General features: G+C 40.7%; 5 protein-coding genes across 22 annotated transcripts; 1 reads left to right on the top strand and 4 right to left on the bottom strand.

Annotated features, from left to right (window-relative positions):
* Positions 1-28,564: 28,564 nt before the first annotated feature.
* GPR50 (G protein-coupled receptor 50) lies at positions 28,565-33,186 on the bottom strand (the record flags this gene model as incomplete). The annotated part of the gene is made up of 2 exons (XM_081278123.1): positions 28,565-30,213; positions 33,000-33,186. The coding sequence occupies 2 exons, from the start codon at positions 33,184-33,186 to the stop codon at positions 28,565-28,567; spliced, it is 1,836 nt and encodes a 611-aa protein (XP_081134249.1).
* A 91,510-nt stretch (positions 33,187-124,696) lies between these two features.
* HMGB3 (high mobility group box 3) lies at positions 124,697-130,016 on the bottom strand. Of its 4 annotated transcripts, none has more exons than XM_081277925.1 (5): positions 129,872-130,016; positions 127,543-127,697; positions 127,118-127,257; positions 126,460-126,634; positions 124,697-125,898 (listed from the first exon to the last, which is right to left on the bottom strand). In XM_081277925.1, the coding sequence occupies exons 2-5, from the start codon at positions 127,690-127,692 to the stop codon at positions 125,764-125,766; spliced, it is 600 nt and encodes a 199-aa protein (XP_081134051.1). In that variant the 5' UTR covers positions 127,693-127,697; positions 129,872-130,016; the 3' UTR covers positions 124,697-125,763. The 4 variants fall into 4 exon arrangements, with proteins under 4 accessions (XP_081134051.1, XP_081134054.1, XP_081134053.1 ...); XM_081277928.1 differs by lacking the exon at positions 129,872-130,016 and adding an exon at positions 129,669-129,847; XM_081277927.1 differs by lacking the exon at positions 129,872-130,016 and adding an exon at positions 129,431-129,536.
* A 74,553-nt stretch (positions 130,017-204,569) lies between these two features.
* Positions 204,570-323,262, top strand: CD99L2 (CD99 molecule like 2). Of its 5 annotated transcripts, XM_081277613.1 has the most exons (11): positions 204,573-204,834; positions 255,811-255,873; positions 271,985-272,056; positions 285,806-285,877; positions 286,004-286,087; positions 287,963-288,028; positions 300,279-300,317; positions 300,816-300,935; positions 304,077-304,094; positions 305,270-305,335; positions 306,507-309,468. In XM_081277613.1, exons 1-11 carry the CDS (start codon positions 204,768-204,770, stop codon positions 306,569-306,571), a joined length of 732 nt encoding a protein of 243 aa, XP_081133739.1. In that variant the 5' UTR covers positions 204,573-204,767; the 3' UTR covers positions 306,572-309,468. The 5 variants fall into 5 exon arrangements, with proteins under 5 accessions (XP_081133738.1, XP_081133740.1, XP_081133739.1 ...); XM_081277612.1 differs by lacking the exons at positions 305,270-305,335; positions 306,507-309,468 and adding an exon at positions 304,604-304,752 and having other exon boundaries at positions 204,570-204,834; XM_081277615.1 differs by lacking the exon at positions 304,077-304,094 and having other exon boundaries at positions 204,578-204,834.
* Positions 310,761-384,291, bottom strand: MTMR1 (myotubularin related protein 1). Of its 7 annotated transcripts, none has more exons than XM_081277601.1 (18): positions 383,963-384,291; positions 377,876-377,981; positions 366,092-366,115; positions 365,502-365,528; positions 363,980-364,033; positions 359,816-359,891; positions 341,855-341,949; positions 341,217-341,324; positions 338,036-338,137; positions 337,643-337,726; positions 336,330-336,479; positions 334,828-335,016; positions 329,349-329,534; positions 328,598-328,804; positions 322,326-322,418; positions 320,940-321,053; positions 317,451-317,627; positions 310,761-313,139 (listed from the first exon to the last, which is right to left on the bottom strand). In XM_081277601.1, the coding sequence occupies exons 1-18, from the start codon at positions 384,124-384,126 to the stop codon at positions 312,975-312,977; spliced, it is 2,121 nt and encodes a 706-aa protein (XP_081133727.1). In that variant the 5' UTR covers positions 384,127-384,291; the 3' UTR covers positions 310,761-312,974. The 7 variants fall into 7 exon arrangements, 6 of the variants coding, with proteins under 6 accessions (XP_081133727.1, XP_081133728.1, XP_081133729.1 ...); XM_081277602.1 differs by having other exon boundaries at positions 363,983-364,033; XR_014020069.1 differs by lacking the exon at positions 317,451-317,627 and adding an exon at positions 317,264-317,421 and having other exon boundaries at positions 313,022-313,139.
* Positions 384,292-402,657: 18,366 nt separating this feature from the next.
* MTM1 (myotubularin 1) lies at positions 402,658-517,421 on the bottom strand. 5 transcript variants are annotated; one of them, XM_081277608.1, is made up of 17 exons: positions 517,340-517,386; positions 513,311-513,371; positions 494,227-494,299; positions 491,323-491,395; positions 489,157-489,251; positions 486,486-486,530; positions 474,996-475,106; positions 470,246-470,347; positions 437,916-437,999; positions 435,675-435,824; positions 431,112-431,300; positions 426,973-427,158; positions 420,309-420,515; positions 418,726-418,818; positions 418,041-418,154; positions 411,483-411,659; positions 402,658-404,420 (listed from the first exon to the last, which is right to left on the bottom strand). In XM_081277608.1, exons 3-17 carry the CDS (start codon positions 494,287-494,289, stop codon positions 404,253-404,255), a joined length of 1,857 nt encoding a protein of 618 aa, XP_081133734.1. In that variant the 5' UTR covers positions 494,290-494,299; positions 513,311-513,371; positions 517,340-517,386; the 3' UTR covers positions 402,658-404,252. The 5 variants fall into 5 exon arrangements, with proteins under 5 accessions (XP_081133734.1, XP_081133733.1, XP_081133735.1 ...); XM_081277607.1 differs by lacking the exon at positions 513,311-513,371 and having other exon boundaries at positions 517,340-517,421; XM_081277609.1 differs by lacking the exon at positions 513,311-513,371 and having other exon boundaries at positions 402,658-404,417; positions 517,340-517,421.
* Positions 517,422-576,716: the final 59,295 nt, after the last annotated feature.

Here is a 576,716-nt window from a genome sequence, read left to right as displayed (position 1 = left end):
CAGGGCCCCAAGGGCTACCTCTCTGGCCTTCTGCATTCTTAGCCCACTTGTACATGTTCCTAGCTAAGTTCTGATTTTCGTTTGTGTCATTTTAATGAGTCCTTAGAGGCTAGCTTTGAACTCCCTATGCTCCCCTTCCCCCCTCCCTCCAGCTCTTTCCATGGGGGCGACCTCTGCTATTCTGATTCCATCGAGGCTGGGTCCTATGAGCTCATTCTCTTCTGTGTCTCTCTTCACTGGACCTGGGACACCCTCCTTCCTACATCTGTCGCCCACTCCCTGCAGTCCTTTTCTACTCAATGGACTCCTGCCTGCGAACTCTTCTCTAGGAGGGAAGGTCTAGCTTTCACGGTCAGGCACCTCTCTGTCTTCCCATGCTCCTTTTCTGCTTGAATTCTTTCTCTCCCACTGAAACTTCAGGTCCAGCCCCCCCCCCCCCGCTTGTTTGCCTTCCTCACTCCCTCCTTTTCTCCTCTACAGGCTGAGGTACGTGGGCCACTTAGTTCTTACTTTGCTCCTTTCCCTGGCTCTTGGGGCTGTCCTGGTCATCCTACCTGTCTCTGAAGACAAAGATTATGCTCCAAGTCCTTTTGCCAGTGGCTCTGCTGAGCCTCCAAAGCCCCATATCACCTGGGCAACTTCTTATACAACATCTGTGTCCTCTCTTTGACCATCCTCAACATCTGTGCTGAAAAGAACTTCCAAACCAATATTGGAATACTCTCAGTTTTTTTTTTTTTTCTGACTTGGGTTTTGTCATCCTGACATGTCTCCCAAAGCAACAGAGGCAAAATCCCACTGGCTTCTTATAACACATACCATGTGTATGTTCTGGGAAATAAACTTCAAGGAAGCAGGGCCCCTGCCTCAGAATCAATTCACACCTGACCCAAGCTCAAGAGCCCTCACTTTACCCCTATAGCTCTCTGGGTTGTGCTTGCATGCTCAGTCCAGCTTCCCGAACTGTCTGCTTCTTGTCCTATGACTGAGAATTAGTCTACAGTAGCTCCCTAATCAGGTCAGTGTTTCATTCCTGCAGAGAATGAACAGATTCCCTGACTGTGGCCTGCCAAGAGGAATCATCCTGCCACCCCTCTGGCCCCTTGCTCCTGATATGGTTTCCACCACAAATCAAATTTCTCAGCTCATCTGAAGCTCCCATCAAACCTCTTACTCACCAGGTTGTGAATTACTGCTAATTAGTCTCATGGGTCAGATATAACCAAATTAATACACAGGGTCCCCACCAGATTGGCTCTTATGCAGCAGCTGCACTTGTCCTCTGCACAAATGCCCGGTAGGGGGCTCCAGCTTCTCTCACTCACCCTCAGGAAACTGGAGAGTTTCTTCTGGCTTCCCTTGCCTTCCTTCCTCTCTCCACCTTAGTGGGAACACTACCAACACAGCAATATTATCCTCTTCTTTCCCACTTCATTCTCACAATTCTTCACATTTATTTCCCTCACTCCAATCTGGCCAAGTTCATGGGGTTTCTTTGTGTTCCCCTCTGGAAGCATCCTCACTTGCAGCCAGCTCCAAAGCAGGTAGGTGCTGTAATGGAGCCTCCTGTGCTCCTGTGATTTATACCTACCCTGGGCCCCCTCTGTCCTCCTTGTATTCTACCTCTGGCCTAGAAGCCTAAACTGCTACTTCTTCAGAGCTATGTATATACTCCTTGTCATAGTGGCCATTTCAATTTCTTCTCAGTATTCACAGTTTACTCACATGTAACTTTCCTTTTCTGTAATCTTCCAGGGCCCCTACAGATAAACAGGGCAGGGATCAGATAGCATCTCAGTTTCACATTTGGATAAGGCAAAGCAAGCATATGGGGAGATTTCAGGATTGACTCAAGGTCCCTTGTCGAATTGGTGTTACGAGCAAGACTATGACTCAGGCTCCCTGGTTCCTACTTAGCTGGGTATTCTCTCTAGTAGATGCTGCCATGATGCATTATCCAAATAACCTCTGACTTAGACCAACCATCTATGAATAACCCTCATTTCCCGGACTTTGCCTGCCACTGGGAAATTGAGGGTCTGGTAACATTTAAGAGTCACTAAATTACTTGAGCTCCCACCCAGAGCTTCTGAGCTTTTAATAACAGATCTACTGAGGGTAATTGTGTGTTAACTAAGCATCCTAGCCAGGTTCTCTACTCCCTGAAAGCTCACTTTTGTGAGCAGGAGAGGGACCCCAGGGCACAACAGTCTCCCTGCTCTTTGCCCTCATCACTCCTTCCGCCACTTTGTGGTTTCTCACAGTTCCTCCCTTTTCAAAGATTACTTCTCTTCACCTTGAAATATCCCTGTCTTTCTCCTTCTTCCCTCTTTCCGTCCCTCTCCCCCCTTCCATACCCTAGCCCTGTAATTAATTTGCCTTATGGCCCTGAGATCATAATTCCTTTCCCATATCCTTGATCTGCACATCAGATGCATCCTTAGCAAAATAATGTCATCCATTTTATCTTGAGGAGAGCAAACACTAAAGCATGATGCGTATATTTTGCAAATCAACATGAAAATGTGATTACAATCAAAGTATCAATGGCAATTTTCTTTTCACTTTGCAAATTGATTCTGAATTTCTTCTGGGAGATTTAATGTAGTTATAAATAAGAAATCTTTGAAATAATAGGGGGTGGGATATGTACTTGATATCAAAATCTATCATAAAGTTTCAGTAATTAAAACAATGTGTTACCACCACAGAAAAAGTTAAGTAGATCAATTGAACAGAATAAGCATTTTAGAAACTGAAATATATGACTTTCTATGAAAATAATATATGCTAAGGTCAGTATTTTAATTCAGTAGGGAAAGTAAGGATTATTCAGTATACAGAGCATAGAGACAATTAAACATCTATTTGGGAGGAAACCTATCTGGAACTCTAATTCATGCATTATACCAAAAAAAATCACAATAAATTTTTAAAAATTAGGTGAATTAAAGATGTAAAAAATATAAATGTAAAAACTATGGAGTTTGTTGTTGTTGTTGTTGTTTCAGTACTGGGGATTGAACCCAGGACCTCACAGATGCTAGGTAAGTACTCTACCACTGAGCTACATTCCCAGGAGCACTGCACTATGGAATTTTAAGACAAAATATGAAAGAATATTTTTTCTTACCCTGAGATAAAATGTTTGAACACAGAACCCAGAAAAAAAATATTGACAATATGACTACATGGAAAATTTAAAGCTATATAGTAAAATACATATAAACAATCTTAAAGAGCAAGCAATACACTGGGACAAATATTGGCAACCCATCTAACAAAAGGTTAATAATTCTTTCATGCAAAAATGTCTACAGCCAATCAAAAATTAGATAAATACCAAGAAGTCATTCACAGATTTTAAAAAGCTACAAATAGCCAATACATATTTGAAAATATGTTCAACTTCACTAGAAAAGAACATAAAAATAAAATACATAATTTTCCCAATGAAATTAGTATTAAACATAGATAATATTAAGTATTGGTAGATGTGTTTAAACACAGCATGTATGAATGTATGCTCACATATATGTAGGAAAGTAGTTAGCATGTATTAAAATTGCATATCTATACTTCCCATAACACTGAAATTTTATTTCCAGAAATCCATAATGCATTCTACAAAAATAACACTACAAACGCATATAAAGACATATATATATATATATATATATATATATATATATATATATATATATATATATGAGAGAATGTTTGTTTCAAACTTTGTTATTTAAAAAGTAGTACATTTGAGGCTGGAGTTATGGCTCAGTGGTGGAGCACTTGCCTGGCATGTGAGAGGCACTGGGTTTGATTCTTAGCAACACATATAAATAAATGAATAAAATAAAGTCCATCAACATCTAAAACAATAAAAAGTAATATATTAATCATAAAAAATTTGCAAACATAGGCAAACAAAAGAGGAAAAATAATTACTTGTTAAACTACTTCTAAAAAAGGAATGACATTAACACTTCAGTGTTCAGTCTTGTTTTTAATAGTAGAAAAGGAGAGGTGGACAACCCCAGTGCCCATCAATAAGGAATGCTTCAATTTATGATAATATATCTACACAATAGAATAGTAGGCAGTCATAGAAAGCAAAAGCAGATTTCTACATTCCATAAAGAGATCCATTGTATCTTGTTAAACTAAAGAAAAAACTGCAGTCTCTTATGTCAAACATGATAGCAATTTTATTTTTTAAAATGAACCTATTTATATCTAGTTATCCCTAACCACATATTTATAAACATAGGACAAAGTCTAGAAGTCTATGTTTTAGGCATTACTTCTGTCCCTCTGGAAGTGATTGGAGGGGCCAAAGGGCAATACTCTCATTTTTTCTTTATATTAGTCCCCTGGAAAATGACAGAATGAAGGCAGTATATATTTCTCTGTGTTTTAAAGATACAAGCAAAATCACAAAAGAGTCAGAAGAATTCTTATGAATATAAAGCCAATAATTTCATTCATTCATTGAATCAGCAATTGAGGACCTACTTGTCACTATGCAGGGTACTGGGGGCTCTTAATGATGAAGCCACACCATCTGCCATTGAGGAGGATAAACCAACTTGAAAAGGCCGGCAGGGCTTAAGGGCAGAATTCAAATTGCAGTAGGAGTGAAAGAGAGATGAGGGTGTGGGGACTATTTTTGGACCAATATTGAAAAAAGCTGGGAAGGAAGGAAAAGAAAGGATTCTCAGAGGAAGTTAATTCATTGAAGAAAGTACTATTTTTGTTGCTGCTGTTGTTGTTTTAAGATGCAATAACCCAGAGGAGAGAGACAACTTGATTCATACTTTGTATCTTGTTTTCACTTTAATGTGAACTTTTTCCCATGACATTAATTGTCTTTTAAAATAACATTTTCCAGCATGAAGAGTGAACCCCAGGGGTGCTCTCACACGGAGCTACATCCCCAACCTTTTTTTTTATTTATTTTTTATTTTGAGACAAAGTCTCACTAAATTTTTGAGGGGTTCGATAAGTGGCTGAGGCTGGCCAAGAATTTGCAATCCCCCTGCGACAACCAAGTCACTGGGATTACAGGCATGACCACAGTGCCTGGTCAAAAATAATATTTTTAGAATTATGTAACATTCTTACAGCAAGAGTATAATTACTTAATATATTTAACTAAATGGCTTTTGGTAGACATATAGATTACTCTAAATTTGAGACATTTATGAGTAATATCTTTATTCATAAATCTTTGAACATCTCTCTGAAGCAGCTTAGGATATAGGCAAATTAAGTAAATTCCTGGACCAAAGTCTATGGAACATTTTAAGACTTAATACATATTACCAACTGCCTTCCACCATGATAAGTGAGTGCCCTTCTCCTCACGCCTCTGCTACAACAGGCTATTAATACTAAAAAGAAAAGCTGTCCATTTGATAGACAATAATATGAGCATTTTTCAACTTGTGAATTTTATTGTTATAAGGATTTCATGTTTATTGACCATTCGTTTTTCTTTACTGTGATTTGTCTGTTCATATTGTTTCCCCATGTTTATCTTGAGTCAGTTCATCTCTGTCCTATTGATTTACAAGAACCCTTGGGACACATAGATACTCTTGAGATTGATGCAGTGGGAGCTCCTGGTGAGACTTAAAGGCAAAGACATATGCTCACCCAGTTCCTGGTGTCAGCTCTGCCAACATATGAGATATGTAGGCTGGCTCCCCACTGCCCCATGCAGGGAAAGACCAGGTCTATCTACTCAGTTGACTTGCGATGGCTGGAGCCCTAAGATTGACTACAGAAAAGAGGCCAACTTTTCCTGCAGGAGCAAGAATTAGCCAGGACAATGTTGAGCTTTACAGTACTAAGAACAGGGGGAGGGGCAGGTAATCCCTAGACACAGATTCACACACTTGCCCTTGTCCTACACTATCCACATGACATGTTCAAGAAGGCACTGGTAGGGCTTTCAAGGATTCCAGATCAAAGGAGCCTAAACTGGGTTTTGTAAAACACAGAGAAAATTTCACTTCCCACAAATTCAAATCAGGGCTCTCCTCTTGTCAATACACCAAACCTACATCACGCTTCCCAGGCTCCCCATCATTATTAGTTTATAAAGATTCATTGATATTCAATTAAGTAGTTCTAATGTTCTCAATGCAGCCCTAGACAGCACTTTATAAAGAATACATCCGCCCTCTGGAGACAGCTGGGGAAGCCAATTAGTCGGGATGAATTTGCATATCAATCCAGCTGTGGAATGAAGTCAGCCTTGTTTGGCAGTCACAATGTGAAGAGCAAAGGGAAGAATCCAAGTGCTCCCTCATCCTTTCTTCCCTCACCTCAAGTGAGCCCCAGCTTTCATTAAAAGGCTGTGAATCCTGGGAGAGAAGACCCATAAATGCTCCCATTCCCTGCTAAGTGTGTGCTACCACCAAGAAGCAGTTATTAATGGGGAATGTTTAACACCCTCTCAAAGGTTAGTACTAATTCACATAGATATTGGGTCACTTAACAAAGGATTTTTGTTTCAGGGGTTGAAAAATTGCTTAGGATTTCTATTATAAAGTTAAACCTCAATATAATGAGGTTTCAATTTTCTAATGATTACACTACATAGCAAGGATTCAATTCAATTAAAAACAACAGTTAATGAGTCACTACCATTCTAAGATCCCTTGAAAAATATTGAAATGTGAGAAAGTACTTTGATAAGACACAAACAACTTTCACTAATCATTGGATTCAAGGGCTGGGGTTGTGGCTCAGTGGCAGAGCGCTTGCCTAGCTAGTGTATTTGAGGCACTAAGTTGGATCCCCAGCACCACATCAAAATAAATAAATAAAGGTATCGTGTCCTTCTACAACTAAAACTATGTATAAAAAATCATGGATTCATAGTCTATGAAGTTGGAAAGACCCCTAATCTCACAGAGTCAAACCCTAAGACAGCATCTGTCATCTCTGAGTCTTTTTTAGTATTTCTCCCATGATATCTCCCTTTCCAGATTAAACAAACTCTTCTACATTTGACAGAGCACTTCCAGCCTTCTGTACCAGTTCTTGGTCTCTGCTGAATATGCTGAGTTTCCTTAGCTGCCTTAAGAGTGTGAATCCCAGAACTGGACACAATACATGAGAACTCTTCCTCCCTCTTCCAAGCTACATACCCCTGAATGCAGATCACCTTTAGGCAGTCACAGCACACAGTGTATCAGTCGGATCCATGTATGAGCAGCACCTGCAATGCTAACCATGACTTTGCCAAGTTAATTAACCTCTCCATATCGCACTTCCCCTACCTGTCCTCATTAATCTTCACTGAGCATTGTTTGGGAAGCACCAGTCTACCATTAGTAAGAGTGCTTCTCAGGGCAGGGTACATTTTCCTTACTCATTTGTCACTGTCCACCAATGCTCTCTACTCCCAATAAGTCCCTCAGTGTTCCTCACAGTTTATGTTATTTCTGCAGGATATTAGAAATTATGTGCATACTTATCTCCCTCACCAGATTTCAAACTCCTTGGAATACACATTGTTTACTGTCTACATAAATTTGAATATACTACCTAATTCTAATTACCTGGTTTGTATGAGAAGAAGATCTTTACCTCCATCAGAGTTATTAAATTTAAATGAGATAATACATGTTAAAAATCAATAAATCCACTGATCCAAGAAGCTCAAGAAACACAAGTATGATACACACACACACACACACACACACACACACACGCACGCACATCACAGATTCCTAAAAGCAATTTAACCTTGGGGCTCGAGTTGTAGCACAGCATGTGTAGCACTGCATTCGATCCTCAGCACCATATAAAAATAAACAAATAAAAGAAAAGTACTGGGCTGGGGATGTGGCTCAAGCGGTAGCGCGCTCGCCTGGCATGCGTGCGGCCCGGGTTCGATCCTCAGCACCACAAACCAACAAAGATGTTGTGTCCGCCGAGAACTAAAAAATAAATATTAAAAAAAAATTCTCTCTCTCTCTCTCTCTCTCTCACTCTCTCTAAAAAAAAAAAGAAAAGTATTGTGTCCATCTACAACTAAAAAATATTTTTTAAAAAATCTTAATCTTTTTCATTTCTGAGAATATTTTTATTGGTGCATATTAATTATAAAAATGGTAAGTTTCATTATGGCATTTTTTTTGTGCATACAAAAAGATGTAATTTGGTCAATTTCATTCACCAATACCTTCCCTTCCCTTCACTCCTCTCTTCCCCTCCTTTATCCTAATGGTCTTACTTTCCCTTTCATGGAATGCATTTTTCCCCTCTAGCTTCTTCATATGAAATAAAATATACAACACTTTTCTCAAGAGTCTGACTTATTTCACTCTAAATTATGGCTTTAAGTTTCATCCATGCAAATGGCATGTTTTTTCTTCTTTATGGCTGAGTAAAACTCCACTGTGTGTATATATACCACATTTTTTATCCATTGATGGACACCTCAGCTGATTCCATAACTTGGCTATTGTGAATTGCACTGAGATAAATATGTATATTTCTATATAGTGCTAGGGATTGAACTCAGAACCTCACACATGCTGTACAAATACTTTACCATTGAAGCACACCCCTAGTCCTAATTTTTAAGAATCTTAAATCATGGGGCTGGGGTTGTGGCTCAGTGGTAGAGCACTCGTCTAACACGTGCGAGGCCCTTGGTTTGATCCTCAGCACCACATAAAAATAAATAAATAAAATAAAGATATTATGTCCAGTTATAACTAGAAAATAAATATTAAAAAAAATTTTTAAAGAATCTTAAATCATAAAAAGCAGCAAGAGAAAACAAATGGCGCATAAATTCTAAGATAAGAATTACTACTCACTTCTCCTCAGAAACATTTCAAGATAGAAGATTTTCAAGTCCTTGTTGTGGTAGAAGAAAAATTCTGACAATCTAGAAGTCTGTGGCCTACAAAAATATCTTTCATAAATTAAGATAAAATACATACATTTTCAGACTAAAGAAACTTAAAAATTGTCATCAGGAAACCTGTATATATGCAAGAGAAAATTCAGGTTTGGGGGTGTTAATGGCATATTGTTTAGTCTCTAGATCCTAGCAGGGGTTTCACAGATGTGTACATATGTCAGAACTCCTAGGAATAATGCAGTTGGAATGTGTGTGATTTATTGTACTTACATACCGCTAAATAAAATTTTTATAAAAATACCCAGTAGAATAGAGGAAAGGAACCTGGGAGGAAGGGGAGGAGGAAAGGGGAGACACTAGGGAATGATATTGACCAAATTATTCTGTTATATTGTGTACATGTATGAATATGTTTTTTTGTGTGTGTGTGCCTCATTGGTAGAGCACTTGCCTAGCATGTGTGAGGCACTGGGTTGTATCCTCAGCACCACATATGAATAAAAAAATAAATAAACATATGATGACAGAACAAAGGATAAGAAGTGTGGAGTTATGCCATTGTAATGTTGTAACCACTAAGTGAGGTAGAATAAAACCGTGTGTAACATATTGTGATGTTAAAGACTCATCATTGGGGCTGGGGATGTGGCTCAAGCGGTAGCGCGCTCGCCTGGCATGCGTGCGGCCCGGGTTCGATCCTCAGCACCACATACCAACAAAGATGTTGTGTCCGCCGAGAACTAAAAAATAAATATTAAAAATTCTCTAAGAAAAGACTCCTTATTTAAAACCCATTGCAAATATAAACCAATAGTGAAAATAAAATCAAACAATAAAATTAACACAACTTAATACAAAATAAGTCAGGAAGAGAGGAGGAAAGGAACAAAGAACGAATGGGACTACTGGAAAAAAAAACAGATACTAAAAGGATAGTCTCAAATACAGCCATGTTGAATATATATTAAACATAATAATATAACCACTGCAATAAAAATTCAGAGATAATAGTAAATACTAATTAACCTGCAATCCCAGCCAGCCTCAGCAACCTAGTGAGACCCTAAACAACTCAGCAAGACCCTATCTCTAAATACTCTAAATAAAATATTTAAAAAAGGGCTACTATGTGGCTCAGTGATTGACTGTATCAATCCCTGGTATCAAATAATAATAATAATAATTAGTTAAAAGGGCAAGATTATAATATGTGTTGCCTCCAACAAATGAATAAGATGACACATTAAGCTGAGGTAATAACATTCAAAAATACATAATATGCAAATATTAATCATAATAAAGATGAATAGATATTAGCATCAGGTAGACACTGCACTGATGAAAAAAAGAAAGTAGTAAATATCCCCATTTTACATATAAGATAGGTAAAGTCCAGAATGAAATGAATTTTTTGAGATCTTAGTACTAAAAATTTAGAATCTGTAATCTGATGGCTGTTGTCAGGACATTTCAGGTTAAATGCGTCATGGAAGTGGGAGAAGGCTGGAAAACTGGGGCTGTGACCTAGAGAATATTACAAGGATAATAAACATTACCTTTCAAAAGCCCTAGGACTATTGTCAGACCAAATCCAACCTTTTGAGTTCACTGATAGCAAAGCTGTTCTCTTCATCTCACATATGATTTTTCTGGCCTAAATTGTCCACATATAATACTTCATCACATTTTTCTTACCTATTAGTTTAGTAATTTGGCCTGTGTGACTTGAGATTCAGGGGGAAATTTTGTTTAATGAAGCACTAAAAGACTATGGGGATGTTAATTGTGACATTTTTTAGAGAAGCTTCGTTCTAGGCAAAGGAGAAGCAAAGGTTGTGCTGGGTGCTATGGTGTGGCTATAGTTTGAGCATATCATGTATTGACATTTAATCCCAACTGTGACATGACATCTTAAGAGGGAGAAAACTTAATCTAACTACGACATTTAGAGTTGTGGCATTTAGGGGCTGATTATCACTAGATAAGCTCATCAAGTTGGAGAACCCATAATTGCATCCTGCTGACTTTATAACAAGAGGAAGAGACAACCGAGGAGACATACAAACACAAGCAGATATATGCTTGTGTGTGTATGCATGTTCCTTGTCTCTCATCATACATGCAGCAAGGAGGACATCACCAGATGTAGCTTCTCACCCTAGGACCAGAACTCACAGTCTAGTAATCAGAGAAATGCAAATCAAAATTACTCTAAGATTTCAGCTCACTCCAGTCAGAATGGCAGCTATTATGAAGTCAAACAACAATAAGTGTTGGCAAGGATATGGGGGAAAAGGTACTCATACACTGCTGGTGGGACTGCAAATTGGTGCAGGTAATATGGAAAGGAGTACAGAGATTCCTTGGAAAACTGGGAATGGAACCACCATTTGACCCAGCTATCCCTCTCCTCAGACTATACCCAAAGGACTTAAAAACAGCATACTAGGGGCTGGGGTTGTGGGTCAGAAGTAGAGCACTTGCCTAGCATGTGTGAGGTACTGGGTTTGATCCTCAGCACCACATAAAAAATAAATAAAATAAAGGCATTGTGTCCATCTATAACTAATATAAATATTTTTTTAAGAACAGCCTACTACAGGGACACAGCCACATCAATGTTTATAGGAGCACAATTCACAATAGCTAAACTGTGGAACTAAACTAGATGCCCTTCAATAGATGAGTGGATAGGGAAACTGGGTATATATACACAATGTAATATTACTCAGCGTTAAAAGCATCTGCAGGTAAATAGATGGAGTTGGAGAATATCATGCTAAGCAAAATAAACCAATCCCCAAAAACCAGGGGTTGAATATTTTCTCTGATAAGTGAATGCCAATCCGTAATGGGGGGAGGCATAGGATGAGCGGAGGAACTTTGGATGGGATAAGTCCTGTGGTCTGGACACCTCCAAACTACTCCATGGCCAAGTCAAACTGACATATAAAACTAACAACTATAATCTATGAAATGGAAATTATGTGTGTATCACTATGGGTAACTTATAGTTTAAAAAGCAGGTCTAGTGTAATAAGTACCTTGCCAAATACATATAGTTGCAAACTCACCACATAAAACTAATTATGTCTTATTTTAGACTCAATATGGAGTCACACATGCTCTTTCTAGTCATTCTCTCTACTCTCAAACCATTAGGATGTTACTCTGAGCAAACACCTTTCCTTCTCCAGGCCTCAGTTCTCACTTGTAGAAAATAATAGTTTGGGAATAGATTATTCCAAAGCTACCTTCTATAGCTGACCTTCTCTGACTTTACTTAAATTGAATCTTTTGGAAAAAAAATATCTTTGGCATTTGTTTTCTGTCAGCAAGTGGTCCAGAATTCCTTCTGACAGAAGCTTCTTTCTAATTTGTCAAGATGGTTAATTAGCAAGTGAAAACAGTGCTTTCTCCAAGTTGAAATGGGAAACTGGGAAATTTGTCAATTAGCTACTGGCAGTGGGAATAAGCATGTGAACCTCGAAGCACATGTGTGAAGGCTTGTATGGTGGATAAAACCGCAAAACTAGACACATCGATTATGTCCTCTAACCTTTACTAAAAATAAAACACTCAGGAGGTTTTGCCTCCAGCTTAAGTCAATAGGAGAATGTCCCGTCTGTGTCTGATTTCACTTTAATGGAGAGAATTCTTAAGACAAATGACTCTCAATATCTTGTTAATAAATACACTCAACAGAGGTATAGTAAGCACAAACAATATGCCAGACAGCAGTCTAGGTGCTCAGAGGACTAAACATACATATGAGAGACTCTCCTGCTCTCAGGGAGCTCATGGTGCACTGAGCTACTCTGTGATGGGAACTGAGCAAGTGAAGCACTTTTTTGCTGTGGATCCCCAGTTAACCCTCCTGGCATCCAGTACATTCTTATTTTCAAAGCATTTCCACAGCCACCATCTCACTTCAGCGTTCTCAGTGGCCCTGTGAGGTGTAGGGGAAATGTCATGAGTGTCAATTTATAAATGAGGAAACTTTTCATGGTTCACAGTTGTCTTCATTTCTCCAGGCTATGGCTGTCATCAAGTGTCTGGTGGCTCAATAGGGGCTTTCCCTGAAATATAAAATAATATCCCCAAACATTCCATTTAGATCTTCCCTTGAAAAGCAGCACGGGTATACAGTGCAGCCTCTAATTTTAATAAAGGAGGATATTCCCTTTTATTTCAGTAGAATCTCAAAGAACACCTAACGAAGGTGTCAGCCCAAGGGTGTATGTAAGGGAGACATTCTCATACTGACTTTCTGTGCCCAAAACTCACATGATGTTTTGTTTTCTTGCCAATGTAGAGATTGAGGGCAAAAAAACTGGCAAGAGTGGACCACAAGTGATGCAGCAATGCAATTTCGTGACATCATATTCTGCTGTCATATTCCCTTTATCTCTGTAGTCCTTGAATCCTGCCCATGTGCCTGCTGAACTGGGCATGAACTCTGCTTTCTTGTTGCCTCATGCTAGCTTCAGAGCTGTTACCTCAGTCTCTGAGACTCCATTTCCTCATCTGAAAAATGGGAAACTAGGATTAGCATACAGGACATATGATCTCTTAAGGTGAATAGGATTAGAAGCATGGGATGGGAAATACCGGTGCATTCAAGAATGAGAAAACTGCCTCAAAATTTGAGTCTTATTTGTTAAAATAAGGGATTAAGCTTTTAATCTAAGCAAGTCACTTCACTCTCTCAGCCTCAGTTTCTTTGATTGTAAAATGCTACTGTGAGTTTATTAAAAATGTAATTATAAAAAGCAAAGATAATTAAATACCATAAATCATGGATAGGAAAAGAAAAAAGAAGAGGAAAAAAATGCTACTGTGATACCAAAGACCCACCTGACAGGGGTCCGTGTCTCACAATGGAAATTAACACATGTCTGGTGGCTGCCAGTTTGTAAAGCAGAAGACACTGGGAAAAGAGGGCAAGAAGAAAAGGGTGAGGAATTATAGGGCAGGGTGGCACAGGAGGAGCATGTTTTAATTTATTTTTTTTTTTTTTTTACTTTCATGGGTAGAAACACCATGAGAGACCAGGTTGTTTTTATGGGGTCCTGAGGAAGTGCTTATATCATCATATATGTCCATCTTCCCCTCAGAAACCAGGGAGTAAACTGACCTAAACTCTATGCAATGAGCTGAGCTGTGGAAGACAAGAAGGTCCATTTCAGATTTTCTAAAACTTAGTTACATCATTGTAATAGTGAAAAATTAAAATCCATCTGTATGTCCATCGGTAATGAAGTCTCTATATAAATTATGGATCCCATTAGCAAAAGCCCTCCTTCTGGCTGGGGAGAGACTGCTCCTCCAGGAGCTAGCCAGTTCTTATAAAATAGCAAAAGGCTCATCTAGGAACAGGTCCTTAGTATAAAAACTCACCAATCCAGAACAGCCAAATTTTTCAGCTTATATACCCCAGGAGGCAATATTTGTCCAAACCATCCCAGAGCCAGGAATCAGGAAACTAGAGACCACCTCTAGAGGCTAGAGCCTTTCAAGAACTATTCAAAATAGCCAAGCCTGAACTGCTCACCATGCTCTGCCCTCTGCCTTTCCTGAGAAAACCCCAATTAAGGCCATGTCTAAGGAGTCATGTCATTGTGCTTCTGCCTCCTATTGACTTTTCTATGTGGCCCTGCATGCCAGGTTGTACTACCTATTATTAGAACCTGTGAGTATAATAGACAGCTTTTCCTTCTTAAGTCTCTCACTGCTACACCTGAGTATCACATTAAAAATATTAAATGGTAGGTAAGAATAGATATGGCCCAATAGTGGTTAGTGTACCCAATAGGACTATTATTAACTGACTCAAAATTGGCCCATCCACTATACATGCGCACACCCCAAAATTAAGTCCTTTCCTGGTTTCCCTGTTTTTCTTAGTGATATCTCAAGTCCTCCAAGCTCCAAAGTCAAAAACTTAGTCATTTCATTTCCTTTTCTCTCTTGCTCCCATGTCCAGTTATTCACCAGAGTCTTCCTTCAAAAATCTCTTTTCAATTTCTTTCTTCTATCTATTCTCTAGCTCTTCATATTATTAATTGATCATTGTAATCACTCCCAGCTACTCATCCTGCTTGTAGTTCCCCTTTGTTTCCAATTCAGCTTGTTTGTCCACTAAAACACTATATTTCTAAAGTGACTTTTCTGATCCAAAATGTCTAATGCTTGTGATGATCTTCCATGTCTATTCCTGACCCCTTAGTGTGGCTTCCAAGGCCTGTCATGAGCTAGACTTTGTGTAACCTCAACTCTCAGGGTGCACCCATGTTTTAAAGAACAGGGGAGGCACGAGTTATGAGAAGGGAGGCCCTGACTGAAGATGATGTGTAGTTTGTAGCATTATAACCTGAAGTACTCAGTGTTCTTACACACGGCTTTGCCACACTTGCTTTCAAAAATAAAGGAAAGCTGAACAACAACCCACACTGCTGCTGTGCTACACTGCATATGATGTAATCTGTCCATGCATATGTGAAGACATTGTAACAACCAGTAGGCATTATTATCTCCAAGGTCACACAACTAAGAAATGGTGGAGCCAGTTTTATCTCTTTAATAATTTCTTGCCAACTGTCCATGCTCTACTTCATCCCATCCAAAAGCACCCACACCTGGACTCATTGTACTGCTGCCTTTCTCATACCCTGGGAGTGCACCTAGAAAAAAAATCCACCTGGCCCAGAAGATCTTTAAAACTTTGGGTCATATTTGCTCCCAGGCACCTCCTCAGGACCTCTATTTTCTGAATCTGTTCTAGCTGCTGCCATATATTCTTCCATCCTCAACAAAATTGCTTGCATAAAATAGTTCTTGGGCACTGGCTCCTTCCCCTCACTCCCCATTCATGCTTCAGTCCATTGCAATTCTAGGTACAACCCCCACCATTCTTCCTGAAACTGTTCTTAAAGTGAAATTCAATAGGCACATGTCAATTCTCAATTTATTGGCCCTGACAGCAATGTTTAGTCAAGTTAACAAGCCCTTCATTCTTGAAACTCTCTTGCCTTTGCTATTTTTCTCCTACTTATCTGGTGGCTCCTTCTTAGTCTCCTGTTCAGTCTTTATCTCTGCCTTCACCAAAAAATTATCTAGCTGCCCAACTGTGGAAAGGCCTTGAGCAATAGAGTTCTCCATCACTAGCAGTGTTTGGTCAGAGGCTAGATACTGATCTGCAAGAGAGATTACAGAAGAAATCCCTACACTGAGTATTAAGTTCAATTAGATGACTCTTAAAGTTCTTTCCAACTCTAAAATGTTATGACCCTATATGCAAAGTGCCAAGTAAAAGGTCTGGTCCAAGAAATGCCATAGGAATTCAGAGGCAAGAGAAAGACTCAATAGTTTTAAGCTGATTGATTCTGAGAGAAGATTGGTCAATCCTAAAAGACATAATAATTAAATGAAGTAGATCAATTCCAGTCTATTCCAAAACAAAAGCTTTCCAAATTTTTTGGCTAGGACTTTTACAATTGCTTTATATTATGAGCCAAAGAATGAATTGGATTTTACAATCAAATTATCTAAGTGATAAAATACCTGCCTAGGCCACCTCTTTGTCAGTAGTTCCAGAGAGCCAGTGGGTTGAGTGGAGTGAACTGAAAGAGTTCCAGGACATAGTCCTCTTTTTCTACTGTTCTCCTATGCTTATGCCTCATCCAAACTTCATATCTCAGGATTTTACAAGTTGCCATGCATCTTCCAACTCTGAATCATCTAATCTAGGTGATTTGATCATGAGAATGGAGGCCAGATAGTGGAAGTAGTGCCTTTGTAAAAGCTACCCCAGACAGCACCCTCACCCCTTCCACCATATCTGTGAGGAAGCAGAACCTCACAGGACACTGAATCTATTTGCACTTTCTTCTTTAACTTTCCAGCTCCATAACATGAGAAATAAATTTATGAAGTTTATAAGCCACTCAATCTACAATATTTTGTTATAGCAGCCCAAATGGACTAAGATAAGGCTCTGTGGAAACAAATTTGAAAACCTAGAGGAAATGGGTAATTTTATAAGGAAATTCAGGTTATAAATTTTGACCTCATAAGAGTTAGAAATTTTATACAGACCAATTTCTATAAAAGGAATAGAGGAAGCTATTAAGAGAGTACAAAAAAGTACCAGGCCTCAAATCTAAGATAAAATTAGATTCACATCTCACAGCATACACAAAAACATAGACTCCAAATGGATTAGGGAACTAAATGTAAAAAATAAAATCAGGCCAAATACTAGGAGGAGTCATTAATGAATTCCTCTTTAACCTTTGTATAAGTAAAGACTTTCTGAGTATGACCCACATTCCACAGTTAAAGGAAGTCTAATAAATTTGACTATAATTTAAAAACTTGCATGTCAAGTACATAATAATGGACAAATGACTGATAAAAGTGGTAAAAATATTCACAACATATAACACAAACAAACGGCTATAAGAACTCTTAAAAATTGATGGACATGAAGGCAGGACCAGGGGAGGGTAGGCCGTTCCACAGAGCTGACATGCAGAATGGATCTGGGTAGGGAGTCTCAATCTAGAGGTATAGAGTATGTTTCCTAAGCTTAGGAGAAGGACTAGAGGAGAGAGGTGTTTAGATCTGTGGCTTACAAAGATCACTCTGTCAGCTTGGTCAGTGTGGATTTCAAAGACAGGGAGAAGTGATCAGAAGCCCTTAAAATCATCTATCTGAAGCATAATGGTACTGACTATAACAATCAAGAAGAAGAGATGAGAAGCAATTGAAGAGGCAAAAGTTTCTGTATTTATAAACCAAATGGTTGTGGGTGAAGTGGGAGTCCTGGATAATCCCCAGGATTTTAACCTAGGCAATGAGATAGATGGTACTGTCTGGAAACATGCAGATAATGTAAATGAATTCTATCTAAGAACTAAATATCATGATCCATGTGAATTTTTGAATACGGTCCCTGGAATGTAGAAAGTAACCGATACGATTAGTTATTGTTGCTGTTATCTAAAGCTAATATGTTTTGGTTACTCTTAATAGAATGGACTATGAAGTACTATTCATAATTAATAGTTGATATTCTCTAGCACCTCTGGGTTCAAATTGCGTAACTTTCCAGCTTTGTGACTATACAAGTTTCTTAACCTTTGAAACATCAATCTTCTTTTTGGAAATACAAGTAATAGTATTAAACCAGCAATGTTTCTGTAAGAATTAGAGATAAGAGAAAAAAAGTACCCTGTGTGGTGCCTGTCACTTTGGTGTTTCTAGGTCTCTTCTTTTGTTTACCTTTCCCATAGACCATACCTGCCAAAAACAGGATCTTATATCTGACAGATACTCAATTTCTTTCAAATCCATGATAACTGTTTTTTGCTTACCCTTTCTTATTTTCTGCTAATCTGCCAAAAGCTGTTAACACTCATTTTAAAACTATTTATTTTTATGGTTATAGCCCTTTCTTCTTGCTTAAAATTTCTTTTGCTAAATCCCTCTTTTTTTTCTTTACTTGCAAACAAATGCTAACCCATGCTTCATAATTTCTGGCACTGTCATAAAACTTCTTGATGATTCCACCAAAACCTACACCCAATTTCACACAGCAATTTCATTCAATAGTTGAATCACAATTTCTCTCTGGCTTGACTAGGAGGGGAATTACCCAGGTGACTGAGCCTTTTTCAAAATTGTTGTTGTGTCCAAAAATTGTGCCAGAATTATGAAGTCAATTAAGAACTGACTTGGTCAAAGAGTTTGAACTTAATCAAAGTTAACCATAGCCATTGAGAAGACATTCAATTTAATCAAAAATATGTTCACAAAAACAAATATCAAATCTCAGACATGAATTTGTGATTAGCAAGTCCATGAAAATAAAGAGTAATTTGAAATTTTAAAAAATTGACAGTGAAAAGACCAAACATCCAGTAGAAAAATGGTGAAAATATATAAACAGGCAATTCAACCGAAACCAATAAAATAAAAAAAAAAAATAAGAGGGTCTTTAAATTAATAAACAGCATGAAGAGACAACCTAGAGACTGGAAGAAAATATTTGCAAAACATTCATCCAGATTAATATCCAAAACATATAAGGAATCAGAAAATCAAAAGCAAAAAAACTCCAACTAAAAACCAGTTAAATAATCTGAACACATATTTCTCAAAAGAAGATATATAAATAGGCAACAGATATAGGAACAAAATGATCAGTATCACTGACCATCAGGGAAATGCAAATCAAAGCCATGATGAGATGCCAACTTACCCCAGTTAGAGTGGCTATAATCAAAAAGATGGGGAAAAGTGCTGTCAAGGATGCAGAGAAAGGGGAACACTTAGTCACTGTTATGGAGAAAGCAAATTCATATAGCCACTATGGAAATCAGTATGGAGGTTCCTCAAGAAATTAAAAATAAAACTACATGATCCACCAATCCAACTCCTGGGTATATATCCTTGAACTTGCTCTTCCTGTCTAACTGAAATTTGGAGTCCTTTGACAAATATTACCCTAATACCACCTCCTCAATTGCAGATGACTACCATTGTACTGTTTCTATGAGTTCAATTCTTCTAGAATCCACTAATTAAGCCTTAATTTATTCATATGTAAAATTCTGAAAAAAATGAGAGATATTTAGCAAACAATGATTAAAAATAAAGTAAGAAAAATGGCTTTTAAATATATGAAAAATTTTCAACCTCAGTACATAGTTAGCAAAATGCTAATTGAAACAGAGATACCACTTCCTACCTTTCAGACAGGAGAAAATATTAAAAATCACAACAACCAAATCCGTTGATGAGTCTTTTCAAAATAGATACACTTATTGTTACTGAGACTAGTAGCCAATACAACCTTTCCAGGGGGAATATGGCAATATATTACATGACCTTTCAACTCAGAAATTTCAGTCATAAGAATAAACATCCTTGAAGATGAGCTTCCAACAATCAAAAATACACACGTACACAAGAATGTTCACTGCAGCATTGTTGTAATTGCAAAATACCAGAAAAAAATAAATTCCCATATAAGGAGGCTGATCAAACCCTTTAAAGTAGTGCTAGGGACACGGCTCAATTGACTGTGCACCTGCCTTGCGGGCACATAGCCACAAATTCAATCCCTAGCACACAATTTTATAAGAAAACTAGAGATGAATATGACCTTAGAGGGCTCTAAAAATTTCTAACATGTTCTGGGGAATCTAGAACACCACACACATGTTGTGTATATATTTAGGAAAGGTCCAAGAAGACACATTCAGAGAACTAACATAATCTCACTTCAAAGCTTACTAGAAAACTATAGTTGTGAAGAATCTATATGCAGAACTTACTTACACCTTTCCCCAAAATTCCACAGGTATAATCAAATATATTATAGAATTAAATGTAAAATACAAGACTATAAAACTCCTAGATAGTATAGAAGAAAACCTAGGTAACTTTGAATTTGGCAATGATTTATTAGAGACAACAACAAAAGGACAATCTCTGAAAGAGAAAAATTATAACTTACACTTCATTAAAACTGCCTATTCTGTTAAAAGAATGAAAAGAGAAACCACATGAGGAGAGAATGTTTACAAACATATATACAATAAAATACTTTATTTTAGTCAGCTTTTTCGCTGCTGTGACTAAAGGACCCCAGACCAGAACAACTGTAGAGAAGGAAAGGTTGATTTAGGGGCTCACAGTTTCAGAGGTCTTAGTCCATAGAAAGCTGGCTCCATTCTTTGGGACTCAAGGTGAGGCAGGACATCATCTTGGAAAAGTGTGGAGTCAGAGAGGGAGGGAAAGGGAGGGAGACAAGAGGGAGAAGGGAGAGAAGGGAGGGGGAGAGGGGGAGAGAGGAGAAGAGGAGAAAGGGAAAGTCTTCATTCCCCTTATACAAATATATACCCCATAGCCACACCACCAGTGAGCATCCAGCCAAACCCCACCTGTCTTCAATTACCACTCAATTAATCCTACCAGGGATTAATCCTACCAGGGATTAATCCCACCAGGGATTAATTCACTGATTAGGTTAAGGCTCTAACCATTTCTCCTCCAGACCTCCTTGCATTTTCTCACATGTGAGTTTTTGAGGGACACCTCACATCCAAACCATAACAGACTTGTATCCAAAATATATGAAGAACTCTTAAAACTCAACAATAAGGAAACAAGTCAGTTTAAAATGGGTAGTAGAGTGTCTGGGCTTGTGGCTCAGTGGTAGAGTGCTCACCTTGCTAGGTGAGGTGCTGGGCTCGATCCTGAACACCACATAAAAATAAATAAACTAAAGGTATCGTGTCCAACTATAACTAAAAAAAAAAATCTTTTAAAAGATGGGCAGTAGATTTGAACAGACACATCAGCAAAGATGTATAGATGACATATAAGCATATAAAAAGATGCTCCCTAGCACCTATTCAGTAGGAATTCACCTTTATTTCTAACAGCTAGTTTTGCTGATGTAAGTTTCTTGTTTGAACAGTCTTTTTATTTCAGCACTTGGATTATTTATCCTACTTCCGTCTTCTCTTTATGGTTTTGGATTAAAAAAATCACTTAATTATATAGAGAGGGCTGGAGTTGTGGCTCAGTGGTAGAGCACTTGCCTAGAATGCCTGAGGCACTGGGTTCGATCCCCAGCACTACATAACAAAACTAAACAAAATAAAGGTATTGTGTCCATCTACAAATAAAAATGTTTTTAATTTTTTTAAGAGAGAGTGAGAGAGGAGAGAGAGTGAGAGAGAGAGAATTTTTAATATTTATTTTTTAGTTCTCGGCGGACACAACATCTTTGTTGGTATGTGGTGCTGAGGATCGAACCTGGGCCGCACGCATGCCAGGCGAGCACGCTACCGCTTGAGCCACATCCCCAGCCCAATGTTTTTAATTTTTTTAAAAAAAAAATCATATAGAGAATCACTCATATGTGATGAGTTGTATCTCTTGCTGCTTACAACAATTTGACTATTTTGTGTCTAGGCATGAATTTTTTTGAGTTTCTCCTACCTAGAGGTCACTGAGCTCCTTAGAGTTGCAGATCAATATTTCTAATCTAATTTTGGAGGATCTGGCCTTCACCTCTTTGAATATTCTCACTTTTCTGCTGTAGTTTAGATGTGTCCTCTCCAAAACTCAAGTGTTGCCAATGCTTTTTTTGTTTGTTTGTTTGGTTGGTTGGTTGTTTTTGTTTGTTTGTTTGTTTTGCTTTGCTTTTTAAATATTTATTTTTTTAGTTGTAGTTGGACACAATACCTTTATTTTGTTTATTTATTTTTATGTGGTGCTGAGGATCAAACCCAGGGCCTCGCACATGCTAGGTGAGCGCTCTACCTCGTAGCCACAACCCCAGCCCAAGGCCCTTATTATTAAAAAAAGTTTTACCCAGCATTTGGTCCTTTTGCCCTACACCATTCTAACATATGAGACAGAAGTTTTCTCCCCTCTGGAGGATGCAGTACTAAGTTCACCGTCTTGGAAGTAGAGATCAGCCCTTACCAGAGAGCTGAACCTGCCTGCACTTTGCTCTTGGACTTTTCAGCCTCCAGAACTGTGAAGAAAAAAGAAAATTCTGTTCTTCATAAATTACCCAGTGTGTCACAGTCTGTAATAGCTGCACAGATGAACTGAGGCATCAATCTCTTTCTCTAATTCCATTATGTTGATATTTTTTATTGTGTCCCACAGGACTTTAGAGAGGCTTTGTTAATTTTTTCAATTGTTTTTCTCTGTTCCTCATAATGGATAATCTGAATTGTTCTATTTTCAAGTTTACTGATTTTTTTCTTCTGATTTTTCAAATCTGTTGTGGGATCACCTTTAGTGAATTTTTAATTTTCTGTTATTATTTTTTCTTTTTCCATTTTTTTTTTCTTTTTCTTTGGCAGTGCCAAGGATCAAAACCCAGGACCTCATGCATGCTAGGCAAGCACTCTACTACTGGGCTATAAACACAACCCTTCAGTCACTACATTTTTCAACTCTAGAATTTTTATTCCTTTTTTTATAATTCCTATTTCTATTGATATTCTCATTTTGGTGAGACATCATTTTATACTTTTCTTTAGTTCTGTAAATATTGTTTACCTTTAGTAATCGCAATGTATTTAAAATAGCTGATTTAAAGTCTCTGTCAAGTAAGATCAGTGTATATGCTTTTTTCTGCTTTATACTTTATACTTTTCCTTTAATTGTTTTAGTTTTATATTAATTTTCTTTCTCTAGTTTCCAAAAGTGAAAGATTAGATTATTGATTTTAAATATTAGTTTCTAATATTTGCATTCACTGCTCTAAATTTCCTCCTAAATGCTACTTTCATTGCATCTCACAATTTTTTTTAATTTATTTATTTATTTATCTTGGTTTTTGGCGGACACAACATCTTTGTTGGTATGTGGTGCTGAGGATCGAACCCAGGCCGCACGCATGCCAGGCGAGCGCGCTACCGCTTGAGCCACATCCCCAGCCCAACATCTCACAAATTTTTATAGTTGCATTTACATTTTCATTTAATTCAAAATATGTTCTAATTTCTCTTTAAACTTGGCTCATAGGTTTTCTTGAAGTCTGTAGTTTAATTTCTTTTTAAAAAAATATTGGGTTTTAGTTGTAGGTGGACACAATACCTTTATTTTTTATTTGTTTATTTTTATGTGGTGCTGAGGATTGAACACAATGCCTCACATGTGCTAGGCAAGCGCTCTACCACTGAGCCACAACCCCAGGCCCATGGTTTAATTTGTAATTATTTTAGGATTTTGCAGCTTTCCTTTATTGATTTCTACTTTAATTTCACCATAATCTTAAAAGATTTTTATATGATTTCTATTCCTTTAAACTTGTTAAGGTATATTTTTTCTTGACCAGATTATGACCTACCTTACTGAATACTACAGATGAGCTTCTAAAGAATGTATATCTTGCCTTTGTTGGACAAAGTATTACACAAGTGTCAATAAGACACAGTTGACTGATGGTACTATTTAATTCAGCCACATCCATACTACTTTTCCACCTGCTGGGTCTGTCAATTCCAAAGAGAGGGGAGTTGAAGTATACATCTGTATTTGTGGATTTGTCTGTTTCCCCTTGTTACTCATATGTTTTAACATTCCCATTTATTATATAATGTCCCTATTTATTCCTCACACTTTTCCTTCTTTGCTTTGTCTGAATTGAATATATCTACTGCAGCTTTCTTTCAATTAACATTACCAAGCTATATCTTTTACAGTACATCCCTGTACTGTAATATAACTGTGTCTCTATGTTTAATATAGATTTCTGGTAAAAAAAAAAAAGGGTCTATGCCATCTAATTGGCATTTTAAACCATTTGTACTTCAGCAGTTATTTGTACAGATGAATTAATATCTCACATATTTCTAATTATTGTCTATGAATTACCCTATTCTTTCTCTATTTTTCCTCCACTCTTTTTCTGCCTTCTCTGGGTTTAACTGAGTGTTCTGTGATTCTGTTTTCTTTCTTCTCTTACATATCAATTATACTTCTTAGTTTGCTTTTTTGGTGGTTTCTCTGAAGTTTGCTATATGTATTACAATCTAACCCACTTTCAAATAACTCTATACCATTTCTCAGATATAATACTCATGACAGATTGTTTTCAATTTTTCTTTACTTTCCATAATAATATTACTGTCAGTCATTCACTTATCTATAAAATATAATCATTCAATAGATTGTTGCTAGTAACAGACTGATATCTATTAGATCAAATAAGAAAAAGAAAAATAAGGAATTTTATGTTATCTTCATTATTCTTTCTCTGATGTTTGTCCTTTATGTAACTGAAGAAATTAGCTGTTGAACCAGGCACAGTGGTGCACGTCTATAATCCCAGCAGCTCCCAAGGCTGAGGCAGGAGGATCACAAGTTCAAAGCCAGCCACAGCAAAAGCAAAGCACTAAGCAACTCAGTGAGACCCCCATCTCTAAATAAAATACAAACAAGGGCTGGGGATGTGGCTCAGGGGTTGAGTTCAATCTCCAGTGCCCCCCCACCAAAAATAAGCTGCCAAAGTATATCAGTTTTTTCTTCTCTGAAGAACATCTTTTAATATTTCGTGTAAGGTAGTTATACTAGTGACAAATTCCCTCAATTTTTGTTTGTCAAAGTCTTTATTTCTCCTTCACTTTTTTTTTTTTTTTTGACACAAGCATGCTCTATGTCTGAGCTATATCCCCAGCCCATTTTATTTTATTTGGAGACTGGGTCTCACTAAGTCGATGAGGCTAACCTTGAATTTGCCATCCTCCTGCCTCAGTTTCCCCAGTCACTGGGATTACAGGCATGCACCTCCTACTCCTATACTTAAACCAGGATGGCAGTCACATAGATGTGTGAGATGTGTGTGTGTGTGTGTGTGTGTGTGTGTGTGTGTTAAAGATGGTCAAGCTGTCCATTTACAGTATAAATTCTATTTCTATTTAGCAGAAAAACAAGAGTAGAAACTGGGGGAAAAACTATCATTATTGCTTGCATTTTTAAATCCCTTCATTGTGGAGACAAGCTCACAGGGAAGCAGACTGCCTCTTGGAGGCCATCAGCAAAACTGGCCCTTCAATTGTTACCAGAAGCCTTGCATTGTCCCAGGGAGAACTATGAAGCACCTTAAACCTTGATGCAGAGAAATATCTTCTTGCCTTCATTAATCCAAGTGGGTATGGTAAACCAGAGATATGCTTTGGAGGCTTCTTGACTTTGAGGTGTGGAGATAAATGGGGTAAGGGAGGGGCAGAGATAAGCATTTCTGGGTGGTACATGCCCTGCTGCTTGTTCCTGTGGGTGTAACTTGGGAGGCAGGTAGGTTTGGTGAATGCAGTTTTGGGGAGATGAGCAGAAGTAGGTGATGCAGCTATTTTTTTATTTGTTTATTTTTATGTGGTGCTGAGGATTGAATCCAGAGCCTCACACATGCTAGGCAAGCACTCTACCACTGAGCTATAGCCCCAGCCCGAAGTAGCTATTTTGGTGGGACTGTGACTCTGGGTATGAGCAGTATTGCCAAAGTTGTAATCAAGGCCAGATAGTTTTGCTCAACTCTCTCACCTCCTTTCTAAACCCTGGATATTGGTAGTTTAGAGCATTAGGACATAGCACCCTTGGTTTGGACACTGACAATCTCTCCCAGAGCAGCTCCTTGGGTGGGGATGAAGAGGAAGAACACGGAAAAAGAGGGGTGCCAATTTGTAAATATGTGAGTAAGCATTCTTTTTAGCTCTCCAGATATAAATAGCAGAAATTTTGCTCGGGGTAAGGGGCAGTCAGCCTGAGATACAGCAGTCATGCTGTGGAACTTGGACTGTTGGAACTTGGGCATTGAAAGTTAAGATGGCTGGGCAAGGTGGTACATGTCTGTAATCCCAGCTTGACGGTCTGAAGCAAGAGGATGGCAAGGTCAGTGCCAGCCTGGAAAACTTAGTAAGACCCTGTCTCAAAATAAAAATAAAAAGGGCTGGGCCTGTAGCTCAGTGGTGGAACACCCCTGTATTCAATCTACATTATCACACACAAAAAAAAAGATTAAAATTACCTCAGTCTGTATTGACAGTAGGACAAAGCACAGCTAGGACAACTACACATGTAGACTCTGGGTATCTATGTGTATGTGCGTGTGTTAAATGGGCATCTTTTTTAAAAAATGAAGTCCTGCTATATATTATCTTGAATCCACTTTAATTTGTACCAAGGACTTTGAGAATTTTCTTATCATTAGAGCTTCTCTTGAGACCATTTCTGTGCTCAAGGCCTTGGGCAGTGGCTGGAGTTTTGCTACCCACATTCCACTAGGCCTCTCTCATCCTGTGTCTTCTCCCATTGCTTTGTGGGCTCTGTTCCTCAGCACCCACAGTCTCTGGAGTCATGACATTATTGGTGCCTGAGTTTACTCCTTCCACAGGGGTAAAAGAGGAACCTTAGGAAGCAGGAAGGAAGGTCCACAAGCCCAAGAGCAGGCCACTCAGGGCATCCAATGTCATAGCACTAGTGAGAACAAACCAACCCTGATGACCCCTCCTTCCCCAGACCCTCTCCAGTTTGAGAGACCTCGAGGTGAGAGTGTTGGACACTGACTGTGGGATACAGCAAGTTCGTGCAGGGTTGGAACTTGCACCCAAATCTTCTGATTCCCCAAGATCAGTGCTTTTCCACCCCCCAGCCTTGAACCCTCCCCACAAATAACTGTGGTAGAATAAGTTAATTTATCAAGAAATCACACATTAAAGCCACAAAACCACTTTTATTTAATTGCTACCACAAATACAGAATAGAATTAAGGCAGTAATATATTCCCACTTATCCTTACAAGCTTTTGTATGGTAAACTTTGCTTAAAGTATCAATTTGAATCAACAATTGAAGTTTTTATTAAACAGCAGTTTGTTTGTTTGAATTTTAGAGGAAAAGCAATCCCTGGGTTGTCAAATGTACTGTACTGACTTGAGATGACTATAACTTCACACTTTGTGTCAGCTGAACCTCAGCCAGGTGTGATGGAACTGACTGGTTTTGGCATCTCTTCCTCCTCACCCCCATCCCCTGCTAGGAGGGTCAGAGGAACAAGGTTTTGGAGAAACACTCATTTTATCTGCCACAGCATACTCCAGTCACTTCTGACTAGATTTTGACTTCAAATTCCTTTGAATGAAAAAAAAAATGTAAAAACTAATTGTAAAAAAACATCAGGCTGTTTAAAAAAATCTCCAAGATAAAAGGCAGTTATGAATTATAATAATAAAAACATGAGTATAATTGATCCTAGCAACCACAAGTTTGGATTTTAGGAGAAAAGATTAGGTATAAATGTACTTATTTCTGAGAAAATAAATGAAAGAAAATCCTGGCAAACACTAAAAAAAAAAAAAAAGGAAATAACTAAAAATGGTAAAAACATCTCATCATTTCCCTCCATGTTTAACAATGAAAATCAGCACCAGCATTTGAATTTTCACAAAATATAAATGATTTGGTGTGACTATATATTTCCTTTTACCATTTGATCTCATAGGCATAAACACTTATTTTAATAAGACCTTATCAAATTATAATCTTCAGATATGGATCATATTATGTTACTGGAATTCAGAAAAGAAACTTTCAAGTGCTTTCACTTTATTGTGACTGTTCTTCTGACTGCCATTAAAAGTACAACAAAGAGTTAAAAACATAAAGCTGTGTAGTCACAATCACTTGACAGAAGTCATCACCAAGATGCACCTTTACCATTGCGCATGCACTCCTCCCCCACCCCTGGGGAATGGGAGAAGAAAGCAGGAACAAGGCAGAGGAAATGAGGAATGGGGAGAAAGGGGAAGGGAGTGGGGAAAAATCAAAGTCTAATGTTTCAGGGATCACTGAGGGCCAAAGGTCAACTGCAGGAGGAAAAGAACACTTGGAACAACGGATGTTAAACTGGAGGGAAATTTGATCTCTAGGATAGCAAGCACACACAAACATGCACACTCACACACACTTTTTTAGAGTACATGATATCAAGGAAGAGTATGCCTGAAAGGTGGATGTAGCTTACACCAAGTCTGTGGGTCAGTGTCTGTGTGTGTTTCTGTGTACAGATGTATCTCACTTTGGATTACATACTCAAAACAGACTGGAAAGTGGACCACTGCTTGGCCACCCACAAGAGCACTTTTTACACAGCCATTTCATCAGAATCATCCTCAACATCAATAACTACAACCTCCTGGTAATCATTGGTGGCAGGAGTGACTACGGCAGGGTCAGGAAGGTCAGCAGCAGGGGTAGGCTCCAGCTGGCTGGCAGCAGGCTCAGGGGACACAGTGGTAGGGCTGGAAGCAAACTCTGGGAGGTCAGTGACGTCAGACTCAAGGCGGCTAGTGTCAATGGTCTCAGGGCAGTGGGAGACAGACAGCTCAGGGTGTCCTGCAGCAGTGGGCTCAGGATGGCTGGTGGTGGCAGGCTCAAGGTAGTCAGCAGTGGTGGACTCAGGGTGGCTGGGAGCAGGCTTGACATGGTCAGTGGTGGCTTCAGGGCGGCTAGTAGCTGGGCTGAAGGCAGACTTGGAATGGCTGCCAGCAGAGACGTGGTGACCAATGGCAGACTTGGAAGCAGGCTTGAAATGAACAGATTCACCCTTGAAATGGACAGAGGCAGGCTTGAAATAGACAGAGTCAGCCTTGAAGTGGACAGAGGCAGGCTTAGGGTAGACAGTGGCAGACTTGGGGTAACCGGAAGCAGACTTGGAGTGGCCAGAGGCAGCCTTGGAATGGCCAGAAACAGATTTGTGGTGGATAGAGGCAGATTTGCGGTAGGCAGAGGCAGACCTGGAACGGGGCTTGGGGTGGCTAGAGACACGATCAGGGTGGCCAGCTGCAGCATCACCAGGCAGTGGAACATTCCGGACATTCATCAGGGTTCCCTCCACAGCAGGACAGGCACGGGCACGGTCTTGTTCTCGAGCTTGTTCACGGGCTTGGTCACGAGCACGGGCACGGGCACGGGCCAGGGCACGGGCCTCCCTCGTCTCACGAATATCAGTGATGATGCCAGAGAGGAACAGGATGGGATGCCGCATAGCATGGAAGATGGTCCAGTATTCTCGTCGGAAATTCTCATTGAGGAACCCGTAGATGACAGCGTTGAGGCAGCTGTTGAAGTAGGCTATGAAGTAGGCTGCAAGATAAAGCCAGTTGGGGATCTTGCCTGCCATCTCCTTTGGACTGACAGCCACCAACACAGTGAGCACGTTGATAGGGCACCAGCACACTGCAAAAAGGAGGAAGATCACAAACATGGTTAGAAAATTGCGAACCTCAGCAAGTTGGTTGTCAGGATTCTGTCCAGCTGGGTCACGGGCCGCCAGCACTTTGGTCCAGATTCTGATGTAGCAGAAACCAACTATGAGGAGAGGGAGGACGAAGTGGATGCAGACGATGGTCACAGCGAAGACAGGGTTGCTCAGATAGTTGAAGATGCAGGTGTAAGTGCGAGGATCATACTCGATGGTGCCAATGTACATGTTGGGCAGGACAGCCAGGACGGTCATGATCCAAGTGACAACCAGGTAGATGCAGGTATTGCGCACACTGAAGATTCGTTCATACTGGAGGCTATGGCAGATGTAGCAGTAACGGTTGATAGCGATGGCCATGATGTTGAAGATGGAACCAACCACACTCAGCCCTGTGATGAACCCAACCATCTGGCACTGGAGCTGGCTTAGATCCCAGCCCCCAATGGACATGGCATGTAGCATCAGAGGGTAGGGGTAGATGGCCACCAGCATGTCAGCCACAGAGAGGCTGACCACAAAGATGTTGCCTGGAAAACATAGGGGAGGGGGGAGAAAAGGGGGAAGACAGAGAATAAATGGTTAAAGTGTGGAAATCTATATATTTAAGGTGGAGGGAAAAGTCAACTGTATTGGTGACAATTTAGAATTGTAGAATTTTTGTTTAAAGAAATACAGTCATGTTTTTATTTTACAAGCAGGTCTCAGGTGATTCAGATGCACATCCAGGTTTCAGAGACCTGCCCTTTGCCCACCTTTTCTCCTTTGAAAGAGTTTCACCTCTGCTCTGGGAAAGAAGTGAACATAAGACAGAAAAAGTGAGCACAAAGCATTGTGAGGAGGCAGTCATGGTGAGGCCATTTTAGAGAAAAACAAACTGTAAACTTTTTCCACACCGGAGGGAGGGGAGAAAGCCGCTGGAGGGAAGGAGGACAAAGAGTTTTCCTCATGAAACAAAGAGGGTGGGGCAAGGAGAATGCAGGAGTGTCATGAAGCCCCCACCTGAATAATAATAATAATAATAATAATAATAATAATAATAATACCTCTTCTTTTTCTAGCCCCGCATTGAATTTATAGTGAAAACATATCTAACGGGAATAGTCTGAAAAGGGTGTCACAGACCATTTTCTTATGCGTTGCTGTTGAAAAAAATCAGACAGTAATCAAAGACTAAGCCCAAACACTTACCATTTTCCAGGTAACCTAAGAGTAAAAGAGAGGGAAGGGGTAATGCCCTGTAAAATTAAGTCTGAGACCAAAGAAATTTGAGAGCGGTCGCGGGTGAAGGAAAACCCAGTCCCCTCAAAGAGGGAGGCACTAGCGGGTCCAGCGCCCTGCCCGGGCTCCTGGCCCCGGGCTTTACTGAAGCCTGAGGGCTAAACGGGAAAGTGAAAGGGATCCCCCCATTCCCGTTTTGCAGGGCAGAGGTGGAAAGGAAAAAAAAAAATCTTTAGCAAAAAGGAGCAGAGGCCAAGTGAAGGCGCAGAGCCCTCTTTCTTTGGAAACACCTCATTGCTAATTAGCATTGGTTTGACAAAATTATTACACTTCGTGGTGGACTGGGAGAAAACAGGGCTTTTTAAAACGGCAAAGGTATGGCTCCTTCAGCCTCCTTCCGCTGTTGCAGCCAAGACTTGGCCTCAGCTCTTTCTACCGAAAAGGTTATTCCTAGGGTTTCCCTCAAAGTTACTAATTTGGGAAAGAAAGGTGGGAAAGACAAGCAAAGCTTTAATAACAAAACCACAACAATCATAAAAAAGTTTATTTGAATTACAGAAAGAAAGGAGAGAGAAGGAGAAAAGGAAAGGAAAGAAGAAAAGCAAAGAAAACGGGTTTTGTAAGTGGTTCCCGGGGCTCCGTGAGTTTGCACCTCGAGACTGCACCACCTCCATGAAGGTAAGGTCCAAGTCGCTGCCCCCACGTCTCTGGGATACCAAGGAGAAGTCCGACACACCCACCAGAATTTGAAAGAAAACTTTTAATGACTGTGAACATCATTGAATTTTGAAACTTGTGTGTTTTGATCTCCTTGTCCCAGCAAAGTATTTTTCCAGAGTCCAGACCCTCTTCTCCCCGCCGCGCCCCGCCCGCGTGAGTGTGGTGGGTCTGCGACACCCCCCTTAGACTCCCTCGCTCCCCTCCACCCAAGCCGACAGAGACCTTGGCGGCAGAGACCCTCCCTGGGCACCACCCTCTCCCTCCCCACCACCAGAGCACGGAGTTTGGGCCCCTCGCCACTCCCCCTTCCCTCCAGAGCCTTCTCCCGCCCAACCTGAGAACCGGGCTCCCTGCTTCGCAGTGTCTGTCACCCCCACCCACCGCACAAGTTGCCGCATCCAGCATTCACCCACGCTGCCCCCCCCCCCCAGCATCACTCGCCGCTGCCCCATCCCTTTGTACCCTGCTAGAAGCAAGGGAACTCCCACTCGTCGCTCCCAGACCCTGGCGCTTTGTAGTCTGAGACCCTCACCCTCCCGCAGAACTCTCCGAACACTCTGCCGCCGATCCCTCCCTGGTTCTGCTGCCTTCTATTCCACCACCCCCGTCCCTGGTGCTGAGACCCAGAACCTTTCCACCGCCACACTCTGCGACCTCCTGTACCCTGCTTACAAACCTCAAGGATCTCCGTGGTGGTCGCCGCAGTCGCTGCCACCACCTGCAGTGCCAGCCAGCCGAACGCCTCTCCACGCCGCGCGCCCTGGGACGGGCGGACGGAGCTCGGCTCCAGCGGGCTCAGACCTCCCGGCTCGATACTCCGGCTCGGGGGTCTGCGCTCCGCCGCCCAGGAGCCGCGCTGGAGCTCCTAGGCTGCGGTGAGCGAGGTCTTGACCGTCCTTGGGCACGGCTGCAGCGTTGCGCTCTGGTCAGCGCCACGGCGGCCGCCTCGAACTTAACTTTCTCAGGTGCAAAGCCGCTGCTCCCTCCGCATCACTCAGCCAGAGGTGCCTTGGCGCAGCCACCCCTGTAGTGTCAGGCTCGGCTGGCTGTCCCTGGGCGGCCGCCAGACTTTCCACTCAGGTGCCAACTCTCTCCGTGTCAGATCCTGACCCCACAGAGTTCAGCCAGCTTCCCGCGCACCTCAGGAACCCAGGCTTTGTTTGTAGATGTCCTAAGCTAATTTTATTAACTCCCCCACCCATGAGAAGAGCTAATTTCGCGGACCCAGGCACATCACCCACCCCACTCCCAGGTCTGGGGAAAATTGGGAGTAGGGACTTTCAAAGTGAGGGAGTCTTTATTCGGGGCACCCAAATCAACACCCTAGGGGTTGTAAGTTGCAGCACACTGAGTAAGGGGAGGAATAATAGCTTACCAGAATTCCGGAGCTTCTTGTTCTTGGTCACCGCCAAAATGACCATGGAGTTGCCGATCAGGTCAACGACGATGGTGATAACCATCGCACAGAACATGAAGGTGATCAGAGCCGGTGGGTAGTCAGGTTGAGGCAGATTACAGCCGATACAGCCATAAGGGGTAGGAACCGCCAGGGTAGGCCCCATGTTGCTCATGGAGACCGCTAAGAGAACCCGGCACGCCGGGGAAGCAGCAGCGGGTCCGGACTGTAAACACCTGCGCTGTCACCGGGAGCTCCGGGAAAGCGTGGCTACCTCTCTGAGGCTCAGAGAGCAAATGACAGCTTTCTGCCCCTCTCCGATGAGCTTTTAAAGCCTCAAGAGGCAGCTAGCCCCACCCCTAACTCCTCCCCCTGACCAATCAGAACTCCTTGACTACCCCCGCCTTAGTCACCACCTCTTTTGGACGAATCCACAAAGAGGTGTCATCTTGCTTCCGACTGCCTTGTATGTGCTTCCCCTCTAGCCAGCTTCCCCCTCCCAAATCCCTCAGGTACCTTGCATCGTGACTAGCTCAGAATCCACCTCCCCCTCCCTAACAGTGACTGCTTAGCTGTTTCTAGCCAGTTCTTCTCCCCCCTCCAACACCAACACCTGGCAAAGAGATGTAGATTGCAGAGCGGGGGCACAGGGTCCTGCTTAGGGTCTACTGATAACCCAAGCCAGTCCACAGCCTTCTTCGGGTCCTGAGGGAACAGTAGATGGCTCCTTGAATCCTATAGCCTCACCACTACAGTTTTCTTAACAGGTTAACCCCACTACCAGCACTCTTGCCAGTCCAGAGCCTTCTGCACCCTATGGGGAACAGAGGACGGCCCATGGGGACACCTACTTCAAATAGGGATCCCTACTTTCTAGGGAACTTATCCCTGTTCCAGTCCCTGTCGGGAGTCACTTGGCTCCCTTTGCTGAAGCAGCGATTAAACCGCACCGTTGGGTATCGGTCCTGCGCTCTCCATTAAGAAAGGTACCGTGTTCCTTGCTCTGGAAGTGGGCCATGGGTCTGCAACCTGAGAGTGAGAGGAGGCAGTCAGTGGACATTCGGTCCCTAAGCTTTCCAGCAAGCGAGAGCCGGGACCTCATCCCTCCCAGCTGCCGGCACCCGAAGGAGGGAGTTCAGGGGATGCTTTGGGATAAAGTAAAACGGACAAGAAATCCCTTTTCTTGGGCTGCCGCTCTTCCAGAAACGTAAGGCGAGTGGCTCCTGCTTCCTTCCCCTCTCCGGGTGTTCAGCACTTTCTACCGGGTGGTGCAGGCGGTCAGGCTGTGCGAGCTGCGCTGCGGCTGCGGAAAAGGGAACTGAAGTGCCCCGCGGAGCAGCCAAGTACACGCGGGCAGACCAGCGCCATCCCCCTCCAGTCAAGACCTGCTCAGATTTTCTCCCTTGTCATCACCTGCCTGGGGGTCTCTCATTTCGACCCCTTCCATATCGAGCTAACCCTCACACCGTGGATTTCCCTTCCCAGACATCAGAGTTCTCTGCCTTGCGCCGGATATCTTGAAGTTCACTGGACACCTGAAATCCTAATGTTCTGGCTAAACTAAAGGGGCGCAATTAGGACACTGGCTCCCTCAACAACCTTGGTCTTTGGAGTGGATTCCTGCCAACTACTAAAAGTTACAGCTCTTGTCCGTAACTTCCCCGAGCCCCTGAATCCTCCCAGGAAATTTCTGCGAACACCTTGAAACTTGGTCCATACCACACCTCTTGCTGCAGTTGGGGAGAGGGGTTGCACTTGGCGGGAGCGCCACCATCTGGACACAGCAGCCCCAGTGCCCCGGGTAAGATTGGGACCCACGTAGGTAGGGGGGTGGTCAGAGGACGGATTCCGCAATGGATTTCATCATTGAGGCTTTTAACCGGGGGAGGGGGAGAACACTGCTGAAACCTAAAATTTCAATTTCTCGAGCTAAAAAGCCCTAAGTGAAAATGTGTGCCCTTGCTTAAAGTGAAGCTCCCTCACCCATCCTGTGCTCACTACCAAGGATTAAACAATCTCCCGCCGGGAGCCTTTTCACATTCATTATCTCATTGCTCCTCTAGGCTGCAACCCTGGCCGCTTGCTCTTGCACAGCTGGACTCAGCCAGGATTTTCCCATAAAGGCGGCCCAAGAACAGCTCTGCTGTCCTCCCTACCCTACTGTGTGCCTGAAGAAGAGGCCAGCAGCCAAAAGCCAGTCCATATCATGGAGTATTTAGTAGGACCCACGTTAAATTGTTCATACTGATTTCCCGTGGATTTCAATACCTTTCACTTGTGACAGGGAGCAGTTTTGAATTCAAATAATCAAAATTAAATTGAAGAGAATAAAAGGAAACAAGCATTCCACTAACTTAAGACACTTGATCACTAACTTAAGACACTTGCTCATCAGGGATATATTTTCTCCTAAGCATACTTGTAAGGAGCGATTGCAAACTATTACAAGCATTTTAATGCTCCCACATGATGTACTTCTGAGCTGAAGTAGCCCTAGAGCTGGCAGAGTCCCCTGGTACCGAGAACTACATGTAGATGTACTTTGGATTTCCTGGCATTTAGGAGTAGAGGGGAGAAAGAGAGTGAAATGACCCTCTACCCTGTACCCCTGTTTGGACACTACTTGACTATGACCTCTTGGGACTTCAATTTTGCAGTACTGAGATGCCAATGTTTTAATAACCTAAAGGGAAAGAATTATATATCTGTTTAAATTAATTTTCTTATTTTGAGGGGGAGATTGTTACCAGGAATTGAACTCAGAGACATTCAACCAATGAGCCACATCCCCAACCCTTGTTTGTATTTTATTTAGAAACAAGATCTCTCTGAATTACTTAGTGCCTCACCATTGCTGAGGCTGGGTGATCCTCTGTCTGAGCCACTGGGATTACAGGCACCCGCCACTGAGCCTGGCGATTTTCTTATTTTTATGAACTCTAAACATTATCTGAGCACTAAATAAAACAGATAAATATTGAATCAGTCATATGGAAATATAAGGGAGAAAATCAGGCCCTGTTTGAGAGGGTGGGTCAAATCTTATGTGCAATAAATTCAATTGCTTTGCAACAGTTAAAGGGGAGCCCTTTACGGGGTATACAGCAGAGTGTATAGTTTAAGATTTTAAAGGTTTTAAAATTCTCTTTCTAAAAGGCCTTCTAGGAAGCCAAACTGGAGGTAGACAGCTATTATGATATAGAATCAAAATACAGAACACCGAAGATATTCCCAGAGGAATGAGAAAACAAATGGCACTTTCAGCTCAGGAATGGGTGACCTATCTGTGCACTTGAGGCTGGTGCCTGCATCTTCTGAGGCCTGAAGGGCAGCAATGGTGGAAGGTTGTCTTTCATCAGGTCTTCTAGGTTCTCAATTAACCCTTAAGCACTATAATAACACCTTGCCTATAATTAGTGAGTGTAGTTTTACTTTTTGTTTGTTTGTTTGCTTGTTTATTGTTAGTACAAGGGATTGAATCTAGGGGTTGCTTTAGCCACTCAGCCACATCCCAAGCCCTTTTTATTTTTTTATATATATTTTTTATTTTTTATAATTCAAATTTGTTATATATGACAACGGGATGCATTGCAATTCATATTACACATATAGAGCACAATTTTTCATATCTCTGGTTGTAATTATATTTTATTCTGAGGCAGGAATTCACTGAGTTGCTTAGGGTCTCAATAAGTTGCTGAGGCTGGCTTTAAACATGCAATCCTCCTGCCACAGCCTCCCAAGACACTGGGATTACAGGCATGTGCCACCATGCCCAGCTGATTAGTGAGTATTGTTTTAAATAAGCATTTTATTGTTTTCTAAAGCTCATCAGGGATATATTTTCTCCCAACAATATCATTAAACAGACAGGGAACCTGAGGCCTAAAGAGGTAAAAGAACTTGCCCAAGGTCATGCCAAGTCTATTGGAGGAGCCCAGGTTTAGATACAGGTTCAATTTCTGCTCAGCCTTGAGCCTTTCTCCTGCAGCCCAGCTTCATAAGACAGTGTTTTTCTCTGGGACTTGATCAGGTAAGTATTGCATTCTTATTTTTGCTTTTCAGTTACTGTTTGCTGTTACTGAGATGTAACTCCCATACCATAATAATCACCTTTTAAATTGTACATTTCAGTCATTTTTTTGTTTATTCACAGAGTTATGCACCTCACTACTAATTTTAGAACTTTTCCATCCCCCCAAAAGAAACCCCAGAACAATCAGTATCCCCTCCTCACTCCCCTCCACCCATCTCCCACCTCCTAAAAATCACAAATCTGCTTTTTGTCTCTGTGGATTTGCTTATATTTACATTTCATATAAATGAAACCATACAATATGAGGTGTTTTATGTCTGACTTCCTTCCCTTATCATGTTTAAGGGTCCACTGATGTAGTAGCATGGATCTCACTCCTACTAAATAATACTCCATTATAGAGATAGACCACCTATTATTTATCTATTCATCCATTGATGGACACTTGAATTCTTTGCACCTTTTCATTATTATGAGGAATATTGCTAGAAACATTTTCTCTTTTAGCCTCAAGCGGCCCTGGCTTGTGAGAGAAAGTGGATTGCCTCCTAAACCTGCTACTACTCTCCCCGTTTCAGACACTCCAACCTCCTCTGGCCAATGTTTCTCTGAAAGTACTGAATCACTTGCTAAAGTTACATTACACTATCGGATGATGTTCTAATGTATAAAACTGACAAGATGAGGACAGGAGTTCCTTGGGATATCAGAGACTGTATTCAATGGGCTCAGGCCCCAAGATCTATTGCCTCTAGACTCTAATTCTGGGCACTCTACAGCATCAGAGACCATCATGAGTGTGGGACATACAAACTGACATTCTTTTTCACTGCCCATCTCACCCAGATGAGTCCCTGAAGTGACACATGCCATGTCTTTTCCACAAGAAAGATGAAGCTGAACTTCTCAGCATCAGAAGGAAAGTGTGGAGGCTGGCTGGTCCACAGACCAATCAGACCCCACATCTATAAGCAGGGAAGCTGGGTATTATCAGAGCAAGGGTTCAGTCTAAGCTAAGGAAGGTCTGGTTCCAGGTAGACTCAAGGAGTAAGGTTGAAGCCTCAAAGGAGCTGAGCAGGGATTTAGGCAGGAATCAAATCACTGGAAATAAAAGCCAGTCAGGTCATAATATCAACCAACTCAAAAACAGCTTGGGACAGGTGCTGGATTTTTTCATAATCAGAGGATGTCTTATCATATTACCTAACCAACTTTGAGACATTATTCACATTTGTTAAATGAACAGAGAGGATGATTGTCCTCTCCAAATCCTCTGGGCTTAATTCATCATGGTTAGAACCACTTTATCTTCTCCCTGTGCTTGAGTCATTAGAGAGAACGGGACACATTCATTTCCTTTAGTGCAATCAGGGACTCACCAAAATAATTAGCAGCCGATATTTCCAGGATCTTAGCTTCTGAAATACTACAGGTTAGATGGTTCAAATCAAAGGGTGACCAGGGAGAGAAGTAGCACATTAATTACTTATAGTAACACTTGGACTCTCTTCCCCCTGTACAATTTACCTGCTAATTGGAGCTTAATGAATAATATCCATTTTCTTAGCTTCTCATTGTAGCCAAGCATAATCACCCATGCATTTAAAGACTGCTCCTTTTATTATCATCCTCATAACTTTGGATGTAACAAGCCCTGTACCTTTTGTTGTGGGAGTTCTGCTCCAGTCCATCCTACTGCAGCATATAGGACATACCTACCAACCTGGACCAAATGGGTCCTCTATCTCACCAGCAGGTCCACCCAGCTCTAATAACTGCTAGCATGGATCTATGGGTGCTTCTAAATGCCAGACTATTCTCAGGGCTTAGCTTGCATATCATCCTTTATTTCTGATAAAAGCCTTATAAGATCAGCACAATTGTTATCCTTTCTTAACAGATGAGGAAACTGAGGCCCAGAGAAGTTAAGTCACTTGCTCTATGTAACACAGATATCAGTGGTAGGACCTTAAGTCTAACTTGGGCAGTCTAGATCCCAAGTTCATACCTTAACCACTACACCTCTGATTGTTTGCAGGCCACACCTGCTTGTTGGCTCTAGCACACTGTTTTTCAAATTTAGTGCACTTCAAAGCTGCCATGAGTGCTTAGGGGAAATGCAGATTTCTAGGCCTTCTCCAGTGATTCACTTTCAGTAGGCCTGTGGCAGGGCCCCAGAACTTGCATGCTTCCCAAAGGGCTCAGGTGATTGAGTCTAATAAAAGTGACCCAGAGACCCCTCTTGGAGCAACACTGCTCTCATTCTACCTTCTCTTAGCTCCTAGCCAAGTAAAGAGTCTAGGCCTTTCAGTCAATGACCTGGCCCTGGGGGGTGCAACCCTGATAGAACTTTTATATATTAGTTCCAGTTCATGGTATTTGGCTTTGATCCTCACACTGAACCCTACTCTGTGTCTTACCACAAGGTAACAAGGTTCCCAGCCCAATTCTTCACAATAACCTGCTGAGTTCAGTGAAATAGGGCTACCTTGCTGTCCTAGAGAGCACAGGCCTGACATCAGCTACCTTACTGTGGCCAGACTCACCCTGATGGCCTGCCTATGTAGGGCTGCCTGCTTTAGCAAACAAAAACACAGGACCCAACACAACTAAATTTCAGTTTTAAGTAAAATCTTAACATAAGTACATCTCATGCAATATTCAGACATGCTTATGCTAAAAAAAATCATTAGAAATTTTAAATTTCACCAGGCACCCTGTATTCAATGTCAGTCTTATAACTGAGGGCTGCCTATTGTTGATCCTGAATGAGTCAGATAGAACTTGGCATTGGCTGATAAAAGGGTCTCCTTCCTGTCTTTTCCCCTAAAAGTGGGTCAGTCCATTCTGGGGAGCAGGGGCTATTGATCCAGGATTGGAGGAGCCCAGCTCTTTCTCTCTGGCTGTCACCTTGCCATCCTGCCTCTGGCAGATATTGATTCAGCATGTTTCTTACTTTCACCAGCCTCCTTTATTTGCTCAGGAGATCCATGACCCAGCCTTGAATACACACCTGCCTCCCATTTGCCTGATATATCCAGCACTGTCAAATTGTACCTGTATTCAGCTATTTGACTGCAAATTGGCCTCTGGCATTCCGAGTCATTTGCATTTCTGTGTTTTGATTTCAGGCTCAAATCTGAAACCACTGTGTGCTTTCTACCCATAGCATCTTATAAATATGGCGAGTCTCTCAGAATCTCAATTTAAGCCACCCTGGAGACTTAACTTTTGTAGGTTCTTTCCCTGGACTCCCTAAAATGAATTTTATATACCCGATGTAACATATCTTCTAAGTCACAGTATCTCAGAGCTACTTCCTGATAGATAAGCATCCACCTGGCTACTTTTACACATGAGCATTCAGAAAAAAATTACTTCTATTGAAATAAATTTGCACCTAGCCAAAGAAATGGGACTGTGTTGCATTACTTCTGTGTCTACGTGAGGCTGAAGGAGGCCCTGGAGTGCGAGGTGGGGATTGTATGTATGGGCACCACTTCCTCAAGCTGGGTGTGAGGAAGGGAGAGGAGAGTTGTGCTGGGTCAAGGGGAAGATGTGGTTGTCAGGAATTACTAAGGCAGCAAAGGACGGTTGCAAGTTAGTCTCCTAGTAGGGTCATTCATTTGGTCGGAGAGTCACTAAAGGAAAGCATGGGTGCTTTCCACAAGAAGAAATGAATAAGGCAACACACCCATCCTAGCCTGAGTCTAAAAGACTTCAAGACTTCACTGTGTTTCTTTGCTGAGGCCAGACTGATTAGCAAGACTTAAAATCCCATAGAATTAGACTGAGCAGACACTGTATTCCTAGAATACAGGAATACTGACCACCCCACCTCCACACCACGGCTTTGAAACAGAAATCAAAAGCACTTTCTGGGACTTTCCTTCTGGCCTGGCCTGCAAAGCTTTGATTCAAGAAGAACCTGACACGATCGATAGGTGTCAAAAGAAAGCCCTTTGCATCTGTTTCCAGTGCTTCTGTCCGAGTTCATAGTTAAACTTTACTTTCTAATCAAGATTGCCTTGCTTGGCCAATGTGCATTCTAAAGTCTGCTTCCTCTTCTCCCTGTGACACACTGATTCCCTCCACACTCATTTTTGTTTGTTTGTTTGTTTTTTGCAGTTCTGCGAGAGAAAAATTGAGAAATGGAACAGACTGGAGTCCCAGAGACACACCCACATATATGTGGGCATTTGGTATTTGAAAGACCTGACATTGCAAATCAGTGGGGCAAGGATGGATTCAACTAATGGTTTTGTGCCAATGGGATTTTTTTTAAAGAGAGAATGAGAGAGGAGAGAGGAGAGAGAGAGAGTGAGAGAATTTTTAATATTTATTTTTTAGTTCTCGGCGGACACAACATCTTTGTTGGTATGTGGTGCTGAGGATCGAACCCGGGCCGCACACATGCCAGGCGAGCGCGCTACCACTTGAGCCACATCCCCAGCCCCCGCAATGGGATTTTTGAACACATATAAAAATGAAATTAGATTTCTACTTCACACAGACATAAAATCAAACAGCTAAATTTAGACCTAATGTGATAGGAAAAATTATAAAATTTTCATTTTTTGTCCATTCTTACCCCACTGATCTGCAATGTCCTCTCTGTCAAATACCAAATGCCCACTTATGTGAGGTTGTGTCTCTGGGACTCTAGTCTGTTCTATTGGTCAACTTTTTCTCTCCCTATATCAAAACCACAGGCTCTTAATGGGTTTCAATTCTTTTTGAGAATATAGATAGAAGTGGAATTGCTGGGTCATAGGGTCATTCTATTTTCATAGAAAATCCAAATGAAGCAACAGATAAATTAGAATTAATAGAAGTTTAGCAAGTATATTGGAATTTACAATTCATCAAAATATTAAAGTATCTCAATATGAAACTATCTGAGTTTCTGCAAAACCTCTTTTTGAAAAATAACAAAATAAATGCAAAAATATACTGTGTTAATGGGTTTAGCAAACATATCATCTGTGGATAAGGCCAGATTTGATTCCTCTGTTTCTTTCCTTGCCTTACTGTGGTAGTTGGTAGAAATTATGATGGCAGACATCTTTGTGTTTTTCTGATCTGAAGGAGTGTGTGATACTACCAGCAAGTTTGTTTATATAGCCATTATCAAGTTAAGGAAGTCTTCTTTAACTCCTAGTTTGCCATAAGTTTTTTTTAATATTTATTTATTTATTTTTAGTTGTAGTTGGACATACTACCTTTATTTTATTTATATGTGGTGCTAAGGATCGAACCCAGGGTCTCACACTTGCTAGGCAAGCGTTCTACCGCTAAGCCACAACTCCAGCCCCAGCCATAAGTTTTAACATGAATGTATATTGGATTTTATTAAATACATAATCTTTGTTGAAATATAAGATTTTCCCTGTTAATGTGATAAGGTACATTATTTTATTTTATAGTGATCAACCAACTTTATATTTTTAGATTAACTCAAGGTGGTCACCACTCTGATTTATTGCTGGATTGTATTTGCTATTCTTTTGTTTAGGTTTTTGCATTTCTGTTCATAAACAAAATTGCTCTCTATTTTTGCTTTCTTGTAGAGTGCTTTGGGGTTTATTATGAATATCTGTGTTTGTTTGGTTAGTTGGTTGATTTTACCCCATAAGTTGGGAAGTATCCCCTAGTTTTCCATTCTCTGGAAGAATTGTGTAAGAATGTGTTTCTTGAAATATTTGGTACAATTTATTAATGAATTTTATCTCATCTATAGCTTTCATTATTGAAGGGTTTAATTACTGATTAAATTGCTTTAATAATTACAGTATTGGCCAAGTTTCTATTGTAAATTTTGGTCATACCTAAATTTTTATTGTTGTAAAAATGCATAAATTTACCATTTTTACCATTTGAAGTATACAGTCCAGTGGCATTATGCACATTCACACTGTTGAGCAACCATCACCACCAGCCACCTCCAGAATGGTTTTCATCTTGCCAAAATGAAACTTGTACCCATTTAAAAAAAAAATAAGCCTCCAGGGGCTGGGATTGTGGCTCAGTGGTAGAGTGCTCACCTCACATATGCAAAGCCCTGGGTTCGATCCTCAGCATCACATAAAAATAAATAAGTAAAATAAAAAGTTACCAAAAAAAGCCTCCATTTTTCTCTCACCATTCCCTGGAAACAACCATTCTACCTTCTTTCTCTATGAATTTGCCTATTCTGGATATTTCAGAGAGGTAGAATCATACAATACACAGCCTTTTGGTCTGGCCTCTTTGAATTAGCAACATGTCTTCAAGGTCCATCAATATAGTAGCATGTGTCAATAGACACTTGGGTTGTTTCCCTATTTGGGCTGTTCTGATGTGAATAATACTGCCACAAACACAGCTGTACCTGCTTTCAACTCTTGTGGTATCTACCTAGAAATGGAATTGCTGAGTGACATAATCTTTCTACTTTTGCTATGCTATTGATATTGTCCTCTGATGTTCAAAAGTTTTTAATTTTTATGTAGTTTAGTTCATCTACTTTTTTTTGTTGCCCATGCTTTTGATGTTCTATCCAAGAAATTATCGCCAAATTCAATGTCATGCTTTTTCCTATGTTTTCTTCTATGAGTTTTATAGTATTAGTTCTTGCTTTTATGTTTTCATCATTTTGAATTAAATTTCTATATTATACAAATGGTTCAGCTTCATTCCATTCCATTTTCCCAGCCTCATTTGTTGAAAAGACTGTCCTTTCCCCATTGAATGGTCTTGGCATCCTGGTAAACTGTGTTCTCTACTGTATCCCATTGGTCTTTATGCCAGAACCACATTCTTTTTTTTTTTTTTTCATTTTTTATTTGTAGATGGACACAATGCCTTTATTTATTTATTTTTAGGTAATGCTGAGAATTGAACCCAGTGCCTCATACATGCAAGTACTCTACAGCTGAGCCACAACCCCAGCCCCAGAACCACATTCTTTTGATTACTATAGCTTTATGGTGCTTTAAGTCACAGGAGGTGTAAGCCCACCAACTTGTTCTTGTTTTTATCAAGTACTTTTGCCCATTATTTAGGTGCTTTTGAGATTCTATAGGAATTGTGGTATGGATTTTCCTTCTTCAATTAGAAAAAAAAGCATTGGTATTTTGATGGAGATTGAATTGAATCTGTACATCACTTTATGTGGAATTAAAATCTTAAAAACAATATTTCTTCCAATTCATGAACACGGGATGTATTCCTATTTATTTGTATCATTTTAATTTCTTTCAGCAATATTTTGTAATTTTCAGTATTACAAATCTTTTACCTCTTTGGTTAATTTTATTTGTATGTTTTAATCTTTTGCTGCTATTGTAAATTGAACTGTTTTCTTAATTTCCTTTTAGAATTGTTCATTGTTAATGTACCAAATCTCAACTCAAAAGGATTTTGTGTGTTGACCTTGTGTCTTGCAACCTTGCTAAGCAAGAGCTTTGCCACTGACCCACAATCCTAGCCCCCTTGTCTTATTCTTTTTTAAAATACTTTTTTAGTTGTTGATGGACCTTTATTTTATTCACTTATTTATATGTGGTGCTGAGAATCGAACCCAGTACTTCATACATGCTAAGCGAGTGCTCTATCACTGAGCCACCATGCCAGCCTACCCTTTGCCTTATTCTTGACCTTAGAGGAAAGGTTTTCAGTCTTTCACCATGGAGGATTAGCTGTGGAATTTTCATATATGGCCATTATTACAGTGCATAGTTTCCTCTGTTCTTAATTTGTGGAATGTTTCATGTATCATGTATCATGGCAGGACCTTGAATTTTGTAAAATGCTTTTTATGCATAAATTGAGATGACCATGTTGTTTTTTTTTCTTCACTCTATTAAAATTGTTTATTCCAATGATTTATTCTGTATGTTGACACATCCCTGCATTCCAGAAATAAATCCCACTTGATCATGATGCATAATCATTTTAATTTGCTTTGCTAATAAGTATTTTATTTATCATTTTGCAACAATGTTCATATAGATATTGGTCAGAAGTTTTAGTGTCTTTATCTGTCTTTGGTATCAGGGTAATATTGGTGTTATAGAATGAGTAGGAATATTCTATTGTTATGATTTGGATATGAGGTATCTCCCAAAAGTTCCTGTGTTAATGCAGGAATATTCTGAGGTAGAATGATTAAATTATGAGAGCTCTAACCTCATTAATTCATCCTAGTTTGAATGGACTAATTGGGTAGTAACTATAGGCAGGTGGGACATGCCTGGAGGAGGTGTGTCACTGGGGCTGGGGGTATGCCCTGGAAGGTGTACATCTTCCCTGTAGCCACTTCCTGTTGTTCTCTCTCCTTCCTGGCCAGCCATGAATGGAACAATGTCATGCCCTTCCATCATGTTGTTTTGCCTCACCATTGATCCCAGAGCAATGGACTCAGACAACCATGTACTAAATCTTTAAAACCATGAGCCAAAATAAACTTCTCTTCCTCTAAGTTATTCTTTTTTTTTTCAATTTTTTTGTAGTTGTAGATGAACAGTATGCCTTTATTCTACTTGTTTATTTTATGTAATGCTAGGGATTGAACCCAGTGCCTCATGCATGCTAGGCAAGCACTCTACCACTGAGCCCCAGCCCCAGCCCCCTCTAAGTTATTCTTGTTGGGTATCTTGGTCACTGTGATGAAAAGCTGATTAACACATTTATCCTCTTTAATCGTTTGAACAATTTTAGCAGTGTTGGTACTAATTCTTCCTTAAATGTTTGGTCTAATCCTTCATTGAAGTCACCTGGTCCTGGACTTGTCCTTTTTGGGAGGTTTTTGACTATTTATTGAACCAATTTCCCTTGCATCCATCTGGAAAAGGAGCACATTTACTTCTAGTTTACTTATCTTGAGGTTATAGCCTTTTTGGGGGGTCTCAGTTTTTTATAAGGGAAGATCACCTAATAGACTCCACTGTGATCCATCCTAATTTCAAGTTTGCCAGAATCACCAAATATCTTCAAAAAAAAAAAAAAGGATTCACCCTATTAACCTTTATGAGTTATCGTGTTTCTTTGATTTCAGACTTATAATTTCTTTCTCTGATGTTAGATATTTTGTGATTTTTAAAGAGTTTTTTAGAAACACATATTTTATTTAACTTTTCTGGCTGCTTCCAGCAAATGAGTTCCATTACATTTTTGTGAATTTGGAAGTCCTTGATCCTTTTCATTTTCAGTGAAAAGACTCTTCCTCCCAGCAATGGTCCCGGTGTTCTGAAATGAGTGGTCCAACTGCTCTGTGTACAGCTCTCCCTCAGTTTTTCAGGCTCACATGTCTCTTGTCCTCTGCATCATGCCTCAAATATAGTCATTAGAACTTTGTTATGAGTGACACCCTGCCTCTAAATAAAATACAAAACAGTGGTTAAGTGCCCCTGAGTTCAATCCCTGGTACCAAAAAAAAAATGAATCTCTGCTATGAAACTATTTTATATTGTTATTATGGATTTTATATTTTTATCCTTTTATTGTTTAGTGGAGTCTCAATGGGGCTTAAAGATAAACAGGAGTGCTCAATCTACCATCTTTTAGTGGTAGCCCCCTTTGCTTTTCAGCCCATTGTAATCCAGCTTTTGCTTTCACCTCTCTCCTGAAAGAGTGGTGAAAAGTCACCCAAACATAACCTCCATGCTCCTCAATACAATGGGTATTTTCTTTTTCTCTTCTTTTTTTTTTTTTCTTGGTACCAGGGATTGGACCCAGGGGCACTTAACCACTGAGCCACATCCCCAGCCCTTTTTAATTTTTATTTCAAGACAGTGTCTCACTAAATTGCTGAGGCTGGCCTTGAACTTGCAATCCTCCTGTCTTGGCCTCCTGGGATTACAGGTGTGCTTTCTGCACCTTGCTACATGGGTATTTTGTATTTTTCATCCACATTGCATTTGATACAACTGATGACTCCTCCTTCTTCAAACACTCCCTTCTCTTTAATTGCATGACAACATACTCTGTTGACTCTGTACTTACCTCTGTGGTGATTTCTTTGCCTTTTCTCCTCTATCCAACATGTAAATGGGTACTAAACACAGACTGCGAAGGACCTGATCTGTCTTTCGGGTTCCATTCAGTATGAGCAAATTGCTTCCATTCTCTGTATTTGCATTTATGATATCTAGAAACATTTCCAGCTCTAAGATTTTATAATTCTACATTTTGAAGACTTTCCCAGGAAAGGAGATGATAGTAAATAATGTCTAATGTCTATGAAAGCTTACTAGAATCAAGCCAGTTCCAGCCAACAATATGCAATGCTTCTTATGGAGTAGGAACTTCCTTAAAGGAACAAATACTCTTTGGGGCTCAGTAGCTTTCATGTAGCTGTGTGCATGTGTCACTAAATGCTTTTTCCTAAAGCCCTATCTGGTGCTAGACTGGGAGTTTAGGCAGTAGTGTTTAGTAATCTTACCTGGGCTGGTGTCAGAAAAAGGATTAGCAAAAGAAGCACAGTCTCAGTCCCCTCCTTGAATCATAGTGACACAGATATATTAAGGCCAGCTTGAAAAAAAAATCAATCCTCAGTGAATGAATCATGTATATTCAGTACTCTGTAAGAAATATGTGATCTTTCCCCTTATAATTTAGTCTCTTATATGGGTTCCAAAAATCAAATCATTATGAAACTTTGACGGTGAGGGGAAAGAAATTAGCTCCCCACCTCAACCCCCCCACACACACCACCACCACCCTGGTCTTTCATTTTTTTTTGGTAAAGTCTAAATTTCCCAGATGTCTTAGGACTTTTCACTAGTTAAATTTTCTTATGGGATATGATTTTTTTTGGAAAAGTAAGCATTCAGCATATGCTCAGAATGGGGGAAAGGCATGGTAACTCATCTATGGCAACATGTGTTCAGAAAGAATGAGAGAGAACACATACGTAGTATACTCAGGATGGTTTGAGACTGATTTCCAACCTGGAATTGTCTAACAGAATTTCCCATGATGATGGAAGGATTCTCTAGTTCCAATGTGGCAGATGCTAGCCACATGTGGCTACTGAACATTGAAATGTGACAGTGTAACTAAGGAGGTAGTATTTTATCATATCTAATTAATTAATTAATTAATTAATGTAGATTTACAAGTCTGGTCTGAGTGGACTGGCTTTCCTCCTCTGGGATCCCTATACTCATTCCTTCTCCCCTGACTCAGTCTCCCCTCTCCCCTCCTGACCCCTTTATGATCAGCTACATATGTTTGCTGGTTACACTAGTAGCCATACAATTCTAGAAAATAGGCTTTATCATAGTACCACAAAAAAAGTAGAAGAAGAAAATAGGGTTTAGTTTTCCCATTTATACAATCTTGCAGTCGGTGTGCATATAGGAGCGAAATAGATAATTTCCAAGAGCCCTTTTGATTGCAAAGACTATCCCTTCTTTCTGCCCCTACTTCCACCACCTCAGAGAAGGGTCCTTAAAAAGGCCTCCAAATGACAAGGGCTGGAGTGTACATCATGAAAATAAGAACTGCTGAGAAGCCCTGAGGACCCAGCTGAGCAGTAGTCATTACATCTGGTGATCTAGATGAAAAAGTAGATTTCTTTCTGGTAGTGCTAGGGATTGAACCCAGGACCTTGAGCATGCAAGGCAAGTACTCTACCAACTGAGATATACCCCCAGCCCTGAAAAGGGGGGTTTCTGAGGCCAGAGCTAAACAACAGAGCAATGAGAGGAAGCTTCTATGAGTTAGGTAGGCAAAGGACACAGCCAGAGCCCCTACAAGTGGTTCCCTGTGTGAGTTGAAAAGTCTGTGCTGGAGTGGGGACCTCGGTTGGCTTAGACAATAATACCCTGATGGGGGAGTGGAGGTCACATGAGGAACATAAGCTGGGCTAGGATCCCCCAATCTGGAGAGCCTGAGAACCCAGAGGGGCTATGGAAATGGGGAGGAAAATGTTGTGCTTCTGGTCTGCAGCTCTTGAGAGCAAAGTCTTAGGGTATTGAGGTCCAGGGGATAGGAGGAGTCCAGGAGACAGATGGATTTATGGGAGACCGAGGAGAGCAAAAAAAGGGGCTGGTGCATCTGAGAAGATGGGAAACTGGGAAGCAAGGTGAGGACAATGAAAGGACCCAAAAGGGGAGATGAGAAGAAGGGATGAATGTAAGAATCCCAGTGGAGGAAGGCAGGACAAGTCCTCTTAGACCAACCTTCTAGAAAGTTCCTGGGCAGGGCCAACCCCTGAGACATTTTCAAGGATGGGTTCTGAAGTCTGAATGTCTAGCCCACATTCTGGTTCTACCGCATAGGTTCATGTTGGTTTAGATGTCGCATTGCCAATTCATGCTTCAGTTTTCCCCACTTGAAAAAAAAAAAGGATAATGAGCCCACCCTCTGGGATCCTTCTAGATGCTGCTCATGTGTAAGTATACTACAGTTCCTTTCATTTACCTAGCTGAAATTCTATTATGCACTGTATTCAGTAATTTTCTACTTTTCACCTAACAATATGTCTTTGCCATCATTCCTTGACATCCAGGAGGTGGGCAGTGTTCATTACATAACAGTATCTGGAGCTACAGGGTACAGTTTCAAATCCTGGCTCCAAACTTACTAGCTGAGTGAGTCCACACAAGTTATGAACACTCTCTCTCTAGCAAGCTCATCTGAAAAATGGGTGTCAACCATGTAAGCTTCTCACCATTATAGTCTGCACTTCAGTGTCTAGATGAGAAATTCATGGAAGTTGAGTTGGTTTTGCCAGTTTTCCCCTGATCAACAGTATATGGTTAGTACTGCCTCCCCATGCCCACACCAACACCATATTGCTAGCAGATATCTTAAATTAGAATCGTAATCAACAACACTTTTATGCTGTTATACATATTGCAATCTAGAGGTTTGTGTTCTTCCTATATTTTGCTGAATATCTGCCGTTATTAGCTCATAAATATATTTTATGGTTGTTTACAAATGGCAAGGTAACAACTATCTTAGAGTTCCCTCTTTCATGATCAGTTCTCACAAGCCATGTAGTGGTGCTTCTAAGGCCATCAGAAGAGCATCTGGCACTGGGCACACTCAAACTCAGAGGTCCCTGCTAGCAGACTTCCTTGGGTCCATACATATTGCAGTGGAATTTACCAGTACTCCCTTAAGATAAGAAAAACTGATTCAGAACCTGTCATATTTGGTATTAAGCTAATGGAGCCCATTCTATTTTCAGACACATCCCACTGTCTGAACCTTTGGTTAATTTGCAGCAGGGTCATGTGGACTCAGGGTGGTTTGCTGGAGGTCAGTCAATATGTCAGGAAAAGAATGAGGTTGGAGTTGTGGAGAGAATCGTTATCATTTAAGGGCTCAGTTCCAGCAGCAGGAGCTAAGTAAGCCGTTTGTCATCTTCAAAATACATGAACAGATGACCCTTGATAAGCAAAAGCAACTGTTAAAAAATGGTGATGTCATTGTTAGGGCAGTAGGAGGGAAGGTAGTGGCTGAGTTCTTCTGTTTGTGTGGGAGTTTGTCTACTGTTCCCCTTACTCTGTACTAGAAATAAGGAAAAGAAGAAAGTAATAAATGAATAATAGATCAATTTAGGAAATATTAACTATTAACGTTTCGTTCATTAAAAAGGTTTTAGGAGCCAGAGGTCATCTAGTCCAGTCCCTTCTGGTACACTTGAAACTATTAAGTCCCCAAGAGAGGAAATTATCTGATCACAGTCACCAGGCATGGAATCCAAGCAAGTCAGTTGCAGTATTTTTAGTTCAGTATGAGTGCCCCAAGTCTCTGGCATGCCCCAGCCCTGTTCTGGGTTCCAGAGGTACAGAGATGAAACAAGCAAGCCCCTAACCCAACTGGGATCCAGTTCAGGCTGGACAGAAGTGTGGTGCAAGGCAAGGGTTGGGAAAAGAGCCGAAAACAGAACAAGCAAGTCATGGGGGTTTAAGTGAAAGCTGAGAGGAAGGCTTTAACTACAGGGTCTGAGTCCAGGACTTCCTGGAGCAAGATACACAGAAGAGCTTGGCTCCATTTTCTAGATCAGGGAAAGTGGGAACCTTCTGGAGGACATGTCCCCCCCAAATGTTCAGAATGAAATTATCACTTAGAAGACTTGTAGCTTATCTCCCTTCCCCAGCATTGTAGAAATCAAAAAGTGATGATGTTTATACAAAGGTAACAATGCCTCTGCATTTCTAAAAATCACAGGGCAGCAAAAGTCTCAAGAATCCAAATGATTAGGTAGAGTCCATGGAGCTGTGCTAAGGGCAGGAGCGCGCACACACAGATCATACAGTGGGGCTGGGGATGTGGCTCAAGTGGCAGCATGCTCGCCTAGCATCCATAAGGCACTGGATTCAATTCTCAGCACCACATAAAAATAAAATAAAGATATTGTGTCCACCTAAAACAAACAGATCATACAGTATTTCTTTAATTTTATACACACAAAAAAATTTTGAAGGAATTAAAGAAAGAAACAGGTGAGTTTTGTTTTTTATGTACCGATCAGATGAAGTCTTGCAGCAAAGTTGTGGTGATGAGATGTTCTAAGAGAAAACATTTCCTTCATTTGCGGAGAGAATATTACATCTGAGGGTCCCCAGTGCAGTCTGAATTACAGACGCTCACTGAATAAGAATGAGTGCCCCATGCTCACGCTGTATCCCCAGCCTGCCCCCAGCACTTTAATTAGAGTAGCGGGAAGATTGTCCCACTAGCTGTCTGCAAAAGACTTGCAAACAAGCCAAACTGTCTTAACAGGTGAAGCCCCTAGAACTGGTTCTACCCTGTGGGGCTGGTGATCGTACTTGCTGACTTGAAAATGAACTGATTTGAAATTCTTATGAAATGCAATTGTGCTTGCTTATACGGTCACTGAATCATCTGTGCTGATGAGAATATAATGACACAGTCACGACTTGCTGAGCTGTATGCCACTTGAAGCTTGTGATCTATACAAAAGAAGATGGAAGGTTCCTCTGGGAAAAGACTTCCTGTGGGGCATTCAAAATCCTTGATGCCCCCATCCCCAATGTCTCCCTGCTCTTCAGAGGAAATGTCATTGCTCCCCCAAAATACACATTCATGTGCCGAGTGTTCCAAACATCGTTATATGTCCACATTTTCTCAGGAGAAAATGTCTAAGCAAAGGTTTTTAATTCATGACCCACAAACTGTTTAGCAGCATTGCACCCCCGAATGGTATGCCACTTTTGTGTACGTGTGCAATTTTTTAATTCTCAGTACAGTCTGTGACTGTCAAATGATTAAGTCAGTGTTTCACATGATCTAAGAAGGTTCCAGAGGGATGGGCAGCCTGTTACTATGGGCAGAAACGCAGGAACTGTTAGCAGCCAATCACAATCACACCTGAACATGTTTCCAACGGCCCTGAATCTATCTCTAAGCACCTCAATGACATAGTGGAAAATAACTGAGCAAATAAGCCCACTGCTTAAACAACAGCACCCCCAGCGTGCGCAGTGGCAGCACATGTACCAAAGAGCAATTCTTCAGCAAGCAATTAGAACTGATGGCCAGAGATGCTGGCGCCCTGGAAAAGTACTGGTTTCCAGCCAGCAAAGGCAGCAATTCATCATGAGCAAACCAATTATGCCTGCCTACCACCAACCTCCTGAGGATGCGAATATCCAAGGGCTTTGTGCTGCATATTGGAGTCAGGTGGACTCTAAATCAGAAATCAGAACTCTGGGATTCAAGTACTCGTTTTGCCACAAAATTCCCAGTGTTCCTGGGAAATCATTTCACTCTTTGAGGCCTTTATTTGTTCTGATCTACAGCGTTGCTTTTAAGCACTAATGAAGGCCCCTTAGGCCCAATTAGGGCTAACTCCCTGCATAGAAAATAATGCCAGTCCCATAGCTACCACTGCTCTCCTTCCTCACCAGCTGAGAGTGTAGGCATCAGCATACCTATCCACCTGCTTCAATATACTAATGCAGAGGCTGAGATCAGGGGTGGGGCCTCATCCTATGGTGAGCCAGTAGGTCACTTTTCATAGCCCCCACCCCCAGCTACAGCAAAGCAGCTTTGCAGCACTGGAATTGCTAGGGAATCCATTTCTTTATTTTGAAACATGTATGATGGACCTCAGAGAATGTTTCAGAATGAAGAGAATCACCTAGCGATCCCAGCCTCCTTCCCCTACTGACCCTGGGCCAAAAGCAGAAAAGAAGGTGGCTCTAGTGCTAGGAGGCATTTGGGGAGGCCAGGGAAACAGGGGATGGTAGTACAGAGAGATCTGCCCTTGAAAGTGATATGTGTGGTACTGCAGAGATAGGAAATCAGTCCACTCAGGACCCCATGGCAATGCAAACCTGGCTGCACCCAAGGAATTTTACTTAGCAAGTCTCAGTCTTACAATGGTTAAGGAAGAATATGTCATTCTTGTTGCACGAGCGCCCTCTAGTGTCCAGAATGGATCTTGGCACCACTGAAGAATCTGGAAAGAAAACAAAGGGCAGTCTGCTTAGCAGCTTTTCTTAATTCCACCCCAAACATACCTCCAAAACACGGATAAATGCAACTAAGGGAATGAAGTCATATCGGGGTGGATTTGTGTATTTTCAGGAATTCTAGGCAGGAGTCTACATGTGGATCCTGAATAAGTGGGACCAACAGTGCAGACAACGCCCAACAGCCAAACCTAGGCCCTGGAAATATTGCTATTTTTCATGATGTCAAAGTTCTCATGTGCATATGCACACCTGTGCTTGTCATGTTTACTTTATATCATCTGTTGGTCCATATCCACAAATTCAGCCAAGGATTGAAACTATTTGGGGAAAAATTGCATTTGTACTTGAACAATAAACCTTTTTTCTTGTAATTTTTCCCTAAACAATACAATGTGCTAGGCACAGTTGCACACACCTGTAATCCCAGCTACTCAGGAGGCTAGGGCAGGAGAATTGCAATTTCAAGGCCAGTCAGCAACTTGGTGAGGTCCTGTGTGAAAATAAAATAGAAAGGACTAGATGTAGCCTATCGGTGAAATTCCCAGGGTTCAATCCCCAGTACCAAAAAAAAAAAAAAAAAATTACCAACTATATACATACTATTTAAATTGAATTGTGTATTCTAAGTAATCTAGAGATTACTTCAAATGAACTGGAGAATGTATGAGGACTATCTGCAAGTACTACATTATGGTATATAAGGGACCTAGGCATCTACAAATTCAGGCATCCACAGGGGATCCTAGAACCAATCAATCACCTTCCAATACTGAGAGACAACTTTATTTTTACAGAAAATTGTTTCTTTCAGAAAGCTTGTAAAACATATCAAAGTAAAGCTTCTGGTCATAAAGAAGCAACAGAATCTGGAAATATCCATCTACCATAAACAAGTGAAAGTTGGGCATTAGACAAGGGGGCAGCACATGAATGTAGTATCCAAGATAAGAAAAGACAAGAGCCCAAACCTTGGAACAGGGAGGAGGGACTCAAGCAGAGCACAGAATGCTTCCTGAGTTGAACATTTGGTCATCAGAATTCAAGGAGGTTGAGGCAGCTGGAATGTGGGGGACAGAGTACTAGATATGAAGCAACTACATGGAGAAAGGCCCTCAGTATGTGAAAAGGGTCATCCATGAATCTTTACTGAGTACCAGACTGAACCAGGAGTATATGTGGGAATTTATTTCTTTGTTTTGGGTACTGGAGATTGTACCTAGAGGCTCTTTACCCCTGACCCACATCCCTAGACCCCCCCCCCTTTTTCTAATTTTGAGAGAGGGTCTTGCTAAATAGCTTAGGGCCTCACTAAATTGCTGAGGTTGGTCTTGAACTTGCAATCCTCCTGCCTCAGCCTCCCAAGCCATTGGGATTACAGGTATATGCCACCATACCCAGCTCTGGGGAGTTTTAAATACAACTATTCCCAGAACTCAAACAAAACTAGCTGATATTTAGGTGCTGGCCAGAAAGAGTAGAGAGTTATTAAGATTCATCCAGGACATTCAGTGGAGACCCAAGAGATAAGCACATGTTAGTAACACATCTGAGGGATCCCAGGACTAAAGGCTATCTTAGACATACCCTAGGGTTGAAACTGATCAACTAGCAACTTGCTCCTCTGCTAAAACAAAATCCAACCTTTATTTTGTAAAAGTAATTGTTCTCTAACACTGAGCTTCACGAACCCTAGCTCTTTTCATTCTTTGAGACAGGGCCTCACTAAGTTGCCAAGGCTGGCCTTGAACTTGTGATCCTCCTGCCTCGGCTTCCTCAATTGCTTGGATTACACACATGAAAGAAAATTAAAAATAGACACCCAAAAATGTTATGTTCACAGTGTCCAGAATCCAATAAAAATCATTAGATACACCAAGAAGCAGGAACATGTGGCCTAAAATCAGCAGAAATATCAGACCATTAAAAATAAATGAACAAGATGGTGAAACTAATAAGACTACTTCATTAAAGCAGCTCCTATAACTAAGGTCACATAATTAAACATATGCAAAATGAGTTTAAAATACACACACACACACACACACACACATATATCCAAATGGAACTTCAGTGTAGAAAAACATCATACCTGAAATAAAAGTTTCACTGGATAAGCCTAATACCATACAGACACCACAGAAGAAAAGATACATGAACTTGAGTACAGCAACGAAATTTATAGGAAATTAATGAGGAAAGGTGGTACATGCTTGTAATCCCAGTAGCTCAGGAGGCTGGGGCAGGAAGATCACAAGTTCAAAGCCAGCCTCAGTAGCTTAGCAAGGCCCTAAGCAACTTAGAGAGACCCTGTCTCTAAATAAAATATAAAATGGGCTGGGAATGTGGCTCTTTGCTTAAATGCCCTGGGTTCAATCCTCAGTACAAAAAAAAATCTATACAAAATAAAACATGGGTGGATGTGTAACCGACGTGATTCTGCAATCTGCATTTGGGGTAAAATTGGGGGTTCATAACCCACTTCAATCTAATGTATGAAATATGATATGTTAAGAGCTTTGTAATGTTGTGAACAACCAATAAAAAATAAAATAAAATAAAATAAAAATAAAAAAATAAAAAATTAAAAAAAAACATGGAGAGAAGAAAGATCAAAAATGATAAGGATCCCCAGTGACCTAGGGAACAATATCAAGCAGTTGAACATACTTGTAGTGGGAGATTCAGAAGGGGCACAGAAAAAAAAATTGAAGAAATAATGGCCAATTTTTTTTTCAAAACTTATGAGAATTATAAATCTACTAGTATAAAAGCTAAACAAACTCCAAGTAGATTAAACACAAAAAGAATCACAACAAAGCACATCAAAATCAAAATGCTACTGGGAATAGTCGTGCACACCTGTAATCATAGTAACTTGGGAGGCTGAGGGAGGAGGATCACAAGCTCAAGTCAGCCTGGGCAACTTAGTAAAACTCTTTCTCAAAAAAAAAAAAAAATCAGCAGCAAAATACAACAGACACTAGTAAGGCAGTATATATAAACGTGGATGTGTGAATCTGCAATCTGTATATGTGGTAAAAATGGGAGTTCATAACCCACTTGAATCAAATGTATGAAATATGATATGTCAAGAGCTTTGTAATGTTTTGAACAACCAATTTAAAAAATCAGAAGGGCTAGGGATGTAGATCAGTAGTAGAGCACTCCTAGGTTCCATCACCAATACTGGAAAATAAAATCAAATTGTTGAAAACTGATAAAGAGAAAAATGTTTTCAAATCCAGAAGGGAGAAAATCACTTTATTTACACAGAAAAGTTAACTCCATTCAGATCCTTGACCTAAATATGATGGCTAAAATTATGAAACTTCTAGGACAAAAATGATTTTGAAAATTAGGTTGACAGATATTATTTCTATATAGAAAACCAAAAGCACAAGTCATCCAAATGAAAGTAAACTAAGCTTTGTCAGTATTTTTAAATTTCTGTTTTTTGAAAGAATCCATGGGGACAAGGGGTGAAAGCAAGTCACATTTGTTATATCTAATAAAGGAGCAGGATATAGAAAGAATTCTTATTACCAAATAAAAGTTATAAACAACAAAAAAATTTTAAATGGGGAAAAGATTTGAGCAAACACAGAAGATAAGCAAATATTCAATTAGCACACAAAAAGATGTTCAATATAATTAGTCATCAAATAAATTAAGATTAAAGCCCCAAGATGGGGTTGTGGCTCAGTGGCAGAGCACTTGCCTTGTACATGTGAGGCACTGGGTTCAATCCTCAGCACCACATAAAAATAAATAAATAAAATAAAGATATTGTGTCCATGTGTAACTAAAAAAAAATTTTTTAAAAGATTAAAGCTCCAAGGAGATACTGTTACACAGCCATTAGGAGAGCTAAACTCTTACTAAATTGTCAATTCTAAGTATTGACAAGAATGCAGAGAAATTGTATATATATATATATGTGTGTGTGTGTGTGTGTGTGTGTGTGTGTGTGTGTGTGTTTTAATTTTATCTAGAATACAATTGTTTTAAATATAAAAGTTAGGAAAAATTCCATCCCTTCAGTTTATCATATGGTCTATGATTTTGTTTTTTAAATTATTCTCTTGAATGTTTTTAAATAAGTAACACATGAAAATCTTCTGTTAAGGTACAAAATCAAATACATTTTCAACAAATGTTCTTACAAATGTTGGAAATTCATACAGGGAAAAATGAAACCAGACCAATATTACACATGTTAAATAAAAATATACTTGAAAATAGTCATTAATTTAAATGTAAGAACTAAACAATAAAACTTCTGGAATGTAAGGGAAAATCTGTGGGACTTGGTACTGGCAAATTTTATCCAAATGCACAAAACAACCTCACAGCATTGCAGGAAGCTCTATTGGACAGGAGAGTCTTATAGAGGCATGGACAAAAATATCCCATAGCATAGCTTGTGAGCTAAGAATGTTTAAATAGAAAAAAAAAAAATATATATATATATATATATATATATATATATAAACGGGGGGTTTTTTGGTACTAAGGATTGAACCTGGGGGTGCTTAACCACTGAGCAACATCCCCAGCCCTTCTTATTTTTTATTTTGAGACAGGGTCTCACTAAGTTGCTTAAGTAAACTAGGCTTTGTCAGTATTTTTAAATTTCTGTTAGGCCTTAGGCCTTGCTAAATTGATGAGGCTGGTCTTGAACTTCTGATTCTCCTGCCTAAGCCTCCTGAGTTGCTGAGATTACAAGTGTGTACCACCCTACCTGACATTGAAAATTTAAACAAAATTTACATAACCTTGAACATAGCCATCCTCATGAGTTTATGTCTATGACTGCTTCCACACTACAATGGCAGAGTTCAGAAGTGGTAACAGAACCCTCTGGCATGCAGCCTGAACTATTTACTATCGGGCCAATTACACAAAAAGTCTTTTGACTCCTGTCATAGACCATTATCTCCACTGAGACCAGTGCCTCCAGCCTGTGGTAGCAGGAATTTACCTGATTTCTATAGCAGGCAGTTCCATACAGAAGGGCATGAATGAGCATTCCCTTGGAGCTCTAGTTCTCTAGACTCTAATTGGAATTTTTGTACATTGCTGGTAGGATATCAAAATCATGCGAGCACATTGAAAAGTATGTTGATAGTTTCCTCCAAGAGTTAAACACATCTCCCATACTATTCAACACTTCTACTTCTAGCTGTTTACCCAAGAGATATAAAAACATATCTACATAAAGAGTGTCACAGGAATGTTCACAACAACTTCATCATTAGGGCCACAAATTAGAAACAACCCAATAGACAGCTGTTGAGTTGAAAAACTGAATTGAGTTCTACTCAGTACTAATTAGGAATAAAATAGACATATATACAATAATATGATGAATCTCAAAAATCTTACGTTTGGTGGGGAAAAGAACCTTATACACACAAAAAATAATTATTGTGTGATTACAATTATTCCAAATTGTAGAAAAGGAACAAAAATATATGTTGTGGCAAAATCAGAGTAGTGATTTCCTCTGGATGATAAGAAAGGGGGCTTACTGGGAAGGATAATGAGAGAACTTTTGGGGTAATGGAAATGCTCTATAATTTGATGGAAATTACACAGTTTTATGCATTTGTCAAAGCTCATAGAAATGTGCACTTACAGTGAGGAATTTTACATTATGTAAATTATGCCTCAAATGAGTTTTTTTTAATCCCAAATAGATTAAGATCTACATTTGGAAAGCAACACTTTAAGACTAGGAGAAGAAATTGTAGAGAATTTTCTTTAGTATGTTAGGGCAGGGCAGGATTTCCAGTGAAGATGCCAAAAAAAATGCAAGCCATGAAAGAAAAAAATGATAAAAATGCAAAATTTTTCTGTAAAAGAAGAACATCATATATTAAGTTAAAAGACAATATATATGCCAGGATCGGAATATTTTCCACACACACACACACACACACACACACACACACCTAAAATTTAGTGTCCAAAACACATTTCTTGTGCAAATATGAGAGAAATAATAGAAAAAATACTCAACAGAAAAATAGGCCATGGCTATGAAAAGTAAGTTTACAAAAGAAGAAACCCAAATGAATGATAAATATTATGAGATAGTCAACCTCACTAGTAGTCAGAGAAATACAAATTAAAGCAATAAAATACATTTTACACACATCAGTCTAGCAAATTTGAAGTCATATCCTCTATCCCAAGAATTCCACTTCTATGTAAATGACCAAGAAAAACTTTCTACAGTGATTAAGTAGGTATCTATAAGTATTTTTACTGAGGGATTATTTATAATCACAAAATGCTGGAAACAGAATGTCTATCAATAGGGTAGTAATGGTTAGAGAGCCAGAAAGTGATAAAGATTTGAGGGAGAGTTGTTTATTTTATATTACAGCAATAGTTTCTGTGTATTATTCTTGTAGCTTTTCTATAAGTTTGAAACTATCTCAGAAAAAAAAATGTAAGTGGAAAGGCTGCCAATTTCAAGTATGGTAATAATAGGGAATGCTGGGGATTCATACCCTGCATGTGGAAATATAAAATTTTTAAATTACCTGTTCTATGTCTCTAAAATAAAACTTATACATAATCTAGGACTGAGATATTCAACTTCTAGGAATACATTTCCAATAGAAATCTGGAACTTACATATTCAAGAATATTCACAGTATTATTTGTAATAATAATAACTGGAAAGAATGTGAATGTTCCAACTTTAGAATAAATACATAAGTTGTGGTAAATTAATGTCAAAACAGAATACTAAGCATCAATGAATATGAACAGACTACAAATATGCATAAAACCAAGGGTCAACTTCACAAGAAAAATGTTGAGTAAAGAGACCAGATTCCAAAAATACACACCATAGGATTCTGTTAATATAAACAGGCAAATAAATATGTAGTATCAGAAGTCTAGATAGTATTTAAAGTTGAAAAGGAGGGAGAGGTACCACTTAAGAAGTGAATTCTGGAGCATTGATCATGTTCTAGTTCATGACCTGAATTATTATTCAGGTATGTCCATTCTGTGATAATTTGTAGAGTCTTCTACATGTGCATTATTTTTAATTGACACATATATTTATAGGGTACTGTGTGATAATTTAAGACATGTATACAATGTGTAATGATCAAATCAGATATATTAGTCAGCTCTTTGTTATGACCAAATATCTGAGAAAAATAACCTTAAAGAGGAAAGACTTATTTGGGCTCATGGTTTCAGAGGTCTCAGCTCATGATTGGCTGGCCCTGTTATTTCTGGGCATGAGGGAGATAAGGAAGAAGAATCCAAGGACAAGAAATACCCTTGTAGGACATACCCCAGTGTCCTGTTTCTTCTATATAGGCCCGACCTCCTGCAGTATCCACCACCTCTCAATAAAACCATCAAATTATGAATCTATGGGTAAATTACTCTACTGATGAGGTCAGAGCCCTCATGATCTAATCACTTCCCAAAAGCCCCACCTATGACCATTTTTAGTGGGGAACAAGTCTTCAACCTTTGAAACTTTAGGGGACATTCCAGACCCAAACCATCACATCAGAGAATTTAGCACTTCCATCTCCTTAGCCATTTATCCTTTTGTTGTTGGAAATCTCCAAATTTGCTCTTGTAATTCTCCCCCCACCTTCCAAAAAAAGAACTCTGTGAATTTATTACATGTCGAATGCTTGGCAGTATTAAAATCCTCTCTTCTAGATGTTATAAAATATATAATAATTTGTTGTAAACTGTGCTTCTGTGCTGTAGTGCATGAAAACTTATTCCTCCTCACCTAAGCGTATTTGGTAGTTCTGTCTATCCATCTTTGCCCTATACTTCCTAACCTGTAATGACCACTATGCCAACTTTCCACTTTTTTGTAAATCAACATTTATAGCTTCCTCTGTGAGTTTTGTTTTGGTAGAAAAGTTTAAAATACAAATCATTAGTAAATAATTTATGAGTCTGATCTATTTGTTTCTGGTCAGTTCTAGGAGTTAATACTACAGCCAAAGAGCTTGTGTACATATAGTCCTTGAAGATTGAGAATCTAGTCTCCTTGTTATGAGTCTTACAGCATGACTGTACTCCTTGCCCATCATTTATCAGTCTTAACCTTTTGGCAACTCATGAGGAGTCATTGCTCATAACTGTATCCATTCTTCCAGAGATATTTTAGATTTATTATTCGGAGCACCCAACTTCTGGTGCTATATTTTTCATTAGTCAAGATCCATATGTGAAATCAATGGAAACAGACTCTTATTTAATAAAACAGAAAACTAATTTCACAAAAAGATATTTGGTAAATTGTTAAGTCACTGGGGTCATTGGAAAAACTAGATTCAAGGGCCCAGGATCCCAGGTTACTCTGCTGTGCCGGTGCTGAAGCCCACCAGGGAGCAGGTCTGGCTGCTGAGCACCAGGAAATGGAACCAGTGACATTCAGGGATGTGGCCATTGATTTCTCTGAAGAGGAATGGAAATGCCTTGATTCTGTTCAGCAGACTTTATATGGAGATGTGATGTTAGAGATCTATAGAAACCTTTTATTTGTGGGTTGACTGACATCTAGGAAGGCTACTCCCACCTCATGTGTTGAGTGGGGATCAAAAGCAGAGCAACAAAATGGGACACATAAAGGAAATTTCCATGGAACATTCTATCCCAGAAGGCAGAAAAGGGGTAGGATTACAAAGGAATAAGTGAGTGTAACTTAACCCAAGTGTGTATACCTACTTCTGAAGCCATGTCTTGATATCTGAGCTGGACAATGCTGAAGACAGTAGATAATAGAGGTTGGTCAAACCCTTGTTCATCAAGACTTAAACATGTGTTCATTCAGGGTGACTCTCAACATGTAACTTCATATCACATACAACCACAAGAATGGGTAGTTATGGGCTGGGGATGTGGCTCAAGCGGTAGTGTGCTCGCCTGGCATGCGTGCGGCCCAGGTTTGATCCTCAGCACCACATACCAACAAAGATGTTGTGTCCGCCGAAAACTAAAAAATAAGTAAATAAATATTAAAAAAATTCCCTCTCTCTCTCTCTCTCTCCCTCTCTCTCTCTCTCTCTCTCTTTAAAAAAAGAATGGGGGGCTGGGGATGTGGCTCAAGCGGTCTCACGCTTGCCTGGCATGCGTGCGGCCCGGGTTCGATCCTCAGCACCACATACAAACAAAGATGTTGTGTCCGCCGAGAACTAAAATAAATAAATAAATATTAAAAAAATTCTCTCTCTCTCTCTCCTCTCTCACTCTCTCTTTAAAAAAAAAAGAATGGGTAGTTATACTTTATGTATGAATGCTATGTCAAGATACATTCTACTGTCATGTATAACTAATAATAACAAGAAAAAATTAAAGTACTTCATTTACACTGTATTGTAAACTGAACTAAGTTTGATTTTCTAAAATAATCAGTATCTTTACATGTTTTGTCATGATTTGTTACTGATGTCAAGCTGCTTTTATATGTTTTACCTATTAGTATAGATTTATAATAGTTTTATGCTTTATTCTTTCAAATTCCATAGCAAAACTAAATGTTTTATGTACCATAATGACAATAAAATGGAATTTATATTTGTAAAAAAAAAAAAACTAGATTCAAACTATATGACTAGAACAGTGAACCAAGTCATACAACAGTGTTGCACTGGAGAAAATCCTGCAGTTGTCAACACTAAGCACAAGATGTTGTAGCTTGTAATTCTCAAAATGTGGGCAGTAGACACTGGACACTGCCACTATCATTTCTAACAGTGCTGCCCCCGGAAGTTGGTCATACTATAAATACCACTGCCAGAGGGAGAATTCTCTGCTCCTTCAATTCTTTAGGTCACTAATGTTGGGTTCAAATATTCAGAAGGGTACCTATGAATTGGCCAAGTGTAGGCTATGTTCCACATCACAGTGGCAGTGAACACTGAGATGCATGGTATTTTTATCTTCTCTACTGAGAAGTGGGCTAGGAATTCTCCAAATATGGCAACAGTCCAGATATTGATCAGTACTCCAAGGTGAAAAGTGTCTACTTCACCATTGTAACTTTAACCACAACCTAGAACATAGTATGAAGTTAGAAAATATTTCTTGGTAGAATGATTGAAACACACAAAGTGTGAAAGTGACTAACATTAGTCTAAGGAAATACTCAGGTAGATGAGAGGGGTCTTAAATAGTACAAACCAAATGGGAGTTGAGTCAGGGACCTGGGTATGATGGAATGTGGAGGTGGGCCTTCCAGTCACTGTATCCTCTTCCCACCATAATCTCCCAGTATGAGACAGCTTTCCTGTCAGGATGCCACAACTGGCCACCGGGGCTTTCTACCTCCAGGCTTTCAAATATGCATTTATCTGGCTGGCCAGCAGGTGGAGCCATTGTAGGCAATTCAGAAATGAATACCATGAGCCTAAAAGTTAAAGAATAAATCAGATGACATCCAAATATAAAAATAGATCAAGAGAACTCTTGTGCCATCCTTCTCCATAGCCATCTTATTTAGCCTCTCAGATTTATACTCACTTTCATCATCTGCTAGGAGGCAGTAGAATGAGGTGGCTGATGGTGGAGGATCTGGAGCTTGACTGCTTGAGCTAAAATTTCAACTCTTTCACTATGTGATTGACATTCCTATGCATCAGTTCCATGAGTCTATGAAGCAGGGATGAATGCAGTATCCGCCCAATGGGGCTGTTGTGAGGATAAAATGAGAGCAACATGGGTACTAATTCATTTTGTATTGTGTATTAGTCAACTTTCTATCACTATAACAAAATACTTGAGATAATTATAAAGAGAAAGGGGTTATTTTGGCTCACAGTTTTGCAGGTATCAGCTCAAGATCAAGTGGCCTCAGTGTTTTGGGCTTCTGTAGAGGGCCTCACATCATCACAGGAGCAAGCATCAGAGCAAACTGCTAACCTTATCAGTCAAGGAGCAAAAAGGAAGAGGAAGAGACCAGGGTCCACAATTACCTTCAAGGGCACACCTCTAATGACCTAATATTTTCCCACTGGGCCATAACTCCTAACAATTCCACTATCGCAACAGCACCCTTGGTTACCACTCTGGGTACCAAGCCTTTATTTAATGCATGGACCTTTGGGGGATACTCAACATTTAACACCTTATAGCATATTGCTATAACCAAATACTCTAGGCAAGCTAACTAACTTCATAAAGAAAAAAGGTTTATTTATCTGACTTCTGCCAGTTTAAAGTTCAAGATCTAGCACAAAGGGCATCCCATTGATTCAGCCCCCAATAGGGCCTAACAGTGAATGGCATAACATCATGGCAGAGCACATGCATGGGGGAACATCATCTCAGAAACAGGAAGTCGGATAGCAACTCAGGAATCAGGCTTAAGCTTTTATATAACAACTTGTTCTCATGAGAATTACCAAGAGGTCCCACAAAAACCTTAGGGCTAGGGATATAGCTCAGTTAGTAGAGTGCTTGCCTCATATGTACAAAGCCCTGGGTTCAATCCCCAGCACAACAACAACAACAAAAATATCTTAATCTCCTGTGAGGACAGTGCTCTCAGTGACCTAACAACCTCCCACTAGGTCCCATCTCTCCTTCCCTCCCTCCCTTCCTCTCCTCCCCTTTCTTCCTCCCATTTATTTATTTTGCAACAGTGTCTCACTATGTTGCCTATGTTGCCACCCTGGGCACAAAGACCCCAAAACAAACCTTTTGAAGGAACAAATAATAATCAAAAACATAGCAACATGTTAATGTTTCCATCTATATCATAATGTTCGTGCAAAGAGCTTGGCACATAGTAAGTGCTCTGTGTGAGGCAGTCATTATAATTTATTCTACTGGCTGAGATGCACACAGAAGCTTTGATGACTGTTCAGAGATGATGAAAGACTGCCAGCCTGCAGAACTTTTCCAAGAGATCCAGAATCAACAGGAGCAAGAAGGCTCTAGAGTTATGACTATATTCAGGCCCTACCCTAGGAGTCTTGGCCAATGGAGCCCCACATGTTTTTCTCAAAAAGATCAGGATGGTGGAGGGTTTAATAATACCCTGCCACAATTTGGATTATATGTAGCAAAACAAAACCGTCCAGTGGTTATTTAGTATATCTCCCCTCTAAGAAGATTGGCTCTGGTATGTAGCTATAGTACAACCCCTGTGTACAGAGGCTGGGAGAGAAGAACTTGGACTTCAAAAATCAGAGTGCTCAGGGACGTGTGATATAGAGCCATCTTTCATCTCCCTAGGAAACTTTTAGTGAGACTAGCTGTTCCTGAACAATACAGTATCAGTGTATTAGAATAGGCCCCAAGGTGCTTTGTGTTAGTCAGCTTTTCATCCTTAACACAAAATACCTGAAAAAATTAAAGGAGGAAAAGCTCATTTTGGCTCATGGTTTCAAAGGGTTTACTCCATGTTTGGCTGGCTTCATTGGTTTGAGCCTGAGGTGAGGTAGAACATCGTGGGGTACAATTCAGATCCAAACCTTAACACTGAGAGAATGAAGAAACAGGAAAACAAATCCAGGATTGCACAGACACAAATCACTGGGGGACTTACTGACAGAGGCATGATCCTGAATATCAGCATGATTTTGGTGAGATGTAGAGGCATAAATATTGAATAAGACAGAAGTGACTTCATCCAAGCTGGAATGTATCTAGTTTTTTTTTTTTTAAGTTAATATCAAAAAGTCAGTCACATTCCTCATGCCATGGTCTGGTCATAAAGTTTCACATACCATGCTAATGGTTTTATATATTTAGTTTCTTGGGAAACTCAGTGGAGAAAATTGACTAGGTTTACTCTGGGGCAGTCACAGTGGTTATGACTTAAGATGGCGGCAGTAGGCTAAGCTGACTGCACCAACGTTGTTTGGCAACACTTTCAATCTGTGTAAAGTCCTTCAGGAAAATGTGGAAAGGGACTTGGTCTTGTATAGGGTAAATCGTTGGATGCCAGGGCCTGGCTCCATGTCTCTGAAGGTAATAAACATACTGGGAAAGGACATTTGGCCCTAGCAGACTAGGTCACTTGTATAATCTTGTCCACTGGGGCATGGTATCATGCCTGTCCTTCTAATGCACAATTACTAAAAATACTTCCTGGTGATATAACAAATTATCACAAACCTAGCAACATAAAACAACAAAAAATGCATTCTATTAAATTCTAGAGGTCAAAAATCTAAGCTGGGTTTACAGGGTTGCCTTCCTTCTAGAGGCTCCAGGGAAGAACCAATTTCTAGTTTCTAGAGGACACCTCATTTCTTGGCCCCTTCCTCCTTCTTCAAAGCCATCACTATAGCATCTTCAAATCTCTTACTCTCATCCTCTAACTCTGTTTTCATTGTCATACCACCTTCCCTGACCCTCCTGCCTTCCTCTTATAAGAACACCTTGTGGTGACATTGGCCCCACTTAGAAAATCCAAAATAACCTCTTCATCTCAAGATCCTTAACTTAATCACATCTGCAAAGTCTGTTTTGGCTTTTTTAAGGTACCAAATAATTCTGCTTAGTTAATAGTAGCAGGAATCAGTAGAAGTCTCTATTTTCTAGATGAAGCACAGGGCACTCAAATAGCCTGCTTTAGTTAATGAGAGGCACAGCAAGAATTTAAGTACATATGGCTGCTGAGTCAGGTGGGTTGCAGTGGCACAGTCAGGGCCTTGTGGGCTTAGTGGCCTTGGATGAAATGCCTGAACATAGAAATACAAACCAAATCTGGTGATATGTCCACTTTGCTGACATCAGGTTCTCAGGTTCCTCTGGTATCAGCAGGAGCCAGAGAGTTGCACTGTGCACGTGTGAACAGTCACTAACTATGCCTCTCTCTATGCACTGATCTCCTTTGGGTCCTGGAGAGTGGGAGGGATTCTACCTATAGAAGTATGTTTCTGTGGCTCCTATACCATGGATATTATTAAAGTAGAGTGAATGGTGGCTCACAAAGATACATCTGTTCTGAGCTAGTGAATGTGAACTTATGTAGAAAAGGGATACTTTTAGATGTCATTAAGGATCTCTAGATGAGATCATCCTATTTTAAGGTGGGCTCCAGATCCAATAACAAGTGTCCTCAGAAGAGAATATCTATAATGTTAAGACACATATAGATAGGAGGGAAGCATCCACAAGCCAAGAAACCCCAGGGTTTCCAGCAACCACCAGAAGCTAGAAGAGAGACAAGGAACAGGGCCTCCCAGATGGAAAAAAATCTGCAATCCCCTGCACTTTGGACTTCCAGGATCTAAAGCAGTGAGAGAATAAATTTTTGTTGTTTAAACCACCTGGTTTGTGGTGCTTTCTTTGGAGGTTCCTCAAAAAATCAAAAATGCCACTGCGTTATGACCTCACAATCCCAGACTGGGACTATATTCAAAGACATTGAAATCACTATGATGAATAGACATCAGAACTCCCATGTTCACTGAATGCTGTTCATAGGAGCTAAGAAGTAGAAACAACCTTGATATCCATCATGAAATGAATGGATAAAGAAATGCAGATACACACACACACACACACAAACACATACATAATGGAATGCTATTTGGTCATTAAAAAAAAAAAAGATTAAATCCTCTCATTTTCAGTGACCTGGAATGCACTGTAGGACATTATGCTAAGTGAAATAAGACAAGCACAGAAAGACAAGCACCATATGATGTCACTCATATATGGAATCCAAAAATATTGATCCCACAGAAGGTGAAAGTGGAATGGTGGGTACCAGAGGCTGGGGAGAGAAGGGAGAGAGAGGGAAGGGGAAAGGTTGTACTGAGTAACAGCAGTAAGAAGTTCTGATGTGCTATTGCACAGTAGGGTGACTATAGATAATGATAATGTATTTAGAAAAGCTAGAAGAAAGGGTTTTTAATGATTTCACTCTAAAGAAATGATAAATGTGTCAATCCCTAGCACCACTAAAAAAAGAAAACAAAAGAAAAGATAAGTAGTAGAGGAGATAGATATATTTAACCTGATTTAAATGCTACACAATGTAGGCATGGCATGTACCAAAATATCACATGGTACCCCATTAATATGTATGACTTTTGTGTTTTGTGTATTGGTTTAAAATTAATTTAATTTAAATTAAAACATATAAGAAGCTTTATATGATGGTTATCTTCAGTTTCTGGAATTGCTTTGAATTTTCTAGTCCCTTCTAGAAGCACTACATGGATTAAAGATATGGCATAGTGCAAAATTAGAAATTCTAAAATATGATCAAAAAGTCAAAAGTAATTTCCTACCAATAATAGTGATAATTTTACAGTTTTCAATAATCATCATCCTTCTATACAATGTTCAAATAATAACAACAACAGTAATAATGATAAAAGGGACAGGAAGAAACTTTTGGAGGTGACAGATATAGGTCATGGTGGTGATGGCTTCAACATGTGTATACTTATCCCTGAATTCATTAAGATGCATATATTAAGTGCATCCAACTGTTAATATGTCAATCAGACCCCAATAAAGTGGTTAAAAAGGAAATGTTCCAAAATTGATTGTAGTGATGATCGCACCACCGTGAATACATTTTTTTAAAAAAGAGCAGACTGTATACTTCAAGAGTGCATTTCATAGTGTATAAATATTATCTCAATAAAACTGTTATATTTTTAATGCAGTCAGAGTGGAAGCCAGGTAATATTTCATATTGCTGAGCAACGGGAATTACTTTTTCAAATGGGTTCTCATAGAATATTGTCATCATAGCAGGCAACCTCACTGAGCCCTGCTTCCTTTTTAGCTATCACTAACCAGGCCCATGAGCCAGACACCTTCCTCTGAGGCTTTTGCCACCATTATATATTAAGTGTCCATGAGCCCTGCTCTAACCTGCTAAAACGATTCCACTGTGCCCTGCCTCTTAGATTTGGGCATCATTTCTGCTTTCTGCTTGTCTGCTCTACTCTTTAGTCACAATGTGTTTGTAGTTAACCATTTTACCTTTACACCCAACCAGTGGCAAAGAAAAGACAATAGTTATTGGTTGTATGGATATCACCAGATATTTGCTCTTAAAGTCTATTGGTTTGGGAATTTTTATTCTTCAATTTATTACCTTCTTATCAGCAGCTCTAGCTACAAGGGCCTTCATTATATCTTAATTGCCAGTGCCAATTGCCCTTATTTTTATATTAAAAATCCATTTATAAATGCATTTCAGCAGGTCTACCAGCTCAGCATCATTGCTAATTTAATCTCCCTCCTCCTCTATTAGCGCCGCAGGGGGCTGACCAGAGCAGGAGGCGCCTGAGCTAATCAGATCACTAGTTTGTCTGAACATTATGCTCAGCAGGAACTCAGTGGGATGCACTGGGTCAGACGGAGGGCAGATTGAATCTTCTGCCAGCTCTCTGGACTAAGTAGGGGAGGGACTTGGAATCAGGGACAATTGAAGCCTGGACCCCAGCTTGAGGAGGCTGATGGTGAGCAGCCTAGGTGGATTGTTCAGCAGGGTTGCTATAACCAAGGGCTGTGTGAAGGAATCATTTGAGGAGAAGTGAATTTCCAAGCAGATGAAACTGCTCATCCTCTGACCTGACCACTCACCACTTCTCGGCCCCTTCTTTTGGAAGCAGTGGTAGAAAATGCACTGAGCTGCAGTCAGGAGGCTAAGGAGTTGTCCCAAGTCTGCTCCTTACTGTGTGCCTCGGTAAACTCTTGAAACCCCCTGGGTAACATATTTTTCAACTGAGGGTAATAATCCCTACCTTGCTGACTACTCACATCAGGGTTTTGATGAGGGACAAATTAAAAGGAAAAATAAAACTTTAGTGAGAACATATAATTTGCTGACCACTGCTCTAAGAAGGTATTGTTCTCTGCACTCTGCATGCATTAACTCTTTTAATTTCTTCAACAATCCTATGAGGTAGGCACTAACATAATCTTATTGTACTAGTACAAAAAGGCAGGCACAGAGAAGACAATTTCCCCAAGGTCAAACAACTTGTTTGTAAGCTAAGCATTTCACCTTTGCATTATTTGCTTACCTCCAAACTATAAAATCCAAGTCTTTCACCTAGCTCTCTCAACTGAAAGCTCTTTCTACCTCTTCATTCTGAGCCCTGGTTCTTACCTGCAGTTCTCTGGAGCCCCTTGCCTAAGGGTAGAGGAAGCTAAGCATTCTCATTCAGTTGTGCTCTTCTCAGATCATTATTCTGCCATCTTTAGCTACTCACTCCACCCACTTGCTTTCACCACTTTTGTTTCCCTCCTGGTTTCAGTCACTGGAGTCTCTGCCTGCTAAATCATAGTCTTTCTCTTCCCCATATGCCAGACTATCATCTTGGTAGGACAACCCATCCACAATTATGACCCAAATCACCTCATCCTCTGTAATTCCTCATGTAGTCATCACACAATCTGACCACAGCCCTTAGCCCTTAAGTTGCCCTCACTGAGGTCACCAACCACCTCCTTGCCTTCATTCATTCAGAAAAACATTTGTTGAACTCCCATCATGCAGGACACTACATGAGATGCTAGGAGGCAGTATAAACAAAGATCAGAACCTGCTCTCGTGAACTTTTAGTCTGATGGGGGAGATAGATAGTAACTGTATCATCACATGAGTAAATTTTAAATGGAAACTGAGGACAGTGCTCTGGAGAGGTACATGTGCTACAAAGGAGTACAATAAGAAAGGTCAGGGAAGACTTCCCTTCAGACATGATGATTGTACTGAGACATCAAGAATGAGTAGAAATGAATCCAGCCAAGATTGAAGGGAAAGCATTTCAAACATAGGAAATCATATCTGTGAAGGCCCTGTAGCCAGAGCAAGCAGGATTCATTGATGGATCTACAAGAGGGTCAGTGTGGAGGAGAAAGGTGAGGAATATGGATGGTGGTGTAGTTAGAAACCATGCCAGAGCTAAGTGCCACACAAAGGATCTTTGCTTTATTCCCAGGAATCATGGGAAGTCAGAGAGAATTTTAAGCAAGAAATTGACATAGTCTCACTCACATTTTCAAAGATCACTTCAACTGTACCATGAGGAGTGGTTTGGAGGAGGCTACATGGAAAATGGAGGGACCAATTAGGAAGAGATTGTAGTTGTTGAAGCAAAAGATAATGGTGTCTAAACTTGGGATGATTATAATGGATATGGAGAGGCAGATGGATTTGCACAATATTTTATAAGTAAAACTGTCAGAGCTTGGTGATGGCTTATATATGGATAAAGGGAGACATCAAGGATGAAGCTTGGATTTCTAACTGTGCAGTTGTATGGATGTGGTTAAAAACATGCAAAGGAGCAGCTGGAGCAGTATGAGGAAAACCCAGAGAGTACTGTGTGGAAAGTAAAGGAGTTTCAAAAAGAAGGGTGTGAAAGTCTAGTTAAGCATCAGAAGAGTTTTTGAATGTACTTACCATATAAAAATGATAGAAGTTGGTGAGCACACAATTAGCATGTGTGAGACTATAGGGTCTTGATTTAACATCTGAGCAGCCATCTTAAATGTTTTATAAGTCTTGCTTTCCTGTACTTCCTCTTATCTGAACTCCCCCCACCCCCATTAGTAACCTACCCCATGGTACCATAACCCTAAGCCAATCCCAGAAGGACATGACCCCTTGACTCTGGAAAGTCATGGTGCCATCAACCTAAGTAAATCTCATGCTATTCCTACCCGCCTAGCTCTGACGCAAGCACCCCCAGCCTATCTTATAGCACCACAACTACAACTCCAAACCCCTACCCCACAAAAGCTGAACACCTCAACATCTCGGGTCTTCTCTCCATCTATGGAGAGATGGCCTTTATTTGTCAGCTCTGACAAATAAACTCTCGTGTGGATCTCTGCCTGGTCTCCATCTTTCATTTCTCGCTCATCCATCTCCCAGTTCCTAGTTTTCCTTTCGGAGACCTATGTCCAGTTCCCAGCACTAGAAAAAAAATGAGAAATGAATGGCGTGTTAATTACCCTGAGTTAAACATTAACCAAAATATACACAAATCAAAACATCACATTGTGTATCATGAGTAAGTGCAATATAATGTTTGAATCAAAACAACTAAAATAACTAAAGATAAGCATCTGTTTTATTCAGCTTTTATATTTCTGTGTCCAAATGACCTGACAAGAAAAACTTAAAGGAGAAAAAGTTTATTTAAGCTTGTAGTTTCAGAGGTCTGGTCAATGGTCAGCCAACTCCACAGCTCTGGGCGTGAGGTGAGGCAGAACATCATGGCATAAGACTGAGGTGGAGGAAAACAGCTCAGAAAATGGCAACCAGGAAGCAGAGAGAGACAGCTCCACTAACCAGGGACAAAATATAAATCCCAATGGCATGCCCCTCCTCCAGCCACTCCTTGACTGCCTATAGTTACCACTCAGTTAATCCATACCAGTGGATTTAGTTTATAACTCCCATAATCTAACCATTCTATTTCTGAGCATTCCTGTATTGTCTCACAAATGAGGTTTTGGGGAACCTCTCATATCCAAACCATAACATTTTGCCCCTGGCTCCCAAAAGCTCATGCCCATTTTGCAATGCAAAATACATTTAGTCCATTTCCAAGAGTCCTCATAGTTTTAACAGTTCCAGCATCACCAGAAGTCCAAGTCCAAACTCTCATCTGAGACTCAAGGGAAACTCTTAAGTTGTGAAAGTAAAAATCAAAACCAAGTTATATATATCCAACATATGATGACATAACTTTTCCATCCCATAAGGGAGAACTAAAGGCATAGGAAGAAGGGAGGGAACCAAAGTAAGACTTAAATTCAGCTGGTAAGCAAGTTCTGTAGCTCCACATCCAGCAACTGGAGCACATGGCATTGTGATGTTCTCTTCAAAGGGCTTATGTAACTTCACCCCTATGGCCTTGCTGGTTGCAACTCAAATGGCCTCTCTCTTGGCTTGTTTCTACACAATTCCAGCAGCTTTCCTTTTTAGTACAGTTCCACAATACTGGAAACTCTTAATCTTGAGGGTCTCTACTGAAGCTTCAGCTTCCTTCTTACTTCTTCATGCATGTCCCTTTCAGGGCTGCCTGTGGGAATTCCAACCCACTACACTTTGCCTGGTCTCCTAGGCCTTCCTTTGAAATCATGGTGGAAGTCTCCGCAGCCCTCTAACTCCAGCATCTTGTATTCCTGCAGAACCAGCACCACATGGTTGACACCAAGGTCTGCTACCATCTTGAGTAGTAGTCAAGCCTCCAGGGACCCAGACTGCAGCAACCTCTAAGTACCTGGGTGGCTGAGTATGGTGAAACAACATGCTAGGCCAACCTGTGCAAGCAGGGTACCACACTAGTCTCTTCTCAAGAGAATTTTTACTTTTACACCTTTGAGCCTGAGATGGGTGAGTTCTTGCCAAATCCTAAGATGTATTCAAGCCAACTTTTCTATTGTTTCTGGATAAAATACTTAGTGTTTCTTTAGTGACTGTAATCCCTTTAACAACCATATTTTCTTTAGCCCCAGTTTTTCTAGCAGATTTAAAATCTTTCTGCTCTGCTTTCTGCTCTTGATTATCACAGTAAACTTAGCTAAAATGCACCATCAATATCCATGTCACTGCCTAAATGCTGTGCTGACAAAATTGCTAAGGGATTTGCTAAAAGAGCCTTTATACCCTTAGCATGAACTATTTTGATGATGGATAGAAAAGGAAATCAGATTTGAATGAACTGAGAAGTGAGATAGGAGGTAAGGGAAAGCAGACGACAATGTAGATAAGATTTTTGGCAATTTTGACTGTGAAAGAATGGGGTTAGGAAAGATGGTGGAATGAGATGGACATCATTACCCTACATACATGTAGGATTGCATGAATGGTGTGGCTCTACTTCATGTACAACCAGAAGCAAAATTGTGCTCCATCTGTGTACTATGAATCAAAGTGCATTCTGCTGTCAGGTATAACTAATTATAACAAATAAGTAATTTTTTGTTTAAAAAAAAAGGAATGAGCTGCATACATTCACATTGATAAAGTTTATATGGAGGAATGCACAGGGTAAGGTATGGGCCAAGACATGGAGGCTGGGATGAGGGATTGTAAGGTGAAGCACTGGATTTCAGAAAAGTAGGCTAGAAGTGCACTATGCAAAAAAAAAATGTGTTTGAAATAAGATGTGGTACCCAGTTAATGTGTTTGGAATTACAAGGTTTTAAATTCATGTGTTCACCCAACAAATAATTATTGATTTCCTAGTTCATGCTAGGTTGTTATAAGCACTAAAGGTACATCAGAGAATACAACATGCAAAATCTTCTGTCCTTATGGAGTTGAAGGAGACAGGAGTAAATAAGTAAAAGATATAGTATGACAGATGATGATAAATGCTATGGAGAAACTGGAATGAGGAAGAGGAACACAGTTGAGAAGGGGTTTCAATTTTAAATTGGGTATGTCAGAGTAGCACTCTATAAGAAGGTAACATTTGAACAAAGACTGGCAGATAAGGAGATGAACAGTGTTCCAGGCAGAGGGATCAGCTAGTGAGACTGCACTGAGGCGTAGTGTGCTGCCTTGTTAGAGGACCAGTAAGGAACCCAGTATAACTAGACAGCAGTGAGTAAAGAGAGAAGTAGATAGAAATAATGTGATAGAGGAAATAATGCACCATATCAAGTAGGCTATTATAAAGACTTTGATGACATTACTGGAAGGTTTTGCATGATCTGCCTTATGTTCTGGAAAAATCCATCTGGATGCTGGAATAACAAGAGACTGTGTATAGTGAATGCAAGAGTACAAACAATAAAATCACTTAGGAAGCTGTAAGAATAGACAAGGCAAGGATTGATGGTTACTAGAAACAAGATGATGGCTATGAGGTTTAACATTCTGGAGATCTTCTTCAAGGAAAGTCAACAGAATTTGTTGGATTAGTCAATGGATTGACAAGTCAATGAATTGGTTGTGGAGAGTGAACAAGGAATCATGGAAGACTCCAAGGTGGGCTTGATCAAATGGAAGGATGGAAATGTCACTGATCAAACATACCTGTAGTAATGCATTTGAAATAAATACCTCAAGAGTTCAGAAGGGATGCATTTCTGCCAGGCAGTCTCCTGGTAAAGTGGAAGACATAGCTGCAGACACAAGTCTGGACTTCAGGGAGAGTTTTGAACTGGAGGTAGATATTTGGCACATAGCAGTATTAGGTTATATTTCAAGTCATGAGATTGGGTGGAATCACATAGAATGTAGTAATGAAAGAGTAAGAAGACTGATCACTGGAGCCTCCCAAAATTAAGAAACCAAGGCATATATCACAAATAATTAAAAATAGGAACTCAAACAGGTATTTATATGCCAATGTTCATTGCAGCATTATTCACAACAGCCAAAAAGAGGCAACAACTCAAGTGTCCATCAACAGATGAATGAATAAACAAAATGTAGGTAAACATACAGAATAATATTCATCCATAAAAAAGGAACAGAATATTGAACTATGATACAACATGGATGAACTTTGAAAAATACTAAGTAAAAGAAGCCAGACACAAGAGGCTATATATACTGTATAATTGCATTTATATGAAGTGCCCAGATTTGGCAAATTCGTAGAGACAGACAGTAGAATCATGTTTAACAAACTATTTTTCAGGAGTGAGGGGCCAGTGGATGGGGAGCTACTATTTCACAACCATAGAGTTTCTATTGCAGATAAGGAAAAAGTCCTGGAGATGGATGCCACTGAACTAATACCACTGAACTATACACTTAAAATGATTAAAATGGAAAAGCTTTTCTTATATATATTTGAGCACAATAAAAAATTTTTTTAAATGATCAAGATAACAGACTCATAAGGAGGAACCAGCAAAGGATACTGAAAAGAAACAGACAGTGAAGTACCAGGAAAACCAGGAGAGAGCAGTGTTCTGGAGGCCAAGGAAAGGCATTTGTAGAAATAAAGTGTGAGCAATTGTGTCAAATGCTGCTCAGAACAAATAAGATGAGGACTGAAATTTCACCATTTGATTCAAATGATGCACTGACAATCCTGGTAAGATCAATTAACTCAAAAATGCTGCTCTTCTCCTTGTTCTTCCAACAGAAACATAAGCCAAGAGTTAGTAATCTGAGTTAAGTCACCATTTCAAAAACATTTTTCACCTTTCATAATTCCACATTTTACAAGGAGCTTAGAATTGTCCATATTTCAGTTGAAATCTCAACTCCCCTATTGATGAGTCATGTGATTGTAGGACCTTGGGTAAGCCACTTCTCTGAACTTGCATGTTCTCCTCCATAAGTGGGCCATGGCCCCAGTTTTGAACATTTAACTCTGTGGGCAGCCATTGTCTCAATGACATGACCACTAGAATATGACTGCCTTTGTTTGAGATTTTGCTCTGTCATTTCCCATCTCTGTGATTCCAGACAAGTTACTTGATCTCTGTAAGTCTCAATTCTCTCATCTTATAAAATGAGGATATTAATAAATACCTAGTTCACAATATTTTCAGGGTGATTAATAATATTGCTGAAAACTTCATGGTACTTACTCCACACTAAGCCCTGTTCTAAGCACTTTGTGGAATTAGAATATGTGATCCTCACGACAACTCTATGATGTTGGTACATTCTACCAAGTTGAACACTAAAGTGTGGAAAGTGTACACAGTTCACACAAGGATACTCAACTAGTAGGAAGCAGAGATGAAATTCAAACCCAGGTAGTTTGGCTGTAGAGCTTCCACAGGTAACCCAACTCATCAATACCTGCACATGAGATCATATATATAGCATGATCAACACAATGCCTGACACAGATAGAGGGCAACAGATGCTAGCTATTTTCACAGTGAGGAGCAAATGGCACATTTACTGAATCTGACCCTCTAAGGGTGAAGCCAGACATTTAACACCCATTTTGGGTGATTCTGGGGCTCCCTAATATGACTGAGATGATTGAGGGTGATGAATGGCAATATGAGGTATCTGAGATGATTAAATTATAGCCCCCCGAGGCCCCATATTTGTGACATAACCCTGGAAAGGATCCCGAGTGTATGTTTTCTGACACTCTGGAAGAATGGAACCATGGCATCAGCAACTAGATTCAGTTTTAGAAATCAAAAAATACATTTCTTGTGTTAGTGTTTGTGGAATGAAATATATACCTATACATAAGCGTAGAGAACCTCTGGCCTAACACATATAAAGCTACCAATAGGTGACAACCACTAACATTATGAAGAGCAAGAAAGGACAGAGAGGTAGAAGAACCAGGAAAGCAAGTATGTATTGGAAATCAAGGGCTAGAAGGAAGAAGCTCAGTGTCACAAATAAGTCAAGTAAGATATAGACTGAAAAGTGATCACTGAGTTCAGCATGGGAGTTCACTGAAGACCATGGAGAGCAGTTTGGGTAGCACCACCAAAGACTGCATGCAGTAATCTCTCTGAAATGATCTGAGTGAAAAGGCAGGAATCTAGGTTAAGCAGCTGATCTGAACAGGACTCTAGACTGAAAGAGAGCCAGAATGCCACCTTTGACCTGGGGGGGGGGTGACTTTCCTCAGGGAACTAGCTCCCATCCTGGGTGCTCTGCTGCCAGGGACCTATTGATGCCCTTTCCCTGGCATGAATTCCTGTGTTACAAGCACCCTGGGTTTTCTTGTTTTCCCCATCTAAATGACAGTCATTTCTGTCATTACCTGACCCCCAGTTTGAATCAGATGGTGCAAATTTAATAAGTGGCAGACAGAAAGTGGAGCTACTCAGTTCTCATCTTGATTCCATGTTTTCCCAAAAGAGTAAGGGTCTTCCAAAAACTAGACTGGTTCTCAATCAGCAGAGGTACCATGTCCCCAGGGAGCATTTGGAAAAGAACATGGAGATTTTGAAGTTGACACGATTACTAGAGTTGAGGAATATTCTGCTGGCATTTAGAAGGTAGAGGGAAGACATGGTACAAGTCCCCCAAAGATATTTTGTTGAGAAACAGTCTCACAAGCTTAGTAGGAAATGATTGTGGGGTCAGATCTGGTTGCAATAAATGTGTATTGGCTATGGGACATCCACATGGAGATGCCCACCTAACAGTGAAGCATATGATTCAGGAACTCAGAGGAACAATCAGAGCTAGAGGCAGAGGCAGTTGTTCAGTCTGCAGAAGATGAGAATCTCTGAGTCCAGAGCCAGGCCCAGCAATCAGCAATGTGCCTGGCACAGAACAGGCATTTAGGATTTGTGGAATGAGAGGGTTAATGCCTTGATGTTTCCTGTAATAAACAACACAGACAGTAGTTCCTTGAATAACTGTTTATCAAAGAGCACTCCTATGGTGTACTGGGTCCCTCTCTATGTAAACTATTTGAGTCAACAACACTGGGGTGTCAGAAGGAGTCTGGCCACCCAATCTCTCCCACTCCTGATAAATAAATACCTCGCTGTCCAGAGTAAGCAATCTGTTTTGCAGAAGCTCTCCCCTACCCAACCAAGGCTTGGCTATGGGTCCTGAGAAAATTCTCACAGCTGGGAGTCCCGTTTTATCAACCCCAAGGGAAAGCCAGGAGGGGTCCGGGACAGCCCAGAGGAAAAAGAACATCACCAGGGCCTGCCCAGGTCATGATCTGGCCTTGGGGCTCCCCCCTGGCTGGCCCAGAGGTCCCAGGAACAGGTGGGGAGTTTCCCTGGAGGAAGGCATGGCAAAGCATGGGTCCCTGAAACTTGGAGCCCACTTGCTCTGGTTCAAGTGCAATATTAATCACCTCAACAACCTGTAAAGTGGCTGTTATTGCCTCCACCTAGCTAAGATTCAGAAAGGATAAGCCGATTTGGGACTCTGTGGAGAAGATCCTCAGTAGGTGGTCAGAATAGGACGATTGACCTGGCACCAGGAGGGTTGATCGGTGGCGCTCTGAGCGCCTGCGTTCCAGCGCTCCGTCAGCCCTGCCCACACCTACACCGCAGCAGAAGCGCAACGCAGTGCTCCAGCTGGCCGCAGGGGGGCGCGCGCGCCCAGGGACCTCCCTGGCGGCTGCTGGCCCCAGCGCTCCATTCCGCCCGTGCGGCAGCCGCTGCATTTGTATTCCAAGGCAGCCCGCGGTGAATTATTAAAGCTCCGACTCACAGCCAGCTCTCCTGCATCGGCGCATTTCACCCTCTGCGGAGCTGGCTCAACGCATCGGGAGAAGCAAGCCTGTGCTTAAGCCGCAGTCCCTGGTGTCCCAGCTGGAAAGCCTTACAGATCCCCTGGGACCATCCTGTAGTTCAGGGATACCAGGAGGGGACAGGGCCTCCCCTAAGGTCCATGGTAGCACAGCCAGAACTAGAAGCCCGGGCTCCTGAAGAGAGACCCTCTGGGCAATTCTGGATGTCCTAGGACTGTATGATGGGCTCAAGGTTCCCACTGCAAAGGTCTTGAAAGTCTGTTTCCCTGGAGTGTGCTGCAACTCTCATCCACAAGCTCCAAACTACACTGCTTCCTCCTCTGAAAAAGCCTCCAGTCCAGTTGTACCTGCAGAGACCTTTCCTAAGTTCCTCCATGACACAGCTAAGGGGTAGGGGGAAAAAAGAGGCTGCAGACTCTGCGGATTTCTTTCAGGGCACACCAGGAAAGGCTAGTGGAGTCATTTGATGAAGGCCATGTGTGTCCTGAAATCTTTCAAAGACTGCCATCAGTAGCAGACAGGGGCTGAAGGGGAAACTAAGACAGTCAATCAGGGGAAGAGCAGTCAAACCTCCCTCTCGGCTACCTGCCAGGCCAAGGATCTGACCCCCCACCAGGCACCCAGGTCCTTGGATCTAGACCACTGAAGAGTTTCATATGTTGAGTTTCAGTCTATCTCCCTAAGGAGAACCTGAAAAACTGTATCCAGCTCTTGCCTTGGCTCTTTCTCCTAGAGTATGGTACACATAGCCAGTTCCAGGGGAGTTGGAAGCAAAACTCAGCTCCCATACAGGCAAAAAAAAAAAAAAAGTCTGTATCTAGACTTAAAATCCACCCTTGGGGCTGGGGCTGTGGCTCAAGCCATAGCGCGCTCGCCTGGCATGCGTTCGGCCTGGGTTCGATCCTCAGCACCACATACAAACAAAGATGTTGTGTCCACCGAAAACTAAAAAATAAACATTAAAAAAAATTCTCTCTCTCTCTCTCTCTCTCTCTCTCTCTCTCTTAAAAAAAAAAAAATCCACCCTGCTAAATTTTTGCCATTATCCTAGAGGAGATTTCTCAATTCAGCAGTTCAGCCGAGCAAACAGGACAAGTTGCCATCGTTTCTTACCCAAATTACTACATTAGCTAGCTTCCACCCTTGCTGCTTTATAGTCTATGCCCAACACAGCCGCTGGAGAGATTGCCTTCAACACAAGCCAGGGCCTGCCACTCCTAAATGCAAAATCCTGCACTGGCTCCCATCTGATGCAGAGTAAAAGTCTAAGTCCTCACCATGGCCTGCAAGGCCCTAGATATCATGACTTCATCACCTCTTCCTCTGAATCTGAACCATCCACACAGACCTCTTTGCTGTTCTGCAAACCTGCCAGGCACCTGTCCTCCTTGGGGCCTAGGTTCCAGCTGTCCCCCATGCTCAAATGTCACTTCTCACAAAGGCCTTCCCTGGACACTTCATTTAATACTTGCGACCACCCCATACAGTTTTTCCTTTTTTGTTGTTCATATCACCTGATAACACATATATTATTTCCTTATTTATAATGTCTTCTCTCTCTCTCTCTCTCTCTCTCTCTCTCTCTCCTTTCCCATAAACCTCAGGAGGATAGTGATGTTTGTTTGCTTCACTGGCATAGCCCAAGTGTCTAAGCCAGTGTCAAGTGAATGTGCATGAGCAGTTCTTAGGAACCCTGAGGGGGTTATACATACTTATAATTCCCTTCCCTGCAGCTCTGGATGGGACATGGGAGAATCAGAGCTGGATGAGAGAGCATACTCCCAAGGGGCTCACAGCCAGGCCCATAAATGCTTTGATTCACAAATAGCCTCTAATCCTTGCCTGAAATAAATAAAAATTTATGGGAGGGGGTTAATGTTGATGGGAGACTCCAAAAAAACAATTCAGGGATCAAAAGCATGTCTTTTACTCACAAGTTGTTCCTGAAAATTCACCCCCTTTAACACTGTTTTTGGTGAAAATGGACTCTAAGGTTTTAAAAAAGAAAAGAAAAGCACTTGGGAAGGACAATACCAAATTCCTTAGGATGGCCTGAACTGAAAATATGATGATTGTTACACTAAAAGAAACTGTAGACAGTCTGACACTTTATCTGATTTTTGCCCACATTAGCTACTCCAGTCCCACATGAACTACAGAGTTTCAATGCATTCACAATCCATTATTACTCAAAAATTTCTCTCGGGTTAAGGGAGAGAGATCTGATAAATATGCATATGGAGGCTCCAGAATCCAATAGCTCCAAACTCATCCCATAAACATCTGTGTGTCTGCCCCACAGCCTCCCCACTTCCTCTCACACCAGGGCAGCCTTTGCCATCTCAGTCCAAGACTTGACTCTTTTTCTGCCCCTCCTTCTCTGACCAGGAGATGCCAAACTGTGACAGCTCAAGAAGCCTGTATCATCCGATTATATATGGGAAACTGTACAGTAGCAGGACAACTTCATCCTGAATAATGTCCAAAGGACAATTTCTAGAGCAATTGATCAGCCTGTGTGTAATGCATCATCCGGAGCAGATGTGCTCCTTGTTTTTCTCATTACCATGATTTACTGTCTTCTAAGCTTATTAAAGACAGAGGCTTGAGCCCACTTTGGTGCATGTCTGAGGAGGAAATAGGATGGATGCAGGCAGGGAAGGAGGGAAGAAAGGAGGGAGAAGTGAAGGGAGGGCCTGCCAAGAGGCTGAGATTTCCATACTACACTGGGGTGTGGGTAAAGCTGCTACCACTCACAAGTGCCCTGACTCCCAAGGGCACTAGGTTGGCAATGTCTGGGCTCGCAGCTTGAGCTACTTTGTGGAGTGCACTTCACCAGCCCTCCTTCCACAAGTGTCACACACACACACACACACACACACACACATACACATACACACACAGCACACCTATGCACTTGCATGTAGGTATCTGCTTCTACCAAGTCCAACATAGCATCATTCTGCTATGTGACTAACCACCAAATGAGCACAGAAAGATGACTTTGCTCTTTTCAGCTTCACTCAGGGCCTAGGGATCTATTTCACTGAGTTTAATAGGTTTGTGTGTTCTAGAATTTTCTTTCACAGTCATATGAATGTAGATTCCCTTCCTTGGGGTTTGGGCTATTTCTTACACACATACACATGCTCACAAACAGGCATAGTCACACACAGGCTCACTCAAAATACAGACAGATACACACACACACACACAGAGGCTTATTTACACATGCACACAATCCCAGGGGCTCATTCGCTCCCACTCCCACAGACACATCTGTGCATTTAGTCCCAAACCACCACTCACACGTGCATGCACTCATATCCACATATGCACAATCAATCACAAACATGCTTACATGCCAACACTGTCATGTTTGAACACTCACATTCACACATGGCACACCCCAGGATGGGGGCTTCCTAAGGCAGCACTATTTTCTGGCCATGGTTTCCTGTGCACTGCTTTATGGGATGGGGAACTAAGGATGGAGAGGGTGGAAGAAAGTCAGAGAGACATCCAGGCTGACACATCTCAATCTTTTGGGGGTTATAACTCCTTTCATGCTAATAATAACATAATAATATACACTCAATCTCTGTTATAAATTTTAAGTTTTTGTTATTTTACATGATATATGTTAAAGAATTTAAGTCCAAAATACCTTATTTGGTTTTATATATGGTTATAAAATTCATAAAATTTTCATGTTAATCATATCTTTAATAACATTCATAATAGACAAATTTAGATTCTTCCCCTTCAAAAAGTGACAAATATTCTTTTTTATATATTATTTATTAAACAAAGCGTTATTTGTTAACTTTTAAAGTAACATGGAACATGTTCAACTTCAGAAGGAAATGTGTGTTAAGATGTAGATTAGATTCAACCATATGTTGCAGTAGCAGAAACAAATTTGGTGACTGTTAGTCAGCTTTTCTGTTATTGTCACAAAATACCTGAGAGAATCAACTTACAAAGTGGTTTATTCGGGCTCACAGTTTCAGAGGTTTCCATTCATGATTAACTGGCCCTGTTGCTTTTGAGCCTGTGGGGAGGCAGCACATCATAGTGGGGAGTGAATGGCAGAACAAAGTCATTTGTCTCATGGCTGTAAAGCAAAACAAAGATGATGAGACTAGGGTTCCACCATCCTCATCAAGGGTACACCAATGACCTGAAGAGTTCCCACCAGGTCCCACATCTTAAACTTTCTACCACCTTCCAGTAGTGCCACTCTCGGAACCAATCTTTTAACACGTGGACCTTTGAGAGACATTGCAGATCCAAACCATAGAAGTGACCTAATATCTGGGATTCTTGTATTTGAACCTTAAAAAATCACAATAAAGAAATGAAAGCTGAATGCAGTTGCACATAACTGTAGTCCTAACTACTCAGGAAGCTTAGACAGGAGGATCACTTGAGCCCAGGAGTTCAAGACCATAGTGAGAATCTGTCCCTGCCACACCCCCTGCCAAAAAGAAGTTTAAAGAAATGAAATAATGCTAAGATGACAGATATGCTAATTATCCTAAGTTGATTACTATCCAATGTATACATGAGTCAAAACATCACATTGTATTACCTCATAAATACATATAAATATTATGTGCCAATCCAAAACTTTTAATTTTTTATTGTTCTTTTTAGATATACATGACAATAGAGTGTATTTTGACAAAAAATTAAATTAAAAATCATGTTGTTATTTGTAATTTATACATCTTGTGTCTAAGTGATTAGCTAAGTGACAGCATTTCAGGCTGATAGTTGTCAGCACTTTTCTCCCAAAATAATTTACTAATCTCTATTTCAAATAAATGAAAGACCAAATTTGGTCTTTGCCACTATATTTTCTGTTCTTCACATTGTTTTAAGAAGTGATAGCCCACATCATGTACAGCCATAAGAATGGGAAGTTATATTTCATGTATATAAAATATGTCAAGGGGCTGGGGATGTGGCTCAAGCGGTAGTGCACCCTTCTGGCATGCATGCGGCTCGGGTTGGACCCTCAGCACCACATACAAACAACGTTGTTGTGTCCGCCGATAACTAAAAAATAAATATTAAAAAAATTCTCTCTCTCTCTCTCTCTCCATCACTCTCTCTTTAAAAAGAAAAAGATTTTCCAGTAAACCTAATATTTAAAAATAGCAGTACTCAAACTTTAAAAAATAAAATAAAATATGTCAAAACACACTCTATTGTCATGTATAACTAAAATGAACAAACAAATAAAAGAAGTAATTGAAATTTTCTTAGTGTGTTTTATAGGAATTTTGGTGAGGTCAACAAAATTTACATCTTGTAAAAATCATCTTGAGGTGAAATAACAATTACTATTTTTATCTACCTCATTAACTTATATTTGAATATCAGGTAGTCCTTCTGCTCATGTATTTAATTAATTGCCTTTTACAAATATATAATAAGCAATATTTTTATAAGGATAAAATCAATTTACAATGGCATGATAACTCAAAATGACTGTGGGGGATAGTACCATGCAGCTGAATTTTAAACTGATGTTAATTATATCTAAGTAAAGCCACATGTGCTCATTCAATACTCATTGAGATACTTTCAAACTAGTCTGTTTTATTTGGGTTTTTTTTTAATTTTTTTATTTTTTTAAATATTTATTTTTTAGTTGTAGTTGGACACAATACCTTTATTTTATTTATTTATTTATTTTTATGTGGTGCTGAGGATCAAACCCAGGACCTCACACATGCTAGGGAAGTGCTCTGTCACTGAGCCACAACCCCAGTCCCAACTAGTCTGGTTTTAAAGGGGAAATTACATAATTTTAATGACATTAATATTGAGCAGAAATTGAACTAGGAGTTATCATCATCTTCAATTTTATGAAATCCATGGAACATCATCTCATAACCCTCAGCTGGGAAATGTTGATTGAGGCCACAACACTCCTTTCATAGGTGAGGATGTGGAAGTCCAGGGTTACAGGCAAGGCATGACAGGGCCATGGCTGAAAGGCAGGATGGCAGAGCAGTAGGATTTGAAAAACTGCATTTGAGTCCTGGCTCTCCTACTAATATCTTACATGACACTGGATACATTGCTTCTCTAGGCCTCTGTATACTGAGAAACAGAATAGGAATATAACAAACACTCTCCTACTTATCTTAAAATATTTTAATAATTTTAACCCCAATATGTCAGATCTGGAGGCATGAGAAGCCCTACAGTCTTTGCTGAGGAGTTTTAATGAAGTCCATAGCTGACAAGGGGGAAAGCAAACACTGGGGTGGAGGCATCGCTAGCTCAACACACAGAGCTCTGACTGCACCCGCTCGAGTAGGAAGCTCAACAAATGCCACACCAAATGTGATCTATATCAAGGCACATAGTTAAAGGCCAAAAATCAGTGATAAAGTATAAATCTTAAAAGCATCAGAAAAATTGACACTTACCTGAATAGGAACAAAGATAAAATTACTACTTAATTCTCATCAGAAATGATGCAAATCAAAAGAAAATGAGGGGAAATATTTTAAATTGTTGAAAAAAATGGTCAATGTAGAGTTCTATATCTAGTGACAAAACTCTTTAAAACATAGGTAAAATAATAGAGATATTTTCAGACAAATGAAAAAGCTGAGAATTAGTACCAACAGAACTTCAATATAGGAAAGGTTGAAAGTAACTCTTCAGGCAGAAGAAAAATGATACCACGTGGAAAATTAGATCTACACAAATAATAATGAACATCAGTAACAATTATACATGGGTAAATATTTTTTTAAAGAGAGAGTGAGAGAGAGAGGATTTTAATATATATATATATATTTTTTTTTTAGTTCTCGGCGGACACAACATCTTTGTTGGTATGTGGTGCTGAGGATCGAACCCAGGCCGAACGCATGCCAGGCGAGCGTGCTATGGCTTGAGCCACATCCCCAGCCCAACATGGGTAAATATTAAAGGCATTCTGAGAGCGGAGGCTTAGGGTCTGTCATTAATTGTTGTATGCCATCCCTGCTATAGGACCTTCATGTTGAATGAAATGCAGGTGATCCTACCTCAAACGCCATGCATGAGACAAAGAAGCACCCACCTTATTTCCAAAAACAAAATAATTTTATTGCGTTCTTTAAAATGTATGATCAGGGCTGGGACTGTGGCTCAGCAGTAGTGCACTTGCCTGGCATGTGTGAGGCACTGGGTTTGATTCTCAGCACCACGTATAAGTAAATCAAATAAAGATCTATCAATAACTAAGAAGAACTTTAAAAAAATTAAATAAAATGTATGATCATGATGAACCTTCAGAAAATAGGGCAAAGTATTCAGAAGAAACCCCAAAATCATGTTACATGATTATCCAGAGAAAATCACTGTGAATATTTTAGTATATTTCTCTCTAGTCAGTCTCACCAGATAGGTAGAAGATAGGAAGATAAATACATATATACATACATATAAGTAAATAAACAAATATCACATATAATATGTATAATGGAATTCATACTGAATAAGCTGTTGTTTTTTTTTTAAGATCGGACTGTAATGAATATCCTTGTAAGTAAATCTTTGCCAACATCCTGAATATATTCCCTGAGGATAAATTACTAGAAGCAGAATTGCTGGGTCAAGGCAAGAACAGTCACAGGGCTTAAGCTATGGGTTGACAATTGCCTTCCAGAAAGACTAAATAGAACTGTTATTACTCCCCTGTGTTGAAATACAATACCCTCCATGTGTACCCTCATTAACAGGGGTTGTTCTACCTTTTTACAAATATTTGCCATTTGATAGGCATTATTACTTTTGTTTGCATTTCTCTGTTTATTAATGAGAATGAACTATGCTTCTTCAAGTCTGTGGGCCATTTGGAATTTACCATTGTGATGCTCCTTCTTATTGAGGGTGGATTTGTGCCCAACTCTGGACTCTCGTCCTGTGTCACCCCAGGCTTTGTATCCTAGCTGTCTCCCTGCCTCCCACACTAGCCTAATAACTTTGGGGAAAGGGTTAATGGTGCCCAGCCACCATTTCATTGGTATAAACAGAGAATACTGCTGTCGTCATAGGATCAGCATGAAGATTAATTAAACAGTATGTTTGAGGAACTTAGCACAGCGTCTGGAGCTTAGTAAATCCCAGTTAAAGTACAAAAAGAAAAAAAAAGTCATTGTTACATACGATAAAGGACTTCATGTTCTGTTTTGGGTTTAATAAGAACATCTCTATGGTTTCACAACCAGCTATGATTTGGGTTATTTATTTGAAACGGATTTTTTAAATCAGGAAGTTTACCAAAATCTTTTGCTAAGAACGTTCATTCCGTTTCACAAATATCTCATTGGCATCTACTGTAATTACCATGTTCTCAGTCACCTTTGAACTACTGGTTGATATGACTGATAACACTGAATTCCCTAATGTTGTATCATCCCTATGAGTGTGTATTCCCTCATTCGTAAAATATTTATAAGGCATGTACTATGTGCTTCTGGTGATACAACATGAACAAGACAGACCAAGTCCCTGCTTTTGTGGAACTCACATTCTAGTGGGAGAGAGAAGCAATAACAAGAACTGAATCTAGAACAGCCAGGCATACTTGGCATGTTTAGGGAATGGCAAGATGGCTGTGTGCCTGGAATGCCTTTAGAGGGTTTTAAGGGGGAGAGTGACAATTTGATTCATGCATGAAAAACATCACTACAGCTGCTGAGTGGAAACTGGGTTGGAGAAGGGCCAGAGTGGAAGCAGAAAGACCGATTAGAAGGCTGTCACACACTTCCCAGTGAGAAATGAAAGAGGGCCTTGGCATGGACCACAAAACTAGCAGTGGAGGTGGGTGGTAGACGTATTTTCTTATATTTCGAAGGTAAAAGCTCACATTACTCACTGACAGATGCGTTAGAAGGCATAAGGGAAACAGAAGTCATGGGCAGTACATTGTAGTAGCCACAGTCATTAATGAGGAGGGTTTCAGGAATAGCAGGTTTGGGAGGGAAGATCAGGAGTTTGGTTTGGGATGGGTTTAAGCCCAAGATGCCTGTTAGACACCCAAGAGGAGATGTTAAATGACCATTTCAATACATACAACTGAAAGAATTCTTGTTGGGTGTGTTTTCTCATCATTGTATTATTTTTTTTTTTTTAAAGAGAGAGAGAGAGAGAGAGAGAGAGAGAGAGAGAGAATTAGAATTTTTTTTTTTTAATATTTATTTTTTAGTTCTCGGCGGACACAACATCTTTGTTGGTATGTGGTGCTGAGGATCGAACCCGGGCCGCACGCATGCCAGGCGAGCGCGCTACCGCTTGAGCCACATCCCCAGCCCATCATTGTATTATTTTGATGAATTCTATTTGGTACCATTTTATTTAGGAATTTTTATTTGATAGGTCTGCACTTTTTTCCTTTTCTCTTGAGTTATCATTTTCAGGCTTTTAATCCCAAATTATTTTAAAGATTCCCACCTAAATGGCCCAAATTAGAGCCCAGAATGTTCATTTTAAAAGTGTTCCATGGAGGGGCTGGGGCTGTGGCTCAGTGGTAGAGTGCTTGCCTAGCATGTGTGAGGTACTGGGTTTGATTCTCAGTACTACATAAAAATAAATTTTAAAAAATGAAGGTCCATAAATAACTAATAAAATTTGTTTAAAAAGTGTTCCCTGGAGCCAGGTGTAGTGGTGCATGCCTGTCATCTCAGCTACTCCAGAGGCTGAGTCAGGGGGATTACAAATTTCAGTCCAGCCTGCACAACTTAGCAAAACCTTACCTCAAAATAAAATTTAAAAAGAGCTGGGGATGGAGCTCAGTGTTAGAATGCTTGCCTAGAATATGTGAGGCCTGGGTGCAATACCCAGTACCTAAAAGAAAACAATTTAAAAACACTCCAGGGTATTCTTGCAGGTCTAGAGGGACCAATATTTGGAAAACAGTATGGTTTAGTGTTTTCAGTTTCTCTCAACATTATTCATCCATTGAACTCTGCATTTATACATGAGCAATTTTAACCATTTAAATTTTCCTATAAAACCATCCATGATATCCCATATTTTCAAAACTTACCACAAAATTCACCTCCATATGTCAGCTAAAGCTATCCTTTGGTATTTTGAGTCAAATGTATCTGTATGAATTTCCTCTATTCCTAATATTGTTTGTCAGAGTTTAGCTAATTTTATTTTATCTTTCCAAAGAAGCAGCTTTCAATTTATTTTTCAACTATCTTTCACTTCAGTAATTTCTTATTTTGCCTTTATTAATTACTCCTCTTTATTTTCTTTAGATTTTTCACTGTTGTTCATGTTATTGCTGTTTCACTCTTGTTTCTTGAATTCAGTGAACAATCTTTTCTTTTTATTCTTTCTCCTTTATTTATAAACCCAACTGGCCTCTGGGAAAGATGCCAGCACAAGTGAAATCTCCTACCAGTGAAATGAACAAAAAGGCCCAAAGATAAAAGAAAACTTCTACTCTGGTGAATATGTTGGCATAGTACAATTTGTAGTAAAGTAAAAGAAGATTCTAGGAGCCAACAGAAGACCCTCCAGCCCCTGAACATGGGGCAATGACAGCAATTTCAATTGGTCTCAATATTTTCTCTGGCTTAGAGAGACAGGATTAAAAAAGTACTTTAGAAAGAATAAGAAACTATCCTGTTTTCCCCCACTGATGCTCAACAGAGAGTAGAGTCAAAATTATGGTATCTATTCAACATTCTATTAAAGTTCCTAGCAAGGAAAATAATGCAAAAAAAAACTATACTGAAAAGGATTAGAAATAGATAAGTAAAACTTTCATTATTTAGAGATGACATGATAACCTACATAAAAACCCAGAGTCCTCTACAGAGAAATTATAAGGGAAGATAAGAACTTAGCTAAGTAACTGAATATGAAATTATTATATAGAAAGCAATTACATTTCTATCCATCAGCAATAAAAAATTTGGATTTTTTTCTTAAATTAAAAATGCCATTTATATTAGAAATAGATCCAAAAAATACTGAGGAAGAAGTCTAACAAATGATGTGTAAGTCATATATCAAAATTCTAAAACTTTATTGAAGAGTATTATGAAAATTTAAATGAAGACATAGCACATGTTCATGGACAGAAATGCACAATACAAAATGTCAGTTCTTCCAAAGTTGCTCTAACGATCCAATGACATGGTAACCCAAGTCTACAATCTCAAGGAATCTGACAAGTTGGCTCTAAAATGTATAGGGAAGAGCAAAATGCCAAAAAGAAAAAAATACCCACAACACTCCTAAAAAAAGCAATAAGGAAGGAAGACATACTCTAAAAGATATCAAGTCTTACTATAATCAAAACATTGGAAGCAAGTGCAGTAGTGCACGGCTGTAATCCCACTGACTCAGGAGGCTGAGGCAGGAGGATTGGAAATTTAAAGCCACCCTCAGCAGCTTATTTGTGTGTGTGTGTGTGTGTGTGTGTGTGTAAATCTTTTATCAACTATAATGCAAAAATCTGTAATAGAACCAACCCAAAATAAAAAAGACTCAAAACACACTAATAGAGTAATTCACTTAAGCACAAAGGACTAGCTTAAGAGACAGGGAAAGAAAGGAACTACACCAAAACTGGAAAACAAGTGACATAATGGCTGTAGTGTAGTCAAACCTTATCTATCAATAATTACCTTGAATATAAATGTATCAAATTATCCAATTAAAAGACATAGAGTAACTGGACAAATAAAAAAGTATTCTCTAAATCTATGTTACTTACAAGATACTCACTTCATGTCTAAGGATACAAACAGATTGAAAGTGAAAAGAAGGGAAAAGATATTGCAGTGCAAATGTAATCTCAAAGAAAACAAAGTAGCTATACTTATACAAATAAAATAGATTTGAAATCAAAAGCAGAAAAAAAGAGTCAAAAATTCCATTCTATAATCATAAAAGAGTCAATGCAGTAAGAGGAAATAGTTCTTAGTATGCATACATCTAATATTAAAACAACTGAATATATAAAGCAAACATTAGTAGACCTAACCTCAGCAGCTTATTGAGGCCCTAGCCAACTTAGTGAGACCCTATTTCTAAATAAAATATATAAAAAATGGCTGAGCGTGTGGCTCAGTAGTTAAGTGCCCCTGGGTTCAATCCCCACTACCCAAAATAAATAAATAAACTAAATTAAATGGAATTCATGCAGGGACAAATCGATGTAAACAGACCAATGGAATGCAATAGAGAGATTGGTAAGTAATCGCACATACATGAGAGTGTTAAGGAAAAAAGATTATAATTATTGGGGCTGGAAAGATAGCTATTTGCATGTGAAGATGAAAATCAAGTGCTACATTACACCATACACAACAATTATCTCCATATGGATTAAGAATTTCAAAATCAGGGCTGAGGTTGTGGCTCAGTGGTTCAGCACTTGCCTTGCATGTATGAGACCCTGGGTTCAATTTTCAGCACTGCATATAAATAAATAAAAATAAAGAAAGGTTCATCAACAACTAAAATAAAATTTGAAGAAAAAAAGAATTTCAGTATCAAAAGAAAAAGTTTAAACTTTTAGATCAAACTGGATGAATAGCTTTTTTACCTTGGATTGGGGAAGAACCTGCATCCATCAAGCTACTATTCAATGGGAACAGAGATCAAGTTACTTAGCAGGAGCTGAAACTACTGAGCAGATGTGGCCACTGCCAGTGATACTCCCAAAAGCAAGGAGGAAAGGGAAGAAAGTATCCCATCTTCCTCCTCCTCTTCCTTTTCAATATCATGCCATTTCATCCCATCAACCAAACCTAATTGGCAACCAGTGAGCATCTAAGAGAAGCCAATGCCTACCTAGTGTTTCAAAGCAGGGAAGAGCAAGGACAGTGAATAAATTTGAAAGCAATCATGCAAATGACCTGCATAGATTTCTTAGTTACAAAAGCACTGACCACAAAAGACAAATACAGGGCTGGGGCTGAAGCTCCGTGATAGAGCGCTTGCTTAGCACATGTGAGGCACTGGGTTCGATTCTCAGCACCACATAAATATAAATAAATAAAATAAAGGCAGGCTTTCCATCTGCAACTACAAAAAAATTTAAAAAGACAAAATTACAACATTAAAATGCAGATCTTTTGTTCATCAAAAGTCACCTTAAAGCTGGGCATGGTGGCACAGGCCTGGAATCCTAGTGACTCAGAAGACTGAGGCAGGAGAATCACAAGTACAAGGCCAGCTCAGCACTTTAGTGAGGCCGTATCTCAAAATAAAAGTGGATAGGGATGTAGCTCAATGGTAGAGCATTCAATCTCCATGCATAAGAAGGAAGGAAAGAAATAAAAGAAGGGAGGGAGGGAGGGAGAAAGGAAGGAATGAATGAACAAACAAACAAAGGAAGGAAGGAAGTCACCTTAAAGAAAACAAAAAGACAAGGCACAAACTGGGAAAAGATAATTGGATTGACAAAGAATCAGTATATAAATAACTACAAATCAATAATAGAAGAAACAAACAACTCCAAATGAAAATAGGCGGAAGACCCAAACAGACATTTCAAAGACGAGGAAACACATATGGTTAAAACCCATATGAGCAGATGCTCAACCTCATTAGCAACCAGAGAAATGAAAATCAAAGTCAAAACTACAGTGAGATGCCATTTTACACCCATTCAATTGGCAAAAATTAAGAAATCTGACAAGTGATGGAGAGAATGAGGGACAACAGAATCTCTTATACTTTGCTGATGGGAATGAAAATCGGTACTACCTCTTAGCCAAAATAATTGGCATGATATTGTGAAGTTGAATGTTTGTAAACCCTATAATGCAGCAAATGCACTTCTAAGTACAACAGGAGATGTGTAGTGGCAATGGAAGAAACAAGAACAATCTAAATGACAAGCCCCAGGAGGATGTATAAACAAATTATGGTATATTATTCAGCACTGAATGTGAATGAACTGTAATCGCAGACAATGACATGAAAAAATCTTAGCAATTATGTGGAGGAAAAAAGCATGATTAGGAAGAAGACTACATCCACAGTATGTTCCATTTTACACAGTTCAAAATGAAAATATATTGAATAGCTGTTTATATGTGTGAATATGATAAAGTTATATACACATATATTTCTTTTTAATTTTTTAGTTGTCAATAGGCCTTTATTTTATTCATTCATATGCAGTGCTGAGTATTTGTAAAGGTAAAATTTCTAAGCTGATTCTAAGCTGCAAAAGTCTGAGTTAAAGTGTAAAAGACCGGGCACTGTAAAGTCTCTAAATGGCGAGGCCTGGGCTAAAAAGTAAAAGACAAGGCATTGTTACAACTCCTCTGCTACCCCCAGAACCTGTAATCTCTGTAGCTGTTAGGACAATGCGGGAACTGCCCAGTAAATATCTCCATTGATTCCCTGGTTGTTCAATAGCTAAGGGCTCCGAGTAGCATGGCACGTAAGCATCTAGGCTCCAAAACCAATCAGTTTAAATGTGTACCCCACTTAGAAGTGACCAATCACCCCTGCCCAGACTGTTCCCGCCAATGAATGTGCTAATCACGTCTCAGAGTTGTTGTTCAATTTTCCCGCGCCTCATGATGATTTGTTCTGATGCATGCAAAGCCCCCCGCCCTCTCCAAAAAGTGTACTTAAGCTCTGCTTGACCTCTGCTCTGGGCTCTGGGCTGCTCTCCCTTCTTGAGTGAGCACAGAGCCCCAGTGTGCTGGAACGGATCCCTAATAAATCCCCCTTGCCATTGCATGAAGCTAGTCTCGTGTGGTCTCTTTTTCCGACGCTTCGCCGGACCCTTACATATTGAACCCAGTACGTCACACATGCTAGGCAAGCATTCTAGCACTGAGCCACAACCTCAGCCCCATACATATATATTTTTAAAATATTTAAAATATAAATGCACAGTGGACTATTATACATCCATAAAGAAGAATAGAACCCTGTTATTTGTAGCAAAATGGATGGAAATGGAGGACATTATGTTAAGTGAAATAAGCCAAATACAGAAAAAAATACTGAATACTCTCTCTCATATGTGGAAACTAAAAAAGTCAACCTGAAGTAGAATACTAATTACTAGGAATCTGAAAAACTGTATTGGTGGGGAGGGTGGAATAAGGGTGGCTGACTTTGATCAGTGCATGCTATGAATGTATGTGTGTGTTGAAAGAGCACGCTGAACCCTATACCTCTGTTAAATTAATATTCCAGCTCTCACCAGGTATTATCCTTCGGGTATTTTAGGTCCTGGGACAGAGGGTGTCGTACCTGTAAGAAGCTGAAATATCATATTCCAAAAGCTCTCACAATTGCCTAAGTTCTAATTCCTATAATAAGTCCTATGCCACAAGTTGGTTTTTATTCATTGATATGCATGGGAGACAACCAGGTGAGGAAAAAGGAGCTGTCAGGGGACACAGAAGAAACAAGAGGATGGGCAGCCTCTTAAAGAGGGGCTCAGCCCCTGAGCCAAAGTGCCACAGTCTTGGCTGGGCACAGAATCATGAGCCACCACACACCTTGTAGATTCAAACAGCAATCTTTATTCCCGAACTCACACCGGCCTCTACACACGTTCTGGGGAAATCCCAGTTCTGGCGCACAATTCACGTCCCAAATAGTTTCTCAATTCCACGAGAACTCAACGGGAACTCAAGGATCGGCGTGCCTGAGGCAGCAGGATACGCCCTATTCCCCCGCAGGGTACACCTTAAACCTGGAACTTTCCTAAACCCAAGGACGGGATACTCCCTAAAACCTGATCAGCTCTAAACCCGGATCCACCCTGGTCCTTGAGCAAGGTCACCTTACTAAAGCATACATGCAATGTCACAGCGAATGTCCTCTAAGCAACATGGGGTACGCTGGCAAGGAAATTTCGATGCGTTATTCCTACTTGGCAATGGCCCTCAGCACCAAAGGGCTGATGGTAGAGGCTGGTGGAAGTGTTTTCTTTTTTTATTTTTGATTAACATGTATTAATTGTACATATTAATGAGGTTCAATACAATATTTCCATACATTCATATAGCAGGCACTGATTAAATCCAATCTCCCTTTTTCCACCCTTCACCTTCCCAACATCTATTAATCATTACATTGAGGTTAACACTTGTTCATTTTCACATGAGGCAGAATATGCAGTATTTGTCTTTCTGTGTCTGGATTATTTTACTTAATATTATTACCTCCAGTTTCATTCATATTTTTCTGCAAATGACAGGATTTCATTCTTTAGGGTAGACTAATACTCCATTGTGTGTATATACTACATTTTACTTATGTATTCATCTGTCAATGGACACCTAGTTTTATTTTGCATCTTAGCTACTGTGAAAGTGCCACAATAAGCATGGGCATGTTAAATGTCTCTTTGCTATACTAATTTCATTTCCTTGCATATATATCCAGTAGTGGGATTGCTGGATCATAGGGTGATTCTAGTTTTAATTTTTTTGAGGAACCTTCATATTGTTTTTCGTAATGACTGTACTAATTTACATTCCCACCAACAGTGTGGAAGGGTCTTTTTCTCCACATCCTCACCAACATGTTATTTTGTGTTTTGTTTTGTTTTGTTTACACTAACCATTCTAACTGGGGTGAGATGGTATCTGACTGTAGTTTTGATTTGAATTTCCCGATCACTAACAATATCATGCATCTTTTGACATATTTTTAGTATTTGCATTTCTTATGTTGAAGTTTGTCTATTCAGATCATATGCCCACTTTTTAAATAAGAGAGCTTATTATTTGATGTTGTTTTTGAGTTTCTTATATATTCTGGATTTTTTTTGCATCTTTCTACAACACCAGAATTTATTGAGTTCACAGGCTACACCATTTTCATCAGTGACAGTTCATTGAACATTTGCCTGATGTAATAAGCTGGCAAATACAAGTTCTTTTATTATAATCTTAATTTCTAATATCTACAACACTTAAGTCACACATACTTTACACAACGGTGTTATAAATAGGTTGCAGAAAGACTAATAAAGGGTTAAAGCAGCCACAGGGTTACAGGATGCTGTGCCAAGAGCAGAGAGAGACAGAGAGAGAGAGAGAGACAGAGAGAGAGAGAGAGAGAGAGAGAGAGAGAGAGAGAGAGAGAGAGAGAAGCACTCAGAGTGTATTCTGGATATTTTTATTTGTTCTTTTTAGCTATACATGACAGTAGAGTATATTCTGGATATTAATCCTCTGTCAGATGAAGAATGGCAGATATTTCCTCCCATTCTGTAAATTGTCTCTTCACTCTGTTGATTGTTTATTTTGCTGTAGAGAAACTTCTTAGTTTAATGTCATTCAATTTGTGAAGCTCTTTTTCTTTTTCTTCTCTTTTTTTCTTGTTTTGTCTGCACTGCTGGGGATTGAACCCAGGATTCTTGAACAAGCTAGGCAAACCCTCTGCCACTGAGCTGCATTTCTGGCCCATTTGTCAATTCTTACTTTTGTGGAGGACTGGGAAAGATCCAGAGCTGCATTGTACACAAATTAAGTTTGAAATTTTCTTAAACATCCAGTTGGAGACATGTAGGCATTTGGATATGGTATCTGGAGTTCAAGAGATAGGTCTGAGCTGGAATCCTTCTTATATGTCACCTTCTGCATGAGATTTGCCTTGACGACCCTATTTAGAATTTTAGCACCATATATTGCCTACTTTATATAAAACTTACACAATTTAATATATTTTCTACTGTACATGTTTGTTTTCTTTATTGCCTGTTTCCCTAGTCACTACAATGTCAGATCCAGGAAGGCAGGGGTTTTGTCTGGCTTAATGCCTGGTGCTTGTTAGGCCCTTAATAAGTATTTGTTGACTGAGTGGATGAATGACGTTAATAAAACAAGTTTAAAAAGAACACAGCAAATACAACAGAAAAAAAGTATTCAGAGTTCTATCATGAACAAATGTTCTCAAAATAAAGGAAGAACTGAATCAGCACATTGTAAAAGCATACCATATACCATGGGAAAAATGGATATAGAATCATTAACCTGGAGAATGTCCTGGTTAAATTATTTAACTTGAAGTATTAAGGCGAGAGTTCTTCAGAGAGTCAAGAAGAAAAAGCAAGTTGCTAAGGGGAATGAACACTAGACTCCCTTTATATTCTCTACAAAAATTATCAGTGCCAGAAAAAAAGCGGAGCAATGACTACAAAGTTCTAAGGAAAAGAAAGAAAGGCCCAAGAATATTACACCAAGATAAGTTTTTATTCAGGTACAAATGCTAATCAGAGCCACATGTGGTGGAGTACACCTGCTGAGGCAGGAGGATGGCAAGTTTGTGGCCAGCCTCAGCTACTTAGTGAGGCCCTAAGCAACTTAGAAAGACCCTATCTTGAAATAAAAAAAAAATCAAAATGGTTGGAGATGTGACTTAGTGGTTAAGCAACCCTGGTTCAATCCTCAGTACTAAATAAATGAATACTATTCACAAACAGGAAAGACTCAGAGAATTAAGCACTAGTTAGTTCTTCATCATTTATCAATTTAAAAATAAATTTTAAAAATTGACCGAATGAGAAATATTCTGCAAACCAAGGGATAGCTTTGCTATCTCTGAAATAGATAGCTGTGAGCATTGAATCCATTAAAATATAAACTAACTATACAACCTTCTATAAATGACTGAGGGGGTCACACCATTAAAATTTAAATTGCATTAGAACTATTGAAAAAGTAAAGCAAATATAACCGATAAAATTGAGAGGTGAGGGAACAAGACAATGTAAAGATGTAAAAGTTTTCTTCCAGGGTGAGAAATCCATCAATAGTGTCTTCATAGATTTTTCCAAAAAGAAAAGAAAGAAAAAAAAAGGAAATGAAATGGGAGGGAAGAAGAATAAAATACTAAAAGAAGAGGAAAAAAGAAAAGACTATTTCCAATTGCTTAATGCTCTTTATAATCACTTTAACCCCAGAGGGGGCGCTAGCAGAACTAATAGCTTACCAGGAAGAAACATTTACAGCAAGTTCAGCAATTTCTGTTTTCACATCAGTTCCCTTTTTATATTTTAAATTCAATTAAAACCAAACACGACAGTTTCTATTAAATATAACATGACTGGTCCAATTCTTTTGTTATAAACTTATTTCTTGATAGCCATTGACTTCTACCTGTACATGTATGTGAAGTCTTTTTGTGCTGCTAGGCAGAATATCCAAGACTGAGTGGTTTGTAAGGAACAGAGATATTTCTCAAATGGGAAGTCCAAGATGAAGGTACCAGCATTTGGCATTTGGTTAAGGCCTTACTGCCTTTTCCTTATATAATGGAAGGCAGAGGGGGAAAAAGGGATAAACTTCCTCTGTCCCCCCTTCATAGTGGCACTTCATCTGATTGATTATGGGGGACTCTCATGACTCAATCACCTCCCACAGGCCATAGCACCCATTACTATTGTACTGTGGATTAAGTTTCAATAGGAGTTTTTAGACAAAAATATTCCAACCATAGCAATCGGAATGTTGTTTACCAGATGTTAACTATATTTGTTTCTTTTCTGGAAGATAAAAATTGTTACTGATTTATTTGTTTCTTCATTCTAATTCTTAAATTGCTTCAATTTTTATAATATGCATTATGTGCTTTATAAAAACAATAAAGTCATTATTCTTTTTAAAAATCAAGAAACAAAAAACACTACCATTGGTGTGTAAACCAACATGTTGCCACATTGTTTATAACAGGGAGAAAATAAAATGAAATAAGTGTTTATGTCAGGGCTGGGGTTGTGGCTTAGCGGTGGAGCACTTACCTAGCACATGCAAGGCCCTGGATTTGATCCTCAGCACCACATAAAAAAATGAATAAAGGATTGAACCCAGTTGTCCAATTACAACTAAAGAAACAAATATTTTTTTAAAAAATGGTTAAAGAAACTTTGGTATTTCCAAAATGAGCTATGAGAGCAAGATTTAAAAAAAAAAAAAAAGTAGAAAATGGTATGATGGCATATGCCTCTAATGCAAGCTACTCCAGAGGCTGAGGCAGGAGGGTCACAATTTCAAGGCCAACCTCAGTAATCTAGCAAGACCCTGTCTCAAAATAAAAGGGCAAAGGTGTAGCTCAGTGGTAGAGCATCTGCCTAGCATGTGTGAGGCCCTCAGTTCCCAACCCCAGTATGCAAAGAAATAAAAATAAAAAGAATGAAGTAGAATTGTTCATATTAAAATGAAAAGAACAGCAAGACAAATAGGTGAAGGAGGCAAGTTACAGAATGTTTATAGTAAGATCGTGTGTGTGTGTGTGTGTGTGTGTGTGTGTGTGTTTGTGTTTTAACTACACATGCTATACTTCTATGTTATTGCAGAGGAAAAGGTGAGGAGAGAAATTCACCAGCTGCATAATCAGGGTTTCTCCAAGAACAGCTGGCATTAGACTAAATTCTGGGTACTGGTTTTATGTTTTGTTTTGTTTTGTTTGTAAATGATGAAATGTTTAGAAGAAGGATTGTTTGTGTATTATGTGCATGATTTAAAACCCATTTTCTTTTAAGGGAAAGTGATTGGCCTGATAATATGAGGCTCAGAAGGGTCATCTTTGACAATAGAACAAGCATGGTCTATTCTAGACCCAGCAGCGCAGAGCCAAGAGAATCCACTCCCCAAGATTATATGCAGTGGAGGAGGTTTCACTCTAGTGGAGGAGCAAGCATGTTCCCACTCAAGGCTGAAAGAGAATGAAGAAAGACCTTTGTGAAGAGATCAAGAAGGTAGAGGTGTTTGTTAGCATTGGACTGGGAATTCTAGAAATTCTTCAGAAAGACCTTGGTGAGGATGGGCAATAGTTGGCGAAAAATAGGGGAAAAAAGGCATCTTAGACTCCTTTGTGCTGGTGTAACAGAATGTCTGAGATTAGTTTACAAGGAACAGAGATTTATTTCTTTCAGTTTTAGAGTCTGAGAAGTCCAAGGTCAAGGGGCCCACATCTGATGAGGGTCTGCTTATTGTATCATCCCATAGTGGAAAGCAGAATGGCAAGAAAGCATGTGTGAAAGACAGAAAAGGAGTTGGGCACATCCTTTTATAGGAATCCACTCCAAAGATAACTAAGCACTCCCGCGATAATGACGTGAATGCATTCATGAGGTCAGAGCCTAATTACCTCTTCAATGTCTTGCCTCCCAACACTGTTGCATTGAAGATTAAGTTTCCAACACAAGCACTTGGGAGGGTAAATTCAAACCACAGCATTCCACCACTGACCCCAGAAATTTATATCCTTCTCACCTGCAGAATACATTCACACCTTTCAATAGTCTCAAGTCTTAACACATCCCAGAACTATTTCAAAAGGCCAGAGTCTTATCAAAATCAGATACAGGTGAGACTAAAGGCATGATCCATCCTAAGACAAATTCTCTTCCACCTGTGACCCTGTGAAGTCAAACAAGATAGCTATTTCCAAGATAATATAGTAGGACAGGTATAAGACAGATATTTTTAAAAAGTAAAGTAATATGCAGGAAGAAAGCAGTGACTGGCCCCAAGTAATCCAAATCCAAATAGAATAAACATAATTAAACATTAAGTCTCAAGAATAACTTTCCTTGACTGTATCGTCTGCCTTCTGAGCACACTGGGGTAAGGTTTTGGCCCTCAATGGCACTTCCACATCATAGTAACAGATAAGGCTGCAGATTCACATACAGGTAAAGACAGAACAGATGTGGTTGGAATAAAGATACACCAGAGACACAGAGACAGATGGAGCAAAAGAGAAAAGTACAGGTGCAGACAGACATACAGATAGAGATGCAGATGTAAATTTAGGTACAGATACAGACACAGAGACACAGATGAAATAAGGATGGAGACACAGAGATACAATAGAGACTCAGACACAAATACAGGTAATGTTACAGAAACGGATATAGATGCAGGTAGAGACAAAGAAATACAGATAGAGGTAGAGGCACAAATACAGATAGAGATACACAAAGACACAAAAACACCGAATGAGACAGAGGAAGATACAACTACATAATAGCAACACAGATGTAGATTCAGACAGGTACACAATATAGACAGGGTAGAGGCACTGATACAGATGCACTGATACTATTAGAAACACAGAGCCAGAGCCAGCTATTCCTAAAGATATGGATACAAGAAGAGAGAGAAAAAGACACAGGCAGAGACACAGATACAGTTGGAGACACATTAATCCAGTTGAAGATACAGCTATGGATACAGAGGCATGGATATAGACCCAGATACAGGTAGAGACACTGAAACAGATAGAGACACATACACAGGTACATAATTTTTCCTCAGTATTGACATCTGACCCCAAAGTTGGTTTTAATGGTAGGTGGGAGGCTCCAAGTGCTAAGAATTGATAGGATCATCACAACATTTAAAAATGCCTTTTAAAATCCATTGCTGGCCATGCTTCTGCTGAATAACTTGCTTCTGGTAATGAGAATATAAAGATAATTGGCTTTGCTTTTTCACTTTTGTAACCTGGAAATTTAGAGTTCTGGTCTTCATTTTCTACTGTCATTTCTGGTTTTTTTTTTTTTTTTAAGAGAGAGTGAGAGAGGAGAGAGAGAGAGAGAGAATTTTTAATATTTATTTTTTAGTTCTCGGCGGACACAACATCTTTGTTGGTATGTGGTGCTGAGGATCGAACCCGGGCCGCACGCATGCCAGGCGAGCGCGCTACGGCTTGAGCCACATCCCCAGCCCCGTCTGTTTTCTTTAGGTCTGATTATTAAATTGTGTTCTATTCTAAGCTGTCTCAAATCCATTGTGGAATGAGGCCAGGTATCAATGAATGACAGACAGATCATGGTTCAAACCCCAGCTATGTCCCTTCCTAGTGTGTTCCTTTGGACATTCGTGGACAGGGTTGTTAGGATAATAAAACACCAAGCCCTCTTCCTGGGATACACCATGCAGTCGATAAAGATTTATATTTTTAATTGAGACATACTATTTATACATCTTGATGGGGTACAGTATGATATTTCAACATATGTATTTTTGAAGGGGGCATTTTATTCAAAGAAAACTCAGTGGCTGCAACAGGCTACATGCACAGAGGAAGCAAATGGGGCCAAAGGGAAAGGAAAGATTCTGGGGGAAAGGAGGAAGATTGAGGCTGTTTTGGGATTCCAAGTATATCAGTTAGATTTACCACAGGAACAGAACCAATAGGAAATTCTTGGAAATAATATCTATGAAGTGAGATTTATCATAGGGAATTGACTTACATGACTATGGAGGCAGCCAAGTACCAACATCTACCACCTGCATGCTGGAGACTTCAGAAGCTACTGGTGTAAATCCCAGTCTGAGAGCCAGGGGCAGCAATGGTGTCAGTTCCAGTCTGAGGGCAGCTGGGGCAGGCACAAAGGGAATTCCTCCATCCTCTGCCTTTTTCTTCTCCACTAGGCCCTCCATGGATTAGAGACTGCCTGCCCACCCATATTGGGAAGGGCCATCTGCTTCACTTAGTCCATCAATTCAAATGTTAATCTCTTCCAGAAACACCCTAATAGATACACTCAGAAATGTTTTACCAGCTACCTAGCATCCCTTATCTCAGCCAAGTTGACACACACAATTAACCATCCCAACAAGTAAGGATGGACTTTCTTTTGCCGCTGCTTGGGGTGGGTGCCAATGAGAATAATGAGCTCGCCATCATTGCAGGATTGTTGGGAGATGGGCAGAGGATGGTAGCCTTTGGTGGGGGCAGGTGGAGGGAGCACCTTCTGGGGGAGTTTTGCACCCTGCAGGGATGTCACCAGATGATTTCTAAGGCTACCTCCAGAGTTACAACGTCCCCTCCTTGCCTCAGATATGCTCCTCTGTTCCAGTTCAAAGAAAGAGGCAACCACCTGAGCAAGCTGGCCATTTGAGCAACAGTTTCCATTGTATTTGAGGCCAGGCCTACACTGTGTCTCCCACACTTGCCAAGGCCGCCTTCAGGACAGGCTGGCCTTTCTGGCTTGCTCCCTTCCTGAGGCATCTGGAGAAAAGGCAATGATTACCAGTGCTCTGAACAAGCAGACCCAAATAGAAGCTAGCTGTGCACTCCAACATCCCATCTAGAAGCTTCCACCCTGGGCCTCAGCCTCCAGTTGCTTTGCCCAGCTCATGGGAACTTGCTCTGGACCACAAGTGGTGAGTCTGAATCCCAGGCTAATGGGAAGTCAGGCTTCATGTCCAACTAGCCCTTCTCCCTATCCACTCTTCTCATAGTTCATCACTGCTTCCAAAGATTATTTAGCACCTTATATAAATTATAGCTATTATTTCCTTGTATTTTTTCCTTAGTAGTTCAATAAGGAATACATATCAGATGGATAAGATTTAGAGAATATGGATGATGACGAGGGATATAGCTCAGTGGTACAGTATTGGCGAACTATGTGCAAGGCCCTGGGTTCCATTTCTAGCACCAAAAAAATATATAAATGAACAACAACCCCAAAAATGCTTTTTCCTCACCAGCCAAACACTTAACATTTTGTTGTGGAGACTTCCAGCCTAGATGATATCAATTAGTAGTATTCGAGTCACAGGAAATATTTGTTTTGGTAGGTCAAAAATGGTTGACTATTACTCATCCTAATTAGACATTTAAATATGCATAATATATTAAATATTTTTCAAGATAGGAGAATTTATTCATATTTATAACTATTATTTGAAATACATACCAAACAGTGTTCTATGTTAATATATAGATTCTACATCAGAATTTTAATGACATCTTAGTATTCCAGTTATAGATAAATAAAAACTATTTGCCTACTTTTGATTATTATTATTATTTCAGCCACCTATAGGTGCTAACAACCACCTCAAACCTTAGTGCCTTCAAATTACAATGATGTAGTATATGTTATGGTTTTGCACTTTGGCTGGTAAGCTTTCTGCTGGGTTTTTCTTCATACAACTGTAAACATCCAATAGCTCAACAAGGGCTCAAGGGATCCAGATATTCTCACTCAGGTGGCTGTCAGTTCGTGCTGGCTCTTGCCTAGGACTCATCCGTTCTTCTGTACGTGCCTCAGTGTCAGGTATTTACCTGAGGTGAGTACCTCAGGCTTGATGATTCACTAGAAAGACTCACAGGACTCAGAAAAGCTGTTATCCTCATGGTTAGAGTTTACAATAGTGAATGGATTCTCATCCAAGTGAGCAAAGGGAAAAGTCCAAAAGAAATGATCCCAAGCTTCCAGGTATCTCTTTAGTGGAATCTCATGGGGACACACTTATTCTCTCAGTAATGATGTGAGACAATGCATGTAAAGTGTTGCCAACCAAGGAATCTCACCTCAACAATGGTGTCCATGATTTTTATTAGGGCTTCATGTGGAAAGCACACGATACCCAGGTGACTGACCTCAGCTACACAAACCCCAGTCCCCCCTTGCCTCCACCCCCCATCAAACCCATACAACAGGCCTGGGCCTCGGGCATGCATAAATACTCTCAAGCAGACTATTTCCACAATTCATAAGTTGTCTCCTGAGAACCAGGCAAAGGCCAGCCCCTTCTCTCTGGAGTGTGAAGCTTTTATGCAACCCAAGCTGCTAAATTAACCCTTTACTAAGCATCTCTTATCATCTAGCATTAGGTTTCGTCACAGCACAGCAGTCTGGGGAATCCAAGAGGCTGAAAATGGAAACTGCAAGGATTCTTAAGGCCTAATCTTGGAAGTCACACATTATCCCCTTAAAAAAGTGATTGAACCCAGGCCCTCACACATATCAGGCAAGTGCTCAACCATAGAACTGCATTCACAGTGCTTTGTAAATTATATTTTAAGACAGGGTCTCACTAAGTTGCTCTGGTTGGCCTCAAACTTGCAATCCTCTTGGCTTAGCCTCCAGAGTTGCTGGATCACAGGATTCTACCTCTGTGCCTGGCTGCACAGTATCATTCCTAAAGCAGTCCAGTAGCCAAAGCAAGTCACAAGCCTAGTCCAGAGTCAAAGAGGGAGAAAAATCCATTCTGTCTCTTCATAGAACGAACTGTAACAATGTTACGTTGCAAAGGAGGGTGGCCCTAGGGTGGTATAATTCACTGGGAATATTATCATAATGATTTGCTCCACCTGAATTCTTTTAAATTTTATACTGCTATAGGCAGAGCCATGGTAATCATCCTTGTTCAATAATTTCTCCAATTTTAATGCAACTTGTTTTTTAAAATTATATTGTGAAATATTCCATATACACAAAAAGAACAAAATCAAGTAGATGTACCAGGTTTAAAGTTGTGTCACGTTACATTTCATTTTCAATTGTAGGCTACATCTGTAGGATATAGGACAAATGTAGTTATTCCCTAATAAAGGTGTCAGTTTCTGCAACTTAAACATATTTAATATAAAATTCTAATATTTCTAGATTGGGTAGTAAACTAATATAAAATGAAAAACATGTCAATTTCCTGAAATTTTTGACTTAGATAAGTAGAAGAAAAATTATAAAGAAAAAATTACCTTAATATAAACATGTTTATTAATTGGTTTCATATAGAACACATGCTAAGCAAGTAGTCTACCACTCGCTCCACTCCCAGTCCTTTTCAATTTTTGTTTTTATTTTTGTTGTTGTTGATGATACAAGGGGCTGAACCTAGGGGTGCTTAACCACTCACTGAGCGACATCCACAGCCCATTTTATTTTTTTTCTTTTGAGACAGGGTTTCGCTAAATTGCTTAGGGCTTTGCTAAATTGCCCAAGCTGGCCTTGAATTTGTGATCCTCCTGTGCTACCACACCCAGCTCTAATTTATTTTGAGATAGGGTCTCCATAAGTTGTTCAGGCTGGCCTCCAACTTGAGATCCTTTTGCCTTAGCTCCCCGCCCCTCCACATAACTGGGATTACAGGAGTGTGCCACCATGCCTGACCCAAATTGGCTATATTTTAAAAGCACTATGGAAGTTTACATTTTTTAATAAAAATCACCGCTTGAATTATTTTTAATTTTTTTCAGTTGTCAATGATCTTTGTTTTATTTATTTATATGTGGTGCTGAGAATAGAACCCAGTGCCTCACACATGCTAGGCAAGCATTCTACCGCTGAGCCACAACCCTAGCTATGCCACTTGAATTACTTTTTAGAACTTTTAAAGAATTCATAAAATGGCATACACTTATATTTTTACATGTATCTCAACTGCTTTTTTTATTTTTTATTTTTTAGCTTGTAGATGGACACAATACCTTCATTTATTTATTTTTTTTTATATGGTGCTGAGAATCAAACCCAGGGCCCCACAAATACAAGGCAAGTGCTCCGCCAGTGAACCACAGCCCCAGCCCCTCAACCGCTTTTTAAAGACACAAACTGAGTAAAGTGTATGCAGCTTTTTAAGAATTTTGTAAAAATAGCTAAATTGTCCTCCAGACACATTATCTTAATTTAATCTCTCACGTCATTGTCAACAATATTCATTCTTAATTTGTGCTACCCCCATAAGCAAAAATATTTTTTAAGAGACAGAGAGAGAGGAGAGAGAGAGAGGAGAGAGAGAGAGAGAGAGAGAGAGAGAGAGAGAGAGAATTTTTTTAATATTTATTTTTTAGTTCTCGGCGGACACAACATCTTTGTTGGTATGTGGTGCTGAGGATCGAACCCGGGCCGCACGCATGCCAGGCGAGCGCGCTACCGCTTGAGCCACATCCCCAGCCCAGCAAAAATATTTTTTGTTTTATTTCAGTTTGATTTTCTTTGAATAGTAGGTTGAAATCTTTCATACATTTAGGGCCGTTTGCCTTCCTTATTTTTGTGAACTTTCTTGTTTCTTATCTTTTTTACTTTCGTACTGTATTGGGGATGCAACCTAGGACCTGCCATGTGATCGGCAAGGGCTCTACCACTCTGTTACATCTCCAGGCCTTCAGAACTTTCTTTTAGTAACTTTCCTCACTTGCAATTGTAGGGCTTATCTTTTTCATATTGTTCTTAGTGGCTTTTTAAATTAAGGATATTTCCTAGCTATCTGTCTATTCAGGACTTTAAAAGTACAGCAAGATGTGACTCATAGTGGGGTAGGGAGAGGGAGCATGGGAGGAATAGATGAACTCTAGATAGGGCAGAGGGGTGTAAGGGGAAGGGAGGGGGGCATGGGATTAGCAAGGATAGTGGAATATGATGGACATTATTATCCAAAGTACAGGTATGAAGACACGAATTGGTGTGAACATACCTTATATACAACCAGAGATATGAAAAATTGTGCTGTATATGTGTAATATGAATTGTGATGCATTCCACTGTCATGTATTTAAAAAATAAAAGCAATTTAAAAAGATAATACAAAAAAAAGTACAGCAAGATGTATAATCTAATTTTACCTTCACAAGGCTCTCCTGAGGAAGGTGTGATAGGGTTATTCTCCACTCCATTTTACAGATGAGAAAACTGAGGCTCAAAAAAGTGTGTACCCATACTGATGTACTAAGCTAGTGGAAACAAAAAGGGCAGCAATCACAGGGCTAAAGGAGAAGTACTGACATTCTATGAAGAGAGATGATTTTCACAGAACTCTGACCCCAAGCTTGGAGCTTAGTCCCAACTGGTCAATCCTGTAAGTAGAAAAACAACATCACAGGGGGCCCCATGGAAACTGGCTTTCCTTCTAACTTGATATACTGAGAGGCAACAAGTGGACTGGCTGAAGGTCAAAGCTTGTAAACATGAAAAAAAAAAAAAAAGACCTCCCTTCTTCCCCAGCAACTCCTCTAGGGCTCAAGCTGGCTTTGCAGCTGGTTCCCAGAGGTCAAAAGGTCTGGAGAAGAAATCATTTGTCTTTACCTCTATCAAGTGACTGTGGTTAACCTGTCACCAGGGCAGAAGACCTTGCTCTGCTTGATTAGGGTCACCTGCAATAGGCGGTAGAATCCAGTTTTGGGTGGTGAGAGCCTGTTTGCCCACTGACACCCCACTCACACCTGGAACCCTGCTCAGGCCTTCTTTCCTGAGTAGCGACAAGTAGGTATTTACCCTTTCCCCTCAAGATAGCTCTTACCATGTGTTCCCTTTTATAAGAGTGTAGAGGGAAGAATATTCTATGTTTTCCAGCATGGGCACAACAGAAGGAGCTTTGCCCCACTCTCAGCTCCATCACTAACATTCTGTGAGACTACGAAAGCTCCTGGCCTTCTCTGAACCTGTTTCCCTCTCTGAATGATAAAGGTTTGGACTTCATGCTCTCATAGGACCCTGCCCATCCTGACATTCTAGGATTCTCTGTTTGCTGAGCTGGAATGTGAGTATCAGGTTCAGGTAAAGCCAAGATTCTCTCTATGTGAATGTCATGGACATCAAGAAGACTTCAGCTGCAAGAGGCAGAGACAGGTGCTGTGAGGTGATGCCAGAGGATGCAGTGAGACTTTAGGGGCTTGTTGACAGTAAAACAGAAACTGACCTAAGTCAAAGCAAAAGCCCCAGGGAGGGACCAGGGCAGATACCCAAGGAGCCCAGACATTGGCACCAAAAACTAATGCACAGACCTTTGGGCTTAATCTGCTCAGACAATTCTTCCTTCTGTGGAGGTAGAGATTCATTCAAAGTAAAAAGGAGCCTTGGCCTGTGTGGTGTGGAACAAGCCAGTTAACCTCACTGAGACTTGGTTCTCTCTTCTGTAAAATGGAGTTGTCAATCCTTGCCAATAAAATGTTCTTCATCATTAGCCATTAGGGATATACAAAATCAAAGTCACAATCTCATACCTAATAAGGATGGCTAGAATTTTAAAAGCAGGCAACAGCAAAGATTGGCAAGACTGTGGAGCAATTGGAACAATCATATATTGTTAATGGGAAGTAAAATGGCACAGCTACTGTGAAAAAGATTTTGGTGGATCCCTAATAAATTAATTACAGAGTTACCATTAGACTCAGCAATTCTACTCCTAGGTATATGTTCAAGACAATTGAAAATGCATGTCCACATAAAACACCTGTACACAAATGCTCATAGTAGCATTATTCATAATAGCCAAAACATGGCACTAGGTCAAATGTGCCTCTACTGATGAATGGATAAATATGATGTGGTCTAGCCATACAGTCTTAAAAAGGAATGAGGTACAACATGGATGAACCTTGAAAATATTCTAAGTGAAAGAATCCAGATCTTAAAAAACACATACTAGATGATTTGATTTATTTGAAATGACCAGAATAGGTCTTAAGAGACAGTCAGTGTGTGGTTACCAGGGTCATGGTGAATGGGGGTAATGTGAGGGCCATAGCTAAGGAAGGTCCTGGACTTCCTTCTTGAAGTGATGAAAACATCCTAGATTAACTATGGCAAATTATGCTACACAACTGTGCATATACTAAAAACCATTGACTTGTACATTTTAAATGGATAAAATGCACAATATGTGAATTATCTCAATAAGCTGTTCAGAAAAAGAAAATAGCTTTTTTTTTCTGGTCTTTCTCGAAGGTTCAGTGAGAGCAAACTCTTTTCTCCCTCCCCAGGCCAAGCCATGCCATCCCTTTCTAGTTTGCTTTTTCATGAAATTTAACACTTATACAAAAAAGTGGATGAAGCAAAAATGTACAATTTAACAATTTATGTCAAAGCACATTCCTGTGCAATACTATCCTAATCAAGAAATACAAAATTGGAAGCAACAGGAGCCCTCCAAATGCCCCCGTGTATTAGCTTGCTTTGGCTGCCATAAACTACCACAGACGAGGTGGCTTGAACAACAAAAATGTATTTTCTCACAGTTCTGGAGGCTGAAATGCAGGATCAAGCTGTGAGCAGAATTGGTTCCTTCTGAGGCCTCTCTCTTTGCTTGCAAATGGCCGTCTTGTACCTAAGCCTTCACATGGTCTTCCCTTGTGTGTATGACTGTGCCTTAATCTCCTCTTCTTATAAAGACACCAGTCAGATTGGATCAGTGACCACAATGATAACCTTATTTCAACTTTAATCATTGCTTTAAACACTCTGTCTCCAAGTATGGTCCCATTCTAAGGTACTAGGACTTAGGATTCCAACATATGAATTTGGGGAACATGACTCAGCTCATAATGCTCCTCATGGTGACCATCTTCTTCATACCCCGCTGAGATTAAACTTTTTTCACTTTTAGAGTAACACCACTTGTTTTATTAATAGATGAACCATCTCTGTGTACATCTCTGAACAACAGAGCTTAGTTTTGCCTGTTTATGAATAGGCAAATATAGAATATATGGAAAATCATCTGGCTTCTCTCACTTGCCAACACACCTATAATCCTAGCAGCTTGGAAGGCTGAAACAGGAGAATTGCAAGGTCAAGGCCAGCCCCAGCAATTTAGTGAGGCTCTAAGCAACATAGTGAGACCCTGTCTCAAAAGAAATAAATAAAAAGCACTGAGTGGTTAAGCACTGCTGGTTTTAATCCCTGGGACAAAAAAAGAAAACAAGAATTCTCAAGCTTGTTCATTTATTCTGGTCAATATGATAAGTATCTGAAGGCATTTTATTATGATTTTATTTTTATCATTATTGAAATTTTTTGGTTCTAGGGATTGAACCCAGGGATACTTTACCACTAAGCTACATCCCCAGCACTTTTTATTTTCTATTTTGAGGCAGGGTCTCTCTAAGTTGCTTAGGATTTTGCTAAATTGCTGAGGCTGGCCTCAAACTTGTGATCATCCTGCCTCAACCTCCCAAGTCACTGGGATTAACAAGCATGTGACACAACACCCAGTTTCATTTACATATTGGCCATTAAATATCCTCCCTGATCTTTGGCCCATTTTTCCATAGGGTTGTTTGACTTTTCCTTATTGATTTGTAGAAGTTCTTTATATACTCTATATGCAAGCCCTTTGCTACTGTTTTGCAAATATCTTCTCCACTTCAGCTCACCTATTCACTCTCTAATGAACAGAAGTTGTTGATTTGAATGTTGTCCACAGCTTTTTGTGTCTGTTTTAATCACAAAGTCCTTCCTATCCTATTCTATGAAGCCATCCTCCAACATTATCTTCTAGAAGTGTTATTTGTTTGTCTTTTGCCTTAGGTCTGTAATCCACCCACAATTGTTTTTTTGTGTGTAGTTCCAGCCAGGGTTTTAATTTTATCTTTTCATATGGCTAATTGTCCTAGCTTTGTTACACATTTGTCCTAGCATAGTAACACAGTTGTCATATCAAGTATCTGTGCATACTTTTGGTGGACTCTGGACTGTGACTCTTTGTACTAACCTCTGGACACAGCCACAAACAAGTAAGGCTCAGCCTCTCAGCTACTTCTTCCAAGTTAGAAAATCCTACACCTCAGGACCAGGCTCATGTCTCAGAATTACCCTGTCTCTTGGATCTTAGCTCAGTATTTTATTATCACTATGGGGTTAGCTCAACAGTGCTTTTTTGTGGGTTTATTTATCTATTTATTTATTTATTTTGGTTCCAGGGATTGAACCCAGGGATGCTTTACCATTGAGCTATATCCCCAGCCCTTTTTATTTTCTATTTTGAGACAGGGTCTCACAAAGTTGCTTAGGGCCTCACTAAGTTGCTGAGGCTGGCTTTGAACTTGTGATCCTCCTGCCTCAGCCTCCCAAGTTGCTGGGCTTACAGGTGTGTGCCACTGCGCCCAGCTTACTAGTGCTTTTAAGATGACTTTTTTCCCTACAGTTTTTTCAATGGAAGTTTGCTCCAAGTCATCCAGTTTGCCATTATTGGAAATGAAAGTCCAGAACATGCACATCCTTTCATCTAAAAAAATCACTTTTAAAAACTTAAGGGATGACGTACAATTAAATGTATAAAATCTACTGATCCAAACTGTATACCCAAATGCATTTTTATAAGTACACACCCATATAGACATCATTCAGATCAAGACAAAGAATACTTCTAGCACCCCAAAGAGTTCCTCATTCCCCTTCCCAGGAAGTATCCCAATGTTAGGAATAACCAATTTCTATCCATGACTTTTGTCTGTTTTGAGCTTCATACAAATGGAACCACAGAATATAGACTCTTTTGTGTCTGGCTTTTTTTTAGATCAACAATATGCCTGTAAGATTCACCCAAGTTGTTGCATATACCTATATTTCACAATCTTCCATTGTTGCACAGTATTCTAATGTATGAAGACAGCACAATTTTTATCTACCCTTTCTATATTTGATGAGCATTTGTATCATTTGTAGTTTAGGCCTATTGTAAATGGTGCTGTTATGAATATCTTGGTCATGTCATGTGGGTATACCCATTTCTTTTTTTTTTCATAAAGGTTTCTTTTTTTAAATTTTCTTTCTTTTTTTAAGAGAGAGAGAGAGAGAATATTAATATTTATTTTTTAGTTTTCGGCGGACACAACATCTTTGTTGGTATGTGGTGCTGAGGATTGAACCCGGGCTGCACGCATGCCAGGCGAGCGTGCTACCGCTTGAGCCACATCCCCAGCCCTACCCATTTCTTTTATATGTGTTAATGAAATCACTGCATTGTAGGATATGCAAATGTTTTGTTTTAATAAATACTACCAGAGCCAGCATGGTGCGCCACACCTATAATCCCAGTGACTCAGGATGCTGAGGCAGAAGGATTGCACGTTCAAGGCCAGCCTTAGCAACTCAGTAAGAGATCCTCAGCAACTTAGCAAGACAGTGTCTCAAAAATTAAAAATAAATAAATTAAAAGGCTGGGGATATAATTCATTGGCAAAGCACCCCTAGGTTCAATCCCCAGTACCAAAAATAAATAAATACAACTGAATAGTCTTTCAAAATGAATCCATCAATTTATAATGTCACCAGCAGTGTGTTGTCTTTTTTTTAATTATTTTAGCCATTTTGGTGAGTCTGTAGTGATATTCATTATAGTTTTTTAAAATTATTAATTTATTCTTGGTACTGAGGATTGATCTCAGGGGCATTAATCACTGAGCTACATCCCCACCCCTTTTTATTTTTTATTTAGAGACATGGTCTCACTAAGTTGTTTAGGGCCTTGCTAAGTTGCTGAGGCTGGCCTTGAACTTGAGATCCTCCTGCCTGAGCCTCTGAGTGGCTGGGATTACATGTGTGCCACCATGCTTGGCTTCACTGTGGGATAGGACCATAGACAGTCTTGTTCAGAAAGGGAGAAAATGGAGGCACCAAGAATTCACTGATTCACAGCAATTAAAAAGCCCAGTCCAGGGGCTGGGGCTGTAGCTCAGTGGTAGAGCACTTGCCTGGCACGTGTGAGGCACTGGATTCGATCCTCAGCACCACATATAAGTAAATAAATAAAATAAAGGTCCATCAACAACTTAAAAATAAAATATATCTATATGTTTACATATATAGAAAAAAAAGCCCAGTCCAGTAAATATTGAAAGTTCCTTGGTTTTCAAGACCTGGGAATAATCCTCTACACATTCACTGTGTCCACGTTTTTTTTTTTTTCCTGACTACTGGGGATTGATCCCAGAGTCTCACACATGATAGTCAAGAATTCTGCCACTGAGCCACATCCCAGCCCAGATGGAGAAGAATTGTACTCATGTTGCTGTACCTAGAAGCTACAGTCAAAGTGCTTCATCCACATCTGGGCCTGGTTTAGATAATGAAATCGTGGACTTCTAATGTTATAATGGGATGAAATTGTTGGAGACCTGAGTTTGTGGAAGAGACATGAATCACTGAGAGGCAGATGGCAGGCTGTTGTAGGAAGCTTCTAACATGGTTCCTGATGATCCCCATCTATGGCCTTATGGAATCTATTCCCATGCTGTGATGATTAGACCCTAGTAACTTGCTTCTAATGAATACAATATGGCAAATGTGATGGGATTCCCCTTCTGAGATTAAGTTCCCCAAAACACCATGACTCCCATCTTGCTCATGCTCTAGATCATCTCACTAGATCGTTCTGGAGGAATCCTACTGCCATGTTGCAAGCTGGACTGTGAAAGGGCCCATGTGACAAGGGACGGAGGGCAGCATCCAATCAATACACAGCAAGGAACTAAACACTGCCTAGAGTCATGTGAATGAGCTAGGAAGCTATCCTCCAGCTGAGCCTGGAGATGACTATAGCCATGTCTAATCCCTTGGGTGCAGCCTTTTGAAGCCCTTGAACTAGAGGATCCAGCTAAGTGGTCTGGATTCCTGGCATATGGAGTTGTGAGATAGTTAGTTTAAGGAACTAAAGTTTAGGGTAATTTTTCATGCAACAATAAATACCTAATACACTTCCCATGAAAGGAAACTGCTCTCCATTTCCCAAGCCACACCATGCTGCTTCCCCTCTCTCTGGCTACCTTTAAGAGTTCAAGCACCTCCTCCTCCAGGAAGACTTCCCTAACTGGATAAGGCATAAGTTACTCCCCCTCCTTTTCCTTACAAACCCTCTGCTACTACAGATAATCTACTAAGATAATTAGTAAATAATACAGATATCATGCTGTATTTTCACTGTCTGTTTACCTAAGCCTCTGAACTCCTTGAGGGCCAGGATCATGACAAAAGGCAACAATTTGCACAAGCTTAGCTTCTGTGGCAGACTTGGCACCCAGTATGTGCTCTATATAGTCATAGTGGGTAACAGCACAGGCTTTGGGCTCAGCAGCTATCAACTTGAATCCTAGCTCCACCCCTTAGCTATTTGTGTAGCTTTAGACAGATCACTTACCCTCCCTGAAACCCAGACCTATTCCTTCCTGGCCCTTGGGTAGGAGAGCAGCACCATGTGGACTTAGTCTTAATAATTAGTCTTCAATATCTAGATCTAGGTAGAAACTTTGGGGATTATGCTTCTCAATCAGCAGCTTTTGTCTGATAAATTAAATATATGCAGAAGAGAGTTCTTGGTGGAAGTTAAAAGCTGCTCAAGCACAAGGTTTTTTTTTTTTTTTTAAAGCATGGCTAGCCCAATATTTTTAAGTGACATATTTCAGCCTTCTGCTAATGTTTCCTCACTGAAATATCAGCCCTTTTCCATGTAAACTAGTAAGGGTTTGGACAGAGGACAAAAGCATCATATGTTCTACACATCTTGCAATGAGAACTGTCAAATTTTGCAATCAACATTGCCACAGTATCACCGCTGACAAGCTTCCAAAAGACTTTTAAAACAAAAACCCACCACAGGCCTGGAACAAAATACACAGTCTAGGAAAATGTGCGTCTCAGATTTCCTATGTGGATTGAAAAATCCAACTGTGGCCAGAGGCCAGCAACAGGAAGGTTCTTTGAGCTTTTCCTCAAATGCTCCCAGTTTAGCAACAGATTTAGAAGTGTGAGTGTGGAAAGGGGGAAGCACCCTTCTAGCCCAAGGGATTTAGTTTCCCTCTAGGGAAATTCCTAGCTCTGACACCCTCCTAAGATTAAACCATAGCAGACAAATTCTACTAGGGTGTCAGAACAGGAGATTTCCCTGGAGGAAAATTGATGGGGAAAAGGCTGAGAAATGCAAATTTAAGTCTGGTCCCAGGAGAGAAGGGGGAGCTCTGCTTAGGCTGACAGCACACATGGTATGTGATTCCCTGTTACCAACTTTTCCCTGTGGGGAAGTGTGAACTTGGACCTGATACTCTTTCTGAAGACTGCTCAGCCTGAAGATGATTCCCTCTCAAACCTTCTTCTCCTTGAGCTTCTGTGTTTTTGACTCTACCATTTCTCTTGTGTCTCAAGTGAGAAAATTAAAACCTTTTTCAATTCATCCCACTTCCTCATCCAGCATATCCAATCCTCCACCAAGTTCCAGTAATCCTACTTCCTAAATTCTCTCCTTTTTTGGCCACATGAAGAACTTGAATTTTTATTTTATTTTATTGAATATATATTTAAGGTGTGAAACGTTTTGATATATTCATAGTGAAGTGATCTCTACAGCGAGCCCAATGAATATATCCATATAGTTACCTTTTATGTGGTAAGGGGCCCTAAAATCTACCTTTGGCAAATTTCCATTAGGCAATTTTATATTAATAACTCTAGTCCTTTGCTATACATTAGATCTCTATCCAGCCTACATTACTGCAACTCTGTACCCTTTTAATTATCACCTTACCTGTTAGGATGGCTATTATCAAAAAGACTAAAGATACCAAGTTCTGGCGAGGACACAGAAGAATGGAAGCCTTTGTACAACCCTTTGTAGTGGGAATATAAATTAGTACAGCCATTACAGAAAACAATATGGTAGTTAGTCCCTCACAAAAACATTAACAGAGCCACCATGTGATCCATCTATTCCACTACTGGGTGCATAGCCAAAGGAAATGAAATCAGGATGTCAAAGAGACATCCACACTCCCATGTTCATTGCAGTACTATTCATAATAAAGAGAAATGGAAACTACGAAAGTGTCCATCCACTTATGTTTTAGTCAGCCTTTTCACTGCTGTGACTAAATGACCTGAACACAACTATAGAGAAGAAAAAGTTTATTTAAGGGCTCACAGTTTCAGAGGTCTTAGTCAATAGAAGGTTGAATCTATTCCTCAGGGGCTGGAGGTGAGGTTGAACATCATGGCAGAAGAGTGTGGCAGAGAGAAGCAGCTTACAGGGTTATCAGAAAGCGGAGAGACTCTACTCTCCAGATACAAAATATATACCCCATAGCCATGTCCGCAATGCCCATCTCCTCCAGCCACACCCCACCTGCCTCCAGTTACAACCAAGTTAATTCCATCAGGGATTAATTCACTGATTGGGTTAAGGCTATAACCCAATAATTTCTCTTCCAAACCTTGTATTGTCTCACATGTGAGCTTTTGAGGGATATCACATCTAAACAATAACAACTGATGAAATAAACAAAATGTGATGGTTCAATCCCCAGCACAACATACATAAAAGTACCACATTGTGTGTATGTGTGTATACACACACACACACACACACACACACACAGGAATACTATTCTGTCTTACAAAAGAAGAAAATGCTGTCATTCATTACAACATGTATGAAATTAGAGTACATTACACCAAGTGAACCAAACCAGATACAGAAAGACAAATACCACATCATCTCACTCATACATGGAGCATAAAAAATTCAATACACAGAAAGGAAATAAATAATGGTTACTAAAGGCTGGGGGAGCAGAAGAATGCAGAGATATAGGTGTAAGTGTACCAAGTGAGTTATGTAGGAAAGATTATCCTAAATATTTTTAATCCACTTGTTTTTCTGTACCTCTACTTCTGCCATTCTTATAAAAAGTCTCCAGCATCTCTCATCTAGACAGATTCCCAGAACCACCCCATTCCATGTCCTTGAATATCAGACTCAATTCCCTGTATTCACAAACCCATTTCATTTTCTCCCGAAGCAAATAGATTGACTATATGTCAACTCCCAGTTCAGTTGGGAACCACGGAATATGGCCAAGAGCAATATAATGCCACTTCCAGGGATGACCCTAAAACCCTTTCTACAATGGCAGGAAGGTCATGGTCTAAATATGGTAGTGCCACAAAATGGAAGGAGCCTAGATCCCTGAATCACAATGTGGAAAACTGCCTACCAAACATCTGATTGGACTACATAATGCCAGTGAGAAGTAACCCTTTGTGTTAAGTCACTAAAAATGAGGCTTGCTATTTGTACTAGCTGGTTTATCCTGACATCCTGCATCCATTTTTGTCCCTAATGGCTTCTGATATATTCTTGCAGTTGTAGAGTAATTAAATTACAATATGTATCTGATTATATCAACATTGATCATCCCCAAATTCCCTACAGATGAAAATTGTCAAATGTTCTCCATTGAATCCAAATTTGAAGATGGTCTATAAGGCCCTGCATGGTACACCCCTGATGAATTTTCCCCTGATCTGACCCTATTCATTCATTCACTTGACCATTACTTATTCAATGGATATTTATTGAGCACCAACTATCTATCAGTAGCTATACTAGATGTTGGGAGAGAATAGTGGTAAGAGGGTAAACTGAGAAATCACTTGGGAATCTATTACATTTAGACAAAAGATAATAAGGACTTACCAGAGTTGGAGCTACAGTGTCTCTAACTCTGATATCCTCATAAGATAGTACCATAATAGAACCAACCAGAGCATTTGAGTTGGAGATTTCCTTGAAGGGAAACTGACAAGCACAAGTCTGAAAATGCCTAAGAAGACAGGGGAGAATATGGAGATGAGAGACTCACCTACACTGCCAACATGTATGAGAGGGATAGAGCTTAGATATTTTAGAATTATTAGCATGATTTGGGAAATGATTGGCTGCAAAGGGTGAGCAAAGAAGTACCTGGGTGGAGTTCCAATTTGCAGGTGAGGGTAAAAACCATATTTAAAGGAAGATGTTGTATCAAAGAGGCAATTGGAGCTACAAGTCTCAAGCCCTGGGAAGAGGCCTGACCTGAAAATGTATGTGTAGCATCTTCATTAATCACAAATCGTGAAGTTGCTCCCATCTTAAAAACAAAAAGAACCCTGAATTCTACTCCTCACCCTGTGTTCATTCTCCCCTTTAAGGTTGTATATCCTATAAGAGGTGTCCCCACTCTAGGCATACTCTACCAACCTTCTCACACTTAGAATTGGGTCTCCATCCCTATCATTCTCCTGAACTAGGCTTCCTGTGCTGCTTTCCTTCACCATATTGTTTTATCTTTCAAATGGCACCCTTTCTCTCTGCTCCCCTCCCCATCAACTGCACAAGGAAAAAAACTGCTAGATGGGAACACCATCACTGCCCACCAACCACTCTACTATTTTTTTCTTGTTGTTGATGTTTTATTTTTATTTTATTTTTAGTTGTAGAGGGACACAATACCTTTATTTTGTTTATTTATTTTTATGTGGTACTGAGGATCGAATCCAGGGCCTCTTGCGTTTGAAGCAAGCACTCTACCACAGAGCCACAACGCTGGCCCCACTCTACTGTTTTGCCAACTATAAAAAGCCAATTCCTAGAAATCTACTCTGGATCCATCTCCTGTCTCCACCCAGGGGTCCTTCACATATCAGTTGAATTTGCTCCCTTGTGTGCTATAATGTTTCCCCTTTATACTGAAAATTTTCCATCAATTATTTTTGAATGCCAATAAAACTATTTACAAAAACAAGGGAGTACATTATTTACCCTGTGGGCAAAGTTTGGTGATCAATCCCTGCTTTACAAAATTTGTCAGATTTTTAAAATTAACAAATGAAACACTCTAGTAACCAAAACAACATGATGTTGCCATGTGTGTCCAAGGCCCTGGATTTGAACCCCAGCATCAAAAAAAAAATATGACTTTTTAGTGTATAATACATTCCATCAGTTATTTTCAACAGTTTACTGAGATATAATTCACATTCCACTTAAAATATACAATTTTTTGAAAATTCAGAGTTGTGCAATAATAACCACTAATTTTCATTATGCCCCCCCAAATTCTGTATTTATTAGCAATCACTTCTTCATTTTCTCCTAATAACTCACAGCCCTAGGTAACCATTAATTTACTTTCTGTAGATTTGCCTATTCTGAATAACTAATATGAATTGAATAATACAATATGTGATCTTCTGTGACTGGCTCCTTTCCCTTAGCATATTGATTTAAAGTTCGCCTCATAGAATATATTAAAACTTCATTCCTTTTCACACCTTAATAGTATTCCATCATGTACATATACTATATTCATCACTTGATAGGCATTTGGGTTGTTTCCACTTTGGAGCTATTAAGAATAATGGCATGAATATTCATATACAAGAATTTGTTTTAATACCTTTTTCAATTTTTTTTCAGATACTGGGGATTAAACCCAGGGGCACTTTACCACTGAGCATCCCCAGCTCTTTTTATCTCCTAAATTAGGGTCTCACTAAGGTGCTTAGGCTGGCCTTGAATTTGTGATCCTCCTGCCTCAGCCTCTCAAGATGCTAGGATTACAGGCATGTGCCAGCACATCTTGCCCTCTTTCTTTGGGTGTACACCTAGGAGTGGAATTGATGGTCATATGGCAATTGTATGCTTATTCAGGAATCTCTAAACTGTTTTCCATAACAACTGCTCCGTTTTACATTCCTACCATGTTTCCAGTTTCTCCTCATCCTAATTTGTTATTCTCCTTAATTATTACTATTATTATTAATGCCATCCTAATGGGTGTAAGGTGGTATCTTATTATGGCTTTGATTTATATATGCTAATAGATAATGATGCCAAATATCTTTTCATGTTTATTCACTATTTATGCATCTTCTATGAAGAACTGTCTATCCAGATATTTTAACCATTTTTTTAAGAGAGAGTGAGAGAGGGAGAGAAAGAGAGAGAATTTTTTTTTAAAGAGAGAGTGAGAGAGGAGAGTGAGAGAGAGAGAGAGAGAATTTTTAATATTTATTTTTCAGTTTTCGGTGGACACAACATCTTTGTTGGTATGTGGTGCTGAGGATCGAACCCGGGCCGCACGCATGCCAGGCGAGCGCGCTACCGCTTGAGCCACATCCCCAGCCCCTTTAACCATTTTTAATTGGGGTAGTTGTCTTTATTGTTGACCTGTAATAATTCTCCATATTTTGGAGACTAGATCATTATCAAATAAGTGATTTGAAAGCATTTCCTCCTCTTCTATAGATTATCTTTTCACTTCTGTGCTGGTGTTGTTGAAGCACAAAAGTTGTTTGGCTTTTTAAAATTTTTGATGAAGCTCAATTTATCTGTTGTTTCCTTTAGTTGCTTATGCTTTTGGTAAAACCATTGCCAACTTCAAGGCCATGAAGACTTATACATATGTTTCCTACTGCAAATTTTATAGTTTGAGCTCCTACTTTGGATCTTTTTTTTTTTTTTTAATGTGGCACAAGGTAAGGGAGAAAATTCCTTTGCATGTGGATATCCAGTTATTCCAACATTTGTTGAAAAGATTATTTCCCCCACTGAATGGTATTTGTACCCTTGTTGAAAATCAATTGGCCACGGATGTCTGGGTTTATTTCTGGACGGTTTTATTTCATACACCTACATTTGTCCTTGTACCAGTAGCAGACTATCTTGATTACTGTAGCTTTGTAGACATCAAGACATGTGGACCCTCCAACAATCTTTTTCAAGATTGGTCTGCTATCCTGGTCATCTTTTCAATTTCTACAAATAATCCAGCTGTCATTTCCCCCACATAAGTTTTTCACTTTTTACTAAGTTTATTCCTAAACAGTTTTTTATGTTAAACATAAATGAAATGTTATTTGTTTAATTTTCAGATTGTTCACTGCTGGTGTTTGGAAATAACATTATTTTTTAAAAAATTTGCAATGCTAGGGATCAAACCCAAGGCCTCATGTGTGCCATGAGCTAATTTTTGTATATTCATCTTCATACTACAACCTTGCTGAACTCATTTGTCCTAACACTTTTATTTTCTAATTCCTTAGTTTTTTTTGGGGGGTGGGGGGGTTGTGATAGAACTTGGGGGTACTTAACCACTGAACCACGTCCAAGGGTTTTTGTGTGTGCGTGTGTTGTTTTTTGAGACAGGGTCTTGCTAAGTTGTTGAGGCTCTTTGAACTCTCCATCCTCCTGTCTCAGCCTCCTGAGCTGCTGGGATTACACTTGTGCACCACAGCACCTTGCAGGATTTTCTATATAAAAACATCATGTCATCTGGAATATACTTCTTTCATTTCCTGTTTTCCTACCTTAATACCCTAACTCAATTTCTAACACAGTAGTGAATGAAAGTGGCAAAAATTGGTGTTTTCTCTTATTCCTTGACAGGGGAAAGCCTGTAGCCCTTCATCTAGATTGTTAGCTGTGAAGTTTCCCAAGTGCCCTTTATTTGGTTGAGCAATTCCCTTCTCCTCCTAGTTTTTTTTTTAATAACTAAAGATCATTGGGTTTTATCAAATTACTTTATGTGCCTATTAGGATAATCATGCTTGGGGGCTGGGGCTAAAGCTCAGTGGTAGAGCACTTGCACATGGGGTTTGATCCTCAGCACCAAATAAAAAAAAGTTATTAAAAAAAGATAACCATGCTTGTTTTTCCATCAATATGGTGTCCCAGTTTTATTTTAAGCTGAAACCCTAGAAGGATGCCCAACATATAAAAGAGGGTGGGGGGGCTGCTATGGTGCAGGCAGGGAGGACTGGGGCTGCCAAGCTGGCTCACTGTCCTTTCCCTCCCAGGTAGCCTTGAGCTCCACAGAAAACTAAGCAGGGAGCCAAGAACAGCAAAGCAGCCCCCATGGCTCTTATCCAGAACTCCTTGTTGGGTCTGGCTCTGTCAGCCAACTAAGCCCCGACCCTCAGCCTCAGGGAGCCCTGGTTGGCAGGGCTGGCTGATTACAAGTACCCAGCCACTTTATCAAACAGCAGCCTGTTAGCATCCTGCAAATTGCATATTTATCCAGGCATGGAGCTCCAGAGCCAACTCCCCTTTACTCCCCTGGCTAAAAGGTTAATCTAGGGGTCTTGGAGTCCTTCACACTTGGCATTTGGGATATCATTCCACTAAATGTTAATAATAGTTCAGATCAACGGTTACAAACAATAGTGTTGGTACCTTCTAAAATACCCATTCTCACCAACCAAATCCACAGAGGCCCAATAGCTCAAACAGATTACAGACAGCCCACTGATTACTTTTTGGGAAGACTGATTAAGAAACTTTATTACAGAAAATGAATGCATCCAACGTCCCCAAGTACATTTGTGACAAAAACAGACACAAGGGAGACACAGACAATAGTTGCTACATTACAGAGAGTGTTTAAGAGAAAAAAGTACTGTCCTTTTGACTTAATAACAGGTTGGCATTGCAAGAGGATTGGTCCAGAAATCAAGCTAAGCCTAACCTTTTGTGGTAACATCATGTCACTTAAAGCATCTCAGAGAAGCTAGAGAACAACATTCCACTGGGTCATCTAGTGGCAGTGTGTAAACCTTAAGAGTAGTGGTCTTGTAACAAGCAACTGGAGTCTCTCTATAACCAAAAGTCTGCTTAATCAAACATCATTTAGCTAAATACCTACCCCCCCACTTCTATCTGGCTACTGAGGGAGCATAAAATCCACCCCCACCCATAGTTAGAAAACTACTTCCTTGGGATTACTGGTTGAGCCATCTCTTCCATATCTGATGAGGTTGGCCTGTACATTGTGCATTGTGCAGTAGTAGCAGTTTCAGTTTAGAATGCCAAGTGACAAGGGCATGGCTAAAGCAGGATGAACAATACTGGAACAAGTGCCTCTGGGCAAACCTAATGACCAAGGGTTTTTAAATTAGTGGAAGAATTAAAAAAACATATTTAGGACAAACAGTTCTGATGGAGAGGGAATGGTTATGAATGAAGATCAGGCTGTGACCATGACTTACACTCATCTAGGACCTGACACAGTAAAGACAGCTCCTAGACAAGCAAGGTTCCGAAGAGTGAACTTTCAAGAAAAAGCTGCTTTCTTGTAAAATACCATACACACACAAAAAAAAAAGAAAAGAAAAAAATTTCTATATCCAAGTGTTAATGCTAGGCAATGCTGACACTCACCCACAACAGTATTATCATTTGTTACTTCAGTGAAGTATAGATAAGCCATCCACTGATATTTAGTATCACCATTTGCCACTGTAGCAACCACCCCCATCCTAACCTGGGCAAAATGTTAACACCATTTACTAATACAACCACTGAAACACCAACCAAGCTTCTTTAGTTTAAGAACATTGAACAACAATCTACATTTCTGATGAATAAGCTCAAATCACAGGTAGGCCACTCTCTATTTCATGATACATTTACTGCTTAGAAATGTTGATCCTATCGGCCTGCTGAAGTGACCCAAGATGGAACTTAAATAACTTTCTTGGAATGTCTGATTTTTTGAATGAGGAAAACAGAGCCAAAATATGGATAATGTCCCCTACCCCACCCCATCCCCCCTCACTGGGGTCTAGGAGACAAGCAGCAATTTAAGGCCTCCTCAAATGTTGAGCACAAGAAATAACTATGCATCCCATTACATGTGCAGGAGTCAGAGAGGAGTGAGAATAAATAAGGTATGAAGTTTTACACCCTATACACCCTGGAAGACATTCTGACTGTTTAGCAATGCATTTGACACCAAAAGGATGTAGAGCCGAAGGTAAAAAGTAAAATCTGGAGTTAGCTGGGCCCCATCCCGCCTGCCTGCCTTCCTGAACAGTACTGAAGGCTGCTGGCCCTTGCCTATGTCACTACATTCACTGGTCTACACTTCATCTTAATGCCATTCAGATACAACAAATCATGCAGTAACTTCAAGTAGCCCCCTCCTTCATCTCAGTCCTAAGCTGACCATGTGAGTAAAATAGAAGTTACCAGATTTATAGGGAGGAACAGTTTTAAAAATGTAATACTGTTTATTTAACTTCAAAAACATTTCAGCATTCTAAACATACAAAAAATAACATAACGTTGCAAATTGCATTTAAGTACAGAAGGTTCTTGAACTTTCATTGATGCAGTAGCTCTTTGCTTTGCTGACAATGAAGAGTTCTACAGTTTGTTTGAAAACAAAGTTTAAAATCTACCGTACTTAACTAAAAAAAACTTCAAACACTTTTCATGCCAGCTGACCCCCCTTTTTCCACAACTAAGAAAGGCAGCAGAATGCTATATCACTATATACAAAAACAAGACAACCTGAAGCTAAATGGATGCCCACCGCAGTGTCAACAGGTCCAGCCTCACAGTGCACGCCCTGAGCTACGGCCCCTCCAAAAGGCATCTTCCCCCCACAGCCTTAACGCCAAGCAAGGAGCATCAAGAGTTTGTCTCGGTTGTTTTGTTCTTTTTACAGACTATAGATATGTACAGTTGATAACTGAGGATTTCTAGCCAATAACCATATAGTTAACACCACCTTACAAATTTAAAAAAAATGCCAGAAACATCTTCAAATGCCTTGTCACACCAACAGCAAAGTGCACAGAGTGAGGAGAACATGAGAGTGCCTTTTCATTTTAAAAATGTTTGGAAATATGTACAACTTTGATACAGTTTTAGGGTGCTCTGGACACCCAGGGCCACTTCATGTAAACCACTGACAATTTCTAGAGCATTTTGAGAGACTACAATATGATCGTGATCAAATTCTGAAATTAAACCTAATGACAGTAACAGACACATCTCAAATAAGATGTGTCAATCATGGCGCTCCCCTACTCTAAGGTATTCACAAGAAGAAGGATAAACAGTTTTTTATTCATCATCCTCCTCCTCCTCCTCCTCTTCTTCCTCCTCTTCTTCGTCTTCCTCTTCCACTTTTTTCCGGGCAACTTTAGCAGGACCCTTTGTGCCATCAAACTTTCCTTTAGACTTATAGTCAGCAACATCCTGGAAGGAACAGGGACACATTCTGAATGAGTGTCCGAGATCTCCTGCAGCTATTAAGCAAAATGTAGAAGCATGCAGCCCTCACCTCAGGTAAGAAATCAGGAGTTGCAAACAAGTGAATAAGACAGGAGATAGGGCTACTATTATATTCAAATTATTTGTTTCCATATACACAATAAAGTTAAAGTACACAAAGTGTCTTTTAAGTCATATTAACAGCCCTATCAATTTTCCTTATCAATTTTTTTGTAGCGCTGGGGATGAAGTCAAGGATCTTGCACTGATAGGCAAGCAATGTACTGCCGAGCTACATGCATCCCCAGCACTGCACTTAAAAACTGGGGCTGAAGATACAGCTCAGTGGTATACAGCATGATATGAAGCCCTAGCACTGCAAAACATTATGCCCAAGACAAAAATCTGCCGTTAAGTATCAACACCAACACACAGGGCTGATCTTGGGAGATGGGCTGCTGCATGCTGTGCCAAGTACTTGGCCCAGCAAAGCAGCCACATACCCCACAACCCACCAATACTATGGCAGATTCCAATCCACCTTACCTTCTCGTATTTCTCCTTCAGCTTTGCAGCCTTCGTGATGTATGGCTGCTTTTCACTGTCACTTAAGTTATTCCACATCTCACCCAGCTTTTTTGCCACGTCTCCAATGGAGATACCAGGATTTGTGGACTTGATCTTGGGGCGGAATTCTGAACAGAACAAGAAGAATCCAGACCTTGGAGGAGAGAAATATATAACTTAAGAGAAAGCACAGAAACATGAGCTTAGATTTAATTCCCATGTTCCTGAGCTCACATACCTCTCAGCACAAGTTCTCCCTGTCATACTACATTCAATGCTACAGAGCTATAGACTCTAGAATGGTTAAGATGCTTCCAAAATGTACGGTTCTTTATTACCGTTACTGGCTAAAGGGTAAAGAACATATTTAAGACACTGGCTCCCAGAACTAGGGTGCATCCTTCTCAGTGGAAGGGTCAACAGGCAACTAGTGCACATGCACTATATACATGATACACACACAGAGAGAGCCAATAAACACATCAGTCCTAACTATGAACAATACTGGTATTGCATTTTAAAGCTGAAAAGTATAGAATGTTTTGCAGAGGCGTCTCATTTCTTAACTAAAATATTTTTTAAAAAATATTCAAAGCAGAAAGAAAGCTCTTGTTATTTCAAGTGTATAGCCACTTACGGTGGTCTTTTGGGGGCATTAGGGTCCTTTTTCTTCTTGCCTCCCTTAGCTGGTCCATAGTCCTTCATTTCCCGATCATAGCGTACTTTATCTGCCTTTGCCATTTCATCAAATTTAGATTTCTCTTTCCCAGACATTGTCTGCAAAGAACAGGACCTGTTAAATTCCTTAATGCAGTGAGCACATACTTGCCCAATTGTTCTGTAATTAAATAAAGTGACATCTAAAGAACCACTTGCAAAAGAGGAATGAAGAATTTAAACCATTACAGAGCCTTAACAAAGGTAAACACGCAAAATTAAAAAGACACGCAAGATAATGTCTAAGTTAGAAATAAAAGAGCCATACGGGGTGACTTTCTAAGAAAGTAACCCCAAAATATGAAGTACAACTAAGCCTACTATGAGGATGCAAAAGAAAAATACCTTCCACCTCTCAGAGCACTTCTTGGAAAATTCTGCAAAATTGACAGGGACTTCTGGATTTTTCTTCTTATGTTCTTCTCTACAAGTCTGCACAAAGAAGGCATAAGCAGACATCTTGCCCTTTGGTTTCTTGGGATCACCTTTAGCCATCCTGACTGTGATAGATGGAAAGAAGAAGAACAAAAACAAGGAATGACAATGAGGAACAAAACTACAAGAAATACCAAAGGAAGAGCAAAATTAAGTTAGTTGTTAGAAAGCCCCCTTCACCCAACACTTGACATCACTGGCAAGAAGGCAGAGTAGGAAGGAAAGCAGCTTCACTGTCACTTGTCATTTAACTTTTGACCAGCATGAAGCGCGCTGGTTTGCGAGTTACTTCTCCAGAGCGATCAAGTTCTCCAAATGGAGCTGACCTAAGTGGGGTGCTCAGTGCCATATTACTGAAGCACTACGTTTTATAAACTACAACACAAAGTGGGAAGAGCACAGAGAGGAAACATTTGTAGGGAGTATATAACATAAGCTTGAAGAAAATGATTTAAAGCTGGCTGGCTATACATTTACAAAATATTGTCATCTCACTAGTGAACAACATCAAAGGGGAAAAAAACGTAAATAGGGAACATTTGAAATGTCACTACCGGACAAGGCATTTTGGTTTATGAAAATGGCTTTTAAAACACTGGTAATCTGGAAAGTGAGCAGGTATCCCTTGTACTAGTAGTTCAAATCCGTCACTATCTAAAGGGGGAGGAGATATCGAAAAAGCTAGTCTTGTCCATGTGTAATGCAGAATGCAGGTCCAGCCAGGAATACTTTCTCTAAAGTTTCTAAATAAAAATGCAGCTGTGGCGTGTCATCGTCCCTGTCCCACCCCCCCAGCTTCCCGCCATCTTTTCCTTTTCCCACACCCAAGGTCATCATGTAAAAATAAAGCACTCCCGTTGGCAGCGACCGCCCCCCGGGGCTGCATTAGAGCCCCGCAGTGGCAACGCTGGTGGGGCGGGACCCAGAGCGGGGGAGCCCCATCCTGCAGCCCGACTCGCCCCGGTGCCCGGTCCCCCGGACACCCATAATTCACCTTCCATTTTGTCAAAAGCCTCCTGATGAAAGAAAGTGCCCCTCAAATCCGATGCTGCCACCCTCGGGGGGCGCGTGGAATCCGGGGCCGCGGCGGCAGGCGTCCGCGGGGGGTGTGGGGCCGGGCCGGCAGCAGCCACGGTAGTGGCTGTGGCGCCCGCCGCGCCTCCTTAGCCCAGCTCGCTAAAATGGCTGATCCGCGCGCGGCCGGCGCAGGCGGCGACCGCGGCGGCGGCGAACAAAGCGGCCCGGGCCCCGCCACCGCCGCCGCCACCCGCTGGCAGGCCCCCACCCCGCCCCGCCCCGCCGGGGTCGCCCGGGGCGCAGGGGCCCCTGGCCGGACCTCCCCGCCCCCCGGCGAGGGGCGCACTCCTAGGGATAACAAAGGCGCCCGTGCAGCCATGACGCTCGGCCGCGCTGGGGCCCGCGGCGGCGCCCCCAGCCCTTCACGCCTCCCGCCCGGGGCCGTGGGCACCCGGGCGGAGGCCAGAACCCGCCAGGAGCTCCCGCCGCTGTTCCGCCCGCCTCTCCGCCTCTCACTGGAGTCCCGCACCGCGCCAGCCATGTTAACCCCAGTGGCGGCGCCCGGTGAGCAGGAGTCGAGCGGGGGGCAGCCGGCTCGAGCCCCCCTTCCCCCGGGCCGCCCGGCGCTCCGCGACGGCCATGTTAATGCAGAGCCCGCAGCGCAGCCCGCGGGCCCGCAGGGCACCCGGCCAAGCCCTGGAGCGAAGTTTGCCGGCGCTGCAGCCCTCGGTGGGCACCGGCTGCCCGCTCCCCGCTGAGTCCCTCTCGGGTCGGGGCGTACCGGGTCCCCTTCACGCTGCTGCCGCCCGCCTGGCGCTGGGACGCGCGCCGCCAGTGCCCGCAACCCGCAGCCGCCCCTCAGCTCGCCCCGCCGCGCCACCGCAGCTGCAGGAACATCTGGCCTGGGAGCCCTGGCCCGTCGGCCGCCCCTGGGGGCGACTGCTGAGCTTGGTTCCGCGGAGGGTGCCAAGCCCCGAAAGCGGGGAGCTGGGGCAAAAGCATTTGAAAAGTTGAAACACCTGAATCGCGTCTTCCTTCCCGGCCACCTAGCAAGAGGGAAGGCGAAGGGGCGGGAAGGGCGCAGAAGGAGAGGCAGGGGGAAGCGGTAGCAGGCGCGCTCGCGGTGGCGCGGGCCGGAAAGTTGTGCGGGAGCTGCTGCTCCTGCGGCGGCGGCGGCGGCGGCGGTGGTGGCGGTGGCGGGCGCGGGCAGTGCGAAACGTACCTGTATTGTTCGCTAGTCTGGGCAGCGCAGGGCACGACGCGCGGCTCAGCGCTCCCCAGCCTCGCGCTAGCTGCCTCCACGAGAGCCGCCTGATTGGCCAGCGGGCTCCGCCGTTTAAAACAGCCTCCTCGCCTGGCCATTGGCTGCTGGCCTCATGCATATTAAGTAGGCGCCCGCGCCCATTGGGCGCGGCCGCTGGGATCATTCATTCAAACAGAACAACCCGCCGGCGCCGGCTGCGGAGGTAGAACAGAATAATAATAATATCTTCTCTTGCCCATCCCTCCCGCACCGTCTTCTCTGAACTGAGCTGCGATCTCGAAGGACTTTGCAGAGATGGCCCCTCGATTCCCAGAGGCCTCGGCCTCTGGCGTGGGAAGGCGAGGTCGAGCCCAGATGCCTTGCCCTCTGCTCCCGCCGTGCCGCGGCCTGGAGCCCCCGGTCCTGGCCCCTGCCCCTTAGTCCGCTCCCCTGCCTGGGGGAACCTCCCTGGGCCAACCTACGAGGACCGACGGTCCTCCACCTCTACCCAGTTCCGCGGCAACACAGCGGCAGGGGCCTGGGTATAGTTCCCTCCTCCATGCCCCGCTGAGAGCCGCTGCATCCTCTTAGAGATTAGGATGTTTTGGCCCTTGGATCCCGCTGCCCACTCTAAAGGAATCTGACTCCGCCCTTGCAGATCCTGTTCCACTTGGCTCTTTGCACTAATTGCCACAAAGTCTGTATTTGCGCCTGCGATTTTGGAAATGACAGACTGGAACACCAAAACGGAGTTTGATAAGAGCAGAAATTTTTTGAGAAATTGTAGTTTCCTGAGCAGGGAGTTAAGAGTGAAACTGGCCCCTCTTCATGGCCTCTTTTCAGACAGGCTTTATCTCCTCTTTGGACACACCCCCTAGTGAAGAATCAAAGTGCTAGGAATGAAAGAATGAATGAGATTTGACTTGGTCTTCACTTTGTCACTACCCGATGTATATAGCCTTTAGCAAGGCACTCTTGGGGGAATCAGTCAATGGTTTTCAAAGTGTGAGATGACTAATGTCACTTCTCTAACGGATGTTTGGAAATTTGTGTAGATTTTTGGTTACCAAGAAGACTGTCTCACAGCAGCTCAGGAGGCTGAAACAGGAGGATCACAACTTCAAAGCCAGCCTCAGCAACTAGGAGGCCCTAAGCAAGTCAGTGAGATCCTGACTCTAAATAAAATACAAAATAGGGCTGGCTATGTGACTCAGTGACTGAGTGATCCTGAGTTCAATCCCCAGTAAAACCCCCCAAAAAATAAGACTGGCAAGTGTTGCTGGAATTCAATAAGAAAAAGGGATTTTCAGGATGTTAAATGTCCTACACTGAGCAGGGCCATCACTAAGTGTTTCACTCCAAATACCAATATCAACCCTGTTTGAAAAACACCTAAGAGCTCTTGTCTCTTTGAGATAGCACAAACTTCCTAGAAAGGATGAAAAAGGAAGGGTGAGAAAAATTAAAACATTGTAAGGATTGAAATTTGGAGAAAACAATACAAAGGAGGAAACATGAGTTCATCTCCCCCATGTGACGTTCCCTTTCCAAAGGCCAAGAGATCCAGCTATTTTTGATTCACATAATTGGAAAGGAGACTCACTATAAGATTCGTTTTTCAGATGTTTTCCAAAGAATGTGACTGAGTTTGAAGTGTGCAAAGGAGCTAGCCTCACACAGTACCTGTCTCCCCAGCCCTTGCCAAGACATCCTCTGAGCCCTTAAAGCTGGAACACCTAAGCATCCAATCCAGACCAAAAGACAATAATAGTGCAGCTTTTGACAAGAGCTGACAGGTATCAAGCCACTATCCCAAATCTCCAATCTACAGACTATCCGGAGTTCAGATCTTAGGGCACCTCATCTGACTCTCAGCCCCATTAGAACTCGCTGAATGGTTGCTTACCTTCTTGACTACCTCCAATTATAGAGAGCTTACCACCTCCCTTCTTGGATGTCCCTTCTATCTCTAACCATCTCTGAACTTTGGAGATCGCCATCCCACACATAATCCAATCCCTCACCCTTCAGAGAGTCATGGCAGGCTAGGACTTTTCTCCAAGCAGACAGTTCCAGCTTCTATAACCAAGTTCTCAGGACTCAACCTGCCCAGGCTACAGCTGTCTTCTTTTCCTAAGTCCCCCATCTCTGCCTAGCCCAGAGAACAGTCTCCCCATTGATCTGACCTCCCTTCTGCCAGAGCACATTGACCTCTCAAGGTTGTTGAGCCTTCCTAGACCAGATATTTGGGCTGAAGTCTTAGTACAGGGTCTCTCAGTGGGCCAGCTGTTGCCCTGCATCCTAGCCATACTAGCTAGCTAGCAACACTTAGCATTAGCAGAGACAGCAGCTTGAAGGCAAACCAGAAAGATAAGAGCATCTCCAAATTACCCAGACCCCTGCTTCCCCACCCCCACCCCCCACCCTCCACCCCCTCCACAGCCCCACCCACTCTCCTCTTTCTGTACACATACTTCTAAAGTGAAAAGGGTTGCTCCTATTCTTCGAGGGAGGTATTTCCATCTCTGCTCTAGAGAAAGCTCCTCCTTATAGGAGGAGCTGAAGCACTTGGTCTGAAGCTTCCAACTGTGGTTGCAATGATCAGAACCTTAGGTGACTATGACATAGCTTAGAGTGTTAGAGATCTGAAGGTGCCTGCTTCTACCCCCTCCCCAACAAACACATGTCTTCTTCATTTCCAACCTTGCTGTTTTCTCCAACTCTTCCCTGAGTCCCCATTTAGAGTCCTTTTTTTTTTTTTTAAAGAGAGAGTGGGGAGAGAGAGAGAGAGAGAGAATTTTTAATATTTATTTTTTAGTTCTCGGCGGACACAACATCTTTGTTTGTATGTGGTGCTGAGGATCGAACCCGGGCCGCACGCATGCCAGGCAAGTGCGCTACCGCTTGAGCCACATCCCCAGCCCCCATTTAGAGTCCTTAACAGCTCGGTTTACTTCTATGTGGCCTAGGTGATTCCTACCTCACCAAATCTCTCATAATTTAATTCCATGTACATGTATTGAATGTCTTTTAATGAATAACAGAAAGGAGATGGTATGGAAGGGTAGGGCTGGAAGGGACAAGGCTGTGACCACTTGGGCTGTGTTGATGACTTCCTGGTATACACTTTGACATGTTACCTCACCCCTTCCAGCCTCAGCATCCTTTGTCAAACCAATTCAACCTATCTTCTCCACTTAGAGCATTTCTCAAGTCTTATGGTAAGGGAGGCTGTGAGTGAGGGTGGTCTGGTTGTCACTAGTCTAAAGCTGCCCAGGGCAGGGCTAACAATCAGTCTGGAAGACAAGAAAGTATAAGTGAGAGGTGTCTGGGCCCAGCCTGGGCTTAGGGACCCCAAGGCAGGTCGCCACCTCTGTGCAGCAGAGAAGTCAATTGGTATGTACTGTCTTGGGGGTAACTTACACAGGAGCCCAGACCAGTTAAGCAACTGATGGCGTGAAGGAGGGTGCTTTAGGCCTCTGCCCTGGCCTCTGGAGAAAGCACTTTAACCCTGTCACTCAACTCTGAGGCCCAGTACCAAGCAAAGCCTATCCACAAAGGAGAACCTCAAACCAGAATCCCTTAAGTTGCTCAGCTGCCTAGAGAAGTTATTAAAACATTGAAAGTAAATAAGAAATAGGACGAAGTGTGGCAAATGTTATTTAAAGAGGTTTTCAGTTCCTGTCAGTTGAAGGCCCCCAAAAGATTAAGAGAAATTCTTATCATTCAACAAAGATGAATCCCTGATCCCCTGGTGCAACCTTCTCCCGCCTCTATGCACACGCTTCTAAGTCCTCACTTGGGTACCCAGCACTTAAAGGAGACTTTCCAGAAACCAAGCCAGGCCAACTCCTGTTTAATAATCAATGTAGGGCTGAGTATGTGGCTCAGCCTGGCATGCTCAATGCCCTAGATTCAATCCCAGCAACATATACATTCACACACACTCGCGCGCGCGCACACACACACACACACACACACACACACACACACACACCAACAATCAGTGGAAGTGTAGGGGGTGGGGCAGGGGTGTATTGGTATGGGATTGTTGAATCATTTAAAATAGCACCCTTGAGGGGCTGGGGCTGTAGCTCAGCAGTAGAGTGCTTGCCTAGCATGTGTGAGGCACTGGTTCGATCCTGAGCATCACATAAAAATAAACAAAATAAAGGCATTCTGTCCATCTACAACTACAATAAATAAATAAATAAATAAATAGCACCCTTGAGAAGAGGTTTCCAGTTTCCAACAGTGGCCCTAGATAGGTCCACAGGAAACCTGGTGGATGGGGCAGGCCTGCACCTCCTTTCCCGCCACACCCCACTGTACAGATTCCTCAGGCATCCTGAGACTCCATGGCCTAGAGCCTTGATTGAGCCTTGATTCCTGATCAAGACTTGAGCACTGGGGTCTGAATATGATGCTGGTCTGCACAGAGGTGGCTGGGCCCTCACATTTGGAGGCAGCTGGGGGCAGCTCCTTCCCACAGCATTGATCTTGCCCTGAGATAGGATGAGCTACCTCTCTCAGTACCTATTCAAAAAAGAGTTTGGAAGCCAGGGTCATTTAGCCTGACACAGGCCTATAAGTACCACACAAGGGCTCTTCTTAGATTGCTTTCAGGCAGACTGAAAAGCAGGAAGTGGGTGAGCCCAGGAAGGATTGCCTGCATTTTACCATTCACACCCAGGTAGGTAGGAATAAAATCCTAATCTACAAAAGCTCCAGGGCCAATGAAACTGGACAGACCAGACCTTCAGGGAAGTTGGGGGGGGGGTGGAAGAGAAGTGCCCTTGTCCCCGACAGACACCGTGTCCTGGGAGAGTTCAAGGACCCTCCCTTGGGGAAAGAGAAGGAAGAGCCCTGCTCTGAAAAACCTTGCCATCTTCACCATGTTGCTGGGTAACCAACCCAGTGGAGGCTACCTAACCCTCAACCCCCATCCCATCCAGAGAATGCATACTTACAGTAGGTCTGCCACCTTGCGCTGAGTTTTGGAGTGGTGGCCCTTCTGTGTCCAGGGCTCTGACTCACTGAGCAGCTAATGAGTCAGCATCTCCCTCTTAGGGAACAGGTACAAGCTGTCTATCTTTACCTGAACCAAAGGGATTCCTGCAGTGTGGGTGGGGGGCTGAGGACAGGCCAGTCTCTATGTGGGTTTGGAGCAGCTCTTTAAAAAGTGCTCCTGGGCCCTGGTGCATTGGTGTATACCTGTAATTCCAGCAACTATGGAGGCTGAGACAGGAGATCTTGAGTTCAAACCCAGCCTCAGCAACTTAGCAAGGCCCTAAGCAACTAGGTGAGAGCCTGTATCTAAATAAAATACAAAATAGGGCTGGGGATGCAGCTCAGAAAAAAAAAGTGCTCCTGGGGATGGGGGTATAGCCCAGTAACAGAGCTAGCCTAACAAGCCTGAAAACAAACAAAAACAAATAAATTCCCCTCCTCCCTCTTCCTGGGCCTGTTTCTCCTCTTTGAAAGGAGAAGTCACAGTGGTTTTCTTAGAGCATCAGCATACTTAGGATTGCCAGGAGGGCTCCACAAAGAGACTTCAAACACTGTCTTCCTATCTCCATAAACCCTCCCTTCCCCAAACCCTGCAAATCAATACAAACAAAACTGAGAGGTGGCCTTGCAAAGGCCCTCTGCCTGTACCAGCACACTGTAAGAGGACTTTAGACACGGGCGGGCGGTGGATGATGAAAGTGTGACTGTGGAAAGGACAGCATTCTACGAACTATATGCACCCCTTCTTGCCTTCAGTCTGTTCTGAGCAAAGTGGTCAGAGGGTCCCTGCTCAGTCAGAACATGTTTATCCTCTGCTCTGGACCCTCTCAGAGCTTCCCTGCTCCTCATAGCAAAGCCCCAGACCTCACAGCGGCTCTGAAAGGGTGATGTAAGTAATTTGTGCCACATACACCTCTAATTGCAGCTCTCAATTCTCTCCTTATTCTGCCCCACCTCCCTCATTAAGAGCCACCTCAGGATCATGGCACTTGTTCTTCCCACTGCCTGGAATACTTTTCTCCCATGAATCTGCTCTCACCCTGACCTCTGGTAGGTCTCTTCTCTGAGCACCCATCCTTGCCTGTGCCCTTCCCCCTGCTTTCTTTTCCTACATGCACTTAACACCTTTACAACATTTATCTTACTGATTGACTGACCCCTCCTGTCCCCCTACCACCACACAGTTAGCCTTGTAAAGACAGGGACCTCAGTGTGTTCTCTTCTCCACTATCTCCCTAGTACGTGGCACAGAGCAAGCAATCCATTAAAATTCATTCAATGGTGCTGGGCTTGATGGCACATGCCTGTAATCCCAGCAGCTTGGGAGACTGAGACTGGAGGATTGTGAGTTCAAGCTATCCTCAGCAACTTAGCTAGATCCTGTATCAAAATAAAAAATAAAAAGCTGGAGATATATCTCAGTGGTTAAACACCCCTGGTTTGATGCCTAGTACCAAAAAAAAAAAAAAGGTTGAATAAACAAATCAGTTTCCCTTTGATCTTGACCATTCCCCAGCCATGATCTAGGTAGGTCCAAGGGCAAGAGAGCTTCCAAACGTTCTCAAAGCAAAATCCCCAGGCTCAAGAAATTTACAATCCAGACAGACCTGATATACCACCAGCGCTAAATGAAGTGTAGATTAAATAAATGTGAAATAGAATAAGAAAAACTGAGAAGAAGCAAATAGAATAGAAAATAGAATAAGAAAAATTGAGAAGAAGACTTTATGGACAAGGAAGCCAATTTGAGATGGATACAGAGGGTTAGTGAGGTTTCCATGGGCAGAGAAGGAACAAATGACCTTAGGCTGAAGAGAAAGCAGACCCTTACACAGTGTGAAACAGCTGCTTCAGGGACACAGAGGTAAGGCACAGGTTTGACATACCAAAGGCTGTTCATGGCAGAGATTGTTATTTGCAAGTTCTCTCTAGCAGGCAATAGGGAGACACTGCAGGATTTTTTTTTTTAATATTTATTTATTTATTTTTTAGTTCTCAGCAGACACAACATCTTTGTTGGTATGTGGTGCTGAGGATCGAACCCGGGCCGCACGCATGCCAGGCGAGCGCGCTACCGCTTGAGCCACATCCCCAGCACCAACACTGCAGGATTTTGAACAGGGGAATTACCCAATCATAGCTCTATTTGAAAAAGTTGTCCCTGCTGCTGTGGGGGGATGGGCAAGAGTGGGTGAGGGGGCAGAGACAGAGAGATCCCTTAGGAGAGATTGCAGGCCAAAGCTGGCTTGGACTTGGATTTGGGAGACGTAGCTGAATTTGTGCCCCACTTGTCCCCAGCCAATCTCCCCTTAATAGTGGTCAGTCCTCCAAGGGTTTCTCCTCTCATGTCAGTGAGGTGTCCCCCTTCTCCAGACTCCAGACATTGCCATGCCTATCTGCAATCTCTTCTAGTGGCCTCCCTGCAGTCTCAATGCTAACTCTGCCTTCTCTCCTTTCCCTCACTAGGCGTGTGCACTTGCTGTACCCTAAGCAAGTACTACCCAGCCTGGAGACCTTGGCCCACTTGCCACCACCTCCCCGAAAAGGTTCCCTGATTTCCCAGGCCCACATTTTCCTTGTTCCCTCTGGTTTCCTTTATGGTACTTCTCAGAACTGTCATCCAGCCTCTGTTTGGGTGATTGATTATTGAATGTCAGTGTCACCTGGCCTCTCCTGCAAGTGGCACAGGGCCTGGGGCCCAAAGCCAATGAAAAGTATTTGAGAAATGAACAAAGGCCACAGCAAGTAAAGGAAAGCTGTGTTATTGGATGCTAGGTATGGAGAGCATGCCCTCAGAAGGAGGCAGGTAGCCCTATCCCTGAACTTTGTGGTCTCCTTGTGGTTTTGTTTGTTTGTTTGTTTTGGTTTTGTTTAGATATACATGACACTTTTGGTCTCTTTTACCCAAACAAAAGAAGACCTCACTTGGGAGAGGACAAATGCCAACTCCATAAAGGACTTGTTTCAATCAGTCAGGGGATTCACTGTATCCACCTGGTTCCTAGAGGCTCCATAGGACAGAGCCATGGAACTGGAGAAAGAGCCAGCGAGTACCAGAAACATTCTTGCTCTTTGTTCTGAGCCCTAGAACCTGCGGTTTATTTACAGTGCTAAGTAAGGTTTTGGCTTGCAAAGTGGGCCTAGTGATAGGACCTACCTCATAAATTGTTGTGGGGATTAAATGAATCAGTGCAATCTGAAACACTTAGAGCAATGCCTGGCACAAAATGCATGCTCAAGAAAGGTTTGCTGAGGCAAAGGAGTCATCTTTGATTTCACTCTTAATTCTTCAGATGATGCAGAAGATCAGCAGCTGGAAGGTAATCCAATCCGTGCTGGCACAAAGTTGACCCGTGTTCTCCTACAACTGAGAAAGGATTGCCCCTGCTGGGAGTCCTGTCTTCCCTAGCTAATCACCTATCTCTGGGCTACCTGTGACCTGAACTATAATAGCAAGACAATGTGACCTGAGGCATCTGAATGCACACATACATATACACGCAGACATGCCACCAGCACTAGCACTACCTCTAACACCTGGTGAGGGCCTGGTTCTGTGTACCTTGTCCTGCTGAGGGGTGGAATGGGCACATAGGCCATGATACCATAATTACCAGGGCACACTGGCATCTTCTACAAGGCAGGGACAGAATCCTATCCTTTCGATGGCTCTCCCTTCAGAGTGCCCTGCTCAAGACCTGGAACCAAGCAGAAGTTCAGGAAGTGTTTTCTATAAGGGGGAGTTTCACCTCCAGTAGAACTGATGTGCATTTGGGAAATGGACACTTAGTAATTGGTGAAGACCAACCACATATTTGTGTCCTTGTGTTCTGGCCGAACAGGCAAAATCACTCCATGAAATACTGGGCAAATAGCTCAGTTCTGCCAAAACCAAAGCTAGTAACCTAGAAACCACAGGATGAGGCTCTGCTATCTGCTCTTTTTTTTTTTTTTTAAATTATTTTATTGTTGGTTGTTCAAAACATTACATAGTTCTTATTATACCATATTTCACAGATTGATTCAAGTGGGTTATGAACTCCCATTTTTACCCCGTATACAGATTGCTGTGTCACATCAGTTACATTTCCATTGATTTACAAATTGCCTTTCTAGTGACTGATGTATTCTGCTGTCTATCCCATTCTCCACTGTCCCCTCACCCCTCCCCTCCCCTCCCCTCCCCTACTCTCTCTCCATCCCCTCTACTATAAATCGTTTCTTCCACTTATATAATTTTTCTCCTACTCCTCCTTTCCTCTTATATGTAATTGTGTATAACCCTGAGGCTCACCTTCCAGTTCCATGCAATTTCCCTTAACTCTCACTTTCCCTCCCGCCTATCATCCCTGTTTAATGTTATTCTTCTTCTCCAGCTCTTCGTCTCTACCCTGTCCTTGGTTACTCCCCTTATATCAAAGAAGACATTTGACATTTGTTTTTTAAGGATTGGCTAGCTTCACTTAGCATAATCTGCTCTAATGCCATCCATTTCCCTCCAAATTCTATGATTTTGTCATTTCTTATTGCAGAGTAATACTCCATTGTGTATAAATGCCACATTTTTTAATCCATTCATCTATTGAAGGGCTTCTAGGTTGGTTCCACAATCTTGCTATCGTGAATTGTGCTGCTATGAACATCGATATAGCAGTGTCCCTGTAGCATGCTCTTGTTAGGTCTTTAGGGAATAGACCGAGGAGGGGAATAGCTGGGTCAAATGGTGGTTCCATTCCCAACTTTCCAAGAAATCTCCATACTGCTTTCCAAATTGGCTGCACCATTTTGCAGTCCCACCAACAATGAACAAGTGTACCCATTTCCCCGCATCCTCGCCAGCACTTGTTGTTGTTGGATTTCTTAATGGCTGCCAATCTTACTGGAGTGAGATGGTATCTTAGGGTGGTTTTGATTTGCATTTCTCTGACTGCTAGAGATGGTGAGCATTTTTTCATGTACTTGTTGATTGATTGTATGTCCTCCTCTGAGAAGTGTCTGTTCAGGTCCTTGGCCCATTTGTTGATTGGGTTATTTGTTATCTTATTATCTAATTTTTTGAGTTCTTTGTATACTCTGGATATTAGGGCTCTATCTGAAGTGTGTGGGGTAAAGATTTGTTCCCAGGATGTAGGCTCCCTGTTTATCTCTCTTATTGTTTCTTTTGTTGAGAGAAAACTTCTTAGTTTGAGTAAGTCCCATTTGTTGATTCTGGTTGTTAACTCTTGTGCTATGGGTGTCCTATTGAGGAATTTGGGGCCTGACCCCACAGTATGTAGATCATAGCCGACTTTTTCTTCTATCAGACGCCGTGTCTCTGATTTAATATCGAGCTCCTTGATCCATTTTGAGTTAACTTTTGTGCATGGCGAGAGAAAGGGATTCAGTTTCATTTTGATGCAAATGGATTTCCAGTTTTCCCAGCACCATTTGTTGAAGATGCTATCCTTCCTCCATTGCATGCTTTTAGCCCCTTTATCAAATATAAGATAGTTGTAGTTTTGCGGATTGGTTACTGTGTCTTCTATTCTGTTCCATTGGTCCACTCGCCTGTTTTGGTACCAGTACCATGCTATTTTTGTTACTATTGCTCTGTAGTATAGTTTGAAGTCTGGTATCGCTATACCGCCTGATTCACACTTCCTGCTTAGCATTGTTTTTGCTATTCTGGGTCTTTTATTATTCCATATGAATTTCCTGATTGTTTTATCTATTTCTACAAGAAATGCTGTTGGGATTTTTATTGGCATTGCATTGAACTTATAGAGAACTTTTGGTAATATCGCCATTTTGATGATGTTAGTTCTGCCTATCCATGAGCAGGGTATATTTTTCCATCTTCTGAGGTCTTCTTCTATGTCTCTTTTTAAGGTTCTGTAGTTTTCATTGTATAGGTCTTTCACCTCTTTTGTTAGATTGATTCCCAGGTATTTTATTTTTTGGGGGGATATTGTGAATGGAGTAGTTGTCCTCATTTCTGTTTCAGAGGATTTGTCGCTGATATACAGGAATGCATTTGATTTATGCGTGTTGATTTTATATCCCGCCACTTTGCTGAATTCATTTATTAACTCTAATAGTTTCTTTGTAGACCCTTTTGGGTCTGTTAGGTATAGAATCATATCGTCTGCAAATAGTGATAATTTAAGTTCTTCTTTTCCTATTTTTATGCCTTTAATTTCTTTCGTCTGTCTAATTGCTCTGGCCAGTGTTTCGAGGACTATGTTGAACAGAAGTGGTGAGAGAGGGCATCCCTGTCTTGTACCAGATCTTAGAGGGAATGCCTTCAATTTTTCTCCATTCAGGATGATGCTGGCCTGTGGCTTATCATAGATTGCTTTAACAATGTTGAGGTATGATCCTGTTATCCCTAATTTTTCTAGAGTTTTGAACATAAAGGGATGCTGTACTTTGTCGAATGCCTTTTCTGCATCTATCGAGATGATCATATGGTTCTTATTTTTAAGTCTATTGATGTGGTGAATAACATTTATTGATTTCCGTATATTGAACCAGCCTTGCATCCCAGGGATGAATCCTACTTGATCATGGTGTATAATTTTTTTGATATGTTTTTGAATCCGATTCGCCAGAATTTTATTGAGGATTTTTGCATCTAGGTTCATTAGAGATATTGGTCTGTAGTTTTCTTTCTTTGAAGTGTCTTTGTCTGGTTTAGGAATCAGGGTGATGTTGGCCTCGTAGAATGTATTTGGAAGTTCTCCCTCTTTTTCTATTTCCTGAAATAACTTGAAAAGTATTGGTGTTAGTTCCTCTTTAAAGGTTTTGTAAAATTCTGCTGTATACCCATCCGGTCCTGGGCTTTTCTTAGTTGGTAGTCTTTTGATGGTTTCTTCTATTTCCTCTATTGTTATTGGTCTGTTTAGGTTGTCTATATCTTCCTGACTCAATCTGGGCAGATCATATGACTTAAGAAATTTATCGATGCCTTCACTATCTTCTATTTTATTGGAGTATAAGGATTCAAAGTAATTTCTGATTATCTTCTGTATTTCTGAAGTGTCTGTTGTGATATTGCCTTTTTCATCCCGTATGCTAGTAATTTGGGTTCTCTCTCTTCTTCTCTTCGTTAGCATGGCTAAGGGTCTGTCAATTTTATTTATTTTTTCAAAGAACCAACTTTTGGTTTTGTCAATTTTTTCAATTGTTTCTTTTGTTTCAATTTCATTAATTTCAGCTCTGATTTTAATTATTTCTTGCCTTCTACTTCTTTTGCTGTTATTTTGCTCTTCTTTTTCTAGGATTTTGAGATGAAGTATGAGATCATTTATTTGTTGGTTTTTTCTTTTTTTAAGGAATGAACTCCAAGCAATGAATTTTCCTCTTAAAACTGCTTTCAATGTGTCCCATAGATTCCGCTATGTTGTGTCAGTGTTTTCATTTATCTCTAAGAATTTTTTAATTTCCTCCTTGATGTCTTCTATGACCCATTGGTCATTCAGTAACCTATTGTTCATTCTCCACGTGGTGCATGATTTTTCCTTCCTTCTTTTATCGTTGATTTTCAGTTTCATTCCATTATGATCAGATAGGATGCATGGTATTATTTCTACTCCTTTATATTGTCTAAGAGTTGCCCTGTGACATAATATATGATCTATTTTTGAGAAGGATCCATGTGCTGCTGAGAAAAAAGTGTAACTGCTTGATGTTGGGTGGTATATTCTATATATGTCAATTAAGTCTAGGTTGTTAATTGTGTTGTTGAGTTCTATAGTTTCCTTATTTAACTTTTGTTTGGAAGATCTGTCCAGTGGTGAGAGAGGTGTGTTGAAGTCTCCCATGATTATTGTATGGTGGTCTATTAGACTCTTGTACTTGAGAAGAGTTTGCTTGATGAACGTAGGTGCACCATTGTTTGGGGCATATATATTTATGATTGTTATGTCTTGTTGGTGTATGGTTCCCTTGAGCAGTATGCAGTGTCCCTCTTTATCCTTTTTGATTAATTTTGGCTTGAAATCTATTTTGTTTGATATGAGTATGGACACTCCTGCTTGTTTCCGCAGTCCATATGAGTGGAATGATTTTTCCCAGCCTTTCACCTTCAGTCTATGTATATCTTTTCCTATCAAATGCGTCTCCTGTAGGCAACATATTGTTGGATCTTGTTTTGTGATCCATTCGACTAGCCTGTGTCTCTTAATTGGTGAGTTTAAGCCATTAACATTTAGGGTTATTATTGAGATTAGGTTTGTTCCTCCAGTCATATTTGTTTATTTATGTTACTAAACCTGATTAGTTTTCCTCTTTGGTTACTTTCCCCCCTTTACTGTCCTATCTCCCACTGATGGTTTTCAATGTTATTTTCAGTTTCCTCTTCCTATAATGTTTTGCCAAGGATTTTTTGAAGAGATGGTTTTCTAGCTGCGAATTCTTTTAACTTTTGTTTATCATGAAAGGTTTTAATTTCATCTTCCATCCTGAAGCTTAATTTCGCCGGATACACGATTCTTGGTTGGAGCCCATTTTCTTTCAGTGTTTGAAATATGTTATTCCAGGATCTTCTAGCTTTCAGAGTCTGTGTTGAGAGATCAGCTGTTATCCTGATTGGTTTGCCCCTAAATGTAATCTGCTTTCTTTCTCTTGTAGCTTTTAAAATTCTCTCCTTATTCTGTATGTTGGGCATCTTCATTATAATGTGTCTAGGTGTGGATCTCTTATGATTTTGCACTTTTGGCGTCCTGTAGGCTTCTAGGATATGGGATTCTGCTTCATTCTTCAAGTCTGGGAAGTTTTCTCGTATTATTTCATTGAATAGATTGTTCATTCCTCTGGTTTGGAGCTCTGTGCCCTCCTGTATCCCAATGACTCTTAAGTTTGGCCTTTTAATGTTATCCCATATCTCTTGGATGTTCTGCTCATGGTTTCTTAGCAGTCTTGCTGAACTGTCTATGTTCTTCTCAAGTTGAAATACTTTGTCTTCATTGTCTGATGTTCTATCTTCTAAGTGATCTATTCTGCTGGTAGTATTGTCAATTGAGGTTTTAAGTTGGTTTATTGCTTCCTGCATTTCTAGGATTTCTATTTGTTTGTTCTTTATTACTTCTAGCTCCCTGTGAAATTGATCTTTTACTTCCTGGATTTGTTTCTGTAGTTCCTTGTCAATGTGATCTTTCATTGTCTGATTTTGCTGTCTCATGTCTTCCTTGAGAGTCCAGATCATCTGAAGCATGTATATCCTGAACTCTTTATCTGACATTCCATCTGTTGCAGCTATTACCTCTTCTAGGGTTGAGTTGACCTGCATTGCTTGTGGTCCTTTCTTTCCTTGTCTTTTCATGTTGCTTGCGTTTCTTTCTGCTTCGTGAAACTGTTGTGTTTTTGAAATTTTTCCCCCTGTTTATTTTTGTTGCTCTTGTATATTTGGGATATCTCTCTTGTAGGGCGGGTAGTGGCTGTGATCCTCCTCTAATCAGGGTGATCTATATACTACGCTGGTTGGTCGTAGGTCTGCCCGCCCTGCGGGCACGGGTGGCTGTTCTACTCTGCCCCCACTCCAATTGCGGTGACGTTCCTACCACGTCCTCGGATCGTTGGTCCTGATCCGGACGTGGGCAGCAGCTCTTCTCCACCCCTACTCCAATTGATGTGACGTGTCTACCACGCTGGTCGGCCTCCAAGCCTGTTCCGCCGGTGGGTCTCAGATCTGCCCACCCTGCGGGCCTGGGCTGCAGTTCTGCTCAAGCCCCACTCCCAGTGGGGGTACCTAACTGCCTCTCCAACGGGTCTCTGGGCTCCTTCCGGATGCTGGCGGCGGCTCTGTTCAACCCCCACTCCAAACAGTGTGACGTGACTGCCTTGATGCTACTCGTCCACTACACTGGCCGGCTGCCGAGCCTGTCCTGCCAGTGGGACGCAGGACTGCCTACCTTGCAGGGTCAGACGGCAGCTCTTCACGGCCTCTACTCCAAGTGGGTTGACTTGGCTACCCTGCCGTCGGGTCGCTGGTCCTGTTCCAGGCGTGGGCGGCTACTCTCCTCGGCCCCAGCTGCAGTTGGGGTGTCGCGATACCACACCGGCGGGACCCTTAGCCTGCTCTGGGCACAGGAGGCAGCTCCACTCTGCCCTCCAGGCCCCCGCAGTACCCAGCAGGACCCGGACCAAGAAGCAGTCCCTGTAGGATCCCCAACCCTGAGCCAGAGCCGCTTCGGGAGCCAGGAGCCGGTCTCTCCGATCCCCGCCACTTTCTGCTAGGAGCAGGCTCCTCAGGGCAACCGCCGCGGGTTCCCCAAACCCAGGCCAGAGCCGCCCCGGGAGCCCAAGCCTGGCCGCACCAGACTCTCCCTACTCGGTGTACGCTCCCCTTGGAGCAGAGTCTAAGACGCACTTCCCGTGGGCTCTCCAGCTCCGGGTCAAAACTGTTCCAGGAGACAGAGACCCGCTGCCCCTCGTCGCAAGTTTCACTTGTGGGTGGCCTCAGCTCGTGGTCCCCACAGGCTCCGTGGCCCTGGGCTCAAGCAGCCACGAGGGCCAGAACCCAGCCTCTCCGATCCTTGCCACACTCTGCTCGGAGCAGGGTCCACAGAGGTACCCCAACCTCAGGCCCAGGCAGCCCCGGGAGCCCGAGCCTGGCAGCTCCAACCTCTCCCAGCTCAGTGTACGCTCAGACAGGGGCAGGGTCAAAGACACAGTCGCCGCGGGTTCCGTAGCCCCGGGCCAAGAAGGATCTCCCGCCCTGGGCCAAAGCAACCCGGGGAACTAGAATCTGGCCGCTCAAAGCCCGGCGCCCGCCTTGCCAGGGGTGAGGCCTGAAGAGTATTCTCCTCAGAGTTTCCAATCCCGAGCCTGAGCGATCTGTCTGCGCGACGCAGGCAAATACCAGCCTGGAATCACCTGTTCTGTAGTTGAATGAGCTGAGATCAGTAGAAAGCAGGGATGATTGCGTCAGCTCTCCATGATGGCGGCTGCAGTTCTCCTGCGTGTTCCGACCGGTGTCGGGAAACGAACTGGACCGATTCTCTCCTCTATTTCAAAGCTGGAATTCAGCACTCAGCGCGGCTAGTGTGCCACTGGCAGGAGCCTGCAGAATCCGCTTCGCTGTAATCCCTCTCTGGTACCTCGCGGCTAATTAACTCGGGCGCGTCCCAGACTCCATCCACGGGGCGGTCCGCCGACCAAGTACTGCTTCCCTCCGTGCGGAGAAATCGCCCGCGACCAAGCCCCTGCAGCCGAATCCCGCGCGCTGGAATTTTGACCTCTAGATTCTGGAGCACTTCAATTTCACTGGGGATTCCCACCAAGGTAGCCTTCAGCCATTTCACCTCGTGTTTCTCCCACCTGCTATCTGCTCTTTCACAGCTTCCAGGGGCCTTGGAAAATCCACAAGCCTTGCTGATCCTCAGATTCCCCTTCAATACCATCAGTGACTTGCACTAAATACTAACATCCACTGGAGGATAAACTCCTCTGAGGGCAGGGTTTTGTTGTTGTTGTTGTTTTCTTTTCACAATGATGTTTCCCAGATGCCTAAAAGACAGCATATTATATACATCCAATGAATATTTGCTGAATGAATGGATGAAGATGCTTAAATTGCATGGTCCTATGATGGTCTTCTGGTGAAATAGGGAAGTGTATTTGTATTCACAAGTATATCTCCTCTATTTGATAATGTTTTCTAATGAAAAGAATGGTTTTTTTGTTTTAGTGGTGCTGGAGATTGAACTCAGGGCCTTGCACATCCACCACTAAATTGCAACCTCAGCCCCATTAAAAATATGGTGTGACTGGGTCTCATGTTTGTGTTCCGTACCTGTCATCCCAGCTATTTGGGAGCCTGAGGCAGGAGGATTGCTTGAGCCTAAGAGTTTGAGAGCAGCCTAAGCAACATAGTAAGACTATTCCAAAAACAGAGAAATACATTCTTCTGTCATACTTAACAAATTAGAATTTTTAAAAAAGAATAGTAAGAGAAAAAAAATTATGCCCAAGAGTATGAAGGACTTCAGTTATGTGCTGGAGTTATGTAGAGGGCTCTAGAAAGCACAGGTGGGAGAGTCCAGGATGAATGAATGAACGAAGAGTTTCATCTGGGAAAGTTCTCAGGGCAGTATTGGGGTTAGGTGCTGCATTAGACAGATGAAGAGAGAAGTCAGATTGTGGGACATGATGAATGACTGGAGGATGGCAGGCTAGTAAGACATGTATTACCAACTGGTCTCCATAGCAGGTGGGGAATTCTGATGTGAGGGTTTTATCACACCAACACAGGCAAAGATGTGTTACAGGGGAGTAAGTGTATGGTTGTTCAGAGCATAGGACCATGCAAGACACACCACAGCTGTGTGCCACTAGCTGCACATCTTTGGGAAAGTTATTTACGTTTTCTTATCTACAATTATAAACCTTTGAAATGAAGAAAATGATAAAAATGCTTTCCTTAGATGTATGTGAGAGAGGCCAAGATGTACAGGATGGAAGCAACAGGAAGCTAAGAATCAAAACTAACAGATAAATTTGTAATAACACTTTTACTTTGTGATGTTTATAAGAATGGAAAGGTATTAAGAATTATAATAAAAGTATCTTGAATATAAAACAAGAAAGAGAGAGATGGAAAAACAGAGAGAGAGAGAGAGAGAGAGAGAGAGAGAGAGAGAGAGAGAGAGAGAGAGAGAGAAAGAGAGAGAAGGACAGAACAGAAGGAGGGAAGGAACAAAGTGAGATAGATTGTAGGCCCCACTTAAGGAGTTAGGTACATGCTTAGAAGAGGGAGACAAAAGGATCTGAATTTCCAAGCCATCTTGGACAGCACAGGAAGACCCTATCTCAAAGAATCCATGATACACCTATTGAGTCAGCCTGCCTTGAGATGTTTCAAGTAAAATCCTTTCTTTTAAACATGATTTATCTAGTTTGTCATCTCAACTTGGGCTGGGGATATAGCTCAGTTGGTAGAGTGCTTGCCTTGCATGCACAAGGCCCTGGGTTCAATCTCCAGCACCAAAATCAAAAAAATCATCTAAACTTTTCTACTTTTGCTTATATTTGCACCTGTCCTGCGTGATCCACTGGGTATCAGAGAAAAGGGTGATCAGATCAAGTGATAAGGGTGAAGAACTGTAATGCAAAACTGCAAATGGCCCCAGTCCAAGCATAGAACTTGATAGGAATGCTAATGAAGAGAACAATGCTCCTTGCATTTTGTTCCTAAGCGAGGTGTTTGCCTAGCTGTCATCTCAGCTGTGTCCAGCAATGGTCAAGTGAGATGCTTTGATATATTTTGGAAAAAAAAAAAACTAAAGTGCAGGAGAAGGCAAGTGTTTTCCCCAAAGGTACTAGAACAGACCATCACTACTAAACTACTGGGAATAGGGACTAGAACTAATGTCTTTTCTGCCCCATGGTCTTTATTTTTATTTATTTATTTATTTTTGGTACTGGTGATTAAACTCAGAGGCACTTAACCCCTGAGCCATATCCCCAGCCCTATTTCTGTATTTTAATTAGAGACAACTCAGGGTCTCACTGAGTTGCTTAAGGCCTCGCTGTTGCTGAGGCTGGCTTTTAACTATCAATCCTCCTGTCTCAGCCTCCCAAGCTACTGGGATTAGAGGTGTGTGCCACTGCACCCGGCTCCCTCAGTCTTTTTAACAGGCCTTCCTGCCTGGTTATGTTCAGAGAGCAAATAAACAAGGACTTGAATGCACAGAGGGCATTTCCAGTGTCAATGACCATCCTGGACTCTCTGACCTGCAGAGAGAAGAGCAACAAAGGTCAAAAGGCCTGAGGTAATTGCTGAAGTCATCAGACAAGTGATCTGCCAATATCTAATCCTAGTATGTCCCAAACCACGCTCCCCAACTTCAGCCCCTGTCCCCATATCCATGTTCAGAAAATGGCACCTTCATCCATCTAGCATCTTGCCTGGCTCCCCTCCCTCCTGCATCTCCCAAATCCATGTGATTGCTAAATACAGTTGATTCAATCTGCTAAACATGCCCTGAATCCAGCTTCTTCTCCCTTCCTTCCACTACCCAGAGTGATCATCTCCCTGGGAATGGCTACAATATCCCTCCACTGTCTCCCTGCTCAGCCCTCTCATTTCACCTGTTCTCCACTCAGCAACTGGAGGGATCTTGTATAAATCTACACTTTTCTATACAGTTTAAAACCTTTTGTGACTTCCCATAAGCTTGAGATAAAGGCCCAGAAAGATCCTTCGTGATTTTGTTCCAGTCAGGTTCCTGCCACCTGCGCCCCCCCCCCACACACATCAATATACAGATTCATCTTAGCACTTCTCTGCCTTCAAGTATTTTGCTCACGTTATTACTGACAGGTGAACTTCCTTTTCCCCTTCAGCTCTATGAAGATCCTGCTTACTTTTCAATCTCAAATAACACCTTCCTTCTGAGGCTCCCTGGATGCCAGTTCTCAACTTAGATTAAAATAAACCATCACAGTGGACACAGCACTTGATTGGCAGCTCTGTAGTATCCCAGAGCCAGGAAAGTTGGGTGTTTCAAGAGATGCTTCAAGTGGTTCTGTACCTATCTTCCTTCTGTAGAGTCCCTGGAGTTCCCAGAAGATAGAAACCACCTCCCAGAACTCTCTAGAATGCCCAGTATTCTACAATCATGCTATGGTTTGAATGTATCTCCAAGAAGCACATGGTGGAAACTTTCCCATGCAAAAGTGTTAGAAGGTGCTTAGGTCATGAGGACCCTGCCCTATGAATGGATTCATGCTGATTATAAAATGACTTGAATGTCTCCTTCTCACCCATGTGCTGCCTTCTGTCATGTTATAAGGTAGCAAGAAGGCCTTCACCAGATATAGCCCCTCAACCTTGAACTCCGCAGCCTCCAAAACCATGAGTCAAATAAATTTCTATTCATTATAAATGCTCAAGTCTGAGGTAGGCTGTTATAGCAGCACAAAATGGACTACTTGGTCCTCACTAGAAACTCAGAGTAAAATTGGAACACACTTGAATTAGCTTGCTGGTGTTCAGCAATGAGGGACAGCATTGTTTAGTAATAAATGCAGCAACCTAAAAGCTCTGGGGGACAAAAGGATGATGAGAAAAATCCGCAGTGACTTTGCTGCTATTGCTGCTGCTGCTACTACTGCTGTGGCCTCTGGGAAGTGCCTCCCACTAGCTTCCTGCCTTTCATCTTAAAACCTGGGTGACGATAATGATGATGAGGGATCATACTGAAGCCCAGCTTCTGGAACACTTGATTGGGGATTCAGAGGGAAGACTTAACAAAATAGACATCACCCTTCCTGTTCAAGATCTTGTTCCACTAATATAGTTCCTGATTATGTGATGAGCCAGCATATGTTGCTAGCTAATTTAAATATTTATGGTGGGTTTTCAAATCACCTCTTAGAATGCTAGATTATTGACACCTTATAAATCCTACAACATTACAGATGGGAGAACCTTTAACATCCAGTGTGAACTGATTCTCTTCCATATCAGGAACTCAGTCCCAGAGAGAGCCAGGAGCTGAATCAAGGTCATAATATGGGTTATAGTGGCAGAGCTGGGTTTTAAACCCAGGGCTCCTGGCTCACTTCCCAGGGCTCTTCTCATTGTACCACACTGCCTTTCCTTCCCCAACAAACTGTGGACTATAGAGCTTCTGAAACTTTGAAAATGGATGTGGGCCATGTTTATCCTGCATCAGAGGAAAGGGAGGCACATAATTCTCTGGGGATGGAAGTGTAAGAACTGGACAGAAATGGTGAGATAATTCACTGAAGGGTACGAGAAATACATGTGACCTCTTACCATCCTACCTGCCCTTCCCTAGCAAAACTACTCCGCAGTGGTAGCATTCCCATTGTCCTGGGTGTGAGGAATAACCCTTGAGATATACCACTCTACCCTTCCGTCCCAAATGGGTGGAAGTGGGGAGAGATTCCTCAGCCCTACTCAGTCTTCCTTTTCACAAGGCCTTTGATCATCTTGCAGCCATATGGGTACCCCACAAACTGCAACCTCCAGAAACTCAGAAGAATGCCATAGCCTTGCACAATGAGGCCTGGAACAAACCAATGTAAATCACTCCTGGTGAGGACACATCCTTTTGACCATACAGGCTTGCCGTCAGGCTGTCTTGAAAAACCTTAAATTCAAAATTGTACCAGGGGCATATGGTGGGTACAGAGGTCAAAAGTCCAGGCTTTATAGTGGGTTTTTAAATCAGCTCTTAGCATGCCAGAGTGTTGACATTGGAAACAGCCCAAGCTGGGGGACAGGTAGTGGGACTTGTGGTCCTAAGCTGTGCTCTAAGGGCAGCACTTGCTCTTCCTCTTTACATTTCCCTGTGCTCATGAAGGCACACCCCATCTTCTGGCACCAAGGTCAATCAAAGCAAAACCAACTCATAACTCCCATTTGATATGTGTGTGTGTGTGTGTGTGTGTGTGTGTGTGTATTTTAGTTGTAGATGGACACAATACCTTTATTTTACTTATTTATTTTTATGTTGTGCTGGGGATTTAACCAAGTGCCTCATGCGTGCTAGGCAAACGCTCCACCACTGAACCATAACCCCAGCCCTCCCATGTGACTTTTATAGAAATAAAAACAGCAGAGCTCCTCAGGTGAGCTCTCAAATTGACAATCTTTCATGCTGTAGGAATGAAATGTAGGTTCCTTATTCCTGAGTTGGATGAAAAACAATGCTGTTATTTTACACATGCCTTGAGACGGGAATGTAGAGAAAATTTTATGATGGGAATTTTTTGGGGAGAGGGGATCTTAGAACCTTATTGTTGAAAAGGCCTATGGTAGGCTGAAACATACTTCCTGAACAAATATCCACATCCCAATCACCAGAATCTGTGAACGTTAACTTTGGTAGAAAAAAACATAAAATGTTTATGCGGAAACAATAAAGTTTAGGATGTTGAGGTGGGGACTGCTAAGGTTTGTCTCTCAAAGGATCATGTGTGAAGGCCTGGTCCCCAGAGTAACAGTATCAAAAGGTAGTAGGATCTTTAAGAGACAGGGTCTGGTGAGAGATGATTAGGTCATGATCACCCTCAGAAGGTATTAATGTAGTTCTCAAAGTACTAGGTCAGTTCTATGGAGAGTGAGTTGTTATAAAGTGAAGTCACCCATGTGACAAAGCCAGATTCTGGTACCATGTTGTCAGGACTTTCCAAGTACCAGAATCATGAGCCAAACAAAATGATCTTCCTTCCTTTTTCCCTTCCTTCCTCCCTCCTTTGCTTGCTCCCTTCCTTCCTTCCTTCCTTCCTTCCTGGTACCAGGGATTGAACCCATGGAAGCTTTACTATTGAGCTATACCCCCAGCCCTTTTTATTTTGGGGAGACAGGTATTTTTAAGTTACTGACTTCAAACTTGCCATCCTCCTGCCTCAGCCTCCCAAGCTGTCCAGCTAAGATTCTTTTCTTTATAAAGAATAAAAGCCTCAGGTATTTTGTCACAACAACAATAACACAAAATAGAATGTGAAGTTGGAGTACACAGATACTAAAGATGCTAGTCTTACTGACTGGAATGACACAGCCACAAGCCAGGGAATATAGGCAGCCACCAGAAGAAATAAGGAATAGATTCTCTGAGGAGGATTAGGGCCCTGCCAACACCTTGGTTTGAGCCCAGCAATATTTATTTCAGACTTTTAGCTTCCAGAACTTTGAGACACTAAATTCTTATTGGTCAGAGCCCCCAGTTTGTGGTTCTTTGTTATGGCAACCCCAGGAAATTAACACCAGATCCTTGGAGTTACCTTAGTCTAATCATTTCCATACATCTATAGCAGCAAAATCAATAACTTTTTCAAACAGAATCATTGCCTATAGGTAAAACAGATCAAAGTGGAAGGGACATAGTCAAAGAAATTTGAGGGTCAGCATCATGTACATCCACAAGACTGGGATCCTAATTAAAATAAAATATACTCCATGTTTGTAAAAATATGTCAAAATAGACTCTACTGTCATGTATAACTAAAAAGAACAAATTTTAAATTAATTTAATTTTTTAAAAAAGAGGGTCAGGGGCTGGGGATGTAGCTCAGTGGGAGAGTGCTCACCTTGCATGTGGAAGGTACTGGGTTCGATCCTCAGCACCATATAAAAAATGGAGTAAAGATATTGTGTCCAGGGGCTGGGGATGTGGCTCAAGCGGTAGCGCGCTCGCCTGGCATGCGTGCGGCCCGGGTTCGATCCTCAGCACCACATACCAACAAAGATGTTGTGTCCGCCGAGAACTAAAAAATAAATATTGAAAATTCCCTCTCTCTCTCTCTCTCTCTCTCTCTCTCTCTCTCTCTCTCTCTCTCTCTCCCTCTCTCTTTAAAAAAATAAATATTAAAAATTCTCTCTCTCTCTCTCTCTCTCTCTCTCTCTCTCTCTCTCTCTCCTCTCTCTTTAAAAAAATAAATATTAAAAATTCTCTCTCTCTCTCCTCTCTCACTTTATTTTTTTTAAAGAGAGAGTGAGAGAGGGGAGAGAGAGAATTTTTAATATTTATTTTTCAGTTCTCGGCGGACACAACATCTTTGTTGGTATGTGGTGCTGAGGATCGAACCCGGGCCGCACGCATGCCAGGCGAACGCGCTACCGCTTGAGCCACATCCCCAGCCCTCTCACTCTCTCTTTAAAAAAAATATATTGTGTCCATCTACAACTAAAAAATATATTTTAAAAAAGAGGGTAAGTGTCCTCTGTCAGGTCTCCATCTCCATAGTGGCTCCTGAAGCACATTGTAGAACCTTCCACCAACAGAAGGTGAAAACATCCATCTAGTTCAACCACCTCATTATACAGATGAGTGAGTTGAGGCTGTGAGGGTTGAGCAATTGCCTAAAGGCTTCTCTTGGTGAGCAATAAGGCACATTTTCCAGAAAGAAACAAGGCATGTTACTTCTGCCTACTCTCTAATCTTCCCTTGCCTGGCTTGACTAAATCCCACTCTCCCAAGCAAACGACCAAGAAGATATTGGCATCTCTAGATTAATGTCATTTTTAGCACCTTCAAAACAAGACTGCCAACTGTGCCAAATAGGTAAGGCTCAAATGAAATATTTGCTCACAAAGAGCTCAGACCTTGAGCAGACTGTTAAAGCATCTTTTGAGATGAAAAGGCACTGCTTGATTCCTCACCTGTATTTGGATGTTTTGATTCCTGAGTCGGACTGTAACTATGGGAGTAAGGAGGTGGGCAAAAATGAAGAGCAGCATTAAGCAGCTGCTTGTGTACCCCAAAATACCAATCCTTAAGTGGATCAAGGAGAGCCCAGACAAGAACACAGCTGAATGCCACACTCAGATTTTTCTTGTTGCTGTTAAATTTAAAAGTATTGAAGGTCAGATCTGCCAAGAGGCCTTTGTGGAGGATAAAGAAAAGGTTACAATAAAATGTTACTCCCCTTTTCCCTCTGGCCTTGCTACTAACAGACAAAACATTAAAAAGTCGGGTTCTCTTTCCTCCCCAAGCACAGTCAACATGGGATGGTATTTTCAAAGGGAATTTTACAAGGAACAGAGAGGAACCCAATGGGAAATTAAACGAACAAGTGCAAAGCCCTCTCCCCAGGGATTAAAATGGCTGACCATTTGCCAAATTGATTCTGAATTCATGATGATTTATATGCCTATCCGGGCCACTGGCTCCATTCTACTTTGCATCCCTGTCACTTGTGAAAGTGGCATTGGGAGAAATGTTGCATCTGGCAAAAGGGAGGCAAGGGTGTGTTTCGAGAATGAACAAAACAATGGGAAGCCTGCACCAAGGCCAGTGGGTGAGCCAATATCAGCTGCCCACTCAAGGCTGCTGGGAGGGAACACTCAGCACAGCAGATGGAAAACAACTGTCAGGCCACAGCAAATGGCATCAGTGTAGCTTTCTTTGTTCCTTGGTATTGCTAAGGAGGGTGTCCTCCCTCTACTCTGGAGGACACATGGTTCCTTGCTTTACAAAGGGGAAGAATGTAGCTAGCTCACTGGCTGCCATCCCCTGCAGCAACTAATGGGACAATGTATTTTTACACAAAACATACCAGGAACTTCCAGGTGGGCCAGACTTCCCCAGGGAGGCCCTCTCACAGACTTTTTCTCTTCCTTTTTTTTTTTTGTGGTCTTCAGGCAATGAACCTCACTTTATAGCATCCCCACCATCACTGGTCTGTGAGGATCCTCTCCAGCTGGGTTAATCTATCCATCCATCGAGTCCTGAACATCACTGCTCTCTTCTCCAATCCTCTCCTCTCAGTAGCAACCGCTTGACTATGTGCTCTGGCAAAGTGGATAGAGTAGTGTCTGTGTACTTTGTGCGTGTGTGTGTGCACATGTACATTTTCCATAAACAGAAGAAATATTGCCCTGGAGAACATGGTGGGTTTCTTGCTGGTTGCCTTCCCACTCGCCTGCAGGTGTGTTAACTCTCCATTTCAGTCTGTGTCCCTAAATTGGATACTTGTAACAACTCAATTATTTCTGCTTTTCCCTAGGGGTGAATACCTGGGTTGCCTCCAATCCTTTGTTAGCACAACCAATGTGCAATGATTCTGGTGCAGGTCCCTGGAACAAGCTGAATAATGGCCTTCAAAGCTAGCAGGTAATAGGCCCTACCACTGTCAATGTTATCTTATATGGAAAAAGGAGCTTTGCAAATGTGATTATGTTAAGGATTTTGAGATTGGAAGATTATCCTGGATTATCAGGTTGGGCTCAAAACGAGCTCACATGCGTTATTAGTTGTCTGTGGCTGCCATAACTAAGTCCCACAAATTTGGTGGCTTAAAACCTCAGAAAAAAAAAAAAAAACTCAGAAATCTATCCCGACAGTTCTGGAAGCCAGAAATCTGAAGTCAAGGTGTCAGCAGGGCCTCACTCTTTCCAGAGCCTCTAGAGTAGATCCTTCCTTGTCACTTCCAGATTCTAATGGCCCCATGAATTCCTTGACTTGAGGCAGAATCACTCCAAACTCTGCTTCCATCTTCACATCTGAAGGCTTTCTCTGTATCTCTGTGTGTCCTTTCTCCCCTCTTATAAGAGCACTGGTTATTGAATTAAGGGCTCCTGCTTATCCAGTGTGACCTCATCTTAACTAATTATACCTACAAAGACCCTATTTCCAAAAAGATTACTTTCTAAGGTTCTATGCAAACATGAATTTTAGGGGACACTATTCAACACAGTATGTTTGCATTCTTATAAAAGGGAAGTAGAGGTACATTTCAGAGAGAGGAAGGGGAGGAGAGAGAGAGAGAGAAGGCAAAGTGAAAATGGAGTAGTGATGGGTTTGAACAATAGTAACACAACCGCAACCCAAGGAAGGCTGGCAGCCAGCAGGAGCTGGAAGAAACAAGCAATGGATTCTCCCCTGGAGCATCCTGAGAGAGCATGGCCTTGCTGGTATCTTGGTTTCAGTCAGTGATATTGATTTTGGACTTCTGGTCTCCAGAACTGTGAGAGGTTATGTCTCTGTTATTTGAAGCTACCCAATTGGTGATGATTTGTTACAGCAGCCACAGGAAACTCATAGTCCCTTTAAGGGCTTGCAGGAGACAGGGGGTATATTCAGGAGTGGGCTTGCTTGGGAAGAGTGGGCACAGACCTTTGATCTAGCTAAATGCTGCCAAGTGGCTTTCCAAAGCAGCTGCATCCAGCTAGCTGGACTGCCATCAGTCCCACACAATGGGTCCTCTTTCTCCTTATCCTAGGCAGCTTGGCATCACACAGCCGAGTTTTGCCAATCTGACACGTGTGCATCGTATCTCATTGTTTTCATTCATTTCTCTGCTTCCTAGAGAATCTGGAGCCTGAGTCCCTCCTCACACACTTACTTGCTAGCCTTTTGGGTTCTCCTTCTGGTAACTGCCTATTCATATGCTTTGCTCATCTTCCCCTTGGGTCTTTTTCTTGTTGGTTTGCAGAATTTTCTTGTATATTTTCCCCATTAATCTCTTGTCAGTTTTAAGCAGCAAATATCTCCTCCCCATCTGTCATCTATCTCTTAACTCTATCTATGCTGTTCTTCCTGAAAGGAAATCCTTAATTGTGCTATAATCAAATCTAGCCAATTTGAGGCTGTCAACAGAGGAGTAGACTAGTGGGGTGTGTGTGTGTGTGTGTGTGTGTGTGTGTGTGTGTGTGTATGAGAGACAGAGAGAGAGAGAGAGAGAGAGAGAGAGAGAGAGAGAGAGAGACTGTATTGTGCAAGAGTATAATGTGGGCTACACATGAGCATGTACCTCTAAGTGAAGGTCACCCCCAGGGATGGGTCCCTTAGCCACACTGTGGGATTAACTGCTTCCCTGCTCCCCATGCTAATATAAACAGTTCAGCACAGTGGTTCTCAGACTTTAGTATGCACTAGAATCACCCAGAGAGCTTATTTAAACTCAGATTCCTGGGTGCCACCTTGAGTTTCTGATGCAGCAAATCTGGGACAGGCAAAGATATGCATTTCTGATAAATTCCAGATGATGCTAATGCTGCATGCCCAGGGACCACACCTAGAGGGCCACCCTGGGGTTGGCAGGGAATGCCAGCATGATAATGCTCAACAGAAATAGAAACCACTGATGCCTATCATTAACCAAGCACATCAGGAAGTATGGAGAGGGCAGGAGAAAGGATTATAATCACTGAATGCCTGTGATGAAAGGTACACAAGGGAACATGAATGACATAATCTTTGATAGAAGAGGAAAATGAGGCCCAAAGAGAGTTCATCCAATTAAATGGTGGCCGAGTTTAGACTGCTTGGCCAGTGTACTTTTCACACCCCCACTCCCATTTCCCTAAGGGGCATGTACTTTGGAACAGCCAATGGACCTCCATGACAATCTCCTTATAGCATTTCCCACCAGCACAACCATTATCATGGCTTGTCCAGCAGAATGAAGCCAAGCAGTACCTAGAAAGCACCCAAGTGGATCAGGAGCCTAGCCACCACTTATTCCTTCCTTCTTGGGCACTCTGGAGCAACCCTGGAGACCATTATGTGTGTGCCAGAAGGAAGCAAGGGGTGGTAGACTGGGAGGTATGGACGGGGATGGGATACCATTGGAAGAGTCCATCCCAGCTGACTCTAGGCTTCCTGAGACCAGGACAGGAGGTCCCTTCTCATGCAGGCAGGCCCCACCTCAGGATCTCATGGCCTCCTCCTCCATTTGGCAGGGGAGAGGGCATATTCTCTAAACAGGCAGCAGAGAATTGGGGAGCAAGCCTTGTGCAGCTGCCCAGTTCACCTAGGGGGTGGGTTGGGTGGGGAGCAAAGAGGAAAGCAGGAGGAAAGTTTGCCCTAGAAGGAAGGATAGAGGGAGCCTGGGACTAGTAAAGGGAGCACATAGAGGGGGAGGGGGAACAGAAGTGGGAAGGATGCTGGCAGGAGAGGCAAGGAGAGGAAAAATGAGGAGGAAGGGTCCAGGGAAGAAAGGGGAGACAATCAGAGGGGAGGGAAATTGAGTAGCCTCAGAGAGGGAATGGCCTAACTTTCCCAGAGTGTTTGAAAGGAGACAGCAACGCTGGGTGCAGTGGGAGAGCCCCTGGTGACACAGACACATTACATACTCAGCTTAGGCACCTCTGTGAGAGGGATAGTAGATGGAAAAGGGTTTACAAAGAGTGATATGCTTTCTGGAAAAAATAAATGAAATAGTCCTGATATCCTGACACCCATCTCCCTTCTCTCTCTAACCACCCCTACCTTCCATTCTTACTCTCAGTTCTGATGTCCAGACTTCCTGGTTAACAGCAAAGCATCTGCCAAGCTGGGGTGGTTGACAGGATATTCGTAGACTCCAGCATCCTGGGATGCCTGTATCATGCCAAGGTAACCTTGCACCACTTGCTGAGCACACTGGACACCCAGCTGTACCCAGCCCACTGGCTGTGGGGCCACAGAATGGAGTCAAGCAAGTGCATTGCCAGCTGGGCTAGGTCTTGGCATCTGGCCATGGCTGGAGGGCTTCTTTGGGACTTTACTCTTGCTTTGGATCCTTCTGAGTCTCTTGCATCAAATAGTGGGAAGCAGGCCAAGGAGAAGGGGCTGGATGATGTGGCCCAGCATGACCTTAAGCCACTTGGCCTGGCAGTACCCCAGCAGCTGCCACACCACCTGCCCCTGAGTTCATAAGGACTTATGCAAATAGAGTCCTGGGAGCCTGTACAATACCTCCTGTCATTCATTCATTCATTCATTCATTCATCCAGATGCTTTGATTGAGTCCCTGCTATCAGCCAGGCTCTAAGCTGGGCATGGGGGCTTTCAGGATGCCTGCCCACAGGGAACCCATAGTTTCCCATGAAGCCAGACACAAAGTCCTCATTTCAACAGTTGGCATGATTCCAGCAGTTTCCCAGCTTTCCTGACTTTCCCCAAATCCTATCTTCCCTGGTTTCCCCAGTACTACTTCCACAGATTTCCCTCAACTGACTCTGGACAGTATCTCATGCAACAAGTTGTCAGACCAGAGGACCTTGGCTCTTCAGCTTGTGCTCCACCCGCCATGAGACCCCTAGCAATCATGGAAGGCACTGTTGTTCCCCTGCCAGCGTGAGGAGTGACTCAAATTACATCATGAAAGGCTCCCAGCTCTGACAAGAGCACTCCTTTATATCTCATGTGCCCCCCACCTGCACCACACTGACCACTTCTTCATCTCCCAACATGGCTCAAGTGCCTGGACTGATCCTTGCCTTGGCCCCTGCCCCAGAAACAGTCCTCTGACAGCTCTCCCCAGCAGAGGGCACTGTCAGTCATCCTGTTAGGTTCTGCTGCCACTTGACCACTTGCCACCTCCTGGTGCCAGGTTTTCCTCCACACTCCCTGACTATGACTCCTTGTCACCTTCAGATTCATCCTCCTTACCCTATCCCTTACAAATGACAGACAAGGAGATACTGGAGCCTCCTATGCTGTCACAGGAATATCAAATGGTCCAGCTGCTGTGGAAAAGTTTGGATCCTCCAAAAGTTAAACAGAATTACTTAGGACCCAGCAATCCATGCCTGGTGTATACCAAAAGAACTGGACATAGACTCAGAAATTGTACATCCCAAATGAGTCAAGTCCTCTCCTTCATGTGTCAGATGAGGCAAGCGAGGCTCCATTGGGGGAAGTGACTTGCCCAAAGTCCCAGAGCTGGCCAGTAATTGAGTGGAGACTAGAACCCTTAGCTCCAACCCTCCAGCAGAGGACTTTTTTTCCTTCTGAGTCTCTTGCATCAAATAGTGGAAGGGTCCCCTCTCTTCCCTGGACCCTTCCTCCTCATTTTTCCTCTCCTTGTCCCTCTCCTGCCAGTATCCTTCCAACTTCTGTTCCCCCTTCCCCTTTCCCACTCCTCCGCACCTTTCCAGCCTGCTTGCCCTCATTATTTCCCATTTCTCATTCTTGGCTACTCCAGATGATCTCCAGGGTCCTAGCAGTCCCCAACTCCTGGAGTTGGTGCTTTCCCCCAGTACACACCACTTACTACTAGCAATTGCATACAAAAAAACCCTACAAGACCCAAAGGAAATTGATGAATCACCCTGGGAACCTGGAAAACTAAGCCATTCCAGACACCATGCTCACTTCATAGGAAAAACCACAGGGAACTGGTGTAATGGGAGCCTGAGACAGTATGCTACCTGTGTACTCCTTAATGACTTAAATGCCTCTCTGCTCAAGGCTTCTGGCATTGCATATACTGCCCACACGAGCACATTGTTCTGTCCCCAATGGGAATAGGAAAGCGAGTGAAACCTGACTGGTCTTTTCAAAGTTCATACAGCTCAACTGGGCACTAACATTCCTGCATATTTCTTCTACCTTGGTTTGCAAGAAAGGAGCAGGTATTGGAGAAAAGCCTGAGAAACAGGCTGGTGGGTAAGGATCTCTGAGAGCAAACAGCCATAGGGGGGTGGGCAGAGGCCAGAATTTAACCCGGGAGCAGACAGGAGGCTGGTTTAGACTGCTCAGTGCATTCTGGTCCTCTGCTGGAGGGCAGGGTGAGTAAGAACAATGAAAAAAGGAATTCAATGAGATGCCAAGAGCCCATCTCCATATCATTTTACAAAACTATCTGACAACTTCTGTCTGTGGTATTTCTTCTCCAGAACCCACTCTTTTCCTGGTATGCTCAGCACCTGAGAAAGGAGTCTTGGTCTAGGAGTTAGATGCCTGGGTCCTTAGCCAAACCTTCCCCATCTCTAAACCATGAGGGATTGGCATGGCTTTCTAGGATTCTGCAGACACATTTGGGCAAAGTAGAGGGAAGGTGAGATCAGGGCTCCAGAAGGTACTCCGGCAACTCCAACTCCAGCTTCAGTAACCAGGGTAGCAGGAGAGTTTTGAAGTACTCCTACCTCCTAGAGGAGCCCACAGGCTTTGAGACACTTCCACAGGCCTTCCACATACCTAAACTCCACAACTAGAGTTGTGGTCCTCTGCATCGAGTGTTGCCCTTTTCTCCCTCTCTTCTTCTCATGTCTGTAATGATAACTGCAACAGTGCTTACTCTTGGTCTTGAACTCTTCTATCTGTACCCTTGCCATCCACAACTGATTATAACTTCTTTCTTAAGGGAAAAGTAAACAATTAACTCCAAAACATACCTTTGCTCGAGGGCCCAGAATTCACATGGAAGCTACAGAGTTTTTAAAGCTTTGAGTTCAAATTATAATTATTTCAGGCAGCCTACAAACATCTTTTTGAATACCTCTTTGAGCCAGTCCCCAGACTAGCTACTAAATGAATGAATAATAGTTCCTGAAGATACCTAGGTCCTAAAGCCTGGAATTTATAAATGCTACTTTATGTAGCAAAAGGGATTTTGCAGTTGTGGTTAACGACCTTGAGATGGGGAGATTGCCCTGGATTATCCAGGTAGGCAGCAAATGAATCCCATGTATCCCTAGAAGAGGGAGATTTTTGTGACACACACAGAAGAGGAGGCCACGTGAAGACAGAGGGAGAGACTGGAGTGATGCAGTCACAAACCAGGGAATACCAGAAGCCACCAGAAGCTCAAGAGTTGATGAAGGAGTCCAGCCTGCAGCCTCCAGAAGAGACTGTGGTCATCTAACACCTTGATTTTGGACTTTCTCCCAGAACTGGGAAGAAATCAATATTTGTCTTTTTGTATTAGTTTGCTACAGCAGCTATAAGAACAAGGCCCAGACTCTGTCCCTGAGGAGTACCCAGTATGTTAAGCTGATCAATTCCACACCAGAGGGATAAGTCACCTCTCCCACCATACCAAAGTGTTATTCTGGGACCAGAGAGATTCTGAGGACACCATCTGCTTTGTTTTTATTTGTTTGTGCAGTAGAGGGGATGGTGTAAGGGTCTGGCGAACGTCGGAGGAAGAGACCACCAAGAGACCGGCTCATGCAACAGCAAAAGGGGATTTATTGAGGATCCAATCCAGCGCGCTGGGGCTCCAGGCTCACTCAAGAAGGGAGAGCGGCCAAGAGCCCCGAGCAGGGGTTGAGCAGTGCTTAAGTACACTTTTTTAGGGAGGGCAGGGACTTTACATACATCACAGTCTCCTTTAACAAATCACCATACACCGCGGGAAAATCAAACAACAATTCTCAAACATGATTAGTACATTCATTGGTGGGAACAGGTCGGGTGGGAGTGATAGGTCAGTCCTAAGAAGGGGGGTACATTCAAACTGATTGGTTTGGGCCCTGAATGCCTACGTGCCAAACTCCACAGGGTCCTGGTTATTTAACAACTAAGTGGTCAGTACCGGGCATTGTCTTAACTGCCTCAGGAATTTCAGGTTTAGAGTGTAGCATAGGAGCTTAACAATACCTGATCCTTTACATTTTAACTCAGGCTTTGCAGCTTAGACACTTTACAATACCCAGTCTTTTACACTTTAACTTCAATTTCTTTTACTCTTTCAATGGGACCCAGAGTTTCACGCATGATAGGCTAAGCAAGGGCTCTACCATTGATCTATACCCTCAACCTTCCACATGCTTTTAACACTTAAGAAACCTGCAGCAGACTCTTCCCCACGTTGGGTTCGGGATTTCCTGTAACACAGCTCCTGGTTCTGCCTACTACCTCCACCTGGGGTTCAAATCATGCTTGAGCATAAAAGATGCAGAGGTTTCATGGATAGATTACCCTTCCCAGGGACACTTGCCTGTGAATGGGTGATTAAGTCTGAAGTCAAAGAACCAATCCTAACAGTGGGAGTTCAGGTCCCTGAAGTCATCTCTCATCAGCAACCCAGTTCAGCATTGCTCACTGTAAGGGTCTGGCGAAGCGTCGGAGAAAGAGACCACAAGAGACCAGCTTCATGCAATTGGCAGGAGGGAGTTTATTGAACCAGCATGCTGGGGCTCAAGGCTCACTCAGGAAGGGAGAGCAGCCCAGAGCCCAGAGCAGAGGTCAAGCAGAGCTTAAGTACACTTTTTGGAGAGGGCGGGGGGCTTTGCATACATCAGAACAAATCATCATGAGGCGCGGGAAAATTGAACAACAACTCTGAGACGTGATTAGCACATTCATTGGCGGGAACAGTCTGGGCAGGAGTGATTGGTCACTCCTAAGCGGGGTACACATTTAAACTGATTGGTTTTGGGGCCTGGATGCCTACGTGCCGAGCTACTTAGAACCCTTAGCTATTAAACAACCAGGGAATCAATGGAAATATTTACTGGGCAGTTCCAGTATTGTCCTAACAGCTACAGAGATTACAGTTTCCGGGGGTAGCAGAGGAATTTTAACAATACCTGGTCTTTTACTTTTTAGCCCAGGCCTTGCAATTTAGAAACTTTACAATGCCCGGTCTTTTACACTTTAACTCAGGCTTTTGCAGCTTAGAATCAGCTTAGAAATTTTACCTTTACACTCACCAGGAAGCTCAGAGTGGAATCTGATCTCTGCTCAAATTCATATATTAAAGCCCCAAGGTAACTGTATTTGAAGATAGTGCCAGTGAGGAGGAGATAAAAGAGATTTGAGGTCAAAAGTGTAGATCTGTTCATAACTGGATAGGTCAGTGCCCTTGTAAGAGGAAGACACATACAGATATCTTTCTCCACCACATGAGGACACAGCGAGAAGGTGGCCATCTGCAAGTGAGAAAGAGAACCCTCAGCAGGAACTGAATTGGCCAGCAGCTTGGTTTTATACATCCCTGCCTCTGGAACTGAGGTGGTTTAAGCCCCTGCATCTGAGGTGTGCTGTTATGACAGCCTAACAGTGTGCACATTTACACAGCAGCATTTGCTTTCCCCCTCATCAGTGTACATCACTTTATTAGAAACTGTTTTGAGATCTTTTTGGAGGCAATGTGACATAAATTATAGGTCCTAATCAAAAACTTGGTGGTCTCCTGAAGATTGGAAACCAGGGTTTCTTGTTTATTTGTGGCTCCCTTCCCCTCCATAGAGCAGGCAGGAACTACTACTACCCAGGGTCACCCTTGGCCACTGAGTACCTTCTTTCTTCATGTGGGCACCAAGTGCATCTGTACCACATTGTTGTTCTGGACAGCATGTCTTGCCCACACCCACAGCCAGTGCAGAGATTATGTCTTTTTGTTCAAGGTGGTATGCCTTCTTTTTTTTTTTTTTTTTTTGGTACGGGGGGGGGGGCGTTGATCTCAGGGGTCCTTAACCACTGAGCCACATCCCCAGTCCTTTTTATTTTATTATTATTATCATTATTATTATTATTATTTTGAGACAGGGTCTCACTAACTTGCGTAGGGCATCACTCAATTGCTGAGGCTGGCCTCCAACTTGTAATCCTCCTGCTTTAGCCTCTGGAGCTGTTGGGCTTACAGGAATATGCCAAAGCACCCAGTGGTTGTATGGTGCTTGGTGCGTACTTAGTCAATATTTGAGTGCCTGATTGCCTGACTGAATGAATGAATGAAAGCATTCTCCTGCTGCTTGAGATATTAAAAAAAAAATAACTTCCTCCTATTCCCCTTTCAACCTTAGACCAAACTTCCTTCTTCATGATTTTGGGAAAACTGTATTTCTCACCCAGACCTCTGGACCTGCTGGATTCGCAAATGCCCCAAGTGACTGTGGAGAGAATGATAACTGGGATGAGAGAGCGGGAGGGTATCTGGGTGTATGTGACCTGATAGTACCTGTGTGAGAGCACACCTTGTGTACGGGTGTATGTGGGTTTGTGCACGTGTGAATGACAGTATGTGTGACCATCGAGTGTGAGGTTGTGTGAGGGCTTGTGTGTGTGCAGTGTGTAAATATGTGTGAGGGTTTATAAGAGTATGTGTGCAAGTATGTGTGTGATTGTGGGTGTGCATGCCTGGGGGAGCATGTGTGCAGGAGGGAAGGCATGGGAAAGTGTGCAGTTGGCGGGTGCGTGAGGTGGGGAACAGGAGGAAATGCCTGTGAGCGTGAGATCTACCAGTGTTGGGGGAGAAGGAAGCACAGTGGTGGCTGCCTAGCCTCTGCTGCATGGGAATCTGCCCCCAGCCATATGCAAAGTGTGCCTCTGCAAAACCTGTTGGCCCATGGGCTTTATGCCTCTGGGTTGCGTGCCCGCTTGGCCCCTCACCTGGCCCCGAGAAGACCAGAGCCAAAGAGGTCGGGGGCCATGGCTGCCGCTTCACCTTGTATCCCCTCGGCACCTGCCCAGGGCTTCTCACTGGGGGCCTGCCAGGCAATGCGGGCTGAATTGAATTGATGATAATTACTCCTGGCTGCAGGGCCCGCTGCACAGTGAGTGTTGGCCCTGTCTGCTGGGCCAGCTCCTGATATTCTCCTCTGAGCCTTGGAGCCCCCTAAGCTCCACGCTGGCAGATCAATGAATTGACTGTCCAAAGTCAGCTCAGAGGGTTATGATACAGCTTTCAAAGTTAGCAACAAATAATCCCTGGCTGCTAACACTGTATAAAGCACACACTCATGGAGAAGCTGGATTAATTCAACAGAACCCAAGGTGCTTGTTGCTTAAGACACTGGCCTATGCAGATGTCCAAGCACTTTGTGCTTGTGATGAGCAGTTGGAGGATAAGGCCACACTGCAGGCAGCTCTTGTGGCCAGCCACTGATATCATGAGGTGGGCAAGGTGACCTCTAAGAGAGTTCTGGGCCTTTCCAAGAAGATGGGGTCAGAGGAATTAGGGGCTGGGCCCTGGGCTCTGGGCTCTAGACAGGAAAGAATGGGGTAAGAAGTGTAACCCAAGGTGTTACTGATAGCTTGGCCTTTGTCCCTGATAGCTTGGTCTTTGTCTCTGATGTCCTTAATAAGGAGGGCAAAGGACAGGATTTGATAAAAAGGGAAAAAAAGTTTTATTGCTTTGTTAACAAACCCAGAGGACTCCTGTCCCAGAGGCTTCCATTTTGCCCATCCAGGAGAACAAAGGGTTTTTAAAGAAGTGATCCCTTCCAGACATTCCCTGTGGGGGGTTGTGATTCACATGGTAATTTGGGAGATAGAGATTCTTTAGATATTCTGCGCATTCCTTGAAGTCTGGATTGCGAGGTTCCTGTGGTGGGTGTGTGCTTAAAGACAGAATTCTATAGCCTAGGACAAGAAAAAGGTAGTCCTGTTTCCCCTGAGGTTAGGGAGGGGGAGTGGGGAAGGGGGAAAGAAAACAAGTCCATTCTAAAATAAACCTCAGTGGCAGAACTGCAAGGGCTATATTCAAAGCATGAGGTGGACCACTATTACAGTGGCACCAAAGACAGGCTGAAGTTGTGGCTCAGTGGTATAGCGCCCACCTGCCACACGTGAGGTGCTAGGTTTGATCCTCAGCACCACATAAAAAGAAAGAAAGTGGGTGATATGACCACTCTCAGTTGTTGATGTACACTATTGCATTGTTTCTGGGATAACCATATCTTGCTTTTTTTTTTTTTTTTTTTTTTTTTTTGGTACTGGCTGGGAGTTGAACCCAGGGCCTTGTGCAAGGAAAGCAAACACTCAACCAACAGAGCTATATCCTCCGGCCACGACAGCTGTATCTTATCCTGCCTAGGCAGGAGTTAAGACAGAACCCTTTCTGCCTAGCATGCATGAGGTCCTGGGTTCAATCCCACGCATTAGGAAAAAAAAAGAAAAGAGCTCCATCATCAATAATTGCTTCCAAAGCACTTTAGGGTGCCCCCCTTTAGGAAAACTGGGATGCTTACCATTGAACTAAGTAATGCCCAAGGGATGTAATCTTATTGAAAGTGTTAATGGGGGAAAGGAAGGTTTCAGACTGTACTTAAAAATTACCCTTCGGAAATGTCTGAATCCTTGAAGCCACATGAGAACCAAAGTCACCTGCCTGGATAAGACTGTTTTCAGAATCCACGGGGCTGAATGGGGACCACGTGGATGAACTGGCTCAGGCTTCCTTCAAGTGGGAGAAGCTGGGAGTCTTAGTGCTGGAGGGTCTGCCAGGTGACTTGAATATTCATTGCAGTTTAAAGACGAGTGTTGCTCTAGAGATTCAAGACGACATGGATGGACTTCTTCATAAAGGGTCTCAGGCCAGGACTTCAAAGGGGAGGTGACACAGTCAGGGCCAGAAACCACTGCCTAGGTAGTCTTGCCTTTCTCTCCTCCCCTCTCTCTGGTCTCCTGCCCTGGCTCTTCTTGTCTTACCCCACACTACCACTGAAGCCAGATTTAAAGTTAGGTAGTCAGTGTAGTTAGGTAAATCGGGTCTAATATCAAGTGAAATCTAAAATGGAGGCCATGCTGAGAATGACTCAGGGAAAACACAGGACAACTCATAGAATGTTAATGAAGTCCAAAAAGGCCCTAGGCCAAAGTCCACCTCAAAGAAACAGCCCCCAACAGATTTGGAGATAGCCCATCCCAGAGAAGTGATAAGCCCATCCCAAAAGTCCTTCCTGCCCGTTTGGCCCACCTGTGTCCTAACCCTTCCCACCTACATTTCATCCCCAAAACTATAAGAAGGGGAGACAACCGCACTTCCACGGATTCCACCTCTTGGGTCCCCTTCTTCCTCCGGGAGAAGTCTTTTCTGCTGTCCTTTAATAAGCTTCTAATTTCTACTCTGACCTTGCCTCGGCGTGCTTCTTTGGTGTTATTCTTCAACATCGGGGAAGCAAGGACTCTCACCGGTCAACAGCGGTATCACCACCACTCTGACTGCCAAATCTTTGGGTTTGGGCCTTGGGACTTCCATTCTCTGCACCTGGGTGAGCTGCCTCTGTTATGCTCAAATTCGGAACCCCCAAAAGCCCACCAGAGACCAAGATGGATGTAAGCAGCAAAGAGGTGTTTATTGCGAGCTAGCTGGGTCCTCCGCGCGCACACAGCAACTGGTGACCCTGAGAGGCCCTGAGGCCAGGGTTTGCAGCAGTTTTATATACTCTTTGGGGAAGGCAGGGACTTCACATACATCATAGCATCTCTTAGCAAATCATCACACACCGCGGGAAAATCATAAAACATGATTAGCACATTCACTGGCAGGAACCAGTTGGGTAGGGGTGATTGATTATTACAAGAGGGGGATTCGTTTGAACTGATTGGTTTAGGCCACAAGGGGAGTACATGCTAAACTACATGGTTTCCCTACATGTTATCAACCACCATAAACTACTGGGAGGGTCATCTGGCATCCCAGGTATTTCCCTGTCTCATGCTGATTGGTGGCTGCTAGGGGGTTGCTATGGGTCCCCACCTAGCCTGACTGAGTCAGGGACACCTGGGGCAGCAGATCTCTCCTGTTATTTGTAGATAAACAACTCAGCAGGGTGGGAATGTGCCTAGGAGTGCTCTGTGGGTTTTTCCAAGGACAAGGGTCATGTCCCTTCCTTGGACAGGCTTTGCTCTGATGTAGAGGCTGGTTTCTCACCTCCTTCTTGTGGCCTGATGACTTCCCCTGTAGAGTGCTTCTTCTGAAGTTTGTACCTTCATTTTCTTGGTTCAGAGACTTCTTTTTGAGGTCCCACTATCACCTCCAGATGAAAAGAAGCCCTTCCCTCTCTTCTCCCCCTTCCTACCCTAGAAGTTGTCCTTCCCAGTCACTCAGTCTCTGATTGTGGCCTTTTCATCCTGACTTCCACTTGGTATCTAAGCGCCATAACATGTAGAGGGTTTCCTGACCTTGACCACCAGTGTAGCTCATCCCCTCTTTCAACCCTGGTACTACCTCAGTTCCTACTCACATTCTGCCTCCATGACCTCCTGCATCAACCTGCTATCTGGTGTCTACCTCCACTCTGTCCCTCGCCCCCTACTCCCCACCAATCAACTGTCACAGCCTTTAAAGAAAATTATCTTCAGCCAAGTGAGGTGGCACATGCCTGTAATCCCAGTGGCTCAGGAGGCTGAGGCAAGAGGAATCATGAGTTCAAAGCCAGCCTCAGCAATGGTGAGGCACTAAGCAACTCAGTGAGACCCTTCTCTAAATAAAACACAAAATAGGGCTGGGGATGTGGCTCAGTGGTTGAGTGTCCCGGAGTTCAATCCCCAGTACCTTAAACACTAGCCACATGCAGAAGAGACACAAATTTTTCCCTGCCATCCCTTCCTGGATCAGACAAGGAGCAGAGCAGAGTCTCCACATGTTGATGTCATGTTCAGGCAAACTGGGTGGCACAGCCATTATTAAGCAGTGTCAGAGGAGGGTGCTCCAGCAGGTACAGCTGACAGGTTCTGTGGGGCCAGAGCTGAGACTGTCTTTGTGGCCAGGAGAGTAGTAGCCTACGGAGAAAGTGAGCAAAAAAGTGTAAAGTACGTGGAGCATTAGAAGAAGCAGGTTTCTTACCCTGGGGAAAGGGAGCAAAAAAGTGTAAAGTACGTGGAGCATTAGAAGAAGCAGGTTTCTTACCCTGGGAAAAGGAACACATCTGGAAACGTGGAGGGCAAGATGAACTCTGGCTACTGGACTTCAATGGCAGCAATTGGTGTGAATTCCTGGCTTTAGATGGACCACTGTTTCTTTGCCATGCAGAAGAGGTAAGGGAGTTCTTTGGAACCAAGGACACTAATCCCATTCATGAGGCTCCACCAGAAGGCCCTGCCTCCTAGCATCATCACTGTAGGGGTGAGGATTGAAACATAGGAATTTGGGGGGAAACAAACATTCTCTATCAGTGTGTGCATACATGTGTATCTCTGTGTGTGTGTGCATGATTATATGTAGAACTCTTTCGAAGTTCTTCCCATGAAGAGGGCCTAGAAACTGTGAAATTCTGGTAGCAATGAACACATCCTGCACACAGATTATAGTTTTCAAATAATATTGTCCACTAAAAGGATCCAGGGTTCCTGTAATAAATGGTTGATTTTGGGGGACAGTGAATTGCAAGATAAGCCTGGGACATGTCATTCCACCAAGAAAGTAAGGATGTGCTCAAACAATGGTGAGGTCATTCAGAAAGGATACAGAAGCCATGCTGAAGGGCTCCCACTGTTCGAGTCTGGAACAATATGAACATCAAAATAAATACAGAAGGGATCATGCTGTGGTTCACTGGTTGAGCATATCTTTAGGATGTGTAAGATCCTGCACTCCATCCCCAGCACCAAAATAAGTAGATAATATTAGTAGTGAATTATATGTATATATCCATGGAACAAAATAGGAATTCATCACCTATGTCTATATAAACCAAGAAACTGGAGAAAAGAACAAACTCTCCCCATAACAGAACACAAATAAACAAATGTGGAAGGCAGAACAAGATTAGAAAATCATTTGGGAACTATCATAGTAATACTTTATTCAAGAAAGGAATATCAGTAGATGCTAAAACTGGCATATAAAAGTTGAATGAGGAATATCATTCAAAGTCTCTCCCCCAAATATGTACTAATTACTTATAAATTCATAAGTACAAAAGCCTTCCTGGTGGTAGGACTGCACATTGGTGCAGCCAATCTGGAAAGCAGCATGCAGATTCGTTGGAAAACTGGGAATGGAATTGCTATTTAACCCAGATATCCCACTCCTCAATCTATACCCAAAGGACTTAAAAACAACATACTACAGGGCTGGGTTGTAGCTCAGTGGTAGAGCATTCATCTCACACATGTGAGACCCTGAGTTGGATCCTCAGTACCACATAAAAATAAATAAGTGAAATAAAGGTATTGTGTCCAACTACAACTAAAAAAATAAATATTAAAAAAAACCCCAGCATACTACAGGGACACAGCCACATCAATGTTTATAGCACCACAATTCACAATAGCTAATCTGTGGAACCAACCCAGATACCTTTCAATAGATGAACGAATGGATAAAGAAAATTTGGCATATATACACAATGGAATACTGCTCAGCAATAAAAGAGAATAAAATCATGGCATTTGCAGGTAAATGGATGGAGTTGGAGAATATAATGCTAAGTGAAATTAGCCAGTCCCCCAAAACCAAATGCCAAATGTTTTCTCTGATATGAGGATGCTGATTCATAATGAGGATGGGGGAAAAACATTGGAAGAATGGAGGAACTTTGGATAGGGCAAAGGGGAGGGAGGGGAAGGGAGGGAGCAGGGACATAGGAAAGATGGTGGAATGAGATGGACATCATTACGCTAAGTACATGTATGAAGACACGAATGGTGTGACTCTGTGTACGACCAGAGTCATAAAAAATTATGCTCTATATGTGTAATATGAATTAAAATGTATTCTGCTGTCATATATAACAAATTAGAATAAATCTTTTTTTAAAGCCTTCCTGGTAGATAAACATGGCAAGCAACACTTTTATCAAGTGATCAAAGTTAATGTTATAATCAGTAATGGGACAAATCAATACCCTATACTTCCTAATATTGTAGTCGAAAACAGTAGCTTTCCTGTTTCTGTAAAGCAGTTTTTCAGGAGGTCAGTACAGACCTTCAGAGCCTGGCAGAACCAACAGTCACCGGTGTACAGAACCTGAAGAATGAGAACAGGTCTTCAGAGACCTAGATTAGAAGTGCAGCATGCTGGCAACAGCTGCAGAACAAGCAGGTCAGAGTAGTACAGAGACCACAAGTTCCCCTTGGTCAGGCTCCCCAGGTGCAGACTATTCCACCAAGACCCCTGGATGCAAACAATCATCCCTCTAATTCTCTGCGTTTTGTGCCATTTACATTCCTTTTTGATCAATCAGGAGACAGACTCTTTATCCAGGCTCTGCAGTTGGAACCCAGGGCCTCATACATGTGAGGCAAGTATTCTACCCCTGAGCTATACCCCTTGCTCTCAGGGAGCCAGCTTTGAGCAGGCCACCTGTGGATAAAGCTCTTTCTTTCTGCATAGGCTTGTCTTTTGCCATTGTATTGCCCTGAATGTGCATAGCACAGTCGGCCCATGCTCAGTAGCAATATGGTATACTGAGGACATATTGGAGCCAGATTTACATATACGTAGTTAGTGTAGTTAGGTAAATCTGAGTCTAATATTGAGTATGAAGAAAATGGAGACCATGATTGAGAATGGAGTCCAGGAAACCAGAGCTGCATTTGGGGAAATTGAAATGTTAATGTCCCCAAGGCCCAGAACACATCCTAAGGAACTGTTAAGGAAGTAGCTCCCAGTAAACATGGAGGTGCTAATCAAAAAACACCCCAGGCCCTTCCTGGTCAGATTACTCCTTCAGCCCACCCAGGCCCCTCCTTTTGGCCTTTCCATCTGCATTCTAGCACTGAAAGATAAAGGGAAACAAAGGAAATGAGTGTGGGAAAGCTGAAAGAAGACCTTAGCTGTAAAAAAGGGAAGACCTCACCCTTCCATGGATTCCAACTTTGCCTTTTAGGGTCCCCTTCTTCCTCCGGGGAGAAGTCTTTTCTGCTGTCCTTTAATAAAGCTTCTACATTCCACTCTACACTTGCCTTGGTGTGTTACACGTGCATTCGGGAAAGCAAGGATTTGTCACCTGTCACCTGTAAACAGCAGTAACAATATCACTCCCAAAGTGCTCCTGCAGAAACATTGACCAAATCCAACTTGAGGGACATTCTACAAAATAACCGGACTGTGCTTTTTAAAAATATTGAGGTCAGGGCTGGGAATATAGCTCAGTTGGTAGAGTGCTTGCCTCGCATGCACAAAGCCCTGGGTTTGATACCCAGAACCACACACACAAAAAAATGAGGTCATAAAAAACAAGGCAAGACTGAGAAACCATTCCAGATTGAATGACAAGTATAGGCAACATATGGTCTAGGATTGGATCCAGGACCAGAAAGGAAACAAGGAAAAAGAAAGTTGTTATTGTTGTTGGCTGGGTATGTAGCTGAGTGGCAGAGTGCTTGCCTGGCATGTGTAGAGACCTGGGTTCCATTGCCAGCAACACACACACACACACACACACATACACACACACACACACACACAAAGTTGATAATGATGATGATGCCAAACATTGTTTCTGTTTGGATTTTGTTTTTCTTGTTTTTCTTACAAAGACAGTAATTTTTATTTTACTTTTTGTTGCCAGAGATTGAACTAGGGTAGTTTAACCATTGAGCCACATCCCTAGCTCTATTTTGTTATTATTTTGAAACAAGGTCTCAGTAAGTCCTTAGGGCCTCACTAAATTGCTGAGGCTGGCCTTGAACTTGTGATCTTCCTTCCTCAGCCTCCTTAGTCACTGGGATTACAGGTATGTGCCACTACGCCCAGCTCAGTAATTGTTTTTTGCCATTCAGAATTTTGTCCAAAGTCCTCCTGCCTCTGTCTCCCCAAAGATTTCCATGTCCTAGTCCCCAAAATATTTGAATTTGTTAGCTTACAAGGCAAAAGAGACTTAGCAGATGCAATTAAGTTAAGGATCTTGAATGGGAAACTTATCCCAGATAATCACAAAAGGTCTCTCTTTGTAAGAAGGAGGCAGGAAAATCAGAGTCAGAGAAGGAAATGTGATGACAGAAACAGAGGTGGACTGATATGGCCACAAGCCTATGGATGTAGGCAATTTCTAGAAGGTGGAAAAGCAGGGGAACAGATTCTTCTGAGACCCATTTGGGACTTTTGAGCTCCAGAACTGTAAGAGAAGCAATGTGTTTTGAGTTAAAGCCAGTACATTTGGGGTGATTTGTGACAACATTTATCAGAAACTAACACACCTTGCTTCCTCCACTGTGGAGAATGTGGGGTTCTCCAAGGCCTTCACTGTCTTGTTCATGTCCTCATGAACAGAAGGGTATTTTCCCCTGACTCCTGACCCCTTAGTAGCCTCTCAGGAAATGTTCATTTGAATTCACTCAGCCAGAGTGGGTATTGAGGGCAGGAGGGCTTGGCAAATATGAGATCTCCCAAGTGGGCCTTCTAGGAGTCAGAGTTGGGGGCATTTTAATGCCCATGAAAGGAGTCCCAGATGTAAGCTTTCTGCCCACCCAGGAAATATCTGGAACCTTCTGAATTTCTCCCCCCCCCCCCCCAGTGGTGCAAGTGCCAGCTGGGCCCAGGTTTTGGTTTTAGAACTGCAAGGTCCCAGAGCTCCTTGCCAGTGGCTTTTGCCCTATGCTCCTGCCAGGGTAGGGATGCTGATACAATGTCTGAGCTGGAGAGCTGAGTTTTCTCCCACTAGTCCAGCCCCAACTTCCTCATTTTTCATCAGGGTAAACAAGGCCCTGAAAGGGGAAAAGACTTGCCTGAGGTCTCATGACCACCCAAAGAACTGGATTGATATTCCAGACAGCTGGGCTCCAGGTCACAAAAATTTTCCAGGAAGGGAAGAAAGGAGACATGTTGTATCCTTGGGTATATAAAAATGTGTGGCAATGTACCATTTAAATAGTACTTTTTGTGATTGAAATGTTCTAAAAAGAGATTGTGCTGATGTTGCAGTACTCTATAAATTTCCTAAAAATGTGAGTTGTATGTATGCCTACAATTTATGTTCTCTACATTATAACCTAATAAATCTCTTTTTAAAAAGGCATTGTAACATCTGTCTGGAAAACCCATTAAAAAACCTATATTCATCCAGCAGAAATGGGGTTCAGTGTTAGAGTATTTGCCTAGTATGTACAAGGCCCTGGGTTGGTTTCATCCCCAGCACAGCATACACATACAAAAAAAATATTTTTTCTGATGAGGTGGGAACTTAAAAACGTGAGTCTCTTGGGTAGCCCACTAGTGACTCCCCTTTCAACATGCAGCTATTGTAAAGGTCCGGAGAAACGTCGGAGGAAGAGACCACCAAGAGACTGACTCATGCAATTGCACAAGGGGATTTATTGAGGATCCATTCCAGCGCGCTGGGGCTCCGTGCTCACTCAAGAAGGGAGAGTAGCCCGGAGCCCCGGGCAGGGGTTGAGCAGTGCTTAAGTACACTTTTTGGGGAGGGTGGGGACTTTGCATACATCAGAACAAATCATCATGAGGCGCGGGGAAAATTGAACAACAATTCTTAAACTTGATTAGTACATTCATTGGCGGGAACAGGTCGGGCGGGGGTGATTGGTCACTCCTAAGCGGGGTACACATTTAAACTGATTGGTTTGGGCCTTGAATGCCTGCAGCAGTCTTGGCTGGGCACAGAATCACGAGCCACTCAAGCAGGAACAAAACTTTATTTTTGAAAAAGCCGCCAATACTCCTTAGGCGCCGGCAAGCCAAACCCGGTCCACTCACTCGGGCGTCTACCGGAACCTCGCGTCTCCTGGAAGGGGGGGGGGGAGGGGGGGCGGACCTCCCCCGGAATTTCCTCCTACTATCCTTCCCCAACCAATGGGAACTCTCCATGAGTCCCGTAACATGAGTCTGGTAGCAGGCCAAGGTGAACAGCAGGAGTCCAATTTCCATATGAATGTAAATCTTAACATAATCATATCATCTCAGTGGCTAGCTGGCGTCACTTTACAAGCAAAGGTGCCATGCATCATATTATTTGCTTGTGGCTCCTAGCAAATGCCTAAATGCCAAACTGCACTGGGTCCTAGGTTATTAAACAACCAGAGGGTCAGGGGGAATATTTACTGGGCAGTTCCGGGTATTGTCCTTACAGCTACAGGAATTCCAGGTTTTGGGTGTAGTAGAGGAACTTAACAATACCTGGTCCTTCACTTTTTAACTCAGGCCTTGCAGCTTAGAAACTTTACAATGCCTGGTCTTTTACACTTTAACTTCAATTTCTTTTACTCTTACATTATCATTTGTCCACAGCTGCCCCCCCCCCTTTCAGGAGCTCACAGTAGGGAGGGAGATATGGTGCCAGCAGAAATATCTGGAATGTCAGGGATTCTGGGGAGTGACGGGGATCAGTGCTGCCAGGAGGAACAGACTAGATACCACAGACTCCCCGGAATGGGGAGAGGAACCACCCCTGAACAAGAATGGAGAGTGCCAGTGACCATGAGAGTCCCTTCCTCTCAGCTGCCTGGGAGCTATGTGGCTGAGCCTCCCCCTGCTGCCTTTCCTCTAGCCCTCCTTCAACTCAATCCATTACCTTCTGTTTACAGCCTCTTCAGACAGTTTTCCTTGGCTTGATGCCAAGCCAATTTGAATTAATTTTCCAAGCATGACCCTGTGAGTCACTATATTAAATGCCTTCCAGATAGTTCTCATTGCTGAATACACAAGGTGCATTTGGCCAGCCATCTGTAATCACAATAAGGTACCCAGCCCAACAGAGCAGTGCCCAGCACCAGTAACAACAGCCCCAAGATGCAGAAGGCTTCATGCCACACACACCTTCTTCTGGGGTTTCTTGGAAATTGAAAGAGATACAGATCAACTAAGGAAGGATTGCCCATTGATTAGCTTTCTTTTGTTTTTTTTTTTTAAGCTGCTTTGTTAATGTGTAATTATCATACTATACAGTTCATCCATTTAAGGTGTACATTTTAAGAGTCTTTGGTACATTCACAACCATCACCAATTTTAGAATATTTTTGTCACCTCTAAAAGAAACCTCCTACCCTTTAAGCTATTATCCTCTTGCTGCCTCCTCCCCCCAGCCCTAATAACCACTAATCTCTTTTCAGTCTGTATCGATTTCCCTAGTGTGGACTTTTATTTGAATGGAATCATATGATATGTGGGTTTCACTGGTCAGCTTGTAAAAGGAAAATTGCCAAAGGACTGAAGAGCCAGCTTCTGAGAGGAAAAGTGAGCGGTTCCAACCCCATCTTTTGAGGAGTATTCAAAGGTGGGATATGAAATGGATTGCCTCCTGCTAGGTTTGGACCACCCCAGACACTCCCAGTCTCTCCCCTGGGAGGAGGGCCCAAGGGGACTACCTTTCATGTGCCCTTCCATCTTTCCTGGGGCTGTAGTCCAAAAACGCAGGGAAGAGGAAGAGTTTTCCCTCTGGTTCTCAGGAGGCTAAAGGGAGCCCTGCCTTCATTTGGACACTGAGAGAGGTATACAGATGCCCTTGGGCACACACTTGCAAGCAGCCAGCCTGACAAAGAGTCCCTCCTTCACCTCCTTACACAACTCACATTCATTTTCCTTCTTGTGGAAGCAAACTTGGCTTTTCTCCAGTTCACAGGAGCATCACAGAGAACGTTGGCAGCCTCCCCACAGAGTCATCACCCAACTCATTGTGTAATCCATAAAACCCAAACTTCTCAAGGTTGGAGGCTGAGAGATTGTCTGGCCTAGATCAGGGTGGGCATCAGATCCACCACAAGAGCCTACTGGTGTCAGACTGAAGCCAGATTTAAAGTTAGGTAGTCAGTGTAGTTAGGTAAATCGGTCTAATACCGAGTAAAATCTAAAATGGAGGCCATGCTGGGAATGACTCAGGGAAAACACAGGACAACTCATGGAATGTTAATGAAGTCCCGAAAAGGCCCTAGGCCAAAGTCCACCTCAAAGAAGTGTTAATGAACAGCCCCCAGCAAACTTAAAGATAGCCCATCACAAAGAAGTGTCCCACCCCTCGGGCCTTCCAACCTACATTCCATCTCCAAAACTATAAGAAGGGGAGACAACCGCACTTCCACGGATTCCACCTCTTGGGTCCCCTTCTTCCTCCGGGAGAAGTCTTTTCTGCTGTCCTTTAATAAACTTCTAATTTCTACTCTGACCTTGCCTCGGCGTGCTTCTTTGGTGTTATTCTTCAACATTGGGGAAGCAAGGACTCGACACCGGCCAACAGCGGTAACAAGACTGCTCACTAAATCTCCTTCTCAGAACTGGGGATTGAACTTGGGGTTACTCTACCACTGAGCTATGTCCCCAACCCTTTTAATTTTTTATTTTGAGACAGGTTCTCACTAAGTTGCCCAGGTTGGCCTTGAACTTTCCATCCACCTGCCTCAGCCTCCCAAAAAGCTGCTCTTTACTACCTCTTAAGGTAGCCCACTGCCCCTGGTAAATCTCTGTAGAAAATTCTCCCCTACTTGAGCCAAACCTTCTGCCTATAACATGCTTTTATTCCTCTTATTTTTACTGCTCAGATCTTGGGGGCATGGGGGGTGGTTCTAACTTCAATTCTCCTTGATACCACTAAAGAGGCTTGAAGACACAATATAACCCACTTGAGTCTTTTCTAATCTTCTTGAGAATAACAATCACACTACAACCAGAATTATACCAGCACTGCCTATTTAGTTGTGCTCTACCTACCTACTTACATATCTATCTGATAAGAATTGACTCACATGATTACAGAGGCTGAGAAGTTCCTTGATCTGTGTGGGGCCAGAGAACCAGGAAAGTGTAAGGATGGCCTTAGGCCTTAACCTAAGCAACTCCATTTTTAAAACTCGAGTTTGAAACCTGCAGTCTCACCAGCACACCTTCAGAGTCTTCCAGTATGGCCCTCAGGCACAAACATGTCACTTATCCCCACCCTAACAAACTCAGAATGAACTCTCTGACCTGTGGTCCTTGCCCTGATAAAAGCAAGAAAATTAGGGTGGGTACCACCTGACCAGATGCTTTAACCTTAGGACAAATGATATCACTGAGAAATCTGATAGCAGCTGATAGGGATTGAAAGGGGAGGGTGTCAAAAGCCCCCAAATTTGGTATAAATGATGGAGCAAATGAACAGACTTTCAGCCAGCTGACACTGATGCCCACATGCTGGAGAGCCTGATGAGGACCTGGACTGACACCCCAACTCTTCTCATCATTTGCGTGATCCTCTGCGTTGTTGTCCTCACTGCTGTCAAACTCTACAGCTACATCTTGACCCTGGTGAGAGGCACAACTTCTCCCTACGACCCTCTCCCCAGTGGGCCATCAGCTCCACCCCAGGAGAAGCCTGCCTTGGTTCCTGATCTGATCACTATGGTCTGAGTGAGTGGACACCTACCTGACTTAAAACCTAAGGCTTGAGACTTAAGATCTGGCACTTGAGCTTAGCATACAGAGGGAGTTGTCATGAGCCTGTCATGATTAAGTGTGTTTGCAGTGCTTAGAATTAATCTAGAATTGTTTGCTGTGAATTGATTATGTCTATTGCAGTGCCCAGCATTAAGGATTGTCGTTATTTGATTTTCCCATGGTGTACAGTGATTTGCTAAGGGGTGCTATGATGTATGTAGAGTCCCTGCCCTCTCCAAAGAATGTATATAAACTCTGCTTAAGTTGTTCTCAGGGCTCTTTGTTCTCTGCTCTTCTGAAGTGAGCTCTGAGCCCCAGCATGCTGGACCCCCAATAAACCCTTTGCTGTTGCATGGGACGGTCTCTTGGTGGTCTTTTCCTCTGACGTTCGCCCAACCTTTTCAGTGGTTGCACACTATGGTGAGATTCACTGTGGTGTATTCATATATCAGCATAGGAAAGTCGTGTCTGATTCATTCCACTGTCTTTCCTTTTCCCATCCCTCCTCCCTTCCCTTTATTCCCTATTGTCTAATCCACTGAATTTCTATTCTCCCCTCCCTTGTTGTATGTTGTATGTTGCCCTCACCAATTTTAAAGTCAGCCAATTATGTAAATTATATTCCCAAACTCCTCCTATCAGAGCAATTGACAGTGCTGTGTTTGGGATTAAAAAATGCTGACTGTCTGTCCACCCAGTGTGTTTGTGTTACCAAAAGCTCAGTCCTTGTCCCCAGTGCCAATCCAATAATGAGGACACAGTTTGCAGAAAAAGGAAAAAGAAGTTTCATTGATTTGCTAGCAAAGGAGAAACATAGGGGACTCCTGTCCCAGAGGCTGTGATTCTGCCCATCACCTGGAACAGAAGGCTTTTAAAGAGGAGATTCAGGGCTGGGGATGTGGCTCAAGCGGTAGCGCGCCCGCCTGGAATGCGTGCGGCCCAGGTTCGATCCTCCAGCACCACATACCAACAAAGATGTTGTGTCCGCCAATAACTAATAAATAAATAAATATTTAAAAAAAAAGAGGAGATTCAAAGGCTAAATTCCATGTTTTCTCTGTTGGCATTGTAATGCACTTGTTAATTTGGGAACTAGTCTTTTCTGGTCCCATCCCCAAAGTCTGGATGACTTCCTTCCTATGGTGGTGTGTACTCAAGAATAGATAACTCTGCCTAAGATGGGGAAGAAAGGTATTTCTGCTTCCTTTGAGATTGGAGAGGGGGAGAGATTAGGGAAGAGCTGAGAGAGAAAGAGAAACATGTCCATTTAAAAAATCAGTTGCTATGGTAGAGCAGCAAGGGCTATATTCAAAACATAAAATGGACCACTGTTACACTTGCTTGGCAGACTTAGTTCAGTAGCACACCCTTCTGTAGAAGTAAAGTTTGCCTTGCTGAATAACTTTTGAGCATATGCCTGATTTCTTGAGGCACCCCAATATTTCTAACAGTGTATATGCCAATACTTATGCCAGAACCATGCCAGACAATTTATTTGCAGTACTGTGGATTGAATAGTGGGCCTCACATATATGAGGCAAGCACCCTACCACAGAGCTACATTCCCAGTCCTTTTCATTTTTTTTAAATTTAAGACAAGACCTTGCTAAATTCACCAGGCTGGCCTTGAACTTGTGATCCGTCTGTCTCAGCCTTCTAAGCAGCTCAGATTACAAGAGTGTGCCACTAAATCCAGGTACCATGCAAATTTTTAATCCAGGGCTCTCAATATGGTATAATAGATAAGAAGTATACTTTCAGAACATTTCCTTTTTTTTTAAGAGAGAGTGAGAGAGGGGAGAGAGAGAGAGAGAATTTTTTTAATATTTATTTTTTAGTTCTCGGCGGACACAACATCTTTGTTGGTATGTGGTGCTGAGGATCGAACCCGGGCCGCACACATGCGAGGCGAGCGCACTACCACTTGAGCCACATCCCCAGCCCTCAGAACATTTCCTTTGAAGAAAAGGAAAAAAGCACACTTTTTGAGACAATCTTTTTTTTTTATTGGTTGTTCACAACATTACAAAGCTCTTGACATATCATATTTCATACATTAGATTGAAGTGGGTTATGAACCCCCAATTTTACCCCAAATGCAGATTGCAGAATCACGTCGGTTACACATCCACAATTTTACATAATGCCCTATTAGTAATTGTTGTATTCTGCTACCTTTCCTATCCCCTACTATCCCCCCTCCCCTCCCCTCCCATCTTCTCTCTCTACCCCATCTACTGTAATTCATTTCTCTCCTTGTTTATTTTCCCATTCCCCTCACAACCTCTTATATGTAATTTTGTATAGCAATGAGGGTCTCCCTTCATTTCCATGCAATTTCCCTTTTCTCTCCCTTTCCCTCCCATCTCATGTCTCTGTTTAATGTTAATCTTTTCTTCCTGCTCTTCCTCCCTGCTCTGTTCATAGTTGCTCTCATTATATCAAAGAAGACATTTGGTATTTGTTTTTTAGGGATTGGCTAGCTTCACTAAGCATAATCTGCTCTAGTGCCATCCATTTCCCTGCAAATTCTATGATTTTGTCGTTTTTTATTGCTGCATAGTACTCCATTGTGTATAGATGCCACATTTTTTTTATCCATTCATCTATTGAAGGGCATCTGGGTTGGTTCCACAGTCTAGCTATTGTGAATTGTGCTGCTATGAACATCGATGTGGCAGTATCCCTGTAGCATGCTCTTTTAAGGTCTTCAGGCAATAGTCGGAGAAGGGCAATAGCAGGGTCAAATGGTGGTTCCATTCCCAGCTTTCCCAGGAATCTCCAAACTGCTTTCCAAATTGGCCGCACCAATTTGCAGTCCCACCAGCAATGTACAAGTGTACCCTTTTCCCCACATCCTCGCCAGCACTTGTTGTTTGACTTCATAGTGGCTGCCAATCTTACTGGAGTGAGATGGTATCTTAGGGTGGTTTTGATTTGCATTTCTCTGACTGCTAGAGATGGTGAGCATTTTTTCATGTACTTGTTGATTGATTGTATATCCTCCTCTGAGAAGTGTCTGTTGAGGTCCTTGGCCCATTTGTTGATTGGGTTATTTGTTATCTTATTGTCTAATTTTTTGAGTTCTTTGTATACTCTGGATATTAGGGCTCTATCTGAAGTGTGAGGAGTAAAAATTTGTTCCCAGGATGTAGGCTCCCTATTTACCTCTCTTATTGTTTCTCTTGCTGAGAAAAAACTTTTAAGTTTAATTAAGTCCCATTTGTTGATTCTTGTTATTAACTCTTGTGCTATGGGTGTCCTATTAAGGAATTTGGAGCCCGACCCCACAATCTGTAGATCGGAGCCAACTTTTTCTTCTATCAGACGCAGAGTCTCTGATTTGATATCAAGCTCCTTGATCCATTTTGAGTTAACTCTTGTGCTATGGGTGTCCTATTAAGGAATTTGGAGCCCGACCCCACAATCTGTAGATCGGAGCCAACTTTTTCTTCTATCAGACGCAGAGTCTCTGATTTGATATCAAGCTCCTTGATCCATTTTGAGTTAACTTTTGTGGATGGCGAGAGAAAGGGATTCAGTTTCATTTTGTTGCATATGGATTTTTGAGACAATCTTGACGTGTTGCCCAGGTTGCTGTCAAATTCATGGGCTCAAGTGATCCTCCTGTCTCAGTCTCCTAAGTAGCTGGGAATGCAGACATGCACAAGTACACATGGCATATATGTTTTTAATTTTGATGAAATCTAGTTGATTTTTTCTTTGTGTTTTTGTTGTCATATGGAGTAAAATTTTGCTGCAGTTATGAAGATTTACCCTTGTTTTCTTGCAAGACTTTTGTATTTTAGCTTTCATATGTAAGTCTTTGATCCATTTTTTTTTCTTGGTACCAGGGATTGAGCTCAGCGCACTCAACCACTGAGCCACATCCCCAGCTGTATTTTTGTATTTTATTTAGAGACAGGGTCTCACTGCATTGCTTAATGCCTTGTCTTTGCTGAGGCTGGCTTTGAACTAGTGATCCTCCTGCCTCAGCCTCCTGAGCTGCTGGGATTACAGGTGTACACCACCACACCTGTCAGCCTTTGATCCATTTTCAGTTAATGACAAGGATGCTGGTTTGATTTATATTTTGTTGGGCTCAAAGTCTCATTTCCTAAGGCTGTTTTTTCAATTTGAGCATGTGCAGGTGAAGGTCAATCAGTGTTCCTACCACTGAGCTACACCCTCAGCTCCAATTTCAGAACATTCAAATCATACAATTGTGAACTTGTATATCTGGCTTCTGTCACTTAGTATAGTGTCTTCAAGGTCCCTCCATGTTGCAGGGTGTTCTGGTGCACCTTTCCTTTCTGAGGCTGAATAATATTGCATTGTATAGAGACACCACATTGTGTTTATCCATCCCTCCCTTGATGGACTTTGGGTTGTTTCCACCTAGGCTACTCATAATGATGCTGCTATAAACATTCATGTGCAAATAACTTTTGTTACTGACGGATCCTCAACCTAATCCATTCAAGTAAATCTCTTTGAAGACATGCCACTCACAGATCAAGATATGTCAACATCATTTCAACTCTTTCCAAGTACAATCCAAAATGATGTCTTCATTTTCACCATATTTACCCCTTGAAACCCTCCTCAAGTTTGTGCTTAAAGAGGTAGTGAGATATAGAGAATATCCAGAAAGCTAAATGGTATGGGTTCGTTCATTCTGTTCTGTGTTCACAACCAGCATTGATTCCCAAACCACAGGAGTATATTGACCAAGGTAGGCTTGTCATTGGGCACAGCAGAATTAGACTCAGTTCACTTGCCACACTTCTTTCCCTCTAACCAGATGGGTAAGTGAAAACCCCAGATCAGCACAAATCCTTTGATAATCATTTACATTTCCAAATAACCCATATAAAATAGGACCCTTGACAAGAAAAGAACATCACTTGTAAATTATAAATGTTAACTTACTAACATTCAAACAGGAAGTTATCATACCTTCAAATGCTGGACTTGATTGGAAAGTCAAGTTGTTTGTTTGCTGGGTCAGTGGCTGGTCCCTCCTGTGGAGCACATGACACTGAATGAGAGTTGAGCTTTACTGTGCAGTGCTTGGCAAAGCTCCCATGCACCTTTCATCACAGATCTGAATAAGGAACTATGCAAGGGCATGAATGACATTGAAATAGCAGTATTTCATTTTCAAAATATAACAGGTGCATTGAGAAAGGCACTTTATAACTGTGTCACCTAGAAAGGATAGACTGGGCTGTGGTTCAGCAGCTAGACCCTGGCTTGGATCTATAGAGAATCCTAGGAATTGCTTCCTCATTCACCCACTCATCCTGTGTCTAAAGATACCATGTACCTTCTCTTGACAATTATAATCTCCCAACAGAATCTCTCCCATAGCCTCTCAGCTCCAGAGCACAGGGTGAGTTTGGACACATGGGCAGAAATTTATTTATTTATTTATTTATTTATTTATTTATTTATTTTTGGTACTGGGGATTGAACTCAGGGGCACATCCCCAGCCCTATTTTGTATTTTATTTAGAGACAGGGTCTTACTGAGTTGCTTAGTGCCTTGCTTTTGCTGAGGCTGGCTTTGAACTCATGATCCTCCTGCCTTAGCCTCCCAAGTGGCTGGGATTACAGGTGTGTGCCACTGCACCCAGCCAGGGCAGATTCATTCAAGATGTGTAAGAGCCTCAAAGATGTGTCTGAAATTTAGGCTTGTAATAAAGGAAGGAAACCTTCCTTTGGCTTTTCTGCAGCAGTTTTAGAAACCAAGCTTTCCATAGCATCCTGGCTCTAAGCTGGGGGGCGGGGGGGGGGCATGAGTGAGTCAGAGGACCTACAGGTTGGAAGGGGCTTCAAAGGAAGTCTAGAGAACCAGGCCCAAGTATCCCCAAAAGGCCAGCCAGCGAAGCTGGAATCCCTTCCCTGCAGAGGCAGCTCCTCTATCTTGAGATAGTTCTGCCACTTAGAAAGTTCTAGAAGACATTACCCGTAACTTGTCCCCTTTATTCTTGTTTTCACAAGTTCAGCCACATGCAACAGATTAAATCCCCCAGGAGATCCCCTAGGATTCTTGCTCATCAACCCTGTCCCTTTTATCCCTTAAAATCATCTTGTTTTCCTGCCTAAACATTCCCAAGCTTATCCCCTGTATGACAATTCTGAGCTCCCTTTGACATTCTCATCACCAGTTCTTGAAGCACATCTAGCTTGTTAATGTCTCTAGAAGGGCTACTGATACCCCAAACAGGGCACATATTCAGGCACTGTAGGCTGACCAGGAAGGCACAGGACATCACCTCCCCTTTCCTAGAGTACAACAAGTTCTTCAGAGCATGTAGGGATAAAAGATATCCACATTTTTCTGCTGTAATTCTAGAAGAATCTACAACTCAGATGGTTATCTTACTATTTATTCCTCCTTCCCTACCCACCTACATCAAAATTTTACCAGTTCAAATAAAATTTTAAAGTTATCATTTGTGAAGTGCTTCCTCTGTGCAGTTTCCATGTGTGTTTGTGTGTTTTCTTTACACAAGGGTCCTAAGATGTAAGTGCTATTACTCTGCCCATTTTGTACATCAGAATGCTGAGATTCAGGAAGGCAAGGTGATTTGTATAAGGTTACTCAGCCTGGCTGACTGCAGAGTCCATGCTCTCAACCTCTAAAGCTGAATGCCATCCTCCATTCACTGAGAACTGACATCTCCCACTAGCAAAAAGCAATGCCAGGTCCCAATATTGGCTTTGGGAATCTCTTCCCTGTGCCTTGGGCCTGTGAAACATGTACAGAACCATCAGAAAAACTAAAGGCCAGGATGACCACTCTGGCTCTTTCCCAGTCCTCCTGACTGTAGCTTTAGGACAATAAGCACTCCTGCTGGCTTGGCTTGGTGTGTCAGTCCTAATTTCAAGGCCTAGGCAGGACAGAGGGCAGCAGCAGCCCACCCTGTAAAGCTCCTCTGGATGAATGCAGTGGACCTTCTTTGCACTTAACCTGGCCTTTGTTAAAATGCTCCCGGGGAGTTGGCCTATCTTACCTATCTACAGATATGGTAGAGACCTAGCCACTAATTTTGGAGACACTTTTGGCAGAATTCCTCAGAACAATGTAACTATTGGGGCCTGAGGACCCCTCAAACTCTTCTTCTGAAGCAGTGCTAATGAAAAACCAATTGTCCCAAACTCTATAACACATATGCCTACCCAACAGGCAGCTAAGTGGAGAGTTTTTCAAGCCAGAGTCTGTAGGTTCAGGTCCTGGTGGTTTCACTTCATGCTGTGTGACCCTGAGCAAGCTGTTTTACTGTGCCTCAGTTTCCTCAGTTATAAAATGGTGAAAAAATAGTACCTATCTGTATTATTTAGGCCAGGCTGCTTTAACAAAATACTATAGATTGGGTGATTTAAGCAACAGAGATTTATTTCTCATATGTTTGGAGGCTGGGAAGGTCAAGATCAAGCTGCTAGCAATGTGGTTATCTATGAGAGCCCTTTTTGGGACTTGTAGATGGTTGTTATCTATGAGAGCCCTTTTTGGGACTTGTAGATGGTTGTGTCTTTGCTATGTTCTCAAATGGCAGAGACAGTATTCTGTATCTCTTTTTATAAGGGTCCCACTCTGGTGACTCAATTGCCTTTCAAAGGTCTCATCTTCTCATATCACATGGGGAGAGGAGGGCTTCAACCTATGAATTTTGTGGGGACACAGACATGTATCTTCTCACACTGTCTGATAGGGTTTTGATGAGAATCTTGGAGCCTTTAAAACATTTGCTCAATGTCTAGTATAGAAACAGTACTCAAAATACACTTGCCAGTTGGTTCTTTCTTTTTATGACAGCTTTGTTCAGATACAATTCATATACCACATAATTCAGTATATAATTCAACATGTGCTTGTGTATGTTTTAACACATTTATATGGTTGTGCACCCATCACCATTATCTAATTGCAGAACATTTTCATGACTCCAAAAGAAACCCTGGCATCCTATGACATCACCTCCCAGCCCTCCTTTCCCTGAACCAGCCCTACACAACCATTAATCTGCTCTCTGTCTCTATGAATTTGACCACTCCAGACATTTTGTATAAACATAATCACAGTATGGTCTTTTGTGTCAGCTTCTTTCACTTAGCATCATGTTTTCAAAGTTCATATATTTTGTAGTGTGCATCCATATTTAATTATTTTTTACTGTCTATTCTATTATATGGACAAACAACATTTTCTTTATCTATTCATCAGGGACATTTGACTCATTTCCACTTTTTTTTTTTAAGAGAGAGTGATAGAGGGAGAGAGAGAGAGACAGAGAGAATTTTTCAATATTTATTTTTTAGTTTTCGGCGGACACAACATCTTTGTTTGTATGTGGTGCTGAGGATCGAACCCGGGCCGCACGCATGCCAGACGAGCGCGCTACCGCTTGAGCCACATCCCCAGCCCTTCCACTTTTTTTTTTTAGAGAGAGTGAGAGAGGGGAGAGAGAGAGAGAGAGAGAGAGAGAGAGAGAGAGAGAGAGAGAGAGAGAGAATTTTTTTAAAGAGCGAGTGATAGAGGGAGAGAGAGAGAGAGAGAGAGAGAGAGAGAGAGAGAGAGAATTTTTTAATATTTATTTTTTAGTTCTCGGCGGACACAACATCTTTGTTGGTATGTGGTGCTGAGGATCGAACCCAGGCCGCACGCATGCCAGGCGAGCGCGCTACCGCTTGAGCCACATCCCCAGCCCCTCATTTCCACTTTGACTATTGTAAACAAATCTGCCATGAGCATTTGGGTATGATTATTTTTTTTTCCAGTGTTGGGGATTCAGCTGAGGATTAAACCCAGGGCCTCACACATGCTGCACAAAGTTTCTACTACAAAGCTATACTCCTAGCCTGGACATGCTCTTTCAATTCTCTTGGGTATATACCTAGGAGTACTTTGCATTGCTGGGCCATAGAATAACTCCACAGTTCACTTGTTGAGGAACTCCCAAGCTATACCATTTTATATTCCCACCAGCAGTATGTGACAGCTCTGATTTCTCTCAATCTTCATCAATACTTGTCATTATCTGCTTTTTTGATTATACCCTCTGAAGTAGGATCTCACCATGAACTAACTGCTTCCTTTAGAGAGTACTTATTGGCTTTATACTGGAGCTAAGCCCCAAGATGAGAAAAGAGCTGGGGAGACAAGGTCCTATTCTGAGTCTGGGACCACCCTCATGCTGGAGTTTTATGGGAAGAGTGGAGGTTGCAGAGGAAAGAGTTGCAGAAACAGATTTAGATATGCCCCTCCTCTTCACTGACCCAACTCCACCAATGTCTACTCCACAACAATCCCATGTACAATTCCACTAGAGAAACACAAGGGAAGCTGCACCCTAGGCTTCCAGAAGCTTTCCTTCTTGATAAAATGTACATAGGGTATAGTTAAAAATAAATAAGGGAAATGCCCAACCAAGTCTGTCACACAGGATACCTTGCTAAACAGATGGATGTTTGCCCTTTGAAGACTTTGATAAAGAAGTACATGTTAACCTGGGGCTTGAGGGACGTTATCATTTGAATAAAAGGATGGAAAGGCTAAGAGAAGGTTCAACAGGCTGCAGAAGTCATATTAAGTAAAGACAAGGAGGCAGGCAAGCAGAAAGTCCATTCAGGGGACAGTAAGGTCACACATTGTGCCAGCTGAACTAAGGCAGGGGAGGCTGGACATTAAATGCCAGGTCAAGGCATGTGGCCTGATCCTGTAGACAATGGGGAGCCAGGGGACATTATATGTAAAGGAAGATATGGTTTTGGTTGTGGACACTTTGGGACACAAGCTACCACTCAGTCAGGAGGGGAAATCAACCTGCTTTCTGGGGACCAACATGGAAATAGGCACAGAGTACACAGAGGTACAGGATGGCAAATGTCACCCCCAGGACCCTGTCCCTGGGCAGGGACCAAAATGAGGGAGCAGAAAGCAGATACCTGTGATCACAAATGAGCTGGATATCAAGAATGTCAGAGCAAGAAGGAGATGCAGGTGTGTGAAGGCCTCTTTCTCTTCAGGACTCTGCCTAAGCAGAAAGGAAGGGGAGAGAACCAGATTTCAGGAGACACTGTGGAGACAGGCTCCAGAAATCCTGTGCCAGTGGGCTGCCCTGCCAAACCATCTTAGTACATTCCAGGGACCCTCACCAGAGGCAAGGTGAGGAGGTAGGAGGCGTGCTGTGTACTGAGCGGGTAGTAGGGTGTAAGAGTAGTGCTGGCTGCCCTGCACTTCTGGAGACCATCTTTCTATTTTCTTATAAATGAGTTCCTTAATGACTCAGATATTATATCTATCTATCTATGTATATATTTTTTTGGTACTGGAGATTGAATTCAGAAGCACTTAACCACTCAGCCACATCCCTTGACCTTTTTATTTTTTGGTTTTGAGACAGGGTCTTCCTAATTGGCTTAGGGCCTGGCTAAGTTGCTGAGGCTGGCCTTGAACCTGTGAACCTCCTGGCTTACCCTCCCAAGCTGCTGGGATTACAGGCTCACATTTTTAAGTTTTTTTTAAATTGTGATAAAATATACATAACACAATAGCTATCATTTTAACTATATATAAATGCACAATTTACTGGCGTTATATTCAAAATGTTGTGTACTCGTAACCACTATCTATACTGGACACTTTTTCATCATCCCCAACTTGAACTTTATACTCAGTAAATAATTCCTCTCCCTCCCCTGTCTCCCACTTCATGGTAATTTTTGTTTTGTTTCGTTTTGTCTTTTGGTACTAGGAATGAACCCAGGGGCATTCTACCACTGAGCTACATCCCTAGCCCTCTTTATATTTTTATTTTGAGACAGGGTCTCACTTAGTCGCTGAGGCTAGCTTCAACTTTGTGAAGCTCTTGCCTCTGCCTCCCTGTTGCTGGAATTACAGATGTGTGCCACTGTACCTGGCCCATGGTATTTTCTTATGTACTTTCTGTCTCTAAGAATTTGTCCATCAAGATACTTTATATAAGTGGAATCATGCAATATCAATGTTTTGATTTCTGGCTCAGCATAATGCTTTCGAGGGCCATCTATGTTGTTGCTTACATCAGCATTCATTCCTTTTTATGGCTGAATAGTATACCCTTGTGTGCATACGCCACATTTTGTTTATCCATTTATTGTTCAGTGGACAATTGGGTTGTAAACATCTTCTGGCTTTTGTGAATAATGCTGCTATGGACATATATGCACAAATATCTGTTCAAGTCCCTACTTTCCATTATTTTCTGTATGTATACGCTGGTAACTACCCCCTGTAGTGACTTGAATAGTATTTCCTAAAATGAATGTCCACTGGGAACCCCAGAATGTGACTTACTTGGAAATAGAGTCTTTGCAGATGTAATTAAGTATCTCAAAATAAGGTCATATCAGATTAGCATGGGCCCTAAATCCAATCCCTGATGTCCTTATATGAAGGCCATGCCAAGGCAGAGGTGGAGATTGGAGTTGTGTACCTACAGGAAAGGGAAGTCTAGGATTGCCTGACGGCCACCCAGAGCTGGAAGTTGCAAGAAAGGGTTTTCTGTTAGAGCCTGCAGGGAGCACAGCCCTGCTACCTTCTTGATTTTGAACTGTGGCCTCTAGAACTGTGAGAGAATGGATTTTTGTTGTTTTAAGCCCCCAGGCATGCAGTAATTTGTTATGGCAGCCACGAGAAACTAATATGCCCCCTCATGGGAGTATCAAAATTATTAAATATGAGACTTGTCAAGTGCTTATCATAACACCAGGCACATTGCCCAAGGCTTTTCAAGAAATTATTATTATTCTCATCTCAGGTACCATTCACAGCTGCCCACAACCATAACACAGAGCACATCCAGGCACACAGTTCTCTGAAGCCTCATTTGGCTTACACGGCAGGCACCTAGCTCATCCATCTTACCAGAAAGACTGGGCTGGGCAGAATGTGAGTTTGAATGCCAAGTTGACTGCTGACTTGCTGGTTGACTTGACTAAAGTCAGTTTCCCTTTTTAGAAGATTTGTTGTATCAACTACAAGGTCATGATATTAATAGAAATGGTGCCCTCCTCCTTGGTTGCTGGGAGGACTTGACAAGGGAATGCAGGTGATAGTGTTTGGTACCATGATTATCAGAGAACTTGGAAGTAGAAGGGATCTTAGAGATAGTCCAGTCTAACCAACTCATTTTCCAGAAGAGAAAAACAAGGTACAGAGAAGAACAGTGACTTGCTCAAGCCACAAAGTGATTCCTAACCTTTATCCCCACCCCAACAACATCTGTGTGAGGGACTTGAAGTGCCCCAGCTCTTGAATGCTGGGCAGCACAAATCCATCCCCCAATGTAGCTCTCCCAAGGTGCAGAGAAGCAGCTCCCTGAGAGACTGGGTTTTCAGCAGCCAAGTGAAGAACACATTTCAGGAAGTAGAGAGGGCTCAATTGTGCCATGGCCACAGAAAGATTAAGAAACAGAAGGACTGAGAATGGAGGATGGCAGGAGCCAGTGACAGTTTTCTATACCCAGCCAAATAGTGCAGAGTTGGCTTTATGGACCATAGAAAAGCAGTAATAGAGGATGGTACACAAACAAATGGGTGTGGCTATGTGCCAATAAAACTTTATGGACACTGAAATTGCGTGCTACATCATATTTGTGTGTCACAACATATTCTCATTTACAATTTTTCTCAACTATTCTTTGAATAGTTTGAAGGCCATGTGAAAACAGTGGACAGGACTTGACTCACTAGCCTTAGTTTGCCCCGCCATGGTCTCAGGCCAAGTACATTGAAAACTCAGGAAGTACAACCCTGAAAGGGGTGATTTTAATAGCTCCGTTGATACCAAGTGGCTCATGTATATAAACAAGAGAAATGAAAAGATGTGTCCACACACACACATACACACACAAAGCAAAAAACTAGGGCTGGGGCTGTAGCTCAGTGGAAGAACACTTGCCTAGCATTCAATGGGTTCAATCCTCAGCACCACATAAAAATATATACAAATAAAATGAAGCGATTGTGTCCATCTACAACTACAAAAAATAAAAAAGCAAAACCTAAAAAAAAAAAAAAACTTATATACATGGATGTTCCTTGGAGCATCATTCACAATAGCCCCAAATTGGAAACAACCCAAATGCCCTTCTACTGATGAATGGATAAGTAAAATATGGCATATTATACAAGCAAATACTTCAGCCATAAAAAGAAACGAAATTCAGATACATGGAATGATGTGGTAGATGAGACTTGAGAGGGTCCTCAAAGGTTCCTGTACAGGAAGCTTGGTTCCCAGTACAGCAATGGTGGGAGGTGTTAGAACTTTTAAGAGGTGGAACTTAGTGCAAGGTAATTAAGTCATTAGGGCACTTCTCTTGGAAGAGAATAATATAGGTCTCATGGGACCCTAGGTAGTTTCCATGGCAGTGGATTGTTATAAAAGAGCGAGACTGACCCCTGAATCTCTCTGGCTTTCTGTCTCACCATGTGATCTCTGCCATATGTGTTTCTGCCATTGTGATGCCAGCAGCCATAAGGTCCTCACCAGTGATTGAAATGATGAGGACAACTAATCTTGGACTTTTAACCTCCAACACTGTGAGCTAAATGAACTTATTTTCTTTATAAATTATCTAGCCTTAGATATTTTGTCCTAGCGATGGAAACAAATAGGTGGTAGAGCATGAATGAGCCTCAAAACCTTGCTCACTGAAAATAGCCACACACAGTAAGGCCACATGGTATATGATTCATTTTTATATGAAATATTTAGAATTAGGCAACTCAGACAGAAAGGTGATCAGTGGTTGCCAGAGGCTGGTGGAGGGGGAAAGAGGAATGCCTAGTGAGCAGAGGGTTTTGTTTGGGGGTGATGAAAATGTTCTGGAAGTAGAGGTGATAGCTGCACATCACTTTTTTAAAATATTTATTTTTTAGTTGTACACAATACCTTTATTCTGTTTATTTATTTTTATGTGGAGCTGAGGATCGAACCCGGGGCCTCGTATGTGCTAGGCGAGTGCTGTACTGCTGAGCCACAATCCCAGCCCCTGCACATCACTTTTAAAGTGTTAATTTTTCATGTGAATGTTACCTCAATGTAAAAACACAATTTCACTGATGATTCAATCATGCTGGTAGGGTTGAGAAATGGGGCCAATGGAAAGAGCAAATTTCCAAGCAAGTTGAACCTGAAGCTGAACTCACAGTTGGGTGTTAAGGTAGAATCGAACAAAGAATTCCATCTTTTCCTGGGCTGGCAGTTTACAGTATGTTCTAGTACAGCCTGAGGGATAGACTGAAACCACCAGTTAAAGGCAAGGCAAAAAAGTCCTCCCAGACAGGTGAAATGGCATGGTAAGGAAGAGATGGGACTGGGCAGAGGGAAGCTGTAGGTAAGGAAAGAGCTGGGGAGTTGCACAGGAAGTAGGGACTGCATCCAATCATATAGGACTTTGCAGACCACAGACAAGAATTCAGTCCTCATCTGAGTCAGATGGAGAGCCACCCCTCTACCTGAGATTGATAAGGTTTGAGCAAGGGAATGACATAATCCCAGCTCCTTTTTAAAATTTTATATTCTAATTTGTTATATAAGACAGCAGAATGCATTACAATTCATATTACACATATACACAATTTTTCTTTTTTATTTTTTTAGTATCTTTGTTTATTTATTTTTATGTGGTGCTGAGGATTGAACCCATGGCCTTGCACATGCTAAGCGAGCACTCTACCACTGAGCCACAATCCCAGCCCACGTATACACAATTTTTCATATCTCTGGTTGTGTAATTCATATTACACAATTCATATTACACATATACACATTTTTTTCATTTCTTACCCTTTATTTTCAAGTGCACAGGATAACATTTCTGATATATGCATCCCACTAGGCAGGCAGCCAACAGCGACACAGACTGGAGGGCAGGTTATAGACAAACCGGTTGCCACATCTATGGCAGGGTTTAGTATGGAAAAGGAAGTCCTTTGGCTCTCTCACATCCCTCAGTATCTCCATCAGCTCATCATAGAGTTGGAGAAATCTCCCTGGGTGGATGGCACCCTGGGCATCATAGCTCTCCAGAGGGGCAGGGTACTTCTCTAGGCTCAACTGGCTCAGCCTGGAAGTGTGAAGCAGTTGCTCAGGACCGACATGGAGATGTCATTCCCATGGAAGCTCAAGACCCTGAGCTGGGAGCAGCAGCTCAGGGCAGGTAGGATGGCCTGGAGCTGGGAGTTGGTGATCCCACAGTCCTGCGAGTTTAGGGTCTCAAGGGTGGCTGCAGCGTTCTCTAGCAGAATTATGAGGGGCTCAGGACTGAAACTGGTCAATTGGATGCCCCACAGCGTCAGGTATATTAGCTGATTGAGGTTTGGATACATAGACAGATTATTCCAGTCTGGATCTGAAAGCTGGCAGTTGGTTATTGAGAGGGTCTCCAGGAGGGGTCTTCAGGAGCCTGAGCATATGGCACAGATGGCCGTCTAGGCGGAAGATACCATCCAGGTACAGCCTCTGGAGGCTGTCCATCTTTGCAAACTGTGAGGTAATACCATCCATCAACTGATCTTTCTCCTCCTGGGAAGCATAGGCAGACACCTAGACGTGGGAGAAAAAGAGCTTCCTCAGGTTGCTCATCTGGCCCCAATAGGTAGCAAAAGTAGACAAGGTGGACAGTCTCCAGGAACACTGCACTTCCACTTGCTGGATAAAGTCCAGATCCAATCTCTCCAAGATCTTCTTGATGCTATGGACGGGCAAAGGGCACATCTGCAGCTTCTTACAGCACAGCTGTAGCAGACCCTTCCTCTCAACTACTCACTGAAAGAGGAAGGAGAGGAATGCATTCAGGGGTCTTTGCTGAAAGCACAGGCTTACCCTCAAGGGCAGAGTGGGCCCTGTCTCTGGAGGGGCTGTCACTGTTTGCCTCTCCTTCATGTCCTCTGGTGAGCAGGCATCGACCACGGCTCCAGACCACATCCTCCAGAAGTTCCCATGAACCTTCCGCAAATCCAGCACCTGAAGTTTCCACCTCCTGCAAGGAAAACAGCAGAGTCTCAGTGCTGAGGCCCCTTCCTTCACCTCTCAGCTGCTGCTCCCCACTCCACTTCTTTATTCTGTCTCACTTTTCTCTACTCCTTTACCCTCCAATCCAGCCTGGTGCCTCCACTTGTACCAGCTGAGCGAGGGGCAGGCAAAACCTCCTTCAAGGGTCAGGGCAGCTGCCACAAGCACCTCCACATCAGGAAGCCCCTCCCAGATGGGGCTCAGCATGGCCAAGGCCTCTCTAACCCTCCTTGCTGGCAGCACAGGAAGCCTGTGGAACACACTTCAGCACCCACTCTCCCTGCTCACAGCCATCACTTCCCTGGATGCCCAGGGCGCTCCCTTCCAGGGCCCCCCTCACCTGGGGCGATCCTGCTGGGCAGCCAGCATGTCCAGCCCATCCAGTGCCACTTGGATCATCTCCAGCTGTGGCTTCCTCATCAGGGCCCCCAGGGGCAGGCGGATGAAGGGCCAGGCCTACACCATTTTCTTCAGGACCTCAGTGTGTCTCCTGCTGAAGGCCTCCACAAAGAGTGGTGGGAAGAGCTCTATGGGCAGGTCCTCCAGATCCAGGACGGCTCTGGACTTGTCCTTCAGGAGGCTGCCCTGCCAGCTCCTGGAGTATGTTTGTGTGTGTGGTGGGGGGGGGGGCGCTGCTCATCCTTGTGAGTCTGCATGGAAAGGATCCAGAGATGGACGATTGGCAGGTAGTTCAGAATCCTAGCAGTGTCAGACAGTGACACAGGGCTCCAGGTTTCTAGCTTCTTTGGCTCCTTGAAGCTTTTATTGATCTTTCTAATCCCACCTCCTCTTTTCAACTCCTAGTTCCAATCAGTGTTACCTGTATACACAATTTTTAATATCTCTTGTTGTATATAAAGTAGGGTCACACTATTCATATCTTCATACATGTACTTGGGGTAATGATGTCTGTCAGGTCGGTGGTGGTGACTTAGAACAAAACAGCCTGCATGGGAAAGAAACATCAATCAGGTGCCTATGGAAACGCCTGTCAATCAGTGGGATCTCCTGACCAACACCTGTCAATCAGCAGCCCCCTGGCTGATCCTGGAGTTCAGCCAGTTCTCCCAACCAACTCCTGCGGGGACAAGGGACTCTAAAAATAACTTTTCCTGTCCCAAGCCCTTCCCTCCTGCCTTAGCCCCATAAAATCCCAGTCCGGTCAAGCTCCCATGTGGTTTCTCCTCATGACCTTCTCCTGTCCACTCTGTCAGTCTGATGAGTTCCACCCAGGAATGATATCTCAAATAAAGCCTCAGTCAGTAGGCTTTTTAAATCTGCCTCCTTTGGTCGCTGCCCACCTTGCCTGATCTTACAAGGTCCATCTCATTCTACAGTCTTTCCTACCCCCATGCCCCCTCCTTCCCCTCCCTCACCTTTGCCCTATCTAGAGTTCATCTATTCCTCCCATGCCCCCCAACCCCATTATGAATCATCCTCCTTATATCAGATAAAACATTCAGCATTTAGTTTTGGGAGGTTGGCTAACTTCACTTAGCATTATATTCTCCAGCTCCATCCATATACCTGCAAATGCCATGATTTTATTCTCTTTTAATGCTGAATAGTATTCCATTGTGTATATACCACAGTTTCCTTATCCACTCATCTACTGAAGGACATCTAGGTTGGTTCCACAGTTTAGCTGTTGTGAATTGTGCTGCTATAAACATTGATGTGGCTGTGTCCCTGTAGTATGCTGTTTTTAAGTCCTTTGGGTATAGACCAAGGAGTGGGATAGCTGGATCCCAGATCCTTTTAAAGGGGCACCCTCTAGCTGCTGGGTGGAAAATGGGCTGAAGGAGGCACCCAGAAGCTTTCCAGGCAGGGATGGGGCACACATGAAAGAATGGATGGAGAGGGTTGAAGGCTGCCTCCTAGGTCTAGGGGAGGAGCAAAGTGATTTGGGGGAAAGGGGGGACAGTTGTGTTTTAGACATTGCAGTGTCTCTAAAAAGTCACTTTTGAATAAAGTGTTATCACTACTAGTTGAATGTTGTATTCCACATTGGTGTTCTGTAACTTTTTCTGGGAAATTTCTCAGGCTGCTTAATGACTAGAATGCAACATAAAGAGAGCAAATGTTGGTTTGTGTGGTTTAAAGTCTCTCAAGTGCTTGAGGGAGACTTCACTGGGTAAGCTAAATAAATTCCTACTCCACATTTGGGAGGCAAATGTTAAGTCCTGTTCCTATTGAGGTCAGGATTCAGAGTAGAAAATGCTGTCTGGGAAATATTACAGAGACATAATTTATTTCTTGCCAAGTGCTTATGCAAATTCCATATGAACTCAACTGAGAATTAAAAAGAAATATACAGAACAGTCTGTGCATTAGAAAAACACGCAGGTATGAGGTTGTGCCCTGCATGACTCCACACGCAGACCTCCTGAAGATACTAGCTGTTCTGCATAGAGATTTCAAAAGAAGAGGGCTGTTTCCCATAATAATGAGCCTTGAAATGAAATTGTGACCCTGTTGCACCTCCTACTGTTTCTTCTGGTCTGTTGTCACAGTGGCCAGCACTGCATTGATCACCACCATGTTGTCCTTGGGGTGTTAAGCCCTTCAAATCCCAAATGGGAATCCTTACAGGGATTAAGGATGAGATGACACTGTCATGAATATCTAAAAAGGAAAAAAAAGGATGAGATGATTCTGATCTCTGCATAAAGGGCGCCTTTCTTGGGATAAGTGACTCTGCAGCATGAAAGACAGGAGCGACAAGGGGCAGGGGATTCTGCAGAAAACTGGAGAGGGAAGTCAGCGCACTGAGAGTGAAGCTGCTGCTCCTGCCCAGCCAATCTTGGCTGTGTCTCTCTAACTCCCTTTCCCATGCTGGCTTGCACCTCTCCTGAGAAGGGTTGTAGGATTCTTGGGACTCTTTCTCCCCACTTCCCAGCTTTTCACTCTTGGATGGTTCCTGTCACTTAGAGCAGCATTTTTTAAGGCAGATTCTTATTTCTATACAACAAAAGTCTTGAAGTTCCTTGGAGAAACAGAACCATGAAATGCCAGTATTCTGATCTTGTCACCCTGTAGTGCTACCCCTTCCCACTTAAAACATATAGAGGTTGACATTGGCTTCTAGGAGAGTCTAAATTTACCCTGGTCTACAAGCACTGCATGACCAGGTTGTAGGCAACTCAAATTCCATATGGCCACTCATTTCTGGGCTATCAGCTCAGTGTTTGTACCACAACAACCCCCATCTGACCAGGGAACTGTTTCCTTTCCTCTAAATTGTCTGTACCCTGATTCTCCCACTGGAAAAAGGTCTGCCCCAGAGTCCCAACAGCTCCCAGTGCTTCTGTCTCTAACTGCCTGAATCACATGTACTTCTAATTGCCTGTCTTCTATGTCCATTCCTATAGGGAACTGCCAGAGTCGCTGGACTTCTTGGAGTCTTCCCAGTCCTGAGAACAGGGTCAGGCCATACATCGAGGCCCTTCCTTCTATCTATCTATCTATCTATCTATCTATCTATCTATCTATCTATCTATCTATCACTTCCTTCTTTCTATCACTACCTACACCCCATCCATTCCCTGAATACAGACTCATGGCCCCATCCCCTCCCCCTAGAAGATATGGGTCACATTCCTGTGTACCACTTGCTTCCCCCCACCCCCACATGCTGCTTAAAACCCTTATGTAGTTTTCCTCTGTTCTCAAGTTCAAATCTTTGCTCATTAGCATGGCATTAAAGTCTCTAGCTGACTTTGCCATGCTACAAAGAGAGGAGACATTAAGAATGCGGTGGAACTGGGCACTGTAGAGACATCTGTATTCCCAGGAACTCAAGAGGCTGAGGCAGAGTATCACAAGTTCAAGGCCAGCCTCAGCAATTTAGCCAGAGCCTGCCTCAAAGTAAAAATAAAATGGGCTGGGGATGGAGCTCAGTGGTTAAGCACCCCTGGGTTCAATCCCCAGGACAAGAGGCAGGGAGAGGACACCCTGGGGAGTGGCAGAAAAGCCTGAAACAATTTCCTTACAACTTGAAAAATATGAGAGGCTTCTACTGACATATGGAGTATCTTCCAAAAATTCCTCTATATCAAGGCTCTGAGTAGGCTGAATATTTTTAGGATAGCTGGTGGTTCCCAGCTTTGTGAATTTTGCCAAGTAAATTTCTTTTTTATTTTATTTTATTCGTTTTAAATTTTGGGAACAGTAGTATTGCCAACTTTTTATTTTGCAAAGTAAGCACATTAAACAAAACACTGCGAAACACTGCGATCTTTGCAGGAAATAAAGGACTTTTGTATTCCAAAAAAGTTCACGATTTCAGAATAAAGGTCAGTACTCTAGTGTTTCTTTTTTTTTTTTTAGGGGGAGGGGGACATTTGTCCAAACAAGTCTTTGTCTCTTAATTGGCTTGCACAGCAGGAGCATGGTGGAAGTCAGAGTGTTCTTTTCCATCTCTTACCCAGCTAGGACCCTAGAGGGCCATGAGTGAGTGACACCCCCTTGAGGGACTTGCTGAAATATAGTATTGAGGGTGGGTTTAGAGGCAGTTGGGAGCAAGAACAGGAACTCTGCTTTAGTGATAGCACTGTGATTTTATTTATTCTGGGAGGCTGCAGAGGCTCAGGGACCCTGAGATAACAGCTGTTTTGTAATTTAGAACACATCCTCCCTTGAACACAGTGTGTGATGAGATTTGGGAATACCAGGCTGGCCCTCAGGAGCCTACTGAACTCACATTAGTGTAAACCTCCCAGTCTTACCTGTGTGTCTGCTGTGCTCTCAGGCTAGCTTGGTGGACATTTGTGCACACCACACTTCTCTGCGTGGGCCAGAGCTGGGGAAAGGCAGGCATTTTAGGAGGGGGGCTTGGAGGACAAAATGGTTTTTCCAATTGGTGACAATTTTCAGGGCATGAGAAATTCAGGTGTAGCAAGAGGGTGGGAGCTGGGCATAGTGTCACACACCTATAATCCCAATGGCTCAGGAGGCTGAGGCAGGAGGATTGTAAATTCAAAGCCAGCCTCAGCAACTGCAAGGCACTAAGCAACTCAGTGAGACTCGTCTCTAAAGTATAAAAAGGGATGTTGCTCAGCAGTTAAGTGCTCCTGGGGAGGGAGAAAAGAGGGTGGGGACAAGGGGAGGGTGTATGGTAGAGTCAGGCTTGGCCATGAGTTGGTCCCAGAACTCAGGTGTATTGACAAAGGGAAGTATGTGTGTATGTGTTGCAGGTACAGATCATGATTTCTTTTTTTTTTTTTAAAGAGAGAGTGAGAGAGGGGGACAGAGAGAGAGAGAGAGAGAATTTTAATATTTATTTATTTTTTCTTAGTTCTCGGCGGACAAAACATCTTTGTTTTTGTATGTGGTGCTGAGGATCGAACCCGGGCCGCACACACGCCAGGCGAGCGCGCTACCGCTTGAGCCACATCCCCAGCCCCAGATCATGATTTCTAAGTGTAGAATTTTCTATATGTATATAAATTTCTTTTCTTTTTATTTTTAAAGAGAGAGAGAGCATTTTTAATATTTATTTTTTTTTTTAGTTTTCGGCAGACACAACATCCTTGTTTGTATGTGGTGCTGAGGATTGAACCCGGGCCGCACGCATGCCAAGCAAGCACGCTACTGCTTGAGCCACATCCCCAGCCCCTATGTATATAAATTTCATGCTTACTTGCAATTCAGCAAGGTAGCAGCAATCCAATTGAGTTCCACCTCATACATTCATCAGATAGACTTATATTAACCCAATTTACAAGACACAGAGAGACAAACTAGGTTCCATATGCATCATAACACAAAGGGAGAGTTATCTGGTGTTATTGCTGTTTACCAGTGATGAGTCCTTGCTTCCCCGAATGCTGAAATATAACCAGAGAAGCACGCAGAGGCAAGTGTAGAGTGGAAAGTAGAAGGCTTTGTTAAAGGACAGCAGAATTAAAGGACAGAAGTTTTTACTTCTCCCCGGGCAGAATCCATGGAAGGGTGAGGTCTTCCCTTTTTTACAGCTAAGGTCTTCTTTCAGCTTTCCCACACTCATTTCCTTTGTTTCCCTTTATCTTTCAGTGCTAGAATGCAGATGGAAAGGCCAAAAGGAGGGGCCTGGGTGGGCTGAAGGAGTAATCTGACCAGGAAGGGCCTGGGGTGGTTTTTGATTAGCACCTTCATGTTTACTGGGAGCTACTTCATTAACAGTTCCTTAGGATGGGTTCTGGGCCTTGGGGACATTAACTGCCGCAGTCTTGGCTGGGCACAGAATCATGAGCCACCACACACCTTGTAGATTCAAACAGCAATTCTTTATTCCCGAACTCACATTGGCCTCTACACACGTTCTGGGGAAATCCCAGTTCTCCTGCCGCCCAATTCACCTACTCCACGAGGCTTTTTTTCCAAAATACTTTCTGAATCTCACAAGAACTCAACGGGAACTCAAGGATCTGGCGTGCCTGAGGCAGCAGGGTACGCCCTATCCCCCCCCCCCCCAGGGTACACCTTAAACCTGGAACTTTCCTAAACCCAAGGAAGGGATACTCCCTAAAACCTGATCAGCTCTAAACCGGGATCTGCCCTGGTCCTTGAGCAAGGTCACCTTACTAAAGCATACATGCAATGTCACAGCGAATGTCCTCTAAGCAACATGGGGTACGCTGGCAAGGAAATTTCGATGCGTCATTCCTACTTGGCAATGGCTCTCAGCAATTAACATTTCAATTTCCCCAAGTGCAGCTCTGGTTTCCTGGACTCCATTCTCAATCATGGTCTCCATTTTCTTTACTCAATATTAGACCCGATTCACCTAACTACACTAACTACCTACCTGTAAATCTGGCATCATTGGTACGATAACTGATCTTGGGCATTTGCAATATTTTAATGAATGAGTTTTTTTTTTTTTTGAGTGTCTTTTGGCACATGATAACCATTGTCCTTTTCTCTTGGTTTTTATTCCTGTATGAGAGTAGGTCATTTTTTGTGTGTGTGCTTATCATATGTTCTAGAGAAGCATTCTTTTGAGGTTCCACATCTTCACCACTCAATATAAATTCATGCCATTGTTCAATTTGCTGGAATGGAGGTTAGCAATCTTTTCCTGTAAAGGGCTAGATAACAAATATTTTAGGCATTGTGGGCCCTGTAGTCTCTGTTCCGAGTACTCATTTCTGCTGTGGTAGCACAAAGATAGCCATAGAAAATACAGAAAATAATGGCCATGGCTGTGTTCCCATAAACTTCATAGCCCTGAAATCTGAATTTTGTATTAATGTTTTATGTCATAAAATACTTGAGTTTTTGGCAATAATTTAAAAATGTAAAAACTACTTTTAGCTGGGAGGTTGCACAAAATAGTGGGTGAGCCAGATTTGGCCCACAGATTGCAGTGTGTAAACTGCCCCTGAGCTAGAAGACAGTCCTATCACACATTACTGTGGCAGGCATTTGGCTGGCGGGTTCAGTTGTCTCTGATGCACATGTAGCAGAGTTTCGGTTGGGTGTCACACTGCCTGTTGACTGTTAGAGTCTGTAAACAAGTCAAGATGGTGCCTGGCATTTTGCAGAGGGAGTGGTTTGTGAAGTAACACCAGCGAGCCATTAAGTGTGGAGATTCCTTATTGGTTGACTGCTGTATCTAGTTTATGTTAATTAAGATAAGCTGTGTGGAATGTATATATGCCCCTCCGATCCTACAATAAACGGCTCCCACTCCTGCTGTATCAAAGTACACAAGTTGCTTGTCACCCCCCTCCCCTCCCGTTTTTGCTGCAGCTGGACTGCGGCAGTTGACTGAGATGGCCTCACCTCAGGGGTTGTACTTTCCACAGCATTTACCCATCACAGTCTGAAGGGCTCCTATAGACCATGAAGTGTAGTGGTCCATTAGTAGAAGTTACCACCAAGGTCAGACAGTTAAATAATGGCCCAGGGCATCTAGATTTAGTGGAAAAATTGGGGACATTTCTACAGTCTGGAATACACAGTAACCTCCCACAGACAACAGTGCCAATATTTCTTCAGCTGTTACAACAAGTAATAATTCTACCATCATCACTGTGTGCTAGGCTGCCCACTTTTCAGGTCCAGCCAGTATTTGTACCACATCTGGTACTAAAGTACAAATTCTTAGCCATTTATTGGACTGGGCTTCCTCCTTTTTTGGTGGTGGCAGGAGGACTTCCTCCTTTGATGCTGTGGGCCTGAGACTGGCTTCCTCCTCAACCTCAAGGAACCCCCAGCTCATTCACCCTCCTTAATTATTGCAGTGATGCATAAGGTCATTGTAAGTAATAAAATATAAAGGTAAATGCCTGAAATGTGCCATGTGTAGAGTGCCAGTTCAGTGACTGCAGCTACTTCTGTTCACTCTCTAGCTCATGTAACAAAATAAACACTGCTTTGAAAATCAGAAGACTGACTTCTTACACACCATTTGGTTTTTTGCAGCCCCAGGATTCAGAGCAATGAATGGAAGCTGAGGAGGCAGGGAGAACCACTGCAGGTCTGGTGGGGCACAGGAAGGCTGCCTAATGGGCATTGGGGGAAAGTGGCAGTAGTCGCTCTATAAGAAAGATGTGCCCCAGCACCTTCTGTGAACCATAATGGCAGGGACAGGCTCAATGCTGCCACTCCGGAGCGCAGTGGCGCTTTCTCTTTGTCCTTGAATGTTACTTGCAGCTGGGGCTCTTCTACAAAGCTTTCACGGAAAGGTTGCAGCGGGGCATCTTGCTGTCCGTGGTGGTGTCAGAATCTGATTTCTCTCCATCAGGGAGATGATCTCTATCTGCGGGTGTTCATGGGAAAGGACTGCAGCGCGTTTGTTGGTAATGGGGTTTTCCAGATTGATTCTGCAGTTGTGAACTTGCACTTTCAACGCATTCAGAAAGCCTAGGGAGTGCAGACCCTGGCCCTACACCAAGTCTCCCGAGCACAAGGCGCTCTGCCTCTGGGCCGGTCCCGCTTCCTCTCATCCGCCCTGGCACCCCCCGGGCCGCTGCCTGCTGACCGCGGTCAGACACGAAAAAAACGGCACCTTTTCTTTAGTTTTGAGACAGGGTTCACTACATCTTCCTTCAGGGAGCAGCGAAAGGCTCTTATGCTCGGTTCTGGAGCGGCGGCTGGAGGGGTCCTCGGGGAACAGTCTTTCTTGGGGAGAATTTCAGGGCCAGAAGGGGAAGAGTCCTGGCCAAGGTCACCGAGCTGGCAGACGCTCCGACAAGTGCACTCAGGCCAGGGGGTAGTCACCGCACACGCCCGCCACGGCAGCCTCCGGCTCGCGGCCTCAAGCGACTTATTACTCCCTGCCCACCCGCCCCTAAGTGCTTTCAATGGCCGGAACCAGGTGGGAAGGGGTGTGCGGGCCGCGCCCCAGAAATCAGACCGCTCCACCCACTGGGTGCCTGAGGCCCCGCCTCCCTACATTGGCCACGCCCATCGCCCCCGCCCTCAGACTGCGGCCCCGCTACAGAGACCCAAGCCTGGTCCCGCCCCGCCGGCCTTGCCCCTGCCGCGTTGCCCGCAGGCGCCAGCACTTGCGCGTCCCCTTCCCCGGCCCTCCCGGGGCCGCGCAGCGCGTACCGGCTCTGGGCGGGGCCTTGCAGTGGTAGCAGGGCTCCTCCTCCTGCTCCTCCTCGACCTGCCCCTCGGGTCCTCTCGCGCTGTCCTCCTCTGGGGCCCCTCCGCCTTGTCCCAGCCATGGTGGCCTGGCGCTCGGCGGTCCTTGTCTCCCTCGCTTTCTTCTTGGCTATCCTGGTCCAGAGAGGTAAGGCAGGCGGGGGACGCGTGTGGACCCCGCCCTGGGGGCCCTGGGGTCGCTCTGTGCTTGAGCGGCCCGGCCCTCGCCTCGCAGGCCTGAGTCTGAGGCACCAGGCTGTGCTGGGCGGAGGTGCGGGGTGCGACCATGCCGGGATCAGTGTAGCTGGAGAGGAAACATGGGGCCTCTCTTGGTGCTGAGCTACAGACCAGGAGATTGGCCTCCGCTAAAATCCTGAACAAGCAGGTGTCACCACTGATGACAACAGCTGTCCTCACGAGTTTACCTTAGGGAAAACCTTGGAAAGAGCAGTCATTTTCGAAAAGTGTGTGGGGCCACCTGCAACAAAAGCACCTGGGGAACTTACTGGGCGGATTCCTATACCTTTGCGGTGGGGCTGGGGTGGGGGTGGAGGTGGAGGGCATGACGTGTAGGTATAACCAGCTCCCTAGATGCTTTTGGTATCTGCTTCAGGTTTCAAGCTTTGGTCATATTTTGCCAAGAAAGAGGAGAGAGAAATTTCGCTGAATCAAGGGTGCAAGGTTCTTAGACTCTGTACTTCTCAAAGTGTGGGCCAGGGCCCAACCGCATTGGCATCACCAGGGAGATTGTTAGAAATGCAGCATCATATGCCCTGTCCCTGACCCACTGAGTCAGATTCGGTGTTTTATTTAGCTTTTTAACTAGGTCCCTGGGTAATTTACAGGCACATTCAAGTTTGAGAAGCATTGTCTTAGAATAAATGCAATCTGTGGTTAAAAATAGGGTCTTAAACATGTACCAGCAGAATCTTCTTACACTTATTTATATCCCATCTCCACATCAGAAAAGTGGTCTAAGGGAAACTCTGCAATTTGAGCACTGAATTGTGCTCTGAGCTTCATGAAAATGAAGGTAAATCCAACTAGTGAAAAACATGAGCTCAGAAAAGAAAAGCTTTCACATGGTATTGAGTTCTACTAAAATTTATGTCACATATCAGGAACCCTGGAAAACAGTGGACAGTACTAGCCAAGGTAGGTTTGCAAAAGATGCGGACATGTTTTCATGTGGGTCATCTTCCTGCATTTGATACAAGAAGAGCCATTCAACATTCTTCAAAGATGTCAGGCTTGGTTCTAGGAACTGATGATATAGAAGTGAACAAAACTAAGACTGTCTTCCTGAAGCTGACCTCCATGTTGGAGGGAAAAAAACCAACTACACACATCTGTTCTATAGAATATATTGTTAGTGCTATGAAGAAAAATAAAGCAGGTTATAGGGATAAAGTGTTTTAGAATTTTCCCTTTCATTTTCTACTTTGGGAATACAATTTATTCTGTCTAATATGTATTTGTGGAGAAAAGTATACAGTTGTGCCCCTCTTATCCTCGGGAGATACATTTCAAGACTCCCATTGGATGCTTCAAACCATAAATAGTATATACATGGTTCAGTAAACCCTGTATATACCATGTTTTATACTGTATTCCAGGCAGCGTTGCCATGGAGTACCAAGTTAATTTGTCCTTCCATGTCCTATGCCCTGGTGCCTCATTTACATCACTGGTCTTTTTTTTTCCTCTTTCTACATTTATTATTGCTGCATAATAGTTGCACATAATGATGGGATTTGATGTTACATATATAATGCACACAATATAACAATATAATTTGACCAATTTTACTCCCCAGCATTTACCCCTTCCTTCCACTCCTCCCACCCCTTGGTCCATTTCTTCCACTGATTTCCCTTTGATTTTCATGAGATCCACCCCACTTTTGTTTTCTTTTTTCCTCTCTAGCTTCCACAAATGAGAGAAAACATATGACCCTTAACCTTCTGTGTTTGATTATTTCACTTAACATGATGGTCTCTAGTTCCATGCATTTTCCTGCAAATGCCATACTTTAGTTTTTCTTCATGGCCGAATAAAACTCCATTGTGTGTGTGTGTGTGTGTGTGTGTGTGTGTGTGTGTGTGTATATATATATATATATATATATATATCAATATCACATTTTCTTTATCCTTCTATCCATTGAAGATACCTAGGCTGGTTCCATAGTTTGGCTGCTGTGAATTGTGCTGCTATAAACATGGGTATGCATGTATCACTGTAGTGTGATTACTTTAATTCTTCAGGGTAAATACTGAGGATTGCTATAGGTGGGTCATATGGTGATTGCATGCTTAGTTTTTTGAGAACCTCCATACTGTTTTCCATAGTGGTTGTACTAGTTTACAGTTTCACCAACAGTTTTTCTCCACATCCTTTCTAACATTTATTATTACTTGTATTTTTTTTTTTACTTTACTTTACTAATAGGATATCTTTATTGCTGTTTTCATCTTCCTGGACTACTTTTCTGGAAATTCATTTATTAAGTTATCAAAATTTAAAGGAATTTCATTTTCTCTTTTAGTACAAAAGAGCATCTTTTTACTATTATCTTAATTGTATATATTTATGGTGTTCAGTGTGATGATTTAACACTAAGATTTAAAGTTAGTAATAACCAGGTCAGGCTAGTTAGCATCTCCTTAAATTCCTTTGTTTTTGATTAAGACAGTAACTGCATTTGCGGTGGGCGGTTCTGACACACAGCACTATGTGTGTCGGGGGTCATTAACGCTTCCCTCTCCTTAATTCCTGCTTTGGGGCTTGGAGCTCCTCTTCTGTTATTCCTAAGATAATCAAGGTATGGAGACTAGTCACCTGGTGTCCTGCAGAACCCAGAACCTGGCACCCTGTCCCATGTTTTAGTTCTGATCGTCTGCCACCTCCTCTTTCCTTCCCCAGCCTCTAGGAATTGCTGTCCTACATTCTGATACACTCTTTTCACCTTGTACCTATGAGAACACAGCAGAACTTGTCCTTCCATGTCTGACATTTCAGGCACATTCAAGTGTGGAGGGCCTACCTTGCACCTGTGCCTCTGACATAATGTCCTCAGCACCATCCAATTTCCTGCAAATGATGGAATGTCATTTTTTATTGCTGGATAATATTCCACTGTGCATACATACTATTTTCTTTGCCATCCTTTCATTGGTGGGCATCTGGGTTAATCCCACTTCTTGGCTATTGTGAATTGTGCAGCAATAAGCATGAGAATGTGGGTATCTCTTTGACAGGCTTTGTTTCCTTTGGATATACCCCCAAAGTGAGATTTCTGACTCATCCATAGGTCTATTTTTAGTGGTTTGAGGAGCCTTCACGCCCAGCTGCAATAATTCACATTCCCGCCAACGGGGCAGGAGCATTCTCTGTCTCTGCCTCCTCACCAGCGATTGGTACGCTCTCCTTGTAGTTTTGGTCTGCACTTTCCCGATGATACTGAGGTTGAGCATTTTCTCATGAATTTGAGCAACTTCGCTTTCTGTTGATAGGATTGCAGGCAACCTCTCCTCTCACAGATGCAAGATCACAAGGAACTGTTGGTGATTTTTAATTTTGAAAGATTTTTTTGCTGATGCAACTGTTACCAAAACTGCTAAGAGTCTTTCCTAGGTTGTGACCACATTGGGATGAATTTCTGATAAATTACTTCAAGATATAAGGTTGAGTACAGCTAGAGCCGAGAGTTCTTGCAAAATGATTTTTCTAAAATTATGTAACTCTCTGTACAATTGGGTTTGTGTTAGCTTGGCTCCGATTTAAAATTCAAATTCTTTTTTTTTTTTGAGGGAGGGAGAGAGAGAGAGAGAGAGAGAGAGAGAGAGAGAGAGAGAGAGAATGAATTTTAATATTTATTTTTTAGTTCTTGGCGGATACAACATCTTTGTTTGTATGTGGTGCTGAGGATCGAACCCGGGCCGCACGCATGCCAGGCGGGCGCGCTACCCTTGAGCCACATCCCCAGCCCTAAAATTCAAATTCTTACAGTGGTGTATTAATGCTTCCCCTGAGCTTTGCTGTTACCTGGGCAAGAGACACAAGGAACCAGGTGGCATCACGACTTGAATACCATTCCCGAAGTTGGGGTAGGCCTTACATGGCTGTGTCTTAAGTGAACAGGAAGAGCTACCGCTGGCTGTCCCTCCTCTTTACTGGCCAGTCACCTCCCCAGGGCCACACACTGCAGCCACCACCTTGCTAGTGCTGTCCCCAGCAGCAGCCTGGGCCTAGGACTTGGCCCCGCCAACCCTGCTGCAGCCAGACGGTGCCAGGCATGGGTGGGCAGCCAGGGCGCTGCGCCACACACCGCTGCTGCCCCCCCTGTGTGAAGGGCCTACCTTGCACCTGTGCCTCTGACCATGTGTCCCTGCTGACACTCATGTCCCCTTTTACCACCAGGGTCCTCACAAAGCAGGGTGCAAAGACACACTGGTTAGGAATGCCCCGGGGGCCAGCAGAGCCTCTGCTCCTCACTGCTTGCTCCCCCTGAGGGGGGTCCTGTGGGACTCCGGCCTCCAGCCTCGTGGCCAGCCCCCCGCCACCAGGGGCTGTGTGTTGAAACCCATGATGTCCTTCACCAGGGGTCCTGCAGACAGGCCCACCACCTGAGCCTGCCCGATCGGCCACCTGACGCAGGGCACGGAGGGGCCTCTGGCACAGTCCTCCTCACCTGTGCCAAACCCAAGGTCTGCCCTGCGGGACCAGATCTCGCCTGTGTCCCCTGACCTCCAGCCCACCCCGCCCCCTCTCAAAAATCATCTTTACTCCTCTGATGGGTCCCCGATCCAAGACCTCCTCTCCTGCGCCTCTGCTCACTTTACTTTGTGGTTCAACTCCTCGTGGAATCACAGTCATGGTCAGCACTTGGTGTGGTCAGCACTCAGCGTGGTCGGCACTACTTGTATTCTTGATGACTGCTATTCTGACTGGTGTGAGATGAAATATCAGTGTAGTTGATTTTCATTTTCCTAATTGCTAATGATGTTGGACATTTTCTATATATTTGTTGGCCATTTGTATTTCTTTTTTTGAGAAGTATCTGCTTAATTCATTTGTCCCTTTATTAATTGCATTATTTGATTTTCTAGTGTTAAGTTGTTTTTTTTTAATTTTTAGTTGTAGTTGGACACAATGCCTTTATTTTTATTTATTTATCTTTTATTTATTTATTTATCTTTTTTTTATATTATCTTTGTGATTGGACCTAGGGCCTCACACGTGCTAGGTGAGCACTCTACTGCTGCTACAGCCCCAGCTCTCTGGTGTTAAGTTTTTTGAGTTGTTTATATATTGTAGATACTGTGTCAAAGATCTTCCATTCTGTAGGTTCTTTTTCCACATTCCTAATTGTTTCCCTTGTTTTGCAAAAGCCTTTTAATTTGATGCCATCCCATTTATTAACTGTCGGCCCATATCACTACTCTTCAACTTTTGGTACCATTAGGAAGTAAAATAAGAGTTACTTGAACACAAGCACCGCAGTACTTCCACAGTTGATCTGATAACCTTACTAAGCTACTAAGTGACTTGTTAATGGGTACTGCGTAAAATTTAAAACTTGAATCATTTATTTCTGGATTTTCCATTTAACATTTTCAGTCTACAGTTGACCACCAATAACTGAAACTAAGGAAAGAAAATCCTCAGAAGGTGAAACCATAGATAAGGCAAATCTTTGATTGATTTGCCTCTAATAGCATGGAATTTGTTTTTTTTTTAAGAAAGAATTTTTTAATATTTATTTTTTAGTTTTCAGCGGACACAACATCTTTGTGGTGCTGAGGATCGAACCCGGGCCGCACGCATGCCAGGCGAGCGCGCTACCGCTTGAGCCACATCCCCAGCCCAATAGCATGGAATTTGAAAGATGAATATACATGATCGAGTGTCAGCTTTTCACTGTTGTGAGATATACTTAATTGATTTAGGTATATCTCAAAACAGTGAGATTGATTTAGGAGGCGCTGAAGGAGACTGAGAACCAGTGCAACCATTTTACAGTGAGGAAAGAGGCATAGAAAGGTGAAGTAACTTGTCTCAGATCATCCAGTAAGATTAATTGGCATGGTTAAGATTTTATTCCAGGCTTGCCTGACTCCACAATCACAACCTTTAAGCACTAGACATTGTGGCTTTATACCTGGAGGCTGTCCCACTTCTACCACTTAGTTGCTTTGGGAAAATGAGTTCTCTAAACCTGTTTGCTCAACCATATAATGCCTGATAATTCACAAAGGTATCTTGGGACCAGGAATGTGTCACTCTTAGATCTGAAGTCTTGCTACCAGCTACTACCTCCTGAGTGCTTGCTGTGTGGCACAGATATCACATAACTTGTTTTTAATTGCCCCAATAATTTTGCAGGTTATGTATTATCCTTGCCTTACAGATGAGGGGATTCTGGTCACATAGCTCAGAAGAAATAGAGCCAGGATTACAACCCAGATAGGACTGCTACCTAGTGATCTTTTTTTGTTGTTGTTTAAATTAAGAATGCTGAACCAGATACAGGTTCATTTCAAGGTAGGGACCCAGTTTTCTGGATCTTTTGTCCAAAATAAGATTTTTTGCATTGGCAGTCTGCTCCAGGATCTGGCCAGTTAGCCTCAGCTGCTGCATGGACATGAAGAAGTTGCACTCGAGGAGAGCTAGCCGGGCCTCACTGAACACCTGCTTTGTGTCTCTTCAAAGTGTTCAGTGAGGCACTGGTTGGCTCTCCTTGAGTGCAACTTCTTGGTCCCAGTCCTTAATGATAGGTATGACTTAACAACCCCAGCAGACCTCAGAAGGCCCACAGGATATCAGGGCATAATTTGTGAAATCCCTCCAGGCTTTGGCAAGTAGAGACAGGCATAAATAAATTCCTTTACAGGAATATAAAGGACAGTTAATTAGTTATCCTTGTTCTAATTACAGAGGGGTATTCAGTTCAGAGGGGGGCAACTGTAGGCACCGAGGAAATGCCTGAAGTTTTCCCAATACAGGTGACACAATAAGGCCTCTCCTTTTGGCTGTTCAGAGGGATATGAGGGTGAGGATCTGGACTTGGTCCTGGTGAGTTCAGAAAAGATACCTTCCAGATATGCTGACTTTCCTGTTCCCAGTTCTGTTCCCTACCCGGTGTTTTTGCCTTTCTTGTGCACTCTTCCTTTTTGCACTTTGCATGTTATTCTTCCTCTAGGGTGCTGAGGGGCCTGGCTCAAGGGGTTCCTGACCTCCAACCCAGAACAAGCCCTTCCTGAGGCCTGCTGAGAGGTCTAGTGATGGGCGAATTGTGGCTTGCATGTCGAAGCATTACATCATCATAAACAGTTATGAAGAGCTGGTGGCGAAATCTTTCCCATACATAGGTGTTAGTTTACATGCAAAAGGGAAGCAGGGGAATTGAGGAAACAGGGGGAATTAAGGTTGCTAGGTGTCTGTCCTTAAAATAAGGTTATTCTGGATTATTCAGGTGAGCCCAATGTGATCACATAGGTCCTTTAAATATGGAAGATGGAGGCAGAAGAGTCAGTGTCAGTCATGCCATGAGAAAGCGACTTGACTGACCATTGCTGGCTTTCAAGGGTCCAGGAGCCAGAATGTAGGTGGCCTTTAGAAACCAGAAAGGGCAAGGATTGGTTTCTCCCCTGCAGCTTCCAGAAGTAACCATCCCTGCTGACACTATAAGCTTAGCTTAGTGAGACTCGGATTGGACCTCTGACTTCCAGAACTGTTAAGATAAATATGCTGGGCTGGGGCTGTGGTTCAGTGGTAGAGCATGCTCGCCTGGCATACGTGAGGCACTGTGTTTGATCCTCAGCACCACATAAAAATAAAATAATAATAAAATAAAGATATTGTGCCCATGTATAACTAAAAAATAAATATTAAAAAAGATAAATATGCATTGTTTTAAATCTTTAAGTTTATTATGTTTTGTTAAAGCAGAAATAAGAACAGAAGCTAAGAGTTAGATATTAGCATTTTCTTCATCTTTGAAAAATGAGTATGTGATGTTTCCTTACATTGTTGTAAATCAATCACCAGTATGGTCTAAGTTCAAGATTTTGAAATATATGTTCTTGGTGTAGCAGCAAGTGTTTAGAAACACTTTGGAGGGCCCTGGGGATTTCTATTGCTTAGTTTGATTCTGAACTGCTTTATAAGGAGACTGGAGATGGATTTTGCATTTGAATGTGGCTCTTGCTGTAGGCCATCTACAGTGGAGTCCTGCAGTCTAGGGCCAGGAGACCATAGATTTTATTTGTCTGAGCAATGCTTGCCCCAGGAGGAAGAGGAGGAGGACTGTGTTTACCTTTCTGGCTGCCTATGTCTCAGTGTTGTGGCTTTTGCCTGCCTTTGCTGACTCCCTGTCTCCCAAGGTGGGTGAGGGCAGAAGACCAGGGCAGGAGTGTGTGCACCTGGACTCCTCTTAGCTTCAACAGTTTTGTGCTGTTTTTTTTAGCTTCCTACTTTGCTTCTTATAAGATGGCAGGGGACTCTACAGCTATAAAATGGCTTTGAAAACTGTGGTAGTTGAATCTGCAAGTAAGGGGCCTCTATTCAGTGAACCTCTCTGTTCAATGCCATCTGGCTGGCATTGCTAGGTGGATCTATTTGGAATTGTTTTTCAAATTACAGGAGATGCCCTCTGCAGAAAGTTTTGCTGCAGTCTGGAATTCATTACCGTTGAAACAGTGCCAAGGACCAGCTGGGGCTCATTTTGATATTTAAAAAAAAAACTTTATTCCTCTTTCAGCTAGACTGGGATGATGGAACTGTTAAGTATTTCTTTTGCCCTAAGGACACTTTGAGACACTGAGGGAACCTAAACCAAACTGGAATCCAGGAGACCAGAGAATCCACTGATGCAGCTAATGCCAATCACACCTAGAGCTCATTACATATCTGCTAATGCATAGATGAGGGGTCATTAAACCACTCTGTGGGTGAAACATGACTAAAACATGCACCTGCACTCAAAAAGCTTACAGTCCAGACTGCTCTAAAAGCAAAGGTCCATAATAACTGTCATGTGTGTTTTAAGAGACATGAGGATTCCACTGTTACTGCAGTGGTATCTGAACAGAAGACTCCCTTTTTCTTTGAGTTTTCATCTGCTGCATAATCAACCTCTGCAACCTAGTGGCTTGAACAACACCCGTTTTACTATGTAGAATAGATTTCATAGATTGAGAGTTCAGACGAATGCAGTAGAGATGGCCTGTCTCTTCTCTATAGTGTCTGGGGCCCCAGCTAGGAAATTGCCCTTGTCTTGTCAACCAGAAATGACTGCAGATATTGTCCAGTATGCCCTCAAGGGCTAAATGTCTCCTGGTTGTAAACAACTACTATAGATCTCTCTCTCTCTCTCTCTCTCTCTCTCTCTGTGTGTGTGTGTGTGTGTGTGTGTATTTGCAGTTGTTGGGGATGGAACCTAGGGCCTCTTGCATGCTAGTCAAGTACTGACCACTGAGATATACCTTCAGCCCAAGACAGCCTTATTCTTTGTATTTGCCCTGTCTTTTCTCAGTATTCTTCATAAGTTACTTAAGTTTTCTGTCATCATCACTTTGCCTCAGGATAGATGTGTTGTAGGAAATCAGATCACAGGCAGTCCTTGTGGACTGGTATCAGCTCTGCAGACTCTAGGAATGTGCCCTAGACTCTGCAATGAGCTTTGAATTCTTCCTGTTTAGCTTAGGCCTGTCACCAATCTCCTCAGGTAGTTAGTGTTTTTCTGATTAGATTTTCACAGATGGCTCATCTCATTTTTTCATGTTGAACCTTATTAGTTTCCATTTTAGATGATAATCTTGTCTTTTAAAATATGTTTGATTTTTTTTTGAGAGTCAGAGAAAAAGAATAGCAAAATGAACGAAAGACTTAGGCAGTTCATAAAAGAGATCAAATTGAACAATAAACATATGAAAAGATGATCAACCTCATTAGTAATTGGAGAGATGCAAATTAAACTATAACAAGATAAAATTACATGCCCTCCAGTAGGCTAAAAATGATAATAAAATCTGACAATACCAAATGTTTACATGATTACAAGGGTAATATGTAGTTTTTGTAGTAAACACGGAAAATACAGAAAAGTGTAATGAAAACACAAACCCCATAACCCAGGGCTAACTCCTGGTACCACATTGGAATTCAGTATTTTAATGTTTTTCTATGAAGAAAAAATGTTTTTCAAGTTATTGATATATACCTTTCTTCCCTTGTTGTGAAATAGAACCTATAGAAAAATGTATAAGGCTTATATTTACAGAGAAACAGAGAAGTACAAAGTGAAAACCTGTATCACCATCAACCAGGTAGAAAAACAGAATGTTGATAACACCTGGGTGACCCCTATATTCCTCTGCTGATCACAGTACCTGTCTTCCCACCTCTGAGAGTTATCTACTACCCTGATTTTGGGGCAGTCCTTTTCTTGATTTACCTTATCCTTCTACTGCCTATGTATGCAGCCCTAAATAATGTAGTTTTGCCTGTCTTTTCTTTGTTTTGTGTGTGTGTGTGTGTGTGTGTGTGTGTGTATGGTTCCAGGGGTGGAACCTATATGGTCCCACATATGGTCTTGCTCATGCTGGGCAAGCATTCTAACACTGAGCCTCAGTTTTTCCTGTCTTTTATTTTGACTTTATAGAAATGGAATTCCACTGGCTGTGATCTTCTGTGTTTTGTGTCTTTCCCCCAGTGTTGTTGATTTTCTGTTGTGTGTAGCTGTATTCATTCATTTTCATTATTATGTATTCCACTATTTGTACATGCCCCAAGTTTGGGGGGTTTATAGAAATATATTCTTTTATTAATAGACATTTGGGTAGTTTCCAGTTTGGGACCATTTCAAGCAGCGCTGCCAGCATTCTTATGCTGATGTGCCTAGGTTTCTATTGGGCAGAAATTCTCAAACTGTGGTCTGGGAACCTTCCTGGTGGGGAGTCCCATTTCATGAGTCTACAAGATCCAACTATTAACTATTTTCATAGTAACACTAAGATGTCGTGTGTTTTGTACTCTCCTTCTCTCATGAATCTACAGAATGTTCCAGAGGCTATGTGATGTGTGACACAATTGATCTGATGGCTAATGGAATGTATGCTGTCCTGTGCTTTAAAAATGTTTTATGAGGCTGGGGTTGTGGCTTAATTGTAAAGCACTTGCCTAGCATGTGTGAGGCACTGCATATAAATAAATAAAATAAAGGTCCATCAACAACTAATAAAACATATTTAAGGGGCTGGGGATATAGCTCAGTCAGTAGAGTACTTGCCTTGCATGCAAAAGTCCCTGGGTTCGATCCCCAGCACCACAAAATAAATATATAATAAATAAATAGGTCTGGGGACTTAGCTCAGTGGTAAAGCACTTCCAGGTTTAATCCCTGCTACACCTCCTCACAAAAAAAATCTTAAAAAAAAATTATTTGGGGCTGGGGATGTGGCTCAAGTGGTAGCGTGCTCGCCTGGCATGCGTGTGGCCCGGGTTCGATCATCAGCAGCACATGCAAACAAAGATGTTGTGTCCGCCGAAAACTAAAAAATAAATATTAAAAATTCTCTCTCTCTCTCTTTAAAAAAAAAAAAAAGAATGACACCCAATGCTTACGTCCAACCTCAGCTGTACAGATGATGCTCGACTTATGTTGTTTAAAAAAAAAAACTTAAACAAAAAATATGTTTTAGTAGCCAGGGACAATGGCAAACGCCTGTAATCCCAGTGGCTCTGGAGACTGAGGCAGGAGGATCGTGAGTTCAAAGTCAGCCTCAGCAACTTAGTGAGGCTCTAAGCAACTCAGTGAGACTCTGTCTTTAAATAAAATACAAAAAAGGGCTGGGGATGTGGCTCAGTGGTTAAGTGGCCCTGGGTTCAATCCCTGGTACCCCCCAAAATAAATAAATAAAATAAAATACATATGTTTTAGTTTTTAATATGATAAGCACCAGTAGATATAACCCACATAAACAAAGCTCTTTAAGTTTCTCAATAATTTTTCAGTGTAAGAGCAAAGAGTTTGAAAATCACTGCTCTTGGGTTATACCTAAGAGTGGAGATTCTGGATTTCACAATATTTGTAACTTTGGTTTTATGAAGTGGTACCAAACTGCCCACCAAATTGGTTACCTATTTATCTTCCCACCAGCAAAATATCAAAGTTGCTGTTGTGCTACCACCTCACCAATACTGGGTGGTGTTAGAGTGCATTGTAATACTAGCCTCCAGGTGGGTTTGTAGTGTTATATTATCATGATTTCATTTTCATACCTCTGATGACTATTTATTGTCCAGTTTGACTTCTTTTGTGAACTGCCTGATCAAATCTCTGGCTCATTTTCCTGTTGACTCCTACTCACAATGCTTTATTTTCTTGTGTTCTTGGTTGCAGTTCTCTTTTTGTTTGTTTCTTCAGGCTGTGTACTGCTCTTTGCCATTGAAATATATATGTGGGCAATCTTTGAAGCCAGAGATTTGTGTTCAGTTTTGTTAGTTGGTTTCTTACCTTTTCCCTTGGTCTCATCAGGACCAGGCAAGCCTTTTTTTCGATCTTTTGGAGATGAACTTGGGAGGGGCAGGTTTGTTTCTGAGTCATGCTTACCCCGTGGGTATAATACTTTGGGGTCCCAGTTTAATGTGGAAAGAACTTTATTACAATTTTTTATTTAGTGGCTATAAGTGTGGACTTCAGTTCCTTTTGTCTGTCTTGGAACGTTTCTGAAGTCAAAGTCATGGTTTGTCAGATGCCTTAGAACAAGTGGGTGGGTTTGTGTGGGCTCCCACCACTCTGGATTTCTAGCTGTCTTATAGGTTTTGTTGTGGTTATTTTTTTTTTTTACCATTTTGTCAGTTCTTCAGCACTTTAAAATATATTTTAAAATTTTGTATTTGTAAAAGGACACAATATCTTTGTTTTATTTTTATGCATTTTTATGTGATTCTGACGATCGAACCTGGTGCCTTACATGCCAAGCAAGCACTCTACCACTGAGCCACAACACCAGCCCTCCACATTGAATTTTTTGTAGAAATTTTTGCTGATATTCTGTTAAACTTTCTGACATGAAGAATAGCTTATATGTTACAAATATGGTAGAGGTTTCTGCTTAATTATGGTAAGGTCTTCTGAGTGTGTGTGGGGGTAGTCTGCTTCAGTGGCATTGTTCCAGAATGAAGTAGGGTCAATAGTGGGATCCTTTGGTGCCATCAGTTCCCTCCAAGAAGTGTCAGTTGAGTTCTGCTTATGGGCCAGCACCTTGCTTGGTGCCAGGCCAGTGGAGATGAGGCAGGCATTGGCCCTGCATTAGTGAATCCCTAGTCCAGTGTGGTGAGAGGAAGGGTTCTTTTCCTGAAGTTGGGGATTGACTGGTGTGGGGGTAGACCACTGTGACATGGATTTGTTAGAATCTCTGTGGTGATCAAGCTGGGACTATGCCAGGTCAGAGGAGCAGAACCAGAAGGAATGGCAAAGAGCTGCCTGGCAAACTCTGCAGGTCTGGTGGGGGAGGAAGTCAGACCAGAGTTGGGAAGACAGGCCATGGACAAAGAGTTGAATTTCCCTGGTGGGGCAGTTTCTACTCCCCCACGGGGATCTGCTTGCCTTTAGTGAACTGAAGGGATGAAAGAAGTTAGAGATAACGAAGAAAGGGAAGCTGCTGAAGGCAGGATCTGGTAGATGACCAGGCCATGAGGACTTGGGGTAGAGAACAGAGCCACTGTCAAGCAACTCCATCTCTTTTAATAACTGGAGGTAATATGCTGGAAGCCACGAGAGGACAGACCAAAGAGAAGAGCAATGGCCAGGTAGCTGCAGTCTCAACAGAGGAGGGGTGCTGCCTGAGAGTGAAGGTAGGTTTCTTGGAGGGCCCTGATCTTCCCTCTAGAGGAGGAGATGGGTAGAAAGTCACATAGGGACTTGCCCAAACTCACAGATGGGACTATGTGTCCACTGTCAGCCTCTGCACAAGCCTCTGCATAGTAGGTTTATTTCCCTTCCCATCCTAGCTGTTAAAAGAGTTGTTATTTAGAAGAGTATATGCAGGGAGCCTCTTGAAGTACCTTAGTATAAAGCAGGCAAAAGAAGTAATGGGGCTTAGAACTCATTACTTAGAATCGGTGCATTTTCACATACCATACAATTACTCATTTCAAGTGCATAAATTCAGTGTTTTTTTAGTATATCACAGAGTTGGCCAACTCTCAGCATTATCTACTTTTAGAACATTGTTACTGCAAAAGAAACCCCTCCCTGTAGTAGTCTCTCCATTTCCTGCCTTCCCTCTAGCCTCTGGCAGCCTCTAATCCACTTTCAGTCTCTATGGATTTCACTTAGTGTGGATCAGTACTTCATCTTTTTGTGGTTGGCTAACATCCCATTGCACAGATAGACAATTACATGCTGTTTATCTATTCCTCACTTGACGGCATTTGGGTTGTTTCTACTTTGGGCTACTCTGAATAATGCTGCTATGAACATTTGTGTACAGGATTTCGTGTGGACTTAGATTTTGTGTGGACTTACGTTTTACTTGGGAATTACCAAACCATGTGGCAACACTATGTTTAACTTTGTAAGGGACTGCCTATTATACAAAGCTGCTGCATCATTTTACAGTCCCATTAGCAATGGACAAAGGTTCTGATTTCCCCATATCCTTACCAGTTTTCATTATTTAGATTGTCTTTTTTTTTTTGTGGGGGGGGAGTATCAGGGATTGAACTTAAGGACACTCAACTACTGAGTCTCATCCCCAGCCCTTTTTTGTATTTTATTTAGAGACAGGGTCTCAGTGAGTTACTAAGCACCTCACTGTTGCTGAGGCTGGCTTTTTCTTTTCTTTTTTTTTTTTGGTGGTGTTGCTAGGGATTGAACCCAGACCTTCTGCATGCAAGGCAAGCATTCTACCAACTGAGCTGTATCCCCAGGCCCTGAGGCTGGCTTTGAACTTAGGATCCTCTTGTCTCAGCCTCCTGAACCACTGGGATGACAAGCATGCACTACTGTGCCTGGCCTTTCTTTTCCTTTTTGATTCTTTCCATTTTAGTACATGTGAAGTGGTAGCTCCTTGTGACTTTGATTCATATGTCCCTGGTAACTAATGAAGTTGAGCCTTCTCCTTTCCTGTGATTATTGGACCATGTTTTCTGGAGTGAAAATCTACGTACTGCAGAGGTTATGAATCTGGAATCAGTAGGCCCCGGTTCAACTCTGCCTCATTGTGGGTCCTTCATGTTTTTTGTGAATTTGTCATTCTTAATGGTATGTAATGGTATGTTCTCTTGAGGACGCTCAAGAAAAGAAACTGATGGAATCTATCACTACTGATATGTATTTTATATATATACGAAATTTTGGGGAGTACTAGGGATTGACCAAAAGGGTGCCTAACCACTGAGCAACATCCCCAGAACTTTCTTTTTTTATTATTATTATTTTTTTTATTTTGAGATAGGGTGTCACTGAGTTGCTTAGGGCCTTGCTAAGTTGCTGAGGCTAGCTTTGTTTTTGTGGTCCTTCTGCCTCAGTCTCCTGAGCTGAGGGGCTTACAGGCATGTGCCACACTGCCTGGCTATTCTATATTTTTAATTGCCCCCACTTTTATGATTCCTTTCATTTACTAGCAACATGCTCAAGTTTCCCTTCATCCTGCATCATGTCTTCTCTAAATACCCCACTTCTGTCCTTCAAATCTCCCTTTAATTTCTCAAACTAGACTGTGGCTTCTGTCATTTGTCCCATTGGTCTACTGAAAAGTTTTTCTAAGGCCACTAGGATACAAGTACAGATTGAATATTTCTAATATAACAATCTGAAATTAGTAATGAACTGAAATTTGGATGCACATATTTCAAAATGTGAAAAACTCTAAAATCTGATACACTTCGGGTCCTAAGCATTTTAGACAAGGATACTCAACCTATAATTTTATTTATTTATTTATTTATTTATTTATTAAATATTTATTTATTTTTTCTTAGTTCTCGGCAGACACAACATCTTTGTTTGTATGTGGTGCTGAGGATTTTTTCTTAGTTCTCGGCGGACACAACATCTTTGTTTGTATGTGGTGCTGAGGATCGAACCCGGGCGGCACGCACGCCAGGCGAGCGCACTACCGCTTGAGCCACATCCCCAGCCCTCAACCTATAATTTTAAAAGTTGATTGTTGAAGTAGTAGGTCCCAAACCATTCACACCAGTGATCTCTCTGGGGAGTAGAATTGGAAGGAAGAGGATAACTCTCACTCCTTGCTCTTGAGTTGTTATTTGGAAGAGTATATGCAGGGAGCCTCTTGAATTACCTTAGTGTAGAGCAGGCAAAAGAAGTAATGAGGCTTAGAACTCATTACTTAGAGTTGGTGGCAGGAGCTGTCTACACTGGTGACATCCAAACAGTTCCAGGGACCTTTGATACAATATTAGGGTTAAGCATGTCTGCACCACACCCAGTCAATGATGTAGATGGGTCATACATATTCTGTAATTTAAAAAATGTATTTAGACATTGCTCTTATTAATAATAAATTGTAGAAATTTTAGGATAGGCCTTTCTACAGTTAATTTTATTTTTTAAATTCCCCCTGCATTTCTTCCACATGTACTTTAGAGTTAAATTTTCAAGTTTTTTTTCTTTTATGTGAACTCCATTGAGATTTTACTGTGTGTGTGTGTGTGTGTGTGTGTGTGCGCGCGCGCGTGTGTGCGTGTGTGTGTCCATTGAGGATGGAACCCAGGCCCTCATGTATCCTGGACCAACATTCTAGCACTGAGTCATATACCCAGCCCCCCATTGGGATTTTGTTCGGAGTTGTCTTCTTTATACAGGTTGATTTTTAGGAAAATCACCTTTTAAACATTTTTATTTATTTTGACAGCATCGAGTTTTCCCATCCAAACTCAAGGTAGCTGTCTATATACCATCATCTTTGAATTTTATTGTGTTCATCTTCCTTCTTTACATTGATTTTTGACTTATTTCCAAGTGCTTTATAATATCTATTCCTGATCTATTTCTGTTGTAAATGGGATCTTCCACCACCCCCATTTTCTGAATGATCATTGTTGATGTTTGAGAAAGCCACTGATATTTGCATACATTTTTAATTACCAGCCATCTTACATAAACATCCTATTTATTTATTTATCTACCTGTTTATCTATCTATCTATCTATCTATCTATTTATTTATTTATTAAGATGGAGGGTCTGTCTGTATTGCTCAGAGTGGCCTCAAACTCCTGGGCTTAAGCTATCCTCCTGCCTAAGCCTCCAAAGTAGCTGGAACTACAGATGTGCTCCACAGTACCTGGCTATCTAACCATCTTTTAATTTCTTCTAGTTTTTCACTTGATACTCTGGGTATTACCAGGTATATAATCATATCATCAACAAATAGTGATGCTTTTGTCTCTCCCTTCCTTTTTCTTTTTTGAGGAGGGAGGGAGGGAGGGAGGGAGGGAGAGAGAGAGAGAGAGAGAGAGAGAGAGAGAGAGAGAGAGAGAATTTTAATATTTATTTTTTAGTTTTCGGTGGACACAACATCTTTGTTTGTATGTGGTGCTGAGGATCGAACCCAGGCCACACGCATGCCAGGCGAGCACGCTACCACTTGAGCCACATCCCCAGCCCTCCCTTCCCTTTTAATTTCTTACCTTATTCTACTGGTTAGCACATCCATGGCTTTTTATTGTTGTTATTTAATTTTTTTTTGTATTTGTAGATGGACAGAATGCCTTTATTTATTTATATGTGGTGCTGAGGATTGAACCCAGTGCCTCACACATGCTAGACAAGTGCTCTACCACTGAGCTGCAGCCCACATCCATGGCTTTTTTAAAGTAATAGTGGTCCTAATGGTCTCCTTACTTGTTCTTTTTTTTTTTTTTCCAGTACTAGGGATTGAACTCAGGGCCTTGCACAAGTTAAGCAAGTGCTCTACCATGGAGATACATCCCCAATCATTTTTAAAATATTTGAGACCAGGTCTCCATAAATTGCCTAGGCTGGCTTCAAACTTGTAATTCTCCTGCCTCAGTCTCCCAAGTAGCTGCATTTCACGCATGCACCACCATGCCTGTCTTCCTTGCTTGCTCTTGACTTTGACTTGTTATACATAGTTTTATCATGTTAAGGATAAATCTCTACACCTATTTTACTAAGGATTTGATTTTTGAAAACTCAGAATTAGATACTAATTTTTATCAAGCGTGTTTTGGTATCTTCAGATTTGTCTCCTCCCCTTTAACCTGTTAATATCTTTTAAATTTTAACTACAGAGTGTCCGAGTGATCCTGGAAAAGCCCCCTATGGTTTAGATGTGTTGTTTTATTTATGCTTTTTATATTAATAACCATGTGAAATTAGACTATAGTGTACTTTTTCTGTGTTACCTTTTCTAGGTATCATGAAAATAAGTTGGAAATTTTTCTTGTTTCTCTGCTCTGCGTATTTAATAATGGAGAAATTATCTGTGTTTTGAGGATTAAAGTACTTCTCCAGTGGATTGAGTCTGCCTGATTCTTTTAGTGCAACAGTTCTCAGACAATGAATCCATTTTTCCCCATGCCATTTGCTCTATTTAGGTTTTCTCTTTGTAATTGACAAATTTTTGAAAATTTATATATTTGTAGATTAATATCCATCTAGACAAGTTGAATATGAACTCTACAAAGAAATGAGTTTTTTTTTTTTTGCTATATCCCTAGGACCTAGAGCAGAAGAGAGCACGTAGTAGTTGCTTATAAATGTCTATCAAATGGAAGAGGGATTCAGTCAATAAAGTCAGATTTGTTTTTATTCATGAGAATAGAGCTACATAAAATTTTGTCTTATTATTTTGATTTCCTTTGAAGTAGTAGTTAATTCTGTGTTATTCCTAACCATGTTAGTTTGTTTCTACTCTTTTTCTTGGGTAGGGTAGTGAAGCAACTTTTTTTTTTTTTTAAAGAGAGAGTGAGAGAGGAGAGAGAGAGAGAGAGATAATTTTTAATATTTATTTTTTAGTTCTCGGCGGACACAACATCTTTGTTGGTATGTGGTGCTGAGGATCGAACCCGGGCCGCACGCATGCCAGACGAGCGCGCTACCGCTTGAGCCACATCCCCAGCCCAGCAACTTGGCTTTCCTCATGGATTTCTAGGCACAGCTGAGCTGGATGCTATAGTAACTCACAGGAAAAGGGACTTTGGCAGGTTTATAAAACCAGCCCTTCTCAGAGGCTCAGTGAGCACTCCATCTAGATGGGTAGAGGGCGCTGCAACATGGTTTCCGAGAGTCACACAAGTCCCAGCCTGTGGGCACAGATGAGCAAGCACAAAGGGGGCAGCTGAGATAAGACCTGCCCCAGAAGATTCCAGGATTGGGGTAAGGGAGGCTGGCTGAGCCACTGCTGCGTGTGGAATCAGAAGCTCTGGTTCCCTTCTGCTCTTCGCTTGCTATACCCTCAGACATTAGAAGAAACATGCTTTCAGGCTATGGAACAAAGTCCTCACAGTCTCTAGAAATAGTTGTCAGTTTCCCCAGCATGCACGTACCTTGTGTGGATGCTGGAAGGAGACCTGGAAGCGCAAAACTCTCAGCATGAGGAGCTCACACTGCACAATACTGTCTTGGAGCTCCCAGAAGCGGGAGTCCAGCTCCAAGGGCTCACTGCTTGGGTTAAAGTACCTGTGTGGAGGAATTGCAATGCTTACAGTGGCAAGAGACATGTTTCCCAAGCAATGGGAGAGAGAGAGAGAGAGAGAATTTTTAATATTTATTTATTTTTTCTTAGTTCTCGGCGGACACAACATCTTTGTTTGTATGTGGTGCTGAGGAGCGAACCCGGGCCGCACGCATGCCAGGCGAGCGTGCTACCGCTTGAGCCACATCCCCAGCCCTTGGTTTTTTTTTTTTTTTTTTTTTTTTTTTTTAAGAAACTTAAGCAGAAGGAGCAAATCACCTGTCAGATGAAAAGAAGTCAGTTTATTTCATCCTTTATTAGGACAGTCTCTTGGGGAACAGTGTGTGATCTAAGTTGTCATTCTCATAGTGACAACACAAAGGAAAAATATAAGACTTCTTGTATCCAAACATTCACAACAGCTTTATTTGTAACTGATCTCAAGCACTGGAATGAGCCAACACATCCCATACCATGGAATACAACTCAGCAAGGAAATGGAACTACTAATACATACAACCTGGATGGATCTCAGATGTGTTATGGTGCATGAAAGAAGAATACAAAATGAACAATTCCATTTACATGACATTCTTGACAAAACATCATTATAGATATAGAGAACAGATTGGCGGTTGTTGGGTTAGGGACAGGTGCATGAGCATAGGGAGAGGAGAGGTGGAGAGAAGTGGGGTGTGCTTGTATAAGATCAGCAAAGTGACAGAACTGTTCTTTAATCTGACTGTGCTGGTGATCACACGAATCTACACATGTGATAAAATTGTATGGAATTTACTAAACACCCACATATGAGTACAAATGAAACTGGGGAAATGTGAATGAGATGTATGGTTATATCAATGTCCACATTCTGATTGTGATGGTATACTCTAATTTTGCATAATAAGACCTGTAGGGGAAAACTGGGCAAAATGTACAAGGGGTTTCTTTGTATTGCTTCTTACAACTCTATGGAAATCTGTCATTATCTCAAAAAATTGAGTTCAAAATATCCTTAAGGATGTACATGTCACTCAGGAAACTTGGAGATATCTACTTAATATCAAACAGCCAAGCAAGAGGCAATTCAAAACAATGTACTCAGAAAAGGGAAGCCAGGGAAGAAATTATTGGCTGTGAACACTGCAGTATTTAAAAAGATCTCAGGCTAATAGATCAGGTACAGAGCGGTGCCTGTCAGGAAGCCCTGGGTTCAGAGATCCAGAGCCACTGTGAGGGTGGGGGAGCAAAGAGAGTTGAAAACATAGGAGCAGGTGGAATCCCTCTGGGACAATGGATTAAACCTTAAGGCACTCTGGGAAACACTGAAATTGGAGACAAAGTCTTATCATTGAAGGAGACTGAGAACTGGTGATGAGTGAGATAAACAAAGGAGGAAAATGTGGAGACTCAGGCTGGGCATGGTGGTGCACGCCTGTAATTCCAGCAGCTCCCAGAGGCTGAGGCAGGAGGATCACGAGTTCAAAGCCAGCTTCAGCAACTTAGTGAGGCACTAAGCAACTTAGTGAGACCCTGTCTCTAAATAAAATATTAACAAGGGCTGGGGATGTGTCTCAGTGGTTGAGCGCCCCTGAGTTCAATCCCTTCTACCAAAAAAAAAAAAAAAAAAAAAGGAAAAGAAAAAAAGAAAAAAAGAAGAAAATGTGGAGATTCAGGACAAAGTATTTCAAGGAATCTTGCTCAGTATTATCAATTCCAGTAGAGGGAAAGATGAAGCCAAAAGGATGAGCTCTCATGCCTGCCATGTGCAAACCTGAGTGAGGCATTTCTCCTGCAAGCTAGCCTCTGTTGTGCTTCCCAGTTTGGTGGATGGTGTCACTATTCAATCCATGTGCCAAGGGACACTTGGAGCTCATCTCATTACTGTCTCACCACTGCAGCCCCTCTTAACTATGCCCCCTGCCCCTCCTCAGTCTGGCCTTCTTCACCTACCTTCCTCTTCTTCTCTGGCCATTCCCTGCCACACACACTGGTCCAGCCATACCCACTTGGTTTCCTGCCCACCTGGGCTCCCTGTGGGCTGTCAGAATGGTGTGCTCCGAAGTGCTAAGGTCTGACTCTGGAGGATTCTCCTACTCAAAGACCCTCTCCTTCTGCTCCTCTTTGTTAGCCTGTCTAGGCTCACATTCCCTAAAGTCTGTCAGGCAGAGCTGATCACCACTGCTGTGGTTATAGATCCTCATTGTTCAAATGCTTCTGCCCCTTGGCTAAGGAAAAGAACTCTGGTTTTCTCATCCTTCTGTCTCCCCTAGTATCTGGTGCCTGATTGGTCTTCAGTGTTTGGTGACTAAATCATCCCATGCTTGCTTTTTTGATTCTAGAATCCTATGGAGAGCACACACAGCAGGATTCCCTTTAAATGAAAACATTTTAGGTCTTTCGAAATGGGATCAGATGTGCAGAAATTTGAATCATAGCAGCATGGCTGGGGCTTCTGTTGCAGTCAAGCTAGGCATGCTGATCCTTGGAAGTACACCCTGTTTCATGTTTGCACTGTCAGGCTCAGACCTTGGTTGGAGGCCAGGTGTATTTATAGTGAGCAAGACATCTGACCTACCTTTCCTCCTCATGCTCTGGGCACTTGGCTGCTTCTCAAGTCTCCTCCCTTTTCCTATTATGCAGGCCATCCCTGATTTTCCTTGGGAGCTAGCTGACTTCTGCCAGGTTCCCTGTAGTATCTGATAGAATCTTCTTTAAGAACATGGAATTTGGAAATGCAGTTTTCTTTTTTAAATGTCTTTTAATCCCAGCAGCTCTGGAGCCTGAGGCAGGAGGATTGCAAGTTCCAAGCCAGCCTCAGGAAAAGCAAGGCACTAAGCAACTCAGTGAGACCCTGTCTCTAAATAAAATACAAAATAGGGCTGGGGATGTGGCCAAGTGCCCCTGAGTTCAATAACCAGTACCCACCAAAAAGTCTTTTAAAAATGAGAGATAATTCACGTATCATATGTTCACCATTTTAAAGTATAAAATTCAGTGACATTTAATACATTCAAAAGCATGTGCATCCTTTACCAGTTGTAAAAGCTTTATTATCCCAAAAAAGAGATTGTACCCATGAAATGGTCATTTTCATCTCCCAACTTTTGCTAGCCCCAGGTAACTACTAATCTGCTTTGTCTCTATGGATTTTCCTATTCTGACTGTTTTGTATAAATGAAATCATATAGTAGGTGTTCTTTTGTGACTGGTACTCTCAGTGAGTATGTTCTCAGGGTACACCCGCATTTTAGCAGGGATCAGTATTTCACTCCTAGTAATGGCTGAATGATATTTCATTGTGTAGGGCTGGACCACTTGCCCTAGAACTGTGCTCTGTGGTGGCAACAACTGTAGCCAACTTGTTCCAGGATGTTTTTGCAGGGTTGGTCACCTGATCATGTTTACTGGTAACAGTTGTTGAATGAATGAAAGGTGGTTACTGGTCTTCCTCAGTGTCTGGTAGTTCTTGGTGGTATTCTGCAATGCCACCAGCAGGGAGGTGGACTGCATGCTGGGAGGATGGGAGTGGGTGCAGTGTGGAGTGGCAGTGTAGATGGTGAGGGGAACAATTCTTCAGCTGCTCTTCTGGGTATCCCTTCCTCTTCCCCTTTCCTCTTGCCCACTGTGAGGAGGGGTGAGGCCTCCAACCCAGCCTGCATGCCTCCTGGGAAGAGATTGTACCTAAATTTGGCTCCTTCCCATCTTTTCTTGGTACTATTTATATTTGAAACGAGTCCTATTTAGAAATTAATGGGGAGAATCACAGGAACTTCCTATCTCCTACCTAGCATGTCTTTTCATTGTTGAAGTCTTTTGTGTCTTAGGCATATTTCTTTCTTTTCATTCCTTTTATTTGTGCATTATAGTCATACATGATAAAGAGATTTATAGTTACATATCTTAGGCATTTTTTGAAGTGTAGTTTACATACAGGAAAATGCTCAAATATTAGGATATTTTGTAGTCTTCTTTGGTAATGTGTTAAAATTTTTGTCACATAGTTCTAGTATGAATTTGAAATATTCTTTTATTGAGGTATAAGTCACATATAGTACCATGATAAGATATTAAGATTGTTAGGTTCAATCAGCTTTGATGAGTGTATATCAAGACAGACCAATTTTTATCACCCCAGAAAGCTCCCTTACATCACTTCCCCACTGCCTCCTCCCATGCAATCAGTGATCTGACATTTACCACATATATTATATCTAGATTTTTATTCTAGATTTTTTTCTTGTACACGCGAGGCAAGTGCTCCGCCACTACATTCATAGCCCTCACTCCTAGCTTTTAATGGAAATGAAACCATGCCGTATTATTGACTGGCTTTTTAATGCAGCGTAGTGTTTTCAAGGTTCATCCATGTTGTGGTATGGCTCAGCATTTCTTTTTATTGCTGAGCAGTTTTCCATTGTATGGGTAGATTCCATTTGGCTTATCCATTCTCCTGGTGATGGACATTTGGGTTGCTCTCAGTTTAGAGTGATAATGATAAAGCAGCTGAACATTTGTGTTTGAGGTTTTTCATAGTTCTATGTTCTCATTGTCTTGGGTGCAACTCTGAAGGGAGTTACTGACTCATGGAGTATGAATATATTTAGCGTGCCTGTAATCACAGCAACTCAAAGGCTGAGGCAGGAAGATCTCAAGTTTGAGGCCAGCCATAGAAACTTAGTGAGACCTTGTATCAAAATACAAAATGAAAAGACCTGGGTGGGGGGGACTGGAGTTGTGGCTCAGACGTAGAGTACTCGCCTAGCATGCACAAGGCACTGGATTTGATACTCAGCCCCACATAAATGTAAAATGAAGATATTGTGTTCACCTAAAACTAAAAAAATTAAAAAAAAAAGACCTGGGATGTAGCTTAGTGGTAAAATACCTCTGGGTTCAATTCCGAGTACTGGAAAAAGAAAAAGAAAGAAAGAAGGAAAGGAATACAGAGAGAGAGGGAGAGGGAGAGGGAGAGGGAGAGGGAGAGGGAGAGAGAGAGAGAGAGAGAGAGAGAGAGAGAGAGAGAGAAACAAACTGCTGGATTTTTCCAAAATGCTTGTACCATTTATACTCCCCCCAGCAACAAATGGAAATTCCAGATTTTTCACATTTTATGTAATATTTGGTGTTATGGCTTCTCTGACTTTTGATTTTTCTGTTATTCTGATTTCATCCATCTTCAATCTTTGGGAAGTTCTTCTGAATCTTGGATTACTAATGCTCTACCCTCTTGCTCCTATGTCCAGTGTTTTCATGAATGTACTTGTGTACTGCTTTTCTGAGATTTTTCTAGGGTTTTGAGAGAAAGGCAGTCAGGACATAATTTTTTTTAGTTATCCAAGTAGTCTCTAATGGAGTTATAGCTTGTTCTGTGTCAAACACGGCCAACTGTTCCTGTCTTGTGTTTTCTGCATTTTGTTTGCAAAGCAGCAAATAACAAAAATAATGATTCCTTTTTTACTCCAAGCCTGTGATCAAAGGATATTAACTTTTCAGCCCCAGTCTTACTGCATGTCCAAGAATGACTTATAAGAGGAAAAGGGACTGTTGATATTTTATATGATTTTTAAATATTAAAGACTTTTGGTGGACCAAATGGAAAAAGTCTTGCATGTGATACAGGGTGGAAAGTGAGAGGTGGCAGTTGTTTCACTAGTTCCCTTGAATGCTCAGCCCCCAACCAGCATGCCAGATGGGTACAAGTGGTCGCTGTAACTCCTTGAATTTGTCCGTCTTCTCCAGAATGTGTGTCCTGCTTGTTACGTTTTCAGGAAAATTACTGTTTGATTCATTTTCTTCCTTCCTAGAGTAAAGTAGGCCTTCCCCAGAGGGTGTGGGATAATCCTGCTGGTAGGATGGGGGTGTGGTGCAGTGGGGTGAGGCACAGACTCTGGCTATCACAGTCCAGGTTAAAGGAGGGGTGTAGGATGTGGAGCTTTTCTGGTGGCAGTAGTGCCCGAGGATAAGGATGTATTTTGTGACCAGATACTGACTCATATTTCATAAGCAAAACCTGTCATTTTGGACTCTGAATTTTTGCTTAAGTGATATTAAGAAAACTATAGTGCCTCTGCAGAGCAGGATGCACACGTCTGCGTGGAGCTCTACTTTCAGGAAGCAGTTTCTGAAGCTAGAAATCCTTGCTACATTTTTGTCCCCGCTTCTGAAACCGTGGCTCAGAACCTCTGCACTCAGGAATTCATCTATCTGTCATTGGCAGTCTGTTAGTCTGTCTGAGATGTGGGGTAGAAACATGAATATACTTTTAGAAAGGGACATTCCAAATGTGGGAGGACAGCCAGAGTTGCTGCCTTTAAACATCCTTTTCAACTGAACTTATCATAGCCATAGAAGCTAGGATGGGGGTGGGCAAAGTAGGGAAGAAACCTAATTATGCAAATTTTGATCTTAAAGCTTTTTTCCTATGTTTCCTGGCAGGCTGTTCTTTAATCTCAAGAGCAAGATTGCTCAGAATTACCATATATTCTTGTTAATTGCATTAAAATGATAGCAAAGGTTGTTTTTGCTATAATCAAGAGTGATTTTGATTAATACTTAGGAAATGAAACGCCTCACCAGTGGTGGGAATGAGAACAACCTTCTCAGTCAGCTGTCCTCTTCCTTCCCTCCTCTTCTTTCAAAAGGCCAAAGATGCAAACATATTTGAAATCATTTTTAAATCTATTTGCTTATATGGAAAGTCATTTTTTTAAGAGAGAGTGAGAGAGGGAGAGAGAAAGAGAGAGAGAATTTTTTTAATATTTATTTTTTAGTTGTCGGCGGACACAACATCTTTGTTGGTATGTGGTGCTGAGGATCGAACCCGGGCCGCACGCATGCCAGGCGAGCGCGCTACCGCTTGAGCCACATCCCCAGCCCTGGAAAGTCATTTTGAAAGAAAAGTTCTCAAAGAGGGAGTCTGATTCTTTTCCTCTTTCTTTAATGTGAAGGTTGTAGAGTATCTCTTTACCAAGGAAGGCAGCGAGAGGACTTGACTGACATCTTGGCTGGTAACAGAGACAGGAACATAGGCTGTCTCATGGTAGACTGGCCGTGGACTGGCAGACATTCAGTGTACTCTGAAAGGTCTTTTCTGTTGGATCAGTAGAGGACATTGGGAAGGCCAAGAAGAAATCTGCTGGAGAAGACACGATACCACCTATGAAGGGGACACTAGAAGTACATACAGATAGGAGGTCCAAATGAAATGGCAGAGAGCAAGTGATGCATGCAGTATTTAGGCAAAGGCCCAGAGCGTTGGCAGTGGGTTTGAGAGAAATGGCTGAATGTGAGAGACATTCAGTTGAATTGACTGACCTCTTGGATAGATTGGTTGTGGGTTGTGAGAGGAAGGAGGTGTCACTGGTGACAGCCAAGCTTCCAGTTTGAGCAGCAATATATGCAGCATCCTTCTCTTAGATGGCAATAATCTGGACAGGTTTCCCTGTGCACAGGTGGGAGGTGGGTGCTGGGAAGTGACATTCCCAGGAGTTCTGAGCTGGATACAGAACACACACTTTCCTCCTGCTGATGAGAGGTGCCCACTCCACAAGGAGAGGCATTTCACAAGGATTGTCCATAATGCTTCAGGACCAGATCATTCTAAAAACTCTGAACTGATTACCCTGGAGAGCCTCATTCACTCACCTTGACCATAAGAGAACCTGCAGAACAGCTTCCATGGCATCTATTCAAAGGAATGAGGTCTTCATGGACAACTACCCACACCCCAGGCTGAGTGGTAGGATGAAGTATGCCCAAGGAGCTACCTGGTGTGTGTGTGTGTGTGTGTGAAGCTGGGCCTTGAACTCAGGCCTCACACATGTCAGGTAAGCACTCTAGACCTGACCTTTTAAATTTGAACTCAGGAGCACTAGACCACCGAGTCACATCCCCAGTCCTATTTTGTATTTTATTTAGAGACAGGGACTCGCTGAGTTGCTGAGCACCTCGCCCTTTGCTGAGGCTGGCTTCCAATTCATGAGCCTCAGCCTTCTGAGCTGCTGGGAGTACAGGTGTGTACCACTGTACCTGGTTTCTCTGGTCTTTTCTTTAAAAAATAATTTGACAACATATTTACAGAAAAATTGTGAAAATAGTGCAGAGTTCCTACATACCTCCTCAGTTCCTCCTATTATTGACATCTTACATTAGTACAGTACATTTGTTACAATGAGTAAACCAGTATGCTACATTGTTATTAATGAAAACCCATATTTTATTCAGATTTTTCTTAGTTTTCCCCTAATGTCCAGAAACACTGTCCAGGATCCTGTCCCCTGCCTGCCTGGACATATTGCAGCTAAGAATTACTGGGCTGAATGGTTAAGAATTCCAATACTGGATTTCCTTGTGTTTGGGGGTTCTATGTCACTTGGATAGTTAAAGATTTCCTGTATTAGGGTTTTTCTGTTTTGCTTTGTTTTGTTTTGTTTGAGATGGGATCTTATTGTGTTGCCCAGACAGCTCTCAAATTTCTAGGCTCAAATGATCCTCCCTTTTCAGCCTCCTAGATAGCTAACTACAGGCATGTGCCATTGCACCAGCTTCTGAGTTATGTTTTTTCTTTAAATAATTAAATTTCAATACTGTTTGCATTAATTTTCTTTTTCTTATAGCTGTTGCATCTGATGGAGCTCAAGGTGACTCAATGGTTTTATTTCCAAATAGTTCATGGAAAAGTGTGATCCTGCTGAGGAGGGGCAGAGGTCAGGGCCTCCTGTGCACAGCCACCATGTGGGTGAAGCATCATTTACCTTCTTAGTCTTTCCCTCTCAGCTCTTTGGTGTAGACAGTAGGGTCCATATCACTCCTTGGTCCCAGCCTGCTGTCACCATGGCAAGTTGTATGAGACTTTCCTTTCATTTTCTTTTATATTAGTTTAAATTTCCCTTCATCTTCCATTTCCATCTCTTCCCTTAAGCACCCATTCTTATTTTTTTTCCCCATGGTTTTTTTTGTACCAGGGATTGAACCCAGGGCAGTCAACCCTGGGGGCACTTAATTGAGGCACATCCTCAGCCCCACTGTTTTTGGTTGTTATTGGTACCAGGGAGTGAACCCAAGGGTGCTTAACCACTGCGCCACATTCCCAACTTTTTAAAAATATTTTATGTAGAAACAGAGTCTCACAGAATTGCATAGGGCTTTGCTAAGTTGCTGAGGCTGGGTTTGAACTTGTGACCCTCCTTCCTTAGTCTCCTGAGTCACTGAGATTACAGGCATGCACCACTACGCTGGGCTTTCCATGTTTTTTCCTGTGGTAAAATACACATGACATAAAATTTACTGTCTTAACACTTGAAAGTGTATAATTCCATGGGATTATGTATATTCCTGTTGTTGTGAAGTCCTTACATGTGGGGCATACATATGAATCTACCCAAGGGTTGCTGGGTGGTTTCTAGAATACTTGTGCTAGTTCTTGCTCCCACCATCAAGGCCCATAGGTTTATATGTTCCCCTGTCCTTCCCAAGTCTCTCCTTTATTCATCTTTCTATTTTTTGCCGTTCCACAGGCATAGAGTAGTATCTCCTTGCATTAAGCAGCCATGATAAGCATTGTACATCTGTGGTGCCATTCATAGTGCTTTATGTACATGTGGATACCTGGCCCAAGAGAGGTTGAATGTTTTGATTAAATGAAGATGTCATTTGTCACCTCTCATCTTCCTTCCCAAGCTGTGTTCTTCCTGCTTTTAGAAACTTTTTGCAAACTCACAGCTTCTAGGAAGCCTTACTGGATGAACCATGCCTATTCCTTACTCTTGATTATTACTAACACTTCAGATAATGTGTGTTTGTACGGCTTTACTAGAGCTGCTCTAACAAAGTAATTCAGTGGACCATATTAGCAGTGTACCACATAACAACATTTGGTGACTGACTGTGGTATATATCTGACAGTATACATCATATAGCCGAGGTGTGTAGTAGGCTACCTCAGCTAGGTTTGTGTAAATACATTTATATGATGCTTACACAAAACAGCATCACCTACATACATTTGTCAGAACCATTACTTATTGTTAAGTGATTGTGCCACAAACTGGATGACTTAAAATAAAAACAATAAATAGATGGGGGAAGGCCAGTGGAGTAGAGGAGGGAAACAGGGTGGGGAGAAGGCAGGGGGCGGTAATGGGGACTGAAATGGAGCAAATTATATTCCATATAACTGTGATTTTGTCAAAATGAATCCCACTAATATGTATAACTGATACACTAATAAAAACATTGAAATATTTTCTCACTAGTCTCAAGAATTCAAGGTGTCAGCAGGGCCATGCTCCTTTGCTCTCTTATACTCTGGGTAGAATCTTTCCTTGCCTCTTCCTAGCCCCTGGTGGTGGCCATGAGTCCCTAGCAGTCCTTGACTTGGTGCTGCATTGCTCCAGTGACTGTGCCTCCACCTTTACATAGAGCTCTTCCCTTCATCTGTGTCCAAATTTCTCACTTGGAAGGACACTACTCATTGGGTTAGGGTCCACTTTAATTCAGCATCTTAATTTGATTATAGCTGTAAAGACCCCTTTTCCAGAGAAGGTCACATTTTTCAGGTTCTGGTTGCACTTGAATTTTGGGGGGATGGTACAATGAGACAGGCAGATTTTGCTTCAACAAACAGAAGTATGCAGAAAACTACCCTGAGAATGTGTTATGCCCCACTGATGAGCCAGTGTTGCAAGATCCAAATGGAGGAATGAAAAGGAACCCTCTAATTCTTTCTTCTTGACTTGCTGCCTTTGGTTACTTTCTGATTTAGTCTTCTCATCTGAAAATTAGATTGTTATAAGCCTATCTTTGTGTGAATAATGTGATAATTTGCAAGATTTGCAAATTGAATTCCTTGTGGATGGAGTTTATCCCTCCTGGAAGCCCCTTTCTGTGTTTGATTGGGGAGGGGGCAGTGACCAAAATGTATTTTGCTCAGGTAAATACAAGCTCTGGTGGTTGGACTGCCATCATTTGTTACCTTACCATACACAAGTGCCCCATAAATACAATAATTGGAAGCAGCTGTGCAAATGACAGAGCCATAGTATAATGTTCACAAGTGCCAACATGTAGCAAAGACCTAATAATATACTAGGTGTGAATTATGGGCCATAATTAAGGCCTTTGTCACTCATATTGCCCAATTATAATATACATAATTGTAAGTAGGACTTTTTTTTTAAAGAAAAAAAAGGATAATTGCTTGTTGAATGTCTGACATTAAAGAGTTAGCAGAATAGGATTTAGAAAGGTTTCCAAATGAATACTGCAAACCTGTTAAGAACAAAGGGGGGTGCTTGCACATCATTTGGATGTCAGCTAGTTTGGAAACTTCTCTGGGCAGGGGGTGTGATGTTCATGCTATTCTCCAGGCCTAGGATGGTGTCTGGATGGACAAGTACATAGAAGAAAGAAACAAATAGTCACCTACTACTGGTATAACTAATTGCCATGAACTTAGAGACTTAAAGCAACACAAAGTATATTCCTTTATGTTCTGGGTATTGGAAGGTTGACAAGGGTCTCACTGGGCTAAAATCAAGAATTCCTTTTGGGGTCCCAAGAGGTGAATTTGTTTCCTATCTTTTCTGTTTTCCGGAGATTGCTTGCATTCCTGGGGTTTTGACTCCTTCCTCTTATCCCACAAGCTCAGACCCTGTCTCATCCCTCTTTCTTTACACTACACAGACCCTTGGGATTACCTTGGGCCCACATATATTATCTAGGATAACCTCCCCATCTCAACACCTTTAGTTTAGTCACATTTTGTGGTCACTTTTGCTACATAGTGTGACAAATTCAAGGTTTTGGGAGTTGGAATGAAAGCATCCTTGAGATATTCCATCTACAGCAGGAATGTACTTTTTGTACTGTGTCACATTGCTTTTTAAAAATAGTTTTAATTTTGAATATGAACATAATATGTTCCTAGAAAATGGACAACTTCTACTGACATTTTGGTATGTATTATTCCAGGCTTTATGAAAACAAGAAATGAAAAAACCTCAAATAGGTCAGCAAGGTGGGGGGTAGATGGTGCTGGTCCCCAGAGACTATTGTATGGTTTAGATCTTTTTTTTTTTTTCCTTTCTCTAAGAGGTATATAATTTGTTGCTGTTTTTAACTGCTTTATTGAAGTGTAATGGACATACAGTGAACTGCCCACATTTAAATTGAACAGTTTGGTCAGTTCTGGCAAATGTGCGCAACTGTGAGACCATTACTGCAGTCAAGGTCACCAACATCTCACTTGGCCCGAAAAGCTTCCTTATAACTCTTTCTCCTCTCCTCCCTATACCAAGGTAATCACTGATCTTTTTTTTTTCTCTCACTGTAGACAAGTTCACATTTTCTAGAATTTTGTAAAAATGGGATTATGTAGTATGTTGCATATATTTTTTTGAGAGTAGGAGTGTCTGACTGTCACTCAGCATGATTCTCCTGAGATGCATCCATGTTGTGTGTATCAGTCATTCATTCCTTTCCCCCCTCAGATGGAAGGTTTTGCTGTTGTTAAAAAAAAATGCTGGGTTAGGTGATTTCATTTGCTACATATGCTGAGTGTACAGGGAGCCTGTGCTATAATGGGCCTACTTCAGGAGTCCTCACCTTGGGTCTCTTGGCCCTACTTTGTGCAGAGAAGTTAGAATTCTGCTTGTTGACCCATGAAGTGACAGCCAGGAGAAAGAGCTCTTTTGCCTTGTGGGGTGGGCACAGGCTTTCTAGAGGACATGATGCTTGACATGGGCAATAATTTTCTGTGGAGATGGAAGGCAGAAAAGAGTACTCCAGAGCCAGGAAGTGGAATCCTTCAAGGAATCATCCCAGATGGGGCATCCAGAGTATGTGCAGTGAGGAGCAATGGGGAAGGATCTAGAAGTGGCAGGTTGGGGCCAGTTTGGGGAGTGACTTGTGGGTCAGGCATATGCATTTTTACTCCAGTAGCTATTGGAATTTACTGGGGCTGTCGTGATGAAGTACCACAAACTGGGTGATTGCAAACAATAGAAATATACTCTTACATTTCTGGAGGCTAGAAATCTGACATCAAGGGGCTGACAGGGCATATTCCTTCTGAAACCTGCAGAAGAGAACCCTTCCTTGCTTCCTTTAGCTCCTGGTAATTCCAGTCTGTTTTCATCTTCACATAGTCTTTTATGTATTTTCTCCTTCTCCTCCTCCTCCTCTTCTTTTTTGTGCTGGAAATTGAACCCAGGGTCTCATGTATGCCAGGCAAATGTTCTACCACTGAGTTTTATCTCTGTTCCTATCTTCTCTTATTATGAGGACACCAATCCTATTACATTAGGGCCCACCCTAATGACTTCATATTAACTTGGTTACCTCTGTTAAACTCTTATCTCCAAATACAGTCACTTTTGGAGGAACTGGACTTTAATATATGAATGAGAGGGTACACAATTCACCCCATAACAAAAGTGTAAAGTGTCACTCTTTGCCTTTGCTGAGGAGTGATTTCGCTCTATAGATTAGCTACTAAAAAGTCACTTTTCTTCAGCTTGCACCCAGGGAATTCCTAGGCAGTGTGGTGTCTTACTATGAATGGTAATAATTAAATGACCCAGAGTGTGGTAGAGGGAACAGAGAAATAACACAGATGAGATAATTTCAGATTAAATTATTTCAAGAGTAGCATGGTATTGGGAGAACTGCTTGGTGGGCTGCTTGTTTTGCAAGTTGAGTGAGAGTCCCAGTGTGTGTCCCCCCTGGATCAACCTGTGAGCTTACAGCTAGAGACAGGACTTTGCTGCTCCCATGGGCTCCTATTGGGGGAACAGCAAGAGATGAATTGGACAATATTGCACCCTGTGTCTGGGGTATGGAAGGGCCACATTAGGGAAGGGCTCCCCAAGGATGCACATCTTGACTGTTGGGCTGTAAGTTTTTGGCCCATCAGCCATTGATTTGGTGCTTGGATTCTCCCACTTTATACCTTATGCTGGCACGTCTCTCAGGCACATGTTTCTCGGGTGCATCTCTAGGCTTGGCAAGTAGCAGTGATTGCCAGGTTGGGGATAGGGCCTAGGTTTGTTGTTAGCAGGTTGAGTATAGTGTTCTAGGTTGCTCCAACTCAGTGGGACTTGCAGTGCTATGTGTACTACAGAAAAGACCCACCCTTTTGAAGTTATCCTTCAAAAGGGTTTTTGTTGTACTTATATCACGTCTTTTTTCTTTTTCTTTTTTTTTTTTTAAAGAGAGAGTGAGAGAGGGGGGAGAGAGAGAGAGAGAGAGAGAGAGAGAGAGAGAGAGAGAGAGAGAGAGAGAGAGAGAGAATTTTTTAATACTTATTTTTTAGTTTTTGGTGGACACAACATCTTTGTTGGTTTGTGGTGCTGAGGATCAAACCCGGGGGCCGCACGCATGCCAGGCGAGTGCGCTACCGCTTGAGCCACATCCCCAGCCCCTATCACATGTCATTAAAGAGATCACAGCTCTAAAACAGGCCTAACTATTTGAGTGATTGTGAGGAGTCCCCTCTGACTGGGCCTACCTTTGCAGAACTGTAAACTAATAATTGGGTCATGTTGGCCTTTGAAGGCCCTCAAAGATTCGAGGGGAAGGGAAGGACCCGAGTTCTGTTGCTGAACCTTTGCAAGAGCCCTGTGTTCTGGCACTGATTTATCACCCCTATATTCCAGGTGAGAAACTGAGTTACTGAGCAGTGAAGTGCCAGGGCCAAGGTAGAGGCGACTCTAACCCCAGTGTTCTGATTCTAGTATGCATGGTCTTTGCGGCCCTACACCACACAGCATGAATGTCAAAGCAGGTTACAGTATTCAGTGGCTTTTTTCCCTAAAGAATTTCTCAATATATGTGGGTGAAACTTTTCCAGTTCTTGCCATCATCCTTTTTTTCCCTCCTCAGTGCTAGGGATCAAACCTAGGGCCTTGAGCATGCTAGGCAAGTGCTCTGTCACTGAGCTGCATCCCCAGCTCACTCTAGATATGTATCATTCCACTTTTACTGGAGTGTGTGTATGTGTGACACATCTCTATCTGGAGACGCAGGTTGGCTGACATGGCCTAGAGTGGCTGTAAATGGCAAGAGTATAGATCCTATACATACGTCTCTTAAGACCAAGAGTTGGGAGGAGATGGTTATAAGCAGCAGAAGAGTATGGCATGAATTGAATTAAAAAATCAACTTCAGGGCTGGGGATGTGGCTCAAGCGGTAGCGCACTCGCCTCGCATGCGTGCGGCCTGGGTTCGATCCTCAGCACCACATACCAACAAAGATGTTGTGTCCGCCGAGAACTAAAAAATAAATATTAAAAATTCTCTCTCTCTCTCTCTCTCTCTCTCTCTCTCTCTCTCTCTCTCTCTCTCTCTCCTCTCTCACTCTCTCTAAAAAAAAAATCAACTTCATGGTTGCTTATTGTATTTTACTGACAAAAGTAGTAGTTCTATATATATGTAAGATAATTGAAAACATGTCCATACCAAAACTTGTACATGAATAGTCATAGAACACTATTTATAATATCAAAAGGTGGAATCAACCCAAATGGTCACTGATTGATAAGTGACCAAATAAAATGTGTTCTGTATACTTAATGGGCTATCATTTAGCCATAAAAAGGAATGAATTTCTGACACATACTTCTATATGGATGAACCTTGAAGACATGTTGCTGAATAAAACAAAGTAGTAAACCAGGTCCATCGGCACATCCTTGTAATCCCAGTGACTTTGGAGGCTGAGGCAGGAGGATTACAAGTTTGAAACCAGCCTTCACAACTTAGCAAGGCCCTAAGCAATTTAGGAGACACTGTCTCCAAATAAAAAAAATAAAAAACAGCTACGGCTGTGGTTCAGTGATAAAATGCTCCTGGGTTTTATCCCTAGCACCAACCAACCAACAAACAAACAAGGTGGTTACAAGAGATTCCATTCATATGAGATATCCAGAACAGGCAAATCCATGGAGACAGAAAGTAAATTCATGGTTTCCAAGAGGTGTAGGGGGAGGGGCAATGAGAAATAGCTACTTAAGAGGTTCAGGGTTGGCCTGGGGCTGTGGCTTCATGGTAGCACACTTGCCTGGCATGTGTGAGGCATGAGGTTCAAGTCTCAGAACCACATATAAATAAATAAAATAAAGGCCCATTGGCAACTTAAAAAAATATTAAAAAAAAAGAAGTTCAGGGTTTCCTTTTGGGGTGATGGAAATGTTTTTAAAAAGTGATGTGTGTGATGATTACAGACCATTGTGAATATAATAAAAAACATTGAATTCCATTGAATGTATACTTTCAATAAAGATATTTTAAAGAAAGAAAGAATCTGAGGTACTGGAGCAGAATTTGACGAAGGGATGTGTTGAGAAGAGTTTCCATGCAGAGGGACCCATGAGGACTCAGATGAGGGGAAGAACCAACTGAGGTCTAGTGACCAAATGAATTCCAGAGGTCTGGGCCATGGTAGGGAGTTGTCATCCTGTGCTAAACCATTGTCCTCATAGGTTTGGCTGACAGCCATGGCTCCCCGATTGACCTCCCACAAACAGTTCTCCACACAACAGAGGGATCTTTGAAAAATGTCAATTTTACCAGATGTGCTTGTCCAACTGAGCCTGCAAAATTGGTCTTTTTTAGTGAAAATTCACCTCACTGATGACTCCTCTGACTGCCCTACCTAAAGCAGATTTTCACCTGCTAAAGCAACTGACCTGAAGCACTCTTTTAGCCAGGCAGGAGTGAACAATTTAAGTGCTTGAAACAGGACACTATCTGGTAGTTATTGATTATTGTGGGCAGAGTACTTCTTCTCCTCCCCTGCCTGATATCCACATCCAGATCTCTGGAACTTGTGAATGTTGCCTTGTAAGGCAAATGGGCTTTCAGACAAGATTAAGTTATGGATATTGAGATTAGAAGGTTAGCTTGGATTATCCATCTGGTCCATTGTATCACAAGAGGCTTGATAAGTCAAAGAGGTAGTCAGGAGAGTCAGAGAAAGACGTGATGACAGAAGCAGAGGTTAGAGTAATGTACTTTAAAGATAAAGGGTCATGAGCCAAGTGATGCAGGCAGCCTCCAGATCTGGAAAAGTCAAGGAGACACTATCTCTTAGAGCCTCCGGAAGAGTTGCAGCTTGCTAGTGTCCTGATTTTAGCCTAGTGTGACTCACTTCAGACTTCTGACCTCCAGAACTGTAAGAGCATAAAATTACCCTTTGAAGCCACTATGTGTATGGAAAATTGTTATAGCCCCAAGGGAAAGGTAATGCAACTGTCTTGTCAAAGCACTTGACTGTTATGGGACCTCACAGGCAAGCATGCTGGGGCAGAATCAGATTGACTGGCGGAATGACCCAGTGCAGCTGTACCTTTCTGAACCTGGCTCCCCATTGTAAAAGACATTGCTCATCAGCACAGTGGTAGCTCACTGACCATTGGAGTATTGATGCGAAACACCTGGCATGAAGACTGGCCAACCCTAGGTCCTCAAGAAATGGGCATTTTGTTTAGTCATCTAATCCAATACCTTCCTTCTGTAGAATGGGAAAATGGAGGCAGAGGGTGGAAATAATTTGTCCAAATTAGAAGACAACAGAAGCAAGCCTAGAGTTCAGATCCCTACATCTGGAGGGCAGAGATTTCTGGTATGTTTGGTTAGTCACAATAACCTATTATGTGTTTTCTTTATAACTGGGAGAGAGGAGCTCCAAACACAAAGTAATGATGAGGGGGAAAAGAGACAAAGTAATGACAAGGAGATGAAAATACCAATCATTCTGATTTGATAAGTACATATTGTATACATGTATTGAAATATTATACTGCATGCCATATGTGAGTACATTACATGTCAATAAAATACTATCGAATATTTAAGAAGATGGAAATGTTAAATATTCTGATTTGATTATTATATACTGTATACATGTGTCATATTATTGCATAGTACCTCATAAATTTGTAGAGTTAAGATAATTAAAAAATTAGAAATTAAAAATTGGCCTGGGGATGTGGCTCAAGTGGTAGCGCGCTCGCCTGGCATGCGTGCGGCCCGGGTTCGATCCTCAGCACCACATACCAACAAAGATGTTGTGTCCGCCGAGAGCTAAAAAATAAATATTAAAGAAAAATTCTCTCTCTCTTTCTCTTACAAAAAAAAAAATAAAAAATTTTAAAAATGCTTCTTTTCTTTGATCTGGGCTTGGCTATCATATAGGAAGCACTTGCTTCTTAGGCAGGGTCTCTATAGCACTGTTGCAGCTGGGTCTCCACCCATCAGTGGGCTGTGCAAGCAGTGTAGTGGGTTGCAATTAGCCCTCTACACAAGAGACATGGTAGATTGGAAAACATTAAAGTCCATCCCCCAAATAAGGGTAAGCATTCTTTTGTTGTACTATTTGTTTCTATGAGTATCACTTCATTGCAACATGTGTGGTGTGCCACAGTCTGGCTGGGCAAAGTAAGGGGGCGGGTGACAAGCAACTTGTGAAGGTTGATACAGCAGGAGCCGCTTTATTGTAGGACAGCAGAGGTATATATACATAACTGAATACACAGCTTGACTCAGTTTAGCATCATCCAGTTACATAAGCAGTCATTAAGGAATCCTCATCATCTTAATAATTATACACAGCTTAACTTAATAGACATAATCTAGACACAGCAGTCAGTCATTAAGGAATCTCCATCATCTTAATGGCTCGCTGGCGTTATGTCTCAAACCACTCCTCCTGGCAAAGTGCCAGGCGCCATCTTGACTTGTCTGTGGCCCTCAACAGTGGTGTTTTGTCTAAGTTTGTTAATGTATACCTGTCTGCAGGTGACTGAATGGATTAGGTGGGGATGTGAAATGTGGGCTCCATGTGGGGGCATGGGTGTCCTGTGCAGCTGGGGACTAAACATGCTCTGCTCAGTTGGTGAGGTCGTTAATGGTGAGTATGCCCACAGCTAGGCTGGCCTTAATGATGAGGTACCTGCTGCTACCCTGGCTTAGTTCCTGTCTTAAGGACACATTTGGGATGAAAAGAGGCTTGCAAATTGGACATGTTAGATTCCACTGTAGGGCACATAAGAAACTTTTCTTGGGCTCCTTCCTCTTACCTTTCCAAATTGGTCAGGCATGTTCAGCAATCTAGACTTGCAGGATACTTGTCAATTCTAGTGGATTTTAAATTGTCTCCTTATATCCTCAAAATGTCTAGATCCTCAGCACTCCCCATTATCACTCTTGTGGTCATTGACAGAAGTACAGACTGCTAAAAAAGGGAAAGGGCAAGTGAACATCAGGGACTTTATCTTGCATAGTATTAAATAATGTATTTGATTTCTTTCCTACTGTACAACTAGCTGATTTAGGGATTTAGTTGGCCAAATCAAGTAGACACAGGCTTGGTGACACAGGCTCAGGGTACTCATCTCCTCTTTCCTGCAGATAGGGAAACCATGTGGTCTTACTCCCTTTAAGGATTTGTTTTGTGGGATGAGTCAATCTGGTAGCCTGCTCCAGTGAGAAGACGGCTCCAAGGGAGATTGGGGAGCCGGATGTATTTCCCATCAGAGGGCTGGTTCACTCTCTTTGACCCTGTTCACCAAAATGCTAAGTCAACATTTGCAGAGCACCACACAAGTACCAGAGGCTGTGAGGGCTTTGTCCACTGACTGTGTGCATAGGTGTTGAATTTGAGTGTGGTTGTTGATAGAAGCCATAGTCTGTGGTTGGTTGCATCCATGAAGGGGATTTGAGCACGTGACTTCCTGGCAGTATGATGCAAGTGAACAAGTTCATAGAGAAAAGTTGCATAAGTTGAAGGACAGAAGGGTTGAAAAAGTGGGAGGAGCAAGATCTCTTAGTGCTGGTGGCCGGTGATGCTAACCACAGGATTTATATATTATGGGGTAAACACACAAAAAAAGTTTCTAAAAACCTGACTCTTCCAATGAGTGAACTTTTTCAAATGCACATGCCTGGGCTTCCACCACAATTTTGAGAGAGAAGTAGTTCCTAAGTGTGGTCATCCTGCCCCCAAGTTGATAATCTGTGCATTTTGCATTGGAAATGAGTTTGTTACATTCTAAGGAGGGTTGATGACATTTCAGGTTGTGTCCAAAGTTAATATGCCCTATGAGAGGTGGCTTTGTCTGTGAAGTTTATTTCTAAGAAACCATTAATTGCTGCTGTTTTTTTAAATTCCAAAACTTGTGGAGAAAATCATGTAAAATTTACCATCTTGAACCATTTCTCAGTATACAGTTAGTAGTGTTAAGTATATCTCTCTTGTGCAGTCAAACTGCAGAAAAAAAAAACTGTTTTCATCTTTGCAGAACAAAAGTTGTCCTTAATAAATAACAACCTCCCATGCCTTCACCTCTAGCCCCTGGAAACCCCTATTCTACTTTCTGTTGCTATGAATTTTACTAGACTAGGGCTCTCATAAATGCAATCATACAGTATTTGTCCTTTTTGTGACTCTTATTTCACTTAGCAGAAGGTCTTCAAGGTTCATCCATGTTGTAATTACTTGCTTTACTTATTTATTTGGCACTGAGAATTGAAACCAGGGTCTCATACATGCTAGGGAGGTGCTGTACCAACAAGCTACACCCCAGCCTGCTGGATGTTACTTTATTTCTTATTGTTTTCTAGGATTTCAATAGTGGGCATGCATTACTTGAAAATAATCATAAAAGCTTACATCAAACAGTGAGAGGTCTAGTACAAAGGGGGCCTTTGGGGCCACATCAGGCAGGATTGGAGGCCTGGCAGGCGATAGTTAGGCATGTGCAGTTTATAGTCAATATACTGAGGATGTTTTTGAGAGCTTCAAGCAGGGTAGGTGATATACTAGGATGTTTGCTTAGAAAGGAAGAAGGTGTCTCCCTGCCTGTGGGCATGAGTGGGTTGGGACCGACTCTACACCTTACCCATTCTCCTGGAAGGCCTAGGCACATGGCTATTGTGGTGGTCCAGGAGAAGGATGTTTGCTGTATGGGCTAGACATGGAGAAGTAGGTGGACCTCAGGCATGTTGTGGAAGCAGAATCAATAGTTTCTGGTGATGAGGTGGCTATAGAGTGTGGGAGATAATATGTCCAGAATGGCTTGCAGGTTTCTGGCTTGAATGGTGGGTTGAGTGGCAGTGCCATTCAGTGAAACAGATGGGGAACTTGGGCTAGAGAGGCAAGCTTAGGCATTTGGCTGTGAGACATTGGGAAGTGATTCAAAGGGGCGGGAGTGGAGTATAGACAGCCATTTTTATAAGTTAGCTCACGAAGAAGGGGAGAGAAGGCAGCAGTATCGAGATGGGCGTACACAGTTAAAAGAGGGTTTTCTAGCTTAAAATGGGAGATTTGAGCATGTTTAAAAATAGATGGGATGATACTTCCCAAATTGATCTACAGATGCAATGCAATCCCCATTAAAATCCCAGCTGCCTTTTTGCAGAAATGGACAAGCTGATCCTAAAATTCATATGGAAATTCAGGCGACCTAAAATAGCCAAACAGACTTGAAAAACAAGAACAAAGTTATTGGACTCCCATTTCCCAATTTCAAAACTTGGTACGATACAACAGTAATGAAGACAAAGAGCTGGGACAATGATTACTAGTATGATGGGGAGACAGAAGCCAGTTCAGGGCATGCTTTCTTGGAGGAGCTGTGAGAATATCCCTGCAGGATTGCAATTCTGAAGAAAGGTCTGTTTCAGGAACATATGGGAGGTGTTGCTAATGCCTTTCTACTGTTGTAGTGGCCTGGCTGTGTAGCACAACTGAAGTCTTCTTCTTCTTTTTTTTTTTTTTTAATTTTTTGGCACTAGAGATTAAACCCAGGGGTGCTTAACCACTAAGCCACATCCCCAACCCTTTTTAAAAAATATCTTATTTAGAGACAGGGTCTCATTGAGTTGCTTAGAGCCTCACTAAGTTGCTGAGGCTGACTTTGAACTTGCGATCCCCGTGCCTCAGTCTCTCAAGTTGCTGGCATTACAGTTGTGCACCACCACACACGGCAAGACTAAAATCTTTATGGGGCTTGGGAAGTGTACTTTTGGATTCTACTTCTGAGCTGGCCCTTGACAGGGAAACCCCTAGCTAATGCTCGACCTTGTGACATGATTGCTTTGCTTTGCCTTATAGGCTGTCTGGGTTAGATCAGGCTCTACCCAGGCCAGCCTGTTGGGGCCATTGTGCAACCCAGGCTTCATTCTAGTGCACTGCACTGCAAAATGAGCTTTCTTGTAATTAAAATATCCTGTTTTTGTTTAACCAATTTGAAACATAACTTGGAAAAAAATCAACTTTTTTTCATGGATCCCGTTTATCTCTAAAACAAATGGATTGGAGTAAGAGATCTTTGAGGTTGTGCTCTGCTCTGCCTACCTCTGATTTCTCCCTCCCTCCCTCCCTTCCTCCCTTCCTCCCTTCCTTCCTTCCTTCCTTCCTTCCTTCCTTCCTTCCTTCCTTCCTTCCTTCCTTCCTTTCTTGATAAAAAGGAAAAAGAAGGTTTACTGATTTGCTAGCAAAGGAGAAATGCAGGGGACTCCTGTCCCAGAGGCTGTGATTCTGCCCATCAGCCAGAACAACAAAGCTTTTAAAGAGGAGATTCAAAGGCTAGATTCTACATGTTCTCTGTTGGTGTTGTAATAATATACTTTTTAATTTGGGAGACAGCCATTTCTGAAATCTTCTGGTACCAACCCAAAGTCTGGATTACTTCTTTTCTATGGTAGGTGTGCACTCAAGGACAAATAACTCTGCCTAGAATGGGGAAGAAAGGCAATCCTGTTTCCCTTGAGATTAGGGAGGGGGAGATTGGGGAGGAGCCTGGAGAGAGGAAGTGAAAGAAACATGTCCATTTAAAAATAAGTTGCAGTGGCAGAGCAGCAGGGGCTACTATATTCAAAGCCTAAAGTAGACCACTGTTACATTTCCCCAGTGTCAATATCTATATTCCATTTCTATGGAAAAATGGGTGATGATATCTCCAAACTGTTTCCTGCTGAAAGAGGGTGAGGTTGGGGAAAGTAACCCAAAGTCCTTGTTTTCTATCAGATGGGGCTGGACAGTTAAAGGCATTCAGCATCAGGGCAGTCCAGAGGTCCACAGTGGCAGATGGCAGGTGACTGGACGAGGCATGCATAGGGCATGGATCATGCTAAGACAACAAATGACCAAGGGTGTTATGACTTTACTGAGTTCAGTTTCCTTTTTTCTCAGTATGGACCATGATGAAGCAACCTGTACCATTCAGGGAGTGAAGGCTGGAGTTCCTGATGTAAAAGGAGCTTTGGCAGCTGCTGGGATGGTCCCACAGTCCCTCTGTTTACTCACAAGAATCTCTGATTTCAACATATTCATGTATGCAGCAGTGGCCAGACACACTTCTCACCTTATCTAAGAAATCACACAGAAAGCCACTTGTTTAGGTTGGCTTCAAGGAAAGGAATGCTGCATATATTGTTATTAGTTGACAGACTATGGCTTAGAAGTGTTTGGGTACGGCTGTATCCAAAGCACCAATATTCTTATACCCTGGTTTCCCAGGCTTATGGCGCAACAGTAGAATCTAAAGGTTCAACAGACACTGGGTGGCTTTATATAAGAATCTGTTTGTAGGGGCTGGAGTTGTGGCTCAGTGGTAAAGCACTTGCCTGGCATGTGTGAGGCCCTGGGTTTGATCCTCAGCACCACATATAAATAAATAAATAAAATAAAGACCCATTTACAACTAAAAAATATTTAAAAAGAATGTGTTTGCAAAAAAGTAATTGACAAATAACTATGGGTAAATGGCAGGAAGATCAATAGAAGGAAGGGAGCACTAGGTGGGGAGAGCAAAGGGTAATGAGAGGTACTAGGGTCTGAATTAGAACAAGATATATCCCATGCTTGTGTAATTATGTCAAAATGGATTCTACTGTCATGTATAACCAAAAAGCACCAATAAAAACGTGTTTGAACATTTTAAAAGGACTTACTTATAATCTACTTACTCATCCATGATTGATGAGCTTCTACTTACTAGTTGATCTATTAGTAATAATAATATGTAATATTTGATGGATTCCTATATTTCAGATACTATACTAAACACTTTTTATAGAATGACTAATTCTGACATCATTGCACTGCAGTAAGTTATATTATCTCTAGTTGACAGACAAGGAAACTGAGGCCTAGAACCATCAAGTCCCTTGTCCAAGTGTCCCTGCTGGTGAGTAGTGAGCTGAGATCTGCATCAAGGCTCTGGTTTCAAAGCCAGTCACCTGTACTGATATCCTCAGGTGTTTTCCTGGCACAGCCTTGGACCGGTTCTCCATGTGACAGCAGCAGCATCGCCCTTCAGCACACTTAGTGCTTGTACTCCTTCATACAAACTGCAGACCTGAGAGGAGTGCACCTCTAGTCATGGACTATTGTGAGACATTAAGTCTCCTGAAGCATCACAACAGCACCTGATTTGTCCATGACCATTTTATTACCACTATACATCCAGCTTTTCCTGAAGGGGGAGGAGTAATCAGGTATGATACCTTTATTTCACATATAGGGAACAGGTTATTCTCTGGGGTCAAGTGATTGCTCTTGGGCTTTCAGGCACTGAGTGGCAAACTGGGACTAATTCTTGCATCTTCTGGTTTGGGGGTCATTTATATTTCTGCTGCTAATGATTAATTGCTTTGGCTCCTGGTGTCCTACCTGTAAAAGGACCATCTGATTTCTGAGGTTCCAGTGAAAGTACGTGGAGATAGCTACTCCATTTTCTGTTGAGATATAATTCACAGAACATAAAACTTACTATTTCAATTTCTGTAATTCAGTGTTTTTAATAGATTCACTATGTCTTACAACCATCACCACTACCTAATTCTAGACCATTTTTGCCACCCATTAGCAGTCTCCATTTTCCTCATCACAAGTCCCTGGCACCTATTATATTTTTCTTGTGCTAAGCAGGCCCCTAGTTCTCAGCTCTGATTTCTCCATGAAAAGGTTATCCTTGTAGACATACAAAGAGCATTTAAAGTTTTCTCTGTGAGCATCCATCAGACAGTTGGTTTCTGTGTAGAAAGGAATACTTTTATTTTTTATTTATTTTTTAATTTTTTTTAAAGCGAGAGTGAGAGAGAGGGGGACAGAGAGAGAGAGAGAGAGAGAATTTTTAATATTTATTTATTTTTTTTTAGTTCTCAGCGGACACAACATCTTTGTTGGTATGTGGTGCTGAGGATCGAACCCGGGCCGCACGCATGCCAGGCGAGCACGCTACCGCTTGAGCCACATCCCCAGCCCCAGAAAGGAATACTTTTAATTGTAACTCATCAGCAAAGTGACTTACATAAAATTCCTAAACAAATAATTTCCCCACATTGAAGATCAAGCCACTTGCTACATAAGACACTTAGATACTTCCTGGAAACGTGTAAAAAGACTTTCAGTCCTGGGGCTGGGGTTGTGGCTCAGTGGTAGAGCACTTGCCTAGAACGTGTGAGGCCCTGGGTTTGATCCTCAGCACCACATAAAGATAAATAAATAAAATAAAAATATTGTGTCCACCTACAACTAAAAAATAAATATATTTTTTAAAAAGACTTTCAGTCCTGGTGCCTGCATCTGAAGGATCCCTTCTTTACTGAGTTTCCCTTTCCCCAGTGGAACTGGAGAGGCCCTCTGTGTATACTTGAAATCAGCTGCTGGTTCTGACCCTGCAGCGGCCACTGCAGTTGGATTGGTGGTGGTGGCTGTTTTGGACTGAAATGCCGATTCCTGTCTTCTTGTGAACTGTCTTTGTGTCATTATTGTCTTCTCTGAGAGGGCTTGGAATTTATTCATGAAATTAGTTGGAGCTCAGATGGCAACAGCTAAATCCATTTAGTAATCAGAATAAGATGTAGGTCATTTTCATGTTACCTTGTGATGCTGCAACCTAACTAAGCCAGAGGATATCAATTACTCAGCATGCTTTGGGGTATAAAAGTCTAAATTTATCAAGAACAAGTGTGTTTGAGGCAACAATTTTTTTTTTTCGTTCTGGGAATCGAACCCAGGGCCTTATGCATGCAAGGCAAGCACGCTACCAACTGAGCTATATCCCCAGCCTAAGGCAACAAAATTAAAAGGGTGCAAAATCCCATAGAAATTGGGAATTAATAGAACTAGCATTTTTGGTTCCCTTCCATCCTCTGTAGCAAGAGATGAGAGAGGATACCTACTTTTTGCATTAAGGGAGAGAAATTATTTCCACAAAGAGACCTTTGGAAAATTGACCATGCCTCCCAGTCACTTGGTCGCATGGATTTCCCACAAAGCAATTTTCAGGAATGTTCCAATGGTGGGTATGGAGGTGTGAACTTGTTTCTGTGACCTCCAGTCTTTGCTTTTAGTAATTTTGGCCCCAGTACCCCCTGCCAGAGAGCGGGGATGGGGTGGGGTGGGCATCACACTTCACAAGTAGCCGCACAAGGTGAGGGCTTTATTCTATCATGGCTTATTTCAGGTTATGTTAAGCTATGTCCCTTATCCCTCTGTCAAGGCTTCATCTGCTAATAGAGGCCAATGTTACTCCTATTCTTTGAAACCAAATGATCAAGAGGTTTGTGCCACAATTGTATTTTTCTGGGTCATGATTTTATCCCTCAGGTCTGGTTTTGAATCTGATCTCTCTTGTAATGGGCTTTCTTTGCATTGGTTGGTATTCTCCCTATTGACAAGTCTGTTTCCTTTTTGATAAGTAGCTTCATGCCCTTGGAATTGTTTAGACACAGATGCTAGCCCAGATGACAGACAGGTGAGTAGTATCATGGCTTTCCTGGGCACACTTAAATATAGTGTGAATATTTATGGAACCACTAGTAAAGCAGACAAATGGAAAATCTGAGATGACACATCTGTGATTTACCAGACTAAGATGTCCCTGGTATTCTTCTTTATTCATATCCTTGGAAAAGGATCAAGATTTTAAAATCTTGAAAACTGAAGCAGTTCAGGTGAATATATATTCATTTAGGATTTATACTGGGCCCTCTTCCAAAAGAACTGAATGAAAATTGCTTGCATATATAAAGGGAAAAGGTAGAATAGAATCCATCCTTAGAAAGCAGGTGGATGGATGTCACTGGTCACTTGAGAGGCACCAATCTCCCTGCTTGAATCCTGACTTTGTCTCTGAAATCTCTGCAGTTTTTCATCCAGCAGTAGGCAGCAGACACATTCCTATGCAGATATATGGATTTGTCACAAATTATTATCAGGCACTGTGTACTGTGAATTCCTAGAAACAGATCAGAGATCCTGTCCCTGAATGGAGCCAGAGTTTGGGTAATGCAAATGAACAGACCTATAGAGATGCTTCTTTGCTGCCAGGTCTGTATTTAGCATTGCTATGGAGATTACCAAGTCCCTGCCCTGGCTCCAAACAGCTCACTGTCTAAGGTAATGCTGTCCTATGGAACTTTCTATAAGGTGGAAATGTTCTCTGTGTTGTTCAACCCAGTAGTCACCAGTCACATGTGGCTATTGAGCACTTAAAATGTGATTAATGCAGGTAAGGAGCTAAATTTTAAATATTTACTGAATTTTAATTAATTTTATTATAAATAGCCACATGTGGCTAGTAGCTACCGTGTTGAACAGGGCAGGTCTAGGGAGAAGATGCACATAAACACTTAGCTGGAATGGGTGTGCAAACAACAAAGGAGGGAGTGATTAATCAAATCTAAATGAAAAGCTACTTAAGGGCCCATTAGATGGTGTCTCTCAAGGATCAGACATTCTATCAAAGCTTTGGCAGGTTATGGCTCACTGCCAGGTCATGATGCAATTTTCTAATAAGGACTGGCTGTGTCTTGTTTTATAGCCTTCATTAAAATGCACACTTAGCTTCAGATGCCAGTGGTGGTGGGTCAGGTTGCAATATGAGGTCAAGTTTGTGTTCCCTTCCAAAGGGACATAATCTTCTGAAGGCAAACCTTGGCTGCTGGAGGTGTCTGTGGGTGGAACCAGCACTTTTCTTATTCAATAGGTCTTCTCAAGGACACATAAAAGTCTGTGGGGGAACATTTCTAAAGTTCTGCTGTGTTTGAAAAGAATTTCCAGACAGGTATCACCAGTTCACTGTATAATTTTTTCATTTAAAAGAAACTCTTTGTGACCCTCTGAAGTGGGTAAGTAAGTTGAATACTACCTACTTATACAGGGATTGGAGGTTTTGAACAGCCTGGGATGGATCAGTTGCTTTTTAAAGTATGTTGGTGCCAAAGAGAGAACTTGTGGGATTCTTGTCTCCATCCCAAGCTGAGTACTTTTGGGTGGCACAAAAGGGCTATAGAATATTAACCTATTTGAAAAAAAAATTGAGATATAATATCTTTATAAGAGTATTTGTTCTTGTCTTGGATTTAGCAGCTGTTATTGGTTGTAAGATTATTTTCCTTTTTGCAGGGTTAGGGATGGAACTCAGGGCCTAATACATGCCAGGCAAACACTGTACCACTGAGCTACACCCCTGGCCCTGGTTGAAAGCTTTTTAAAAAAAAAATATTTACTTTTTAGTTATAGTTGGACACAATACCTTTTTATTGATTTAAAAAAATAAATGACAGCAGAATGCATTACAATTCTTATTACACATATACAGCAAAATTTTTCATATATCTGTTGTATATAAAGTATGTTGACATATAATTCGAGCCTTCATACATGTACTTTGGACAATGATGTCCATCACATTCTACCACCCTTGTTAATCCCCTGCCCCTTCCCTTTCCCTTCCACCCCTCTCCCTGTCTAGAGTTCGTCTATTCCTCCCATGTTCTCCCTCCCTTCCCCACTATGAATCAGCCTCCTTATATCAGAGAAAACATTCAGCATTTGTTTTTTTGGGGTTAGCTAACTTCACTTAGCATTATCTCCTCTAACTCCATCCATTTACCTGAAAATGTGATGATTTTATTCTCTCTTAATGAAAATTCTATTGTGTATATATGCTACATTTTTGTTTTTATCCATTCATCCACGGAAGGGCATCTAGGTTGGGTCCACAGTTTAGCTATTGCGAATTGTGCTGCTATAAACATTGATGTGGACACAATACCTTTGTTTTATTTATTTTTATGTGGTGCTGAGGATCAAACCCAGGGCCTTGCACGTGCTAGGCAAGTGCTGTGCTGCTGAACCACAACCTCAGCCCCTGTTTGAAAGCTTTGAAGAAGTCTTCATAGCTCAGAATGTAGTTTGAGATTGAATGGTTTTATCCATAAATGGTTTGTATCTGTTGAATCCAAGGTCATTGAAGGATTAATAATACTACAAAATTGTGTTATGTTGCTCTTAACTCTTTAGCTAATGGCATGTGGCAGGATATATTGACAAACAGTAAAGGAATCTCTGGGACTGCAAGCAAAATATTTGTTGGAGGAGTGTACTCTTACAATTTTAGAGCATTTTGGATTTCATATTTTTAGGTAGGGATGCTGTATTTTGAAATCAGTGAGTATAATGCCTCCATATTTGTTCTTTTTCCTCAAGATTACTTTGGCAATTTAGGGTCTTTTGTGATTTCACACGAATTTCAGGATTTTTTTTTTTGGTTTTTGTGAAAAATGACATTGGAATTTTGATAGGAATGTCATTCAATCTGTAGAATGTTTGAGTAGTATGAACACTTTACCAATATTAAGTGTTCTATCCATGAACATGGAATATCTTTCCAATTATTTATGTGTCCTTCAATTTATTCCATTTTTTTTTCAGATTTTATTGTATAGATCTTTCACTTCCTTGGTTAAATTTATTCCTAAGAGTTTTTTTTTTTTGTACTGAAATTGAACTCAGAGCCTTACTTACTTAGGCAAGTAATGTACTATTGAGCTATATCCCAGGGCCTCACATATACCAAGCAAGCTACATATACAGAACTTCCTAGTACTATTTTAAATTTTATTTTAAAATAAGTTCTCACTAAGTTGCCCAGATTGACTTCAAACTTGCAATTCACTGTCATTAGTCTCCCATATAGCTGGAATTACAGACTTGTGCCACCATGCCCATCTTCTTAAGTGTTTTTAATGATAGTTAACTAGGATTGTTTTCTATTTTTTAAAACTTACTTAGGCCAGGTGCAGTGGCACATGCTTATAATCCCATTGACTTGGGAGGCTGAGGCAGGAGGATTTAGAATTTGAGGCCAGTCCCAGCAAATCAGTGAGGCCACAACCAATGTAGTAGGACCCTGTCTAAAAATTAAAAAGGCCAGGATGCCAGGTGCACTGGCACATGCCTGTAATACAAGCAGCTCAGGAGACTGAGGCAGGAGTATCATAAGTTCAAAGCCAGCCTATATAAAAGCAAGGTGCTAAGCAACTCAGTGAGATCTGTCTCTAAATAAAATACAAAATAGGGCTGGGGATGTGGCTCAGTGGTTGAGTGCCCCTGAGTTCAATCTCCAGTAACCCCCACCTCAAAAAAAAAAAGAAAAGGTCAGGGGTGTGACTCACTGGTAAAGTACCTCTGGGTTCAATCTCCAGTACAACCGCCACCTCCAAACAAACAAAAACTTATTTGGAGTATATAGAAATGTGACTGATATTTTTGTGTTTATTTTGTAACCGATAATCCTACTGAATTTATCAGTTCTTCATTTCGTATATGAATGCCTTTTATTTCTTTTTCTTGCTTAACTGTACTGCTTTTTCTTCACCCCATAAGTTTTGATGGGCTGTGTTTCCTTTTTTCTTTGTCTCAAGATACATTTTAATTTTCCTTTTGATTTCTTATTTGACCTATTGATTAGTTAGGAGCATATTGTTTAATTTTTGTCTATTTGTGAGTTCTCCAAGATTGCTACCATTATTGATTTGTAGTTTCATTCACTTGTGATCAGAAGAGATACTTGATATGATTTTAGTCTTCTTGGATGTGTTTGAACTTGTTTAGTATCCTAATGTGTGATCTGTCCTGGAGAAAATTCTGTGTGCATTTGAGAAGAATGTGTATTTTTTTTTTTTTTTTGCTATTGGATGGAAGGTTCTATAATATTGTTGGATCTATTTGATCTAAAATGTAGTTTCAGTCCAATGTTTCCCTATTGATTTTCTGTTTACTTCATCTGTCCAATGTCAAAAGTGGGGTCTCCTATTTTTGTATTACAGCCTCTTCATATCTATTAATATTTCCCATAAAATTGAGATGTTCTAATGTTGGTTGCATATATATTAGAGTCATTGTAACTCCTTGGTTAATTAGCATTTTTCATTATATAATCACATTCTTTGTCTGTTTTTATAGTATTAGACTTAAAGTCTATTTTGTTTAATATAAGCATATTACTCTCACTATTGGTTTTCATTTGTAGAGACTTACCTTTCTTATCCCTTTATTTTCTAAAGAGAAATTACTATATCAAGAAAATATTTCAGTATTATTTTGTTTCATGCAAAGATAGTTAAATTTTTAAAATCTCTTTTCCTTTTTAGGATCTGGGGACTCTGATGATTTTAATCTGGAGGATGCAGTGAAAGAAACTTCCTCAGTAAAGCGTGAGTAGTAAATCAAACTATTAAAACCAAACAGTAGTGATTAATAGGGACTACCCACTCAGAATATATATACCCTCAAGAATAACAATAGGTAGTCTATATTACACTTTATCAGGTTAAGCATGACTAGAAATTATATTATTTTTAAAATATGAATATGTAAAGTCCTTTGTTGAGAAAATCTAACAATGTCCCCAAGAGGGAACTACAGTAGGCTGTGGAGTATGTTAGTTTTTTTGTGCTATTCTGTCAATTTATTCTATAAATATTTTTCTAAAGATTAGTTTGTATTTTTTTGTTTTCCATTACATGTGCAGGGCTTTTTCATATGTACATATATAGCTTGTTTTTGACTGCTGCTTCGTATGTTACAGTATGCATTCAGCAAACATCTGAGTGCCACCTCTGTGACAGTTCTTGTTTTAGGCACTGGGGAGATAGAGCACAGACTGGTGCCTCTTAGAACTAGCATTCCAGTAGTATGGATTTGGCCATGGCCAATAATGACATTTATTCACTGGCAGATATGTAGTTTTTTCCCCCTTTTTACACAATTACAAATAGGGCTACAGTGAACATTCTTGTCTATGTCCTTTGTACCTATGTGTAATGAAACTGCTAGGGCAAAGTGTGTGTGTATTTTACATCTTAGTGAATTTTGTCAAATTGTATTCCAAAGTAGGTGTGCTATTATGTATTGCCACTGATATTGTTGCAATAAGACCTATTTTCTCAGACCTGCTACAACAACACTAGATTTTTCTTATCAATATTTTCCAAATATGATAGACAAAACAATATCTCATTGTTTATTATGCATTCCCTTGATTATAGTACGATAGAGCATCATATTACATATTTATTGGCCAGTTGCATTTTCCTCTTTGATGAACTGTCTGTTCACATCCTTTCCCCATCTTTCTGCTGGCTACTCATCTTTTCAAAATGAGTTTAGAGGATTTCTTTGTATATTCTGTGTTGAGAAAGTTGGGGGCTCTGGAGTGAGACCCTTCCTAGGTCTGAACCCAGCCTCTGCCATTAATTGACTGTCACCTTGTATAAGTCAAGTGATTTCTCTGCATCTCAGTTTCCTCATCTAATAATCATCATCATCATCATCATCATCATCATCATCATCATCCCTGCCTCCTGGGATAATTGTAAGGATTAGATGAGATGATCCACGTGAAGCATTCAGCACAGTACTTGGAACAAGGTGAATAACAAGTGTTAGCCATTGTTGTTCTTTGACTGGCTTGGTTGGAGTGAGTGACTGTGATTGGGCAAGCATACCCAAGGAACACACACACCTACCTAAATCAACTGATAGACTCAACACAGTTCCTGCCAAGATTCCAGCTGGACATTTTGCAGAAATGAAAAAGCTGATTCAAAAATTCATATGGAAATTCAGGTGACTCAAAATCTTCAAAACTTAATGCAAAATGTACAATATTCAAAGTATTGTGGTATGGATAAAAAGATTTAGAGATCTGTGGACTAGAATTGAGAGTCTAGAAATAAACCCTGACATCTATGGCCAGTTAATTTGTTTTTACACAAATGCCAAGATCATTCAAAGGGCAAAGAATAATCTCCATCAAATGGCGCTGGGACAACTGGCTATCCATATGCAAAAGAATGAAGTTGGACCTTTACCTTATACCACACACAAAAATCAACTCTGAAGGATGATAAACCTAAAAAACTATATATCTCTTAGAAGTTAATGTTTGCATGTGGTGTGAGGTAAGAGGTTAGAGTGTTCTTAGGTGTTTCCTGAGCAGGCACACAGTCTTATGCATGTGAGTGGCCTCTTTGATTCCCAGGAAAATAAATAATTTATTGACAATGTTTTTTATTTTTTATTTTTATTTTTTTTATGTTTTGTACACTTTTATTCAATTATTACATACTTTACATTTTTCTTAACTCCTTAATGACTTGATTGCTGTTTGTATCAAAACTGAATATTTTTTTTTAATTTTTTATTGATTATTTAAAGCATTACATAGCTCATGATATATCATCTTTCATACATTAGACTCAAATTGTGTTTTGAACTCCCATTTTCACCCCAAATATAGATTGCAGAATCACATCTGTTACATATTCACATTTTTACATAATGCCATATTAGTGTCTGTTGTATTCTGCTACCTTTCCTAACCCCTACTATCCCCCCTCCCCTCCCCTCCCATCTTCCCTCTCTATCTCCCCTGCTGTTGTTCAATTCTCTCCCTTTTTTTTCCCTCCCCCTTGCCCCTCATAGCCTCTTATAATTTTATGTATCCTTGAAGGTCTCCTACCATTTCCATATGCTTTCCCTTCTCTCTCCGTTTCTCTCCCCCCATTCGTCTTTGTTTACTGTAGTCTTTTCCACATGCTCTTCCTTCCTGTTCTGTTCTTAGTTGTTCTCTTTATATCAAAGCAGACATTTGGCATTTGTTTTTTAGGGCTTGGCTAGCTTCACTTAGCATAATCTGCTCTAATGCCATCCATTTCCCTGCAAATTCTATGATTTGACAATGTTTTTTAATGAAATCATTAAACATTTCTAAAAGTAACAGGACAAGAAATGATAAGTATAAACAGACTCCAAATTAATAAACTTATTATTTTTTAATGGGGCCTTTTTATATGGTGCTAGATATTGAACCCAATCCTGTGCATACTAGGCAGGTGCTCTATCACTGAGTTACACCCCAGCCCCTAATAGGGACTTTTCAATACTAATACCCCCTTCTGAGTCATGTGCCAGACCATCTAATCTGAGTCTTAGGCACCCATCAGCCAGTGTGTCTGGAACTCTTAGCTCCACCAAATGTCATGTCTGTTGTTGAAAGACAGCCCTAAGGACCACATTATGCTGCCACCTTTTGTTTTCTACCTTACCTTACATTTCATGTAGTTGAGATTTCAAAGACATAGGCCTGTTCAGTTGTCCTTGGTCCAATCATTTATCCTATGGAGAATGTTCTCATTTGTACATTGTGCATTCCTTCTCTTGTTTAAAAAAATTCATGAACCACCTAGTTTGGGGTACCCTTGTCAGTGACCTCTGTCTATTCATTCATCAATGCTTAATGTGTACCTGCTTGCTGCCAGGCACAGTCCTAGGTGTTAGGCATATACTATGGAAAAGGTCACTGCCCTTATGAAGTTACTTTCTCCAGGAGGACACAGAAAGTACCTAAAATAATTTCAGGATGATGTGATGGTGGGGGCCCAAAGAGGTGATAAGGAGCAGTTCCTTTAGATACAGTGGCAAAGGTTCTCTGAAGAGAGGTGATGTGCAAGGAGCCATGCAGATTGGGGAAAAAGCCTTCGAGGCTAAGGGATCAGGCATGAGAACTCTGAGGTAGAAAAGTGCTGGGCTTACTCCGGCCTGGAACGCAGCCTGTGTGGCTGGAATGTGGAGAGAGTTGGAGAAAGCATAGAGAAGATGTCAGGGAACAAATCATACAGGATCTCATAGGGTATGGTGGTGACTTTTATTGTAGGTGTAAGGGGAAGCTCCTTAAGGATTTTTGAATAGCTTTATATAATTCATATTCCATAAAATTTACCCATTTCAACATGTACAATGCTTTTAGTGTACTCATAGGATTGTGCAACCATGACTGTTGTCATTTTCTCTTCTTTTCTGTAGTGCTAGGAATGGAATCCTGGGCTTTGCACATACGAAGCAAGCACTCTACCCCCACTTACTTTTCCAGCCATCAGTCAGTTTTGGAATGTTTTTACCATATCATAAAAAATAAGCCCTGTACCCTATGTTACTTCATTTTCTATGGCTATAACTGAATGCACAGACTGGGTCATTCATACAAGATAAAGGCTGGTTTGGTTCATGGTTCTGTGGGCTGGGAAGTGTAGGAGCATGGTGCTAGAATCTGGGGAAGGCTTCTTGCTGCATCATGGCATGGAGAGACAAAGCAAGTCAGACCTTGTTTTTGTAACAAAGCCACTCTTGCAATGACCATTATTTCAGTAAGACCCTCCTGAGGTCAGAGCCCTCATGACCCTATCATTTCTTTTTCTTTTTTTTAGAGGGGGGGGGGAGGGAATTTTTTAAATATTTATTTTTAGTTTTCAGTGGACACAAAATCTTTATTTTTTTATTTTTATGCGGTGCTGAGGATCGAACCCAGTGCCCTGCACTTGCCAGGCAAACGCGCTAACACTTGAGCCACATCCCCAGCCCAACCCCATCATTTCTAAAGATCCTTCTTGTCAGCATTGCTGTATTGGGGACCAAAACATGTGAGCTTTGGAGGACATCTTCAAACTATGTTAACCGTTGTTTTTTTTTTTTTTTTTTTTTTAAGATTTATTTAGTTGTAGATGAACATATAGTATCTTTATTTATCTTTATGTGGTATGAGGATCGAACCCAGTGCCTCACATATGCGAGGCAAGCACTTTGGCACTGAGCTACAGCCCCAGCCCCTATGGTAACCCTTTACTTGTCATCACCAATTCCCTGATTCTTCCCGTTCCCACCCTTCACCTTAAGCAACCACTAATCTCTTTGTGTTTCTGTGGATTTCCCTATTCTGGATATTAATGGAATCATTCTTTTTGTGGACTTTATTTCTGGCACCTTTCACATAGTGTAATGTTTTCAAGGTTCATCTGAGTTGCTTTCACAATCTTGTCCCCTACTCAGTCTTCAGTTCTCCTGGAGTAATACATGTCTGCTTTTGAGAAATAAAAACTTTTTATGATGTGGGCCCAGTGGTTTGTGCTTTTAGTCCCAGCAATTTGGGAAATAGGTGGGAGGATAACTTGAGCCAGAAATTCAAGGTCAGTTTGGACTACATAGTGAATCCCTATCTCAAAACATAACACAACACAACAAAACAAAAATGTAAAAAATGTAACTTTTTGTGAGTGTCCTTGTTTCCTAGGAATGCCATGGTCCCTGTCTTAGTATATTTGGTTTATTGTAGCAAAACATCTTGGACTAGGTAATTTATTTTAAAAGCATTTGATGTCCGGTGAAGTCTTCTCTTTGCTTCATAAATAGTGCCTTCTATTGTTGTCCTCAAGTGGTACAAGGGACAAATTGGCTGCCTCAAGCTTCTTTTACAAGGGCCCAAGTGCCATTTATAAGGTCAGAGCCCTCATACCTAATCAATCCCAAAAAGCCCCACTTTTTAATACCATCACTGTTTGGGTTAGATTTCAACATGAAATTTTGGGGACACACAAAAGTTCAGACCATAGCAAACACTATCATTAAATCACAGCAAGATGATTCTACCATTTTTGTTTACTGTATTGGTTGCAGCACCATATTATAGAGAATTGCTCCAGATAGGATTGCCTTGATGCTGGAAGCATTTGCTGAGCAGCCAAGAAATTTTAAAGCTTTAATTTTGAGAAAGATATCAAAGAAATAGTTTTTTATTTTTTTTTTTAATTTTTAGGACCTTAATGCTTTGAAGAAGTTGACCTACTATTCTTAGAGTTCTTGATGAATAGTTAGACTCTCTCTCTCTCTCTTTTTTTTTTTTTAGAGAGAGAGAGAATTTTAATATTTTATTTTTTTTAGTTTTCGGTGGACACAACATCTTTGTTTGTATGTGGTGCTGAGGATCGAACCCGGGCCGCATGCATGCCAGGCGAGCGCACTACCGCTTGAGCCACATCCCCAGCCCTAGACTCTCTTCATCTTAATTATGGATGACAAAAAATCCCATTCAAAGACTCATGACAATATACAACAGAAAATCTGTAGTTAATAGTTTCTTTAAAAGCACATAATTCGGGCTGGGGATGTGGCTCAAGCGGTAGCACACTCGCCTGGCGTGCGTGCGACCCAGGTTCGATCCTCAGCACCCATACCAACAAAGATGTTGTGTCCGCCGAGAACTAAAAAATAAATATTGAAAAAAAAATTCTCTCTCTCTCTCTCCCCTCTCTCACTCTCTCTTTAAAAAAAAAAAAAGCACATAATTCCAAGCTCATGTTCTACATCATTATAGGCTCTGACTCTGACAGAGTAACTGGTTCCATGTGCATTTAAGAACCAACCTCTCTTGAAGCGGCACCTACAGATCTTCAGAGGAACAAGAATTTTCTATAGACTGTAGCTTGGCAGGGCAGAACTCTACAAAACTACCATAATTATACTTTGGTACTAGCATAGTGTAGATAAATGGAACACAATTCAGAGCCCTAAAATTAAATGTTCATGTGTATGATCAATTGATTTTTAAAATTTTCTTGGTGTATTATAATTATCACATAATAGTGGGATTCATTGTGACATATTTCTGTATGCAATTAATCAATTTCATTCTCCAGTATCTTCCCTTTTCTACAGCTCCTCCCCTGTCCCTGATCTCTTACTTTACTCCCTTTACTTTCATGAGACTCCCCCCCCCCTGCTTTTTATCTCTCTGGCTTCCACATTTGAGAGAAAACATATGACCCTTGACTTTCTGAGTCTGGCTTATTTCACTTAGCATGATGTTCTCCAGTTCCATCCATTTACCAGCAAATACCATAATTCCATTCTTCTTTATGGCTGAATAAAACTCCATTGTGGATATGTACCACATTTTATTTATCTATGTATCTGTTGACTGATAGTTGATTTTTTAAAGACAGATAAAGCAATAATTTTACACAAAAGCTGTTTGAGTCATTCAAATTTTAAACTAATATATACATAAGTGACAATTGCTTTCCTAAAAGTTGTCCAAATAATGATTTCAATAATGCAACTCTTCTTTTCTGCCTGTGCACATCACTATAATATAAATATACATCAAGAAAGATAAACTACACTTCTTTATTTTACATTAGAAAGTCATCTCTCAATCTATCATGAGCATGTATTATATGTGTAGTGGGGCATGAGAGTGTATGCCTGTAATCCCAGTGACTCAGGAGACTGGGGCAGGAAGATTGCAAATTCAAACCAAGCCTCAGCAATTTAGTGAGTCCCAAAAGCAATTTAGTGAGATCCTGTCTCTAAATAAAATACAAAAAAAGCATTGGGGATGTGACTCAGTGGTTAAGCACCCCTGGATTGAATCCCTGATACAAAATAAACAGATAAATAAAATATATATGCATAGAAATAAAAAATAGCAACAGATTATCAATGTGTTTCTTTTGCCATAAAAATCTATGTGGTGGGCTAGGGTTGTGGCTCAGCAGTAGAGAGCTCGCCTAGGATGTGTGAGGCACTGAGTTCAATTCTCAGCACCACATATAAATAAAAAAAATTCCATCAACAACTAAAAAATATATTTAAAAAATCCATGCACTAGTGTAGTGTTCACATGGATGTATGTGGAATGGTATACAAAGCTTCCTGCAGAGTAGCATGCACGTTTGAGCAAATTAAGAAAACTCTGTTATCAACCACTTCCATATAAGCCTGTTACTAAAGCTGAACTGTGAGAGATGGTGCATGTAGTTATGCTATGGTCTCCTTTACCATTCCCACTTTTTCAAAAAAATATTGAGTTATAATTCATATGATAACATTAGTCATTTTGTTTAATTTTTGAATAATTTTTGTGTGTGAGTTATACAACAATATTATAATATGTGTACTGATAGTAAAATAGTACTGTAGTGAGCCAAGTTACCACATCCATCATCTTGCTTTGTTGTGAGATGATGGATGTGCTAACTTAGCAAAATTTCCCTTAGCAAAATCCCTAATATAGTAGAATTTTATTAACTATTGTCCTCATCTTGTATATTAGATCTCTAGACTTGTTTATCCTATATATCTGATACTTTTTTCTTTTAATAAAATTAACTATTTCATTTAATTCAATAACTTATTTATTTCTTGTGGTAGTGAAGATTGAACCCAGTGCCCTGCCCATGGTAGGTAAGCACTCTACCATCAAGCTACAACCCCAGCCTTTCAATTTGTTTTAATTTGTAATTTCGAGACAGGATCTAACCAAGTTGCCAGGCTGGCTTTGAACTTGAGATCGTCCTGCTTGAGGCTCCTGAGTAGCAGGGGTTACAGGTGTGCCCCATTGTACCTCTCTTTGATACGCATTTTAAAGTTAAGAATTCAGTGGCATTCTAGAATAGACAATGTTGTATAATCACTATGTCTATCTAGTTCCAAAATATTTCTCTATTCCAGAGTAAAATCTCTTAATGTATTTCACAGCATAATTGTCACAGATGTTATGCCATTTTTATTTTTGAAAAAAAGTGGAGTGTGACCATTATGTGAAACTTCTTAAAAATTGTGCCAGTATTATTTAAAAGTCATTTATTACCATACTGTCTTTGGTGAAAGATTAGGATGAGTAGAATACTCATGAATATATGATAATATGCTGGCAGTGCTTTTGCAGTGAAATAAGGTTCTGTTAACCAGACTCTCCTCATTCCTCCCTTGTTCCAGTCCAAAGTAACCACCCGCTTGCTTTTTGTGTCTGTGAATTCAGTCTATTTTGAATATTTCATATACAGTCATGTATCATGTAAAGATGTTTTGGTCAACCACAGACCACATATACAGTGACAGTAGTCTCATAGTCTCATAGGATTTTCAGGGAGCTGAAAAATTTCTATTGCTTACTAATATCTTAATGTCATAGCATAACATATTGCACTTAAAATTATGCACAGCACATTATATTTGATAATAAATAATTATGTTGTTGGTTTATGTGTTCACTATACTTTTAATAGTTATTTTAGAGTGTAGTCCTACATTTAGGTTTGTAGCCTCAGAATACCAGGCTGCCTAGGTGTGTAGGAGGCTGTATAATTTAGGTTTGTGTAAGCACACTCTATGATGTTTTCACAATGACAAAATTGTTCAGTGACACATTTCTCAAGATATATTCTCATTAAATCAAACCTACACATCTGTGTGACCTTCTGTGTCTGAATTCTTCCATGTAACATAATGTTTTGGAGACACACCCATGGTTTCAGTGTAACTTATTATCAAAATACTCAAGGAAAAATAGTGTTTTTACTGAACAGGTATAGACTTTTTCTTGCCTTTATTCCTTAAATAATATGATGAAACAACTATTTATTTAACATTCACCTTATATTAGGTTTTATAAATAATGTAGAGATTATTTCACATATACAAGAATAGGTATGTAGGTTACATGCAAATACTATGCCATTTTATTCAAGGGTGGGAGAGGGTCCTGAAACCAGTCACTCACAGATACCAAGGGATGACTCAATACTTTGTTTCTTTTTGTGCCTGAGTAATATGGATTGTGTGCATATAAGTTATTTGTTTATTCATTGTTTAATGGATCTTTGGCTGTTTCCACATCTTGGCTGTTTAGGAATTATATTATGGTCAACATGCTATTTATATATGTTTGTTTGAACCCCTATTTAAATCTTTTGGCAAATATACTTAGGAGTGGAAAAGCTGGTTCATCTGTGCTTAACTATTTTAGGAACTGCCAAAGTGTTTTCTACATTGGCTAAGCCATTATACATTCCCATAAGCAATGTATGATGGTTGCAGTTTCTCCACATCCTGGTTTTCTTTCTTTCGCTTCTTTTTTTAAAAACATTTATATTTTAGGTGTAGATGGACACAACACAATGCCTTTATTTTTATGTGGTGCTGAGGATCGAACCCGGGCCCTGCCCTTTCTAGGCGAGTGTTCTACTGCTGAGCCACAATCCCAGCCCTATTTTTTGATTTTCTAAAATTGTTTTTACTAGTGCATTATAGTTATACATAACAGTGGGGATCATTTTGACATATTCACAAGTGCATACAATTTTTTTTTTTGTACCAGGGTTTGAACTCATGGGCACTCGACCACTGAACCATATCCCCAGCCCTATTTTGTATTTTATTTAGAGACAGGGTCTCACTGAGTTGCTTAGCACCTCGCTTTTGCTGAGGCTGGCTTTGAACTCGTGATCCTTCTGCCTTAGCCTCCAGAGCTGATGGGGGGTGTGTGTCACTGCACCTGGCTGCATATCATCTGCCCAGGTTTTAAAAGCCATCTTAATGGCATTAGGTGGAGCCTTGTGGTTTTCATTTGCATTTCACTGAAGATTGAATCTTCATGCATAGATCAAGTAGGATTTGTAAAGATTTCTCCCATTTTATAGGTTCTTTTAACTTTCTTGATGATGTCCTTTAGATGTACAGAAGTTTTTTTAAATTTTGATAATTTACCTGTTTTTTGTTTTTAAAAAATTGAATTAACATACTATGTATACATATTTATAGGGTATATTACAATAAATCAGTACATGTTATAAATTTATAGTGATCAAATCAGGATAATAGCATTTGCATCTAAAACATTTATCTTGTTTTGGTACTGGGGATTGAACCCAGGGGCACTTAACCACTGAACCACATCCCCAGCCTTTAAAACATTTTATTTAGAGACAGGGTCTCACTGAGTTACTTACAGCCTCAGTAAGTTACTGAGGCTGGCTTTGAACTCATGATCCTCCTGCCTCAGCCTCCTGAGCTGCTGGGATTACAGGCATGCATCACTGCACCTGGCTTAAAACATTTATCTTTATGTACATTAGAAACTTGGGTCTCTTCTAGTTATTTGTCATGGACTATAGTTACCCTTTTGTGCCATAGGACACCTGAACTAATTCTTACTACTTGTTTAACCTCTCATTTTCTCATTTGTTGCTCATGCTTTGGCTGTTAAAGTATCCATTGCCTAATTGAAAGTCATGAAGATTTACTCCTGTGTTTTCTTCTAAGAGTTTCATGGTTTTAGCTCTTACATTTAGGTCTTTGATCCATTTTAAGTTAATTTTTATATATGATATAAGGGCCTGCAGGTTAATTTGGGAAATTTTGCCAGGTTAACAATATTGACTCTTCTGGTATTTTATTCTATTTTTAGGTCATCTTTAATTTTTTTCTTATTGATGTTTTATAGCTTTTAGTGTATATGTCCTTACACTTCCTTGGTTAAAGTTATTTCTATGAGTTTTCTTAATTGTTATTATAAATGGAATTAAGTTCTTATTTTCCTTCCTGAATTGATCATTGCTAGTGTATAGGAATACAACTGATTTTAATTTTATTTTTTGCCCTTTCTTTCACAGAATAGGACTTTTTAAATTATTTTTTATTCTAATTTGTAAAACAGGACTTTTTTTAAAGCAGCAAAACTAAAGATTACTTTGATTATAATAGGTTCACATATAAAAGGTAAATAAAATTAGAAGCAAGATTTTCATAAAGAGTTAAAAATAGAGGTGTTAACTTCTGTTTTATTAATGCATATTGTATGAATTGATTTGTATTTTGCAACTTTGCTGAGCTCACTTATTAATTAGCTTAATCATTTTAACATTTTTATGTAGATCCTTTAGGGTTTTCTTTTTTAAAAAAATATTTATTTTTTAGTTGTAGTTGGACACAACACCTTTATTTCACTTGTTTATTTTTTTTATGTGGTGCTGAGGATCGAACCCAGTGGTAGAGCGCTTGCCTCACATGTGTGAGACCCTGGATTTTTTTATTTTTATTTTTTTTACTTGTAGATGGACACAATACCTTTATTTTATTTTTTATTTTTATTTTTTAAAGAGAGAGTGAGAGAGGAGAGAGAGAGAGAGAGAGAGAGAATTTTTTTAATATTTATTTTTAGTTCTCGGCGGACACAACATCTTTGTTGGTATGTGGTGCTGAGGATTGAACCCGGGCTGCACGCATGCGAGGCGAGCGCGCCACCGCTTGAGCCACATCCCCAGCCCCCTTTATTTTATTTATTTACTTTTACTTGGTGATGAGGATCGAACCCAGTGCTTCACATGTGCTAGGCGAGGCTCTACCACCGAGCCACAACCCCAGCCCAGATTCTTTACAGTTTTCTATAGGTAAGATTGTCATTTGTTTTTAGAAACAGTTGGAGTTAGTTATTTTCAATATGGATGATGGGCTTTTTTTTTAATCTTAACTAATGTCCTGGCTAGAACTTTTACTATAATGTTGAATACAAGTGATGAGAATGGACAGTCTTGTCTTGTGACTGTTTCTAGGAGGAATGTTTTCAGTATTTAACATTTAGCTTATGCATTCATTTATAAATTCTTTATAGATGCCTTTATCAAGTTGAGAGAATCCCCTTTTATTTATAGTTTATTGAATGTTTTGTCATGAAACAGTGTTGACTTTCATCAGATGCCTTTACCGTATCTAGTGAGATGATCATGTGTTTTTTTCAATTCTATCACTATAGAACATTACCTTAACTGATTTTATTATGTTATGCCACCCTTGTGTTCCTGTTTCCTCTTGGTCATCATGTGTAATCCTAATATACTACTAGATTTGGTTTACTTGTATTTTGTTGAGTATTTTTGCCTTTGTATCCATAAGGGTTCTAGGTCTGTAGATTTATTGTGGTGTATTTGTCTGACTTGGGTATTGTGGTACTACTGGTTTCATAGAATGACCTAGGGAATATTCCCTTCTCTTGTATTTTTTTGGAAGTTTGAGAACAAATTTATAAATTTATTTCTGAGCACTGCTTTCATTAAAACACAAAAGTTTTAGTATGTTTTCATTTTTGTTCTTAAAGTATTTTTATAATTTCCCTTTTGAATTTTTCCTGGACCTATTTTTGGTTATCCAGAACTGTGCTCTTTAATTTCCATATAATTGTTAATTTCCCAAATGCCCTTCTGTTATTGATTTCTAATTTTATTCCATTATGTTTGAAGAAAATAATTCATATTATTTCAATCCATAATTCATATGATTTCATTTGAGACAGTGCTGGGGATGGAGCTCAGTGGTAAAGCACTTTTCTAGTGTGTGCAAGGCCCTGGGTTTGATTCCCAGCACCACAAAAAATTTATTGAGGCTTGTTTTGTCATTTAGATAAGGTTGGTCTTGGAAAATGTTTCATATACACTTGAGGAAATGTATGTTCTGTTCCCAGTTGGTTTATTTCATGATAACTACTAGGTCTATTCAGTTTATACAGTTGTTCAAGTCCTTTCTTAAAACTGGTTATTTTAGTTATAGATGACAGTGTAATCTATTTGATATACTTATACAAGGATGGAATATATCTTATTCTAATTAGGATTTTCTTTTTCCGCCTCATTGTTTCTTCTATAATTGAAAAGAGTGTATTGAAATCTCTGTTAATGTTAAATTATCTAGTCTTCCTTTCGGTATTATCGTATTTTGCTTCATGCATTTTGGGATGGTTTTAGGTGCATATATATTTAAGATTATTTTATCTCTCTGTTGAATTCACCCTGTAATCACTACAAATGTCAATCTGACTCTGAAAATACTTTTGGTATTAGTACAGCTACACTAGCTCTCTTACTATTGTTTATGCAATATATCCTTTTCCATTCTTTTCTCACAACTTATTTCTATTTTTGTTGTTTGTTTTCTAAGTAAATAATACCCATTGAGTACTTGCTGTATACAAAGCTGAACTTGTTTTGTGTCTGCCTTTCACATTACTTAAGCCTTCTTTTCCTCTACTTCTTTCTTTCCTATTCTTTTCTTTGTTCTAATCAGTTATACATGACAGCAGAATGCATTTTGATTCATTGTACACAAATGGAGAACAACTTTTCCTTTCTCTTGTTGTACATGATGTAGATTTGCACCATATGTGCAGTCATATATGTACTTAGGGTATTGATGTCCATTTTATTCCACCATCTTTCCTGCCCCCATGCCCCCTCCCCTCCCCCTCCCCATTGCCCAATCAAAATTTCTACATTCTTCCCATGCACCCCTCCCCCCCATTATGGATCAGCATCCACTTACCAGAGAGAACATTCAGCTTTTGTTTTTTTTTTGTTTTTTTTTTTTTTTTTAGGATTTGCTTACTTTGCTTAGCATGATCTTCTCCAACTCCATCAATTTACCTCAAATACCATAATTTTATTCTCTTAATGCTGAGTAATATTTCATTGTGTATATATATATATATATATCACAGTTTCTTTATCCATTCTTTGATTGAAAGGCATCTAGATTGTTTCCACAGTTTAGCTGTTGTGAATTGAGCCACTATAAATATTGATATGGTTGTGTCACTATAAAACTAGACATGTAGACCAATGGTACAGAATGGAAGACACAGAGACAAACACACACAAATATAGTTATCTCATACTATACAAAGGCGCTGAAAACATACATTGATGGAAAGACAGCCTCTTTAACAAATGATGCTGGGAAAACTAGAAGTCTGTATGCATCAAAATTGAATTAAACCCCTATCTCTCACCATGCACAAAACTCAACTCAAAGTGGATCAAGGACCTGGGAATTAGACCAGAGACCCTGTGCCTAATAGAAGAAAAAGTAGGTCCAAATCTCCATCATATTGGATTAGGTCCTGATGTCCTTAACAAGACTTCTAAACTACAAAAAGTAAAACCAAGAATCAATAAATGGGATGGATTTAAACTAAAAAGCTTCATCTCAGCAAAGGAAACAATGTGAAAAGAGAGTTCACAGACCAGGAGAACATCTTTACTACATGCATATCAGATAGAGCACTGATTTCCTCTACTTCTTTTTAAAAATTCATTTATTTATTCTAATTTGTTATATATGACAGCAGAATGCATTTCAATTCATAGAATACGTATAGAGCACAATTTTTCATGTCTCTGGTTGTACAGAGTCACTCGGTTCATATCTTCATACATGTACTTGGGGTAATGATGTCCATCTCATTCTACCATTCTACTCCCTCCCTTCTCCTCCCTCCCTCCCCATTGACTTATCCAAAGTTCCTCCATTCCTCCCATGCTCCTCCTCCCTTCCCCACTATGGATTAGCATCCTCATATCAGAGAAAACATTCAGCATTTGTTTTTTTGGGATTGGCTAACTTCACTTAGCATAATATTCTCCAACTCCATCCATTTACCTGCAAATGCCATGATTTTATTCTCTTTTAATGCTGAGTAATATTCCATTGTGTATATAGTATAGCACAGTTTCTTTATCCATTCATCTACTGAGGGGTATTTAGGTTGATTCCACAATTTAGCTACTGTGAATTGAACTACTGTGAATTGAGCGTCACTATAGTATGCTGTTTTTAAGTTCTTTGGGTATAAACAGAGGAGTGGGATAGCTGGGTGAAATGGTGGTCCTATTCCAAGTTTTCCAAGGAATCTCCATACTGCTTTTCAGATTGGTTGTACCAATTTGCAGTCCCACCAGCAGTGTATGAGTGTGCCTTTCTCTCCACATCCTCACCAACACTTATTATTGTTTGTATTCTTAATAGCTGCCATTCTGGCGGGAGTGAAATGAAATCTTAGACTACTTGCTAGCGATGTTGAACATTTTTTCATATATTCATTGATTGTATATCATCTTCTGAGAAGTGCCTGTTCAGTTCCTTGGCCCATTTATTGATTGCATTATTTATTTATTTATTTTTTTGGTGTTCAGATTTTAGAGCTCTATATATTCTAGAGATTAGTGCTCTATCTAATGTGTGTGCATGTGGTAAAAATTTGCTGCCATTCTGTAGGCTCTCTATTCACCTCACTGATTGTTTCTTTTCCTCTTCTTCTTTTGACAGTAGGGAAACAGGCATCATAGTTTTGATTTCTGTGAAAAGAAATTATTGGAAAATTCATGCACATCATGTAATTCTTGTGAATGATATAAATAATTTTAAAGGAATATGCTTGAGCCCAAAGTCCTAATATTTCTAATGGTAAGCATACTTAATAAAATATTTCATTCATGTGTTTTGACTATTTTCTTTAAAAAATATATATATATATATATTACTTGTAGATGGACACAATATCTTTATTTTTATATTTATTTTTATGTGGTGCTGAGGATCAAACCCAGGGCCCTACAAGTGCAAGACAAGTGCTTTACCACTGAGCTACAACCTCAGCCCTTGACTACTTTCAATCTATGGAATACTTCCATATTTCACTAGGAACATAACCCCAGCTTGTCCCTGAGCAGTATTGTCTATGGTTAAAGTGCCAGGTTGACAGTGTGGAACAAAGGTTTGGTGCTCTCAGGGACTAATGCAAGGTTACTTACTGCAAGCCATGGAGTAGTTGCTGTGTTTGGTTACTAAATATGCTCTCCTTGATGTCCTTTCTACCCCTTCTAGAGAGATGGGACCACCTCACCACTACTACAACCAGGAGGCCAGGAACAACCAGAGCTCCAGCATATCCTGCAGGTAACTGGCTGCTCTGAGGATGGCAGTAATTAGGGCCCTGGTGGACCCCCTTGGAGCACTGCCCAAATAAGCTAAGTGTACATTTTTCCCCATGTGTGCAAAGTCAACCAAGGCTTTTGTCTAAAAACTGGGTTTAACTTAGTAAAGTGTGCATACCTAGCTGATCATTGGGCTTTCTGTGTGTTTTATGAAAAGTTCTGCCATGGAAATTTTACAGAGAAAAATGCATTTGTATTTCTTCCCTTATTCAACCATTTAATTTTCTAAAATCAGAGAAAATGTATTTGTAATTGGTTAGGCTTTATGAAGCCCATCAGACTTTTCTTTTTCAGGCAGAGAGAACATTTTGTAATGGGATTTATTTTATGGGCTTACCTTTTAGGAAAGGATTTTGGAACTCAGTATTTCTGTAATGACTCTTTCCTGTAATTGTTTGAACCTTTCTTTAGTTGGACCATTTTGCCATTTGGACATCTTCAGTGATTTAAAGAAAAGCTTGGTTTTGGGGATCACAGACTTAGTCACTGCCTCCATTGGTAACTTGTTTACAGTACTTTCAGGAGACATGCTGATACCTTCCATTCAGTGGAGAGCTACTTTCCTTTCAAAGAGACAGTGATGATCTAAGAGAGTCACTGCATGAGTTAACATCATGTCTTCACATTTCCAGATTCAAAGGGGTATTTTGTGACCATATGGTCTTTTTTTTTTTTTTTTTTGGTACAAGGGATTGAACCCAGGACACTCAACCACTGAGCCACAAGGGCCTCACTGCTGAGGCTGGCTGTAAACTCCCGCTCCTTCTGCGTCGGCCTCCCGAGCTGCAGGGATTACAGGTGTGCACCACCACACCTGGCTGTGTCCCCCCTTTTAGTTGTCCAGTTTATGGACTTTGCACATCTGGTTTTGAATCTTGGTTAATACCTGCAATCAGTGAGTATACCATTAAAATGATCCACCTGCTGGCCAAAGCAAAGCATCTGTAAGAATCTAAATTAATTTCAACATCAGTATACTGCAGAATCAGAAAGCAGGAACTTGCTCCATCCTGTGGGTATTTTCATTATCAGTGTCTGTATACAGAGATTTCATTTTCAGTTTCTGTTTTCTTAACTCATTGTTAGTGCTGATCAATTGAATCCATGGGTGTTGTTTTGCTTTTTTTGGAGTCTTGCACCCCATTGTTAATCACTTGCTTGTTTCCTTTATGTTTGGAAAGGTGATTTTGATTTGTCTGATGCTTTGGGTGATCGAGATGATGGCCATAGGAAACCAAGTGCAGGAGGAAGAGATAACTCTTAACTGGTTGGAACCACTGGCCTGTGGCATAGCTCCATGCAGGATTCTGCCCTGTGTCCCAGTGATCCTCTTGTGAAACTAGGACACTTCAAATACCAAGAGAACCCTAATATACAATCATGCCCCAACAATTTAGTCTTAGTATTTCTTAAACTATTGATCTTTGTTTCTCTCTCTCTATATATATATATATTTTGTACTTGTACACAATATCTTTATTATCTATCTTTCTATCTATTCATTTATATGTGGTGCGGAGGATCGAACCCAGGGCCTTGCACATGTGAGGCAAGCTCTCTACCACTGAGCCATAACTCCAGCCCCGATCTTTGTTTTTTTTTTTTTTTTACTTTTTTTTGTAGTCATAGATGAATAGCATATCTTTTTTAAATTTGTTTATTTTTATGCAGTGCTAAGGGTCAAACCCAGTGCTTCACACATGCCAGGCAAGTGCTCTGCCACTGAGCCACAACGCCAGCCTAATTATTGATCTTAAGAGCTTTTGTTAACATGGATCATTATGAATCAATATGTATCATCTAAGAACTTAAACTAAAAAAAAAACAACTATTAACCAATCCATGTAAATGACATTAAAAACCATACATAATAACATAAATTGGAGTTTTTTGTTTTTCTTACTATTGAGTTTTGAGATCTCTTTAAGTATTCTAGACACAAGTCTTCAGTCAGAAGTGTTTTGCAAATGTTTTTTCCTATTTTGTAGCTTATCTTTTCAATCTTTTAACAAGGACTTTTGAAGAGCAGACATTTTAAATTTTGATGATATCCAGCGTATCAGCTTTTCCTTTTATGGATAATACTTTTTTAAATCATTTTGTTAGTTGTCAATGGACCTTTATTTATTTATTTATTTACATGTGGTGCTGAGATTCAATGGTCCTTTATTTATTTATTTATTTACATGTGGTGCTGAGATTCAAACCCAGTGCCTCACACATGCTGGGCAAGTGCTCTACCACTGAGCCACAACCTCAGCCCTGGATTATGCTTTTGATACCATGTCTAAGAACTAGGACTCTTTGTCTATTCCCAGGTTCCATCGATTTTCTGTTTTTTTTTTTTTTCCCGTGCATATGAATCTCTAATTACTCCCAACACCATTATTTAAAAGACTATTCCTTCATTGAACTGCTTTTGATCCTTTAAAAAATTAAATGGAATATAACTCTTTTTTGTTGGATTTGACGTGCTGGTATTTTTTGTAGATTTTGCATCTGTATTCATAATAGAGGTCTGCAGTTTTTCTTAAGATGTCTTTGTCTGGTTTTGGCATTAGAGTCATGCTAGTCTCGTTGAAGAATTTAAAAGTATATCTTCTGTTTTCTGGAAGACTTGTAGAAAGATTGCTATTTGTTCTTAAAATGTTTTGTACAATTCACCAGTGAAGCCATATGGTCCTGGGCTTTTATTCATTAAAGTTTTTGATAATTAGTTTTATTTACTTGATTTTTTTTTTGTGGTGCTGATGATTGAACCCAGGGTCTAATGCACGCTAGGCAAGCTTTCTACTATTGAGCCATATCCCTAGCCCCTAGTTCTGTTTACTTGTCTATTCAGACTTTCTATTTCTCCCTGAGTTATTTTCAGTAGTTTGTGTCTTTCAAGATTTTGTGCCTTTCATTTAGGCTACCAATTTATTGGCATACTTTTGTTAATAGTATTCCCTTTTTATAATCATTTTTATTTATTTTAGTCAGTAGTGATGTTTGCAAATTCCCCTAATTTTTTCTGTCATTATTTTTCATTGTTTATTTCTTCTCCTTTTACCTCTAGCACTTTTTGATTCATGTATTTTGAGTGTTTCAGTGCTTCCAAATTTAAAAATATTATGTCTTCCAGGTGTGTTCATCCTCTTATCAATGTGTTATACCTTTCCTTTTTTCTAATTTCTTGGCTATGCCATCCTTTTTTTTTTTTTTCCTTTTTGGTACTGGGGATTGAACTCAGGAGTACTCAACCACTGAGCCACATCCCCAGCCCTTTTTTTCTTTTGTATTGATTACATTTGTATTGTTTACTTTTCTTGAGTCACCTATTATACCTGGGTGTGCAACAGAAGTTCTCTAAGCACCTTCTCATTTCATCACATGGAATGTTAAAAAGATGTGTATTCAAGGTTGAGTTCTAATAAATGTTTTCTGCTCCAATTACCATAAGTTTAGTGAATTAAAATGATTTTGTATTCACTTCATTCTCATTTGCCTAGGATCAGGAATGTGGCACCTATTTAGCTGGATCCTCTGCTCAGTGTCCCCTGTCATCTGAAGTCTGAGGTCATGTCAGTTTCCTATTTCTGCTATAAATCAATGACCATAAACTCGGCTTTTTAAACAATTCGAATTTATCTTATAATAATTGAGATTATTAATTCAAAATGGGTCATGCTGGACTATGCTAAAGGAGCTAGCAAAGCTACATTTCTTTTGAGACTCTAGGGGAGAATCTGTTTCCTTCCCTTTTCCTATGTGTACAACCACCTGTATTCTTTGGCTTGTGGCTATTTCCTCCATTTTCAAGGCCAGTTGAGTAGCATAGTCAAGCTTTCTGAGTCCCATTCCTGCTTCCATTATCACATCTCCTCTGCCTCTCCTTCCTGTCTCTCCTTGCAGAGGCCCTTATGATTACATTGGCCCTGACCAGATAATCTCCCTGTGTCAAGGGCCTTAGATTAATCACATCTGCAAAGCCCCTTTCCTTGTGTAAGGTAACATGTTTAAAGATTCATAATTGTTAACAGAATTCATTTCCATGAAACTCACAGTTGCATATTTCTTCAAGATCAGCACAAGAGTGAGAGGTTCTGCTGTCTGTGGTATCATTCAGAGAAGGCCTAAGCCCACTTTTCAAGAGCTCACCTGATTATGTCCAAATTACCTAGAATATTCTCCCATTTAAGTAATCTAAAGTCACATTGCAAAATCTGTTGACCTCTTCCATGTTAAAACTTCATCATGACAGTGCCATCCAGCCTGGGCCTGGGTCCTTCCCACACTCAAGGAATGAAAATTATATAGAGTGTAGGAATCTTTGTGGCTATCTGAAAATTCTGCCTACCAGGTTCATCTAGGACTTTCTTAGGTGAAACAGGCATTCTTTCTGGACTGCCATTGTGTAGTGATGAGGAGTCTCATGACATCTTGGGCCTTGCTGCATGCCAAGGGCTGGCAAGTTTACTCACCATTACTTTTGTATCACAGTGTAAATGCTGATCTAGTAAAAAGGGCAACAAACATTTGAGGGTGATTATGAAAATAGTTATGGCCTCCTAGACTCCCTGGGGGACCATGGGGCCACTGTCCTTTGAGAGGATGACTTTATGAAGATATGTGGTATCAGAATGTTTTCCTTTGAGTTAGTGATCTGGTCAGTATTGGAATGCAGTGAGCATGTATGCTGGTGCTGTGGCAGGCAGGAAGCTTGGTTTAGATGTTATACCAAGTTGTTCCTGTACAGTTTCATTTCTGTAGATGGTAATATGCTTCCAGTCTTTGGGAAGGGCACTTTTAATAAACTCTTTGAATGAGCAGTTCTACTTCAAAGTGCTTTCCCCTCCAGGTACATTTATAAATATACATGTACACAGAGGTACATTTGAAATTATGTTTGTGACTTGTGTAACAGACCCAAATTTAACACCCTCAAATTCCACTACTGAAATAGATAAATTCTAAACCATTCATACTATGAATATGAATAGTAAGGTAGGTTTCTGGAACTGACACAAATAAAGCAAGCCCCAGAACAATGAATGAATTTCTATCATATAAAATTAGATGTGAACATAGGGACACATGCAGAGCAGCCTCCTCTGGGGATAGACTCGAGGCTGGCTTTGTTATTTCTTATAGTTCTGTGCCATTGGTAAAATGTATTTTTAACACACAGTATGTATTACCTTTATAACAAATTTAAACTTTAAAATTGAAGCTGTTTTTACTAAAGAAGAACTCTAGGTGTCAGAATTGGAAAGAACCTTAGTACTCACGTTCTCCCTCTCATTATTCATGTGAGAGGGACTTGTTCAAGGTCATGCTGCAAGCCAGTGGACACATGGACTGGATTCCAGATATTCTGACTGTATCTGGAGGGTCTTTTCTTCTGTAACGTGTTGCCATGAGAAGTGTTTGTACAGAGCAGTACTGGTGACACTGTAAGTAATTTCAGGGTTGTGGTTGGCCAAAGTAGCCATGAGTTCCTTATACATTTTGAATATTAACCCCTTATCAGATATATACTTTGAAAATATACTCTTCTATTCTGCACATTATCTCTTCATTCTCTTTCTTTTCTTTCTCTCTCTTTCTAACATGGGGTGCTTTACCACTGACTTAGATCCCTAACCCTCTTTATTTTTGATTTTTTTAAATATACTTTTTATTTATATGTGGTGCTGAGGATCAAACCCAGTGCCTCACCCATGTTAGGTAAGCACTCTACCACTGAGCTATAACACCAGCCCCTATTTTTGATTTTGAGATAGGGTCTCAGTAAGGTAGTGAGACTGGCTTTGAATTTGCCATCTTCCTGCCTTAGCCTCCCCAGTCACTGGGATTACAGGCATGTGCTACCACCCATGGCTAGAAGTGCATTTTAAAACTTAAATTTCCAGGGTTGGAGGTGTAGCTCAGTGGCAGAGCTCTGGCTTAGCATGCACAAGGCCCTGGGTTTAATCCCTATACTGCAAATAGATAAGTATATAAAATTTCCAAACATATGGAATACAATATTACTTTGGTCATTGATTTGTGATTTTATTCTATTGCAGCTCAAGAACATGGACTGTATGATACCAATTCTTTTTCTGTTTGTTGAGACTTGTTTTGTAGCCTAGAACATGGTGACAAATGTTTTGTTAAAAGTTTAAGGTGAACTGGAAAAGAATGTGTAGTCTCTAGTTTGGGGATGTCCATGAACTCAGGCTTATTCAATTTTTCTATATTCTTACTCTTTTTTGTCTTCTTGAATTTTCAATTCCAGTGAAAGGTGGAGTCATGTATTGTGGAGTTTGCTAATTATTGAAGTTTTCCTTTTACTGCTACTTTTTTGTGTTTATATTCATCGGAGACCCTATTATTAGGTAAATGCACACAAGACCAGAATGTTTAACACTTCTCAATGAATTATTTCTCCTTAGGCAGTCATCCCTTTAGTCCCTAATAATTATTTTGGCCCTGAACCTGACTTTGTTCAACATTACATTCTCTCCACTGGCTTCCTTTGGGGCAGTATTTGCCAGGTATGTTTCTTTTCATCTTTGTCAATTGGGGTTCAGTGGCAGACCACAGATCTATTCTAGCTATATAAGTTGATTTTTTAAAGAGATTTATTATCAGGTGAGGGTGAATTCCATAATCCAGGGAACAGAACAAATCCTAACTTCAAAATGCCATAGAAATGCAGCCTTATCTCCTACTCTAACCTGAGACCAAGTATCTGCTCCCAGGCTGTCTACACTGCAACTTTAAGCATCACCTGGCTTAACTCTTCATTCTTGATGGCTCTTCAGAATTTCTTAGTTGAATACGAACCCATTCATGTATTTTGCTTTTGTTTCCTATAATTTTTTGGATTCTATTCCAAAAATTCTTTGCCTAAAGCAATGTTTAGAAACTTTTCACCCATGTTTTTCTATAGCAATTTTAGAGTTTCAGTTCTTACATTTTAAATGTTTAATCCATTTTGAGTTGAATCAAGTGAGATGAGGGTCCAGTTTCATTCTCCAGCATGTGGATTTTCACTTTTTCAAACATCATTTTTTATAAGAGTATCCTTTTGCCACTGTGAATTCATGGCAATTTAATTCAAGATCAATTGAACATAAATGTGTGAACTTATTCAGGCTTTCTATTCTGTCCCTTTGGTCTGTATTTCTGTTTTCATGTCAATATCATGCTGTTTTGATTACTGTTGCTCTGTAGTGTATTGAAATCTGTTGTGTGATGGTTCCAAATCTGGGCTTCTTTCTCAATATTGCTTTGCTATTCAGTGTTTGGTGTTTTCATACAAATTTTAAGCATCGCCTTTAGGATTTTTTCTAAACTCTGTGAAAAATGCTGTTGGAATTTGTATGGGGATTGCACTGAATCTATATATAGATCGCTTTGGATAATATGGACATGTTAGCAGTGTTAATCCTCCTAGTCCATGAACATATCTTTCTACTACTGCATCTTCTTCAATTTCTTTGAGTAATGTTTTATAGTTCTCAGAATACATATCTTTTAACTCCAGAGTTAAATTTATTCCCAATTTGTTGTTTTTATATTATTGTAAATGGGATTTGTTTTGTTAAGATGTTTTTGAGAGTTTATCATTAAATATAAAAATGTTCGATTTTCTTATGTTAAGTTTGTATGCTGCAACTTTACTGAATTTGTTTATTTTAACAGCTTTTTGGTGGGTGGAGTCTTCAGATTTTTATTTCTATACATAAGATCCTGTCATCTACAGATACAACTGAACTTCTTCCTTTCAGACTGGGATGCCTAATTGCTCTGGTGAGGATTTCTAGTACTATATTGAATAGAAATGGTGAAAGTAAGAAAAGTGATCTTCTAAGAAAAGTGATCAGCTTTTTACTGTAGAGTATGATGCTAGCCGTTGGCTTGTCACACACAGACTTTATCATAAGTTACAATCCTTCTGTACTTAAAGACTTTTTTTTTAATCAAAAGCATGTTGGATTTAGTCAGATGTGCTTTTTCTGTGCCTGTTGAGATGATTGTATGAAGGTACAACTTCATCTGATGTGATATACCACATTAATTGATTTAAGTGTATTGAGCCATCATTATATCCCACACATAAATCCAACTTGATCATGGTATATAATATTTTTAATGGGCTATTGAATTCTGTTTGCTAGGACTTCATTAAGGATTTTTGTTTCTGTGTTAAGCAGGGATACTGGCCTGTACTTTTCTTGTGGTATTTTCTGGCTTTGGTAAGAGAGTGATGCTTGCCTCACTTGCTTTACACTCTTGATCTTTCTGCTTCAACCTCCCAAGTAGCTGGGATTACAGCTGTGTGCCACCGTATCTGGCTGTTAGATTTTGGATCATTGATTCAATATTCTTATTTATAGTTGGCCTGTTCCAATTTTCTGCTTCTTCATGTTTCAGTCTTGATAAGCTGTATGTTTCTAGGAATTTATGCATTGTTCTAGGTTACCTGATTTTTGGTTCATAGTAATCTCCTATGATCTTTTATATTTCTATAGTATCAGTTGTAATATCTCCTGTTTTCCTTGATAATTTTGAGAGCTCTCTTTCTTTGTTAGTGGAGCTAAAGGATTTTTAATCTTGTTTTATCTTTTCAAACAACTGTTAGGTTTGTTTGTGTGTGTGCTGGTTACTGAACCCAGGGTGTTGAACATGCTATACTAAGCATGTGCTCTATCATTGAGTCATGCTCAATCTTCTATTGATCTTTTCTCTTGTTTTTCTTGTCTCTATTTCTTTTTGTTTTTGTGGTAGTGGTGGGAGTGTTGAACCTAGAGCTTCATGCATACTAAGCTAGTGAACTACACCTTCAGCTATCTATGTTTCATTTATTTCTACTCTGATGTTTATAATTTCCTCCTTCCTGCTGACTTTGGCTTAGTTTGTATTTATTTTGTTAGTACCTTGAGCCATACATTAGGTTGTTTAAGATCTCCCCCCTCCCAAGGTAAGCATTCCCCCTTAGAGCTTCTTTTGTTGCATCTCATAATTTTTGCTTTCTTTCTTTCTCTCCCTCTCCCTCCCCTCCCCTCCTCTCCTCTCCCCGTCCCCCTCCTTCCTTCCTTCCTTCCTTCCTTCCTTCCTTCCTTCCTTCCTTCCTTCCTTCCTTCCTTCCTCCCTCCCCCTCCCCCTCCCCTCCCCCTCCCCCTCCCCCTCCCCCTCCCCTGCCCCTCTCCTTCCTCCTTTTCCCTTCCTCTCTCCTTCTTTCTTATTTCCTTCTTTCTTTCCCACTGGGAGTGGAACCCAGGGCTTCATGTATTCTAGGCAAGTGCTCTACCACTGACGTACCCCTCTATTCCTTCGTCTCTATTACTTGATTTTCCTTTTCATTTCTCCTTTGACCCACTAGTTGTTTGGGACCATCTTGTTTAATTTCCACATGCTGGTGAATATTTTAATTTTCTTCTTGTAGTTCCTTATCATTGCATTTGGAAAAGCTACTTGCTGTCATTTAATGATTTCTCCTTTGAACTCTCTTGCATTGTTTCATACATGAGCTTTTGTGGGATACCTCATATCTAACCATACAGATATTTAATTACTCTAGCACCTTTTGCTGAGAAGACTTTCTTACACTGGATTGCCTTTGCATGTTTATCAAAAATCATCTGGTGTATGTTGAGGTCTTCTTGAGTTCTCCATTCTGTTCTTTTGATCTGTATTCCTGTCTGTCCCTCAACCACTGTCTCAATTAGTGTACCTATAAAATAAGTCTTAAGACTCGGTAGAGGGATTCTTCTCACTTCATTCTTTTTCAAGATTTTAAAAAGTTATTATAGGGCTTGTGCCTTTCCATATATATATTTTAGAATAACTTTGTCTATTTCTAGTAAAAAATCTTTCTGGATTTTAATAGATCAGTTTGAAGAGAGCTGACTTTTTTTTTTTTTTTTAAATATTTGGCAGAATTCTCCAGTGAAACTACCAAGGCCTAGAGATTTGTTTTTGAAAACTTTCGTTTCAACTATAGCTATAGGAATATTCAGGTTGTGTATTTCATCTACATTGAGTTTTTTCTTGTAGTAAACATATATAACATTAAGTCTTCCATTATAAGTATATATTTCAGTGCAACTATCATCACTATATGTTTCCAGAATTTTTCATCACCCCAAACATGAACTCATTTAAAAACAAACAAAAATCCATGGACTGGGAGGTAGCTTAGCAGCAAAGTATTTATTTGCCTTGCATTCACAGAGCCCTAAGTTTGATTCCCACTCCCCGCTCCCCAAAAAAAAGAAAGAAAGAAAGAAAGAAAAAATAATAATTCCATATTCCTTTTATCCCGATCCTCTGGTAACCTGTTTTACTTTCTGTCTTTAAGCATCTTCCCATTCTAGGTACATGCAAAAGGACAAATATTGTATGATTCTACTTATGTGAGATACCTAGCTAACTTAACATAATATTTTCAGGGTTTGTCTGTCATAGCATGTATCAGCATTTCATTCTTTTAAGGCTGAATAATATTTCATTGTATATGCCATGTTTTGTTTAACCATTCATATGTTGATATACACTCAGATTCTTTCTACATTTTAAATGTTGTAAATAATGCTACTATAAACATTGGTGTGCAAGTGTCTGTTAGAGTCTCTACTTTGAGTTCATTTGTGTGTACACCTAGAAGTTGAATTGCTAGATCACATGGTAATTCTGTTTTTCATGTTTTAAGGAACTGCCAAAATGTTTTCCACATTGGCTGTACTATTTTTGTATTCCCATAAGCAACATACTAAGTTTCCAATTTCTTCATGTCTTCATCAGCACTTGTTATTCTTTATTTTCAATTTTTAAAAATTTTGAAAATAGCTACCTTAATACATGTGAAATGGGATCTCTTTGCATTTTTTTTTTTTGTGGTACTGGGGATTGAACCCAGGGGTGCTTATCCACTGAGCCACATCCCCACCTCTTTTTATATTTTATTTAGAGACAGGGTCTAGCTAAGTTGCTAAGGCTGGCTTTGAACTCACAATTCCCCTGCCTCAGCCTCCCTAGCTGCTGGGATTACAGGCGTGTGCCACCGTGCCCAGCCTCATTGCAGTTTTGATTTGCATTTTTGGAATCTCTATTGATGCTGAGCATCTTTTCATGTGTTTATTAGGCATTTTAATGTCTTCTTAAAAGAGCTATCTAGAGCTATCTAGTTAAATCCTTTTCCCGTTTTTTAAAATCAGGTTGGTTGTTGAGTTGTAGAAGTTTCTTACATAGTATGGATACTAATACTTTGTTATGTGTATGATTTGTAAATATTTTCTTCCATTCTTGTGAGTAATCTTTCTACTATCTGAATAGTGTCCTTTGGATAAATTTAAAAAATTTTCATGATGACCAATTCCCCCCCACATACTTTTTTTTTGCTTGCTGTACTTGTAGTGTCATGTTCAGGAAGTCATCACCAAAACTAATGTCATGAAAAATTTCCCAGTTGTTTTCTTGTAAGATTTTTTTTAGCTCTCATATTTAGTCTTTGATCCTTTGAATTATTATTATTACTATTATTTGCAATGCTGAGGATTAAACCCAGAGGTGCTCTATCACTGACCTGCCTCTCTAGTCCTTTTCTTTCTTATTTTTTTTATTTTTTTATTTTGAGGCAGGGTTTTGCTAAGTTGCTGAGACTGGCCTCAAACTTGTGATCTTCCTACCTCAGTCTCCCAAGTACCAGGGATTACAGGTGTGTGCCACCATGTCCAGCTTGAATTAATTTTTTTTATATGATGGAACTTCATTCCTCATTCTTTTGCATGTGATGTCCAATCCCAGCACCATTTGTTGAAGACAGTCCTTCACTTATTGAATGAATGGTCTTCGCATCCTTGTTGTAAATATGTTAATAATATATGGTAGGGTTTATTTGGGGGCACTTTGTTCTCTTGCATTGGTCTGTGACAGTTCTTATATGTCTATACAATGCTGTTTTGATAGCTACAACTTTGTAGTGAGTTTTGAGATCAGGAACTGTGATTCTACCAACTATGTTCTCCTTTTTCTAGACTGTTCTTGACTATTTGGAATTCCTTGAGATTCCATATGGATTTTAGGATGGATTTGTCTTTGTCTGCAAAAAAAAAAAATGCTATTGGAATTTTAACAGAAATTGCACTAAATTCATAGCTCATCTTGGGCAGTATGGTCATTTTAACAATATTAGTTTTCTGATCCATGAATGTGGGATTTGATTGTGTTTTGATAGTTGGTAGTTTTTGTGACATTGGTAAATTTTTCCAAATTGTCAAATACATGAGCATAAAGTTGTTCATAGCATTCCATTTTCCTTTTTAATGGCTACAGTTTGTCATCACAGTTTATTTCATTTTTCAGGTTGATGTGTTTTCTCTTCTCTTTTTATAGTTATTAGTAAGACTATAGGTTTATCACTTAAATTTACTTTTTCAAAGAACAACATTTTGGTTCATGACTTTCTATAAGTTTCCTATTTTCAATTTCATTGATTTCTTCTCTTGTGTTTACTATTTCTGTCTGCTTGCTTTGCTTTTGTTTTTCTACTATCTCAGGTTAAGAACTTGGGTTATTGATTTTAGATCTTCATCTCTAATTTAAGCATTTAGTGCTATAAACTTCCCTCTGAATATTTTTTAGCTGCATTCTCTATATTTTGATATGTTGTATTTTCATTTTCCCATAGTTCTCTGTATTTCTAAATTTCTCCTTGAGTCTTTTTTTTGGCTCTTATTTTATTTAGAAGTATGCTGTTTAACTTCCAGTATTTATAGATTGTCTTCTCTTTTTTTTCCTTTTTCTTCTTTGTATCTAGTTTGGATTCATATTGTCAGAGATACTTCTCTGTATAACTTTAATACTTTTAAGTTTGTTGAGGTTTTTATTTATTTATTTAGAAAGGGTCTTACTAAGTTGCCCAGACTGACCTCAAACTTGGATTTTCTTGTCTCAGCCTCCTGAGTAGCTGGAATTGCAGGCATGTACCACCACACCCACCAGAGGACCACATTTAATCTGCCAACTCATTGATGCTCTCCCCCCCCCCTAACAAACATTGCTATTTCTCTCTGGTTGCTTGCTCTGGATGGCTCTGTCAGTGCCTTTCTCCACTATTACCTTCAATAACAGGAACAATTATGGCCTTCTCTTCTGAAGTGCAAGAGAAGAGAATGTTGGAAAATGCCATGCTGTGGAATCAATGTGAAAGAAGTCCATATTTTTAAAGGACCTGGTTGCATCCAAAGACCTAATATTTCAGTAGTAACCACACTTGTATAAAATTGTATGTATATGTTGTAACGACTTTTAGTTAATAAGACACTTCCATACTTCACAGGGAATGTTACATTGGTCCATCCATGGCAGTTGTCTTTGGTTCAGGTCTGGCTGGCATTGGTGGAAACCAGGGTGAGGAGCTCTCAGGGATCATGCTCAAATCTAGAACTTCCTGACCATGCAGTCATCTCCAGCAAATCTGAGCTAAAGTCCCAGCTCTCTCACTCACCTGGTCAGATGTGGGACTATATTCATCTCCCAGTCCCCCCTTCCCCTGAAGAAAAGTGAGCAGAATCCACCATTTCTAAACACTTTCCGTCTCTTTGGCATTCATCTCAATATGATTGTTTGGAGGTCTGAAGGTCCAAGGCAAGGGTACTCTATTGATGTTGTGACTCTCCCAAGGTATAGAGTAGTTGTATAAATGTGTGTTCCTTACTGTCCTTTCTACCCCTTCTAGGGAGATGGGACCACCTCACCACCACCACAACCAGGAGGCCAGGAACAACCAGAGCTCCAGCAGGTTCTTCAGGTAACTGTCTGCCCTGAGGAGGGCAGTAAGGAGGGCCTTAGGGAGCCCCTTCAAGGATACTGTCCAAATGACCTGCTTATAGTTTAACCAGAAGACTGTATTCTTGTCTTTTGGGGCCTCCTGAAGTAAATGATTTTGACTTGGCTGATGCTTTGGATGATCGAAATGATCCAGATGATAGCCGCAGGAAACCAAATGTAGCAGGAGGAGGTAAGTTCCAGCTGACTGAAACCACAGGCCAACCCTGGTAGGTCGTATCTATCAGTATTTACCATCTGAGTCCTTAAAGCTGAAATTGAACATGACCAACACAGAGTCCTACACGTTAACATAAATAGCATATTTTAATGAGAAGTAACTATATTTGGCAAGAAAAAAACACCACTTAGTGAGAATAGTGGCATTATTTTACATTTTTGCAAATTTCTCTAATATCTGGCTTGATAGGAGACAACTGGATTCTCAAATGTAAATTTCAATTCAGTTGTGATATGTTGTGGGTGAAATACATGAAGAAAATCCAGCCTCATACAGATAGGTAGCTGGAAAAAGGAAAACATCTTTATAGACTTTTCCGTGTCAATATGGACATTCTTCTTCAGTAGCATACCAAAACTCAACTAGTAGTTGTTTATAGGTTAAGCACATTGTGGGAAACGTATCTTTGAGCTTTCCTCTCTCTGTTCCATTGAATCCCATGGGACTCTCTTGCCCTCTTAGTGGATCTTTTACCTATTTGTGGTTTTGTGACATTGCACATTGGTCACTTGGAAAACATTAATATTCTAAGATTTTTCCAGTTTCAAATAATGCCACACTTCATTATGCAAAACTCAAAGTAACATTTGTTAATATCACCACCTATGTCATTAGAAAAGGTCTTTGAGTATTGAGAAGCTATTAAATCACAGTGATGGATATAGGTTTTTGAGAATCCCAAGTTTTAGTTGAAATCATATTCTTGGCAATAAATACCATCAGTAGCCTTTCTGAATTGTTGAACTCATTTCATTGATTTTTCAAGAAAACATCAACTTGGTATAACTATAGTTGGTCCATCATTCATTCTATCCAATAAAAGTGGTCTCCTGTGACCCAAAGCAGCTAAGACCTTAGAATTGGAGCAGTCACACAGCTGCGTTTGTGAGAGAACTATAGTACTTCAAGTGCAACAGAAATGCCATAAGCATACTTTCCATTTCATCATGGAATATTCAAAGAGGTGTACTCAGTGGTTGAACTATATGTAATTAATAACTGTTCTGCTTCCTGTATTAGTTTTCTATTACTCCCATCACAAATTTTCAGAAACTTAGTTAAAAAAAAAAAGAAATAGCGAATGAAGATAATGCCCATTTGCCATCTTGAAATTTCCTTTAGTCAGTTAGGAAGCTGAGCTTTCTGTTCAGGGTTTCATAGAACTCCAATCAGGGTGTTGACCAGGGCTGGGGTCTCAAATTCCAACCTCATGTGGTTGCTAACAGTATATTTCCTTTCAGCTATTTGCTTCTTCAGGACCAGCAGGAGAAAGGCAGAGAGAGAGGGTTGAGAGGGAGAAGAGAGAAAGACTTGCATTTTTGCTTCTGATGTCTGAACTTGAGGGAAGATAAAACCTGTATTTAAGGGGTCACCTGATTAAGTCAGGCTCGCCCAGTGTAATTTTCCTTTTGATTACTGTATCTTAATTATGTTTGCAAAATCCCTTTACCTTTGCAATGTTAATATGACCTATGACCTAATCAAGGGAATGATATCCATCCACTTCATAGTCCCACTCACATTTGAAATGACTGGCTGTTATACAGGGCATGTACACACCAGCAGTGGGAAGTCTTGGGGCCCTCTTGGAATTTTGTCTACCATCTTCATCAAGGGATTTTTTTGTGTGGTTCTGGGGATTCAACCCAGGACCTTGCACATACTAGGCAAGTACTATTCCACTAGGCCATGCCCCCAGTGCCATCAACGACATTCTCAAGTGGAACTGGCAGCATTTTCTATTAATATTAATTAATGTTAACTAATATGAGTTTCTTGTTGCTAAAAGTGTTTTGTCATTGAAATGTATATTTTATTTTTTTCTAGGTTTTTCAGACAAGGATCTTGAAGACATATTAGGAGGTGGTGAATACAAACCTGATAAGAATAAAGGTAATAGTGTTGATTTGTTCAACTGTATTCCTATTCTGGTTAAAAAGGTGCTTATGCAGCAACCAGGCTAATTGAGCCATTCTTACTCAGCTTCTGGGAAATGAGAGATAGTACCCAGATACCCCAGCTTGCAAGTTGGAGTTCCCTTGCAGTGACATGGGCCATGAAACTCAAAGTTGCCTGTAAAAGTCACTTTGGAAAAGGTACACATTTCTCCTGCTGCCCTTTGAGCCAAGGTGCCTCCTGGACTGACGCTTCCATGCTAGCAGTAGCCTGTTTGTGAGGCAGTGCTGAGTGTAGAATGACCAAGGGCAGAACACATGTACAGAATGGCCTTCCCCAGAGAAAGCCTGCCCCTCCTGCTGTGCTTGAACCAAGGCTCATCCTGAAAAGGCTCCTAGCAAGTCACATATCTTTTTAAATACCTTTAGTGAAGTAGTTTAAGACTCACAGGCAGTTGTAACACTACTTCAGGGGAATCCCTCCTTGTGCACCCTGTACCCTTTCCCCCCTGAGGATAGGGTCATACAGAACCCAAGAACCTTGTCCAAACCAGGAAACTGACATCTGTGCAATACTGTGAAGTCATGGACATACCTTGTTCAGATTTCCTGTGTGTGCATGTGTATGTGTGTGTGTGTGTGTGTGTAGATCTGTGAAATTTTATCATGTGAATATTTGAGTCTCTATCACCACAATCAGGAGGCAGAATGGTTCCATCATATTATCCTTGAATACTCACACCCTCCCCAAGGCACTATATTTTTCATCCCCCCCCACAACTACCAATGATTTAAACCTTTTTTCATAGTGTGTGTCAAATCTGATGGTAAGTACAGAGGGGGTGTCAGCCAGACTTGTTAATGTGGTGAAACAACTTAGTGTTATAACTTGTAGCTGTAACTTGCTATGTCTGCAACTTGTGGTTGTAATGTGTTGTGCAAGTAACTTGTGATCACGTTAGGATGGTGAGTGGAGTTGGTTGTTAACACTTTGGTTATAACTGATTGTGATGGCATGTTGTTGTAACAGGCTAGGGGTGTGACAAGTTATGGGTGTAGCTGTAGCCCTGAGATGCCTCACAGTCCTGACTGTGGTACTGACATTTGCTTGTTTCTTGCAAGAACAGTGTGTCTTTCATGTGGGAGCATTGTTCTTTTGTGATTCAGGTACTATATTCAGAATCATCCTCAGAAATCCCTTTCCAGACAGTGTCATCTCTAGAAAAAAAACCCTAAGAGCCTCTAAATGAAACTCACAGGTGTCAGGAGAACATGGAACGTTTAAAGGGCAAACCCAGCAAATTAGCCAATTACTTCTGGGTGACAAATGGTATTTTCAGATGGGGAGATGAGGGCAGTAGTTGTGTGTGTAAGCATGCATGTGAGGGAAGGTCTGAATGGCATGTCAGGAGCTTTTCCTTATTAAAAGTAATTGTTTTAGCAAGGAAGAAATGTAAGGAAATTCTTTAATTAGGTTCACATTGGAACTTCTCTTGTAACGAATAATCAATTGTTAGCTTCAGTTATATCCTCTGTCATTATGGGTGTCAGTAAAAGAAGATCAAGGGGTCCCACCAGAAAGGACAAGTGTGAAACTGAAACATGATTATGACAAGCACACAATTATCTTCTCAGACACTATCCTTTACACAAAAACATGTTCATGCTGGGAGCAAAGGTAAAACCTCACATTTAAATAAATTATAAACTTCAGCATAAAGAGAACATCTGTTAATGCATTTCCAGCCTCATGTCCTAGGGAATAGATTCAGCTATACTTTAGTGTGTTTGTGAAACAATATATTATCTGTTATGTATTTTTTCCTCATGAAACCTTTTCCCTGGCCCTTTAGGATGCCCATATTTCATCTGGGTGAAAATGCCAGTCTTTTGTCAATAGGTCCTCTTACCTTGCCTAAGAGGGTGAACCCTCCCCCTCCCCCTTCACTCCCTCCCTGCCTAGTCTGGACTGGGATTTTTCCCCATTTCGGTCGATAGCTTCTTTGGTATTCCCCTGTCATTTGTATCTGAGTGCATGTAAGAAGCTTCTCCCATTGTGTTTCCTAGTGACATACTGATGGTTTCAGCTTTATGTCATGTGTGACCTAGGTTCTTTGCCTGTAGCTGGTTGCCCTCTCTCTGTTTGCTCACATGGAGATCAGAAGGAGGATACAAGCTCTGTCATATGTCTTCTTATAAGGCCCTAACCCCATCATGAGAGGTCTATGCTCAGGACCTAATAACCACCCAAAGACCCCACCTCCTAACAGCATCACAGTGGATGTCAAGACTTCGGCATATGAATTTGTGAGGGGTATACAAACATGTGACACATAGCACTAAGTATGCACACATAGCTATGGTTATTTTTAGGCTTAATTGTCTGTAGTTATATTAACCTAAACATTACTTCATACTTACATCTACTTGAATCTAGTGCCAAAAGGCTTATTTTGGTCTTGCTTGCTTACTTATCTGGAACTTGCCTCTCTGATGGTGAGAACCTGACTTCTACCATCTGTCATCCTGTTCCTTTCTTGCTTAGTTCAGCTATGCCTGTATATCAGTATAAGAATTCTCAGCCCATACCCCTTTGTTTCCCAGTTACTTAGACCATCTCCATCACCCCTATGCATTCAGTGTGGTTTTGCCATATGTTTATAATGGCTTAAATTCATTTGTCACTGTTGACATTCCATCCTGGGATTCCTCCACCCACTTAGTTCATGTTTTGTTTTGTTCTATTGTAAGTTCTTCTACACATTCCCTCTATAATCCTCAGTTATCCCTCCCTCCTTCAAGTCTTATCTGTCTTCTATTATTGTAAGCACTGATCTGTTCACCATCTCTATAGCTGTTTCTTTTCCAACATGCCGTGTCATTGCAATTGTATAGGATACAGCCTTTTCTGACTGGCTTCTTTCACTTAGCAGTATGCTAAGTTCATCCATATCTTTTCATAGCTTGTTTCATTTTAGTACTGAATAACAACCCATAGTAGAAATATACCACTATTTACCCATTCACCTCCAGCTGTTGGTGAATATGAATCAAGCTGCTTTAAACATTTACCCTACAGATTTTTGTGCAGGCGTACGTTTTCAGCTTACTTGGATAAATAGCTTAGGTGCGTGCTTGCTGGTTCATATGGCAAGTCTATGTTTAACTTTGCAAGAAACTGCCAAGCTGTCCTCTAAAGTGACAGTACTACTGTGCGTTCCCACCAGCAATGAATGAGAGTTCCTGTTGCTTCACATCTTTGTCAGTGATTGGTATTGTCAGTTTCTTTCTTTCTTTTTTTTTTTTTTTTAATTCAGACATTCTAATAGGTGTGTATTGCGTTCTGGTGGTTTTCTTTTGCATCCCCTTACTGGAGGCAGAACCTCACACATACCAGGCAAATGTTTCACCACTGAATTACACCCCAAACCATTGTTTATTTCTTATTTTATATTCTCTGGTGAAATTTGTTTATATTTTTCCCCAATTTAAAATTTAGGTGATTTGCATTCTTATTGTTGACATTTAATGAGCTCTTTATATAATCTGGACACAAATATTATGTATATGATTCTGCAAATATTTTTTCCCAGTTTGTGGTTTGTCTTTTCCTTTTCACTCTAGGGTTGTTTGTAGAATAAAGATACTAGTAATTTTATAAAGTTCAACTCATTCATTTTTTTCTTTTATCAATTATGCTTTGGTGATCTTTCCCTAAGTCTGCCAAGAGTTTTACAGTTTTACCCTTACATTTAAGACTTTTCTCCATTTTGAGTTCATTTATCTATGGTGTGAGATTAGGACATGATTTTTTCTTTGACATGTGGATATTCAGTTGCCTTAGCACTGTTTGTTGACAAGGCTATTGTCTCGATGGAGAAAGGTGTGACTATGCAGTCGAGGGGAGAAATAAAGAATGTCCACACACTAATGCCTTTTTCAGTGCTTTATTCACTCAAATTACTCAATACAGTTTCACTCTATAGGTTCTTAAGAAAACGACAATCCTTAATGCTGGGCACTGCAATAGACATAATCAATTCACAGCAAACAATTCTAGATTAATTCTAAGCACTGCAAACACACTTAATCATGACAGGCTCATGACAACTCCCTCTGTATGCTAAGCTCAAGTGCCAGATCTTAAGTCTCAAGCCTTAGGTTTTAAGTCAGGTAGGTGTCCACTCACTCAGACCATAGTGATCAGATCAGGAACCAAGGCAGGCTTCTCCTGGGGTGGAGCTGATGGCCCACTGGGGAGAGGGTCGTAGGGAGAAGTTGTGCCTCTCACCAGGGTCAAGATGTAGCTGTAGAGTTTGACAGCAGTGAGGACAACAACGCAGAGGATCACGCAAATGATGAGAAGAGTTGGGGTGTCAGTCCAGGTCCTCATCAGGCTCTCCAGCATGTGGGCATCAGTGTCAGCTGGCTGAAAGTCTGTTCATTTGCTCCATTATTTATGCTAAGTCTGGGGGCTTCTACCCACCCTTTGAATCCTTATCAGCCATTACTGCGTTTCTCAGTGACGTCTTTCATTCTGGGGTCAGGACATCTGGTCTAGTGGTTTCCACCCTGATCTCTTGCCTCTGACTTTATCAGGGTGAAGACAAATGACAAGTGACTTCACTCTGAGTTTTGTCAGGGTTGTGAAAAGTGACTTATTTTATCAGGCTATGCCTGATAACAATATTGGAGGGCTCTGTAGGTGTGCCTGGTGGGGACTGTAGTTTTATTTTAAAATGGTGTTAGGCTAAGGCCCTTCTTAGGTTAAGGCCATCCTTATAGCTATCCATTCCTCCTTTGAATCATCTTGGTTCCTTGGTTGAAAACCAGTTGACATAAATGTAAGTGTTCATGTGTAGAATCTTAGTTCTGCTCTAGTATCTCTATGGTTGTCCTTCATCCTGTACTAGACTCTGCTGGGCCTATATTTAGCTTCAGGATGACTAGGAATATGTAAAGACTTTTTTAAGCTCTCTGCAGTTGCTTCACCTCCCCATTTCCCTATTAGATCTTAGCCAGGTAACTGGTTGGTGTCTTGCTCAGGTGAAAGAAACTGCTGGCCTTCCCTATTCACTGAACTCCAAGATTTCTATGTTACCTGACAGTGCTCCAAGTCAAGTCTGTCTCCTTTGGCATCTGCAGCATGGTTGCTGGGTTTTATGGTATCCAGGGAACAATCTGTTAAAAGACCTAGGGGGAGGAAAAATGAGGGCAGTCCTGAGCAAAAATGCCTCTGACTCAAGCTGCTCTGACTGAAAGTAAAGCAGTTTCTAGTTTCTAAGGAGAGAGTGTGTTCTCCTCACTCTCTCATGTTAGAAGTCCTTTCCCCTTGTATATTTTGAAACTGGAATATTCTTTCTCCTTACCTCCCATCAATTCCAGGCTCTCATCTCCTCTCCATGGATTTTCCCCTAACCCCTTATCTGGTCTCCTTGATCCAGTTTGCCTTCCGTGCAGCTTCCAGAGAACCATCAAGAACATGAGTCTGATCATGTGTCACTCCTCTGTTTAAAGGTACTGCATAATAATGAACAAATAGCCCAGTTAAAACTGAGTGTAACATTTGAATAGACTCTTCATAGAGGAGATTATTATATTCAAAATCAATGTTTTTCAAGGAAATACACATTAAAATCACAATAATATACTACAACTCACCTATCAGAATAGCTAAAATGAAAAGAAAATACTGATAATATCAGATGTTGATAAGGATGTGAGACAACTGAAATTCTCATGCATTGTTGGTAAAATTTCTTAGAAAACTAAACATACACCTACCTAGTGACCCAACAATTTTAGAAATGAGGGCTATGTAAAAAATATAAACCTGTTGATCCTGTGATTCACATTAGGGGTGGGATCATGGCATGGGATGAAACATGTGAGGGAGCCCAGGACTTCCCAGAAGGTGTGGGTAAGGGTGCAGTGTGAGGGTAGGTGAACTCTGTGTCTGACCTGTAAATCCAGCTTTCTCTCAGTTGAGCTTCAGGGTGCTTGTGGGAGATGGGGTAGCAGAAGTAACAGGAAGTTTCTGTGTGACCTCAGTCCTGTCTTCTACTACACTGAAGCTCGGTCCTTAAGGGTGCTGGTATATTGTAGCCTTTTCATAAAGTGATTACCTTACCTTGACCTTCCTCTGGTCCTTGTGTCTGTTCTCAATTGACAGAACATCATGGCAGGAGAGTGTGGCAGAGGGAGGCAGCTCACATGATCAGGAAGCAGAGAGACTCCACTTACCAGATACAGAATATATACCCCAAAGGCATGCCCCCAATAATGACCTCCTCTCACTACACCCCACCTGCCTCAGTTAATTACCACTCAGTTAATCCATCAGGGATTAATTCAGTGATTAGGTTAAGGTCATAACCCAATCATTTCTCCTCTAAACTTTGCACTATCTCACACGTGAGCTTTTGGGGGACACCTGACATCCAAAACAATACACTTTATTTATTAATTTAATTTTATTTTGCACTTCTGCCATTTAATTTTAGATAATGAAATACATTTATAAACTATCTGAAAGCCCAAACTGTGTCTCATCAAAGTCCAGAATACTCACAAATGTATTTAAACACTGGAACATCTTCCGCTCACAGTTCTAGATACAGTTATCCTTCTGTTATATGACTCTCTGTGTCCTTGGCAACTGAATGTGTCATTCCTCACCATGAGCCAGGGCTTGGGCTCCTATCAGAGAATGACATCTACATGCATTGTGTCTTTGCCTCCCCAGGTGTGTGACTGTATAGAACTCAAGGCTGTGTATGTGTGCATTGTTGTTTTTGTATTTGAGCTGCTGGGGTGTCTGACACCTACTTTGAAAATGGGGCTTATTCACAATGTGTTAGTCCATTTTCTATTGCTGTAACAGAATAACTAAGAATGGGTAATTAATAAAGGAAAGATGTTGATTTACCTCACAGTTCTGGAGGCTAGAAGCTTGAGATTGGACAACCCCCTCTAGTAAGGCCCCATGTTGTATTATAATAGGGCAGAAAAGTAGAAGTGCAAGTAGACACCTACAGATGAGTCAAAACACAGTATTAACAACCTGCTCTTGTGCTAACTAATCCATCCCCAGGACAAAAGACTTAATCCTTTTTCAAGACCTAATCATGTCTTAAAGGCCCCATCTCCCAGCACTACCAGTGGCAATCAGATTACAACACCAGTTTCCAAGGGGACAAACCATATTGAAACCATTGCATACAACTTTCTCACTGAGCCAGTGCCTCCTGTTCTACAGGGTCCCTATAACTATGGTGGTCAGCATAATTGTAGCTGCCCTCATAGCGGTGGTGGTTGCTACATCTACAGGGTTCCTGTAGCTCTGGGACCTGATGTGGCAGGTGCTCACTGTTGCTACAGTGGCTATCGTTAGATCAGAGGTTCCTAGAGCTATAGCAGTCTGTGCCACTATTTATATGCCTAGATACCTGTGCTGAAAGCAAGTTGCAGCATGAAGTACACTGTATAGGGAAATTTCTGGTGTGACAGAAGAGTACCATAGTCCCTTTGCTATATAATTATGAGCTCAGAAGGCAGGTGCGATAAAATGTACTGTATTAGAAAATGAAGATCTTGCCAATGACTTGTGAAATAGCCTCTTGGAGAGAAATAGATCGTATGGGGCTTACATATTTACAAGTTTTCTAGAATTCTTTAAAAAAAGGGTGTACATATGTAAAAAATTATGGAAAAAAGTTGTTTGTTGTTGTGCCATCTAGGGAGAAGGGCCAATAATACTTTGGAATATAAACTGGAAGTTCTTTTTCTATGCACAAATATACATTTGTAAAGAAGTGTGTCTGTGATCATTGTATTCTTTTACCACCAGTTTTTATTCAACCATGCTCTATTGTTGAAATGTGTTCTATAATACCCTCTCAGTGACAACATAATATTATGTTATACCATCATGTCTTTAACCAGCTACCTGTTTTTGTACAGAGAGGTTCCCCCAGCTTTTGCTACTGTACACAGACAGTGTCAAGATGAGCATTGTCATGCTGAATATGCAAAAGCACAGTTGTTTCTCTCAGTTAAATTCCTAACAGTCAAATTGCTAGGTCATAGAAGGTATCCGTTTTTAAAGATGAGACTTTGCATTAAGGTTGTACCATCTTGCATTTCAACCATAAGGAAGCAAGTAGATACCTTTTTTCTTAGACCTTTGCCTCCATCAACATCACGGTTTTGTAATCTCTGTAAAATCATTCAGAGCAAAACACTGTCCTGTTCAAATTTGCATTTTTTTTAATTCAAAAGAAGTGAAACTTTTTATATGTCTTATTGGACAATATATTTTGTGAATTGCCTGTCCATGTCTTGGCCCAATTTTCTCATAGGTTGGTAAGGGTTCATTTTACATTATGGATTAGGAATCCTTTTTGCATATATTCTAAAAAGATTTCATTTATTCACTCAAATAACTTTGCATTTTTTCTACTTTTTAGCTTTTATGAATGTTGCTGTTATGAATATTGGCATACAAGTTTTTATGTGGACGTATGTCTTGAATATATATCTGTCTTGGTCTGTTTTCTGTTGGTGTGACTGATGATCACAGACTGGGTAATTTTTTTTGGGGGGGGTAATTTGTTAAGAATAGAGGTTTATCAAAGGATGATTGTTCTCTCTGATATGTGGACGCTAAACCACAAAAAAGAAGGGTAGGGAAGAGAAGAATAGAATCCATTGGATTAGACAATGGGTAGGGAGGGGAGAGGGGAATAGGAAGAACAACAGAATTAAATGGACATAACTTTCCTAGCCTTGTATTTGAATACACAACCATGGTAACTCTACATCATGAACAACCACATGAACAGGATCGTAATTAGAATAAGTTGTCCTTCATGTATGTGTAATATGCCAAAATACATTCTACTGTCATACATACATAAGTAAAAATAACAAATAAAAAAGAATCGAGGTTTATTTAGTACCAAGTTCTGGAGGCTGGGAAGTCTAACGGCATGATGCTGACATATGCTCATCATCTGATTAGGGCTTTCTTGCTGGATCATGACATGGCTGAGGCCTTCATGTGGCAGGACAGAATGAACATGGTAGCCTTGGTCTCTCTTACTCTTTTTCTTTTTTTAATTTTTGTTCTTTTAGTTATACATGACAGTGGAGTGTATTTTGACATATTGTATATACATGGAATGGGTTATTAATAAAGGAAAGATGTTTATTTACCTTACAGTTCTGGAGGCTGGAACTGCCCATTCTTGGGCTTGTACATGATGTGGAGATTCACTGATCATGTATTCATATATGAGCATAGGACAGTTGTGTCCAGTGCATTTTACTGTCTTTCCCATTCCCATCCCATCCTCTTCCCTTTCTTCCCCTTTGTCTAATCCACTGAACCTACAGCCTCCCTCCCTGGCCTTCTTTTAATCAGTCCACTAATGCCATCATGGGGACCCACCCTCCTGACCCCATCTAACCTTGATTACCCCCCTGAATATCCCACCTCCAAATACCATTGACATATGACTTTGGGGATTAAGTTTCCAGTACATGGATTCCTGGGGGTACTTTCAAATGGTTTAACAGTTGTCCTTACTAATGTATAAGAGAATTTCAGTTTTCCTCATCCTTTTCTTTCTCCTTTCTTCCTTTTTGTGGCATTTCATTATGATTTTGGGGTGCCTTTCCTGAGTTACATGGACTGATTTTTCAGGTGTTTATTGGCTATTTGTGTGTCTTTTTGGCCATCAAATCCTTTGCCTATTTTTATTTTTTATATTTTATTAAATATTTTTATTTGTAGATGGACACAATACCTTTATTTCATTTGTTTTTATTTATTTTATGTGGTACTGAGAATCAAACCCAGTGCCTCACACATGCAAGGCAAGCACTCTACCACTGAGCCACAACCCCGGCCCCAGCCTTTGCCAATTTTTAAATTTAATTATTGGTCTTATTATTGAGTTGTTAGGAATTCTTTATATATCCTCAATACAAGTCTCTTATCAGATATATAATTTACCAATATTTTCTCCCATTCTATGAGCCATCTTTCACTTTCTTGATGATGTCCTTTGAAACACAAAACGTTTTTAATTTTTATAAAATTCAGTTTATTTTTCCTTTTGTTGCTTGTTCTCTTAATACTAAAGTTTTTACATGTGGTACACTATTTCCCATTTTGTGTTTCCTGCTTTATGATAATGTTTGAAAGTCATTCCTTACCCCTAAGATAATATAAATGTTGTCCTAAAATTTCTTTTAGTGCTTTTATGGCTTCATCCATTTTATTTTTATTGGGAACTCATTTTCTTGGATGGTACTGAGATGTATCACTTTATTTTATGCTGGTGGTTTTTTTTTTTTTTGCTTGTCCCAAGACCATCTTTTGAGCAGAGTGCATTGTGTAGAGGAGCTGGATTCAGCTTGAGCTCAGGTAAAGTAACCAGAGCTCAGTGGCCAAAGAGCTATCAAAGCCAGGACCTTGGCGTGGCTAACTCCAGTAACAAGGTTCATGCAACTCAACTGGACAGGATTTGGGGTGATGAGTTCTATTTTTCCTCTAGCCTCACAGGATGAGATCCCTTTTTTGGAGAAGAAAGAATTACAGTTTTGGTTATCATCTTAAGTCAGTGTTTCCTATAATCACAGCTTGATAATCAGGAGCCTAAGTGTTTGGATCTGTTGGCCAGTCTCTCTGTACACCCCTGGGGGGAGATGAGGAAGTGAGCAGGCTTGGGACTACGCTCAGCTTCATTCTCTCTTTATGTAAAAGAATTACCTAGAGCTGGGTGCAGTGGCAGGATCCTGTAGTCCCAGCAGCTCAGGAGGCTGAGGCAGGAGGATTGTAAGTTCAAAGCCAGACTCAGCAATAGTTAGGCACTAAGCAACTCAGTGAGACCCTGTCTCTAAATAAAATTCAAAACATGGATGGGATGTTGCTCAGTGGTCAAGTGCCCCTGAGTTCAATCCCTGGTACACACCCCCTCCCTCAAAAAATAATTACTAAGAGGGTTCAAAACCTGGAAATTACTTGAATGTGTCAACAGAGGGAGCCTATGTAGATATCTGCCTTTATCCTTGGCAATAGCCACCTCTAGAACAGCAGAGGGGACCAATGACAGGCCAGCATTGTAGTTCTGCAAGCACTCACTGGTGACCTTGTTGCCACTCACACATTAGTGTATATGGCGACTCCTACGCTTCTTCCCACTCTGCTTTCTCCAACAATAGCAAGTGTGTTTGTTAGAAATGCTGTGTTATTTGTTTTGTGAATAGCTGTTCATAGCCAATCTGAGATCTTTATAAGATGCATCTGATTCCATGATTCAGTCCTCGGTGGGAGAATAACAAATCTCATTTTCTCCTGCCCTTTGACTCTTTTTTTCAAAAATAGATTTTATTTTTTTGGAGCATCTTTAGATTCACAGCAAAATGAGTGCAAAGTACAGGGAGTTCCCATATAGCCACTGTCCCTCACCAACCCCCCCCCCCCCAATCATTGCCCCCCCACCCCCAATCATTGCCCCCCCCACCATGGTACACTTTTTGCATTCCATTAACCTACACCTCCCAAGACTCTTTGATTAGTAAAGAAAATGTCAGAACCCATAGCCTCCAACACCACAGGTTGGATTCCCCTAAGAACTCTGGGCCCAAGAAAAAATCATCTCCTTCCATCAATGAGCATTTGGTCTTAAAAGGAAGAGGGTGACAAGAAGTACAAACTCAGGGCTAATTAATGTCCTGAATTAGTACCAATTGCTTGTCAGGGAGTGTTGTGTGTGTGTGTGTGTGTGTGTGTGTGTGTGTGTGTGTGTGTGTGTAGAGCTCTGTGGAGTTGTATCACAGGTGTTGACAGGTGTTATTATTACTATGGTGGAGATGAATAGTTCTGTCATTACAAGGATTCTCCATGTCACCCACTTAGAAACACAGCCAAATCCCTCCCCCTCTACACTCAACCCCTGTCAACATTCCTATGGGGGACACATGGTGTTGTCATTCAGTCAGGCCTGGCCTGTACTCAACCTCTGCTGCCTGCCAGCCTCTGCTCCCTCCCTTGTAGGTGGGGTGCTAAGTGCAGCTGCCCCATTGGACAGCAGAGAGAAAAACTAGGGAGCTAACTGAATGATGAGCAATTCTACCCTGAAGCCTGGGCTTTGCAGGTGACGAGCATAAAGAAACAGGCCCTGCCATCCACATTGCCGCAGGTTCACAGCAGACACTAAGTGTTTTTGTCCTTTCTCCAGGTGATGGTGGCTATGGCAGCAGTGATGACCCTGGATCTGGTGAGCGTCTGTACCCTAAGGTTTCATTGGAAACCATAAGGAAAATAGTGCTGTCCCACGCTGGTCTCAGGGTGTACCCTGCCCTTCCCCTGAATGTTTTCAGGAGAGAGCCATAAGGCAAATAGCAGAGGGGTGCAGTCTTTAAAAGGAACTAGCATGAAGATCTGGGTCCCAGGGGAGGTGGTCCAATGAGGGGGACTGTTGACCCAAGACCCAGAGCTGTGGCTGGGCCTTAGTAAGAGCGGGCACAGTACCATTTCCATGTCTACATTTCAAGTTCCTCAAAATGCAAGTCTTTATAGAAGACCAAAAGTATTTGGCAAATCCAAGGAGCACTGTGTCACTGTCATGCCTTGGACATCCATGGCTTAGCCTTCTTGCATGGACATGGGGGTTATGGCATCTGGACCAGCTTAGTTCGGGGTAAGTAGAGAAGCCCACTCCTGAGCTAAGCTCCAAGGTGCTCTGCAAAAGCTCTCCCTGTTCTTTTGTGCCCAGGCATGTCAGCTGAGACTGGCACCATCGCTGGAGTAGCCAGTGCCCTGGCCATGGCCCTGATTGGTGCTGTGTCCAGCTACATCTCCTACCAGCAGAAGAAGTTTTGCTTCAGCATTCAGCGTAAGTGCACCTGAACAGTGAAGGGGTCAGTGTAGACACATCCCTCCCACATCTGGCCCCACACTAGCTTCTAAGTGTACTGCCTGGGCCACGGTGTGGGGTACCCTTTTAAAATCCACAGGGACAAATTGAGGTCCAACTGAAGTGTACACCAGTCTGTGACAACAGATGGGAGTTTTCCAGGTGACCTTGACATTCCAGGGGCCCCAGTACTCGGAGGCTATATGGAGACAGAGCTCAGTGACTATTGTGGCATTTCCTTCCCTAGAATGGAAGGGGCCCTGGGATATCCTTATGGCCTCTGATCACATTCAAAAGGATGTGGGGCTACCAGAGGCTCTAGGTCAACAGCTCCCTCTCCTGCTGACCAGAAGGCCATACTTTCTCGGGGATTTTAAACATAGCAGCAAATGCCATTGGACAAGCCAGGGCTCTTATGGTTCTGAAAACATCCCCTTTCTGATCCTAAAAGGTTGCTATGGGGCCACACCCACTCCTGCCCTCACATCTTTTGCTGCTGTGACTAACAGACCTGACCAGAACAACTGTTGAGAAGGAAAATTTTATTTGAGGGCTCAGGATTTTCAGAGGTCCTAGTCTTTAGAAGGCTGGCTCCATTCCTTGGGGCTCAAGGTGAAACAGAACATCATGGCAGAAGAGCATGACAGAGGGAAGCAGCCCACATGATGATCAGAAAGCAGAGAGAGAGAGAGAGACTCCACTCACTAGACACAAATATGAACCTAAAACCATGCCCTCTATGCCCACCTCCTCCAGCCTCACCCTACACTTCAGTTACCACACAGTTAATCCAGATCAGGGGATTAATTCACTGATTGGGTTGAGACTTTCACAATCCAATCTTTTCTCCTTTGAACCTTCTTGCACTGTCTCACACCTGAGCAATCCAAACTCTATCCACATCCAAACCATAACAGTGGACCCCAAAACTAGTGGGAGGTCTGCACATTTACTGGAGGTCTAGAAGTGTCACATGGCATACCTCTTTGTCCTGCTGTTCTGCTCTTTTCCCTTCCTACATACATGGGGAGGCAAGGAGAGGAACTGCCACTCTGTGCTTGGTCCTTAGCCATGGAGGTACTCAGACAAGAACTCCTCTAACTTGGGAGGCAACAGGTTTCACGAGCAAGGTTTGCCAAACAAGCAGTCTCGACCTGCACAACTGTTGCATTATCCTGTGGCTGTTGGGACAAAGAACCACAGTCTGAGTAGCTTAAAACAACTGAGACTCATTCTCACAGTTTTGGAGGCTGAAAATCTGAGGGCAAGATGTCAGCAGGGCCGTAATCCTTTTGGAGGCTCTAGGAAACGATTCTTCCATGCCTCTTACAGTTTCTGGGGGTTCCAAATGTTCTTTGGCTTGTGGCCATGTTGCTCAGTCTCTGCCTTCATCCTAAATCCAGAAAGATCTCACCTTGAGAGGCTTAATAAGTAGTAGACTCCAAATATGAATCTTAGTGGTTTCAGACTCTTCTCCTGGAACCCTGGGACTTCTATGAGATTGGTAGCACAAACCTAAGCTTCCCAGGGCCCTATGACTGACTAGAGTGTGAAAAGTCTTATCAAGTTATCTCTATGCCCTGAAAAGTACACCCTGGAGTTCTGACTGGTAGGAGGAGCACTGAGGTGTGAGCTCACTCAGGTCCACTCCGGTCCATTCTCATACTTGAGGGTGAAGAGGTTGGGGCCTGAGAGATGAAGTGATGTCGTCCAACTCCAAGTAGACCCTGATGACCCCATTTTACAAAAGGACTAGAGCTGGGTGAATGCAGATCATTCATTCACACCCAGAGCCTCAGGACTGTTCCTGTGGGTAAGAAGCCAGCCCTGTGCCTCAGCCTGGCAAGGGCAGGGCAACAGATGGCCAAGAGGACTTGGGTTGAACAGACAGGGTGGGTCTTCTGGGCCTCAGCTGTATGAACAAATCTTGTGACCAAATAAGGTCAGAGCCACCCGGGTAGGAATAGACAGGAGGAAAATGGGTTGATTTCCAAAACATAGAATAAACATCTTGATTGGATGTGTTTATAGGGACACTAAGGTAAAAGGAAAATACATTGTCTTCACACTTGTTTAACAAACAGGTGTGAGGTTTCACACACTGAATTAGCAGGCAAAGTGGCTGGTTCCTGAGGGAACTCTCCCCCACTCTGTTGATCTTGGACTTTACTGCTCTTCTTTGTCAACCCCCCTCTTTCCCTGGGTGTCTGTCTCCCGAAGGTAAAGGCCTGGGATTCCCTCCTGTGCCCAACCTGTGTACTCCCAACCTTGGGACCTGTATCACCCAATGTGTCTCCTCTGAGCCACAGCTCTCTCACTGTTGCCATGGCCACTGCCTGTCCAGGCCCAGGTCTTCTTCCATCTCCTAGCTGGATGGTTTCATCTGCCTCCTGCCTGTCCCTCTCCCCTCCCATAATTCTCTCTCTTCAAGAAGGGCCTGTTTAAAATGCCTGGACCTCGTGTTTCCGGCTGCCCTCAAGTTATGTTCCAGGCCCTGAGCTTGGCATTCAAAGCCCACTATGGTGCGGCTCCTCCCTGTCCCTGGAAGCCTTCTCTACAGCCATACCTGCTTTCCTGGATGCCCTGCCCTCTCCACCCTGCAGCCTCTGTCTCCCGAGAGCTCCTCTCATCCTCTGGTCCAGAGGGAATCCTTCCCCAGGACCAGCCTGTGGCTGCACTGGCTGCATTTTTTTTTGTGCTGCCACATCGCCCCCTGCTGACTTTGCCAGATCCTGCAGGGCCAGTGGGTTTGTGTCTGACTCGACCCCAACCCTGCATTTCTCTGGACTGTCCATTCCATGGGGACTGTGTGTGCTTCATGTACTGATGTGCTAATGGTATCTAGTCCAGGCCAGGATCAGAAACAGTCTTCAGGATATTTGTAGGGTGGCTAACCTCATAAACACTGTTTCTGTGGAGGGCCTGCTTCCACCTTCTGTGTGGGCCTCAGGTGCTCTTGGTCACTACTGCTACCAAAGGAGCCCATGCTTTGGGGACTGTCAGCTTCCATTGTCTGCCTCCAGTGCCAGTGGTCAGTGTGTCTCACAGAAAGCCCAAGAGTTTGGTTGCCAGGAGCTGAGTTCTTACTCCAGGGTTCTAAGATTCGTGTCTTTCCTTCAGATGCAGCGGAAGGTCAAGGTAATAACGTGCTTTGATTTACTTATGTTCCTTGTGCTTTGTCCTTGGACACCTCATCATTCCTCCCCCTCCCTTGCCTCATCTTGCTTTTTCTCATGCTCCCCACCCCATCCTCTTCCCTGGCACTCACCAACTTGGCTGCAACCACAACCATCTTTAGCTTTCCCTGATATGTGTGTGAGGATACCACTTGCCAGACCCTCTGTCCCCAGGCCTGTGTGGCTGGGGGTCAGGGATGGGGCAGGATCAGAGAGGACACTGAGATGCCCCCTAGTGGCCATCCCTGAGGAGCAAGTACAGGCAGAAGGCAATCTCCCAGCCCCCACCCATCAGGGCTGGGCCCTCCCCTGCCTGGCTGTGCATGGGGCTGGCCACCTGTGCCAAAGAGCAATGACTGCATTTTTCAAAGGCTCATCTGGCTTCCATCTTGAGCCCTTGGCCTTGGATGATAGTGTGACTTGTGCCAGTGCTTGGTCAATTGGTCTATTAGAACCACAATTTTCCTGCAGGGCCTGGGTTACCAAGAGATGAGACAAGGTCTGTAGATTCTCCTTTAGCAGCAGCAGGTGTGCTGTCCACTACAAGCCTCTGCTGGACTGAAGAGGATGCTTTGTCGAATCTCTGCATTCCAGTTAGCCAACTAGACTAGAGCAGCTGCCAGTAGGCCCTGGGCCCTTCCCGCTGCCAGGAGAAGCCATTTGGTTTCTCTGTGCAGGTGCTGCTGGTAAGGCCATGTGTTGGCAGGAGGCTTTGTTGGCATCTCCACAGTGAGCTCCATTCAGCCATCTGCCCCCTCCCTGTGCTGTATCCATCAGTCACTCGTGGCACTTGGCTGTCTCACCACCTCCCTGGTCCCTGGGTCACACATGGGACCTGTGGATGGTGCTGAGCCCTGCTGTCTGGTGCCTCCTCTTCTGAGCAGAGCTGCCCTATAGGGACAGGGTGTCAGCGGCCTTTGATGCATAATATTTCATCTCTGAGGCACTGATGAGTACTCCTGAGCAGTGCAGTTCCAGATAGACAGTTTCAGTTGAGATAAAGGATGTCCAGGTTGTCCAGGACAGGGGTCTGAAGTGGGCAGCTACTGTAATGGAGGACTCAGTCAGGAGTGCTGAATCACAGGGGGCCCCTTTATTTCCATGCCCATCACTAACACTGCCATCTGCCCTTTCCAGAGGGTCTCAATGCAGACTACGTGAAAGGGGAGAACCTGGAAGCCGTTGTATGTGAGGAACCCCAAGGTGAGGACATCTTGGTTACTTACTATTCCTTGCTGAAAGTCTCCTAGTTGGTGGCCCCAGCACTGAGCAGAACTGGGCTAAGGAAACATAGAATGACCAGCCAGAGTAGAAGGCCACAGATGCCCAGTTGTGCCTGGATCAGCCAGCGTCTTCTGGCTTCAGGAGACTGGCATTGCTGGGATGACAGTCAGAGCATCTGGTGCCATGTCAGCGACTTTTGGGCACTCCTGCTATTCTTGCTCTTGATTGATCTGAGCTGGAGCACCAGGTACCTCTGTTCCCTGTTGGCAGAAAGGGACATGTCCTGGACACATTTAGATAGAGCTGTGGGAAGACTTTTCACCTAGATCTATAGCCTTTTAATTTGAAAATTGCCAAAGGCAGGGCGGGTACATGGTTGAAACCCAGACCTTCTCAGCCTTCCCTTCCTTGCTCAGTGAGCACTTTGGGGCTTCAGGAACTAGCAGCAATTTGAGGCCACATAAGATCAGGCCACTGGTCTGGAGTGGCCAGCTTCTCTAGGAAGATACAGCCTGTGGCCCAGAATGCCAGTGGAGAGGCCTGGCAAGGCTTCAGGAAGCAGAAGGCACAGACAGGGAGACTAGCAGAGCCCAGTTGTGTTGTGACCAGAGTCACAGGGCAACAGCCATTATGATGGGGCCAAGGAGATCAGGAGGGACTGTTGTGTAAGGGGAACAAGGTTCTCATGTCATCATCAAGGTGTTGCCGTACCAAATAGATGAAAATAGCCCTGGGTCCAAATGTGGAAAAAAAGGATTCTATGAGAGGTAGCATTCACTACCACAAGTTTTAACTTCTAGCCTCCATTGAGTGAGTGAGCACCTATACCGGCCAAGTGCTGTGTTGAGTGCTTTATTTAAAATAATCAGTAACCCTGTGAGGAGCATTCCAGATTCCAGGTGAGGAAGTGGAGGCTGGGCTCTGCAGAGCCTGGCTGGCTTCCCTTTTCCCCCTTCACCCACCCAGAACATTGTTCCAGGGCCCAAGGCGTGTCCGACACAGGGCAGGGAATGGGCCCCAGAGGAAGTGTGTCTGGGACAGGCTTGGGTCAGTTTCTGACCCAACATGCAGGAAGCACAATTCTGTCCCTAGCAGGGCCTTCTGTGCAGGATACAGGTGAGACCACCTAACACACGTCTTCTTTCCCTAGTGAAATACTCAGCACTGCAAACACAGTCTGCAGAGCCCTCACAAACCGAAGTGTCCTCAATCTGAGGCTCCATTCAGCAGCAGACACACATGAAGGGTGCCACCACCCTTCGGCCCCTCATGTAGATCCCCAGCTGCTGTGCTACGCTTTCCACATTATTGGCTTCTTATTGTTGTGAGTTTTCCTGACAAGCTTTGAGTGTTCGTGAATTTGGTTTCTGTGCCCTGCCTGCAGGGTGGGGTGTCTGCCCTGCCCCAGGTGCTCTGAAGAGACTTGGTACTGAGGCTCAAGACCCAGTTCCAGCAGATTACCAGCATCATCCTCGGAACCTGCTGGGTCACCAGCTCCTCAGAGCCATCCTGTCCCAGCCTCAGCATGGGGAGGGGAAACCAAGATGAAAGCAGGCAAGAGGACACTGGGGACGGTGTGGAAGGAGAGCATTTCTGCTTGGGTGATAAATCGAAAGGTGGTATGATCCCCGTACACATTGGAATGGCTGACTCTGGCAGTGACCTCTGAGAGCTGTAAGTGGCTGGGTCCTGCTAGCACCCGGTTCACTTGGAATCCCTGCACGGGGCAGACAAATCAACACCAAGCAATGCCACACACATGTAATACCCAGGGCAGTGTTTTTCTTTTCCAATCCTGGATTTTACATTGCTGGCCTTTAGAGCTGGCACAAGTGGAGACTTTTCAGTTACTTCAGTGCAAATGTACATCTCATGATAATCCTGCCCTGAGAGTATAAGAATCTGGAGAAGTTGGAAGCTGCGACTTGCAGCCCTAATTCCTACCAGATTCCAGAGGGGACTAAGGGTAGCCTTAGGCTGGCCAGGGTAAAATTCTTAAGAGTCATTTCTGCTTTGGAAATGTTTTCTACTGGGTGATGGATGGTCACCCCACCCTGTATATGAGCTCATTTGAGTAGCAAGAGCTACAGGCATGGAGAATGAGCATTGAAACCAGAACCATGCTCATAGAAGTTGCCTAGAAATGTATGGGAGGGTACAGACCTGTAATCACAGCAGCTCAGGAGGCTGAGGCAGGAGGATCACAAGTTTGAGACCAGCCTCAGCAACTTAGTGAGGCCCTAAACGACCCTATCTAAAAAAAAAAAAAAAAAACAAAAAACCAGGTTGGGGATGTGCCTCAGTTGTTAAGCATCCCAGTTAAATTCCTGGTACCAAAGTAGAAGAAAAGAAAGAAAAAGAAATGTATGGAAGGAGGAAAAGGAGCTGCTTCTGCCTGTGTAGCTCTGTAGTCATCCTCCTTGTCGATTCTGATGAAGAGCATTTGGAACATTGATGATATGTTAGACATGAGAACCCAAGGAATGGCCCCTAACCTGGCCCAAGTTGTGTGGTTTGGGCCAGAGCATAGCTGGCTTCATGGTATTCCTTTAGCCCTTGCCCCCAGCAAGCTCTGCTGTCAGAGGCTGAGCTATAGCATAGAGCCCTGTGTGCTGGTTATCAGTTTGCCATGTCAAAAAGCAATTGTTTGCTTCTTTGCCTCATGCTGGGCAACCCTTCAGCCACACCTCCAGCCCCCCAGAGAGCAATTCTGAAAGCAGAATGTAAGTCACCAGCAGGCAAGATTCTATTTACAAAACTTCAGGGTGTCTTTGGACTGCATGATGGCCCCAGGCAATCCACATGCTGCACATTTGCTCCTTGCTGAGCTGGGATGAGGCATTCGCATTTCTTAAGGAAACCACTGAAATCCAAGCAGACCCCACCCACCATCTAATGCATGCTACTGTGTGTCTCCATTGTTTTAAAAGCCTATTCATGGCAGAGGGGCTTCAGAGGAGGTGCTGTCTCTAGGTGGTCTGGAAAGCCCACTCCCAGTGAATACTTGCAGCCTTCCAGCTGTTCCCTGTCCTGTTTGGCCCAGACACACCAGCACTGGGTCTGAAAGGCAGGCTGGAGCACTGAGGACACAGCAACATGAAGGAAGGGAAATGTGGCCTCAGGAAGTTTAATTAGTCAGGGAGGCATTGTTTGCAAGATTTGCATGTTTTCAAGACCTTCCACACTGCTGGTGAGAATATCATCAATCGGATTTGTGCCTCCCTGATACCAAGGACATCAAGAGATGATGGCCCCACAGCCTGGCCATTGCTGAGCTGGAGGTGGCTGTGAAGAATTTTTGCATCTTTGGTCTATTGGCACCTAGATAGGGTGACCTCAGGGGTGTTATCCATCTTACCTTTATGGAAAGGCCCATCTGATGGCACAGGCGTTGAAACCCTGCAGCCACGATGTAAAATAAATGCTCTTGGTAAAACCATTTTCTCAGTATCACTGACTTCAGTGACAAGAGCCCTATCTGCTCTCCCTTAGCTACCTCGGTGCCTTCTGCGTAAAGCCCTCCTGCATAAAACCCATCACTTGGCCCACAGGCGCTAACTTCAAGTGCCTGGACAGGCCTGGGCGGTCCTTGGCCTCCCATTTGCAGAGAGTATCATTCCAAGGGCTCCTTCTTCCCGCTGGCATTTGACACTTGCTTGGGTACTGTGGCCTGCAGAAGCCTTGGGAACTCCTCTCCTGTCTATATGAAGGCTTCATTAGTCAGTTCAGGTCTGGTCCTAGGTGGTAGGAAAAAGGGAGTGATCTGGAAAAGCCAATTGAGAACACTGATTATCAGCCAAGCTTGGCAGGGAGAACTTATAAAAAGTTTAGCATTTATAGTATTAGCTCCGAGTATATCCGAGTGAGCTCACAGCTCCATGGAAGACTGCTAAGGGAGCCAGAAGATAGGGAACTTGGTGGGGAGGAGTGTCTTCATGCTGTGGGGCAGGCCCACTGCCTCAGCCACTTGGATTGGGGTTAGTATCATTTCTCTGAGGAAGAAGTGCTGGAGACCGATCTCAGAATCCTCTGTACATCCTTTTGTATGTGCTGTGTCCAAGTGTGAATTGTAAAATGTCTAGTGTGTGCATTAAACAAAATGGAACGTTGTATTGGGATTGTGTTGAGGTGCTTTTGTCACATGGCTCTCTTTTCCTACAAGAGTTGATATGGAGCTGAGCTCATTCACTTCATTTCCAGCCATAGGTTTTCTCCAAGTTGAGAGTTCTTGCAGTTACCTCCTCATGAACAGCCTAGTGTCAGGGCTTCTGGGGGTGGCCTCCCATTATACAACAGCTGCAGTATAATATGCCCAATATCCTGGGCTAGGAGGGCAGACGCAGGAGCAGAGCCTCCAGAGGCCACACCCAGGCTTCATGGGCTGCCTGATGCTGCAGCTTGCCAGGTAGCATCAACTCCTCTGGGAGGATAGACGTGGCTGCACTGCCTGGCAGCTTCCCAGCCCACTGCTCTGTCCTCAGAGAAAGCCAGTCACCAGCAAAACTTCTAGTTATGTGAGTTGTTTCAGGCAGAGAAAGGTGAGCAAGAAAAGGGGCGTTGTACCTACCTGTGGAGAGTGGACTGTTGGGGATCAAGTCCCAGCAGACCACCTTGTCAACTCACAGCTTGAATTACAAACTAAGAAGATGGATGGAATTGTCAGCATGAACACGCTGCACAGATCCTGTGCAGTGATTGGAGTTTTTTCACATTGATAGCAGTTTTTTTTTTTTTCATTTTGCTAAACTAGTCTGGTAGTGAAACAGCACCAAATCCTCAAACTCAAACTCACCATGTGATTGCCCTGTGCATAAGTTCTACATGGCTAGTGGGGACCTGGCACAGTGGCCCTCCTAGCCTTCTGCTCTGGTGTCACTGCTGGGGATAGTTGCCTGGCAATTGGTCCCACTGAGCATCTTCTGCCTAATATTAGGTTCTCTCACTCAGCAGTGCTTCTCAGGACAGTCTGAGATCTCGGGCCCTAATAAGAAGGTTGACCTGTAGGGGGCAGTGTGATTTCACACAGGCCTTTACAGGGCTCCAAAAACGTGAAGTCCCCTAGAATTGGGGAAAGGCCAATTTTAGGTTTTAGCGCTGTACAAGGAGGACCCATTCCTTGACTCTTGGGTATTTCCAGTAGTTTTCCTGCCTTCAGCATTTCCTCAAGTTTATGGGTAAGGGGCATTTCTCATTTTAAAATCAGAGTACTTATCTGTTCCAGCCAAACACTTAAGACTCCTGATGAATTAATTACATGTATGATTTTGTAAGTGAATATTTAGGCACTTTACATATATTATTTATGGTTGGCATATAGTAAACATTTACTACATGTTACTTTATTATTACTAATTTTCCCCAAGGGAAAAACCTACTAAAACACTTAAAGAGTGACAACAAAAGGACCAGGGAGCAAACATATTGTAATTTTAATTATAGATTGAAATACAGTGCATCAGATGAGGCAAATACGATATTCTACCAGTTTTTAAAAACCTGAACCATAAAGGTTTTACATTCTAGTACACTTAAATAAAACAACAACAAAAAAAGATGCTTAGATAATAAAACTTTACTTCAAGTTGTTTTAGAAACGGTTCTGTTCTAGGAACATACAAAGGGAAATGCTCTGCTGTGCTTTTTTAAAAAAAATCAAATGGGAGTTTTGAGGGATCTGGCTGGCAGAGACCACCCAGGTGAGGGAGCATGCAGCTTGGCAGGGGGCAGCTCCCACTCCACCCATACCAGCCAGCTCACCTCACCAAGAATTAGCACTCTTGGCTTCTCTGGTTCTGCCAAAAGCATCATCCACTCCACTATAAAAACAGTTCTAGTACGGCTGGGGAATTATATTTTTCCAGGGGAATAAAAATGGGAAATATCTCCATTTTAAAAAAATCAGTGCATCAATGAATAATAGTTTATCTATAAATCAGCTTTTGGATGTGTTGGGAACATAAATCAAAAGTAAACGTTAATTAAGCTATGATTTAGAAACAAATACCCCAGATGATAAGAATTGAGAATTTGAGGTTATCAAATTATCTTCAATAAATATTTCTAGTATCTTCTGAAAGGATAATTTTCTGTAAGAATCAGAAGGTTGCAAGTTGAAAAAAAAATCTATTCTCTATATTTGACCATAGAAAACCTTTTTTAGGAATATATTTTAAAAAGTAAGGTCAACATGTAGGACTCTGTGTGGCATTCAGCAACTTGACACCAACCAGAAGAGGATGCAAAACAGCAGTTCCGAGGCTGACCCTTTAAGCTTCGGAGAGTAATCTTACCTCCTGCTGCAGGTAGGGGTCTGGTGATTTGCAGAAATGGGCACAGCACTTGGCGGAGAGATGCTGGCACCCCACACGAAGGAGCTAAGAGTTGATCATAAATTCATTCTTACAAGGACTCACAGAATCACGGAGCTTAAATTCATTAAGTGAAGGTGCAGAACGATGGAGAGAAGCTTGCCTAACTGAGGCTGGCTCTGAGAAGGAAGAACTAAGGGAAGAGTGTGCTCTGCTCTAGCAAACCTCAGCCATAGCACAGTGGTTGCTTGAAAATATGGACAGGCAGTCTTGTGAATAAACTGATGTGAAAGGGTTGTAATAAAATGGCAAATATTATTTTGTCCAGGCAAATCACTGGACAAGAAAGCAGCCTTGCTTTGATACAGATGCCTGGCATCTGTCCAGAGATGGTGGGCTGCAGAAACAGCCCAGGAATTATCAATAGGCGCTGCTCTTGAAGGAGCTGTTTGGGAGGCCAGCACTTAGGCACAGCTGTCTGAGTTCTCAGCATAACCTAATTCTTGCCGTCCTGAGGCACCCATTGCTCCCTGTGAATGGACTGGGCCACCTTAGGAGGCAAGTACAGAGTTTGGTTGAGGTCAATAACACATTGCCATTGAAATGACCACATCCAAAGCTTATTTCAAATGTACCACACCAAAGTCAGCATGAAGTTCATTTGGAAAGAATTTATCACATAGTCCAGTTAAGCAGATCCCCCCTCAGGTGACTATTCTAAACATAAAAAAGGACATAGGAAAATAAAGGCATGTTTCTCTTTTTAAAAAATACCTTATATGTACACAAGAGTAATTGGTGCAGGAAGACCCCTTGCATGAAGATAACTGTTGACTAGATGGCAATTGTCTGTATTCCCCAAAACATTTCATTTAAAAACAGTTTTCAAGTTGTGGCAAAGAGCTGAAAGAAGCCACATGCCTGGCAGTGTGGTCTTTCAAGTGAAGGATGTTTTTTTCTATGAAGAGTTTAACTTGGAAAGAAATGGTGTGAGATGTTCTAAGCCTAAGTGCTGCGCTGCATCCACTCAAGTTTTCCCCCACACTGTCCATAGGAGAGGAAGGTGGTTCACAGGGTGTGTGTGACAGGTGGCTCCCCTGTGAGCCCGCCTACAGGAGGGTCGCAGGCTGGTCACAAAACAAAAAGCATTTACTGACAGTGGGAGCTGCCACCTAGCCACACAGATGGTCCCTGGAGCTAATCCTAAGAGACAAGATCACAAGTTACAGCCCTAACAGTAATGACCAGGTTCTTGAGCCGCCTGGGAGATGGTGGAGCAGCAAGATGGCCCGAGACACTGGCCTTGCTCATCAGACTGAGGTGTGGACAGGAGTGGCTGAGTGGGAGGGCGAGGAGCCCCGCTCAGATGAGGATGAGACGGCACGTGTGGCCACCTCCCGCTGCAGATCCTCCACCCGCTTCTGCAGCTCAGCCCTGACAGCCAGCAGCTCCTTGAGATTCTGGTGAATTGGCATCTGGTGGTGAGCAGAGACAAAGTCTCATTATTGGGCTGCTCTTACAATACTGTGTTCCAACATCTAGGCCCTCAGCTTTGTGGTTATTTCCTCACCCAGACTCCTGTGTTACAGTCTCCTGGACCAGTTACTGATCTTTCCCCAAGTGTACACTGATCCCTTCCCCATAAGCCATGTGCTTCAGCTGCCACCCAGACTACCCTGCATCTACTGGCAATGAGCCAGGCTGGACTGGGCACCATTCAGGCCTTTTTGCCCTCTGCTCTCCTTGCTGGGCTCCCAGTTCTCAGGACAAGATTCACAGGCTCTGGTGAGACCACAGACCTGAGTCTTCCCAGTGCAGACTCAGCCGAGCAGTCTGCTGAAGATTGTCAAACACACATGGTGCTTCCGGGCTGCCCAGCTAAGCCGTGTTCACATGCAGACCCTGCTGCCTCCAAGAGCTCTGTATTTGTGCATTTTTATAAATAGTCCCCCTGACTGAAAAATACATCTGTTAAATCAGCACTTTCTACTACTTGGAGCTGTGTTTATTTGCATGAAGTAGAGCATAAGGCCCCAGAGGGGTGATGCCATGGGAAAGGGACTAGCCTCTCACTCTATTCAGTACTTCTGCTCAAGTGCTTCACCCCAGTTATCTTTCTTTTAAACCCACAGATTGGGATGGGACAATAAAGAAACTAGAAGGTCACGCTATTTTATAGTCATAGCACCTAGCTCTCCAAACTACCAAGATAGCCTCAGCACCTACTAGAAGCCCAGAGATCAAAGACCTGGACTTTCACAGGCTGTGAGCAAAGTTGACTAGGCAGGGAGGTCACTAGGGAAGTGAAGAGGCACAGGGCGGGGTCTGGAGCCTTTTCTCCTCCCATACCCACTGTGCACACACAGCTACTAGGTGGATTCCAAGCCTCAAGCAGACCTCATGACATACCATGTTAATACCCTCTAGTGGCTTCTTCCCCTTGCCCTGAGAGTAACACCCTGAACTTGACCTCCAGGCACTAGCTTGCTTCTCTAGCTCATCACTCACCAGGTCAAAGACTTGAAGCTGCACCATCATGGTGCCCTGGTGATCAGCCCTTCTGGTAGGTGGGGGGAAGAACAAGAGAAGGAAGAGGAGTAAAGATAGGGCGTCTGCATGCTTCCAACATCACAGGGTGCTCAGTAACCAGCACCAAGGAGGCTAAGAACACACTCTCCTTTGTCAGACCATGGGAAGAAGGAGGTAGGGGACAGCAACATTAGGGTCTTATAGCAAAGGCTGATCCTTAAAGGACACTAACAATGACAATAGTTCTCCTCTTAACCTTAGGATCTCTCTGGGATTTTGCTCATCTGTGGGATTGTTTGATTCCAATCAGATGAGGGAATGCTTTGCAATCAACCACCATTATTAACACACACATGAGCTTCCTGGAGCAGAGCACACAGGGGAACAGTCTCCTGCACACCCAGGAAATGAGACCCGGGCTGCCCAAGTGTGCCACCATCTCCTTATGTCCTCAGGGAGCTTTTTGTAATTTTCTCATGTATCAGTTTATTTGATACTAAGCAAGGGGGTGCCTGAAAAACAGATAACTCTGAGGCTTAAATGCAGGACTGCGTTAGAGAAACTTACCAGAGAAAGGCTAGCTATGTCTGACCCAGGTGTGCTAGCATGTGTGAGGCATAAGCCAAGGCCCAAAGGAGGAGGATGCCCACTGGCTCTTGGCCCCACTCAGCCATTCTCTAATAGGTTTTAAGAGGGAGCCCCTCTCACAGAAGCGAACCTTGCCATCTCCTTCTCAGAGCAAAGAGACCCAGTAGGCTTGTGTCCCCTGCCTCTCCTCCTATATCCTTCCTCCTCTCAGCCCCACATGACTCTGTTCCAATCACCACACACCTATGGCAACCTGCCTCATGGCCTTCTGCTTCCCATCCACCACAGTGCAGCCAGAGGGAGGAAGCTTTCCCCATCATACACCTGGCCTTGTGCAAATGCCCACCTGCCTCCCTAGCATGGTATATCACCAGTGTCCCAAAAGGCCATGTGCCCAGCATGTTGTGTTTGTGGCTTTTAGTATAAAAGCTGTAGCCATAGCGATACAGCATAGGGAGAACACAAAAAAACGGACACCCACCTTCTACACCACCCCCCAGCACTGTGGCAGGTACTTGGCATAGATTTGTATCACGCTTGCACCTTGCCGTGAGGCTCAGGGCCTTGCTCCAGATCAGGACTGAGTTACTGCCGAGACCCAATTTGGCCCTGGTGAGGGATACCCTTCCACAACTGCACACAAGTTGGCAAGTCCTGGATGAGTTATGGCTTTTCAGACCCTTCCCTTCACCCTCTGCACTGTGGGACTGACATGAAGTCACAAGCACAGTGCCCAGTGGCACATTAAAGGACCTCAAGATAGGCAGCTGTAGCCATGTTCCCTTGATCATCATCACACTCTTCCATGAGGAAACATCAAGAATAGATCTCTTACAAAAGATTTGCTCCCTGCCCTCACTTGTTTCTAATGGAGAATGAGCATAACAGGGTGTGTGGCTGGGCCTGTGGCACCGGCAGAAGGAGCTAGCACAGTGCTTCAAGGGGATGCTGCTTACATTTCAAGTCTATGACCTGCTAAGACCTGCAGTAACTGAGAAACCCCTCTAACCAAAAGAGCACCAAACAGTTGGTCCCTGGAATCACTAAACAGACTATTTAGTGGCTCTCTCTACATAATTAAAACAAAGGTGTGACTTTCCCACTCTATAGCTGCCCAGCAAAGAAGAATTCAGCCAAGTGCCTGTGACAGCAAAACACACAAAGGAGGAAGCTGCTGGAAGCAGGTGAAGGCTGGGTCTCCTAGGTACAGCAGCAAAGGCAGGCAGAGTAGATCTGGAGCCTGGACTCCAGTGAAAGGATGGCAGTTCACCCTGCACTTCCATACCTGCAGAGCTTTGAGGTGCCACTTGTGCTACTTGGAGCCACCAGCCCCAGCCAGGGAAGAGGAGAGGGAACAACAGAGGTGAAGGCAACAGGGAGTGTAGGGCCTAGCTCAGAGAACTATGTAAGTGCTATGATCAGTGAACACTGAAAAATGCTCCTGCAGTTATAAGGCAGCAGGGCCAACTCACAGGATCTAGAGGAGGAAAGGGCTTTTGCAGCTGAAGCCTCATGGAACAAATGGAGTGAAACAGTGAAGCATCAGGGAAACAAGCAGCAAGTGTGACTGGTGTGGGCTGCGGCATCAGAGCAGAGGATCCAAGGAGGAGATGGGTCACAGATGCCTGGGGCAGCAGAGTGTGCACATCAGACTGAACCCACAGCTGAGGCTCCATGTAAGTGCACTGTTAGCCCCAGGAGTTAGGAAAGGGATGGTGCCCTCTGGAGTTCCAGTGCCAGACAGCTGAAAGTAAAATGAACAACTGGACCTTGCCCCTGTCTGTGAGGCTTGGGGCTAAGATGGAGCATGTGAGGACACCATGAGAGGGACAGATGGTTGAGGAGGAATGCAGAGAGAGCAGGCAGGCTTCATCACTGGCTGATGGGGGAAAACAGTGGTGTGAACAATGGCTGGGCAGCATACTCCTGGTGACTGTCTGCTAAGCCTTGGATGTGTTATCTTAAGAAGAAACCTCAGCAGAAAGCTCTCTGTCCACAGAGGTGAGGGCTGTCTCCTTCCCTCCTTTTCCACACCCAGACCCCACCAGGCCTGGCCACCCATGTACAGAAAATTGGGGGTGGGGAGCAGGGATGAGTCAAAACCCATGGCAAAGCCCCCAAACTGGGGGAGCTTTCAGAATAGGTCACGGGAGGCTTCGCTCACAGCCAGAGCTCAGCCACCGAAGAACACAAAGTACAGGCACAGGCTTGGCTGACTGGCCCTGTCTATGTATTGTTCTCTCAGTTTTTACCATCTCAGAAAGTATTACTGTGAAACAGTCTAGGATGGTAGGGCAAACATTACCCCTTCCTGGAGGGGAGGCTGTTCTGTGCCTCAGCCCATGCCTTCTTTCTATTGTGCTACTACAGCCTTTCCACCAACTCCACACGTACATTACTAGAGTAGGTACTACTCCACCCATAAGACTTCCGAGCAACTTATAAGACTTAGAGCCAAACACAGACAGGATTCTCTCCATACCTTCCTCAGTAGAGGACAGAGGGTGGGAAGGAGGAGGTTTTCAACTCTAACAGCTTGGGGTTGGCCTAGAGGAACATGAATGCAAAGAACTGCAGTACATTAGCACCCACCATGTACACATTTTATAACATCATCTTCACCAGGAAAGAGACGTGTTCCTATGAGGAGAATAAAAACAAAAAGATACCTGTGGTCGCATTCGTGGATTCCATCGTACATAATAGTTCACCCATAATTCCAAATGACTCAGACTAGCAACAGGATATAACACATGGTTTTCATAATTCACAAAGAAGGGATTAGAAAATTCATCTAGCTGGCTATTGATATAAGACCATAAAGATATAGTCTTTGTGTATATATCCTGAAAAACAAAACAGGAATAACTGAAATAAGCTTTTCTTCATATCCCAAGAATGAGTATTACATAAAGAAAATGACTGGAATAATGAAGAGAACTCAAAGAGTTACTAGGCCCCATCCCCATCCTCCCACCAAGTCTGGCCTCATGCTGGGGACAACATGGGAACATGCACTGCTTGCTGTCCTGGAAAAACATATTGCTGATGTTAGGCAACATCCAGTAAGTGTCTGTGGGGAGGTGGAATGAGAACTTTCCAACATCCACAAGATGATAGGACTCATCAATAATAAATACATTTTTTTATTCTGGTTTAAGGTTTGCTTTTGTGACTGTTCATGTTGACAAACATAGGTAGAATTTACAGTTAAGATCCCTTGCAATGGAAAAACCATATGTATCTGTAGAATACTGTGCCATGACGGCAGACTGGAAAAGCTGCCTATAGAGAAGTATGCATATCTTCCCCTCAATTTTATTTATTTATTTATTTTAATTTAATTTTATTTATTTTTTTAATTTTTTTATTGGTTATTCTCTTCCCCTCAATTTTACATTACACTATTTAGAAATGATTAACAATTTGCATTGCTCATCTGAATGAAAACACCCAAATTTGTAGGGATGGGGACAAGACAGATAAGCATTAAACAATGGATCAAACAGTGAAAAATTCAAATGAAGAAAATAGGTCAAGAAAATGTTCTACTATTCTGTTGCTTATAAAAATGTTTACTTCCCACTGGAACATTCAATTATGACCATTTAAGTTCTTATATTTATAAGAGAAATACCACCGATAATTCAAAGGATCCAGAATAGCCAAAGTAATTTTCAAAAGGGAAGAACAAATTAGGAAGACTCATATTTGCCATTTTCAAAACTTACTACAATAATCAATACCAGTGGTGCTGTCATAAGGATAAACATAAAGATTAACAGGACAGAATACGGGGTATACTGGGGAATGATACTGGCCAAATTACATTGTGTGCATGTATAAATATGTAACAATGAATCCTGTCATTATGTATAATTATAATAGACCACTAAAATATGAGAAAAAATTATAAAAATGAATTCTTGCATTTATAGTCAACTGATTTAGAGCAAGGGTGGCAAGACACTTCAATGGCAGAAAGACAGTCTTTCCTCCAACTAGTGCTAGATAGCCAATACAAAAGAATGCAGTTTGACCCTTATCTCACATCATATACAAACATTAATTTAAAATGAATCACATACTGAAATTTAAAAGTTAAAACTGTAACATTTTTAGAAGAAAACAGGATCAAATTTTTGTGATCTTAAGCTATGATTTCTTAGATACGGTAACAGAAGTATAAGCTACAAAAAAAAAATGGACTTTATCAGGATTAAAAACTTGTGTTTCCAAGGACATCATAAAGCTAGTAAAAAAAATAACCCACAGAATGAGAGAAAAAACTGCAAATCATATATCTTATTAGGGACTTGTATATATAAAATGTGTCAATAATGAAACTGACAAATAACCTAATAAAAAATGGACTATAGACCTGAATAAACATTTCTCCACAGAAGATATACACATGACCAATAAACACATAAAAAGATGTTCAACATCATTGATTGTAAGGGAAATGCAAATTAAAAACATGTCATACTACCAAGTACAATGGTTATTATTTTTTAAAGAAGTAATAAGTGTTAGTGAAATGCAGAGAAATGAGAACCATCAGACATTGCTGGTAATAATGCATAATGGTGCAACTGCTTTGGAAAACAAACTGGTGGTTCCCCAATAAATAAGTTAAACATATATTTGTGGCATGACATAGCAATTCCATTCTTTTGTATCCAAGAGAAACAAAAGTATATGTCCACAAAAATTATGAATGTTTATAATACACCATTATTCATAAGAGCCCCCAAGTGAAAATAACATAAATTTCTATGAACCAATGAATAGATAAAAAATGTCATCTAGGGCTGGGGTTGTGGCTCAGTGGCAGAGCACTTGCCTCGCATGTATGAGGCACTGGGTTCAATCCTCAGCACCACATAAAAAAATGAATAAACAAAATAAAGATACTGTGTCCATGTATAACAAAATATTTTTTAAAATGTGGTCTATTCATACAATAGAATATGACTCATTCACAAAAAAATAATGAAGTACTGGCACATGATGAACCTTGAAAACATGTTTTCATTCTGAAAAAGGAAGTGAAGGAAGTCAGTCACAAAAGTCCACCTACCATATGACTCCATGTATATGAAATGAAATCAAATCCATAGAGACAGAAAGCAGATTAGTGACTGCCAGAGGCTAGGGTGTGTGGTGTTTATTTTTGAAGTGATAAAAATTTTATAAAATTACATATTGGTTATGGTTGCTCAATCTGTGTATGCTAAAACCACTGAACTGTACACTTTAAATGAGTGAATGTCATAGTATATAAATTAAATCTCAAGAGACTAGGCTTTTTTTTAAATAGTAAATTTTGCAGTCCCCCCACCACCAAAATAGATGAAATCATAGTTTAAATTCTATATATGAATTTCAATCTTCTGCTGCTGGGTTTTTCTTTGTTTTAAAGAACTTTATTAAGATATGATGATTACCATAAACTTTATTCTTTATTTTTTTTCCCCTTTTAAGTTAACAGGGCTCAATCACACTGAATGCAGAGGAGTACAGATTTGTGTTACTCCTCAGAAAGTCATGGGCTGGAGCTGGGGCTCAGTGGTAGAATACTTGCTTAGCACATGTGAGGCACGGTTCGAGCCTCAGCACCACATAAAAATAAATAAATAAAAGGATTGTGTCCATCTACAATTAAAGTAGATGGGGTAGAGAGAGAAGATGTGAGGGAAGGGGAGGGGGGATAGCAGGGGATAAGAAAGGTAGCAGAATACAACAGTTACTAATAGGGCATTATGTAAAATTGTGGATGTGTAACCGACGTGATTCTGCAATCTGCATTTGGGGTAAAAATTGGGAGTTCATAACCCACTTCAATCTAATGTATGAAATATGATATGTCAAGAGCTTTGTAATGTTGTGAACAACCAATAAAAAAAATACAATTAAAAGAAAGAAAGTCATGGTTCATTGGGTCCCAAACACTATAAAGTAAGAGGCTCATATTAGACATATGTACTTGAGTTGCTAGAACCCCGTGAGGGCTTCTAGTATAAGCCCCATCTCCCTGCACACTTACAGATAGCAGCAGGACCAGAAGCCAAGTCCTCCCTCCATTTAGGCCTCCTTCTATAATAGTCCTTATTGGAATAGGTGCCTGGGCAACATGGGAGACATAAGACACTTACCTCTTTGAGCCGCTGTTGTTCACAGTTATACAGAAAGGTCCCGAAGAGACAGCTATAAAGGTGATCCAGAATTGTAATCAAGAATAGTTCATTAAACTCGAATGCTGAAGGAAACTTAAATGGAGAGAAAAATAAGGTTGTCTTAAAGTCTAATTTCTAAAATAAAGTAATAACACTTCATTGTGAAAGATAACTAAATTACTGTTTGGAATTTATCGAGATTAAAAGGCAGAATGACCCTATGTCTTAACTATCTAAGTTTCAAGTCCAAGGTGATCTGTCTGGCTGAGAAACAACAAAATTTGTTGTATTTTTCTATGCCTAAAATATTTTATGTAGTTTTTACTTCTCACAATGTAGGACAGAGCTCAGGTTCACCCTTCTGATAGAAACAGAAAACTGGATAAAATATATGAAACAAAAATGTTTTGATATATTGGCAATAGGCAACAAGAAACTGTGACCTTGAGAGAAGGCAAATAAGTGAGGGGAGCACTATTATTGTTCCAGCTTCCTATTTGGAGGCACACTGTAGGCCACACAGCAGGAAGGGAGACCCTGGGTTCAACATATACCAAAAGTGAACCAAGAAGAAATAGAAAATATTAATAGCTCTTCTATCCATTAAAAAAAAAAACTCATAACTAAGAACTTTCCCACGAACACAACCTCTGAATTCTTACTGATATAAGAGCAAATCGAACATGGCAGCATATTAAAAGGGTAATACAAGCTGGATGTGGTGGCACACACTTGTAATTCCAGATACTCAGGGTTGAGGCAGGAAGATCGTAAATGTATCCATAGCCTGGACAACTTAGCAAGATCCTGTCTCAAAACAAAAAGGGCTGTGATGTAGCTTAGTGATAAAGCACTTGCCTAGCATGTGAGAGGGTGATGGTAGGGTTTGTCTTAGGAATGCAAGGCTGGTTTAACATCTGAAAATTAATGTTACCCCAAAAGCCATTATTACAATTCGTCATATTAACAAAAACTATATAATCATCTCAATTGTTTTAGGTAACTGATGATAGGGCTTTGCAGAATTCCAATGAGACTATTAGCATTGCCAGCAGGTTTTAGCTAGTAGCTGGCATTGAGTTATCTGGAAATGATAATAATGATCTCAGCATCAGCATATACTGGGTACCTACTATATGCCAGAATTCTAATTTTAAAACATAGTGAAATATTCATCACCTACTGAATGAAGCAGAGCCAACTAGAACAAAACCAAATAGAGTTACCTAGTGTATCTGTATGGGGTCATATTTTACATACAAACATTGATTTTGAATGAAACAGCGGAAATTTATCCAATTTTCAACTTAAGATATACTTGAATCAAACACTACATAGGTCAGAAATATACTTGAAATCTCTCACCTGTCTTGTCATTTGCCAAACACAATCAATAAATTGAAGGAATATAGGAGATCGGTCAGGATCAGCATGGTTGTCATCACCATGGCCCACTCGCTGCAAAGAAAGCAAAAGGTTAAACATCTTCATGTATGCTTCAGTCCTCTCAAAAGTCATTTTAAGTTTCTTTGGTGATACAGTAATACCTTATCAGACCTAACAGGATTTGTGGCACATAAACAGCACTTGAAAATGTTTACAAAATTAAAGTGACTTCCATTTCTTTTAGGAAACCAAGATTCAGCTTACTATATATGTTGATTGTTTTGTAATTTCTATTTAATATAGTTGATTTCAATAAATGATAATCAAGTGGCTAGTGAACTTTTCAGTTCAAATAATGGGTTCAAGATCAGCTACCAGCAGGGGCTGGGGAAAGGGAAGGTAAAAGAGAGGTACTGGAGTCTGAATTAAAATCAGATCTATTCCATGCTTGTATAATTATGTCAAAATGGATTCTTCTGTCATATAAAACTAAAAAGAACCAATAAAAGAAGATCAGCTATCACATTAAGCAAATTTTATCAATGTGGGAGTGAGTACCAATTAGCTCACAAAGCACATCATGAATGTCATTTTCTCTGTAAGTATAAAACCATTTTTTTCCCATTTGTCAGAAATGTCAGGAAGTCTGCATATCAAAATAGTGATTAATAGGGCTGGGGTTGTGGCTCAGTGGTGGTGTGCTTGCCTAGCATGCATGGGGCACTGGGTTTGATTCTCAGGACTGTACATAAATAAATAAATGAATAAATAAATAAATAAATGCCCATCAATAACTAAAAAATATTTTTTTAAAATAGTGATTAATAATAGTTTTTAAAAAATATTTATTTTTTTTTTAGTTATCGGCAGACACAACATCTTTGTTGGTATGTGGTGCTGAGGATCGAACCCGGGCTGCACGCATGCCAGACAAGTGCGCTACTACTTGAGCCACATCCCCAGCCCTAATAATAGTTTTAACCAATTTTCTATCACTCAAGAACTCTTCTTCCTTGCTCAAGGAGTCTGGTATTGTGTTTCAGATCTTTTTATGTTTTATATTAATAGATTGATACTTATTCTCACCCACATAAACATGATTGCCAAAAACACTGAAAACATCATGAGTAAAAAGATAGGTAAAGAGTGAGCATTCTGAGAGAAGCTTAAAATAATATATAACTAAACAAAAGGACAAGAAAGAAAAAAAAAACACTGGGAACATAGAACATGGTCACCACAGGGAGAAAAAAATATACTTCATCTATAAAATTGCCATCGGGAAGACATAAAAACAAAGAAATAACCAAGTCGATGTCAACAGCTCAGAGTAATAGTGTATTGCCTTCTTTTCATTTTTTTTAAATATTTGTAGCAGCTTTATTTTTAATAGTCAAAAGCTGGAAACACCCAAATGCCCACCAAGAGATGAATGAATAAATAGTGGTACAGTCATGTTTTGCTTAACAATGGGATAGGTTCTGAGAAACATGTCATTAAGCAATTTTGTCATTGTGTGAACATGACATAGAGTATTTTTAGAATGATATGGCTATGACATCAGTAGGCAATACCTTATGGGACCACATCATAAGGGTGGTCAGTCATTGACCACCCTTTATGGGTTCATAATTGTATATCTCTACAAGGGAATGTTTCTCAACAATAAAAAGGAATGAAGTATTGATGCATGAAACAATATGGTTAGACCTCAAAATAATTATTCTGAGCAAAAGAAGCTAGACAAAGAAAAGAAGAAACTTCATGATTGTATTTATGTAAAATTCTGGAAAATGTAAACAAACATAGGGTGACAGAAAACAGGTCAGTAGTTGCTTGGGAATGGGAATGGGGAGTTTTTTCGTTTTTAATTGTAGTAAAATAGAAATAAAAGTTTTATCATTTGGGCCATTTTAAGTGTGTAGTCCAGTCACATTAAGCACATGCACACTGTCAGTACCATCACCACCATGTGTGTGTCCAGAACTTTTTATCTGACAAAACTAAAACTCTGTTCCCATTAATCCCCAACTCCCCATATCTCCTCCCTTTAGTCCCTAGCAACTACCCTTCTGCTGTTTCTATGATTTTGACTGTTCTAGGCACACCATGTAAGTGGAAAACGTTCACTCTATATATCTTTGTGACTGGCTTCTTTCATTCATCATGTCTTCAAGGTTCATCCATGTTGTACAGTGTATCAGAATTTCTTTCCTATTATATTCCATTGTATAGATAGACACATTTTGTTTACCATTCATCTGCTAATGAACATTTGGGTTACTTCCACCTTTGGACTATTGTTAATAATGCTGCTATGAACAATGCTGCACAAATATCTGTTTGAGTCCCTGCTTTCTCTTCTTTTGGGTATATGCTCAAAAATGGAATTGCTGGACCAGATGACAATTCTATAATTTTTTTTAGGAACTTCTATACTGTTCCATAGCAGCTGCATGCATTGCCTTATTTCTGTACTTGCCCTACATAAAATAATTTGTAGATCCTGCTCTTCAGTATTTAAGGTTCCTAGGGAGCAGTTCCTCACTGACAGTTCAAACTTTATAATTCATTCTTTCTTTTGATAAACAGTCACTGAACTCCTATGGTGTGTGCAAGACATCATGTCTGGCCCTCAGAATTTCAGGCATTTTCATGGAATGTAGTAGAGTCCTAGTCTTTGGCTAGCCACCTAGGATACCAAGACAAACCTGTGCTTAATGACTATTCATTTGTGGTCTAGTCGAAGGAGAAAGACTTGTAAAGAACTAGGGCAATTAAGTATTGTAGGGGCTTCTGTGTGTGCATTTGGTACAGTGTGGGCTCAGAGGAACAAGTAAACCATCCTAGCATGGGGTTAGAGAGGGAACAATGGGGGAAACTCATAAAAGTTACAGTTATGGTTGAGGTCTCATTTAAACTTTGAATAATAGGGAGATGCCTATTTCCTATTGGCCAGGAATTTATTATAAGCAATGGAAACATGAGGGAGGATGCTAGGGGAGTCATACATAGCTGGGCATTACTGAGGCTTGGGAGATGAGGTAAGGGGAAAGTTGATAGATGAGGCTGGAGACGTGGGCCAGGGCCAGATAATTAAAGGGTTTGAGAGCCATGCTGATGGGTTGCCTATGATCCTGAAGGCCACAGGAAGGCACTGAGGGATTCACACTGGGCAGTGCCAGCATCAGATTTGTCTTTTGGAATGTTCCATCAGGCTACAGTAGGGATGGTGGATTGGAAGGGGACAGGTTGAAAAGAGACTACTTAGGAGACTTTCTGAGGGAATTGGTGAGACCTGAATTAAGAGGGCAGCAGTAGCAATGGAGAGGAGATAACAGATTTGAATACATGTACTCAAAGTCATGAGACTGGCTGAGATCACTCAGGGATTAAGCACACAGAGAAGAGAAATCATCTAAGGACTAAGCCCTGAAGTACATCAACATTAAAAGGTTGGAGAAAAGGGGAGGACCCAGCAATAAGAGAAAATGTAAAAGTTTATAGAGGTCCAGAAGCCTAGTGAAGAAAGTGTGCTTCCAGAAGGTGGGAAGAATCAGCAGCATCTAATACTCAGGCCAAATAAGAGAAGGACTTGGCAAAGTGGCAGTTGCTGACAACCATGAGAAGACCATGATGTCAAGACAGCTGGAAGGAGACAGGCAGTGATGGTAAATATATATAATAACTTTGAGGAGTGTTGTAAAAGGGGAGCAGATAATTAGGGTGACAGCTAGAGAGGGCTGTGAGGCCAAAGGGTTTGGGGGGATATAGTAGTAGGTTACTATACCAAAGGGAATGATCTAGGAAAGAGTAGGAATGGGGAAAGGATGAATGAAGAACAGTCAGTTTCATAATAAGGTCCATGAGGTAGATGATGGAAGCAGGTGGACAAGGGCAGGAACTGGCCTCAGTAGCTCAGGTGTCTCATTCCCAGAAATTCTAGGTAAGGTAGATTACAGGGACCCAGTGGGTAGGTGGTTGCAGGCCTGAAACCATGGTCTAAATACTGGCTCCATTCTAACAGTATGACCTAGAGGAGATAACTCATATTCCTGAAACCTCAGTTTCCCTGCCTGTCAATGATAGTACCTGCCTATCAAGATTAAATAAGATGATTCATGTGATGGTGCTGGACATACAGTGGTACTCAGTAAATTGAGGCCATTATGAATCATATAGTCACATCACCTTCTCTGTGGCCATGATATGGCCAGCCCCAGCATTAGCAAGGAGGGACAGGACCACAGAATTGTGGGCTATCTGGACACATGTACTCCTGGTCAGCCCAGTTGTGTGCTGCCATCTCTATTGTTTCAATAGACAGCCATTACTGCTGCCCATCTGAGAAAGGCCACTTGCCAGCCTTACCTCCCTCCAGACATACAGTTTGGAAAGGACAGGTAGAAGAGAATGGTTTCTGAATCCTTAGGGAAGGCAAATTGCAAATATTTCGAAAGATTCTATACTCTATCCTCCCCATTGAGTCTAGCCCTTGATGAGAAGAAACAAAGGTGTTCATGATAGTGTTTAAAAATAACCAAAAGAGGTTAAATTTGGCTGGCACTTAGCAGGGACCCTGACATCTAAGCACTTGATACACCCAACCTCCATCCCCCATACCACTCCATTTCAGAGGGGAGGAAACCAAAGCAAGAGAAGGGAAGGAATGTATCTAAGGATCTGACAAGAATTCCCCTGGGGCACGGGATTTGGAGCCTATGGACCTGACCATTTTAAAGGGCTGTAAGGGCCTCTCTCTGCTCTTCACTTGGTGCTCCTACATGGAAGCCATTGAAGTCCTCATGCTGCCCATCCTGCATTCCAAAATGAGTCTCTCTGGGAATCTTGGAGTCTTCCAATCCAATGCATGGTGAAGACAAATCCCCAAGAGATCAAGAGACTAGGAATTAGCTACCAACTGGATAAAAACACAAATGGCAGCCACAAAATGCCATGCCAGGTGACCCAGCAATTTCACTCCTGGGGATATGTTCCCCAAATTGAAAGCAGGTTGCATGGGCTGGGGATGTGGCTCAAGCGGTAGCGCGCTCGCCTGGCATGCGTGCGACCCGGGTTCGATCCTCAGCACCACATAACAACAAAGATGTTGTGTCTGCCGAGAAGTAAAAAATAAATATTAAAAAAATTCTCTCTCTCTCTCTCCTCTCTCTTTAAAAAAAAAAAGAAAGCAGGTTGCTTTGGGGTGAGTTATGTACTTTGCAAATTGAAGTCCTAACCCCTAGTATCTCCAAATATTATGGGATTTGGAGATAGGACCTTTAAGGAGATGAAGTTATAATGAGGCCATTAGAGTGGCTCCTAACCCAATATGACTGGTACCCTTATGACATGAGAAAATTTGGACACACAGAGAAACACCAGGGACACATGCACATAGGTACGAGTATGTGAAGAGGCAGCAAGAGGGCAGCCATCTGTAAGCCAAGGACAGAGGCTCAGGAGAAACTAAGTTGCCCTGCTGACAACTTGATTTTGGAGTTCCATCCTTTACAACTGTGAGAAAATACATTTCTGTTGTTTTAAGTTGCCCAGTCATTGGCACTTCATTATGGCAAAAACTTGTACATCCATGTTCACAGCAAAAAGTGGACAGAGCCTAAGTGTTCATCTACAGATTATGGAAAAACAAAACATGGCATATATATACAAGGGAATATCATTAACCATAAAAAAGAAAGAAAATTTGATATTTGTTATAATATATATCAACCTTGAAACATCATGCTTAGTGAAATAAAGCCATCAAGGGAAAGTAAATATTGTATAATTCCTCTTATATGAGGTACCTAGAATAGGAAAATTCACAGAGACAGAAAGCAGAGCAATGGTTGTCAGGGGATGAAGGGAGGGGAAAATGGAAGCTGAATGCTTAAGGTATGTATAGAGTTTCCATTTGGGATAATGAATAGTTTGGGACTAAACAGAGGTGATGGTTACACAACATTATGAAGGTCATCTAGGACACTGAATGGAGCACTTAAAAATGATTAATTCTATGTTATATGAATTCTACCTCATTTTTAATAAAAAGGCATACATGTACACAAAAAAGCCCTGCCATACAATGTTGAGGTCCATGGTATTCTATTATGGCAATTCAGGTTTGATACAGAGGTGAAAGTCTGCATGCAAGTGTGTGCACACATGTCTGTATATGCTACACATGGCAGGTACATACATGTGACAAAGCAAAACATTCAACCACAGACCTCATCATCTCAACTTACCAGTGCGAACCTATGTCCAAAGCTTATCCACTCCTTTTCTATGAGAGTTTCGAATCCTTTAATGGTCCTGTAATAACTGTCCAACATCAGCATTGCCAAAGATGTGAGCTGGGCTGTTCGGTCCCAACCATCGCTGCAGTGTACCACCACAGAGGTTTTCCCAGATTCAATTTTATCAGCAATTCTTACTGCCCCAGCAAGAAGCATCTTCAGAAAAGGAGATATATCAGACAAAACTACACTGAATTTCAATTAGTGCATAAAATAATTAGAACTTTGGAAGTTCTGGTCAATAAACCAAACAAGAATGCCATGAAGGGGCTGAAGGCTGGAGCTCAGTGGCAGAACACTTGCCTAGCATACAGGAGGCCCTGGCTTCCATCCCCAGAACCACACACACATACATACACAGAAGACTGCCATGCAGTCAATTAAGAATCACCAGGAAATTTTAACAACATTTAAAAAAAAGTATACAAAGAAAAACTACAGCAGTAATTCAGGTCCTTTTCTAAAGAGTCACAAAGTTCTTTTACAACCTGACTTGAGGCAAGCCTTAACCCCTTTTGATTGTCACGAAAGCCCTCTACAAAGACCATAGTCAGGATGCTGCCTAAGGAAACCAAGAAAGCTCATAAACAAAGCAAAGATGTACTTATTTGTGATACCAAAACCCACTTGGAGATGGGGAAATTTATGGCACTGATGGAGTGAAATCTTAAATGGAAAGCATTTGACTAGACCTCTTTACCCTTATATATTCCAGCCAATGTGTCCCATCCACGTTGGATAGCCACCGTGCCTCATCAATGGAAGGGTACACGATCTCTTTTAATTTCCGTAGTGACTCTCTCATCACATGAATATTGTGGATCTCCAAGAATACAAGCTCGGCATTAGGGTAAGCACTTTCACTTTCATATCCTCCACCCTTTGCCTGTGAAAAACAAAAGATATATACCATTTATCTGGAATTAACTTTTCTATTGTTTCTAGTGCTACCAGATACAGACCACTAAAGAAGTAACAAATACATCCATTGATAAACCTTGTATATACTTATCTGAGTGTCCTGGAGTTGCCAGAACAAAGTACCACAAACTGAGTAACTCAAAATAAAAAAAAAAAATGTATCATCTCACAATTCTGAAAGCTGAAAGTCTGAAATTAAGGTGTTGGCAGGGTCAGGTTCCCTCAAAAGCCTCTTGGGGAGGATCCTTCCTTGGGCTTGCTTGTCCAGCTCCTGGCAGAAGCCTCAGGCATTCCTGGTTTGTAGAGACATCACTTTAATCTCTGCTTTCATCTTCACTTGACCTTTTCCCCTTTGCATCTCTGCTTCTTCTCTCTTCTTATAAAAAAAATACCCTTTGTATAAAATTAGGGCCCACCTCAATACAATATGACCTCATCTTAATTATACATGTAAGAACCCTATTTTGAAATAAGGTCACATTTGTATGTATTAGGAGTTAGGACTTCATATCTTTTTATAGGTATATAATTAAAGTCATAACAATCCTTCATCTATTAAAAATTTTTAAAATATAAAAAACGGGTTCTTACTTAAGAATTAGGTTTAAAAAGGTATTCTTTATGTATAACTAAAAAGAACCAATTAAAAAAATTCCTTCAAGAAACTGAAAACAAACTAAAAAGGTATCTACTGTTAGTGCTATCTATCTGAATAGAAAAAAGTTGCACTGCTACAAAATTTCTGCAATAAAATAATTTGGCGATCAAAAGACAAACCATAACATTTATCTAAGCAATTTAACTAAAACAAAATACAGATGTAACAAAAAAGGAGGATACAGCCCACTTCCTGGTGGTTACTCAAGAAGTTAAACATAAAATTGCAATATGATCCAGCCATTACACTTGTGTACATATATCCCACAGAATTCAGAAAAGGTATTCAAACAAAAATTTGTACAAAAACATTCACAACAGTACTATTCACAATAGCCAAAAGGGAGAAACTATCCAGATGTCCATCATCATCAGATAGCTGGATAAAAAAATGTGGTTTATCTATACAATTGAATATTATTTGACCATAAAAAGGAATAGGGTACTAATGTTAAAATGTGGATGAACCTTGAAAACGAAGTAAAAGAATACAGGGATTTAATATTGTATGATTTCATTTATATGAAGTGTCCAGAACAGGGACCCCATAGGAATAAGACTAGTGGGTCCCAGGGGCTGGGAGAAGGGAATGGGAATTGACTGCTACAATGGATGGGGTTTGTATATGGGGTGGTAAGAAGGGTCAGGAGTTAGACAGTAGTGCTAATTGCACAACACTATGAATGTACTAGGAGTCACTGAACTGTAAACTATGGAATGGCTAAAATGGTAAGTTTTATGTTATCTGACATTTATCTCAATAAAATAAACAAAGGTAAACATGTCTGTGACCCAAAGACCACACTCTTCATTCAGTTTCCAATCATTTACCAAGTAAATATGAATGCCCATTCCTGGAGCAACAATGATAAACAAGTAGAGACCCTGGTCTTTCAGGTCCCCCAAATCTGGGGTGGACCGGGAAGAACAGGGTAAAGGGTAGCACAGGGCTATAGGTCTTCTGCTCTGGGAGAACCCAGGGGACACCAGGAACACTGGCCAGGCCTGTTCCACCGGAGGGAAGAAAGCACAACTTGGTGAGAAATGGGCAAGAACATCCAAGGTTAAGGGGCCATGGAGACTGACAGTGACACAGCTTCCTGAGAGGGACATAAGAAATTCAGCAGACAGAAATCTAGGGCAGCAGCAAGAATGGTGAACAATGAGACCAGAGACCATGCTGGGACTCAGTGCCAAGCATGAAGAGGGTCAGACAACAGAGGAATCACTGACTCTACTGGGAAGAAGACACTGGAGGTGGGTGAGACTTTTTGCTATCTTCCCTCTTTCTGCATCTATTTCTATATGACCTTATTATAGGGACACTGGTCATTGAATTCAGGGCCTATTCTAATTACTTAAGACTTCATCCTAACTGATTACATCTACAAAGGCCCAATTTCTAAATAAGTTCATATTCTGAGGTTCCAGGTAGACACAAATTTGGGGGGGACATTACTAGATCCATTAGAGGGGTTCAACATACAAAAATCAATGAAATGCAGCACATTAACAGAATGAAGGGGGAAACAACTACATGAACATCTCAGTTCAGAAAAAGGATTTGACAAAATCAAACATCTTTTCAAGATAAATACATTCAACAATCTAGGAAAGGAGGTAAACTTCCTTTACTTTGATAAAGGACATGTATGAAAACCCATAGCTCATATCATACCTAATGGTGAAAAATGGAATACTTTCCCCTAAGATTAGGAACCAGGGCTAAGGCTCAGTGGCAGAGTGCTTGCCTAGCATGTGTGAGGTACTGGGTTCAATCCTTAGCACCACATAAAAGTAAATAAAGGGATTCTGTCCATCTACAACTATATATATATAAAAAAAAAAAAGTTTAGGAACCAGACAAGGATGCCTGCTTTTACCTGAGATTCAACATTGTGCTACAGGTTTTTTATAGGGAATCAGGCAAGTAGCTATGAAATACAATACCAGGAAAGACATAGTCAAACTCTCTATTTGCACATGACATAATCATATATGTAGAAGAGTTGATGGGGACTTCAACAAATGAATATCCTGTGTGTTTCCTAGACACATACACTGCTATGGTTAAAATCATTGTAGACATGCATTTTGGTGTCCTGCTTTTATTTCTTCTGAACAGGATAGAAGACAATGAAGTGCCTATTAGATATTGAGAAAATCACCTCCATGAAATTAAGAAAACTATCCTATTCACAATAGCCTTAAAAAATACTTGGGAATCAATCTAACAAAAGATGTGAAGAACTTCTACAATGAAAACTTCAGAACACTAAAGAAAGAAATCGAAGAAGACCTTAGAAGATGGAAAGATCTCCCATGTTACCAGACAGGCAGGATTAATATTGTTAAAATGGCCATACTACAGAGAGCACTATACAGGTTTAATGCGATTCCTATTAAAACTCCAATGACATCTTTTTTTAAAAAACATCCACTCTTTTTTTAAATTATTTTTTTAGTTGTAGACAGACAAAATACCTTTATTTTATTTATTTGTTTTTATGTGGTGCTGAGGATCAAACCCAGTGCCTCACACATGCAAGGCAAATGCTGTACCACCTGAGCTACAAGCCCAGCCCCCAAAATGACATTCTCCATAAAAATAGAGAAAGCAGTTATAAAATTCATTTAGAAAAATAAGAGGCCCAGAATACCCAAAGCAATCCTTAGTGAGAAAAGCAAAGCAGAAGACATCAAATGCCAGACCCTACTACAAGCTACAGTAACAACAACAACAACAACAACAAAAAAAGGGGCTGGGGATGTGGCTCAAGTGGTAGCGCGCTCGCCTGGCATGCGTGCGGCCCGGGTTCGATCCTCAGCACCACATACCAACAAAGATGTTGTGTCCGCCGAGAACTAAAAAATAAATATTAAAAAATTCTCTCTCTCTCTCTCACTCTCCTCTCTCACTCTCTCTTAAAAAAAAAAAAAAAAAAAAAAACCAGCATGGTATTGTCACCAAAACAGACATGAAGACCAATGGTACAGAATAGAAGACACAGAAATAAACCCACAGAAATACAGTTATCTCATACTAGACAAAGGCATCAAAAACATACATTGGAGAAGATAACCTCTTCAACAAATGATGCTGGGAGAACTGGAAATCCATATGCAGCGAAATGAAACTAAAACCCCTCTCTCTCACCCTGCACAAAACTCAACTCAAAGTGCGTCAAGGACTTAGGCATTAGACCAGAGACCCTGTGTCTACTAGAAGAAAATTTAGGCCAAACTCTCTATCATGTGTGCTTAGAAGCCAACTTCCTCAACAAGACTCCTAAATGCAAGAAGTAAAATCAAGAATCAATAAATGGGATGGTATCAAACTAAAAAAGTCTCTTCATAGCAAAGGAATCAATCAAGAATGTGAAGAGAGGGGCTGGGGTTGGGGTTCAGTGGCAGAATGCTCGCCTTGTACATGTGAGGCACTAGGTTTGATCCTCTGCACCACATAAAAATAAATAAACAAAATAAAGATATTGTGTCAATGTATATATAACTAAAAAAATTAGAAAAAAAAAGAATGTTAAGAGACAGCCTACAGAATGGGAGAAAATCTTTGCCACCCACACCTCATATACAGCATTAATCTCCAGGATATATAAAGAACTCAAAAAAACTTAACATCACCACCACCACCACCACCACCACCGTCAAAAAAACAAATAACTCAATCAATAAGTGGGCAAAGGAACTGAATAGATACTTCACAGAAGAAGAAATATGAATGTTCAACAAATATATGCAAAAAATTTAACCTTTCTAGCAATTAGAGAAATGCAAATTAAAACAACACTGAGATTTTTTTCTTACTCTAGTCAGAATGGCAATTATCAAGAATACAAGCAATAATAAATGTTGGCAAGGATGTGGGGGAAAAGGTACACTCATACATTGCTGGTGAGAATGCAAACTGGTGTAACCACTATGGAAAGCAGTATGGAGATTCCTTAAAAAACATGGAATGGAACCACCATTTGACCCAGTTATCCCACTCCTTGGTATATACCCAAAGGATTTAAAATTAACATACTACAGTGACATAGCCACAATCAGTGTTTATAGCAGCTCAATTCACAATAGCTAAGTTATGGAACCAACCTAGGTGCCCTTCAAGAGATGAATGGATAAAGAAAATATGGTATATATACACAATGGTTCATTAATCAGCCATTAAAAATAATAACTTTATGATTTGTGCTGGTAAATGATGGATCTGGAGACTATCATGATACATGAAATAAGCCAATCCCAAAAAACCAAAGACCAAATATTCTCTCTGACATGTGGATGCTAATACACAATAAGGGAGGGGAAGGGAGAATAGAAGTTCAGTATATTAGACAAAGGGGAATGGAGGAAAGGGAGTTGAGATGGGAATAGGAAAGACAGAATGCATTGGACATAACTTTCCTATGTTCATATATGAATACACAACCAGTAAAACACCACATCATGTACAACCACAAAAATGGGTTCCTAATTAGAATAGATTATACTCCATGTATGTATAATATGTCAAAATACACTCTACTCTCATGTATATCTAAAAATAATTTTTAAAAATTAAAAAAAAACAAAGCATGTACCTTGTTGGTATCAGCAACACTGTTTTGTCGGGCATCAAAGATAATAAGTTTGTGGGACTGTGCATTAGCATCCATTATTGTTTGCAAGTATTTTTCATCCTCTTTGCAGCGTTTATCATTGGGACCCACCAGTGGCTGGCTGCAACGGGTAATTGTTGCCTGACTCTCCGGATGAATCCATGACAACACCTAGTGTTTTTAAGCAAAAATATTAGTACAGTTCCTAAAGCAATATATTCTCTAATTACTTGGGACAAAAAGCACAATCTCTCCCTAAAATTTTCCTCTCCAAACACATTTTATTTTCCTTCATGTCACAGTGGATAACCATGTGGCAGGGTGTGCAGCAGCTTGTTCAATATGTGTTTCTCCTAAGCCAGACAGTTGGCCACATCTATCCCCAGAGCCTCATGCGCATCAGCCTAGCACATGGTAGCTACTCATGTACCAAAGGCACAACATACTCAGCTACTGAGGGCAGGTGGCTACTTCTTTAAGGTGGAAGTCAACAGATCTTCTAGAAAGTAGGATTTGTGAGGTGGGAGGCTGGCTCATCAGAGCTGAGAGAGCAGTACAGTGGCCAAAGGACCCACTGTTCTGCCCAGGTTGTAACTCATCTGACTAGATGAGCTCTAAAAAATCTCCCTTCACCTCAAAAATTCTATGATTCTAAAAAAACAAAAAAACAAAACCTAAGTCTAACTATTACTGAAATATAGCCCCAAACCTATTTAATTGACTAGTTTACTCTTTTCTCCTAATTAAAAAAATAATCATTGTATCTCCACAATAACATATGTGGCAGGGTGAAGACAAAGTAAACACAGTCTCTTAAAAAATTTTAAACTCTGCCACCAAACCTTCCATTTTCCTTCAATGGCCAAGTAACTCAGAATTATAACAGATAGAAACTCCAGGGTAAAACCATCACTCCCTGCTGGCTGCAATTGTTTCTGTAACAGTGTTCTTCCCATGCAGCTACAGCATTCCACTCAGCATGAAGAAAGAAAGTAACTTTTCCAGGACATTTTCGTGAAACCCGTGATGTGAACTGTTAATGCAACATCATGTTCTTTCTTGCTGTGTCTTTGTTATTCTCCTCTATATTTGGAGAGCATAATTTAAGTTACCCTTGCACTTAGAATCGGGAAATCATACAAAGGGGAGATGCAGCAAAAAGAATGTTTATATCATTAGGTATTTCTTTTTTTATTTACTTTTTTAAAAGTTTTTTTTTAAGGTGGGCACAATATCTTTATTTTATTTTTATGTGGTGCTGAGGATTGAACCCAGTGCCTCATGCATGCCAGGCAAGCACGTTATCACTTGAGCCACATCCCCAACCCCATTAGATATTTCTTGAGAACCAAAGATATGTTCATTTTTAAGCTTTTTTTTTCGCCTACTGTCCACGTGGCTAGATTGTTTTCTGTCTTGCATCTTCCCATATTTGATCTAACACAGCATATGTTTCCATCTGAATGACAATCTTCATTACTTACAGGGACTCTGCCTTTTGCTCGAAAGGCTGCCACTTTTGAAAGGTCATCATCTTTTACACTAGTTGGCACAACAATGATGGCAGGGTAGGTGTCACAGAACTCATAATTATTGTTTATTTTGGATATTTTCCAACTCTCATTTGGCAAGCCCTGAAGGGTGTTAAGAAAAAGGGAAAAACATAATTTTCCACTTTGAAAAATTACTAATCATTAATCACATCTGTTTCTTTTCTTTTTTTTTTGTTTCTTATTTTCAACAAAAAATCATTTATACCTTGTTTATTGTTACTTACAAATTCATACATGTGTATATACACATATGTATACACTTGTATAATATATATATGTATTATATATATATGAGTATATATATATATATATATATATATGTATGTATGTATGTGTGTGTGTGCATGTGTGTGTATAAAATCTGGTATAACCTATTTCCTAGATATTCTAAAAATCTAATGAAACATAAGGTTTTCAAAATCATACAAATATTACAAGTATAAAAGTGTACACTAGAATTCCAGTTCTATATATTTCTTGTCCTGTTTTCTATAAACAATAAGCTTAGTGTTGTTTCTAAAAATACACTAAAAAGTACCTTATATACATAACAATAAATGTTGGAAATAAGTAATACAAAACATTACATCAAATAAAAGGTATAGACAAACATAAAATATCATGAAAATAAGATTATACTGGAGATAACTTGGAGCTGACAATGTACTACGGAGCTCCCAAACTCAGTAGCACCACCTCAGACAGATGCAGTATTGCCATATACCACAAATTGAACTTAATTAAGTGGTTTGGATTTGTAGTCATCAACTCTTTATTAGGCCATCTAATAAAAACCACCTGGAAGATCTGTCTTTTAAACCCCCATTCTTTTTCTTTAATTTTTAAATTATTTACTTATTTGTTCTAATCAGTTATACATGACAGCAGAATGCTGTCATGTACACAAATGGAGCAGAATTTTTCACTTCTCTGGTTGTACCCAAAGTAGGGTCACACCATTTGTGAAACCATACATGTAACTAGGGTAATGATGACTGTCTATAAACCTCCATTCTTGACCCTTTACACACCCTCTGGCAAAGGATGAACAATCAGTGACAGAGTCAAAAGTTTGGCATAGGAGAAGAGGCACCCCAAGAGATGGAGAACCCATAAGATAGAGAAGTTGTGCCTATGTACAACTTACTGGAAAGTTTCTTTTCCTCTACCACATTTCTAACCTTTTAGAAGAGAAAAAGATGTTCAACTTATTTATTTTCAGTCTGATAAGCAATATCCTTTACCTGTCTCTTATATTCAGATACTGGATCATAAACTTTCCAGCCATTAATTGGAAATTTTTCTTTATAACTGAATGCAAATAGTGCCTAGATACAAAAAACACAAAACAGATGTCAGTATATATATATTTTTACATCATATACCCATTATTAAAACTTTTCATTCTGACATGAGCTGAATGTATTAATACTCCTATTATAACTTCAAATTTTGAACTAACAAATTGGTAGTGTCTCAATCATTACAGAGAACTGACAACATCCAAATGTTCTAATATTATTTATCAATAGAAGAAAAAAGAAATGAAGGAAACCTCCAGAAAACAGAATAAATAAGCACAAAATTATTAGACCATCACAATTGCTTGCAGAAAAGGTTTCCTTTGGTGAACTTACCTGCCCATTGGAAAGAGGAAATGCATGTTTGTTGAGGTTTTCAAATATTCCAAGTTTACGCTGTTCCTCCTGTTTATAAGCAAGTCGCAAGTTCCTCATATCCTGGTTTTAAAAAAAAAATAGAACTCAAGTTACTCAATATTTACTGAACTTCTATGAAGCAGATACCATGCCTATACTGATAAATAAAATATTTTATTCATCTCCCATTTTCTACTTTCTACAACTATCAAGAAAAATTTAACAAAAGCACTTCCAATGAGATAAAATAATTAAGGAAATGATAACACAGGGGATGTACTATATAGGGAGTCATCAGATGTAACAGAATAAGGTTTGTACACAAAAGCTGTGCCATCAAGTACTGTGAAGTTACTGAATAAGCTGTGCCATGGAATTAGTTGTGCATTATAAGCCACTGAAAAAAAAATCTATAGAATTCATATCATCCATAAAACAAAAAATGCCTTAGATGCTTCCCCTATGCACTTACAGAAAGTTTTAAAAATATCATGTAGAGACAGTGACATACTTAGAGCAACATGATGCCATTTCTCCAGCTCACAGTTTCTTGAAATGCCTCCCCACAATGCCAGTTGATGGCCAAAGGCCAAGCACAAGTCAATGGGAACAATCCCACCAAGCCCAGCTCTGATGCTGTCATTTTTCTCAGACAATGTTTTAGGCATTTCCTCACAATATTTTTAAAACTATGTCTATGTCAAACACAAAAAATCTCATTCTCAAAGATTATATTTGAAAATAAATGTAACCACAAACAAAGGAATCACAATTTGGGAAATGAAGAAGTTATGTACATTATTTATAACACCAAAAGCATGGGAATAACCCATCAGCAGGGGCTGTAGTTAAATAAACTATAAACAGCTAACCGGACACTAAAGAGTTGTGAAAATCAAGAAGTAACTCTGTATATACTAATAGAAAGAAGTTCAAATGTATACTGGTAAGGGGTAAAAGAAAGGAGAACACTGTATATAATAGAGTACAATTTGTATTTTCAAAGAATAAGACTAGACATACATGCTTAGGTGCATAGGGTATCTATGAAGAGAGAGGTACTTTAGGAATAGGTAAATTGGGTGCTGGCAGGGAGTGGAACAGGGATATTGGGGAGAGGAAGATTTACTTTTGCTATATAGTTTTTGTACTTTTAAATTTAGTACCATGGGTTAAAAATAAATCCCACACTTTATATGGCCCTTACACGTGAGGTGAGAGGGCTAGGAGCCTGGCCTTAGTGCTTTTAGGTTAGAAAACATTTAAATCAGCTGTTAGCCAATGTCCACCCAGCCATAAAAATATCTTAGTAAAATAGTCACAAGACACCTACCAGAGCAGCATAATTTCCTGACACACCCTATTTCTGAGCTACTGGAGACACACACACACACACACACACACACACACACACACACACACACCTTGGTAGCTACCTGAGCTGACTTGCTGTTTGGGAGTTCTCAGAAAGAAAAGTATCCCAAGCTATAAAAGAACATGTGCAATGCTCCTGGTGTGGGGTTGGGGGTGTATCTCAGTGATAGGGTGCATGTTACCAAGTGTGAAGCCCTGGGATCGGTCCTCAGCACCACAAAAAAACAAAAACAATCTTGGTGTATATGTAAGCACATGGGTACAAGGCAAGTATGAGCATCTAAAGGAAAGCCAAGAAGACTGAGAGGCAAGGATGAAGGGAGGGTGGCTCCAGAGGAAGCTGCAGAAGAAACTGAATCAGATTCAGACATGTGGGGACTTGAGAAGGGGTGTTTCCCCTAGCCTGTGAACAATGGGAAGCTACTTGAGAGTTATGAGAAGGGGAATGGCAGGTTTCAAAATTGCAGAACCAGTTCAGTCCTCTGACTTAAGTTCTGCAGCTGCTTGTCACTGTTCACATGTGGAACCCTGTCTAAGAAGGACAAGTGCAATGTGCCATGTAGTCACTAATGTGTATCTAGTAAGCCAGCAGATCCACAATTTGGAAAAGTAAAAGGCTCTTTGAATAACTGTATTTAACTGCAGTCTAAGGCCAACCAGGGGTAGCTGTCCTCAGAAATTTGATCAAAGCAAAGAGATTGACAGGAATCCAAACACATAATTTGGAAGGGAACTTGACAATTCTACAGGCACTTGGTACGTTAGGTAGGTTTTTGGTATTATATGAGGTAAACTCATTAGAAATAAAACATATCTATTAAGGGCACACAATTCTACTTAATTCATTGGAAGAAGGGTATAAATAAAAAATAAGCGATTTAAGGTGAAAATTCCAGCATCACCAAAAAAACTTTTATCAGATGATTTACATAACACTTTTGACTCTTTAGGAAGTCTTTGTCCATCCAGTGTTCTGAAGAGTAGTCTTAAAACAATGAACAAGCCAGGCACGGTGGTGCATGCTTATAATCCCATTGGCTACGGAGGCAGAGGCAGTAGAATCACAAGTTCAAAGCCAGCCTCAGCAACTTAATGAGGTTCTAAGCAACTTAGTGAGACCCTGTCTCTAAATAAAATGCTATGAAAAAAGAAAAAAAAAACCAGAACCTTTTGTCCTGAACCCCTGGCTTTCCTGGCTGAAGGACAAATGAGAGAGAACAGCTTACAGTTCAGTCCTTGGTACAAAAAAAAAAAAAAAAAAAAAGAAAGAAAGAAAAGAAAGAAACATAAGGAAAAAAAAGTATTGATCTCTGCTTTCCACTTGCGTTCTCTAATATGTAACAAATAATGTCAGCACTTAGGTTATATGTCACATTAACTATAAATACTTCAACAGGGCTGGTTTGCTGGTGCACACCAGATACTCAGGAGGATGAGGCAGGAAGACTCAAGTTGGAGGCTAGCCTAGGCAACTTAGTGAGATCCTATCCCAAAATAAAAAATAATAAAAAGGGGTAGGGATGTAGCTTGATGATAGAGCACCCTTTTGATGCCCAGTACCAATATAAAAAGGAAGACAAATATTTTAAGAGAAAAGGATTAATTTGATGAGTTACACAATAGTTTAAATCTTTTGATATAACATTTGAAGAGATAATTGCCCTGAAAACATCTGGGAAACTAACAGTGCAAATTACTCTTACTAACCAAAGATCACAAAGGCTGAGTCAGAAAAAGTTGTGAGCCAACTGCCCCCTTTTAGTTTTCACTTGTGTTTGCAGTTTACCTTGCACACGATCTCTATACCACAAGAATTGTCCCCATGACTCTGCACACCAATCTTCTCAACTCTGCTGATCACTCCAAGGGGAACATCAAGGATAAAATGTGGATCCTACATTTAAAAATTAAGATGAATATCTGTCAAGGTCAGCCACCTGAGTTTTCATGTCTTAAGTCTTTGCAGGGTTATGAAACAAGTTTGTTTATCCTGCATTTACTCTTTGTTCCAGCTAAGAAATTGAAGTCTGATTTATAGCATACCTTCTGAGGTTTCCACTGAGACTACAGTGAAACTTCCCCTCCAGGTTTAAGTGGTATTTTAACAGCCTTTTGGTCAAAATACAAAGTCTTTTTGCAAATGTGATATCTTAAAACTCCCCCTCTGAAATGAAAAAAAAAATAAAAAATATACCTCACCCTCTGGTTATCTATGGGTGATGGGATTTCAGAAGACTGCTTATTTTCTTCTTTTATTGTTCTGAATTATTTTTTAAAAATAAAACACACTTTAAAAACTCACCCTCTTGGACTAGGGATGGAGCTCAATGGTACAGCACTTGCCTAGCCATGTTTGAGGCCCAGTGTTCAATCCCCAGTACAACAAAAAATAAATAAGTAAACAAACAAACATTAAAAACTCACCCTCTCTACATTTTTGAAGTACATCTTAAAGTCCGTCACTGTCAGGGTTCCAGTCACTGCTCCCATAAATGGGCAGATATACATGACGTCTTTCACTGAAAGAAAAAGCTGAAAGTAGCAACTACTACTATAGACTTATGCTTCAATAAATCTTAGCATGAGTTTCCAAAATATGCATGGTATGTTATTCTAATTTTCTAGGAATTTTAAATTCCTAGGATTATATCAATTATTAATTTAAATAAAGTCATAGATGGAGAGTCTTCTAATAAAGTTCAATTGTTTAAAACAAAACTCTGATTTGTTAATTAATGACATTTTAAGTAAAGGACTCATAATAAGTTACATTTTGTCATTTTTTCCGGATAGTCAACATTTTTCCTGGGATATAAATTAATATTCAAAACATTAAACTCTGAAGACACTGGGCTTTCCTTTCATGAATTATTGCTACTTAAAACTAATGGAAGTTAAATACTAACTCCTAATGCTATTCCAAGGCAAACTACTTTACAAATTACAAAACTACAGCCACTTTAATGAAGTAGAAAAAGACTTGTTTCGGGGCTGGGGGTGTAGCTCAGTGGTAGAGCACTTGCTTAGCATGCATGTGGCCCTGTTCTGTTCTGTCTTGACACTAGAAAAAAAATCCTGTTTCAAAATCCTTATCAGCTTCCTTATCAATTTTAACTTTCTTTTTATTATCAATCAAGTATAAAACATTTAATTCCTTTGAGTGTTAAGAAGCCTACATCTACCATAAAGATCCTATATCATTATTTTACCAAAAGTATCATTCCAACGGATTGACAAGAATATACATATCTACAGATGTACTAAGTGGAACAATTGAAAGTACTAAAGTTAACCTAGCACTGTGGTATATGCCTATAATCTTGGTGACAAGGGAGGTTGAGGCAGGAGGATCAAAAGTTCAAATCCAGCTCCATCAATTTAGCAAGGCCCTAAGCAACTTAGTGATGAAAGGAAAGTGACCATAACACTAGGAGCAACCAAGAGATCTTTACTGCAGCAGTGCAACAAAGGAGAAGAGAAAGAAAGAGAAAGAGAGAGAGAGAAAGAGAAGAAAGAGAGAGCAAGAGAGAGAGAGACAGAGCAAGAGAGCAAGAGAGAGAGGGGCCCGGCAGGAGGGAGTTTTATAGCCCAAATCTAATGGGGCCTCTGGTTCTGCAAGCTGCCTTGTTGACACAGGGTGGGGTTAAGTGTTCAGCCTTGAGTGGGAGTTGAGTGTTCAACCTTGAGCGGGGGGTTTAGTGTTCAGGTTTGACGCAAACAGGTGATAAAGGACCAGACAGAGGGGGGTTTGAGTGTGTGGGCTATCCTGCAGCTAACATTTGTTCAGCCTGCCCTGCAGATAACATAGTTCAGCCTGTCCTGCATCTAAGAAGTAAGACCCTGTCTCAAAACAAAAAGGGCTAGGGATGTCACCTAGTGTTAAAGCATCCCTGGGTTCAATTCCTGGTAAACAAAAATAAAACAATGTATTGAGGTGTTTATAACATAAGTAAGAAAAAATAAATGACAATCATGGCATAAAGATGGGGAAGGGACAAATGAAAGGCTCTTATCCATGAAGAGGTATTTAAAATCACTTGAAGTCATCCATAGTAAGTTAAAGATGTGAAGCAACCAGTAAAATAACAAAAAGGGTTATAGCTACTATGCAAACAAATGAGATAAAATAGAACCTTAAAAAGTATGCAACTAAATTAAAAGATGATAAAAGAGGGAAAAGGAATCAGAACGAATGGGACCAAAAGAAAACAAACATCAAAACTATGCATTTAAAGCTAATTATATTAATAATTATACAATATGTAAATGACCTTATATTAATAGTTATATAATGTATAAATAGCCTAAACACCTCAATTAAAAGGCAAAGATTGGGGCTGGGATTGTGGCTCAGTCACCTAGCATGGGCGAGACCCGGGTTCGATTCTCAGCACCACATAAAAATAAAGGCATTGTGTTGTGTCCATCTACACCTAAAAAATAAATATTAAAAAAGGCAAAGATTATCAGACTGAAGACAAAAGCAAGACCTAACTACATGTGACTGAAAAGAAAATCACTTGAAATATAAAAATACAAATAGTTTGAAATTCAGATGAAAATAGGTACATCATAATACTAAATAAAAGAAAGCTACCATGTGTATAAAAATATGAGACAAAGTAAATTTCAGAGCAAAAGCTATTACTAGGAATAAAGAAGGTAATGTCATATTAATAATAGGGTCAATGCATCAGAAGGACATACTTACAAAACACTTATGCACCTATTAACAGAACTTAAAAATGGATGCAGCAAAACTGATAGAACTGCCACAAGAAACAGACACATCCACAATTATAGTGAGATTTCAAACCCCTCTCTCAATAATTGAGCGAAGTAGATGAAAAATGAGTAAGGGCACAGAAGACTTGAACAATGCTATCAACAAACTTAACCTAACATTTATAGAACACTAATCAATAACATTAAAATAGGGCTGGGGTTGTGGCTCAGTGGTAGAGTGCTCGCCTAGTATGTGCGAGGCCCTGGGTTTGATCCTCAGCACCACATATAAATAAATAAAATACAGGTATTGTGTCCATCTACAACTAAAAAATAAACAGTAAAAAAACAGCAAAACACACATTCTTTTTAAGTACATATAAACTGTTTATGAAGACCATATAAATGTCTTTTTTAGTTATATTGATTTTATTTTTTTAAATACACGACAATGGAATTCATTACAATTCTTATTACACATATAGAGTACAATTTTTCATATCTTTGTATATAGAGTATGTAGAGTATGTTCACGCCAATTCATGCCTTTATACGTGTACTTTTTTGCATTACAATTCTTATTACACATACATACCACAATTTTTTTTATCTCTGTTTATATATAAAGTATGTTGACACCCAATTTGAGTCTTCATACATGTACTATGGATAATGATGTTCATCACATTCCACCACCCTTGCTAATCCCCTGCCCCCTCCCTTCCCCTCCCACCCCTCTTCCCTATCTAGAATTCATCTAATCCTCCCATGGTCCCCCTCCCTACCCCACTATGAATCAGTCTCCTTATATCAGAGAATACATCCGGCATTTGTTTTTTTTGGATTGGCTAACTTCTCCAACGCCATCCATTTACCTGAAAATGCCATGATTTTATTCTCTTTTATTCCTGAGTAAAATTCCATTGTGTATATATATGTCACATTTTTTTTATCCATTCATCCACTGAAGGGCTTCTAGGTTGGCTCCATGGTTTAGCTATTGTGAATTGTGCTGCTATAAACACTGATGTGGCTGTGTCCGTGTAGTATACAGTTTTTAAGTCCTTTGGGTATAGTCCAAGGAAAGGAATAGCTGGGTCAAATGGTGGTTCCATTCCCGGATTTCCAAGGAATCTCCATACTGCTTTCCATATTGGATGTATCAATTTGCAGTCCCACAAACAATGTATGAGTGTATCTTTTTCCCACATCTCTCCAACACTTATTGTTGTTTGTCTTCATAATAGCTGCCATTCTGACTGGAGTGAGATGATATCAGAGTAGTTTTGATTTGCATTTCTCTGATTGCTAGAGATGATAAGTATTTTTTCATATATTTGTTGATTGATTGTACATTGTCTTCTGAGAAGTGTCTGTTCAGGTCTTTGGCCCATTTGTTGATTGGGTTATTTGTTTTTTTGGTACTTAGCTTTTTGAGTTCTTTATAGATCCTAGAGATTAGTACTCTCTCTGATATGTGAGGGGTAAAAATTTGCTCCCAGGATGTAGGCTCTCTGTTCACCTCACAGATTATTTCTTTTGCTGAGAAGAAACTTTTTAGTTTGATTCCATCCCATTTATTGATTCTTGGTTTTAATTCTTGTGCTATAGGAGTCTTATTAAGGAAGTTGGGGCCTAATCCCACATGATGAAGATTAGGGCCTACTTTTTCTTCTATTAGATGCAGAGTCTCTGGTTTAATTAATATAAAAATACTCAAGGAATTAAAAGTATGTTTTCTGTACACAAATGGAAGAAACGAAATTGGAAAAAATTCACAAATATGTGGGAATTGACCAACACATTCCAGAATAACCCAAGGTTCAAAAAGGAAATCAAAACGAAAACTTTAGCATTTTCAATTGAATGAAAGTGAAAGCACAACATCATAATTGGTGAGATACCACTTCTAAAGAAGCAATTGAAAGAAAATCTGAACACCTAGACTAGAAAATAAGAAAGGCCGCAAATCAATGACCATAGCTCCTACCTCAAGAAACTAAAAAAGAAGAGAGAATTAAACCCAGGAAACACTAAGGATCAGAGTGGAACTAAATGAAATAGAAAATAAAATAATGAAACTAAAAGCTGATACTTTGAGAAGATCAATAAAATTGATAAACCTCTAACTAGGGGATTAATTAATCTCTGAATATTAAATTTACCTTGAATTCCCAGGATAAAATCTACTTGCTTATTATGTAGTATCATTTTTATATATTGTTGGATTTGACTTATTAAAATTTTTAGGAATCCAACATGGCACCGGGCTTGGAGAGATCAAGTCTCTAACTTCTTCAGCTGCGCGGGCATAGGGAGTCTTAAACCGTCTAAATGCTGTTTGCTCAGGATCACTAGGCAATGCTGAGCTGACGTGGATCTGGGGCGAACAGTCTGGGCCTCTCAGAACACACACCGAGCCTGGATCGGCTGAATTCTCGCAGACAAACCGCTGTGACTCAGCACTAAATGATCCCGCTGAAACAACTGGTCGGCCTTTCTGAGCTTCATAGGCAGTGGCCACAGGATTGAGACGGGGCTTGGGAGATCCAGTCAGGACCCACCCGTTGCATTGGTCACCCGGCAAAGGGAATGAACTGTCGCTATTTGCATGGGATACCACCATGGCAAAGAACTGGTGTCACTAGAATGCAACGGAGGAGATAACTTCATTGAAACCAGCGGCGACAGATGTGTAACCCCCTAGCCCCCCCCTCCACACAGCGGAGGAAACCTTAAGGGCCCCTCCCAGCTCTCCCATGAGCACGATAGTCAGACCGAGGGAATCAGGAGTGGCGTGGGTCCCGCGGCGCGGAACCCCCAGCTACTGCTCCCACCAGTGCTGACAACTGAGGTCTCTTGCACCAGCTACCGGGGGCGTGGCTACCGGAGGGCAAGCAAAATACATTGAGGGTTCTCAGCCCCAAGCTCCACAAACTTAGGGTCTGAGGGAATGGCAAACAGGGAGACTGTGCCCACTCGTTCAAGAAAATAGGGCTCCCGGGAGCAGCAGACCTGGCGTGTAGCCAGTATTGTGGTGAGCATCACCAGTGAGTGGGGCCTGGCTTGAGGAAAACTGGGGAAGTGACTAGACACAAGAAAAGGCCCTAGGCACTCAGGATTGGAGACCCGCCCAGTCTGGGAGGAGGAGCTGCTGCACAGTGATTGGTTCCCACGTATTCAGAGGAGAAGCTTGGCCCGGTGGGCACAGCTCCACCTACTGGAAGAGAAGTTAATCAAACTCTAAGACTGCATTTATTAAATTTTTTAATTATTATTTGTTTTTTTTAATTTTCATTTGTTTTTATTTTTTAAATTTTTATTTATTTATTTTTATGTTTTTATTATTTTTTATTTTTTATTTTTATTTTTTTTGATTATTTAAATTTTTTTTTCTTTTTTTATTTTCTATTTTTTTCTTTTGTCTTTTCATTTCTTTTCAATGTCCTTATTCCCCCTTCCTTGAATTCTACCCGTTTACTCTCATTCTCTTTAGTGACTTCTTCCCTTCCCTTCTAATACCTTTCCTCCCAAGCATCAAATAAATTTATAGGAGTAAACAGTAACTCAGCAGTCAAACAGAACAAGAAGTAACATGAGCAGGATGAAAAAGCAAGGAAGAGGGGCTGGGGATGTGGCTCAAGCGGTAGCACGCTCGCCTGGCATGCGTGCGGCCCGGGTTCGATCCTCAGCACCACATACCAACAAAGATGTTGTGTCTGCCGAGAACTAAAAAATAAGTATTAAAAATTCTCTCTCTCTCTCTCTCTCTCTCTCTGTCTCTCTCTCTCTCCCTCTCTCTCCTCTCTCACTCTCTCTTAAAAAAAAAAAAGCAAGGAAGAAAAGGAGTACAAACAATGCAGGACAGCCTAAATATTCAGGAGGACCTAGAGGCATCAGAAAAAAATGGTCAAATAAAGAACTCAAGGAATACCTTAGACAGATGGAATGGAATCTTAAAGAGGATATGAGACAGCAAATTCAAACAATGAAAGAACACATTGAAAATGAATTACATAAAAAGATAAAAGAAGCAAATAAGCATCTTTATCAGGAGACAGAGATTATAAAAAAATCAAACAATAATTCTAGAAATGAAAGAAACTATAAACCAAGTTAAAAACTCAAATGAGAGTATCACTAACAGAGTGGAGCAAGTAGAAGCCAGAACGTCAGATAATGAAGACAAAATATATCATCTTGAAAAGAGTCTAACCAACTCAGAAAAGCTGGTAAAAAAATCACGAGAAAAACATCCAAGAGATATGGGATAACATAAAAAAACCAAACTTACGAGTCATCAGGATAGAGGAAGGTATAGAGGTTCAAACCAAGGGAATGAGCAACCTGCTGAATGAAATAATTATAGAAAACTTTCCAGAAATAAAAAAGGAAACGGATGTATAAATTGTAGATGCATACAGGACACCGAGCATACAAAATCACAGTAGACCAATGCCAAGACACATTGTTATGAATATATCCAATATACAGAACAAAGAGAAAATATTAAAAGCTACAAGAGAAAGGAGGGAGATTACATTCAGGGGTAAACCAATAAGGTTAACAATGGATTTTTTATCACAGACGCTGAAAGCAAGAAGATCCTGGAACAACATATTTCAAACACTGAAAGACAATGGATGCCAACCAAGAATTTTGTATCCAGCAAAAATAAGCTTCAGGTACGACAACGAAATAAAAATCTTTCATGATAAACAAAAGTTAAAAGAATTTGCAGCCAGAAAACCAGCATTGCAAAGCATCTTGAGCAAAACACTACACGAGGAAGAAATGAAAAACAATAACCAAAACCATCAGTGGGAAGTACCTCAGTAAAGACAGAGGGTGGGGGGAAAGCTAATCATGGAGAAACAAAGCAAATTAAAAAAAAATAAATAATCAAACATGGCTGGAAGTACAAACCATACATCAATAGTAACTCTAAACGTTAATGGTTTAAACTCTCCAATAAAGCAACATAGGCTGGTAACATGGATTAAAAAAATAAATCCAACAATATGCTGCCTCCAGGAGACACATCTGATTGGAAAAGACATACACAGGCTGAAGGTGAAAGGTTGGGAAAAAATATACCACGCAGACAGTCCTCGTAAGCAAGCAGGGGTGGCCATCCTCATATCGAATAAAATCGACTTCAGGACTAAGTTAATCAAAAGGGATAAGGAAGGACATTATATACTGTTAAAAGGAACCATTCACCAATAAGACATAACAATTATCAATATTTATGCACCAAATAAGGGTGCCGCGACGTTCATAAAACAAACTCTCCTCAAGTTCAAGAATCAAATAGACCACAACACAATAATTATGGGTGACTTCAACACACCTCGCTCACCATTGGACAGATCTTCCAAACAAAAGTTGAATAAAGAAACTATAGAACTCAATACCACAATCAATAACCTAGACTTAACTGACATATATAGAATATATCAACCATCATCAAGTGGATATACTTTTTTTTCAGCAGCACATGGATCCTTCTCAAAAATAGACCATATATTATGCCATAGGGCAACCCTCAGTAAATATAAAGGGGTGGAGATAATACCATGCATTTTATCTGATCATAATGGAATGAAACTGGAAATCAATGATAAAAGAAGGAAGGAAAAATCCTACATCACATGGAAAATGAACAATATGTTACTGAATGATCAATGGGTTACAGAAGACATAAAGGAGGAAATCAAAAAATTCTTAGAGATAAATGAAAATACAGACACAACATATCAGAATCTATGGGACACAATGAAAGCAGTTTTAAGAGGGAAATTCATTGCCTGGAGGTCATTCCTCAAAAGAAGAAAAAAACAACAAATAAATGAGCTCACACTTCATCTCAAAGCCCTAGAAAAGGAAGAGCAAAACAACAGCAAATGTAGCAGAAGGCAAGAAATAATTAAAATCAGAGCAGAAATCAACAAAATTGAAACAAAAGAAACTATTGAAAAAATTGACAAAACTAAAAGTTGGTCCTTCGAAAAAATAAATAAGATTGACAGACCTTTAGCCATGCTAACGAAGAGAAGAAGAGAGAGAACTCAAATTACTAACATATGGGATGAAAAAGGCAATATCACAACAGATGCTACAGAAATACAGAAGACAATTAGAAATTATTTTGAAAACCTATATTACAATAAAATAAAAGATAGTGAAGACATCAATAAATTTCTTAAGTCATATGATTTGCCCAGACTGAGTCAGGAGGATACACACAATTTGAGCAGACCAATATCAATGGATGAAAGAGAAGAAGCAATCAAAAGACTACCAACCAAAAAAAGCCCAGGACTGGATGGGTATACAGCGGAGTTTTACAAAACCTTTAAAGAAGAATTAATACCAATACTTTTCAAGTTATTTCAGGAAATAGAAAAAGAGAGAGCTCTTCCAAATTCACTCTATGAGGCCAACATCACCCTGATTCCGAAATCAGACAAAGACACCTCAAAGAAAGAAAACTACAGACCAATATCTCTAAAGAACCTAGATGCAAAAATCCTCAATAAAATTCTAGCGAATCGGATACAAAAACACATCAAAAAAATTATGCACCATGATCAAATAGGATTCATCCCTGGGATGCAAGGATGGTTCAATATACGGAAATCAATAAATGTTATTCACCACATCAAGACTTAAAGATAAGAACCATATGATCACCTCGATAGACGCAGAAAAAGCATTCGACAAAGTACAGCATCCCTTTATGTTCAAAATATTAGAAAAACTAGGGATAACAGGAACCTACCACAACATTGTAAAAGCTATCTATGCTAAGCCTCAGGCTAGCATCATTCTGAATGGAGAAAAATTGAAGGCATTCCCTCTAAATACTGGAACAAGACAAGGATGCCCTCTATCACCACTTCTATTCAATATAGTTCTCGAAACACTGGCCAGAGCAATTAGACAGACGAAAGAAATTAAAGGCATAAAAATAGGAAAAGAAGAACTTAAATTATCACTATTTGCGGATGACATGATTCTATACCTAGAAGACCCAAAAGGGTCTACAAAGAAACTACTAGAACTAATAAATGAATTCAGCAAAGTGGCAGGATATAAAATCAACACGCATAAATCAAAGGCATTTCTGTATATCAGAGACAAAACTTCTAAAATGGAAATGAGGAAAAACACCCCATTCACAATATCCTCAAAAAAATAAAATAAAATACTTGGGAATCAACCTAACAAAAGAGGTGAAAGATTTATACAATGAAAACTACAGAACCCTAAAGAGAGAAGTAGAAGAAGATCTTAGAAGATGGAAAAATATACCCTGTTCATGGATAGGCAGAACTAACATCATCAAAATGGCGATATTACCAAAAGTTCTCTATAGGTTTAATGCAATGCCAATCAAAATCCCAACGGCATTTCTTGTATAAATAGATAAAGTAATCATGAAATTCATATGGAAAAATAAAAGACCCAGAATAGCAAAAGCAACTCTAAGCAGGAAGTGTGAATCAGGTGGCATAGTGATATCAGATTTCAAACTATACTACAGAGCAATAGTAACAAAAACAGCATGGTACTGGTACCAAAACTGGCGGGTGGACCAATGGTACAGAATAGAGGACACAGAGACCAATCCACAAAATTACAACTATCTTATATTTGATAAAGGGGCTAAAAGCATGCAATGGAGGAAGGATAGCATCTTCAACAAATGGTGCTGGGAAAACTGGACATCCATATGCAACAAAATGAAACTGAATCCCCTTCTCTCGCCATGCACAAAAGTTAACTCAAGATGGATCAAGGAGCTTGATATCAAATCAGAGACTCTGCGTCTGATAGAAGAAAAAGTTGGCTCCGATCTACATATTGTGGGGTCGGGTTCCAAATTCCTTAATAGGACACCCATAGCACAAGAGTTAATAACAAGAATCAACAAATGGGACTTACTTAAACTAAAAAGTTTTTTTTTCTCAGCAAGAGAAACAATAAGAGAGGTAAATAGGGAGCCTACATCCTGGGAACAAATTTTTACTCCTCACACTTCAGATAGAGCCCTAATATCCAGAATGTACAAAGAACTCAAAAAATTAAACAATAAGATAACAAATAACCCAATCAACAAATGGGCCAAGGACCTCAACAGACACTTCTCAGAGGAGGATATACAATCAATCAACAAGTACATGAAAAAATGCTCACCATCTCTAGCAGTCAGAGAAATGCAAATCAAAACCACCCTAAGATACCATCTCACTCTAGTAAGATTGGCAGCCATTATGAAGTCAAACAACAAGTGCTGGCAAGGATGTGGGGAAAAGGGTTCACTTGTACATTGCTGGTGGGACTGCAAATTGGTGCGGCCAATTTGGAAAGCAGTATGGAGATTCCTGGGAAAGCTGGGAATGGAACCACCATTTGACCCAGCTATTGCCCTTCTCGGACTATTCCCTGAAGACCTTAAAAGAGCGTACTATAGGGATACTGCTACATCGATGTTCATAGCAGCACAATTCATAATAGCTAGACTGTGGAACCAACCTAGATGCCCTTCAATAGATGAATGGATAAAAAAAAATGTGGCATTTATACACAATGGAGTATTACTCTGCACTAAAAAATGACAAAATCATGGAATTTGCAGGGAAATGGATGGCACTAGAGCAGATTATGCTAAGTGAAGCTAGCCAATCCCTAAAAACAAATGCCAAATGTCATCTTTGATATAAGGAGAGCAACTAAGAACAGAATAGGGAGGAAGAGCATGAGAAGAAGATCACCATTAAACAGGGTCGAGGGGGGGAGGGAAAGAGAGAGAGAAGGGAAATTGCATGTTAAAGGAAGGATACCCTCATTGTTATACAAAATTACATATAAGAGGAAGTGAGGGGAAAGGGGAAAAAACAAGAGAGAGAAATGAATTACAGTAGATGGGGTAGAGAGAGAAGAGGGGAGGGGAGGGGACGGGAGGGGGGATAGTAGAGGATAGAAAGGGCAGCAGAATACAACAGACACTAGTATGGCAGTATATAAAAAAGTGGATGTGGAACCGATGTGAATCTGCAATATGTATACGGGGTAAAAATGGTAGTTCATAATCTGCTTGAATCAAATGTATGAAATATGATATGTCAAGAGCTTTGTAATGTTTTGAACAACTAATAATAAAAAAAAGAATCAAAAAAAATTTTAGAAGTTTTACATCTATATGTATGATATATTGCTCTGTAGTATTCTTGCAATGGCCATCATGTTTTCATACTTCTTTTTATTGCTGAAAAGTCTTTCCTATAAAGATACATGATAGCTTGCTTATCCATTCATCTATTGTTAGATATTTGGGTTGTTTCTACAAATAAAGCTGCTAAAAACATTTATGTACAAGTCTTTCGATGTGTATTTCCTTTTTTTTTGGGGGGGGGGGTAAATACCTAAAGAATGGAGTGTCTAGGTCATATAGTATGTGTACATTTAACTTTTTAAGAAACTTCTAAAAAAGTATCTGTTTGTTAAAAGGTAAAGAAAATGGTGGTAAAAAGAAAAGCCTGCATAATACAATATAAAAATGAGAAAAGTGATGTCACTACATATCCTATGGATATTAAATGAATAATAAGAGGATGTGATAAACAACTGGACAATAATTCGACAACTCAGATTAAATGGGCAAATTTCTAGAAAGATATAAGCTACTAAAGCTTACTTGGAAGGAAAAATACAACCAAGTTCAACTGCATTTCTAAACATCAGTGATGAATCCTCTGAAAGAAATATCAGGAAAACTACCCCATTCACAATAGCTTCCAAAAAAATAAAATACTTGGGAATCAACTTAACAAAACTGGTGAAAGACCTCTACAATGAAAACTACAGAACACTAAAAAAAGAAATGAAGAAGACCTTAGAAGATGGAAAGATCTCCCACGCTCTTGGAGAGGCAAAATTAATATTGTCAAAATGGCCATATTACCCAAAACGCTATAAAGATGTAATGCGATTCCAATTAAAATCCCAATGTCATTCCTTATAGAAATAGAAAAAGCAATCATGAAATTCATTTGGAAAAATAAGAGGTCCAGAATAGCCAAAGCAATCCTTAGCAAGAAGAGAGAAGCAGGAGGTATCACAATACTAGACCTTAAATTATATTATAAAGCTAGAGTAACAAAAATGGCATGGTATTGGCACCAAAATAGACTTGTAGACCAATGGTACAGAACAGAAGACACAGAGACAAACCCACATGAACACAGGTATCTCATACTAGACAAAGGCATCAAAAACATACATTGGAGGGTTGGGGATGTGGCTCAAGCGGTAGCGCGCTCGTCTCGCATGCGTGCTGCCCGGGTTCGATCCTCAGCACCACATACTAATGAAGATGTTGTGTCTGCCGATAACTAAAATAAATAAATAAATATTTAAAAAATATATCTTTAAAAAAAAAAAAAAAAAAAAAAAACATACATTGGAGAAAAGACAGCCTCTTCAACAAATGGTGCTAGGAGAACTGGAAATTCATATGCAGCAAAATGAAACTAAAACCCCTCTCTCTCACCCTGCACAAAACTCAACTCAAAGTGGATCAAGGACCTGTGCCTAACAGAGGAAAAAGTAGGCCCAAATCTTTATCACATCAGATTAGGCTCCAACTTCCTTAAAAAGACTCCTAAATTGCAAGAAATAAAATCAAGAATCAATAAATGGGATGGACTCAAACTAAAAAGCTTCTTCTCAGCAAAATAAACAATCAGTGAGGTGAAGAGAAAACCTACATTTTGGGAGCAAATTTTTGCCACATGCACATCACATAGAGCACTAATCTCCAGGATATATAAAGAAATCAAAAAACCTAACACCAAAAAAACAAATAACCCAATCAATAAATGGGCCAAGGAGCTGAACAGACAATTCTCAGAAGAAGATATACACTCAATCAAAAAATATATGAAAAAATGTTCAACATGTCTAATTACTAGAGAAATGCAAATCAAAACTACTCTAAGATTTCATCTCACTCCAGTCAGAATGGCAGTTATCAAGAATATAAACAACAATAAGTGTTGGCAAGGATGTGCGGAGAAAGGCACACTCATACATTGCTGGTGGGACTGCAAATTGGTGAAACCACTCTGGAAAGCAGTATGGAGATTCCTTAGAAAACTGGGAATGGAACCACCATTTAACCCAGCTATCCCCCCACCCCCTGTTTATACACAAAGGACTTAAAAACAGCATAGTATAGTAACGCAGCCACATCAATGTTTATAGCAGCACAATTTACAATAGCTAAATTGTGGAACCAACCTAGATGCCCTTCAATAGATGAATGGATAAAGAAACTGTGGTATATATACACAATGGAATATTACTCAGCGTTAAAAGAGAATAAAATCACAACATTTGCAGGTAAATAGATGGAATTGGAGAATATTATACTAAGTGAAGTAAGCCAATCTCAAGCCATATACCAAATGTTTTCTCTAATATGTGGAGGCTGATCCATAATGGGGGTTGAGGGGAGCATGTGAGGAATGGAGGAAATCTGGATAGGGGAAAGGGGAGGGAGGGGAAGGGAGGAAACATAGTGGTAGGAAAGATGGTAGAATGAGATGGACATCATTATCCCAAGTACATGTATGAAGACACAAATGGTGTGACTCTAGTGTACACCCAGAGACATGAAAAACTGTGCTCTATATGTGTGCTATGAATTGAAATGCATTCCGCTGTCATACATAACAAATGAATGGAGCTGGAGAATATCATGCTAAGAGAAATAAGCCAATCCCAAAAAGCCAAAGGCTGAATGTTCTCTCTGATAAGTGGATGTTGATCCACAAGGGGGGGGCACATGGGAAAACTGGAAGAACTTTGATTGGGAAAAGGGGGGTAGGGAAGGGGAGGGGGCATGGGGGCAGGAAAGATGGTGGAATGAGATGGCCATCATTACCCTAAGTACGTGTATGGCTGCACATGTGGTGCGATTCTATATCGTTTACAATAAGAGAAACAAAAAGTTGTGCTGCAATTGTGTACAATGAATCAAAATGCATTCTGCTGTCATATATAACTAATTAAAATAAATTGATTAATTATTTTTTAAAAAGAGAATGGAAATTAAAAAAATACAACCAAGTAATCCTACAACTACTAAAGATATTAAATTTTTACTTAAAACCTTCCCATAAAGAAGACTAAAGAGGACTGGGGTTGTGGCTTATTGGTAGAGTGCTTGCCTAGCACACCTGAGGCACTGGGTTTGATCCTCAGCACCACATAAAAATAAACAAATAAAATAAAAGTATATATATATATATTTTTTTTTAATAAGACTAAAGATTCAGGTACCAAAATATTTGAGGAAGAAATAAACTCTTCCAGAAGACTGAGGAAAAGAGAATGATTTCTAATTCACTTATTTATTTTTACAAGGATAGCATTATTCTGATGCAAAAACCAACAAAGTCATTACAAGAAAAGTACAGAGCAATATGTCATAAAAATTGATGTAAAGTTTCTGCAATTTTAAATGAGTCAAACCAACAAAATACATTATAAGAAAATAGAGTTTATCTGGGGAATGCAAGGTTGATTAAACATTCATAAATTAAGTAATATAATCCACCATATTATAAACTAAAGAAAAATCAATGATTATATTAATCAATACAGAAAATGCATTTGACAAAATCTAACATTCATATTCTTTGTTAGAATATGACAGATAGAATGTTGAACTCAGGAGCACTCAACCACTGAGCCATATCTCCTGCCCTATTTTGTTTTATTTAGAGACAGGGTCTCACTGAGTTGCTTAGCACCTCACCATCTAACATTCATTATTGATAAAAACTCTCAGCAAACTAGGAATAGAAAGGAACCTCCTCAACATGACAAAAGGCATCCACAAGAACAAACAAACAAACAAAAAAAGGCCACACAGCTAACATCATATTTAATAGTGAAAGTATGAACGCTTTCCCAAGACCAGCAACAAGACAAGAATGTCTGCTCTTACCTTTTCTTTAACATTATACTGGAGGTTCAAGCAAGAAAAATAAAGGAAGGAAAATAATTAAAAGACACTCAGATTGGAAAGAAGAACTGAAATGCTTATATATTGCTGGTGAGAATATATACTGGTTCAGTCACTTTGGAAAATAATTTAGTAGTTTCGTAAATGGTTCATTGTACACCTATCATATGACCCAGATACTCCATACCTTAGGGATATTTACCGAAGAGAAAAGGAAATATATGTTCATACAAAGACTTGTATATAAATGTTCACAGCAGCTTTATTTGTAGCACACAACCAGTAGAAACAACCCAAATATCCACCAATAGATGAACACATAAGCAAGCTGTCATGTGTCCATATAATGAATTACTATTCAGCAACAGAAAGGAATGACTGTCGACTCTCATCACAGTATGGATACCAAAATGAGTACAAATTGAAAGAAGCTAGACAATAAAGAATATATACAATGATTTAATTTCTAAACATACCAGAAAATATAATCTAGTTTATAGCACTTGAAGATAGGGAGGAATATACCAGAAGTAGGGAATAACAAAGGGACATAAAGAAACCTCTGGTTTGGATGGTAATGATGGATACATTCACTACATTGACTATGATAATGACTTCTCAGGCATATACTGTGTCAAAACTCTTCATATTCTGACAGTGACAAACTGAAATAATAATCCATGGAGAGTACTTTACTTTACAATGACCTATTTTAATACTTTGCCTCCAGGAATATATTTTATTTAAAAGTAGGGGTTAATTTACTTACCCTTTGAAACCCACTGGAGGCATTTAAAGTATACTTAAATCACTTAAGGATGTGCAGATATCCTTAACATATATATTCCAACAGTTGGGAGAGGAATGGAGCCAGGAGGGAGCATCCTTCTCCCAGAGTTCCATTTCCAGAGTGAAAGGAGAAACTAACAGGAGAGAAAGAACTACAGCTGGATCCACTGAAGTCTTCTCTTCTTAAAAAGACAAATATAAACTTGCAATCCAAGCTTTCATAACACTCCTTACTAATTCAAAGTGTATCTGATATACATACAATGTGATCAATCATCTAGATCAGCTCTAATCTCTTCTAAGTGGACTTTGGAACAGTGATAAAGTAAATAAACCCCTCTACACATTGTACACTTTCAATCTGTATAGTCAATAAGGTCTGGAGAAAAAGCAAGGGCAAGACATATTTGGCTCAAATTTAAACAGCTCATTCAGAAGGCAGCATGGAGCAGGGCTGGAAGAAGAAACAGTCAGAGACTAACAGAGAATCAAGTTGCAGAAGCCAAGGAAAAGCAAAAATGGATAAGCCAAGAGCCCAGACTGGGATATTCAGCAGGAAGAGTTATTTGAAGACTTAGGTAGAAGAACCTAGCTACTCAAATGTTCTTGATACAAGATGACCATACTATGAAACTGAGCACATACCTTTGAGAGACAGCCATGAAGGAAGAAGAAAATGCTCAGCCTCACAAAGCAGATTGTTCAACCCAACAAACTGATGATATAAAAACGTGGCACCCACCAGCAATGTATAAGTGTACCTTTTTCCCCACATCCTCACCAACATTTATTGTTGATAGCTAAGCTATGGAACCAACCTAGGTGCCCTACTATTGATGAATTGATAAAGAAAATGTGCTAGATGTACATGATGGAATAATACTCAGCCATATGAAAGAATGAAATTTTGGCATCTGCCAGTAAATGGATGGAACTGGAGACTATCATGCTAAGTGACATCAGCCAATCCCCAAAATCCAAAGGCCAAATGTTCTCTCTGATATGCAGATGCTAGCTCACAATAAGGAAGGGCTAGGGAATAGAGGTACTTTGGATTAGACAGAGGGGAGTGAAGAGAGGGGAGGGGAAATAAGGGTAAGAAGGATAGAAAAATGAATTGTGCATATAGGATTACATGACTGGTGTGAACCTACATCATGTACAACCAGATGAATGAAAAGTTATACTCCATTTATGTATGATATGTTAAAATACATTCTATTGTCATGTATAACTAATTAGAACAAATAAAAAAAGAAAGAAAAGTTGGCACTCAGCTGCCCCTCCCATCCACCCATGGTACAATCAACTACCTCCTAAAATGCCTGACGACACACCATGGAGGGATATGGGAGCACTCGTGCCATCATCTTTACAATCCAGGATGGTAACACATGATGCCCTTTTCTTGCACTAAAATTATACTTTTTGGAATCTTATAAGCCACTAAAATTTCTTTGCAAAGTCCTCAAAACTGTTATTAAAATATGATTTGGACTGTTTACCAATATGTTTTCTATATGGTGAAAGATTTCAATAAAGTAGTGAACTGACATTACACTAAGTTTTTAATTACCTCTCGGTTCATCAGGAAAAGCTGGGACCCTCTTCTCTTGGTAATGCCAACTAATACTCAATTACAGCTTAATGGGATCCTCTACAGTTTTCTATCTCTTAAGGTCAGGATGACAGTAATAAGAATGAATAGACCTAGTCCATTTGTCCCCAAATTGGTCTGGCTGATATCCAGCTTATATAAAACCTGTACTCACAAATGAAGTGCCATTTCATCTTCAGGATCTCTATAAGCAAAATGTATGCATTAAACTTACCAATAGCCTTAATTGATTCTCCTGGAAAAAGCGGCGCTTCTTCCATCTGTGCCAACTTATTTCCATCCCTTAGAGCCTGGCAAAAAAAAAACAAAAAAAAACAAAACAAAACAAAAAAAACAAACAGGAGTAAATCTTACTTTACATCTGTACACCTGAGAAAAATGTGGTGTTCTGTGCTCTCTACAAGGCTATGTAAGCGTGCACAATGTATGCCCCCTCCCTTTAAAAGACAGTTTCAAAGCTCAGCATCACAGGACATCATGCTGCATATTCTAGCAAATTATTATGACATATTTACATTTCACAGTTAGAAAGCATTAATACAGAAGGGCCTTGACATGACAGATAGATACTGTAATCACTACATATATAGCTAATATATAAGATGCCTCCAGAATTTGGAAATAAGGTCAGAAAAAAAGGTCACCTTCTGAGCATGAAACTAATACAAATAAAAACATTAGATGTAGGTGCTTGGCTTGCCATAGAAATGACCCAGCCTATGAGACAGTTTAGGAAACCCCAAACCCTAATCAAATAATCAAAGAATGGTCTCAGAACATAACCAAGGAAAGTTCTAGGCTCTGGTATTGCAACCCAGCCACACGTGTGTGGGCACACACACATACACCAAGTATTTAACAGGGGACATGGAGGGTGGAATTTTTCAGTTTACCCAATCCAGGCCACAAGAGAGTATGTTCTCATTTAGTAGAAAAGAATACAGGTTGAGCATCTCTAATTAAAAAATCCAAATCTGAAATGCTCCAAAGTCTAAAATATTTTTAGCACCTACATGATGCCACAAGTGGAAAATTCTACACTTGATCTCATGTGATGGATCACAGTTAAAACATGGGAACTAAAAATATTGTATATTGTATAAAATTTCAGGTTTAATTTTAGACTTGGGTCTTATCCCCAAGATATTTTGTTATGTACATTAAAATATTCCAAAATTAAAAAATCCCAAATCTGAAACATTTTTGGTTCTAAGCATTTTGGATAAGAGATACTCAACCAATATTCTAGTCTGTACTGTGGAGCAGGATATGCTTATCAGGCATTTCTCAAACCAATTCAGTTTTGTGCTAATTTCAAGCACACCAAGAAAACTGCTAATGTCTTACTAGTTTCCTGTATGGCGACAATGATGCTAGAACGATGCCTTGTACATTTCATGCCAGCACATTTCATGCCCACATTTTTAAATGACCAGACCGGCATTACAGTCCAGTAGCCAGTTTCTTATAAGCTTGGTTATATGGTGCCAGATAATTCAGGGGAGGTCAGAAAGCAGTGCTCTTGGAGTACAGTGCTAGGAACTGGAGCCTGAATCTGGGGCCTATTCAAAGTCACCACCATCTCTCTGAGATGTTGCCAAGGAAACCACTCATTTTCACCCTGGCATGTATGACAAAATGTGTCATAAATAAAAATAAGGTGATCAAAACCCTAGCAATTCCCAAGTTGTGCTTCACAGAGCATTAATTTCCCAAGAAATGTGAATAGATCTTAAAAAAAAGAAAAGTTTGGGAAATGCTGGGTTAAACAAAACAAGTTAAGCTATTTGTTTAGTGAGACAAAGTCTTTAGTGTGTTAATGTACACCAAGGCAGCAAGAGGGCGCTAAAGTATAATAATGCATGTCTCATACCTATTTGAACAGGGGCTGCATTTCCAAGGAATACCTGTCAACACCGGGAGGCCACTGGTGTTCAGTGGAAAACAGGTTGAACAACACCAAGTTTTCGGCAATAATTTTGTAAAGCAAAATGGATGTATTTTATAATTCTAATCTAAATTACTGAAAATTAAAAATGACTAATGATTTTTCATAGTTACAAGAATATTTCAATTTTTCATTAAAGGGACTTAAAGGTCAAGTTAGAAACACTATAAAGAGTAGTTTCATATTATTTTTTTAAACAAAGAAAAATGTTAAAATATAAATAGCAAATTCGATGCTAAAATGTTGGTTGAGGTATGTCTTTTTTTCTGAAAGGGAACAAAATACACGGTCCATTTTTCTCCTTATCTAAAGATATATGGTTAATATAATATATATTAGGACCAATCATTACTTCTAAATAATTTATTCTGTTTAATTTTTAGTACAGATTAGTTAAGATATTTTCAGCCAAAAATTTTAAGGCATTACCACATTAAAGGGAACATGGAGAATCATTTTAGATTTAATGCTCACATCTATCTGATTTGGACTATACCTTTTATGCAACAAAACATAAGCCAATATGTATACTTTTAAATGCCTGGTTTTAGAAATATTAAAATATCTTAACAGAAACCTTAATTTGAAAATTTGCCTTAATTTATTATGTGAACCAGTGACTAATTTTATAGAATAGTTACAAAGTAAGAAAGCTACTTTAATCAATTTCATTACTTCAAATAATAAATTGGTAAGGCTTATTATATATTATACAGATGTAAATCCCTTAACTTATACTTAAAAATAAATGGGGATAGATTATTTGAAATATATTTATAAAAACAAGCTATTCTGATCAATAGAATCTGAAGGGGATTAGAGAAGATAAGATTCCTGCTAAACTTTCCAGCAAGCCACATGGAACACTGTAAAGTTCTCAATTCAGGACTAGCTAATGAAAAATTGCAGGTGGGAGACAGTGGCGATTGACTATCTGTCAAGATAGAGACTAAGGAGCAAACCTTTCTATTCTTTTCCCATAGTCATGTCAAGTGTGGCTGGAAACACCTGTGCATTTACACAAGGCATAAATGTTTTGGTAAAGGGCTGGGGATGTGGCTCAAGTGGTAGCGCGCTCGCCTGGAATGCGTGCGGCTTGGGTTCGATCCTCAGCACCACATACAAACAAAGATGTTGTGTTCGCCAAAAATTAATAAATAAATAAATATTTAAAAAAATGTTTTGGTAAAACAGATAATATCCTCACTTGCGATAATTAAATCTGGGACATGCTTTTTAAATGATGAAAAATCAACTATCAGAATAAAACAAAGGAATGACCCCACTGTATCTGATTTCACCATAGGAAGTTTGTTTGTAAAAGGAACACATTAAGCTTTAGCATGGGAACTCAAGAGGAGAACAGTTTTTAAGGCTTGTTTTTTAAAGTACAGTAGATTCCCTTTATGAAGCTGGTGTTAGGAGAATGGACTCACACTTGTGCTATATTAAGCTTTTGCGGCAACTACCAGGTTGCACAGGACATGATTTGACCCTTGATTTATCCAACCCATGTATTGTACAATCAAAGGATGGAGTAAATTTGACCTCACAATTACACCCATTCCTCTTGGTGCCTTTTGCACAAAGTGTTCACCAAATAAGGAACCCCCTCTGATGATCTCTTCTCAACTCTCTTCTTATGACCCTGAAGGTCCAGATGAGGTCTGCAGCTCCCTGACTTTGCCCTTGAGGGCTCTAGCCCATAGGAGTGACCCTAGCCTCTCCACTATTATTCTTTTCAGCCTGAATCTAAGCTTCAAGGTGGACCGTTTATGCAGCTGCTGCATGCCCAAAGCAGTGGTTTTCAAATTGAGCTCTTTCCCAGGGTCTCCAATGGAAGGTGGGGCTAGGCAGTGGAGGACAAAAAACAACTGAGCATCCAGGGCTTGCTTGCCTATGGGTCTCATACATTAAGGCAACAAGGAAAGGACTGCTGCCTTGAGACTCCAGAGAAGGTCCAGAGGCACTGAGCAAAGAGTAAGTACTCCAATAGGAATGATTTTGTAGACTGATTAGTAAATATAAAAATTAAGTACTCATTCCATAAACAGTCACAAAGGGCACAAACCATGCAAATTTGAATAAAATAAAGTCCACATACTCAAGGAGCCCCTTAGCATTATGTGTCTGTCCCCTCTAGGTTTCTGGAAATATACTTTAGAATCGTACAATGATGGAGAGTCACTAACCTCATCAATAACCCCTATCTGGAGGAACCAAGAAGCACAGAGGAACAAATTTCTAGTTGACAAAATGTTGGATAAACCAATTTTTGCAAATAATGTCATAATGGAATCTACCAAATTTGGACAGGAGAACACTAATACAGTGGTAAGAGCATTTGGAAAGCTTTGCTTATTGTCTAGAAATCTAGTATGAAATGGCTTCTAGATACACGATCCAAACAGATGAACATGTAGAACTTGCCACCTGATCAGCTTCAGCTTCAGAAGGGTAGCCATTGTGTTCTTCCTGTATCTCCTGCACAGCACCAGGTGCATGGACAAGAAAAGGCAGAGAAGAGAAAGAGAAACACGTGCAAACAGACAGGTGAAAGGACAGAATTTCTTTTTTAAAGAGACAGTAAGCATGTAAAAGTTGACACAACTTTCATGGCTTTGCAAATCACAACATTTGCCCCCTTGGAGTTAAGAAAATAACATGTAGGCTATCTATATAGCATCCTCAGCTTAAAATGGGAGTATCTATTCTGCTTGTGTTGGAGTAGAAAATGTAAAGCAAACAAACATGGATTTCAAAGAATGCACTGTCTTTTTAAAATCAAGCAACACTATAGCATGTAGCAAAGAAACTAAACAACAGGCACATCATGTGCTCATAGAAAATAAAGCAAACCACAGAAACCAGGTAAAGGGCAAAGTCAGGCCAAAATACAAAGGCAGTTCATAGACATCTAAGTATGTATACAATTTAGAGTATACTTACTTGTATACTCGAAAGAACTATTATTTTGCCCAAGGGTCAGTTCCACTGCACACATGCACATATCACATGCTGGAGATTTTTATATATACATATGTACATATATGTGTCTGTTTCTTATTGCTAAATACTATGACACATGAATCAACATCTTATTAGATATTTCTAATTGCAGTATCAACAACATGCTTCCAAGAAATGAAAAGGTCATATATCCTCCAATTTTTTTACCAATACCTGTAAAGGTACATTGTTTTTAGTTTAATTTCTTCACAAAATCAATTATTTTTGGAGCTTTAAAAAACCTAACTTTTAATTCAGTTGGTTAAGTGTAAAGAATGTGAATACTGAAAATGACAAGATTATAAAACCTTTTAAGAATAGTATCAAATTCCAGAGACTAAAAATATTAAAATTTAGCATATTTTTATTTAATAAAATTTTTGTTCCAGTGATTATATTTCTTTAAAAGTGAAGAAGTAAAAGCAAAGCTTTAAAAGAATTCAATATTTCCCACCTTCAGTTTGGTCAATAAACTTATCACATTTTATAATTTATCATCAGATTGAATTCAGTACACAGTTGGTACAACTACACTTCAAGGCAGTGTAATATTTAAATGTGGCCAGGTTTTTGAAATTCCTATTTTTGAAATACAAAGAAATGGAATTATTCTTTGATTAGATTAAAAAACAGAAGATGAATAAACAAAAAAAACCCCACTGCATTTCAAAATCCATGCAAGTGTAAAGGCAAACACTAATATTTAACAATGTGAATCAATGAAAGAAATGATTACCACAGAAAACAAGATTAAAAGGGTAAACCAATTAAAATAGAAGAATTTGACTCAACTGATTACTTTTATACTACTTCATTGGCTTCAATAAGATTAAAAATTTTAGGCTAAAGTCATTAAATATACTGTCAAATCCACATTGTTTTCATTGAATGGAAACAGGTTAATTTTAAATGTCTGATGCTGAGTTAATTGCATGCACATTACCAATCTTTGTCTTGCTTTATGAATATTCTGAAATAAAGGGAAAGAAAATCATGAGGAAAATATAAGCTATAATCTGCTGTATCTCTATTTTAAAAACTAACTGGGACTGATTTTAGTACTTTTTTAAAAAAAGATTAGCACTCCTGCTTTTTGAACTCAACATGCAAACACAAACATGACTCAAAACCTTATTTAGACTGGATGGACAACATCTGACCATTTTATTTTTGGGGAGGGGGTGGTGCTAAATTCCTTAGCATGAATCATATGGCAAGCAAAGTTAAAAGAGGTCTCTGTAGGCCTAAATTTATAATCCCTGCCCTGAGCATCCATCTGGTCAGAATTCATGTAGCACAAGGAAAGTCAGTAGTACACACTGGTAACAATTTTAGCATCCTGCCCTCACACACAGTGGCTTTTACTGCACATAAAAACATTGTAACAAATAAAGCGTTTCTAGTGAACACTTAAAGCTATAACACAGCAGAGCAAATTGATCTGAGTGACTCATAAAAACCAGTGAGAAGGTAAGGAACACTAAATAGACACACAAGGAAGAGGCCCATCTGCAGAAAGCCAGGTATCCTTACCCTTATATCAGGCCTCCTGAAAACCTGTTAGTTAAAATACAGAACATCATCATCATGGACATCTTACTATTGACCTGTGAAAGATGCCGTTAATCAACAGCCCACTCCCTAACAGACATCATAATCCTCTGGATAAAACTAGTGAAATCAATCCTAACACATTTGCCCTCCAATTTTCATTCAATATCAAATCAATACTAATATATTTGTCCTATAATTTCCAAGGAAGTGTATAATTTGGAGAAATGTATCACTCTTAGGCTAAGACAAACTACATTATCTTAAATACAAACCTCTTCTGTCAAGTGCTATTATAAGTTATCGGGAACAGGCTGTGTTTGAAAAGTCCATTTGTATTTCTGTTTGGAATACTGAATGCATTTTCTACATAGAGGCAATGACATAAAAAGGCAGTTATGCTCTCAAAGCAGCCCACAAAACAAAACAAAACCACAGAAACTCCCACATTGGACCTAGAGCACAGTTCAGCTATAGTATTAACTAACAGTACCATAAAACTGAGGTAATCACAAAGCTTAGCCTGACTTCTATTGAAATTATATTTCCAATTCATACTTTGGACTATGGGATTAAACTCCTCAATGTGGCCACCCCATTGAGAATAGGGTACCTGCTCTGTACCCCAGTACTGATAGACATGGATAGCTAAGGGGAACTTCCAGGCAGGAAGGGGTGGTGGCTAACCTTAGAAGGGAAGCCACACTATTCAACTGAGACTTATTTTAGCAACATTATTCCTTTGCCTGTGGCCTGTGAATCATAATTGAACATGTAACACACACATCTGGAAAGCCCTGGTCAGAAGAAATGGCCCACACATGGATGTAAGTTTTGAAAAGCAAATAGTTGTAATAGTCTGAGGCAGACTTTATATCTGTATCTCATTCCAAAGGCTGCAATCCTAGCATCTAAACAGTGAGTGTTCTATTAAAAACATATCATCAAAAAAGACAATCACCATTTTGGTTATTAGCTTTATGGTTTAACTCAGAAGTGATAAGAAAATAATTGAATACAAATATACTACTTCAAAAAACATCAGAATATTATCATTAAAATACTCATTGAAGTCAAAAAGGCATTCTGAGCTAAGTGACACTGTATCTCAAAAGTATTAAAACCCATAAGTTCCTATAAAGACTATTTAGAATAAGAGGCTTAAATGTGGGCTGGGGTTGTAGCTCAGTGTTACAGCGCTTGCCTAGCATATGTAGGGCACTGGGTTCGATCCACAACACCACATAAAAATAAATGGATAAAATAAAGGCATTGTGTCCATCTACAAATTAAAAAGAAAAAAAAAGAAGCTTAAATGTGGCACTTTTTTAGGGCGAGGAGAAATAGGGTTATGGATGTTTATCTTAACTGTGATGATGGTTTGTTTCATGAATGTGTATATATGTCAAAACTCATCAAGCTGTATACTTTAAATACATGAGGTTTATCACTTAACTACACCTCAAGAAAGCTAGCAAAAAAATAAAAATAACATGTTTATGGTAATAAAAACTTTGAAATAGAAAATCTCCCCTCCCAGAGCTTCATTCCCCATAGACAACCACACTCAACTCGACCTATTTTTAATTCTTCTATTTCCTCCATTACTATGAAAAATGGTTCTACTTCTGTTTCTTAATTTGTCACCTTTAAACAGTATTCATTGACCTCCCATTTTAAACATTAAGAACATAATCTTTCTCAAACTACTACTTTTTTCTTCTTAGTCTTTGCTGATTCAAAGTTTAATTTTTATTTCTTCTGACATTTTCCTTCAGCAGCAGTTGCATCATAAAAATACACTCAGGACTTTTATGTTCCATCCACTCCTTGAAGTACTTTATACATAATAACTCATTGTATTCTTAAAACAACCTTGTGAGACAAAAACTATCATTGTAAAAACACACACATACACACACACACAAAAAAAAGACAAGTAATTATTGGCCTAATTTCTTTCTTTCTCTCTCTCTTTCTCTCTTTCTTTCTTTTGATGAGAAAATCAAGGCACAGTTAAGTAATCTGCCCAAGTTCAAGTTAGCACAGCTACTATTTAAATCATGGTAGTCTAATTCCATATTTGTGTCCCTAACAACACTGCTCTTCTGCCTTGGTGTAGGGTCTCTATAATTAGCCCTGAAACCCTGCTTTGACCCCTCAAAAGTACACATGATAGCTCTTAACTCCCTTTAAGTTTGCTGAAGAAACCAACACCACCATCCTTTTCTCCACCTCTCTTCCCCTCTCAATCTCCAATCCTCCATTCCCACATGATATATTATTTTCCCATTTGTTATGTAACTACAACTTTCGATATTTCATATGTAAATTGACAGCAAAAGTTGAAAAATAAAAAGCAGCATTCACAATTATTTTATGGAAATAATATCTACTGCAGAACCAGGGAGTGCAATTGAGCCTCATATATGGAAGACATAGCTAGCTCCTTGTCAATAAGCCTTCACTATTAGTTTGAGACACTAACTTGAAAGTTTGGAAAGGTGTAGAATAATTGGGCTTTAAACTCACATTCATTACCTACTATAGTGAAATGCTCAGTGTTCTTGGTATGAGAAGGAGGTCAATGAAGGCTTACTATAAAATCTCATGTGTGAAACAACTCAAGAAAATTTAGAGTGAAATGATTGGGTTATGAGAGCTTTAACCTAATTAGTGTTTTAATCCACTTAAATGGATTAACTGGACAGTAACTACAAGCAGGTATGGTGTGGCTGGGGCAGGGGGATCACTACGGGCATGCCTTCCTTTCAGGTATATATTTTGTCCTTGGCGAGTAGAGCTCTCTGATTCCTTGTTGTCATGCCCTTCCACCTTGATGTTTAGGCTCACCTTAGACCTAGAGCAATGGAGTTGGCTGTCTATGACTGAGACCTTGACATCGTGAGCCCCAAATAATTTTTTCATCCTCTATGTTGTTCTTGTTAGGTCTTTTGGTCACAGCAGCAGAAAAGCTGACTGAACTAGTTGTGTTTCTCTCTAGTTCATTCTGCCTGAAATAAGCCATTTCAGGCACACACAGAAGTTCATTTTCTTCTTGAATCCAATTCTGATGGAAGTCAGAGGAGAGGGCAGTGCTTTTGAATCAAGGCCAGGGAAGCTCCCAATGTCTGCCTTCTGGGCCTCAGTTTCTACACAAAGAAAATGAGAAGAGGTTGTGGGATGACTGCAAAGTCCTGACCAGTTTAAAATCCCAGGAGTGGGATTATCTAAACCTCCTTAGAAGCTTTCAGAAAACATCTCCCAAACTGAGGCTTAGGGAGGCAAACTGGCTCAGGTTACAAGAGTGAACTCAAGTCAAATCCTGAATCCACCACTTACTTACTGGCTATAAGACCTTGGATGAGCTATAAACCCCTCAGAGTCTTAGTCTCTTCTTTTAATTGATGACGCTAACTCCATCTCCCTCACGATTATTGGGAAGATTAAATCAGTTAAGGTAACTGTACATGGGGCAGGATAAGCAACTTTAAGTTGATGGGTCTCAGCTGCCCTAATTTGGACCACAACTATCTCAATGTGGCCCACATCCCTCCCTCACCTCCTATACATGCCAAGAACCTCTAAGAAGGCATAAAAAAGCAAGTGATTTTGATCTATTCAATAAGCTAGCCTACTATCCAAAGGTTAACTAAGTTTTACCTGTCCATACCAACTCTAAATGGCTTCCAGCAAATCAAGAAATAGTAACAAAATTCAAATGTGTGTGAAAGTTTCTGTTAGGGGTAAACCTCCCTTCCTCTGTCCTTGGGTTCCCTTTGTCATCCTTCCAGGCACTTCCCAGCAGATGGGCAAGAACTTCCATTGACCATCCATTTTTGATAGCTTTTGGAGTGGAGCTGGCATGTTTCACATTGGCCCTACAGTATCTGTCTGCTAGGGAGACCTGAAGGCACAGCCCGCTCTCCCCCAGCCCAAGGTGTTCACTTGTGTGGGCCTTGCCCCAAGAGAGGACACAACTGCATTTGGGTAAGTTAATTTAACCTTAGATGGGTGAATGAGGCAGCCTACTCAGCAACATACCTTAGCTAGGCCCCCCAAGCCAGTTTTCATCAATTGCTAAAGCTGATATTTTGGTCTAAATCTGGCTCCCATCTTAATTCTTGATAAAGTGACAGCCGATACCCTTAGACCCCCAAGAGTGTGAAAGGATCTCAGAAAGCTTTCAACACAGCCAGTACTAGTACTACAAATAATAACGAGGAGTTGTTGAAAGCGTAAGCTATGCTACTGAGTGCTTTACATATGTTCTGTCAACCCTCCCACCAACCTATGTGACAAATGCAAAAACCGAGGCAGTGAGTGGTGAGGCAACTTGTCCCTAGCCATACAGCCAGCAACAGCAGAGCAGGGACTCAAACCCAAGCTAGTTGGCTTTAGTGCTCATGCTCCTGACCTCAACATGCCCTTACCTACATCTGTTCCCCTTCTGCAGAGTGCTGACAAAGACCCTCAAGTCTTAAGTCCCAGAATGCCCTGCTCTTTCCCCCTCCTTCCTCCCACCACACCTGTTTACATGTCTATTTTAACACTCACCATGGATCCAACTTGTACCATGATTTTCTTCATCTCTGCCTGACTGAATTCCACGTAGCCCAACCCAAAACAGATGCTCACATCATGTTTCTTAAAATAGATTAGTGTTCAGCAAGGACAATATACTCTTCTTGTATTTGTTTTTACACACAGAAATTTTTAGTGGTAGTATGTAGTAAATGAGCATTTGTATGTGTTGCACTATTATAACATTCGTATGTTGCACTATTTAACACATTCAGCTTCTGCTACAATACCATTATGCAGATGAGGACACTGAGGCTCAACAAAGTTAAGCAACTTCATAAGCAGCTAGTCAGTTACAGGACTGGGATTCAAGGTAAAAGTGCTCTGATTCCAAATTTAACATCTGCTGCATTAACCACATACAATTTTCTAAGACCAAAAAAGTCCATTTTTTTTGTAGTGGTGATTGAACCCACCAAGGGTGCTTTACCACTGAGCTACATCCTCAGTCATTTTTATTTTTTATTTTGAGACAGAGTCTGGCTAAGTTGCTGAGGCTGGCCTCAAACTTGCAATCATCCTGCCTTCACCTCTCAAGTCACTAGGATCATAGACAGGTGTCTGCCACCACAGCTGGCTTAAAAATACCAGTTTAATATCAGGAATAAAATAATATTCCTTTAGCAATCAGATTGCTACAAAACGAACTTTTAAAAAAGAGGTTTGCCCTGTTATGTAGTTTGAACTGTTAGGTCAGGAGATGTTTTTTGCTAGAGTAAAACTGAACACATTTGTTAAAGCCTCAACCATCAGAAGTGAGTGCTCACCAGCTGACCTGAGTCAGAGGCCATGGAATGGTCAAAACAAATCTCAACTAGCTGAATAATCTTCCCCATGCACTTTTCAACATCATCAACAAAATAAACCCCAGTCTCTGGGAGAAGCTGACCTGAACCTTGCCTGATAGCCTTGTTCAAACCCTGACTAAAACAAGACTACATAAAACCCTTCTGGAAACATGGCAAATGAGTTGTCCAATTCCATCCTGACTCTCCACTAGGCATCCTGTGACGTCCCAATTTCCATTTACAAAAGAAATAAACATATTTATAATTCAACTAGTAGAAGTATAATTGTTGACATATTTTCCATTAATTCTAGCATCTTATTAGCATAATTATATTTTTCATTTAAACAATACTTCCAATATATTGAGTTGTTAAAATACTAATCAAAATTTTACACATAGTGTAGAATCATTCAGCATGAGTTCATGTACACTTATACTTTCTGCTTTATTCTTTTTCAAAATTGTTGTAGCTATTCTAGTTCCTTTGACTTTCCATATAAATTGTAGAATAATCCTGTCTGCATCTAAAATACAATCTTTCTAAGATTTTGGTAAGAATTGAACTGACCTATGTATTACTTTGGGAAAAAGTGACATCTTTACTATGTTTAATTGTCCAATAATAGTTGGAGTATGTTATATCTTGGTGCGAATTTTTTTTTTTTTGAGGGGGAGTTTTCTTTGGAGTATACTCACTTAGTGCCACATTTGGGTAAATTTTTAGTTATTATTTCTTCAAGGAATTTTTAGCCCTACCCCTTTCTCGCCTTTGGGACCTTGATGACACAAATGGTAAATCTTTTGGTTATTGATCCACAGGTCCCTGAACTATTCATTTCTCCCTTTCATTCAGACTAGTTAATTCCTATTATTCTGTTTTCAAGTTCAAAGATTCTTTGTCTTCTTTATTCTGCTGTTGAATCCATCTGCTTAGTTTATTTTAGTTATTGTATCTTCCCATTTTAAACTTCGATTTGGTTCTTCTTTATCTCTTGTATTTTTTTTTTTGCTGAAACGTTTCTATTTCTTCCCTCTTTCTATTTTTTTATTATTTTGAGCATATTTATAATTGAAGAAATTTTATGGTTTCTTTAAAATCTTTTGCACATAATTCTAAAACTTTGGTCATTTCCATTTTAACATCTGTTGATTCTAGCTTTTTTTTTTTTTTTTTAATGGTGCCAGAGATGGAACCCAGGGCCTTAGGCATGCTAGGCAAGCAGTGTACCATTGAGCTACATCCTTAGCTCACAATGACTCTCTTGTTTCATTATATTTGTGATCTTCCTCATTCTTGGTATGACAAGTGATTATCAATTGGAATTGGGATATTTTGGTGTACTATGCATGAGACTCAGTCTTATTTAAACCTTCTGTTTTAGCTGTCTTTCTCTGCCAGTACTCCAGCAGAAGGAGTGCACTGTTTTATTATTCCCAAGTATGGGAGAAGTCCAGGTTCCTTACTCAGACCTCCACTGACATCATCAGAGTGTACAAATGTTCCTTGTTGCTGCTGAACAGGAGCAATAGTTCTAGCTCTCAGCTAGACTTGCATAGAAAACTTTCTGGTTGAGAAAGGAAGGGATGCCTCATTATTGAACTGCAAGTGGCCTTCACTGATAACACAAAGGAGCAGGTAACCTTCTTATCAATGGGCAGTATTGAAAATTCTGACTCTCCACTAGGCATCCTGTGACATTACTCCTGCAGAGTGGTGTGCATCCTGACAGCCTGGCAAGTCTCCCCAACTGGCTTTGCTGGTGGGGTGAGCAAGGGGTTACAATATTTTTTGTTTGGCTGGAATACAGTGGTTAGTGTATAAAGTTTTCTTTTTGCAAAACTGAACCTTTCCTGGTCCTTTAGTTAATCAGAGTTGTTTTTTCTTGTCTGCACCTATAAACTTTTGAGTCAATGGCTGCTTCCGCAATGCCTTTGGACTATGTGTGGCAAAAACAAAAGTCAAGGCACTCAAGATCATGACATTTCTTGAGTCCTGAGGTCCTTAACCAGTTTGCTTTCATGTCTTTGACTTTCAGACTGTTCTTTTTTTTTAAGAGAGAGAGAGAGAGAGAGAGAGAGAGAGAGAGAGAGAGAGAGAGAGAGAATTTTTAATATTTATTTTTTAGTTCTCGGCGGACACAACATCTTTGTTGGTATGTGGTGCTGAGGATCGAACCCGGGCCGCGCGCATGCCAGGCGAGCGCGCTACCGCTTGAGCCACATCCCCAGCCCATCTTTCAGACTGTTCTTATGTTTATTTTATAGATAATGTCTGGGGCTTTTAGTTGTACTTAGTATGAAGAACAAGAAAGTTCATTGCTCCATCTTTCTAGAAGCAGAAGTCCAAGTCTTGTCATTTTTAAGAAATCTATCTCCTAAGGACCCTGGGAGTTAAAATAGCACTTTTCCATCTATCACAGTGGTCATAAACTTGAGATCTATTGCTCAGACAGACGGTAGCAGGACTTAAAAAAAAATTCTTTTAGAGGGGCATGATCACTATCCAGTTCTCTGTAATACTCCCCTGTGTCTGACCAGCTTGTTAACTGTCATATGTAGGCACCTGAGTTGGCAACCTCTGATTTAATATGTAACAAGGCCAGGCTATAGACAATGGATTACAGTTATAGATTATGAAAAATCATGTTTAAGCTTCCCTTTTTAGAGACTAGTACTCAATTTAAGAAATATTGCTGGGCATGGTGATGCACATCTGTAATACCAGCAACTCAGAAGGCTGAGGCAGGAGGATCCTAAGTTCAAAGCCAGTTTCAGCAATTTAATGAGGACCTAAGCAAGACCCTGTTTCAATTTTTTTTAAAAATCAAAAAAAAAAAAAAGAAAGAAAGAAAGAAAGAAAGAAAAAGAAAGAAAGAAAAGAAATATTAACCAATATCTTCCTCCAGATTAATCAGATTGATGAAGTATTTCCCATATATTGCTTTCCCTTCCCTCTAAATTCCTTCTGGAAATTTTTGTTGAAGATCCAAAATTTAATTATTGTTCTATCTTATTCACTGATTAAACTTTGTATAGGACACCTTTTCCATTTTCTCCTTTTTCTTCAGAATGTCTATAGAGAAGACACCTAGCTTCTGGGTGTGTATGGGTGAGGAGGAGAGAAAGAGAGGCAAAGGACCAAAGAATAGTGATGAGAGTGATAGAGTCAGAAGATAATCACATTAAACCTGCAGTGTCCTAATTTCCATAAGGCTGACCAGAATCGAATCTTTCTAGACAAAGCATAACTGAAGAATGCTCTAGAAACAGAGAAATTTAGAGGCTTATAATCTAACTTAAACCTGTTAATCCTCACAGATAAAGAAGCTATCCTCAGCAGGAAAGATGGTGGAATGAGATGGTCATCATTACCTTAGGTACATATATGAGTGCACATATGGTGTGATGATACATCATGTATAACCAGAGAAATATAAAGTTGTGCTGCAATTGTGTACAATGAATCAAAATGCATTCTGCTGTCATATATACCAAATTAAAATAAGTAAATAAATTAAGAAAAAAAGGAAACTATCCTTAGAGATTATGCAAGTCACAAAGCTAACCAGTACTGTTTGTACTCCTCCATTAGGCTCCCTCTTCTTGGCCTGGTTCTACTTTCCAAACAATGGAAGCTTTGATCAACTGCATCCTTTCTACTAATAATTCCTAGAAATGTTTCATTACAATCTTTGACTGTATTATTTCACCTGATCTATGGAAGATTACATTCAGATCTTATTCTTATATTGTTTAACAAATTCAAGGAAGACATTTTTTTTACTTTGTTAACTTAATAAAAATGAAAATAACTGAGTTGGTAGTAGAGGGGAGCAAAATATTTTATTACATGTCTTCTGATATTCTTAATTATTGGACTAATCTTCAGGATAACTTGGTATTAAAGCATGCATTTATTAATTTAGTTAACCTACAATTCAACCTAACAGCTGTCTACTCTTTCAGCTGGGACAATGTTTGCCAAATTTCTGTCAACTCACAATACCAACTCTACCAGTTTGGCTTGTTATGTCTGTTTACCACTTGCACTGATACTAATATTTGTCCATATATTGATTTAAAATCCACTCCTTTGTATATTTTGTTTGCTTTAAGCAATAACATCCATTAAATCATAAGCTTGATGTGCTCATTTTTCTAATATATAATAAAATAATTATAAAGCTATTAAAATATGTTCAAGACATACCATCCAAACTCATCTCATATGACACCAGTGATATTCTTACCACTTTGGGTGATCTGACCCTGGGCTGACCAACAATTTAAGATATGAGTAAAGAATAAGTAACTGTTCTCAACATCTAACATGAGTTGCTAATTATTCATGTTTGTATGAATGTACTAGGAATGCTTTGTCCCATCACCAACCTAAACAGCCTTAGCAAAGTAAGGCTAAGCAACTCAGTAAGACCCTCTCTCTAAATAAAATACAAAATAGGGCTGGGGATGTGGCTCAGTGGTCAAGTGCCCCTGGGTTAATTCCCTGGTACAAAAAACAAAACTAAACTTCCTTGAAGAAGCATAACAACTCACAAATTATAAATTTAATGTCAACTTGTAGATTTGGCTACAGGGCAAATATAACAGAGATAGTTTTAAAACATGCTCTTACAATAACTCATCAAAGAATTTAACTGTAGGATGCAGGGATGAAATTTTTTTAAGTCTTATTTTTTTTTTGAACACCACCTGTTAAACCATCATAACATGAGCTAATTCTGTTACAGAAAATTTGTAAACAGACTAAACATAATAAAACTTAAGTTACTTCATGATAAAGTACAGATTCAGTTTGACCTACTAATATATAGTTTAGAAAACTATGCACACAGTCAACATTCAGTCTTTTATAGAAGCCACACAACATAACTATTCAACCATAATGAAAAATTTACAATTAACTCATAATTGCACATAAAGAAAATCACACCAAAGTCAGAGAGTTTTCCTCTGCCAATATGGGTGCTTGAGCATCTCCTTCAGTGGACAGTTTCTCAGGTAAAGTGGGGGAAATTGGACAACTGATCTATAGCTGCTCATTGGCCAGCCACCCAGGCATTGGTGATAGAGCAAATGCTTCTCCCAACTGGACACTGTGTTTATCCAGTCAAGTTTTGAAGATCAGGAGCTCCAGCTACACTTTTCTGGGAAAATATAAAAACCAGGTAACAGGGGACACTATTAAGGGATATACTGTCACTCTTCTGGTGGGAAGATTACCCAACTTCCTCTAATCCACTGCTATGCCTTCCCCTGATAGGCATACTCAACAACATCTGCTGGCTTGGATGAGGCAAGAGACAGCAACATAGCTGAATCTCAATTAGATGGCCTCTTGAGTTAGTTTCTGTACTTGTTATGTTATGAGCTAAAGAGGAACTGAGGCAATTAAGAATTAATTAGCATCTTTATTGTAGTTCTTAAATATTTGTAAGATTTGTAAGATTTGCTGTCTGGCAAGGATCATGATTTTGAGAGCCTGTAACTAATACAAGTCCAGGATACTAAATATATTTTATACAAGCTTATAAAAAATCAATCATATCTTCCTAGCAGACAAAAATGATCATGGTAAACTGAAACCTTAATTCAAATAAATACCACAACTGAAATGTAAACATGGTTTCACTTAGAGTACCTGTTAATAGTTTATTGACATTAAAATGATGGGGCAAGATCATAATGATCATCATGAACAAAGATGGAGCAAGTAATTTGGGGCTTGTTAATTGATTCATTAAGTATTTACTCAGTACCTATTATGCTCCAGGATTATGCTGGGAAACCAGTGGTGAGTAAAGGAGCCCTGGTGTCTGCTAATAAGGAACTTATCACTCAACTCTAGAATAAGCAGAAGAGATTAAAATAAACAAGAGAATTTAAAATAAATTCAATTTTTCACTTCAGTAAGGACTAAAAAATGAGGCTGCTCATACATTCTTTTGAATTTTGCAATTGCTTTTACATTCTAGTTACACATGTTAATGCTGCATACTCACAGATAATACCTAAATACAAAAATGAATTGTCAGCTTAAGGAGATAATGTACATATACATTTTCTGAAATAAAGAATATTAACAAAGAAAATATATGCATGTCTTATAATAAAATGGAACTTGAGTTTTAAAAGAATGATCATAATCTAAAGACAGTTTTTCCTTTCAGTTATAAATATATGACCACATATACTGGCTACTGGTAAAACTTCTCTTCTAAATTTCCAATTGAACAACAGAGAACTTGTCCCCATTCCCAAGCAAATGACAGTTAATCATCAAGGGGTCAAAGGCTCACTTTAAATAAAACTACAAAACTTCTTTGCTGCTTAGTTTACTGAAAATGAATTAAACACTCAATGTTGCTTACCTTATAATCTCTGGATACATTTTCTGATGTCACTGAACCTGAAATCTGACTAGAAATTGTAGCAGCTATAAGCTGTTTACACCATTCAACATGTGACCCTGTAGGACTAAAAAAAAAAAAAAAAAAAGGCAGCATGATTAAAAAATTTTAAAAACAAAGGCTCTGTAATAGAGCACTGAATAGGGATATATACACAAATTTAGAGGAATAAATTTTTGTTAAAATATTTGGTTACCTCTACATTTACTGTAAGAAATGAAATACTGGCCGAGCACCATGGCACACACCTGTAATCCCAGCAGCTTGGGAGGCTAAGGCAGGAGGATCGCAAGTTGAAAGCCAGCCTCAGCAACTTAGTGAGGCCCTGGGCAATTCAATGAGACCCTGTCTCTAAATAAAATACAAAAAAAGGGCTGGGGATGTGGGATGTGGCTCAGTGGTTAAATGCCCCTGAATTCAATCCCTAGTACCAATAAATAAATAAATACTGACTGAAATCTAGGAAGTAAGATTACAATCTTGGATAGTTTTAAATGAATTAACCATTTTTTTTCAAAATTTTAAGATTCTAGGTGATAAGCATACTGTTCTCCAACATTAAATGGAATTTTATCCTATTACAATTGTATGGAAACATGATTCTTAATGTAACATTTATAGAAAACTAATTGTTTAAGTGAAATATTTATCTTCCAGCATATGTTTTTCAAAAATTTAATTTCATGTTGGCAGTTTTAATCTAAAAACTAGTGTAATCTTGAGTAAACCAAAGAAACTCTTAATGGAGGAAAGCTGATTGTGATTTTAAAGAGAACAGAGTAGAAAAATAGCTTTTTATATACAGTAATAATGATACCTTACATTTCTTTAAGTGTTCTGCTAGCTTACAAAATGTTCTTCCAGTTGTTATGCCAGAGCCTCATAACCATGGTATGATGAAAAGGCAGAACAGGGACTACGCAACTGGTTTTTGAGATGAGAAAATGGAGGCACAGAGGTGTCATGCTTTGTTAGGAAGCAGCCATCCTTACAGAACATGGTACAATAGTGACCAGCTTAATGAGCTAAATCTAGCACCACAGATGCTAACCATCTGCCTCATATGAAAATACAACAATGTGAAAAAATGGTATCTTCCAATTCCATGGTGCTCTACAGTGTTCAAAGCCATTTCCACACATGTATTCTTACCCAGTCTCAAAGTGACCCATTTCATAGATGAAAAAATCTAGTCTCTAGTTTGGTCCAAGCTCATATGACTGCTAAGTTCTAAAGGACCACAAAAAACAAACTAGGCAGTGGTAGAATTACAAATGGCCCCTCAAAATGGGGTTCCTCTTCTGATTTGTCAAAACTGAAGAAATTAAGCAAGAGAATAAAAGATGCTTATAAAAGTTTACTGTGCAGGTAGCTTTCACTGACTATTCCAGATCTTTAAAAAAAACGCATGACTAATTAAATCCACTCTCATGTATTAAAGAAAAGAAACACACGAAATCACCAGGAAATATGTAAAATAAACTAAATAATAAAGATGATGTTCTGTCCTAGTGATCTAAACTCCAGTTTCTGATTAAGACATCCCAATGGTTAGCTGTGTGGTTGAAAATATAAGCAAAATACGTGCTCATTGGGCAGAAATTCTGATGATATCCCAGGAATCTATCATAATTCCTAAGAGGGGGGGAGGGGAAAGCAAGGATTTTCGTTTCCTCTTTAAAAGCTGCCATCTTTATTGCCTGTTTGTACTCAATTTTTCTTCTCATTTTGCCTTTTGCTCTATCAGCACCCATTCCTGATTGCAAGTATAGGGAAAAAACTGTAGAAACCCAACTATTGACCATGAGTGGCCTGGTGCTACCATTTGCGCAGTATCCCTTTCCCAGTTCTTCTCATTAGAAACTTCCCTTTATTTTGAGGAACTATATAACTCCTGCCTCCCACTTCAGAGGATTCTATGGGGGAGAGGAAAGGGATGGGCTAATCCCTTCTTCCTCCTGCTCCCACCTATAGCTTATGGGGGAGTTACTCTGGCCCTGCCAGTCCCAAGTTTGTTCTTGGATTCTGAGCTCTGTGGATCTGCCCCAAAGCTGCTAGAAGCCAATCCCCACCTCTACCCCTTAAAAGAACACACAGAGATAAAAAGTAAGAAACAAGAGATGGGCAGTCCTGACAACACTGTTGCAACCCTGGTCCCACTTACATGCATTGGCATTATCTCCCCATCTGAAGCAGTTACGTGAGCCAACATATCCCCTTTGTGGTAATGAGTTGTGTTGTCACCTACAACAGGAAGTGTCCTGGCCAGTGCAGTCACACACAAAGTGATATAGTGGGCTAGCAGACAGGAGGCCTGGATTCTAGCCATGCTCTGTCACCAGCTAGTCTGTGACCTTCAACAAGCCACATCCTCTCACAAGACCACAGTTTCGTTATCAAGTACAGTACTGGGAAGAGGGGTGAAGGTCCCATGTTCCAGGAAGCATGGCCAAGCCAAGCCCATATAGCCAGGTTCCACTCTAGGAGTCACTCTTCAAAGAAAACCATGAATGGGAGCTTGTGGAAATGACAGACCTGAGATTAAAGGCCACGTTTCCTCTTCCCTTCTCTCATCCCTTTAGTCTGCAACTGCCTTCCACATTCTTGGCTTCAACGACCACTTGTAGGCTGCAGGCTCTGGTTCTCCAACCTGGTCTTTCGTGGTCTCACTGAGCAATCTCACATAGCTGAATGCTCAGCAGGTCATGTCCCTGTTCCCTGGTTAGTATCTTAAAAATTGACCCTGTCCTATTCCTACTTTATTCCTTTTCAGGAGCCCCATCATTCTGTATTCTCATCCTGCCTCATGAATCAAAGCCCCATCTATATGCTAATGACTCACCAATTTAGGTCTCCAGCCCAGGTGCCACCCCTGAACTTCAAGCTCATGTAAACCAATTGTCTTTCTGACATCTTCTCAGGGGTATAATTGGCATTTCCTAATTAATATGTCCAAAGATGAGAGCCTTCTCTTTCCTAATCCTGATCTGCTTAGAGACTTCTCCATCTCAGCAATACCATTTTCCCACAGCAAAATACACTAGAATCCTCCATGATTCTTCTTTAATACTCAACAATCAATCTTCAGCAAACCTTATCGGCTCTACACTGCAGGTCTTCTTCATACCACATCTATAATCAGACCACTTCTACCCTCCTCTACTCCATCACCCTAGGCTAAGCTGTCATCCTCTCATGTGGCCTAGTACAACAGTCGCCTACCTGCTGTCCTCTCTGTTTCAACTCCTTCCCTCCTCTTCCTATTGTCCACATAGCACCATGAAAGCCTACTGAAATACATAATAAATTATGTCACTCCTTTGTTCTGAAGTCCCCAGTGGCTCCCTATGGCCTCTAAGACTCTCCACCAGCTACTCCTGAGGCCTCTCTGACCTCATCCCTTAGTTCCCTCCAGAGTTCCCTCCTCACTACTGACTCCCTGTCTCCTTGCTAGTCCTCAAATACTTCCCTCACGCTCCTACCCCAGTTCCTTTGCACAGGCTTTTGCCTAGAAAGCTATCTCCCCAGATATTTGTAAGGCTGAATCTCCCACCTGTTTCAGGACACTGCTCAGATGTCACCTTTCTCAGTTGGGCTTTTCTAATCATCCTACTAAAATTACAACCACTTCCAAAAGCACAGATCCCAACACTTCTTAGTCCCTTCTCAACTTATTTTCCCTAGCACCTATCACCATCTAACCCAGAACACATTTTACTTGCTTTTTGTCTTTGTCTCCCAACAAACATACACTCTATGGGGGGAGAGATTTGTGTTAGTTCCTTGCTTTATCGCCAGACTCAACGCATTACTGGATGCAGAGTAGGCATTCATATTTGCAGAATAAATGCATGAGTGATTAAGCATTTTGATAATCCACTGACCAGTTCACCAGTCCATCTGCCACACCACTGCATAGCTCACCTGATTGAAGTCCTTTTGTGGTCCCCAAAGCTAGGATGACCATATAATTTCTCATTCAAACCAAGAAAAAACTGAGTGTTGAAGAAGGATGTTAATAATTATACTGGCCCACCAAGTAAACCAGAACCATTGTGAGCAAAATATCCCGTGTGACTCACACAGGCTCTAAGTCAGAAGTGAATGGACTAGATTTAAGATGAGGCCGAAAAATCTGTGTTTACACTTGAGATGATTCTGATGCAGCGATCCCTATAGCAGGATAATGACCCAATTCCTTAGGAAGGCTGTTTTCCCACAAGAAGCAGGCCTTCTCACTTACCAGTTCTCCATATCCCCGTATTACCTACATGACTACACATTCTGCTCTCATGGCCAAAAAAGCCCTCCCTGTTCTGTGCCCAATCTAACTTCTACTCAGTTTTCACTATTCAGTTCCAGTGTCAGTTTTCCTTGGAAGATCCTCACTTATAGCCCAAAGTAACTGGCAAAATGTACCCATAGTACAGGGGGATCACTACTCAGTCTATAGAGCTTTTGGAAAATACTAATTACCAGGCCTTCCAGAAATATCCTGAAGGAGTATTCAGAGAGGTATGGGGCCTGGTTCATTGTAATACTTAAAAAGCTCTGCAGGAGCCAGATGTGGTGGCATATGCCTGTAATCCCAGTGACTTGGGAAGCTGAGGCAAGGGAATTGTAAGTTCAGGGCTAGCCCCAACAACTTAGTGAGGCCCTAAGTAACTTCAGAAGATCCTGTCTCAAAATAAAAAGGGCTAGGAATGTGCCTCAGTGGTTAAAATCCCTGGGGTTTAATCCATGGTTCAAAAAGGAAAAGGTGGGGGGGAAGCTCTGAAGGACAAGAATATAAGTTATATCTTAGGGTAACACATTCTGGCTCCTTCAGCTTCTTAGATATTCAGACACAGGCCCCATCCTGAGTATCCTTGTGTGTTCACTTCTAGCAGGGCTCTCAATCACATTTGATTTCAATTGTTGCTTTGTTTGTATTCTCAGCAAAATGGTAAGCCAGAGAGCAAAAGACATCTTGTATTATTGTCTGAATTGCTGATACCTCAAACATTGTTGAATATTTGCCGATAAGTGAAGTCCTCACCATTCCAAATGCTGTCTGTGTTAGCTGTGATTAGTTTTCAGTGAAGCTGATCTCTTGGGTGATTAATTTATTGAAGTACACTGTAATTACACTGAGCTAGCAGCAAAGTGAGGGAGTGTTTCCTGTTGTTCCTGTGCCTTTGGAAACTCCCAAAACTTCAGTATACTGGTATGACTAAGACAGGCAGGAATGAACATCTGAAACTCAGCTACATCACAACAGTGTCTGTTGCCTAAGTCACTCCAGCATCGGGGAAATGGCCACAAGGTGGGCAAACTGGATGTTCTGGGCCACAGGATAATTCATCACTTGTCCTCAGAGTATGGGATGGCCCTTCCCATTTGGACATGGTGGGTGGCTTTGTGTGCCTGTAACAGATTTCTCTTAGTTCTGCAACTGCCTCAGAAGCAGTAAGCTCTTGCATTCAAGAAAACAATGAGTGGGTCCCTCTGAAGTGTGAAGAACTGAAAGAAGATTCTGTGTTCTTGTTGCATGAACAGTTTGGAAGTTTTCCATCCCAGTTTTTCAAATCTGGGTATCTTTGCCTTCATCTGCACCAGCTCCCACGCGTATGGGATCCTGTCCCACAGTCCCCAACTCCAACATCAAAGACTCCAAGGAGCAGCAGCAGGAGGAGAATTTGGCTTAAAAGGAGGCAAGGTGACTCAAAAGAGAACAGCCCGCCCGGGTGAAATTGCCCCAGAAGATTCGTGGCTCCAGCAAGTGCAGACCACGGGTCGCCAAGGGAATCTTAGTAGGTATCTAGGGAAGCGGTGTGACAGCTCCGAAGGCCATCAGAGGGCCAGGGGAGAGCTCGACTAGCGAGGCGGAAGTGGGCCAGGTGCACAGCCTGGGACAGGTCCGAGGGTGCGGCCCAGGTTGGGGCGCAGGGGTCTTCCGGGGCAGGGAAGGGACTCTGGAGGGGCCCTCCGTCCCCGCCTCGGCGGCGAGCGGTGAGCGGGAGAGGCTGAGGGGGCCCAGTGAGTCAGGGCGGCCCGGGTCCCGCTTACCTGTCCAGGGTCTCCACGCTGGGTTGCCGGGAACCGGCAGCGGCGCCCCCAGCGGCCCGAGGGGGCCTCCTGCCGCTCGCCAGTCCCGGGCCCGGGCCCCCAGCGCCCTCACAGCCCGCCGCCGCCGCCGCCGCCGCCGCCGCCGCCGTCACTGGCCTGTCCATGGAGAGCCAAGCCCCTGCGGAGCCCTGCAACCGCCAGGAAGCCGCAGTCGGACAGGAGCGGCGGGCCGGAATGTTCCGCCACGCGTGTCCTGCAGCCCTACTCTGCCGCCCGCCTCAGGCGGCCGTCGCCATTAACTGTCACCTGGCATCCCCACTTTACCCACAAGGCCGCGCGCGCGGGGGCTGGGGAGGGGGCGGGGTCGAGGCGGGAGGGAGGTGCGCAGGGCGGGCGTCTGGTTCCCGACCCCGCCCAGGCCCCACCTGGCACCCGCCCCCAGGAACCTGAGATCTGTAGGCTGGGACGTCCCGCTGGAGCACATCCGCGGGGATTCGGGATCTTCAAACGCATTAAGCATAAGATGCTTTGCTCAATAATCAAACCGGGTTGACTATCAAGATGCGGGGTATATATTTAAAAAGAAAAACCAGGTTTGGGGAAATTCAAGGGTTAAAAATTCTTTTCTCCCTCAGTTTTGTGGTGCTCAAAGAAGTTTTTGGGTCGGGACAGTCCAGGCTCCTTGGGCGTACCTGGTCTTGCTGTCTTGAAGCATAAGCAATTGCATGCATTTTAGCAATTCTTCCCCACTCCCTTCTTCCCTCTACCCGCACCCCACTCCACCCCCCACACAAATCCACCTCCCTGCCATCTGTAGGGCAACCAAGTGATTCCAATGCCGCCCTCAGAACTTCCGCCTTTGGTTTATGGTTTATGTTAAGAGTAACATTTAAGCTCTGTTGATTTAAATATGCCACTATGAAAATCATGATGATAAAGGGATTTAGGCATGCTTCTTAGCTACATTTATTACCCTCATTCTGCTTGGGTTCAAATATGTAGTGGCTTATCCCCTTTCAGCACATCCCTGATTTTTTTGGTAGTAGATATGGGAATCCAGAGCTTTTTTGTCTGTGATTGCTCTGGGTATGGAGTAGACCTCTGCCTTAGATTTGCCCAAGGACACATAAAGGGAACACTTCCCTTACTGTTAAAGGTAGACCTGCAGACAGTAACCCACACCCGCCCCAAACTCATTGTGTTCCACTGGCTTAATAACTTTCAAACTAAGTCTTGAGAATGTGATGCCTGGAGCCCCAGCAACCATCTTATACCAAAGCGCAGGCGAACCTATGGTAAAGGGTTGACAGACTGAGGATGGCTGGGAGGAAATAAGGGAAATATCTTGGCACACTGGAAAATCACGTCCTGCAAGATTCTTGTTTTCCAAAATCATTAAACAAAATGTTTAACCTAGTGTTAGGGATTGAATGTTTGTGTCCCCCCACCCAAATTCACACCCCAAATCAGGAATGTGCTGAGAGGGGATAATTACAAACATCATGGTATGTGAAGATGACATCTTCATAAGGTAATTAGGTTCTGAGGGCCTGCCTCGGCCTGACTGAATTTGTGCTACTATAAAAGGGCCACTAGAGAGCTTGATAGTATGCTTTCACATACATGCACCAAGAAACCCATGTAGGGCCTGGGGTGTAGTTCAGTGGTAAGAGTGTGTGTTCAGTGCTTACGAGGCCCTGGGTTCAATCCTCAGCAGAAGAAAGAAAGAAAGAGAAAGATAGGGAAGGACAGTGAAGGAAGGTCATGTGAGGACATTGCAGGAAGACAGCTATCTGCAAGCCAGAAAGAGAGCTCTTACCAGCAGCCAAACTGCTAGATCTTTGACTTTCCAGATCCAGGATCTGTGAGAAAATAAATGTCTATCATTAAAGCTCCCCACCCCCTGCTCTACAGTATTTTGTGGTGGCAGCCTGAGCAGACTAAGACACCCACTTTCAAAGCAGTTTTTTTAAACAAATTGTTGCAAATACCCTAGCTTCCCTAAGATTTGTCAGAACAAAAATACTGCAATGAAATTTGAAGGATATTTAAAATACTAGATACTACAAAGAGGATTAGGCCAAAGAGGGGAATTCTCTGTGACACTATCAACCTTTCAAATTAGTTAACCACATGTTGGATTTAGAGGACAGAGATGAATCTGACATATACCTGACTATGAAGTTTACAGTTAAGTGAAGGAGATAAAGTAACACTGGTATTTCAAGTTGTAAGTGCTCTGCTGGGGGCAATCACATGGGTTGTAGGAACACCTACCCCAATCCATGGAACAAGAGGAAATTAGGGGGCTGGGGATGTGGCTCTAGCGGTAGTGCTCGCCTGACATGCGTGCAGCCCGGGTTTGATCCTCAGCACCACATACAAACAAAGATGTTGTGTCCGCCGAGAACTAAAAAATAAATATTAAAGATTCTCTCTCTCTCTCTCTCTCTCTCTCTCTCTCTCTAAAAAAAAAGAGGAATTATGAAGGCTTCCTAGAAAAGGTGACATAATGCTGAATCTTAAAAGATGAGTAGTATGTCCTTGTCAGGTTATGTCAAGTCATTCCAGGCAGATGGAACAGTTATGGACACAAATATGGAGTAGGTTAATTACCTTATATGAAAGGGAACTTCAAGAATTTTACTGTTGCTGGAGCGTAAATTCAGAGAAGTGAGGTGATCAATGAGAGGTCATCAGGGCCAAGCCATGGAAGATTTTAGGCTAAAAAGTCTGGGCATTGTTCTGTAGCTCAGCAGAAGGTTTCTCAAATGCTACTGTGCAAGAATCGCCTCCAATCTCATTTCCAGCAGGTGTTACAGGGACTCTGATGCAGGGCTCACTGCACTTGGAGAAATACTACTACAGTAGATTGTGTTTTCAAAGCAATAATACTTCCCATTCCACATGCTCTTTTGCAAGGTGACCTTGCCACTCAGATACATCAATAGATGGAGTCTATTTCTCCTCCACTTCAATGTGGAGAGAATGGAGTAGAGGTAATGATGTACAGTTTCCAAGACTAGGCCATAAGTCATCTGGAATTCCAGCATGTCTAGCAGCCAACACTGTCAGTCATGTGAGTGGAGGCATTTCATGGCTTCCAGCTATCCCAGTGGCTTTTCCAACACTATGTGAAGATGGGCAATCATTCAATTAGTCCAAAGATTTTGAGATATAAGTTGTTTTGTAAGCCAATTACTAGATTTGGGGGATGTTTTCTGCAGCAACATACATTGCAGCCCAGAGAAGTAAACTTCCACTTGCTGAGATCTCTTCCCCACTCAGCTGGGGATCCAGGCACAAATCACAGCCACTCTCTAAGAAGGTGCTCTGCACTTAGGTCAGAAGCTCTTAAGGGTCAAGATTTATCCTACTACAAGCTAAAATTGTAGTTGATCATTATGCTCTGACAGAAAACACAGGATCTCTGAATCAGAAACAAAGATGGTTCATTATTCACAGCAAAAGATGCAGCCAGAAAAATATCTTGAATCTGCACTCCAGGCCCCGGTTTCCACAGGGTAACATGCTCTTTTGTAATGCAACTTTGCCACTCCCACATCAAGAGGTGTTATCTATTTTCTATCCTCTTGAATGGAGGCTGGCCCCATAACCTCTTTTTTCCAATAGTGAACCAAAGGGTATCGTATACCTGCATCACAGAAGAGGAACCACAGATTTAGGAAACTCTGATCTTGTATTGGGTTGTTAGTGAGATGTCCATTCTCCTTTCCAGAGAGAGCAAATACTTTCATTAATTTGGACTGTAACCAAATCTCTGAAGAGGAAAAGAAGAGATCTTTACCTTTACTGCCCTGCACTGACTTCAGGGAGGGAGACAGCTATAAAGTCTACTGTCTTGTAATGTCTCTTGAACTTTCTTTTTTTAATATTTATTTTACAGTTGTAGTTGGACACAATGCCTTTATTTTATTTATTTTTATGTGGTGCTGAGGATCGAACGCAGGGCCTCATGCATGCAAAGCAAGCGCTTTACCACTGAGCTACAGCCCAAACCCTTCTGAACTTTCTTAAAATAGCTTTTTTTTTTTTTAACTGAGGATTGAACCCAGAGGCTCTTACCCACCGCCACATCCCCAACACTTTTTTTATATTTTATTAGAAACAGGGTCTCACTGAATTGCTTAGGGTCTCACTAAATTGCTGAGGCTGGGTTTGAATTTGCAATCCTGCCTCAGCCTCCTGAGACACTGGGATTACAGGCATGTGCCACCTCGCCCAGCTTAATTTAGCTTTCTTTTTTTTTAAATTTTATTTATTATAATTTGTTATATATGACAGCAGAATGCATTTCAATTTATAGTACACATACAGAGCACAATATTTCATGTCTCTGGTTGAACACAAAGTAGAGTCACACCATTTGTGTCTTCATGCATGTACTTGGTGTAGTAATGTCCATCTCATTGCACCATCTTTCCTACCCCCATGTCCCCCTCCCTTCCCCTCCCTCTCCTTTACCCTATCCAAAATTCCTCATTCCTCCCATGTTCCCCCGACCCCCATTATGGATCAGCATCCTCATATCAGAGAAAACATTCATCATTTGTTTTTTTGTGATTGACTTACTTCACTTAGCATAACATTCTCCAACTCCATCCATTCATTTGCAAGTCATTATTATTGTATTCTCTTTTAATGAATTTATATCACAGTTTCTTTACCCATTCATTTATTGAAGATCATCTGGGTTGGTTCCACAATTTAGCTATTGTACATTGTGCCGCTATAAACATTGATGTAGCTGTGTTACTATACTATGCTGTTTTTAAGTCCTTTGTGTATAAATATGGGAGTGGGATAGCTGGGTCAAATGGTAGTTCCATTCCAAGATTTCCAAGGAATCTCCATATTGCTTTCTAGAGTGGTTGCACCAATTTGCAGTCCCACTGGCATTATATGAGTGTGCCTTTTCCTCCACATCCTCGCCAACACTTATTGTTGTTTGTATGCATAATAGCTGCCATTCTAACTAGAGTGAGATGAAATCTTAAGAGTAGTTTTGATTTGCATTTCTTTAATTGCTGAAGATATTGAACATTTTTTCATATATTTGTTGATTGACTGTATATCATCTTCTGAGAAGTGTCTGTTCAGTTCCTTGGCCCATTTATTGTGGGGTTTTTTTGTATGTGTTAAGATTTTTGAGTGCTTTATATATCCTAGATATTAGTGCTGTATCTAATGTGTGTGTGGTAAAAATTTGCTCCCATTCTGTTGGCTCTCTATTCACGTCACAGATTGTTTCTTTTGCTGAGAAGAAGCTTTTTAGTTTGAATCCATCCCATTTATTGATTCTTGGTTTTAATTCTTATGCTATAGGAGTCTTATTAAGGAAGTTGGGGCCTAATCTGATATGATGGAGATTTGGACCTACTTTTTTTCTATTAGATGCAGTCTCTGGTTTAATTCCTAGGTTCTTAATCCTCTTTGAGTTGAGTTTTGCACATGGTGAGAGAGAGGGGCTTAATTTTATTTTATTGCATATGGATTTCTAGTTTTCCCAGCACCATTTGTTGAAGAGGCTATCTTTTCTCCAATGTATGTTTTTGGCACCTTTGTCTAATATAAACTAATTGTTTTTATGTGGGTTTGTCTCTGTGTCCTCTCTTCTGTACCATTGGTCTACCAGTCTATTTTGGTGCCAATACCATGCTGTTTTTGTTACTATTGCTCTGTAACTATAGTTTAAGGTGATGCCACCTACTTCAGTCTTCTTGATAAGGATTGCTTTGGCTATTCTGGGTCTCTTTTTTTCCAGATGATTTTTTTTGACTTTTTTCTATTTCTATGAGGAATTTCAATGTGATTTTGATTGGAATTGCATTGAATCTGTATAGTGCTTTTGGTAGTATGGTCATTTTGACAATATTAATTCTGCCTATCCAAGAACAAGGTATATCTTTCCATCTTCTAAGGTCTTCTTTAATTTCTTTCTTTAGTGTTCTGTAATTTTCATTGTAAAGGTTTTTCACCTCTTCCATTAAGTTGATTCCCATTTTTTTTTCCTTGAGGCTTTTGTAAATGAGGTATTTTTCCTAGTTTCTCTTTCAGAGGATGTCACTGATGTAGAGAAATATCTTTGATTTATGATTTTATATCCTGCTACTTTGCTGAATTCATTTATTAGTTCTAGAAGTTTTCTTGTGGAAATTTTTGGATCTTCTATATATAGAATCATATCATTGGCAAATAACGATAATGATTTGTGTTCTTGTTTTCTTGTCTGTATCCCTTTCTTTCATCTGTCTAATTGCTCTGGCTAGAGTTTCAAGAACTATGTTAACTACAAGTGGTGAAAGAGGGCATCCCTGTCTTGTTCCAGTTTTTTAAAGGGAATGCTTTCAATTTTTCTCCATTTAGAATGATGTTGGCCTGGGGCTTAGCATAGATAGTTTTTACAATGTTGAGGTATGTTCCTGTTATCCCTAGTTTTTCTAGTGTTTTAAATATGAAGGGATGCTGTGTTTTGTCAAATAGTTTTTCTGCATCTATTGAGATGATTATATGATTATTGTCTTTAAATCTATTGATGTGATGAATTACATTTATTTATTTCCATATGTTGAAACAACCTTGCATCCCTGGGATGAACCCCATTAGATCATGGTGCATGATATTTTTGATGTTTTTTTATTCTATTTTCCAGAATTTTATTGAGAATTTTTGCATCTAGGCTCATTAGAGATATTGGTCTGAAGTTTTCTTTCTTTTATGTGTCTTTGTCTGGTTTTGCATTCAGGATTATATTGGCCTTTGAGAATGAGTTTCGAACCTGCTCCCTCTTTTTCTATTTCATGAAATAATTTGAGGAGTATTGGTATTAGTTCTTCTTTGAAGGTATTGTAGGACTCAGCTGTGTATCTATCTGGTTCTAGGCTTTTCTTGGTTGGTAGGCTTCTGAGAGCATCTTCTATTTCATTGCTTAAAATTGGTCTGTCTAAATTGTGTACATCATCCTGATTCAGTTTGGGCAAATTATATGACTCTAGAAATTTGTTGATGCCTTTGATATTTTATATTTTATTTGAGTATAAATTTTCAAAATAGTTTCTAATTATCTTCTGTATTTCTGTAGTGTCTGTTGTGATATTTCCTTTTTCATCACGGATGTTAGTAATTTGAGTTTTCTCTCTCCTTCTCTTTGTTAGTATGGCTAAGGGTTTATCGATTTTATTTTTTGAAGAACCAAATTTTTGTTTTGTCAGTTTTTAAAATTGTTTCCTTGTATTTCAGATCTGATTTTAATTATTTCCTCTCTTCTACTGTTTTTGGTGTTGATTTGTTCTTCTTTTTCTAAGGCTTTGAGATGTGATGTTAAATCATTTATTTGTTGACTTTTTCTTCTTTTAAGGAATGAACTCCATGCAATGAACTTTCCTCTTAGAACTGCCTTCATAGTGTCCCAGAGATTTTGATATGTTTTATCAGTGTTCTCATTCACCTCTAAGAATTTTTTAATCTCCTCTTTGACGTCTTTTTGCAACCCATTGTTCATTCAATAGCATATTATTTAGTCTCCAGATATTGGAGTAGCTTCTGTTTTTTATCTTATCATTGATTTCTAATTTCATTACATTTTGATATGATAGAATTCAGGGTAGTATCTCTATATTTTTGTATTTGCTAAGAATTGCTTTTTGGCATAATATATGGTCTATTTTAGAGAAGGATCCATGTACTGATGAGAAGAAAGTGTATTCACTCATTGATGGATGAAATATTTTATATATGTCTGTTAAGTTTAAGTTATTGATTGTATTATTGAGTTCTATAGTTTCTTTGTTTAGCTTTTGTTTGGAAGATCTATCCAGTGGTGAAAGAGGTCTTTCAAAATTATTGTGTTGTGGTCTATTTGACTCTTGAACGCGAGAAGAGTTTGTTTGATAGATGCCTCATTATTTGGGGCATACACATTTATGATTGTTATGTCTTGTTGATATATGGTTCTCTTAAACAGTATGAAATATCCTTCCTTATCCCTTTTGATTAAGTTTGGCTTGAAGTCTACTTTATTTGATATGAAGATGGAGACCCCTGCTTGTTTCTGCAGTCTATGTGAGTGGGAATTTTTCCCCAACCTTTCACCTTCTGTCTGTGGAAATCTTTTCTTATGAGATGAGTCTTTTGAGGGAAGCATATTGTTGGGTCTTTTTAAAAATCCAATCTGCCAGTCTATGTCTTTTGATTGGTGAGTTTAGGCCATTTACATTCAGGGTTACTATTGAGACATGATTGATTGGTCAGGTTGGGCAGGACCGGTTGGTAGTATTGAGGGGCATGTTCAGAGATGCAGCTCTGTGGCGTGCAGTATTGTAGCTGGTGGCTGTCTCCAGACCCAGTGCAGTGTCTCCAGGTGCAGGCTACCATGTGTAGGGGATTGATGCAATGGTTGCACTGCCCCAAGGTGGAGGCAACCAGAGGAGCCCCACGTTGGTAGATGGGGACCCACACAGCACTGGCAGCCAGAGTTCCTGTGCAGGTGGGCAGCCAGGAGTCTTACGTGGGTGCTAATGTGGGTGGTCCTACTCTGGCACCTGGAGGACCTGTGTAAATGAGTGGCTGGGAGTCCTGCGCTGATGCTGGGCCTGGAGATGTGAGCCGCATGGAGGCTGTGGTTCCTGTGAGGGAGCAGCTGTTGGGGGTCCTCTGATCACAGAGAAACAGTATTATCACTAATTGAATGCCAGGTCCTGGGGCAACACAGAATGCAGCCTCCATCTAGCCTGCCCTCATGGATCACTCTCTCTAGTGATTTTTAATTTGGCTTTCTTAACTTGACTGCTTAATGCATTCACTCAGAGTAATCCGACCATGCAGAAGTCTGAGATATTTATGAAGAGTTGTCTCCCAGCACACATGGGCCCCACCTCTCCCTTCTACCTTTCAAGGTCCACATGAGGATTACCCATAGTTGTTGGGTTGATCACCCTGCATCCCCAGGAGTCACTGTAAGGGAACTGGTACATGGTTCCCAGATGTCCACCTGGAACTGGAGTTGTATGGTGGGAGGCAAGGTGAGGAATTAATTCTTACACTGGTGCTCACCAGGCCATAGTCAAGGTCTCCTTTGTGCTCTCATTTTCACTCTGCAGTTCCTACTAGGGAAGCAGGAAATGTTTATGAGTGCACATTGCATGTTTGTGAATGTTTAAGCAATGAACAGTAGAATGCAGTCATTTTCAAAAGTACATGCATAAAAATGATGTTGGGTACTCAATAATATGCAGATTAATGAGTTTCACTGCAGAGAATCTGAGGATTTAATAGCTTGGTGAGGCAGGTGCTGAGAATACACATTTTATAAAGTAACTCAGGTGATTTTGATATGGATAATCTGAGAATCACACTTTGAGAAATGTTATTGAAGGTGACAAGGAGCTGCAGAAGATTTTGGAGAGGATGAATTGATCATATATACACTTTGGAAAGATAACTGGGGTTGCGTGATGAAGAGGAATTGGAAGGGACAAATGCAGTAGTAGGAAGTTACTTCTTACAAAGTTGGTTTTCTTTTTCTTTTTTTGGGGGGAGGGTGGTACCAGGTATTGAACTCAGGGGCACTCCACCACTGAGCCAAATCCTCACCCCTGTTTTGTATTTTATTTAGAGACAGGGTCTCACTGAGTTGTTTAGCGCCTCACTTTTGCTGAGGTTGGTTTTGAACTTGCAATCTTCCCGACTCAGCTTCCCAAGCTGCTGGGATTACAGGCGTTCGTCACCCTGCCTGACATTACAAAGTTTTTATAATCCAAACAAGAGCTGATGTGTGAGGGCTAGATTTTGCACAGTCCTCGGTAAGTAATGGGCTTTAGGCATGAAGAGGAGAGGGAGAGAGATGGCAAAATGGGTTAAAGTTTTCACTGAGGTTTTAGACTTAGATAACAGGGAAAAAGGAGAGATATTAGTCCCTGATATAAGGAATCCAGGATGGTAAGCAAGTGAAATAAGTGGGTAAAAGATGAATTAATTTTAAGCATGTTGAGTTTAAACCATCCTAAGTCTCAGCCCATATAGAACCATTGTGTGCATTAGAAAAAGACAGTACTTCACTTCTTTTTGTCATAAAATTGTCATAATATATCTATTTTGTTAGAGCTCAACCCTTGAATGCCAAGAAATTGCCACAAAAGATCTAGAAATTTATGAGGATGTCACTGAGAATGGCCCTTGTCTTAGTCTGTTTGTGCTGTTGTAATAAAATACCACAGAAAGGGTAATTTATAAGTAATATAACTTTGTTACAGTTCTGCAGGCTGGGAAGTCTAAGATCAGTCTCTTCTGAGAGAGAGAGAGAGAGAGAGAGAGAGAGAGATTGAGATTGACTGAGGGATTTTTAAAGAACTGGGTCATTTGATTATGTGGAATCTGCAGCAGTTGATTTTGCAGTTGTGAGTCTGAACGCAATCTGGAGAATTCCTTTTTTTCGTGGAGACCTTAGTCTTTTCTCTTTTTCTGTTTTGTTTTGTTTCGAGGTGTTACAGATTGAACCCAGGGCTTCTGGTGTGGTAGAGAAGTGCTCTACCACGGAGTTACATCCCCAGACCTGTGTTTTCTTTTAATGGATTCCTAATGGGAGACACTTAGGTTATGAGGGCTCCACCCTCATAAATAAATTAATGTCATTATTATGAGTGGAAAATTTATAAAAAGATGAGTTTAGCTCCCTTTTGTCTTTCTCTTGTTCTCTCTCTCTCTCTCTCTCTCTCTCTCTCTCTCTCTCTCTCTTTCTACTTTCTGACATGGTATGACACAATATAAGGGCTCTTGCCAAATGTAGGCCCCTCAATCTTGGATTTTCTGGTCTCTAGACTCATGATCTAATATATTTCTGTTAATTTTTATAAATTATCCAGTTTGTGGCATTTTATTATAGTGGCACAAGTGAACTAAGACACTCATCTAAAATACCTTCAAAACAATATCTAGAATGGTGTTTGGCTAAACAACTGGGCACTAATGGCCTAGCCAAATTGACATATGAAATTAACTAATCACAGTATATGAGGGTCCTTTGGTGAATTGAAATTCTCAATGATACTTCAAATAAGTACACCTAATTAAGTGGAATTATTAAAATGTTGCCTCCATTATCTCCATAGAAAACAACATAGATGACTTAAATTTGCCTTCAGAAGTTCTCTGGAAGGTTCTTGGTTAGAGGTTCAATTACTTTCAAGGTTGAAGGATGGCTTGGGAGGCTATTGCCATCATTCCTCATCATCTCCAATACCTATCTTGTTTTGACACTGAAATAACCATATCCTGAAATAGCCATATCCTCAGTCTTCTGTCAGGTGTTCTTCAATGGCAGCATCAAGCTGTCCTGCACACAGAAATTGGTGTGCAGGAACCCCAGACTCCAGAGGATATACTTGCCTTACTCAGTAAACACTTCCCTAAATTCCCTGAAGATAAACTTCTTTAAGCAGCTATATTATTTAAGCAAGGGGCTGAGGAAAACTCATCTACAAAGGAGTGAGAACATTCAGAAACACATGGAGGTCCAGGAGATGAGATTACTGTGCAAGACAAGGAAAAAGCACTGAATCTAAGCCACAGTAGTTCCTTTAGAACTTCCATTAGGCTCCACTTTCCAGGCCCAGGGTACTTAGGAAAGTGATTTCTCTGTGCCTCAGTTTCCTCTTTTGCCAAAGTGAATGTGGACAATGTTGGGTCCTTGAGCAGATTCACTTTATTAGCTCTTCCCCATCCTCCAGCTACTGTGAGTATTGTCTGTTAGTCCTTCTTTAGAGGACTGCCCTCTGTGAAATGGGAGTCATTTCGCTAGAGGGTTACACATACCCGCCACTCTCTTCCACCTTGGGCAGCTTGCAACCAGTGACTGACAAGGAACAACAAAACCCTGTTCAAAACAAAACCAATCATGTGGCAGATTCCTGTTCCATAGCTCTTCATAGGAGCAGGTTGAAGTAGGACTCCTGCTGCCACCATGTCCTGGGCCAGTTCCTTCTTCTGCTCCTCTGTTGTCTCATTCCTTCTCTCCTGAGAGCCCTTTAGTGCATCTCATGTCCTCAGTCCCTGAGTCTCTGTACCTAGGGAACTTGATCAAAAACAGACATTAGTTGTCAGTGGCTTTTGGAGCTGGATGAATCTGGAAAACCATCTGGCTCAAATGCTGAACTGCACCTCAGGAAGGAAAGGTACATATTGGAGAAATACCTATTGTCAGGCAGTAGGAAAACAACCAAGGTCTCAGCTTGTTCCTTGTTCTTTCTACCATATATTAAGGGGCCTCATTTTGAATACAGTGCTATAAATACTAATATCAATATAAAAATATGAAGTCCTAAGGAAGTTCTAATTCAAGGAAATACAACTGCAAAAATGAATTCAAAATTCAGGATCTCTTATGTTTCAATTTCTTCCTTCCATCTTGTCCTTCTTTTCTCTCTCTCCTCCTCTTTCTGGTTCTGGGGATCATACCTAGGGCTTCAGGCAAGTGCTCTACCATTTGGATACGTTCCCAGCCCCTGAATTTCTTGCCATTAACATAGTATTATTTTATGAGAACTTTAGTATTATAGCATTTTTAATTTAATAGAAATAGAAACTTATGAATTCATTCACTTAAATGTTATTGAAGAATTACTATATGCCAGACACTTTATTAGATTCAGTGGATGTACACAGATTACTTGCTTTCAACTGGACAGAAATTGAACTTCAGGAAATCCAGCAGATTTGGTTTGAGACCCACCAAGACCCTTATCAATGATAGAAAGCCACTCTGGTTTTGGTATCAGGAATAGATGTTTTTCTTATAACCACCAATTTAATTTGTATCTTGGAGAACACTGAATTATGTAACCATTATCATCTGTGCTTTGCTGAAAGCTTCAGAGACAAATGTATGGCACACTGCTGTAAAGTCTGCAGAATCTTGAAGCCTGGATTCTAGCTGATTACCTCATCTATTTTCCTACTTTCATTTTCCTAATTAACTCATTTATTGCTATCTTGTTTGTAGTTTGTAAGTTGCCTAGAATTTTTCTCTTTAATTATTTTGAAGATTATATATAAAGAAGTAAAAGTCACAGCTACAGAGTCTCTTTTGTTTCCAAAATCAAGAAAAACCCTGTTCTAAGATACAGGATACTGAACTAATATATAGACTCTACAGAGAGCATGCTATTATTCAGCTTTCAGTTAATCATGTGTGCCAAATATAAAAACCATCTTATAAAAATTTATGATCAGTTTTGGAATGTTTTAAATTCAGGACATGGATGCTCATCAAGTTCCACAGCTTTCTTTGATTCTTTTGTGCTTTATGGGGTACTATAATAGATAATTGGTTTCTACTGCAAACCACAACTTCCTCCTCTCAAACATTCCACAAAGAAAAGATGATTAAAATGATTATGAAACGTAGTAGACTGTCAGTCAGGGCTCAATCATGGGAAAGAGGAGTGAGAACATGCATCCTTTCTGTGCTTGGCTTATCTCACTTAATAGCCTCTAGTATCATCCATGTCGCCACAGATGATATCGCTATTCTATCCATTTTGTGGAACTATAATATCCCACTATGTATATATACCACATTTTTGTTGGTGAATATTTATTATGCAGAATGCTGAGTTTTATTGTGGCATCTTGATACATGCATATAACATAATTTGATTGATTTCATTCCCCAAGGCCTCCCCTTCCCTTCCCCTCCCCCATCTCCCTGGTCTTCTTTTTCTACCTTACTGGTCTCCCTTCTACTTTCAAGATGTCCTTTTTCCCCACTAGCTTTCACATGTGAGAGGAAACATACAATATTTCCCTTTCTAAGTCTGGCTCACTTTGGTTGGCCTGATGTTCTCCAGTTCTGTCTATTGTCCTGTAAATGACCTAACTTTGTTTTTTTATGGCTGAATAAAACTCCATCATGTATGTATACCATATTTTCTTTACCCATTCATCTGTTGATAGGCAACAGTATTAATAGTACATGCCAGTTTATTTTTTAGAAAAGGTATAGAAACTACATAGTCATGTGAACAGCAGTTTAATCAGAAGTATTAACAGAAGATTAGAGTAACAAGAGTTTGAATACTAAGAAGTAAAGAAAACTCAAAAGAATAGAGCAATAGCAGATATAGGGAGAAGCTGCTACCCCTGGAGCTGAGATAGAGTGAGTAAGGAGAAGTTCTCTCCCAGTCCCAAGCCCAAGGGCTGGAATTCTGTGGCTTGCTAGAAGGTGAATTGCTTAGGTACCTGTATGATGGGATTGTAGGAAATCTGCCCTCTGATGTGCTGAACAGAGCCAACCACAGGGAGGTGCTCTTCTTGAAACTCATAATAAAGTTGACCTTGGGGATGGGGGGGGCGGGGGGGGGGGGAAGATATTCACAGAGAGCAGCCTCACTGGTGGCATACCATTGGAGACTGTCAGAGGAGATGTCAGGGGAATCTGCTGGCCAGGAGGCACTGCTGGCTGCTACATGCTGTAGAAACTGAGAGCTTGAGAAATCATACTCTGCAGAAGCCAAGTGCTGGAAAAATGCAATACATTGATAACTGGTACAGAGTCTCATAAACTTCCAGGACTGGAAGACACATGGAGGTAATCAAGGTGTTTTTGTGTTTCCAATCCACGTTCCACTTGATGATTGAATGTCCTGTGTAAGATCCTATCAAGCACTGCTTCTACAGGTGTAGAAACAAAGAAAGAAAACCAAATTTCTGTCCAAAGTCTCAATAATATAACAAGGCTTCTAAAACAAATGTGACTCAGGATCACTGACAATTTTGATGACATCTTTCTAAGGATGAAATTTGACCAATATGTAGGTACTGTCTAAAACAGTCATCTCTAAACACTTGGTGTTGGACTAAGTGCACAAAATTAACTCAGGTGCATTTTTGAAAATTAATATTCCTTTTTAAAAGCAACTTTAAGTTTCAGAAAAACAGAGCAGAAAGTACAGAGTCCCCACCCCACGATACCATTCCCCTTCCTCGCAGTTTCCTTATTATCAACATGTTGCCAACCTTTCCCTAAACTTTTGGAAGTCATTTTTAACTGTCTCTATAGTTTGCATTTTCCAGCATGCCATGTAGTTGGAATTATATAGTATGTATCCTTTTCAGACTGGCTTCTTTCACTTACCAATATGCATGTAAGATTTATCCCTGTGCTTTCATGATAGACAGCTCATTTCTTTTTAGTGCCTAATAATATTTCATTATCAGGATAGACCACAGTTTTGTTTATCCATACCTCCTGAAGAGTATCTTGATTGCTACCAAATTATGCCAACTATACTATAAACATGTGCCAACTGTCAAACATTTGTGTGAAGGTTTTTGCCTGGGTGCAACTTTTAAATTTATTTGGGAAAATACCAAGGTGTGTGATTACTGATCATATGTGAAGGCTATATTTAGCTTTGTAAAAAACTGCCAAACTGCCTTCTAAAGTGGCTATACCATTTTGCATTCCCACCAGCAATAAATGAGAGTTCCTGTTGTTCCCCATTCTCACCAGAGTTTGGTGTTGCTGGTGATTTGCATTTAGCCACTCTAATAGGTGTGCAGTGGTATCTTATTGTTTTAATTTGAATTTTTGTGATGACATATGAAGTGCAGCATGTTGTCACGTGCATGTTTACCATCTGTATAGATATTTTTAGTGGGGTGTCTGCTCAACACTTTTGCACATTTTAAAATCAGGTTGCTGGGGTTATAGCTCACTTGGTGGAGTGCTTGCCTTGCATGCACAAGGCCCTGGGTTCAATTCCCAGCACCACCAAAAAACAAATAAAAACAACAACAAAATCCCTTACAATCAGGTTGCTTTCTTTTTATTGAGTTTTAAGAGTTCTTGGTATATTTTGCATAACAGGATCTCATCAGACATGTTTTGCAAAAATTTTTCTCCCAGTCTGTGGCTCATCTCATCATTCTCTTGAAAGTGTTTCAGAGAAACTTTTCATTTTAGTATGGTCTACCCTACCAATTTTTTCTTCCAAGGATTATACTTTTGGTGTTGTGTCTGAAAATTCTTTGCCAAATCCAAGGTCATCTAGGTTTTATTCTTCAAAGATAATATTCATATTGATTTTATAACCTGTAGCCAGTGATGCTCTAGGGGAACTTTTAATTATCAGCTCTTTGAAGGGAAAAAATCCCCAATCTTTGTAGTGCTTTCTGATTTCTGTGGCATAAATCTCTCTACCCTGGATCAAGGTGCCACCTTGATACCACCAAGTACAGGATTGGGAAGGGATGCTCATAGTTGGCCCATTATTCCAGGTGTGCCATCTCCAGCAAACTGACTACCTGTGCCTGATAATTAAAGTAATTTGAAGGAAGTCCTGAAGTCTTTTTTCCCCTTGGCTGTTTTTCTGTGAGCTATTCATTTTCTTCAGAAAACGACTTGTGAGAATTTTTAGAACTCTGGGGAGAAGGTGTGATACTCCAGAAAGCATCTGGGGGCATCATAAGCCTGGTGCCAGAGGACTTTGAACTACTGAGGTAAAGTAAATTTGGACTACATGCCAGAGCTCACTCCCTGGTAAGCACCACTTCTTAGGACAAAATCTTCTTCCCTCTCTGCTCTGGGCCAGTGCAAATTTCCTACAGCCTTTGATGTTGGACTGTAGTGGGAGATATGTTAAGAACATTGAGGTCATCAGACCTGGGCCTGTTCACATTCTGTATCCTCCTTCTGTTAGTTTCTGTGGATGCTTTAACAAATTGCTGCAAACATACCAGCTTGGACAACATAGAGGTCAGGAGTTGGAACACAGGTCTCACTGGGCTAAAATGCAGGTATCTTCAGGACTGCATTTCTTCAGGGGACTGTGGAGGAAAATCTGTCTCCTGTCCTTGATTGGCATCTGGAGGCTGCTGTGCCCTTTGGCCCATGGCCAGGAGAGTCGGCACATGGCAAGACTCTTGACACTGACTGTCCTTCTGCCTCCCTCTGTTACTACTTTCTCTTCTTCCAAGTTACAAACTCCCACTGATTCTTTTTTTCAATCTACATCTCTACTTGTCTGTATTCCAGATTCAGTCCCCCTGGTGTGGTCAAATACAGTAGCCTCAAACTGGCCTTTCTGACCCCAGCCTTGTTGCTATATGACAGGCCCCTTCCTACCTCTAGGTTATCTTTCACAGGCCTGGACACATTGCAATCCAAGAGTACCAACTTCCTTTGTGTTCTACACACACTGCCTCCCCTTTAATGGATAGATGCTTCTGCTCATACTGTTTCTTTCTCTAGTGGTGGTTTCTTTGCTTTTCATTGTTGTTTTGCCATTCATACATCCCTAAATGAGAATGTAGTTCATTTTTGAACTTATAGGAATGCAATACTATTGAATATATTCTTTTTAAAATCTTTTTTGTTGTTGTTGACATTGGACCTTTATTATTTATTTTTATGCGGTGCTGAGAATTGAACCCAGTGCCTCACACATGCTAGGCAAGTACTCTACCACTGAGCCACAACCCCACCTGAACATATTATTTTGTGCCTTATTTTTTTGAATCAAATGCTTTTGTCTGTGTTATGTATAGCTGTGGTTTAATGATTTTTCCTGGTTGTGCAGTATTCTATTGTCTGAATATGCCACAATTTATCTGTTCCACTGTAGCTAGATATGTGCACTTTGTTGTTACCTATGACAAACATGGTACCATAAATATTTGTGTACATGTCTTTTAGTGCAGAGTTTCTCATTTCTCCAGGCCATCTCTATATTTAAGAGTAGAAATGCTAGATACTATGGTAGGTATGAACTTCAATTTTACCACATAATGTCAATTACTCTTCAAAGAACTGTATGAAGTTACTACTGGTGTACAATCTTGCCAATGCTTAGGACTGCCGACTTTTAAAAGGATAGCATGGGTGTGGGGTCATGTCTTACTGTGGGTCCAATGTATATTTCCCTAATTACAGATGTGGCTGAATTCCTATTTCTCCTCTCTATAGAATCTCTATTGTTTTGCTTTATATACTTAAGGCATACATGATATTTTTGATACACACATAGGGAATGTTATTATACTCAAGCAAATTAGCATATTCCTCATCTCATAGTTACCTGTTTTTAAAAATACCTAAAATCTATTCCTTGATCAAAAATACAGAATACAATATTATTAATTATAGTCCTCTAGACATCTCCATCCTATAACTTTTTTGCTCTAATGTAGAGGGGCATAAAGCTCAAGAACATCCCTGAGTTTTCACAGCCAGGGGTTTCCTTTACTCACTTGAAGTGGTTACTCAACACATATACACACATGATTAGAAACTTCTTTAAATTGACTAGACTTGAATGATCCTGCCAAAGTAACAAAACGTTTTGTGTCCTGTGGTTCAAGTGTCTGTACTAGGTCAGCTGTCACCAGAGTGCTTTTTTCCTGAGGGCCTCTACTTCTAAAATAAAGATATACTGGGTCTGCCAGTGAACAGGAAATTCAATTGGCCACTTACCAGTCAAAAATGGACACAATGACTTGAATCAAAGTGTGAAATATGATATGTCAAGAACTATGTAATGTTTTGAACAACCAACAATAAAAAAAAATAAAAAAAAATGGACACAATGGTTGCTAGTAAAAAGAGTGTATGAAATAGATCAGAAAATAAGATGGGAACCATGCACATTTCAAACACATACACAGTCACATTCCTCAAAATAGAGTGTTAGGTTTTAGTTAATGTATTTATTACAGCAGGTCTTTAGTCATTTTTTTTTGCCATGAAAATGTTTTCATGAAATTTCACAAAATCCTTTAAGCCATTAGTATTAGCTTTCTTCTTTGTATGGAGTGACACTTTGTTAATTTATGAAATATTTACAGCGTTTACAAAAAGCAAGAGAATGTCTAATAAAACTGCTTATACTTACAAAATTCATACATTATACCACTATATTTGAGATGTCTTATTTGGTAGACCAATTAAGCTATGACATAAAATAATTTACAAAGATATATTTAATCTCTTATCTTAATTCATTGAAAACAAAACCATATTAGGTATAAATAGTCCTTTACAAATCATTGTAAAACTTATTGTTTTATCTCTAGCTTTAGCTTTTACAAATATACTTACTAAATGAATTAGTTCATATATCAAATAGAACTGTGCATTTAAAATTTTACTTAATACAATAAAACAAAACAAAACAAAAAACCTGAAAAAGCAAACTTCCTGGTACTTCAAGTAAAAATTTGTAGAACCAGTTTTTATGCACACTTGCGGGGAGGGAAACCCAACACCATTTAAACCAAAATACATAAACATAATACTTTGAAGAATACGCTCAACAAATGTACATCTGGGGCATTTATCTCAAAGAATGATGCTCTAGTAGTAGCTTATATATCCAAGATGGTGAACCTACATTTTGGCAGATAAGCTGCATTTACTAGAGCCACATTTGCTGAAATATTCACCTAAAGCAGCAGAATGCACCTGGCATCCTTAAATAGAGTTCTATATAGGATTTTCCACAACTTGAAAACCATTTCAGAATTTTAGGCAAGCTCATGAAAGAATTTAGAAAATAGAACTGGCAAAGTAAAGGAAAAATCAAATCATATTTAATGGGTCCCACTAGTTTTTTAAATATAAAAATACACTTCTCCTGAAAATTAGGGGAAAACCTTTAATATTTCAAAATTTCAGAATAAGGAAAAACTCATCTACATAGCTATTTCTTCTTAATTCACCATTTATGATGATATAAAAGTTGGCAATTATTTAAACACCTTACTTTTGAATAATACTGCGGAAGCTGAGCTCAATTTGGTTTTGGCAGTATACCCATCTTTCATATTTGGATTCATTTTGGATAATCCAAAGCAACTATTCTAAGCAGTCTGAGGAAAATCCATTTCACAAATCTCTCTCTCTCTCTGACTGAAAATAATGTTGTCTCAATTAAGACACATATTGTATATGTATCTTATGTATCAAAAATACATATTGTATATGTAGCATTTCTATAAAGGTAAATTAAATTTAAATTTTATCTTTCAAAAACTGCTTTTTAAAGGTATCAGCATTTTCCAGATTTTCCTCCTTTTGGCTTTCTTCTGATTGCCATGTAGACACTGTAGTTTCTTGTAATATGTATTCTAGAAGGCACATATTCAAGAGTTTAAGATAATGTTAGTTTAAGTCCTACCTGGAGGCAAATATTTAAATCTACTTTGTACAGATGCCCAAAATGAAAGTCAACTAATTCCTTTATTCAGAGCTCAAAGGCAGTGCCAGCAGGGTTCCCCCTCAGAAGTGAGTCTGCACATGGGACATCATTTGTGAAGGACTGGACGGTGATGTTGGGGGATCAGAAAGCTTGGCAGAATTGGCAAGCTGCAATTCCTCAAGCCGCTTTATGTAATCATCACGCAAGGCCAAGAGCTCCATGTAACGCTGCTCCACTGGATTCGGCTGCTGGAGAGAACCACACACATTAGTTATGCATTAGGCTGGCTACAGCACAAAAACTCATCTGCCTATACATCTGCCACAGCCACTGCCTTCTGAAGAAACCCTTATCTCAAGGGTTAACATACATGTGTACTTGATTTAAATGCTGCACCATTCATACATGCCAACAAGTAAACCAGAATCCTAAAAACACCCAGCTATTCACCACCACCACCAAGAAATAACTAATATACATATCTCCTCACACATGCACTGCCATTTAAAAAAATATCAACTTGGACAAAGCTCTGGTCTGCCATGTTGCTTGTCCCAGACCCACTGTCCTCTTTTGTTCTGAATGATAACTATTCTTCTTGCATGTGGCCTGCCTTCCTGTGCTGGTTTGTGACACTTTTCCTCTAAGTGAGCATCTAGATATAAGATGCAGCAGGCATTACTTTATACTTATCAAAGGTTACATCACTGGTATTACTGTGTATTTATCAATTAACATTCTGATCCAACATTGTTTTTTTTTTCTTCTTTTTTTTTTTTTTTTTTGGTGCTGGTGTTTGAACCCAGGGGTGCTTAGCCACTGAGCCACATCCCCAATTCCTTTTTTATATTTTACATAGAAACAGGGTCTTGCTGAGTTGATTAGGGCCTCACTAAGTTGCTGAAGCTGGCTTTGAACTCTTGATCCTCCTGCCTCAGACTCCAGGGCTGCTGAGATTTCAGGTATGTGTCACCGCACCTGGCCAACATTGTGTTTTTTTAATTCAAACTTTATTGAGTCCCTTGGAAGGAATAAACCAGTAGATCTATCCCACTGCTATGCTAAGGATTATCAGTGATTTAGAGGGCTCTTAAGTAGTACACATGATGCACATAAACAATTGTTTTTCTAAGGAATCTTTCTAGGTGTGGGATTGATGAGAAATAGAGTATGGTCTCCTCAACTTCATTGCCCTCAAGGTGGGGATATTACTTCTTCCTTTTGTGAGTGATGCCTGGCAGTTCCTATAGCTCAGTTTCCCCATCAGAACTTGGGAGCATAAGATTATTTTTTTGCCAACATGGGGACCAGAGCATGGCGTGTCATGATAGTCGAGTGGGTTTGCCTTGCTCTTGCTCCACTATCTTTCCACTTGCTTATTGCCTGTGTTAATACATGGCTGAAAGCAACAGCTCTGATGCTCCCCAGCAAAGCTGTGAATCCTGTTTGTCTCTTACCAGCTATGTACCTTAACATTCTGTGTGCTGTCAACCTACCTATAATATGGGGATTAAAAATAGTATGGTCTTCCAGCATTGTTGTGAGAGTGAAGTCAGTTAAATACAGTCTGTTTTGCTACATTTTCTTTAGTGAGCAAATAGGGGATCATGCTCATATAAAGGCAGAAGTCATGCTGAAGCATAATGTTATTCTCCCCAGCCTGAGCATTTTTGAAACTTTTGTTCTGAGCTATAAATCACACACAATGCACAAATCTTAAAATGTTCAGCACAATGAATTTCTATATAAGTATATACTTAGGTAATCAGTATCTAGGTCAAGGTATACAACAGAAAAGCTTCCCACAAAGTTAAGGTTTTCAAGCAATTGGAAGCAAGCTTTATAGAAGGCTTGAGCAACATAAGAACACATTAAAAGCCCCCAAAGTCTCTCAAGTACTTTTCTTTAGCATGTGTATTGGCTTCAAGAATTGCCCTACATTCCACTGCATTGAAGTATGTGCTGAAGCTGTGAGCACCAATGAGAAATCTGTGAAAGTCATGCAGTGACAAAGAAGGCTAAGGAGAGCAGTCTCTAGGAGCAACATGCCTGCTCCAGGCCCTGCATACAGAGAAGCAAGCTTGGGCCTTGGAGGCTTAAGACTGCTATTAGTGTCCTGTAGCTGCCCTAACAAATTGATACAAATGTGAGAGCCTTAAAACAACAGAAACCAAAAAATCAAGGTGTCAGCAGGGCCATGTGCCCTCTGGAGGATCTTTGGGGAGAATCCTTCCCTGTCTAATCCAGCTTATGATAGCTCCAGGGCTCATGAGAGCATCCCTATTGTTTCTGCCTCTGTCTTCTCGTGGCCTTCTCCCCTCTGTGTCTGTGTCTCAAATCTTCCCCTCTTTGTCTTATGAGAACACCATCACTGGATATAGCCCCCATGCTAAATCAAGGATGGATCTCATTTTGAGATTCTAAACTTAGTTATAACTGTAAGTACCCTAGCTCAAATAATTTCACGTTCATAGTTTCCTGGTGGATATATCTATTTTAGGGTGAGGCGCCATTCAACCCACTACTGACCGCCAAAGAGTGGATCCACTCAGACTAGGTGCAAATGTAACTGCACCCACATTTCTATTGGAATTTTTACCTCCATTAGTGCTCTGATTACAAAGGTCCAGAGGTTTGCAGAGGTCTCCTCCTCCTAATCCTATTCTTCTCATAATCACTGCTATTTTTAGTCAGAGACTTTGCAATGTGAGGTTTTTCAGAAATGCATATATGGCCTTACAGTATGAATGTTTGGTATAGCATGCAACACCCAGTAAATGCTGCTCATTAATATCCCTTGCCCACATTACTGTGTCCAATTGAGGTCCAGATGCTGCTCTAGGTACTTGGATCAGTAAACTAAGTTTGTTTCATGGCATTTATCTTCCAGCAGGGGGAGACAGACAAGCAACAAACATAACAATCCTGTGAATTATTAGAGAGACAATGTTTGATGGCAATCAATACTAGGCATGAGGTGACAGATAATCAATACTAGGGAAAAGTAGAGCAGAATAATAGAGTGGGGAATGGATGGGCCACTAGTTACACGCTAAATTGGGTGTACAGAGTGAGTCACACTGAAGACAAAAGTGACTTTTGGGGAAAGTCTTGGAAGAGATGAAGGAGGGAGCCAAGTATATATTGGAGTGTCTGAGGAAGAGCAGGAGCCAGTGTGCCTGAAGCACAGTGTGAGAGAAAGAGCTCTTGTTGAGGAGGCTAGGAGATCAGAGAGGGACAATGAGGGTTACATAAGGCCCCAATGGCCACTGTAAGGACTTTGGCCTTGACTTTAGGTGAGGTAAGCAGCTACCTGACCAGTTTTGAATAGAGTAATGGTATAGTCTGAAGTCTGCTTTACAAGGACTGCTTTGGCTGCCACTTTGAGGAGAGTCAAAGGAAGCAAGGGTAGCCTCAGGGAGTGCAGCTAGCTGCTAGAAGCCTACTGCCACCGTGTGGCCACACCAGGGTGTTGTTTAGACTCCCAATGGGCTCTCCTGACAGCCTGGACCTGGGGTGTGAGAAAGAAAAGGAGTCAAGGATAATCCTAAGGTTTCTGGCTAGAACAACTAGGATGGATGGAATTGCTCTCAAATGAAATGGGGAAGATAGGAGGAGGAGATCTTAGGGCAGGGCTTCAGGAGCTCTGGATTGTAGTTTTTGCAGTCCCAATACCATTTACTGAATGAATACTCTGTCCTTTCCTCTGTGTGCTACGATGCAACTTTTTTACTATACCAAGTGACCACATCCACATGGGTATGTTTCTGGGCACAATTTTATTTCATATAAATCTTGATGTATAGTAGGACAAGTTCTTAATTTTCTCCCAAATTGTCTCAGTTATATTATTAAAGCCTCCCCTTTTCATATGAATTTAGAGTCAGTTTGAGGATTAGAATTAGTTTGTGACAAGTAATTAGATAAAAAAAGAAATCAGCAGTAACGGTCATTTTTGCAGATGACATGACTGTATAATTAGAAAACCTGAGAGTAAACAGAAAAACTATTAGAAATAAAAAGATAATTCAGTCAAGTAATGGGTACAAAATGTGTGGATGCCATTAACCTAGAGATAAACAAAAATAACTTAAAGGACATAACAATTTAAAGACAGGTGACTTTAAGTATTACACTTCAATTTTCTTTTTGGTACAAGAGATTGAACCCAGGGGCACTAGACCGATGAACCACATACATCCTCAGCCTTATTTTGTATTTTATTTAGAGACAGGGTCTTGCTGAGTTGCTTAGGGCCTTGGTAAATTCCTGAGGCTGGGGCTGGGGCTGGGGCTGGGGCTGGGGCTATAGCTCAGTGCCAGAGCACTTTGCTTAGCATATGTGAAGCACTGGGTTCGATCCTTAGCACCACATAAATATAAACAAATAAAGTAAGATATTCTGTCTATCTACAAAAACAAAAAAAAATTTAAGGCTGGGGGTGTGGCTCAGTGGTTAAGCACCCTTGGGTTCAATCCCCAGCACCAAAATAATAATAATAAAGTCATTTAAAAAAAAAGAGGGGCTGAGGCTGGGGATGTAGCTCAGTCGGTAGAGTGCTTGCCTCATATGCACAAGGTCCTTGGTTCAATCCCCAGCACCACAAAAAAAAAAAAAAAATTGCTGAAGCTGGCTTTGAACTTGCAATCCTTCTGCCTCAGCCTCCCAAGCTACTGGGATTACAGGCATGTGCCACCACGCCTGGCTACGCCTCAACTTTTGACCTGGAAAATGAGTTATGAAGCAAAGTGTGCCAATTCAGCATGGTAAAGAAGACAGGCCATCAGCTAGTTATGGAAGTATTTTTAGGCTTCAAAATTTTTTCATTTTTCTTTTGAAGTCCATATGCCTTTTAACTTTCTAACTGAATTATTATTTTAGTATTTTCTAACTGAAAATACTATATAGGTCAGTCTATTAATATCTGACTGCTCCTGTTCTCATCCTTTAGTTACCACTACAAAATTTGAATGCGTCCAGTGGAACCCTGATTAACAGCTACATAGAATGCAGTCGTTCCTAAAGTACAGTATGAGATTCCATTGGAGCTTAAATTCCAGGTTTATGTGATAAATACAAACTTTTACTTTTGCCATGAATAATTTTCTCATATCAAAAGTATCAAATCTTCTTATTGATAGCTCATCAAATGGAAGCACTGGGCTTTCCATAAGCTCTGCTGAGTTGCATGTCACAGCAAGGGTTGGTGGATTTTGCTTTTAAAGACATAATAACCCTGTCTTTGTCAAAGTCAACAGCTAGGGAAGGGCTGTATATTATTTTGTGTCTTTTCAATGCTGATAGTACACCATTGTGCTGTGACTATTTTAGGTGTCCACTAATTATTGGTATACTTTCTGGGTCACACAATCAAATAATGATTTAATTTTCAAGTGCTTAAGTACGTTCTTATACGTTTATATTATATAATTTCAAAAGTCATGTAATTTTACTTTGATCTATTTCTGTATGCAATAATGTTCTACATAAGCAGATCTTTAAGAAAATCTGATGTTCTTAATTGATACCTTTATTATCAAATTCATCCTTGTGCATTATAATCATCAGCTTATGTTACTGGCTACCCCCGCTAACCTGAGGGTGTTCTTGGGGGCAGGGACCACCTCTTCCTAATCTCTGTATTACCACAGTGCCTGACACATAGGAATATTCAATACTGGGTGGATGAAAATATATATACGTGCCTGAGAACATCAAGATGTATGCAGGATACTTCACATTCAGAAAATTACATAGAGGGGACATTTTCATTTTTGAGTAAATGTCAATGGAACATAATATAAAGCAATGATTGTCTGTAAGTAAAAACCTCTACCAGATAACATGATCAATTCTAGCTGGCCCAGTTCCATTTACTAAACCCTATGAAATAAAGGGGATGAATATATTATAGAAATTCTTCTAATGATATGCCTTCAAAATTGATCTTTCAGAAAGAGGAAAAAAAATAGCACCCCAAAACCAAACTTGACTTGTCACAAAATTATCATCATTACCTTTCTGTAGTGAGAAATGAATTGCTCTAAATTTCTTGAATTTCAAGAATTTTTCCAAGTACAAATAGATCAAAGAAGACTGCCAATACTTTGTAACTGCCAATAATTTTTTAAAAAGCCATGACAAATATAGAAAAGGCTTATTTTATAGGACAAACACAGTGCTCATTGATTTAAAAAAGTAATAGGAAAGGAACATGTTCTCTGAACCAGCAGTTAGAACCCTGGAAAAAATTCCCATTTACCCTTTATTTGATATTCTAAACTCCAGAGCTACTGCTAAGTAAATTCCCTCAATGTACTTCTCAAATCCCAGACCAAACAAGTCAATGTTCTCAAGCCCTGGAACCTGTCACTTTTCAAAAGTATACACTTTTCAACCATCACCAAATTGCAAAAGCCTTTCATGCAGCGGCAGAGAACTTGAAACAAGGGTGCGTCTCCCCAGTGAGAAGGGAGAGCACGGGCTGGCATGTGGCTAGTGTTTGAGTGGAATGAGCAACCTGAGAGACATGGCAGTCGCTGGCCAGCTCCTAGCAGGGTTAAAGATTGTGCTTGTGCTAGGCTGCACTGGAGAACAGGTAGTGGACCATTCTAACCCCAAGAAAAAGTGCAGACCTTTACCAAGAGCCATCACAAACACTGAGTATTTATAATGCTTAGAACAAATCAGTAAGTGAAGGTATTTCTGAGCCTCTACAAACAGGCTTTTTTTTTTCCCCTGTGGATTTGGGATGGAGTGGGAGAAAGGAAAGCCTAAATAAATGTCTTTAATAAAATACATAGCATTTCTCTTCAAACATCCTTATTTCTATTTTATGATTGACAAATGGCCAGCTGAATTTCCTATCCACTGGCAGACCCAGTATCTTTATTTTAGAAGTAGAGGCCCTCAGGAAAAAGCACTCTGGTGACAGCTGACCTAGTACAGACACTTGAACCACAGGACACAAAACGTTTTGTTACTTTGGCAGGATCATTCAAGTCTAGTCAATTTAAAGAAGTTTCTAATCATGTGTGTATATGTGTTGAGTAACCACTTCAAGTGAGTAAAGGAAACCCCTGGCTGTGAAAACTCAGGGATGTTCTGGAGCTTTATATTGCCTTACATTAGAGCAAAAAAGTTACAACATTCACATCGGCAGAGGAATTTAATTGCAACATCCATGGTTTAGTAATTATATACAAATTAAACTGTATTTAAAAGCAAGTGTTTTTTCCCTTCATAATTTTAACATTATTTAATCTCAGAAGTAAACATTTGGTTTCTTTTAATAGTGCTACTTCACTTACTTGTTGCTTGATTCTGGGGTTCCATCTAATGTAGTAATTTACCCAGAGTTCCAAGTGACGCATGCTGGCAACTGGATATAAAACTCGATTGATTTCTTTTGTGTAGAAGGGGTTTTTGAATTTTTCTTTATTGACGTTGATTAGTGACCATAAAGAAACTGTTCTTTCTGTAACTTTCTAGAAGAGAGAGAAAGCAGACAGCCTAAGTAAACACGCACACAATCACAGAAACCATTTCATAGCCCATGACAATCCAGTTCAGCATCAACTTGAATCACACATTTACATTATCCCCATAATAGCTCAAAAAGGTCAAGGGCCAGTGAGTGCTCACAGCCACTTACAGGACATTTGCATACATAATGGCCTGGCTTGAGAGCCACTATTTCTGCCAGAAGACAGGGGTGCAGGATGCTGCACCATTAAATGCAATTCACTGACCTAAGAAGACTATTCCTGGCTAGGTAAAACATTTATGAACAGATGGGCAGTACACTCTTTTTCATTCAGTGAAAAGAAAAATAATCCTAAGATCCCACTGGCTTTTAAAATTTTTGTGTTTGTTAGAACTACAAAATCTTAACCTGTGTCTACTTGACAGCAGGCATTTAGACATTAACTCATTTTATTATAATCAATCATCCAAATGCTTAATCCACATCATATTGACATGCAGACATTTGAAAACATCTGGATAACTGACCACAATGTCTTCACTTTTTAACCTGGTATTCATTATCTTATACAAATCCTCATATTTTCATTGTTTTTTATAGCTTTTTACCAAAATTTGACCATCAGTTTGGGGACACAATGAAGCTGGCAAATTAAAAATTTAAGAATTAAAATTACATACTGTGGGGTCGGGCTCCAAATTCCTTAATAGGACACCCATAGCACAAGAGTTAATAACAAGAATCAACAAATGGGATGTACTTAAACTAAAAAGTTTTTTCTCAGCAAGAGAAACAATAAGAGAGGTAAATAGAGAGCCTACATCCTGGGAACAAATTTTTACTCCTCACACTTCAGATAGAGCCCTAATATCCAGAGTAAACAAAGAACTCAAAAAATTAGACAATAAGATAACAAATAACCCAATCAACAAATGGGCCAAGGACCTGAACAGACACTTCTCAGAGGAGGATATACAATCAATCAACAAGTACATGAAAAAATGCTCACCATCTCTAGTAGTCAGAGAAATGCAAATCAAAACCACCCTAAGATACCATCTCACTCCAGTAAGATTGGCAGCCACTATGAAGTCAAACAACAACAAGTGCTGGCGAGGATGTGGAGAAAAGGGTACACTTGTACATTGCTGGTGGGACTGCAAATTGGTGCGGCCAATTTGGAAAGCAGTTTGGAGATTCCTGGGAAAGCTGGGAATGGAACCACCATTTGACCCTGCTATTGCCCTTCTCGGACTATTCCCTGAAGACCTTAAAAGAGCATGCTACAGGGATACTGCCACATTGATGTTCATAGCAGCACAATTCACAATAGCTAGACTGTGGAACCAACCCAGATGCCATTCAATAGATGAATGGATAAAAAAAATGTGGCATCTATACACAATGGAGTACTATGCAGCAATAAAAAATGACAAAATCATAGAATTTGCAGGGAAATGGATGGCATTAGAGCAGATTATGCTTAGTGAAGCTAGCCAATCCCTAAAAAACAAATACCAAATGTCTTCTTTGATATAATGAGAGCAACTATGAACAGAGCAGGGAGGAAGAGCAGGAAGAAAAGATTAACATTAAACAGAGACATGAGATGGGAGGGAAAGGGAGAGATAAGGGAAATTGCATGGAAATGAAGGGAGACCCTCATTGGTATACAAAATTACATATAAGAGGTTGTGAGGGGAATGGGAAAATAAACAAGGAGAGAAATGAATTACAGTAGATGGGGTAGAGAGAGAAGATGGGAGGGGAGGGGAGGGGAGGGGGGATAGTGGGGGATAGGAAAGGTAGCAGAATACAACAATTACTAATAGGGCATTATGTAAAATTGTGGATGTGTAACCGGCGTGATTCTGCAATCTGCATTTGGGGTAAAATTGGGGGTTCATAACCCACTTCAATCTAATGTATGAAATATGATATGTCAAGAGCTTTGTAATGTTGTGAACAACCAATAAAAAAAATAAAAAAAAACAAACAGAAAAAAAAGAATTAAAATTACCATCAGTGAATTTTTAAACAGTTTTTAGTAATGACTTCAAATAAGGGAGAAGAAATAAACTAAACCTAAAAACTAAAAAGAACACCCCTAAAATAAGTGACTAAAGGTTCCTTGGTATAGGTATTTCATTAATATGAATGATAATAATGATAGCATCACTTTGCCTTCTTCTGAATCTACCTAAAACTTCAATTGCATGTTTCTGGTACCAAAATGTATATTGCTTTGTGTTTATTTGAATTTTGTTTTTATTTTTATATATGCACATAGCTTAAAAAGCCATATACGGGCTGGAGATATAGCTCAGTTGGTAGAGTGCTTGCCTCCCATGCACAAGGCCCTGGGTTCAATCACCAGCACCCCCCACACACGTAGTTTGACAGTGTTGATATAAATAAAAGTCTCACACATTTATGTAGAAGCAATTATATTTTTTCTCAGCTTTATTAAGGTATACTTGGCAAATATAAATTGTTTCTACTTAGGTTATGCAATTTATATATGATTTTTAATTTTTTAATATTTAATTTTTTGTCATAGTTGGACACAATGCCTTTATTTATTTATTTTTATATGGTGGTGAGGATTGAACCCAGGGCCTCACATATGCTAGGTGAGCAATGTACTGTTGAGCCACAACCCCAGCCCCTTGATTTTTAATTTTTTAAATTTATATTTTTGAGAGAGGATCTCACTATGTTGCCCAGACTGGCCCTGAACTCCTAGACTCAAGTGATCTGCCTGAGCCTCCCAAACTACTGGGACTACAGGTATGCACCAACTTTCCCAGCCAACATAATATTTTGATTTGTGCACATTGTGAAATAATCACCACAATCAAGCTAATTACATATAGGTCACCTAACACAGTTACCATTTTTCTGTGGTGAGAACACTTGAGATCTACCTTATTAACCAATTTCAAGTCTATAATATGCCATTATTAACTCTAGTTACCAAGCTGCACATTAGGTCTCTAGTACTACTCATCTCTTAACTGAAGGTTTACACCTTTTGAACAATATCTCCTCTTCTCCCCTACCCACCTTGAGCCCTTGGTAATTATCCTTCCATTCTCTGTTACTATGGGTTCAACATTTGTTTAGATTCCATACAGAAAAAAGATCGTACAGTATTTTTTTTCTGTGCCTGGTTTATTTCACCCCAGCATAATGTCATCCAGTTTCATTCATGTTATTGCAAATGGTAGGATTTCATTCTGTTTTATGGCTGAATAGTATTCCATTGTGTATATGTACCACATTTTCGTCATCCATTCATCCATTGATGGATACTGAGGTTGTTTCCTTTTCTTGGCTATTAGGAATCGTGGTGCCTGAACACGGGAATACAGATGTCTTTGACATATTAATTTAATTTATTTTCAATATATACTTCATAATGGGATTTCTGGATTATACAGTAGTTCTAATTTTACTTTTTAAAAAAATTAATCTTTACATTTAACTGACACATAAAATTGTACATATTTATGGGGTTCCATGTGATGTCTTGATATACATGTATAATATATCACCCTTGAGACCCCTCTGCCTCTATTTAGGCTTATTGTTATTGTGGAGTGCATACATTTCAGTTGCTTCCAGAGAAATAGTATAGCATGGGAGGCACTCTTGCAGCTGTGTGTATCCAAGAATATTTCTGTTCTACCTTCAAATTTTGTTGACAGTTTGGTAGCTATAGAAAGCTAGGTTTAAGCCACTTTCTTTTAGAATTCTGAATGCAATGCTCTATGCGGTTTCTAACTTCCAATACTGCTGTTGAATAATCCAAAGTATTCCTGATTTCTGTTTCTTTGCAAACACAGGTTAAGTATCACTTATCCAAAATGCCTGGGACTGGATTTATGATTTTTTTCCAGATTTTTGGAATATTTGCATATACATACTAAGGTACGTTTTAGAGATGGGATCCAAGTCTAAACATGAAATTCATTATATTTCTTATATACCAAATACACAAAAATTAAAATTAATTTTATACAATATTTTAATGTGCCCATGTTTTGACTATGGCCAGTTACATGAAAATAGATATGAAATTTTCCATTTGGGTCATGTAAGTGTTCCAAAACTGTTTAGATTTTGAAGCTTTCACACTTTGGATTAGAGAAGCTCAACCCATAACTCATTCATTTTGTCTGAGAGAAAAGCTGTGGGATCTTTGTCCTTGGTGATCAGAAATGTCACTAAGATGTGCTTTAGTATAGGTCTCTTTTCATTCACACTGTTTGGCACTTGGTGAACCTTTAAAATGACTTATCTATTTCAATTCTTTAAAATAGTCTTAAATTATTATTTAAGTTAAACTTTCTTCTCTCTGGATTTCCTATTTTCTCTTTTTCCCCTGTTTTTCCTATTATTTGGATATTGGACCTTCAAGACTAATCTTTTTTTTTCATTTCTTTTCTATTTTTCCTGTTTTTATTCCCTATTTTCTGAGATTTTTTTCAACTTCCTTTTCTACCTCTTCTTGGTTTTTCATTTCTGTTGATACCATGGCTTTTTTGTTTTGTTTTGTTTTTTTTGTGGGGGTGTTAACTAGGGATTGAACCTGGGGTTGCTTAACCACCGAGCCACATCCCTAACTCTTTTTATTCTTTATTTTGAGACAGGGTCTCATTAAGTTGCTCAGGGGCTTGCTAAGTTGCTGAGGTTGTTCTTGAATTTGCAGTCCTCCTGCCTCAGCTTCTCAAGTTGCTAGTGTTATAGGCATGCCTCACCATGCCTGGCTGGTATCATGTTTTTAATTTCAAAGTTCTTTTCGGATCTCTAAATGTTGTTTCCAGATACTATCTCCTTATTTTCTGATGTTAATATTTTTCTTATTCTTCTGAGGATATCAGATAGTAGCTTCTTCTCTGTCTCCCTTCCTCTGTTATTTTTTCCAAGTTGTTTTTCTGAGAAAACTTAGTTTTCCCAGAGATAATTTTTTAAACTGACGTCAAATTCACATACCATAAAATAAAACATTTTAAAACTATACAATTCAGTGGCTTTTAGTTCATTCACAATGTCATGCAGCTATCACCTCTATCAATTTCCAAAACATTTTCCCATTTACACAAATGGAAAGCCCATACCCACGAAACAGGCACTCCCTATGCTCCCCTGCCTCTAGCCTCTGGCAACTAATGTGCTTTCTGTCCCTATGGGTTTATCTATTCTGGAAATTCCACACACATGGAATTGTATTTTATGTAATCTTTTGCATCAGGTTTCTTTTTCTTAGAACAATGATTTCAAGGTCCATCCTAATTGTGATATGAATATTTCCTTCACTTTTATGGCTGAATAATATTATAATAATATTATCATATGGATAGACCACATTTTGTTTTATTCATTCATCCTGACAGATATTTGGGCTGTTAACATTCTATTGTAAATATATACATGTGTAGTTTTGGTTTCAACCCCTATTTTCAGTTCCTTAGAATATATACCTAGGAGCGAAATTACTGGGTCAGATGATAATTCTGTATTTCCCTTTTTGAGGAATCACCAGTTTCTCATAACAGCTGTAGCATTTTCCATCCCAATTAGCAATTTAGGAGGGATCCATTGTCTCACCATCCTCACCAACAGAGATGGCTCTTTGATGCTCCCATCTGAATGATGAAGACCTGGTTCCAGAACACTGGGAGGGAGTGAGGGAAGAGAAGTGGGGCTATCACAGTGCAGCACCTCTTCAAGCACCCTCTCTTGGCAGGAAACCTCTGCCAGAGTCCTTAGTTCCAGAGAGGAATGGAGGGAATTTGTGTAGCTTATTCTAAATGGCTCTTCAAGGTATCTTCCTCCTTCACCCCAGATACTTACCTGGTAGAGTTCAACCTGGAGTTGTCCAGGGTTCATGCAATTCAAAGTGGCTTGGTTCTTGGCTTCTCTACTGTTGGTGTGAGATCTTGGTTTTCTGAAGCTAAATTATTAATCACTTATCTATGGGCTTTCCAGCTTTTAAAATTTGTTGCTGTCTCTTTCTTTCCCCTATTATTACAAGGTTTATGACCTTTATAATACAATTCATTTCACCAACATTATCATGGATTTTGGGAGGGAAAACCTGCATGGCTTTAAAGTCATTCCTACTTTTTGTGGGCAAAGTCAGCATCTCACAAACTCTCATATTCTTCTTGATGTATGGCACACTAGATACATCTTGGCAAACCTTTACAGAAAGATTAGCATTTTTTAAAAATTTATTTATTTATTTTTTTAGTTCTCGGCGGACACATCTTTGTTGGTATGTGGTGCTGAGGATTGAACCCGGGCCGCTCGCATGCCAGGCGAGCGTGCTACCGCTTGAGCCACATCCCCAGCCCAGATTAGCATTTTTACTCACCTGTCTTTCTCGAGCAGATTCACAGTTGAATAGGAAAGTACCAAATCGGCAACTGTATAGATGATCCAAAATTGTAATCAAAAACTGTTCATTGAATTCAAAAGCTGTAGGGAACTAGACAAAAACAAATAAGCAAGCAAGGCATGAATGGCTGAGACTAATATTTTATAGAACCAAAAAGACCTATGGTAGGAAGGACCAAATGCTGCCACACTGTAGGGTTCTGAGAAGGACAGCAGGGCTTGCACTTTACACAGAACTGAGAAATTTCAATATGCATCAAGTAAAGGGAGAAGATGAAAAGGTGTCAAGAGTTTCATTTTCTGGATTTTACTTGAATTCTTTAAGGCATTACACGTTAGCAGACATGCTTACATCTAAATGCTTATATAGAATGAATATAAAAGACAGTTACATTGATCTTCCACTAGCAGAGATAATGCAGATAAAATTTAAACTTGAAAACTTTATTATGGGGGATTCCAGACATATGAATAGTAGTCACAATAATAAAATGAACTCCTGCATAGGCATCACTTGGATTCAACAATTATTCACACATGGCTGATTTTATTTCATCTTTATCTTGTCCTGCATATTTTGGGGGTAAAACCCAGATATTATATAACACAATATTCAATTTAAACATTAAGTTGACTGTGTTTTAATCTCATATATTCCTTACCTGTTTTGACATCTGCCATACACAATCAATAAACTGAAGAAAAATAGGAGATCGGTCAGCATCAGCGTGGTTTTTATCACCATGACCTATTCTCTGAAACGAATTGGTGAAGATGACTTGTTTAATTCATGGGTATAAAACTGAGAAAGCATATAAGCCACAAAATCTGACTATACAATTCAGCAATCTTCCTTCTAAATGCCAAGTTTATCATAGTTAATAGTATATATTTCTGTGAAAATATAGATAAATAATAGAAGGTTTTGTAATAATGGAAATTAGATATATAAACTATAAAATACCACTAAAATTGGTGAAACATCATAATCCTATGTTATTACTACAATTATTCTATATAACTACAGTTTTGTAGGAGTTGTGGACAGCTATAGATAGAACACAGGACTGGATTACCCTGAGCAGTGTGGTACAAGACATCTAACATAGTTATTTCTGTCATAAAGGGATTAAGTTCAAAGTTTCAAGGCTTGAAATCATATCCCAAAACTGTGATCATTAGAATTAAAACTTCTTTTGCTCTTAAAGATGAAACCAGCAACTTCACAATGCATTCACTTGTTAAATCACAATGTTTTCTACCTGAAGATGTTATTCATACATTCATATTACTGATAAAATGTGGCTGAAGGTTAGGCATGGTGGCGCATGCCTGTAATCCCAGTGGCTCAGGAGGCTGAGGCAGGGGGATCACGAGTTCAAAGCCAGCCTCGGCAACTGTTAAGGTGCTAAGCAACTCAGTGAGACCCTGTCTCTAAATAAAATACAAAATAGGACTAGGGATGGGGCTCAGTGGTCCAGTGCCCCTGAGTTCAATCCACAAGTATGGGGGGGGGAAGGTGATGTCTGGGTTCCCTTCCTGTGAATCAGTGGGAAGCTGGTTGAAACATTTATTCAAAGGACATCTTGAAGCAAGACCTGAGAATATGGATTTTAAGAGATTCTCTTGATGATTTTTAAATGTATATCAGAGAAGAATAATAAAAAGCCTAAACTAAAATCTGGCATTTCTATAAAACATATTTGGCCTTATTAGCTATAATATTAGTTCAGAGTAAACTGTTATCTATCTTCTCTTTTTTGTGAAATTTCAATTTAAACATTTCTATGCAGACTCTATTACTTTCAAGTGAAACTATAAAGAGTGCAGATGGATAAACATGTCTCCTAAAACAACTTTTATCAACCTACGGCATCACACATTTTCAAACCTGTAAAGTGTTTCTTTATTTACATTTCTCAGATTTTCGTTTTGGTACTGAATACGTGGCTTAGCAACTAGTGTTTCAATCCCAAATGGCAGTGATTTGATTTTTTTTTAAATATTAGTTTTATTGGCCAGGCATGGTATTGCTTGCCTGTAATCCCAGCAGCTTGGGAGGCTGAGGCAGGAGGATTGCAAGTTCAAAGACTGTCTCAGCAACTTAGCAAGGCCTTAAGCAAGTTAGTGAGACTCTGTCTCAAAATAAAAAAATAAAAAGGGCTGGGGATGTGGCTCAGTGACTAAGTGTCTGTGGGTTCAATCCCCAGTACCCCTCCCCAAATTAGTTTCATTGTTAACTTACAGATGCAAATTTATGTCCAAAACTTATCCACTCTTTTTGTACCAGTATTTCAAAGCCTTCGATGCTCCTGTAGTAGCTATCCAACATCAGCATGGCCAGGGATGTCAGCTGAGCGGTCCTGTCCCATCCGTCACTGCAGTGCACAAGCACTGAACTCTTCCCTGAAGAAACTTTGTCTGCAACTTGAATGGCTCCTGTCAGAACAAGCTGTCAGAGAAAAATATGTGATTCAGAAGGCAGTGCTAAGATACTGCTTAAATTTAAAATATGATGTTCTAACTATATACAAAGTCCTGCTTTAAAATATCCATCAGTGTCTAGAAGAGAGTGAAGAAGATGGAACATTGGGAACCAGTGGATCTGTTGATCTTCGTCTGTCTACAGAGACTGCTTTTGGGTGTGTCTAGATGTTAAAAAACAGAGCCATACTGCATTTTGACAGTATTTCCATGAATGTGATTGTTATGTTTATCAAGGCTGCCATTACAGAGTACTAAAACTGGGTGGCTTAAACAATAGAAATTGGTTGTCTCACAGTTGTGGAGGCTGGAAGTCTGAGATCAAGGTGTAAACAGGGCCATTTTGCCCTATGCAGGAGCTTGTTGCGTGCCACTCTCCTAGCATCTGTAAGTTCCTGGGCTTGTGGCAGCATAACACAAATCTTCACCTGGCATTATTTCTGTGTGCATGCATCTGTGTCCAAATCATCCCTTTTTTATGAGGACATGAATCATGTTGAAGTGGGGACTTACTCCTTAAGTCTCATCTTTTAAATCATCACAAGACTTTATCTCAAATAAGGTTGTCCTTTGAGGTACTAGGGCTCAGGACTAACATACAAATTTCATGGGCACCATTCAACCTATAATAATTATGGGATTAAATTTAATCATTGGCTAAACAGGTCTATTCTACACTTTAAAGGCATGATACAATGGAAATAACCTTTTGGCCTTTGAATTGACAAAATATGGACTCTTATTTGGCTCCTAAGCTGCAGAAAGAATATTTATTCAAAAAATAAATATTTAATTCAAAGATATGTGTTTTAAAGATAAAAAATTGAGACTTAAAAGAACCACTAAATTTTATAATTGCTATGATGTCGTTTTTTGATGATGCAGGTATTTAGAGACAGTATGACAAGATTCAGTAAATTAATACAATTGTGCTATCACCACCACAATCCAACTATTGTACTTCATCACCCCAAAAGTTTCCTTGTACCATGTGAGATCAATCCATGCTCCTTCCCTCAGACCTAGACACCCACTTATTTGCTTCTTGACTCTACAGTTTTGCTTTAATAGAAATTTCATATAAATGGAATCATACACTATACAGTCTTTGTTGTCAAGGCTCATCCATGTTGTAGCATGGATCAATGCTTCATTCCTTTTTATGGCATCTAATATTCCATGGTATGAAGAAACCACATGTTACTTTTCCTTCATCAGCTCAGAGACATTTGGTTATTTCTAGTATTTATTTATTACAAATAATGATGCTGTGAACTTTTGCAAACAAGTCTATGAAAGGGCATAGCATTTTCATTTTTCTTAGGAAAATAGCTAGGAGTGTGATGATTGGAATCTATGGTAGAATATATGTGTCATTATCAAAGTAATTGACAAAGTATTTCTAAAAATAGTTGTACCATCTCACATTCTCACCAGTGTTTGAAGGTTTCATCTTTTTATGTGCTTATCAGCAATTTGTATATATTTTGTCATTTTGACTTTTTTTTTCTTTGTTTGTTTGTTTGGTATTTTGTGGTACTGGAGACTGCAATAGTGGGTATACCAGAGACTATTTCCTGTTAGACAAGCACTCTACCACTGAAGTACATACCTAGCCCTTTTTAAATTTTATTTTGAGACAGGGTCTAAGTTGTCCTTGCTGGTCTTGAACTTCTGATCTTCCTGCTTCAGCCTCCTGAATAGCTGGGATTATAGGTGTATACAACCATGACTGGACGAAGTTGACTTTTTAAGATTTTATGCCACAGAGCTCTTGAAATTCTAACAGCCATGCTTAGATATATATTGCTGACATTTTAACTAATTTAAGGAAACTGAACTACTAATTTATTTAAACTAATTCAAGGAAAAGTCAGACCATGTAAAAATCTGACATGCAGAGAATTTTAAAACAAATGTAACTTTATTATTTTTACATAAACAGTAATGAGAGATAAGTAGACAAAGTAGTGCTGAGAAGGAAAGGTTAAAGGACCTAAGTATGAGAAGCCATCAATTACTTGTACAAAACTCATTGCTTATAAAACGACTGGTGCAGTCCATTTGTTTAGGCATATTGTATTCTCCATGCAATCCTGTTTACAATTTTAATTTGAGGTAATTCTGAAAAAAAGGGCTGTTGAGAAGCATTTTCACAGAGGGCAACTCTCACCCCACATACTTCTCTCACAATAAAAGGGATTCAATCTCAGTTATATATATATTATACACATGCCAGAGAAACTGCACTGGATGTTGTTACGCATGTCCAGCTGGACTCCCGAGAATCCTCATATTTCCTCTTATTTCATCAGAGGACGGTGACAGTTTTAAATTTTTTTTTATCCTCCTCACTGTGGACAAAACTATAAAATCTGACAAGGATCTTTTTCATTTTCCACATTTCTGAAGTCCCAACTTCCCACCTTTATCTTTTGAAGATGGCCTTCTACCTAATTTCCTCAGGCATCTGAGCTGTTCAATGGTCCCTACTTTGAACCAGAGTAGAGCTTACCCACCTTTCCAATAACTCCTATACCTGGACTTTCTCTTTTTAAAAAGTCTTTCTACAGGGCAGGGTTGTGGCTCAGTGGTAGAGAACTTGCCTAGTATGTGTGAGGAGCTGGGTTCAATCTACAGCACCACATAAAAATAAATAAATAAAATAAATGTACTGTGTCCATCGACAACTAAAAAATATTTTTTAAAAAGTCTTTCTACCTTCTTTACTGAAGTGATATGTAATCATGAAAAATGGAGCAAACAAAAGGACAAAGAAAATAAAAACAAACACAATCTTTTTAGTCTGAAAAAAATACATTTTTACATGTTGGTAGATACCTTTCTAAACTTCTCTATATACAAACATATCCGTTTGCCCCGTTTTTGGCATCAGGGATTGAACCCATGGGCACTTAACCACAGAGCCACATTGCTAGCCCATTTTATTTTTGAGACAGGGTCTAGGGCCTCACTAAATTGCTGAGGCTGGCCTCAAACTTGGGATCCTCCTGCCCTCAGCCTCCCAAGCCTCTGGGATTACAGGTGTGTACCACCAGGTCCAGCCCTATCTTTGCTTTATTTGGGGTTTATGAAGCATTTTTCACTTTTATATACTGAGCATTTCCTCATGTACTATATACTAGATTACATAATTTTAATGGTTATACAGTATTTAATTATATAGATGTTTTCCTGCTTATTTAAGTACATTTATTTATTTATTTTTATTCCTATAAACATCCTGGTATAACCATCTTTTCAGATCTGTGTGATTATTTCCTTAAAAAAAAAGCCTAAAGTGAATCTTTTCTTTTGTCCACAAAACAGGCTGAAGCTTCCCAAGATTTGAAAAGTCCTTCCCCTAATCACATGATCCTCAACCCCCAACTATCTAGCTTTTTGAAAGAATAGTCTATGTTCACTATCACTATTTTTCAACTCTTGCCCCACCCCACTGCTAGACACCTGTGCAGGTCTACTTCCAAAGTCATCAAGGATCTATCTCCCTAACAAACTTTGAAGTATCACTGTTTCTTCTTGGGTCCTTTCTTGACATTCCAATACGCTCTCTTCATTCCCTAGTATCTCTCTTTTGCCTCCTACACTGAGCTCTACTTCTCACCTCCTGTTCTGAATACAAATGTAATCAAGGCCCTGTTACGAGGATTCTAATCTTCTCATTCATTTTCTTCCTCAGCTTCCATACTAAAGGGCTTGACATGAGTACATTGCCTCACAGCTGATTCCCAAACCAATATGTCAGCCTTAACCTTGGAGTTCCACTTTGCATGAAAACTTGCCTATTAGACATCACCAGGGGATAACTGCCACTACCCCAAATGCACATATGCCGACCAAGGTCCTGATGAGGGCTATCCTTCATCTGCAAATGGTGGCATCATTCTCAGCTAGGCTCACACTCTTGACATTGTCCTGCATTTCTTTAGGAGAATCACAAGTCCTTCCTTGGTGTTATGGTTTAGATAACAGGTGTCCCTCAAAAGCTCATGTGTGAGACAATCCAAGAAAGTTGAAAGGTGAAATGACTGGGTTATGAGAGCTAAACCTAATCAGCGACTTAATCCCCTGATAGGGTTTAACTTGGTGGTAACTGTGGGTAAGTAGGGTGTGGCTCAAGGAGGTGGGTCCTTGCAGGCATGCCTTTGGTGTGTGTGTGTGTGTGTGTGTGTGTGTGTGTGTGTATGTGTGTGTGTGTGTTGAGCAGAGCTGTCTCTCTTTCTCTGCCTCCTGGTACCATGTCCTGACCTGCCTTCTTTTGCTACATTCTTCCACCATGGTGCCCTGCCTTACTTCAGGTCCCAAGGAATAGAATCTGCAATGGACTGAAACTTCTGGAACTGTAAGCCCCCAAATATATCTTTCCTCCTCCAATTGTTCTTGTCAGGTCTTTTGGTCCCAGCGGGGGAGGGGGAAACTGACTAAAATACTTGGCAACATCTTGTGTTTATCCCTTTTCTAGTCCCCTCAGACCTGCACTGGTCATCATTACCCCTTATCTTTGCAGTATTGAGATGGTTCTGTTTTCTCTGTCTTCATGTTCTTCCCTTTCCTGTCTATTCTATAAGTAGCTACCAGAACATTTTTGTAAAGTACACAGCTATTCTCAAACCTCATGAGTCTCCCCACAGTCTATGTTGACAGTCAAGGCCCATGACCAGGTCTCTGCATCCATAGAAATCCTCAATCTTGCTAACTTGAATTCAGCCATTTCTATTTCTGGATTTGACTGTCTACTTTTTCTAGGATGCAGTCCCCTATTCCTCTTCAAGGACCAGATCCAGTCCCACTGAATTCCAAAGGGTCTGTTCCTTCCATTGACTCTGATGTGAAGGCCCATTTGGTGTGGAACACATGGTACACTAGAATAGTAGAATATTATGCTCCTCAACCACACATGAACCTCCCTAGAAGCAAGAAATATATCTTCTCCTTGTTCCCATTAACAGGGTCTGAAACAATAAGCATATGAGCCCCACCTCCATGTTTTTTTTTTTTTTTTTTGTACCAGGGATTGAACCCAGGGGCACTCAACCACTGAACCACATCCCCAGACCCTTTTCATTTTTTAAATTCAGACAGGTCATATCAAGTCACTAAGGGCATTGCTAAATTGCTGAGGCTGGCCTTGAACTGTGACCCTCCTCTCAGTCTCTTGAGTTCCTGGAATTATACATGTGCAACACTGCATCTGGCCATATGAACCCTTTTATAAAATAAACATTTTAATTTTAGAATAGTTTTAGGGTCTGGTGATGTAGCGCAGTGATAGAGACCTTGCCTAGCAGGGCCCTGGGTTTGACCCCTAGTATCTCAGAAAAAAATAAAAATAAAATAAAGTAGAATAATAAATAAATGAATAGTTTTAGATGTATAGAAAACTTAGAAAGTACTATAGAAAGATAGTTTCCATATAGTCAACCCAATTTCCAGTCTTATTGACATAGTACAGATGTTACAACTACAGTGTATCATATAATATCATATGTTTGTCACAACAACTGAACCAATATCAATATACTATTAACTTATTATTAATGAGTTTATTATTAACTTATTATTTTAAAAGTTCATATTTTATTCAGATCCTCTTAGTTTTGAACCTTATGTCCTTTTTTGTTCCAGAATCCCATCCGTACACCACATTACATTTAGTTGTTACAATTAATTTTTGTGCAATTCATTTTTTAGGAAAAAAATTTTAAAACTGAAAATATAAGAGATAAAATTTAAAAAATTTCTATTAAGTAGGAAAATATAATTTCACTAGAGAACAATTCATCTTAACAATTCACCTCTTTAAAGTAAGCTTTTTTAATAGAATTAAATGGCTTCAAGTGTTAGTTCCCTTAGATAGCTTCAAGTACTTTTTAAGAATAGAGGGTTTTTAGGGCTGGGGGAGTAGCTTAGTACTAGAGCACTTGCCTACCATATGTAAGGCCTCAGGTTCAATCGCTGGCAATGAAAAAAAAGAGAAAAGGATCTTTGATGCTGTATCATGACGAAGAATTGGACTTTATAGAAGTATAAAACTAATTCTTTAAAATTATTCAATTTGAGATCATTTTTTTAAAAAATTACTTCTTTGGAGGTCCATGGGGGCCATACCCAATAATGGCTAGATAATAAACTGGTTATTCTTAAATAAGCCTGCATGACAGACTGAACTATTTACTATTGACAAGACTGAAAGACACATCTTTCCAAACTCTAAAAATAAGCCAGAGTGATGTTATAAAATCTTTAATTTTGGTAAGCAAACTATAAAGAAACATAAAACTATCAAATGTAAAGTCCTCTACTATGAATAGTTTCACTGTTCAGTTTTTAAATATATAAGGAATGTATCCTGTTCCACTAAACACATTTTATTTTACATATACAAATTTTTAAAATATACTTGCCTTGATATGTTCCAACCAATGAGTAGACTCCAAACTGGACAACCAATGAGATTCTTCTACGTTAGGATAAACAATGTCTTTCACTTTTTTTAAAGATTCCCGCATAACATGAATATTATGAATGTCTAAGAAGGAAAGTTCTATGTTATGATATGCATCATCACTTTCATATCCTCCTCCTGTTGCCTAAGAAACAAGACATACAAAACAATAAGTTAGGTTTTATATTCTATCAGTTAAGTTGCACAACTATTTCAAGAGTTATTTTTCTTTCAAATCTCAACACAAACCCCTCCAATTTAAATAAATAATTGATGTGAATTGACTTCCTAACCAATAGTAAGCCTAAACATTAGTCATACTTTGAGTTAGAAAAAAAAGAAGGCAAGCAATTTTCTGGGGATTCATGAGTCAAAATTCTTCAAAGTACACTGTAATTACTGGCTGTTCTTCTAGATCTGGAAAGAAGTTCTGAAAGATCCTTCCCCTGTATTATCAGCTTTGTAGCTATAATATTACTTACTTGTCTGGGGAGGTGGAGGCAGTGAAATTGAGGTAGCAGCAGGCACCCCTGGCTGTGTCATAATACTCACATAGGACAAGATAAGTTAGAGGAAGATGACAGGCTTTGAAGTCAAACAGACCCGGGCCAATAATGAGAAAACAAACTGAGAGATGCTATTTAAAGCTAGTGGAATTTAAGTCTAATGTACCTTCAAAGCTGCACCTTTTCTATTACATCATGACTACCTCTCTGATATGCAAACATGAAGGACAGAGCACTGCATGTAGTGTGATCTCAAATAACACAAAGTTCCTGGAGGTGACAAGATGGCCACTACCTAACATAGCACCTGCAAGTATTAACTTGTCAGGGGAGGCTTTGGTTCACTTCCAAAGCATGGTGAAGAATGTCTGTTTTCCACATTGACAGAAAGAACAGTAGTGGTTTTGTTTAGGAACCTGGCTGTACTCTGCTTAAATGTTTTTAAATGCTATAGGACACATGGCCTCAGGCCCTTTAAGAAAAAGTTCTGAGACTTGAAAAGAAAGCAACATTATGCTAAGTTCTGACTGCTTCTAGAAGGAGAGCAGGGAAACACCTGCCTAGGGCCAAAGAGGAAAGAGGAAGTCCCCAGACAAATGTGCCTTCACTACAACATGGCTTTTCTTTTTCTTTATGACAGTGGAAGGAATATAAGCTTGTATCCAGGTTGGGAAGGGACAAAGTAACCTACAGTTTTGTTTTGGAGTTTGGGTAGTTATAGAGAAGGCTTCCTGCAGTAGAAGGAATGTTCCCACTTGAACTTCCAACCTGGAGACCTATGTAGCCATCCAGAGGCCTTTGATCTCTAGACTCTAGGTGAGGAAATATATTCAGGCAAAAATATCTCTTTAGCACTTACTCTAAGCAGCATCAGTAGTAAGTAGACAATGAATCTTTGCCTTGCTGTTTTTAAAGAGCTATTAGCTAATAAATAAGCAGACAAATGGACCAACTTCCTGGCCTCTTGGTTATCCAGGCCTCAGGGAAGAGTGTAGGGAGAGGCACTCCTGTCCTCCTGGCAGTCACTTTTGTAAAATGCAGGCAGAGAGTGTGGAGGAAGGGGCCGGCCTATGTTTTGATAGCTTTGAAAGTGTGTAATACAATGACACATGTCAGCCTCCCAGCAGAGGACTTGCTTCTTCTGCACGTGTGCCTTTTAAATAATTATGGTGGTTTTCAAAGAGATCCTTGACACTAGTGTTCCTTTCATAAATAACTGAAAATGTTATGTAAAAAAAAAGAAAGAAAAATACACTTTTTACTCATTGCCAAAGCTTCTGACAAAACAGAGAGTAATATGCTTCCACTTTAATTCATCATGATGTATTGCCACAAAAATAGAAGTGGCTTGGTGCTACATCTTAGCAACACCTGAGTTTTGTTTGTTTGTTTGATTTAAAATGATGTGATGTTGGGGGCTACATCTTGGATTGTAATTTCTATATATCCATGAGGGAAGAGCAATTAGGGTCAAAGAGAACAGAAGTCAGAAAGGGTAAAAATCAATTAGTCAAGCAGAGACTGAGTTACCCAAAGTTCAAATTCTCCAACTCTGGTTACTTTTGAAACCTCTCTTTGGTTTTCCTTTCTTTGACAGAAAGAAACAACCTAAATTAAGTAGTACAATGGTATGAAGGTTCAAGGGCCTGTTACTATAGATGTACATAATAAGGGGACAGATATGGCTTGGGGAGGAGGGGAACCCAAGTGTGGTTTCTGAAAGAATGATCCAGAGCTCTTTAAGGCTTAGTTTTTTTTCCTTAATATTTTGCTTCCATTCATTCCTAGGAGGACTAGAAACAGAGGCTCATTTCCCAAATGTTAAAAGGGCACTCAAGAATTCTGTTGTCATATAGTTAACATAATGAAAGCATGCATTTCACACATTTTAGTATCTTAAAATATTCTTTCTAAACACTCATTTTAACGCTACATAATATCTGTTTCAGGCCAAATACATGGAAATATTGCATTTATACATGTATTCAGACCTAATTATATATGAAAGTTAATAGAAGCGTAATATATAAAATTAAGGATAATCCAAGAAGGCATTTATATTTAACTTCCTAAATATTTTGTAATTTTATTATAATTTATATTATATTTTATTATAATTCCTAATTGACTTATTTAAACATCCTGATTGCTTTACATAACAGTTCAAAATAATTTCTAAACAAAAAGCAACTGTGGTAACACTTATCTAAAAGTACATATGGGATGAAGGGTCTCCCCAGGACTAAATGTATAGGATAGATGATCCATGTGCAAATAATGCAGAGCTGAGCCCCACACTCACCCACAGTCTGGCACACCCTAGTGGAGAAAGATGTCACAGATTCCATTTAGGAAGCTGCTGATCAAAAACTTGCTTTGCTTTCAAGTTCTTGATGTGTGTTCTGAATAATTGAAGATGCCATATAAATGACCTTGGAATAAGCAAAGTATTAAAGATGATGAAATTTAAGCCTACAGCTGATGAGAAACAATAAATCTGAAAGGCAGAATGAGAGTGGGTAACTCAGGGCAGGCCCACTGTGAACATTTGTAAGTGACAGCTGGCAATGATAGGAGGAAAAAAACAAAAAGGAGAAATCAAAGGTAAAAGGGCCATTTACTACAGAAGCAAACAGCCTTCCACCATGCAGCAGCTTCTGAGGCAATAACAGGCAGTTACTGATGTTCAATGATGACCCTAATCAATTTCAAGTACATTTGGCATATTCTGCTTAAGCAGGCAAAAAAAAAAAAGATTGACAAAGATTTGTTTGAAAATATTAAACTTCTATGTATGTGGGACAGGAAAAATTCATATGTGTGGATCTATTCATTACTTGAATTATATTAATAAGAATGTACATTTGAGTGTGAGTGTATGTGTATGTACAGTTTGGACAAAGCTACAAATTTATGATTTTAATAATTGCAGCTTTCCACAATTTCTTACAGATGCCCCACTAGTACAATGAGAGTGATAGACCACAGCCAAAGAGCACCAAGGACATTCTAACTTGACTGAGATTCAAGACAAAACTCAAGTTCATTATAGTTTATAGTTCTAGACATGCCTATTTACCTAAAGTTTATTTTCCTTTGATTACACACACACACACACACACACACACACACACACACACACACACACAGACACACGCGCATGCGCGATGTAGATGGACACAATACCTTTATTTAATTTATTTGTTTTTATGTGGTGCTGAGGATTGAACCCAGTGCCTCATACATGCTAGACAAATGCACTATCACTGAGCTACAACCCAAGCACTTTCATTTGATTTTAATCTAACTTTTAATTAATATTATTTTCTATTTAAGAACACTAGTTTTCTTAACTACTAATTTAAACTCGTGCTTATAGTCCCAGCTAATTGGGGGCTGAGGCAGCAGGATCATTTGGGCCCAGGAGTCCAAGGCCAGACTGGACAACAAAGGATGACCCCAACTCAAAAAATAAATAAATTAAAAGTAACAATAAACTCATGTGTTGACATACCATTGCAAAACCATTCAAAGAAGATACTACTGCACTCTATGTGAGCTAAGTTTCCATCATATCATCAAATGCACTCACCTTGTTGGCCACTGCATTAACACTGGGTCTTGCATCATAGATTGTGAGTTTAGAAATCTGTCTATTAGTTTCCCTGATCACATCGAGATATTTCTCATCATCTTTATTTCGTTTACCACTCATACCAACAAGAGGCTGACTGCAACGCACAATGACCGTCTTGTTTTCTGGATGAATCCATGACAGCACCTATGGTTATTTCAAAAAGTTTAAACTATCAAGAAACCGAGTCTCAGGAAAATAATTAAAAATGAAAAAAATAAAATACTAACCATTATGAAGAAGTGAATCTGTTTGCAATTTCACTGTGTAAGTGCCCAGAAACACATGTTGAACACTGAGGACTACTTAGAATCAGACAAACCAATTGTCTTACTGGTCCCTTATTAATAAGCACCAAGAAGTTACATGTTTATCTCAAGAAAGTTTTATCACCTAAAGGTAACAGAAAGCTTCTGATATTATTTTAATTCCACAGCTTTCACTAGATTTGTTATCATACGGAAACAACTTCAGCAATAAGTGACAGAGGAAATAGTCTCTATTATAATATGTTGCTCATGATTTTAATGCACATGTACAGGTCATTTCCCCAACAGTTGCAATTGCAGGAAGAAGAAAACTTAAGGAAGCAAAGATCTTGAACTTCCAAGAGAGCGGCCAGTCTTTACAATGCAGTTTGGAAGATTTCTCTAACCCTTTTGATGCCCAGCTTCCTAGCTTACAGCTCATGAGAAATGAAACACGTGAAAAGAGTTAATAGCATAACATCCTGAAAACTACTGAGCTGTACACCTAAGCTTGGGAATGCTCAGAAGGAAGTAGATCTCTTGAAAGTGGAGAGGCCTATTTCTAATGCTCTCTAGGACCACAGGATAAATAAAAATGGACAATAGTAAAATATTTCAAAATAGCTACTAGAGAGGATATCAAATGTTTCCAGAACAAAGAAATGATAAATTTCTGAGATGCCAGGCCAATTAGCCTGATCTCATCACATTCTACACACATATTGAAATGTTACACTGTATCCTCTAAATATGTACAATTACTATGTGTCAATTAAAAAGGAATTATATGTATAGATATAAATGGATGTGTGTATGTATATACATATTTGTATCTATACATGTATACACACATGCATGTGTATATATGTATAGATTCAAATATGTATTTATATATATGTATATTTATGTATGTATATATAAAAACAGAGAACTGCAGAAGTATGGCATAGTATAATATTTGGGCTCTGTGGGCTTTGGGGTCATGTGCCAGCTCTAAACTCAGGCACATCCTCTCTGGTTTCCTTCTCCTCTTTGATTAAATGGGAAGAAAATCAGTGAACACAGAGGGCTACAGGGAAGACTGGAGAAATGCCCTTAAGGTATGCAATGTTTAAACACAGACTCAACATTAGTTTCCAGAGGCGGGGCCAGCAGCTAATAATGTCATGTCCAAATATGAAATGCAGACACAAGAATAAAAGAAGCATAATCATTTGGGCATACTTAATATAAAATCAAATACCAAGACATTTCTGAAGTTGTCTCCCTATGATGGCAAGTGGCAAACATAAATGTTCATAAAAATTGATGTTTTATTATGACAATGGGCTTCTAAGGGGAGATTATATGATGATAATATTCATTAATTCTCAGAAACAAATAGCTAAGTCCTTCCACGATGCTAGAGGCCATTTAGACACCACTACATCCCCTGCCTAGAAGTGTGCAGAGGCTCAGGACCAGGGATCTTCAAGAAAGGCACTGACCTGCCCTGAACCTCCCCCTCCTAACCTATAGTGCGAACATGAGCCCTGCCCTGCCTACCTCCTATAGCCCATGTAACAAGAGATGTAAAAGACATAAGACCTCCTTTAAAAAAGCAAATTATTGCATATTTGAGATATTTACTATTTGAGAAAATCTCTCACCAAGTTTGAATTTAACTCGGTCAAAGGCAACGGCACTGTCTTATGCCAATGCCTGCTCTTCCCCCCATCACACTTGTCTCTGTGGTGCAATGTTAGGAAATTCCACTCCCCAGAGTTGTTTTGCCTCACAAATTCTTTTGGGGGCATTCTGATTAGATTTTTTTAAAGAACGCTTATTATAGAGTTGAATGGGTACAAATAATGCTCATTCCACAGTATCACCTACTGTGTCATGTTAAAGTGTATGGTACTATATTATTCTTATTAAAATTAATATTTTGAATTCACAGATAACTAAGAATGTACACAAAAATTTATAGACTAAAAGATGTTTACCACAGCATTATGTTTTTTAAAATTTTAGTTGTAGATAGACATAATACCTTTATTTTCTTTCTTTATTTTTATGTGGTGCTGAGGATTAAACCCAGTGCCTCACACATGCCAGGCAAATGCTCTACCACTGAGCCACAACCCAAGCACGTACCACAGCATTGTTTAAGAAGCAAAAAGTTAAAAAGAATCTAGGTATCTCACAATTGAAAACCAACTAAATAATACATCTACATACTAGAATATGAGCAGATCATATTTATCACTATGTAAAGGTCATCAGGAGATATTGCTGGGAAGAACAAGTAGATTGAGATATGAAGCATAGGACAATTCCATTTTTTGGATAAATAAATAAATGCATGGAAGGAAGCCTGGAAGTATATATAACCAAAATGTCATTGCTCTCACTAGGTGGCAGACTCCCTTTTGCTTATCAGTATCCTCTAAAATGTCTGAAATGAACATGTACTACCTATAAAGACTTCCACAAAATCAAGACAAATGTGTTTGAGAACAAAGGAATATGTATTCCTAATGGAAAAACTAATGCATTTCTACAATTTCATTACCCACAGATATTTTATTATACTTTATATCTTATTTATATGCAAAAGAACAAGCTATTTTTCAACCACTTTATATTTTTATATGGGCTTTTAAAAAGAGCTATCAGGTCTGGGGCTATAGCTCAGTGGCAGAGGGCTTGACTAGCATGTGCGAGGGTTTGATCTTTAGAACCTCATAAAAATAAATAAATTAATTAAAAAATTATATTAAAAAAGAACTACCAAAACTAGTGATTTCACACTAAAGACACGTAGGTTTTGAGTGATAGCTCTGAGACTTACATTCAAGAGTCAGATAGTTAGCAAGAATATTGGAAAGGGCATATTACCAGGTAAAATAATACTTAATAGTAGAGCATTATAAATATGTAAAGGTGAGGGGCAGCATTGCCTTAATATTTGTTTTTAGGAAAAATAAATGGGTAGCTACTATCCACAAAGTAAGAATAATTAATAAAATGGCTATATAAAAAGGAAATTTTATCTGTTCTGCAGTGGAGTCCTATTCATTCATTATGATGGGGACCATTGGATCAAGATCACAGAACAGGCACAGTGGCTTGGGCACAGTTGTCTCATTTTGTCTCCTGCCCCATCTCCATGAAATGCACATAGATACATACACACAAATATTTGATATAGTAGATGTGCAATAAATACTGAATGAATAAGTGACAAAACCAATCCACATTACCCCTGCCTGATTGTCCCTATGGGTAAAGCATGTACCAGCAAGACAACAGGCTAGAGCTAGGATGTGGTCTATGGTTCTGGCACAGAAAAACATTTCCAAGCAGAGCATAAGCCTACTGAACCTGTAACCTTAGCTTCATGAGCACTGATTTCTAATAAAATGAACTGAAGAACATACTTTGAAGTATAATATATAACACAAAGATATGAATCGTCAGAGAATCAAAGAATTTTAAAAGTTATGACTCATTTTAGGTTGACAATATACCAAGGTTTCTCACAAATAATCCTTTTAAGGACAAGAATGTCTAAAATTAGTAGTTTAAGGTAAGATGATATTAAATCTTAATTTCTCCAACCTTTGTTTCTAAAAATCTACTATTTTGAAACAAAACCCAATGTATTTATTATGACAGATTCTTACAAATTACTGAGGAAAAAAAATCTCTAATTTTTTAGTGAACAAAATGTATGTGCAATGGAGTCTGACATATCCATAAATATTTAAGGACTAAAAGGAAACTTTGTGAACAAGGTTCAATAATGTGTTACACAAATAATCTGTACTTGACTGTACCTTTAATAAGGGTACCAAGGCAGCCTGCAAATGTGATAAGGACAAGCTCATCTTAGTAACCATGTAAGAGGTTGAACTTATATACTCTACAACATAAGATAGTGTGTTGATTCATCTGACTTTTATAAAGAGCCTATGACAGGTCAGGTATCGTGCTACAAAGAAGACACCACAAAGAGCCTTTGTGTACATCCTTCCTTCCTTCCACACAGCACTTGGTTCATGTGCCCTCTCCCACATAGAGCTCTTTACCTCAGTTCCTTTTTAACCCTTGATTTGCAGGTATTGTCTTGTATCTTTTTCCTGTTTGACAAGGTGTTTTGCATTCAGAAGGCACTTGATAATTATTAAATGAAATGAAATTTCAAAAAAGTGTTTCTCTGAATTACGTGATTACTGTTCTTACAGAATAAAAGGCATTCATTGACAGGAATGTTAATCAAAGTACTCACTGGAATTCGATTTCGGGATCTAAAAGTTGCAACCCTCCTGAGGTCTTCATCTGAGGCACGATAGGGAACCACCAAAAGAGCAGGGTAAGTATCACAGAGCTCATAACATTTATTAATAAAAGTTATCCTCCACTGGTGATTGGGCAAGCCCTGGAGGAAAAAAAAAGCCTCAATCAGCACAGCATGACTTCATCTCTGGATTTGACTTTGGACCTTGTTTCTCCTTTCTAGCATTAGGTGCACATGCCTCTTTGATCACAAGGTGATGATGACCTACCTATTATTGTAACAAGGGTGTCAAATCAATAATCTAGACAACGTAAGAACACAAGACAAAACACTGGTGATTTCCATGATTCTAAACTATCTTTTGTAAATACAGATTGTTTTGAATTTGAAGTCTTCCTTTATTTCATGACAACATATTCATTATTACTTAGAGAACCCAGATAAACCCAAGTTCATCCCCCACCCATGCATCCCTGCCCCAAAGAAAAGTACCATATGCAATATTAATCTCTGTCTAATTGATGAAAGAAAAGAGATCAAGCAACTTCCTCTCCCTGCTCAAAACAGAGAGAATGCTTCAGTCTGCTCCCAAGAGAAAAGAGGCTGGGCTCATGAAGAAAATCACAGAGGGGAAGTAAAGGAAAACCCCTCTGGGGAGGCTCATTTCGCCACCTCCAATGAGTTTCTTAAATCAAGTTGTTTGGGATTGATGATTTGCTCTCTTTATATATATAGGTTGTGTGAGAAGCAGAGTCATCTGCATTTTAAGCACACTGCTAATGTGATAGGGAGACTCAAAAGACACCTCCCATCTATCACCTCCCCACAAAATTGTGTCTACTATGGACAAGATGCAGAGGTGGTGGAATATTCTCTCCCCATACTCACAAATGCACAAATACACACATGAAAGTGAGCTAGATGGGTGTTTGCTTTGGGGACAGACATTGTACCTTTTCTTTAGGTCTGGCCCTATGTACCACGGACCAAACAGATGTTGAGTCTGATGTTGAGTCCAATTAGAGAGTTTTAAGTCCCATCAGAAAGTTATAAGAAAAAAAGATCGAATATAATGGCAGTCTAGAACAAAATATCTTCAACAGTTCATACATGCATTCAATCTTAAAAACAGGAACTGTTTTTTCCCAAGCTAGAAGCTTTGAACTAAAGAAAAGTCTTAATATTGTCAATAATGCTCCAGAAATAAGGTAAATTATTTTAATACTTAATGTTAAAGAGGTTTCCAAAACATGCAAAATGTTTTAATGGTCTTCCTTCTACCTCAGTAGCTGGTCCAGAACAGAGATCATTAAATAAGAGGTATACACAGCTTTCACAAACTCAACAGTCTCAAACTGATCTATGGAAAGAATAGGGCATACTACCTCACCTGAATAAATAAAAAAATGGAAATCAACCCAGGTTCATGGTGGGATAAGTAGTGGTTAAAGGCTCTTCTCAAGCCTATGGCTCTGCAGTTTTGTTTTACATTCACTTCCTTTTCAAACAAACCATGGGGGCTTGATCTGATTCTTCAAGTTCATTCAACAACATTTTCCAATTATGTGAAGAGCTTTGTAGAAGAACTATGAAAAAATCCATTGTGAAACTCCTAGCTACAGATTTGGTTATACCAGAGGTCAAATTGTGGCTCTTGTTACATAATATATTCCCGATCTTCACAAAAATGCTGTGAGAGATCTTTGTCCCTGAACAGCAGCAATGTAATATCATGCCTCTTTATTATAGAAAATAAACATGCATGTAGGTGAGGTTTACATAGGAGAGCATTATGATAATTACAATATCTACTCATCAGTGTTCTTGTGGAAGTTAGCCTTATAGGAAGATAGTACGACTTCATTTGAATCTTTAGTTCAGAATGAATGTGATTTAAATCTAATGGCCAGTAATAGTTAATCTCCCCAAATTAGAAATACATAGCAACACAAATCCAAGTAAGGTATAGAAGTTTGATTTTTTTAGACTCTAAACATACAATTCGTTTCATAAACAACACAAAACTTATGTTCTTCATTTAGGGAAAGAAACAGTTGGAATGTGGCAGTGGAACAAGCTTATAAGTTACACAGTGATAGAACGAGTTACATGCCATTAAAAAGATATTTAGCAAGGATGTTATTGGTTCTCAGAAGGCATGATTGATGACATTGTGTCACTATGCATGTTTGAGATGCAAGATATACCAGATAACAGTATCTATCAACTTACCTGCCTTCTGTATTCTTCCACTGGATTATAAACAGTCCACCCATCCACATTAAACTTCTCTTCATTTAAAAATGCAAATAATGGCTAGAAAAGGCAGAAAGCAACAACAATAAAAAGAATTTAATGTTCAGTGTGAAGGAGCAGTGTATTAATAGTACATCCTTTGATTTTTTCACAAAATAAATTTCACCAGATTTGTTGACCATGAAATTACAACCAAAACCAAGATATATAACAAACAACCATGAAAAATTCAGACCAGGCTTACACTATTTCTATCTTGAGTAACAATTACTTTTGAAACCTCAATTTTCTATGGCTGCAAATAGCTCTTTTGTTTTTTAATGCCACTCCAAAAAAAAAAAAAAAGATTTCCAGACCAAAATGTCCATATTGATTTTAAAGAGTATTAGCGATTGATCAGCAAAAGAAGAAAATGAAATTCAAAGTGAATTTTAAGAATTTTAAACAGTGCAACTGTCTCAAGAGTACACTGACACAGTTAGCTATTTAAAGAGAGATAGGACATTAGGAAAACTCTTAATTAACTGCTGACTGAATTTTGAATCAATGTGCTGGTCTCTGTGAAATGACAGGACATAGACCTCTCATCACTTCTCTCTCTATGATCACTCTCAAGGTGCTATTGATGGATTTCCTAGTTTCAAATACCATCTGTACCCTAGTGAACACTGTCTATTGCTCTCCAGCATCCCCTCTGAACTCTGGACATGGCTATCCAAGTGCCAACTTCACAACCTTCCAGACTGCCCTCAGAGGCATCTGGGGAATTCTGAAGCTAACACCCAAAGCCAAATTCTTGACTCTACCTTACCAATCCTGCTCTTCCCAGTTTCCCCCATTTCAGTCAATGATAGCTCCATCCTTCTAGTTGACTGAGCCAAAAGCTGTCGAGTCATCCTTGTTCCTACTCAGCTACCAACCTGGTCTAATCCTAAATCATCTCTCACTCGGATTATTACAATAATCTCTAACTGTGCCTATCTTTATACCTCTAAGGTCAGAGTAACAGTGTCATAAGTCAGATCAAGTAATTCCTCTGCCAAAATCCTCCTGTGGCTTTCCATCTGGCTTAGAGTAAAAGTGGAAGTCCTTCCAATGGCTGACGTGGCTGTGTGCCATCTGGCCACCAACCCCCCGAAAGACATGGTTTGTCTTTGCTCATGACCCTATTTACTCACTCAGCTGCAGCCACATTGACTTCCTGTGCTACTCCCTTGAAGGACCAAGCACACACCAGTCTCAGGGCCTTGGCACCCACTGTTCCATCTGCCTGGAATCCTTTTCCCTCATGGCTTACTCTTAATTCTTTCACATGTCTGATCAAGAGTGACCATAATCAAGACCTTCCCTGACATCTTATAGAAAACCAACACACTACCCTTACAAGATCACCCCCTATTATCCTTCCCCTGTTTTACTTTCCCCTATCACTTATCACCATTTGACTTATTATCTAAGTACTTATTTACTATTGGACCCCACTGTCCCCTTATGTGGAACATGGACTCCACATAAGCAAACACTTGCTTTGTTCATCTCCTCTATGTCCAATAATGAGAACAGTATCTGGTCCCTGGTAGGCAGCACACATATGAATGAATGACAAAATGAAGCCCTTTCTCTAGATGTGCCAGGTCTGGGTACTTTTCCTCTAGGTATCTCCTTCTCTTTTCCCTGCTAGCCTATTGTTTTGCCTACCAGTATCCTCTCCCTTACATCACAAGGATTTTCTGGAAAACCATTACCTAGCAGCAAAAGTTTTCTATATTTGAATGACAAGCTTATGGTAAAAACTGATCAAGAACATGCTGGAACCTATTTTCTTCTCAAACACTCCCAAGCATGCAGCATCCTGAGCAGGTCTCAACTTGGGCAGTGCTAGGCCTGAGTGCTGTGTGCTCCACTGAGGCCCTCGCCTGATACCGAGTCCACAGCAAAGCTCAACTACCCAGTACCACTGGGGAAAATAAAAGATTCCTGTTAACTGAAGTTTAACTCAGGGACTCTTGGTGAAAACAGCGCTAAAACATTAGGTGTGCTTCTTTATTCATAAACAGAATCTATGGAGCACACCTAAGCATTCTCTTGGTGACATATCTTTGGCTTTGAATATTTGATAATCTACTGGTAAGTACCTGGAACAGGTAAATGCTCAAAACTGCTGAGTGCTATGCTGTTGACATAGTTGTAGATGGCGGATGGTTTGAGATATAAGGATACACAGTCACTCACTTTAGAAGACTTCAACATAAATTTTTTGTTCCTATGCTTTTAGTTATTTGCATCTTTGGCATGGAATTCAGGAGAATATTGCAACCTTTTTAAAAAATTCCTGTTCCTAAATCAACAGCCTAGATAAAGGTTTTCTCCAGAAAAATCATCAAATATAGTAATGGTATCACTATTCTTTAACTTGCCAGCTGTATTTTCAAGGTAAATTACTATTTCTCAATTGCTCATAATAAAATGCGTTTGTATCCTGTAAGACACTTACCAATAAGTTTACAAAACTGTTATCAGAAGATGAAGGCTATATGACCCAAATCAAAATTATCTCCATAATGTCCTTAATATGCTTAAGAGAACTTAAGCACAAGCAACATTAAATTGTTTTTGTCATTAGCATGAGAATGAGACAGTATCCCTATGGTACCTATGTATCAGGTAGCCTTTCTCAGGAGATTACTTCTACAATGACACTTCATACTGTGAATGAGGTTCAGAGGAGGCAATGAACTGGCATCCTTTACCCCTGGAATATGCCTATTACAACTTGGTGACAGAAACAGCTCCCAGTTGACTCTTCATGCTAAGAGCCAGGCTTGAACCTCAATTATTTCAGGAAAATTTATGAGTCACATATCAAATATTTCTCATTATGAAATAATATGACAATACATTGCATCAGAGCTCAGGATGGAAAAGACCAGATACATAAACCAATATTTCCACCATCCAAATAAATTCACTTCTAATTACTGAAAACCATTTTAAAAAAGCATTACTGGTTAGGATTTACATGGTGGTTTTTCTTTAAAAACTAGGCTTTCCATACAGTACTTGGCTCAAATGAAGCAAGCATTAACAAAGAAGTAATGCTGAGATTTTCTAAAGTAAAATGTACCAGATATTTTAATTTTCCCTCTTTTTCTTAAAGACTCAGAAAAGAGAACAAAGCAAGAATCTTCAAATACAAGCTGTCAGTGGAGTAACATAAAGGTGGATTATTACAAAAAACAAAACAAACATTAAACATTAAAGCAAGGCTAACAATATCCATTCATCTGAACCTCATTATTAAACAGTGCAAAGCTCCCTGCAAGTGGTGACTCGTGACAAGCCTAATTAAAGCTTCTGTCTGAAAACTATCCAAACCTGAAATTAATGAGTTACATGTCTTGAGGTTTTTAGCTGTCATTTATTTTCTTTCCAGACAGGACATTTTTAAGGCTTTCGGGTTTTTTATGGGTTGACATTCCAACAATTGTTCCTAGATGTAGCCTCGGGTGGGTCTGTTCACATGGACAGAGCTGGTTCTAGAGCATTTTCCATTCCAGCCACCAAGCAGGAAGTCTTATTTGCCAAGCGGGTAATGGTAAAGTCCACCCATGAACCCTCCAAGCCCTGATTTCATTTCTCTGCCTACAGAAAACTCAGGAATGATTCATCCCCAACCTAGTAAAATCTTACAACAGCGAGGGTGTTGGGTTGAGTGTTGGTGATCAGTAGATGATCAGTGTCATCTTTGCAACTTCCTTCTAGGGCCTACTCCTTGCCCATGGCTCTGCCCCAGAACTGGACTGGGGTAGGCCTGGGCCCTCTTTCAAGATGCCATAGGATGCCTGTGACTCGCCTCACTCATACTGAATCAGAATCTCTAGGAGGTGACCTACCCATGCCCTGGACCTTGGATACACCAGAACCATTAGGAATCTGTAGTGAAGCTATTAGGGGGTGCTGTTTTACTTATATTTAGAATGATTTTGAAGTAATCATAGATTTGCAGGAAGTTGAAAAAAAATGTATGAGAACACATGCACCCTTCAGCCAGCCTCTCCCAATGTAAACATCTTTTATAACTAGAACACAGTATCAAAACTAGGAAACTGGCATCAGAAAACACATTCTCAAATGCTTAGCCCTTGGCTTCCTTGAGTGAGCAGGTCCTTCTTTATTTTGCTATTAATGTTGGGGTATGTCAATAATTATGATACTGGCTAGTATAGAGATACCATGCATAGAGACTTTAAAACAGCAATCATGTGCATTTTTCCCTGATTAAAAATAGCACAATGTAACATTTGAAAAATGTTAAAGGACAAAGTTGAGATGAAAATCTCTGATTTCACACTAGGGATTAAAAACAGCTCTGACATAGGGAATATAGCTTGTCATTTCTATTTAGCTACATTTAGCATTGTTGTATCTTATAGGGGAAAAAACTCTGAAATGACAACAGATTTTAGTTTTCACTTAATTAGCTATTATTTTTAAATAGCACCTTTATAAAGATGCACTGATTTGCTTAAAGATCTACAGTGGAGTTTTTTGAATTTACAGAATCTTTAAATCTCAAACAACTCCTGAGTTGCCTTTGAGCAAGGAGAGCTATCTATCAGGATTATCCTGTCAGCTCAGGATTCCTCCATCTCACACAACTCCTTCCTCAAAGACATGTAGTATGGGGTACAGAACTGGAAGTTTGAGAATTAGATTGGTAAAAAAAAATCAATATAATTTCAAATGAGAGACAGTTCAGAAGAAAATCATTTTTATAGTATTCAGAGGAATAAACTGATCAGCTATGTACATTTAAAAGTGTTTTCTTTCAAGGGATGTTACCATCACATAGTAGCTACTCATCAATGGGCATGATTTTCAAGAGGAATATTACCCATTTTTCATGAACAAACAAACTTGTCTCTGAATACCTAACCTGAAATTTTCAGGGAAACACTCACTACTTCTTTTCTAATCAATCTTTGTTATATATGAGCAAGAATTTATGTGAGTTTTTTTCTAACTTAATTTCTCAAATTGGAGACATTCACCTTTTGAAAAGCTTCCATCTACAATTTAAAGATGCAGCAATGTATAATTACCTCATTTTCATCTTTTAGATTATGCTTAAGAAACAAGAACATTTAATCTAAGAAAAAAATTACTTTCATTGAAGTTGAGGTAGCTAAAATTTTTAAGAACCTGAGGAGATATTGAATTTGAGAAAGTATAATTCTAAGATCTTAATGCAAGCTAATGCCTTCAGTATAAGTATTTCAGATGACTTGACATAGCAAGGTCATTTACATTAGTGTGATGCACTTATTCCAAAAATCTGACAAAAGTTTCACAGGTCAAAAGAAGCTAGCACATAAATTATCATTTATACTTCCATTTGCATAAATAATTCTCCTGATCCTATTTCTACCACTGACAAAATCTATAATCCTGGGCAAAGTGGTTTAATATTCCTGGTCAGTTACTTTAAAATATATGTGTGTGTATGTGTGTGTGTGCGTGCATATGTATATATGAAAGGACCACAATCACAAAAGTACATTTGAAATGTCACTTGAAGGGGATCCAACATGGCCGCTGGCGAGGAAGCAGCGATTCCAATGTCTCCACATTAACGGGATCAGAAAGACCCATTGGAACAGCGGCAGTCTACCTACTGAGGAACTTCTAGCAAAATTCCGTGAAGAGGGGACCTGCCGGGAATTGGTAGGTTTATTAGAAGTGTCAGTTTGTCCCAGACAAGTGGATCTTGGCCAGCCATGCGGGCGCGGAGGTCAAGTCCCACAGCCACCAGCCGCTTCAGAAAGCGGCCGGAGGCCCCGAGCGGCGCGGCCCGCCCGAACCCGCAGACGGCACCCGCCACCTCGCCGTCCCGAGAGGCCCCGCTCTCGCTCAGCGAACGGCCACTCCACCCGCCCGGATCTTAGCCACGCGGCCGCAGCTGCCCGGCTCTACCGGCAGCCCGGCGCAGCGAGAAGTGTCCCCGCCTGGCCCAGCAGATAGCCGGTGCCCTCCCGGCTCTACTAACAGCCCCGCCCACCCGGCGAACGGCTCCCCGCCCTCCGAGACAGCGTGAAGGGAATCTAACCAACCCTTTACGAAATAGCGAACTGGGAACTAAAACCAGAGATTGTGTCAGACCAGAGACAAGCCAGTTCCACCCCTCCCTTCGGACACTCCGGCAAGGAGCCAGGGGCCCGCCATAGCAGAGAGGGGAAGTCACCAAAGTTCGGCCAAAGAGATTCCTTCCCAGCGGAATCTACTTTAGCAGGTGTGTGACTCCCACCCACATCAGATACAAACAACCGGGAAACTTCAAAATCTCTCCCTGGGCGTGACGGTAAGGGCCAAAGGGCTCTCGACCCCCAACTCCCCCTACTGCCAGTGACGAGGGTGTGACTGTAGGGGCAGAGGGAAGCAGAGAAGACTCCCCACCCCCAAATCCCCCAACCGCGAACTGAGAGGGAGTGACTGTAGGGGCGGAGGGAAACAGAGGACACTCCAGACCCCCAACTCCTCCTACCGCCAGCAGTGTGGTTGTGACTGTAGGGGCTGAGGGAAGTAGAGGGGATCCTCGAACCCCAACTCCTATTACCACCAGCAGCGACACCAATGGTCTTAGCTGCCAGATTCCAAAGGTGTGTCCACCAAAGGGGTCCGGAAAAATTAAACAATTGACTCCCAGACCACAGCTCCACAGCACTGGGACTTAGATGAATGACAGCGAGAGTGCTCAGTAGTTAGGGAAATAGAGCACTCGGTGGGGCTGAAAGTGTAACCAAATCCTTGGTGAACTGCCTCCGGTGAGCAGGACCTGGCTGCCTGGCAGGAGGTAGGGGAGGAGGGGCCGTAGAAGTGAAACCGTTCTGGACCAACAGGATTGAGAGACTCCCAGGAACCGCCTTACAGGGATTGCTGTTGACACATTGAGGGCAAAACTCAGCCTGGAGGGCACAGCTTTGCCTAAGGGAAGAGAAGAAAATGGATCTCTAAGACCTAATTTTATTTCCTATTTCATTTTAACTTTTTCTCTCCCTTTTCCCTCTCTCTCTCCCCTTCCAAGTTTTACGGCTCTTTCCATTCTCCTCTATGCTATCTATCTCCCTCTCCTTCTTTCTTTTCAAGAGCACCTACCTTCCCCTTCCCCCCAACTTTCATCCCAAGCATTACGTCCTCCATTTCGCGTAACTGTCTAAATACAAATAGGTGTGCGCCCTTCCCCCGTGCCTGCAAGGTAGCCGGACCTGCAACCCACCAGCAGGTCAGGCCCAGCAACCTGGGAGTGGCAGAGCCACCACACGCGCCTGCAAGGTAGGCGCACCTGCTACCAACCAGCAGAACAGGCCCAGCGGCCTGCTGATGTGGTAGGCACAGCGCCCCAATTGGAGGAGGAGCAGAGCCCCTGCCCGCGAGACTTTGCAAATATACAAGAGTAATACAAATATATAGGGGGAAAATTCAACAACACAACAGTCTCAGTAAGCAGAAAGAAACGCGAACAGTATGAAGAGACAAGGAAAGAAAGGACCACAAGCAATGCAGGTCAACTCAACGTTAGAAGAGGTAATTTCTGCAGCAGATGGAATGTCAGATAAAGAATTCAGGAGATACATGCTTCAGATGATCTGGAGTCTCAAGGAAGACATTAGACAGCAAAATCAGACAATGAAAGATCTCTTCAACAATGAAATACACAAACAAATCCAGGAAGCAAAAGATCAACTATACAGGGAGATAGAAGTTATAAAAAACAAACAAACAGAAATCCTAGAAAGGCAGGAAGCAATAAACCAACTTAAAAACTCAATTGAGAATACTACCAACAGAGTAGAACACTTAGAAGATAGAACATCAGACAATGAAGACAAAGTATTTCAACTTGAAAAGAACATAGACAGCTCAGCAAGACAGTTAAGAAACCATGAGCAGAACATCCAAGAGATATGGGATAACATAAAGAGACCAAACTTAAGAGTCATTGGGATACAGGAAGGCATGGAGGTCCATACCAAAGGAATAAACAATCTATTCAATGAAATAATACGAGAAAACTTCCCAGACTTGAAGAATGAGACAGAATCCCAAATCCTAGAAGCCTACAGGACGCCGAATGTGCATAATCATAAGAGATCCACATGTAGACACATTATAATGAAGATGCCCAACATACAGAATAAGGAGAGAATTTTAAAAGCTACAAGAGAAAGGAAACAGATTACATTTAGGGGTAAACCAATCAGGATAACAGCTGATCTCTCAACACAGACTCTGAAAGCTAGAAGATCCTGGAATAACATATTTCAAACACTGAAAGAAAATGGGTTCCAACCAAGAATCGTGTATCCAGCAAAATTGAGCTTCAAGATGGAAGATGAAATTAAAACCTTCCACGATAAACAAAAGTTAAAAGAATTTGCAGCTAGAAAACCATCTCTCCAAAAAATCCTCAGCAAAACATTACAAGAAGAGGAAATGGAAAATAACAATGAAAACCAACAGTGGGAGGTAGGACAGTAAAGGGGGGAAAATAATCAAAGAGGAAAACAAACCATATTCAGTAACAAAAATAAACAAATATGGCTGGAAGGATAACCCATATCTCAATAATAACCCTAAATGTTAATGGCTTAAACTCACCAATTAAGAGACACAGGCTAGTAGAATGGATCACAAAACATGACCCAACAATATGCTGCCTACAGGAGACGCATTTGATAGGAAAATATATACACAGACTGAAGGTGAAAGGTTGGGAAAAATCATACCACTCATATGGACTGCGGAAACAAGCAGGAGTGTCCATACTCATATCAAATAAAGTAGATTTCAAGCCAAAGTTAATCAAAAGGGATAAAGAGGGACACTACATACTGCTCAAGGGAACCATACACTAACAAGACATAACAATAATAAATATATATGCCCCAAACCATGGTGCAGCTATGTTCATCAAACAAACTCTTCTCAAGTTCAAGAGTCTAATAGACCACCATACAATAATCATGGGAGACTTCAACACACCTCTCTCACCACTGTACAGATCTTCCAAACAAAAGTTGAATAAGGAAACTATAAAACTCAATAACACAATTAACAACCTAGACTTAATTGACATATATAGAATATACCACCCAACATCAAGCAGTTACACTTTTTTCTCAGCAGCACATGGATCCTTCTCAAAAATAGATCATATATTATGTCACAGGGCAACTCTTAGACAATATAAAGGAGTAGAGATAATACCATGCATCTTATCTGACCATAATGGAATGAAACTGAAAATCAACGATAAAAGAAGGAAGGAAAAATCATGCATCACTTGGAGAATGAACAATAGGTTACTGAATGATCAATGGGTCATAGAAGACATTAAGGAGGAAATTAAAAAATTCTTAGAGATAAATGAAAACACAGACACAACATATCGGAATCTATGGGACACATTGAAAGCAGTTCTAAGAGGAAAATTCATTGCATGGAGTTCATTCCTTAAAAAAAGAAAAAACCAACAAACAAATGATCTCATACTTCATCTCAAAATCCTAGAAAAAGAAGAGCAAAATAACAACAAAAGAAGTAGAAGGCAAGAAATTATTAAAATCAGAGCTGAAATTAATGAAATCGAAACAAAAGAAACAATTGAAAAAATTGATAAAACTAAAAGTTGGTTCTTTGAAAAAATAAATAAGATCGACAGACCCTTAGCCATGCTAACGAAGAGAAGAAGAGAGAGAACTCAAATTACTAGCATACGGGATGAAAAAGGCAATATCACAACAGACACTTCAGAAATACAGAAGATAATCAGAAATTATTTTGAATCCTTATACTCCAATAAAATAGAAGATAGTGAAGCCATAGATAAATTTCTTAAGTCATATGATCTGCCCAGATTGAGACAGGAGGATATAGACAACCTAAACAGACCAATATCAATTGAGGAAACAGAAGAAACCATCAAAAGATTACCAACTAAGAAAAGCCCAGGACCGGATGGGTATACAGCAGAGTTTTACAAAACCTTTAAAGAGGAACTAATACCAATACTTTTCAAGCTATTTCAGGAAATAGAAAAAGAGGGAGAACTTCCAAATTCATTCTTCGAAGCCAACATCACACTGATTCCTAAACCAGACAAAGATACTTCAAAGAAAGAAAACTACAGACCTATATCTCTAATGAACCTAGACGCAAAAATCCTCAATAAAATTCTGGCGAATCGGATACAAAATCATATCAAAAAAATTGTACACCATGATCAAGTAGGATTCATCCCTGGGATGCAAGGCTGGTTCAATATACGGAAATCAATAAATGTTATCCACCACATCAGTAGACTCAAAAATAAGAACCATATGATCATCTCGATAGATGCGGAAAAAGCATTCGACAAAGTACAGCATCCCTTTTTGTTCAAAACTCTCAAAAAAATAGGGATAACAGGAACATACCTCAACATTGTAAAAGCAATCTACGCTAAGTCCCAGGCTAGCATCATTCTGAATGGAGAAAAATTGAAGGCATTCCCTCTAAATTCTGGAACAAGACAGGAATGCCCTCTCTCACCACTTCTGTTCAACATAGTTCTCGAAACACTGGCCAGAGCAATTAGACAGATGAAAGAAATTAAAGGCATAAAAATAGGAAAAGAAGAACTTAAATTATCACTATTTGCAGATGACATAATTCTATACCTAGCAGACCCAAAAGGGTCTACAAAGAAACTATTAGAGCTAATAAATGAATTTAGCAAAGTGGCAGGATATAAAATCAACACGCATAAATCAAAGGCATTCCTGTATATCAGCAACAAATCCTCTGAAATGGAAATGAGGACAACCACTCCATTCACAATATCCTCAAAAATAATAAAATACTTGGGAATCAACCTAACAAAAGAGGTAAAAGACTTATACAATGAAAACTACAGAACCCTAAAGAGAGAAATTGAAGAAGATCTTAGAAGATGGAAAAATATACCCTGTTCATGGATAGGCAGAACTAACATCATCAAAATGGCGATATTACCAAAAGTTCTCTATAGGTTTAATGCAATGCCAATCAAAATCCCAATGGCATTTCTTGTAGAAATAGAGAAAGCAATCATGAAATTCATATGGAAAAATAAAAGACCCAGAATAGCAAAAACAATGCTAAGCAGGAAGTGTGAATCAGGTGGTATAGCGATACCATACTTCAAACTATACTACAGAGCAATAGTAACAAAAACAGCATGGTACTGGTACCAAAACAGGCGGGTGGATCAATGGTACAGAATAGAGGACACAGAAACCAACCCACAAAACTACAACTTTCTTATATTTGATAAAGGGGCTAAAAGCATGCAATGGAGGAAGGATAGCATCTTCAACAAATGGTGCTGGGAAAACTGGAAATCCATATGCAACAAAATGAAACTGAATCCCTTTCTCTTGCCATGCACAAAAGTTAACTCAAAATGGATCAAGGAGCTTGATATCAAACCAGAGACCAAGCATCTGATAGAAGAAAAAGTTGGCTACGACCTACACACTGTGGGGTCGGGCTCCAAATTCCTCAATAGGACACCCATAGCACAGGAGTTAATATCTAGAATCAACAAATGGGACTTTCTCAAACTAAAAAGTTTTTTCTCAGCAAAAGAAACAATAAGAGAGGTAAATAGGGAGCCAACATCCTGGGAACAAATTTTTACTCCTCACACTTCAGATAGAGCCCTAATATCCAGAGTATACAAAGAACTCAAAAAATTAGACAATAAGATAACAAATAACCCAATCAACAAATGGGCCAAGGACCTAAACAGACACTTCTCAGAGGAGGACATACAATCAATCAACAAGTACATGAAAAAATGCTCACCATCGCTAGCAGTCAGAGAAATGCAAATCAAAACCACCCTAAGATATCATCTCACTCCAGTAAGATTGGCAGCCATTAAGAAGTCAAACAACAACAAGTGCTGGCGAGGATGTGGGGAAAAGGGTACACTTGTACATTGTTGGTGGGACTGCAAATTGGTGCAACCAATTTGGAAAGCAGTATGGAGATTTCTTGGAAAGCTGGGAATGGAACCACCATTTGATCCAGCTATTCCCCTTCTGGGTCTATTCCCTAAAGACCTAAAAACAGCATGCTACAGGGACACTGCTACATCGATGTTCATAGCAATACAATTCACAATAGCAAGACTGTGGAAGCAACCTAGATGCGCTTCAATAGACGAATGGATAAAAAAAAATGTGGCATTTATACACAATGGAGTATTACTCTGCATTAAAAAATGACAAAATTATAGAATTTGGAGGGAAATGGATGGCATTAGAGCAGATTATGCTAAGTGAAGCTAGCCAATCCCTAAAAAACAAATGCCAAATGTCCTCTTTGATATAAGGAGAGTAACTAAGAACAGAGTAGGGAAGAAGAGCATGAGAAGAGGACTAACATTAAACAAGGATGAGAGGTGGGAGGGACAGGGAGAGAGAAGGGAAATTGCTTGGAAATGGAAGGAGACCCTCAGGGTTATACAAAATTATATACAAGAGGAAGTGAGGGGAAAGGGAAAAAGAATACAAGGGGGAGAAATGAATTACAGTGGAGGGGGTAGAGAGAGAAGAGGGGAGGGGAGGGGAGGGAAGGGGGGATAGTAGAGGATAGGAAAGGCAGCAGAATACAACAGACACTAGTATGGCAATATGTAAATCAGTGGAAGTGTAACTGATGTGACTCTGCAATCTGTATACGGGGTAAAAATGGGAGTTCATAACCCACTTGAATCAAAGTGTGAAATATGATGTATCAAGAACTATGTAATGTTTTGAACAACCAATAAAAAAATTAAAAAAAAAAAGAAATGTCACTTGAAAACATCTACAATCGTAATCATTTAAGGCTGACATTTATCAGGGTCTGCACATTGTACCTCTTCTCACTGTAATTCTCTCTCCTAACAATTTTGGTTACATTTATGAAAATGTCAATGATTACATCCAATCCTTCCAAGTAATCCTCTCCCCATTTCAGAACCCAAGGTCTATGGAGTCACCTACCTCCTAGATCTGTACACCTGGTTGTCCCATAGATACTTGTGGCTCAGCAAATGTGAAGGGGATATTTCCCATCTTGGTCCCTGGCCCACCATCAGCTTGGTTATCCAGGCTGGGCTCTATCATTCCATTCCCTTTCATAACTATATTCAATCATCAAATTCTACTGATCTTACAATCTAGATCTTTCTGAAATCCAGTCTCTCCTGTTCCTTTTATTGTTCCATTTCATCACAGAGCAAGGTGACTAACAAAGATCCCCAGAAATGGTCTCTTTCCTGCCTCCATTCTTGTCCTTTAATAGACTACCCCTGCACATAGCAGCCCGTGTAATCTTTTTGAAATAGAAACCTAATCATGTCATATTCTAGCTTAAAATCCTTAAATAGCCAGGAGTGGTCTGTAATAGTAGCAATTCAGGAGGGTGAGGTGGAGGATCTCAAGTTTAAAGTTGCTTCAGCAACGTAGCAAGGCCCTAAGGAACTTAGTGAGACTTAGTCTCTCAGTTAATAGGGCTGGGGATGTGGGATGTGGGTTCAACCCCTGGTACCAAAAAGAAACCAACCAATCAAAAAACCCTTAAATGGTTCCCTTCACCTTAAGATAAAAAAGCAACACTTCTTGATAAGGCAGGTTGAGCTCTGAAAACTTTGGCCAGGCCTTACTCTGCACTATTTCTTTCTTTCCCCCATGCACATGTGTGCCCTGGGCACAAAATCCCTTGCAGGTCCAGTCTGGTTTTTCACATTTGCACAGACTGCTCCTTCAGTTTGGCCTAACATTTCTTCCTAGTGAATGCTCATTTTTTCCCCAGAATTTTCCTCCTCTAAGCTTTCCTTTAATACTCCAATGACATCCCATGTGCCACCATACCACACTGATCTGTTTGGCCACATCACCCAGGAAAATGGGATTCCTTGGGGACAAACAGTAGGTATCAACTCTAGATCCCTGAGTTTAATTGTAATGAAGGCTTGCCCTCTCATACAGTATAACATCTTATAAGACTTCAACAGCTGGAATAGTGCATGAAGAGAAACACTTAGAAATCAGACCAAATTTGCAGAGGAATTGTGTGTGAAATACAGGTATATTTTATATTAGTGAACTAGTCAACAAATGTTGTCATAACACATGAGAAAAAAGAGAGAGGTCCATATATACATTTTAACTCTGAATAAATTCCAAATTGATAAAATATTTAAATTTTTAAAAAGAAACCAGAATACTATAGGAGCACAAGAGAATTCTTATATAGCTCTGATTGGAGAAGACTTTCCTAACTGGTATACAAAACCCAGAAGCTATAAGAAAAAAAGTGTGCATAAAAGCAATAACATCACAGGCCTGAGACTGCTTTCTTTTGGAGGGCCTGCTTACATGATTGGCCCTTGGCTGACACCTGGGAATCTGGATTTTGGAACTGTTCCCATCAATCTCTGATAAGAGTGGTTTACTGTGCCTGAGCTGCTCATATAAACAATGTGGTTCATGATGAACCCTGCATTCCCTTCTGGAAGTCTGGAATTTAGGTTACGTGCAAGTCAGTGGGTACCTATGTAACTAACCCCAAGAGAAACCCCAGAAACTTTCTGACAAGATTTCCTAGTTGGCAACATCTCAAACATGTTGCCACAACTTGTTCCTAGAAGAATTAAGTACATCTTGAATGACTCCACTGAAAGGGAATTCTGGAAGCTTAATCCTGATTTCTCCTTGACTTTGCCACATGTACTTTTTACCTTTGCTGGTTTTGTTCTATCATCTTTTTATGTAATGAAACATACCTGTGAGTCTTCCCAGTGATTCAATGCACCTAGCGGTGGTCTTTGGGACCTCAACACTAACAGAATAGAGACTGTGGCGGAGGAGATAACTTCATTGAAACCTGCGGCTACAGCATCAAATAAATTTATAGGAGTAAACAGTAACTCAGCAGTCAAACAGAACAAGAAGTAACATGAGCAGCTTCAAAAAGCAATGAAGAAAAGGAGTACAAACAATGCAGGACAGCCTAAATATTCAGGAGGACCTGGAGTCATCAGAAAAATGGTCATATAAAGAACTCAAGGAACACCTTAGACAGATGGAATGGAACCTTAAAGAGGATACAAGACAGCAAATTCAAGCAGTGAAAGAACACATTGAGAATGAATTACATAAACATATAAAAGAAGAAGTTAAGCATCTTTATCAGGAGATAGAGATTATAAAAAATAATCAAACAATAATTCTAGAAATGAAGGAAACGATAAACCAAATTAAAAACTCAATTGAGAGTATCACTAACAGAGTGGAGCAAGTAGAAGCCAGAACGTCAGATAATGAAGACAAAATATATCATCTTGAAAAAAGTCTAGCCAACTCAGAAAGGCTGGTAAAAAAATCACAAGAAAAACATCCAAGAGTTATGGGATAACATAAAAAAGCCAAACTTAAGAGTCATCGGGATAAAAGAAGGTACAGAGATTCAAACCAAGGGAATGAGTAACCTGCTGAATGAAATAATTACAGAAAACTTTCCAGAAATAAAAAAGGAAACAGATATACAAATTGAAGATGCATACAGGACACCAAGCACACAAAATCACAGTAGACCAATGCCAAGACACATTGTTATGAAGATATCCAATACACAGAACAAAGAGAAAATATTAAAAGCTACAAGAGAAAGGAGACAGATTACATTCAGGGGTAAACCAATAAGGTTAACAACGGATTTTTGATCACAGACACTGAAAGCAAGAAGGTCATGGAACAATGTATTTCAAACACTGAAAGACAATGGATGCCAACCAAGAATTCTGTATCCAGCAAAATTAAGCTTCAGGTATGACAACGAAATAAAAATCTTTCATGATAAACAAAAGTTAAAAGAATTTGCAGCCATAAAACCAGCATTGCAAAGCATTTCGAGCAAAACACTACACGAGGAAGAAATGAAAAACAATAACCAAAACCATCAGTGGGAAGTGCCTCGGTAAAGACAGAGGGCGAGGGGAAAGATAATCATGAAGAAACAAAGTAATTTTTTTTTAAAAAAGGATAAATAATCAAACATGGATGGAAGTACAAACCATATATCAATAGTAACTCTGAATGTTAATGGCTTAAACTCTCCAATAAAGCGACATAGGCTGGTATCATGGATTAAAAAAAAAACAAATCCAACAATATGCTGCCTCAAGGAGACACATCTGATTGGAAAAGACATACACAGGCTGAAGGTAAAAGGATGGGAAAAAATATACCACGCACACGGTCCTTGTAAGCAAGCAGGGGTGGCCATCCTCATATCGAATAAAATCGACTTCAAGACTAAGTTAATCAAAAGGGATAAAGAAGGACATTATATACTGTTAAAAGGAACCATTCACCAACAAGACATAACAATTATCAATATTTATGCACCAAATAATGGTGCTGCGACATTCATAAAACAAATTCTCCTCAAGTTCAAGAATCAAATAGACCACAACACAATAATTATGGGTGACTTCAACACACCTCTCTCACCATTGGACAGATCTTCCAAACAAAAGTTGAATAAAGAAACTATAGAACTCAATACCACAATCAATAACCTAGACTTAACTGACATATATAGAATATATCAACCATAATCAAATGGATATACTTTTTTCTCAGCAGCACATGGATCCTTCTCAAAAATAGACCATATATTATGCCATAGGGCAACCCTCAGTAAATATAAAGGGGTGGAGATAATACCATGCATTTTATCTGATCATAATGGTGTGAAACTGGAAATCAATGATAAAAGAAGGAAGGAAAAATCCTACATCACATGGAAAATGAACAATATGTTACTGAATGATCAATGGGTTACCGAAGACATAAAGGAGGAAATCAAAAAATTCTTAGAGATAAATGAAAATACAGACACAACATATCGGAATCTATGGGACACAACGAACGCAGTTTTAAGAGGAAAATTCATTGCCTGGTGGTCATTCCTCAAAAAAAAAAAAGAAAAAACCAACAAATAAATGAGCTCACACTTCATCTCAAAGCCCTAGAGAAGGAAGAGAAAAACAACAGCAAATGTAGCAGAAGGCAAGAAATAATTAAAATCAGAGCGGAAATCAATGAAATTGAAACAAAAGAAACTATTGAAAAAATTAACAAAACTAAAAGTTGGTTCTTCGAAAAAATAAATAAGATCGACAGACCTTTAGCCATGCTAACAAAGAGAAGAAGAGAGAGAACTCAAATTACTAACATACGGGATGAAAAAGGCAATATCACAACAGATGCTACAGAAATACAGAAGACAATTAGAAATTATTTTGAAAACCTATATTCCAATAAAATAGAAGATAGTGAAGACATCGATAAATTTCTTAAGTCATATGATTTGCCCAGACTGAGTCAGGAGGATACACACAATTTGAACAGACCAATATCAATGGATGAAATTGAAGAAGCCATCAAAAGACTACCATCTAAGAAAAGCCCAGGACTGGATGGGTATACAGCGGAGTTTTACAAAACCTTTAAAGAAGAATTAATACCAATACTTTTCAAGTTATTTCAGGAAATAGAAAAAGAGGGAGCTCTTCCAAATTCATTCTATGAGGCCAACATCACCCTGATTCCGAAACCAGACAAAGACACCTCAAAGAAAGAAAACTACAGACCAATATCTCTAATGAACCTAGATGCAAAAATCCTCAATAAAATTCTGGCGAATCGAATACAAAAACATATCAAAAAAATTGTGCACCATGATCAAGTAGGATTCATCCCTGGGATGCAAGGATGGTTCAATATACGGAAATCAATAAATGTTATTCACCACATCAAGACTTAAAGATAAGAACCATATGATCATCTCGATAGACGCAGAGAAAGCATTCGACAAAGTACAGCATCCCTTTATGTTCAAAACATTAGAAAAACTAGGGATAACAGGAACTTACCTCAACATTGTAAAAGCTATCTATGCTAAGCCTCAGGCTAGCATCATTCTGAACGGACAAAAGTTAAAGGCATTCCCTCTAAATACTGGAACAAGACAGGGATGCCCTCTATCACCACTTCTATTCAATATAGTTCTCGAAACACTGGCCAGAGCAATTAGACAGACGAAAGAAATTAAAGGCATAAAAATAGGAAAAGAAGAACTTAAATTATCACTATTTGCAGATGACATGATTCTATACCTAGAAGACCCAAAAGGGTCTACAAAGAAACTACTAGAACTAATAAATGAATTCAGCAAAGTAGCAGGATATAAAATCAACACGCATAAATCAAAGGCATTTCTGTATATCAGCAACAAAACTTCTGAAACGGAAATGAGGAAAAACACTCCATTCATAATATCCTCAAAAAAAAATAAAATACTTGGGAATCAACCTAACAAAAGAGGTGAAAGATTTATACAATGAAAACTACAGAACCCTAAAGAGAGAAGTAGAAGAAGATCTTAGAAGATGGAAAAATATACCCTGTTCATGGATAGGCAGAACTAACATTATCAAAATGGCGATATTACCAAAAGTTCTATATAGGTTTAATGCAATGCCAATAAAAATCCCAACGGCATTTCTTATAGAAATAGATAAAGCAATCATGAAATTCATATGGAAAAATAAAAGACCCAGAATAGCAAAAGCAATTCTAAGCAGGAAGTGTGAATCAGGCGGTATAGCGATACCAGATTTCAAACTATATTACAGAGCAATAGTGACAAAAACAGCATGGTACTGGTACCAAAACAGGCGGGTGGACCAATGGTATAGAATAGAGGACACAAAGACTAATCCACAAAGTTACAACTATCTTATATTTGATAAAGGGGCTAAAAGCATGCAATGGAGGAAGGATAGCATCTTCAACAAATGGTGTTGGGAAAACTGGAAATCCATATGCAACAAAATGAAACTGAATCCCTTTCTCTCGCCATGCACAAAAGTTAACTCAAAATGGATCAAGGAGCTTGATATCAAATCAGAGACTCTGCGCCTGATAGAAGAAAAAGTTGGCTCCGATCTACATATTGTGGGGTCAGGCTCCAAATTCCTTAATAGGACACCCATAGCACAAGAGTTAATACAAGAATCAACAAATGGGACTTAATTAAACTTAAAAGTTTTTTCTGAGCAAGAGAAACACTAAGAGAGGTAAATAGGGAGCCTACATCCTGGGAACAAATTTTTACTCCTCACACTTCAGATAGAGCCCTAATATCCAGAGTATACAAAGAACTCAAAAAATTAGACAATAAGATAACAAATAACCCAATCAACAAATGGGCCAAGGACCTGAACAGACACTTCTCAGAGGAGAATATACAATCAATCAACAAGTACATGAAAAAATGCTCACCATCTCTAGCAGTCAGAGAAATGCAAATCAAAACCACCCTAAGATACCATCTCACTCCAGTAAGATTGGCAGCCACTATGAAGTCAAACAACAACAAGTGCTGGCGAGGATGTGGAGAAAAGGGTACACTTGTACATTGCTGGTGGGACTGCAAATTGGTGCGGCCAATTTGGAAAGCAGTTTGGAGATTCTTGGGGAAGCTGGGAATTGAACCACCATTTGACCCTGCTATTGCCCTTCTTGGACTATTCCCTGAAGACCTTAAAAGAGCATGCTACAGGGATACTGCCACATTGATGTTCATAGCAGCACAATTCACAATAGCTAGACTGTAGAACCAACCCAGATGCCCTTCAATAGATGAATGGATAAAAAACATGTGGCATCTATACACAATGGAGTCCTATGCAGCAATAAAAAATGACAAAAATCATAGAATTTGCAGGGAAATGTATGGCACTAAAGCAGATTATACTTAGTGAAGCTAGCCAATCCCTAAAAAACAAATACCAAATGTCTTCTTTGATATAATGAGAGCAACTATGAACAGAGCAGGCAGGAAGAGCAGGAAGAAAAGATTAACATTAAACAGAGACATGAGATGGGAGGGAAAGGGAGAGAAAAGGGAAATTGCATGGAAATGAAGGGAGACCCTCATTGGTATACAAAATTACATATAAGAGGTTGTGAGGGGAATGGGAAAATAAACAAGGAGAGAAATGAATTACAGTAGATGGGGTAGAGAGAGAAGATGGGAGGGGAGGGGAGGGGGGATAGTAGGGGATAGGAAAGGTAGCAGAATACAACAATTACTAATAGGGCATTATGTAAAATTGTGGATGTGTAACCGACATGATTCTGCAATCTGCATTTGGGGTAAAATTGGGGGTTCATAACCCACTTCAATCTAATGTATGAAATATGATATGTCAAGAGGTTTGTAATGTTGTGAACAACCAATAAAAAAAATTATGTAAAAAAACACTAACAGAATAAATTCTACGAAATAAATATTTCAAAGATTCTTCATAGCAAAACCACCACTGAGTATGGTCAAAAGGCATATGGAAAAATATTTGCAACACACAAGTCAATGTAGGTATTATCATAAAGAGTATCTTTATTAACAAGAAAAATTAACCCCCTAAAATACCAAAAACCCTGAATAAAAACAGGCAGAAGATAGAGAATGTAGAAATAGAAATACAAATGGTTTACACCAAAAGATATTCAATTATATTCAAATAAGATAAAAACAAAATAAAACTATGAATCTACATTTTTACATATTAGACTTGAAAAGATCAAAAAAATTAGAAAATAGCCAGATATGGGGTACATGCCTATATTCTCAGTGATTTGAGAGTCTGATGCAGGGGGGTTGCAATTTTGAGGCCATAAGAAACTTGGTGAGACCCTTGCTCAAAATAAAAAAAAAAAATTAAAAGGGCTAGGGATGTGGCTCAGTGACAGAGCACCCCTGGGTTAAATCTCAGTACCAAAATAACAAAAACAAAAACATAACAAAACAAAACAACAACAAAAAACAAACAAACAAACAAAAAACATTGAGTTGATATAGTAGGCAGAATAACAGCCTCCCAAAGATGTCCAGGTCCTAATCCCTGGAACCTGTTATGTTACTACACATAGCAAAGAAGAATTGAAGTTCCAAGTGGAATTAAGATTGCTATCAGTTTACATTGAAATGAAGAGAGTACCCTGGATTAGTTGGGTGTGCCTCATGTAATCATAAGGTCCTGAAAGTGGAAGACAGAGGCAGAAAAGTCAGAGTTAGAAAAGAAGTGATGATGGAAGCAAAGAGTGATTCAATTGAGAAGGCTTAGACCCACTACTGCTGGCTCTGATGATGGGGCAAGGAACACAAGTGGCCTCTGGAAGCTGGAAAAGGCAAAGGAGAAGATTCTCCCTTGGAGCCTCTGGAATGAATGCAGCCCTGTTGACAACACCTTCATTTTAAACTAGTGAGACCCATTTTGGATTTCTGACCTACAGAACTGAAAAATGAGACTGAACCACTAAGTCTGTGGTGAGTTGTTAGAGCAGAAATAGGAAATGAATACCTTGGCAAGGCTGTCTGGGAACAGGCACTCTAACTGCAACTGCAAACTATGAGCAAAATATTAAGTGGAGAAAAAGAAAAGTAAGACATGGCTACCCTCTTTAAGGAGTTAGAAATGCTTCCAAGGAAAGAGACAAAGAGGACAAAACTATGGATCATGTTGAAAGGAAGGCAGTTAAGTGTCACAAGTGAGAGAGGAAAAGCATGTTGGGACTGTGCCAAGGTTTACTTCCTGACAAACAGGCCTAGGGAGACATTGATGCCATTTGAGCTACTCTGAAGGATGTCATTAAAAGTAACTAAACAACAAAGAAGAGTAGTTTGGGGGGAATAAGAGAGAGTCATTTTAAACAAGCATTTGGTGTCACTTAAAGTTACATAGCAGCTATGGAAAAATATGAAGCTACAGATTTGGAAACCATGTTCAGAAAGGCAATGCTTATAGACATGAGAGTGAGAAGGACTATTGAGGGGGTAAGATGGGACAAGTGGAAGCACAGATTTTTCTAAAAAAAAAAAAAAAAGATCACAACTTGAAGGAAGCAGGGGAACCAAAAAAGAAGTGAGAGGTAGAAGGAACATGAGATTAAGGTCTCAGAGACTATAGGGAAAGATAAGTTTAAAAAAAAAGAGGGAGAAGCATCTGGAAATATGATAGTCTAAATGGTATCTGAAGACTTCTGCTGAACACATTCAGAAGTGCTAGATACAACAGAAGTTTTTTTTTTCTTTTTTTTTAATGCACTAATGGGTCTGTGATGGAGGAATAAACACCCAGAAGCAGGAATGTAGAGAGCAAGAGAACATACTGGCTTTCCCCTTCAGGGTACTCACAGAACTGGTTTTTAATGGCCTCTTGGGGTACTGGAGATAGGACATGAAGTCTCAGGCCCCCCAAAGATGGAGTCAAATTAGAAGCCAGGCCTCCTAAGTGCTACTACTCAGGAAAGGGATGAAGGGGGAAATAACCACCTTGAGGCTCCAAGAGAACTTACCTGTCTAGAATTTTGGGGGTTGAGGAAGGGAGGAAACAAATCTCTACCACTGTCTGCCACCAGGAATTTATAGCCACAAATCAGCCTTTAAGTACTTTATAGCCCAAATCATAAAATCTGGATGGACCCCAAAACATCAAGTGTAGAGTTAATTTATAACCTTCCCAAGTTGGTGGTGCCCCGAGATGTCTGGCAGAGAAAAACACCAATCTTCTTTCAGTAAAACTGCCTTCAATTTCAGCCTGTAAGTATTCTGCAGATAAAGTTCCAAGGAACAGAAGTTTCCAGGTGATAATCAAAAAACACACCAGGAAACTAAGCATCACTTTTTTGTAGGAAAAGGCCATAACATATTGGATATTATATTGATCAGATGCCTACCATAAGCTCTGTCTAATATGCTTGAAGAAATAAAAGGGTCAAGATTAAGAGTTTATAAATAATGGACATACAGATCTAAGAGAATCAAAAACAACTTTTATAACATAAAAACATAATAGTGGATTGTCATGAATGTAAGAAATAAAAATAAATAAAAACATAATAGTGGAATGAAAAACGCAATAGGGGGGAGGGGGGATAGTAGGGGATAGGAAAGGTAGCAGAATACAACAGTCACTAATATGCCATTATGTAATAATGTGAGTGTGTAACAGTTGTGATTCTGCAATCTGTATTTGGGGTAAAAATGGGAGTTCAAAACCCAATTGAGTCAAATGTATGGAAGATGATATATCATGAGCTCTGTAATGTTTTGAACAATCAATAAAAAAATATTTATAAATATAAAAATTATTAACATAAAAATAAATAAATAAATAAATAAATAAATAAACGAAATTATTAAACAAACAAACAAAAAAAACCCCGCAATAGATCAGTTAGAGTTGTAGTAGAAGATAAAACCAGAAGAAATTACCCGGCATGCATTGCAGGGGTCAAAGGATGTTCCTTTAATCAGTATTCTTCATATTTTACATGTTTTGTAAATGTTCTTTGATGTCTACTCAACATTAAAATGATATAACTTTGAGAGGAAGGAGTGGTAAGAGTCAAATAACTGCACAGTTGAAGAGGGTAAAACAAAGGGACTAAAAGTTTTATAACTTTCAAGGTATGAATTGACATTCAGAATAGTTCCTCTGGAGCAGGAGCACTAGAGATCTGATTCCAATGTGTTATGGAGTGGATTCTGTGGGGGTGAAGGTGGGCAGGGACCTGATGCTTCTGTGGACAAATGAGACAAGAGCTCCATGAGACAGGCAGTGAGAAGAACCAATCATGTTCAAAGGCTTAGAGGGACATGGCAGAGGTCAGAGATCAGAGAATGGAGGGCCCAGCCTTGAAGGAGGCAGGAAGGGAAGACATTCAAAAGCATGATTAGTTCTTCAATTAGCCAAGTTCACTGCTTATTCAAGAAAAAAAGTCCTGACCCAAAATAAAGCAGACAACTAAGACATGCTTTAGTCTTAAGGCCTCATCTGGGTGGAAAGAAGGAAGTGTGTGCAGGTACTTCTCATTTCAATCTCCATGTGAAAATGAGTTTTTTTTTTCCATTTACCTATTAATTTGGTAATAAGCCCCAAAAGTAATGGTCCACTCAATTTCAGCTTCATTTAGTTTTTAAAGATTTTTTCCAGTATTTTATTTACTTATTTATATGTGGTGCTGAGGATCAAACCCAGTGCCTCACACTATGCTAGGCAAATGCTCTACCACTGAGCCACAACTCCAGCCCTTCAGCCTCATTTAAAATGCCAGTGCAATCTTTAGTACTTTTCCCATTTCTCAGCAAAGCAACAAAGACACGGGAGGTGTGGAAGACTTCCCTCCCATCCTTTGGATGTGGGACACAGTGCAAAACCATCAGTCCCTGGAGGGCTACTTGGCACAGCAAAGGCCTTGCAACCCAGTTGCTTCTCTCCTGAAATTCAAGTCAGCAAGAACAAGGTCCCTCATGTAAAGGTTAAATGTACCACCCTCCAAAACAAAAACAAAAACACCACCTTCATGACTATAATCACCTTGTAGAAGATAATGAGCAGGAAATACTGCAACACTAAGGAACTCAATCCAGAATGTCACAGAAAAAGGCAAAGTGCATAAACACAAACTTGACCAAATCATGTTCCCCTGAAAGCACTAAGCCTGAATAGTCAAATATGGAAGGAGAAAAGGGAAAATTATTTGTGAAGAATTTTGTCCATTATATAGCTCTGCTTCCCACATTTCCCATTTCTAATTCAGTTGTTTTCTGGACTTAATACTGTGAAATTGAAGAATTTCAACCAATACTTTCTCAAAGTACAACCTGTGGTTTATTTATAATACTACTAATCTTTATGTAGCATCTTTCCTTTGAAGGGCTTAAAGTGTTCCACATATTATCACAATTACTATATTAATAGTCTTGGGGGAAAGTATATTGAGGTAATCATCCTTATTCCTTATACCTGCTGGGAAAATGGTGTGCTAATAACAGAACAGCTGACATTTATTGAGCACTTATCACATAGCAGGTAGTGTCATAAGCACTTTACATTTAATCCTTACAAAAATCCTATGGAATAGGGACTGTTATTATCCCCATTACAGATGAGAACACTGAAGTACATAAATATTATGGGACTTCCAAGGTTGCAAGCAGGGATGTGAGTGAATTGGATTCACACATGGGCCATTGGACTCCATGGTCCACACTAGTAACCACAAACTGGAAGGGCTCCCAAACAAGTCCCTTCAGGAGTCTCCCAGGCAGTGGCTGCTATAAAACTGGAACTGGGTCTTGGGCTTCATTCTTCTAGCTCTAGACTTCCTGTATGTGAGTGTGCATCCCATGTGTTTATTCACAAACACAATCTTCACTTCAAATTCAAGAAAATCCATGTATGCCTAGAGCTGTGAAGATAGATTTGAGCTTATTAATGCTGATGTTAACTTAAAATTAATGTTATTCTACCATTATCTGAAATAGTGTTTTTCAAACTTTCTTGACTATGATTAACTGTAAGCAACGCTCTTTAACACTATGAATATATATATATATATATATATACACACCACACACACACACACATACATATACATACATACATATACACATACACACACACACCACACACACACACACATACATATACATACATACATATACACATACACACACACACACACACACACACACACACACCTGAAAGAAATGTTTCATGAAACCATACTTACCCATATTAGGTTATGCTCTTTATAGTTTCTATTATATTCATTTTAAAAATTCTGGTTGCAATCTAGGACACTGATGTTTTTTTTTAATTTTTTTTTTATGCTGGCAGTTGAACCCATAGGTGCTTTACCACTGAGCCACATCTCCAGCTCTATTCATTTTTTAAAAAAAATTTTGAGACAGGGTCTCACTAAGTTTCTTATGGCTTCATTAAGCTGCTGAGGCTGGCCTTGAACTTGTAATTCTCCTGTCTCAGCCTCCTGAGTCACTGGTATTATAGGCAGGCATCGCTGGGATTACAGGTGTATTCTGCCACACCTGGCTCTAGGACACTGATTTTATGGGTCACTAATAGGATGGTTTAACAAACTCTCATCTAGAATTTATACTATCTCTGTCCCATCTGAGTACAAAATGAGCAAACTATAATAAAGGAAAGCAATGAAAGAACTTTGCTCCTGAATACATCACCCCAACAAACTCACTTTTTTTTTTGCAGTGCCATAAGTCCTGCTCCTGTGTGCACAATTTTGGTTTCTACCTTTATAAAATGCAACAAATCAGGATTTCAAAATTTCTTTTACCTAAAACTCATATTGAGTTACATGCCATTTATGAAAATTCAGTACAATTTCTAGTGATTGAAAAGCAAAGCAAAGATAATTCAAGAAAAGAAATGCTTTGGTTAAAATAGAAAATATTATAAAAAAAAACATTCAACAATCAAGTTAATGGTTTGGAGTGGACTCTGTATTGCTAAACAGCTCAAGTTCAATTTGGAGTTTAAGTTCTGACTCAAACATACTGAGTGGTGAAAATACTAATGGGGAAGGAGGCAGAGAGAGCCAAAGGGGTGGTCTGAAGTAAGAAAGCCCACTCACAATCCATTCATCCCACGGCTGGGTTTGGAGCCCAGCTCTCTTGGCCTCCAGACACCATTTCATGGATACAACAGCAAGTTTACTTCTGCCTTCAAATGGCAATGAAAATCACTGCAATAATCTGCAGCTGGTATAACAGTTGCAATAATATTCATGTAGTGATATTTTTCATGCAGGGACTTTTGTATTGTTCAATGCAATCGGGCTTAGAGCATGCTTCCAGGAAATCCCTTTTTGGCACATTCTCACATTCCCCACTGTGGCAGTTTGGAAACTTTTCTTCCCCTCCTGTCTCAGAGGAATAATTGTCCCTTATCCTTTCCAAAACTGCCCTACAAATGGGGTTTAATCCCATCCCCCTCTGCCTTCTCCAGGATCTTGTTTGAGAAAGGGTCCCTTCTCTCTTGCCTTGAAAAGTGGCAAGATTTCTTTTCCCCTTTCCACAAATACAGTCATTCACTGTTCTCAGATGCCAAAGGAGAAAAACTTCTTCCTTGGCTATGGCTGCTACCCCTACTTTTCATTTCAACTACCTACTCTCCCTTTAAGGCCCTGCAAACCGTTCGGCTTCTGTCCCCTCTCTGAGATCCTTTCCTGGAGTCCTAAAAGTTAAACAAACTTAAAGCAGGCCATGGCCGAGGCACTGGGGATACAAAGATAATGAAAGAACATTTCTCCTCCCTTCCATATGTTTCCCCAATTAAATCCTTTTCTGAACTCCCTACTGTCAACAGCCTCTCATCCTTCCTACCACTCAAGCCCCAAACACAATGACCAAGGCAAATTCATTCCTCTTCTCTGACCTCTTTGATGAAACTGCTGCCCAAGTCTGTGAAATCCTTGTCCTACCCCTTTCCACCTGCACACTGGTTCAGGCCCTGCAGCCCTCTCATTTGGATCTCTCAGGCATCTCCCCAGCTTCCTTGGCTCTCCCTTCCCACGGGTTCTACATAATGTTGTCTTCAACAGTATCACTATTTCTGAACCTTCAGTAAGTCTCCATTACTTCCTGAGACACAAGCTCCCCACCCTCACATAGCCTTCCATCGGGTGACTCCAAACCTCCCACTGCAGCCAAAAGCCATGCGTTTACCTTCTTAAACCCCTTGCAATGTTGTGAGCTTTCCCTCCACTGTGTGGAGAATCAGCTCTTGTCTCTATTGGAAATTCCACTTCCTCCACCTCCCCTGCCCACTGGAAATTATATCCATCCTTCAAGGCCCCACATTAACAACTATCAATCCCATGCAGGTTTTTCCAGTCTCCTTCCTGTGAGCCCCCAATGAACTTCCTTTCCATTTCTCCCACACAACTACATGCAGAGTATCCTACATTAGGCCATGCGATTTGTCATCACTTTCCCTATACCTCACATCCCCAAATGGAACTAGGTATCATTTGTCCTGTACTACTTTCTCAAATGCCCTCACTGCTTCCTGACACAGCTCAACACAGAATTCCAAAATGGAAATCCATTTCTGAAACAGTTGCACCTGTTGACTCACTTATCGGGGACTGGCATTCCCCAAACAGTGTCAATACCAATCTGTTTAGATCTGCATCTTGTATTGTTTTGGTGACTGGCTTAAACATTTTTTAAGCATGAATTTTAGTGGTTAAAAATTAAGAGAATGCAATTTCCAAAACTCTGTATGAGCAAATTGGGTCACTCCTTTTCTTTAGTTCATTACTTTATTGACATCCTAAAGGAAGAGACAGGGATTCTCAGCATAGATATGAAAAATATAGCCAAGTGCCACAGCCTGGAGAAAGCAAGCCCTCTGTGGAGGACTGCAGTAACAGCAACACAGAATCCCAAGCTCTGGTACTAGATCCACAATACTCAGAAACTGTCATCATCCTATTGGTTTCCATATGAAGATTTTCCATCATATTCTACTCAACATGAGTAATTAAAAAGCCATCATTATAAAATTCCCATGCAGTGGCTAGGTGTGGCTCAGTGATATATCACCTGCTTAGCGGGTCTGAAGCCCTGGGATTCTATCCTCAGCACTGCAAACAAAAACACCAAAAACAATAGCAAACATTCTTCCCATACAGAAGTCATTATGCTAAGGGTGGAAAGACAGATAAAAGGTGATCCCTGACTTGATAAGCTCACAGTATAGTGGCTGTTAGTGACAGCAATTACAACATAATTATTACATAAAGCAAACTGAGGTTAAGTGTTCCAACAGAAGGACCTGCAAACTCTAAAATGTGAGAGGTTAAGATGAACCCACCCAGAGGGTACACGCATGGCAAGAAAAAGGACCCTGGACTGAGCAACATATTGAAAAACTAGTGTGTGAAGGATGGGCATTTAAGAGACAAGGGGGATACAGGTAAAGGTAATAGCAAAATCCAAACTTGGAAAGCACTGTGTGTGCCCGAGGACCACAGGGCAGTCCTGCATGGCTGTAGTGTAGGATACAAGGTATGAAGAGATCCCTAAGTTTTTTGAGGTAGTGGGCTGGGGAGGTAGGGACACAGAGACATGATTGTTTAAATTCAAAACAAAACAAACAGAAAAAAGGGAAACCAGGTGGAGAGCATTGCTAGATTAGGAAGCCCAAGGAGAAACAGGAAGAAACAGTTGAATTATTAATGAGCAGAATCTATAGGAGTTGGAATTGATGTGCCTATGGGACATGATGCAGAGCAAGAATGAAAATAAGTGACTTCAGATTATGGAACTTGAGCAATTAAGGATTCTTGAACTTGCAGGACTTAAGAGGACAAAGAGCAGGCTTCCTGAACTGCAAAGAGGTTAGGGCACCAAGGAGCTTACAATTCATATGGACTTCCTAAGGAATATTTTTTTTAAATTTTTTAACTTAATTTTTTTATGTGGTACTTAGGATCGAACCCTGTGTCTCACATGTGCTAGGCAAGTGCTCCATCACTGAGCCACAACCCCAGCCCTTTGAATTGGGGGGGGGGGCTACGGAGGCCACTCAACCACTGAGCCACATCCCCAGCCTAATTTTGTATTTTATTTAGAGACAGGGTCTCACTGAGTTGCTTAGCCATTGCTAAGGCTAGCTTTGAACTCATGACCCTCCTGCCTCAGCCTCCGGAGCGGCTAGGATTACAGGCTTGCACCACTGCACCTGGCTCTAAGGAAGATGTTTGAAGGTTATACTAGTTATACTCACTCAGGGACTCTAACAGGGCAAGATTTAGAAGTCATCTACACAGCAGTGACAGCTTAAATCATAGGAGTAAATGAAGTCTTTGAGGTGCAAGTGGGTAACTCAAGAAGAGGGCTGAGAGTGGAACACTGACAAGATGTTTACATTTAAGGAGAAGGCACAAGCAGTAGACTCTATGAAAAATATTCAAGATGGTGTGGGAACACAGAAGCCAAGATGTTCAGGAGAGTATTCAAATTTGTTGAATGCTAAGGAGAGATGGCAGACAATTAGGATGGAAATGAGCCACTAGATTTGGCCAGTAAGAGGTTTTGAGCTTTAAGAAGATATCAGCAATACAGGACAGGCTAGAATATTCTTCTCAGAATTTTGTCACTAAAGTGAGAGATGAGATAGTAGTTTAAAGAAAAAGCTAGCCTAATAGTTGACTTTTTTTTAGGGGAAAAGATAGAGAACATGCCAGAGAAAGGGAACTGCTGATGATGCATGATTTCATGGAAGGTGGAATAAGGTCTCAGTGCCAAACCTGCTATGTGAGCCAGTCCTGCAATTTCTGATAATGAAGGGCCAGGTATATATAAACCAAGACAGAACCTATTTCCTAACCAAACTTTCATAAATCTCATTCTCACTTTCAAAATAATTTAGAAGATGTGTTCACATAAACCATTATATCCTAATAAAGTTAGAAATGTTCCATATAGAAATATTTTAAATCATGTTAAATCAGAAACTTAGAGAAGGCTGAAAATGGATTCAGCGATAATGCTATCAGTGAATTTGTTTTCAAGCATTACATTTTTATCTACAATCAACATGAGACTCATGGTGAGTACTTCATATCCTTCTAAACTCTACAGCCTCCGTGAATGGTTCCTCCTCTCCATCACACGTGAACTTCCTGTGATTGGAACAACCGCAGGTGAAAGTCAGGGAAAAAGAAACCTTATCTCATTAGATTTGATAAACCTCTGACATTTATTGCAAGAAATACAATAATAAAAACTTAAAACAAAAATCCCCAAACATATTAAAAGACAGCTAAAGAGCTACAGGAAGAAAATCTAGAACACAAAACAGCTCTTCTACATGATCTCTCTCATCACCTTCAGTTTAGTCTGCAGTGTAATTATCCTCTACTTAAAATATAGGTGTAATATATACTCTACTTAAAATATTTTTTGAAGAATTATTTCCTTGCCCTCTACTTAGCAGGCATTCACCTCCAAGTGTGCTTAGCATCAACCAGAAGAGGAGAGGGATAAGAAGATGCAAGCAAGGCATGACAGAAAAAAGGAAGCCAAGACTGAGACACAATATAATGAAGAACTGAGGGCAAGACTCATGGAAAGGTTTAGCTCAGTCACATGGTCAACGCAAGTGTTCCTGGATTGTTTGGTAAAGAAATAGGAAATGTTTTAGGTAGACATAACACTGGATTTCTGTTATAAATTGAATCTAGAATGACCTCCAAAGGCTCAGGTATTGAAGGCCTGGTCCCCAGCACAACCATGTTCAGAGGTGGGACTTTTAGAAAGTGATTGGATCATGAGGCCTCTGACTTCATCAGTGGAATGACAATTTGATCGAAAGTGGTAGAAGCTGTAGGAGGTGGGACCTAGCTGAAAAAGTGGGGCCTTGGGGGAATGTTCTAGGGAATTATATCTTGTCCCTGGTCCCTTCCTCTCTGCTTCCTGGTTGTCATTAGCTGAGAAGCTTTCCTTTACCACACTCTTCCACCACAATGTTCGGTTTTAACCAAGGTACAGAGCACAGGAGCTAGCCAACCGTGGACTAGAACCACTAAAACATGAACTAAAATAAATCTTTCTTTAAGTTGTTCATGTCAGGCATTTTGGTCACAGTGATGAAAAGCTGACTAACACACTGTATTTCCTTTTGGACTAAGTCATAGATTATAACTAATTAAATGTGAAATAAATCCATCCTGCAAATATATACTAAATGTTATGAAATGACATTTGAAATGTCATTATTTTACAAAATAAACCTGCCTGCTTATTCAGGTGCTGGATGTAGTACCTATATAACACATATGTATTTTAAAAGTACATTTGTCTAAATGGCATTTGGGATCAGAGGATATGTTCCCATTTATAAGAGGAGCCACAAAAGCCTGATAAACATTCTCCATTAGCACCAAAGTGAGGAACAATGAACTCCAAGAGCAGACCTCATAGTGATACACAGAGCCACGCCATCCTCTATTCCCTACATTTAAAAGGGCATAGTCAGGGCTGGAGAGCACAAGGCATCCTGGGTAAAGATCCTGTGCTCAGGCAGGGCTCCCATTGGCCTCCTGGCACTGAGGTTCAGTCACCTGGGTCAATCCATCTTGCAGACTAGCAGGAGAGAGACTTACTCCTCCTGGAAGTGATTAAATCATATTTAATAAAACACCCCCACATACAAATCACACCAGGAAACACAAGGCAGTGAGTGAGTAAAAGAGAATCCCAGCCCACAGGCAGTTTACACAGAGAAATCCTGAGAACCTTCTGATGCTTAGGAGAGCCCTAGAATTTACCAGACTGTGGGCCAGAGGAAAGGCGAATCTTGTGAGGATCTCAAACATATCTCTTCTGCTGTGGCCTTCCTGTTTCAAAGCAAACCTCAGGTTTCTCATATCCTAGGGGGCAAAGGAAAAATTTGACATTTCAGTCTACCAATAAAGTCACATGAATTAGCAAAAAATCTTCCATTCAATTAAGGGATTAGAAGATTCACTTACCTAAAATTACAATGAACCTACACTAGTAAAAAATTACTTTATGTGGTATTTTGAAATAACTCGTTTAAGAACACCTGAAAATATTCTATTATAGACATGAAAGTAAAGACAAGACAAAGGAACAAGCAGTAACAAGAAGACAGAGCTAAGCATAATTTGATTAAAAGAAGGAAAACAACCCCTGCACATCTTCTACCATGTCTACATTTACTGGTTTCTAAGAGAATTTTTAAATTATCAAACGACATTCTATTCATACAAATTTTCAAAAGAGTACCTGCTATCAAATATAATCTCAACATTGTTAAACATGTCATTAAAATACAGAAGCTCCCTCCCTAAATGATTGGCATTTTAAGCTCTCATACAAGTAATGGAGTAATATAATTTTACTATCCAATACTGCTTTCATGCAGTTTCTATATAACCACACTAAAGTATCTCATATTAGTAATAACTTTACTTTCAGGAATTAATGATGATAACCAGATTTTAAAGGTAGCTTCCCACTATCATGTATAATTATAATGCACCAATGAAAATAATTAAAATATCTTCTAATACACATCTTTTTAACAGGCAGGAAAACCTTTTTTGAATCCAAATGAAATGAGCTACTTTAAATTTCAATTTGTATTATGTATAAAAATATAATACTCTTATTGTCAAGGCTGAATTGTTTTAAGGTTGTCTCTTTAAAACAATCAATCATGGTGCTGGGGATAAGGCTCAGTGGTAGAGCACTTACCTAGATACATAAGGCCCTGGGTTTAATCCCTAGTACTAAGAAAAACAAACAAGAAAAAAAAAGCTTAACAAGCAGTCATGGTGACACTGAAAACATTATACTTTGTAATAAACTCTGAACTGTCATTTCAGAAAAATAAGCACTGTGCCATGACCTGCAGCTACCTCAGGAGTGAGTCAGCCCCAATCCCTGCCCTATTGGGCATCACAAACTTTATACTGTTCAGAGTGATTTTTTGTTAGTTATCCCCAGGTACTCTTAAAAATTCATAAGTCGTCAGTCTGAAGGACCAGAAAAGGCTTCATCATCTAGAAGACATCCCAAAGGGTAAAGGAAGTATGAATGAGACTCTCAGATCTCTAATGAACACCCTGAGATCCATCACTCTCTATACAATAACATCTACTGGGCCTTACCAGCTCCAGGATTCTGTGCTTTTTTTTCTCCTTTCCATCATTCTTGGGATGAAACCTACGGCCTTGCACATGCAAGGCAAGTGGTCTACCACTGAGCCATATCCCAGCCTTTACTTTCATTTTTAACAGCATGTAACTGAATAAAATCCAACAACCAATTTAAATCATGTCCCCAATACACTGGGATGTTATTGTCAGTTCATGACACAAAGCAATGATCACCTGAAGGGAAAAATCATTTCAATGGGATGAGATATGCTAAAAGGTACAGAAATGGAGACTTGCAAACTCTGGGCTCAAGGACCTGTGAGGAACTTTCTTCCTAATAGCCATGGTCAATGATAACTCTGCAGCATCATCCTTTTAACTGTTTGGTCAAGAATTAGACTATCTCTAACTTAAATATTTATTCTGCTCTCTCAGGGATTTAAACAAGTATTTTTCATGTGCCAAAGCACAACTGATTCAAGCAACTTCTTTTTGCCATCTGATTCAGATGCAATTAAAGACACTTTCTTGCCAACAAGAAAATTGAAGTGGAAAAGGCAAATGACTCACAGGCAGTAGATCATCAAATCTGTAACAGAAATAGGAGCATACACTAACTGCTAAGTTCTACCTGGCCTCCTCGGAGTTTGACTCATCAGGGCAACTGGGAAAGATCTCCAAGTCAGACCTTCAATCTATTTATTAACTGGGTCTTATGTTGGTATGATTGATTTAATGAGGTGCCAATTTCTAGAAAGCATTTCCAAAGAAACAACACATATCACTGCTGTCTTTGAGTCAAGTACATGAGAATGAGGAAGAGAAAGACAGAGAAGGCTCTGTAATAGTATGGTTTTGCTCTATTTTTTTAAAAAAAGATTCCAAATATTGAGCAGGGGCTACTATGAGTCCTGCAGGGCAAAAATTCGTATATGCGGAGCTACCTTTTCCCCTGGTACTGGACAAAGTCCCCTAGGACTTATGTTCACCATGTGAACATTGCTATTGGCAAGTATAAACCCTTACACGCATAGTTGGGATAGCTAAATGTGTAGGGGTTGTTAGACTTGCTTTGGAAGACAAATGCAGTTGTACTATGGTTATTGAGTGCAAGTGCAAGAGAACCTATGAGTGAGTCTTGATACCACTGCAGCAGATTTCTCTGTAACAACATAAGGTCTGTTACTGACAATATGAGGTATAACTCTTGCAATTTTGGTGCATTTGGGAGATAATTTAGCTAAAAACCTATGCTACAACATTGTATACATATGTGTGTATGTTTGTGTGTATGTATGTGTGTGTATACATATATATTTGTATAAGTAAATGTAAAAATAATTTTTTTATATTTTATAAAAATATACATATATTTATCTGTACATATGTAAGATTTGAGAATTATGCCTAATGAGTGTTACTAAGCCTTTTGTTCTTATAATAAACAAAGGGTAAGAATGTGCTTTTGTTTTATTAATTTGGGGAAATTCATATTTAAGTAAGTTTTCCTATTGATAAGGCAGCAAATAGAATTTTAAAAAATTCCTCCTAAAATTAGTCACTCCAAAGTCTTCAAAATATCAACCATGGACTGGGGCTATGGCTCAGTGGTAGAGCACTTGCCTGGTATGAGTGAGGCCCTGGGTTTGATCCTCAGCACCATATAAAAATAAACAAAGTAAAAAAATCCATTAGCAACTAAAAAATATTTTTAAAATATTTTAACCATATTTTTCCTTGAGTGCTTTAATGCATCACTCTACTTCCCAAAAATCCTTTTATGCAAAACTCAAAAAAAAAGTCCTTCAAAGTAAATCTCCATACTTCTAGATTCCAAAGGGTAGACAGAAACCAGGATAATAGATGAGGCACAAAGGTAGTTCAGATAAAAACAAAAACCAGATAAGGTGGGGAGTAGTGGAGAATTTCAGTTCAAGCTTGTTTCTAGTAGAGTGCACTTGTTTTGATCATTTATAAATAGAGAGAAAAATACTGTACTGGATTCAGAGTCCAAACCTAAGGAAAAGAGGTTGGTCTTTAGAAATCACAATGCAAAAAGCCTTGGAATAGGAGACTTGGGTTTTCATTCTGGCTCTTCCATTGGCTCCTTGGACAACCCCAGGCAAGTCATGTTGTTTATCAAAGGCCTCATTTCCCAATTCATGGAATAAAGAACTTAGATTGGTCAGCAAACTTCAGCCCAGGTCACTTTTTGTATGGGTTCCAAGCCAAGAATGTTATATTTTAAAAGTGTTGGAAACAAAAACAAATTTAAAAAATTAAAAAAATAAAAGTGTTGGAGACAGAGAACACAAAAAAGAATAGGTGAAAAGAAATCCTATGTTGCCCACAAAGCCAAAAATATTTGCTATCTGGCCATTTAAAGATAAGGCTTGCTGACCTCTGTGCTAGAACGATGGGATGATTCACAGTCACCTGACACAGTTGGAAGCATTACAACCTTCCAGGTCCCAACCTTCAGAGATTATATTAAAGTAGGATCTGGGGTAGAACTCAAAGACCTACATGTTTTTAAAGTTCCCTAGATTGTCCTGATGCATATCTAGGTTTGAAAACTACTGGGACAAATGACTTCCAAATCCCTCCCAACTCTTTCTAGAATTGGGCACTATGCTACACATAGTAGTCTTCTGATACCCAATAGCTGGAAAATGGGTTTCTTTGCCAGAAAATTTGGCCTGCTGTTTACAAAATGATTGATTACCTTACTGTCTTTGGAGTCCAGGTTTGGCAATTTTGGGGAAATTTTAGTAGTCACCAAACTCTTTGAGCCTTGGGTTTGCCATCTGCTATCTATCCACCTCTATGTGCTATGCTGAGGACTGAATGCAAATAACCTTGCCTGTTTTTGGATGGACATGGTTGCTCAATAAACAGTCACTATTTTATCTAAATTTCTCCCACTTACCACCCTAAAATACAATAGACCACTACCTCTGAAAACTAAGAAAAATTAACAAAGTTCATTGGAGGTAAGGGCACATCCCATTTAAAATCTCTTGTATTCCTTTTTCCTTTCATGGTACAAAGGTGTCTAAGCTAGTAACACATGACATGAAGGGTCATTCAGAACAGACTAGAGCAAAAACCAAAAATGTTTAGATTTCATCTATAAACTTTTCTTCCTACTCAGTCACGCTAACAAACTGTCCAGTTCTTCTAGTCCTCATGTACGGTAACCACAGAGGGTCTCATAGATGAGAATGCACACTCAAGGCATTTCTGGAAATCTCAAATCATAAGGGGAGAACCATTTCTAGAACCTTACATGAACAAGAGATTTTGAAGTTTTAAGCCCACATTAAATTTCTACTATCATTTTCAACACTTATGTGTCTCTTTCTTTGTTTAAGAAAAGTACTGAATCTCTTACTTTACAAGTAATATCTAGACCATAGGAATTTTCTCCTCTACTTGTCGCGCCTCCCATTTTTTCAATCCTTGAGATCACACCCAGAGGAACATCAAGTATTAGAGCAGAATCCTGTAATGGACAAAAATACAAAAGTCAGTATTTCTGTTGGTATAATTAAAATATCAAAAACATGTAAAAATAACCATAAGATTTCAAGGTGGGTTTCTTTTTTTTTTTTTTTAGAAACCAGGCCCTTTTACCACTTTCTGAACAAAAATATGATATAGATCACACATGAAAGAGCAAGCATTAAGATGGCCATATATGCAATCAAAATGCATCCCTAAACATTCTCCATTGCACATTGCCTACTGGACAGAAACTAAACTCCTAGGTACATAATTCCAGGCCATGACATTACTCACAGTCTGTTTCTGTAGCTTCTCTCCCACAACATTCTGCCTCCAGCAAACTGAGCCCCTCCCACATTATTCAGACACTCCATCGATCATCAAGACATATATATATGCTTTGCTTAAGGCATTTCTTTTGCCTAGAATGATTTGTCTTCCCCAGCTACCAAAATTCTCCCTATGGGTACAGCCCTGGCTTAGCAAGAATCATCTCTAATGAAACCTTGCTTCCCATTTAGATCAGGCACAATTAACCACTTCCTCCTTCAAAGTTTCCTCAGCACTTGAGACAGACTCCCATCACATCACTTGCTTCGCTCTGTCTTGTTACCATGACTTTATGTCTTTATTTCCCCATTAGAACCTGGAAGCAGCACTTGTCTCAAGCATGAGTGCACTTCCCAAAGCAGAAGGCCCCAAATACACAGCAATGCTTCTCTAGCATTTGCTAACCAATGCTGGGTACAACTGGTCCATAAAACTGCAGGCATGATGGAATCGGGTTAGTGAAGTAATACCACAATCATAACAAGAGCAGCAGCCGCCACAGATGAAAACCTCATCTTGCCAAGTACTGCCATAGGGACTGTTGTATGCATTTTCTCATTTTCTCCTTACAATCATCCCAGGTTGAAGATGGAGGAACCATATTTCTGGCTGTTGCAACCAAAGTTTTAAGAACCTTCAGTAACTCGCTTAGTGAATATGGGGTAGGGTTGAGATTCATCAAAAGAGCCATAACAATAGCATTACACTTTGACCCAATCATTTCACTCCTAAGAACTATAGCTATCCTTCAACAGAAGGAGAAAAAGATACATGCATGAAGATGCTCTTTGGAGCCAGAGGTAGCTATCAGGGTAGAAAACGTTAATCAACTCAATGGAATGAGTTGTGGTACATGATCAAACAAGTCCAAGTGGAAAAATGCAGCATATCAGTATATAAAATTCACTATAACAATAACAATATAAAATCTATATTCATATGGTTGAAAGCATTAAGGCTACATATATTTTTTTTCAAATCTTCATATGTTACATAGTTTTTAATCCAAAAGTTTATCTGATGTTGTGTTAAGATGTCTTTGACAAAAAAGAAAAAAATTAAAGTTTTTAAATTTTTGTTCCTTAAAAATATTCTTTTGTGGGATATAAAAAAGCATTTCTTTTATTTTAGATGCTTCTCCTTAAAAGATCATATAAACACTAAGTTTCTTCATAAAATATAAATATAGCTCTAGATTATCTGGATTATCTAGAAATTCAAAAAGTATAATAGAAGACTGTGTTGCATCCATACTATGGAATGATACTCAGCAACAAAAATGATTGAATTAGCCAGGTACAATGGTGTACACCTGTAATCCCAGGAACATGTGAGGATGAAACAGTAGGATCACAAATTTGAGGCCACCCTGGGCAACTCAAATTTGCCTGTCTCAAAATGAAAAAAAAAAAAGTGAAAAGGGCTGAGGATGTTGCTCCATGGCAAAGCAGCCCTGGGTTCAATCCCTGGTACTGGGAAAAAAAAAAAAAAAAGAAGCAGCAGCAGCGGCAGTAGTAGTAGAAGAAGAACCAAAGATATATGCTTCTTGGATGAACTTTGGGGGCATCATGCTGAGTTATTAAAGTCAACCTCAAAAGGTTACATACATAAAGTGAATACATAAAAAAATAGTAAAATTCAAGTATGGTCAGAGTCTAGTTAACTATATCATGACAAACAACTTCATGGTTTTGATAAAGCAATATAATTACTGGGGGAGCTGGGTAATAGGTACAGGTAATCTCTCTATACTCTTTTTGCAAGTTCTTGTGAGTTCATAATTATTTAAAAATAAAAAGTCAAAAGAAGTGTAAGTATAGTTATCATGTAGAGAAAAGAGCACAAGCTCTTAACATGGACAAAATTGGAGTTTTGACACTTATTAACTGCACAATTCTGGCAAATTACTACTATCTCTAGTCCACATTTACCTGTAAAGTAGGGATGATTAGAGATAATGGATTTAAAGTACCTGGCACAGTGCCTGTCAATGATAGCTAGAAAACCGTGGAAGTCATTATTATTATCATCATTATCAATGATGACAAAGAACATCTTAGTATTTGGAAAATGTAACTGTGCTCTGCAAATATAGCAGATTGGTATGCTCTAGCAAGCAACTGATAGATCTCTCTGTAGTTATAAGGAGGCATTTTAGCTATTGTCATGGGGCCAGACACTTCACCACATATCTTAAATCGAAATGCTCAAAAGGAAAAACACTACTTATTAACAGCGTGCATACACAGCTGCATATGATGCTGTATTTACTTCTCACTACAGTCTAGTTAATAAAAACATTTTGTTATGCTTAGATTATATTAAGATTTATGAGTGTGAACTGTATCTAAATGTCAAATTTACACACTAAATATATAGACTAGTTGCTAAATAAAAGTTTGATACTTTAATATCAACATGGAAACAAGAATGTTTAAAAGTGAAAGGAAACCTTGCTCTTCTCTGTCCTTTCCTAGAGAAAGTTATATAGCTCAGACTGCTCTGGCCCTACACAAAAGGAGAAAACAAGATCATGAGGAGAACCAGCCAGGTCCTAACCAAAGGCACCTACAGTCTAATAAGACTACTTGCCACATTTTCCCTGAATGACACATTCAAGATCTGATAACTCAGCAGGCCAAACAGGAAAGTCCAGGAATAGGAAAATTAGCCTGTCTGGAAACCTGAGTCATCACTATCTAAATATCATTCAATATTAAAGAAGACTCAAAGGTCTGCTCTAACTTAAAATTCTGTGCCTCTATACTTCTATCTAAAATAGTTTAGAAACAAGTATAATAAACAAGCTAAAACAGTACATTAGTTTCCTCCCTCCCTTTCTCATGTACAGTAAGTAACAGGAATTGGGTAATGCGGTTCATGAGGATAAGCTGCACAATGTTATGGTTTGGAAATGTATTGTTCACCAAAAGCTCATTTATGAGACAATATAAGAATGTTCAGAGGTGACACGATTAAGTTATGAAAGGTATAAACTAATGAGCGGATTAATCCATTGATATGGATTAACTGGGTGGTTAACTATAAACAGTCAGGGTGTGGCTAGAGGAAGTAGGTCACTGGGAACAAGTCTCTAGGGTTTATATTTTGTCCCTAGTAAGCAGAGCTCTCTGCTTCTTGGTTACCATGTCCTGAGCCACATCCTTCCATCATGATGTTCTGCCTTACTTTGGGCACCAAGCCATGGAGTGTGTCGACCAGGGAACCTCTAAAACTGTGAGCCAAAATAAACTTTTCCTCGTCTACATTGTTCTGGTCAGGTCTTTTGGTCACAGAGATGGAAAGGTAACTAAAACACAGAATTGATTTCAAGGAACTCAGGCCCTACCTCTACTTGTTATTTCAACAATGTTACATAAATGGAATCAAACAGCTTGTGACCTTTTGAGATTGGCTGAGCATGATGCCCCTAAAGTTCTATCAGGGAGAGAAGACATGTGTATCCAAATACACGTGATACAGTTTGTATCCACACAAATTCCCTGGGGAGTATGGCAGGGTTAGGCTCACAGTGAGAACCACGGAATGCTTTTTACACCTTTTTTTCCTGGTAGTGTGGATGAACTCAGAGCCTCACATATTGAAAGCATATGTTCTTGCACCAAGCTGTATCCCAGCCCTTACAGAAAGCTTTTTGAAAAGAGGAATGCCAAGATCAAATGGTGTATTATGAAGATAAGATTTATCTAGCAGCACCAAGCATTCTGGACTAGTAGAGAGAAGATGATGCCCACTCCTTGATATCATAGAGGCTCATGCTTTAGTACAAGTGAGATACTGAGGATCTAAGAGTGGAGGGCAACTGAGGTACAAAGCAGAGAAGGAGATATTAGCCTGGGAAAGAATCAAAATGACCAGAATTAGGCCCAGATCTCTGGGATGGATGGAGGTGGTTCCACAAAAGATGTGAAGAACATAGGAGAGGGTTTGGCAGAAAGATTGAGATGATCAGATGTAGACACAGAGTTTGAGATTGTGATGAATTAACCAAATACAGATGATTAGGAGGTAGCTGAAACTATAGAACTGAAAGAGATCCCACAGACACCTCACACTCAAAATGTCCAAAACCAAACATACGATTTTCCTTTTTTCAAACAAGGTTTGGAGAAATCTTCTCCAAGGTATTCTGTCTCGGTAGCTGGTACTACATCCCTTAACCCCACAACCACTGTTTCAAAAGCTACAAACCAGGGAGTCATCCTTGACATTCCTTTCTCCACTAGCCTTGACCTAATCACCATGTTTACCTTGAATCAATCTCCATTCTGTCAAACTCTCTCCAACTCTGCAAGCAACTTCTCTGGACCACTGCAATAACCACAATCATTCCTGAATCCACCATGGTTCCTATTATTATCTGCCCTGACATAGCAGCCAGGGTGATCTTATGGAGAAGCACATCTGATGCTATCATTACTCTGCTCATCCCCTTTAAAGCTTCTCATTGCTGAATTCTAAAAGCCTAAACCCCAGGATTGGGGGGGGCTCTTGGTCCAAGGACTCAAAAATTCAATTAGGTAGGAGGAATCAGTTCAAGAAATCTAATGTACAACATAGTGACAACAGTTAATAACATATTGAATTCCTAAAAAAATCACTGAGAGAATAGATTTTATGTGTTTCCACCACACAAAAAAATAAGTGTATGAGGTAATGTATATGTTAATTAGGTTGATTCAGCTGTTTCACAATATATGTTCCAAAACCTGTTGTCCATGATAAAGGCAATTTTATCAATTTAAAAAGTAATTAAAATAAAAATAAATAAAAACTAAAACAGAAATCCTTAAGATGCTTGGTAAGACCTAGGTCATCTGGCCACCATCTACCTCTCCCATCTCATGCCTCTTGATTCTCCTTCCAGTGCAGCTACAATGTCATATTTCCATTCTTCCTTTGGTCTTGGGTCCTCCCACATGCTGCTCTCTCAGCTTCTTTTCACCTTCCCAGACCCTGCCTTGAATCTAGGTAACTCGCATTCAGTCTTCAGACCATAAGTACAGTACTATTTTCTCTAGAAAATTTCCCAGGCTCCTCAAACTCATGTGTTCCTATATTACTTTCACATGACATGTTCACAGCTAGTTATTAGGCATTGCTGTGATTACATAACACCTATCAATCCCATTGGGACCATAAGCTCTGTGAGGGAGAAGCCACATCTGCTATGCTCCCCACTAGATCCTAGTGCCTGGCATAGTGCTCAACATGCAGCAGGCTCTCAAACTTTCCATGAATAAAAAATAAAAGATTAGGACTGGAGCTACAGGATAGGAAAGCAACTGACAATTGAGAAAAAAGAGGAAAAGGACAGAACTTGGGGGAACCTATAAGTTTAGGAGGTCAGAAGGAAAAAAAAGAAGCTGTATAGAAGGCAGAAGTGGGAGAAGAACCAAGAATGCAAGGAACCAAGAATGCTTGGAAAAAAGAACAAGAAAAGAGAAGTGAACCTTAAGGATCACTGCAGAGAAGTTAAAAAGTCAAGTACTAAACCAAGGCCTTTGGAGCTGAACAGTGAACAAGTAGTTTCAATAGGGAACAGAGAAGCCAGATCACAAGAAATTCAGGAGTCAATAGTCCCGAAGTGGAAGTGGCATGTGAGGATTATTTTTTTAAGTTTGGCAAAGAAATGGAAGAAAGAGGATGATCATATCAGGAGTCCATGGATATAAGAAGTTGATATAAAAATAAAGACTTGAGTAGACCTGCAGAGTTGGAGGCAGATCAAAAATGATGAAAACCAAAAAATGTAAAACACAGAATAACCACTGGTTACTACAGCTCCAGAGGAGCTAAAAAGAGAAAGGTGGGCTGGAGATACAGCTAAGTAGAGACTTCTTGCCTAGCATGTACAAGGCTCTGGGTTCAATCTCTAGCACTGTGGGGGTTTTGGGGGGGCGATTCAAAGAAAGGGATTTGCTATGGAAAACAAGATATCTAGTTCATCCCTCTCAAATTGGAGGGAAGAAAATGTGGGTGCAAACAGACATCATAAGGTGGTGATGAAGGAATATATGGGAGCTCAGAGACTGATTTGTTCGGTAGTACAAAAGATGCGGTCAGCTACAGAGCAAGGAATATTTGTCACTGAAGTGATGCAGATGGTAGCCCATAAACTCTCCATTGAGCATAGGATAGGAACAAGGGCTAAAGGAATCCAGGGTATTGACAGGAAGTTTTTTAAAAACTTGTTTTAAAACATCATGACAGATTTCAAAGTATTTCAGATATTAGATTAGGAATGTTCAATCTGTAGCAAGGATCCTATTTTCTCAGAGAAGTGTCCATTTATGGACACATTAGGATGTCTTATTATTATAGTCTATCTAGCATTATTTTACTTCCTTTAAAATGAAAAGAGGTACCAAATCCACTAGACTGAAGAACCTAAAAAAAGAAAATTTTTAAAAAGTTTTCAATGTATTTTCTGAATGAAAATTACTACAGGAATCCTTTTAGCTTATGATGAATGGGCTGGCCTTCTTCTGAGAAAAAATGTAGGTCTGGCTTTTAAATTCCCACAATGGAAGGTAAACTTTGCCTCCCCTCTTGGTCTTGGTGGTACCCAAGGCTTACAGCTCCAATGGCAGCCACTGAGGGCTATAAAGGAAATGAAGCTCTGGTGTGCTTGTTTGATATTTTTAAGTAGCATGATACCCAGCACTTGTCTGAAGGCTATTTTGAAACCAGGTATTTTAAAGACAGAGTTTCACATATATACAAGCTGCCCATCTTGATCCTGTAAGTTCTGTCTCTACACTGAAACCCAACAGAAAAGCAAAATAGTATGCACTGGCCTAGTCCTTCACTGAAGCAACTATAACAAGTAAAAAAAATAATGTTGTAATCTCTGTTTTTATTGAGGGTGTTATTCACCTTTTCATCACCGTGACACAAATACCTGATGCAAACATCTTGGAGGAGGAAAGGTTTATGTGGGTTCACGGTTTTAGAGGTTTCAGTCCACAGTTGTCTGGCTTTATTGCTCTGGGCCAGATATGAGTTGGAACATCATGGGAGGACAGGGCAGAGTAAAGCTTCTGAGCTCATGACAGCTGGGAAACAGAGAGAGGGAGGGGAGAGGACCAGGGACAAGATGTAGTGCTCAATGGCATGCTCCCAGTGACATAGTTCCTCCAACCAGGCCCCACCTGCCCACAGTAGTCCATTTGAATTATTTATCCATCAAAAAGATGAATTCACTGATGAGGTTAGAGACATCATGATCTAGTAATTTCTCCAGTGAACACTGGTTGAAGACTTGTCCCCTAATGTGAAATGGGGACCAATAACACGAGTGTTTTGGTGACATTCCAGATTCAAACTGTAACATAAGGTTAACAAAAGAACCACATAATTAAACATGATTTGAAACTCTTTTGGTAATACTCTACCTAAAGAATTGACTCACTGTTATCATCCTTTAAAGAAAAGTTAAACAACAAATTTCTCCTTGAATTTAGTCCAGGAAGAAAATGCTGTTTCTGACATTGTCAGAAAATGAAAGCTGTCTACCAAACATGGTTCTTATCTTGCCAGCAATCTTAAACCTAAAGCCAAATTCTAGTGCCCAAGAGTAATAATCTGCTAATCTGGAAGGCCCCCAGTCCTTTCATTTCCTACACATCTCCTATATTCCATTCGAGCTTCAAGAGATATGCGAAATAAATCTAGAGTGAGAAACATCAACTTTAGGAAGGTGATTACTTCAGGAATAAAGGGGAAGAAGAGGATGGCAGTTCTTCAGCTGCATACTGGATCTTTATAAGGAATGCCATGTAGGTGGGGCAACAGCACCAGAAAGGATGGAGCAAATACAAAGAAGACTGCAAAGAAATGAGGACTAGGAGACAGATTTAACTCCAGGGTAACAGGATAAAAAGTAACACCATTAAGACAAATAAGAACACCTACGGAAGGAACTAGGGGAGGGAGAAAGAGTTGAATAGTTTCCACTTGACCCTGAGTGTGAGATGCCAGGAAGAAAGTCAAGAGAACTCTAGCAGGTGGTAAAAAGTGAGAAATTTGGGTAAAAAGGTTAGCACCAGGAGAAAATGGAAGCCACAGGAATGAGCCCAGGTAGCATCTGTTTTGCCTGCCAGTTGTCAGGCTCAAATGAAAAAGTGCACAGAAAAGGGCTTGGTAAACACAATTTTATATTCAGAGAAGTGACTGAAGCCAAGGGGAGAGATGAAGTCATAGGGACAAGAATCAATGAAGAGGAGCTTGTTGAGGCCTGGAAGCTGCACAAGCTTTACAGCAAGGACAAGGAGGAAAGGAGATCAAGAGAAACCAATTGGACTCCCCTCTGCAGGATCTTTTCCCAATGGGGCTCCTCGGGGACACCCTCCCTGACCTATTCTCATTCTTTACCTTTCTGACCCCTGCTCCATTTCTGCTCCCTTCCTTCCTGAGATGCTAATCTCCTCCTGATTTCTACCACAGCCTGTTCTTGGGAGCTTGTCTGTGGCTGTCATGGGTCCTGCTTTGTTTTCTCCATGTGCTCTTCTTTCTTTCCTCACCATGGAAAAAAGGTTTATTTAGGCCAGGGTTTTCAGCTCACCCACATCCCTTTTCATGCTACATACTCTTACAAAGTGATCTCACAGACTTTGGTCATTTTCTTCATTCCCAATATACTATTAACTTCTGAAGCTTCAGAGTCAAGTTTCCAACTGTGACTGAGACATATTCACCTATAGCTATATAGCTGTAAGCCCACATCTTCACAACTATTTCACCACTGGGCTAATATACAACATACTCCTTTCTGCTGTAATGTCTTTTTTGATAAATGATAGCATGTCCAATCATTCAAGTGAAAAACCAAGGGAGTCATTCTTGATTGGACTCTTTCCTTCAACTTCTACCTTCAAATGGTCACCCACGTTTCCCATGGCTATTTCCTCCTTTATATCTGTACTACAACTGCATCAGGCCCTTCTCACTTACTTGGAAAACCAAAACAAATTCCTAGTGGGTCTTCCTGCTTTCAGTCATCCCTGCCACTATTCCATTATCTATGCTTCAACCAGAATTCTCCTTCTGAAATGTGTATCTGGTATATCATTCTCCATACAAGATATATACTGCTTAACTATGACTTATGCCAGGCATGGTGGTGCACACCTATAATCCCAACAACTTGGGAGGCTGAGACAGGAGGCTTGCAAGTTCAAGGCCAGCTTCTGCAACTTAGCAAGACCCTTAGTAACTTAGTGAGACCCTGTCTCAAATTTTTTAAAAAATGGACTGGAGATGTAGCTCAGTGGCAGAGTGCCCATGAGTATAATCCCCAGTCCCAATGAAAAAAATTGTGACTTATGAGACTCCTGAGGTTGCCTCTTCTTCTAGCCTCATCTCCTGTTCTCCCCCACTACTCTCTCCTGAGTTTTCAGCTCCCACAGAGCACTCAACCATCCCCATAGTATAGATATCTGTATATCAACATGGAAAAAGCACAACATGGATACGGAAACCCTCTACCTGCTATGTTCATCCTGTTCAGTTGTTACCATTTTTCCACATCTCAGTTCAAATTTCACCCCCTCTAAAAACATTCCATGACTCATCACACTGGAGTGACCATCCTCTTCCTTGTTTCCTCACAGCATTATGTGTACCACTGTGGGTGGGCTGTGTTGTATTTCATGTGTCATCTCTATGTCCCATAAAGCTGTGTGGGCCTGAAGGCATAGCATTATTCACCCGGCACAGTATATGATTCATCATGGTGCTCAGTGAATGCTACTGGCTGAACACATGAATATGTGAATGAGTACAGGGTTTTCTTTCTCATCCACTGCAGGACCTAAATCCAGTGTGTTCCTGTGTAGGAAATCTAGAAGCAATTTTTTTCATGCCAGTCTTCCAGATGGGTATTGTGTCCATAGTAGTCCCTTTTAGGGTCACAATATTAACCCAAAATCAAGTTCCTTGGCACCTTCAAGGTCAAAAAATAGCTATGGGATTTCTGAACTCCAGAGGCAATGCCACAATTTGGTAGGGTCCACACTGTGGTCAACCCAGTGACTAGTCCTTCACAAATGTCTGAGGAACACCAACAACTAGAGCCTGTTCCCTTATGGGTTCACTTGAATATACATTTATTAAGCACCTGCTGTTTACTGAATGCTACACTAGCTAGGCCTGGAGGACCAAAAGGACTAAGCATTTGGTAAGGCCACAGACAGATCAGCAAGCAAATAGAATTCATTTGTTCAACACATTCTGACTGAGCACATATGCCAGGCTCTATCCTGAGAGCAGAGAGAACACAGTGAACAAACAGATAAGCATCTCTGTCCTCAGACAGACAAACAATAAACAGGAGGAACCAGAGATATAAAATAGGAGGAAGTAACAAGTGCTCAGGAGAAAAAAAAAACAAAGATGAAAGAGGGTATTAAAAATGTAGCTAAGGTGGCCAGGGAAGGTTTTATAGCAATAAGTATTAACAGAGGCTGCAGGGTTGTAAAAAGGAAGTGAGTCCTTCAAGGAAAGCTGGAGAAGGCTCTAGAGAAGACAGGACTTTTGAGGTGGGTTCTCAAGGACAAATAACAGCTTTTGAAAGGGACAGAGAAAGGGACATCTGGGTTTGGTTAGAACAACACATGCATGATGGGGAAAACGAAGGGGCTTTGTAGGGTGGGAGAATAGTGTGTTTGGGGAGGAGGGACGTGAGTCAGAGCTACAGAAATGAGGATTTTATACCATATCAAGAGAAGTGATTTTATTCTATAGACAACAGGAAGCCAATGAAAGTTTCAGAACTAAGAAACCAGTTGGTTAGCCTGACATAAAGGAGGATCACTGTGGAGGTAGTGTTCAGGGCAGACTATACAAGGAGAGCCAGGTAGAAAGCAGCCACTGTGGCAATAAAGCATGTACCACCATTCCTTGACTTCCCAGGGAAAAGGGAGGCAGGGAATCTGTCCGTTACACCTTACAAAATAGGAAAGCTGACATTGAAATCAGACTGCACACATCTGCACTCATCTCTCCCACTACGGTGTTTACATACCTGCAACAAACAGGTGTCCACTTCAAAATGCCAGTGAGATGACAGCTTTTTGTCAAACACACACAAAAAAAATTTTCACGTTTTACAGCAGAATCCACAATTAACGTTCTTGTTTAGGACTTTAAATGAAGAAACACTATATGTTGACTCTTTTTAGGCATCGAAATAGCATTCATTATATGATGATTTTCTGCTATTAGCTGTTTTCTTTTGTACTTGCATTAAATGTTACGGCCAATTGCTTACAATGCTCATGTCAAACTTAGTGGAAGAAGAAATATGTTAGCAATCACTGTCACACAGGCATTTGATTTACCCACTAAATGCTAATCCTTATCCTGAAGTGTGCCATATGAAAACAAAATAAACAAAATTTGTTAAGTGATTTCCCAGCTAAAAAAGTGATACATACTCATTCTAGGTATTTTGAAAAATATTGACAAGTAAAAGGAAGAAAACAAATCATGTGCAATTCTACTCTGGATATCCCAAGTGCAGAAACTTTTGGTTTATTTCCTTTTAGATTCTTCTAGACATTACTTTATTTGTTTTATGTAGTTGAGATCACACTATAGTTACAATCCTCTCATAGCTCCACAGTTTAAATTAATTTTCTCAGTTTGTCACCAGTGGCAATATAAAATGGAACTAGGTACTGCTCATTTCTCTGTCCCTTCGTTAACCTGGTTCTATTTGTCTGAACTCTATCTAGAAAAGCAATGTCCCTCCTAAAATGTGCCACCTGGACTTGAACCCATCACTTCAGATGGGGTTACCATCTCATTTTGTGCAGGCATTATAGTATACTTCTGTTAATTCACCCTCCAGATATATTAATTTTTAATCATTCATATCCCATAACTATTTCAAAATCACTTAGACCCATGTCAGGAAAGAACTTCTTCATCCTTTAATGACACAAATGATTTTTACTAAGTAAATGTTATCTATGCTGATTTTATATTATTAATTTTATATAGTTTTGCTCTAATATGCCAGCTGATTAAGATCAATTCAAATCCCAACTCTGTCATCTACCACCTTGACTAATTTGCTGCTTCTGACATGTTGGCCATGCATTGCATTAGGGGCACTGCAGAGGAAAGGCCTTGCACAGCAAGATGTTAGTGACCATCCTTCTTGGCTGGCATTAAGCCTTTAATACACAGTCTATAACCCCATGTAAAATGCACTGCCACCACTTGGCCCAGGTCTAATAGGGGTTGTTGTATGCCTTGATAATATGTTCATACCACTCCCATTGGTTTCTTTTTCTTCTAGGTACTTAAGTCATCTATTTAAAATGATGAACTGTAGAATTTTTACCAGTTGTTGGCAAAGGTTCACATCCATCTCATTGCTGTGAATTTCCAGAATCTTCTTTCCCATTCTGGAAAACTAAAATATTCACTTATCTCTGGAGTCTTACCTAGAAGTCTGACCCAATTCACAGAAATAAAATGCTCAGTCCCAGGACCCTGTGGCTTGCTCCATGTACCTATCCCTATGACTACCTTGCTCATAGGAGATACAAGACTTTACAAGTAGACTCCCATAGCTAAGGTAATATGGGTAAGAAATAGCACTTTTCAGAATAGAGACATAATAATGAGCATAATAAAAGAATTAAAAGTTACAAACTAATCTAGATATGAATTATCTGAAAGAAAAAGTGGGCTAAGAATAATAAAACAAAAGCTAGATTTTTCTCCACTGATGGACTACTCTCTCAAGTATCCTGAACCTATGTGCCCTAAGTCCATCCCATGGAAGTGTACCTACCCCTTCAGGCTAACATGAGCAATGACAACCTGCCTCATCTGATACAAGTTCTGTGACAGCCACAACAGCTATTCATTATCTCTTCTCCTTCTAGGGCATCTCTGTTCCCCATCATTATTCCATCAGTGGAACATTCCTTGAAGTTTTGTGGCCAAAAATTGAAAAGGTGCCAATGGCAGTAAGCCATACCAAAATGACCCTAGTTCTACACTGCTGCCTAGTTGCTTTGTAACTCAACACTTGGAAATCTCCACAGTGGTGGGCCTTCACCAAGGATTCATATTCAGTATACTCCTCTGGGATGTTTTAGAAAATACTACTGTTCCTGGACCATAGGCCTCAATGTTCTGAGGCAGTAAATCTGGGGTATCTTTACTACTTGTAAGCTGCACAAGTGGTTCTCATCTATGCTCCTGGTAAAAACCACTGTTCTACACCAAACTAACTTCTCCAAACTACAAAAGGGTTATAGTTGCCAACCTCTCCCCATTACTATAAGGGAGAAAAAGTTAATTTTTTAGAGACAGAAAAAGTTTTGAACACGTAGTATGTGTTGGACATACGTTAAACATTTCTGCATAAATTTTCCTATTTAATCCTCACAGTTACTCAAGGAGGTAGGTACTATCTACATGTTAAAGAAGAGGGAATTGAGGCACAGAAATTAAAAACCTGCCCATAAAATGTATTTTTAATATTTATTCTATTCCCTACATAAAAAGATGTTAGTGTGAAATGAGTTTTGCATAAGCAAAAAATTAAGAGTTGAGAAGCAAATCTATCCCCCATGTTAATCTGATCCACAGTCAATCTTGCAAGGTAGAAGAAACACAGTTTAGTATTATCTTTAACAGTTAGGGTCATCTTTATGGTCTTATAGTCTACTTACCATTTCCAAACTTCTTAAATAAAGACGATAATTTGTGATGTAAACTCTTCCCTTAATGGGGCCATTGAAAGGACATATGTAAATAACTTCTTTGTCTAGTAAGATAAAAAAAGTACCCTAAAATAATGGAAATATATACCAAGATACACAATAAATGGTACTAATTTAATATAAACTATTTGGCTAAGAATAACTACAATAAAAATTACTGAAAAGACTGAAAGCAAGCACTGGCAATGTTTCCACATTACCATGCTAGGTTGTATCAGGGCAGTTGGGGAACTAGTGGGGCCACTTCATTTCCAGGCACTAGCAGTGCTTCCCTGAGTTTTCCCATAATGCTGTCACTATCTGGGGCAAGGGGACAACAGCTAGTGAAGCAGAAGTAAATAAGGGTATCACTGCTGCAACCCTCAGATGATTGTAAAATAATTATGCACACTACTTCAATCAGAGGATGGCAATTTATAGGATAATCTCATGGAACTACCTCTGACCACACAAATATCATGTTTTTAATAAATGAATGCTAATCATAGAAATCTATCTATAGTCTATTTTTATTTTTTAATAGTCCAGAGAAGAGCTTAGCTATATTCTTTTCAAACATCTAAGTCATATAAAACAGATGGACAAAGGAATAGCACATCTTCAGAAGAATCAAACAAGGACAAACTTAATCAAAAGAGTTAATTAATGATAAAGAAATATATCATTCTCTTATACTTCAAGGATGTCCTTGAATGTGTTAATGATCTTTAATTTTTTAATGAGTTTAAAATCCCTTTTCCCTCATGTGCTAAATGAACAATACCCAGTAAGGCTACTTCACACCAATTCAATTGATTACTACCTTGATTTAGGTTTGGGCACTGATATTTAGCACCAACACTTTATATGAAGACCACTGAAAATGAAAATATCTTCTTTTCTCTAATCCAAAAATTGAAATGGACACATCCTGTTGGTTTCTATTTCAAGACTAGAATTATATGTGCAACTCTGTAGACACAGAATAGTTTCTCATGGTGCATGGCTAATTCACAAAAGTATTTTTTTGTCTAGGATCTTCATCTAATTAGTGCCATATTTTAACAATTTAAATTAAAAACCTTGATCTTAATAAATTGAAATGTTCCTTGAAACAATGGTAACCTATGGGCTCTAAGTACACTGAAATGTGAGAGGTGGATATCAACCCTAACATACATTAGCACTTGGCTCAGAAGATGCGGATGCTTGTGCATTCTTATGTCAGAATGATCTGGCCCTTCCAAAGTAGATACCCTCCTCTTGATATAAATTTATCTTTAAAATACCCACATACATCAAAATGTTACCTCGATATTACTAACTTCTATTTTCTGACAAATTTAAATGTGAGTGTGTGTGTGTGTGTGTGTGTGTGTGTATTTTGTACCAGAGATTGAACCCAGAGGTGCTTAACCACTGAGATACATCACAACCTTTTTTTTTTTTTTTTTTTTTTGAGACAGGATCTTGCTAAGTTGCTGAGGCTGGCTTTGAACTTGCAATCCTCCTGCCTCTGTCTCCCAAGTCACTGGGATTACTGGCATGCACCCCCACATCCAGCTACAAATGAATATTTTTTTAAAATACTCTTTTTTACAAAATATTTTGATGGACCTTTATTTTATTCATTTATCTATATGTGATGCTGAGCATTGAACCCAGTGCGCCTTGCCCATGCTAGGCAAGCACTCTGCCACTGAGCCACAGCCCAGCCCCTACAGTTTAAAACAAAAAGATCTATTATCTCACAGAGGAGAATCCAAAAGCCTTTAAGTTCATCATTTTGAAGCATATTATCACAGACTATAAACCTTAATAGTATTTTGTTCTTATAAGTTTAAACCATGAGCATGTATAGCTCGGGTAAAAACATTCAAGAAATAATCCATGTTTTTTGTCCAAAATCATTCTCAGTCTTTGGTACAGACAGAAGAATATCACTATCTCTATGAGCACAAAACTTCTGAAAGAACTCTGTTCAAGAAAGGAATGTGGAGCATTCTCTGTGTTAAGGCTTTTAAACAAAGCTAGCCTATTTGTCTCTGATTTGTACAGAGTAAACGGGACTGAAGCCACCTGATCCTGCCACACTGCTCATCCAGTTATGTAACCCTAGCATCCGAGGGTTCTTACCAGTAATTAGCATTTCTCCTGGGAGTCTAGGAACAGTCTCACTGAGATCCCGATTCACTCCATCTTGAGATGCCTGGAAAGGAAGGAGAGGAATCAGAAATAATAACATGATGTGCACAGGATCTTAAAACAGCCAGGAATACAGTAACTAAAAATATACTTTTCAAAGAAAAAATTAAGAGATTTAGCATGTGAGAAAATTAGCAGAGAAAATTCAAACTGAAAATTCATACTACAGTCTTGGCTGGGGATATAGCTTATTGGTGGAACACTTACTGAGCAAGTATGAGGCCCTGGTTTCTATCCCCAGCACTGCCACCAAATAAAACCAATCTGGCATCAACATTTATTAGATGTGCTAACTCTCAGCATACATTTAAATACAGTTTACATGATTTTGAATGATACTAATTTTCAATTTTTAAAGTCAACATTTTTCAGGAAAATGATAAAATATAAATATGATGTATTAGTTATACATTGTAGACCACACCAGCTTTCTTTTTTCATATAAAATATTCAGTCATCTTGGTCATGGGCTTACTCAGTTGGTAGAGACTCATACAATCAGTCATCTTTTGTGAAGGGTAGGAATGAAAATTTTAATTCCAGGGACTTTAACTGAACCACAGGACAGTGATTGGCCAGCATCTTATTACAATGTCAGAAAATAAGTACAATGATCTTTTTGGTTTCTTGTTTTACTAAGACCCTTTCTCACTTTTACTTCCTCACCTTTATTAAAAGCCTTGTCCTAAACAAGAGGAAGAATGTTCTGTCAGAGGATTTTGTTTTTGTTTTTTTTATGTGGTGCTGGGATTGAACTCAGAGCCTTGTGTATGCAAGGCAAGCACTCTACCAACTGAGCTATATCCCCAGCCACAGAGAACTTTTGAGCTGATAAGGGCCTTAAGAACCACTGTAATTCTCCAGTGACTTTCCTATTCCTCTAGGCCTCCCATTTTCGAGGTATTCCCTTCCAGGCATGGCCTCATCCACTTCGGAAGCTCTGCCAAGCAGGGAAAGTATTAACCACTAAAATTCACAGGCAACTTCTAGGAGTCTAGTTACCAAAGATATCCACTGTGACCTGCTTGCCCAGTAAAGGCACCTTTCAAGGTATTCATGCCATCTAGTATAATGATCCATTATAATGTGGCGTGCATTAGTTTTATGATGTATGAGGCACATTGATAACATCTGTTTGGGCAAAAGGCTTTTTCACTACTATTTTTAATTCATTTTTTTTCTAGTTGTTCTCCAAAACCAAATGACATTTCATGGATAAAGTTAGCTGTGCTGCCCTCAGAGGTGTTTTTTGTTTGTTTGTTTTTGGCAAATATTAACTGAAACAAAACACAGTAGTGCACCTTTATGAACTATTAGGGGCTATGCAAATGGAAAGATTTATTATGAAATAGGAGAAATGTGCATTGTATATTTAGGTATAAGCTGTGAAAGTGAGGCATTTGCTGGATTTTTAATGGTTCTATCTTTTCTATTCAGACATAAAATTAAAATTGCTAGCCATTTCTAAACATTTTTACTACTTGTAAGTGTCTTAATTGGAGGGGGGCAGGATAAATTGTTCCCAGCCAGGAATTCCTTCAATGAGAAACAAAACTACACACCTTACATAAACGAGAAAACTGGAAAGAAATTATTATCCTTTAAGACTGCTTCTAACTAAAAACAAATTCAAGGGGAAATGTTCTATTCAGTATGCTTTTTAAATACTACAGTTCAGGATCAATAGGAGAAAGCATAATCCAAGCCCAAAATGAGAAAGTGAATGTTTGATTAACACAGAATAACATGGGATTAATACTTTATATCAGAGCAGTATTACCTAAGGACTTATAATTATATTCTTGAAGGTAGTCTTATATTTAGAACTGATTCTTGTATCAAATACCAAAATAAAATATGATAAAAATCTATAATAATCTGGGAGATGAAGAATGTCCTTATAGATAACAAAATAAAAAAGATAAAGATTGACAGATGTGATTACATAAAACTTTGAACCCCTATATTTCAAAATCAAAACAAAATACCATAAATTAAAAGGCTAACAATAAATCAGAAAATACGTGCATATTATAAAGAGAGAACTATCATAATATAAATAACACTTAATCAATAAAAAAAATCCTCTCAAAACACCCCAAAGCAAACAGGCAAAAGACACAGTCATGTCACAAAAGAAATGGATGATAAACACAGTTTTCACCCAAAAGATCCATATTGTTAGTAATGAAGGAATACAAATTACAAGACAGCCTTTGACTCCCTCTGATTGCTTGAGCAGCCTTATACACTGATGGATGGGAGTAGAAATTAACCTTTCTGGTGGATAATCTTAAAGGCTGACAGGGCCATGAATAAGGATGACTTTAAATTCACTCCCTTCTTTTCAATATATGTTCCCAAATCTCCCACTAATTGTACAATTTTCCCCTGGCTATTCTGAACCATTTTTCTGTTAAAGTTGTATTTGTTTTGATTATGCAACTCTTTCTTCATCATAATTAGAAAATAATGCCAATATTTAGGAAGGCTAGGTAGCCTGCTCAGTCGGCCTTGGCCTTCCATTACCTGCTTCAGAAAGCTTTCTGGGACAGAGGATTGTCTGGTACCTGAAATGTAATGTCTGACAGAAATTCATGAAACACAGGTTCCCAAAATAAAGGTACAACTTATGAACTTAAAAACGTAAAAATCACTTAACATATAGAAGGTGTTCTATCTAAAATCTGTCCTTAAGTGAGGTGGGACAATAAATAAGACCATATTTACACTATGTGAATGAAGAATGAAATTCATAATTCAATAAACCCCAAATGATTACCTAATATCATGCAGAGAGAGAAAGATACAGATAAATCTGGAAACTCAACTTACCCTCTTAATGGATTCATTCTCCAAGGAGTGTGAATTATACTTAGAAGTTGATGCAGAGGCCATAATGGAAACTCTACCAAGAAAGACAATGTTCTATATTAATTGAATTTGTATTATAATTTCAAACACAAGTGACATTAAAGATTTAAATATTTCAACTAAGACCAGTACTACTTTACAGGCTCTATTTCCTTACTAGGCCCCAGCAGAACTAACCAAAGCACAGGTAGTATGGGAAAGAGCTCTAATGAGGTTTCAGGAAACTTAGAAGAACAAGAAAAGTGGAACTAAATACAAAAGGGTAAATTCTATGGAAGACATCACACATACTCCAGGAATTTTTGTTCACAGTGTTCAAGTAGTTACAAAAAAAATGATTTTTGGTTTCTTAGTACTAGACGTTGAACCTAGGGTCTTGCACATGCTATGCCAGCACTCTACCACTGAGCCACAACCCCAGCCTGATCTGATGTTTATCAATGGACAACAGGCCTTAGGTTTCCATACTTCTTAATTTTGAAAGATAATCTAGAGTCAGCCAAACAGAATGATAAAATGGTGGGCAATTTAACTCATACTATTTTCCCCTTCAAGAATTCTATCTCCCCAAATTAAAGCAATTTAATGTGGCATGGACTTGATCAAAACCAAATTTACAAGATTTGATTTAATCAGCATTTTCTAGGGAAAGTACATACTTCATTTAAATAATGAATATTTATAACAATTCAGACATAAATGAAAGCATCAAATTCAGAACATACACAAAAGCATTTTAACACAAGTATTTAATTTAGACTTGACAACAGGAAACTAAATAATATTTTGGTTATTTATCAAAAAAAGGTTTGTTTGGGCTGGGATTGTAGCTCAGTGGTAGAGCACTTGCCTCATATGTATGAGGCACTGGATTCAATTCTCAGCACCACATATAAATAAGTATAAAATAAAGTTCCATCAACAACTAAAAAAATATTTTTTAAAAAGGTTTGTTTGTTTTTTGGTACCGGGGGCTGAACTGAGGGGCACCCTACCACTAAGCTACACTCTCAGTTCTTTATATTATTTTGAGACAGGCTCTTACTAAGTTGCTGAGCCTGACCTTGAACTTGAGATCCTCCTGTCTCAGCCTCTGGGATGACAGGCCTGTGCTATCACATTTGCTTTATTTATCAAAATTAGTGGCACATAGATATGAAATGACTGGGAGGTAATCCATATCCAATTCAAAAAGGTAATTGTGAATATCCTAGGGCTAACTGCATTAAAATAACATCACTCCATAAAAAAATAAGTATGGAAAATATCAAAACATTTTGGCACAAATCCTAGTAATTTGATAGTTTTACAGTCCTCAACACTGTCCTTAAGAATGGCCTGCAACAAGAGTTAATAACAAGAATCAACAAATGGGACTTAATTAAACTTAAAAGTTTTTTCTCAGCAAGAGAAACAATAAGAGAGGTAAATAGGGAGCCTACATCCTGGGAACAAATTTTTACTCCTCACACTTCAGATAGAGCCCTAATATCCAGAGTATACAAAGAACTCAAAAAATTAGACAATAAGATAACAAATAACCCAATCAACAAATGGGCCAAGGACCTAAACAGACACTTCTCAGAGGAGGACATACAATCAATCAACAAGTACATGAAAAAATGCCCACCATCTCTAGCAGTCAGAGAAATGCAAATCAAAACCACCCTAAGATACCATCTCACTCCAGTAAGATTGGCAGCCACTATGAAGTCAAACAACAACAAGTGCTGGCGAGGATGTGGAGAAAAGGGTATACTTGTACATTGCTGGTGGGACTGCAAATTGGTGCGGCCAATTTGGAAAGCAGTTTGGAGATTCCTGGGGAAGCTGGGAATGGAACCACCATTTGACCCTGCTATTGCCCTTCTCGGACTATTCCCTGAAGACCTTAAAAGAGCATGCTACAGGGATACTGCCACATCGGTGTTCATAGCAGCACAATTCACAATAGCTAGACTGTGGAACCAACCCAGATGCCCTTCAATAGATGAATGGATAAAAAAATGTGGCATCTATACACAATGGAGTACTATGCAGCAATAAAAAATGACAAAATCATAGAATTTGCAGGGAAATGGATGGCACTAGAGCAGATTATGCTTAGTGAAGCTAGCCAATCCCTAAAAAACAAATACCAAATGTCTTCTTTGATATAATGAGAGCAACTATGAACAGAGCAGGGAGGAAGAGCAGGAAGAAAAGATTAACATTAAACAGAGACATGAGATGGGAGGGAAAGGGAGAGAAAAGGGAAATTGCATGGAAATGAAGGGAGACCCTCATTGCTATACAAAATTACATATAAGAGGTTGTGAGGGGAATGGGAAAATAAACAAGGAGAGAAATGAATTACAGTAGATGGGGTAGAGAGAGAAGATGGGAGGGGAGGGGAGGGGGGATAGTAGGGGATAGGAAATTTAGCAGAATACAACAATTACTAATAGGGCATTATGTAAAATTGTGGATGTGTAACCGACGTGATTCTGCAATCTGCATTTGGGGTAAAATTGGAGGTTCATAACCCACTTCAATCTAATGTATGAAATATGATATGTCAAGAGCTTTGTAATGTTGTGAACAACCAATAAAAAAATGTAAAAAAAAAGAAATGAGAAAAGAGATACCACTATCGATTTTACAAAGATTAATAAAAGGATAATAAGGAAAAAAAAAAAAGAATGGCCTGCAAGAGGTGACGAAGATGCAGGTAAGGAAACCACGAGGATGTGGACTAGTCGCCACCTGACAGCAATCTTAGTATTATTAGGACTGTCAGGCTGCCCCCACAATAGACCAACTATACAAATAGAAGACTTCTGTCCATTTAGTTCATGGCCATACCCTGGCACACAATGGTGCTCATAATTAGTGAATGAATGGGTATGAGGAAAATATACAATATCATGAAACATTATGATAGGGCCGATTTCAATACTGGTTTAATCCATCACAGAATACTGGACCTAGAGAACTATTATTAAGGCTTAAAATGAACAATTAGCAGGGCACAGTGGCACTTTCCTGTAGACCCAGCTTCTCAGGAGGCTGAGGCAGGAGGATCAATTGAGCCCAGGAATTCAGGGACTGCTTGAGAAACATAGTGATACCCTGTCTCAAAAAAGGGGGGGAGGGAATGAACAATTGAGGACATACTCAAATTAAAGAACTTGAAACTGCTCAGAGTAGGACAACTTAAAATTAAAATAACTTTAAGAAGACTTGTGAAAAACTCCAAAATGAATTAAATTCAGACAAAATAGTGTATGATATTTTGAAAACCCCCTGTAACCTTAATTTTATGCCCAAGTAAAATAATCCATTCTTCTCAGAGACAGCAGAAATGGATGAGATTAACTAGACAGAGGTTAGATATATATGCCCTGAAATTATTGTATGGAATAAACAAGACTATATGCTAGGTGGGATTCTTCAGTAATGGATATGAAATTAGTTTTTTAGCAAAAAATCTACACTAATATCTAATAAGTCAATGTTTTAAAACCAAAGTAATCTGTCAGGTCAATAGAGAATTTTTAAAATGTCCAGTAATATGGTCCACTCAGTCTTCACCTTCCTTTTCCTACTTGTTCATAAATCATAAAAGAATGATGACTCCTCTTGTTTTCTTCAATTCTCATGAAATAATTCAATTGAAATCGAATATAAAGGAAGAAAGCCCTCATTTTCCTTTCATTTAAAACTGTTTTATTGAGATATAACTTACATACCATCTAATTCACCTTTTTAAAATGTACAATTTATAGGATTCTATTTATCCAGAATCGTGCAACTATAACCCAAATCAATTTTATACAATATTTATCACCTCATAGAGACACTGCATACCCATTAATTGTCACTCATCATTCCCTAATGTCCCAGATCCCCAGCAAGCATGGATTTACTTTCTCTTTCTCTCTCTCTCTCTCTCTCTCTCTCTCTCACACACACACACACACACACACACACACACACTCGCCCATTCTGGGCATTTTATATAAATTAAATCATACAATGGGAGGCCTTTCACACTTCTGGAGTCATACCAGACACTCCTACTGTTAAAAGGATGATGATTAAGTATGAGCCTAAGAAATTGAGGGTCCAGGTTACATGTGCCAGTTCCATGATGAGCCATGCTTTCAAATCTCATCAATAAGCCTTTCTTTTTTTTTAAGAGAGGGAAGAGAGAATTTTAATATTTATTTTTTAGTTTTTGGCAGACACAACATCTTTGTTTGTATGTGGTGCTGAGGATTGAACCTGGGCCGCACGCATGCCAGGCGAGCGTGCTACCGCTTGAGCCACATCCCCAGCCCCCATCAATAAGCCTTTCTGTTGAATGATCTCAACTAATTGCTGAATTCTGCAGAAGCAGAACTACCTGATGTGGAGAACTAGACACCAGATCTGGCTCCATTCAAATCTCAACTGCAATGCATGAACCATATGACCCTGGGCAGGTTATTTAACTTCTCTGACTTCTGTTGTTATTATCCCCTATTTTACTTCATCATTGTTTGGCAAAATGAACGAGTTAATACATGTGAAGAGCTTAGAGCCACTCCAACTATCTGTTAACAAAGTATCAGCATTTTTAAATTTAGAAAGGATAATTATTGAATACCTACACCATAACCAATTCTTCTGCAAATTATTCTTGACCTTAGAAATACTGGGGAGAAAGTCCAATATTACAGGGATTTTGCACAGCTGATTGTGACTGCATTACAAAGCTTTTTTTTTTTTAAAGTAATATAATGGCTGAAATAGGACAAGAGGCAGCAGAGTGGCACTGTGGAAAATGTGCTAGTCGTTGACTACAGGCCCTGAGATGTCTGTAACTCACCAAGCAAGGGAAGTTCATTATTAGTATCTTTATCTATAAAACAAATATGTTGTGCTAAATGCAGTTTGATAATAATCAGAAACTATAGTGAAGTTTACAAAACACACACACATACACACACACACACACAAAAACAACAACAAAAAATAGCTGCCCTTTTGGTTTACAGAGCATTTTGTTCCAAACCCCTATTAAGTTTTAATCCATTTTATTTAAAAAAAAACATTGATTTTTCGCTATCCTGGCTTTAAAGCAAAAATTGAAACTTAATTCCCTATATATATGCTAATTACAGGAGCCTAAGCAAAGGTAGACTTCTATTATTTTTGATCCTCCCCAAAAAAACCTTTGTGATGATTTAAGCACAATTCTCTCCTGTGACACAGAAGACAAGGCCCTGATACAAGTTATTGGCAGGGCCAGCTCAGGACCAGGTCTCCTAATGCTGCAGCATCCTTTCCTTCTAGAAAAGTCTTCCAAACATCCTTTTAAAGAAACCAGGTGCAGGTCTGACTGGTCCCAATCCCAGCAGAGGAGTTTTCAACAAAGAAACACGAATAAGAGAATTCAAGTCAACCAGCCAAAAGCAATCTTTGGGGCCTCTTAGCCTCTTCAAATAAGGCTACATAATAAAGTTATAGCAAATAAACCAGATTTTTGAAAAAGACTGAATGTGGGAGCCCCTCTAAACCTGAGCAGTGTCTCCTGCTGAGAGTAAAGGCTGAGGGGCAGCTACCTGACCCTCCAGCAGACTGTTTGTCTATCACAGACTAAACAAATCTGCATATGTATGTCCTGCCTTTTGTTTCACTTTGTCACCCGACTCCTCTGAAAGCTTTGCTTCCCCTTCTACCTTCCTTCAAAGGTGGCTTGGAATGAAACCTATTTTCCTAACAATTTCACTGTGAATATTTCTGGAACAGTGAAATCCCTCCTCTCCCACTTGCAGGAATTAGTGCCACCCAACAGCATTTTTAAGTCACAGCATGGCCTTCATTTTCTCTGTTTAAATTCAAGACCATCTCAGCCTTGGTGGGCCTTCCCTCCCTCCTTCTAGCACTTAGCACCTTTCAGATAATAATAGTGGTTACTGCCTACTTCCCCCACAAGGAAACAAACTCTCACAGGAATACAGGCCCCATCAAGATGGATACTGCAGATAAGGATTCCTGTCTGCTTTATTTACTGCTATATTTATAGCACCTGTAGCAATGCCTAGCCCCTAACAGATACTTAATAGGTATCTGTTAAATAAATGAAGAACTGAGTATAAAGACTTTGCCAAGGAACTTAGTGGTTGTTTACCGAATATTTCACTTGAGTCAGGAATTCAGGCAAGCATATATATATATATATATATATATATATATACATATATATATATATATGTATATATATATATATATATACACACACACACACACACACACATACACATACATACACACACACACACACACATACACATACATACACACACACACACAAGTCCTTGGCTAATCAGGATGTTGTTGTGGGTATGGGCTCTGGGCAGTTGAACTGCAACATTCATTTATATCACTTTTAAAACATTTGCACCAAAAAGAACTAGAACAATACTAGCTTCCACTATAAACTTTTCCCAGGAAGCAGACATTTCAAATGAAGGTACAAGAACATCTTCTCACACACACAAAAAAACCCTGTTTTCCCCTTTCTGTCCTATAAGAAACACAGATTACAAAAAAAAAAAAAAAAAAAAAAACACCTAGAGTGGACATAATTAGAAACACTTTAAAACAAATGTGGGCCTATTTAGCCTTATTTAAAAAATCTAAAAGCAGAATTAGAAAGTCATTTTGACCTCTGTCTCACAGGGCCTTTGCTAGCAAAATCTGAACACCCAGGGTAGTTCTATTTTCTACAGTCACCTGATTTGAGATCAATGGGCCTTGCTGAGTGGTTTTGCTGAACTTTCTTGTGTACAGACAAAACAGTAACAAGAAGTATGCAGGCTTTCTCTTTTGATCCTCCTTAATGTGGTTTATTAATTTAAGTCAATTTGAGCATGCTCTTTCTTCTGAGGCTCCCCTGGTGGCTGTGGAAAACTAACCTGTCTTAAAGTCTGACTTCTATAGGTTGCTAGAGAACAAAAAAGTATGAACAAACTGCCTCAAACAAACTGCCTCTGAGTTCAAAGTTATGGTCTTTCACAGACTGCTATCCTTACTCGGAAGTCTATTTTGAAAAAAAAAATGCAAAATACTTAGGGCAGTGATGCTTAATACAATCAGGCCTGATACTCCCTTTGTTATAAAATAAATTTCTGTAAAACCTCTTTTGCTATATTGAAATGAGAGTCACAGATACTATCAATCTAAATACAATTTATTTAAAAATCAACATACTGCTTTAATTCCAGTACAAAGGAGAAATAAAATACTGATTTTTTAAAAATGTATTTTTCAATACATTACACTAAAACCCAACACCCTTCCATTTCTGATTTGGCCTCTAGGGGGAGCATTACCCCCAATGAGGACCACTCTCAAAGAGTTTCTCTGCTCTGTTCTTCGAGTGCCTGTAAATGCAGGATTTACAGGATTCAGCGTATTCTGACTTTGTGCATTAAGGCACTGTTGACTGTAGCCCATCTAGGAGGCAAGAAAATGAAAACACAGTGTGCAATGTACACAATCAAACCACTCTCTGGACAAAAAGAGAAATTCTCAACATCCCAGCCATGTTGAGATCATGAACACCATCAATTTAGTGTCTACATTTGCTTAGCTGAGTGGAGGGGTGCTCAGCCCACATGAAAATAAAGTATGATTTGCAAAAGTAGAAGTGTATTTCATTTTTTGAAATCCAGTTTTCTCTGAAGCAGGGGTTGGCAAACTTTTACTGTGAAGGGTCAGATGGTAAACATTGTAGGCTTTGTGGGTCCTAGGTCTCTGCTGCAACTACTTAAGTCTGCAAGGTAGCAATAGATCAGGGACAGAGAGTTGAATGAATGTGCTGGAGTCCAATAAAATCATATTTACAAAACAGGCTGTTACCCCCTGCTTTAAAGTATTAAAATAAATTATTTCCAAATGAACTTTCTTCATCCAAAGCAAATAATAATCATGTCCTCTTAACTTCAAAATAAACAATTAACTCCAACATTCATTGTTTGTCCGGATGCCACTATGCCCAGCTGTAAAACAGTGCGATCAGATCAATTTGAGATTCCAATCCCAATTCTGTCACTTAATAAGAAAGGTCACGCAACTCTGGACCAAGTGCAGTTCCCTGTCTTTGAAATGCACATGACACCATCCAACCTCATACAGTGTTGAGGGAGAACATGAGAAATGATAATACAGCAAAAAGTGTTCAAATACTAGTTCCTCTCCTCATACTATTAAGTGTTTTTGATGTTTTCTGAAGTTACTTGTCAAACTAGTGCTAATATACAAGGCTGGATGGCCAGAAATGGCACAGTCTCTCCAACTAACCAGCCATTCTGCAGACATGTTTTCTATGATCAATCTAATCTTGATAAGGCCCTGAGCAGCCAGAAAGCACTTTATCTTTAAAGTATGTCTACTTCCACTAACTAATACACACACACACACACACACACACACACACACACACACACTCCCATCCCACAGAAACTTTCCATGGGATCCCCATCACAGAGATCTCATCTCATTACCTTTTTTATGGCTCCGGTCATCTAGAAATAGACTTACTTTAAAAATGTTCTAGACAGGCACGGTGGCGCAGGCCTATAATCCAGGCAACTCAGAGGCTGAGGCAGGAAGATTTTGAGTTCAAAGCCAGCCTCAGCAACAGCGAGGAGCTAAGTAACTTAGTGAGACCCTGTCTCTAAATAAAATACAAACAAGGGCTGGGGATGTGGCTCAGTGCTTGAGTGCCCCAGAGTTCCATCCCCAGTACCAAAAAAAGAAAAAAACTTCTAGTCTAACCCCTTCAATTCAGTGGTTTACAAATAGACACATATAACCCATATGTATTAGAGTTTCTCTGTTTGTCTTGGACACTTCAAATCTCAAGGTTGAAGGTATTTGGTTTGATGTTTCTTTGGAAATTACAAAATTTTAAATAGTATTTCATTTAGAAACTCATATTTCATATCATCTTGATATTTGTGATTTGTCTCAAAGATACATTGACTTTTACTTCTTTAAATGCACAAAGACCTTTGATTAAAACCAATATAATCCAGATCCAGTGGAGAATGCATTTTGAATTAGTGATAGTTTGGGATGATCCATTCACCCTATTTCTTGGTCCCCTCATGATAAATGGCACATCTTCAAGACAGCTGATTGGCTTTACGGCATAAGCTGTGGCCATGGAAGAGGGTAACTTTAGAAATACTTCATAAATTGAAATTGCTATAGCGAACATATTATTTAAAAAGTCAACTACCAGGGCATAGGAGAGGTAGCAGAATACAACAATTACTAATATGGCATTATGTAAAATTGTGGATGTGTAACCGACGTGATTCTGCAATCTGTATTTGGGGTAAAAATGGGGGTTCATAACCCACTTCAATCTAATGTATGAAATATGATATGTCAAGAGCTTTGTAATGTTGTGAACAACCAATAAAAAAAAACTGGAAAAAAAAGTCAACTACCATCAGGGTATATTATTTAATGTAAAAAGCTACCTAGAGATATAGCAGACATTTAAACAAATCATTAAATTCACCAATGGAATTTGTAACAGTCAAATACCTGCCAGTAAACAGTTTTAAAATAGGAACAAGATCAAATTCCCATCCACCTGTCAATTCCAAAACCCACAAATCCAGCTGATATGCTCCATGACAAAAAGTCTTGTTGATTTTCCCCAGTGAGAATTATTGCCAAAAGGGGCATCTAAATTTTTAAGAGGTGCCTTATTAAGCAAAAGTTAAAATGATAATTGTTGAGGAGTAAAAATGTAAAGTTCTAATTATTACAATAATGAATATGGCAGTTCAAAATATCTCCTTATATTCTAAGAGCATTCATCAGCTCTGGACTATGGGACCCCAAAGAAAAACCCAGGGATTGGGCAGTAATGACAAATAACCTTCTGGATTTAGTGGTGGTGGGGGAAGAGATGAGAGAGGAACCCTCAAGTAGATATGCAGAGTTTTCTAGAAAAAGGGGGAAGGGCGAAGTTGCAGAAGGTAACCTACCATTTGAACCACTTCCCCTAGGGTTTAATTCAAAGGTAGAAGCAGGCACTCAGGAAGCTTTTTCAGCCTACTCATGCATTCACACACATACACACACACAGAGTCATACTTCATTTCTCTGGATGCTGCTCACATTTGCAATAGTTCACGTCTCATGCTGTATGATATCTACCCATTGACACTGTATGTGTTGTCTGAAAGAATTCTAGAGCTTCCTAAGGGAGGTAGTTATGTTTTCTGTTATGACATTAGCACTGAGCAGAGTTTGGGCAAGCAGTGCTTGGTGAAGAAATGAATCTAGCATTATACCTCATAAACTTCTATGACTGTGGAGAAGTTCATCTTCACCCATTACAGGTATTCCAACCTACCTCCCTAGGGTGGATTTTTGTGTAACTCCCTTGAATACTTTTATCATTTTCTACATATATATGTCACTAAATAGTATGATGATTTTACTTGTTTCCTAGCTTTTATGTAAATAGAATCATTCAACATTCTTCTGCCCCTTGCTTTTCTCCGATTGTTGGGTCATAAAAGTCGATGCATATTGTTGAGCTCCACTTATTTCTACTGCTGCATACTAGTTCATGGCTCCATACTTCTCTTTCTTCTCTTTGTGGTTACCTGAACTGCTTCCAGGTTTTGCTATTATAAATAATGCTGCAATAAGCATTGTTGGAAATGTCTCCATTCCTAGCACATAGGTGTAAGAACTGAAATGGTATTTTAGGGTCAGATTTCCCTATATCTTTGCCTGATCTAGCAGCAAATATATTTTGAAAATCAGAGTATATGGAGAAGATTGATAATAGTCAAAAATGTAGACAAATCCAGGGCTGGGGTTGTGGCTCAATGGTGGAGCGCTTGCCCAGCATGTGTAAGGCACTGGGTATAATCCTCAGCACCACATATAAATAAATAAATAAATGTCCTTTGACAACTAAAAAAACTTTTGTTAAAAAAAATGTAGACAACTCCACCACTTGAAATAAAAAGAAATCACAGGCTTGTCAACACTGTAATCCAAGCAGTTGGGTAGTGTATTAGTTTCCTAGGACTGCTATAACCAAGTACCACAATCTGGATGGCTTAGAACAACAAACACAGATTTTTCTCATGAATGTGGAGTCCAGAAATCTAAAAGCAAGGTGTCAGCCAGACCAAGCACCCTCTGGAGTCTCTAGGGGAAGAAACTTTCTAACTCTTCCAAGTCTTGGTGGTTGGTACTCCTTGGCTTGTAGTTGTATCACTCCAGTTTCTGTCAGTGCTGTCACATGGACTTCTCCTTATGTCTCTGTTTGCTCCTGCTATCTTCTTCGGAGAACACCTGTCATGTTAGATTAAGGAACCCACCTTCTCCACCATGACCTCAGCTTACTAACTACATCGTAATAACATTATTTTCAAATAACATCACATTGTGCAATACTGGGGGTTAGAACTTCAATAGAGCTCTTTGGGGAACACAATTCACCCTCTAACAGGGCAGGAGGTTAGCTACAGAAATAAACAAACTACAAATAATCGTATCAATATATGATTACATTCAGAACAATTCAGTTTGTCTATCTATAAGCATTCAGTGAACACATTAAATTTAAATAGTACCAAAATATTAATATGGCTTCTTAGAATAATGAAATTACACCAGGGCAATAATTTCTTAATTAAGCATATGTAATTATTTAATCCTGTTTCCAAAACAGTTCAAAAATCAGCCAATAGATGTATCCTAGAAAACCACTCTGGACCACAACGGCAGATTCCCAAAAAGTTGAGAGAGGTTTTCAAAGAGCCAACAACAGTGTTGGGGAGAAAATAAACAAATACAAGTTAGATGGCGATAAAGATAACTCATAGGCATAAAAAATAGGAACAAAGATGATAACAGAGGTGATATAATATGATTGAAGCAAAACTAAGCTGGGGTGCAGTGGCACATGCCTGTAATCCCAGAAGCTTGGGAGGCTGAGGCAGGAGGATCGTGAATTCAAAGCCAGCCTCAGCAAAAAGCAAGACACTAAGCAACTCAGTGAGACCCTGTCTCTAAATAAAATACAAAATTGTCTTGGGTATGTGGCTCAGTGGTCAAGTGCCCCTGAGTTCAATTCCCAGTAAACCCCGCCCCAAAAAAGAGCATTTGATTATGGATCCTGATCATAGTTTCCATTTGCTGAATATCTGGGGAGTGGTGGTATGGATATGGATGTGGTAATATAATATAATACAATCAACTGGGCTATTAATACCATCTTCCTGAAGACTGCATCTGAGACATAATTTCTATAAACATAATTCAACATCCAATCATGACAACAAAAAAAAGCTTCTAGCAAATTAGAAATAACAATATGAAAACTTATAGCTGACATCACACTTAATGGTAAAAATGAAATGTCTTCTCACTGAGATGTAAATAAGGCAAGTATGGTCACTTTTATCACTTGTATTTAACATTTTAGAGAACCTAGCAAGTTCAATAAGTCAAGAAAAAAAAATAAAAAGCATAATATACTGTAAGGAAGAAATAAAACTTTTTATAAACAACATGATTATGCATATGATAAATCATAACAATACTACAGGAAAGATACTAAAATAAGTAAATTTAGTAAGGTCACATGCTACACAAGATCAAAAGAATTATACACTTACTGTCAACAGTGAACAGACATGAAAATATTAAAATGCCACTTGTGATAACGGAAAAATTAAGGTATTTGGGGATATAGTTAACAAAATATAATAAAAAAATCATACACTTAAAATTATACAATACTGCTGAGAGAAATCAAACAAGACCTAAATACATGGAGAGATATGCCATGCTCAAAGATCAGAAGATTCACCATTGTCATATCAATATTGATCCTCAAAGTCAATGCAGTCCCTGTCAAAATCCCAGTGGATTTTGATTGTAGGAACTGATAAAATGATTCTAAAATTTGTTTGGAATGGCAAAGGAATAAGAATAATTAAAAACCATCTTGGGGGAAAAAAGAGGACAAAGTTGGAGAGTACTTCCAATATCTGATTTCCAGAGTTATATAATACCTCAATAACCAAGACAATATAGTATTGGTATGAGAATAAATCAATGAAACGGAACAAGACCATAATTAAGCATACTTTTTGGAGGTCCTAGCAATGATCACTTAGCTTTCAACACAAGTACCAAGGTGATTGATTGAGTAGGGAAAATGATAGTGTTTTCTATAAATGATGTGGGGACAATTTAATTTCTATTTGGAAGAATAAATGAACTTTGATCTTACTTCACATAATACAAAAAAATAAGCTGAAATGGAACACAGGTATATTAGTTGAAGGTTGCTTCATGACAAACTTAGTAACCGTAAACACACATTTATTATCTTACAGTATCCATGGGTCAGGAGTTGTGGCCCAACTTAGCTGGGCTCCCTGTTCAGGGTCTCATAAGACTGCAGCTGAGGTGGTGGTAAGGCTTCATTCTCATATGGAGGCTAAAGTGGAGAAAAGTCTGTTTCTAAGCTCATTCATATGGTTGGCAGAACTCATTTCTCTGAGGCTGTGTGGTTGAGGGCCTTGGCATTTTGCTAATTGGAGGCTACTGGCAGTTCTTAGATACCATAGCCAGATCACTTTCTCAACATGGCTGCTCACATCAACAAGCCTTTGAGGAGAATCTTTCATGTCAGAAAGAACCAATTCACTCAAACCCAACTATTTCTTAATTACAGCTGTAGAATCCTTTCCATGTTCTATTGGTAGAAACAAGCCCTAGGACCCACTCATATCAAGGCAAAAAGATGGAAATCAGGGTGGCCACCGTGGGATCAGTCTGTCACAGTAGATCCAAACATAAGACCTAAAACTAAAAAAAAAAAAAAAAAAAAATTCTAGAGGGGAACACAGGGGAAAATTTTTTTGTGAATTTAGGTTAGATGAAGATTCCCAGAAGACAAAAAGCACACAAACTATACTATCACAGAGAATAAATAGGCCTCCATCAAAAGTAAAAATCTTTGGCACAGTTAAGAAAATAAAACAGCAAACCACAGTTGGAGGGAAAAAGTGTTTACAAATCACATATATGATAAAAAAAAAACCTGTAACCAGAATATGTAAAGAACTCTCACAACTTAATAAAACAGACAATTCAATTTAACCAGAAACAGGCAAATGAACCTGATACTTCACCAAATAAGATAAGCATAATGGCCAATAAGCAAATGAAGATATGGTCCCTATAATCAATCATTAGGAATATGTAAATTAAATCACAAGGAGATACCATTTCCACAACTACCCAAATGGCTAAAACTTAAAAAAGACAATGAACGGGGTATGACAGTGGTGGAGCAGTTGCCTAGCATGCATAACGCTCTGGGTGCCATTCCCAGTACTGGAAAAAAAAATCAGACCTCCAAAACAAGCCACAACACAACAACAGGTATTTATTAGGATGTTCCAGAGGAACCCTCTTACTTTACCAGTGAGAATGCAAAATGGCACAATGGAGGGACCACTCTGGAAAAGAGTTTGATGATGTCCAGTAAAGTTAAACATACACTACACATATGACCCAACAATGTTTTGCCTAAGTACAGTATTTACACAATGCAAATGAAAAACCTGAGTCTACACAAAGATGTAAATGAATGTTCATAGTAGCTTTACTCTTAATGGCTCAAAACTGAATCAACTCAAACGTTCATCAACTAGACTACTATTCAGCAATAGAAGGTAAAGAACAATTGATATGGGCTGGGGTTGTGGCTCAGCAGTAGAGTACTCGTCTTGCATGTGTGGGACCCTGGGTTTGATCCTCAGCACCACGTAAAAAATAAATGAGTGAAATAAAGGCATTGTGTCCAAATATAAAATAAATATTAAAAAAGAACAATTGATAATGCAACAATATAAAAAAAAGAATATAAAAAAATTATGCTCAATGAAAGAAGCCAGCCATGAAACACCACAGAAACCTATCCGTGACAAATTTGAAAGAATGGCTATAACTGACCCTATATTCTCTGGCCATGATGAAGTTAAGTGAGGAATCAGTTTTGAAAATTCATAGAAAATATACTTACAAATTAAAAGTATACTTCTAACAGCTCACAGTTGAATGAATTAATTACAATGGGGATTAGAATATAGTTGATAATAAAAATAAAAATGAAAATATTATGTTTTGAAACATCCAAACAGTGGAATAAGTCCAAAGAGACAAGAAGCAAATGAAGAAAAGTGATTTCTGGGAGATATATTTTTTAAATTTATTTATTTTAAATCTTTATTTTTTATTTGTAGTTGGACACAATACCTTTACTTTATTTATTTTTAAGTGGTGCTGAGGATGGAACCCAGGGCCTCACACATGCTAGGTGAGTGCTCTATTGCTGAGCCACAACCCCAGCCCCATGTGGGAAATATTTTAAGTGAAAAAAATCAAGAGTCTGAATAGTATGTGAAATTCAATTTTCTGTATATAAGAAAAGGGGGGAATGCAAATACATGTGTTTTTATGCCTGCTCAAATTTGCAAAAGAACCCACAGAAGAATGAACTAATAAACTGATTATGCCAGCGAGTAGTATGTCTGGCTAGATAAGGAAGCAAGACTCTTCTGAATATATCTTACTCTAAATTTGACTTTAAAATCATATGAAATTTAAGCTCATTAAATTTTTACTTAAAAACTGTAAAATACATGGAAACAAATGAACAATCATTATCAAGTTGATCCCATAATCACAAATGATAAACTTCTGGTAAGAGTAATTAAAAAGAACAAATGAAAAAAAGAAAAAGAAAAAGGCACAAATAAACCATAGTAAGATGCAGGAATTAAGACATCACTACAGATATGGCAGACATCAACTAGTAGTTTCAACTCTTCCAGGCCGAGATGGATCTATGAGCAAGTTCTATTAACATTCAAATAACAGATAACTCCAATCCTACAAAAACTTCCGGAGAGCACTTACTTTATAAGGGTAGCATAATCATGATACTCAACTAGACAGTGACAATACAAGAGATTTAAGGCCAAATCTCACTATCAAATATAGATATGAAAACCCTGAAGAAAACTGTATGAATCAAATCCGGCAGTTAAGAAAGATCATGGCCACAGTGGGTCCATTATAGTGATACAAATTTAGTTATAGCTACAAAGTTGTATTCGAAATCCCTTAAAATGGCCCACATCAACCATCTCCTGCATCAGAAACTTGAGGCATGATGCCAGGGAACTTGTAGTGCTGCACAAGCACCTCATGTGGTTCTGATATGGCTTGCCACTCAAAGTGGCACTCAGAGCAGCCACCTGGGCATCATCTGGGAGCCTGCTGGAACTCAGACAAGAGCACTCTCCTACCTCATCCCAGACCCACTGTCAAGGTGGTTCATACTTAACACAGAGAAGTGCTCTTAGAGCAGCTGCTCTCAACCTGAGTTGCAGGCCACCATCACCAGGAAGCCTTTTTTAAAAAAAATTCCCATGTCAGTGTCATCCCAGATTAATTAAACACAAATGTCTGTGGGTGGGGCTCAGGTGGCAGGTATTTTAAAAGTCCCCAGGTGGTTCCAATGAGCAGGAAGCATGGCAAACCACTGCTCTGTAGTATTCCCAAGAAGAGGAAACTTCTATTCAGAGACTCTGCACCCTCTCTGAAGAGCCAAGAAACACAGATACACTCCTCAAGCCCTATGGCTTTACCCCCAGAAGAAAGCACGTGTTTGTCACACATGCCATGCCAACAGGGCTGTCTTCATGCAGCTTACAAAACTGACACAGAAAGAGAACTTGTAGTCCTGAACTCTGCAGAAGCTACAGCCCAGACTATGAACCCAGAAGTCAGACTCCCCTGGGTTTCCATCCTCTCGCAGCTGCTTCAAAGTGCATCACCTAGACCTAACTTCTCTGGAAGAAATTCCATAGTGATGTTAATACTTTCTACCTCAAAGCAGTGTTTAAGGACTCAAACAAGACATTCTGTAGAAGCAGAGGGCCAAGGGCTTGCCAAAGATTACGCCTAATGTTAATGTACATTACTACTGAGGCGGCTGGTCAGGTATTGGCAACAACTCTAAATGAAATCATCAACAAATCCAGGCCAAAAGATAACTCTCCACACCATGCTAACATGGTAGCAACTAGTACGTGCAACTCCTGAACACATGTGATATGACTACTCTAGATGGAGATGTGAGGCAATAACAAAATACATCCAGGATTTGGACAACCTATTACAAAAGGGGGTCATCTCATTAATTATGTTCACTACCTGTTAAAATGACAGTATTTTGCACCAACTAGATATATTAAAACTGACTTTACCTGTTCACTTTTTTTTTATTGTGGCTAAAAATAACTTTCAAACTTCACATGACTCACATTACCTTTCTTTTGGCTAGTACTGTCTCAAAGGTTTAGGAAGCCAGGGTGTGAACTGGTACTCTCAGATTAGATTGGCCTTTTATAACTTTAATTTACATATGGCCACCTGGTGGGGGTCTCATTAAAATGCAGATTCTGATGGAATATTCTGCAGTGGTTCTAACTGAATGTGGGACCAGGCCTGAGATTCTACATTTGTCACAAGCCCCCAAGAGTGGCTACTGAGGAGTGAGGGCATCCGGACAGTATCAACAACAAAAAAATATTTTATGACAGAAGTGATGGGGTCCTCTGGGGAAAATTAGAGCTGATAACAGGAAAAAAGTAAATGTGCTGTAGGATCAGACTGAGCCTCTCACAGTGAGGAATACAAAGAAGTGGGGGCCCATCTTGAACAGGTTGCCCTTAGAAGCCGGCAGCAGAGAAGGGGAGATGCGTGCTTTCCTCTCCCAGATCAACTCAAAATGGAACACTGGCTGGGGTTACATCCAATGTCACACAACCAGTGTCAATGGCAGCGCCCTTCTAAGATCTTACTGAAATCAAGAGCAAACTTTCCTTCTTGCTGTTGCCCACCAATAGTAATGACCACCTCTGCACCGTAGCCTGGGTCACTGCCATACAGGTATATTTATTATCGCAGTTAAACAGCTAGGGCCAATTCCAGGCCTGCTAAAAGTAAGGGCAGTCCCCATTCTCCTGCATCCTCACCTGAGTAATCTCAGAGCCATAAAGGAATTTAAAGCACCACCACCCGATGCTAAGAATGTCCTTTAAAACCTACCTCTGCCTCAGTAGCTCCCATGGAGGGGAAAGGATGACACTGACCTGATGTTGCAGCCTATTCCATGTTAACAGGCTCAGAAAAATGGATTGATTTCTTCTCACAGAAAGTCCAAGGACGTGATATCAAAATATAACAATTACCACATGCTACAGAAAAGGCACCACTGTGTATTGTCAAGATTTGTACAGGGCTGAAGAGCTGAATGTATTACAAAAAAAGTTCATTTTGTTCTTCCTTTCAATTCTTAATCTTTGACTTCCTCCTCTACCCCCACCCCCATCCCAAACATAACAGCAAGCAAAGCAAAAACCTATACTCAAAGCGTTCATGATGACACAGTGCAAAGATTAAGAAGCTGGGAGGAAAGGGGTGTTAAGCCAATGTGAGAGATCTGTCCCATCACTGGATTCTAAGAACCTTCTTATCCATTTTTTATTTGCCCGTGGAGAGAAAGGCTAAGTACAAGCTCCATTTCATCTCACAGACAAGGAGCACAATCTTCAGAAGGATTAAAGTGAATATGTCCAAACAATGCTGTGCCCCCCCATCCAGTGCAAGTCAATGAATGTTTACTGTTTACTGTGTGCACTGGGCCATGTTCGGTTTTACACACCCAGAAAAATGTCTCTGACCTTAGACCTCTTTATTACAAGTTTGGAAGATGAAAAAAATTAATACTGAAATATGTAGGAGTTGCCTATAAAGAAAAAGAATCAAGGAGCAATCATATAAAACTAGTGTAAGTATGTGGAATTGCAAAGTTAGGAGTCCTTTCAAGATACTGAGAAATGAATTCAAGGGCATTCAGGCCCAGGCCTGAGGTACTGACCTGATGAGCAATCAAGTCTCTGGATCTCTTCTCCAGGGCCCGGATCACTTTTCATCCTAACCTAGGAGCACAAGAATCCAGTCTATTATGGACTGAGGAATGCACAGGGCCTGAAGCTGACTGAGGAGCCAAGGTTGGGTCTTGATCAGAAAAAGGTAAGACTTGCATTCTGAGACACTTGGGAAAGGGGCAGGTAAAATTCCCTAATGCAGGAATCACCTTGCTATCACCCTGTAATTGTTGGTTATACAGTACTACCTTTTAGGAAAAAAATAAAATGAAAACTCATAAGGTAAACAAATGGCTTCAGGCCATTTTCACTAGGCACTAAAACATTTGCATATTTTAATGCTGACAGCTGTGAGAGACTGAGGCAGAGAGGCCACACCTATGGTTAAGGAGAAGATGAGCTAAGAACAGGAATGATGGTTGCCCTCACAACCAGTTCTCCAAACAACTATGACTTGTATAACACTATAGTGTAATCATGATAATGGTGTACAGCTTACAGAAAGCTCTGATGCACATCTGATTCTCTGAAGAACTCTGAAAGCTTGGGTGTTATTAGCTCTGTCTAACAAATGTAAAAGCCATCAACAGTGAGCTAAAATGACTTGTCCAGTGTCACAGAGTTAAAGCAGAGAAATGAGACTTGAAACCAGCTTCTGGAATCCAAATGCAGGAAGTTTCCTATCACATCACATGGACAACATGTTCGTTTACCACTTGTTCCTGTTAGAAATAGGAAGAAAGCACTTGTACATGATGCCAATTTTCTAAAGAGATGCTTCAAATTCATAAAAAGAATAATTGTCAAGGTACTGGCTATGAAAAAACATACAGCAAACATTTCCAATGAAAGCTCGTCCTCCAGCTACAAGAGAAGGATCACAAGGAGGCATTCTTTCTCTATGGCTGTTGTTTGTGGTAACGAAAAAAACAAAACAACAACAACAAAAAAATTTGGCCCCAAGTAAGCAAGGAATTTTTAAATCCAACTAGTAAAGGAAATTAAGCTATGCAATAACAGAAGACACTGCTAACAATGTCATCTGAAATTAAAATCTCACACCAACAATGAAATGCAAAAGAAATGTCTAGAATATCCAGCTTACTGGACTTCTAAAATTTTATTAGGACATGGCTAGGAACATTTTTTTTCTTGAAAATAAGAGGTCCAAATAGTTCAATTTAATAACAGCTAAATTTTCTTGAGTGCCTCTATGTACAAAACTGTCCTAAGCATTACACACACACACAAACACACACACACACACACACACACACACAATATCTACTCAGTCCTACCAACATCCCTTTGAGAAGGTACTATCATTATTTTTATTTTACATATAAGGAACCCCAGGGACAGAGGCAAGTCCCTTGCCCAGGGTCACATAAGTAATAATAAAGCCAGGATTCAAATCTGTGGAGACCACCTAATCCAGAGCAACAATGCCCCCCATCTGCCAAAAAAAAAGGAATAAATGAACTGAGAAACTAGAAAATAAAGAAAGCAGAACTCTGAAGGGGTCAGAAAGAGGGAAGGGAAAATTACTAAATGATGAAAACAACCTATTATTCTGTTATAAAATTGAATAAACTTTAGAAATAAATAGAAACTCAAATCTTTGTAATCCTCTGGCCACTGGTTAAGAATGTCACCTACTGAGCTTTGAAGAGTCTCTGCTTTTCTCTTTATTTTGGAGCCTTCAATAAGACCAAGAGCTGTGTGTTTTCAGTGGTTTCTAAAGTAAGTACATTTTGTTAATCCTTTTCTCATTTTGGAGGAAGACTACTGGAGTATTTTTTGTAACTTTATTCATTTTCAGAATATGTAAATTTAAAAAATTTGCTTTGAAGATACTGAACATACAGAATTTGGGAGGACTGAGTGGAACCAAACAGATGAATTTTTACAGTGAGTTCTCACTAATGCCATTTTATTAGTGAGTGCTCTTGTTACTAAGAACTTGAGTGCTTCTTTACTCTGGAGCTAGTTCAAAATGAACTGGTTTGTCTTTACAAATCACACAATACAAAGATTGAGAATTATTTCAGATAACAGGTTCACAGTACAAACCAGCATGCAGGAAGAGGAACTATGGTATAAGGGGGCCTGAGAATCCAGCAGAGCCTTCTGTAGTTAGAGTCAGCTATCTACAGAAATGGGGAGTTGAAAACCACCTTCCCAGGTGTATGGAAACACTGTTGCATGCAAAGAGGAAAAAAGCAAGGTTGTGATAAAGTTATCTAAGAGGCACTCTTGGGAAAAATGATGACTCCACAGAATCTGTTGGATTCAGACAGATTTGCTTTTGGATTTATTTGCTTTAGTGGTGCAGCAGCTGACAATCTAAAACTAGCAGTTCAAAGTGATGTCCAACTCACTCTCAATCATGCCTGTTTGTTTTACTGTCATTGTAGAGATTTAGAGTTCATTTTTTCAACATTCAGCTCTGCTGGAAAATATCATTGCTTATTTTTTTTTAAATGGGAACATATTTTTCCTTTTATTTTTTTTCCTTCTTCATTTAATCTTTTTTTTTTTATTGGTTGTTCAAAACATTACATAGTTCTTGATATATCATATTTTTTTTAATTGTCTGAATCCCCACACATAAATTCCAGAAGGCCTCCTCAGTAGTGCGCTGTCCTTAGGACACTGTGGGAACTGTATTTAATGAATGAAACCACTAACAATTATAAGTTAGAAGTTTAAGGTAAGGAGACAAGTCATTCAATAACCATAGTAGCTTCTATATGCCCGAATGAAGGTATTCACCTTCAAGCACATCAGGAGCACCACCACTTTGAATTATTCTCCATGGTGTGGAATCTCTTTAGGGTTTGATTTTGTTAAATAGCCAGAAGTCATTCAGTCAAACTTGATGAATACCTGATTTGCCCAATAGATATCCTGGATGAAAGCAAAAGGTGTCTAAAGTAACAAGCCCGATCATCTCAGCTAGCTAGTAAACTGGTTTTGAAGAAAATCCAAAATGGTCTGAACCACAGTAAAACTTCTGGCTCAGTCTCACGACTATAAGATAGAGACTTCTATCTTAATAACACGGAGATGTAGTACAAAGAACCCAGATCAGACATATAATATACTCCCCGATACCTAGCTTGTGATACTAGCTTTGCTATCTATATTAGTTAGCCTCTCTGGGACTCAGTTCTCCCCTCCAGGAAACAAATTATGTGAACTTCGAGGTCTTAGTCAATTGTAAAATGCTACAATTCCGCTCTTGCAAAGATCTGTCTTAAAAACTAGCCACAACCCACTTCGTCTGATATGTTGTATCCATCCATAAAGTTCATAATATAATTTTGTGCAACAGATTCACTTTATAATACTAATTTTTTTCACTTCCTGAGCGCAGCAAAAGGCACCCCGACCGAGGGCGCTTGCTCGTGCCTGTGCATACTTCCGACTGTGTATCAGGGAACTAACCGTTCCTTCTCAGACCTTCCCTCAACTGTTGCAAAAGCAGATAAATCTCCCGTGCATACACAGAAACACTGGACCAGAGCGACGACTATGGTTTCTCATCCAGTGCCAGGCTGAGTCCACTCCGCAGAGCCCACGGGGGATGCGGCGGGTGCCCACCCCACGCAGAAGGCTAGGGCGAGGACCAGCCGCAGCGCGTCGCCGAGGAGGCAGGGCAGCCGCCCGGCCCGCTCGCCTCCCCGGGACAGGGAAGCAAAGTACAGGCAGCACCTACGACATATGCTCCCCGCCTCCCGGCGTTGCAGCCCCAATTCCGGTCCCGACCTTCGCCCGCCGTGAGCCGAAGAACTGGGGGAAAACAGAAGCACCTGTCTTCTGCTCCCCGGCCTCAGCCCTGCCCCGCGGGGACAGCGAAGAAGCTCGGGTGAACCCCACCCCCACCCCAACGGGTGCGCTGACGCCCTGCGCGACCCGGCGGCCCGTGGAGTCCCAACTTCCCGCTGCCAGTCTCCCCATCACAGGTCCCCGCAGCGGCCGGCTCACCGCCAGGCCAGCGGTGAGCGCGTACCCACCTTGGGCTCCCGGCGCCACCGCCGTTGCCAGGCTGCTCAGCTCCAGGGCCCTGCTCCGCCCCCTCCGCCACCCGCTCCGCCCCGCCCCCGTCGCCACCCGCCCCGCCCCCGTGGCCTCCCCGCCCCCGGCCACCGCCTGCCGCCCTCCTCCGCGCACCGATTGGCGGGTATGAATCACGTGACAGAGGAGGAGGCGGACGGAAGGCTCCGCGCAGACCTGAGGAGCCGCTCTGAGGGGCGGAGCTCTTCACCCCGAGGCTGCTGGGAAGCCTTCTATGAAGGGTCCAGCCTGTAAAGGCAGCTGGGAGTCGTAGTTCGCGACTTTGTGCCGGGAATGGGCAGGGCCAAGATGCCAGGGGACACCCTAGTAAGGGAAGTTGGAGTCAGCGCCCAGCGGAGGCAGCTGGGAAGCGTAGTCACAGGACTCTTGGCTGGGTCTCACTGTTTTCCTAAAATAAGAGGGAAAACTTCTCTAGAAAAATCTTTTGCAGATGTCACCAAGGTAAGTCATTACCCAGTACATCGGATTGGCTGAATGAAGTTAAGATACCATAAGGGAAAAAGGAAATTTTCACTGCTGCAAGATCTGCAGTTCACAAACTCAGCTAATATAAACATTTCAGGTCAAATTTTCTTCTAATTTTTGAGGTTTTGGACAGATGACCATTAATACAGTAAATGGAGACAGAAAAAAGTTAAGGGAGACAGAGTTCAAGAAGAAAATTCAGAGTGTAATCAAATAAAACAGTCTTGTCACATAGAATAATGGATATAATGTCCCTTGTGTGGTATAATAAAAAGAATACATATGAGCACTTCCATTAAATGAAATTACTATATTTTGATCTTTTCCTATTATATTTGTTAGTTCTCCAGTATGTAAAAACAGCCTGTTTTGCCCTGTACCAATCTGAGACACACATAAATACTCACATATCCTAATACAGCAGTCCCACCCTTATCCTCAGTTTCACTTCCTGTAGTTTTTAGTTATCCATGTTCAATATGGTAAAAATATTAAATAGAAGTTTGCAGAAATACACAATTCATGTTTTAAGTTTCACAGCATTTTGAGTTGATGAAATTTCTCAATGTCCAGCTCTTCTATTCCACCTGAGACATGAATCATCCCTTTGTCCAACATCTCCACATTGTGTAAACTTCCTGCCTGTTAATCACTTAGTAGCTGTCTCTCTTTTTTCCAGTGCTGGGGATTGAACCCAGGGATGCTATGTCCCCAGCCCTTTTTATTTTTTATTTTGAGACAGAGTCTCTCTAAGTTGCCAAGCCTGGCTGTCAACTTGTGGTCTTCCTATCTAAGCTAAATTGTAGGGGTTACAGGTGTGTGCCACTGCAGATGGCTAGTAGCTATCTTGATATCAGGTCAACTGACATGGTATTGCAGTACTGTGTACAAGAAACCCTTGTATTACTTAATGTCCTCAAAGCCCAAGATTAGCAATACTTTTCATTATAATTGTTCTATTTTATTTTTCATTATTACTGTTAATATTTTACTGTGCCTAATTTATTAAGTAAACTTGATCATAGCTATGTAAGTATAGGGAAAAAACCTATTATGTGTAAGGTTTGGTACCATCCAGAGTTTCAGGCATCCATTGTGGATGTTAGACTGTGTCCCCCAACGATAAGGGGGTCTTTTGGATATATACATATATACTCTACTAAGGATCTCAGACTTCTAAGGAACAAAAATGCCCTTCTGAATCCAACCAAACCCATGCATCTCCCAGTATACCTCTTCTCTTTCTTCACCCCAAGTTCTGGTCTAGTCACAAGGAACTTCTTTCTATTCTCTGGATATTCCTGGTCCTTTCTACTTGTTCTTTTCCCCCAGAATAACAGTACTCCTGAAGAGACAGCAGAATAGCATTTGCTCCTGGGCCTTAGTCTTAGAAGCTCCTCCCAGAGCCCTTCTCATTGTACTAATGTTATCATTTGCTTGCAAGTCTGCCCTGCCAGCTCCCCTCCCCAGACTATGCACGTATTTGAATAACATTCATATTTGTGCTGGATTTCAAAGCATTCTCATTAAATCTGCATGTCAGAGAACCTCCCTGGTGGGCTGCTGAATAAATGGATTCCCAATATCTGTGAATTTGGGGGCAGAGGAATAGAGAAAAATGTGGGTGGGTACAGGAAAGATAGCAGCTGGATGGGAGACATTCTATACAGTAGGCACGAGTATTGGGGGTAAAAATGGGAGTTCATAACCCACTTGAATCTAATGTATGAAATATGATATGTCAAGAGCTTTGTAATGTTGTGAACAACCAATAAAAAAGCTTCTCTTAAAAAAAAGAGTTCAAGGATGAAGCTGAAGCCCTTTGCTTGGGTTGAGCATTAGGGACTGGGGGAGGTACAGAGTAGAGAAGGTTCTTTTCCTAAGGAAATATGTGTTAGTCAGTTTTTCATCACTGTGACAAAATACCTGAGAAAAATGGCTAGGAGGAAAGTTTTATTTTGGGTCATGATTTTAGAGGCATCTATCCATTGTCACTTGTCTCATCACTTTGGACCTTTGGCAAAGCATAAGATCATAGCAGTGAGTACGTGGTGAAGCAAAACTGCTTACCTTGTGGTAGCCAGGAAGCAGAAAGAGAAAGGGGCCAGTAAAAACTATAGTCCCTAAGTAGCCACTCCCTCCAACTAGACCTCACCTCATAGGTTTCCATCACTACCCAATAGCCCATTAAATTATGAATCCATTGATAAAGCCCTCTTGATCCAATTACTTCCCCAAAGGCCCTACCTTTGAACCCTGTTACCTTGGGACCAAGCCTAAAATGTGGGAAAAATTTAAAATCTAAATCATATCAAGGTAGTTGCTAGAGAAGATTTCTCCAGGGTCCACCTGGGTCCAGCCCCCACCCAGCTTCATATGTGGAAGAATGGAATCTAAGAAAGGGGCAGTATAGAAGACAGGCCTCGGGTCTGTGGTAGTGACCCCACCTGTGCCTTACAGTATAGGTGGGGAGATCAAATGACCTGAAGAGATGTGGAAACTCTTTAAAAATTATAAGGGTTATGTTTTTTAGAGGAGTAACCCCCGTGCCCTTTGCAAAATCACTGTACCAAATCCTACCCTCCTTCAGGTTAGGGCTGCATCTTAGAATTCATTGTGTGTGTGTGTGTGTGTGTGTGTGTGTGTGTGTGTGTGTGTGTTGAGGGATTCTTTAGGCTTCCCTGCACTTTACACACAGTCCCCAAGATGCAGGCACCTGTGGGGAGATAGTTGCCCTCCTAACTTGGAGCTCATGGACAATAGGGTGAGGTAGTAATGGATGTGACATGAGGCTGATTCTTCAACAACCTTTCTGGGCTGCACATCTTACACCTAGTGCCCCCCTCAATAAGTTTTTCTGCTTCTGCTAAGACACATTGGAAGATATTCTTGCCCTCCTTAGCTTTATTCTTTTCCCTGAAAATGGAGGAGTAGAGTAGGAAGGATCAGGAGGAGCCTGCACAATAATTCTGGCCAGGCATACCCTTCCTTCAAGAAGCTGACCTGAGAGAGATAATGCCAGCTTCCTGTTCCCTGCCTTAGCATGCCTAACACCTCAGCTCCTGAGCTCTAGGGCTTTCATCTCTCAGTTCCCACACTATGCCTTGGAAGGGATCCAGGGGTAGGGGAAGGTAGAGGAAAGGGAAGGGATCTTTATGCAGGAAGGAGAAGTCTGAAGAAACAAGTATTTGGGAATAAAGACAAGAATGTAGCTGCAAAGCACCATGCTGTAGGAGGCTGCACTTGGATTTGGGAAACCCAATTCAGGTCCCAGAAATTCTACTGACAAGCTGCTGGACATGGGAAAACCACTTCACTTCTCTGATCATTAACTGCTTCCTTATGCCATTTCTCAGGGGTGTTATGTCCTTGTATAGTGAAGATAAATGTGTCAATTTGGCAACATTTCAATGCTACCATAATGGTCACTGGGCAGAGAGTGGGAGAACACAGGGGATAAGTTTCTGGGCACTGGCATGAAAGCCCCAGAATTCAAATCCTAGCTCTTCTATTTGCAATGTGAGTGACTCTAGGAAATTCTGTCTCCCCAAGTCTCAATTTTTCTCAACTACGAAATGAAGATAGTAGTATCTACTTTGTAAGTTTGTGATAAAGAATGAAGAACAGTTGATGCCAGGAGTAGCTTTTGCCTTAAGGAGAACAGTAAGAGGTCCCACACTTCCTCATTTCAAAACTTACAACAAAGATATGGTAATAAAAATTTTATGCCAGAGGCTGTGGCTGTGGCTCGGTTGTAGAGCACTTGCCTAGCACGTGCGAGGCACTGGGTTCAATCCTCAGCACTCACATATAAATAAATAAAATAAAGGTATGGGTCCATCTACAACTAAAAAATATTTAAAGAAAGAAAAACTTTATGCCAGACCAGTGAAATGGAATAAACCCTCAAATTATATAATGCAATGATTTTAGACAAGGGTACCAAGACCATTCAATGGGGAAAGGAGACATAATTTCAACAAATGGTGATGCAGAAACTAGATAGTCACATGCAAAAGAAGGAAATTGAACTCTTATACCATATATGGAAATTAACTCAGTATTAGAGTGCTTACCTAGAACGTACCTAGTCCTGTGTCTGATCCCCAGCAACACACACACACACACACACACACACACACACACACACTAACTCAAAATGGATAAAAGACCCAATACAGGAGAAAATCTTACTTTCTTTTCTTTTTGTAGTACTGGGGATACAACCCAGGGTGCCCTACCAATGAGCTATATTCCCAGCCCTTCTATTTATTTATTTATTTATTTATTTTTAAATTTTGACACAGGGTCTCGCTAAGTTGCAGAGTCAAAAAGTAAATAGCTCAAATTTCCATCACGAGGGAATGGCTAAACAACGGTGGTATATGCATAAAATGGTTTATTACATATCAATATAAAGGAAGAATTACAGATTTTTGCTACAGCATGAGTAAATCTCAAAAAAAACATCTAAAAAGTATAAAACTGTTACTATAAACTATACATAAAATATTACAGACTATATGATTCCACTAATGTTATATTTTGTTCTTGCAATGCTGGGAATTAAACCCAGGGCCTCAACATGCTAGGCAGGTATTCTACAATTGAAGTACACCCCAGTCGCTTATTACATTTTGGAAAAGACAAAATGATCATGATCAAGAAAGCAGATTTGTGCTTGATTTGGGTCAGAAACCAAGATAGAGGTGTGGGAGAGAATTGACTCCAAAGGGGCAAGAACAATGTTTTGGGAGTGATGGAAATGTTCTATATTTTGATTGTGATGGTAGTTATGCAACTGTATACAATTGCCCAAGCTCATTAACCATAAACATGATGTGAGTGAAGTTTATTTTAAATAAGTTTTACTTCAATAAAGTTGAGGTTAAAGTGTGTTTTGAGGGGTAACCTCAGTTAAGGTTCTGAAGCTATACAGAAATTGCCAGTTTCTTTTTGTTTGTTTTCTAAGAGTCTTGGGACCTTGAAGAAGAAAGGATGGTGAAGCTTGTCCCATACATTACCAAGGATGTGCTACACCAAGAGTTTGAATGGGGCTAGGGAAAAGCATCCACCAGGAGAAGAGGAAACTCAGCCACATAGCAGTTGCACAGAGAGTGCCTACCTGAATGAAGGAGACCAGGGGGCTGTATCCGGACAGAGGAAGCATCACCCTATTGGGCTCCAAGAACTAGAAATTTCCCCTACCTTTTCTCTGGGCTCCTGAATACCATGGCAGCCAACCAGGACTCTTTACAGAAAATATGGGAGCACTACTGCTTATCCTGGTATTTCACTTGTATTTTCTCATAGAACTGATGCTGGGTTGGGGCATCCTTGGGGAGGCCCGTCAGGTCAGCAAGTTCTATTTTCCCAGGTGCTAGGTGGAAGTTCAAGCCCAGTAATAAGCTATGAAAGCTTTCACACCCAGAGAAAAACCCAGGTTCTTTGTACAAGGCATTCTTGAACGTGGGGGCAAGGCTTGCTGGGCTTATTGTTGTGACATCACAATGTTTCCAAAGATCCGCCCTCTTTACTTCCTTTATCACTAGGCAAATCTAGGGTGACCATGGAGAACTTTGAGGTCTAGTCTACAAGAAGAATGGGGAGAAAATTGCCCCAAAGTTCAGTCAAAAATCAAAGCCACTGAGAAGAAATGCCAGCTCTCAAGATTCCCTCTCTGTGCCTCCAATTGTGAGATTGTGGTTCTTAAATCTCAGTTTCTTACACTATTTTTTATAACTTTATTTGATTGATTGATTTATATGCAGTGCTGAAGGTTGAACCCAGTGCCTCACACATGCTAGGCAAGTGCTCTACCACTGAGCTACAACCCCAGCCCCACAATATCTTTATTTTATTTATTTATTTTTATGTGGTGCTGAGAATTGAACCCAGTGCTTCACATGTGCTAAGCAAGCACTGAGCCACAACCCAGCCCTTACACTATTTTTTTTTGAGGAAGTAAGCCCTATAAGTAAATGTAAAAAACAGATTTGAATAAAGGCTTTATATTTTTATTTTACCTATTTCATAACGATGTGGATGTAGGATGCTGCTTCCCAAACACAGAATAATTTGGATATTCAAGATTAAAATCAAAAGAGAATGATAAAAAAGGGAAAAAATAAATATGAAAAACCCAAATGTCAGCAAGTAGTCACTGTACCTGAGTGAAACTGTTTAAGATTAATCAAAAAGTAAACTAGGTATAAACTTAATTAAGGAGGAAAAAGACTTGTACAGTAAAAGCTATTGATGTTTAAAGAAGTTTTAAAAGACACAAATAAATGGAAAGGCAGCCCAGTTCATGGATTGGAAAGCTCAATATTGTTAGGATATCACTAATCCCTAAAGTAATCTACAAATCAATTCAATCCCTATCAAAATACCACTATTTTTTAACAGAAATAGAAAAAAAAACCTATCATAGAATTCACATGGAAATCAAGGGACCCAGAAGAGTCAGTCTCAAAAAAAAAGTGAAATAAGCTAATCAGAAAAGCTCAAATACTTAGGATGTTTATATGAAGGACATAGAGTATTCAAATTCATAGAGGCAGAAAGTAGAAACTTGGTTGTGGGGCTTGAGGAAGGGGAAAGGGGGTTTTTAGCGGGTATAGTTTCACTTTTGGAGGAGAAAAGAGTTCTAGAGTTTGATTGCACAATAATGTGAATGTACTTAACACTGTTGAATCATACACTTAAAATTGTAAAAATGCCATTTTTCAATGTTATGTGTGTTTTACCACAATTGAAATAAAAAAGGATTAAGCCTTTCCAAGAAGCTGGAGCTGAGGAGACCAAAACCTCAGACTCATTGACAATATTCTCTGTGTTTTGTCTCAAGTGGGATTGTACCTTTCAAGGTCAGCCTCTACCCAGGACGAGAGGTCTTATGTCTTGCTTCGGAAACAAAGCCTCCCACAGGGAGCCAAAGTAACTAGGACCCCAAGACCCAGGCAACCAGAAGCATGAGGGAACCAAGAACATGTGTCCTTTCCAAAACAAATACTACCCACTCTTTGTTTCACTGCCAGAAACTCCTGAGAGTTGTGAAGGGGGGATCCTTTCCCAGAATATCTTCCCAGACCCTCCTCTCTTCTCAGGAGAACAGGCCAGCAGCATGTGCTGGTGGGGGTGGGAGGCAATGGAATGGCCCTAGAAATGGCCTGCTAAGGACCTCACCTACCTTCAGGAAGCGGGCATTGAGTGCTCCTCAGACAGGTTCTGATGAATGTACTCCTTTTCCCATTAGAGCTTCCAGGGATCATTTCAAAGAGGTCACCAGTAGGGCACACGAGCACCCTTCAAAAGAAGCACATAAACCTTATGAGTGTTCATGTGGGGGCTTTCAGGGGTAGCTTTTTTGGGGGAGGGATACTGTAGGTTAAACCCAGGAGTATTCTACCACTGAGCTACATCCCCAGTCCTATTTTGTATTTTGGGACAGGGTTGCTTCAAGTTGCCTAGACTGACCTTGAACTTGTGATCTTCTTGTGTCAGCCCCCGTGAGTTGCTGGGATTACAAGTGTGGGTCCTTGTGCCAAGCAGGGTGACTATTTTTAATAGAATGGGGTCTCAGCAGCCTCCTGAAGCCCTTACCCTGCTCTATTGGGGCTCTATGGAGTTAAAGGTGTGTGTTTAGTGGCAGTGTTTCTACCCTTGCTTGAACTGTGGGGGCTCATGGGAACAAAGCTGAAGTGCTAGGGAGTGGGAGTAGTAGCAGCTTTTCAGACTGCTGATAGTTTTCCAGAAGAGCCTGGGGACACAGGAGTGCACCTGGAAACACACCTAGGCCCAGCTCCCAAAGCTGTCACACCTTCCTTCTCCCCTGCCCCTGACACAGATCATTGTTTTGAGCCCTTTTTTTTAACAGCCTTATTGAGATATCATTTACACAATATGAAATTCACTCATGTAAAGTGTACAGCTGAATGGTTCTAAGTATATTTGCAGAACTGTACAACCATTGTGTCTATGTATGTCTAAAACACTTCATCATCTTCCAAAGAAACCCTGTATGCATTAGTAGCTGCTCTCCATTTCTCACCTCCCAACTACCCCGGCAACCACTTTCTCTGTGGATTTGCCTATTTTTGGACATTTCATATAAATGTAGTCATACAATATACAGAGTTTCATGCCTGGCTTCTTTCACCTAGCATCGTATTTTTGAGGTCCATCCATATTTTAACAAAAAGCAATGCTTCATTCATTGTTATGTCTGAATAATATTCCATCATATATACATACAAACAATCGTTTTTTGTTTGTTTTTGTTTTGTTTTGTTTTTTACTGGGGATTGAATCCAGAGGCACTTAACCACTGAGTCACATCCCCAGCTGTTTTATTTTTAGACAGGATCTCACTGAGTTACTTAGGACCTAGCTAAATTGCTGAGGCTGGCCTAGAACTAGTGATCCTCCTACCTCAGCCTCCCAAGCTGCTGGGATTACAGGCATGTGCTGCTGTGCCTGGCACTGACAATCTTTGGTTTATCCATTTATCTGTTGATAGAAATTTGGGTTATTTCTATCTGTCAATTATTATGAATAGGAGTATTTATGTGTAAGATTTTGTGTGGACACAGGTTTTCATTTCTGCTGGGTATATAGCAAGGAGGAGGGTTACTAGGTTATCTGATAGGTCCATGTTTAACTTTTGAAGGAGCTACTAGACATTTCCATAGTGGCTTCCCCACTTTAAATTTTCACCAGCAATGTATGGGGGGTTCCAAATTTTCCACATTTTTATCAATATTTATAATTATTCATCTTTTTATTATAGAAACTTTAGTGGATGGGAAATGGCACCTTATTTTGGTTTTAATTTGCATATCCTGATAAGTAATGAAAGTGAGCAAATTTTCATTTGCTTAATGGTCATTTGTGTGTCACCTTTGGAAAAAAGTCATATAAAATATTTGCCTGATAGTGACAAAAACAGCATGGTACTGATACCAAAACAGGCGGGTGGACCAATGGTACAGAATAGAGGACACAGAAACCAACCCACAAAACTACAACTTTCTTATATTTGATAAAGGGGCTAAAAGCATGCAATGGAGGAAGGATAGCATCTTCAACAAATGGTGCTGGGAAAACTGGAAATCCATATGCAACAAAATGAAACTGAATCCCTTTCTCTCGCCATGCACAAAAGTTAACTCAAAATGGATCAAGGAGCTTGATATCAAATCAGAGACTCTGCGTCTGATAGAAGAAAAAGTTGGCTCTGATCTACATATTGTGGGGTCGGGCTCCAAATTCCTTAATAGGACACCCATAGCACAAGAGTTAATAACAAGAATCAACAAATGGGACTTACTTAAACTAAAAAGTTTTTTTCTCAGCAAGAGAAACACTAAGAGAGGTAAATAGGGAGCCTACATCCTGGGAACAAATTTTTACTCCTCACACTTCAGATAGAGCCCTAATATCCAGAGTATACAAAGAACTCAAAAAATTAGACAATAAGATAACAAATAACCCAATCAACAAATGGGCCAAGGACCTGAACAGACACTTCTCAGAGGAGGATATACGATCAATCAACAAGTACATGAAAAAATGCTCACCATCTCTAGCAGTCAGAGAAATGCAAATCAAAACCACCCTAAGATACCATCTCACTCCAGTAAGATTGGCAGCCACTATGAAGTCAAACAACAACAAGTGCTGGCGAGGATGTGGAGAAAAGGGTACACTTGTACATTGCTGGTGGGACTGCAAATTGGTGCGGCCAATTTGGAAAGCAGTTTGGAGATTCCTGGGAAAGCTGGGAATGGAACCACCATTTGACCCTGCTATTGCCCTTCTCGGACTATTTCCTGAAGACCTTAAAAGAGCATGCTACAGGGATACTGCCACATCGGTGTTCATAGCAGCACAATTCACAATAGCTAGACTGTGGAACCAACCCAGATGCCCTTCAATAGATGAATGGATTAAAAAAATGTGGCATCTATACACAATGGAGTACTATGCAGCAATAAAAAATGACAAAATCATAGAATTTGCAGGGAAATGGATGGCACTAGAGCAGATTATGCTTAGTGAAGCTAGCCAATCCCTAAAAAACAAATACCAAATGTCTTCTTTGATATAATGAGAGCAACTATGAACAGAGCAGGGAGGAAGAGTAGGAAGAAAAGATTAACATTAAACAGAGACATGAGATGGGAGGGAAAGGGAGAGAAAAGGGAAATTGCATGGAAATGAAGGGAGACCCTCATTGCTATACAAAATTACATATAAGAGGTTGTGAGGGGAATGGGAAAATAAACAAGGAGAGAAATGAATTACAGTAGATGGGGTAGAGAGAGAAGATGGGAGGGGAGGGGAGGGGGGATAGTAGGGGATAGGAAAGGTAGCAGAATACAACAATTACTAATAGGGCATTATGTAAAATTGTGGATGTGTAACCGACGTGATTCTGCAATCTGTATTTGGGGTAAAATTGGGGGTTCATAACCCACTTCAATCTAATGTATGAAATATGATATGTCAAGAGCTTTGTAATGTTGTGAACAACCAATAAAAAAATAAAAAATAAATAAAATAAAATATTTGCCTGCTTTGTTAACTGTGGAATTAATCCTTTATTATTGAGTTGTGTTTTTTATATATTTTGGATACAAGTGCATTATCAGATACTTGCAAAAATTTCCTCCCATTTTGTTGTTTTGTTGGTTTCACTTTTCTTTTTGGATGGTTTTTATTGAAACACAAATGTGTTCATTTTGATGAAGTCCAACTTATCTATTTTCTTATTTCATTTTCTGTGCTTTGGGTACCATACTTAAGAAATCATTGTCAAATCCACACTCATGAAGATTTATTACTATGTTTTTTTCCAAGAGTTTTATAATCTTATTTAGCTTTTATATGTTGGTCTATAATCTACTTGGAATTAATTTTTGTGTCTGATGTGAGGAAAGGGTCTAACTTCACATTTTGCATGCAGATATGCAGTGTGTCAGTCTCACATGTTGAATGTTCCTGTATTTAATTGAATTGGCATCTTTGTCAAAATTTGACTGACTATGAATGTGAGTATTTATTTCCAGATTCTCAATTCTATTCTTTTGATCTATACTGCCAGTACCACACTTTTTTCTTCTCTGAGTTTACTGGGAAGGCCACTTTGGATGTTTCAAGAATATTCAGTGTTTTCAAATTCCCAAAGCACTTTCAACCCCTCCTATCTGACTCACACAATAGCCTTACAAAACAAGTAGAGTAATCATCCCTTTTCTACAGATTAGGAAACCAAGTCTCACAAAGGCTGTGAGTAGCTCAAGGTAGTTGTGCAATAGATGGTGGCACTGGGAGCATAGCCCCATTTTTTTTTACCATAAACCCAAGCTCCCTCCTAGAAAGCAGACTTTTTAAAGTATAAGGTATGATTTAGACCTGCATGAGACCCTGGGTTGGATCCCTATCACCAAAGAAAGTATGACTTTGTGTATACACAATGGAATACTATTCAGTCATTTGTACAAACATGGATGGAAGCAAGCAGATGCAAATACTGCATGATCGCATTCATATGTGGAATCTAAAAAAGTTGAACCCAAGGAAGTAAAGAGTACAAGTAGAGAGTAGAATGGTGGTTATCAGGGAAACAGTGATGGCCCACACTGCCACTGGCCAGAAGCAAGTGATGAATTGCCATAATGGATACAAACTCCTCCAAAAGCTCATTGCAGTCCAGGTTATAGTTCTTGAAGGAAGGAGAGTCCAGAGCTCAATGAGAGCAGTGAACAGAGCCCTAGCCTAGTGAGGAATCTAGGGAACCTCTCCAAAGAAAGTCCATTTGAGTTGATGTCATTAGTGTTGTAGGTTACAAGTGTATAAATTGCTGTGGAATTCAGAGGATGGACTGATGAATTCTTAGGTGAGGTATGGTATATTTCACAGCAACATTGATGTTTGGAATGGGCTTTGACGAAGGAGTAGCAGGTAGAAAAGGAGGGGATGGTCGCTCTAAGCTGGAGTTAGCACAGACAAAAAATTAAAGTGAGTGCTAGAGTTGTGGCTCATTGGTAGAGTGCTTATCTAGCACATGTGAGGCACTGGGTTCCATTCTCAGCACCATTAAAAAACTAAATAAAATAAGTTCATAAAAAAATTATAGTGACCATGGAATATATAGTCTAAAGCAGGGCATTTTGCTGGGAAAATAGGCATCAACTTAGGTGGCCCTGATTGAGTACGATAAGTGGTCACCCTAGCAAATACACACAATGGAGAGTGCCGGAAGCATTTAGGGAACAGAGCAACAGGTGGGAGGAGGGGTTGGGATGAAAGCTGAGTGCATTTGTTTTCTGGGCATCTTCAACAAAGCACCCCATATCTCTATGGCAACTTAAGTAACAGGAATTGATCTTCTCACAGCTCTGGAGGCTTGAAGTCAGAGATCAAGGTGTTGGCAGGGGCAGGCTCCTCTGAAAGCTACTCTTTCAGCTTCAGGTAGTTCCTTGTTTTATGGTTGCACAACTTCTGTCTTCTCTAGATGGTCTCCCTATGCCTGTCTCTGTGTTCAAATTTCACTTTTTAAAAATTTTTATCTTTTATTTTTTGAGGAATCTCTATGTTTCTCAGGTTGGCCTTGAACTCAAAATTGCCCTGTCCAGTCCACCCATGTAGCTGGGATTGTAGAACTGTACCACCACAACTGGCTTGAATTTCCTGTTTTTATGAGGACACCAATCACATTGCATTAGACCTCATCTTAACTTCAACATCCCCAAAGAGCCCATTTTCAAATAAGATCACACTCTCAAGTACTGAGATTAGGACTTCAGTATCATTTTGGGGAGACACAATTCAACCCTTAACAGTGAGGCAGAAGATAGTTACAGCTGTGAAAGAAGGATACACTGAAGAGTCTAGACTATGCTGGAGGTCACAGGCAGTTGATACCAGTTGGTAAACTTGATTGCAGCAAGACTTGTTTTGAAACAGTCACCCTAGTAGCCCAGCCCTTCCATTTGGTCCAATTAGAGATAGACAAGGCTGCTTTCCCCTCTCCTTTTGTTTGCTCCTCATAGTTACAAAATTACCCTTTTTAATATTATGCTTCCATTTTGGAAATCAAAGAAAGAGAAATGTACATCCCCAAAGCAATGGGATCCCTCCTCACTCTACACTCATTTGGAGCACCCTCGCCTATAGGATGACAATGGCTTTCTCCATTATAGTACACAGTGTAGACTGATTCCCAGCAAGTGCTCCTGCTGTTTCTGCACCCTCCCTGGCACACCCCAACAACACAGCTGCAGGAGCACAGCAATTTGCTGCTTTCTTGCTGCCTTGTCCTCTTTTTCACCAGCTCAGCATGGTCTGACCATAAGCCTGAGAATGCCATTGGGAGAAGTCTAGACAAGAAGGGGCAAGTCTGACCATTTCTGCTTCTCCACCTTCTTTCTCAAGACCAAGATATCTCTCAGTGGTTACACAGTGATTATAGCAGCAGCTCAGGCCCTTCTTACCCTGACCAGGCTGGGCAACACAATTTTTGTGGACAAACATTAACCAAAGCAGCCCGTGCTCCATGCCTTCTTCCTTACATCCACTCTGCATACTCTCTTGTACATTCTCTGATAGGCCAACAGGAACTTGGGGGTGGTCAAGCCCATGCAGATGAGTCTTGGTTGCTTCAACTGTAGGATCCATTGTTTGGAAACCCCTTTTGATAAATCCATGTCAGTGAAGCAAGAATAGTAGTCATTGTGTGAATGAAATGCCTCAACCTGACTCACACCCTTCACTGTCTCAGGGCCATTTATTTGCTCCAATTGCCCCAAGAGTGCCCATTTCCTGGGCATCAAACATACCATATCTTCCTATATCTAATCTTGTTGATTTCCCACAGCTGCCCTGCAAGGCAAGGATAATTATTATGTCCAATTCGAAGATGAGGAAACAGAAGTTCAGAGATGTTTTTGGACCTTCCCAGCACCACATGGCTCTTAAGTGGCACAGCAGTTTGAACTCAGGACTGATGGGCTACAGAGCCTTCATGTTCCCTCCATGCCCTGCTATGCCTCTTGTTTGCAGATAGAGAATGAGCTTCAGCAACAACCACATCAACCCAACCCATAGGCAGCAGCTTTCCTTCTCCTTTTCCTTCTTCTTCCTATTTTTGTTTGTTTGTTTTGTTTTGTTTTGCTACCAGGGATTGAACCCAAGGGTTTTTAACCACTGAGCCACATCCCCAGCCCTTTGAAAAAATATTTTGAGACAGGGTCTCACTAAGTTGCTCAAGGCTTAGGCGAAGTTGCTGAGACTGGCTTTGAACTTATTATCCTCCTGCCTCAGCCTCCCGAAACAGTGGGATTACAGCAGGCATGCACCACCACATCCAGCTTTTGCATTTATTTCTATTTCTAAGACCAATGGGCTGCCTCTAAAGCCCTCTAATTCTTACAGGAAATATATGGACACTAAGAAAATGGCATTCACTCAACCCTCCTTGGGGGTGCCTGTTTCAGAGAGCTTAGTAACTTAAAAATAAATTTCCTTAAATGCCTCTAACTTATGTAAAAGCACAGAATGATTACTAGTTTGGAATTTACTTCTTATTTACAGCAGTGAGCATGTTCATTTTAGGCCAAATTAAGTTCCACTTTTATGTGGACTGTGTATACTTGTGTGTCTGGGGCCCTTCATAATCCATGTGCACAGTTAATTAGTTCTCACTGATGAACCCTGGTGCCCCCTCCTCCCTATTTTTGGTGATTCTGGGATGTGGTGGTTGTAGCTATGGTTTGCAGATGTTAGAACCTCAACTGAGAAGCTTCAATGTGGGAAAAGTTCAGGCAGCTCTTTCACAGACTGGCCTTCCCAGTTTGCACTGCTGCTCCTTCAGATAAGTGCTCATAGGGAAAGCCTGGCAGGTTTTTTCCAGATACCCTCAGAAGAAACAGATAATGAGACACAAGCACCAACCATACTGCCAGATGGAACTCAGCCTCATGTAGAAGTTCTTGGGGGCCATGCCTACTCCTCAGGAGCCCTGAGATGCTGTCTGGACTGAACCAGTTTAGGTTCCCCTCCTCCGCTGAACCCAGCCACGCTCTAGCTGCACCTTTCCTGCCTCTCTTTTCTTTGTCCTCAGGGTCTTCACAGCTCACTCCCGTGGAGAGGCAGACAGGTAACCACTGCCTTGCCAGGCTGGGGAAAATGATGATTCCACACCTGAGAGAGTTCTCAGGGCACTGTGTCTGTGTGTAGGCCCTGAATGCCATTTAGAATGCCTGGAATCATCTGGCCACCAGCTTTTTTCCTCGGGTGAGGGACAATCTTTCTTCTTCTATTCCCCCCTCTCCTGCTGGAAGCTTCCCTCCTTTGTCACACAGGTTCATTCCCACAGGAGGATTGAACAAAGAATAAGTTGGCCACCAATTGCCTGCTCTGGATACCAAGACACATTTTCATCGGAGGGGCCAGGACTGGGAGAATCTAATCAACAGGGCCCTTGCTCTTACCAGACAAGTTCACCTCAGCCCATTCTCCTTACCCCACAAAGTTGCCCAAATTGGAAAATAAAAACACAGGGTACCCAGTTAAATTTGCATTTCAAGTAAACAATTAGTTTTTTAGAATAAATATGGTCCATGCAAAGTTTGGGCTATACTTATACCAAAATGATTTTCTGTTTGTAATTCAAATGTAACTGGGCATCCTCTGTTTAATCTGGCAGCCCTCCTCCCATGCCCAGCCCAGCAATTCACCGTTCTCTGGTGTTTGCACAGGACTCCAAGCCCAGGTTTGAGACCAATGAAACCAGCTGTCACGTCAACAAACATATTTGAGCTTTCCTGCCCTTCTCCACTCTTGCTCTCCACAGAATGCCTAGCCCATCTCAGACTGCATAGTCTGCTGAGCCCACAGAGTCATGCCTGTGGCACAACCCTTACTGCCTTCCAGTATAATTATTACTTTTCATGTCTCATTCTCCACTGGGATTTGAGGTTTTTTGTTTTTTGTTTTATTTTTTTAAAGAGAGAGAGAGAGAGAGAGAGAGAGAGAGAGAGAGAGAGAGAGAGATTTTTTTAATATTTATTTTTTAGTTTTCGGCCGACACAACATCTTTGTTGGTATGTGGTGCTGAGGATCAAACCCGGGCCGCATGCATGCCAGGCGAGTGCGCTACCACTTGAGCCACATCCCCAGCTCAAGGTTTTTTTGTTTTTTAGTTTTTGCAGTACTGGAGATTGAACCCAAGGGTGTTCCCTCACTGGAGTACATACCCAGCCCTTTTGATTTTGTTATTTTGAGATAGGGCCTTGTTAAATTACCCAGGCTCACCATTCTCCTGCCACAGCTTCCTGTGTTGCTGGGATTACAGACATGCCCACTGCACCAGGCTGCCTTTGAGCTTCTTGAGGGCTGGGAGTGGAACTGACTAATCTTTCTTCCCCTCCTTGTGGTGTCCAGCAACATTCAGGACCCAGGATGGAAAGAGGTCAAGAATAGCTGGATGAGTGAACACATGTGTAAATAAATGAGCAAATACTTCTGGTTGCATTTAATACAAAGGGGCTGACTTGTGAAAGGAAAGGCCTGATATGTCTTGCTTTATCCACTAGAACTGTAGGTTTCTAAGGGCAAGGTTTTGCTCCCTGATCTATCCTCAGCACTTCTCAGGGTGCTGGCACCCAGCAGGTGCTCAGCCTACACTCATTGCATGAATCAGTTGTTTTATTAGTAGATGGCTGGCCCTAGAGTGTGTCCTACAGTGGAACTCTTTTCCCACCACCATTAACATTTCTGAGGTGCCTGATCCTCATCTCCCACAGAGCCAATGAGTTGAGTGGACAGTGAATGAGGGGCAGAGAAGTCCAAAGGACAGGGAAGAGAGCAGAAGGGAGTTGCACTGTCTCTATTGGGGGAGACTACAGGAGTGACTGGGGGAAAGGAGAAAGAGGCTCACTTAGAAAGGAAGCAAGCAGTGACTCAGGCCAGCAACCAAGTGGAGCCAGGGCATGGGTGCCAGGGAAGCAGCTGAAGTCCAGCTTTCCCAGGTCAGCTTTCCCCTGAGGTGGGAAAGGGATGGCACACAGTTCATACCCAAGCTGATGGCAAGGATGCCAGGATCCTGGGCATAGTGGTGGCTCTGTCATTGGCTGTAACTGCAACTGAGCATGTGACCCACCTGGTCAATGGGACAGGTAGCTTGGAACCTCATCTGCTGCTGGAATAGGCTGAGGTCTTATGGGACCCTTGCCACCCCTCAGGTCCTAGGAAAGGGGTCTAGGTGCCCTGCTCCACCTCTGTAACCTACTCGGGTTAAGTCCTAACCCAGGAGGGTCAGAGCTTTTCACTGGTTGCTGTGTTGGTGGGAACAAGCAAGGTAGTGACTGCCAGGAACCCAGCTGAGATTCCCCCTAGAACCTAGTCCAGAGGGCCAAGGACACTCACTCCCTAAGGCCTGCCCAGGGGAATTCTGGGATGGGTACATGTTACCCTCAGACTGCCACTTTCCAAGGCTCTGCATTGCCTCTCTTTCTAGGAGCTCTAAAGGCCCACCTCAGGTTATGGCAGGAACCAGATTCTGAGTACCCCTCCTTCCCTGTTGCAGCCTGAAGGGCAGTTGGAGAGATACCCAAGCCCTGGAGGAGGGTTATGAGAAGCCCCCATGCCATCTGCTATGAGGGCTGGGTTATTTCTTCATCCCTACACTCATTCCTAGCCTACCACACTACCTCACAGCTAGTAAACACTTAGAAGTGTTTGCCACTGAAGAAACAAGTGGATGAAGGTATGGTACCTGGCAGCTGTTGCTGAGGGTGAGGTCTGGTCCTTTGTGGGGGTACCTCCTAACTGTAGGTGTCTCCATCTGGGTGACTGTAACAATTCTCCAGTGCAGGGCCATGGGAGAGGAAAGTTGTCCTCTACTAACAAAGTGGGCCTCAAGCCAAATAACTGCAGTGCCCACTTTGAGAAGTGTCACAAGTTTGAACAATGTGGTAAAAGAAATCTTCTTGTCCCAAGTCCACTACTACTAGTGCCTTTGTCCTTTAGCAGAGCTTCATTGATTTCCATTCTGGGAGCACTCCATGGGCCCCTACTCCCGTACCTCACACCTCATTGCCTTAAAGGTCCTTTAGTTCCACCAAGGCAACTGCCTGTACCTCTTTCTGCAGAAAGCCACCCACCTCCTTGCACCAAAGGCAGCAGTTCCTTCCCTCCCCAGAATATCCCCAGAGTATTGTGTTGTGTGTGGTTCCACCCTCTGAGTACTTCCCATTTCCTGGAGTCTGAGAAATGTGGATTGGAATACATCCCCACTTCCTAGCTTATATTTTTGAGCCTTTTATCTGCACCTGTAAAATGGGACGCTCCAAATAGCACTAGGATTACTATGACATCTGAGCACAATGACTTGTATAAAGTGTCTGACGTAGAAGTGGTTCTTGAAGAATGGCAGGCTTATAGCTCCAGGAGGATAGGTGCTATATCTTGTTTATCTCCATATCACTTTCTGGTGCCCAGTAGACAGCATGGTGTGTGGTAGGCATTCTAGAAAAATGTATTGAGTGAACTACTGCTATGTTGTCTTGCTTGGCCAGGAGTGGTTCCCAAACTGGGCAGGGCTGAGCTTGCAGGCTACTGATGGTGCTGGGGAGGGAGCAGGGGCTGAGAATCCCAAGATGTAGTTAACAAAGTACCTTTCACTGAGACCAATTATTTTAAAAATTGGGTGTAGAGAGGAATCAGCTTCCTTTGGCTGACTTCATGGCCCAGCACTGAGAGTTCTTACTGTGCCTGGCTGCCTCCCTATTCAGTGCTGTCCACAAGATGGCTGCTTCTGGAGGTCTGGGCAGAGCTGGGCTGAGCTTAGGGAGGCTTTCCCCGCTGCAATTTGCCTAGTAACCCAGATTTGTAGCCAGATACTGGTTTAACTCCTGCCTGGTTTGGCTGGTGCTAGGGTTTCCAATTTTAGCGAATAAAGATACTGGATGCCTGGTTAGATCTGAATGTCAGCTAAACAATGAATAGTTTTGTAGTATAAGTATGTTCCATGCAATGTTTGGAACATACTTATGCTATGAGATTATCTGTTGTTTATCTGAAAAACAAATATAACTGAACTCCCTGCATTTTCTCTGGCAAGCCTAGCTGGAGTTCGTCCAATCGCTGGGGATTGTAAGGGAACCAACCTTGGGGGAGTGGAGTGGGAGGGAACTGCTCCCACCAGAAGCACTTTGAATTGATGTCAGAACAATGGCATGGGTTGTTTTGTTTTTCTTTGCACAGAAACAGAGCATTCCATGTCACTCAAAAGAAAACAGAACCAGAATGGTGAATTTCTGCTCTCTGCCTTACTCCATTGATGTTGACCCAGAACATGCCTAAGTTCTGAAAGAGATACTGACTGTTAGACAAGTGACTCTTTCATTTTTCTCTGCAATGCTCCTTCTAATGCTTGGTGTCCACTACCCTGTGTCCTGTTTGCAATATGCTTGGGATGAGATGTGTAGTGGCCATTTGCCTCTCCCGAGGGTACTGTTCTACTTTGATATTCAGGTGTTCCAGATTCAAAGGCCACTTAGTCCAGTGGCTTGATGTGTGAACTAGGGAACAGATAGATATTATAGCTAGACAGTTAATTTTCCAGATTTCAGTTTCCATATTTCACAACCTCTAAAACTCATAATGACTCTGACTGGCCATATTATTCTTCTGAGGACCAGGGAGGGACATGTCTTGTGCATCATCATACAGCAACTGAGTGGTGACATGGCATTTCAAACTCTGTTCTCTTTGAATCCAGTGCCTAAATGCTCCTCCATTGTTATTCTCTGTGACTCTTGCACCAGGTGGCTTGCTCCCTAGTTTTCCCATTTGTTAATTGAGGGGGGCAGACAAAGTGATCTCTGAGATCTCTGAGCATTCATGGCTTCCCCCTTCCCTTTTTTCCCCTGCACTAACTCGGGTCCATTTTTTAAATCCCTGCTCAGGGATCCTTCTCTGTCCCCACTGGCTCATGCATATAAAGTTCAGCACCTGCCAATGGTTTCCCAGGTGGTCTGTGCCTATCCCTCTGGGATTGGTTATTTTGCAGTCTCTTAGCACATCTGTCTCCCACACTGAGCTGTGACAATTTCATCCAAGGCTTTTGCATCTTGTCAATCTGGAGTGCTCTTTTTCCTGCTCTTTGCATGACTAGCTCATTACTTCCCAGTCTCAGCTTAAATGTCACCTCCCTGTCTAGCCCTTTATTGAATTCCTTGCCTAAAACCAGCCCCCACCTCACCCTGATTATTCTCTTCCAATGTCTATATAGCAATGATCACTGTGAAAAATCAAGTGATGTGTTTGCATTTTTTTGAAATGAAATTCATAGAACATAAATTTAACTACTTAAAAATGTTCAATCAGTGGCAGTTATTACTTTTCCAAAGCTATATAATCATTATCTCTATCTATTTCCAAAACATTTTCATAACCTCTAAAGGAGACCCTTGCTCATTAAGCATCACTCCTCATTCCTCCTTACCTCAGTCCTTGGCAACCACTAATCAGCCTTCTGTCTCTATGGATTTGCCTTTTCTGGATAATCCAACATAAATGAAATCATCTAATATATTTTCTTTTGAGACTGGCCTTTTTCACTTAGTGTAGTGTTTTCAAGGTTCATCTGAGATATATTATGTATAACTACATACTTATTATTCCATTGTATGGTTAGACCACATTTTGTCTGTCCATTTACCAGTTGACAGATGTTTGGATTTTTTTTTTTTTTTTACTTTATCATGAACGCTGCTTCTAAGAACCTGGGTGCACAAGTTGTGATGTGAACATATGTTTTCAGTTATTTGGGATATATACATAGGAGCAGAATGGCTGGGTCAAATGATGACTCAATATTTAACTTTTTGAACAACCACCAAACTGGTTTCCATAGTGTCCAACACAGTCTTTTGCATTCCCACTAGAAAAGCACAAAGGTTCCAATTTCTCCACCTCTGTGCCAACATTTGTTATATTATTTATCATTTTGATTACAGACATCCCAGAGGGTGTGAATGGATATCTTGTTGGGGCATTTGCTTTTATTTCTCTCGTGTTTTTCCCTCCTGAATATGGGCTCCATGAAGTCAGGGGTCATGTCCAGCCTATTTGGGACTGTCTCTCTACTATCTCTCTTGGTACATGGTAGATTTTTCATACATAGAAGTTGAGCAAATGCCTAGAATAATGCATTCTCACTGAAACCTTGGCTTCCAGTCCAATGCCTTCTGCAGAGAAAGCCTTCTGTGACTGTGTTGTGTGTCCCAATGCAGTGGTCCCAAGGGGAAGAGGCTATTATGACCACCCAAATGTTAGGACCTCAACCCTGTGGGTTGGGGCTCAGAACAACCATCCTTCTTTCATGGGACCCAGAGAAGAGGCTCAGTCCATGATAAGGACACTTATTCTAAGAGGGGATTTGGAGTGAGATGGGCAAGCAAGGCCAAAGCACCCCTCACTTGCACTGGCTCCCCCTATGTGATACTCCCTGTAGCAACCTCTTAAGAAGTTTCATCTAGCCTATCTGCACTGTCACACTTGTCCCTTTGGGATTTTGAGACAAGAGACTGGGCTAACAGCCTGGAAACTGAACCTCTTCAGAGGCAGCTGCTGGTAATTGGCCCTCAGTTGCTCAATCATGGAGGTGGGAAAGGGGACAGTTTGGTGGGGACTGCTCATGCTGACACTCTTCCTAGCCTGCCTGGATTAGCTCTTCTGTGCTCTGGGATGGGACATGGTAGAGCCTGAAGATTGCAGACCTCAAGTCTCTGGAGCTTTGCTCCCTAGGCACTGCAGCAGGCATCACCACGCCATCAAAAAAAAAAAAAAAAAAAAACAAAAAACAAAAAACAAAAAACACTTTTGTGTGTTCTCAAAAAGTTAAGCATAGAAACACCATGTGACCCAGCAATTCCACTCCTTAGTACAGACCCAAAATAATTCAAATAGGTATTCAAACAAAAACGCCCATGTTCATAGAGGCACTATTCACAATTATCAAGAGGTTGAAACAACCCAAGTGGTTATCAACTGATGAATGGATAAACAATACATAGTATTGCCACACAATGGAATATCATTTAGCTATAAAAGGAATGAAACAATGATAGATACTAAAACATGGATGAAGTTTAAAACATTATTCTAAGTATGCAGGTCAGCTTTTTGTCACTGTGACAAAATACCTGAGGGAAGAAAAAAACTTGAAGAAAAATTGTATTTGGCTTACAGTTTCAGAAGTTTCAGTCCATGGTTAGATGGCTACATTTTTTCTGGGCCTGTGATGAGGCAGAACATCATGGTGGAAGAGCATGGCAGAACAAAGTGGCCCACTTCTTGACAACCAGGAAGCAAAGAAAAAGAGGAAGGGACCAGGAACAAGACATATTCTCTAATGGCAAACCCCCAAGGACCTACTCCCTTCACAAGGTTCTATCTCCTATAATTTCCACTATCTCCCTATAGTCCTTTCAGCTATTAGCCCCTCAATGGATTCATCCATTGATGGGATCATTTCCCCAAATCCCCATCTCTGAACATTGCTGCACTGGGAATAAGCCCTCAGCACGTGAGTCTCTGGGGGACACTTCATATGTGAGGTGTCCCTCAAAAGCTCATGTGTGAGACAGTGCCAGAAGTTTCAGGGATAAATGATTTGATTGTGAGAGTCTTAACCCAATCAGTGAATTAATCCCCTCATAGGGATTAACTGAGTGGTAACTGAAGGCAGGTAGGATGTGGCTGGAGGAGGTGGGCATTGGGAGCTTGGCTTTAGGGCATTTATTTTATATCCAGCAAGTGGAGTCTCTGTTTCTTGATCATCAAGTAAGCTGCTTCCCACTGCCACACTTCCATCAAGATGGAGCCAGCTGTCCATGGACTAAGACATCTTAAACTGTGAGCCCCCAAATAAACTCTTCCTCCTCCTCTACAATTGTTCTGGTCAAATCTTTTAGGCACAACAGTGAAAAAAGGTGACTAAAACAACCAAGAGAAAGAATCCACATACAAAGGACCACATAATATATAATTCTATTTATATGAAATATCCAGAATAGGCAAATTTATAGAAACAGATTAGTGATCACCAAAGGCAGGAGGGTGAGTTTGGGAGTGATTGATTAATGGGTCCAGGATGTCCTTCTGGGTGATGGAAATGTTTTTTAACCAGGTAGAGATGTTAGCTGCACAACATAGTAATTGTACAAAATGTCACTGATTATATACTTTAAATGGTAATTTTATGTTATATGAATTTCACCTCTACTTTTTTAAAATGAAATCAATCCTCTCTACTTAATGCCTATTTAAGCCTCAGGATTGTAAGTCCTCATTGGGGACCAATTTCAGAAAAAAGGCAAACAATGGTGGATAGCTTTATGCTAAAAAATCACTGGGCCTGGGAATAGGAACCCACTCAATTTACCTGAGGGCCCATTGTCCAACTCCAATAGAATTTTTTGGCATTTTTTTCTCTGGAGATGGATAACCAAGTCAATATCATTGACTGTATCCCTTCTGAGTCAGTGTCCAGAACCTATGTGATTAGAGATTCCTGTGTTCCTTCACATCTGGGTAATCCCCAAGAGACTTCAGGGGCTGACACTGAGCCAAAGTGTGGGAGGTCTTGTACTCAAATTGGCAATGGGAAATAGCAAAAGAGAGTTTTTGCTAGAAGGTGGACAAAATCACTTCAGAGAATGATTTCTGTTTCAGGCCCAATGCCGCAGTCTGGCTGGGCACAATTCAGGAGCCACTTGTCAAAAGAAACGAACTTTATTTTTAGAACCACACACGCCAAACAAAACAGCTCCTCAGGAAAAAACCCTCAGAGCCCAACTGCCACCACCGGCTTCCCACAAGCCTCTCACCCCGACACCAGCCTCTCCACCTCCCACAATCCTCCTGCTCTTGAGGCCGATTGGCTGGGTCGCATGGGCGGAGCCAAAGAAGTCCCCCAATGAGCAGTTCTGTGGTCTCAAAGGGCAGGGAAACAGCCCAATGAACATCACCACAGAGGAGCCAATCAGCTAGATGCTGCTGGGGCCCCTTCAGCTGTGGCTCTCAACAGCCCACAGCATGGTGAATGATCCAGAAACCTGGTCTCAACTACTGGGTAGGTATTCAGATGAGTAGTGTTTTTAAGTTAGGTCCTGCTGCTAAGGCTTCTATAAGTGCAGAGAGCCTGCAGAAGACCTCAAAAAGAGCAGTGAGGCTTTCAGCAGCCACACTACCTTTATAGAGAAGGCCCCAAAAGATTCTTTCATTAGAAACTTGAGCCCAACAGTATCCTCAGGTCAGCTAGAGTCTCACAAGGCTGGGCTGGTCCTTCTGACTGTGTGAGGATAGGAGGGACCCACCCATTCAGCCCAAGTCTGCTCTAATTCTGAAACTCTTCTTCAAATCCAGTTTTGAAGCATGTATGGACTAATTCATATGAATTAGTCCTAACAAGGCTTCAATCATACCTCTAGTGTCAGAAAGGTTTTTCTAACACACAAATCTAAACATGTCTTGCTTGACTCTGCTTAGGGAAAAATAATACAAGGGGGAGAAATGAATTACAGTAGAGGGGGTAGAGAGAGAAGAGGGGAGGGGAGGGAAGGGGGGATAGTAGAGGATAGGAAAGGTAGCAGAATACAACAGTCACTAATAGGGCATTATGTAAATTAATGGAAGTGTAACTGATGTGATACAGCAATCTGTATATGGGGTAAAAATGGGAGTTCATAACCCACTTGAATCAAAATGTGAAATATGATATGTCAAGAACTATGTAATGTTTTGAACAACCAACAATAAAAAAAAATAGACCCTGGGCCTATTCATTGCCTTCTGGGTGAAAATGAGAGCTCCCTACTTGGCATTTTAGAATGTTTGTAGATTTCTGGTCTCTCATCATCTCCCACCACTTGCTTGACACTCTAGCCACCAACCTCTTGCACACCTCCCTTCTACCAATTCACCAATTGAGTGTGGTGATGTTTCAACCAAGGCCTGCCTTCCAGAGTGGAGGGTCTGGTGTTGGCCTTGTTGAGCCAGGCCCTGGAGTCCAGAGGGGACAGCGAATCATGAAGCTTCTGGGGGATGCCACCAGTCACTCAGACATATGTCCCAGGCCCCAAGACAGGAAGCTAGGTTCCAAAATCCAGAGCTGGTGTGCTCCAGGTGTGCCCCGAGCTTCCCTCAGTGGGCTGGAGGTATCTCCTGGCTTTTGCTTTGAAGTATCTTAGAATTGCCACCCAGGCCCTGTCATACAATTGAAAATCCAACCCCATGGAGTCTTTCCTGATCTTTGTCAGGGAATTCTAGCCTTGTGTATCACTTCAGCTTGCCATGCCTTCATGTCCACTTTTTAAATTTTAAACATAATAATAAACATTATTGACTCATATAATAGGAAGTCCAAACATAGGGCAGACTCAATTATCATCAAGCCAGGTTTTTTTCTGGCTCTCTTCACTGTCATTCATCTAAAGATTGAATTCTCTGTATCCTAATAAGGCTACCAGTAGCAATTCTGACTATATAATTGTTTTGTTTAAGTCTCCTGGGCAAGAGAGCCAGTAAAGGTCTCAGTGGACCAACTCTGTTCACCCTAGATCAAGGACTGTCACAAAAGGAAATGCCATGTGTCATTCAGCTAAACCTAGGTTCCTGCCCTTCATCAGGAACTATGGGTCAACAGGCCCCATCCTTGCCTGCACCCCTAGACTGAGTCAGGTAGACTCCTCTCATGACTCCCCCAGTCCCCATGCTTCCTCTATCACAGCACTTCTGCCACTGTGTGGTCATTGAGGTATTTTTACTGTCAGCTCCAGGAGGACAGGGCCTGTCTTGGTTGTTCTGTGGCCTCAGAGCTCTCTGGCCCAGAATAGCTGCTTCATAGTACTTGTTGAATGAAGAGAAGAAGGAGTGAATGAATGAGTGGGTGGATGTAACAGCTGAGTAGTGTGGTCAAGGGACTAAGGGTCAGATGGGGTGGGTTGGGGAAAGCCATTTCTACAGGCAGGCTCCTATGTGCAGAGGCTGAGTAAAACAGGGCGTGCCTATGTTTGAGTGCCAAAGCAACCCAATGTCCCAGCTCCTCCTCCAAGTGGGAAGCTCTGACATCAGGCACAGGGAGCCAGAGGCAGGCTTGCCAGCTCCTTTAAGCAGCAGGGCTCACACAAATTCTGAACTATCTTCCCTCCCTCATGCTGGCCTTTCCTGGCCACTGACTTCATCCTCCTCTGCCTGTCTGTCCTTGCCTCACCTTCTGGATTTCATACACACTGGTGCCCTCTGTCTGGTTATTAATAATACTCAAGAGTCATGCTAATAGTGCCTGCTCCCAGAGTGCTTTCTTAGTGCCAGGCCCTGGACTGGAGCTACACCAGGCACAGGATCTCCTTTCCAGCACAGTGACAGAAATTACCCAATATCCAAAGGGGCATTGGCTGGAGTGGAGGCAGTGTGATCCTACCCAAAGGGTAGTGGCATCATTATTGAGCCAGAGGAGGCAGGACCTTAGCTGAGGCCCATGTCGGGGTGCAGTGCAAAAGTGGCAGATCTCTTTTTCAAGGGAAACATTAGGTCAAGTCCCCATAGATGAATGAGTCACAATGGAACTGCTCTGGCTGGAATTTGGGGGCAGGAGTTGTACCTCCTCATCTTCCCATCTCCTGCTCAGTGAACCCTGAGATGTAACCTGTGCTCAAACAGCAGTTCTATCACTTACCTGGTACCCTGAGCAAGTGGCTTTACCTCAAGGCCCCAGTCGTCTGTACTGAGGGGACGGGTGCTATGAGAGTTGTCACCTCAAAGGATTCTGTTGAGCTTTACATGAGACAGTGAGGCATGAGGCATGTGTAGTTCCATACACAGGAAGAGTTTGGTATTTGCCTGGTACCCAGTCATTGTTCAGTGGGATGCCAAAGTACTCTCCTGCCTCCCAAGGACCCATTCAGAATGCAAGGCCATTCTGCAGCTCTTCCTCTCATCTTTCAACATGCCTTTTATTGCCCCAATTATATCCCCACATCTATCTACCCTTTCATTTATTCATGGGAAAAGTATCTGTTGGGCACTTACTATATGTCAGGTACCACACAGGGACAGCAACCTAGGCCTCTGCACTCATGAAACAGTTTTGATAATTAAATGTCAGGAAAGCTGGATTAGGCAAGCCAAACACCATGAGATAAATCCATTCATATCTCCCCAGGGACCTCTTCAACTGAAGATTGGAACACAGCCCCATCCCCTTCTTTCTACAGGGGAGGCTCTGAGGTACTCTCTGATGATTCTTGGAGAAGCCAAATGATGTGATGCCATCCTTCTGCCCACCCTGCTTGCTAGACATCTCCCAGAATTCTGCTGGAGCCTTCAGACATTCAGTCATGGAATGGGCACACATGCTGGGGAGTCCTGAACCCAGGAGGCCCTCTTGGGGCCACTGTGTGTAAACTGTTTTGTGCTTAATTCAATTAGCTGGAAAAACTCTCCCTCCATCATGAACCTAAAATCTTTTTGAAATTTTAGTCATTGTAACTGAAAGGAAGTTACAGAATCCCATATATACATAAACTACTTTCTAGGAACGTGCCACAGCTTTGAGTCATTTTCTGAGCCATCCTTGCTTTGTCAGCCTCTTCTGCCATGGCCATGGACCTGGGTGGAGGGAAATGCCCCATCAGTGGGACAGTCACACTCCCTCTTCTTCCCCCAGATCCTTCAACTTGGGCTAAGAGATCCTTGCTGTAATAAGCTGGGCTGATACACTTACAGGTGCTTACCCCCAGGCCACCTGCCTCATGGAGGCTCTTGAAGACCCTTAGCTAAAAAGGGCAATGAATTTTCTGATTGTTATACATTTAGTGTTCCAGCAAAAGCATGTGTTTTTAGCTTCACCTGGGATGTTCCTCCTTCCTTACGGTCTCTCAGGCCTCAACAGAGACTTTACTTCCTTGGGGAGTGGCGCCTCCCTCTTCAGACCCTGCCCCTGGTCAGGCTTGGCCTCCTCTCTAGTGGTCTTACAATTTCCAGAGCTACCCTTGGCCATGGAAATTACCATTCTGTGATATCACGTCTTTTCCTTTGTGTCCCTGTGAACACTTCCTGGCATCACTTACAAGTACTTGACATACAACAAATGCTCCAGTTAGCAATCCTCGATAGAGAATATCAAGGGCAGGAGAGACGAGTCATGCTGATCTCACCCAAAGCCTCTGGTCTTCCACTGTCTTAAGTGGTGGTAGGCAGGGCCTGTTTCCAAGCATTGGGGCATGGAGGGGGCTGGGTACTGCAAGGCAGAGTGGTGCAAGGTCCTGAGGGGCAGAGAGCACACACACAGCCTGCCAGGGATGGCATGGGGCTGGCTGGAGAAACAGGTGCCAGCTCTGGGGTAGGGGTGAAGAGTGAGTAGTGACCTTCTTGGCTTGAGCCTTGAAGGCAGTGTGCAGGAGGTACCTCCTGCTCCCTGGGGAAGGATAAGCGGTGAACACTTGTCAGTGCTGAATGACAACTTGGTAGAACGCCAGGCCTCTCCAACTGGGATCTCTACAGCCTTTGACTCATCTTCCTGGAGGGTTAATTTTACTCTAAAATTAAGGGAAAAGAATTACTTTAGCTGGTAAGTAAGATAAAGATTATTATATTGTATCAATAAACACAGATGTGTTGTATATCAGAATGCAAACTTCATATGGGTTTTTAAGCTGAGTATAAAGTTTGGGCTATAGCTCAGTGGTAGAGCACTTGCCTGGCACCTGTGTGGTCCAGGATTCAATCTCTAGCACTGTAAAAACAAACAAACAAACAAACAAACAATCCAACCACAACAATGATAACAGCAACAATCAGGCAACTTCAGCACTTCAGCTGTGCTCAGAATAATCTCATTTTTCTCACCTGTTAGGGAGACTATGCAGAAGAATTTGAGAAGCACTAGCATGTTAGGGAATAAAGGGGTCTTTGGCAGACAGATGTGAATCCCCATCCCAGCTCCCCATCAATGAGCTGGTCTCCCCACCAATGTGCTGGCTGAGATCTTGAGCTTTGAATGCTTGCAAGTGATGGTTCCTGCCTTGGAGACTGGCATGAGGACTAGAGGCTAAAGAGGAAAGGAGGGTCAGCACAAACACCTGCCTGAGACCACAGACCAATGACTCCCCATGTGGAGAGCAGGGTGCTCATGTGGCCTAGTGCTGGATGTGGACTGCGCAGTGGCACTTTGATAGCCTGGTTCTGACTGCCTCTCTTGTTGGCTGGTAGGGGTGGGCGTTCTTGAGCCAGTCTTCACATGGTGTTCTCCCTGTATATCTTTCTCTGCCTCTGGTCCAGATTTCCCTTTCTTATGAGGATATTAGTCATACTAAAGGTCCCAACCTACTCAAGTTGGACCTAACCTACCCAATTTTATGTGTAATGACCCCATTTCCAATAAATACCCATTCTGAGTCACTGAAAAGCTAGGACTTTACCATTTAAATTTGGGGTGGGGGACAAAAATTCAACCAATAAAAGAGATGGAAGGGAGCTTTTCATTTGAGGCCAAACTCCAACATGCTGATTGTTTTCAAATTTTGCTGCTGTGAGTCTGCCTAACACCTGAAGATAAAGAAATGCAGCCCCCCACCTGCATCCACGAGAGACCATGGGAAAGGGACTTTGAGCAATTGCCTCCAGTGCCACCCTCCCAGGACATCTTCGCTCAGGACTGCTTGCAGCTGTTTTGCATACCTTGCTCTGCTTCCTATAAGCTTCCTTCCCACACCCCTGGCCAAGTCAAAGGTAGCTTTAAGCTAAAATCCTAACCTTGGTATTCCAGCCCTTCTCCCAGAAGGAAGCCTGTCGAATCCCATGGAGAAGACCCCACATTGGTCTATTCCAAAGAGCCCCAGAGTACCTTGAGTGGCACCCAGGTTCAGTTGCCATGGGCACTCTTACTCCATGTCATTGTCCCAGTCATTCGTGGCATTTTCTAGGCTGGGAAATATTTTACTTTGGCTTGGGCATCTGGGTTTGTTGGCAGCCTCCAGATTGCGTCTTGAAGAATGATCGCTTTGGGGACCATGTGGAACCTCATTTGCCACCACCAACGTCAGTCAGAGCCTGGGGTTTCTATTATTGCTATTTCTGCATACTAACTGCATGCTTATTTTAGACTCCTCTCAGGAAAGCCTGCTCTCATTTAATTCCTTTCAGCCACACTTTCATATTGCACTAACCTATTTATATTTAACAGTTTGAGCACTGAAGTGCCTTGATTAGAATAATCAATTCTATATCAAGAAACAGCCTCCCTGGGAATGCAGAATCCAGCCAAGTGCCCAGATGCTGAGCAAACAGCCCTCTTATTCCAGCCACATCCTCCTAGACCTCAGGAAAGCTGTATGGGGGGCTCTCCAATCCCCAGGTCCTGCTGGCATGGAGAATGAAATCGATTTTGATTGGATTCTTCTGAAAGGATTTGTGAACAGGAGGCTGCCCTTTCTGCACAGCAGCTTTCAGGTTTATTTAAGTTGGTCAGCATTTGTAGTGATCCTGGTGGTATGAGATACATTTAAGGACAAATCAAGAATGTGTGCAGATAAATTGCTAATAGATAATGCTCATTGAGCACTGACCTCATGTCAGGCCCAGGGCTTGCTACTTTCCCTATAGTAGGGAATCTCACTTGATCATTGCAGCTACCCTCTGGGGTAGATCTTATTATTATACCAGTGTGTCAGTGAGCAGACTGGGGCTCGGAGGAAGTAAGTAGCTCTGAGCTCCTGCAGCTAGTAAGTGGCAGCAGTCAGATTTGAACTCAGGCAGTCTGGCTCTAAAACAGAACCACTCTCCTGAACTAAATGCTGTCACTAGAGGGAACCCCCCCCCATCTTGGGGGTTGGGGGTTGATGCATAGGAGGGAAAGAGCCCTACCCAAGTTCATAGAGCAAGTTGGAGACAGCTGGAGCAATTTCACAAGTCACTACAGCTCGGGGTTGGGGCATGGGTGTGCTGATGAAGGGACCTTGTGATTAGTTTGGCATGGGACTCTACCCCTTTGGTGAAAGTCCATTTTGTTGATGCACTTCTATGGCCTGAGAGAAACCCTCACTGCTGTTCCTTCAAGGACACCTGCCTCCTACTAACTAGTAGTTTGGGCATGAAGTAGGTCATTGGTGACTTCTGTGAGAAGTCTATGCCAGTGGACTGGCATGATGGGGATGGAAACCCAATTGGCATGAGTTGGGGAGATAATGGGAATGGAGGTATGGTGGTGAGAGCCTCTGTAGATAGTTCTCCAAAGAAATTGTCTGTGAAGGGAAGTGAAGAAGTGAAGGAATTAGCTTGAGGGAGGGGGACACGACAAGAATGATTTGGAGAAGGCAGGAATTGATCCTTCAGCAGTGACTGGGCAGAACATAGGAGCAAAGCGCCCCATGTAGGTCAAGTGTCTGGCAGGCAGGGTGCGTCGTGTGGAGGGACTGGCCTCCTGGAGGTACACGGATGAATGTTGGATGGCTATAGGAGGAAAGGCAGGTGAGAGATTCTTTGGTAGGTTTGGTGACCTGTGATGAGACAGTTCTGTTATCTTTCTACTTCCTCATAGATGGGCCAAGGAAGAGTTATGAGTTGGCAGTAGAACAGGGAGGGAGGTTCAAGGAGAGATGAGAAAATGTGAATCATGTAGGGAAGTGTAAAAACACTTGGATTGGGGAGTGTAGTAGGATACTGGGTGGTTTTGAATGCCCATTTAGGATCTGCAACTGAGATCACGTTGGGAGGCCAGTTACCAGAGTAGAACCCCATTCCTTCAGGTCCTTCCAAACTGAACAAAGCCAATGTTCCCTTCTTTCTCTGTGTCTTCAGCCTTTCCTTTATTGGCTCCTTCCAGATGGCTCAAGTTTGTACCCTCCTCCAGCCATAATATAATCCCATTCCTCCCACTCATAAGCTTCTAGAAAGAATTACCTACATTTGCTGTTTCCACTTTGGCACCTCTCACTCACCCCACATCTCACTTGAGTCAAGTTTTTGTCTTTAATCTCATACTCAAATAGGGTACATTTATGATATTAAATTCAATAGCCATTTCTGGTCCCAATTCTACTTAACTTCTTGATAGTATTTGACTTGAGACTCTTTTTCTCTTGCTTCCATAAAACCACATTCTCCTTGTTTTCTCCCTTCCTTGCTGACCAGTCTTCTCTGCTGGCTTCTTTTCTATTGGGTCATTACATTGTAGAAGTTTAAGGCTCCTTCCTCCATCCCATTCTCTTCTCATTCTCTCTCGGCAATCTCATTCTCACCTAGCTTTAATCTATATCTATATGCTGATGACTCCCAAATTCTGATCTCTGGTGTGGACCTTGCCTCTGAAGACAAGCCTACAAGTCTATCTGCTTACTTAATATCTCATATGCAACTTTAACTGGTACTTAAAATACAACACCACTTAAACAAAACTCATGATCTTCTTCAAATCTGGCCCACTACCAGCATAGCCTCTTGGGTGAATGGGCACTGAATTTCATGCACTTTTGTAAACAGAGCCATTATGCATTTTTCTCTCTTATCCACTTATATGGATAATAGGTAAGCTAAGCTCATTTTTCTCCATGGTCTCTCTCAAATGAATCCACTTCTCTGACTCCATCCTTTTTCATTGAATGCACCAGTGTCTCTATCTAAGACTACTCCCACAGCCCTTTAACTGATCTCTGCTTCAACTCAGGTGTCTTTTCATTCTATAGAGAGAATACCGTTTTAATGTATCAATCTGGTTTTGGTGCTCCTTCTTGCTTGAAACCCTTCAGAGGTTTCCAGTTGCTCTTATGATAAATTCCAAACTCCATACCATGGTCTGCCAAGCCCTGCATGGTCTTATTCTGCCTCATATTTAACCTTTGTCTGCTCCAGCCATACTGCCTTTCTTTCATTCTCCTACGCTTTCCATAGTCATTTCTACCACAGGAATTTTGCATATATGTTCTAGAAAGAGTTCTGGAATTCATGTTTGTTTCATTTCCTTGGTAATTACTCTTCATCATACATATTACAGCTCAGATGGTCAGCTCTTCAGGAAAGTTTTCTTAGATGTTCCTCTGCCCACTGGTCAGGTATACTTGTTGTATGCCATTGGATGCCTGTGCTTCAAATATTGCAGCATCACCAAAATTGGTACTAGCAAGCTCATTCTGGAAGGTGTTTTTTTAAATATATATTTTCTCCTCAGCAGCCTGCCAGCTCTGTGAATATTAAGATCATGTCTGTTTTCCCATAGTGTTGCTACAGCACCTAGAACAGTGTCTTGCATGGTCTGGAATAGGCACTCACTATTCATTAAGTCTGGTTTCATACAAAGATTTTACATGTATACACACATAAGTATATTTACATATACATATAAGTATATTTATACATAGTCACACAAGATACAGACATTTGTATGGACATATACCATCTAATGCCCATGTATTCTAAATTAATTAGTCAATTTCCACCAACTTGGAGAAAAAGAAAGGAAGAGGGTCTTAGGCTGGGTAACTGGGTCTAAAGATATGGACAACATTTTGCCTATGTGGATACTACCTGCTTGCTATTTCTTCCTGTATTTATCTTTTTTTTAATTATTTTATTGTTGGTTGTTCAAAACATTACATAGTTCTTAATATACCATATTTCACAGATTGATTCAAGTGGGTTATGAACTCCCATTTTTACCCCATATACAGAATGCTGTGTCACATCAGTTACATTTCCATTGATTTACAAATTGTCTTTCTAGTGACTGATGTATTCTGCTGTCTATCCCATTCTCCACTGTCCCCCCTCCCCTCCCCTCCCCTCCCCTCCCCTTCTCTCTCTCCATCCCCTCTACTATAAATCGTTTCTTCCACTTATATAATTTTTCTCCTACTCCTCCTTTCCTCTTATATGTAACTGTGTATAACCCTGAGGCTCACCTTCCAATTCCATGCAATTTCCCTTAACTCTCACTTTCCCTCCTGCCTATCATCCCTGTTTAATGTTAATCTTCTTCTCCAGCTCTTCATCTCTACCCTGTCCTTGGTTACTCCCCTTATATCAAAGAAGACATTTGACATTTGTTTTTTAAGGATTGGCTAGCTTCACTTAGCATAATCTGCTCTAATGCCATCCATTTCCCTCCAAATTCTATGATTTTGTCATTTCTTATTGCAGAGTAATACTCCATTGTGTATAAATGCCACATTTTTAATCCATTCATCTATTGAAGGGCTTCTAGGTTGGTTCCACCATCTTGCTATCGTGAATTGTGCTGCTATGAACATCGATATAGCAGTGTCCCTGTAGCATGCTCTTGTTAGGTCTTTAGGGAATAGACCGAGAAGGGGAATAGCTGGGTCAAATGGTGGTTCCATTCCCAGCTTTCCAAGAAATCTCCATACGGTTTCCAAATTGGCTGCACCATTTTGCAGTCCCACCAACAATGAACAAGTGTACCCATTTCCCCGCATCCTCGCCAGCACTTGTTGTTGTTGTTGGACTTCTTAATGGCTGCCAATCTTACTGGAGTGAGATGGTATCTTAGGGTGGTTTTGATTTGCATTTCTCTGACTGCTAGCGATGTTGAGCATTTTTTCATGTACTTGTTGATTGATTGTATGTCCTCCTCTGAGAAGTGTCTGTTCAGGTCCTTGGCCCATTTGTTGATTGGGTTATTTGTTATCTTATTATCTAATTTTTTGAGTTCTTTGTATAGTCTGGATATTAGGGCTCTATCTGAAGTGTGTGGGGTAAAGATTTGTTCCCAGGATGTAGGCTCCCTGTTTATCTCTCTTATTGTTTCTTTTGTTGAGAGAAAACGTTTTAGTTTGAGTAAGTCCCATTTGTTGATTCTGGTTGTTAACTCTTGCGCTAAGGGTGTCCTATTGAGGAATTTGGAGCCTGACCCCACAGTATGTAGATCATAGCCGACTTTTTCTTCTATCAGACGCCGTGTCTCTGATTTAATATCGAGCTCCTTGATCCATTTTGAGTTAACTTTTGTGCATGGCGAGAGAAAGGGATTCAGTTTCATTTTGATGCAAATGGATTTCCAGTTTTCCCAGCACCATTTGTTGAAGATGCTATCCTTCCTCCATTGCATGCTTTTAGCCCCTTTATCAAATATAAGATAGTTGTAGTTTTGCGGATTGGTTACTGTGTCTTCTATTCTGTACCATTGGTCCACTCGCCTGTTTTGGTACCTGTACCATGCTGTTTTTGTTACTATTGCTCTGTAGTACAGTTTGAAGTCTGGTATCGCTATACCGCCTGATTCACACTTCCTGCTTAGCATTGTTTTTGCTATTCTGGGTCTTTTATTATTCCATATGAATTTCCTGATTGTTTTATCTATTTCTACAAGAAATGCTGTTGGGATTTTGATTGGGATAGCATTGAACTTATAGAGAACTTTTGGTAATATCGCCATTTTGATGATGTTAGTTCTGCCTATCCATGAACAGGGTATATTTTTCCATCTTCTGAGGTCTTCTTCTATGTCTCTTTTTAGGGTTCTGTAGTTTTCATTGTATAGGTCTTTCACCTCTTTTGTTAGGTTGATTCCCAGGTATTTTATTTTTTGGGGGGATATTGTGAATGGAGTAGTTGTCCTCATTTCCGTTTCAGAGGATTTGTCGCTGATATACAGGAATGCATTTGATTTATGCGTGTTGATTTTATATCCCGCCACTTTGCTGAATTCATTTATTAACTCTAATAGTTTCTTTGTAGACCCTTTTGGGTCTGCTAGGTATAGAATCATGTCATCTGCAAATAGTGATAATTTAAGTTCTTCTTTTCCTATTTTTATGCCTTTAATTTCTTTCGTCTGTCTATCTTGCTCTGGCCAGTGTTTCGAGGACTATGTTGAACAGAAGTGGTGAGAGAGGGCATCCCTGTCTTGTACCAGATCTTAGAGGGAATGCCTTCAATTTTTCTCCATTCAGAATGATGCTGGCCTGTGGCTTATCATAGATTGCTTTAACAATGTTGAGGTATGATCCTGTTATCCCTAATTTTTCTAGAGTTTTGAACATAAAGGGATGCTGTACTTTGTCGAATGCCTTTTCTGCATCTATCGAGATGATCATATGGTTCTTATTTTTAAGTCTATTGATGTGGTGAATAACATTTATTGATTTCCGTATATTGAACCAGCCTTGTATCCCAGGGATGAATCCTACTTGATCATGGTGTATAATTTTTTTGATACGATTTTGAATCCGATTCGCCAGGATTTTATTGAGGATTTTTGCATCTAGGTTCATTAGAGATATTGGTCTGTAGTTTTCTTTCTTTGAAGTGTCTCTGTCTGGTTTAGGTATCAGGGTGATGTTGGCCTCGTAGAATGTCTTTGGAAGTTCTCCCTCTTTTTCTATTTCCTGAAATAGCTTGAAAAGTATTGGTATTAGTTCCTCTTTAAAGGTTTTGTAAAACTCTGCTGTATACCCATCCGGTCCTGGGCTTTTCTTAGTTGGTAGTCTTTTGATGGTTTCTTCTATTTCCTCTATTGTTATTGGTCTGTTTAGGCTATCTATATCTTCCTGACTCAATCTGGGCAGATCATATGACTTAAGAAATTTATCAATGCCTTCACTATCTTCTATTTTATTGGAGTATAAGGATTCAAAGTAATTTCTGATTATCTTCTGTATTTCTGAAGTGTCTGTTGTGATATTGCCTTTTTCATCCCGTATGCTAGTAATTTGGGTTCTCTCTCTTCTTCTCTTCGTTAGCATGGCTAAGGGTCTGTCAATTTTATTTATTTTTTCAAAGAACTAACTTTTGGTTTTGTCAATTTTTTCAATTGTTTCTTTTGTTTCGATTTCATTAATTTCAGCTCTGATTTTAATTATTTCTTGCCTTCTACTTCTTTTGCTGTTGTTTTGCTCTTCTTTTTCTAGGATTTTGAGATGAAGTATGAGATCATTTATTTGTTGGTTTTTTCTTTTTTTAATGAATGAACTCCAAGCAATGAATTTTCCTCTTAAAACTGCTTTCAATGTGTCCCATAGATTCCGATATGTTGTGTCAGTGTTTTCATTTATCTCTAAGAAGTTTTTAATTTCCTCCTTGATGTCTTCTATGACCCATTGATCATTCAGTAACCTATTGTTCATTCTCCACGTGATGCATGATTTTTCCTTCCTTCTTTTATCGTTGATTTTCAGTTTCATTCCATTATGATCAGATAAGATGCATGGTATTATTTCTACTCCTTTATATTGTCTAAGAGTTGTCCTGTGACATAATATATGATCTATTTTTGTGAAGGATCCATGTGCTGCTGAGAAAAAAGTGTAACTACTTGATGTTGGGTGGTATATTCTATATATGTCAATTAAGTCTAGGTTGTTAATTGTGTTGTTGAGTTCTATAGTTTCCTTATTTAACTTTTGTTTGGAAGATCTGTCCAGTGGTGAGAGAGGTGTGTTGAAGTCTCCCATGATTATTGTATGGTGGTCTATTAGACTCTTGTACTTGAGAAGAGTTTGCTTGATGAACGTAGGTGCACCATTGTTTGGGGCATATATATTTATGATTGTTATGTCTTTTTGGTGTATGGTTCCCTTGAGCAGTATGCAGTGTCCCTCTTTATCCTTTTTGATTAACTTTGGCTTGAAATCTATTTTGTTTGATATGAGTATGGACACTCCTGCTTGTTTCCGCAGTCCATATGAGTGGAATGATTTTTCCCAGCCTTTCACCTTCAGTCTATGTATATCTTTTCCTATCAAATGCGTCTCCTGTAGGCAACATATTGTTGGATCTTGTTTTGTGATCCATTCGACTAGCCTGTGTCTCTTAATTGGTGAGTTTAAGCCATTAACATTTAGGGTTATTATTGAGATTTGGTTTGTTCCTCCAGTCATATTTGTTTATTTATGTTATTAAACCTGATTAGTTTTCCTCTTTGATTACTTTCCCCCCTTTACTGTCCTACCTCCCACTGATGGTTTTCAATGTTATTTTCAGTTTCCTCTTCCTGTAATGTTTTGCCAAGGATTTTTTGAAGAGATGGTTTTCTAGCTGCGAATTCTTTTAACTTTTGTTTATCGTGAAAGGTTTTAATTTCATCTTCCATCCTGAAGCTTAATTTTGCCGGATACACGATTCTTGGTTGGAGCCCATTTTCTTTCAGTGTTTGAAAAATGTTATTCCAGGATCTTCTAGCTTTCAGAGTCTGTGTTGAGAGATCAGCTGTTATCCTGATTGGTTTGCCCCTAAATGTAATCTGCTTTCTTTCTCTTGTAGCTTTTAAAATTCTCTCCTTATTCTGTATGTTGGGTATCTTCATTATAATGTGTCTAGGTGTGGATCTCTTATGATTTTGCACTTTTGGCGTCCTGTAGGCTTCTAGGATATGGGATTCTGTTTCATTCTTCAAGTCTGGGAAGTTTTCTCGTATTATTTAATTGAATAGATTGTTCATTCCTCTGGTTTGGAGCTCTGTGCCCTCCTGTATCCCAATGACTCTTAAGTTTGGTCTTTTAATGTTATCCCATATTTCTTGAATGTTCTGCTCATGGTTTCTTAGCAGTCTTGCTGAACTGTCTATGTTCTTCTCAAGTTGAAATACTTTGTCTTCATTGTCTGATGTTCTATCTTCTAAGTGATCTATTCTGCTGGTAGTATTGTCAATTGAGGTTTTAAGTTGGTTTATTGCTTCCTGCATTTCTAGGATTTCTATTTGTTTGTTTTTTATTACTTCTAACTCCCTGTGAAATTGATCTTTTACTTCCTGGATTTGTTTCTGTAGTTCCTTGTCAATGTGATCTTTCATTGTCTGATTTTGCTGTCTCATGTCTTCCTTGAGACTCCAGATCATCTGAAGCATGTATATCCTGAACTCTTTATCTGACATGCCATCTGTTGCAGCTATTACCTCTTCTAGAGTTGAGTTGACCTGCATTGCTTGTGGTCCTTTCTTTCCTTGTCTTTTCATGTTGCTTGTGTTTCTTTCTGCTTGGTGAAACTGTTGTGTTTTTGAAATTTTTCCCCCTGTTTATTTATGTTGCTCTTGTATAGTTGGGATATCTCTCTTGTAGGGCGGGTAGTGGTTGTGATCCTCCTCTAATCAGGATGATCTATCCACTACACTGGTTGGTTGTAGGTCTGCCCGCCCTGCGGGCACGGGTGGCTGCTCTACTCTGCCCCCACTCCAATTGCGGTGACGTTCCTACCACGTTCTCGGATCGTTGGTCCTGATCCGGATGTGGGCAGCAGCTCTTCTCCACCCCTACTCCAATTGATGTGACGTGTCTACCACGCTGGTCGGCCTCCAAGCCTGTTCCGCCGGTGGGTCTCAGATCTGCCCACCCTGCGGGCCTGGGCGGCAGTTCTGCTCAACCCCCACTCCCAGTGGGGGTACCTAACTGCCTCTCCAACGGGTCTCTGGGCTCCTTCCGGACGCTGGCGGCGGCTCTGTTCAACCCCCACTCCAACCAGTGTGACGTGAATGCCTCGATGCTACTCATCCACCACACTGGCAGGCTGCCGAGCCTGTCCTGCCAGTGGGACGCAGGACTGCCTACCTTGCAGGGTCAGACGGCAGCTCTTCACGGCCTCCACTCCAAGTGGGTTGACTTGGCTACCCTGCCGTCGGGTCGCTGGTCCTGTTCCAGGCGTGGGCGGCTACTCTCCTCAGCCCCAGCTGCAGTTGGGGTGTCGCAATACCACACCGGCGGGACCCTTAGCCTGCTCTGGGCACAGGAGGCAGCTCTACTCTGCCCCACAGGCCCCCGCAGCACCCAGCAGGACCCAGACCAAGAAGCAGTCCCTGTAGGATCCCCAACCCTGAGCCAGAGCCGCTTCAGGAGCCAGGAGCCGGTCTCTCCGATCCCCGCCACGTTCTGCTAGGAGCAGGCTCCTCAGGGCAACCGCCGCGGGTTCACCAATCCCAGGCCAAAGCCGCCCCGGGAGCTCAAGCCTGGCCGCACCAGACTCTCCCTGCTCGGTGCCCAAGCCTGGCCGCACCAGACTCTCCCTGCTAGGTGCCCAAGCCTGGCCGCACCAAACTCTCCCTGCTCGGTGTACGCTCCCCTTGGAGCAGAGTCTAAGACGCACTTCCCGCGGGCTCCCCAGCTCCGGGTCAAAACTGTTCCAGGAGACAGAGTCCCACTGCCCCTCGTCGCAAGTTTCACTTGTGGCTGGCCTCAGCTCGCGGTCCCCGCAGGCTCCGCGGCCCTGGGCTCAAGCAGCCACGAGAGCCAGAACCCAGCCTCTCCGATCCCTGCCACACTCTGCTCGGAGCAGGCTCCACAGAGGTACCCCAGCCTCAGGCCCAGGCAGCCCTGGGAGCCCGAGCCTGGCAGCTCCAACCTCTCCCAGCTCAGTGTACGCTCAGACAGGGGCAGGGTCAAAGACACAGTCGCCGCGGGTTCCCTAGCCCCGGGCCAAAACTGTTCCGGGAGTTAGAGCCACGCCGCCCCTCAGCGCACAATCCACTTGTACCTGGCCTCCGCCCGGAGTCCCCCAAGGATCTCCCGCCCTGGGCCAAAGCAACCCGGGGAACTAGAATCTGGCCGCTCAAAGCCCGGCGCCCACCTTGCCAGGGGTGAGGCCTGAAGAGTATTCTCCTCAGAGTTTCCAATCCTGAGCCTGAGCGATCTGTCTGCGCGACGCAGGCAAATACCAGCCTGGAATCACCTGTTCTGTAGTTGAATGAGCTGAGATCAGTAGAAAACAGGGATGATTGCATCAGCTCTCCATGATGGCGGCTGCAGTCCTCCTCCGTGTTCCGACCGGTGTCGGGAATCGAACTGGACCGATTCTCTCCTCTATTTCAAAGCTGGAACTCAGCACTCAGCGCGGCTAGTGTGCCACTGGCAGGAGCCTGCAGAATCCGCTTCGCTGTAATCCCTCTCTGGTAACTCGTGGCTAATTAACTCGGGCGCGTCCCAGACTCCATCCACGGGGCGGTCCGCCGACCAAGTACTGCTTCCCTCCGTGCGGAGAAATCGCCTGCGACCAAGCCCCTGCAGCCAAATCCCGCGCGCTGGAATTCTGTCCTCTAGATTCTGGAGCACCTCAATTTCACTGGGGATTCCCACCAAGGTAGCCTTCAGCCATTTCACCTCGTGTTTCTCCCGCACAGTGGCGCAGCGTACTGGTGTGCTGCACTCCCTTCGCCGCCATCTTCCTGTATTTATCTTTGACCTGCCTCCCTCAACCCCTGGCCCTGTTCAATGGTACAGTTAACTCTGGATAACGAGGCCAGCAAGGCTTTATCACCTTGTCTTACATGCCTTACCCCAGTTTCACAGATTTTGTCTTTTGAATGGCTTTATGAGGGATGCTGGGTTTCTTTTGCTAAGGGGTTGGGGGTAGACCCATTATCTCTGCTATCAGCCCTTTCTTGTGGAGTTGGGATCAAGAAGATAACAGCATGTCAATATCACCAGCACCTCTCTTGACCCTTGTTTTACCCTTGTAGAGAGAGGTCTGGCCAACAAGTTCTTGTCTTCCAGAACTTTCTGAACACTATACCCCTATTCCATGGTGCATTTATGAGGGGTCCCCTTACCCTCCCTTTCTGTCTTGAGACCTCCAGGTGCCTCTTTTTCTGCCTTCTAGCACATAACAGGCATTTATGGTCTTTTGATTCCATCACCCTGGACTGGGGGTGTAGCTCAGTGGTAGAGCACTTGCCTAGTATGTGCATAGCCCAAGGCTCCATCCCCAGCAGCCCTCCCAACACAAAGATTCCATAACCCCATTTTCTGATGAATAAATGAATGAATGAATAAACAACTGCTTGTCTATCTCACACAACTGCATCTCTTCTATTACAGTTTTGAACCATAAAATGTGCCATTGCCTTATAAGCTCTGAAGCCAGGTATAACCAGTTTTGAGTGGTGTAAACTTGTGAAGTTGCCTAAAGTCTCTGTGCAGTGTCTCCTTGGTAAAATGAGATCTGTTGAGAGATTTAAAAAATGATATTGGCCAGTGAGGAGCCCAGGCCTAACACATAGTTTGAGAAGTAGTTCTTTCTCCACAGCTGGATACTGGACAAAGAGCCCTGTTGTCTGTGCTTGGCATTGTGGGATAATGGTTAAGAACACTGGCTTTGAATGTTTTATTCTTGGATTGGACCTTTCTATTGGGGGAACCTTGATTGACTCCCTTACGTTGCCCAGGATCATACAACTAGAAAGTGTTGAGCTGCAATTCAGACCCACAACCTCTAGCCATCCTACTGTACCATGTAAGCTCTGTTCATCTCTGTAAAATATCAAGAAGAAGCCACAGTGCACCTGCCATTAGGACATTGCTTGGGGAAATATGAGGTTGAGGGCCCTGCAGCTTGCTGCATGCTCATTTCTGTCTATTCCAGCCTGGGTTTGAGAAACTGTGGAATGCTCCCTGAGCTGCCCCTGCCAGGTTCCCAGGCTCTGCTTCTGTCCTCTTCCCAACCTTGAGCAGCTTGTCCCTGGCACCTCCCAGCCCCTCTCGTGGGGCCTGGAGCCCAGCCCAGTCCAGCTCAGCTCTGTGCATCAAGAGTCGGGAAGAGAGGCAGCCTTTGTCAGGCTCTGCGGGATCTCCCCTCACTTCCCCAGAACCAAGAGGGGCCAGGCCTAAGACTCTCCCATGTTTCAAAAAGAAAAGAAAAATAACTGCTCCAAACATCTTGAAGAAGCTGGCAGAAGGTCACAGTTTTCTAAATTGCACCTTACCAGGCACTCATTAAAAATGTTCAACCTGGGGTCTGGTCTATATACACATGGAAAATGGAGTGTACAATAATAATTAGTATTAAGAAAAACTTCAGAGGAAAAGACTCTGTAATCCAAAGACAAAAATCACCCACAGTTTTTCATTTTTTAAAAAATGGTGGCGAAAATTCAAAGGAGAAACACATCAAGTGTCCAGAGCCCTTGTTCTTGTCATACTGTCATCCCAGCAGAAGTCTCTTTGGTGGCATCTGAGGAACCAGAAGAATCACATAGGGCTTGCTGACTTCAAGGGTACAAGGGAGATGCCACTTTTCAGGAGAGGAGCATTTCTGGAGACTGCCAAGGGTCATCCTGATGTTCTAATGCCTCTTGATCTCAGCAGAATTCTGCTCTGCTTCTATTGACGAGCACAACTCCCATGCTGCCCTATGGCTGTGCAAATGCATGTCTGTCAGGGTACTTTTGCAATTGCCTGCTGGAGTTAGAGCAAGAGACTTAATCTCTGCCCAACTGGGATGACCTTGAGCAGCTACACTGGTCAGCAGGAGCTGGGATACCTAGCTTTGTAAAGGCCCCTGTACTTTGTTGTGTTTCTTGCTGTGGAACTATTTGTTGTATATGCTGACAACCTGGAACTATCCCAAGGGTAGACAGAGGTTATGTAGGGGCTCTCTGTCTCGCTCTCCTGGAGCTGAGTTGGTGGCTGAAGTTGGTGGTCATGACAGCAGATCTGGTGGACTGGGGAAGAATGTGCAATAGCCTCTTAAGTTCCTGGCCTAGTGGTTCACTTCACTCATCTTAGGGTAGAGCAGGGCAGGGCAGAAGCCATCCCTATCTCAGGCTGGCAGCACCATAGCATACTTGGAGGACACTTCAGCAGGGCCACCGCCCACTCCCTATCTAGGTCCTTAGCATATCCTGACACAGAAGTTGCATTCCCTTAGTGGTCACCGTGGGTTTGGGAGGGTGGACCATGGAAAGGGGAGAAAGACTTCCACAATCTGTGTGAAGTCCCACATGCTCATTATGCAGCTTCTTTGTTGTTAACAAAGGAGTGCTGCTTACCATCATGCCTTGAGAGCAATGCCAGAATGTAGACATCCTGAACAGGAGTGGGCAGGTGCACATAGGCTGTGAGCTTGGCATCGGGATTAACCCAGGCAACTCTTCACAGGCAAGGAAAAACATACTTCTTCATGGTCCATAGTGAATCTTTTATTTCTCACAAGTCTGTACTCTGTGGGGGGAAACCAACAAATCTTTAATGACCAGTGGTGTCATGGTCTCTGGGACTTGAAGTCTCCTTATCAAAATCATACTAGGGAGTCAATTTGCCCAGTCCCTGCCTTGCTTTCCAAGATAGCACCTCCAGCAGGCCCGGGTCTCCAACCCCCTCCCAGCCATTGCTGGATCTTCACCTCCTCACCACCCTAGATATGGCATAGAACCAAAAGAAAGCCTCTCTCAGTCTCTTAGATGAGGAGTGGACACCCCCTAGCTTTCCCAAGTCACTTCCCTGAGGTGCCTCTGGTCCACAAATAGAACCCTCCTGAAACTGGAATCCCAAGGGGAGTGTGAGAACCACAGGTCTTCCTTCTCCCTTTTTATTTTCTTTTCCCACTACCTCTTTGGCCTGAAGTGGAGTGGGAAGGGAGAAGGGAACAGGAGTGCTTTCCACCTCTTTTATAGTGTCCATTATGTGTAATACCCCTAGCATATAACAGAGTTGACCTTGATTCTTGATATAGTAATGGGGACTGTAGCAGTCAGGGTTTTCTCAAAGAAACAGAACCAGCAGTAAGTATACACACACACATACCTATGTCATATATCTGTGCATATGGATTACATGATTGTGGGGACTAGTCATAGGATGGGTGACAGGCTGGGAACTCAGGCAGAAATAAATGCTTCAGTCTTAAGGCAGAATTTTGTGTTCCTCAGGGAAAATTTAGTTTTTGCTCGTAAGGTTTCTCAACTGATAGTTGGCTGAGGCCTGTCACATTATCAAAGAATAATAATCTTTCCTTAGAGTTAACTGAGTGTAGATGCTAAGTACAGCTACCAAACATCTTCACAGTAACACCTCTAGTGTTTGATGGAATCACTGGAGACTAGAGCCTGGCTGAGCTGACAACAAAGCTGATCATCATATAATCGAAGATGTTTAGGAGAAGAATTTTTTTCTCAGTAGTCACAGCATGGCTTTTGTTTTCTTTTTTGGTACTAGGAATTTAACCCAGGGTTAGTACGTCTCCTGTCCTTTTTATATTTTTGTATTTGGAAACTGGTTCTTGATAAGTTGGTTATGGTCTCGCTAACTTGCTGAGGCTGACCTTGAACTTATAATACTCCTGCCTCAGCCTCCCTAGTTGCTGGAGTTACAGGTGTGCACCATCAACCCAGCTACAAAGCATGGCTTTCAAGACTACCATCTGGTCAATGGACACCAGAAATACTTTCTGGATATTAAAAGCTGACTCTGTTTCTTGTTATGTTCTTTCTGTGTGAATTTTAGCCATCTAGTTATCTGTGGAAGGTTGTGGGGAACATTACCTCTGGAATATTGTGAACAGAATATCACCCACAAGGAAATGTAAGTTTAAAAATGTAAAAATTAATACACTTTACCAGTATGTTTTGCCTGGGGGAAGACATTGTTGTATCTTCACAATTATGAATCATCTCAATGAAGAAGAGAGTGATAACTAATGACAGCTGCAAGCTTCCATTGGAAATGAACACAAACAAAGGACACTGATAGGGCTTATCCCCCCAGCATGGCAGGTATAGACTATTAGAAAAGTCCCAGGAAGGCCATGCCTGGAAGGCCAAAGTTGAGGAAGAGATGAGAGGAGTGGAAGAAGGCAAGGACACATCAAGGGGGATGCTGTCAGTTCTGCTTGGCACTAGGTGATTCCAGAGGTGATAGACCTGTTGCCTGAGGAGGCAGGTTTCCTAGGACTAGCTGCTGGGGGTGGGGAGGAAATAGTCAATTACAGTTTTGCTTTTCATCCAATAGGTAATTTCACATTGCAAAGGACCCAACTAGTATCACCAGGTGGGCATCGCTATCTGAGAAAGAGAATAGTGGGGCACAGGGTTTGGACATCAGCTTCCAGCTTCCCTCAGGGACTCCTGCTTCTAGGCTCAGGCAGACCATGGCCATGATCATATGTTCCTGGAAGGTTGGACGAGAAATCAAGAGGGAAAAACACCCATGAGGTCATCTGTACACAGAAAATTCACTTTTGAATCCAGCAAAGGGGATGGCTTCTAAGCTATTTGTTCATTGGAGTCTCTCTTGATCCACATTTTTCTCTACTCTTGTTCAGGCCTCTGTGCCTCAAACTGGTGGCAACTTCTGAGCTAAGGTTGCAGTCTAATATCTTGAGCCTTACAGCCCTAAAAGGGGCAGGTGATATACTCAGAGGTGGGGGAAACTTGCACTTGGGCTCTGTGTTGAAATTTCATCGGTGAACTTGCTCAGGGTGCCCAACTCATGGGAAGGCAGTGACATACACAGGAAAGGACAGCAGCTAGGATTAGTGAGTGCTGTTCTACAGGCCTTGCATGGATTCAATCTTGTTAAAAGTGAATTCAATGGAAAATACATTTGTTTTATTTTTTTGATGGTCAGCTTATTTCAAGCAACATAATATTTTTGGTTTTTTAAAATTTTTAAATTTGTTTTTAATTAGTTACACATGACAGTACAATGACCTTGACATTTCATACATTTGAATCACATGGGGTATAATTTCTCATTTTTCTGAGTATACAGGTTGCAGAATCACATTAGTCATGCAGTCATGTATATACATACAGCCATAATAATGTCTATTCTATTCTGCTGTCCTTCCTATCCCCCCTCACCCTTCCCCTCCCCTCCCATCACTTCTCTCTACCCAATCTAATGTGACACACTTTTTTTTCTCCTCACAACATCATACATGTATTCTGTATAACAATGAGGATCTCCTTCCATCTTCTGTGCAATTCCCCTTCTCCCTCCCTTTCCCTCCCACCTCTCTTCCCTATTTAGTGGTAAGCTTCTTCTCATGCTCTTCTTCCCTACCACATTTTGAGTCACCCCCCCTTATATCAGAGAAGACATTCAGCCTTTGTTTTTTAGGGATTGGCTAACTTCACTTAGCATAATCTGCTCTAATGCCATCCATTTCCCTGCAAATGCCATGATCTTGTTATTTTTTAGTGCTGATTAATATTCCATTGTGTATATATGCCACATTTTTTTTATCCATTCATCCATTGAAGGGCATCTAGGTTGGTTCCACAGTCTAGCTATTGTGAATTGTGCTGCTATAAACATTGATGTGGCTGTGTCCCTGTAGTATGCTGTTTTTAGGTCTTTTGGGTATAGTCCAAGAAGAGGAATAGCTTGGTCAAATGGTGGTTCCATTCCCAACTTTCCAAGGAATCTCCATACTGCTTTTCAAATTGGCTGCACCAATTTGCATTCCCACCAGCAATGTATGAATGTACCCTTTTCCCCACATCCTCACCAGCACTTATTGTTGTTTGACTTCATAATGGCTGCCATTCTTACTGGAGTGAGATGGTATCTTAGAGTAGTTTTAATTTGCATTTCTCTGATTGCTAGAGATGGTGAAATTTTTTTCATATATTTGTTGATTGATTGTGTATCCTCTTCTGAGAAGTGTGTGTTATTTCAAGCAACATAACATTTTTGGTTTTTAAAAAAAGTTTTATTGAGCTACTGTTCACACAACATACCCATTTAAGGTGTAAAATCCACTGGTTTTAGCATTTTCATAGATATGTGCAATCATCACACAACCAGTTTTAGAACATATTCATCACCAAAAAAGAATCCTGTGGCTTTAACTGTTATCCCCCGATGCCTCTCTTCCCACCCATCTAGTCTCTGTCTCCATGGGTTTGCCTGTTGTGGACTTCCAAATGAATTAAATGAGAAAGTTTTGTGTCTGGCTTCTTTCACTTAATACATTGTTTTCAGGGTTTATCCAAGTTGTAGCATAAATCAGTACTTAATTCCTTTTTCAGTCTGAAAAATACTCCATTGTATGGATAGACCACATTTTGTTTATCCAGCCACCAATCCATTAATCGCCCTTTGGGCTGTTTCCCCTTTCAACTCTTATAAATAGTGTTGTTATGAACATTCCTACATATGTGTCCATTTGGATGTTTGCTTCATTTCTCTTGGCTATATACTTAGGAGCATCCTGGAGTAACTCTTTTTGTATTTGTTTTCTTACTCCTCAGAAGAGCTCCATGAAGAGAAAATACTTGCATTTTCTCCATTTGGCAGATGGGGACACTGAGGCACAGAGACACTAAGTGGTTTGCTGACCTGCATAAGACCCCACAGCTAACTAGTTCTGGAGCCATGATTTGAGCCCAGGGTCTCTGGCGCCAGACACCAGTGCTTAATGGCTGCCCTGTGTTGCCCCTTGGCTTACAGACTGTGTCCAAGTCCCATGAGGCCTTGGGGCAGCTGGGTCTTTGCCTTTGGCTTGAGTCCATGCTTGCTGAATCCTCCCACTGCTGCTTGCAGGCCAGGGTGTTCAGCATGCCAAGTCTGTTCCCTTTGTCCCCAGGGGAGCTTTGCAGCCACAGCCACTCAAAAGGGGCAGGGATTTGGGCAGGCAGCATGCAGAGTGGGCCAGGGCTCTGCATAACATTTTGAAAAGGGCCACACATTTCCTCATTTGTTGCTGACCACGGGCCACATTATTGAGTGTGAGGAGATTGATTTATCAAACCCAAAGCAAAGCCACTTAGAAAAGAGAAATGACAATGCTGCATTTCCATGAAGGCTCTGTTCCACGTGCCTCACATCTTCAATGGTCAGAGAATTTCAATTTACAGAAAACCAGTAGATGCTTCAGTAACCATGGACAAACTCTCAGATGTTCTGATGAAGAAGCCTCCACTCGTGGCCTTATAGAGGGAGCAGGTTGGAAAGAGAAGGAGAAAAATCCACTTATTTATTTGTTTACTTATTGTGGTACTGGGGATTGATCCTGGAGTTCTCTAACACTGAGCTACATTCCCAGTCCTTTCTATGCTTTTTCAGTTTTGACACAGGATTGTGTTAACTTGCCCAGATAGCCTGGAACTTTCAATCTTCCTGCCTCAATCACCCAAGTAGCTGGGAAAGCTGTGTCACTGTGCCAGACTGAAAAATCCACTTTTAGAAGGAAAGAAGTAGAGCTGGCCTGTGCCTGTGTAGGTGGCTTGTGGGCTGAGACAGAACCCAGGCAGAGGGGGTCTTCTGCAGTCTGGGATTTGGAAAGCTTCTGCCTAAATAACAAACAACCCTGAGAAGGCCCAGGTAAGTCTGGGCAAATGGAACCTGTTGGAGGACAGAACTCCCCCATTTTAGGAAAGCACAGAAGCAAAATAAGGAACGCTCTTCACCCCCACTCCAGAAACAATCTCTGCTAACAGTTTCAGGCTCACCTTCCATTGAGGAGACTGTATTCCCACAGATGGCAAGGTCTCTTGTGATGATACATATGTTACCCTCACCATTTCAAGCAGGGTGCCTGGCCTGCCTTTTTCAGGCACCCCAACTTCATGGGGAAATGACTCATTGTCCACTTTCCTTCCACTCATTGGAAGATCAGATGGAGGTGATGGCGAAGGGTGCTGGGGTGGGTGGAGCCAGCACCTTGTGCCCAAGAAGCAAGGAAGAAGAGGGCCCTTGCTTGCACTTTTCTGAGTCTCTGGTGTGTGTGTGTGTGTGTGTGTGTGTGTGTGTGTGTGTGTTGGGGAGACTTAGGCAGCACACTTTCTTTTCTAAGCAAAACTGATTTTTAATGGTAATTTCCTCTGAACACATTAATTTGATACTAAAAATGGGGACACAATTTTTATGGAACAGATAAATATTCACATTATTGCAATTGTGTTTTACCTAAACAATACAATGAAAAAGCACCAATATCTTTTTTTTTAAGAGAGAGTGAGAGATGAGAGAGGGAGAGAGAGAGAGAGAGAGAGAGAGAGAGAGAGAGAGAGAGAGAGAGAGAATTTTTTTTCAATATTTATTTTCTAGTTCTCGGTGGACACAACATCTTTGTTGGTATGTGGTGCTGAGGATCGAACCCGGGCCGCACGCATGCCAGGTGAGCGCGCTACCGCTTGAGCCACATCCCCAGCCCGCACCAATATCTTTTTGCTCCAAAAATGTTTTGCTTCATACTCTTAATATGGAGACTCATGGTATTGACTTTAATATCTGAAGATACACATGCTGTGTGCCAAAGAATGGGCAATCTGTAAAAATAAACACACATTCAAGTCCCAAGGCATCCAAAGTGTGTAACTTTTTATCATAGATAACATGATGGAAAGGAGAATGACAGATCTGAAGAGACAAAAAGACAGCTTCCATCTTGGAACCCTACCAACTTGCTCCATAGTGTTCTTCAGGTTACTAGTGGAAAGTCTTGGTACTGGCCCTGAAATCAAATCAAGTCTGCTGTATCTTATTGCTACTTGCTGATTCCTTATTGTTTTCACTTACCAGGAACAATCTTTGCAATGCAATATGGAAATTCATACCTGTATTTGATCTAATTCCATGAGCAAGACAAATCTTTAACCCCAAATCTCAGGTGCCTCAGAGTTCCTCTTTTATGGAGAAAGGCCCAGTCCCATTTCTGCTGCCTATTTGGTTGGATCTTTTCTGTGCAAACTGGTTTTTGAAGCAACTCTTCTAGCAGAGAGGAATGATAGCTAGTTAGTACCAATTTTCATGGTCAAGCTCCTGAAGCTTTTAACCTGTGTTATTGAGGAGGAGGGATGAGAGGGTGCTTTCTTCACTCCAAGGTTCAAAGAACAATTTATAAAATGATGGCAGTCAAAATTAATATCAATTAATTCTGATAAAGTAAATGCAGAGGGAGGGTTAAATGCTGAGCATTGAAATGTCCAAAGTAAAAATGTTTCCCTTGAAGACCTCTTTTGTTCAGGCTCCTATTCACTGTCTGGTTCTTGGGCAGTAGAAGCTCCAGTTGCTGAGGCCCCTCACTTAGCATTTCTGTGGAGCAAGGATGAAGGCTGTTGTGTCTCCCTGAGAATTTACTGTTAAGGGCCTGCAGGAAAGTTCAGGAGACAAGATTAGATTAAACTTTTGAATCAGGTTCATGCAGGCTCCTCTTGCATCTTTGGATCTGCAGAGGAAGGTGATGTTCAAGGTTCTCAAATGGGGCCAAACTGGCTGGAAAATGTTCCCAGACTTCCAATAAATGGGAAATTCCATATGCTTTCTAATAGCTGCCTAATACTCCATAGAAAGGCTGTCACTAGTCTTTATTTTGAACACTTGAGAATTTTCCAGATTGGTGTGAGATCAAAGGATGTCATAATCAACTATTTTGTACACACATCCATGAATGACCTTACTACTTTTCCCTATGACAGATTCTTATCATGTCAAAAGCCAAAGCAGTTCTCCTTGATCCTGAAGCTTAATAGAAAATTCCTGAGCCTTTTCCTAGTCCTGCTAAATGATTATCTTTGAGGTTAGGGCCCAGTGCAGCCATATTTTTCAAAAGCCCCACAGGTGGTTCTGATGGACAAACCAAAATTGAAGCTCTCCTGGGACTTGCCAAACTGTCCCCACAAAAGTTGTGTGGATCCTCTAATCAGCAGTGAAGGAGAGAGGGCCAGGTCCCCATACTTCATCTACACTGGCTATTTATTATCAATTCTTACATCTGGGGCCAACAGAGTGTCATTGGTCTTATTGGCATTCCTTTCACCTTAAGGAAGGTTGTGGATTCACTGCATGTTCATAGACAATTTGTATTTATTCTATTTTTATTTTTTATTTTTGGTGCTGGGGAGGGAAGCCACTGACCCCACCCCCAGATTTGTGTTTCTTCTATTAACTGATTATTCTTCATCTTTTAAATTTCCTCCTCACTGGGTAGTTATCTTTTTCTTATTGATTTGAAAGAAATCTGCTTTTTAATTTTTTATATGTAGTATAAAAATGAAGAAATACAAAAGAAGAAATGTGGGCTGGGGTTGTGGCTCAGTGGTAGAGTACTTGTCTAGCACGTGCAAAGTACTGGGTTTGATCCTTATGCATCACATAAAAACAAATAAATAAGGGCTGGGGATGTGGCTCAAGTGGTAGCGTGCTCACTTGGCATGCGCGGGGCGCTGGATTTGATCCTTAGCACCACATAAAAATAAAATAAAGATGTTGTGTCCACCGAAAACTAAAAAAAAAATAAATATTAGAAAATTCTCTCTCTCTCTCTCTCTCTCTCTCTCTCTCTCTTAAAAAAACAAATAAATAAAGATATTTTTAAAAGAAATAAAATAAAGCTATTGTGACCATCTACAACTAAAATATTTAAAAAGAATAAATGTTTATCAAGATAACCATTTAGCTAAGAAGTTGAAAATGGAAAGAATTGAAAATAGAGCAGTTTTGAAAATATTGTGAACACACGGATAATTCAAATGAGCAAAGCAGCTAAGCAACTGTTCAGGCGATCAATTTCTGCATATTGCCATAATAGAACGAAGACTAATCTGTTTGGTTGCTTTGTGTATTTAGGTTTCCCCAACCCCCTGCCCTGGTTTTGGCATAAACTCTGTTAGCTTCTGGAAAAGCAGTTGTAGGAGAACTGAGACCATTCCTACCCTCTTTCTAAATGCAGCTTACTTTCTGGCCTTTTCATTCTGCCTCAGATTGCTGGATTTGTATTTTTAAAAAACACCTCTGTACATTTAAAAATTATTTCCCTCTAATATTGTGAAATTTTCAACTATTCATAAAAGTTTGAAGAAATGTACAGACCTACCTCCTAGATTCAACAATTAACATGATAGTCTACTTGCTTTGTCACATATATGTTCTCTACCCTTCCATTTATCAACCCATCAATCATCTTTGTTTATTTATCTTATGGGCTTCAAAGTACACACAGGCTTCAGTACACCTCACCCCCAAGCACTCCAGCAAATCATTGACTAGAGTTCAATGTTTGTTTAAGATCCTTCTATTGTAGGTTAAATTTATTTATAAGGAGATGTCCAGATTTTACATGAGTCATTCTCTGGATTTGGGCAAATGCATGCACCTCTATAACCCTAGCCCTATCAAGATATAGAACCTACCAGCACTCCAGAAAGTTCCCTTGTGCATTTTGCCAGCCAACCTTCAAGCCTGGCCAGAGGGTCTCATTATTAACTTTTTCACCATTCATTACTTTTCCCTATTTTAGCTCTTTATATAAATGGAATCATACAGTATATATGCTTTTGTGTGTTGCTCCTTTCTTTCAGCATAATGCATTTGAAATTCCTCTGTGCTGTAACCTGTATCCGTAGTTCATTTATTTTCATTACTAAGGAGTATCATTGTTTATTGATGAGTAGTAAATTAATTGTATGAATATATGAGAGGTTTTTTGATATACACCTGGGCTATTTTTTGTGAATAAAATTGCAATGGAAGTCTTTTTTTTTTTTTTTGGTACTGGGGATTGAACCACTGAGGCACTCAACCCCAGCCACAACCCTAGCCCTATTTTGTATTTTATTTAGAGAAGGGTCTCACTGAGTTGCTTAGTGCTTCGCAGTTGCTGAGGCTGGCTTTGAACTCATGATTCTCCTGTCTCAGCTTCCCAAGCCGCTGGGATTATAGGCATGAGCCACTGTGCCTGGCTGCTATGGAAGTCTTATAATCATCTTTTTAAAAAAAACTTATCTTTATTTTGTTCATTTACTTTTACAGGGTGCTGAGAGGATCGAACCCAGTGCCTCACACGTGTGAGGCAAGTGCTTTACCGCTGAGCCACATCCCAGCCACCTTATACTCATCTTTTTTGTAGATAATTTACTGCTTTTTTGTTTTAAATCTTGGGAAAATTAGCCTTTGAGTGTCATGTGTTGTGATTTTTTTCTAATTTTGTCATTTATCTTTTAACTGATGTGTTTTTCTTCAGGCAAGTTTTGAAAATTTTATATAAGCAATTTTAAGAGTCTTTTCCTTAATGTCTTCTGGATTTCATATCATGATTGGAGAAGTTTGATCTAACTTGACTATAAAAATATTTACTCTTTTATTTCTTAAAAATATTTTTTGTTTTTCTTCTTTCTGTGTTTTTATTGATGCATTATTATTACACATAATAGTGGTATTTGTGGTTATATATTAGTACATGCCATGATGTAACAATATAATTTGTTCAATATCATTCACCAGTATTTCCCCTTTCCCTCCCCTTCTCCCTCCCCCTGGTCCCTTTCCCCTACTTTACTAAATTCTCTTCAATTATCATAAGATCCTATAACCTTTTTTTCCCTTTTTTCCTCCTTAGCTTCCACATATGAGACAAAACATGTGACTCAAGGCCTTCTGAGTTTGGCTTATTTTGCTTAACATAATGTTCCAATAGTTCTAGAGCCCTTTCTTCGTTCTTCTTTTTAAAACATTTCCTAGATATTCTTGCTTTGTTGATTCCTCAGATGAATAATTCCCAGCTATTTTTAATATTCAGAAAATAATTATATTGGGGTTTCATTGTGATCACAGAGATTGTGCAGATCCATTTGGGGGAGAAACACATCTATCTGAGATACAGAGGGGTGAAGGAAAGACAAATATTAAAGATGACTCCCAGGTTCTGGACTTGGAGACCAAGTAGATTTCTGGCATCCAGAACTGAGGAAGGGGAAAAGGAAGACTACCTTTCACTGAAGGATGCCCAGGCTTGGAGGAGGTACAGTGAGGAGCTTGGCACTCCTGAATTGGAGCCGTCCTTGGCAAGCCCACAGGGAGAAGCAGGGAGGCAGAGACTCTCCTTATCCACCTACCCCATTCATTCTGAGGCCTGTTCTCTGCATGGGCTCTGAAGTGACCCAAGGCTTCCCTTGTTGAGCCAAGATGGCCTCCCCAGTGCTTTCCTGTCCCCTCCTTTGCTCACCAGATACTGCCCACTTGCCTCCTTCCCATTTCTCCTGACTTTTGTATTTGCTATTTCCTCTACCTGGAACATTCTGGCCCTAGCTCTTTGCATGGCTTGCTCTTTCCTAACCTTTAATCTCAGCTCAGATATCACTCTCTCAGAGATGTCTATCCTGAGCACCCTATTTGAAGCAGACTGTTTTTTGCTTCCCACTAGCCCCACCAAACTGAGGTTTCTCCCTCTTTCTGTCCCTCTTGTGTTTCCCTCATGGATCTTGACATGCCTTATTATTATTCTATTTGTCCATGTATCATTTGTCCCCATTCAATGGGTCATTTTATGTGTCAACTCAGCTAAGCTTTGGTGACTAGTTTCATCAATCACTCACTCTGTTGCTGTGAAGGTATTTTGTAGCTGTGATTAACATCAACTGATTACAATCAGTTGAATTTAAATAAGTGAGATTACCCTACATAATTCACTAGTATTTCCCTTTGCCCTCCCCTTCTCCCTCCCTTTGGGTGGGCTTCAGCCAGTTAGTTAAAAGAACTTAAGAGCAAAACTGAAGTTTCTCTGAGAAAGAAGAAATTCTATCTGTGGACTGCAGCAGCAGCTTCTGCCTGAGAGTTTCTAGCCTGTCCATCCTGGTGCTCTGTCCTGTGGTTTTGGGTTTGCCTGGCCAGGTCTCCCTCCCATTACACAGTCTCCCACTGGTTCTCTTTCTCTGGCATAATCCTGATGGGTGTATGCCCCCACCTTCCCCAGTTGATTTTATGAGGTTGGGGGTAATGTCTATCTACCTTCCCATGCCTAGCATGTGCATGTTGACATGTCATTTGAATCATATAATTGCCACACACTAAGGAAGACAACTACGTGTGCTCTTTAGAACCTCTTGTCCACTGGATGCAGTGGCACACACTTGTAATCCCAGCAGCTCGGGAGGCTGAGGCAGGAGGATTGCAAGTTCAAAGCCAGCCTCAACAACTTAGAGAAGCCCTGTCTCAAAATAATATATATAGAGAGAGTGAGGATGTGGCTCAGTGGTTTGGTGCCTATAGGTTCAATTCCTGATATAAAACAAAAAGTAGAACTTCTTCTCCCAACACACTGGCTTTCCTGGATGGAGGACAAATGAGAGACAGCAGTTTACCCATAGACCTTAGTCCCAGCAGTCCAAGGGGCCTGAGCCTGCTGTAAGGGAAGAGGGAAGACCTGGGGTCTCACATACCTCTCTGGGCACTTCTGGCAGCTTCCCTGGGGTTGGCCTCATGGATGGAAGGGGGGAATTGTGGTTCTTTCTGCCTCTCCAGTGGAGAGTCCTCAGGCATCTGCCTGTAGCTCTTCAGGAGTCATGGGCAGCTGAGTGCCTTCTGCCCCACAGTCCTCCCAGAGAAAACCGTGCAGCCAAGAAAGGGGTCCCTTAAGGATGGTAGATCAGGCTGTCAAAGGCAGGAAGTAGACTCCAAGCTCTTGGAGGGCTTCATCCCAGTGTGGGACCCAATCCAGCAGCATTCCCTGATGAGTGAAAGTTAGGACTCTGACCAGATGTCCAGAAGCTGAGCTGCTGGGATGGTGGATGCAGGATCCTGAATCAGTTTGTCTGAGTATGAAGTCATGTTTGAAAAGTAATGGCTGGAATGTCTCCTTGTAGAGAGGTGGGAGAATGGATGTCATTGTAAGAGAGAGGGCCAGGTGTAGGCCAAAGGGGAAGAAGGGTCCCAGTATACTGTAGGCCCCAGGATCCAAGGGACAGCACATTTCTGCTGAAGAATTGAATCTGCTGAGTATTGAAAATTTTCATTGGTTTTATGGCCAGGAAGAAGTTTGTGTTTTGACCAGGTTACCTAGGAGGAAGGAGATGACACTGGATGCACACTGTTCTGGGTTGGCGGTGGGTAGGAAGAAAAGGTAGGGCACTGCCACTCACTCCTTGGCAAGGGCTGCAGAGAGTTGGGGTTGGCAGAGGAATGGTTGATGGTGCTGGCCACAGAAGCAGTGAAAACAGGTGAGAGGGAAGGCACTGCTGGGAGGCCATGAGGCCAGGCTGGGATTGGGTGTTAAACAGTGTTCAGGGAATTATCTGTGCTGTGGCCCAAACTGGTTCAGCCATGAGGTTACCCATGAGGTTCACTTGGGAAGTTAAACCCTCTGCTAATGGAAGAAGGAATCACCTCAGTGGGACATGACCATCTTTTGTTTTGGTAGAGCTGAAATAGGGTAGCTCTGACCCATGAGGCTCTCAGGAAGGCTGAGGACATCTGGGAGGGCTGGGCAGGGGGTTTTACAGGGCATGGGATTCAGCTCCCTGATTAGCAGGTTCTGAGAAATAGTCATTGGGCATGTGGCCTAAACCCCTGAGAGGGGATCTGACAGCTGGGCACTAAGGCTCCAGTGTATCTGGAACTATCATGGACAGGGCCCTTGAGGAAGATGGATAATACTGATAAGGAGTAGAGACTGGCTGAGGGGCACTTGTGGGATACCTATTTCCTAGATCTACAGGAATGCTTAGCAGGAAGCAGGAGGGGCCTGTCTGAATGGGGGCTAAAAACTGAGGCTTTTGGGTAATGGTTGTTTCCATGACCCCTTTGGTCCATGGGCAAGTAAGACATCTACCCTGGCGATCTTGGCACTTAGTCACAGCCATCTAGTATTAGATGTGGGCATTTTCTGAGAGCAGCTTTTGGTTCTGTTGGACATGACAGGCCCACCTCAGAACATGTACATTTAATCCTGATAGTTTCTTCAACCATGCTATTATAGCACACGTGAGTGTGTGTGTGTGTGTGTGTGTTTGTGTGTGTGTATGTGTCCCAACTAGCTTCCTCCCCACCTTTGGACAGATGTGGCTCCATTTGTGAATGCTTGCCACCTACTGGCTTAGTTCTGGCCACCTGGTGGGAGAGGCAGAGGTCCAAGCCATCTTATTAGGGTCCCCTTCAGAAGATGCCCAAATCAGATGAATCTCTGTAGAATACACTTTCTTGCTGTGATGTTGGTGGCCCACAGGTGAAGCACATGGGAGTCCCTGTTGTTTCTGCAGCAGTTTAAGGAAAACCCACCACCCTTAACAAAGCCTCTGGATGCACATGTGGATGGGGAGAGGAGGGGACGGTGGGGGGACTGGAGGTCTTCCTGGGATGCTGGGATTGGCCAGCTGGTCAGGATTTAAGGGAACTGGGCTAGAACTTCAGGGACCAGAGCTCCTCTGAAGGTGGCAAATCCAAGTAATGCCTCTCCTTCCACTGACATCCTGGACCTGGAGGCAAGCCAACTTTGACCTTCTACCTGCACCAATTAGCCTCCCTTTGCCCCACCGGCCCCAGCTCTCCTGGCTCCTCTCAGAATGAGCAGGGCTGCATTTAGCCCAGGCTTTGGACCAGAGCCATGGGAGAGGGAGGCAAGAGGACCATTCTTGCTACATGCTGCAGGGGTGCTCAACTGCCTGTCTGTGTCACCAGGGTCTTGTGGCTTTCTTTTCAAAGTATTGGTATATTTCCCTATGTAGCTGACATGTCACCCAACTCAAAGTCACCTCCCTGCCCAGCCACTGTTTAAAAAATAATTTTATTAGAGCTTTATAGTTACACATAGTAGTGGGGTTCATCCAGACAAATTCATTTGTGCAAGGTATTCAATGTCAGTTCATGACCCTTTTTTCCCACCCATCCTCCCTCCCCTCTCCTATTCTCCTTCCTCTACTCAGCTTACTTTAGCTCACTTTTTACTTTATATTTAATTGATTCTTTCTATGTATGCATAAAGGTGAGGTTCCTTGTTGTATATTTATATATGAACATAACATGATTTCCCAAGAATTCATTCTGCATTGCCTCCCCTTACCTGTCTCTCTACTCCACCTCTCCATCTCCTTCTTCCACATATTGATCTTCTTTTTATCTTTATGTTGTCCCATGCTTCCCTCCCCTTTCCTTTATTTCACTCTAGCTTCCCCATATGAGAGAACACATTGACCTTTGAGTTTTTGAGTCTGCCAGTCACTCTCTATGGGTGCCCCTTCCATGAGTGGAGCTGAAGGAGCCCTAAAGTTAGGCCTGCACTGCTCTTCTTTGCTTCACACTTGCTTTATCTCCTCAGATTCCAGGGGTCATACCCAGATAGCAAGTTGACATAGTCATGTGCTCAATTCTGTCAGGATCCACTCTTGGTCCATTTTCAAGGGTGGCAGTGTCT

Source organism: Spermophilus citellus (assembly GCF_964194105.1).
Source record: "Spermophilus citellus genome assembly, chromosome: X".
Lineage (NCBI taxonomy): Eukaryota > Metazoa > Chordata > Mammalia > Rodentia > Sciuridae > Spermophilus > Spermophilus citellus.
This window is presented reverse-complemented; position numbering and strand designations above follow the sequence as displayed.

What these genes read in the sequence shown, in the direction of transcription:
- HMGB3 (XM_081277926.1), bottom strand. An exon ending in AATGCCCCCAAAAGACCACC is followed by an intron (nt 126,635 to 127,117) that starts GTAAGTGGCTAT and finishes CTCTCCTCCAAG; the next exon opens with GTCTGGATTCTTCTTGTTCT. An exon ending in TGAAGGAGAAATACGAGAAG is followed by an intron (nt 125,899 to 126,459) that starts GTAAGGTGGATT and finishes TGTTCCTTCCAG; the next exon opens with GATGTTGCTGACTATAAGTC.
- MTM1 (XM_081277607.1), bottom strand. Translation starts at nt 494,289, where the DNA reads ATGGCCTCTGCATCAACTTCTAAGTATAATTCACACTCCTTGGAGAAT. An exon ending in TTGGACATAAATTTGCATCT is followed by an intron (nt 418,819 to 420,308) that starts GTAAGTTAACAA and finishes AATTCGTTTCAG; the next exon opens with AGAATAGGTCATGGTGATAA. An exon ending in TATGGCAGATGTCAAAACAG is followed by an intron (nt 418,155 to 418,725) that starts GTAAGGAATATA and finishes GTTTTTGTCTAG; the next exon opens with TTCCCTACAGCTTTTGAATT.
- CD99L2 (XM_081277612.1), top strand. Translation starts at nt 204,768, where the DNA reads ATGGTGGCCTGGCGCTCGGCGGTCCTTGTCTCCCTCGCTTTCTTCTTG. An exon ending in GGCTATCCTGGTCCAGAGAG is followed by an intron (nt 204,835 to 255,810) that starts GTAAGGCAGGCG and finishes TTTCCTTTTTAG; the next exon opens with GATCTGGGGACTCTGATGAT. An exon ending in CAGTGATGACCCTGGATCTG is followed by an intron (nt 300,318 to 300,815) that starts GTGAGCGTCTGT and finishes TTTTGTGCCCAG; the next exon opens with GCATGTCAGCTGAGACTGGC.
- MTMR1 (XM_081277601.1), bottom strand. Translation starts at nt 384,126, where the DNA reads ATGGACAGGCCAGTGACGGCGGCGGCGGCGGCGGCGGCGGCGGCGGCG. An exon ending in TTCCTCTTTCCAATGGGCAG is followed by an intron (nt 337,727 to 338,035) that starts GTAAGTTCACCA and finishes TTTTGTATCTAG; the next exon opens with GCACTATTTGCATTCAGTTA. An exon ending in GAGCAAAAGGCAGAGTCCCT is followed by an intron (nt 335,017 to 336,329) that starts GTAAGTAATGAA and finishes TAAAAACACTAG; the next exon opens with GTGTTGTCATGGATTCATCC.